This window comes from Kogia breviceps, chromosome 11 (assembly GCF_026419965.1).
Source record: "Kogia breviceps isolate mKogBre1 chromosome 11, mKogBre1 haplotype 1, whole genome shotgun sequence".
In the NCBI taxonomy this organism is placed as follows: domain Eukaryota; kingdom Metazoa; phylum Chordata; class Mammalia; order Artiodactyla; family Physeteridae; genus Kogia; species Kogia breviceps.
In genome coordinates, this window is record NC_081320.1 from 44,793,129 (window position 1) to 45,369,844 (window position 576,716).

The window sequence follows — 576,716 nt, forward strand, 5'->3', positions numbered from 1 at the left end:
TTGTTGAGTTGAAAATTTCATATATGTGGACTGGTGTATATGTATTCACACACCCACGTTAGGTCTGAGTTTAACCTGGCAACCTTTCTGAACTGTCAAGAAAAATACCAGTATCTTATTGACCCATATTTAGTAAGTTTTAGAATACATGTACATCAGTGTTTTCAAGTATTTGGTGGAATTTCGCTGACTCAAAAAGTAGCGGATTTCAGTTTTCTTTAAAATAGGTGTAATCACCAGAGGAATTCTGACAATAGAAATTCAATCATGCTGTATTTGCTTCCCTAAGGAAGTTGTCAAAACATAGGTTATATAGTACGTATGCATCCTATCAAATAGGAAATTTTATTATAGGAAACTAGAGAAAGGTGAGATCCAACTCACTCTTTAGCAGGAAGGATACTACCTAAATTGGTGTCCTTTGGATCCCTTTAATAAAGAAAACTGTTATTCTCTGCTGTGTATTTGGAATTGAAATTGGAGAACACAGGCCAGTCAAGTTCAGAATTGCTGCTGGTCACACATGTGCAGTTTTATATGAGAAATTTGGAACCCAGATTATTCTGATGAAAGGTACATAGGAGAGCCTCTGAAAAGACCACAGCTTGTAAGGAGGCAAGAGCTCCTTGTAAATGCCCACAGCCATCCCTGAGTTCTAATCCTCCAATCCTGCCTTCTGGAGTAAACATGAAGATTTTAAATGTAATCATGTAAATTTAAATTCTTGCTTTTTCCAGTGACTGTTGACTACTTGTTTGTTGGTTGGTTTTTTTGTTTTAACCGCCAGAACACTTGCGAACTTGTGAAGTTCACTTAAGGAAGGATTTCAAAATGCTTGAAAATAAAAAGTAGTATCTGGTTGGGAATTGTTTTTGTATTCTTTTGCTACAAGATAAATTTGCTGGGTTGTGAGAACAACTAGCTGCTCAGCTTCAATGTGGGAATCCACACTGGCAGTGTCTTGATTGCCAGGATGCCGTCTTGCTCTCTGACTTCCTGGTCCTACCAGCCTCATTTGCACCTTGACCTTTATTAGGAAACAGGCCTCCCACATGTGATGCCCAGATCCCATCTTTAAACTGCCAGACACAGGTCTTTCCTGCTTTTTCTCTACCCCTGCAAGTCTTCCTGGCTCACCTTCCTTGTTCATTTCCTCACTTGACATTCCCCTATTATAATCATACCAATAAGTGGGGAGTGAGAGGTATGACTGAATGAATGATCATGCTAATTTTTATTTGCCTCCCTTGTTACTGTAAACAGTTTAGTTTTTTCTTAAATTTTAGCCTAGCTTGTGATAATCTCACCACACTGGAATAATTCCAAATAAGAGTGAAATGGCTCCCCTTCCCCTTTTCTTATGGACTAGAAGAAAGGATGAAGGAAGGTTGGCAGAAGCCCAGCCTTACTCTGGAGACACAGCCCCAAAACCTCATGCTCTCTACCTTGATGTAACACAGGCCCAGAGTGCCCTAGAATGCAGGGGCAAGTTTATATTTGAAGGGATTCTAGAATAGCTTGTAAAAAATGGCTAAATGGGGAAATTCCCTGGTGGTCCAGTGGTTAAGACTCTGTGCTTTCACTCCCGTGGACCCAGGTTTGATCCCTGGTCAGGGAACTAAGATCCCACAAGCCAAAGAAAGAGGCTAAATGTTACCCAGCACACTGGTGGCTTAGTCCAGTATTCCTATAACTTGTAATTCCATAAGAAATTTAGTCTGAGTTACTTCTCTACAGATCTCAATATGAGTGACACAGTGTTTTGAGTTTATAATAACAGTGTTTTTTTCTTGAAATTAAGTCAATGTCATCTACATTGCATTTAATAGAACCATATATACATGTTAGAGGGATCTATGTGATTCCTTTTGGTAAGGAATTACAGAAGTGGTTTTTTTACCAATGTCAGTTAAAGTGAGATTTGGGGAGTGAGAGAAGACAATATCACCTTCCCACTCTGAAATGGCAAGTCAGTTGCATCTGAGTCAACCAAAGACTCCTGCATGAGGAGTGTGATTGGAGTGTGTGTGTGTATCCTCATGCTTTCTGCCATGGTGTTAAAGACCTCCTAATGAAGGCATCCAAAGAATACCAAGAGGTAACAGTAGGTATTTGAAATGAGTAAATTCAGTTCCGTTAGCCTACCGAGTTAGAACTGGAGTTGTACTGGACTAAGGTGAGAGAAAGCAGCCATTGCCTTAGACTCATTTCCACAGTAAGCATGCTTTTCTCATCCACAAGGATAAAACTCAGTAGGGTTTGACCTAAATTCTCACATGTGGTATTGGGAGGGCAGTAGTCAGCAGAACACTACAAGGCCTACAATATGTTACTTTGAAAGAGGGAATGTTTAACGTCATTTGTTAGGGGATAGGAACGGAATAAAGGCCAAGGACCATGCTCGTTCCATGCAGAAGAGGTGAACGAACTCCTTCTACTGACTATATTTTGAGTTGACTGAATGAGGAGGTCGACCCAGCTGTAAGGAGTGTTGAGGTCATGAGACCTCAGGAAACAATATGTGCATACAATCTCAAGGTCTGTGAACATGAGAAAGGGAAAAAACATTATAGAGTTAATCTTAACAGTTCTTGCAATACCTCTTTTTTGCAGACTCTTGGGTTTATGTTATTGCACCCTTTCTTTGTGTGAGCTATCTTATGTATCTGATAGTTTTTATGAATACTTGTTTGAGTTGTAAACTCCTATATACTTTATTAAAATGGACCTAATTAAAATAAATGATTTACACTTTGTATTATTTCTTAAGTCAGATCTTCCTCGGATTGAAGGACTCCATAAGCACCTTTCACTTAGTACCAGGCCTAGCTCTACATTTTTAAGTTTCAAAGAGCAACTCTTGCTTGGTTGGTTGATTGGTTGGTTGGTTTCCAATGCTGGCATTGTTATTTCCTGAGACCTGCTTTTCATCTAGATGTTTGTGGAGGCATAAGTGAAATAATACAAGATAATGGAGCCATAAGAACTGAGCTGGGAAAATCACAGAGCTCCCTGCAATGTAAAGTTTCCTGTGAACTTCTAAAATGTGTTATCTGAATGTGACCTGCATCAATATGCAGTCTTAAAAAAAAAAAAAAAAAATCCCTAAAGAGAGACCATAAGAAACTAAAGAGAGAAATCTTGGGTGGAAGTGGATTATACCTAAAAATTTTAAAATCCATACTGTGGGGAAAACCTGCCTGCCTATTTCCTTTCCAAATCTGAGAAAATATCGACGCTTTAATGAGCTTGACATCTGTGATTCAGGGAGAATTGGTAATGGGCTGAGTTCACAGACAAGGTGTTCAAAGAAGATCCAGGGATCCAAAGAGTTCTAGTATAAGATGCATGAATAAAACCAGAGCTGCCTACTTTTTCTGAAGATTCGTTTAAGATCTGATTCATCTGTCTATCTTTAAATATGTGCCCTACCTAGTTCTACAATGTGAAGTTCATATTTTTTTCTATTTCAAGTTATCATTAGCCAAAAGTAGTCTTCCTTATCAGTGACTCGGACTGTTCTGGGGGAGACCCTTTCAGATGCATCACTCCCACTGAGATACAGGAGGAGCCTTCTGCAGAGGTGGACAGAGCTTACCTGTGGTGACTTATCTCTGCCTTAATTGTAGGGAGAGCCAGAATTAGAAGCTCCAGTTCCCCTGGGGTGGTCTCTCTTTGCATACACCCTTTGATGACTCACTTTTGCCAGCCCTGAGACTGGTTGGTAAGAGACCAGCCAGGGAGGAGGTGCCCTTGTAGTGTCCCCTAGGAGAGAACCAAGTGGAAGGAACCAGAGCAAGACCCAGGGAAAAGCCAAGAGCAAATGGTTTAGACCTGTTTCTCTGTATTTGAAGATAAAGATCTTTCCCCTTACATCATGTATTTTTTCCTTGAGTTTATCTTTCCTCATATTGAAGTATGTCAGCCTACAAGGAAGGAGACCAAGTACTTCTTCAACCTGCTTTTATGTAAGCTTAGCCCAGAGGCCCAAAGGACTCCCAAGTATTCCCTTCAGAAGGCAGCCCAGTATTCCAGTGCTGAGATTTGGGACCAACACCATTGCTACATGTGGAATTCTTAAAGTCAGATATTGTGAAATCAGTAGTTCTACCAGATCTCCCATGCCTCATCCTGTTTTTGAGCAGGACCTTTTGACCCCAAGGACATATTTTATTTTGCACTCTTTAGAGAAACCTTATGTTATCTGAGAGGAATGGATCACAATTTTCTCTTAGAATAATCAAAAATTAAATATAAACTGTCAGCCTTTTTTCAGCTTATAATGAATATTACTGGTAGAAATATTCAAGTAAAATTCAAAACAGCTAAAACTGCACATCAAAAATTGATGGAAGACTGAAATCTTGACATTTTAAATCAAAATTTTGATTTGGGAAATTTGAATTCAGTAGGTATAGTGGCCACAAGAGAACTCAGTAGTAGAAACCGTTGGTAAAATTTGAAATGAACTAAAAATTGACGAATAAATCTCCCTTGTAAAATGTATATAGAAAAGGCTGGATTCCAATGAATATAATTACAATAAAATGGAAATGCATTGCATAGGAAATTGATCCCTTGTCCATCATTTCCTAGCTGTGTAATCTTGAAACATTACTGCACTTCTAAGGGACTCAGTTTCTTCATCTGTAAAATGGGGATAACATTAAATGCCCATGATATAGATTGCTATGAGGTGTGCTTAGAAAATGGCCCACTTTAAGTGCTCAATGTTAGCTATTTCTTTTTTTGAGGTTGATCAGAAACTTTTATTTGGTCCTTATCATTTATTAAGCAACCTACAAAACCATTTTCTATAGCTCTACCACAAGCAGCAGCAGCTGCATCCAGACCAGAAATGGAAGACACAAGTAGTGGAAGACCTTATAAAGAAAAGCTAACAGGTGAGATCTCTGCTTATCCAGGCTTAGGTGAAGGTAGAACAGGAAAAGTGTGTAAGTCCAGTATTCCAACGACTCTTCTTCAAAGCTGAGAGCTGCAGAGGGCCTAGCTGAAGGATGCAGGTACAGGCTCACAAAACTGCCCAGGCTCAGCAATCAATCCAAAGCACCTTCCAGGAAAGCAAATTCATTCACAGCTTCTATTTCATTATCCAAATCTCTCCTCTGAAGGGTTTTCCTCTTCCCCTGTTGAGCACAACAGTAGGTATCTTTTGCAATGGTTTACACAAACAGTTCCGCGGCTCGTGCCAGAACGAAGATGGCTTCCTGTCCTGCGAGCGTCACGTCGGGGTCCGCCTTCACCAACGCCTTCACTCGCGCCAGAGGCAGCCTCGAGAGACGAGCCCCGGGCGCACTCGTCGGGGCATGGGGCTGCGGAGCCACTGCGTCCCCACCGGTGCCCTCCTCCTCCCGGAAAGCCCCGTTTCCAGCCGCCACAGCCGCCATCCGGGCCACAAGCAATGTTAGCTATTTCTGTTTGATTCACCAGCTTTAGTGGCACCAACATGTGGTAATATCACAATTCCCTCAGCCCACCTGAAATTGTGCTTTACATGACTGTTTTTGTTTTTGTTTTTGTTTTGCAGTATGCGGGCCTCTCACTGCTGTGTCTTCTCCCATTGCGGAGCGCAGGCTCCGGACGCGCAGGCTCAGCGGCCATGGCTCACGGGCCCAGCCGCTCCGCAGCATATGGCATCTTCCCGGACCGGGGCACGAACCCGCGTCCCCTGCATCAGCAGGTGGACTCTCAACCTCTGTGCTACCAGGGAAGCCCTGACAGTTTTTAATATTTGTATTTATTTTATATTTTGCACACAAGTTGAGACTTGACTAATTTTTCATATAGCACTTTCACATTCATATAAAATGTGACCATGCTAAGAGCTCGAACAGAAATGAAGAGAGAGCTAGGGAGCTTGCCAGTGGGGAACATGGATAAAGAAGGATTAATGAGGGAAACACTTGAATATGTCTGTATGCCAGCAGCTAAGGAGAAACAATCTGTAAAGAGGGAGCAGATGAAGATGAAGGAATAACAAAACGAAAAGTAAATGGACAGCAAGCACACCCAGCACCCAGATCTTCGTTTCTAAATACCATTCTCTAATGGAATTTCTCCATGGCAGCTGGGCTCCATGGAGAAATTGCAGATTCTAGGGCTGGAGCAGGAAATATACAAGATGAACCAGGAGCATCTGTAGTGCTGGAAAGTAAAGGAGTGCTAAAACTAATAAATAAATAAATAAATAAATAAATAAATAAATAAATAAATAAATAAATAAATAAATAAAATCACAGGGGCACAGACCCAACCTGAATAAACTTCCAATGCTCAAAGCTGAAACAACTTAAGCAATGAAATAAATAACATAGTATTAAGTTACAACAAAGTATAAAGTAAATATCCATGAGCCCATGCTGATATAAAAAGACTGAATAAATCAATGAAGAAAAGACATATACAGAAGAATTTCAGTTAATTTATTTAGCTCCCCCATCTCCCCAAAGTGGAGCTTAATTCCACAAAACTTAAGTGTGGGCTGTGCGTTCAAAGAGTAGTGTATGGAAGGGGAAGAAGGAGGGAGTAACTTCACAGTGGAAAAACCTGACAAACACTGCCTCAGCCAGATGATCAAGGTTAATAGCAACAGTGATAGGTCATGTTGATAACACGAACCCTATGATGTGATGAGAAGGGCACTTCCTTCTATGGTCTTCCTCCCCCTAACCCATAACCCCAGTCTAACCAAGAGAACAACACCAAACTGTGGAGTTTGGTTAATGCTGGTTCCTTAGCTGTGGCAAATGTATAATGGTAATGTAAGATGCTATCAACAGGGAAAACTGGGTAAGGGATAAACAGAAACAATCTGTACTATCTTTGCAAATTTTGTGTAAATCTAATATATTCTAAACAAAAATTTTACTTAAAAAAGTAATAAATTGGGCAAAGTCCCTAAGGATTGGGAGGGGGAGTAAGGAAGCAAATGGATTGAGAACACAGGTGGAGGTACTGGCTTTGGGTAAGAAAGATGCCTCTCCTGCTATGGGAAGAAGGAGGTAGGATTAATGCAGTGTTGGAGAGGAAAACTTTTTCTCTATACTCTTAGGTTCAGCTCTTGAGGGCTGGCAAATTAAACTTCCAGATGATAGATTAGCAAGAGAAAAGAGGTGTTTTTTTTTTTTTACTTGAACATAGTTGATTAACAATGTTGTGTTAAGTTTCAGGTGTATAGCAAAGTGATTCAGCTATACATATACCTGTATCTCTTCTTTTTCAAATTCTTTTCTCATTTAGCTTATTACAGAGGAAAGAGATTTTAATTCACATACTTACATGGGCATTCACAGAAAAATATAACTCATGGAGGCAGTTAGAATTGGGGGCTTATATATATTGGGTTGGCCAAAAAGTTCGTTCGGGATTCTCCATAACCCGGGCTTTATGAAAAACCCGAACAAACTTTTTGTCCAACCCAATATCATCTTAATAAGGCGCTGCTGCAAATAATCAATAAACAATCTAAGTTAGAAGAGAGTTTTATTCAAGCCAAACTGAGGACTATATCTTGAGAAACAGCTGCTCAGTAGCTCTGAGAAGACTGTTCTGAAGAGGTAGGGGAGAAGCCCAGAGATATATGACGTTTTTGGCTGGTCAAGCATAGATCCTGATAAAAGATGACTGCTAATCACAAAGAACACCTATCTCAAGTTAATGATTTTAGTGACCTTCTATGTATGGGAAGATGCAAGAATCTAAGGTCATTGAAATTCTTCCTGAGGTCTGCATCCTAACTATCTAGGGGCCAGTTTATTCAAAATGCAGAATGCCTTATCCTGTGCTGGTTTTTTCCCCCTGAATTCCCTTCAGGGCTCCCACTGTGAGCCACAGCAGTGGACTGTGACTTAACCCTTTATATAACTGGATGATGGGCAACATTCTTTCAATGGTTAAAGTACGTGTACAATATATGGTTGACAGGTGATAAGACAGACTATTTTAGTTAGCATAAAGTTCAAGCCAAATCATGTATAAGCCAGAATATCTTCCCCATACCTCAGTATGTGAACATTTCTTCCATCAAAGGGAAGGAGAAGAGGAAGGAGAAGGGGAGAAGGACACCTATGGGAAAATAAATGATTTTTAGGAAAAGATAAATGGTTTCTTACGAGACTAGAGATATGATAGCTTTGTGAGAATGTCTGCTTAGGTGATTTCTTATCCCTGAGCCGAATTCTCCTCTTCAGTGATAGGAGTCAATCTTTCCTGGTTGCTAGACTCCTGGGGAGAGGATTTATAACACTTGAAATCTTTTGGGAGGCTCTACTTTTAGGTAGATAAGGTAGTTCCAAACAAAGCTCCTGAAGTGCTATATTCTAGATGCCTTCAGCAGAAAGAGATAAGTACGTGAGTTTGTGCAAGGCTTTAATAGTTTAGAGACTCAGTTGCCACCACTGCTACCACCAAGGCCTCTATCTTTTTCTCTGTGAAGTAAAATCTGCTTAGAATGAGGAGGGACTGGGTATCTTTGGAGTAGCTAGTAAAGGAAATGGTTAAATATATATATATATATATATATATATATATATATAACCAGTATTTTGAACAGAATGAGTTCAGTAAGATACAATCAGAAAAAGGGCTTAAATGTCATCTTTTTGTTCTTCCTGCCTCACTCCTTGATTGAAATTCGGCAAATCTCATTGCTTTCTGGTTACTTTCATCTTTAAAAACGATATTTTCTATCTTACTGTCAAGTATTAAAAAAATCTAGCCAATCCTTTAAAACTTCCATCTTGTATCTGCCTTAGAGCTTTCTTCCTTTCCCTTGGTTAGGTTCAAAGACCAGTCTCCTCCTCTTTCTACACCTGCCTCCTGCAGGAGGAGGCAGTAGGGAAGGGGCTTGGGATCATGGAGCAGTGGTCCTTTTCCTTGGCTGGGGTTGCCTGTGGCTTTCTGCACTGTTCCCTGAAGGGGTAACAATTTATGCAAAGGCCCTTAAGTGGGAAATAATTCAGCATATTTAAGGAACTGAAAACAGCCAGGAGAGGGGAAAGAGAAAGGAGGCTGGCAGTCAGCCTTCCAGACACTTTATGCTCACACATACAAGCACATACTCAGAGACACAAACTATTTTACATAAATGGGATCATACTATATGTGCTGTTTCTAACCAGTTTTGTTTTCCACTTAATGTAAATGACCAATAATTGGCAAAAAAAAAGAATGATTTTATTTATTTATTTTGGCCGTGTTGGGTCTTTGTTGCTACTCGCGGGCTTTCTCTAGTTGCGGTAGGCGGGGGCTACTCTTCGTTGTGGTGCGCGGGCTTCTCATTGCGGTGGCTTCTCTTGTTGTGGAGCACGGGCTCTAGGAGTGCAGGCTTCAGTAGTTAAGGTGCACAGGCTTCAGTACTTGTGGCGCACGGGCTTAGTTGCTTCGTGGCATGTGAATCTTCCCGGACCAGGGCTCGAACCCGTGTCCCCTGCCTTGGCAGGCGGATTCTTAACCACTGCACCACCAGGGAAGACCCCCCCCCAATTTTTTTAATCCAGTTTTTGCAAGGGAGAGAAACATATTTTGGTGGCTGACTGAAATGCTAATTGGCTTAACTCCCTGAAGTTTGTCAATTAATTGAAGTTTGTCAATTAATCACACACACACAAAAATGGTAAGAGTACTACCTGGAATGAGGTCCCCCAAAGCACCAACAGTTAAGAGGCAGGCAGATGAAATCCTGCAAAGGAGAAAGGAGAAGGAGTAACCAGAAAAATAATAGGAAAAATTGGCAGTTGTGGTACCAGGGAAGCCAAGGAATCAGATTATTAAAGGGAGGGAGAGACCCTCAGCATTCCACGTTCCAGAGGTCAAGAAAGGTAAAAACCGAGAAGGATCCTTCAGATTCAGCAACATGGATGATGTGGGTGGTCTTGACTACATCAGCTCCCCTCCCCGCACCGGTGGGACACAGAAGGCTGCTTTCGGTGGTTTGAAGAGTGGGAGGTGAAAAACTAGAGACTAAAAGTGTAGACAACTCTTTTATGTCATTCGACTTTGCAGGGGGAAGAAAAAGTGGTGGTTTTAAGGTGGTTTGGGGCAAGGCAGATTTTTCTTATGGGAAGGAACAGATAAGAGAGGGAGAAGTTGAAGACAGCAAGATGGTTCCTAACTGGGGTATGTTCTTGGGTGGAAGAGCCACACTGCACACTTGATTCAAGGTCTAGAAGAGAGTAAAGGGGAAAGCCGTGGATGACACTGAGGTCTAGAATGGGTCAGCAAAGACAGAAGCCAACACGCAGCCTTGAGAATGTAAGATGCACTCAGAGGAGGCTCACGTGTCCAGCCCCAGAGCAGCCACAGCCTGAAGCCCCGCCCACCCCCTAGATGCCTCCCCTTCCACGTGGCCTCAACTTGTCCGACAACAGGTGTGTTGTTTCTCTTACAGAAACCATTCCTCTGTGTATATCTTCTAGAACAGTGCTTCTCAAACGTTAACCTGCATCAGAATCACCTGGAGGGTTCGTTAAAACAGATTACTGGACCACAGATCCAGAGATTGTGATTCAGTAGGTCTAACGTGAGGTGTGATAATTTGCATTTCCCACGTGTTCCCATGCAGTTGCTGCCCTCAGTCCACATTTTGAGAACAGTTGTCCTAGAGAAAGATTTTTAACCCAGTAAGATCCTGGAGAATAGTTAACGAACTTTTGTACTTTGCTCTGGAAATCAGTCAATACTCACGCTTATACAGCAAAAGGCAGCTCCACACGAGGTGAGTTCTCTGTGCAAGTTGGTCCAACATGACCGAGTCCACAAACCCAGCCTAACCCAGGTCCACATGGGCCCCATGGGAGAAGGGCAGGCAGCTTGCTGGAGAAAGGCGAGAAACTTCCCAGGGGATGCTTCAGGCTGTATTTTGAGACAGTCACTGAACTGGGCCTGAATGGCAAGCAGGTTCCTACCACAGGCAATGGGCGGGTCTAGAATGTTCCGCAGGATCAGGCTGTTCAAACGCAGCACCTATCAAGTGGGAAAAGCAATGTACGGTTCCGCGCATGCGTGCGGAGTCCCTCGTGCTTACTTGAGGACGCCTGCGCAAGAGTCGCAAGGATTTCTTTTTTCCCCCGTTGCCCAGCCTCATGAAGTAGGTAGGTAATGATTTCAAACAGCCGACGCAAGCCCGCCCTGCTCATCCGCAGCATAGCCGCGCGCGGCCGGTAGGGTGCGCTATCCACGGTGTCTGTCCGGATCCCGGCCGGCCTGCGCCTGCGCGGGGCTTGAGCTCTGCTGCGAAGGCTGTGGGGGGTGGAGCGGCCTGTCCCACACCTGCGCACTCGGGCCAAGATGGCGGCGGCGGCCCTCCTGGGCTGGGGAGCTGCGGCGGGTGCCGCGGGGCTGCGGAGGCGGTAGGTGGTGAGCTCGGGGCGGCTTATAGCGGTGTCGCTGGGCTTAGCCAGCAGAGCGGTCGCCTCTCCGCCCGCCCTCTCTTTCACCGGGTGGGGAGAAGTGCCCCTGACCTTGCCTTTGGGTCCACCCCTATCGCCGAAGTTGGGGGTTTAAACCCTGAGGTGGGCAGCTCTCGGTTAGGCAGCTCTGCGACCCAGTTCTGGCGGGCCCTGCCGGCCTTGTCCCAGGCTCCGAGACCCGGTGCCTGAGTCCCTGTGGTGGGGAGACTCTCAGAGACCGGCTGTAGGGACCCCACAGAAGAGCTATTTTTAAATCGGGGCCCCTCCACCCCGTACATTCGCTCTGCCTTTTAAATACAAAATCAGAACGTCAGAATGTCACTCATTTTCTTAGTGAGGCCTAGAAGGGGAGCGTGACCTATCTGAAATCACACAGCATCTAAGCGCTGGAACTCTATAGATTTCTGCGCCACACCCACGAAACCCACTCCGTTCCCTTGTCTTCCCTCTTTCCATTTGCCCTGTCTTTGCGTTTGGCTTCCCAGGGATATCTGTCAACACTGGTTAGGTGAAAGGCACTGAGGATGTAAGTAGATTGTTGTACCCTGGTTTCTCTTATGGAACAAAAGGAGAAGAGGGCCTAACAAGGGTTGACCTCCTGAGTGTTTGTTAGGGGTTTTAGTGCTAATAATGATGCTCTTGAAGTTGAAACGCATTTCCTAAAATAATTAGGTTTGCAGAAGGATTTTTTGTTAGTCACCTCCTGTCTCCTTTTCTTATTTATTTGTTTAGTTTTTTTTTTTTTAGCGGTATGCGGGCCTCTTAATGTTGTGGTCTCTCCCGTTGCGGAGTGCAGGAGCGCAGGCTCCGCGGCCGTGGCTCACGAGTCCAGCCGCTCTGCGGCATGTGGGATCTTCCCGGGCCGGGGCACGAACCCGCGTCCCCTGCATTGGCAAGCGGACTCTCAACCACTGCGCCACTAGGGAAGCCCTCCCACTCTTATTTTTGAGTAGATGTCTTCCTGGAATAATTTAACTCACCTTTACTATTTTATTACTCTAAACCCATCTCCGTCAGAATATATATCCATTCTGCCTTTTCCCTGGGCTGAAAGGAAATTTCCGTATTCCAGGTGTCGTTCCGTCCTCGGTGTACTTCCATATTGCAAGGTATCCAAGAATTAGGCAGTGTGCTATAGATAAAAATGCTTTCACCGCAAACCTGAATTCCATTTAATGAATAATTTTGGGCACCTATCGAATACTAATAATAGTGGTAACTAACATTTATTGAACACATGCTACATGGCCTAGCACTGTTTTAAGCACTTTACATGGATTATCTGGATCCATGTTTACCCCAGTCTTTATGAGTTAACGGTGAATATTAACTTCATTTTAGAAATGAGGAACTGAGGTAGGTCATCATGCTAGTGGCTAGGGACAGCAATGAAGACAGTCCCTCCTCTTTATGAGTTTGCAGGTTGAAAATAATCAGAGAAACGTAAAAAACAAAAAGTGATCATAAATATGCTTAAAATTCCTCAGTGACTCCTGTGAAATGAAAATTGGGATGGATGGCAATCGTATTTTAAAGTAAACTGGATTTTCATGTAACTTGCATCAGATTTCTAAAATTTTTTACTAGTAACATCTCCTTATGTTTACTTTTCTAGTAGTATTTGTTTTTTCCATCTCCCTTTGTTTTTAATTAGTCAAATCCATGAAAAAAAATAATAACCAGTCAACACTTTGGAAGTTTTGTAACTTTGGGTATTTCATTCTGATTATATTCAGAGTAAAATAACCAAAGTTACAAAGCAGCAGCAATATGTTTCCAGTCAGAAAGCATGTAAAGATTGTTGACTTCTTTAGCAGTTTGGTGAAGAATAGTATATTTTCTATTAGACTTTTGGAGGTATTGAAATGCCTTTCAAAACAAATAGCATAGGTTGTCTCTTTCCAGGGAAACATGGTGGTAGAGACTGAAAAGGAGCGAGACTTTTCACTGTATTTACTTTTATGCCTTTTGAATTTTGAACCATGTGACTCTATCACCTAGTTGTTTTTAAATCTAAAATGGGAAAAACAGTTTGTAGCTCTTTGTCTCCTTCATGCATACCTAAGAGTCTGGAACTCCAGGTTATAAATCACTAATGTAGATGCATTTCTGTTTCTTTACACCAGATGTTGTATATTCTATATACACTCAGTTATAAAGGCTATAAATCTCCCCTTGAGCTCTTGTTTTTAAATTGTTTGTAGATACTGCTTGTCTAAGGGAGTGGAAATAATGTTGTGGATGGGAAATGAAAATTCATCTGTTATTATTTTCATTATGGTTGCTTTATATATGAGAAGTAGAAACTTGAGCTTAAGAGATTATCTCTTAAAATGTTATTTTTATTTGTTTTTAAATGTAGCTTCTGTCACATGATGAATCCATATACCATTAAGAAACAGCCTCTGCATCAGTTTTTCCAGAGACCACTTTTCCCACTCCCTGCAACCTTATGTAACACAGGTAAAATTTCATCTCTTTTAGAGCAAACTGCCTGAATGAAATTTTGTGGGTCATAAACAATGAGAGTTTGTAAATTTTCTATTCAGATGCCTATAAAAAGAATATAACATTTTTTTCTGCCTTAAATTACACTTTACTATAATTATTTGCTTACACATATCATTTGGCCTTAAATTTCAAGAATCCTGAATACAGTGTCCAGTACTTCTATGAAATCTCAGTTTCTTGTGTAACACATCTTCTGGAACATAAGAGTTGCTCAATAAATGATTTCTGAAACAAAAATATAAAAAGAAGTTATAAATGGGTTTGTGTTTCAAAGAATCATATGTATTTTAAGCTATTGCCCTCCTAATTTTGATAAGAATACCTCTAAAATCAGTAAGTTTCTAGCTTTCACCCAGGCCTTAGGACATAGTACTTTGAATGTAGTTTTTCTTTTTTTGTCAACATTAATCACTATGGTTTTGTTGACAGTCTTGTTGATGTTACATGCTTTTATTTCCTTTAATATTGGAAATAAGTATGAAGATAGGATTTGAAAATTTTTGCAATATGACCACTGTCATGTGGTTAGGGAACCTTGTCTGGGAGGGTGTGTGTGTGTCTGTCTGTGAATGCCTACCCATATGTGCTTATGGAGCTGTGAGAATTGGAATTCAGCTCTTGGCCCATCTCCATTTCCATCACTACCTTGAACTCCTCTTTGTGGCCATACTACTGTGGAAGGTGGCTAACTCTGGCTAATGCCATGAGTTGGATCAGGGTAGAGACCTTACCTCCCCTGTATCCTGGGGCAAGAACAGAAGTGCCGTTCCTGTCTCCTTGAGTCACAGAACAATTTAGGCATAAATACTGAGTAACTCAGCATCTTAAGCTACTTTAATTAGACTTTTAAATTTTGTAGAACTGAATTATGTGGTCATCTAGGCTTTTCAAATTGGAAACTTGCTGATTTTAGTCTTTGATATTGACTTCAAGCACCATTAATTTATATTTGAGGGGGAGCTTATGCCTACCTTTTTATCTGTTACCTATTACACCAAGCATAATAGGAAAGATTATTTTACAAAAGTCTTTCTCTCCTGTTGTAACCATTAATGATACTTCAGAGGATCTTTCTGGATGATGGATCCCGAGAGTCATTTTTGAAATACCTAATTTAACCCAGTTTAGGCTATAACTGGAATGATTTTGTTAATACCTAGTCAGATTACTTTTTTTTGAAATACCTTTGTTCATTGTTAAAATTTATGTAGTGATATCATATATTATCATATTTTCTATTTCAGACATATGTAGATTATACTCTCAAATAATTTTTTACATTTATAGTTCTTCAGGTGTTTCTAAAAATTTTTCTTTCTTCATGTATAGTTTTACACAAATGGACTGAGTAGAATAAAGCCAGATTTAATTCTTCAAATATTGGTGGAGTGCCTAATATGTGCAGAGATTTTCGTTACCAATAAATTATTAAAGAAAGGCCACAGAGATGATTGGTCAGAGCCAGGGTTAAAAGAACCTTGTTTTCTGTATATTTACAGAAAGTGGTGGCAGCACTTTATATAATGTTCCACCTGAAAAATTGTTCCCTTGTAGTGCAGATTGTCAGAGGAATTTATTTGTTGGAAGTATAAATATTTTAAATCAAGTACTTCAACACTGAAGTTATCATTTTTCATTTTTTTCTTTTTTAGGATATGCCTGGTCACCAAGTCACCAACTAATATCTTTACAGGACAGTGACTTAAGCAAAATGTATGGGAGTTTAGTTTCAATTTCTACTTTACCAAGGAAATGACTCAATATCAGTTAGCTGGAACTGCATGGCGAGGTGCAAAAACAATCTCAGCTGTCAAATTAGAATCTTATCTTTTAACAGTTAAGAAAAGCATTTTTATACCAACCATATGTTTTGCCAAATTTAATCTCTTTCTAATTTAAAATAAAACTGTTGTTTTTTGATACTTTACTCTTTCTTAAGATATGTGATATGAGGATTATGATAGGATAGAAAGACTGATCTTAAGTATATTTTCCTTTTATGCTTGGCACTAATACTTATGGAGTGGTAGTATGCACAGTGGTTAAACAAGTCAGTGCTGGATCATTGGCCAGGCTTGAATCCTGGCTCTGTCATTTAACCAGCCAAGTGACTTTGAGCTTTAGTTTCCTCATTTATAAATTAGGATTAAAAACAGTGCCTCCTTGGCAGGATGTAAGGATTAAATGATATAATTCACATAAAGTGCTTAGCACCATGCCCAGCACATGATAATTACTCAGTAAATGAACTTATTTCCATATACTGCTCTAAGAAGAGAATTGGGTGGTGGTGTTTTGTTTTTTTTTAAGTCAGAAGGTTTATTTTCATAATAAGTAACCAGAACCTGTTTAATAGTTTGAAACTGTTAAAACCTCAGTACTATCTTTTTGTACTACAAGCTGTTATCGTAATAGCAAGGTAAGAAATTAAAGATTCGTTTATTCTCAATCCGATCATGGCCCTAGAAGAAACAGAGAAGATAAGAATCTCTAAAGATAATTTTAAAATATTCTAGAGAGTAATTCACATAGATTCCCACCTACGTGATAATTTATAATGTCACTAACTCTATACCTTTGGACAAGTTACTTAACTCTTAGTGACTTAACAAGTTACTTATCTCTAAGCCTCAGTTTCTTCATTTGTAAAATGGGAACAATAATACATTCCTCATAGAATTGTTAAAGGTTTAAATATATATAAAGCACTCAACCCTGTCTCTGATATGTAATAAGCATAAAATAAATATCACTTGTTATTATTATAACTTTATTTATCTTTAAAAAATGTTAGCGCTTTGGAAAGTGATGATGATTTTTTATTATAGCTAATTTCGTATTGAGTTACCAAATAGAATCCATCTAAGACTCCTGAATTATGATATGCCTTCCTACTTAGGTGTGGGATATTGCTAGAATCTGTTGAGCAACAAAACTATCTAAATAATTAGTATTAATATAAAATTCAGTGAAGTTATCCTAAATATTTTGATAAATTTGTTGCTTGTCTTTAACAATTCTTATTCTGTAAGCTTGGGCAATAAAGCTTTATATTCTTTTTTTCTAATTTTCCGTATTTCTTTTGGTTCTCTGAAAATGAGCACTTCATAGTCCATAAACTTGTTAACAATTTTTTTCTAGAATAACATTCTTTATTTTTTCTCTTTTAGTGAGATACATGTTTATTCAAACACAAGATACCCCAAATCCCAACAGTTTAAAGTTTATTCCAGGAAAACCAGTTCTTGAGACAAGGACCATGGATTTTCCCACACCAGCTACAGCATTTCGTTCCCCTCTGGCTAGGTATAGTACTGTTTTTAATTTGCTTTTACCAAGAAACATAAATAACTGACTTCGGGGGTTAAGGTAGCCTTATTTAGCTATTTTACTTTTATATGCATTGCATCTTTTCAGTATAGAGATTATTTTCTTTCCAGGTGAGAGATAAAGAAAAATAAGTGTTGGTATTAGGAAACCCTTCTCCTGAAAAGGGATGTACTTAAGAGATCTGCAGCATGACTAAATAAGAATTTATATTTTTCCTTTTAAAAAATCTATCAGAATGATAATATGGCAGGACTTACCTGGTGGTCCAGTGGTTAAAACACCACGCTTCCAATGCAGGAGGCTTGGGTTCGATCCCTGGTTGGGGAACTAAGATCCCACTTGCCACGTGGCAAAAAAAAAAAAAAATGAGACAGATATCCATTCTAAATCTTTAAAACCCTGTTTTTAGAAAACAATAAAAACATGATCATTTTATCCTCAAGGATAGCTGGATTTCTAGATGTTTCAAAATGTAATAGTTTCTAAAATATTCCTCTCAGAACTATAAATGATAATAGTTATCAGATGTGGCATGATTTTTTAATAAACTAGTGAGTGGTGACAGTTTTTATTTTTTATTTTTTATTGAAGTATAGTTGATTTACAATATTGTGTTAGCTTGAGGTGGATAGCAAAGTGATTCAGTTATTTTTCTTTCCAGATTATATTCTATTATAGTTATTAAAATATACGGAATATAATTTCCTGTGCTATATAGTAGATCCTTGTTGCTTATCTATTTTAGGTAGTCCTTATCTGTTTATCCCATACTCCTAATTTGTCCCTCCCTCTCTTTCCCCTTTGGTAACTGTAAGTTTGTTCTCTATGTCTTTGAGTCTGCTCCTGTTTTGTATATAGATTCATTTGCATTATTTTTTAGTTTCCACATATAAGTGATATCATACAGTATTTGTCTTTCTCTGTCTGACTTCATTAAGTATAATATTCTCTAGGTCCATCCGTGTTGCTGTAAATGGCATTATTTCATTCTTTTTAATGACTGAGTAATATTCCATTGTACATGTGTACCACATCTTCTTAAGTCAGTTGTCTGTTGATGGGCACTTGGGTTGTTTCCATGTCTTGACTATTGTAAATAGTGCTGCTGTGAATACTGGGGTGTGTGTATCTTTTGGAATTAGAGTTTTCATTTTTTCTGTTTTAGCAATATTAGGTATATAGTTTTCATATATACCCAGGAGTGGGATTGTTGGATCATATGATAGCTCTATTTTTAGTTTTTTAAGGAACTGATTGCCAAGGATATTGGGAAAATAAAACTTAGATAACTATTTCTGTGTGTGTGTGTGTGTGTGTGTGTGTGTGTGTGTGTGTGTGTTACGCGGGCCTCTCGGAGCATAGGCTCCGGATGCGCAGGCTTAGCGGCCATGGCTCACGGGCTCAGCCGCTCTGCTGCATGTGGGATCTTCCCAGACCAGGGCACAAACCAGTGTGCCCTGCGTCGACAGGTGGACTCTCAACCACTGCGCCACCAGGGAAGCCCTTAGATAACTATTTCTGTATACATACAGCCATTTAATGTGTCTCATTTAGGGGAGCCAGGAATATGCTTATCTCAGGAATCGTTTTTAAAGTTTCTAATTAATAAATATGCACATTTCCTTCAACCTAAACATACCACTTCTTGGAATATATCTTAGAGCATTTGTTTTTTATACTTTTTAATACAAGCCACAGTAATAAACTTTTTTTTTAACATCTCTATTGGAGTATAATTGCTTTACAATGGTGTGTTAGTTACTGCTTTATAACAGTGAATCATCTATTAAACATCTTATATTATAACTTGCTATATACATATATACACATATACATATGCAGATATACATAAATATATACATATACGTACATATATATAGGTATGAAACATGTTTGATGGGGCAATTTTCGCCTTTATAAGGTATAAAACATTCCTTTTTAAAATAAATTTATTTTTAATTTATTTGCTTTTGTCTGTGTTGGGTCTTTGTTGCTGCATGCGGGCTTTCTCTAGTTGTGGGGAGTGGGGCTACTCTTTGTTATGGTGTGCAGGCTTCTTATTGTGGTGGCTTCTCTTGTTGCGGAACATGGGCTCTAGGTGCGCAGGCTTCAGTAGTTGTGGCACACGGGCTCAGTAGTTGTGGCTTGCAGGCTCAGTAGTTGTAGCACACTGGCTTAGTTGCTGCGCAGCATGTGGGATCTCCCCAGACCAGGGATCGAACCCGTGTCCCTTGCATTGGCAGGCAGATTCTTAACCACTGCTCCACCAGGGAAGTCCCTAAAGCATTCTTATATTTCCTTTCTTGTGCTTTTTATATTATTCTGTTCTGTTTTATTAGATAAAATCCTGGTCATTATATAATTGATTTTACGACTCACTGATGGTTTTGAAAAACACTACCTTAGAGAACAGCCACATATATACATAAGGAGTGTGCAAGTATGTTCATGGTTGCCTTGTTGGTAATGGTAATAAGTTAGAAACAACCTAAATATTCATCAGTAGGAAGAGTTAGATAAACTTTGTTCGTGCGTAGTCTGCATGGACAAACAATAAAACAATAAAAAGGATGAGGCAGACTCATATTTACTGAATGACCTCTAAGACATACTGTTATTGAAGAAAGCAAGTTGCAGAACAATGAATACATTATGATTATTATGTGTATGAAAACAAAAAACACAAAACAACAAAAATGCACTGATAAAGAGGTCTGGAAGAATGTACATGAAACTGATAACAGTGGATTTGGGAGGGGTGTTCAAGAGGCATTTTCTCTCTCTATGTATAGTTTGAAATGTTTACATCAAGTACAAGCTCGCATATTTTGTATTTTTAAAAATGTAAAAATAAGAAAGTCCAAACTGATTCAGTTACAGATTAGTTGGAGATTATTTCTGTCAGATGTTCAGTTGGCAAAAATCCCCATTTCTCCGGTTTACAGAATTTATTATCTTCAGTCAGCCTTATTTTTGTTGTTTAGCAGAGAATGTTTTTACTGTAAGGTAGAACGTAAGCTTCATGAGGATGGAAACCAGTCTGTTCTGCTTGTTGTTGTATCCCTGGTGCTTAGTACAGTGTCTGCTACTCAGCAAGCATTCAAATATTAGTTGAATGAATGAATAAACAGTAATGAATCTTACTTCAGGGAGGCATTTGACATGTTTCTTCCTGTCCTTGTAGACAAGACAAAGAAATGTAAGCAGAGGGTAAACCTGTCTCCGGGGACATGTGAAAGGGCTCTGAATCCCTGTAGTTGGCATGTTTATTCAGGACTTTTTAAAAATCAGCAACATTAATAAAGATACAATTATCAGTTTTTCAGATGAGAGGATTTGCTTATCTGTTGGATGGCAAAATTCAGAGACATTTTCGAAAGTTTTATTAGGCTTAAAGCAAATAAGATAAAAGTCTAACAGAAATAAGTATTAAGCCATGTGTTTAAATTTTTTAAATGAATAGCACAATTATGGGATAGAAGAACCTGACCTTTCAGTTAGTCATGTTGGATATGATGCAATGCTCAAAAAAGTCAGTCAAACTTTAACAGAGTTCTAGTGTCGAGCCTAAGAGAGGTAATAGTCTTTGTATTCTGAACAAGTTAGACTACATTTGGGATAGTGTTTTCTGTTCTGGGTATCATATTTTGTTTTGGACAGAACCTGTGAACTCTTTCCTAAAGCAGTCTCCATGATATGGACCATAGATCAGGTGTATTCCTTTGCATAGTCCTTTCACTTGGAAAAAAAAAAAAGCTTTGCTGATAGTGCTAATCAAGGGTCCTACTTAAAGGTCTGTGCTTTGGTTTATGGATCATAAGCTGCAGCCAAAAACCTTGTGACCACTTGCAAATTTAACATGAAGTGGTTGTGTAAAGGACTTAGATGACATAGTTTCAGACAAATTCCTAAATAATTTCAAAGCAGTAATTTTGATAGCATTCTTGCAATGGTAGACGAAGAAAAGGAAACTGTAACCTTCTTTGGAGTATGTCAGCTTTTGTTCCTAAGGTTGGGAGAAAAGAAACTGCTTTAGAGAGTCTGCTAGGTGTGGTACTATGTCAGTGATTGGGGAAGGAAGCTGTAATTCAAAATTCCTTGAAGGGCTTTTTCAAATTATAATCAGCCCTTCCTCCTCTCACAGGATTCTAAAAAATTAGCTTTACTGAAGTATAATTTACATGCAATAAAATTCACCAATTTTAAGTGAGTTTTGATAAGTATATACAATTGTGTAACCACCAAGAAAATAAAAATATAAAACATTTTTAATCACTGTAAAAGATCCCTCATTTACCTTTGCTTTCAGTCTCCTCTTGCTTCACCTCCACACCCTAACTTTTTTATTATGGCAATGACTTTAAATTTTTAAATTTTTATTAAATGTTTTTTCCAGCTTCTGTGAGATGTAATTGACATAAAGCATTGTTTAAGTTTAAGGTATACAACATGATGATTTGATGTACATATACATTGTGAAATGATTACCATAGAAAGGTTAGTTAACACATCTATCACCCTGGCAGCTACTGATATTCTTTACGCCACTACAGTTTTGCCTTTTCTAGAGTTTCATATAAATGGAACCAGTTAAGTCTTTTGTGTTTGGCTTCTTTCATTTAGTATAATGATTTTGAGAGTCATCCTTGTCCTTGTGTTGATCTATAGTTCATTTCTCTTTATTGTCAAGTAATACTCCATTGTATGGGTATTCCCAGTTTGTTTAGTCATTCCTCAGTAGATGGACATTTCCAGATTTTTTTGTTTTTGGTATTGTGAATAAAGCTGCTATAAAGATTCATGTGCAGGGCTTCCCTGGTGGTGCAGTGGTTAGGAATCTGCCTGCCAGTGCAGGGGAAACGGGTTCGGGCCCTGGTCTGGGAAGATCCCACATGCCGTGGAGCAACTAAGCCTCAGTGCCACAACTACTGAGCCTGCGCTCTAGCGCTTGCGAGCCACACCTGCTGAGCCCGCGTGCCACAAGTGCTGAAGCCCGCGTGCCTAGAGCCCGTGCTCCGTGGCGGGAGAGACCACTGCAGTGAGAAACCCGAGCACCGCGGTGAAGAGTGGCCCCTGCTCGCGGCAACTCTAGAGGTCCTGCGTGCAGCAACGAAGACCTAAAGTGGCAAAAATAAATAAATTTTAAAAAAGAGATTCACGTGCAAGTCTTTATGGAGCATACGTTTTCATTTCTCTTGGGTAAATAACTAGGAGTGGGATTGCTGGATCGTAGGGTAAGAGGATGAAACAAGATTGGTCATGATTTGCAAATTGTTGAAACTGGTGATGACTGTGTGGAGGTTCTTTTACATTTCTCTCTACTTTTATGTATATTGTAGACCAGGGGTTCCCAACCCCCGGCCCGTGGCCTGTTAGGAACCGGGCCGCACAGCAGGAGGTGAGCTGTGGGCAACCGAGGGAAGCTTCATCTGCCGCTCCCCATTGCTCCCCATCACTCACATTACCACCTGAACCTTCCCCACCATCGCTCGCATTACCACTGGAACCATCTCCCACCCCCACCCCGCCGTCCGTGGAAAAATTGACTTCCACGAAACTGGTCCCTGGTGCCGAAACGGTTGGGGACTTCTGTTGTAGACTTTTCCATAATAAAACATTTTATTATCTCTTTTTAAAAATTTTTTTCACAGGCAGTTATTTAGGATTGAAGGAGTAAAAAGTGTCTTCTTTGGACCAGATTTCATCACTGTCACAAAGGTAAGCATTAGGATTATGTAAAATAAGATGTGACATACTTTTAGTTTTTTCTGAGTCCAGTGCCCTTCTCCAGAATATCCATTCATGTGTTCTACACATACTGTTATTAAAAATCTCAAATTAATTTTACTTCTCACATTTCTCAAGTTAATTACTTAATAGAATTTTCAAGTTGAAGTTAACTATAGTCCAGATCCCTCATTTTTCAAAAGAGAAGAACCTGAGCTTCAGAGTTAAATGCAGTGTCCAAGATTGTATAGGTAGCCTCCAGCAGGACCAAGACTCAACCTTGGCAGGACTAAAATTTAGGCTTCCAAGTATAATTTTTACTAATTGTTAATTTACATTGATAGAGTAAAAAGAGAAGTAAATAAATGATGAAATATATATATATTTGGCCTACAGAATGATTATCTGTCTCCTTTCAAAATGAGCATTTATAAAATGGCATCTGGCTCATCCTGCAATAACACTTCAGAGCTTCACAGACAAGAGCAGTGGATTGTGTACTTCTGCAACACTTGGATAACCTCTTTTTTTTTTTTTTTTTTTTTTTTGTGGTATGCGGGCCTCTCACTGTTGTGGCCTCTCCCATGGTGGAGCACAGGCTCCGGACGCATAGGCTCAACGGCCATGGCTCATGGGCCCAGCCGCTCCGCGGCATGTGGGATCTTCCCGGACCGGGGCACGAACCCATGTCCCCTGCCTCGGCAGGCGGATTCTCAACCACTGCGCCACCAGGGAAGCCCTGGATAACCTCTTAATGTCAAAAAATCAAGCTAAATATGCTACCCATCCAACATCTAAGGTCATATTTGCTAGAAAAGACTTTCATTTTTAAGTCTACTAGATTAATGAGAAATGAACCATATAAAATAACTATACTTTAAAATCTGTAATTGATATATATGCACTGAACTTAATCACTTGCCCAATTTTGCATCAAAATCAAAAGTATTCAATTAGTTCCTCTTAAGCCATTTGAAAGGATTACTCTTGAGTTCTTGCTGCACCATGAAAGGGGACATACTGAGTTATATATACATCTAGTCTAGTATTCTCTTGCAGCTGTTTATATGAGGAGGAGAATTAGGATTTTCTTCCATGATGGCGATCCCAGTGGCTATGGTTGTTCACACAAATATCTGGATTATAAAATGTTCTTCCCGGTTGTTTTAAAGTGTTATTTGTTCTAAATTCTCAGAAAGCCCTTTCCTGACCATATTACAGAAATTGGTAACTCCCCCCAGGCGCTTATTACCTTATTTTCTTCATTACACTTATCTCTTAATGATACTGTTTATTTTTATTACCTTTCTTTCCTGCACTAGAATGTAAACTCCATGAAGATAAAGATAGTCCATCTTGTTAAGCTCACCTACAACAATGCTTAGCACACAGTATGCATTCAAAGAAATTTTTGTAGAAGGAAACAATGATGTAAAATTTCCTAAATTGAATTTTCAGGCTTCAAGTGGTTTCCCCCAAATGTAGGATTGTGGTGAGCAAATGTGTGCTCACCAATCTCTAGTCTTTACTTCTTTATAGACATTTGACCTATCTTCGTTATTCTTCAATTTTCTTTCTTTCTTAATTTAATTTAACATTTATTTTTGGCTGTGTTGGGTCTTCGTTTCTGTGTGAGGGCTTTCTCTAGTGGCGACAAGAGGGGGCCACTCTTCATCGTGGTGCGCGGACCTCTCGCTGTCGCGGCCTCTCTTGTTGCGGAGCACAGGATCCACATGCGCAGGCTGGTAGTTGTGGCTTATGGGCCTAGTTGCTCTGCGGCATTTGGGACCTTCCCAGACCAGGGCTCGAACCCGTGTCCTCTGCATTGACAGGCGGATTCTCAACCACTGCACCACCAGGGAAGCCCCCCAATTTTCCTTCTTTGATACTTTTTCAAGGAGAAAAAAGGACCAGCATTGCCAACATGTTTGATGTGGCACTAGTGCTTTACATACATTATCTAATTTAATTCTTCTTTTTAAACCATTTTAAAATTAAAGTATAGTTAATTTAGAGTGGTTCTTTTTTTTACTTTTTAAAAATTTAATTCTTATAACTAGTTTTTCTTGTCTTCAGTTTACAAATAGGAAATTATTTTAAGAAGTTTTTATTTTACATATAGCCTATGCTATATAAATTTTTTTTGGGGGGAGATGAAAACGTGATTATAGCTTACAAAGGTTTTTTTTTCTTGATTTGATTTTGGTAAGTCATCTTTTATTTCCCTTTCCCTTTGTAATTTAGTTACCCTTTTTGAAATTTCTCCAGCTACATTATTTTTTTCTTAAGGAAATGCTATAACCAATAAATAATATTCCAAGTTAAGGCACACATTGATATTTAATAGATAGACTAGTAGATTGATGTGCTTTCTTCCAATTACCTTCCTCATCATGGACTATCCCATTTACCTGATATCTTCAGTGATTGCCTGTTTCCCTTTCTAACTTGTAATTGATAATTCACAGGCTTCTTTATGCATCATTTTTTTCCTAAATGTATATTTGCAGCTTATATGCTGCCTTTTTCTCATTCAGATAACTTCATAATGTTTTTTCTTTTAATACCAATATTTCCCTATTCAGTAGAGCCCACTACTTACTGAAGCTCTAAGGTAGCCCTCTGATCCATCTTCCAAATAATTTATTAAAATGTTACCTAGAAGTAGTACTCATTACCAATCACTAAGGCGTCTCACTAATTTTGTTTTTGTATTTGTAGTAGTGCCTGTTTTACCTTCTGTGTACTGTCTCTAAATTGGTTCTTAATCCATGACAAAAATAGACCCATTTGTATATGAAGACTCAGTTTTTAATAGTATTTAAGCATAGACCCTAGCTAACAGCCTCCTGAGAAGGTAAATAGACTGCCTCTAATAGTTTTTCTCCTAAAGAGCTCTCCTTTAAAAAATTAAAACAAAATATGCTGCCTTTCTCATTTTAGATGTTAGTACTATTTGGGTACTATTTTTCTCTCTCTTTTTTTTTTATGGAATCAACTTGTTGGCCAGATATAGAAGTGAAATAGTTATGGATTCTTTCTTACGGATACCAGTCTAGTTGACGGTCCACAAGTCCTCTAGTACAGTAGCCGTAGACAAGACACGTTATACTTGTGGTTCAACAGTTATGTCATTGGGTTTCTTCACTACTATTAAGTAATATACGTAAGTTGAATTTTTTTGAATAGTCGTGGGATATCCTGTATAGTTCATCAAGCAGTTATATCCTATTTTATTAAAAGAATGGGAAGTCTCTTTATTACCCTCTTTAAACACAGAATCCATTCAGTATTTTAACTCTCTTCACCTCATGGAAAAATATCTTTTAGTCATTTTGGTATCCCCTCTACAGGGCATGTACATACAGCACACTTATTTGATGAATGAATGAATTGGGAGATGTTCTAAGATTGTATCTTCTAAAAGTCATTATAAGCCAGCTCCTTTAGGAACAGTAACTGGCATATATTTTCCAGAAATGAGTGCTATAGAATATATATAGGGAAAGATCCTTAAAGGTATTGTTTTGTATTTGTCTTTTCCCTTGGTTGAAAACGTAATGTTTTTCTTCAAATATTTACAGGAAAATGAAGAGTTAGACTGGAATTTACTGAAACCAGATATCTATGCTACAATTATGGATTTCTTTGCATCTGGCTTACCTTTAGTTACTGAGGAAACACCTTCAGGAGAAGCAGGTAATGTGTTGGGTAATTAATACTTATCTTTTTTTTTTTAAACTGTTCTATTTTCTTCACATTTGTCTTGATTTCAGAAGTCATGGGACTACAGATTTTTATCATTATACTATATTTAGCTCTGGAACCAATTCCAGAGGGGACAAAATTTCATGTGTAATAGTTTCATCCATCATTTTATAAAACTTGTGTATAAATTGAATATATTATACAAAACTAAAATTTTCAATTATAAAAATTTTCAAGCATATAGAAAATAATATTATAATGCTCACCAATTTGCCCTTTTCTCAGATTTAACAAAGGTTAACTCTCTGCCTTAATTGCTTTAGACTCATTTCTAAATAAAATATTAAAGACATAGCCAAAGACCCAGAACTCCCATCCCTTTTCCCTTTCTAATTCCAGAAATGTATGTAAATTTAGTTTGTTTTTAAACTTTTACTACACATGTAAGTCTCTTCAGGGAATTTATAGTATTGGTTTTTGTTCTTAAACTTTAAATAACTTGTGTTATATGCAACTTTCCTTTTTTCACATAATTTGAAATACATCCATTTATTTATTTTAAGTGCTGGATAGTATTCCATTATATGAATAAATTACAGTTAATTAATTTTTTCCTTTACTTATATTCACGTGAATTGGTTGTGCTAATTTCTGTTACAAACATTGCTGCATTGGGTGTTCTTGTACAATTCTCTTTGTGCATTTGTGGAAACCTGCTTTAGAGTACTTTTAGAGTATATTCCTAAAAGCAGAATTGCTGTATCGTAAATTGTTCTAATTTACATGCAAATTAGCAGTGTATAAGAATTTCAACTTCCTTATATCTTCATCATCACTTTGTGTTTACTTTTTTTTTTTAACCAATATGTTAGGGGTAAAATGGTGTCTTGTTTTAATTGCATTTCCTTGATTAATATTGAGCCTGAAGGTTTTCATATAAACATATGGCCGATATTCATATGACTGGCCAATATTTTCCTTTTCAGTAAATTTCCTGTTCATAATCTTTGCTGATTTTTTTAAAAATTGAATTATGTGTTGTTTTTGTATTGGCTTTAGCAAGTTTTTAAAAAATATTCTGAGTATAAATCCTGAATATGCTATATATAAATTAAGCATATTCATAGCAAATAACTTCTCCCTAACCATGCCTTATATTTTCACTATATTTAGATTGTCTTTTGTCATTCAGAAATATTTTCTTGGGCTTCCCTGGTGGCACAGTGGTTAAGTATCCGCCAGCCAATGCAGGGGACACGGGTTCAATCTCTGGCCTGGGAAGAGCCCACGTGCCATGGAGCAACTAAGCCTGTGTGCCACAAGTACTGAGCCTCCACTCTAGAGCCCATGTGCAACAACTACTGAAGCCCATGTGCCTAGAGCCCATGCTCCACAGCAAGAGAAGCCACCACAATGAGAAGGCCACGCACTGCAACGAAGAGTAGCCCCCACTCACCGCAACTAGAGAAAGCCCACTCACAGCAATGAAGACCCAACACAGCCAAAAATAAAAACAAACAGAAGTCCCATGTAAGAAAAAAAGAAAGAAATTTTTTCTTATATTAAAATATGGAACGTTTCACAAATTTGTGTATCATCTTTGCAAAGGGACCATGCTAATCTTCTCTGTATCATTTCAGTTTTAGTATTTGTGCTGCTGAAGCAAGCACAGAAGTTTTTCTTTTTAATGGAGTCACATATTTTCATCTTACCCTTTGTGGTTTCTGTTTTGTGTACATTGTTTTAATAAGTTATTTTATGTAAAGCACTTGGAAGAGTAACTTCACATGGATCTCAAATACTAGCTGTGATTATTATATTTGTTGTTGATGAAATTTTTCCTTTCTCCAGTATCGTACAGATACTGTTTTGTGTGTGTGTGTATGTATGTATATGTATACATATATCTACACACACACAAACATTTGTATAATCACCTTTAAATGAATCAATTTCACTTCTAGATAATATGTATTCTAAATGAGTCTGATAAATGTACACAAGACAACATGTGGAAGCATGTTCATTGAAATATTTTAAAAATATGTTAGCAGTTAAAAGGAGTGAACTTGATTAGGAGATATCAGTGTGGAAAGATATAAAAAATATTAAGTGATAAAGGAAAACTGAAGAGTTTATTTACATATTCTTACATATATACCATTTATGCAAATTTTAATAATAATACACATTTTAAATTATATGTGTTCTTGATGGACATGTATGTAAAATTGAGATAACGTTTTGAGAGTCATTTAACATCTACCAAAGCTTAAAAATACACAAGCCTATTGACCCAGCACTAGGAATTTTTTTTTTAATAAAGAATTCTTTCTTTTTAAAAAAATTTATTTATTTATATTTTATTTTTGGCTGTGTTGGGTCTTTGTTGCGGTGAGCAGGGGCTACTCTTCGTTGTGGTGTGTGGGCTTCTCATTGCAGTGGCTTCTCTTGTTGCGGAGCATGGACTCTAGGTGTGCGGGCTTCAGTAGTTGTGGTACATGGGCTTAGTAGTTGTGGCTTGCAGGCTGTAGAGCACAGGCTCAGTAGTTGTGGCCCACAGGCTTAGTTGCTCCATGGCATGTGGGATCTTACCAGACCAGGGCTCAAACCCATGTTCCCTGCATCGGCAGGCGGATTCTTTGCGCCATCAGGTAAGTCCAGCAGAACTAAGAATTTATCTCATAGATATATATGCAAAAGTACACCGATGTATACTTTACGTAAGCATGTATACTGCAGGATTGTTAGAAATAGCAAACTAGAAACAACTGAAATAATATAAAAACTAGCCAAATGAAGACAAAGCCATACAAAAATTACTATGCACCTCTTTTTTAAATTGAGGCATATCTTTATATGCTGATATGGAAAAACCTTTTAGGTATATTAAATAGAAAAAAACAAGGTATAGAACAGTGTGTATAGTGTGTATAAATATAGACTTGTAAATTGTAAACATGTACTAGAAGGATATACACTAAAGTCATGATAGTGGTTGCCTGTGGAAGTGATGGTGTGGAATGGAACTTAGGTTTGCTGATGTAAGAGAATTTAAACTTTATTATATTTTATTTATTTTACTAAAAAATTCAAAGTTGATTTAATTTAATATTAATATGTTGATATTTATATTGTTGCCAGAACTCTAGTGTTTGTCACAGTGTAATTTGAATTAGCTGCATTTTAATTTTCCCAATGGTAAGGAAATTTTTCAAAAAAATATAAAACCCATAAAAATAGGCATATGTGAAGATCAGTACATGACCTTACAAAGTAAAAGAAAAACAAAACTGAAACAAAATGAAAGAAACAAGTTTTTGCTCAGATTTATAAAACATTTTAGAATTTCCATAAGGCTTACATCTGTATTTAGTATGATTGTCATTTTGAAAACCACTAAATTGAGAAATTGAAAGTATAACTTAATTTACAAAGCAGGTGTGCTGTTTTGTCTCAAAGTTTTCACCAAATATCTTTTCTCTGCTACTTTTTAATCCTTGAGAAGGATGAAAGCTTATAAATATATTGGCCAAAAAATTCAAACCCTAACATAATTAGTAGATCAAATTATTTCACTATTCACATTTATCACCAAATGTTGATCAGTGCTCCTTAATTTTTCTTCAGATAATCAAATGAATGACCTTTACATTTCCCCTAAGTTAAAATCACTCTGTTTTAATGTTCGTACTTGCATGGATATAAAATTTCTACTGTTGATATGTTTTATTCGTAATTGTTTCTAGGATCTGAAGATGATGATGAAGTTGTGACAATGATTAAGGAATTGTTAGATACTAGAATACGGTATGTGCTTATCTTTCTACCTGAGATCAGATGTATCAATACTACAGAGCCAGTTTTCATTGTAGCAGTATACTTTTGGTTTGTCTCTGAGCTTGTAGTAGGGTTAACAAAATAAGTATAAGTTAATGTAAACCAAAATAGGTAACCATGACAATTGAATTTAAAGCCTGCACATTCTCTATATTCACTCAAAATTTATAACACTCTGTCTAAACATAATAATTTATCTTTCATGGTCACCATTTGGGTTTGATACTGTTATAATGCCAAATTGCTTAGAAAGAAAAAAATGGCTTAACAGTGTTGGGGAGAATTGTGAGGAGAGGAGCACCTCTTTTCAGGCTGCTGCCCCAAAAGAATACATTTAAATGCGTAGAGAACCATAGGCTTCCACTATTGCTTGCAGCAGACCAGTGGTCCTGCTGACGGTTCCCAAAAAAGCTAGATAAAATACAAAAAAAAATTTTTTGTTGTTGTTGGACAGTAGTAGATAGCTGCCAAAGCAAATAAGATCCTGTAGAGAGGACCTTGAAACTTCCCTTGGGGCATTTGCTGATTCTTGATGTGAAGTTAGAATATGAGAAGCTGGGCAAAGGGCAGTCGCTAAGAATCAGAGAAACTATGTTTCTTTCAGCAAATTTGTAGAGATGGGAAGACAAAAATTAAAATTCTGGTTACCAATGAAACTTTGACTTTAAAGGGCAAGATCCCAGAGAAAAGAAAAAAATAAGCCTTAATACTCAGAAGTTCTCTCCACATGGCACTTACTTGTTCTTAGCTATGGAGGGGAAGAGACTAAGAAGTCAAACAAAAAGCAGTTGAAAAGCTGAGCAGAGTTTTGGCAGTTTTATGGTGCTGGGGGTGGTGACAGAAATTGGAGTTTAGGATCTGTCAAGGAGTGTGGGGCCTCAAGGAACACCCAGGCTCTCAGTTGGGCTCTCTAGAGGACTATACTCTTCAAAGTGGACAAACCAGAGGTAGACCAAGCCTTACAAAACTGTAGTCCAGTATTGAGTGAACTTAATTCCACAGCAGGTTGAGCTACTGCCGAAAGATAGGGTGAATCCTTTCTGATGTAATATAATCCTGAGTCACTTCAGTTTTTCATATACATTGTTCATCATTCATTGTCCAAAAATTACTAGGCATGGAATTTGGAAACGACCAAGAGAAAATAAAACAAATCCATAGATAACCTAGATGTGAGAGTTATCAGACATGACCTTTAAAATAACTGAATAAAATGTTTGAGAAAATAGAAAGTGAGATGAAGAATTTCATCAGAAAACTGGAATCTATAAAAAAAGAAAAAGTAATTCTGGAACTAAAATATATAATAGCTAAACTTAAGAACTCATTAGGTTAGTTGAACATCACATTGTATACTGTTGGAGAGAAGATAAGTGTACTGGAATATAAGTCAATCAAAAATATCCAGCTGAAGCACAGAAAAGAGAATGGACAATACAGCAAAAAAGTATGAGACATGTAGAATATATGGCAAAAAAGGTCTCACAATGTCCTTTAGGGTTTTTAATATATCTAGAATTAAAATGCATGACAAAGGAGACTTCCCTGGTGGTCCAGTGGGTAGGATTCCAAGCTCCCAATGCAGGGGGCCTGAGGTTTGATCCCTGGTCAGGGAACTAGATCCTGCATACATGCTGCAACTAAGGAGTCCGTGTGCCACAACGAAGATCCTGCGTTCTGCAACTAAGACCTGACGCAGCCTAAATACATTTTTTAAAAGAAGAGTTAACCTACTAAAAAAAAAATGCATGACAAAGATACAAAATGTGGTGATAAGTATAAGAGTAAGTGTTCTTTGGGACTTCCCTGGCGGTCCAGTGGTTAAGACTTCGCCTTCCAATGCAGGGGGTGTGGGTTCGATCCCTGGTCAGTAAGCTAAGATCCCACATGCCTTGGGGCCAAAAAACCAAAACATATAACAGAAGCAATAATGTAACAGATTCAATAAAGACTTTAAAAATGGTCCACATCAAAAAATCTTTAAAAAAAATAATTTAAAAAAGAGGAAGTGTTCTTCATTCTTGGCATTATCTGGGAACTGATAAAAATACTAATTTATATTAGAGTCTAAGAAATCAAATAGGCATCTTGTCTAATAAACACTAAATCAACAGTAAAATACTGTGTATAACCAAACCAATAGAGGGGGGAAATGGAATAATAAAAAACAATACAGGGACTTCCCTGGTGGCACAGTGGTTAAGACTCCACACTTCCAAAGCAGCAGCCCTGGGTTTGATCCCTGGTCAGAGAACTAGATCCCACATGCGTGCCACAACTAAGAGTACTCATGCCACAACTAAAAGTTCACTTGCCACAACTAAGGAGCCAGCAAGCTGCAAATAAGGAGCTGGTGAGCCGCACTAAGGAGCCCGCCTGCCACAACTAAGGAGCCGGTGAGCCGCAACTAAGGAGCCTGCCAGCAGCAGCCAAGGAGCCAGCAAGCCACAACTAAGGAGCCCGTGAGCTGCAACTAAGGAGCCTGCCTGCCACAACTAAGACCCAGCGCAACCAAATAAATAAATAAATAAATATTAAAAAATAATAATTGTTTAATCTAAAGTAATGTAAAAATGATAAATAATAAGATGGTACTATAAACCCAAACATTTTAGTAGTTACTTTTTTTTTTTTTTTTTGCGGTACGCGGGCCTCTCACTGCTGTGGTCTCTCACGTTGCAGAGCACAGGCTCTGGACATGCAGGCCCAGCGGCCGTGGCCCACGGGCCCAGCCTTTCCGTGTCATGTGGGATCCTCCTGGACCGGGGCATGAACCCGTGTCCCCTGCATCGGCAGGCAGACTCCCAACCACTGCGCCACCAGGGAAGCCCAGTAGTTACATTTTAATGTGCATGGGTTGATTAACAAAATAATTGTCAGATTGGCTATTAAAAAAAACCTCTATGCTGCTTATAAGAGGTATACACCTTAAATATAAGGACACGGAAAAGTTGAAAGTAAAAAGATGGAGAAATATATAGCATGCAAAAAATGAATAAGAGAAGGCTGATGTAATTATACAGACATCAGACAAAATATACTTTATAGCTAAAGACATTACTAGCAATAAAGATAAATCTTTCATAATAAAATGGTAATTTCTATGAGTAATATATACCAATTTTAAACTCATATGCGTCTAATAACAGCTTCAAAATAAATGAAGACTATTTGAGAGAGCTAAAAGGAGAATTAGATAATCCACAGTTATAAATGGGAGACCAACAAAACACATCTCTCTCAATAACAAATAGAGCAAACATATAAAATGATGAGTTAAGATATGAGAGTTATACACATGCAAAGTTGACTAAATTGACACACATAGGACATTGTACCCAACAAGAACAAAATATTTATTTTCTTCAAGTGTACATGGAAGATTTACTAAAATAGGCTGTATTCTGAATTGTAAAGCAACGCTGAACAAATTTTAAGGATTGAAATCATTGAGAATATTGTTTTCTGCAGTGAGATTAAGCTAGATGTCAATTTCCAAAAAGGTATCTACAGAATCTCTATGTATTTGGAAACTAAACAATGGTCTTCAAAAAGACCCATGGTCAACAAAGAAATCACAAAGGAAATTCAAAATAGAATATCTGCATGACTTTTGGGTAGGCAAATTTTTTTTTTGACAAGACAAACTAAGGGAAAGACATATAAATTGGGCTATAATAAAATTGTGACTTCATCAAAAGGCATCATTTACAGTGAAGAAGCAAAGCACAGATTAGAAGATATTTATATATATGGCAGAATATATTTTAAATCTCTTACAAGTTGTTAAGAAAAAGACAGAGACTGGAGCAGTCTCTTCACAAAAACACTGGAGTAGTAATTCACAAAAGACAATAACCAAATGACCACTAAACATGAAAAAGTGCTCATCCTCATTAGTCATTATGAATATTCAAATTAAAACTACAATGAAATACCACTGCAGATCCACTGGAATGGCTAAAAGTATTAAGATTAACAGCACCAATTGGTGGTAAGGATGTGTGGAGCAACAGGAATTCTCATGTACTGCTGGTGGGAATATAAGTTTATATAACTTTGGGAAATTATTTGGCAGTATCTACTAAATCTGAACATATGCATATTCTTGATGAGCAGTTCTTCTCTCAGGTACACTCCCAGCTATAATATATATGTATACCAAAGGACATTTGCAAGAATCTCCACAGCTGCACTATTTGTAAAAGCAAAAAACTGCTGTTAACCCAAATGTCCATCAACAATAGAATGGATAAATTCTGGCATATTCACTTAAAGGAATACTATGCAGCAGTGAGATTGAATTAACTATTACTATATGCCACAATGTAGATGTATCTCACAAAGAGCAAAAGAAGCCAGATTTAAAAAGAGTTAATCCTTTGTGTTTTCTAAATGGAATTTATAGTTATAAATTATAAAGTTAAAAAATAGGCAGAATTAATCAGTGGTGATAGCAGGGAGGATAATGGTTACCATTGGTTGGGAGGAGTGATTAGAAGGAAGAACAGGGGGACTTCTGGGGTTGTAGTGTTCTGTTTCTTGGTCTAGAACAAATGTATGTTCACTTTGTGAAAATTCACGGAACTGTTCATACATGATTTATGCGTTTTTCTGTGTTTATATTTCAATGAAAAGTTTAACTAGAAAAAAAAAAGCCAGTACATGTCAGTCTCACTCTGTTCACTTAAAAGAAGTGAATGAGTATATCTTAGGTAATCGGTATAATTTTTAGGAAATTTGAAATCTTAAATGCTTAAAAAGATTATTAATAAGCAAGATTAAAATGTAATAAACAGATAAAGTATTTGTATGAATGAATTTTGGCGTTTTATCTGAAAGTTAAAAAAAATTACAAATGAGACTAGCTACAGTTATTGTTCTTGATTATAAAAGTAGCTCTAACTTTGTACATTTATTAATATAAAATCTAAGCTCTGAGTTGTATTAAATTTTTTTGACAAAAACTTCTATTATTTTAAATATATCACAAATATTCTATGGCTGCAGGCCAACTGTGCAGGAAGATGGAGGAGATGTAATCTATAAAGGCTTTGAAGATGGCATTGTACAGCTGAAACTCCAAGGTTCTTGTACCAGCTGCCCCAGTTCAATCATTACTCTGAAAAATGGAATTCAGAACATGCTGCAGTTTTATATTCCAGAAGTAGAAGGTGTAGAACAGGTATGCCAATATTGTATGACAGTTTAGATTTAATATTAAAATGAATTTTTTGGAAAGAAAAGAAATTCATGACCTGACTGACATTTTCTTCCAGGGCTATATCATTGTGTTACCATTGTTATCAGACTTGCAGGCTCCTTATTTAAGAATTAACTTTAGTATTATGAATTAGCTACTATGTGCCCAGTGTTTTTACAAGTATTACCTCATTTATCTTCTAACAACACAGTGTATTAATATTAAGTAAGTCATTTCCATTTTGTACATGGGAAACCGACTCAGAGGGCATACTGCTGCTCTAGAAAAGTTATGAAAAGGGGATTCAAAACATGATGAAATTTTATAGATGAGGTTTACAAGTCTTTAGTGGAAGAGCTTCCCTACTTCGTATTTAAACACTTCTTTTTCTTAAATGTGCAGGCAGGAAGCTCATCAAGAAATCTTACTTTGTTGTACAGTAAAACAGACTACTGAGTAGAGTAATAGAGCTTTATAGCCTGATGTCAGCATTTTTCTGCCCCAAGATATCTAAGGAATATAGTACAGTACTTTCTCAGCAGTGGTAGTGACGTTCACTGCAGTAATTCTCAAACAAGAGGCATGGCCTTATGGAGAGAGATTATCAAGTAAGGAAAGAGTGTATGGAAATTAGAAATTTGAAAAAACTCTTCAGGTAATTCTGTGCCTTTAAGGAGAGGGCATCATCTCCTCTCAGCTCCTGTGAGACTCACTCATGTCTGGGTAGTATTTAAACCTGTCCTTTTGGTACAATACATGCCGTCTCCTCTTTGAAGTTCTTATCAGTCCTTCACTTGGAATTAAGCTGTACTTCTGTGCAAAGCTTCTGTGTGTCTGTTTCAGCTTTCTGTTCAGGGGTATTTCCTTGAGAGGTTTGTAATGGTATCTAGGTCTTTGTGTTCTTCAACACTTAGCCTTGTGTGTTGTAAATGTTGTTTACATAGTTTGTATTAAGTAAATAGAAACATTCCAAATTTAGGAATATTTTTGCCTAAAATAGAAGCTGATTGACAAAATTTTTTGGATTGGGTGCTGCTGAGATTGGATATAAAAATATCAATTCCTTGGAAGTAAATATCCATTTTTTACTCAGCCCAGAAGAAACTATTGAGGGAATTGTTTTTCCATTGATTGTTTCAGATCAGAACCAGATTCATCTGGATTTTTTAAAAATTAATTTTTGTTCCATTATCCTCTATATGCCTTTTAAAAAAATAAATTTATTTATTTTACTTATTTATTTTTGGCTGCGTTGGGTCTTCGTTGCTGTGCACAGGCTTTCTCTAGTTGTGGTGAGCAGGGCTACTCTTCGTTGTGGTGCATGGGCTTCTCATTGCGGTGGCTTCTCTTGTTGCAGAGCACGGGCTCTGGAGCGCAGGCTCAGTAGTTGTGGCGCACGGGCTTAGTTGCTCCACGGCATGTGGGATCTTTCCAGACCAGGGCTCGAACCCATGTCCCCTGCATTGGCAGGTGGATTTTTAACCACTGCACCACCAGGGAAGCCCCTCTACATGCCTTTTTTAAAAATTACAGTAGTTAATACTTTGGTCGATTGACAAAGGAAGGTTTTTATTCACTTGTCCAGGGTAGGGTGATGAATTGGCAGTTGGATTATAAACCTGAATTGGCATTTAATTATAGTAGGTATGGTGAAGAGAAAAAATAGTCTTAGGTTTATATAACTCTTTCCTTTCCAAAGGAGTTGGTTTTTAGTATCTGAGTAATATATTAACTCATGAAAAGATACTAATCCTTTTTTTTCTTCAAGTATTCATTAGTATTTTTCTTAACTTACTTGAAATGAAAATCTTCACATTCTTCTAAGGTTTAAAATGAACTTTTATGTCAGTAAGACCAAAATAATTAGTTGCTAGTATGATATTTTGTTTCGTTACCTTTTTTAGGGATTCATTTTTCTAATATATATTTTTACAGTAACAATTTGGTATAGCTCCCTAGAATATATTTAAGGAAATAAGATGCTTTGGGGAAAGGAAAAACATCAGTTATATATATTAGTCATACAGCTAGGAAATACCAGTTATCATTATAGTCTTCTCTGTCCAGCTGAGACTGTGCTATTGGAAGCCTCCTTTGGGACAAGGAAAAGAGACCAATGTTTTAATTAATTTGCTAATATTCAGTTTGCTTTTATGTTGTTAGAATATCAGGTTATGATGCAAACCTTGTGCTTTGGGGGCTGTTGGTAGATTTATTCTTAGTGGATTGACATGCATTGTTATAGATTAGAGTATTTCAGGTAAGCAAGTAATATTAAAATCAGGAAAATAGCAGTTTCTAATCCTTAATTCTTAAATTCTCTTTGTTTTTTTTGTTTTAGGTTATGGATGATGAATCAGATGAAAAAGAAGCAAACTCACCTTAAATTAATTTGAGTTTTCTTTGGGCCCAGCAGTTGGACTTGTTGATATATATACTAAGCTGTTATTATTAATCTGCTAAGGAACTTGAGGATTAATAAAATATACCCTTTCTTCAGAGAATGATATATAAATATTGCATGTTTGCTTTACTTCATATGGTTATTTATAACATCCTGAATCATCTTCTGTACACGTGGATTTTATCCAGGGATATTTTTATTTTTGTTCTTTATATCTCATGGTTCCTTCTTTGTATAATGTGTGAAGCAGTTTAAAATACATTCCCCCAATTAAAATACATCCCCCCCAATCTAATTTATTTACTTTTTTAATACAGAAGTAAATAGGGAGAATCTTTTTAGGATATTCTAAAATGGCTTAGCTTTTTATGAGATGTTTGAAACTATGTTTACTGAATTTTTACCTTGTTAAAAAAAAAACACTAAACAATTTTAGTTTTAAAATGGTGTCTGCCTGGTAGCCTCCAATGTAGTATCACATAACTTCCCACTGAAAGACCAAAAAAAGAAAAATCATAATGCTGAAAACTGATGAAGAACCCAGTTCTAGGATGTAGGCAGAATTTCCATTGATTACAAGACAGAGCAGGCTGAATTGAGAAAAACTGCCTTAGTATGCTCAGGCTTTACCTTATGATACAAAATCTGTCTGAAAAAAAGATGTGAAACTGCTTGGTCCTTCTACTGGCTTCTCCTGACTCAGAGATCTATAATCTGTACCATGCCAAGAATTTGGACAGTTTTCTTTCTACCGTATGTATACTGCTTTTTCAGATAGCCCAAGTAGCAAAATATCCTTCTCTCTTGTTTTTCTATAGGAATTCAGAGTCAAAAGTTCACAGACAATATCAGGAAAGGAAAGATAGGTACACTGCATCTTTGGAATTCTGTTCCCCAAAAGTACTGAGATTAAAATAGGGATGGAAACAGAAAGAACTCCGGCAGTTGTGAATGCTGGGAAGCAAAGTTTTAATTTTTGTTCTTTTGGTTCACAGAACCAGGCATTGCGGTTGGAGAATTTGTTTCCTGAGCCATTATAGATGAATTCAGGTTAGACTATGGGAATTACTTTGTAAGGTAGGCACATTAACCTGCTGAAACTGCAGGAAATTGAGATTGTGGAGGAGATGCAGTTAATGACAAGTCTTGGGTCTGGTCACAAAATAAGTGGCTGAGGTGAGTGGGAGATTTAGTGACTGGAAGAGGAAATCACAGAACAGAGAGGCCAAGTTATTGGAAAGATTTTCTACAAAAGAGAGCAGCCATGAGGAACAAGGAGGAAAGGTGGAGAAGAACATTCTAGGCATACAGAACGGTGTAATCAGAATCTGGAAGCTGTGGAATGTATTTGGGAACTGCAAGAAGCTGAGTAGGACTTGAGTGTAAGGTGGAAGGGCTTAGCTGGAAATGGTGCAGAGGTAGGCATTAGGTAGTGAGGAGAATGCTGCAGAAACTCTTGGTTGCCTACTCAACTTACACCCCTGCTTCTCAATTATCATTTGCTTGCAGTGTGCCCACGGAAGGTAGGTCTCACTCAGTCCCAGGAGATAAATTATAACTAGTTTAACTCAGGCATTTTTTTTTTTTTTTTTTTTTTTTTTTTTTTTTTTTTTTTTGCGGTATGCGGGCCTCTCACTGTTGTGGCCTCTCCCGTTGCGGAGCACAGGCTCCGGACGCGCAGGCCCAGCGGCCATGGCTCACGGACTTAGCTGCTCCGCGGCATGTGGGATCTTCCCGGACCAGGGCACGAACCCGTGTCTCCTGCATCGGCAGGCGGATTCTCAACCACTGCGCCACCAGGGAAGCCCTAACTCAGGCATTTTAACTCCTCTTTTCTTTTCCAGTCATTAGTCTAGGTATGGACATATGACCCAACTCTGCCTATGAGCTGTAAGAGAAAGCCTGTTGGTGAGCTCTGGAAAGGTTTTCTTCCTTGATTGAGAGAGAAGAAAGTTTATGTAAAGAAGGCTCTTTTCCTATCCATTCCTTTCCTTCCTGCTTGGTATACTGTAATATGAAGACTTGATGTCCAAGGCTCTTGACAGTCAGCTTGTGATCATGAAAACCAGTTCACTAAGAATGGCAAAGAGGAAGGAAAACAAAAAAGGGGGCCTGGATCTTTGAGGATACTATTGACCTTTGAGCCAGGCTGGGAACCACCAGTGTTCAGAGTATCACGTGAGATAAAAGTTCTTGTTACATCAGGTATTCTGTCATTTGAAGCTGATTGCCTTCTAACAAAGAGCCTGGTAAATCATGGAGAACTTGGTAAATAATTTTACTGCTTTTTTAAACAATTTTTTTTTTTTTTTTTTTTCGGTATGCGGGCCTCTCACTGTCGTGGCCTCTCCCGTTGCGGAGCACAGGCTCCGGACGCACAGGCTCAGCGGCCATGGCTCACGGGCTTAGATGCTCCGCGGCATGTGGGATCTTCCCAGACCAGGGCATGAACCCGCGTCCCCTGCATCCGCAGGCGGATTCTCAACCACTGCGCCACCAGGGAAGCCCTTTACTGCTTTTTTATTTGTGGCAGTGCCAAATGTCAATCTTAAAATGATAAATTCACATTTTTAAATTAATTGTGCCACTTTTTCAGTCAAAGATTAATTTAGGTGTAGTTTAATCACATAATAGTTTTACATTTTGAATGTTTAAGTTATATTTAATTTCCTCCCACATAGCCCCAAAGAAAGAAAGTAATCATTCACTGTTAGTTGTGTTTCATTAAAACAAAAATAAAAACCCCCAAAATGTGCAAAATGTTTTTACACGAAATATTCTTGAAAACACTTGTTGGGACTTCCCTGGTGGGCCAGTAGTTAAGACTCCACGCTCCCAACACAGGGGGCCCGGGTTGGACCCCTGGTCAGGGAAATAAGATTCTACATAACTAAGCCCGCGTGCTGCAACTAGAGAAGCCCACGCACCGCAATGAAGACCCAGCGCGACAAAATAAACAAAATTTAAAAAAAACACAAAAAGCTGGTTGTCTTAACAGAAATTTAAAAAAACAAAACAAAAAAACACTTTATGGGACATTTCAATATGTATTTGAAACTGCGATTATTGGCCAAAGCACCTGGAGGGTTTTTCACTAAACAAGATTAAGGTGAAGCCTGTCAAGGAGTGGGTAATTTCCCCCTCTACCCCTTTTGAGTTCTTGTGACTGGACTATAAAATTGACACAATATAGACTATAAAATTGACACAAGATAGATTAATAGGAGAAAAAGAAACAAATTTTAATTCTTGTACACAGAGGTCTCATAGTAATGGGACCTAAGAAGTGGCCAAAGCAGTTAGCTTTTATATTTTTAGACAAAATTAATTTGAGAGGAATTGACGGAACAAAGAAATTTAGGTTTGGGTGCTAATCAGTAAGGAATTTAAACAGTTTGGACTGGGTAGTGAGTTAGGAAGGAAATAACAAGGTTTGTTTAGGTAGTCTTTTGGCCTGAATTCCCTGTCTCTGGTGATAAGGATGTCTTCCTACCTCCTAGTACAGGGAGGGCACCTGTCACATGGAAGATTTATTTCCTGCTTTCAGGGAGACAGGAGGGTCAAAGTCCCTCTTGTATCAGCCATTTCTTAAGTAACTTTAAATCAAAATAATGACATTGAGGCATATTTTGGGGTGCCTGCCGTGAGCCCCACCAAGCCCTATACAGAATGATAAGGAGCAAAATATATAAAACTTTCTTTGAGCATTCACTATGTGACACTGTTCTCAGCACCCTATATTTATGAAGTCATGTAATCCTATGAGATGGGTAACTATTATTGTCCCCATGAGGCACAGAGAGGAGAAGTACATATTCCATTGCCACAGAAATTAAGTGGAAAAGCCAGGAACATGGACCCTGACATTCTGGCTGCAGAGCCTATGCACATCGCCTTTAGGAAATTGGGCCCTCGTACCTTTCCTGAGTATTCCTACCTCAGGGAAGGGAAAAGCATTCCTTGTCTTCATAGGTGCTGCTTCCTAGTGGACCATCTTTTACTTGCTCCAGACCATCGTGGGCCAAATGTGTACATTTGTACACGTTTGTGTGCATATGTGTACCTTTTTTTCATGCAGGAATATGAAGCTGGCTGCTCTCCAGTCCAGCGGGAATTTACATCATCCCTTTGGGAAACCCCAGCCTTATACTCTGCTTCTCCACATTAGAGTTATCAATAATAATTCCACAGGGTGCTTGCAGTCTGCAGAATCGACTTTTGAAGGAAACTCTAGAAAACAGTATTCTTCTGTCTCCTTATATTTGGAGTCATCTTTCAGCTCTAGGCAGCTCCCTGAATGGTCCACCTCTATTTTGGCTCTGATCACATCCTACAGGGTAGAAATAGTAGATAGGAGCAGTTAATCTCATGGTGTCCAATTTGTTGACAATTTCTTGGCAGTAGAATGAGTTTCTTTCTAGCAGAGGTATAAAACTCTGCCCCAGGTTCTGCCCTACTGGGGAAATTTGGAGCCACCCTGGAGGCGAGTATTGGGGAATGTATTAATTCTAGTTGGAGTCAGCACCCTTTGTTCTCAAGCCTGAGGAGTGAACATCTTTATTTAGTGTTTCTTGGTGTCCCTTCATTCTTTTAGCCCTTTCCTTTGAAGAACTCCTACCTATTCCTGACTCTATGTGGCTCTGGCGGAACTGTCCAATCACCGTGTCCTACCTTCTTTGCCACCTGAGTGGAGCGTATGACTCACTAGAGCCATCAGAATCCTTGCCTAGAATATAAAAAGTGAGGATGGAGAAATAGCCTCTCTCCCCTTGGACTGCAAGCTGTAAAGATGTGATTCCAGAGCTGTTTTAAGGTCTTTTCCCTGTCCATGAGGTCAGAGAGGGAATCAAAGAGAGCTTAGACAACATTTTTTGTGTGCCTGGATATAGATGTATCTGAAGCTGTTTGTATCTCTGTCCTTTCCAATTACATTAGCCAATAAATCCCCCTCTTCAGCTAGTTTGAGTAACTTTCTATTATTTGTCATTGAAAGCTCTATCCTCTAGAAATTTAAAATAAATACATACATTCACGTTGAGGAAGTCAATAAGATCACCCTTCGATGGATGTATTAGTCGGGCCTTCTAGAGAAACAGAACTAGTAGGGGGGCAGAGAGGGAGAGAGAAATTCATTTTAAGGAATTGGCTCATGCAATCATGGAGGCTAGCAAGTCCAAAATCTGCAGGATGGGCTGTCAGGGTGGAGACAGGGAAGAGCTGACATTGCAGTCCAAGTCCAGTTCGGCTGGGGGATTCCTTCTAGCTCTGGGGAGGTCAGTCTTTTGTTCTATTCAGACTTTTAGTTGACTAGATGAGGCCCATCCACGTAATGGAGCTCATTGTGCTTTACTCAAGAGTCCACTGATTTAAATGTTAACCTCATCCGAAAGCATCCTCACAGAAACATCCAGAATATAATATTTGGCCAAATATCTGGGCACTCTAGTGCAATCAAATTGACCAATAAAATGCACCATCACAGTGGGTAAAGTTTGCCTTCATCACCAACTTATTTCTGATTCCTGCTTCCATAATTTGGCCTCCTTTCTTTGGCATTACCATACTTAGTTGCACATGCCCTTATATTGTCCCTTTCTTGCCCAGTGCCATCAACCAAGGTAATCTGTCCAGGTCTGCCTTCCTTCTAATTTCAGAATTATCTTTATTTTATCCCCATCAAAGCTTGCATTTCCTCAGTGACTTTTTCACACCTGGTATCCAAATGAAAATAATCTCATAGTTACACTCTAAAGTGTAATAGATGATAATGACTTAATGTAGATCTCCTTGGGGAGGGAGAGATGTTCTGCCTTAAATATATATGTACAGGTGGAGTTTAGGCAATGTGATAGGGAAGGAGCGGAGGTAATTTTGCACAAGGGAACTTTCTGGTTCCCTTATAATCCTATTTTGTGAGTGACTATCTAGTCCTCTATAGTCAAGCCCTAACTAGTTAACATTTGATTCCCTTCTTAATGCTTCCTTTTAAAAAGGGCAAATACACAGATGCAAAGTTTAAGATAGGATTCTTCTTTAGGGAACTGCCAGTAGGTTAAAGTATAGCTAGACTGTTAAATGCTTGAATTCAGTGGTAGGAGATGATGCTGATAAAACCGACAGGAGTGAGATCTGAATCACCAAGGGTGTGTGCATAGGAGTCTGGACTTAATCCTGCAGGTGAAGGATACCCACTGAATTGGAAGCAGGGAGAAACAGGATTTGATCTGTGTTTTTGAAAGATCACTCTGGTGTGAAAGTGTCTAGGATGCACTGGGGTAGTGGTGGAATCAAAGGGGTTTACTTAAGGGGTCTTTCTGAGCCCCTGACTGGTGCCTTCTCTTCTTCTGTTCATTGCTTCCTTCTCAAAGGCCTTCGTGGCTCAACCTACTTCTTTTTCCTTTGACACTTGCTGCCATCCTCTCTGTCCACTGAAGTACACTTCTCCATATAACTCCATAAGAAGTGGGATATATATGCCCCTGCTTCCCATATTCTTGTAATGCACAGGACTTTTAAAATGTTGAGATAAAATTGACATATAACATTATATTAGTTTCAAGTGTACAACATGATTGATGTATATATTGCAAAATGATCACCACAATAAGTCTAGTTAACATCCATCACCACACATAGTTAAAATTTTTTTCCCTTGTGAGGAGAACTTTTAAGATCTACTCTCTTAGCAACTTTCATATATACAATATGGTATCATTAATTATAGTCACCATCCTGTACATTACATCCCCAGGACTTATTTATTTTATAACTGGAAGTTTGTACCGAGGCCTTTTTAATTTTTAATAATTTTATTGCTATCAATACTTATTATTGTAATCCAGATAAGGGATAACAAAAATCACAAATATGGGGGCATTTAAAAATCTTATAAAGCTATTTCAATTATGGTTCTTCGTTTCTTTAGCAATGGCAGTGAAATCCCTGATGGCCTTCAGGCTGCATGGCAAGGAGAAGGCTGAGAACCATCATATTCAATAGGACTAATCCCATGAACAGGGAAGTGGACTTACATAAAAAGACAATGAATTACACCCCATTACCATCATCATTATTATTATTACTTTTAGTTCAGAACTTCTGTTCAGGAGAGAAAATCTTTTCCATTTCCTCGGATGTTTGAATTAGACCCAGATGTCTCCTTTCCTTCATAGGACATTTATTTTCTTCTCCTCCAGCCCTTATCCCCAAAGATCCAGCTAAAGCAAAGCTATGTATAGATGGGGGTCAGACAAAGTTCTTCCGTATCAGTGTCTTGATTGGCACATGTTTACAAAGGCTCTTTGTTGCAGTGGGTTGGTGAGGTTGTTCAGGGTTGGGCTGGGAAAATATTGACCTTCAAAGTTTCTTCCTTGAGACTGGTGCATAAGCACCTTCTGAAATAGCTGTAGAATGGAGGTGGACAAGACAAATTGATAGTCATGATGGAGTAGAAAGCAGAAGAGGAAAGTAAGGGGTCATAGATTATTATAGTTTGAGCGCTAGCACTTTGATGATACCACTAACATTTTCTTTGTTCCATCAACAAGTTTTCTGGTGATGCACAAAGCTGTTGTTCAAACTTCGGAATCATACCTTCACTTCTTGGCAATATCACTAAGGTTCTACCAGAGACTCTTAGATGAGGGTTCTGAGGCTAATACATACACACACACAGACTTTTTTTTGCCTCTTGAATTAAAAAATGTGTTGCCTAGTAACAAACAGTTCACTGTTTTTTTAACTTTGCTCTGGGTAATTTAGGAACCTGTTTAAGGGCCTGAAATATTAAAGGGCTTTCAGGTGAGTACTTTCATTAGTTAAATGTGACATTTTCCTTTCTTTTAGGACACTTATAAAAGGGCATCTTTTTCTTTCTCTTTTTTTTTTGAAAACAAACAACTTTTTATTGACGTATAGTTGATTTACAATGTTGTGTTAGTTTCAGGTGTACAGCAAAGTGGTTCAGTTTTACATGTATATTCAGTTTTATATATATATTCTTTTTCAGATTCTTTTCTATTATAGGTCATTACAAATTATTGAATATAGTTCCCTGTGCCATACAGTAGGTCCTTGTTGGTTATCTATATATAGTAGTGTGTATATTTTAATCCCCAAATCCTAATTTATCCCTCCCCCCATTTCCCCTTTGGTAACCATAGGCTGTTTTCTATGTCTGTGAGTCTATTTCTGTTTTGTAAATAAGCTCATTTATATCATTTTTTTAGATTCCACATATAAGTGATATCATGTGATATTTGTCTTTGTCTGACTTCACTTAGTTTGATAATCTGTAGGACCATCCATGTTGCTGCAAATGGCCTTATTTCATTCCTTTTTATGGCTGAGTGGTATTCCATTGTATATGTATATACCACATCTTCTTTATCCATGCATCTGTCTGGCTGAGTGGTATTCCATTGTATATGTATATACCACATCTTCTTTATCCATGCATCTGTTGACGGACATTTAGGTTGCCTCCATGCTTTGGCTATTGTAAATAGTGCTGCTTTGAACATTGGGGTGCGTGTATCTTTTTGAATTAGCGTTTTCATCTTTTCTGAACACATGCTAAAAGGGCATCTTTTTCCCTCTAAGAAAAGCTGAAAAGCCCTTTGCTTATTTGATCAGATAACCAGCCATAGGAAGTCAGTTCTGCTAAGAACATATGACTTTTTTCACTCCTTCAGAAACATTTTTGATCCCTTACTTTGTGCTAGGGTTTATACCAGGTGTTGGGTATGCAAAGACTTGTTCTACTCTCAAGAAACTTAGCTTTGTAGGGAAACATTAAAAAATCATAAAATATTGAAGCATATTGCTTTAAAGGAGGCAGCTCAAAGAATGAGAGGTTAATGACTGTCCTCCAGCCTCTCTGGGGGAAGACAAAAAGGGTTTTCCCCAAGAAGTAGCATTTAAGCAGAGATGGGGTGGGGATTCCCCAAAGAGTAACCAATATGTGCAAAAGATTTGAGAATGTTGGACCCGTTGGGAAACTACCTGTTCAGGGTTGTTAGAGTGTAAACGGCTGAAAGGTGGAGTAGGAAGAGGGCAGTAGTGTGAGGTAAGACCAGAAATCTGGGATCAGAAGACCATGCAATGTTCTGTACGTCAGGCAAGTTTTTATGTGATTCTAGTCTTGGGCCATTAATAGCGTTATAATAACCATCTACATTTGACTAAAAATAGCATTTAAATCTTCTTAAAGCAAATGCTCAGGTAATAAATTTTCAGAAACATCATCTCTCTCTGATTAAGTCTCTCTTGGCAGGACTTTTGCATTAATTCATAGGATTAATAGTTCATGAGTCCAATGAAAGGCTGTCAAATCCAAGCAATTCCTACTGCCTGAGACGTGGGCCATCAGAAGTATGGGCCAGCAGAGTTTCTTAAGGCCAGGCGCCTAGTGTTGGATAGTTGAGCCTTACATTCGACCCCCTCCCCCTCTGCAAAAAACTGGGGGTTACGGAGGCAATGGATGGGGCTGGGAATGGGGAGCGGAGGGCTTTCGAGGCCAAGAATCTGACTTAGAGCTTAAGTTGGGAACTGAATCGCTGTCCCCAGAAAGACTGGCCAGATCTGATTGGCACTTCTCTTCCCTCACCTCAGTCAATTCTTTCCAAGTTTTCTACAACCTTATGTCCTCTTTCCACACTGACTTGTTTGTCCCCTAGGATCAGGCATCCTTCTTTCTTCCTCCTCTCTCCCCGCTTGGTGGGGCGCCGGAGCTTGGGGCCTTGGACTGCGTTAGGCGCGTGCTCCAACGCTATTTGCTTTGGTAACGATTCCATCCTCTTTGCTAATCTCTCCATCGTTCCCTGCCAGCCGCCGAGTTCTTTCCCTCCCGCAGGGCAGTGCCTCCCGCCGCGCGCCCCGGGGTCGGGCGGCTCCAGGAACCTCAAGCGGATGCGGCCACTAGCCTTTGCCACGTCTCAGCCGCCAGCAGGCCCGCGCCTGCGTGGGCTCAGGGGCGGTGCAGGGCGGGGCGGTGCGGGGAGGCGGGACCTGCGCTTGAGCGGCGCGGACGCGGCCCAATGGGACCTGCGGGCGGTGGCGGCGGCGGCGCGGTGCGCGCCGGGGGGCGGGGCCCAGCGGCAGTTGCTGGCAAGCCCGGGAGGACCGCACGGCTTTCGTTGCTTCGGCCGTTGCATCCGTGAGGGTGTCGTGTCGGCGCCCCCCTGGCCCCCAAGCCCGCTGACCGCCCAAAAGGCTCGTGTGCGCTCCCGAACTCGCCAGCCTCTCGCCGCTTGCCCTGCAGGCCGTGCCTCCTGCATCATGTGCGGTAAGGGGGCCGCGGGCGGGGGGCGTGTTGCGGGGCAGTGCTGGGGTGCGGTGCGGGCGTCGCTGCGGCTCGTGGAGCCGGCGGGAGCGGGAGTGTGGAGGGTGCGAAGTCTGGGTGTTGGGCGGGGGATGTCCCGCGGTGCCTGCGGGTGCTGGGGGCGGGGGCCGGCCTCTGGGAGCTGGAGCGGGGACCTAGGAGGGCACCTGAGAGGAGGGCGGGCCCTAGAGGGGGTCTGGGGGGTGCCGAAGGAGGCTTTGAGCCAAGAAGGGAACCAGGAGCGAAGAGCACTGTCTGAGTTGGAAAAGGAGCGAGGGTTGAGGGAACTGAGGGGTGGAGGGGACTGACTTCAAAAGAGTCCAGCAGGTGAGGGAGGCAACCTGTGGAACATCAGGTGAGGTCTCTTGAATTTATCTCGCATTCTTCCAGGATTTACCTTTTAAAAAATATTTAATTTTAGCTGCTTTCTTTCGGACACGCCCAACAGAAAATAGAACTATAGCTAGAGCTACGACAATGACATTTCATATGATCTTACTTCCTGCCTCCCCCCATCTCAACAGAAGCCATTGCTAATCAATGCCTTGGTGAATGGGTCCGGAAGTGACCGTGGAGAGAGCTCGTACATCATTTATTACTTGCATGTGCACCCATTTGAAACACTTACTTATGAGAAATAGTGGTCTACATTTAATGAATATTTTACCTAGAACAGTTAAAACATAAAGTTAGGCCCTTTTAGTCCATGTTTTGAGACTTAGTCGTTTTAATAATTAGATAAAAGTGTGAGTTAAAGTTACAGTTGTCAGAATTATATCTGAAATGACTGATATGCTCTAAAATTCGTATTAACTTGGCTATTGTCAGTAAAAAGAATTGAATTCTTACCTTCCTTATTGAAATGTACAACTGACCTTACCCCTGGAAGAAAGAACACTTTTTAAAAAAAATTTATTTATTTATTTTTTTGCTGTGTTGGGTCTGTTGCTGCGCGCGGGCTTTCTCTAGTTGCGACGAGTGGGGGCTACTCTTCGTTGCGGTGCGTGGGCTTCTCATTGCGGTGGCTTCTCTTGTTGACGAGCACAGGCTCTAGGTGCGTGCAGGCTTCAGTAGTTGCAGGACGCGGGCTCAGTAGTTGTGACTCGCGGGCTCTAGAGCGCAGGGGTCAGTAGTTGTGGTGGACAGGCTTAGTTGCTCCGCGGCGTGTGGGATCTTCCCGGACCAGGGCTTGAACCCGTTGTTCCCTGCATTGGCAGGTGGATTCTTAACCACTGCGCCACCAGGGAAGTCCCAAGAACACTTTTTTTTAAGGGAAGTATGATTGTAATAGAATTGAAGCTACCTGGGAAACATTCTTTGTAGCCCTTTGCAAGAGGAACTGAGCAGGAGTAGCTTGTACTCATTAGTGTCTATTTTTCCTGTATTTAACTTTATGTTAATTTCAGCTTCTGAAATGAAGAGCAAGTTTAATTTTAGAGTAGATTAAAAAAAACCGCACAAAAACAGAAACCATTATAAATAGCTTGCTGAAATTATTACTGGTAGAGCTGACTTTAGAATCAGTTACACTTTTGCAGTGTCTAGGTAGTAGAGTGTTTTTGCAAAAGACATAATTTAGTTTGGAGCTGTGAGGTAATGAATTTACAATCCCCAGTGTGCTTGTTTGGTAATTAACTGTTACTGAGTGATGAGGTGTGCACCTAGTCAAGTACCTGGCTTTCTGGTTGCAGATCATTTCTTTATCTTGTTCCAGGAAAAGCAGAAGTCAAAGTATAGTACTATAAACGAAAAAATCAGATCTTGTTTAGAAAAGGTTCAGATAAGGGTGAGGCTTTCAGGGTGGAGATTAGTTTTTAGGCGTTTTCACAGAGCCAGCATCCCCATTCCACCATGTTATGCTGCTGAGGAAACAGACAGGTGATAAACAAGAAATAAAGAACTAGTTATGGGAACATATGTATATGTATAACTGATTCACGTTGTTATAAAGCAGAAACTAACACACCATTGTAAAGCAATTATACGCCAATAAAGACTTAAAAAAAAAGAACTAGTATTTGAGGCATTTCTAAGGTCCTGCTTTTAACCTGGACCAGTTTTACATGATTCCAGGAATAGGGTCCAGAATTTCTCTCCTTTTTAATGTAAATTCTGAAAGTTAACTGTTAAGAAGACAAAGGTTTGTCCCTTATTTTCCTAATTAAGATTAATTAATAATCTTAATTATTGACATAAAATTTCTAGGCAGAAAAATTGAGTGGGAATGAGATTAGATGGGAAAATTTAGAGGTTTACTTTCTGATTACCTGCTGCTGGTTCAAGTTTTTCTAGAAGATTTCGTTTCAACATTGCAGAATGTTGAAGCAGAAGAATGAGGGCTAACAATTCTTTTTGATAGCTTTTTCCAATCAGAAATACTGATAAAACTGTTATTATATTTATCAGGTTGTATAGGGATGTTAATATCTTACTGAGGGGAAAAAAAAAGATTTTATGGTCAAATAAATTTGAGAAGCCACAGACTGAACAGTGTTGAGCTGGCTTTTTTTTTTTAATTGCAGGACTTTTTGGAACTTTTAATGTGCTAGTAAGCATTATGAATCTTCCAGAGAAAAATAGTGTATCTATTTTTAAAATTTATTTTGTCTTCCTCTTATTCTTGGTTCTTTGGAATACTTTGTCCTTTTTAATCTGTTTTACCTTTGGCTTCAGTGAGAGAGTGTCAATTCATTTAAGTTACGCACAGCTCTTAACAGATTTTGATTCTTTTTATAAATGTGGGATTATACCCTTCTGGTCCAATGGTGTATATAAATGATATTTTTGTAAATGAGATAATATTTAAAAACAGTAAGAGAGCTGCAATTTAAAAATACCCTGAAATGAATCCTTAAATTTTTTTTTGTAATTATACTGTGTAATAGCTTTGGGGCTAGTTGAGGGATGCTAAGACTGGCTTCTAGGATAAATCATAAAACTATTAGTGTTAACATATTCTTAGAAATCATACTGGGTATAAAGTAGTTGTGAAAGAAAAGAATTATTGCTTAATGAGCATTTCCTCAGTTGTGTTCCCTGGAAAGGGGAAAGTTAATAGGTCCTGGTAATGAGCAGTAGAAGGTGGGAAAGAGTTTCTTTTTTTTTTTTTTTCAACTTTATTGGAGTATAATTGCTTCACAATACTGTGTTAGTTTCTGTTGTACACCAAAGTGAATCAGCCATATGCATACATATGTCCTCATATCCACTCCCTCTTGAACCTCCCTCCCACCCCTCTAGGTGGTCGCAGAGCACTGAGCTGATCTCCCTGTGCTATGCTGCTGCTTCCCACTAGCTAATTATTTTACATTCGGTAGTGTATATATGTCGATGCTACTCTCACTTCGCCCCAGCTTCCCCCTCCCACCCCGTGCCCTCAAGTCCATTCTCTATGTCTATATCTTTATTCCTGCCCTGCAACTAGGTTCATCAGTACCATTTTTTTTTCTTAGATTCCATATATATGTGTTAGCATATGGTATTGGTTTTTCTCTTTTTGACTTACTTCACTCTGTATGACAGACTCTAGGTCCATCCACCTCACTACAAATAACTCAATTTCGTTTCTTTTTATGGCTGAGTAATATTCCTTTGTATATATGTGCCACATCTTCTTTATCCATTCATCTGTCGATGGACATTTAGGTTGTTTCCATGTCCTGGCTATTGTAAAAATAGAGCTGCAATGAACATTTTGGTACATGAGTCTTTTTGAATTATGGTTTTCTCAGGGTATATGCCCAGTAGTGGGATTGCTGGGTCGTATGGTAGTTCTATTTTTAGTTTTTTAAGGAACCTCCATACTGTTGTCCATAGTGGCTGTATCAATTTACATTCCCACCAAGAGTGCTGGAGGGTTTCCTTTTGGGAAAGAGTTTTGTAATGCATACATTTGGGAAATTCTGCTTTTGGAGATTCACAATTAACAAGTTTAAAGGTTTTAGGAAGTTCTACAAATAAATCCACTAACTTTGTTTAACCCCGTATTTCTTAAACCTTTAATTATGGAGACTTTTTTTCACCTCATCTCTAATTAGCATCCTGCATTATAGTGTTCTCTTTCTGTGGTTTGGGAATTTTTGACTGTACATTTTAAGTACCTAGAAAGTGTTAGAAGATATTATATATATAATATATAGATATTATATATATATATAGATATACACACATGAAACAGAATCACTTTGTTGTACAACAGAAATTAACACATTGTAAGTCAACTATACTTGAATAAAAAAATATTGATAAAAGAAAAAATAACGAAGATATTTGAAGTGATCACTTTGTACTTGGCACTGCCTTTTGGAGAGATGACTAAAACAAAGGAATTGCCTTCAGGGAATTGCTGACTGGAGGAAACAGTGACTACATATATAACAGGTGTGGGTGATAATACACAGTCCTTGTTGATTGCCATGTTCTAGACTACAAGTGGAATGAATAGACATTCTGAGACTGGTTAGGCCAAGAATGTTCCGGATGATAGGATAGGACTCTTAGCTGAGGAATGCTGCCAGCTGGTAGAGAACTAGTGCAATATGAGAGATACCACTGATGGCACATTTTACCCAACAGTGAATGGAGTCAGAAATAAATTGAGAACTACTGCTAGTGGCTTTGAAAGAAGAAATAAAAGTGCCAGGAAAAGAGGCCAAAAAATAGTGGTTAGAGGCAGAAGAGTTCCTAAGTGGTATATTGCGTTGGACAGAATCTGCAAAAGTAGAAAAAGGTCATTCATGTTTAATATTACAGAGACAAGTTAATTGCATTTAGCTATAAAGAAATCTCGTTAGAGAAGTTGCATATATGAAGGCAGAAGGATTTGAGTTTGTATTGAGGAGAGCATGTATACCAACAAAAGAGAGAGTATTGTGAAACTGAGGTCCCTAGTAGAGTTGAAAAGTTGAGTTCCTGATGTATAAGCTGTGAAATTGATACCAGGTGTTCACTGATTGATTCATACTCCAAGCATTGTCCCTAAATTGACTAAAAGTTGATCTAGATCATTGGATAATAAAAATTCAACCCTCTATTGTGTAGGATCCTCAGAATATTTTGATGTTAACCAACAGTTCTATATTTACAAAATTGAGGAATCTCTTACCAAGAGTTACAAGCAGGAGAGGCTGGTACAGGGAATATGTTTCTCTATTTTCAGTCTATAAGGAAGGATAGGCTTATAGGGTATTATACTGTTAAGATGAAGAAGAAGGCTTCAATTCTATAAAGGAAGAATCTACCAAAAATGAGAAAGAGGCTGGGAAGAGAGAAATGGGGGTTGGAGAATAGTCTAGATTCTAGACTTTAGAATAATATCTGGGGGAAGTGTAAAATTTAGACAAGCAGTGAATTAGCAGGATTGGTCAGCAGTTGGGAGGGCCCCCATGAAAGTGGACCTGAGATAAATGGATGACCTGAAATGGATGGACTTCACTATAGGGGTGCTCAGGGATACAGGGGTGAGAGCATTATGGGCCCAGAGGGGCTGGCTTGGAAGCATGAAGAAAAATTGTGGTCTGATGCGATTGATCAGAGAGAAGTGGGAGAGATGGAATGTTTAAAGGTGTGTGAGCAGAAAGTGCATGCTTTTTCTCGGGAAAGATGATGATATAGGTAGATTGTGCGGGAGTGTATAATTAGAGATGTCAGTGTTTAAACCGCGCTTTGAGTTCCAGGATGTTAAATATGCAAGAGAGAAGTGTTACAGAGCTCCTTCCAGTGGCCCCATGTATTTACAACAAAGTAGGAAACACTTGAACCAGCATTTTGGAAATAGGAAAAAGATTTTGAACAATTAAAAAATCACACAAATAATTGAAATTTCTCATGTGTCACTCCATATAACTTTTTCTTTGTGTTTTTAGGGTTGTAGGAAATGTTATCTCAAATATTTCTTCTTTTAAAGGAATCTTACCTATAGGATGTGCCTCTATAATTATAGTATTGACTATGTTTCATGGCAAGTGTATAGTTGATGTGTATAACCTTAATTGCAGAATTGTTTATAATTACAAAGAGTTAGAAAAACCTCAATAAATAGGTAAATGGCTAGGTAAAATACAAGAAATCTATTATGGACTATTTTTATTATGCAAACTTCTGTAGACTGGGGTAGATGGGTTGTACTGACATGGAAAGATCTCCAACATCTTAAGAGAAAAAACTACAGAGCAATATATATATTATCATTTTTATGTGTTAAAAAACCCCAAACCTCTAAAACCATGTACATCTGAGTTCATATACGTAGAAAAATTCATAGCCGAAGGATTGAGACAGTGTGTGGGGGATTAATGGTGGTTATCTCCTGTGTGGAGGTAGAAAAAGGAGATTTTTCACAGTTCGTTCTGTAGGACTTGTGTAATTTGAATCTTTAACGATGATAATTTGTAACTTGGGTTATAAGAAAAAATTTTTAAATGAAACTTAAGTTGCATTGTAGATGGATTCTGTTTCAGAAGATATAAAATTTAGAGAAGGAATTTGAACACTTAATATTGATAAATTCCAATGTCTAGGGTTTCATCAGAATATTAAAGTTGTCAAGTGAAAAAATATGTGAAAGCAAAATTTCTTCTTGAAACTAATATAATATTGCAAGTCAACTATACCTCAAAAAAAGTAAAATTTTTTATTCGTAAGAACATAAATTCAACCAGACATAGGAACTTTAATAATTTGATTGGTCAGCTAAATTGCATTCAGTTTTCATTTCAATAAGGTTTAATAGTCTTTGCCTACAGCTAGATTGCTTTTAACCAGGTGTGTCAAGTCTGTGATCTAGGTCATGTCTGAATATCTTGTTAAGCAAGGTGTTCTTAAGTGCTTTTATGTCATTGAATTTAAGTTGCCATTTTCTGAGAGCGATGCCTGTAGGTACAAGTCCTTGCTTCAGTTAGGAAGATATTTATTCCAAGTGTATTACATTAATAAGAAAATTTTCACTTTGGAAGCACAAGCTGATTTGGGAGTAGAAAATCTCCTGTGCTCCATACTGTTTGTGTTATTGGAGCAATTACTGAAGAGTGGTGGAGAGTTGATTTTTAGTCTTTTGTAGTTACCTTAAGCAGAACTATTTATTGCGAGGTTTGATAGGACAAATCAAAGACCTGAAATACGGATTGCTACTCTAATAAGCACCATTTTGAGTTATGAATACCTACCCTGTAAACATGCCCTGCATGCCTGATTGGCAGATTATTTGCTGTTATATTTTCCCAGCTACCCCAAGATTACAGTAACCCACTAATCTGTACAAGCGGGCCAGCTGTGCTCTCACGGGGCTGGTCTGTAAAACTGACAGATTCAACCTCTTTATCTTTCATTTTCCTAACCAGGGATAACTTTCTTCTCCCAGCTCTGTTACTTTGATCTTAGAAAATTTCTCTACATGTGTCATCCTTTTATTCCTTTTAGTTCCTGCCTAGTTATGCAAGGAGAAATATTGCTCCTACTTCTTCTTCCTCAATTCCCCCCTTCCCCTTTTCTTTGTTCCAATAGTGAACCAAAATAAATGACAGTAATGATTATTGGTAACAGTAGTGCTTCCTCTGTCAAGGAAAAGGCAGGTTTTGAATTGGAATTGATATATGGTATTTCATCGAATCTAGGATGCCGCTTATTGGGAAATGTACCATTTATATATGGACCACAAAGAAAGAAAATATGACTGTCTTAAAATCAATGCTGTCAATATCTGAAGTCGTAGAAAGTATTATGAGGATGCTTTCAGAATATCACAGGCTAAGTGATCTGTTTGTCTTTACCTTAAAGCAGTGATGAATCTTAGCATCACTAATAGGGAGTCACCAGAAAATATAAAAAACATACATACTTGTGAATAATCTCGTCGCTCAGTTTTAACCTAAATCAGTCAAGCCTTTGAATTTCTCTTCCAGTTTGCGGGAAATACAAAGAATAGAGGAACTGGTTAGACCACACAATGTGGAATCAATTAGGCATAGCCAGAGGTGAGAAATTCAGCAAGAAAATTGCTCCTGGCTTATCATAAGTCAGTGTCTTGGAGGAAAACAGGGCATTAGGGGAGACCATTCTGGATTCAAAGAGACTTATGAGACATAACAATCAAATGTGAGCTGTGATCCTTTATTATTTTCTAGAATAAACAAATCAGCTGTAAAAGACATTTATTTTTGCTAATAGGGAAAATGTGAATATATGAACATTGTATTAGATGAACTAGAACATTATCTTAGGTGTGATGATAATATGGTTTTGTAGAAAAAGTCCTCATATTTTATATGTTACTTTGCTTTTATTAATTCTTAATGATATACTCTGAAAATACTAACGCCCTCCACCAGGTTTCTAGCTTTAATTTGCTAATACAATGTACACAGAACAAATCATGTAACTGTCAGAACAAAGAATTGAGGCTCAGAGGAGTACAGTCTGTAGAGGTATTAAAAAGTACCAAATGCATAGCATATAGCAATCAAAGAAGAATCCTCAAAAACCATAGAACTTCAAGCTGTAGGAGACTGCAGGTGTCCTCAGATGTCAGAGGGAGGAAATATTTGGCCCTTGTGCTGTGTCTCCCTGTGTAATAGAAGTTGCTAACCAGTCATGGCTTTCCTTCCTGTATGAGAGACAGGGTCACTGAATCCTTTTCAGAGGTGCTCTCTAGAGCCAATACCAATTAAGAACCTGTTGGCACTTATTGTGAAACTTATTTTACCATCTCTCAGTCAAGCCCATTCATTTCGCAAAAGGGGAAGCTGAGGCCGGATGGTATAGTGGAAAGCTTCGGGGACACGAGTTAAAGAATTTGCAGGATTTCTTCAGCACGAGAAACTTTTTTGAGCTAACAAATGTTTAGTGTGAATTTTATTAGTTTATCAAATAGTTAAAATTTAAGTTTGTTTGGAGAGGGATACTGGTTTAGAGAATACCTCTTTCCCTATAAAATTGTACTCAGGATCTCAAGATTCACACAGTAAGCCAATGTAAACCAGGGAGATTGAAGTTAGAAATAATATCAAAGTTGAAGGCTGTTGTTCAATTACATGTATTGAAGATAGTGAATTTAATATTGCATCACTCTGAATTTTCTTGTAAAAATGTGTTGAGTCTATAACTTGTCTTAAAAACAGTTGTTTTTTGTCATTAGCATTTAAATTGCTTTAAAAATTGGTATTTGATTATTATATTTAATCTTAAATTCTCTAAATGTATTACTTTTACCATCAGAATTACTTTTTCTTTTTTTTATTTGGCTGCGACGCGAGGCTTGTGAGATCTTAGTTCCGCAACCAGGGATTGAACCTGCGCCCTCGGCAGTGAAAGCAGAGAGTCCTAACCACTGGGTCACCAGGGAATTCCAGAATTACATTTCTTTCTTTTTTTTTTTTTTGTGGTACGCGGGGCTCTCACTGTTGTGGCCTCTCCCGTTGCGGAGCAGAGGCTCCGGACGCGCAGGCCCAGCGGCCACGGCCCATGGGCCCAGCCACTCCGCGGCATGTGGGATCTTCCCGGACCGGGGCACGAACCCGTGTCCCCTGCATCGGCAGGCGGACTCTCAACCACTGCGCCACCAGGGAAGCCCCAGAATTACATTTCTTTAAATGAACAAACCAAACCAAAAAAACCCCAAGAATGTAGAAACAGAGAACAGGGTATGCAGGGTATATAGAAGTAGAAATATAATGTTACATACATGAAACATATAATGTTCAAGCCAATATTACTTCAATAAAAAAAAATCTCAATAAAAAGGAATTACCTTTCCTAAAAAAAAGGGAGAAATGATTTAGTAGTGAATTTTTCTGGATGTGCTGCATTATTGGGATTTGGACTTCGTCTTCAAGGCTTCCCAGAGCCCTCAGCCTGCAAAGAATTTTTGACAGTGTAATATGTTGTATTAGTTAATGATTTTCAGATGAATTAGATTGTATCCTCCTTTAGCAGATTATTTTGCTGATGCTAATCACAGTGATGGAGAGTAGAGTAGTCGAGAATCCTTTTAGCACATTGTTTTTTCCCTTTTTTTTTTTTTGGCCACATCACGCGTGGCATGCGGGATCTTAGTTCCCTGACCAGGGATTGAACCTATGCCCCCTGCAGTGGAAGTGCGGAGTCTTAACTGCTGGACCACCAGGGAAGTTCCTCTTTTAGTGCATTTATATTAAAGTTTTTTGTTTCTTTGAAGTATTGAGCAACATCACTATTAAATTGTCATAGTTGGTGTTATTTTGTATTTTCTGAGGTCTAGAGCTTGCTGATTGCTTTTTTTTGTTTAATAGAAGATGTTGGGGGTAGGAATTTATTTATTTATTTATTTATTTTTGCTGTGTTGGGTCTTCGTTTCTGTGCGAGGGCTTTCTCTAGTTGTGGCAAGTGGGGTCCATTCTTCATCGCGGTGCGTGGGCCTCTCACTATCGTGGCCTCTCTTGTTGCGGAGCACAGGCTCCAGACGTGCAGGCTCTGTAGTTGTGGCTCATGGGCTTAGTTGCTCCGCGGCATGTGGGATCCTCCCAGACCAGGGCTTGAACCCGTGTCCCCTGCATTAGCAGGCAGACTCTCAACCACTGTGCCACCAGGGAAGCCCTGTATTAAAGTTTTATTTTGGGAAAATATTTATATTCTGTGTATTGTCCATTAATGAGCTAATAGAATACTTATTTGGGGCTGATAGTTTTCTGTATGCATTTAATCTTTATCAAAGGTCAGTGACCCATGGGGGGAAAGGGTAGAACACATAAAAGTTTGATTTACAATTGGGTTATTGGTTTAGGTTTTTCATATTACAGATACTTTATTGAGGACCAGCAATAACAACAAAACCCCCAGACCTCATGCAGTGTTGTGGTGCAGTGAAAGTGAGATGCTTGTACAGTGCATGATAACTGAATAGATCTTTACAATTGTAATTTTTAAAAATATGAATGAATATAGGATTTCTATAAGTCTGGCCTTGTACTACCTTTTTTGGGAAAGTTCAAACTGTTGTTTCAGGTTGTTTTGGATTTTAGTTTTGAAATGTGATTTCCTTTTTTTTGAAAGGCATGATTGAGAAAATTGCACCGTACTCATCATGGTGATCAGCATACATGTTACGGTGGCTTTTTGGTCACATATTAACTATGTGATATTTTTGTATGCTGAAATGCTTTCATAAGACCAAACTCTTTATAGAAATAAAGATGCCTTTTCAAATGAAATGAAAACTGGTCATTCCACAGTTCTGCCCCACAGAATTAATTCCCTTAAGAATCAGTGGCATTATAGTGTAAGATAGTTAAGAAAAAAGAAAGTTCTTTCATAAATAAGCATCTTGAGTTTATATTTCTTTATATTTTGATTTTCAGTTTTTATACATTTTAGCTATATCCACCCTGGCCAAAGCACAATCATGGAAGACCTCAGACAATTTCCATGCTGCTATTCCTGAAATGTGGATTTCCTTTACCTGTGTTCTACTGCCTCTTTGCTCTTCTGGATCAGTTCTTGTTGTACAAGTCCCTTTATTTATAGTTTTGCTTTTCCAAATGATTGCTCCTTTTCTATGAATTCTCAAGAGTTGTTAACATGTATTATGGTTATTTGTCCCTTACTAATTTGGTGAACAAGTGAGAAACCATTTGTCCTATGATGATTATATATATTTTTAACCCATTTTTCTCTATGATTAAATTATTTAGATTGTGAGTATTCTTCACATCATTGCTATTTATAAGTTATTTATTCCTAAAATGTATTGATAGCATGGTCATTGAAAGTAAGAAAAATTATTTCATCTGTATAGGTTTGGAGGGTCTATATATTGCTTAAAATACTTAGTTCAGAAAATGTTTTCCTTTAAAAATAATGCTCAGTATAAAGGCCATAAACACCAAATTTGTTGGTTAGTTTTTTTGTTTGTTTGTTTTAACATCTTTGTAGTGAGGTGGATAGACCTGGAGTCTGTTGGTTAGTTTTGAAGCATGAAATTTTAGTTGTTAAAATGTCAGTGATGGAAGGTAAGTGAACAGTCTTATAAACGTCTTTGAAAAAACTAAACATTTATTTTGACTTATTTGCTTCAGTCTTTTATACTTACAAGAAATTACGCTTTAAAAAAGTTTCACTGCCTTTGAATAATTTGAAGTGAAGATTCTTTCTTTTTTATTTTTTATTATTTATTTATTTATTTTCTTTCTTTCTTTTTTAAAGATGGACTGTAGCTTCACATTTTTGCACATCTTAGACATTATTATGAAAATTAAGATTTTTGTCATAGTTATGCCAATGTTGATTCTCTAGTTAGAATTTTCTATTAAATATTTGTTTGTTTGCAGGTATATTTGCTTACTTAAACTACCATGTTCCTCGCACGAGACGAGAAATTTTGGAGACCCTGATCAAAGGCCTTCAGAGACTGGAGTACAGAGGATATGATTCTGCTGGTATTTCCTTTAAAAAAACATTATGGGTGTTGCATGATTCTTGAATAAATAGAAAGGGTTTTTTGTTTGTTTTAGGTTACTAGAGTCTTTATAATGTTCATTTTGTTGTTTCTGGTAAATTTAAAATCTGAAGAATTCTCTTCTATCATGTTTAAAGGGTTCATTCATGCAATTTCAGCAGTATTAGCATTTATGTAGAATATTGCTTCTTACGGGTATCTTCTTTTGCTAAGAATGTTGCTATAAAAACAAATCACATGGGGCATTTTCATTATAAAACAGAGTTCTTAAGGCCTTACTCTGTACATTTTTTTTCCTTTCCTGTAACTTTTAATTTCTTTTTCTCCGTGGATTCCATGCTTTTGGCATGTGAACTTGCCCAAGAGTCTTCTATCTTAGATAAACAACAAAGCAGATAAAAATAACTTTTTGTCAACTTTATGTTTTACTCCAGCTTCTTCCCTTAACTGTATCAGGGGTCCCCAAGACCATACCCAGTTTCAGTGATTCCCTAGGAGGACTCAGCATATAGTTGTACTCATGGCTATGATTTATTACAACAAAAGAATACAAAGCAAAATCAGCAAAGGGAAAAGGTGCATGGGGTGAAGTCTGGAGGAGAGCAAACATAAGCTTCAGGATTCTCTTCCTGTGGAGTCATACAGGATATGCTTAATTCCCCCAGTGAGTTGGACAAAATGTGTGAAATGTTGTATACCAGGGAAGCTCATTAGTAACTCAGTGCCCAAGACTGTCACTGGGGGCTGGTCATGTAGATACCCTCTGCCTAACATGTGCCAAAATTTCAGGCTCCTAGAAGGGAAGCAGACATTCAGCATAAGCCACATTGTTTGCACCAACAGTGTAGGTGCAGTAAGCCATACTTAATCAGTTACTGTGGTGGGAACCCTCCTGAAATCCAAGTTCACAGATGCAAGCCAATGGCCAACTTTGCCAAGCAGGCCTTTCTAAGACAGCAGTCTTGCGCCTGCCATATTAACTCTTTTCTGTACACTCAACATTCCTGGTTGTAAGGGGCATTTATCTTCCATGACTCTTCCTCAGTTAATGGAAAGTCAATTCCTCAGCTCCTTTGTTCTTAAAATTCTTTTTGCTCAGCTTCTCTGACAGCGCATCTTCTCATTCTCTTCCTAACACGCTGATTATTTTCTGTCTGCTTTGGGGGCTTCTTTTCGTCCACCTATTACTTATATTAATGTTCTCTAGGATACTTTCATAGGCCCACTTTTCTTATTTTGTATTTTCGTGGGTGAGCTCTGACTTCATCAACCTCCTATATGCCTGTATGGTTTTTATTTTTTTTTTTAATTTTTATTTTGGCCGCGTTGGGTCTTCGTTGAGGAGTGTGGGCTCTTTGTTGCAGACTTCTCTCTAGTTGTGGTGCGTGGGTTTAGTTGCCCCGCAGCATGTGGGATCTTAGTTCCTCAACCAGGGGTTGGAGCCACGTTCTCTGCATTGGAAGGCAGATTCTTAACCACTGGACCACCAGGAAAGTCCTAACCTCCCTTATGGTTGTGGCTTACAATCCAGATGTATTTCCCATGCTGCACACCTGTATTTCCAGCTGCCTCCTAGAAGTCTCTCCCTGGCTAAACCACGATATTATAGACTTCGCATGTGCAGAATTGAACTGAATACACTCCATTTCTCACTCCACTCTTCACTGTGTTCTTTTATCAACAGTCAGTCATTCAGCAAGTCCTTTGAGCCTCGGAGGTGTCCCATCTGCTTTCTCACATTACCTGCAGTCAGTTCTGCTTCTCAGTATCACCCATCTCTTCATGACCATTGTGTAGCTCAGGCCTTCCTCATTTTTGCTTTGCTGTAGGTGTAACTTGTGACAGCTGGTTTCTTCTTCCTGTTTCTCTCCTCCAATCTTTACACTGTTTCCAAAGGGAGTCTTCTGAACTTTTTCGCCATGTAATTTCTCTGCTTGAAACTACTCAGTGCTTTTCCAGTACCTTCAGAGTAACTTTTCAAATTCTTAGGAACTTCAGTAGAATCTTGAGAGATGTGTTCCCTGACATTCCCTCCTTACCCTGCTTCTGCAGTGGGTGCCTGTCTTCTTCGTTTCTCCATTGTACTTCAGTTGCAACCTGTAGTACTTTATTATAACCACATAACTTTTATTATATTAAAACCACACTGTATTGTAATTATTTTTTTCCTTGTCTGTCTTCTCAATAGACTATTGAGAAATTTAAGAACAGGAACTGAGTTTTCTTCATTTTTATCTCTAGCGCCTACCATGGTTGTTGACATATAATAGGTTTTCAGTAAATTTTGAATTGATAAGTAAGTGAACTAATTAGATGAAAAAAAAATTTTTTTCCTTAGAAATTTTGCCTTACAGGGATAATCTAAGTAGTAGTTAGTTTCTAAATCTTGCTTTTCTACCTCTCGGTGATTTAGGTGTGGGGATTGATGGAGGCAATGACAAAGACTGGGAAGCCAATGCCTGCAAAATCCAGCTCATTAAGAAGAAAGGAAAAGTTAAGGCGCTGGATGAAGAAGTTCACAGTAATGTACTTAGTTTGGTTTTTGAACCCCCTCCTCTTTTCTTCCTTCTCCCTTCCCTACCAAATTACTTTTCCTCCCATATTTTGGGGCCCATTTTGAGAACAGTGATTCTTTTTTTTTTTTTTTTTTTAAAAGACACTTTTTTTCAGCGTCATGATCAGACTATTACATTTAGCAATCAACAGCATGGGTGCAAAAAAAAAAAAATCTGCATTAAAACCCTTTGTTGGAATGCTTTACACTTTCCACAGAATAGAAACTAAAATAACCTGTTATACAATTAGTCACAAATACAGTCCTTGAGTTTTTTTGCCCATACACGTGAGTATTGTCTAAAACGTGTCTTCTTTGTAGCAGCTAGGCACTGCCACCACAGTGCTTGACTGAATTCACAAATCTGTTGTAACCTGTAGCTTCCCTGTCACTTCTCTGGCTCTCCTCTCCTGCTAAGCTTTGTTTCCTGGCAGTAATCAAAACCTTCTGCCACTGCCATAGCTACTGCTGCTGCTGGAACCACCATAGCCACCTTGGTTTCGGGGTTTGGCAAAGTATTGGCCTCCACCACCATAGGGGCCAGAACTCCTTCCTCCAAAGTTTCTTCCTTTCATGGGTCCAAAATTTGAAGATTGATTGTTGTAACTGCCAAATCATTGTAGCTTCCACCACCACTGCCAAAGCCACCTCCGCCTCCTCCGTTGTTATAGCTGTCACTCCCACCATAGCCACTGCCCTGGTTTCCATAACCGTGTCCACCACTTCCATAGCCTCTGCTTCCCTCCAGAGTAACCAGGGCCGCCTCCTCCATAACCACCATCATTACCAAATCCATTATAGGCATCCCCACTGCCACCATATCCACCACCCCCGTGGCTGCCACCAAAGCCACCTCGACCACTGAAGTTTCCTCCACGACCAAAGCTGTCATTCCCCCAAAACCCCCTCCACGACCACCACCAAAGTTTCCAGAACCACTTCGACCTCTTTGGCTGGATGAAGCACTAGCCATCTCTTGCTTAGATAGGGCTTTCCTTACTTCACAGTTGTGGCCATTCACAGTGTGGTATTTCTGAATGACAATCTTGTCTACGGAGTCATGGTCATCAAAGGTTACGAAAGCAAAACCTCTCTTTTTGCCACTGCCTCCATCAGTCATGATTTCAATCACTTCAATTTTCCCATACTGTTCAAAATAATCTCTTAGATGATGTTCTTCAGTGTCTCCTTTAATGCCACCAAAAAAATCTTTTTCACAGTTAAGTGGGCACCAGGTCTTTGAGAATCTTCTCTTGAGACGGCCCTCTTTGGTTCCCCAACTCTTCCATCCACCTCGTGCAGCCTTGCATTCATGGCCACATCCACCTCCTCCACAGTGGCATATGTGACAACCCCGAAGCCTCTGGAGCGCTTGGTGCTTGGATCCCTCATCACCACACAGTCTGTGAGCGCTCCCCACCTGCTCAAAATGGCTCCTCAGACTGTCATCGGTTGTTTCAAAGCTCAAACCTCCGATGAAGAGCTTCCACAGCTGTTTGAGCTCTTTGGGTGACTCTGACTTAGACATGATGGCAGTGGAGAGGGCGGAGGGGAAGACGTCAACGATGCTTACTTGGTGGCGTCCATGAGCAGAAAGGAGCAATCTACCGAACGTATCTCGAGAATAGTGATTCTTAAAGTTGAAGGGAGGGAAGAAAAGCAGTTTTGATACTGTCTGTACTGGTTTTAATATCCCTTAGTTGCAAAAAATGATATTAACTAGGGAAGGAACTTAATTATGTACATTGTGTTCAGAGCAAGCTTAATATCCTAAAATGAAGTAGCCATCATTCCTGAGGAAGGACCTTTCATAAGACAAAAAGTATTTTCAGTGATGTGCTTATTCATGTGTCTTCACTTGGTGATTGTCTTCACTTTGGACTAAACGCTGAGTTTGGATGTGTAGTCAGTCTGGATGTTGCACCTTTTAGTAGGTCTGATACAATCAGGTATCATATTTTTCCCTCATGATTTTCTTACTTCCCTGGCATAAAGTAGTTGCCAGAGATACATGTTCCATTAAAGAGGGTATACTTTACAGTATTCAGTTCATTACATTATGTTTATACATTTTATTTTTTCACAGGAAACTTGAAAACAAAACAAAAACTTTGAAGTATATTGATTGAAAAAACATTTTTAAAAATCCTCTAAAAAACCAGGAAACAGTAGGTTTTTTATATACCTGCCCAAATGGATGCCATTGTTATCATTGTAAAGAAGTCCAGGTGGAAGAGGAGAACGATGGATTTAGTCATTTTTAATTTTCACATAAGCCAGACATTTAGCTTTGTGGTACAATTGATGCTTGAACAACACATGTTTGAACTGCTCAGGTCCACTTATATGTGAATTTTTTTTCAATAGTAAATACTACATTATTACACCATGCACAGTCTGTTAAATCCATGGAGGTGGAACCTTGGACACAGAAGGCTGACTATAAGTTATACTCGGATTTTCGACTGCTTGGTGGGTCAGCACCCCTAACCCCCCATGTTGTTCAAGGGTCAACTGTACTTGCTTAACAAATTAAATCAGTACTTATTTTTTATGTATTGTGGGTAAGATTAGCTTGGGGTAAAGCAGACACCCAAAAAACTGTGGTTATAAATATTTGGTCTAATGTGTGTACTGCATCCTGTTTACCAGGCTGATTATAGTAGGTTCTACAGGAGAGAACAAACAGATTGGTTTAAGATTCAGCGGAGAACTAGTTCCCACAAGTTAGGAAGACTTGGGATACGTAAGGAATGGCTGCTGATTATATTTGGGCAGTGAAGGTGAGAGGGGAGGACCTTCTGAGTAGATTAGCTTGGAAAAAGATAAGAATAGGGAAGGCAAGTTTGTTGGAATGGTAGGTAGTCCTTTTAATCTACTTTGTTGGTAGATGAGTGGGAGGCTAGAAAGGCAGATTGTGACCAGAATCACCATCTTTGAATGTCAACATATTGAAACATGCCTCCTCCTGCAGGAAAGTAACCCCTTTCCTGGAATGGGTCACTTGCAGACAGTGCTGGTGAGTTTGTAACTGATGAATCACTTGGAAGAGCAATCTGGCAGTGTCTAAATGGGAGTTGCCTATACCTTGTGGCCAAGCACTTCCACTCCTGGGCAGGTACTCGAAAGAAACACTATGACAAGGAGACATGACAATAAGATGCATTGCAGCAAAGTTTAGAAGCAGCCTAGAATAAGTTGTATGTGATAGTGAATGACCATGTGTAGCTTTTGAAAGACGTGTACTGGATCTGGTTCTGCATGTGAGGACATGCATAATTTCTGAGAACTTAATGTTGAGTGAAAAAAGCAACCTAGAGAAGGATATGCAAAGTATTGTACCATTTTAAAAAAAAGAACACCATAATTTATGGATATAGTAGCATAAAAGAAATTTGAAGGCATAGGTGGGAAAGCTCTTGTGAATCCTCTGGGGAGGAAAGGGATGGAGCAGGGTATAAAGGAGGCACCAACTGCATTTTTTTACATTTTAGGGTTTATTTATTTATTATGTATTTTTGGCTGCGTTGGGTCTTTATGCTGCACGCGGTTTTTCTCTAGTTGCGAGACGTGGGGGCTACCCTTCGCTGTGGTGCGCGGGCCTCCCACTGCGGCGGCTTTTCCTGTTGCGGAGCTTGGGCTCTAGGTGCATGGGCTTCAGCAGTTGTGGCTTGTGGGCTCTAGAGCTTAGGCTCAGTAGTTGTGGTGCACAGGCTCAGTTGCTCCGCGGCGTGTGGGATCTTCCCGGACCAGAGCTCTAACCCGTGTCCCCTGCATTGGCAGGTGGATTCTCAACCACTGTGCCACCAGGGAAGCCCACATTTCAGGGTTTAAAAAAGATCTAAAGCATAAATGGTTAGACATTAACGTTTGTTAAGTCGGAGTGTGGTTATTTTGATGTTTGTGATGTTTATTTTATTATTCCCAACAAGTTTTAGTGTTTAACTTCTTAAGACAAAAGGAAAGGAAGACATTTCAGAGAAGACCATGAGATTGCTTTTTGGTAGCTCCTGACTTTGATAATACTTGCTAACATTTATTGATTGCTTTCTGTGTCCCAGGTACTCTACTAAGTGCCTTCTATATAGTCCTCATCATAACGCATGAAGTAGGTGAAATTATTCTCATTTTGCAGATGAGAAAATTGAAGCTCAGAGGAGCAGGTACTGACATTAGATGGTGTCAGCAGTAAAAGCAGTGACGTTTGGGGGCAGAGGAAAGGCAGAAGAGGATTGCTGTTCTAGGGCATGACAACAAGAAAAGATTTTAAAAATATTTTATGTCTTAAAGATGTAAAGCACAAATGGTTATATGTTAACATTTGTTATCTGGGTGTAGGTATTGGAGTGTTTCATTATTACCAGCAAATTAAATATGTTTGAACTATTAAAAAAGAAAGATGACATCTGAGAATAGGTACACAGAGGGCAAGGAACCTTGGGAGTAATAAGGGTTGGGGGAAGACAGAAGATGCAAGAAAGGAAATTATTGAGGCGTTACAGCTCAGAAAGGTCAAGGCACAGGTAGGAAGTTAGCCTTTATAGGAGTTAAAGGGAAAAGAAAAGCTAATTAAAACAGTTATAAGGTGAAAGGGAAACCTGAGTAAGGTAGATTGAGGGACTATATAGGTATCATTGAGGCTTAAAAAGAGTATAAAGAATGTCATGAGCTGTTGGGGAATTGAATGAGTTCTCAGTTTAGTGAATAGGGAACATGGATACATGTTCCTTAAATGGCAACAGTTAAATAGATTTGATAATTACCCATGAACTTGAAATGGACTCAATTTACAGAATTTTGTGACTTTCTTCAGTGTTGCTTGGCAGCTTGCGGCGGGTGGGGGAGAGAAAACTGAGTGTAGCGTTATCTAGACTTAAGGTTCAACAAGGGGCTTTAGAATAGAGTAACAGTGGATAGGAAGACTCAGGATTAGAGCCCTGATTAATTTATAAAACATGCAGTATTTCTTGTGGGGAATATGCATATTGTCATAGCAATGATCTTTTTCTTATTAGTCATTAGATAATGTTCCTTTGGCAACAGTGAAATAGGTATGGTAATTACCGTGAATTTGAAATTAGTTCATTTTATAGACTCTTGTTGCTTTCTCCAATGTACTTTCTCTTGCCAGCAAGTGGGGGCACATACTGCTTTTAATTATACTTAACCCAAAAAACTAGTCAAATGTTTTCACTGCTTGCATTGCCTATTAAGTAGTAATAAATGGAAATCCTTACTTTTCTGGAGGTCATTTATCAGGTCGCCTTAATTTTTCAGGACACAGTTAAGCCAGAAAAGAATATATTGATGATTTTATCCATTCATTGAACTACCCAACAAAAGTTTGAGCATCTGTCCTATATAGCTTAGTGCTTACGATTCGAAGATAATAAGACAAGCTGCTACCTTTGTAGATCTTAAATTCTGGCAGGAGCCAGGTAGACAACATGTCATAAATGTTATAATAGTACAGCAGAGTATACATTGTGGTTTTAGTCTTAGATTCTGGAGACAAGCACTCTTGGGTTCAAATCCTGTCTCTGTTTCCGATTAGTTGTGACCTAGGGCAGGTTCTGTGACCTCGTGAAGCCTCAGTTTCTTTATGTATAAAATGGGGACAGCTGTACCTAACAGTACCTAATTGTATTGTGAGGATTCAATAACAAAATGAATATTTATTGAGTACCTATTATATACCAGCCATTGTTCTAAGCCTTTAGGACAAAGAAAAGATAAGCAAACTCCCTGCCCAGATGGAGCTTACTGTCTAGTGAGAGGGCCAGATGACAAACAATAAATAATGTTAGGTAGTGATTAGTGCCGTGAAGAAAAAGTATGGTAGAGATGACATTTGAGCAGAGATCACGTGATTGTCTGAAGAAGGGAATTCTAGGCAGAGGGAACCCCAAGTGCGTAGATTCAGTGTGGGTTTCGCCTGCTTATAGCTGGAAGTCAGTGGGGCTAGAGCTCAGTAAGTGAGGGAGAGAGTGGCAGGAGATGAGGCTAGAGAGGAGGCTGACGGCTAGGTCATGGAAGGTCTTCAGAATGATGGATTTCACTTTGTGTGTCGTGGGAAGCCACTGGAACATTTTGCGTAGGGGACTGATGTTATCTAACTTCTGTTTTGAAAGGATCACTTTGGTTAGATTGTACAGAGAAGACTGGACTCAGGGCGACCAGTTAGGATTCTGTTTAGTAGTCCATGTAGAGATGATGGCGGTTTAGGCCACAGTGATAGGGATAGAGTGGGGAGATGTCTGTAGTACCTTGCACAGAGTAAGTTCTCCCTAAATGTTAGCTGTTGTTATTTGTAAAAGGTGCATTGAAAGCTTCGAGGAGTGATTGGAGAGGGTTGGGAGAGAAGGATGGAAAGGTAGGTGGGGGCCAGATGGTGAAGGCCCTTTGTATACCGTGAAAAGGTGTTCGGGCTTTATCTTGTGAGAAAATGGTTCTCTGGTTGTATGTTAGAATTTGAGAATCTTTTCTTAAATCTATGTGACCAGGTTTAGGATGATTCATATGGGTAGCTAGGGGTGCAAACCACATTTTAAGCAACTGGAAGTCTATTTAAGGATTTTAAGCATTGTTTCTTAATCAGATTTGTATTTTAGGATGACCTCTGTTTAGCCAGGATAAAATCTACAAAGACTATGTACTAAAATGCGTGGACTTTCCTGTTCACACTTCTGAGCATTTTGCTCTTAATTTAGACCTAATTCTGATAAGGTTTGTTATCTGGTTTCTTAGCCAAATGAAATTCCTATTTAGGAAATTAGAAGGAGACATTACTGGTAGATGCTATACTAGAACTGTCTTTTTTTTTTTTCTTTTCTTTTCTTTTCCCTGGAGGAAACGAGAAGAGAGAGTTCATAAGGAGAAGGAATTAGAATAGCTGCTTTGCAAGACAGAGGAGCATCAGTCCATAACCTCATACTTTCATAGTGCTGCTTTGTTTTCAAGGACTATTTTTTGATTATGCAAGCTCTTCATAATAGCAGTTTATGGTGTGAGATACGGTTACATTCACTGGGGACCAAAGAAATTGCAGTCATAATGTTGTGTGGCATTGAGAAAATGAATTTTTTTTACATGTCTAGTTAAAGTGATACGGATTTCTTTCAAGGAAAGGATTAAATACAGATTTTTAAAAATCACCTTAACTCTTTTTGACCATAAGTTTGAAAATTTTCAAGCCTCCAGAAAAGTTGAAAGAATAGTGCATTAATCATCTGTATATTTCATCTAGTTTTACCTATGGTTAGCATTTTGTCACATTTGCTTTGTCTCTTTGTATACATTTTTTTGCTTGTTATTGGAACCATTTGCCCTAAATATTTCAGCTGCATTAACTCCTGTAAGTCTTTTAATTACTGTTTTGAATATGCCTGATCTTGTTTCAATAATTATATATTCCAGGTGAGCAGAACTGTAATAATTACATTTAACTTTAGCTTATAGCATTATCTCTACAGCATGGTTTAATATTGAAATGTTTTATTTTATCTTCTTCAGAACAACAAGATATGGATTTGGATATAGAATTTGATGTACACCTTGGAATAGCTCATACCCGTTGGGCAACGCATGGCGAACCCAATCCTGTCAATAGCCATCCCCAGCGCTCTGATAAAAATAATGGTATGGACAGACTGTACATGCTCTGGAGTGTTTGTAGAGGGCCAATAATAGGAGAAGAATGAAAACTCTGTTTTCATTATTTTAATATGGAAAATCTCAAGCATATTCAGACGTAGAGAGTATACAGAACCTGATATGTCCATCACCGAGCTTTAACATTTATCGATGCATAATCAGTTATATTTTTCTGTACCCCACCCAGATTATTTTGGAAGCCAATAGATATCATATAGATAGGTATAGCACAGATAACTAGATATCATAGCATTTAATTAGTAATTATGTAAGTGTGTATCTCTAAAAGGTAAGGACTTAGTAGATTGATTTATCTCCTAAGTCTCCTAAGAGACTTTTCCTTTTCTCTCCTTTCTTCCTTGCAGTTTACTCTGTTGTTTGTCCTGTAGAGTTTCCTACAGTCTAGATCTTGCGAATGGCATGTATCCTGTGGTGTCGTTTAACATGATTCTCTGTCCCTTCTGTTTGTTATAAATTGGTATGGTATTTGTTTGTACCTGTAATGTTTGGATGTTTTTCTTTTTGTGTTAGGTCATTGATAACCATTGCCAATATTAATTATTTCTTTAGGGGTTATAAAATGGTGACAGTCTAATACAATCTTTCCTTTGTCATTTATTATCTAAAATACTTCTATAAAGAGAAACTTCTCCATATTAACCACTTGATTACCCTGATGTACAGATTGTATAGGAAAGGCAGGATAAATGTTTGATTTTTTTTCCCCTTTATTTACCATTTTTCAAATGAAGCAGTTCTAATTATAAAAAGGAACAGAGTTTCTTTTTATAATTACTGTATTATTATAAATTCATGGATTTAAAATATTTCATTTGTTTCAAAACACTGAAGTAATTATCTATATTGATGCACCAAACTTCCCATCTTTAGTCATTGGGAGCTTATTCAGGTTGACTCCTGAGTCCTTTTGATGTGACCCAAGTAGGCTCAGTAGTCTTTCTTATTTTCTGGTAGTTCAAGATGTTGCAGGTTTATCTAATCCTGCCCCAAACCTGGAATCAGCCATTTCTCTAAGGAGTCCTAGTTCCTTTCAGTGGAAACGATAATTAAAGACTATAAACCTGGGTGCCGTGGTGGCTGCGACATGGGGGGCCCGGAGCAGATGCTGGAAGTAGCTGTGGGTACCACGGAGCCAAGGCCTGAGGGGGTGGGCGTGGCGACCACCGAAACACAGCGCCCTCTGCTCCCTCCTCTTGCGGCGCCTCGCCGCTCCCCTCCATCAGCTGCCGTGAGACAGCGCCTCCGCCCCAGGAAAAGAAGGGGTGGCGATGAAGAAGACCACCATCTCCCCCCCAGACCAAAAGGAGTAGTAGAAAGCCTGTCTTTCACGGTCCTGGGACACAGAGTCTTCACGCAGTGATAGTGGCGGGAGCGGCAGCAGCGTTAAGAGCCAGGGCCGGCAGGCCAGAGAGTGGCTGAAACCGCCTCGCCGCCGGCCCGCGCCGGCACCCCCAGCCCGCGCGAGGCAGTCTGCATTTGTGCCAAGGCCCTGGTTTGCACCTCAGCCGGATCCTGAAGGAGGCCCACTTGCATAGCCGACAGCACCAAGGGCGGCCTCCCACATGATGTGCTGGCAGTTTCTTGCCTTCTGTGAAGGGACAGTGCTGTGCAGATTTGATATTTCAACTTAACAGTGTTTTAAAAAGTTGCACAAAAAAATGCCTGTTGGCTTTTCAGTCGGTGTTTGAAATAACAGGTTAACAGGCACTTGTTTATTTCTGGTTTTGCTGTGCTATTGTGATTAAAAAGGGATTTTGAAGCTGTTTGTTTATAGGATTCTTTTGAGGGTGGGTATCAAATCTGCATCAAGGTAACCGTAGGAGGAAATCACATCTGCATGTTGAATCCATAGTTGGTCCAATTCAGATTGATTTCTAGATCTGTCAATTAGAAACTCTACTTTATGTAAAAAGGCCTTTTAAAGATGCAGAATCTTCAATTTTTAAAATTCAATAAACTAGGGAAGAGTATCTAGTTTCCATGAAAAACGCCGAAGTTTTTTTCCAAAATATAGAATGCTTGATTCAGTTTTGCCCTGAAATTAATTGCCATACCACCTCTTAGTATGTAGATATCCTGTTGAAAGTACTCGCTCCTTTGTGCCAGGAGAACAATCAGATCCAAGTTACACTGTAAGTAAGCATCCTCCCTGATAACTGTCTTCTCTCTTTGTTATATATTTATATTTCCAGAGGGGTCTTTCAGACTCTTGGATACTCAGATAACTTGTTACCATTACTCCTCCAAAGCCTACATCTCAGACTTAGAAAACATTGCTCAGTTATGACAGTCAAGAAACATGTGATGACTTTTTGTCTTACCAACTTGCCAGCAGTAGCTTATGTGATCTCATTGATAACTCCACCTCGTAGTGTCGAGAATTAAGGAGCAGGTAAAGGCTGACAAAGTGTAAGCTCTCTGAACTGATGTCTGAAGTCACAAGTATTTTGAAACTGTTGGAGAAGGATTTACTTTATGCTTAAAGTAACCACCAACAGTAACTAGGGGGCCACATTCCACCACTGAAACTGGAAAGACTGGTGTGGCTTAGAAGTACATCAGCAGAGGCACCTCTAGAAGAAACAGCACAGTAGTATTTATTTAGAGATGGATTGTTCCTGTGTTATTTAGTCATGCTAGAGAGCCACCCACGTTTGAATAACGAAGGCGTACATGTGTCTTCTGCCACAGTGACAAGCTGTGTGAACACGGAGCCAGGATGCATCAGGTCATCTTCTTGGGAGAGTGTGGGGAGGGACAGCCTGACATTCTACGTGGAGGAAAGTGCCTTAGAGTCTACTGCCTGCTCTCACCCTCCACTTCACTGGAAGTCTGCACAGTGCACACAGCAGATCTGAGGAGTATGGATAGCTCTAGAAAGAACTTTCCTCTTTGTCAAGATTAGAAAAGGACACGGGACAGAGTGAGATTTTCTTACGTGACAGAACTAAAATTTGAAGATGAGGCCTATAGGAAGAGGGCAAACGTACCTCCTTTCCATGGTTTGTTCCTCTAAATGGGTGGAGTTGAAAGGTCAGTTCCTTGAAGTAGAAATGTAGAGTTGTGAGGGAAAGTTTCAGCATAGGCCCATGCTTACGGAGGGGATGGTTTGTCCAAGAATTTTTTTTTTTTTTTTTTTTTTTTGTGGTACGCAGGCCTCTCACTGTTGTGGCCTCTCCCGTTGCGGAGCTCAGGCTCCGTACGCACAGGCTTAGCAGCCATGGCTCACGGGCCTAGCCACTCTGCAGCATGTGGGATCTTCCCGGACCAGGGCATGAACCCGTGTCCCCTGCATCAGTAGGCAGACTCTCAACCACTGCGCCGCCAGGGAAGCCCCAAGCATTTTTTTTTTTTTTACTACCATATCCCAAGTTCTAAGACCAGATGTTTGATGAGGATTTTGGATTATAATAGGTTTGATGGCAGGGAATATGGAAAGGATACATTGCTAATATTTTATCCAACAAGGCAAACAGCAACTAAACGCTGTAGGAAGACAAGCTCTCAGGCACACATGTACACAACAATTCAGAAATACCCAGGAGGACTCCTGCAGGCTTAATGGATGGCAGCCTGCTGAAACAAAACGTGTATTAACAAGAACATGTAAAACTCAGGAAAGCACGTGTCCTTTTATTTCCCACCCAGCTGAAAGAAATGAAAGATGAAACCATCACTGAAACAAAACAGTTTTTTTCCAAATGAGTACAGTTATAGTGCTGGGCTAGCAATTAACTCTTTTACCCTGTTAAACACAAGAATAATCTCCATCCCATCCTGCATATTTTCTACAGCCTTGGCAGCTTGAGATGCATTTCTGTTATGAGGCTACTTAATAGTAAATGGTCATCTTTTAAAACTTCTGTTAGCTCAAGCTAGTAACACCATGTACTTCTATGTTGCACTGCCAAAAAAAAAAAAAAAAGAAAGATTAAACCAGGTCTTAGAAGTGCTCATTGCACCTAGGCCTTTTCAGTGGGCAGAGCTAGGAAATATATATACCTCTGTGTATGTGCATGTATAAATTTAAAGAGGAAACAACATAATTTTACACTAACACTTTCAATTCAAATCCAGGGCTGTAAGGTTTTTACTTAACCTCATTGATTTATGTATTTCTTTTCAGTCACACTTAAAAACTTAGTTCTTAACACCAGCAACATACTTATTTGATCTATCAGATGGTACATGTACAATGGAATCATAATGTCACACTACCATAACAGCATGTTGACTGTTTTTTTTTTTTTTTTTGTCCTTAGGGTATATCTCTCTAGGGATGTATAATCAAATTACTATGTTTTGGAGTCACTTGGAATAATCCTTCTGTATGTAATTGTTCTACTAGCTGGGTATAGCATTATGTTAATATATTTTATTTTGAGTTTTAGGCATTGATTTTCTTTAAAAAATAATTTTTATTTAAAACTATTTAAAATATTTGCATAGTTCTGAGGTCATACCTATAAAAAAGCATACTAAAATAAGTCTAGCTTCTCTTATTTCCTCTTCCTTATTCCATCTCTTCCTATATATAAATATTTAACAAAATTTTTGAGTCTATTCTTCCATAATTTAAAAAAATAAGTGAATACATACATATGTGTATATATGTATATGTGTATATATATCCCTTTGAGGTAAGATTTTGTAGTTTAATTCATTAGCTACCTTTTTAGGTTTTTCATGCTTCACATAATTATTGGATTAGAATGTTAACTACTCAAACTTTTAATACTGACAAGGTCTTTATAAAAGATTTCTGAAAAACTATATGTTATGTTTTGAGAATTTGGCTTTAATTTAAGGCTTTATATCAGCTATTTATGATTCTCTGTGTTCTAGCATTAAAATTTTAAGATTTATTCGTAGTATCATTTTGTGGTATCTTTTCTTTCTTAGAAATCTAGTGAAGTGTTTAACATTTGGTTTGTAGTGAACGTGTTCAGTTCAAGCTCACTTAATGTCAGATCTTTAAGTATACTAAAAGCATTTTGATAATTTGATATAAAATTGAATTTAGTGGTAATTTCTCTCCTGATTTATATGAACTTTAAATAAGAAATCCACATTAGTTGCCTTTACTTTACATACACTGTCAGTGGCTACAAATAATATTGTCAACTCCCGATTGCACATTCTTACATTTTTGAAAGTTATTTAATCAAAAAAAGATGAAAATTATCCCACTGTCATCTGTATTTGATCTTGAAATGCTTCTTTAACTTTAGTTTATCTGACATTCTGGGAATTTTCTGGACCTCAGATAAGTAAGTTAAACTATAGAACTGAGTAACTGTCCATTTTTTCTCAATTCTTTAAGTTTGGTTTTAAACTCATTTAGTGTAAATTGGATGAAGCCTTTCTCTTTAAACTTAGAAATGTTCTATGCATAAGAATGAATGAACAAAGAAGTGAGAATAATAGTTATTTAGTTCAACCCTTTCATTTTGCAAATGAGGAAACTGGTCCAGGGAACCTGCTTCTTTTACATGGTGGTACTGGACTGGTAGTTTAGCCACAACTGAAGTTGATGTCTCTGGACTCCTGTTTATTGTATTAACCCACTATACCCACCTCTTAGCACTGTGTGCTTCTACATGTGAACTGTGCTGCTGATCTACCTGAGGGTAATCTGATGATGAAAAGTGGATAATACTTGATTACACCTGAAAGTATAGCATGTAACAAATTTTTTGACTTGAGAAAAATCTCTTAATAGTAATGGCAATTTATAGTGTTTATTAGACCTATAATTTTTTGGTCATCAATACTTTTATCTCTTTTAGAATTTATTGTTATTCACAATGGAATCATCACCAACTACAAAGACTTGAAAAAGTTTTTGGTAAGTAAAGTGACCTAAAAAGACTACCAGTCTTTGAAGAATACTTCTAATGAGAGCATTGAGGTTGTTTGTTGGGATGTGCAGTAAATCCTATCTCGATGTGATCAAATAATTCCTAAGACAGTTACAAGGATATGGTGGTTTATTGGCCTTTTTTTTGTTGACAGTAGAACTTTTTTGTTTCTTATATGAAAAGAAAATAATTATTTGGCTTGATTATAAATGACCCAAAAGCTTAAATAAAATTGGAATTTGGGGGGATGTCTTTCCATTGTGAGAGACCGTGTCATTTTTAAAAGATTCTAGGGTGTTAGAAGACTCAAGACAGGTTGAATGAAGGCTCCATGCCCTAAATAGCTGTGTACTATATAGTAATTGTAATGATGATGACTTCATGAGTGACTTCTCAGAGCTGTCCAGTTCAGCATTCTGCAGTGATGGAAACTTTCTATACATGTACTGTCCCAATATGGTAGCCACTGTCCACATGTGGCTGTTGAGGTAGGATGAATGAGGAACTAAATTTGAAATTTTATTTCACTTTAAATAGCCACATATAGCTAATGGCCATTGTATTGGACAGTGAAATATCATCATTAAAGAAGGAATCATAGGCTTCCCTGGTGGCACAGTAGTTAAGAATCCACCTGCCAATGCAGGGCACACGCGTATGAGCCCTGGTCTGGGAAGATCCCACATGCCACAGAGCAGCTAAGCCTGTGCGCCCCAACTACTGAGCCTGCGCTCTAGAGCCCATGAGCCACAACTACTGAGCCCATGTGCCACAACTACTGAAGCCCATGCTCCTAGAACCCATGCTCCACAACAAGAGAAGCCACCACAAGGAGAAGCCCGTGCTCCGCAACAAGAGAGGCTGCCACAATGAGAAGCCCGTGCACCACAACAAAGGGTAGCCCCCACTCAACCCAACTAAAGAAAGCCCGTGCAGCAACAACGAAGACCCAGCACAGCTAAAAATAAATGAATGAATAAATAAATTTATAAAAAAGAAAAGAAGGAATCATTATATTCATAATGGAATTAGTGGTTTGTGAATGTTATATATTTCATTATATTTTAACTATTTTATAATTATTTAATTCATATATGACATATAGAGATTTCTATAATTATAAGTTTGTTTGGTCACAGAGAATACCTCACTATTTTGGGTTCACCGTAATTAGATGGTGACTTTAATTTTAAAGAGTGGGTAATCAGGGTGTGGTGGTCAAAAAAAGACTAGAAGTTGGATAATGAGATTTTTGAGGAAAAATTGTGTAGAAAAGATTTAGATATTATGAATATTTCCTTGAATGGATCAAAATTTTTTCCTTTCTAATTACAGGAAAGCAAAGGCTATGACTTTGAATCTGAAACAGACACGGAGACAATTGCCAAGCTTGTTAAGTACATGTATGACAATCGGGAAAGTCAAGATACAAGTTTTACTACCTTGGTGGAGAGAGTCATCCAACAATTGGTATTAAACCACACTTTTAAAGATAATTATTGCCAACATTAATCACAATAAACGCTTAAAAATACCTTTGATAAGTAGGAATTATGCTAATTTCTTAAGTATTTTTTGCTTTTATTTCCCATGTATATACCTATTCAACTTGAATAATTTTGAGAGACTGTTGTTTTAATGATTTTACTTCTTTCACTGTAGTTTAGTGTCAGGGGAACTAAAAATAATCCAAAAGCTGTTTGTCCAAAAACTATGCATACACACACACAAACATGTACACAGTACACACAGTTGGGGATTCATCACTTTCTTGCTTCCTTGCAAGACACTTGCTCATTCAAGTGTCCTTCTAGTCAATAACTTAGGGAAGGGTAGCTTCGGTGAAATACACACTCTTTATTCTGGGGTAATGTCCGCATGTCTCTAAGCCAGTACAGTCAACTCATTTTTCCTTATGGGGACTTTTCCTTGGCCCTGTACCTCTACAGAAAATTATTTCCCAACCCGAGAGAAAAGTGGTATTGTTTTTGATCTCATCCCAGTTGTCCTAATTAAAGATTAAAGATATCAAAGATACACAAAGGTTCAAATATATAGTGACTTCCACCCCCGCCCCCCCCCACCCCAATCCCACTCATAACTCTGGCTTTACCATTTAAAAGCCCTTTACTTCTCTATGAAGGTCCAATCCTTACCTCCTATCTCCACCCAAATCTTATGATGTCTGCAGCAAAAGAAGTCAGGAAGGTAGAGAAGATAGAGAACTGTTACTTCTCTTTACTCAAGGCAGAGTAGTGTGCCTTCCCAGACTTTTGTTTCTACTCATATAACCCAGTTTTTTCTGTACCTTATGTTCCTCCTTTATTCATTCTTGATTTCCTTAGGCCCTGTTCCTGAGGAGTTTGGGTTGAGGGGGCAGTATGGTGTGCATGTTAATAATTGTGATTGTGAAAAAAAAAAAAAAAAAAAAATTGTGATTGTGTATATTTATGTCTACAATATCAAGGACAAAAAGAATGGAAGTTAACAGTGGTATAAAATTACTGGGCCAGAGAATGGGTTTTGGATATGGAGCTTGGGATCTTTTCTGATTCTGCCCTTCCCTTACTAATGCATAGTATGGGAGGTATGATGTACCTATTGAGAAGTATTGGTAGCGTGTACAAAGGTGTCTTTTAAAATGGTCTGTTTAGGAGCTGTTATCTACTGAGCCTCTTTCAAGAGTGGGCTTGGTTAAAAAGTGGATCTTGGATACATCAAAGCCCAGGAGTAAGTGTCTACCTAAAATTTAGACTCATTTATAAACTAGTGCAAAAGAGTAGCTGTGTGAACAAAACATTTCTGTGCTGAAGCCAGTATATTTTAGGCCTTTCACATTTGATAATTGATTATAATATATATTGCTAATGCATTTTTTTTTCCTCTATAGGAAGGTGCTTTTGCACTTGTATTTAAAAGTGTTCATTTTCCTGGCCAAGCAGTAGGCACAAGGTATATATAAATTTAATAATGACTAATAATTATATGTATTTTGAAACTTTAGAATTATAAGCTTATTCCCTGTACACTATGAATGGCCCTTCACCATAATGGCTCTGTCCTTTTTTAGAGATATTTGTGTGAGTCATCCCTTGGTATCCATGGGGGATTGGTTCCAGGAGCTCCTGTGAATACCAAAATTCATGGATGTGCAAGTCCCTATATAAAATGGTGTAGTGTTTGCGTATAACCTATATACATACTCCTGTACACTTTAAATCATCTCTAGATTACTTACATACCCTAATGTAATGTAAATGTTATATACATAGTTGTAAATACAACGCAAATGCTAGTGTGTAAACAGTTGCCAGTGTGTGGCAAATTCAAGTTTTGCTTTTTGGAACTTTCTGGAATTTTTTTTCCCTGAATATTTTCAGTCTGCAGTTGGTTGAATCTGCAGATGTGGAACCCATGCATATGGGAGGTCGACTGTATTTATTTTCATATGCCCTTCTTGTCTTTTGTTTTACCACTATTCCGTGTAACAGAATCCCTTAACAAAGCAAAAACATTTTGGCATTTATAATTGGCCTTTTGTTTGTAGTGGGGCACCATTGTTACTTTGTGAATTTGGATGTTGAATATTTTGTAAAATATCCATATTTTTCAGAACTCTATATTCTAGACAGAGTCCTAGATAATTGTACCATTACTACTTTGGCTGGGATATTCAAGCCTAATCATGAAGTCCTTTTTAGAGCAGTGTGGAACCCTAAGAGTTGGTAAGAGAGAGCTGTCTTTAAAATGAAGTCAAGGGGGTTAATGTTCGTATATTGTTAACACATCAAAAGAAAGGTTCCATTTTACATTAAAAAGGAGAAAACTTTCTAATGCATCATTATAGAACAGGGGTCTGCAAGCTTTTTCTGTAACAGGCCAGATGGTATAAATATTTTAGGCTTTCTGGGCCATGTTGCCTCTGTGGCAACCACTTAGTTTTGCTGTTGTAGTGTGAAAGCAGTTGTAGAAAGTGTGTAGAAGAAAGGGCATGGCTGTGTTCCAGTAAAAATAGACAAACCTGGCCTGTGGGTCATAGTTGGCTGACCTCTGAATATTTTTTAAAAACTCTGTTTATGTGGTTCTTTTGTTATATCTGAAGTCGAACTTGGAGGGAGAGTTTAAACATTATTTGCAGAGCGTTCCCTCATCATTTAAAGTTTGGATCATTAGTGCATTACTTATAAAAATAGTTTATTTCTGTTTAATTTTGTACTAACAGACGAGGTAGCCCTTTGTTGATTGGTGTACGAAGTGAACATAAACTATCTACTGATCACATTCCAATCCTCTACAGAACAGGTAAAAACTATTCCTACATCATGCCATGGGAAAAATGTATATATAAATTGAGTGCAGTAGTTACAAAGAATTGTTTTCCTAAAATTGATTAAATGCCCCTTTGGTCAGATCCACTCATATATATAGTTCTGTCTAGACATGAAAAGAATTTGTTTTTGTGATTTCTCTGACGAGTAGAATTTTTTTCTGTTGTATATCCTTAGCTAGGACTCAGATTGGATCAAAATTCACATGGTGGGGATCACAGGGAGAAAGAGGTGGGAAATGCACTCTGCATGGATGGGGAGGAATCTTATCCTCTTTTGTTCATTCTTTACTAATTCTTTGTTCTTGGAGTGAATGGATGTGCTGGGCCTCTAAAAATATGCTTATTTTATGGGGAAACATTTTGACATTATTTTTCTAATTTGTGGAGTGTATTTTGTCTGTCTGCTTTTGGCATTTAGAAAACTGCTTTTAATAATTTGTTTCTTTAAGATCTCTGAGATTTGAGGAAATGGTTGAAATTTTAAAGTTTTTTTCCTTTGTTTTAAGTTAAAATCATGTAGGATACATTATTATAAATAAGATGCTGAGATTAGGAAAAGAGCATTGTGTTTGCGTGCTAGGCTATTGTAGATTGACCTCTGTGGTAGTTATTTGAATAATTTAGCCTAATTTTTAACTGAAATATGTTTAAATGGATTTTGTTTTATGCATGACATTTTATATTTATATTTTTACATTTGATACCTGATTGGCTTTGTTTGAATTTGGAGTTTTTTAAAAATTTACATTTGAAGTTTATCTTTTTAGCTGTACAAACTGGATTATTTTATTGATATAATTAGACAAAAAATGGTGTGTTATTTTTGTTTACTTTTTTACTAAAAGTTCTCTCTGTAGAAGACACAGGGAATGGTAAATTCAGGAAATTGAAACCCATATTATTAATGCATAATTCTTGGTTTCTTGAAAAAGATTTAGCAAAGTAATCTAAACCTATTCATCTTTAGATAGTGGCTGCTTTCACTGTTTTACCTAGAGCAGAAAGTTATTTCCTTAAATAACCTTCAGTCCTGAGATGTTAGAACTTATTTTCCTCCTCCCCTCCCTCTCTTTTCAGAAAAAATACTAGCCTACCAGTATAAATTTTGGATCCAGAGTTCCAATTTCTGTTAATAATTCTGCTTGTGTGTATATTACTTATGTGATGTGTTACCTTGTACAATGTCTTAGGCTGCTTTTAGAAGCAATGGAAGAACATTGGCTAAGGTCTTAAGAAGTTGGAAGAAAAATTTTCGTGAGACATCTTTTTGAGATCAGGGGTTGTGTTTTAGTAACCCTGATTTCTCTAGCTCCTAGTAGGTAGATAATGTATGGCTCAGCAGAGTTTAGTTTAAAAAGTACAGCCTCTTATTGAAGAGGCTGTATAAAGGGGAAAACACTGGACTGGCTTTCAAGCATTTGCTATTTTCTCCAGGTATAACTACTGACCAAATAAAGCAAGATGATAATAATCGTTTCCACTTAAGTCAAATCAGAGGAGATAAACAATAGATGGGAAGACATTTTACAAATTGTAACAGTCATATAGACGTCAATTGGTAATACTCTTTTCATTTAAATAGGCAGTGATACCTTGAATTCTTCTGAATATTGTATTTAAATATACCCTGTTACTTGAAGAAGGAAATAACCAGTATTTGTAGAAAGAATATGGTGAAACTCAACCCCAGTAGGACATTTTATAACCAAAGCTAGTTGTATTTAAACATTTTAAAATGTATGTGCTTTTGCCTATTTTTTAATTCACCTTTTTACATACAGTAAAGTTCACTCTTTTTGATGTACAATTTCATGAGTTCTGTCGAGCACATAGAGTTGTATAATCACCTCCACAATCAAGATAAAGAACAGTTTATCCCCTAAAAACTTCCCTCAGCTGACCCTCTGTAGTCAACCCTTATCCCCATACCAGCCCCTGGCAAACACTGATCTATCTTTTTATAGTGTTATCTTCTCTGGGATGTCATCTTATACTTGTTTTTTAAAGTGTGGTATCTTTTCTGCTATTGAATTTGGATGGAAAGATCTATTTTACTCTCATGCCTAAAACACACCAAATAATCATGGATTGTGGAGAACTTTGAATGTATGTTACTAAGAATAATTACTATCAAGTTTTTATAGACATGCATTTTAGAGGATGGACATAATATGAGTTTTTACAAGTATATTTATGGTATCCTCTGGCCATTGTATCCATTGGTTACAAGGTCTACTATGTCCTGATCTTAGAGGAAGGTGCTTTTTTGTCTCTGTGACATTTATATAGCCTTCAATTAATAATATTTTCTGTATTTGGCAAATTTGTCAAACTTCATTATGCCTTCTGACTCACTGTTAAAATCTAGAGAAATTTTGTTAGGAGATAATAAAAATATGCCACTAGGCTTCATTTTATTTTTCATTGCACAGTTTTGATATTTTTAATGTAATTTTAATGATAAGTGTAAGTATATAAACTTATATGTATTAATTTCATTAAGTTTTGTATGAAGTTAAATTAAAATTAGGCTATACATACATTAAAAAAAGACTTAGTGACATTAATTATTTGCCTTTTACTTGGAAAAGAAATATTACATTATTTCTTTTTTTGTGTGGTACACGGGCCTCTCACTGCTGTGGCCTCTCCTGTTGCGGAGCGCAGGCTCCGGACGCGCAGGCTCAGCAGCCATGGCTCACGGGCCCAGCCGCTCCGCGGCATGTGGGATCCTCCCAGACTGGGGCACGAACCCACGTCCCCTGCATCGGCAGGAGGACTCTCAACCACTGCGCCACCAGGGAAGCCCCAGAAATATTACATTAAAGAATGTATAACATAGCACTGTATCTGCCACGCTCTCTTTAATAGTTGCTCTTTCACTCTATGCCCGTTGTTCTTGTTGGCTTATTGCATGGAAATAGGGTGGTCTACCTGGCATTGAAAAGTTGCTGGAATTATTTTGCATTGCTACGGTTTTTTGTTGATTTTGTAGAAAATTATGTATATTTATATATCAGCCATGGTTTTCTACATGTGTGCTGATTCTGTTAACTCTATAATATAGGCAAAGATAAGAAAGGAAGCTGTAATCTCTCTCGTGTGGACAGCACAACTTGCCTCTTCCCCGTTGAAGAAAAAGCAGTGGAGTATTACTTTGCTTCTGATGCAAGGTGAGCTTCCTTGGTTGATTCAGAGAGAATTCTTAGTAAAATTGCTCATGCTACAAGAAACCAAGAAGTCATTTTGTATATATCTAGTCATGCTGTAGAGGAGAACTTTGTTAATTAAGGATGTGAAGGTGACCTTTTTGGAGATGGTGTTCTAGAATGTTTTTGCTCTCAATTCAAAGTATGTAGGTCAGTGTACAAAGAAGGGATAAGTCCTTGAAACTTGTTCTGGTGTATTTACTCTGAGCTCGTGTTTTTTTTTTTTTTTTTTTCCCCTCTTCTTTTAAGAGCCTTAACCCAGGTTTTATAGGAAAGAGAGGTTTTAGATTGGAGAGTAGAATGGCTTAGGAGCATACCAATTATAGTGTAATTGCTAACCTATATTATAGTTTTAATCCAACGTGGACACAACTTTTTAATTCAGAAGTAATTGGCAGCAAAATCACTTTTATATAGGAAATAGTATTAGACTAGGACATTTTGAGTGAAAATGCAGTGGGGATGCTTAGAGGCATTTATAAATGAAATTTGAATAGTAATGAGGATAAAATGGAATCACTCAAATCGCCAACAGGTATTTATTTGAATCATTCATTGTGCCTGAAAGTAAGGGGATCTAAAAATGAATGATCATGCAGTTCACAACTGCAGGGGATGTATTATCTCAGTGAGAAAACATGCTTCACTGTTTTTTAAATTTTACAGGTGTGTAGGGTAGGTAGTCGGTGCTGAGATGTGTCATTGCTGTCATTAGGTAGGTTTGTTACAGAGTTGATAGTTTTGGCTTAAATAATCTGGAAGTTGCAGAGGTGTCTCGGCCTCTCTTCATTCACTCATGCGTTCATATTGAACACTCCAGCAAAGCCATGTGCTTGGCTCAGGAGATAATGGCGGGTAAGAATAAAAATATTACTTGTCCTTAAGGAGCTCTTCCTTAATGGGAGAGACAAATTTTAGTCAATGTTCACCAAGTATAGAATTCCAGCTGTGACACAAACTACAGAATGCTTATAACAGGGTGACTTAACCCTCCTATGGGTACATTTCTTTAAGGGAATGGTGCTTGAACTGAGAGTTAAGGAGATATTAGAAGTTAATTAGGTAAGGAGGTGGAGGAAAGAACAGTCATTCTCTGCAGATGGATCAGCCTGTGAGATCTTGGGCTGGGTGTGAGTGTGGCTGGAAAAGAGAGGAAGTTTGGTGGGAGACAAGGCCAGAGAAAGAGGTAGGGGTCATGGTAAAGGCATTTTGCTGTTTTCCTAAGAGCTAAAGGGAAGCCGTTGAGCGGTGTGTTGGTGAGGGAGAAATCTTGATTAGGGTTGTCTTTTGATGTCCATTTTGGCAGAAATGGAGAGTGGATGGAGGGAGGTTAGAGGGAATGTGGGTGGAAGTTGGGAGGTTCCTGCAGTAGTTCAGCCAAGGGCTGATGGTAGCTTGAACTGGTTTGTGGTGGTGGACACAGAGAGAAGCTTTGGGAAATATTTAGGAGTTATTATTGGAGGAGTGGTGATAGGTAGGATGAGGAGGAAATAACCATGCTTTCTCATCTGATCTCATCAAATTGGTTGCCACAGAGTTCCTTTTCTTCATTGTCTGCAGTGACCACCCCCCTCCTTCATTTCCCTGTAGGGAATGGCATTGATGACCAGAAAGTTATCAGAGATATTGCAGGATGATAGACTTTGTATTTAAACTTGGTCCTTTTGTCCTAATGGTAGTTGTGTTTATAATAATCATCCTAGATTATTGATTGTACTATCTCCTTGAACATTTTTAGTGCTGTCATAGAACACACCAATCGTGTCATCTTTCTCGAAGATGATGACGTCGCTGCAGTGGTGGACGGCCGTCTTTCTATCCATCGAATTAAACGGACTGCGGGAGATCACCCTGGACGAGCTGTGCAGACCCTCCAGATGGAACTCCAGCAGATCATGAAGGGTGAACCTTTCTATCCTGTTACACCTTGGTGTCCTCGATGGAAAGGATATTTTCTCCTTCCTGACCTGATCTAGGAATCTGATAATACAGATTAGTGAAGGGATAACCTCAGAAAGGGGGGTGATTCTTTGGAGAAATTATCTGCTGTTTTGTCAGTACTTCTTCAAACGAATTCATGGTTTCTTGTTTCTAACATGAAAAAAGAAATCAATTATTTAAGTGGTACTTGATGTTTTAAGATACTTTATAAACATAGTTTGTGTTCTATTCTTTGTTCCTCTCTTATTCTCTCAGTGCTTCAGTTTTCTCATATATGAAATGGGGATAATAGGATTTACCTCATTAAGGTTGTTTTTGGGGATTAAGCCCTTACAGCAGTGTCTGACATGCTTAGTGAGCTCTACATAATGTTTGCTACTATTAACTATTATGATTATGGTGATTGTGGTTTTTATTGTCCTTTCTGATGGGGTTGTGGTGAAAAACAAGCTAACATTTACTGCATAATGCCTATATGTCAAGTCATTACTATATTAATCCACACTACCACGCTATGAAATAGCTGCTAGAACAGATTATTTTACAGATTAAGGAATTTCCCAGAGCTGCTTAGCTATTAAAAGATAGAATCATGATTTGAACCTAGATCTGACTCTAAAACTTAAGCTTGTCCCACTCCCCTGTTTTTCTATAATTGCATACTTTAGATATGAAGTTAATAAAAGCATTTTTCTTCCTTGTTCATTTTTCTTCCCATTGGGTAAAATGTCATATGAATATTGTTCTCTACTGCATGACCTTTCGTTTCATTTCATTTACTAAGATTATATTAAAGGAGATAGACTTTTAGTTGAATACAAATTTCTTATCATTTGGCTTGTTAATTTTTGTTTTAATGATACAATTTATATTACTTTAGGCAACTTCAGTTCATTTATGCAGAAGGAAATTTTTGAGCAGCCAGAGTCAGTTGTGAACACAATGAGAGGAAGAGTCAACTTTGATGACTATACTGGTAATTACATGTGAATTATGTTATTATTTCAAAGTCTCTCATGGGGGTTGACATTGACAGCCTTATAGGATTCATTGTCCTTTGTAGAATAACTATGGCTGCCAGCCATCAGTGGAGCCCAGTCCTCTTTTAAAAGTCCTTCAGTGTGTGATTCCACTGGTATGAAGTGTATCTAGGTTAGTCAGATTTGTAGAGACAGAAGGTAGATCAGTGGTCACCAGGGGCTGGGGAGAGGGGGAAATGGCGAGTTAGTGTTGGACGGGTATAGAGCTTCAGTTTGGGACGATGCCAAAGTTCTGATATGGGTGATGGTCATGATTGCACAACAGTGTGAATGTGCTTAATACCACTGAATTGTACACTTACAAATAGTTAAAATGGTAAATTTTGTGTTATGTATATTTTACCACCATAAAAAATAAGGGAGTAATAATAATGGTTGCCAGGAGCTGAAGGGACAGGGGAGTGGAGAGTGACTGCTAATGAATACTGGTGTTTTGGAGGTGATGAAAGTCTAAAGTTAGATAGTGGTAATGGTTGTACAACTCTGAAATACTAAACACCACGATCATACACTTTCAAAGGGTGAATTTTATGGTAAGTGACGTACCTCTAAAATGGTTATGAAAAATATAAAAAATGCCTAGAAAGTCACATTTGAAAATTGTTGTCAGTTATGGGACTATTAGGGTGATTTTCCTGGAGAAAAAAAAAAGTCCTTCAGTGTACCATTAAGAACATTTAACTCCTTTTCAGTACAAAAATCCTTTATTGGCCACCTACTATGTACCAGAGACTGTTCTGAACACTGAATTCTCAGAAGAATGGGACCTGGTCCCCTTGTTGGGAAGCTTGCTGTATCTGTTCAGCCTAGGTTTTCTCTCTCAGTTTATAAATGAGTGAAGTGTGAACTTCCCAGAGGTTTTCCAGGTGTTTGCCTAACACCTTATGGGATAACCTGTACCTTCCTGCCTGTTTAAGGTGGGGTGACAGTGCAGCTCTGGTCTTACTTCTGGAAGTTCTCTCTAGACCTTGCGTCGCAGGAGTCTCTGCACCTTGCTGAGATGAGCTTGAGATTGACTTTCTGTAGTCATAGGATATCCATAAACTATCACTAAATCAGATTTTTGGAACATTCTTCATGACCAGTTTAATAAACAGTTTAACAAACAAGCTTTGGGCTAAGCTTCTCAGTGTTAGGAATCAGTTTTGGAGAAATTATATCTGGTATGCAAAAATCTTTTCCTGAATTTGTGTGTTATACATATAATATTAAGTGCCTTCTCTTTTATGTCACCTCCTGCTAACTGATAGAGAATGATTCTCAGAATAAATGCGGTTTTTGTATACTTTTCTTTTCTGGAGGCATCAGACTCTTTCTCAGCAGCAGAGATTTGTTGAAGGCTGAATTATAAGTTGAACATCTGGTGAACATGGTGTGTGGAGCACCACGCTAAACGTACCAGGGACTGTAGGAAAGTTATCTCTGCTGCTATCTCCTCCTTGAGGTTATTAGAAGGGGGATGAATACATAAGTAACTATTTAAAGAAAGGTAAAATATGATAAATGACATTAGAAACACAGTTAAATGTTGAAATGTTTAAAGTTTAGTGTTGAATTTAGAGAAAGTAGAGAATGAATCTGTTTGTGGACAAGGGGCCAGGGAAGGCTCCATGAAGTAGGCAGGTGGTGGTTTAAAGGATTTGGAAGGTTTGAATAGGTAAAGATGAGATGGGAGCATTGCAGTTGGGTAGAATGCATTTGCTAAGAGGAGATAGTAGAAAACCGCATCAGAAATTTGTTTGTGAAATAATATGTAGTCCAGTTTGTCTGCCACATCTAGTACTTGAAGAGGAATAGAGAGCAGTAAGTCTAGGGAAGAAGGTGAGAGGAACTGCCCAGGAGGGCCGTGAATGCATTCTGTTGAGCGTGAAGGGTACCTCCCTTTGTAGAAATTGCAGAGCTGTTAGGAGACTTAGGAGTCAGGGGTGATCAGAGCTTTACTGAAGTGACCTGAGTACCAATCTCCAGTGTGCACTGGAGGAGCGAGAGGCTGAGATGCAGTCGCCAGTAAGGATGTTGTCCCATCTGGGGTAAAGCAATAGGAAATGGGAGGGCAGCGGGGGCCAGGAGAGAAACAGGAGCACTCCAAAGCAGGACCTGTTATCTGCTTGTGTGGGAGACGGAGTTGTGGAAGGTGGTTGAACTGGAAGAACGGGGAGAGTAGCAGTAAATACTGTTATGGTATGGAATGGAAATAAGATTAGGAAACAGTTTTGTTTTATAAGGGAAAAGAAGGAGATAAACTTTGAAAAGTCATGATTTTAAAAAGCACTTTTATCTATGGTATGTGTTCCTCATAAAAGTTCTATAATATAAACAGGATTGCTGTTATCTTTTTTTGTTGTTAAGATAAGGAATTTGAGGCTCTGTCTGTTTACAGACTGGCCAAAGGTCACACCATCAGTCATTTATGGAGCCAGACTAGCCTCCAGTGTTCAGTGGTGTTCCCGCTCCATCCCACCCCTTTCCTCCAGACACTCCTGCTGTAGAAGTGGTCTCCCTTACCAGAAGTAGGAGTCTCTCCAAAGCATCAATTCAGACCATGGGCGACTCCTTCCAGAACTATCCCAAACGCCCCTCAGCCATCAGGGAATTTGCTAGGGCTAATTTTAGGGAAATGCTTGTGACCAGCTAATCTCACTGTCTAACCTCCCTGTCCTTCTTGGTCATCACCTGAAATATAAGTCTCTCTGATAGTCTGTCTACTTTATACTTAGACATCTCCAAACTGATTTGCCTTTTCATGACTCCCTACCCAGCCTCTTAATGTTGTTTCCTTTTCCCCCAAGTCTTTTCAGTACATGCCGAGGTCTGAGGCAGAGGTACACGAGAAGGAACAGCAAGAATGCCAGTCTGGCTGGGGTGGCCTGGGTGAGAGGAGAAGTGCTAGGAGATTAGGTCAGAGTGAAGCAGGAGGCAGGGCTTGTGGCCACTTGAAGGCCATATGAGGAGTTTGGACTTCATTCCAAAGTTGACTTGGGAAGCCAGTGAAGCTTTTCATTGTTTTATTTTCTACTTAACTAGTTTCTTAAAATAGAGAAATATAACTGGCCCTCTCAGTATTGAAATTTAAAAGGAAGCATGTAAATTATTCCAAAATATAAAAAGCAAAGCATATACCTTGGTTCCATTTTGTAGCTAGTTAAGGTAGAAGAAAAGAGTGGAGGAGATAAAGAGCAGGGGCAGAGTAGACAGACCGACGGTGGGTCAGATGGAGAAGGATGCTGCCCACGGCGTGCTCATTCCTCTCATCAGCCAGATGCTGAACTGTCTGGTAGCCACACAGTGCCTTGGACAGTATATTCACTTGGTAGGTGCTCAGAATATTAGTTGAATAATTGAATGAATGTTGGATGAAAATTTCTCACAGGTAGAAAACTAGCCATGTGTAGAAGGACCGACCCATAGACAAGGCACCCTTAGCAGAACACACACGTGGCTATAGAGACAGAAGGAGGACAGACTCATTGGAGGGTTTTGTGATCAGATTTATGTTTTTAAAGAATCCCTCTAAAAGATCATTCTGGCTGTGTGTGGAGGACAGGCTCTAGGAGGTAGAGAATAGAAGTTAGGAGAGTACAGCTGTTGTCCAGGGGAGGGATGTTGGACTTGGCTGATGATGTTGGAGGTACTGTTTGAAGGTGGGGCTCACAGGACTTGCCTGTGCAGTCGCTGTTGAGCAACCAAGGATGGATGACCCTGCCGTTAGGTGAATGGGGTGGCATTGACTGGGATGGGAAAGACTGAGAGGAGAGTGGTTTATATTGTGTTCAGAGCACTGTTCTGGGCATGTAACTAAGACAGTTTTTTTCCCAAGCAAGCTTACTGAGCTATAATTAGGTATAATAAAATTGACTGTTCTTAATGTACAATTCAGCGAGTTTTGACCAACTTCCACGACATGGTCACAATCCTAAACAACCTGTACAACAATCAAGAGTTAGCACAGATTCTTCACCGGAAAGATTTCCCCAAGCCCCTTTGTAGTCAGCCCTTTCCCCACCACCAGCCGCCAGCATCTATTGATCTATTGTCCGTGTCCCTATAGTTCTGCCTTTAAGATACCTTTTAATCTGAAGAGAGGAATGTAAAAATGACCGAACAGGTAGGATGTGGTAGATACTGTAGTTGTGTAGGCGTGTCAGGGGGTGAGGAAGGTTAGTTACAAGTTGGGGGTGGCCAGTTAAGTTCGAACTTACTTAGTTTACATTTCAAAACAAGAGAGAACTTTGCTTCCTAAGAGGAATGTGAATGCTTTAAAACAGCAGTGTTGTTTCCCGGATTGGCATTGGCCACTCATGAAAAGCGATTACCTGTTTCATATGGATCTTTCCTAAATAATTATATCCACAAACTTTTATTTCAGTGAATTTGGGTGGCTTGAAGGATCACATTAAGGAGATCCAGAGGTGTCGGCGTTTGATTCTTATCGCTTGTGGAACAAGTTATCACGCTGGTGTAGCAGTAAGTGGCTTCTTAAAATTTTAGTTGTGTCATTTTGGGTATTAGAAGATATCTGCAGATAAACAGTATCTCCAGTAACACACCATGTAAAACTATTTTTTGTTAAAACGTCGTGTTTTGTTTTCATGTTGTGATGGCAAAAATCAAGGTTGGGGAGGGAAATTTTAATAGCTACTTAGAATTATTTATCAATGGATCATCTGCTATAGAAAGGTCCTTAGATATACAGTTAGACCACCTGCAACTAACTTCATGAAAGGCAAAGAGTGGAAAGTTCTTATGCCATCCTGGCCTTGGGGTCCACAGTTGGAGTCCACATGTCTACTTCTGTTAGAGCCATCACTGGGTTTTGTGTATCATTGTTCATTTGCCCCAGACAGATGGCTGTGTGAACCTCAACAGGATTTTATTTGGTAGGCACATTTCTGCAAAGGAAGGAAGTCTTCTTTTTGATAGACTTTGTTCTTTAAACTGTTATTTTGGAAGCTGAAATTCTGTATCAAAGATGTGTGTTGGTTGTCAGTGTAGAAGCCTAGGAATTTATTAACAGTCTTTTAGTCTAATAAATCAGATCCATATGTAGTTTCCCTTGTAAAGAGACAGGTTATGTGCTGTTGATGTCAACTTCTGAAAGTACAGAAAACCCTTACACACAGTTTCTACTTTTAGGATTGATTTCTAAAGTTCATGACAGTAATTTTTTTATTTGCTGGGACATAAATATTAATTATCTACACTCGTGGGAGCCATTCATTTGACGAGTGAGTGAAACTAGCTGGTCACTCAACCCTTGCATCTCAATAGGCTTTCTTCTTCTCTAAAGCACCCCCTTCTCCCTCCCCTCCCCACCCCCTGCCCCAAATTACATGGTCCTAAAAAGGAAAATCTGTGCAGTTTTGAAGGGAAGAGTTGTTAGAAAGTGATTGTTTTGAGCACTGGAAAAAAGAAAGAATGAATTAAAGACATTAGTGTAAATTAAGGAATTGCCTAATTTAGTGGTGGCTTAGATCTATTATTGAATGAGCCCTCTATTCAGAAATACAAAAATTTTTTTTTTTTTTGCGGTACACGGGCCTCTCACTGCTGTGGCTTCTCCGTTGCAGAGCACAGGCTCTGGATGCACAGGCTCAGCGGCCATGGCTCACAGGCCTAGCTGCTCTGTGGTGTGTGGGATCTTCCCGGACCGGGGCATGAACCCGTGTCCCCTGCAAAGGCAGGCGGACTCTCAACCACTGCGCCACCAGGGAAGCCCTAGAAATACAAAATTTGATTAAATGTTTCATCCAATGCTAAGCCTGAATTGTGGGGCATAAATTATGTATATGCTGTGTTAGGATTCTCTAATTTGAGAAGATGTAAGGGTTTTGTTTTGTTTGGGGTTTTCTGGTGGATGCTGAAACTACTGTAGTTAACAAACAAATATTAGAAATCCTGTGTGGTTTAGCATACAAAATAGCATCCTTGAATTAATTCTAGCTAGGTTATCTACCCCCTACTCTACCCTCCATAGTACAGAGTTTGAAAATAGTGATTTTTCTTAAACAAGATTTTTAAAGTATATTGACTTTTTTTGAGAAAAAGCATTCTTTATGAACACATAGTATTTCCGAAGTGTTTAATTTTTCATTCAGTGTTTGTGATACATCTGTTATTATCTCATTTGAAATTCTCAGTGATTTGGTATTATATGAATTGTCATTTAAAGATTAGGAATTGGGAAGTTAGAATTAATATACAAGCTAACTCAGAACTTTTCCACTTCTCAAAACATTTTATACATGCATTTATTTATACATGCATTGATAATTGTCTAAAGAGACTTGTGCTAAAATATTAACAGTGCTTATCTCCTGGGTGGTGGGATTTTGGTTATTTTATTTTTTTATGCTTTAATCTCTGTTGTTTGTATTTTCTAACATTGCGTTATGTATCATTTTTATAATCAGAAAAAGTGAAAACTATACATTGAGTCTGAAGAAGTCCAGTGAAAAAGTATTTGATATAAAGTTGTATGACCAAGTCATCTTTTCTCTGCAGACACGTCAAGTTCTTGAAGAGCTGACTGAGTTGCCTGTTATGGTAGAGCTAGCCAGTGATTTCCTGGATAGAAACACCCCAGTTTTTCGAGATGATGTTTGCTTTTTCATTAGTCAGTCAGGTATGCTAATTTTAAAGACTTAAAGAAAAGGAAAGTCAAAGTCATTCTTTCTAACAACTATAGCATATGTTGGCAAAACTGATATTTAAAGATAAACTGGTTATTGCAGATAACTTGACAAATATAGGTTTATTTTGATGTTATGGAATTCTTAATGAGTTAGTAAAATCAACACATTTTACACTCAGAAGAACTGAATTTTTAAAGACAAAGAAAGAAAGACGATCCTAGGAAGTCAGATCCTATTGTTAAAAGTTACAAATTTATTATTTTAAGTACATGTTTTAAATTTTATTTAAAACAAATGAGGGGAAAAGGGAGGGAGCTATGAATTGGGAATTTGGGATTAACAGATACACACTACTATATATAAAATAAACAACAAGGACCTACTGTATAGCACAGGGCACTATACTCAGTATCTTGTAATAACATATAATGGAAAAGAATCTGAAAAAAAAATATATGTATAACTGAATCACTTTGGTGTACAACTGAAACACTGTAAATCAACTATACTTCAGTTAAAAAATAATAATAAAACAAATGATATTGTTGAAAGAGTAGTCAGTTTTCTGTTTTTGCATCTAAAAAACAGCATATGTTGACTGCTCTGTGTGTTACTTTTGTCTTCCTCTTTACCCAGGCGAGACAGCAGATACCCTGATGGGTCTTCGGTACTGCAAGGAGAGAGGAGCTCTAACTGTCGGGATCACAAATACGGTTGGCAGTTCCATATCAAGAGAGACAGACTGTGGAGTTCACATCAATGCTGGGCCCGAGATAGGGGTGGCCAGCACAAAGGTAAGTTCTTGACTTAGTTCTCATGTGATTATTTACATAATCATAGTGTTGGTGAAACAGACTAATCTGTATTTTATATTTCATTTCTTAGCACTTATAGAATTCATATTGTTTACTAATCGTAATTATCGTAAGCCTTAAGGGTCAGTAATAGATAAAACACTTGTTGTCCCCCTTCCTCACACTCATCTTAAGAGTTTAAAAGGGACAAGCATATATAATGTAAAGTTCATTTTGCAAACGTCTCTTCTGACTATCTGCGTCCAACACTTATATTCCTCCTGCTGTGTGGGGTGGGATATATGGTAAGTATAATGCCCCCTCTTAATTAAGTATAGTAGGGAATTAGAAGAATAACAAATTAGAAACACCCAGCTTAAGTCTAATAATTTTTAACATTTTTATTTATAGGTTTATACTATCCTAATAAATGTGCCAAAATATACACACTCCCTTTGAAAGTTTGTAAAGAGGAGTACACTTTTGGTATAAAATTTGGCTATTTAAAAAAATAAATTGAGTATTATATGACAATATCTGTTTCTCTTTAGATATACATCTGTGGAGATTTAAAAGCACCTTCATTTTCATTTTTAAGGCCTAGTGAGACTACTTTCGTCTTTGAAATTGGGATATGCATAAATTTAGTACTAGTAATAAAAATAGGAATGTTAGAAAGTTGTATAAATGCAAAAGATGTTCTCCACAAATATATTACTCTTTATAGTTTCAGAATTTCAGTTTCTTGTCTTTTTCTGCCTAAGTCTAATATTTGTTACTGATTGTTGAATAAGATGCTTAGGTTTTGGTGGATTTGAGTTTAATTAAGGGAAGATGATGTTAACATATACAAACCACATTTGGTTCTTTTTCCATTTAAAGAACCTCATGGGGAATTTTTTTGTGGAAAAGTTATAATTCTTAAGTAAAAACTCTGAGTGAGGTTTTTGTTTCTTGGTTACTTTGATATTGCTAACACTATAATTTACAGAAAACTGAAGCCTGAATTTTCTCCATGTGGTGATTAAAACATGTAAGATATTGGTGCTTGGGTTTCCATTCTGTGCCTGAATGAATAAACAGCTGCCCTCAGCAGCAGCTTGTGGATTCTTGGAACAGTGTCCAGACAGACAGCTTTGATCAGGGATTAGAATCCCAGACCCTTCATTCAAACACATTTGAAGCAAGGGCTTCAGTGTGGCATGTGTGGGATGTGGGATCATACCACTGAATGGAGGCTATTGACTTATCTTTTTTATTGAATCTTTCTTGATCTGTGAGCTGCCAGGGGAAACGCATTTTTTTTAAATTTCGAATTGTATCATTCATGAAAACTTAAATTTTCCTCAATGTTTTATTATAATATTCAAACATACAGCAGAATTAAAAGATTTATACATGAATACCTGTATACCCATCACCTAGATTCTGCTGTTAACCATTTTTCTACAGCTTTATTGAGGTATAATTTTCATACCATAGTATTCACCAATTTTAAGTGTATATGGTTTTAGTAAATTTGGCTGTTTGTCACCACAGTCCAATTTTAGAAGACTTAATCACCTGAAAAAGTTCCTTTGTCCCCCTTTCCAGTCAATTCCCACTCCTACCCCTCTGCCTCAGCCTCAGGCAAGTATTGCTTTCTCTTGCTATATTATTTCATTTTCTAGAAATTTCTTATAAATGGAATTGTATATATAATACATGTCTTTTGTATCTAGCTTCTTCCATTTAACATGACATTTTGAGATTTTTTCATGTGTTATTTGTATCAGTAGTTTCTTTTTCTGCAAGTCCTTTTCTAAAATCTTTTTGTTTTGAAATAACTATAGATTTATAGGAAGTTGCAAAGATAGTAGAGAAGTCCATGTACTCTTAACCCAGGTTCTTCCAATGGTTACATCTTGTATAGGAAAATAAGCATCTTTTTATAGTATATACTATAATTCTTTAAAAAAATGGCTCCCTGAAAAATTTTAGTATTATGGCAGCTTAGTCTTTAATTTTTCTTGGATTCTAAAGTAATTTTGTTTTCCTTAACTGCCATAGACTTTCTGGGCTTGGAGTTATTTAAAAGTTTTGGGGTGTTTAGTTATAGATCATTTCTGAATGGCAAATATAAGTTTATATGTTAATGGGTGATGAAAGAAATTCTAATTGATCCTGATCCCTGGGCTCCATGATAGAGCTAGCATAAAAATTCTATAATCTTGATGATTAATTCCCAACTTTGCCTGAAAAACTGTCAAGGTTAGAGAGATATTATTAAATTTCTCAGAATGTTTGACCATAGACAATTTGATATTTCTGTAGAAATTGATGGGTATAACTGTGCAGACTCAGTAATTCTTGTATGTTATTGCAGGTGTTTAGAAGTTCACCCCAGTACTAACTTCTGTTGATTAAAAAAAATAAAATAAACCAATATAACTTTTATTTTTGGCTGAATAAAAAGTAAAACCAACTTGAAAAGTTCAGAGTCAGCATTGTCCTGGTAAATTCTTTCAAACCTCAGTAACTCTAGATGTGAGGTGTAGCTTATTTTTTTCATAATTGGTTGCCTGGTATGTATTGATGAAGTGAAAAACATGAAATTGGAAATTAAGCTGAATGCAATAGAAAAAATATGTGCATTAAAGTTACTCTGTTTAATATTTGCTTTTAAAAACCAGTGCTGAGATGTTTTAAGTCCAAACAAAGAAGCATATTCTGTAGAATAACATTTTTAGTTATGGGCTGGAGGAACTAGAATACTCATTATCTGATCATTTTGGATTGGAAACAATTTAGGTATCCCAGGAGTCCAAGACATTGGGTCTCTCCCTCTGTCCTGATAGTATATTTTATGATTAATTGGTTTATTGAAAAATAAACTTCAGTAGAAAGAAGTAGACTGGGAAGGACTAGAACTTAGAATACAGGTATGATCGTTAGACTGGAGACAAGGGACTGCAAATCCACTTTAGTGCTAAGGGGAAAAAAATCCCAGTCTGTCAGTGGAACACATAGGAGCACAGGGACAGGTAGCTGTGGAGGAATGTATGAGCACCTGGTAGCTGGGAGGTGCAGCAGGAGGAAACAGGGAATCTAATTTAACTATTGGGAAGGTAAGGAGCATTAGCAGACTGTGATTTTATTGTACAGGAGGCTCATTATCCATATTATGACAGGAAAATATTCACTCATGACGTGATCCCTTATCCAGAGAAGAGTAGTAGAAATTCAGCATATAATCTACAAAAAAGCCCAGGATGAATTATTAAAGTTAAAATTATTCATAGCACTGTAGCTGACAATATCACAGTAATCCTAGTGATTAATAATAAAAATGTAAGTAAAAACCTCAAATGCCTGGAACATAAAAACGTTTCTTTAAATAACTTGAGTTAGAACCATATCAGAATTGCCATTTAAAGAGACTTACTAGAAAAAATAAATATAGTGAACAATATGGGTAGAAATTTAGATAGTGTGGCCAGAGTGATAGAGGTAGGTTCATAGCATTAAATGCTTCAAAAAGAAAATGAACTGAGTATTGAACTCAAAAAGGTAGAAGAAGGAAACCCAATGAAGCAGAAGGAGGCAAATAATAGAGAAAAATGGATGAGTGAACAGCAAAATAGAAAGCTTCAGGACCTTTATCTTGGTGGGCCTTAGCTGTTCTTCTGGAACCTTCCAAGGATTTTATCTGTATTATTGCAAAGCAAAAAAGGTGCCCTTAGAATCCTTCTCAACATAATGTTTCACTGTGACAACCAGTAGGTAAGGATTGACTCTGTATGAAACGTATTTACTATCCCTATTCTAGAAGTTCTATCCAGTTTAGTAAGAAAAATTAAAACAGCAGGAAAGGAGGAAACAAATTCTTATTTGCAACTGATATGATCGACTACCTGTAGAACTTAAGAAAATCAAATCAGAAACTTATTAGAATGGATGAAAATTCATGTAAGGTGCTTTATAGAAAACATAAAATAGAAGACAGAGTAGTGAAAATCACTGATGCTGAACAGAAAAAAGAAAAGAAGAATGAAAAGAAATGAGGACAGTTTGAGAGACCTCTGCGATAACATCAAGTGTACTAATATTCGCAGTATAGGGGTTCTAGAAGGAGAAGAGAGAGAGAAAGGGGCAGAGAATATATCTGAAGACATAATAGCTGAAAACTTCCCTAACCTGGAAAAGAAATAGACAACCAAATCCAGGAGGCCCAGAGAGTCCCATACAGGACTTACGCAAAGAGGAAAACACCAAGACACATTGTGATTAAAAATGACAAAAATTAAAAAGAAAGAGAGACTTTTAAAAGCAGCAAGGGAGGCATCCAGTGGCAGGGTCTGGGGAAGGGGCGGCAGGCGCCATGTCGGGCTGCGAAGGTGGCAAGAAGAAGCCCCTGAAGCAGCCCAAGAAGCAAGCCAAGGAGATGGACGAGGAAGATAAGGCATTCAAGCAGAAACAGAAGGAGGAGCAAAAGAAACTCGAGGAGCTAAAAGCGAAGGCCGCGGGGAAAGGCCCCCTGGCCACAGGTGGAATTAAGAAATCTGGCAAAAAGTAAGCTGTTCTTTGTGCCTGAGGCAATGATGATCTTTAGTTCCATTCCTGTTTAAACATCCGGATTAAACATTTGGATTCCATGCCATAACATCTGTTGCCACCTATAGCTAGAATGAAGTGTTGTCTTGGAACCTATTGTACATTTAAGAATAAACTTTTGTTAAAAAAAAAAAAAAAATCATACAGTGGCTCATCTTGTCTTTAGTTCTTCTCAGCCATTTCTACCTTAGCTATGAGATCTGCATAAACCCAGCCCAGAACCCTGCCAAAGTGTGTTCTTAAGTCCTTGTTCTGTCCTGAATTCTGTACCACCTGGAATTAAACCAACTCATTTGGAAAAAAAAAATAAAATAAAATAAAAGCAGCAAGGGAAAAGCAAGAGATAACATACAAGGGAACTCCCATAAGGCTGTCAGCTGACCTTTAGCAGAAACCCTGCAGGCCAGAAGGGAGTGGCATGTTTTATTTAAAGCAATGAAAGGGAAAAACCTACACCCAAGAATACTCTAACCCAGGGGTCCCCAACACCTGGGCCATGGAATGGTGCTGGGCTGTGGAACGGTGCTGGTCCGTGGCCTGTTAGGAACGGGGCCGCACAGCAGGAGGTGAGTGGCAGGCAAGTGAGCGAAGATTCATCTGCCATTCCCATTGCTTCCCATCACTCACATTACTGCCTGAACCATCCCCCCCATCACTTGCATTACCTCCTGAACCCTCCCACTCCCCCACCCCCCACCCCCGACTGTGGAAAAATTGTCTTCCATGAAAGTGGTCCCTGGTGCCAAAAAGTTTGGGGACCGCTGCTCTAACCAACAAGGCTCTTGTTCAGATTTGATGGAGAGATCAAAAGCTTTACAGACAAGCAAAGGCTAAATGAGTTCAGCACCACCAAACCAGCTCTACAAGAAATGTTCAGGAAATTCCTCTAAGCGAAAAAGAAATGGCCGCAACTAGAAACATGAAAATTATGAAATGAAAAAGCTCATCAATAAAGGCAAACATACAGTAAAGGTAGGAAGTCATCCACCCACAAAGCTAGTAGAAAGGTTAAAGACAAAAGCAGTAAAATCATGTATATCCGCAATAAGCAGTTAAGGGATGCACAATACAGTTAAATGTAAAAGATATCAAAAACAGTAATCATGAGAGGAGGAGAGTACAAATGCAGGGTTGTTAACATGCATTTGAAATTAAGAGACCTGCAACTTAAAACAATCACACACACACATATATATACATATTGCTATTTTAAAAACCTCACAGTAACCACAAACCAAAAATCTATAATAGATATAAACCAAAAAAGGAAAAAGGAATCCAAACAACACTAAAGATAGTCATCAAATCACAAGAGAACAAAATAAGAAAGGAAAAAAAAAACCTACAAAACAACCCCCAACAAGTAACAAAATGGCAATAACATACATATCATTAATTACCTTAAATGTAAATGGACTCAGTGCTCTAATCAAAAGAGAGTGGCTGAATGGATACAAAAACAAGACCCATATATATGCTGCCTATAAGAGAATCACTTCAGATCTAAAGACACACACAGACTGAAAATGAGGGAATGAGAAAAGGAATTCCATGCAAATGGAAATCAAAAGAAAGCTGGGGTAACAATACTTACATCAGACAAGATAGATTTTAAAGACTGTTACAAGAGACAAAGGAGGACACTACATAATGATCAAGGGATTAGTCCAAGAAGAAGATATAACGATTGTAAATATATATGGACCCAGCATTGGACATAAAGTAAATACTAACGGACATAAAGGGAGAAATCAACAGTAACACAATAGTAGTAGGGGACTTTAACACCCCACTTACATTAGTGGACCAGTCATCCAGACAGAATATCAATAAGGAAACACTGGCCTTAAATGACACATTACCAGAGGTACATAATTGATATGTGTAGAGCATTCCATCCAAAAGCAGCAGAGTACACATTCTTTTTAAGTGCACATGGTACATTCTCCAGGATAGATCACATGCTAGGCCACAAAACAAGACTTGGTAAATTTAGGAAAATTAAAATCATATCAAGGGAGCTCCCTGGTGGCACAGTGGTTAAGGATCTGCCTGCCAATGCAGGGGACACAGGTTCGATTCCTGGTCTGGGAAGATCACACATGCCACAGAGCAACTAAGCCTGTGTGCCACAGCTACTAAGCCTGCGCTCTAGAGCCCGTAAGCCACAACTACTGAGCCCGTGTGCCGCAACTACTGAAGGCTGTGCACCTAGAGCCTATGCTCTGCAGCAAGAGAAGCCACCTCAGTGAGAAGCCCGTGCACTGCAACAAAGAGTAGCCCCTGCTCGCCACAACCAAAGAAAGCCCATGCACAGCAATGAAGATGCAACACAGCCAAAATTAAGTTAATTAATTAATTAATGAAAAAAAAAAAAAGAATGAACACAACTTGGGGAATCCCCTGGTGGTCCAGTGGTTAGGACTGCTTGCTCCCATTGCAGGGGGCATGGGTTTGATCCCTGGTTGGGGAACTAAGATCCTGTAAACCATGCAGCATGGCCAAAAATAAAATAAAATTTAAAAATAAAATAGAATAAAAAAAGAATAGCAGAACTTATAAAATTACACTTACTAATAATTTTCTTAACAATATAAAGGAAAAAAATAGTAAAAAAAGTAATTACAATGTTATAATAATATGTTATTAATGTAATTATTCCTATTAATAAGATTGAGGCTTATTCTTATTTCTATTTGCTTTTCTACAGTTGAACTTAAAAAAATTTTTAGCCAAAATTAAAAAAAATAAGTAGTAAGAACAGGCAATAGACAAAAGTGAAAAATCAAAGAGAAAATTTTAAAAAAATCCAACAAAACCAGTGCAAGTACATTAAGGAGAGGCTTTCAAACCCTTGTTTTTGATTTACATTCAAAGTTTAATTTGGTTATGCACATACAGATTTACTCCCTACTTACCTTCCTTTGGTTCATTTCTCTTCCTTTCTTGAGGGTACTGTATTAGGGATTTCATAAGCATCCACTGCATTATAAGGAACTTATATTTGGTATTTGGAAATAAAGGTTAAGGTATTTGCTCAAATTCGGAAAAGGAGAACAGTGGTAGATTTCCTAAATACTGGTTTACTTTGCTGCTACTAATGCTGTTTTTTTAAAAGTATGCACTTAAACCAGTGGGAATTCTTTTGTTTATTTTCATCTTTTTAAATTAAAAATTCCAACTTCTTAAAATGCAACTGCAACTAATTCTTCTGCTTTTTTGTGGTATTTCAGGCATACACAAGCCAGTTTGTATCCCTTGTGATGTTTGCTCTTATGATGTGTGATGACAGGATCTCCATGCAGGAGAGACGCAAAGAGATCATGCTTGGATTGAAGCGGCTGCCTGGTATGAAGATACTCACACACTCTACTTGTTTAAGGAAGTGGGAAGTAAATGGGTGAAGCTGTGGCTTGTACCTATTTAGTCAGAAAGATCTTTTCACTTTACACCTGTGCGTTTAAAAACCCCACAGTGATAGCACAAAAGATTAGAAATCTTGGTCTTTTATCGGTTGCTACCCATATGTTATTATTATTATTATTATATTGGTTTAGTTTATTGTCCTCTTTTCATAGATTTTGCTAATATTACTTCTTAACAGATTTAATTAAGGAAGTTTTGAGCATGGATGATGAAATTCAGAAACTGGCAACAGAACTTTATCACCAGAAGTCAGTCTTGATAATGGGACGTGGCTATCATTATGCTACTTGTCTTGAAGGGGCCCTAGTAAGTCTTCTCACTTACAATTTCAGAATGTTGACTTATGGACCTGGCACATAGCCATACTTTTATTTTTAAAAATTTATTTATTTATTTATTTTTGGCTGCATTGGGTCCTCATTGCTGCATGCGGGCTTTCTCTAGTTGCGGCGAGCGGGGGCTACTCTTCGTTGTGGTGAATGGGTTTCTCACGGCAGTGGCTTCTCTTGTTGCAGAGCATGGGCTGTAGGGTGTGCAGGATTTAGTAGTTTTGGCACACTGCTTCAGTAGTTGTGGCTTGCGGGCTCTACAGCACAGGGTCAGTAGTTATGGCACACGGGCTTAGTTGCTCAGCGGCATGTGGGATCTTCCTGGACCAGGGCTCGAACCCATGTCCCCTGCATTGGCGGGCAGATTCTTAACCACTGCACCACCAGGGAAGTCCCAGTCATACTTTTAGACTGAATGAAATAGGTGGAACTTTTACAAAAGTCCCTTTATATTTATGCATTCTGATTTGTTTACCTTGAGGTATAACAGAAAGTATAACAGAATACTTAATTCAAAAGTCAAAATCAAGAAGAGTACATTTTAGCATGATACCGTGGGTTTAGCAAGTAACTTGGGTTATTTTTTTGTCCAAATATGAATAAAATAAAAAGTTCTCTAGGTGTGAGATTTAATTGAGGTCAAGTATGAAGCAACTGGGAGATCAGTTACAAAGAAATATGATTACATTCATGATAGTCTAAACTCTTCAAAAAGTCCTTGTGGAGTTCTAAAACTTCCAAATAGTTGTTGACATTATATTTAGAAATAACGATCAGTTAACCTATTAGCGATATTTGCACATCAGTGATCCTTTAATACTTTTGGATAAATAGACAGGGACTTCAGACATCAGATGTCTTGTGTAATATTTAAAGAATGGGTTTTTGAAAAACAGACTGAAGACTAATCTAGTTTCTTCCTGTTAGAAAATCAAAGAAATCACTTACATGCACTCTGAAGGTATCCTTGCTGGTGAGTTGAAACATGGCCCTCTAGCTTTGGTGGATAAGTTGATGCCTGTCATCATGATCATCATGAGAGATCACACCTATGCCAAGTGTCAGAATGCTCTTCAGCAGGTGGTTGCTAGGCAGGTAAGTCAGGAGCTTCTGTGAGGACACCTTGGGGGTTTAAGAGTTGGGTCACTAAAGCTTATTTGAATTTTACGACATTAAAGTGATAGACCAGTACCCATCAGGTGGCTTACAAAACATGCTTAGGTTTGCATGAGTAATCTGAGATACTCAAGAGTTTTGACAGGACCTAGCCCATAGTTCTCATAATACCAGAACCAAGATCAAAATGAGGTCTTGGTCTCCAAGTCCTGTCTTCTTCAATTAGTGTATGCTGTTCTCTTTTAATTTAATATTGTCAAATGTATATTTCAGGAGGAACTAGATTTTACATTAATATTACTGGTGCTGTGCTTAATTGAGTTTTCTTCAGATCATTTGGCTTTGTATGTAAATTTCCAAAGATGTTAATCTCTAGTCACAGTGTAGTGGTTACAGACTTGGGCTTTGAAGGTGGGTAGTCCTAGATTTAAGTACCGAGCCTGGTATTAGTTGTGTGAATTTAAGAAAGCACTGAATCTTACAGAGCTTCTGTTTCCTTGACTGAGTGAGACTTATCACATGGGATTGTGAGTTTAAATAAGCCTTTGTCAGTGAGGCCACGTGTGAATCGTGCAGTGCAAAATTTGCATGTTCACGTGTTACAGCCCTGCTTTTGCTTAACCAGTGATTGCGAGTGTGATTTCTTTCCCAGGGACGGCCAGTGGTGATCTGTGATAAGGAAGACACTGAGACCATTAAGAACACAAAAAGAACAATCAAGGTGCCACACTCAGTGGACTGCCTGCAGGGCATTCTCAGCGTGATCCCCTTACAGTTGCTGGCCTTCCACCTGGCTGTGCTGAGAGGCTATGATGTAAGTGATGGACCGCTTTGGGCTGGCTTTTCACCCTGATACATTTTGATAGTTTCCTTCTAAATTTTTAGCAATAGAATCTGATAATTCCCTCATACATATCTCTGTCACTTGTTATATTTCCATGGCCCAATTTGTAGGTTACATCCTAACATTTTCGTACCCATAGAACTTGAAGGAATCTTGGACATTACCTCCATGACTGGAGATTACCTGTTTTCTTTCTGTGTTTCTTAATGAGGTAGCTATTGGAAATTCTTTATTTGGGACTTTCTCACACACTGTAGGGCTCTCAGCATTCCTGGTTCCTCATTCATTGTGACAACCAAAGTGACAATCAAAACATCTGCTCTTATACGTTTCTAGTGTCCCCTGAGAGGGATGCCACCTCATAGAGGACCACAGGAGTTTTTTATGTGCCGAACTGGCTCCTTTGGAATTCTTTTTCCTGATTTCAAGTCTTTTAAAGATATATTACTATATTTCCTAATCTAATTCTTTGTAATCAATAGTAAAGATGGTTAATGAACATGTTTTCTGTTTTTTATAAGCAAAAATAATTTGCTTATAGCCCCCCCCCCCCCCCCAATATATGTATAATGTCTCAAAAATTGCTGGGTTTTTTTTTTTGCAGGTTGATTTCCCGCGGAATCTAGCCAAATCTGTAACCGTAGAATAAGGAACAACTGAAACTGGGCAATTAAGCAACACAAGACACCTTTTGTATTTAAAACCTTGATTTAAAATATCACCCCCTAAGCCTTTTCTAGTGAATCCTTATTTATATATCAGTTATAATTATTCCATTCAATTTGTGATTTTTGTGAAATTACCTCATATTTTCCCAGTAATTTGTGAGGGAGTTTGAATAATGGAATCTATATTGGTATTGGTGTCAGAAAGAGATTTAGCTCTCATTTTCATTGAAGGATGCTGAGTGTTGGATTTCCGGGCCCTCCACTTCAATCTGAGAGGTGGCCAATGAAAGAGTAGTGCATTTAATTGGAATATTTAAAGCCAACAGCAATGTACTTGGACATTTAATTCAGTTTTAAAGAGAAGATGCTGTGATTTATTTTGAAATTTGTTTGTTATTTTGCTTTTAAATCAAACTGTAAAACTTAAAAACTGAAAACTTTTCTTTGTGGGATTTCTAAGTTGTTAACCTTAGTCTCTCAAACTTATTGCCTGTGATTTGTATGTCAAGGTATCTTAGGAAGATAAATAGTATAGTAGTGCGTTGGTTTTCTCCAGCCCTTGATAGAAAATACTTGCACAATTTCATAGCACAAACTTTAAATTTGAGCTACTTTGTACAATTGACAATATGATTTTAAGTTTAAAGATGGGATACGTACATGTTGTATATCCTACTCCTTGTTTTTTCATCTCGTGAAAGTGGTTTTTAATTTGCTCGTATCTGTAGTTTTTTGTTGTTTTTTAAAATTACTGCTGAATGACATTTTATCTTATTCTTTGAAATCACCACACAGAGTTGCTATCAAATGTCTCAAATTAATACCAGTATATTCAGAATTCTCTTCAACTTTGTCCCAGAGAAGAAATACCTGCAGTTAATTTTAACTTCTCTCACTGCCTTGTTGCATCAAACTAGTAGTACCTTTGTGCCAGTTTGGAAGCTCCTTGCAGTTGTTTGGAAGATTTACAAGTCTTTTGACTAATCATTTGACTCTAAATGTATACGATGGGCTAGAATTAGAAAAAGCTATATGCTTTACACTGACGTTAATGAAGGATTATATAAAATTTAGTATTGCTTTCTAGGTATTTTTCTCTCTGTATATTCTGTTTTACCCCTGAAAAATATTTAGGAATGAAGAAGATATAAATAAAGTGATACTGAGGTGCCTTCAGCCAGCTAGTGTCAGAAATGGAAACTTACAATTTAGATTAAAAAAATTTAAAGTAGAATATTAGCTTGACACCCAAAAAATTGTAATAATTTCTTCATGGAGCTTTTTTGGCCACACCTTGGGCGTTACAGGACAGTGTGTTTATGTTTTGGTTAAGTCCTTCTCTTTCAAAAGTTTTCACTTTTAAATTGTGAAGGTAAGATATTTAGTATAATTAAGCAAGCTCAGTCTTTTCCTTTTTCTGTGTTTGAACTTCTTGATGAGGTTACGATTTTCTAGTAGCTATTGGAAGAGAAACATAGAATTCTGCCTTGTGTTAGGGTTAGAGACAGAATTGGCATATTTTGACGTAATTCAGAAGGACTCTTAGATTAAGACTAGAAACCTGTTTTTAAAATGAAATAGGATTACTGTTCACATTTATATAGCTACTATAGCTATATTTATCTATTTTAATTGTTTCTAATATTTTGTGTAGGCCTGCTAGTTTTAGTATGTGTGTAGTGTCATTCTTACATTATATTAGCATTTTATGCACATGATTTATATGGATTTATAGCATTTCCAAAGTTCAAATTAGCTTTCTAAGTGGAACTGATATGTGAAATCAGTCATTAATTTTCAGTCTCTGTTTCCTCTCCCTCTCTGTGTGTGCGTGTTTGGTGTGTCTGTCTATCTTTCTCTAGCTCTCAAACACACACATATACACTTTAGGCTAGGGTAAGTTCTAAACCAAATCTCAAAAACCAATAGTAAGAAAAAAATAGTGGTATTTTCCAAACAAACGTGGCTTCCATTCCCTACCCCTTCTTCTTGCTCCCTACCCTGTTTAATGTAGTGATTTTTAGATGCTTTTATGAATTATGAACACAAAAAATACTGTAATGAGGCAAACTGCTAATAAGTGTGGATGCTCAGTTAAAACCAGTGTAATACAGGATAAGAAAATCTGATTTTTCAAGAAAGATTCTACAAAAGGAGTCCTTTCTGTAAAAAATTCTTTCTTGTAGTACATTTAAAATTTAAATTCACTCATGTATAACTTAGAGTTCCTTACCGTAGGTCGTGAGCCCTTTGTAGGCCAGAGGTCATGTTAGCATCTAACACATGGCCAAGTACATGATTGAAACTTTGGCATCAGTCAGCTTTTCTGTCTTTTTAAATCACCTATGCCATAGGAATAGATGGTAGGAGGAAAATTAATGTTAACTGTTTTTAGTTTGTTATAACTCTGTCAACACCCTATTATGGGCAAGTCACTGTGCTAGGAACTGAAAAATGCATCATGTTTAAGGCAAAGTCCACTTGTCCCCAGATGGACTCATCACGCGTGGAGACTAGGATCATTGGAAGGCACAGGGTGAGAGAGTGGAAAAATGAAGTTGAGCTGTTAAATGTTGTGAGTGGATTTGTTCACTTAAATCATGGTCCAAGTTTTGGTGTGTATCATGTTCCTAAGAGGTGAAGTGCATTTTGTAGAGTGAGCTGTTACCACAGGCTGTAGATCCATGTGTCTGTGGTAATCTAAGGAACAGCAGTCATTAGATGCAAAGGTGAAAACAATCAAGCATCACAACTAAAAGGGAACTGACACAGCGTGTCGTGCAGATGGGGCTGTTAGAGTGCTAATAAAGATTTTCTCTCTTAGGTTCTTAGGAAATTGTTTCTGAGATGACATTGTCTTATCCTTTTGAATACAGGTCTCTTGACCTGAGTTAATTATGAGGATGAGAGAGGAAAAGAACCCCTTTTTAGCTCCTTGGTAGTATTCCTTTGACACATTTTTATAACTCTTCAAAGAAGGAAAACCAGCTGAAATGTTTGCTTTAACAAACATATTTTAAGAAGTCCTTTGGGGTCAGTTTCCTCTCTCTCTTTTTTTTTAAAATTAGGATATATACTATAGCAATAAAAGGGAACAACTAATGTTAATTACTTATTATATGCTACAACTTAAGTGATTTTTCTAAAAAGCACAATGTCATTGAAAATGTTTATTTAAAAAGAATTCAGAGCTCACATTGAATTTGTGAAGGCCAAAGAAATTGAAGGGAATGGTAAAGAAAGATAAAGAAGTCTTATATCCACATAGTTAGTAGATGTTGTATACCAGAATACCAGGTAGTGTTTTACCTGCGAAAACATATTTCAGATTACTTTCTTTGTTTTTAGTGTTAGAGCCTCGGGTTTAAAAGTTCTAACAATTAAATCATTTTTTCCCCACAATATTTAAAGATTGTTAATCTATCAGTATTTCCCTAGCTTGATGAATTTAACTGTATCTTTAGATCTGTGACATGATAACCAGTAGGAATGGTAATATTAGCTTTGAACCAATAGTATCCAGGGTTAAAATAAAAATCATAGTTAACTAGCAAGACTGTAAAGTTATGCCATATTAACTTGTGAGTCTGTAATAGCTTGATATCAGTGTTACGGAATATGCCATAAATAATGGCTGACGAGAACTTTTTAGGAAATTCTCAAATTACCTTTCTTACTATACTAGTTTTCAGAATGAATATAGAAGTGATACTGTTAGCTTTTAAAAAATGTTCTGCAGTTAATTTTTATTTTTTGCTTAAATAAAACTTTCAGTATTTGTTTAAATTATATTTCTTGTGAGCTAGAAATTGTAGAATCATCCTGCCTTTGTTTCAGTTTTCTGTTCTTCGAGATGAATGTTTAGTTTACTGAGCCAGTTGGTCATTTCTTCCTCATGTCTTCTGAGTCCAGTGACTATAATTCTGAACTGTGAATAAGTTACCAAAAACTTGCTGAGAATTGCATTTTGAAGCAATTTGCCAATATTTGAAGTGTATACATGTTTGTCATTGTGTTAAAGATTGTATTGTACTAAGAATGTAGCCAATGTTTACTTTAGTTGTTGGTAAACATTTTTGATGCTAAAAGTTTATTCATTACTGTTGCTTTTAAAAAGAAGAAATATTACATAAATATATTTAAAAGTCACGTCTTCACTCCAACTTCCCAATTATTTTAAAAAGGATTATTAGATAAAACAAAGGCTCTACTTTTTCTGATGTTATACTCTGTAAACACTATACTTTGTCAAGGCTTTTAGAACTTTTTGTGACACTATGTTGTTTCTAGCAAATTTACAGGGTATATGCAGTGAACAACAACTTTGTTTAAGTGAACTGATAGTTGCAAAAGAAGGATATTTAAGATGGGTGAATAGCAAGTACAGCATATATTCCAAATCTAAAGTTTCTGTAGTATCTGGCAATCTCTTAATTATTGAACAAAGAGTCCTTTTACAGGATCCTTTTATAAACAGCAAGCTAAAATCTCTATCCCTAGTGCTTACAGCACTTGCTGTGTTTTGCAGGAGACAGAGTTATGCCAGGGTGGTTTGAATGAATAGATGTGCTGTATTGCCTTCCCATAGAATTGAGCCCAATCTCTCATTCTCTTTCACTCTGTGTTGCTCTGCAGCAAAGCCCAGATCCACACCAGCATGGATCATTTTTTCCACAGGCCACATTTTTTTACATAAAATTTAGCTTTACTCCTAGTGAAAGGTTTTCTTTAAATTCTCTTCAGTTCACTATCAGTAAGTATTTACCGAGTACATGTTAAAGGCCAAGAAATAATCTCCCTAAAAATTAAGAGGCCACTTTTCATTGAAGTGGATTTGAGGAAAAATAAGTTCTTTAATTTTTCGGATGAAGGAAAGAAGTCCTTAAGTTTCTCCCATTAATCTGAGGTTAAATTGTTCTATCTAATTTTTAAAAATGATGTAGAAGCTTTATTAGTTTAACAAGCATCCTGGAGATAAAAAGTAATCTTGTAATAATATACAGAGAAGTTGCCAGGTTATAGGTCATTTAACCAGCTGACCCCTTCCCAGGAAGTATATATGTAATAAGATAAATTTATTGTTCTCTTTTTGGTTAGCATGTACACAAGAGATTATTTCCAAGGTTGTAAAGACGTATTTGTGAACTTCATATTAACATGATTCATTGACTCAAAACGCCAAGGTTCACACATGTATTTTCTTATAGAGAATGCTATTATGTAGCCGTATTTCCTTTTTCATATTTCAGAAAATTTTTGATATGGAGTATGGATGTGTCATTGAAAATACGGAATGAAAAACGGAGCTTGTAAACAATTGTAGAAGTGCTCTCTGGATAGAATTATAGTTATTTCCTTCCCATTCATTTATCAATCTGCCTTCGTATATGTTTATGTAAAATTAAAAAGACTTTATGCCTGTTAGGATGAAAGCAATTGGCATGTTTTCATATGCTCTTAATTTCTGCAGTTTAGCAACCGATTGCATTATTTCCAACAATGCGAATAAGGTACATTGTGGAACTCACAGCTATTGCACACCCTGGGGATCTTTAGAGGTTAATTTTTGCCTCCATCACTTAGCTCTGTATGTTTTGAAATGGAGATAAATATGGTGAGGTCTTAAAAGGAAAATGTCCAGAATTCCCAAAGCCTGGAATATAGGTCAATACTCATTGAGAGTTCTAGATGCACTATACCTAAAAGGCAAATGATCGCTTGTTCTTAACTTATATATTCTTAATTTGTGAGACCCAAAGGTTGGTATCCGTTAGTTTTAGGATTATCGTGCAATAGCCAGGGTGCAAAGGTCTAGATGTGTCAGGATCACTACAGTTTGTTTCTGCCGACGGCCCCTTTCAGGTGATACTGTTGTTGGCTTTAAGAAAAGCCAGTGTGGCATCAGTCAAGGATGTTTTACTATGGCGAGTTCAATGTGAGATGGATTCGTTAGAAAGCTTTGTCTTCAAATAATGCCCCTAACTGGGATGGAAAATAGTCTGAGACAATAAAGACTTTCAGTTTCTAGGTAATTGAAATTGCGTTAAATTCAGGTTTCTTTCTGTTAGACTTGAATGTATCTAGCTAGTGTGATTTACGGGGGCTTTTGGTTGTTTTTTCCTATTTACTTTGTACATAGAGTTGTTTTGAAATATTGAGCACATTTGCTTTGAATTTTATCTCTTGCTTTCTGTTTTGTATTTGTCCTTTGAATAAAATTATAAACCCAATATTGATTTTATTCTTAATTCACTTTTACTGCTGCTGTGGAGAAACCTAGGAACTGTGGGAGATCTTCGTAGGATTTTCTGTCTTATGTTCTTGGTTATTAACTTGAAATCATGTGTTACTGAAGTTCAAAGCATTTCTTTCTTTGAAAGAAAAAATTAATTTTAAAACTTCTTCATATAGGTAGTCTTTTTCTGTGCTTTGAGTGAAGTGGAAAAATATACTGGCCTCTGAGCGCAGAATTCACTTTACTGACACAACATTAGTAACTTAAGTACTTTGAGTTGTTTTCTTAGCAGAGACAGGTTTATATCAATTTATTTGCAAATTCCTGGTTGTTCCTGTGACAGAACACAGGAATGAAGGGAAGTGACTGAGATTCCCCAAGATAGAGAAAAGTTAGCTGCCTTACAGACACATTGGTCTCTTCAATTTGACCTTCCCAAAGTGTGATGTTCTTAAGTTAATTGTTCTCGACTCCTTTGGGCTTAATATGCTGAAATGAAGTAAGGGCAGCTCTGAGAATGTTGACAATCACCCTATCAGAAGATAGGGCTGATTTTTTTTTTTTTTTTTTTTTTCGGTACGCGGGCCTCTCACTGTTGTGGCCTCTCCGGCTGCAGAGCACAGGCTCCGGACGCACAGGCTCAGCGGCCATGGCTCACGGGCCCAGCCGCTCCGCAGCATGTTGGATCTTCCCGGACCGGGGCACGAACCCACGTCCCCTGCATCGGCAGGCGGACTCTCAACCACTGCGCCACCAGGGAAGCCCAGGGCTGATTTTTAATGTTATTATTTTTTAAATTAAAGAACCTGTAATGGCTTGGCTTGTGCTCAAATAGGATGCCTCAAAATTGAATCATTATTTAAATAGATATTCTCTTGACAAAAATTTAACAGCCAAGTTTTGCTTTTCTTGTCCATCTTACCTTGTGCTGTCCAGTGTCCTGGGTACACCAGGTACACAGATCATATGAAAAAGGACCCGTGGACAAATGAACTCAGCATAAACAACATGTATCTCTGTGTGCCTGAGCACATGACTTTGCCATAGCAGTTGCTTAATAAAATACTTGCTGACCTAAGTTATAGTCTGAGTAGCATTTTTTCCTCTTATTTTTTCTTTCAGTGCCTTTACTTGCTGAGTTAGAGTTTGGTCAAGAAATCATAAATCACTACTGGCATTTCCAGTAGGAAAGGATTTAATATGGAGAATTGGGTTTACACAGCCATTAATTCTGGGCAATGCAGATCAGGGAGGGCACTGTGAAATCTGCCAGTGTAGGAATTGCAGCGAGCTACTGTCGGTGATCTCAGCTGTCCAAAGCATCGGGGTGGATGATTGTCAGGAAGATGCTGGAAAGATATTGGTGAGCCCCACATTAGCTATCTGATGTCCATTAGTCTGTTTGCAGTTGCCACTAGAGAATATTATTTCTACTTCTCTTTTCCCTTCCAAATTGTGCACAAATGGCTCTCATTGGTGAAATCTAACTGGATCTCTGTGTACAAGTATCCAGTAGAGGGGAGAATTTAGAAGGGTGAGGATAGTACAGAATATTGAACAGACGTTGTCCATCACAGTTCACCCTTTGGAATGCACAGCATCTATACTTACCCTTGTATCCATGTTTAAATTTCCAAAGAAGAACAAAAAGAATATCATGATTCTGCCTGATACACAGCAACTATCCCTGTTGAAACACAGATGCACTTACCTTCACAAGAAAAGGAGATACATTTCATGAATTTCTCTGTCCATCTCTGTGTGATGTTTATTCCTCTTCCTTAAAAACAATCCCCCTTGTTATGAAAGTCTTATGTAGTCTTAAGTAGAATAATTGGAAGGAGAAAGGGCAAAAGTTAATTAATTACATAAATAAATGTGTGTGTGTGTGTGCATATATATAATTGTGCAGGGGACACGGGTTCGAGCCCTGGTCCGGGAATATCCCACATGCCGTGGAGCAACTAAGCCCGTGTGCTACAACTATAGAGCCTGCTCTCTAGAGCCCACGAGCCACTGAGCCTGCATGTCACAGCTACTGAAGCCTATGTGCCTAGAGCCTGTGCTGTGCAACAGCAGAAGCCACCGCAATGAGAAGCCTGTGCACTGCAATAAATAGACCCCGCTCGCCGCAACTAGAGAAAAAGCCCATGTGCAGCAACGAAGACCCAGTGCAGCCAAAAATAAATTAATTTTTAAAAAAAGGAAGATGGAAAAATATATTACTTAATCAACGAAAACTGGGGCTCTCACTAAAGGATCTCTCAAAGACAAACGCTAAGGTGAGGGGAAAATGATCCCAGAAAGATGTGAGATGCAACATAAATGAATGGTGAGCGAAGAAACACTGAAATGAGGGTAAATCTAAAGCACTGACTGTCCAAAACAGTAATAATAAGTTTTTAAATATGAGAAGCTATAGAACAATCCATGATAAATTAAAATGCTAGACAATAATATAACGGGAGTGGGGGAGCATAGTTAAAACATATTAAGTCCCTTTTTATTATGTGAGAGGAGGGTAAAGATAACTTTGGATTTTGTTAAGTTAAATACATGCATGTTAACATTTTTATGATATAGGATATAGTTTCCAAATTGACAGGAAAAGAATAGAATTGGGGAAATATATCCAAATACTTTGGTAATAAACAACGTAGGAGACATTTAAAACAGGGACACAGGAAAGCTGAATATGAAAATGTTCACTAGGCAAATCCTAATTCATGGAAAATTGAGGGAGCTATAATAATATAGATTTTAAATAAAAAATGTTAGTTGAAAATTGTGCAACTGCTGTGGAAAACAGTATGGCAGTTCCTCAAAAAGTTAAACATAGAACTACCATATGATTCAGCAATTCCATTCCTAGCTATATACTCAATAGAACTGAAAACAGGGACTCAAGCAAGTACTTGTATGCCAATGTTTATAGCAGCATTATTCACAATAGCCAAAGGGTAGAAACAACCTAGGTGTCCATTAAAAGGTGAATGGATAAACGGAATGTGACAAATACATACAGTGGAATATTATTCGGCCACAAAAAGGAATGAAGTGTTGATACATTCCAAAACATGGGTAAACCTTGAAAACATGGTAAGTGAAATAATTAGACACAGAAGGACAAATATATGATTCTGCTTATGAAATATCTAGGCAACTTCATAGAGACAAAGTATTAGATTAGAGATTAACAGAGTCTGGGGGAAGGATGAATGGGTAGTTATTGCTTAATGGGTAGAGAGTTTCCATTTGGGGTGATTAAAAAATTTTGAAAATAGACAGTGATGGTGATTTCACAGCATTGTGAATCTAATTAATACCACTGAATTATACACTTAAAAATGGTTAAAATGCCAAACTTTGTTTTATATATTTTACCACAATAAATTTTTTTTTACATTTTTATTGGAGTATAATTTCTCTACAATGTTGTGTTAGTTTCTGCTGTATAACAAAGTGAATCAGCTATACGTATACATGTATACCCATATCCCCTCCCTCTTGAGCCTCCCTCCCACCCTCCCTATCCCACCCCTCTAGGTGGTCACAAAGCATCGAACTGATCTCCTTGGGTGATGCGGTCGCTTCCCACTAGCTATCTATTTTACATTTGGTAGTGTAAAATGTCAGTGCTACTCTCTCACTTCGTCTCAACTTCCCCTCCCTGCCATGTCCTCAAGTCTGTTTACGTCTGCGTCTTTATTCCTGCCCCGCCACTAAGTTCATCAGTACTATTTTTTTAGATTCCATATATATGCATTATATATATGCATAACGGTGTTTTTCTCTTAATTATTTCACTCTATGACGAACTCTAGGTCCATCCACCTACAATAAAACTAAAGTTAGAAAAAAAGCATCCATAGGCAGAAAGAGTGTTTATCATGTAATAATAAAAGTTTTAATTCAACCATTATTGTAAGGCTTTTTAGTTTTTGCTAAATGGTGGATGTACCTTTGTATCTTGTTATGGTTTTACCTTGTGCTTCCTTGATTACTAATGAGTTGAGTGCCTTTTTTTATGCTTATTGACTACTTTCTTTTTTTTTCTTTTTGTAAAGTGTCTGATCAAGTCTTCAAAATCAGTTTTTGAAGGCTGGATGATCTATTGTTTACTCTTTAATTTATAGGAGCTCTTTATATATCCTGGATTCTAGTTCTTTGTTAAGTGTATTGCAGTTGTCTTCTCTCATTTGTGATTTCTCTTTTCATTTTCTTTTTGGTATCATATAGAAATTCTTGACTTTAACATAGTCAAATTTATCATTTTTTTCCCTTTATGGTTTGTGTTTTTATGTGAATTGTTGGATAAATCCTTCCTAGGTCATAAGTATATTCTCCTATATTGTCTTCTAAAACCCTTACAAGCTTTGTTTTCATCCTTGGGTTAAAAATCCTTAGATTTTTAGTTCACCTGGAATTAATTCTGAGTTTGATGTGGGGTAGGGATTCATTTTAAATTATTTTTATGTAGATGCCATAATTCCCTGCACTATTTCCAAAACACTCACCCTTTCCCAATTTCCCTGCAATACCACCTCTTATATCAAGTGTTCACATGTGTGGACCTGTTTCCATGGGCTATTTGTCTCTGTACCAATTCAACATTGTTTCCATTATGTAGTTTCATAAAAAGTCTTGATATCTGATAGGGCAACTCTCCTCTCACTGTTTTTCTTCTCGAATGACTTGGTTATTCTTTTCCTTTTGAATGTACTTATATAGAAATTTTAGAAACAACTTGTCAAGTTGCGCAAACACAACTGGTGACATTTTTATTGGGATTGCATTAATTTCATAAATGAATATGGGGAAAATTGACAGTTTCATGGCATTGAGTCTTCCAGTCTATGTACATGGTTTGCACACGTCTCTACTTGTCTTCATTAATGACTCAATTTCTGTAATTTTAATCCATAGAGGCTGTAGTTGGCTGAATGATGACCTCCACAGATATTAGGTCCATATAATGACCTGATATGCCTTACCATATAAGGCAACCTATATATGTTGCCTTATATAGTAAGAGGATCTTTGCAGATGTGATTAAATTAAGGAGCTTGATTGAGATGGGGAGATTATCCTGGATTATTCAAGTGGGGCCTACGTGTATGTATCATTATAAGTAGGAGGCAGAGGGAGATTTAGCACAGAAGAAGATGTGAAGGCAGTTCAAACCACAGACACAGAGATTGGAATGATGTGGCCACAAACCAAGGAATGCCAGCAGCCGCCACAAGCCTGAAGAGGCAAGAAAACGACTTTCCCCCAATTCTCCAGAGGGAGAGTGGCCCTACCAACACCTTGATTTCTGCTCAGTGATACTGATTTCAGACTTTTGGCCTCCAGAACTGTGAGAGAATAAATCTCTATTGTTTTAAATCACCAGGTTTGTGGTAATTTGTTAAGCAGCCACAAGGAAACTAATTCAGAGAAACTGCACATCTTTTGTTACATTTATCCCTAGGTATTTGATAGTTTTTGTCTTTCTTATAAATGGTATCTTAAAATATTTCAATTTTTAGCTCTTGCTGGTATAGAGAATACGATGAGATTTTGTAGACTTGTTTTTTGCTGCAGCTTTGCTAAACTCACATTAATTCTTATGGATTTTTCTTTGTACACAATCATGTTACCTGTGAATAATAACAGGTCTGTTTCTTCCTTTCTAATCCTTACACATTTTTTTTTTTTTTTGCGGTACGCGGGCCTCTCACTGTTGTGGCCTCTCCTTTTGCGGAGCACAGGCTCCGGACGCGCAGGCTCAGCGGCCATGGCTCACGGGCCCAGCCGCTCGGCGGCATGTGGGATCTTCCCGGACCGGGACATGAACCCGTGTCCGCTGCATCGGCAGGCGGACTCTCAACCACTGCGCCACCAGGGAAGCCCTCTTACACATTTTTAAAAGTTTGCCTTACTGTGCTGCCTAGGACATCCAGTACAATTTGAATAGTAATGTTAATAGGAACTTCCTTGTTTTGTTCCTTACCTCAATTTTCAATGTTTTGAAGACTTTCAACATTTTACCATTGTTTTATATTTGCTGTAGATTTTTGTAGACATCCTTTATCAGGTTAAGGAAGTTTTTTCCTCTAATTTTGGTTTGCTAAGAATTAAAAAAAAAACAAACCATATGCTGCTTAGGTATAACAAAAGCTTTTTCTGCTTGCTTCTGAGGTGATCGTATTATTTTCTTCCTTTAATCTGCTAATGAAGCAGGTTATATTACCTTCCCAGGGTAAACTCAATTTGGTCATTTATAGGCTGTAAATTTCCTTCTACAAATTGCTTTACGTTGTAGTGTGTAATATTTAGCATATCCGTTCAAAATATTGATATTTTTGAATTTCCATTATGAGTTCTTCTTTGACTCATGGCTTACTTAGAAGGGTTTCTTAATTTTCAGACATGATTCTAGTTATCTTTTTGTTACTGTTGTCTAACATGGTCAGAGAACATCCTCTGAATTATTTTAATCTTGGATGCTTGCTTTCAGTCTGGAATATGGTCAGTTTTTTCAAGTGTTCTATGTGTACTTGTCTTTAATATTATTATTATGCTGTTGCTGGGTATAGTGTTCTATATCTGTCCATTAGGTTGTATGTCAATTGTGTTGTTCAAATCTTACATATCCTCATTGATTGTTTTGTTTGCTTGTTCTGTCAATAACTGAGAGAGATCCACTATGACAGTGGAATTATCTTATTTCTTCTCATATTACTGCTTTATATATTTCTTCTCATATATTTGCTTTAGATATTTTGATACTATATTTAGGTGTATACATACTTCAAATTGTTATTGATGAATTAAATTTTTTTTCTTATAAAAGAACCCTCTTTATCCTCTAGTCATAATTTTTAACTTAAGATTCAGTTTGGGGACTTCCCTGGTGGCACAGTGGTTAAGAATCCACCTGCCAATGCAGGGGACACGGGTTCGAGCCCTGGTCCAGGAAGATCCCACATGCCGCGGAGCAACTAAGCCCGTGTGCCACAAATACTGAGCCTGTGCTCTAGAGCCCGCGAGCCACAACTACTGAGCCTGCGTGCCACAACTACTGAAACCTGTGTGCCTAGAGCCCGTGCTCTGCCACAAGAGAAGCAACCGCAATGAGAAGCCTGTGCACTGCAACGAAGAGTAACCCCCACTCGCCACAACTAGAGAAAGCCGGCATGCAACAACGAAGACCCAACACAGCCAAAAATAAACAAATAAATAAATTTATATTAAAAAAAGGATTCAGTTTGTCAGTAATACAGGCACACCAATTTTCTGCTGGTTAATATTTGCATGATATATATTTTTCATCTTTTTATTTTCAACCTTTTTGGATCCTTATGTTTTAGATATAAACTATTGTAAACAGCAAAAAATTAGATTTTTAAAAATCCAATTTGAAAATATTTGTCTTTTAAATAGAGCAATTTATATTTAAAATGTAATTTAGGTTCATATAGGTTTATAGCTAGAATTTTATTTTGTTCCTTCTCTTTGACCTGCCAGTCCTGTGTTTCTTTTTCTCTCCTTTTTAGGCTCCTCTTTGGATTAAATATTTTTTTATCATTCCATTTTTTTCACTTCTATCTGTTTGGATATTATACTCTGTTTCTGTCCTTTTAGGGGTTACTGTAGAAATCACAATATTCATATATAACATATCAAAATCTGAAGTTGATCTGTTATCCTCCTCCCAGACTGTGGAAGGACCTTAGGAAATTTTAACTTTGTTTCCCCACTCCTTACTCATATGTTATTATTAACATATATTTAAATTATACTATTTATCCTCATACGAAATTATTATTGTTTTATACGGTCATTGTTCATTTAGATTTATGCACATTTATCTTTATACATTCTTGCTTATCCTGCCTGTGTCTGGGATTTCTTCCTTTGGGTTTCCTTTGGTGATGGACTGCTAGAGGCACATTCTCTTTGATTTTACTTGTCTGAATATGTCTTTATTTTTCTGGGCATAGAATTCCAGGTAGGTAGTTATTTCTTTCAGCATATAATCTCTTTGCTTCCATTGTGGCTGAGGAGATAGTCTACTGTTCTTAAAGGGAATCTGCTATTTCTCTATGGTGCTTTTTAGGATCTCGTCCTCAGTTTTGGTGGTCTGCAGCTTTGCTCTGTTGTTTCTAAGTGTGGATTTCTTTTTATTTACCCTATTTGGGATTCACCGAGCTTGACTTCATGGATTTTGAATTGGAAAAGTCTCGTCTAGTAACTCTTTGAATATCTTCCCTTCTCCATTTAGCCTCTCATTTCCTTCTGATACCCTGATTAGACATGTGTTAGGCCATCTCACCCTATCCTCCATGTCTCTTAACCTCTCAGGTGTATTTTTCATCTTTTTGTCTTTCTGTGAATCATTCCAGATGATTTCTTCTAATCTGTCTTCTGGTTCACTAGTTTACTCTTAGCTGTGTCTAATTTGTTCTGAAAGTAATTCTTTGAGGTTTTTTGTAAAAGAACTTTATTAAGGAATACTTTATATACTATAAGCTTTATCCATTTTCACTGTAGAATTCAACAAGTTTTAGAAAATTTATAGAGTTGTGCAACCATCATCACATTCCAGTTGTAGAATATTTTTATCTCCCCAGAAAGTTCCTTTGTGCCTGATGACAGCCTGATGACAGTCAATCCACTGACTTTTTAAATTTCAATGATTTTATCTATGTAAATATAGAAATACATAATATTTACTATAATATATATATTTATATGATATTTAATATAAATATATTTGTATATTTAACATAACTATACATATATATATTTGTGTGTGTGTGTGTGTGTGCTTTTTGGTTATTTTTCAACTTTGATCACTATTTTCTCTTCCTTGAAGCGTTTTTCAACCTTGTCTTTTACTTTTTTGAACATGATATGCAGAGTTATTTTTAATTCTATGCCTGCTATTTCCAGTATCAGGGTAGTCTGTTGTTTCTGCTGACATTCACTCCTAGTGACTTATTTCTTTGTGTGTTTTGTTCATTTTGACTGTGAGTTCCTCAGAGAATTACTTTTGGGAATTCTTTGAAGCCTAGGTTGAAGGTGCCTTCCTTCAGAGAGGTTTTGCATTTACTTCCGTGAGGTGCCTAAGACTCTACCAGTCCAGAATTGCTTTCTACATTCATGGTTTGAGATTTTTGCCATCAAGTGATGTGAATTTGGGGCTTAAGTGTGCATAACACTAACTCCTAAAGGACCTGATTGGTATCTGGTCATCATTGTTTCCCAATAAAATTTTACAAGGAGAGACTACCATGTCTCCCTTAGAGACATGTCTCCTTTTAGGCCTTGGGGAAGTAGCTCTCAAATTTTAGTGTGCCTGAGAAGCCTATTAAGAAGTGCAGATTCTCAGGTCAACAGCAGAGACTGTGATTCAGTGAGTGGAGTTTCAGCCCAGGAATCTGCATTTCTAACAATCACCAAAGATAATCTGGGTGCAGGTGACCAAGATCCACACTTCGAGAAACATCACCTTTAGATCTCATAGCTTCATTGGGTCCACTGTACAACCTCAGGCAAGAGTGTGTGTGTGAGCCATGGCCCTCTGTCTCCCTGGAGGAAAACATTCATTGCAACGTTCAGTAACCATTTACCTCTTTATATGCATGGGCCAACCTACCTAAGTCTATTCTTTAGACCATGGTATGGGAGGGAGCACTGTGTGCTCCTGCAGATCTGATTCTGAGTGAAATAATAAGAGAAAAAGTACCTTGTATATTGTGGTATTGTGATTTATAATAAATGTCTATTTGGTCTTTGTCTAGTTTCTGGCACAGAGCTCCTAAAACCCTTGGAATTTCCTGAGAGATGAGCATCATAAGATTCTCTTATTGTGTTAATGAGGTGACTTTTGGAAAGCTCCTAGGTCACCTAAGGATGGGGGCTGGTTGCCAGGGGAACCAACCACACGATTAGAGGGTTAGAACTTTTAGTCCCATCCCCTGATTTCCAGGGAGCGGAGAAGGGCTGGAGGTTGAACCAGTCAACAACAGCCAATGATTTAATCAACGGTGCTTATATGAGGAAGCTCCCAGAAAACTCCAGAAGGACGGTGTTTAGAGCTTCCGGGTTTGTGAACACATGGAGGTGCTGGGAGAGCATGGAAGCTCCATGCCCCTTCCCCATATGTTGCCTTATGCATCTCTTCTATCTGGCTGTTGATTCATATTCTTTTATATCCTTTGTAATAAACCAATAATCTGGTGAGTAATCAGGTTTCTTGAGTTCTGTGAGCCGCTCTACCAAATGAATTGAACCCAAGACGGGGGGCGTCATGGGAAGCTGATTTATAGCTATACAGAAGCACAGGTAACAAGCTGGGTTTGTGATTGGCATCTAAAGTGGAGGGCAGTCTTGTGCGAATGAGCCCTTATCCTGTGGAATCTGATGCTATCTCCAGGTAGATAGTGTCAGAATTGAATTATTTGCTTGGTGGTGTGGGGAACCATTCCCCCCATTGGAACTGATATCAAATTATTAATATAGTTGTTCAAATATTTACAACACTTTGAAGAAAATAATGATGTAAACGGCCTCATTTTTGCAAAAAGTTGTTTTGCTTCTCTTTTCTTGCTCCCCAGTTGGTGCAGAGCTAAGCAGAGGCATTATTTTCTTGGTGTGATGCTTAGACTGAAACACACTAAGATAAGCCAATTTGTCCTTCTCTAAAAGTCATTTTGGGCTCCCACATACCCTGGGCTGAGTTGGAAATGTGTGAACTGAAGCCTGAGTTGAGATTGAAAAAAGATAGTGAATTGGGGTAATGAAGCCCTTAAACACTTATTAACCTGAGAAAATGTCTATAAAGGGACTTTTAATCCTGTAATGTATGTAACATATGTAATATGTGTAGCATATGGAAGGAGAAACTTACCAGAAATGTGAATGGAAAGTAGGTAATAGAGAGAGAGAGAGAGAGACGGTATTACTTATTCTTTATTAAATTAAGAACTTTAAAAAGTAAGTACAACTATAGCAAGCCAGATTTTTTTTTTTTAAAAAGGGAAATCCAAAATTTGACCAAACTTAATAAATAACCTTAACTCTATGTATTCTAACCTCACTGTATCTCTGCAGGTCTGGTTTCCCGGTATCTCAAGGAGAATATTTCTGGTAAAAGCCAAATGATTCCCAATCATAAATCTCATGCTTTATACACTTGAAGATAATAAAGTCCTTGATTCCAGTTAATTTCACTTTTCTTTTCTATTATCAATGCCCCTGTCCTTTTGAAAACTGGAATGTGGAATCCAATGTGGCAAATGGTAAGAAGTGGGAAATGCTGCTGGAAAATAATCTGATGTCAATTTACTTTTCTCCTGGAGTAGAGCAATCCTTTCCCCCAGTGGTTGGGCCTGGACCATCAGCCTTGGGTGAGCAGACAGAGAGGGTGGCTGTCATTGCTGCATTCTCTAAAGGTCTCTCTCGTTGGAGGGACCAGAGATCCCCGCTTGGGTGTAAGTGGATCAGACATATTTGGACATGTCTGAATGGATGGGCGGGGTCCCCCAGATGCCTATTTGGGTGAGGGCCTGAGCAGCCTCCTGTGGATTAGACTAACCCTTTGACCTCAGCCGCTGGAGGGGAGGGTACACTGAGACGGTCCAGGTGCCACCACTTGGACTGGCCTTTGGATATGTGGCTGGGTTCTTTGGATGGCAGGGGCATCTTCTGCTACAAATGTCAATAAGACAATTAGACAGTGTGTACAGCAGCCTGGTTTGATGCTTATTAATTGAACAGAAACCAAGGGACATGAGGGCTTCTCTGCAGCTTCACCACATACCAGAGGGTGCCCTGACTTCCAAGGAGAGTGCAGAGGTGATGGGGACCCTGTGGACACCACCAAGGGATAGGCTGCACTACACCTGTCTCACAGTGGATTTGTTCAAGGACACGTCTAATTACACCCCCTAAGATGCTATGTGAACAGATGGGAGAAAAACCCAGAGCAAAGGTGGGTTACAGCTGCCCATATGTTAATGTTATTTCATTGGTCCTGCAGGCTTGTGGGGCCCAAGGAAACTTGAGTTACATTAAAAAAGGAAAAGCATACTGTAGTTGGCAAACAAAATGTGTCTTTGTGTGTGTGTGTGTGTGAGAGAGAGAGAGAGAGAGAAAGAGAGAGAGAGAGAGAGAGAAAGAGAGAGAGAGAGAGAGAGAGAGAGAGAAAGAGACAGAAATGAGCTTTCATTTAGAAGCTTTGGCCGTGGTTTCAACTGGTTCCCCTCCACTTTTTAGATGATATTTTCTGAGCCTGGAAACCAAGCAGGCAGATCATGGAATTTTGGCTGGAGATGTTTTTAAAAAATGTAGACTAGCAGTGAAAAAGGAGGCGGGAATTTGGCTGGGAGGCATTTATGGGCTGCAAACCAAGCAGGGTTACCATGGTGGTGCTTCTACTGTTTATATAAACAAAGGATTTTCCTGACAAACATACTTCATATTTAATAATACTCAATCCACAGGGGCCTCTTCTCTTTGTGTGTAGCTAGTTCAAGCCATCTGGACTTGAGTAGAATTTTATTATTTCGCGAGGCTGTTTTCAGGCATCCTGTACCACTTCAAAATTAAGTGTTAAGTACTGATATCTTGAAGTGCAAGGGTGAGAGGTATCTAATAACTGGGAGAGAGTTTAACCTGCAATATGACAACGTAAAACAGGCTTCTCACAGATCTAAAGTCTATTGGACCAGCCTCCGCTGCCATTTTAATTCAGTTCACGTGCCTGACAAAACACTTACTCTACCTCCCTAACTTCTCGGTCTCTCTTAAGAGCACTGCAGGTCTCCCAGCTGACCATCCTTCATATTGTCATTGCCCCAGATGGTAGCCCACATCCAATTATTTGTGAAGTCTTAACAAGCTCCTGTATTGTGAGAGGACTTATTTGGTTATTAGTAAGGAAAAAACCTACTCTCTTGAACTGAAGCACAAAAGGGGATTTATTGGTTCATGTAACTGGAAAGGCAGGGATAGATCTGGCCTCAGGAATCACTGGATCCAGCTTACATTCCCATATCTCCAGATATGGGGAGATTAATTAGCATCCAGGGTCCCAGATTAATTAGCATCAATTAATAAGCATCCAGGGTCCCAGATTCTGGCACATCTGACATTGTTTGCTCTAGGTGGACTCAGTTCTTCTACAAACTTTTTTTTTTTTTTTTTGGCTGTGCCTCGTGGCTTGTGGGATTTTAATTCCCCAACCAGGGATTGAACCCGGGCCCTTGGCAGTGCGAGCGTGGAGTCCTAACTACTGGACCGCCAGGGAATTCCCCAGTCCTTCTAGAAACTTAAGGAATGAGATAGGGAACTTAAAGAGTGCTTTCTGGCATCCTTTCCCCAGGATTATGAAGTGATCAGGAATCTCCAAAAGCTCAGGTAAAGCTGTTTGCATTTTTCCCCCTCCTGAACATCTGGACACATCTCCAGACCTGTCCAGAGTAGCCCATGGGCGTCTCTTCTGTTGTTGCCTCATCATGGCCCTCTGGGGTCTCCAAAGCCAGCCATGAGCACCAGAATTCTGGGCTGATGCCCCTTCCAGGGGTACCCTAATAAATAAACTGGTTTGATTCCAAGGGTACCAAAGCGCGTGATGTACGTATGCAAGGCACCAGGATTCCAGTGATCCAGATGAACCCTGATTATGTCCCCTGGGTTTCCCCAGGACCAGCCAACCTAGGGCCCATGCACTAGCTTCATTACACCAACTTCAGTGCCCCTCACAACTACAGGACCTTGGTGTCCCCCGCTACCCCCAAATGACACAGGCATTTCTTTTTTTTTTTTTAACTTTTTATTTTATATTGGAGTATAGCCGATTAACAATTTGTGATAGTTTCAGGTACACAGCAAAGGGACTCAGCCATACATATACGTTGTATCTATTCTTCTCCAAACTCCCCTCCCATCCAGGCTGCCACATAACACTGAGCAGAGTTCCCTGTGCTATACAGTAGGTCCTTGTTGGTTATCCATTTTATTTTATTTTATTTTATTTTATTTTTATTTTTATTATTATTATTATTTTTTTTGCGGTATGCGGGCCTCTCACTGTTGTGGCCTCTCCCGTTGCGGAGCACAGGCTCCGGACGCGCAGGCCTAGCGGCCATGGCTCACGGGCTTAGTTGCTCCGCGGCATGTGGGAACTTCCCGGACCGGGGCACGAACCCGTGTCTCCTGCATCAGCAGGCGGACTCTCAACCACTGCGCCACCAGGGAAGCCCGGTTATCCATTTTAAATACAGTGGTGTGTACATGTTGATCCCAAACTCCCTAAGTGTCCTTTCACCCCATGCTTCCCCCCGGTAACCATAAGTTCATTCTCTAAGTCTGTGAGTCTGTTTCTGTTTTGTAAATAAGTTCATTTGTATCATTTCTTTTCAGATTCCACATATGAGGATAGATATCATATGATATTTCTCTTTCTCTGTCTGACATACTTGACTCAGTATGACAATCACTAGGACCATCCATGTTGCTGCAAATGGCATTATTTCATTCTTTTTAATGGCTGAGTAATATTCCACTGTATACATGTACCACATCTTCTTTATCCATTCCTCTGTCGATGGACATTTAGGTTGCATCCATGTCTTGGCTATTGTAAACAGTGCTGCAGTGAACATTGAGGTGCGTGTATCCCTTCGGACCATGTTTTTCTCTGGATGCATGCCCAGGAGTGGGACTGCAGGGTCCTATGGCAGCTCTGTTTTTAGTTTTTTAAGGAACCTCCATACTGTTCTCCACAGCGGCGACACAGGCATTTCTGAAAGTCCCCAGGAGTTTTGTTCAGGTGTTTGGGAAAGTCCACTCATAGGGTCTTCTGCCAGGCCTGGGTTGGCTGTCTGCCACACCTGTGGTGCCCTCTCCTTGGGCCACGCCTGGTCACCCCAAAGGTGCAGACCCTTGAGGCACCACAGGGCTCAGTTCCTGGAGTGGGTGGGGCTCGGATGACACACCATAACGCTCACTCTTTCACCCTCGGCTCCTTCCTTCTCAAAACACTGTCTGCTTCTCAAGTTTCTTCTCCTCCGGATGCCCTGTTCCCCTCTCCTCTATGAACACCACACCTCCTACCCTTCCGGCTTCTGTACTCACTACTTGTTATTTTAACGGGGGGGAACCGTGAAGCACAAAGAGAACTCCAGGTTCACAGAGCTGGTTGGTGACCACCAGGGCTCGATCCATAGGTCCTCATTCTCTGCTTTATTCTTTTGTAACTAATTAACACTTTCTCTGTGCAAAATGATAATCTGAGGGAACTTTTGGTTTAAAATGACAAAAAAAAAAGGCACTGTGCAAATACACCGGGGGTTTCAGTTTTGAGAGTCTAATTTGAGAACCTGGGGGGAGGGCAGTGGAATAATAGTGATGGGACTATTTGCACAAGGTCCCTAAGGAAAGAGAGCAGCTGAAGACGGCACCAACTTGTTCTGAAGACAGCTGTTAATGGTCAGAGGGAAAGGACAACTTTGAGTAAGGTGGCCTCTGGCAGCGCCTATGTTGGCACTGAGAGTGTTGCGAAGAGCGGGAGATCAATGGGTGGAGAAAGGGTCACCTTAACAAGAGAATATAGTGAATGTCACAGAGTTGCCCAGGCTCCCAGGGATTTGTTGAATTAATTGGTTGGAAGTTGCGGGGCGGGGTGGGGGGGGATCCACAGTACTCACGATTCCGAAAGCGGGGCCGAACCAGAAAAATGCCATTTTGTGCTGTTATTGTAACCCTCTTGTACCCACCCGCAGGTGGACGTGACCCAGAGGAAGCAGAGGGTTACTCAAATGCACAGAGCGGAGAAATGGTTTACAGAAGGTGAAAATCTCGGAGCTGCTGTGACCTGCAGAGGCCACAAAGGGGCAGTGCCTCCTCAGTCTGTCTCGATCGAAATGGGCAAAATCCCGCGGGAGCCGGAGGAAGAAAAGAAATGTAGTCACCGGGAGAGGCCATTTACCCACCCTGGGCAGCCACTCCGGCAGCAGACTCTGGGGGCACCCCGCTCCCTGCTCTCACCCACCACGACCTCCCCTCCTCCCCCTTCCAGAAATGCTCGGGGAGCAGCCACTGTGCATCAGGCACTTTTCTAGGCCCTGAAGGCACCCGCCGTTCTGGAATCTACGTTCCGGAGGGGAGGCGCAGAGGTCTCCCCGCAGCTCCTCCCACCTGGCCACCACCTCTACCTGTGCCCGGAGCCCCAGACGCACCGGGCCCAGCGGCAGATGCTGCAGTCGACCCAGGCCTGCCTTTGCCTTTTGTCTCCCGCACCCCGGGTGTGGCTGGGAAAACGGAATGGTGATCGGGTGACAGAAGCTGCAGGGGCGCCCAGTGACCACCGGGTGGCGCTTGGAGACCCCAAAGGAGCTGTGATCGCAGGGACCAAACAGTATTTCTTTGGGGCCACAATACGTCACAGTGACAGGGCAAGCGCGGCATTACTTTGGAACAAATCGCTTGTCCCCTACTTGCTCAGAAAATTCCCAAGAGTCCTCTAAATACAGAGATAAATATTCACCTGCAAGACGGGCCCATCCTGCGTCCCACCCAGGGTCAAAGGCATGCGTAAAGGAGCTGGTGTCTGCAGGGCAGGGCCCCTAGGCTGAAAACTGTTTCTCTCTGTCCTTTAGATTTCTGTACTGTAGTTTCTTTCTGCCTCCTTACCTGGATCCAGGAAATGGCTGTTGCCTGGGGGAGCTGGGCCTGGAGCCCTTGCTTCTCCTGGAAAGAGGGGTTGCAGAGAAGTGGGTTTCCTGGCTGACGGATGACCCCCCTAGGTGGGTATGTTAATTAGGTGCTGCATTTACATACAAAAAGCCCTCCTACAGTTATGCAAAGCCTCTACCACTCCATCCATCCATCCTGTGCCCACCATTTAAAATCCCCACAGGGCTGGTTTTGAGCAGAGAATTCAGGAGGCTGACACAGCCTCCTGCCCAGCCAGACATTTGCCTGTCTGACATTTGCTGGCAAATTGCAACCTTCCGTGATTTTAAAATTCAGGTGTGGAAATCAAGAAAGTAAATCTATCTTTAAATATCCTACTCCTTAAAAATGTGTTCTCTTTTTTAACTTTTTTTGGCGGCTACCCCTTTGGCACAGGGTATCATACAGCTGAGGGCGGCAAAGCTGGGATATTTCTCAGTCCACAGCACAGTGAGGACCGGAGAAGAATGTCAATGCCCTCAAGGTAAGCATGCTGTCTGCCTCCGGGTCTCAGGCTGGGTGTGACCAGGGCACCTTTGTCTCTGTCAGTAGCTAAAATGAGGGTCCAAGGTGAGCGGGATTTTTGCCTTGATTTGGAAGTTGGATCTGGTTATTCAAAACAATTCTGAATTCCTGGGTGTTGAGTTGGCTTTGGGACTCTGGGTCTCAATAACGCCTGCTTCTTGCTCCATGAGGGATATGGCCCCGGTGGGGAGAAGGGCAGACGTCAGCCTCTCAGGCGGCCAGCTCGCCAGCTAATCTTCACGGCTGGCTTGGCGGCACCGGTTCCTCAGAGGTCTGGCTGAGAGCAGATCTGAAAGGACCTGGGCTAGGGCATGGGGCTGGGAGTGCCAGCCCCACTGAAGTGCAGATACACATGGGTGGACCAGGATTCAGCCTTGAACCGCCCCCACCCCCCAAACGCCAGACTGGCTTGTCATGCTTTGACCAGTATGTGTGACTCTCAGCAGTCATCTGCTAGTAGAAACTCACATTTCAATCAGCCTCCTCCCTCACCTCTCCCAAGCTTCTCTCAGCGTGCTGTCTTACAAGAACTTATAAGTGGTTCTGCTCCCGCATCATGTCAGCACGTGGCGGCCTGGGCCGGGGACAAGAGACACTGCTCTTCTTTGCACTATTCCAGGCAAAGATGTGGGTCAGTTTTTTTCTCAGTGCCCTGCAATGCAGCGTGATCAGGCTGACATATTTAATAGACTGTACTGGAGGCCTGTACAAGCAGAGGGCACTGAGATACAGAGTGTCTTGGTATCCACCTTCCAGACGCGGTGGTTCCTAGGGCCACCAGCCCCTCCTCGGGGAGAAGAGTTCTATCGTCATCATCTCTCCTTCAAAGAGAGGGCCGTATACACCCTCCCTACAGCCTGGCCTTCCAGTGGGAGAGAGGGTGGGGACTGGAATTCACCTTTGGGACAGACTTTACTTTGTCCCCAGGCCCAGAGAAAAGAGGAAATGCCTTTTCACCGCAGCCCAAGGCTGAGTTCCTTTCATTTCCTGTGCGGGGATCTGCATTTCCTAGGACATTTGACAGCAGGGCTGTCCGTCTAGTCCCACCTGTCAGGGTAGCCCTGCCTTCCTGCCCTGCAGGATGGGCCTCGCCAAGCAGCAGCGCACTTGGGTGAGGATCCGACATGGAGGATGTCGAAGTCCAGCCCCTCTGGCTCCCCTCAGCACGAGGTGAAGCTCCTGTCTGGCTAGAACATCTACATTCAGCTTCCTGGTGGCTGCACAAGTCCCCTCGGGGATGATGTGTGGACTTTGCTGGACTCAAGGTGGTTTTCTCAGAAAAAGGCAAATCTGCCTTGGGGGGTGGGTTAAGTGCTGACTCCTCGTTATGAACAGAAACTGCCTGGAGCCTTGGAGCACAGCTTTCCCAGAGCAGGTCCCAGCTAGAGCATCACTGGGTTTCTGCGCTCCGTCTGGACCCTGTTGCCCACACCCGCTATTTCAAAGCTCTCAATTCCCCTCGAACCTCCTACTCGACCACCTGCCCCCCTTCTTGGCAGCTGCCCTAATTTGGGGAGAAAATAGATCCAGCAGTCCCCTACCCCCTGGCTTCCATCAACATTCCACAGGTAGGCGTGGTGGCTCCCAGCTTCTCCTTTTCTCCTGTGCCCCTGGAGAAGGCTGGCTGTGCGCCGAACCAGCTCGCCTGTGTTCAGATGGGTGGCCGTGGAAAGCAGCCTCTAAAAACTCTGGTTCTGTCTCGCTCACTCTTCTGGAAGCCGGCTGCCATGTCGGGAGCTGGCCAGTGAAAAGACCCATGAAGCAAGGAACTGAGGGGGGGCCTTGGGACAACAGCCAACAAGGGACTGCCGTCCTCAGTCCAACAGCCTGTGAGGAGCTGAATCCTGCCGAGAACCAGGGAGTGAGCCTGGAAGTGAAGCCTCCCTCAGTTCAGCCTTCAGGTGAGACCGTAGTCCTGGCTGACACCTTGACTGCAACCTCGTGAGAGACCCTAAGCCAGAGGACCCAGCTAAACCTGGCTAGATCCCCAACTCGCTGGAACTGTGAAATAATAAATGTTTATTACTTTGCTAAATTTGGGGGGTAATTTATATCATACCAGCTATAGATAAGGACTACAGTGGCTCTCAGACTCGTCAATTTCTTAGCTCTGAAAAATTTGAAAAAATTTGGGGATCCACGTAAGGTTGCCACCTTCTTAGTTTACAAAGTAAGTCTTGAAAAATGACAACCAATTTTTACTCCCATTGTTTTTATAAAAGAAGGATCATTTTACAATGGATGATAAAGCGTTTGACTAGTTGGTCTAAATTTTAATTACTCGAAGGTGGTTTTATTCTGCAAGGTCACCCCAATCAAAATTGTTAATTCATTAAAAGCTACATTGTCCCTTAAAAAAAAAACAACAAGGATCATTTTTAATTTTTACTACAGTGTTATTTACATACAGTAAATTCCATCCATTTAAAATTTGAGGAATTTTGATAATTCTAAACAATTGTAAACTCACTTCCATAATCCAGATATGGAATGACTTCCTCATCCTAAAAAGTTTCCTATGCTCCTTTGCAGTCAATCCCCTCACAATATGGGCCCCATGCAACCTTTGATCTGCTTAAGAGGAAGGACATTTGAATATAACAAAACTTAGGAAGGATGTAATCTCAAAATAAAAGGCAACCATTAAAATGAGTGCATTTTAAACGTACAAACCAAACTTTCTTTTTACATGGTCTCATGAACTTGTAGACTGATGGTTTTTCAGCACCACTGTTCTGGCTCCCATTGGTATTAGATAAGCTAGGCTGCTGTAAGAAAGAGTCCTGAATACAGTGGTTTAAATAAGATGGAAGAGCTTTCACTGCTTGCATCCTGTTCCAGAGGTAGGTGGGCAGTTAGGGCAGGTAGAGGGCTCCACTCTCCAAGGTCATCTGGGAACCCACACCAGTGAGCCGACCTGCCAACCTCTGTAAGTGACATCCTTCTCCAGGTCCAAAACAGCTGCTGCAATTTCCTAGCCATCAGGAAAGGAGAGAGTATGTCCACAGCAAGCATCTTTAAGGAAATAACCCAGAAATTTAACACCTAACTTTTGCTGATATAGCACTGGCTCAAATTAGTCAGATGACCAAACCTATGGGAGGATGGGAGGCAGGGAAATGTAGACGGTGCTGGGTGACCCAGTGCCCAGTTAACAGCTGGAGGATTCTACTACTGGCCAAAAGGAGACAGTTAGCATTATACCCTCTCTTCCAAATTGTCAGTCTCTGCCTCTCTTCTGGTTCCAACCGACAGCCTTTCCAGTGCTTCTCATCTTTAAAAATACCTCCTTGGGCTGCACATGCTGTGCTCTCCTTGTTAGCACCCCATCTCCTCCCCCTTCCTCACACTCTCTTTCTCCTCCTGATTCCTATCACTCCTCAACCCAGGCAATATGACTCTCCCCAACAGGTCTCTAAGACTCGTTTTTGTTGAATCCATGCTTTCCAGTTCTTTTCTTACTGGATGTTTCTTCAGCTTCTAACGTGTTGACCTTCTGTCTCGAATGCTCTCTTTCCTTCATTCATTTGATACCATAACCTCATGTTTTCTACATTCATTCAATCACTCTTAGTTAGTCCTTGCTCTGAATGATTCCCGTGCTGCCTTCTGTTACCTCTCAGCATTTCCCAGGGCACTACTCTCTTTTATCCTTTTCTCTATACACTCACCTGAGCAGATCTGCTCCTATGATAAGTCAGCTAAGATGGTGCTTGGCTGCATGTAACAGAAACCCAACAAATGGTGGCCGATATAAGCAAGAGGCTTATCTTTCTCATGTAACAGGGAGTTTGGGGGCAGGCTGTCAGTCCAGGGCTGTCCGTGCTCCTTTTGTAGATCTGCTTTGCCGGCCTTAGTGTGTGGCTCTTTTCCCTATGGTGCAAGATGGCTGCCACATCTTCCGGCAGCACATCTACATTCCAGGCAGGAGGAAGAAGGAGGGAATAGGGCAAAAGGCAAAAGGAGGATGCTAAGTCTGTCACATTTCATGAAAGCTATCTCGGGAGTCCCCATAGCACTCCAATTTCAGAACCGGATCCCACGGCCTCTTGTAGATAGGAGAGTGTCATGGGAAGTGAGTGATCTAGCTGTACACAATGAAGATGTGAACAAAGCTGGGAGTATTAAGAATGAAGGAGAAGATGGTTACTGGATGGGAAAGGAGCAGCGGGTGCCACCCATGACTTTAGCGCATATCTGCTGACAATTCAGAAAACGATATCTTCTATACAAATGGCCAATAAGTACATGGAACAATGCTAAACATCGCTAATGATCAGGGAAATGCAAATCTAAACCACAACGAGATACTACCTCACACACATTAGAATGGTTACCATGAAAAACAAACAATGGAAAGCAAGTGTTGGTGAGGATGTGAAGAAATTGGAAACCTTGTGCCTTGCTGGTAGGAATGCAAAATGGTGCCTCTCTTGTGGAAAACAGTATGGCAGTTCCTAAAAAAATTAAATATAGTATTACCATATGATCCAGCAATTCCATCTAGGTATACACCCAAGGGAATTGAAAACAGGCACTCAGATAGATATTTGTACACCCATGTCCATAGCACCATTATTCACAATAGCCAAAAAGGTGGAAGTAACCCAAATGTCCATTGACAGATGACAGATGAATGGATAAAGTAGTGTGATATATATGTGCAATGGCATGGTAGTATATCTTAAAAAGGAATGAAGGGGTTTCCCTGGTGGCGCAGTGGTTGAGAGTCTGCCTGCCGATGCAGGGGACACGGGTTCGTGCCCCAGTCCGGGAAGATCCCACATGCCGCGGAGCGGCTGGGCCCGTGAGCCATGGCCACTGAGCCTGTGCTTCTGGAGCCTGTGCTCTTCAACGGGAGAGGCCACAACAGTGAGAAGCCTGCGTACTGCAAAAAAAAAAGGAATGAAGTTCTGATCATGCTACAACATGAATAAACCTTGAAGACATTATTCTAAGTGAAATAAGCCAGACACGAAAGGACAAATATTGTTATGATTCCATTTACATGAGGATCTCAGAATAGGCAAATTCATACAGACAGAAAGGAGAATTGAGGTTACCAGGGGCTGGGGGTGGGGGGAAGGGGGGGAGTTATTGCTTAATAGGTACAGAAGTTCAGTTTTGCAAGATGAAAAGAATCCTGGAGATGGATGATGGGGGTGGTTAGACAATAATGTGGTGAATGTTTACTTAATGCTACTGACCATCCACTTAAAAATGGTAAATTTTATGTTATGTATATCTTACCACAATAAAAAAAATCCTTATCTTCAGTTTTGAGCTCCTTTGAAAAGACCCGTTTATTTAGGTGCTAGACATTTTCATTTGGATACCTCACCTCCAACATTTTATGCTCAGAACTGAACTCATGAAGTCCCACATGGGGCTCTCAGACCTTTGAAATCACATATGCTAGCTCAGCCACTGGCCCGCAGAGCTTCACACTGCGCCAGGACTGGAGGGTCTGGAGAGGTTTCAGCCTCAGCCACAGGCCCATGGGAACCAACCTCCTTGGTAACGCTTGGTTCCTGGGGGCGAACCCAGGTTACCTCCCCTCGAACAAACAAGCAACTCCTTCCTCTCTTCTTGCTGGTGAGTTCCCCCCTGGAGTTCTTGGTGTCTTTTCCTGATAGGATCTTCAGAGAAGACGATCCAGTCCATGCTGCCAGGTTTGGGACAAATGTCTAGGCTCTCCTTTGACACACAGTGCTGCCTTTTTCCAGAATGCCACCTATCATGGGCTGTCAGAGAGGTGAACGCCTTGTCAAGCCTCCCAGAGTTCTGGCACACCCTTTCCATGGGACTGGGGCTGACCTGGGACATGATGGATCAGCCAGCTTCTGTCCTGGTCGGCTCTTATGCCCAGACCTGCTGTTAAATACGTTGACTGTGACCCCAGCCTAAAGCTGTGGGGACTGCTTTGCAAACGGGAGGCCCACTGACTCCTGTGAGAAGAAAGATTTTCTCCAAGGGGACTTGCGGTGTCTGTTGACATATGAGAGAGTCCTGCATAATGTTAAGGACTTCTGCTTTGCCCAGCATTTCTACACACACACACATTAAAGTAATTCTCAAGTTGAATGATCTGAAAACCATTTGGGAGAAATGATAATTAAGAGTGACAATGGGGGCATATTTATATTTGGGGGACATTTCTGGCTGTATCAGGCATGGGTGTCAGCTCATGTACAGATATGATCTTGTTTTTACTCCTGGAAGCCTGACTGGAGAGTGTATTTGTTATCTATTGCTGGGTAACAAATAACCCCAAACTTAAGGACTCAAAATAATATTTATTATCTCCCAGTTTCTGTGGCTTAGGAATGGCTTGGCTGGGTCCTCCGGCTCCTAAGTGGCCATCAGGGTTTCAGCCAGGGCCACAGTCGTTCTAGGCTCCCCGTCCCCCGCCAACATGGCAGGATCCTCTCCCAAGTCAGTGTTGTTAGAAGGATTCAGCTGGTTGATGGCTGTTGCCCAGAGGCCACTCTCGGTTCCTGGCCATATGGGCCTCTCTGGGGGGTGCAGCTCACAACATGGTAGCTGATTCATCAGAGTGAGCGAGCTAGACAAGCCAGAGAGACAGAAAGAGTGAGCTAGGCGGAAGTCACAGTCTCAGATCTAATTTGGAAGTGACAGCCCGTCCCTTTTGACTCTATTCTCCTAATTAGGAGTCTGTCACTAGGTCCAGCCCACATTCAAGGGGAGCGGGCTACAGGAGAAGTGGGGGGCAGGGGGTCATTGGGAGACATTTTGGAAGCTGCCCACTACAGAGTTCTCTTTCCTCCAAGCGTATGTTATCTTGCAGGGAACTTCGATCATCAGTTGAATCAATCAAAGGCTAGGAGGTGGATAAATAAGCTGACAAATCTCTGAGCAGCTCTCCACGCCTTTGCAGCTATCTTTTCCACTCGGGTTGATTTCAGTGTTTTTAAGCACAGACGATGAGATTGCAGAAAGGGTGGTGGAAGGACCAGGCTTCCTCCCTGGTCTTTGAGGGAAGCTGGTTCTCAAGGCTGCTTCTCCTCTCCTTGTCTGGCTAGCTCTCTGTGGTTTGGCTTTGCTCTGTGGTTTGTTTACATGGCTGGGCAAGGAGGATGACTTAACCCATCCAGACTGGAATCAGGGCTGATTTCAAAGTGAACCATCAGTCAAAATAAGGCATAACCAACATAACGAGCAGAAATCCATGTCTTTGCTACAGAGGCACCAGGACGACGAATCATATTCTGTGCGTTTGCATGTGCTGTTCCCCATCTGAAATGCCCTCCCTACCTCGCCTATTGATCCTGCCAGGTGCCCCTTCATGAACCTTCCCCAAGATTTCTGTCCACACAGCTCTTTCTCTTTCTTCACTTAAGTTTTAGAGCAGCTAATGTCTGTGCCACCCAGTTGAGCTTCTGGTTACATCCTGCCTCATGGGGTTCTTTATTTCCTGCATGTGGGCTTTAATGCCCTGGCTCCAATGAGATGTAACCTTCTTCTCCAGGGCAAGAACTGTTGTCCAGTTCTTTCACGCCCACCGTGGTACCCAGCCCAGGGTAGAGCTCGTTGATACTTGAGGTCAGAAGCCTGGTCAGATCTTATATTTGGAGCCTCCCAAGCTCCTTGAACAGTGCCTGTCCATGCATGGCAAGACTTCCCTCAATAAATGTAAATTTTATGTTGGTGTCTATGGCATTTGCACGGATGGAGCCTGGAAGGGGATGGAGAGGACTGCAGTGGTGGTGTGGGTGGAACCTGCTGTCACCCCATCACCGCTCTGCTGATTTCACCCGTATGTTGTCCATCGCATTCAGGGCATCTCGTCAGACCTGCTCCCCTTGGGCGGTGGGGTATGCTGCCTGCGTGGTGATGCCCAGTCTTGAGAAACCTCTCCAGCTAGGGAAAGGGTGTCTGGATCTTTACTTCTGGGCAAGAAACCCTCTCCTCCCCAGCATTCCCGTCTTTTGGAAAGAGCAGTTGTTTTTCTGCTTTGAAGGAAACCCAAGGAAACTGTGCGTGGGAACAGCAGGGAGGAGCTTGGTCATTGTTCAACAGTCGCCCTTCGATGGCGCAGCTCAGGCACTGACCAGGATCCTGGGCGGGGGGTGGAGCCGACGGAGGGTTTGGCCTCCAGCAAGGCTCATGCTGTGGATTCTCTCCTCAGCTCTGCAGCTCTAACTCAAAGGACAAGACTGAACATGTCCTGGTGCCTCAAAACAGGAGGTGGTGTGGTCTTTCTGGTGGAGCCTCGTGTCTCCTGTGAGCACTGGGGATCCTGTGACTGCAGATGAGTCTGGGGGCTGGGCTCCAGGAATACTGGGGGACAGTATCCGTCACCTTCTTCTTCAACCAGCACTTATAACCAGCGTCTACTGGGCACCCGCTGTGCTCCACGCTTTGGGGTGGTGGAGAGTGAAAATGCAAGGCCAGATATGGCAGGTCCTTGCCCTGGAGGAGCCCTTGTAGCCTAAGGGGAAGAAAAGGGGACATCAGAGGTTTGCATCTGCCTGGGTGCTGAGAACCTTGAGGAGGTGCTGTCTCTGGCGGGAGGCATTGGGGAAAGTGAGAGGAGACCATGCTTAAGCTGAGTTTTGACAAACAGGAACCAGTTACTTGGGGAAGACGATTTTCGGTAGAGGAGGTGTAAAGTGTGAGACGGGCCAGCGGGACAGAACTTCACAGTGTGTTGAGGGATGCGTGGTGAGTTTGGCCTGCCTATAGTATGAGGGTTTCGAGGAGGAGTGAAGCAATCAGCCTTGGATTTTTATAATGATCACTGTGCCTGGTGAGGAGGGAGGGCTGGAGGGGCCGGGATAGCAGTGGGTAGGCAGGTGGAGGCTCTGTAGTGGTCCCTGTCCCCGTGAGGGAATCTGGAGAGCAGGTGACCACAGAGGAGACATCGGGGAAGGTGTCCAGAGTTCCTGCTGGTGGTTATGTGTGTACACGTGTGTATGCGAGTATGTGCGAGTACACATGTGCATGTGTGTATGTGCGTGAGAGCATGTGCCTGCATAGGTGCATGCATGTGGATGTGGGTGTGTACATGCATGTAGAGATGCATGTTTGTGCAGGTGTGTGGGGACTGGCGGAGGTATGATAGAGAGAGCTGGGGAACCCACATTTGATGAACTTGGTATTATAGTCTTCATTTTCCATTTGAGTAAACTAAGACTCCCATACGTTCAATGATGTCATTTCTTCATTCAATGAATACTGAACCCTCCATCTGGAGGGCATATTTCACATATTTTGCCACTTTTAATCCTTAAAGAAACATTATAAAGGAGTTACTGTTATCTCCCCATTTTACAGATGAAGAAACAGGCTCAGAGAGAGGAAAATCCTGATGAGATTGACCTGCGTGTCATGGATTCTACATGGAGCCCATGGGAAACATCAGCTGGGACTTTTCCAGACTGGTGGGATTCTCATTTTGAATACCCAAATTCTCTCCTCATTGCTTTTTTTTTCACATAAAGGATGATATGAGTGCTTTTCAGAGACCTCCAAGGATACAGGCAAGAAAGACTGAGGGGACCAGTAAAGATTTCTTAAAACAATAAGAAATATATATGCATACAATCCTCCTTAAGGCAAACTTCCTCTAAGAAAAAGTCCAAAGCAGCAAATGGGAGTTAGGGAGAGGTCTGCAGGGTTGCTGTTTGCTGCAGAGTTTCCTTCCTTCTGTTTTAATATCAAGCCTCTAAGTCTGAAACATGTTAATACGGTGTTCACTGGAAAGAAGAATGGTTGTGATATATGCTGTAAACCAGCACTTCCAAATTTTACGGTGTATGTGGGCCACCTGGGGATCTTGTTAAAACACAGATTCTGATTCAGTGGGTCTGGGTGGGGCCTGACATTCGGTGTTTGTCATGTGCTCCCAGGGATGTCCATATGGCCACACGGCAGGATTTGGACCACCCTTTGAGGAGCAAGACTGAAAAGGAAACAGAGTCAGGGGTACCTGTGGTTAATGAAGAGGGGAGCATGGCCAGGAGCCTGAGGGAGAAGAGGATGAGTTTTGCTTTGAAAGTGTTGTGTTTGAGGAACAGATTCTTCCTGGGGGAATTGTGTGGTGATGACTAGTGGGGGTCAGAGTTCAATGAAAGTCAGCAAGAGGTCAGTGAGAGGTCAGAGTTGAAGACTCAGATCACCACCATCTTGGGGGTTGTCGTGGACACCTTGGGGGAAACAAAGTTGCTAAAGGAGGGAGAGACAGAGTTTGGGAAGAGAAGAAGTATCGGGCATAGGGTCTAGGACGAGACATTTAAGAAGAGAAGAAGGGAGACCAGTGATGACACTGACAAGAGTGGCCAAAATGTTAGAACAACCAGCAGGGTTGGGTGACAGAAACCGGGTGAGAAGACAGGAGGCGGCGGGGGGGTGGGGCAGAGCTGGGCCCTTCCTTCCCCCCAGGCCCCCACACCCATTCGTCTCCTGGGAGGAGACGGTCACCCTGCAGCAGCAGCTCTGTTGCCTTCTGGACTCCGGTTGGGTTCAACCAATGGGGAGCACTGGCGGGGGGTGAGGGGAGGAGGCAGGTGAGCGGTGTGTGTTCCCCTCGCCCTTAGCCTCCACCGCAGGCCCGTGGTCCCACGGCTCCCACTGGTTCCGGTAGCTCTTTGGTTACTGGCCCCAGCATTCTGCACCGTTCCTTGTGAATTTACAGAGGTGTAGGGTGGTTTGGCAAAAGCCCCTAACCTGTGTGTGCCATTTGCATTCCTTTTGGACCACGACCAATAGAGAGGGGTTGGGCAACAGTGCTAGATGTTCTGTGAGGAAGACTGGGACCACGACGTAACATTTCACAGTTGAGAGCTCTCCTTGTTTCCCCAGAGCCACTTCCCAAAGATGCTGGGGAGGGTGGTGAGTTGAGGATGGAATGAAACTGGATGAAGTATAGACCACAGCAAGTTCCCTACCTACGATCCTTCAAGTTGCGAACTTTCAAAGATGCCAACGTGCCTTCGCATGTCCAGTCACGTAAGTTAGTTCACAAGTCTGGCGTGCATTGTCACGTGCGTGTATCCTCTACAAGTGGTGGTGCTTTTGTGTACTTTACTGTACAGTATAGAGTACAGTAGTACAGTGTCTTTATTTCAAGCCCAGGCTGTTTGGAAGCAAGCGTAAAAGCAGCGGTGATGTAGCTGGTACTGCTAAGAAGCGCCAAGCGATAATGATGGAAACAAAAGTGGGGGAAGAAGAAGTAACTGAAGACCCAAAGAGATTTACAACGCAGGAAATGGAGGGGGGGTTTTTCTTTATGTGAGGAGGCGCTGTTAGTTTTGAGGCACAGGATCCGAATGTAGAACGGTACGTGAAGGTTGCAGCAGCCGTTCAGAATGGAATTCAGTGCTACCGTGTCATCTATGACAAGAAGAAAAGAGCTACTACCCAGACATCACTGGATCGTTTATTCAAGGCAGTAGATAGAATTGAATCCAGCAAGGAACCGGGACCTGTGCCATGAACGTCAGGCGTGAGTGAAACTGCATCTTGCCCTCCGTCTCCTATTGCTGACGATCCTTCCGCTCTACCATCTCCCCCCTCCTCTCCCTCCATCAGTCGGTAACTCTTCTTGCCTGGTCACTAGATGCCAGCCCCTGGATGCCAGCTGTTGTACTGACTGTACTACTGTACTTTTCAGGGTACTGTGCTGTAAGATTAAAAATGTTGTCTTTATTTTTTGTGTTTGTTTGTTTTTTATGTACTATTTGTGTGAAAAGTATTATAAACCTATTACGGTGTTGGTTGGGTACCTAGGCTGACTTCATTGGACTTAACGAAAGGGCTCTCGGAACCGAGCTTGTTTGTATGTAGGGGACTCCTTCGAGAAGTTTGGCTTTGAAGAGAGTGAGGGAAGCAGAGTAGTAGCTGGAGGAAAGGCTGGGGTTGAGGAAGGTGATTTTAGGGGTGGAGAACCTGGAGCACATTTATAGGCAGGTGCTGTCAGACAAGGAGAGATTGAAGATGCAAAAGAGCGAATGAACGATGGATGGAGGGGTCGCAGTGGTCCGAGGCCTCAGGATCAGCAGGACATGGAAAACTCAGCTTCATAAAGGAGGAGACATGTTTCCTTTGTAACGGATAAGGAAGAAGGGATGGGTGGGTGATGAAACGGGGAGTTTGTGGAGGAGTGAGGGGGCATTGACACACCTCCCCTTGGAGGCGTTGATCTTTTTCCTGACAGAGGAGGTTGATCTCTACCTGAAAATGAAGGGGCAGGGGGTGGGGAGAGAAGTTTAGGAAAAGCTGCTGTAAGGAGGGAAACCAGAAACATCTGGAGAACAATGAAAGGAGGGGTAGCAGCCAGGAGGCCTTTTCTACATTCTGTGGTCCCTAATCTCTCTCACCACGTGGGCCACGCTTTGTGCACTGGTCCATTCTCTCTCCCCTCACAATGGCTTCTGCTGCAGCATTCAACACTAAATGCACTGTGGGGCTTCCCTGATGGCGCAGTGGTTGAGAGTCCGCCTGCCGATGCAGGGGACACGGGTTCGTGCCCCGGTCCGGGAGGATCCCACATGCCGCGGAGCGGCTGGGCCCGTGAGCCATGGCTGCTGAGCCTGCGCGTCGGAGCCTGTGCTCCGCAACGGAAGAGGCCACAACAGTGAGAGGCCCGCCTAGCACAAAAAAAAAAAAAAAAAAAAAAAAAAAAAGCACTGTAATTGTGGGGTCTCTTGCCTTTGTGGGGTAATTACTTGTCTTTCAGGATTTCTCCCCCCTCCCTCCTCTGATCCAGCATGGTGTCTGGGTGCAGCATGAAACACGTGAGTCCTCATCAGGTTTGCTTGCTGGCTCTGGCTCATCTCAGGATGAGGGTGCACCACCCGCTTCTCAGCTCTGTGGGCATCCGTCCACATCTTGCATTTGGCTCAGCTCACCATGGCACAAATCCTGCCTCGTCTGGAATTACAGATCCAGTGCCTACCTCTCTCTTACCCCCTTTAGAAAGGGAGAATCTGATTGGCTCAGCCCAACGAATGGGTTGATTTCTCCTGGGTCAGGTCTCCACTGGTGTTTCCAGGTAGCTCTGGCCAGGACAAGGGGGCCACGTGGTACAAATATGGGCCTATAGACTCACCCTTCACAAAAATTGTGGTTGGTGTTCAAGCAACTTTATATAAGAAGCTCTTAATGAGATTAACACCCTCGAAAGAGTTTTGTGTATTGGGCTTTGGATTGATGTGAATGAAATTGTTTCAGGAAAATTCCTTTGGTTACTTTTCTGGGACGATGAAAACTCCCTAAGGGATAACAGGGAATTAATTAATTGCTCCCCAAAGATACCTCCCCATGAGGTGGAGAAAAAGAGTTGAGATTTCTCATCATTATGATTATTTTTATGACCCCAGCAGGCAGATCTGACTGGTGGAGACATCTATTCAGAGGCTGAGGTGGTAACAATAGAACCTGGGCGTGTTCATTACCAGTGCCTGCCCAGAGCTACTGTGCCTTAGGCAGAGAAAGCCTCAAAGCCCAGAGAAGAGGCTCCAGCCTCTTCCTAAGGCACAGTGGTGAGGTTTGGAAAGAGCCTGGGATTTGGAGTTGGAGCATATTGTTGGAAGCCTTACTCTGCTCCATATCATTTCAGGCAAATCTGTATCTCACTGAGATTACAATTTTCAAGACACAACATCCCTGGATGGATAAGACATTGGGTTAAATTCACACTAAGGTGTGGCTGACGCATTACTCAAACTTTTCCTTGGAGCCAGTTCTGACTCTAAGAAGGGCACTAAGCTTTGAAGAACAGGAGTAGAGGAAATACCACAGAAAGATGTCAGTAAGTCTAAAGGCCAGACATTCTATTAGGGAGATTTCTACCTGCTTAGCATTGAGTTGATTATTCTCAAGCCTGGCTGCATAGGCATGGTGCTCAGTGGGCTTTAAACATGTATGTCTACGTAGAAGAAGAAAGCCATCACTTGGAATGTTTGTAAAGGGTTTGTCTCTGTCATGGGCTTGAAAATCTGGGCTCTGTTTTCCATGAGATACTTGCCGACCTTTCCCCTCGACTGCCCACACCAATCCTGTTTGAAATAGACAATTCTGAACACTGTCAGTGCTCAGCTGTGACCCTTCAGCCTGCTGACCCATGAAGGTATGTGTTCCCTCCATAAATGGCCAGGTTCCCTGATTTATTGTTATTTTTCTTTAAAAAAATAATTTATTAACTTTATTTTTGGCTGCATTGGGTCTTTTAAAATATAAATTTATTTTATTTTATTTATTTTTGGCTGCGTTGGGTGTTCGTTGCTGCGCGCAGGGCTTTCTATAGTTGCGGCGAGCGGGGGTACTCTTTGTTGCAGTGCATGGGCTGGTCATTGCGGTGGCTTCTCTTGTTGTGGAGCACGGGCTCTAGGCACGTGGGAGCGCGGGCTCTAGAGCGCGGGCTCAGTAGTTGTGGCGCACGGGTTTAGTCGCTCCGCGGCATGTGGGATCTCCCCGGACCAGGGCTCCAACCCATGTCCCCTGCATTGGCAGGCGGATTCTTAACCACTGTGCCACGAGGGAAGTCCCGTTATTTTTCTTTAAAAAAATAAAAACAAAACCCCAGGAAGCCTCCTTCCCCAAGCAACAACAATAACAACAAAGAGACCCCACTGGGTCTGTTTCTCAAGGAGAGGATCCTTCATCAAGTCTCACTGCCACATGTATTTCTTTTGTACAAGATTCCTGACTTCATGTCTCCCCAAGGACTCTGTCAGGATGATCTCACCTTCTGAAATTGGCAGGAAATAAGCATTCTGATTTCATGCTAGCTCAAGAACAGAAAGGTGGTTGTTAAGCAGAAATTGTCCAGTCAGTAATCAGACAAGCCCAGTCACTTCTTCTCAAAAAGATTCTGGCCAGATGCTGGAGTTACTTTCTGCAGGTAAGATTGACCTTGAACACACAGACTCCTATAAGAGCCAGAAGTCCTGTTTTTTTAAAGTCCTGGTTGCTTTCGAGGGCCTCTGTAAAGGAAAAGGAGACCTGGGAGGAGTGGACTAATGTGGAACCTTTCCTATTATAAGCACATAGAAATGGGGGATAAAATGAAAACCAAATTAGTCCAGTTGCTGGAACTGAAGAGGTAATGGAGAAACACAGCCGGAAGTGGTCAGTGGCACTCTAGCTAGCAAGGGGTGTGAGTGTATCTGTCTGTGCTCTTATTAGACTGGGGTAGGGCCCATGCAGAGATGAGAGTGAAGGCCTTGGGCCAGTGCCAGCCAGAGGCCTAAACAAGGAAGAAAAATGTGGGGGGCTTGCAGGGCTGAACTCGCCAAGAAAGGAGGACTAGGGAAAAAAATCCAGTTGTTGATTAAGGAAGATGCCAAGAGAGTTTGCTTCTGCCTGGATTCTGGGTGAAAAAATTTAAAGCCTTATGTGAAAAAGTGAAATCCCAAGCTTCCGCTTTGAGAGGTTCTGGAGACGATGTACGCTGTCTATGAATTGGGGACATCCTAGATTTTAAAAATGCATGTGAAGAGTGGTCCTGGTTATGTTACTGTTAGGACACATGCAGACACAGATGAAAAGTCACTCTGGTCACAGGAGTTTTCCATTGAAAACTCAAGCTGAGTTAAAGATGATCTTTCAGCAAAAATTTACAAAATACCTTATGGAAAGATCCACCATGAAAAAGAATTTGCAGATGCAGCAAGCAGGAATGTCAGCAGTCCCCACCTTGAGATCATAGAAAAGCAGTCTGAAAGAGACCATAAATATAGGGGTGTTTACATGATTAAAGAGATAAAAAGAAAAAAATAGAAGCCACAATGGAAGAATAACCATTATGAAAAAGAGTGGGAGTAATACTGATAATACATTTGTGTTCATGTTCAGATTTTAAAATAAGTAGACTTAAACTGAGGAATATGGGTTGCCACCAACAAACCAACCAACCACCCAACCAACAAAATAACAAAAGCCAACAACATCTCCTCCATTTCCCCCCCCCCAAAACCCAAAGTACAAAAAAAACCTCCGAAAGCCATATCTTGGAAAGAGAAAATGGGAGGCCCTCATTTTGTCCTTGCGTATTTCAACCCACTGAAGCTTAGCATGGTTTATATACTCTTGTAAACTGTACCAGTCAGCACTAGGTTTATCATCAGGATAAGAATGCAGACTCTAAACTTGGTTGCCTACGACACCGAAATAATCTTTCTATTACAGTATGATAATGGAAAGAAATGGAAATACTGGGCCAGTAAAGTTCCTGTGAGCAACCCCATATGACCACACAGTGGAAGAGAATGAATAGGGAATCTGAGTGGAGTCATGAGATGGGCAAAGGAAGTTTAAAAAAAATCGTATAGGGCTTCCCTGGTGGCGCAGTGGTTGAGAGTCCACCTGCCGATGCAGGGGACACGGGTTCGTGCCCCGGTCCGGGAAGATCCCACATGCCGCGGAGCGGCTGGGCCCGTGAGCCATGGCCGCTGAGCCTGTGCATCCGGAGCCTGTGCCCCGCAACGGGAGAGGCCACAAAAGTGAAAGGCCCGTGTACCGCAAAAGAAAAACAAACAAACAAACAAAAACCCCAAGAAACAAAAAAAAAATCGTATAATTGTACAATTCAAGCATATGTGGTAGAGAACTTGGGCACTGGACATGCCTGGTGGTCAGCCACCATCAATCTAATGAATCAGTGTTAGCTTTGCTTCTTCCTGCACATGCTCTATCCCAGTGTTGCTACAGAGACAGTCAAGTCCACTCTCTTGTTAGTACCTGGATTTGGGTTGTGAGTGACATGGCTGTAGAAAAAAAGAAAAAGATTGGACAGGAAAAAAGAAAACTGCCATGATTTGAGACTGTATGATGGCCAACATGGACCGTCTATGAGAATCTATAGGCAAAATATTCGAAACAATGAGAGTTTAGAAAGGTTACTGGAAATGATCAAGGTACAAAATCATTAGTAAAAAAATTTAGAAAATTTAATGAAAAACACTATTTACAATAACAACAGTAACAAAAAACTATGAACTCTTAGAAACATGTAATAAAAGAGTACAAGAGCATCATAGAAAAAAAATCAAAACAATTTATTGAAAATATAAAATAAGACCTAAGTAATTGGAGACAAAATACCATGGATAGAAAGACTTGATATCATAAAAGATGTCAATTTTTGTCAAAATTAAAGTATGTTTGATTCCAATAAAAATTCCCAAGGATTTTTTTACAGAACTTGACAAAATAGGTCTAAATATTCAAACAAAAGAGGGAATGCCAGAATTATTTTAAAAATCTTAAGTAATCATCATAATTGTAATGATGATGATGAGAGATTTGCCCTTCCAGATTGCAAAAATTTATACAAAACTATAGCATATAGCTTAAACAGTGTGATATAGGCATAGGATAGAGAAATCTACCAGTGAAACAGAATAGAGAGTGTAGAAACGGACTTACGTACTTCGGGAATTTGGCTTATGACAAAGGTGGCATTACAAGGCAGCAGGGATAGAGCAGACTATTTAATAAATTGGTCTTGGACAATAAACTATGGAAAAGATAAAATAGGATTCTTACCTCACCACATACACACACATTTCTAGCAGGATTAAAATATAAATGTAGAATGTAAAACTTTAAGATTTTAAGAAGAAAATATAGAGCAATATCTCCATAACTTTAGGGTATGGAAAATGTTTTAAAATAAGACAAAATAGGAAAAAAAGTTAAAGAGGAAAGTTTGATAAATTTAACTACATGAAAATGAGAAGATGTTTGCAACATATATAGCTAATAAAGAACTAGTGTGCAGAATATATATACAAAAAGTCTTGAAAGCTAATGATAAAGATCCAGGGAATAAAATTGGTAATTTATAGAAGAGACAATTGAGTGGGTGAGGATAAAGTAAGGAGAAGCTTGCTTTGTTAGTAATGAGGGAAATGCAAAATAAAATAAGAAATCATTTCACACGACCAGACTGACAAAAACAGAAAGTCTGGTAACACTAATGTTTTTCAAACTGTTTGTTATGAACCATCTGTAAGTTGTGAAATCAGTTTAATGAATAACTGCCAACATGACAAAATAAAATTATAATAGAAAGAAAATATCAGCATGTGCTGATAGTAATGAAACAGTAAGTATTTTCATGAAAGTTTTGATTCAGCTTATGTACACACCCTAACACATGGGTATATATGTATACATACACATGTGTGCATGTGCATATTTACGGGGTCAAAACGTAAAATGCATTTTTTACACTGAATGTGGTAGAAAAGTCTAAAGCCTCTGTTTTACATACAGCAAAAACAATATTATATGTTTACAGATCCCATAGGATGTGTGGGAGTGATAAATACTGTGTTAGAAAAGTGGTTTCCTCTGGAGTGGGAGGGAAGAAGACATGGAGTCAGAGTGTGAAGATTTCACTCCATCTATGTTGATAGTTTACAAAATACATCTGAAACAAAAATGCAAACAGTGTTAATATCTGTTAAGTCTAGGATAAACATGGGTGTCCATTACAGTATTATCTGTACTTTTCCATATGTTTGAAATGTTTCACAATTTTAAAAAAACTTAAAACTTAACCAACAATAAAAGGTATGGGCATGTGTGTGGGGAGGGAAGCAGGACTAATATGGCTGCAAGAGGCTTGCAGCAAAGGGACAAGGTGTGTTCACGTCTCTGTGGCCAAAAGTCTCAGGAAGTTCTGGGCCTCAGGGCCAGTAGTCTGGGCAGCCAACTGCCATGTGTTGATGTGGCCTCACTGCTGTCCCTTCACTCTGGGCTGGTATTGTCACCGATTTTATTCTTCTCCATTAGATCACAGGCCATTTTCATCACCTTCTTCAGCAAACTGCACTGGGCAGGGCAGCCCAGCTACAGGAAGTTACTGCTAGCTATTTACTTCACATTCTTTCCCCAGGATCCCATTGGGCCTCTGTCCCTGGAATTCTTTTTTTCCCCCAGCTTTATTGAGATATAATTGGCCTACCACATTGGGTAAGTTTAAGGTGTAAAATGTGATGCGTAATTACCACCATAGAGTTAATTAACATCTCCATTACTTAGCATAATTATCATTTCTTTTTCTGTGGTCAGAACATGAAGATCTACTCTCAGAAACTTTCAAGTATACAATGCAGTATTGTTAACTATAGTCACCATGCTGTACGTTAGATCCCCAGAACTTACTCATCTTATAACTGGAGGTTTGTACCCTTTCACTGACATTTCCCCATTTCCCCTACCCTCCAACCCCGGCACTACCATTCTACTCTCTCTTCCTGTGAGTTCAGTTTTTTAAAGATTCCACATAAAGTGATATCATACAGGATTTGTCTTTCTCTGTCTGACTCATTCTACCTAGCATAATCTGTCGAGGTCCATCTATGTTGTCGCAAGTGGTGAGATTTCCTTCTTTCTTAAATAATATTCCATATATATATATGTACCACATCTTCTTTATCTATTTGATTGTAGATGGACCCTCAGGTTGTTTCCATATCTTGTTATTGTGACTAATGCTGTAATGAACATGGGAGTGCTGATATCTCTTTGAAATTCTGATTTCATTTCCTTTGGATATATGTCCAGAAGTGGGATTGCTGGATCATATGATAGTTCTATTTTTAATTTTTTGAGGAACCTTCATACTCCTTCATGTCCATAATGGCTGTATCAATTTACATTCCCACCAACAGTGCAAAAAGTTTCCCTTTACTCCACATCCTCACCAACACATGTGGTCTCTTTTTGATAATAGCCATCCTAACAGGAGTGAGGTGATATCTTATTGTGGTTTTGACTTGCATTTCCCTGGTGATTAGCCATGTTGAGCATATTTTCATGTATGTACCTGTTGACTATCTGTATGTGTTCTTTGGGAAAATGTCTATTCAGTTTCTTTGCCCATTTTTTTTTTTTTTTTGGTGGTACGCGGGCCTCTCACTGCCGTGGCTTCTCCCATTGCAGAGCACAGGCTCTGGACGCTCAGGCTCAGCAGCCATGGCTCACGGGCCCAGCTGCTCCGCGGCATGTGGGATCCTCCCAGACTGGGGCACGAACCCGTGTCCCCTGCATCGGCAGGCGGACTCCCAACCACTGTGCCACCAGGGAAGCCCATCCTTTGCCCATTTTTAAACCAGTTTGTTTGTTTGCTACGAGTTGTATGAGTTCCTTATATATTTTGGATATGAACTTCTTATCAGATAGATGATTTGCAAATATTTTCTTCCATTCTGTAGGTTGTTTTTTCATTTTGTTGATTGTTTCTTTTGCTGTGCAGAAGCTTTTTAGTTTGACATAGTTCCACTTATTTATTTTTGCCTTTGTTGCTTGTGCTTTTGATGTCATATCCAAAAAATTGTTTCTAAGACCAAGGTCAAGGAGTTTTCCCAATGTTTTCTTCTAGGAGTTTTATGGTTTCAGGTCTTATATTTAAGGCTTAATTCATTTTGAGTTAATTTCTGAGAGTTGTATAAGATAGCGGTCCAATTTCATTTTTCTGCATGTGATTATTCAGTTTTCCCAGCACCATTCATTGAAGAAACTATCCTTTCCCCATTGAGTTTTGTTGACTCCCTTGCCAAATATTAGTTGACCTTGTAGGCAAGGGTTTAATTCTGGGGTCTCAATTTTGTTTTAATTGTCTATGTGTCTATTTTTAATGTCAGCACCATACTGTTTTGATTACTATAGCTTTGTAATACGGTTTAAAATCAGGAAGTGTGATGGCTCCAGCTTTGTTTTTCTTTCTCAAGATTGTTTTTGCTGTTCGGAGTCATTTGTGGTTTCTTACAAGTTTCAGGACTTTTTTTTCTATTTCTGTGAAAAATGCCATTGGAATTTTGATAAAGAGTGCACTGACTCTATAAGTGGCTTTGGGTAGTATGGACATTTTAACAATATTAATTCTTCTGATCCATGAACATAGGATATCTTTCAGGTATTTGTGTCTGTTTCAATTTCTTTCATCGAAGTCTTATAGTTTTCATTCTACAGATCTTTCACCTCCTTTGTTAAATTTATTCCTCAGTGTTTTATTGTTGTTGATGCTATTGTGAATAGGATTGTTTTCTTTATTTCTTGTTCAGATATTTCATTTTTATTGTATAGAAGTGCAATTGACTTCATATGTTCATATTTTATCCTACAACTTTACTGAATTCATTGATTAGTTCTAACAGTTTTTGGGTGGCAACTTTATGATTTTGTCTATATAATATCATGTCATCTGCACAATTTTACTTCTTCCTTTCTTATTTGGATGGCTTTTTTTCTTGATTAACTGCCCTGCCTAGAATTTCCAGTTGTGTGTTGCATACAAGTGGTGAAAGGGGGCACCCTTGTCTTGTTCTTAATCTTAGAGGAAAGCTTTCAACTTTTCACTGTTGAGTATGATGTAGGCTGTGGGCTTGTCATTTATGGCCTTTATTATGTTGAGATACATTCCTTTTCTACCCAGTTTGTTGAGAGTTTTTATTGTGAAAGTATGTTATATTTTGACAAATGTTTTCTCTGCATGTATTGAGATGATCATATGCTTTTTATCCTTCATTCTTTTAATGTGATGTATCACATTTATTGATATGCATATGTCTAACCATCCTTGCATCCCAGGGATAAATCCCACTTAATCATGGTGTTTAATACTTTTAATGTGCTGTTGGACTCAGTTTCCTAGTATTTTGTTAAGAATTTTTGCATCTATATTCATCAGGGCTAATAGCCTGTAGTTTTCTTATAGTGTCCTTGTCTGACTTTAGTTTCAGGGTAATGCTGACATTGCAAAATGAGTTTGGAACTGTTCCCTCCTTTTCAGTTTTTGGGAAGAGTTGGAGAATAATTGGCATTAATTTTTCTTTAAATGTTTAGTAGAATTCACAAGAAAACCATCTGGTCCTGGGCTTTTCTTTGTTGGGAGATTTTTGATCACTGATTCAATCTCCTTTGTCATTGTTGGTCTGTTCGGATTTCCTATTTCTTCATGATTCAGTCTTGGTAGAGTGTATGTTTCTAGGAATTTATCCATCTCTTCTAGGTTTTCCAATTAGTTGGCATACACTTATTTATGGTAGTTTCTTTTTTAAAAAAATTATTAATTAATTATTTTATGGCTGCATTGGGTCTTCATTGCTGGGTGTTGGCTTTTCTCTAGTTGAAGCGAGCAGGGCTACTCTTTGTCGCAGTGCGCAGGCTTCTCATTGTGGGGGCTTCTCTTGCGGCAGAGCACAGGCTCTAGGTGTGTGGGCTTCAGTAGTTGTGGCACGCAGGTTCAGTAGCCATGGTGCATGGGCTTAGTTGCTCTGTGGTATGTGTGATCTTCCTGGACCAGTGCTAGAACCCATGTTCCCTGCACTGGCAGGCAGATTCTTAACCACTGTGCCGCCAGAAAAGTCCCTATGGTAGTTTCTTATGATCCTTTGTATTTCTGTGGTATCAGCTGTAATTTGTCCTCTTTCATTTCTGATTTTATTTACTTGAGTATTCTTTCTTTTCTTCTTAGTTAGGCTAGCTAAAGGATTGTCAATTTTGTTTATCTTCTTAAAAAACCAACTCTTATTTCTGATGATCTTTTCTATTATTTTTCTGGTCTCTGTTTCATTTATTTCTGCTCTGATCTTTATTCCTTCTTTCTGTTAACTTTGGGCTTAGTTTGTTCTTTTCCTAGTTCCTTGAAGTGTAACGTTAGATTGTTTATTTGAGATCTTTCTTTTTTCTTGATGTAGGTGTAATTGCTATAAACTCCCTCCTAGAACTCCTTCTGCTACATCTCATAAGTTTTGCTGTGTTGTGTTACCATTTGATACAAGATATTTTTTGATTTTTCTTTTGATTTCTTCTTTGATCCATTGGTTGTTCAGGAGTGTGTTGTTTAATTTCCACCTTTTTTTTTTTTTTTGTATTTTCCAGTTTTTCTCCTGTTATTGATTTCTAGTTTCATAGTGTGTGGTCAGGGTTTTCTTGTCTGCATACCATACTTGGAATGATTTCAATCTTCTTAAATTTGCTAAGGCTCGTTTTGTGACCTATCATATAATTGATCCTGGTGAATGTTTCTTGGTTGAAAAAATTTTTTTTTTCAGCACTTTGAATATATCATCCTATTCTCCTGGCCTAGAATGTTTCTGCTGAGAAATCTTCTGATAGCTTAAAACAGCTATTTTGAAATCTTTACTGGGTAGGTCACAGACCTCCATGCCTTTGGCTTCAGTTACTGAAAGATTATTGTGATCCTCTGGAGGTGTCATGTTTCCTTGATTTTTTTGTGTTTTTTTAAAGTCTTGTGTTACTATCTTCACATTTGAAATAGCAGTCACCTCCTCCATTCTTTACTGACTGATCTCTCCAATGTGTCCAGATTTATATATATATTTTGCTCCAACACTGTGCTAGAATTTCTCTGCTGGATGCCTGGACTCTCACAAGGTCTCTCTCCCCTGTGGAGACAGTGTTCTCCAGGGGTTCTTGGACAACATCTGAGAGGGGTTAGAGCTGGTTTACACACCACTGTAGGATCCACAGTCAGGACTGAGGTCTGTATGTCTACTACCTGACACATGGGTGGATGAAACTCCTCTCAGGTCCCTTGGCATATGGTGATGGATCCCACATCTCCCACAAAGACACTTTTATCTGCATGGATGCCAAATTGTTGTTGTGGGGTGATACAAGCAAGGGACTTCTTTTTTGGCCATCTTGCTGATATTACTCCCTTAGGATTCTTACTAAAAATGTTTTCCCATTATTTTAAAATAGTGAAATATATCAGACTTTCTAAAAGCTTAGAGAATAATTTACCAATACCCACGTATGCATCATTTAGCTTAAGAAATAAAAAAAGTGCATTTGAAACTGTGTCTTCCTCTGCATTCCATTACCCACCTCTCTTTCTAGTTCTGAGGTTGGTGTTTATCATGCCCCTACATAGATTTATTACATACACTTTTAGCTTTAAATAATACATTGCACTACTTTGCATGTTTATAAACTTTATAGGGATGGGATAATGCCACGTGTATCCTTCTACAACTTCTTTTTTTCACTCAATATTATGTGTTCTGAGATTTATCTAGATAGATACTACTAGCTCTAGTTCATTTTTATGAATATGCCACCATTTATTTATCCATCTAGGTTTCTTTCATTTTTTACTATTCCAGATAATACTGCAGAGAACATTCTGGTTCATGTTTCCTGGAGCACACTTAGGAGCTTCTGTGGCTGGGTTGAAGGGTAGTCATACTCCCCATATTTCATGGGTAACAGAATGTGAAATGCAAACCTTCTTGTATCTTATAGTTCTGGCAGGGACCTCAAAGTCTGGTCCCAGTTTTCCCTGATGTACAGTTTATCTTGTTTTTATTGATTTGTAGAAGTTTTAAAAATGTTTTCTGGAGACCACTTCTTTGGCGGTTATATTCATTGTAAATGCAATCGTCCAAGTTTTTCTCTTTGTTACTGTTTACTCTGCTTAAAATAATTTTTAAAATTCTAAGTGAGTCAAATTTATGAATTTTTTCCTTTATTGTGTGTGCCTTTTGGATCTTATTTAAGAATTTTTTCATCAAGCCCTGTAATGGAAGGATTTCTCTCTTAATTCTAGCAGTTTACTTTTAGTGACATAATAGGTTTTAGTTGATATCTTCTGGTAGCATCCTCTATGCCCTGGTTCTCTGTTCATCCCTGTAAACTATGACTTATAACTGCAGAGACTCAAGCAGCTTCCAGGTCTGCCAGACTCCTCTCATCTTAGGGGTGGTGCCATCTTGACCTTTCTCATCTTAATTCTCCAAAAGAATTACCATAATCTAGTCAGTGAGCTTGGTTAGAATTTTTCCAGCAGAAAGGCTTGTTGAAATTCTTCTCTGGAATAGAGTTAGATAGAGATTGATAATTAGACAATACAGACGGTTTAGTATGGGTTTTGGAGCAAGATAGACTGGTTTTAAAAATCCCATTCAAGTCACTCATTCCGAGTCTTAGTTTTTTTATCTATAATATGGGGATAATGATGTCTAAAGTGGAGAATGTGACAAGTATTAAATGTATAATCCTGGACTTAGAGCGATTGTAATAAACAATGATAGCTAAATTTATTAAGCACTTAATATGTGCTAGTCACAGAGCTAAATGTTTTACATGAATTATGTCACTTGGTCCTTATGACAATTCTCTGAAGTTAAATACCACTACTGTGATAATGTAGGAGTTAAGGGAAAGGTTTTGATTGGGTTCGAATCCTAGCTCAGCTACTTACTGTGTGAATTTCAGCTCTTGCATTTTGGTTTTTTCATCTGTAAAGTAGAAATATGATAATAGTATATTTGTTAGATTTTGGGGGGCTGCTGTAACAAGGTGCCACAAGTGGAGTGGCTTAACTAGAAATTTTTGTCTCAGAGTTCTGTAGGCTAGAAGTCTGAGATTAAGGTGTTAGCAGGGCCATGCTCCCTCTGAAGGCACTGGGGAAGGATCTGTTCCAAGCCTCTCTCCTAGCTTCTGCTATTTCCTTGGCTTGTGGCTGTATAGTATTCTTTCTGTGTGCATGTGTTGGTGTCCAAAATTCCTTTTTTTAAAATAAGGACATCAGCTACATTGGATTAGGAGTCCATTCTACTCCAGTATGACCTCATTTTAACTAAGTACATCTATAATGACCCCTCCAAATAAGGTCATGTTCTGAGGTGCAGGGGGAGGGAGTTAGGACTCCAACATATGAATTTTGGAAGGACACAATTCAACTCATAACAATATACATGAAAGTTTGTCATGAAGATAAAAAGCATTGACAAATGTAGAGAGTATAAACACTGGTACATAGAAAATGATCAATAAAGTGTTAGTGGAGAAAAGAGAACCCTCTTGCACTGTTGGTGGGAATGTAAATTGATACAGCCACTATGGAGAACAGTATGGAGGTTCCTTAAAAAACTAAAAATAGAATAATCATATGACCCAACAATCCCATTCCTGGGCATATACCCTGAGAAAACCATAATTCAAAAAGAGTCATGTACCAAAATGTTCATTGCAGCTCTATTTACAATAGCTAGGACATGGAACCAACCTAAGTGTCCATCAACAGATGAATGGATAAAGAAGATGTGGCACATATATACAATGGAATATTACTCTGCTATAAAAAGAAACGAAACTGGGTTATTTGTAGTGAGGTGGATGGACCTAGAGACTGTCATACAGTAAGTCAGAAAGAGAAAAATAAATACCATATGCTAACACATATATATGGAATCAAAAAAAAAAAAAAGGTCATGAAGAACCTAGTGGCAAGATGGGAATAAAGATGCAGACCCACTAGAGAATGGACTTGAGGACACGGGGAGGGGGAAGGCTAAGCTGGGACAGAGTGAGAGAGTGGCATGGACATATATACACTACCAAACGTAAGATAGCCAGTGGGAAGCAGCCGCATAGCACAGGGAGATCAGCTCGGTGCTCTGTGACCACCTAGAGGGGTGGGATAGGGAGGGTGGGAGGGAGGGAGGTGCAAGAGGGAGGGGATATGGGGATATATGTATATGTATAGCTGATTCAGTTTGTTATACAGCAGAAACTAACACAACATTGTAAAGCAATTATACTCCAATAAAGATGTTTAAAAAAGTAAAGTGTTAGTTCTTGTTACCATGAGTCAGATGGGGAAACTGATGCTCAGAGAGGAGGAGTGACTTTCCTAAGGTCACATAGCCAATGTATGGCAGAAACAGGTTTTCAATACAGACATGGCTGATCCCCAAATTTCTGCACTGCGTGTCTTTATCACCTAGAGGACAGAGAGAGACATTCATTTCTTCAAGGCTCCATTTAGAAGAAGAGGCTCACCTGAATATAATTATGTACAAAAATGTTCTGAAAATTGTGTTCAGTACTTCAGTTGCGTATTGCATTGCATATACATTTTCTTATTTTCAAGTAACATATTTAAGATAAAATGGCCATCAATGATTAAAATGAAATAAAAGAAAAATAAGCTATACATCATTGCATCATTACATCATTTTAGTTTTATTTTTCCTAGCACTTATTTATTGCATTGTATCACTTTTGCTCTATTTTCCTTCATGCTATTTGTCCCACTTGGTATTGCCCAAAGCCGGGTCCCACGTCTCCTTACCAAGGCTGCCTTCCTAGGAAGGTATTCTATTGGCTGTTTTCCTTTCCTCCCAATTAATACTTATCCGTGTTACATCCCATATTATAACAAGTCTCTCACCCAGGGGTCCTGGTTAAAAAAAAATCAATGAGATAAGCTTTGCTGGAGCATAACTGTCATTGCCCCAGTGGGTTCACAAAGGCTATACCCCCTGACAGCCTGGGAACAGGGGGCAGTGAGGTTTGTCCTTAGGGACAAGTGAGAGATGGTCACGATGGGGCAGGCTTGGTCACCTTTGGAGGTTGAGAACCTTTACAGCCTCTTGCCGTGAGACCAAGTCTTCAAATTTCCCATAGTTTCCATCTAGTCCCATCTCTCCATCCGGGTCCCACGGCAGGGTCCTTGTCCAGCAGGCACTGAGGAATTAGGATTTCATTTTCCTTTTTTTCCCAGTGTGGTTCATTGTGCAGCTAATTCTCCCCGGTTATGCTGAGGATTCTCTGGGATGTTGGAAGGAAATTTCCTCACATTTTCCATTCCTTTCTTCCCAGAGACAGTTTGTTGGCAGAGTAATGGCCACTTCTCTCGGCAGCCAGATGAGAAACAGAGCTTAACGCAGAGGTGAGAACAACGCTTACGTGGCTAGTGTTATTCTTTGGCATTTAAAAAAAGTCAGTCCAACTTGGGGTCATTTATTTTTGAAAAGTGAAGGAAAATGCGAAATTTTAAAAGGAGAGAAGATTGTGACTGGAATGACAGACGTCACTTTTCTCTTTTCTCCCGGGTCATCGACACTCACCCTTTCGTGTCGCAAGCCCTGGCCTGGGTCTCTGATGGTGGATGCTCTTGTGGCCTCCGAGGACCTGTCCTCCACCTCCTGCTTCCCAAAGGCCGCCTCTCCCAGGGCCCGTGCCCGGGGACAGGCCCACGTCCCAGTACCCAGCCATCGCTCCCACAGGTGTCACTCACTTGGGTGCCTCCCTTCTCGCTTCAGACGGCTGTGATGCCAGAAGGGCAATATTCACTTTCAAGGGCTTCTGAAGAAGCGGCTTTTACAAACGCTGCCTCAACTTCAATCCCTCACTTTCCATTAAGTTCTTGCTTAAGGAGTTGCTATCACGTTTAAAGAAAGTGATAAAAGAAAAACAATACGTTTATATGGTTATGATAAAAAAGCAGACAACGTTACAGAAAAACAGACAAAATTCCCATCTCTCCGGCCATCGCCCCACACCCCCCCGTCCTGCTCCCGACCGACCATGCTTAATCATTGCTTTCTTTCTTTTTTAAATTTAGTTTTTATTCTATTTTATTAATCATGGTTTAACGAGTGAAATAGTTCTACAAGGCTTGTTATTAAAACAGTAGAACAAGTTTCTGTTGAGGACGATGATTTTAGTGATCTAAAATTCGATTGTGGTGATGGTTGCACAACTCTGTAAATATATTAAACCCATTGAATCACACAATTTACACGGAAGAATATAACGTAAATCATATCTCAAGAAAGCCGTTGTAGAAAGGGGAGGATAAGAAACATTTCCAAGAAAAACTTCCGGAAACCACTCCCGCCTCACTTCCCAGAAGCAACTGCTTTCAATTAGGGTGAGATTTTTCCCACCATATCTCTAACTAGTTTGCTTGCACTATTTTTGACTATTCAGTTTCAGACATGCACTATTGACTCCCATTTAAAAAAAGACAAAGCTTTAATTTTCTTTCATATCACTTACCCCAGCCCCCACCATACCAAATGCACACTTCCCATCCCCTCTCCTTCTGGTATACTGTTATCAATATTCTCGTTAGCTCAGTGTTCTGTGTTTTCATTAGTATGATGACAAAATTTCCATTGGCAGCCGCCCAGTTGTGTGGCATGAAAGAGAGCATCCGAGGATTCAACTGATTCTTAATTTTTCAACCTCCTTGAGAAATGACAGTTGTTTTACAACGTTGTGTTAGTTTTAGGTGTACAGCACAGTGATTCCGTTTTATGTGTGTTCTTTTTCAGATTCTTCTCCCTTATAAGTTATTATAAAAGATTGAGTATAGTTCCCTGTGTTATACAGTAGGTCCTTGTTGGTTATCTATTTTATATATAGGAGTGTGTATATGTTAATACCAAACTCCTAATTTATCCCTTCCCACCCCTTCGCTTTTGGTAACCATAAGTTTGTTTTCTATGTGTATTTGTTTTCTGTGTGTTTTGTACATAAGTTTTTTTTTTTTTTTAGATTTTACATGTAAGGGATATCATATGAAACAGTACTTGTCTTTCTCTGTCTGGCTTACTTCACTTAGTATGAGCCATCCATGTTGCTGCGAATGGCATTATTTCATTCTTTTTTATGGCTGAATAATATTCCGTTGTACATCTTTGTCACATCTTTTTTTTTTTTTTTTTTTTTTTTTTGCGGTACGCCGGGCGGGCCTCTCACTGCTGTGGCCTCTCCCACCGCAGAGCACAGGCTCCAGACACACAGGCTCAGCAGCCATGGCTCACGGGCCCAGCCGCTCCGCAGCACGTGGAATCCTCCCAGACCAGGACACGAACCCACGTCCCCTGCATCGGCAGGCAGACTCTCAACCACTGTGCCACCAGGGAAGCCCTGTCACATCTTTTTTATCCATTCATTTGTTGATGAACATTTAGGTTGCGTCCATGTCTTGGCTATTGTAAATAGTGCTGCTATGACCTTGTATATTTTTGAATTAGAGTTTTCTGTAGATATGCCTATCCGGGAGTGGGATTGCTGGCTCATATAGCAACTCTATATTTAGTTTTTTAAGGAACATCCACACTGTTCTCCTCAGTGGCTGCACCAATTTACATTCCCATTAACAGTGTAGGAAGGTTCCCTTTTCTCCACACCCTCTCCAGCATTTATTATTTGTAGACTTTTTAATGATGGCCATTCTGACTGGTGTGAGGTGATACCTCATTGTAGTTTTGATTTGCATTTCTCTAATAATTAGCAATGTTGAGCGTTTTTTTCTTGTTAGCCCTTCTTGATTTATTAAATTTAGACATTATCTAATGGCTTCTTGCTATAATAGATGAAGACTGAACTTAGTTATAGCTCTCCTACTATAGTTATAGCATTATTTTTAGTTCCTCCATTAACTATCTGTATAACTTTAAATACTTAGGTCACCTCTTTAGTTCTTGTTCTGCCAACCATACATAGCATTTTAAAACTATATATATACATATACATGTATGTATATATATATTTACTTCTCTTCTTTTTCATTTATATCTCTTGTTCATTTATACTTCTCAGCCTGTCATCTGTAATTTTTCCTTTGTGTTTTTAAGATCAATACATTAATAACTATAATTTAAATTAATTTTCATGTTTTGCCTATATGTTGATTCAAAAGTTACAAATTAATAAAAACAATTTTAAAGATTATGAATATGTAAATCTTTTCATTGTATATTCAACTAGAGCATTTTGATTACATTTCATTTTTTGTTCAGTTATTATATTTTCCTGGAATTTTTAACTGCCTTTCTTTTCTCTTCCATTGTCTGCCTGAATTACAAGCTTAAGTTTCTAAATAAGAATAGAATATATATAGAATACATCCATCCTTTTCCTTGATTTTTATTCTCTGGTGGCCTCTGTTGTCTTGCTTTAGTCTGGACTGATTCCTCTCTCATTGTGCTGAACAGGTTTTATTCTGGAACCTTAACCTCCTGGTTTGAATGTGTTGTTTCCAGGGTCCTGTGTCTTCCTCTTTCTTGTTTTACTCTCTTATTTTGCTGGAGTACATCCCCAAGTACTTTTCTTGAAAAGAATATTGTCTTTGTCTTAATTTTACACTTGATTGATAGTTTGACAGAGTGTACAATTCTCTGTTGAAACGAAACTTTTCTCAGAAATTTGAAGGCTCTGTCTGTTCCAGTGTTTTCTAGAATTCAATATTTCTGACACAATGTCTGAGGCCAGTTTGGTTCTGGTTCCCCGGTAGACATTTTATTTTCCCTTTCTAGAAGCTTCTAGGATATTTTTCTTTATCCTTGGCAGTCTTGAACCTGTGTTTCTTTCTCTCATTTTCTCTCTCTCTCTTTTTTCTGGGACTTCTACAAGTCAGATGGATTAATTCTATATGTCTCTCTTTAAAAAAAAAAATTATTTATTTATTTGGCTGCACCGGGTCTTGATTGCCGGCATGAGGGATCTTTGTTGTGGCATGTGGGATCTTTTTAGTTGTGGCATGCGGGATCTTTTAGTTGAGGCATGCAGGATCTTTTAGATGTGGCATGCAGGATCTAGTTCCCTGACCAGGGATCAAACCTGGGCTCCCTACACTGGGAGCATGGAGTCTTAACCACTGGACCACCAGGGAAGTCCCCTATATGTCTCTTATCTTCTTTCTTTTATTTAATATTTTCCTTTCTTTTTATTCTCTTTGCTAGGAGATTCTCAAGTTTATTTTCCAATCATTCTGATAATTTTTAAATTTCTTTTAGATTATTCCTTTTATTCATATTATTGTATCTCACTATTATTTTATGTGGCTTTGTCTCAAATCTCTCTGAGGATACTAATTAGCAATCTGCTCTGTCTCTGAATTACCCATTTCTTATTGTTTGTGTTGGTCTTTCTCTGTCACATTGTAAGCTTCCCTCAAAAGTCTAGTAAATTTTTAGTTGTTTGGTTGTATTTAAGAATGAGGCAATAGAAAAAGATGACTGGGAGGTGTGTGCATGAGGGAAGAGCTTGTTAACTGGTAGCTTTGCTTTGAGGAGAATGGGCAGGAAGTTGGACTTTACCAAGGAGACTCCTAATGCCCTACACTGGCCACCCTAGTTTTTCACAGCTTGTCCACTCTTAAAAGAGAAGAACCCTCTTATTTGTTTGGAGTAGGGAGGGGGTGATTGGAAAATATCAGATGACTAGGAGTTTTGCACGAGGTGGAGGCAGGGGGTAAGTTGGGGGACAGCTGTTTTCTTGTTCCATCAGTCTCCTTGTTTTTGTTCCCCCCATCTTACTCCCACTCTCTGACACTTGGCATTTCTGAATTGGGAGCCTCCCTGGAGGTGTTCAAGGGAAGAGGTCTTGTTCTTTAGCAGTGGCCCCTTCTATGAGTCCTGTAGGCTGTTGCATCCTCCTCTGTTTCATCCCTTGCCAGTTCCTAATGTATTATTTTATGTTTTTCAGAGATTTATCAAAATTCATGGTCCATTGATGGATACTCCCAGTCTCTTTATTGTGATGGACTTTAAAATACTTTTACTGTCATTTTAATGAGGTTTCGTAAGGGAGTAACAGCAGTGTATTATCTTGAATTAGAAACTGTTTGTTTTGATAGGTATAGTAGAAAGATCTTGAGTTTGTTGACAGATCTGGGTTCCAGGTACATAGTTCAATGCATTTTTATGCCATTTCATCCCTTCTATCAATATCTGTGGCTTTGTTATTATGTGGAAGACTGGAGAAACACTGAGAAGAGTGGGCTAAACAATTCATCTGTCTGAGGCCCAGGCCCTTCACTCTTAAGTCATTCATGCAATTCATAAGCATCTACCCAATACATGGTTTTGTGTTAAGTTCTGGAGAAACAAATATGAAGTAGCTATCCTGTCAGGTATTTGGGGTGGGGCTTGAATAAAGACAACAGAATAAGATTTTATGGCGAGTGCTAAGATAGAGATATGTAACAGGTGATGTACCAGAATGGAGGAAGGTGGGAACTTACCTGGTGACGCAGTGGTTAAGAATCTGCCTGCCAATGCAGGGGATATGGGATCGGGCCCCGGTCCGGGAAGATCCCACGTGCCGCAGAGCAACTAAGCCCATGGGCCACAACTACTAAGCCTGCACTCTAGAGCCTGAGAACCACAACTACTGAAGCCCGCACGCCTAGAACCCATGCTCCGCAACAAAGAGAAGCCACCGCAATGAGAAGCCCACGTACTGCAAAGAAGAGTAGCCCTCACTGGCTGCAACTAGACAAAGCCCACACACAACAACGAAGACCCAATGCAGCCAAAAATAAACAAACAAACAAATAAATAAATACGATAAATTTATTTTAAAAAAAGACTAGAGGAAGGTGAAATTATGGAAGGTTTCACAGAGGAAGTGATATTTAAGCTTCTACAAGGGTTCTCCAGATTGGCAAGGGAGAGGAAGGCATTCCAGGCAGAGAAATGAGCACACATGGAGTCGTGACAGAGCTTGGTGTTTCCTGGAAGCATTCCTGAATAATAATAATTCCAGTAATCATTCCATGTAACTGAGAAGAGCATAGGTACTTGTGGAGGAATGATGAGAAGTGAGACTAGAGAGTTAACAATGACAGCTAACACATCTTTTATGTACAATTACTATGCACATTTACAGATGAGAAAACTGAGGCACAGACTCACATGACCTTAAGGTCCCCCAGTTAATAAGTGGGGGAGCTGACATTTGATCCCTACCAGTCTGGCCCTAGAGCTTATTCTTTTTGTTCAGGGGTTAGATGATCAAGGACTTTATTAAGGAGTTTGGGTTTGTTCCTTCAGACACACTTTAAGGTAGGGGAGTGATGTGATCAGTGTTGAGTTTTAGAGACATAACTCTGGAGCTATCGTTTGGAAGGCTGTTAGGTCAGAGTCAGGGAGCTCAGAGAGCAAGTTAGGGGATGACTGCACCATGTATCAGGCAATGGATGAGGGCTCCTGAGTTTAGAAGGGAAATAGGGCTGCAATAGAAGAGGCAATTATGAAAGTTATTTCAGAGGCAGAATCAACAGAACTTGGTCACTGACAAGACATGGGTGTTAGGAGAAGATGGGGTCAAGATTGGGTGGCTGGGTCCTGGTGGTTTGTTTGTTGTATCCAGGAGTACAAGATGAGCAAGCTTGGGAGAGCAGAGAGGCAGAGAATGAGTCTGTGTTGAACATGGTGCAATTGAGGCGACTATACAATATCCAGGTAGTCAAGTCCAGCAGTGTTTGGAAAGATGAGTGTGGAACATGGGGGAGACATCTGTGCAGGAGGTACAGAGCTGGAAGTCACTGGCTCATAAGGAAAATGAAATCATGGGGGTGGATATGAAGAGAGTATATGGTATGAAGAGAACAAAAGTCAAAGTTCTGGGAAGCATCGGAATTTATGAGGAAAGTTTCCAGGAAACTGCCTGGAAAGTTGCCTGATGACATCCTTGAGAAGAGGTGGAGGGGTGTGGGAGAAGTTAGGAATATTCCAGCACTGCCACTGGACCCTGTGGTGTGTGGGGCTGAGGGCTGAAGGGAGGTGGCCTCAGGGAACAGCAGGTCTCTGAAAGGCAGGATGAGGAGGCCAGGGGTGAAGCCATGATGCAGAAAAGAGTGTTCCCAGAAATGAGGACTCCAGGAGGAAGAGAAGAAAGGGGTGGCAGGGAGGAGAGCATTCAGAAGCATTGGGAGGAGAGAGTACGCCTGACCATGAGTTGAGTGACCGAGGGCACCATAGAGGGTGGATGAGGGAGGGGCAGGAGCCATTCCAAAGTGGTTTGTCATGTGGTGCATATAAGCGATGGAATACAACTCAACCAACAAAAGGAATGAAATAATGCTGTTTACAGCAACATGGATGGACCTAGAGATGATGATACTAAGTGAAGTAAGTCAGACAGAGAAAGACAACTGTCATATGATATTGCTCGTATGTGGAATCTCAAATATGCTACAAATGAATTTATTTACAAAACAGAAACAGACTCACAAACATTGAAAACAAACTTATGGTTACCAAAGGGGGCAGGGAGGAGGGATAAATCAGGAGTTTGGGATTAGCACATGAGAATTACTATATATAAAATAAATAAACAAGAATACCCTACTGTATAGCACAGGGAACTATCTTTGATATCCTGTAATAAAGCATAATGCAAAAGAATATGTAAAAGAGTATATATATCAATATATATCCGAATCACCTTTCTGTACACCAGAAACTAACACAACATTTTATTTTATTTTATTTTTAATTAATTATTTTTGGCTGCATTGGGTCTTTGCTGCTGTGCACGGGCTTCCTCTAGTTGCAGCGAGCGGGGGCTACTCTTTGTTGTGGTGCGCGGGCTTCTCATCACAGTGGCTTCTCTTGTTGTGGAGCATGGGCTCTAGGCGCGCAGGCTTCAGTAGTTGTGGCACGCAGGCTCAGTAGCTGTGGCGCACGGGCTTAGTTGCTCCGTGGCTCACGGGATTTTCCCGGACCAGGGCTGGAAGCCGCGTCCCCTGCACTGGCAGGCGGATTCGTAACCACTGCGCCACCAGGGAAGTCCCAAACACAGCATTGTCAATCAACTATACTTCAAGAAAAAATAAAAATAAAACCAAAGTGGCTTCTCTTCTCTCAGCTGCTTTCACTCTCTAGTCTGCTCAGGTGCCTGCAGGTGGTGGTCAGCCCTGTAGATCTGCTGGGTTGGATCTGGGTTCCTGAAGTGCTGATGTGCAGGAACCACTGTGTACATTTACATCCACGTATTTGACTTTCCCTGACCTGAGGACAGATGTGGAAATAGCAAGCTTGGCCAGCCAAAGTAAGCAGAGAGGCTTACAAATCCAAACCTTTCTGTTTTCACTGGAACATCAGGACCCAGCTTCATTCCTCCAATCTGCTCCAGTCCAAAGGAAAATGGACCATATCTATTCTTTGAGTAGAATGTGACGACTGCATGCCACATGTTCGATGGGCTGGTCTGGACCACCACACATCCTGGTCCCCGGCCACTCCTGGGGCCTCCTTCCAGACTCCGTGCGGGTGTCTTGATTGGTTACTGAGTGTCTCCTGAGCTTCTCACAACAGCCCATCCAGTAGGTATTATATCGATCTTGTTTACAATTAGAAAAAAACGAGGCTGGAGATCACACAAATACGAAGTGAGAGAAGTAGAATTTATTTTATTAAACTTTTCTTTTGTTATGAAACATTTCAAACAAACAGAAACATTCCAAACAAACAGAAACATTCCAAATATAACATATCTGTTACCTTCTGTACCCACTGATGGTTCTATAAGACCCTAACATTGAGCCATTCTTGCACCAGAGTTTTTAAAGAAAATATTAATATATCTAGTTGAAGCTCTCTCTCTCCCTTCCAGATGTTTTTCCCCTCCCTATCTCTTTAAAGCTAACCACTACTTGAAGTTGGCATTTATTATTACCATGCAAATATTTATGTTTTATTGCATATATTGTATTAAAAACAATCCCTGGTATTATTTTGCATGCTTTCAAGTGTTGCATACGTGGTATTAAACTCTGCATTTCTTTTTTATTTTTGGATTCCATTTGAATGTATTGAAGATATCCACTGGAGATCGTAGACATGTTCACTTCAGCTTGCATTGAGCAATCAGGCTTTGTCAGCTCTGACATGAAGTGATTATAGGCTATGAAAGTTTGGTATCTCACAATTCCCTTCCAGTCTTAATAACTCAGAGCTATAACTCCTTAGTTCCTAATTTGGATGTTTAGGTCAATTTCCTTACTTCCTTGGTTAATACTTTATAGTTGGAAATTTGTCTTGGTCAAGGCTTTCCTGCCAAACCATTCTCTATAGTGAATGAAACATGTACAATATTTTCCATAGTGCAGAGATGGGGTGGAGGATGGGGAGAAATGTGGGTCAACCAAAAAGTCAGAGGACATAGGAATATCAGAATCTTCTCGACAATGTTTGCAACAGTCTCAAGGTTCTTTATTACTCCTATTTCTTCTTGATGAGTCTCTCCTCTTTGGCAAAAAGAACTCTCCTGGTATTGAATTCAACAGGAAGTGGAATATTTGGGCTTTATTGAAAATATTTCCCATGTTTTGCCTATTTACCATGAGTCAAAGACAATGAAATAAAAATTCACAGGTATCTTCATCAGTGATGAGCTCTTCTGCTTCTGGAATAGTAATGTACAATGTTTTCTGCAGATTTACAGAATGTCCAGAATTCTCTGTAGTGATGGAAGTGTTCAATATCTATACTGTGCAGTATAGTAGCTATGAGCCACTAACCACATGTGGCTATTGAGTACTTGAAATGTGGCTGATGTGACTAAGGAACTGAATTTTTAAAATTTATTTATTTTTTAAATAATTTAAATTAGAATAGCCTCACAGACCTGGTGACTACTGCACTAGACAGCACTGTTCTAGAGAATTTAGACCAATATATGTTGAGAGAGGGACTTCCCTGGTCATCCAGTGGTTAAGACTCCGCGCTTCCAGTGCAGGGGGCAGGGTTCCATCCCTGATTGGGAAACTAAGATCCCGCATGCTGCCCGGCCAAAAAAAAAAAAAAAAAAATGTATTGGGAGAGTTTCAACAAGTCTTAATAAATCAAGTGAGTTCACATTAAATTGCAATGGATTTATTTGCTCTTTCTTTCCCCAAATCTGAAGTTAATATAAGAAACTGGTTAGCTTGTAAACTATTGTTACAGAGTATTGTTTCTCCAAGAGCTTCTGCTAATCTGTTGTTTACAGTCAGCATATTCTTGTGATTCTTGTTGGAGTGGATGAGTTTGCTTGCGCTGTCATTGTCCCTGGCCTCATGACTCACTCAGTCCACATCGTTTCCTAGCTCTGTTGATTCTGAGTCCTTTCAGCGCTGGTTGTTCTTAGCCACCCTCTGCTCCAGCACAGCCTCCCTCTGAGAGATGGGCAAGAGTGGGGATCTGGACCTACCCAGGCCCTGATTACAGTCCTGGATCTGAGCTTGGTCTGAATCAGCTTTCATTTCTTTAAAACTTTTTATTTTGAAATAATTTTAGACCTACAAAAATGTTCCAAATAGTACAGTGGCATAAAGAGTCTTGTAGCATATTCTTCACCCAGATTCCCATTTGTTCATGTGGTTAATATTTTACCACCTTTGTTTTAGTCTTCCTACCCCCTCTTTATATCTATATCAACATCTATATCAGTCTGTCTATTCTTCCTCCTTTTCTCCTTCTTCTTTTTCTCTCTATCTCTATCTCTCTATTTCCCTTACAAACAGGAACATTCTCTTACAAAACAACAGTACAATTATCAAAGTCATAAAATTAACATGAATACAATATTACTATCTGTTCTATAGATCTCATTCAAATTTTTTTAGTTGTCCCAATAATGTCCTTTATAACAATAACAACAAAAATCTTCTGATCCAACATCCAACCCAGGATCACAGGCTGTGTTTGTTTTTTTTTTGTCTTGTTAGTCTCCTTTAATCAGGAACAGTTCTACAGTGTTTATCTTTCCATGGTCTTGATATTTCTGAAGAGCGTAGGTCCGTTATTTTGTAAAATTTCCCTCAGTTTGTATTTGTCTGATGTTTCCTCATGATTGGATTTAGCTTATATGTATTTGGCAAGACGTTACAGAAATGATGTGTCCTTCTCAGTGCATCACATACAGAAGCACATGATATCCATTTTTCATTTGTGATTCCTTGCTGAAGGTGCTATCTGCCAGGTTTCCATTATAAAGTTGCTCTTTTTCCTTTTGTAATTAATAAGTGTCTCTGGTGAAATATTTTGAGACTACCTAAATATTCTGTTTCTTGTCATACTTCTGCCCATTAGTTTCAGTATCTATTTTTCATTCTTATTTGAAATAATTGTTACTATTGTGGTTGCCAAATGATTAACTAATTATATCGTTTCTGGTCGGCATTTATTTGTCAACATTCTATTGTAAGGAAGGTTTTTTATTTTTTGCCTGTATCTACCTATCTATTATCTATCTATCTATCTATCCTCTATCTCTCTATCTTTATCATATAGCAATCTATCTCAGTATAAACTCATGGATTCTTATTTCTTTACATGAATTTTATTCTATCACTATCACCATTTATTATGAGGCCAAACATACCCAGATGTGAGCTGTGAGAATCCCTTCATTCTGGTTCCTTTGTTTAATTTAATTTTTTTATATCTTCCCATCTTTTTGGGAGCAATTTATTACTCTCCGATATAACAAAATGTTCCAGTCTCAAATTTTTTTGTGTACCAACCCTGGAATCAGTCGTTTCTTTAATGAGGACCAGCTTTCATTTTGATGATCACATGCTGTAGTGTGAACAGGAGGCAAAAGCCAAAAGAAGGAGTTGTGACACTAAAAGACAACAGAGTGTATGAATGAACTAGAAATGTACATTGCCTTACAGATAGGCATAGCAAGGAAGCTTGCTTGTCAGTGTTGGGTTAAGGGAGAAAATTTTCTCTTGAGACTTCCTAACCATAAACTGGCACTTGCATTCAAGTTTGTAACCCAAATTTACACTACCTGCATGGTTCTAAACACTTTTAGGTCAAAATTTATTTTAAAATAGTTCTGGATTGGTAACGATTCCAGAAATTTGGAAGAAGCAAAACTAAATCCTCTTTGGAGAAATGCAATCAAAACAAAAACCTCAAAGTTTTCCATGAATAAAGTTCGGAGGAATGTGGGCTCAGAGACAACGTCAAAAAGCATTTAAGGAGACAAGGCACTCTGAGGAAAAGCCAGCAGGAACAACAAACCACAGAATAAGACCAACATAGTTTTTAGGTATGGGAATTATCAAGTAAAAAATGTAACTTAAGCATGTTTAATATATTTAGAGAAAGAAAAGTGGTGATTAAAAATATAAGATACAGTGTATAACTGATTCACTTTGTTATAAAGCAGAAACTAACACACCACTGTAAAGCAATTATACTTCAATAAAGATGTTAAAAATATATATATATAGAAGATACAAGTTATTATGAAAGATAAACAGGCATACTTGAAAAACAATCAAATAGAATTTTTATGAAAAACAAATATAATAATTGAAATAAAAAACTCAAATGATGGTTTAAATTTAAAGAGAAAATTAGATATAGGTGATAAAAACATGAACAGGAAAACAGATCTGGAGAAATTATCCAGAATGCATAACAGAGAGACAAAGCAGTAAAAAATATGAAGGACAGATGAAAAGGCATGAAGGACAGGGTGAGGAGGTCTAACTTATGTCTAATTGGACTTCTAGGAGGAAGGACAGAGAGAATGAAAGAGAGGCAAATTTTGAAGAGACAATGACTGAAAAATTTTCAGAATTGATGAAACATACATGCATACTTCAGACTTAAGGAGCTCAATGAATTTACAGCAATATAAGCAAAATTTTCCTTAAACAGATAGTAGTGGAACTGAAGAATACCAAAGACTATTGGGAGGTCTTAAAAATAGCCAAAATGTAAAGACAGACTAACACAAAGGAACTACAGAACTCACAGTGGATATCCCCAAAATGGTATCTGGAGGACAATGGAATAATATCTTCAGTATTCTGAAAGACAGTAACTGTCAACCTAGAATTGCATACATAGTGAAACTATCAAGAGGGTAAGAGGGAAAAATAAAAATATTGTTTGGTCAAATGAAAAAATCAGAGCCTTTGTAATGAACAGATTTTACACTAAAGGAAATTCTAAAGATGCACTTAGGTTACACAAAAAGATTTGATGGACAGTCCACTGCAAGAAGGAATGAAATAAATCATTAAATATGTGGATATCTAAACAAACAATGATTCAGTTAAACAATAATGAATGTCTAATGATGTATAAAAAGCACAAACCAAGTAGAATTAAGATATTGAACAAAAATAAAATATGTTTGGAAGGGATGATTAGATTTAAAACAGTCTAAGTTTTTGTATTCTTTAAAATAGGAGTGTGTGTAGACTAAGTTTAGGTAAATTAAATTTATCGAGTGATGTCAACAAGATGGCCAGACAAGATGTCCTTCACTTGTATTAACCACCTCAACCACAATTTAGCACCTATCTGTGGAAAAAGTACCTTTGTGGGAGATGTGGGATCCAGCACCATAGGTCAAGAGGTCCAGGGGAGTCTTGTTCATCCATGCATCAGATAATAGGCACACAGACCTTGGTGAGAACCCTCCTCAGACTGTAATTTCTCCCATGTGCGAAGTGAGAGAGTGAGTGACCACCCAGCCTCCCCAGCTATGTGGGATGCTGCCAAAGAGGGTCCATTTTTCTTTTGACCCATCCAGAGTACTCAGTCATGAGTTAAATGACTGGAGGTGGGGGTAGTGGGGGAGCAGCTGGGAGGGATGCAGCTAGGACCTGGAGGGCCTTGAAGGGACATGGATCCTGCTAACTGCATCCTATTAACTGTGGGACTCCGTCAGGAAGCCCACCAATGAGCCCCTGGGGATGCCTCATCCACTGATACCCCAGCTGGCCTGTTGCACCCCCAGTGCTCTGGGTGCCTCACCCACTCACTTCCCCATCCTGTGGTCAGCTCCCTGTGCATACTTGTGATGGTGGCATGAGCAAGCCTTGGCAGATGGCTTGTGAGCACACACTGAAAGCTGGACCATACTGCCTGGCCAGGGAGAGACCACAAAACTGAGATTTAGTACTGCCCTGAGAGCAAAAGGGAGGCTGTCAGCACTCAGCCTAGTGTATTGCAAGATTGAGGGTAAGCATACAAGCTTAAGAATCCTGCCACAAGAGGGAGCAATAAGGGGAGAGCAGGAATATCCATAGCCAGTCTGAGGAAACCTCAGCATCCCTAGCAGGGCTGAAGGAAGGTAATTCTTTCCTGAAGTCAGTTAGTGAAGACCAGAGGAGGTGACAGCAACTTCAAATGCAAAGAGAGCAATGCAAGCCTTCAAGGAACGTGAATATCAAGGAAATTTAATGTCACCGAAAGATCACAATAATTCTTCCAGTGACTGAACCCAAGACCTGGAGATCTACCCAATAAAGATGTCAAAAGATCTGTTTTAAAGAAGCTCAATGAGCTACAAGAAAACACAGAAGACAATTTAACAAAATCAGGAAAACAATGCACAAAATGAGAAGTTTAACAAAAACACAGAAATCAGTAAAAAGAACAAAAATACAATGAATGAAATAAAAAATGCAATAGAGAGCATCAATAGCAGAATGAATTAAAGAGAAAAAAATCTGTGAATTAAAAGATAATAACTATGGAATTATCCAGAGGGGAAAATTTTTTTTAAATTAAAAAAGAGTGAAGAAAGCCTGCATGATTTTTTGGCCACCATCAAAAGAAATGATCTGCAAATTATGGGAGTCTCAGAAGGAGAAGAGAGGGAGAAGGGGGTGGAAAGCTTATTTAAAGACAAAATGGCTGAGAACTTAGCAAATCTGGGGAGAGATTTGGACATCCAAGTTCATGAAGTGAATAGGTCCCCAAACAAACTCAATGTAAAGATATATTCTCTAAGACCCATTATAATAAAGCAGTCAAAATCAAAGCAAAGAGAGAATCTTAAAAACAGCAAGAGAAAAGAAGTTTGTAACTTACAAGGGAACCCCCTACAAGGCTATCAGTGAATTTCTCAACAAAGGTCTTACATGACCAGAATGAACCCACAGAAATGCATTTCTGGGGGCTCTGAGAAGCTCTGGTTCTCTATGTCTCCGTGCAGAAAGAATTCAGTGAGAGGCAAAGTGATAGATAAGTGTTTTATTAGAATAGGATGCTTGTGAGGCTTTCAAGTGGGCAGGCAAGATGGTGCTGCCCTGAGAGCTTAGTGGGCTACAGTTTTGTAATCAAAGGAAGAATAAGGAGGGGGAGAAGACCACCTCCTTCATCATTCTTGAGTAGATGTGAAGCTTCCATCATCAGCTCCTCCCCCACATTGGGCAGGGGAGTTTTCTTGTCCTTGCATGGACAAGCCAGGACTGTCATGGGGCAATGGAAATGAGCAAAAAAGCAGTAACATATACTAAAATATGGTAAATCACCTCAGGTTTCAGTATAATGTCACCTTATATTTTTGTTTTTAGTATGAGCAGAGTAGCATGTCCTAGGAATCATTAACCTACTGAGCTCACTGGGCAGGATGTGGGTCTTATTCCACCATTGTTTTATGGTTTGGGGGCATGTCTCATGCTTCTGTTGCATGGTTTTGTTGCTAGGCAAGCCTGTTTGGTTTTGTGGTTAAGCAAACCTGTTTTCTTGAGTGATCGTTAACTTATAGGGGTCTCCCATATATATATATATATATATTTTTTTTACTTATGATCCCTTAGTGGGATTAACTATTTAATCACCTACTTTGTCCCTTTATTCTGTCTCTATCAAGATCCTCCTCTACCAGTGTCCCATCCCAGTTTTACCATTGTGAAAGTTTTAATAATTGCATCACCACAGCACACCAAGGGTTCTCCATGCTCCATCTACCACCAGTGAAGGGGTACTCATTGCCTAAGGGATTGCTGTGAGATATCCAGCTACAGAATCCAATGTTAGAGTCTTCTTCCTAAGACCATTTCTGGTGACAACTGTCTTAGATCCCTTGAAACAGAGTTGATGAGCTATATGGGGAGTTCTCAGATTAAAAGTAAAGAGGGTGGATAGACCTGGAGTCTGTCATACAGAGTGAAGTAAGTCAGAAGAGGAAAAACAAATACCGTATGCTAACACATATATATGGAATCTAAGAAAAAAAATGTCAGGAAGAGACTAGGGGCAGGACAGGAATCAAACACAGACCTACTAGAGCATGGACTTGAGGATATGGGGAGGGGGAAGGGTAAGCTGTGTCGAAGTGAGAGAGTGGCATGGACGTATATACACTACCTAATGTAAAATAGATAGCTAGTGGGAAGCAGCCGCATAGCACAGGGAGATCAGCTCGGTGCTTTGTGACCGCCTAGAGGGGTGGGATAGGGAGGGTGGGAGGGAGACGCAAGAGGGAAGAGATATGAGAACATATGTATATGTATAACTGATTCACTTTGTTGTAAAGCAGAAGTTAACACACCATTGTAAAACAGTTATACTCCAATAAAGATGTTAAAAAAAAAAAGTAAAGAAGGAAGGATTGGATAGAGGGAGAAGCTGATTTGCAGTGTAGTTGTAACTGAGGCCTCACCTGACTCTACAGGGATCTCTGGAGCTGACATGGTTCTGAGTTTTCCCAATTTGAGACAAGAGGGTCTCTGTATTTATGCATCAGCCAGTCATTGGCCATGGGCTCACTCCAGGACGGAGCATAACCTTGGCCAAGGCCAAGAACAAGTCCTACTGAGGGACATAGCTGTGAGCTGTCAGCAGCTGATATTCCCAGCAGCTGGGGGTCATATGTCATTTGTCAGCCTTGGGGAGGGGATCTTGTCAGAGAACCATACTATCCACAACAAAATTTCATAATGGTAAGTGAGAAACACAAGATAAAAATTGTATTTATAACGTGACTTTAATATTTTAAAATGTGAATATATAAAAAAATGACTGGAAGGAAATAAACTAAACTGTTTAAGTGGTTTTGTCTTGGAATAATGGGTGAGTTTCATTCCCCCTCTCCCCAGCCCATATCTTATAAACACACATAAAAAAACCTTAGAGTGTCTTAGGGAAAACGTAAAACCATCCCATTGATTCCTCTCTATGAGCTGTTCAAATCAGTCAGAGTGAACATCAGTGTCACTTGAATGGATAAACATGCTGTAGTACATCCAAACAATGGAATATTATTCAGTGATAAAAAAGAAATGAGCTGGGCTTCCCTGGTGGCGCAGTGGTTAAGAATCTGCCTGCCAATGCAGGGGACACGGGTTTGAGCCCTGGTCCTGGAAGATCTCATGTGCTACGGAGCAACTAAGCTCATGAACCACAACTACTGAGCCTGCACTCTAGAGCCCGCGAGCCAAAACTACTGAAGCCTGTGCGCCTAGAGCCCGTGCTCTACAACCAGAGAAGCCACCGCAATGAGAAGCCAGCGCACCGCAACGAAGATTAGCCCCTGCTCGTGGCAACCAGAGAAAAGCCCGCGTGCAGCAACAAAGACCCAACGCAGCCAAAAAATAAAACAAAATACAATAACAAAATAAATAAATTTATTTTAAAAAAAGAAAGAAATGAGCTATCAAGCAATGCAAAAACATGGAATCTTAAATGCATATTACTAGGTGAAAGAAGCCAATCCGAAGAGGCTATGTGCTGTATGATTCCAGCTACACGGTATTTTGGAAAAGGCAAGACTATGGAGACAGTAAAAATATCAGAGGTTTCCAGTGTTCAAGGGGAGAGAGGAGGAAGGATGAAGAAGTGAAGCTCAGGGGATTTTTAGGGAGGTGGAACTATTCTGCATGATACTGTATGATACATGATGGATACATGTGCATTTGTCAAAGTTTATAGAACTGTATGATACAAAGAATGAACTCTAATATAAACTGTGGACCTTACTATTGATTTATCAATTTGTCACAAATGTACTACACTAATGCAGGGAAAACTGTTCAGGGAAGAGGCGATATATGGGAACTTTCTGCACTATCTGCTCATTAAAAGAAAAAGAAAGAAAAAGAAGAAAGTGAATGTTAGTTTTTGTAATCTACTAGAGGCAACAACATTAGCAGTAATTGAGACTGAATTTAACAGATGGCAAGCTCAGCAAGCCAGGGTGAGATCTACTTATCATGGACTGAACAAAGCCTGCTCAGGCAGTTATGAAATATCATAACACAAATCTACAGATAAACAGCTTCTTTGTTTACAAATGCATTAATGGGTATCACAACAGCTTGACTCTTGATTCTGGAATTCTTACTGTTTCCTCAATGAACCATGACACAACTGTTGAGTCTTGCTATATGCATTCATAGAATGGCAGAGAATCTGGTCCTGTGATGGGACATTTGATAAACAAACAAGGCAAACTGGAGCTGATTCTTCTGGTAACTGCCAGTGCTGGCGCCTTTTTTCCCTTTTGGCACATACCCTAAATTCCTGGCATCTACTCATATTTTTCCTCCCAGGCCAACTGCAAAAAGGACTTGACCTCAGCTGACATAGAATGTGGAAGATTGTGTATGCATTGAAAAATAGTTCAGTCTGCTGATGAAGTTAATGAATTTTCATAGGAATTTAGTCAATACCACCCGGTGAGAGTCCGCACTTGGAATATTTGCTCAAAGGCAATGGGGAAACAAGAACTTCTTTATCACTGCTGATTCTTTTTTTTTCTATAAATTTATTTATTGTATTTATTTATTTTTGGCTGCATTGGTTCTTCGCTGCTGCCGGCGGGCTTTTCTCTAGTTGTGGTGAGTGGGGGCTACTCTTTGTTGCGGTGCACAGGCTATTCATTGCAGTGGCTTCTCTTGTTGTGGAGCACGGACTCTAGGCAGGCGGGCTCAGTAGTTGTGGCTCGCAGGCTCTAGAGTGCAGGCTCAGTAGTTGTGGTGCACGGGCTTAGTTGCTCGGCGGCATGTGGGATCCTCCTGGACCAGGGCTTGAACCCGTGTCCCCTGCATTGGCAGCCGGATTCTTAACCACTGCGCCAGCAGGGAAGTCCCTATCACTGCTGATTCTTGAAAGTAAACATTGCCTTAGAGGGACTTCCCTGGTGGTGCAGTGGTTAAGAATCTGCCTGCCAGGGACTTCCCTGGTGGCACAGTGGTTAAGAATCTGCCTGCCAAGGCAGGGGACATGGGCTCGAGCCCTGGTCTGGGAAGATCCCACAAGCCACGGAGCAACTAAGCCAGAGTGCCATAACTACTGACACTGTGCTCTAGAGCCTGCGAACCGCAACTACTGATCCTGGGCACCACAACTACTGAAGCCCGTGTGCCTAGAGCCCGTGCTCCGCAACAAGAGAAGCCACTGCAATGAGAAACCTGCGCACCACAATGAAGAGAAGCCCCCTCTTGCCTCTTCTAGAGAAAAGCCCACGCTCAGCAACGAAGACTCAACGCAGCCAAAAACAAACAAACAAATAAATAAATAAAATAAATTTAAAAGAAGCATTGTCTCCAATACAGCTTCTGTTTCTATTGTTGATTTGCTTAAACATTGGTCATGTTGAGATTCTTCACTTGTACGTTTATTCACTCGGCTAACACTGATTGACTACTATGAGACAGGCACCATATGCATAAGTTATTACTGGAGGGGCTGCACTATCATATAGTCTACTTTAGTATCAGAATGTAGGGGGTAAGAGGACACTTTTACTTTTCTCTGCTTAGTCTTGCCTTGACTACAGAGAAGATAACTCTGTCCTGCCTTCCATTCTTCTCTCTTTTCTTGCTTTTCTCTGAGGGTTGAGACCTGTCTGATTGGCAAGGTAAGAAGAACCTTCCATTCACGGACAATACTACCAATGGACAGTTACCATTAATTAGAAGCAAGAACACTTCTCTTGCATTCTCTTAAAAAAAATCCATCTGGAATCTCTTTTTCTATGTAGTGGAGATCTGACATCTTTTAAGTATTAAGTTTTCCTATTTAGAAATGTAGATCATGAAGTTTTATAGTTGTCTTCCTATAGGTTCTGCACATTTTTTTGGTTAGCTTTTCTTCTAGTTATTATATATACATATTCATGTATAATTTATACATACTTAAAAAATATAAATATGTAATTTATATTTTTTCTATTGTGGATGGACAGCTTTCTACCTGGTCATGATCATTGACTGTGCTGTTCATGTCCCTGGCTAGCTCATTGGCCTCCTTTATTAGTTCTAGTAATCTTAAAGTTGATTCTTATGAAATTTTTAGGCAGTCCAACACATTGTCTGCAAATAATGACAATTATTTTCTTCCTGATTTTTATAATTACTTTCAAATTTTTGTTTGTGTTATTGCACTGGCTAGGACAATAATGGTGATGGTTAGAATCCCTTCTTGTTTTTTATTTTAAAGGAAATACCTCTAATACTTCAACATTAAGTATAATGACTGTGTAGTTTTTTTGGTGGATACCTGTTAACAGATTAAGGAAGTTTTTCTTCTTTTCTATTCCTAACTTGTTAAGGAAATTTAAAAATATTTTAAAAAATCAGTTACCAGTTACTATTAATTAGAAGCAACAAAACTATGTCCAGGACATAGTGCTGAATGGGATCTCTTTGTTTTTACTAATGGTTCAAGATTAAATAAAGATAATAATATATTAAGAATCTCCTAAAAGCAAATATTTAAAAACCTATAAAAGGGCTTCCCTGGTGGCGCAATGGTTGAGAGTCCGCCTGCCGATGCAGGGGACACGGGTTCGTGCCACGGTCTGGGAAGATCCCACATGCCGCGGAGCGGCTGGGCCCGTGAGCCATGGCTGCTGAGCCTGCGCGTCCGGAGCCTGTGCTCCGCAACGGGAGAGGCCACGACAGTGAGAGGCCCGCGTACCGGAAAAAAAAAAAAAAAAAAAAAAAAAAAAAAGAAAAAAAACCTATAAAAATGCTGATCTAAACATCAAAGTGGTAAGAGAACCAGTAGTCTCAGCCAGTCATATGTGTCATGGCCAGGGTTTGTTGGGAGTTAGCATTTGTTTTGGTAGCTTTGATGGGGCAAAAGGACAAAGGTAAGATGTGGAATTCTTCTCAAGCTCACTGCAGGTCTATTCCTCATAGCAGGGATTACATCGTCAGAGCAAATACACATGTGAATGAGTCTGAAAGTCTGTTCAGCCTCATGGAAACACACAATGCAAAACCACAGAAACTGAACACATGTTGCACAGACACTGACAATGTGTCCATATTAGAACCAGGAGGTGCTCATTACATCCAATTCTGCACAGAGTGGAGAAGGCAGCCAGATGTGGGGTTAGAAAGGAGTATTTGTACCAAATACTTACACGCCTATTTGAAGCAGGGAAGAAAATTTCTCTTCCTGGAGAGATGGCTGGGAGCCACATTACTCCTCTTAAGGCTGGGTTTACTCACCCAAGGCTTGAGGTCCATCATCTTTGCCACCATTTGGAATGAGAGGAACTGAACAGGGTCTGTCTGGACTTTCCCTAAGCTCAACCCCATCAATCGTCAGTACTGTTCTCAGTGAAGGCGCGCCCATCAGTACAGTTATGGCCACCAGAAGTTAAATAGTCCCTTGGCCATTTGCTACACCCTAATGACCATATTATCATGCTTGACGTCTTTAGCCAGCAAGACCACATAAGCTGAGCCAACCCCACCCTAGTTTATTCGCACTTAATTCTAGGTGTTGGATTATCAGAAAATTTGTAACCTGGTTTGACAGGCTATCCTCCTGTCTGATCCTCCTGTCTGAGTATCTCCCATTGTCTTCTTTCTCACCCTTCGGAGCCTGCCTTTTGAATCCCCACGCCACCTCTGCAGAGACAGAGGCTGCTTCCCATTCACCTGAAATCCACCCCAGCTAGGGAGAAGCTCGGTCCTTCAATTTCAGATAAATGCGAATGCTTCTGCATCACCTTTATCTACGAATTACTCTTTGCATTCATATGGAATATTTATCTCCAAAAGAGCTTGGGTGTAAATGCATATTATCATCAATTACAAGCAGGTCTTTTACAACAGGAGTCCTGTAAATAATTTTGGGAGTAAAAATAAGCAAAAAGAAGCGTGCTCTGTATCCTGTAAAGTTTGGGGTGGGGCTCAGAGGGAGGAGAATATCGAAGTGCTTGTATTTTATTTATCTATTTATTTATTTGTCCACAACTAATAATAATTAGTATTATTTTAAATTAAAGTATAATTGACCTACAATACTGTTAGTTCCAGATGCACAGAATAGAGATTTGATATTTTTTAACATTACAAAATGATCACAGGTTGAGTGATGGTCTGTCACCACACAAAGTTATTAAAATACTATTGACTATATTCCCCATGCTGTATATTTCATCCTTATGACTTAATTTTTTTTGTGTGTGTGTTACGCAGGCCTCTCACTGCTGTGGCCCCTCCCATTGCGGAGCACAGGCTCCGGACGCGCAGGCTCAGTAGCCATGGCTCACGGGCCCAGCCGCTCCGCGGCATGTGGGATCTTCCCAGACCGGGGCACGAACTCGTGTCCCCTGCATCGGCAGGCGGACTCTCAACCACTGCGCCACCAGGGAAGCCCATGACTTAATATTTTTTGTAAATGGAAGTTTGCACCTCTTAATCTCCCTCACATCCCCCCACACCTCCCACCTATGGCAACCACCTGTTTTCTGTATCTATGAGTCTGTTTCTGTTTTGTTAGTTCACTTGTTTTGTTTTTCAGATTCCACATATATGTGAAATTGTGGTATTTGTCTTTCTCCATCTGACTGATTTTACTAAGCATTTTGCTGATTTTTACCTCTAGGTCCATTCATGTTGTCACAGATAGTAATATTCCATTCTTTTTTATTGCTGAGTTAGATTCCATTGTATATACATATCACATTTATCCACTCATCTATCAATGGACACTTCGGTTGCTTCCACATTGGCTATTGTAAATATTGCTGCAAGGAACATAGGGGTGCATATATCTTTTCTAATTAGTGGAATTGCTGGATTGTATGGTAGTTCTATTTTTAATTTTGTGAGGAATCTCCATACTGTTTTCCATAGTGGCCGCACCGACTTACATTCCCACCAACGGTGCAAGAGGGATCCCTTTACTCCACACCCTCTCCAGCATTTGTTATTATTTTTGGCTGTGCCACACAGCTTGTGGGATCTTCGTTCCCCAACCACGGATCAAACCTGGGCCCCCAGCAGTGAAAGCGCCAGGTCCTAACCACTAGAGCACCAAGGAATTCCCCGTTGTCTTTTTTTTTTTTTTTTTTTTTTTTTTGGCTGCCTTGCGTCTTCATTGCTGCACACGGGCTTTCTCTAGTTGCAGTGAGTGGGGGCTACTCTTCGTTGTGGTGCGCTGGCTTCTCATTGCAGTGGCTTCTCTTGTGGAGCATGGGCTCTAGGCATGCAGGCTTCAGTAGTTGTGGCTCGTGGGGTCTTCCTGGACCAGGACTCGAACCCGTGTGCCCTTCATTGGCAGGCGGATTCTTAACCACTGCGCCACCAGGGAAGTCCCCTGTCTTTTTTTTTTTTTTTTTGCGGTACTCGGGCCTCTCACTGCACAGGCTCCAGACGCGCAGGCTCAGCGGCCATGGCTCACGGGCCCAGCCGCTCTGCGGCATGTGGGATCCTCCCGGACCGGGGCATGAACCCACGTCCCCTGCATCGGCAGGCGGACTCTCAACCACTGAGCCACCAGGGAAGCCCCCCTGTCTTTTCGATAATAATCATTTTGACAGAAGTGAGGTGATATCTCATTGTGGTTTTGATTTGCATTTCCCTGATGACTAGTGATGCCGAGTATCTTTTCATATATTCCTTGGGCATCTGTATGTTTTGGAAAAATGTCTATTCAGGTCCCATGTCTTATTTTAATCTAGTTGTTTGTTATTTTGATGTTGAGTTGTGAGCTCTTTACGTATTTTTGTTATTAATCCCTTAGCAGATATATCATTTGCAAATATCTTCTCCCATTCAATTGGCTGCCTTTTCATTTTGTTGATAGTTTCCTTCACTGTGCAAAAGCTTTTTATCTGTTTATTTTTGGTTTTCTTTCCCTTTCCTGATCGCTGTGGCTAGAACTTCCAGTACTGGGTCAAATAAAACTGGTGAAAGTGGGCATCCTTGTCTTGTTCCTGATCTTAGAGGAAAATGCTTTCAGCTTTTCAACATTAAATATGATGTTGGCTGTGGCTTTGTCATATATGGCATTTATTGTGTAGAGGTATGTTCTCTCTATACTCACATTGTTGAGAGTTTTTCTCATAAATGAATGTTGAATTTTGTCAAAAACTTTTTCTGCATCTATTGAAGGGAATCATATGATTTTGTTTTATTTCATGAAAACAGAATTTTACCAAAGGCATAAACAGATAAAAAGATTACAAAAAATGAAAACTACAGGCCAATAACTCATTAATATATTCAATAGATGCAAGCATCCTTAACAGGCCTATGTTCTTAGCTGTAGACAATTGTTTTTTTGAATTTTATTTTATTTATTTTTTTATACAGCAGGTTCTTACTAATCATCAATTTTATACACATCAGTGTATACATGTCAATCCCAATCTCCCAATTCATCACACCACCACCACCACCCCGCTGCCACTTTCCCCCCTTGTTGTCCATACGTTTGTTCTCTATGTCTTAATTTCTGCCCTGCAAACGGGTTCATCTGTACCGTTTTTCTAGGTTCCACATATATGCGTTAATATACGATATCTGTTTTCCTCTTTCTGGCGTACTTCACTCTGTATGACAGTCTCTAGATCCTTCCATGTCTCAACAAATGACCCAATTTCATTCCTTTTTATGGCTGAGTAATATTCCATTGTATGTATGTGCCACATCTTCTTTATCCATTCATCTGTCGATGGACACTTAAGTTGCTTCCATATCCTGGCTATTGTAAAGAGAACTACAGTGAATATTGCGGTTTATGAGTCTTTTTTTTTTTTTTTTTCAGTACGTGGGCCTCTCACTGTCATGGCCTCTTCTGTTGCAGAGCACAGGCTCCGGGACGCTCAGACTCAACGGCCATGGCTCATGGGCCTAGCTGTGCCGCGGCATGTGGGATCTTCCCGGACCAGGGCATGACCCCGTGTCCCCTGCATCGGCAGGCGGACTCTCAACCACTGCGCCACCAGGGAAGCCCCCCATGAGTCTTTTTGAATTATGGTTTTCTCAGGGTGTATGCCCAGTAGTGGGATTTCTGGGTCATATGGTAGATCTATTTTTAGTTTTAAAAAGGAACCTTAAAAAGGAACCTCCATGCTGTTCTCCACTGTGGCTGTATCAATTTACATTCCCACCAACAGTGCAAGGGGGTTCACTTTTCTCCACACCCTCTCCAGCATTTGTTGTTTGTAGATTTTCTGATGATGCCCATTCTAACTGGTGTGAGTTGATACCTCATTGTAGTTTTGATTTGCATTTCTCTAATCATTAGTGATGTTGAGCATCTTTTCATGTGCTTCTTGGCCATCTGTATGTCTTCTTCAGAGAAATGTCTATTTAGGTCTTCTGCCCATGTTTGGATTGGGTTGTTTGTTTCTTTAATATGGAGCTGCATGAGCTGTTTATATATTTTGGAGATTAATCCTTTGTCCATTGATTCATTTGCAAATATTTTCTCCCATTCTGAGGGTTGCCTTTTTGTCTTGTTTATGGTTTCCTTTGCTGTGCAAAAGCATTGAGGTTTCATTAGGTCCCATTTGTTTATTTTTGTTTTTATTTCCATTACTCTAGGAGGTGGATCAAAAAACATCTTGCTGTAATTTATGTGAAAGAGTATTCTTCCTATGTTTTCCTCTAAGAGTTTTACTGTGTCCAGTCAGGTCTCTAATCCATTTTGAGGTTTTTTTTTTTTCAGTATGCAGGCCTCTCACTGTCACGGCCTCTCCCGCTGTGGAGCACAGGATCTGGACATGCAGGCCCAGTGGCCATGACCCACGGGCCTAGCCGCTCTGCGTCATGCGGGACCATCCTGGACTGAGGCACGAGCCCATGTCCCTGCATTGGCAGGTGGACTCCCAACCACTGTGCCAACAGGGAAGCCCTGAGTTTATTTTTGTGTATGGTGTTAGGGAGTGTTCTAATTTCATTCTTTTACATGTAGCTGTCCAGTTTTCCCAGCACCACTTATTGAAGAGACTGTCTTTTCTCCATTGTATATCCTTGCCTTCTTTGTCATAGACTAGTTGACCATAGGTGCATGGGTTTATCTCTTGGATTTCTATCTTGTTCCATTGATCTATGTTTCTGTTTTTGTGCCAGTACCATATTGTCTTGATTACTGTAGGTCTGTAGTATACTCTGAAGTCAGGGAGTCAGATTCCTCCAGCTCTGTTTCTTTCCCTCAGGACGGCTTTGGCTATTCGGAGTCTTTTGTGTTTCCATACAAATTTTAAGATTTTTTGTTCTAGTTCTGTAAAAAATGCCATCGGTAATTTGATAGGGATTGCATTGAATCTGTAGATTGCTTTGGGTAGTATAGTCATTTTCACAATATTGGTCCAATCCAACAACATGGTATATCTCTCCATCTGTTGGTATCATCTTTAATATCTTTCATCAGTGTCTTATAGTTTTCTGCATACAGGTCTTTTATCTCCCTAGGTAGGTTTATTCCTAGATATTTTATTCTTTTTGTTGCAGTGGTAAATGGGAGTGTTTCCTTAATTTCTCTTTCAGATTTTTCATCATTAGTGTATAGGAATGCAAGAGATTTCTGTGCATTAATTTTGTATCCTGCAACTTTACCAAATTCATTGATTAGCTCTAGCAGTTTTCTGGTGGCATCTTTAGGATTCTCTGTGTATAGTATCATGTCACCTGTAAACAGTGACAGTTTTGCTTCTTCTTTTCCAATTTGTATTCCTTTTATTTCTTTTTCTTCTCTGATTGCCGTGGCTAGGACTTCCAAAACTATGTTGAATGATAGTGGTGAGAGTGCACATCCTTGTCTTGTTCCTGATCTCAGAGGAAATGCTTCCAGTTTTTCACCATTGAGAATGATGTTTGCTGTGGGTTTGTTGTATATGGCCTTTATTATGTTGAGGTAGGTTCCCTCTGTACCCACTTTCTGGAGAGCCTTTATCATAAATCGGTGTTGAATTTTGTCAAAAGTTTTTTCTGCATGTATTGAGATGATCATATGGTTTTTATTCTTCAATTTGTTAATATGGTGTATCACATGGATTGATTTGCGTATATTGAAGAATCCTTGCATCCCTGGGATAAATCCCACTTGATCATGGTGTATGATCCTTTTAATGTGTTGTTGGATCCTGTTTGCTAGCATTTTGTTGAGGATTTTTGCATCTATATTCATCAGTGATACTGGTCTGTAATTTTCTTTTTTTGTAGTATCTTTGTCTGGTTTTGGTAGCAGGGTGATGATGGCCTCACAGAATGAGTTTGGGAGTGTTCCTTCCTCCACAAATTTTTGGAAAAGTTTGAGAAGAATGGGTGTTAGCTCTTCTCTAAATGTTTGATAGAATTCATCTGTGAAGCCATCTGGTCCTGGACTTTTGTTTGTTGGAAGATTTTTAATCACAGTTTCAATTTCATTACTTGTGATTGGTCTGTTCATATTTTCTGTTTCTTCCTGGTTCAGTCTTGGAAGGTTATGCCTTTCTAAGAATTTGTCCATTTCTTCCAGGTTGTCCATTTTATTGGCATAGAGTTGCTTGTAGTAGTCTCAGGATGCTTTGTATTTCTGCATTATCTGTTGTAACTTCTCCTTTTTCATTTCTAATTTTATTGATTTGAGTCCTCTCCCTCTTTTTCTTGATGAGTCTGGCTAATGGTTTATCAATTTTGTTTATCTTCTCAAAGAACCAGCTTTTAGTTTTATTGATCTTTGCTACTGTTTTCTTTGTTTCTATTTCATTTATTTTTCCTCTGATCTTTATGATTTCTTTCCTTCTGCTTACTTTGGGTTTTGTTTATTCTTCTTTCTCTAGTTCCTTTAGGTGTAAGGTTAGATTGTTTATTTGTGATTTTTCTTATTTCTTGAGGTAGGTTTGTATAGCTATAAACTTCCCTCTTAGAACTGCTTTTGCTACATCCCATAGGTTTTGGATCATCGTGTTTTCATTGTCATTTGTCTCTAGGTATTTTTTGATTTACTCTTTGATTTCTTCAGTGATCTCTTGGTTATTTAGTAATGTATTGTTTAGCCTCCATCTGTTTGTGTTTTTTACGTTTTTTTCCCTGTAATTCATTTCTAATCTCATAGTATTGTGGTCAGAAAAGATGCTTGATATGATTTCAATTTTCTTAAATTTTTTGAGCTTGATTTGTAACCCAAGATGTGATCTATCCTGGAGAATGTTCTGTGTGCACTTGAGAAGAAAGTGTAATCTGCTGTTTTGGGGTGGAATGTCCTATAAATATCAATTAAATCTATCTGGTCCATTGTGTCATTTAAATCTTCTGTTTCCTTATTTACTTTCATTTTGGATGATCTGTCCATTGGTGTAAGTGAGGTGTTAAATTCCCCCACTATTATTGTGTTACTGTTGATTTCCCCTTTTATAGCTGTTAGTAGTTGCCTTATGTATTGAGGTGTTCCTATGTTGGGTGCATATATATTTATAATTGTTATATCTTCTTGGATTGATCCCTTGATCATTATGTAGTGTCCTTCCTTGTCTCTTGTAACATTCTTTATTTTAAAGTCTATTTTATCTGATATGAGTGTTGCTACTCCAGCTTTTGTTTCATTTCCGTTTGCATGGAATATCTTTTTCCATCCACCACTTTCAGTCTGTATGTGTCCCTAGGTCTGAAGTGGGTCTTTTGTAGACAACATATATATGGGTCTTGTTTTTGTATCCATTCAGCAAGCCTGTGTCCTTTGGTTGGAGCATTGAATCCATTCACGTTTAAGATAATTATCGATATGTATGTTCCTATGACCATTTTCTGAATTGTTTTGGGTTTGTTTTTGTAGGTCGTTTTCTTCTGTTGTGTTTCCCACTTAGAGAAGTTCCTTTGGCATTTGTTGTAGAGCTGGTTTGGAGGTGCTGAATTCTCTTAGCTTTTGCTTGTCTGTAAAGCTTCTGATTTCTCCATCGAATCTGAATGAGATCCTTGCCGGCTAGAGTAATCTTGGTTGTAGTTTCTTCCTTTTCATCACTTTAAGTATATCATTCCACTCCCTTCTGGCTTATAGAGTTTCTGCTGAGAAATCAGCTGGTAACCTTATGGGAATTCCCTTGTATGTTATTTGTCATTTTTCCCTTGCTTCTTTCAATAATTTTTATTTGTCTTTTATTTTTGCCAGTTTGATTACTTTGTGCCTCGGCATGTTTCTCCTTGGGTTTATCCTGTATGGGACTCTCTGTGCTTCCTGGACTTGGGAGGCTATTTCCTTTCCCATGTTAAGGAAGTTTTCGACTATAATCTCTTCAAATAATTTCTCTGGTCCTTTCTCTCTCTCTTCTCCTTCTGGGACCCCTATAATGTGAATGTTGTTGCGTTTAATGTTGTCCCAGAGGTCTCTTAGGCTGTCTTCATTTCTTTCCCTTCTTTTTTCTTTATTTTGTTCTGCAGCAGTGAATTCCACCATTCTGTCTTCCAGGTCACTTATCCGTTCTTCTGCCTCGGTTATTCTGCTATTGATTCCTTTTAGTGTAGTTTTCATTTCAGTTATTGTATTGTTCATCTCTGTTTGTTTGTTCTTTAATTCTAGGTCTTTGTTAGACATTTCTTTCATCTTCTCGATCTTTGCCTCCATTCTTTTTCCGAGGTCCTGGATCATCTTCACTATCATTATTTTGAATTCTTTTTCTGGAAGGTTACCTATCTCCACTTCATTTAGTTGTTTTTCTGCTGTTTTATCTTGTTCCTTCATCTGGTACATAGCCCTCTGCCTTTTCATCTTGTCTATCTTTCTGTCAATGTGGTTTTTGTTCCACAGGCTGCAGGATTGTAGTTCTTCTTGCTTCTGCTGTCTGCCCTCTGGTGGATGAGGCTATCTAAGAGGCTTGTGCACGTTTCCCGATGGGAGGGACTGGTGGTGTGTAGAGCTGACTGTTGCTCTGTTGGGCAGAGCTCAGTAAAACTTTAATCTGCTTGACTGCTGATGGGTGGAGCTGGGTTCCCTCCCTGTTGGTTGTTTGTCCTGAGGCGACCCAACACTGGAGCCTACCTGGGTTCTTTGGTGGGGCTAATGGCCAACTCTGGGAGGGCTCACACCAAGGAATACTTCCCAAAACTTCTGCTGCCAGTGTCCTTGTCCCCATGGTAAGCCACAGGCACCCCCTGTGTCTGTAGGAGACCCTCCAACACTAGAAGGTAGGTCTAGTTCAGTGTCCCCTGGGGTCACTGCTCCTTCCCCTGGGTCTCAATGTGCACACTACTTTGTGTGTGCCTTCCAAGAGTGGAGTCTCTGTTTCCCCCAGTCCTGTCGAAGTGCTGCAATCAAATCCCACTAACCTTCAAAGTCTGATTCTCTAGGAATTCCTCCTCCAGTTACCAGACCCCCAGGTTGGAAAGCCTGACGTGGGGCTCAGAACCTTCACTCCACTTGTGGACTTCTGTGGTATAAGTGTTCTGCAGTCTGTGAGTCACCCACCCAGCAGTTATGTGATTTGATTTTACTGTGATTTAGCCTCTCCTACTATCTCTATGTGGCTTCTCCTTTGTCTTTGGATGTGAGGTATCATTTTTGGTGTACTCCAGTGTCTTCCTGTCAATGATTGTCCAGCAGCTAGCTGTGATTCTGGTGTTCTCGCAAGAGGGAGTGAGAGCACATCCTTCTACTCCACCATCTTGGTTCAGGGCTCAAAAGGAATTGTATAATTTTTATTCACCAGTTTGTTAAAGAGGTGTAACATGTTGGTTGATTTGTAGATATTGCACCATCTTTGCATCCCTGGGATAAAGCCCACTTGATCATGGTGTATGATCATTTTAATGTATTATTGAATTTGATTTGCTAATATTTCGTTGAAATTTTTTGCATCTATGTTCTTCATTGGCCTCTAATTTTCTTTTTTTGTGGTGTCTTTTTCTGGTTTTGGTACCTAAGTAATGATGGCCTTGTAGAATGAATTTGGAAATGTTCCTTCTTCTTTACATTTGGTAAAATTTCCCTGTGAAGCCATCAGGTTCTGGACATTTGTTTGTTGGGAGGTTTTTTTAAAATTTTTATTTTTTTCACAAATTCAATTTTACTAGTGATTGATCTGTTCCAATTGTTTTTTTCTTCTTCTTCTTTTAAAAGATTTATTTATTATTTATTTTTGGCTGCATTGGATCTTAGTTGCGGCATGTAGGATCCTAGTTAAGGCACGCGGGATCTTTTGTTGCAGCATGTGAGGTCTTCGTTGTGGTATGCGGGCTTCTGTCTAGTTGTGGTGTGCAGGTTTTCTCTTCTCTAGTTGTGGCATGCAGGCTCCAGGGCATGTGGGGTCTGTAGTAGTAGTGCATGGGTTCCAGAGCTTGTGTGCTCTGTGGTTTGTGGCACACGAGCTCTAGTTGAGGTGTGTGAGCTCAGTAGTTGTGGTGCATGAGCTTAGTTGTCCCATGGCATGTGGAATCTTAGTTCCCTGACTAGGGATCGAACCAGCGTCCCCTGCATTGTAAGGTAGATTCTTTACCACTGGACCACCAGGGAAGTCCCTGTTTGTTTCTTCTTGATTCAGTCTTGTGAAGTTGTATGTTTCTAGAAATTTGTCCATTTCTTCTAGGTTGTCCCATTTGTTGGCGTATAACTGTTTGTAATATTCTCTTATGATTTTTTTTGTAGTTATTTCTCCTCTTTCATTTCTTATTTTGTATATTTGGGTGCTTCTCTTTTCTTCTTGGTGAGCCTAGCTAAGGGTTTATCAATGTTATTAATATTTTCAAAAAACAGCTCTTGGTTTCATTGATTTTTACTATTTTTTATCTCAATTTACTTTATTTTCTGTCTGATCTTTATTGTTTCCTTCCTTCTGCTGACTTTGGACTTTGTTCTTTTTTTTTTTTTTTTTTTTTTTAAATTCGTTCAGATGGTAGGTAGGTTGTTTATTTGAGATTTCTCTTGTTTCTTGAGGTAGAGTGTATTTCTATAAACTTCCCCTTTGGAACTGCTTTTGGTACATCCCATAGATTTTGGAGTGTTGTGTTTCCATTTTCATTTGTTTAGAGTTATTTTATGATTTCCTTTTGGTTTCTTCATCAATCTCTTGGTTTTTTAGTAGCACGTTGTCTAGTCTCCATGTGTTTGTTTTTTTCCCATTTTCCTTTCTGTAATTGATTTCTAGTTACATACTGTTCTGGTTGGAAAAAATGCTTGATATAATTTCTGTCCTCTTCAATTTGTTGAGACTTGTTTTGTGGCCTAGCATGTGACCTATCCTGGAGACCATTCCATGTGCACTTGAGATGAATGTGTATTGTACTGTTTTTGGATGGAATGTCCTGTATATATCTATTAAGTTTAACCGGTCCAATGTGTTATTTGAGACCATTGTTTCCTTATTGACTTTCTGTCTGGATGATCTGTCCATTGATATAAGTGGGTGTTAAAGTTCCCTACTATTATTGTAGTGTTGGCAATTTCTCCCTTTATGTCTGTTAATATTTGCTTTATATATTTATGTGTTCTTGTATTAGGTACATATATGTTAACTAGTGTAATACTCTCTTCTTGTACTGATCCCTTTATCATTATGTAATGACCTTCTTTCTCTTTTGTTACAGACTTTGTTTTAAAGTTTATTTTGTCTGATATGAGTACTGCTACCTCCACTTTCTTGTTATTTCCATGAAATATTTTTTTTCCACCACATTCTTGCTTTCAGTCTGTGTGTGTCTTTAGCTCTGAAGTGAATCTCTTGTAAGCAGAATATATACGGATCTTGTTTTTAATCCAATCAGCCACACTAAATCTTTTGATTGGAGCATTTAGTCTATTGACATTTAAGGTGTCTATTGATAGGTACATACATATTGCCATTTTGTTACTTGTTTTCTGATTGTTTTGTACTTCTTTTAGTTTCTTCCCTTGTGTTTTGATGACTTTTCTTTTTATTTTATTTTTATTTTTTAAAATTTTTATTGGAGTATAGTTGATTTACAACATTGTTGATGACTTTTAGTGGTATGCTTCTGTTCCTTTCTCTCTAGTTTTTGTGAATCTATTGTAGGTTTTTGATTTGTGGCTACGATGGGGTTCATGTATGTTGACCTATAACTATATCTACTTGTTTTAAATGGTAGTAATTTAAGATCAAACACATTATAAAATATCTACATTTTTTACTCCTTTCCCCCATATTTTGTGTTTTTTGATCTCATATAAATATGGAATGCTTAATGAATTTGCATGTCATCCTTTCTCAGGAGCCATGCTAATCTTCTCTGTATCATTCAAATTTTAGTATATGTGCTACCAAAGCAATCATCCTTTAACATATTTGTAAAGTTGATTTAGTGTTGCTAAACTCTGTTAGTTTTTGCTTGTCTGTAAAACTATTTATCTCTCCTTCAGATCTGAATGACAGCCTTGTCATGTGGAGGATTCTTGGTTGTAGGCTTTTCCCTTTCATCTCTTTAAATATATCATGCTACTCCCTTCTGGACTGCAGGGTTTCTGCTGAAAAGTCAGCTGATAGCCTTATGGGAGTTCCCCTGTACATATATCATTGCTTTTCCCTTTCTGCTTTTACGATTTTCTCTTTATCTTTTTTTTTGCGGTACGCGGTCCTCTCACTGTTGTGGCCTTTCCCGTTGCGGAGCTCAGGCTCCGGACATGCAGACTCAGCGGCCATGGCTCACGGGTCCAGCGGCTCCGTGGCATGTGGGATCCTCCCGGACTGGGGCACGAACCCATGTCCCCTGCATCGGCAGGTGGACACTCAACCACTGCGCCACCAGGGAAGCCCATCTCTTTATCTTTAATTTTTGCCATTTTAATTACAATGTGTCTTGGTATGGATCTCTTTGGATTCTTCTTTTGGGGATATTCTGCGCTTGCTGGATATGAATGTTCCCTTTCCCAGATTAAGGACGTTTTCAGCTATCATTTATTCAGATAAGTTATCTGCCCTTTTTTCTCTCTCTTTTCCTTCTGGTACCCCTGTAATATGACTATTACTATGCTTAATGTTATCCCAGAGGTCTTTTATACTATACTCATGTTTTAAAATTCTTTTTTCTGTTCAGCTTTGGTGATTTCCACTAGTCTGTCTTCCAGTTTGCTAATATATTCCTCTGTATCAGCTAGTATACTGTTGATTCTTTCTAGAGTATTTTTATTTCAGTTATTGTATTCTTCAGCTCTGTTTGGTTCTTCTTTATATTTTCTAACTCTTTGTTAAACTTCTCACTGTGTTCATCCATTTTTCTCCCAAGTTCATTAAACATCTTTATGTTGTTACCTTGAACTCTTTATCAGGTAGATTGTTTATCTACAGTTCACAATGTTCTTCTTTTGGGGTTTTATCTTGTTCCTTAATTTGGAATATATTCATCTCTTCCCTCATTTTGCCTAATTCTCGATTTCTATGTATTAGGTTGGTTATGCTTCCTGATCTTGGAGAAGTGACCTTATTTAACAGATGTCCTATGGGGCCTGGCAGCATACTCCTCTCTGGTCATCAGAGCTATATGCTTTAGGGGTGACCCTATGCAGGCTGCTGGGCTCTTCTGTTATGATGGGACCCACTACTGCAGACAGCTGGTAGATGGAGCTGATCCCTGGCATGTTTTATTGCCAGACCCTGACTCATGCAGGGGCTGCCAACCTGCTGGTTTGTGCGGCTAAATCTTGGTGTGGCTGGCTGCATGGACAAAGGTTATCTGGGGCTTGTGCCTGACCTGCTTCTGGGCAGGGCTTAGTTCCTATACTACTGGCCTCTCAGCCTGGGGGGTCCTGGGACTGGTGCTGACCAGCTGGTGTGTGGGTAAGCCCTTGTTACCAATGGGCTAGAGGAAGACTCCAAAATGGTGCTTGGCAGCACCAGGGTCATGTGGTAAAATGAGGTCTCAAAAATGACTGCTGCCAGCATCTATCTCCTTAGGGGGTGTTGCTTTTGGCTCTTGACTCTCTGGGAGCCTCTCCAAGATCAATAAGTGAGTCTGACCCAGGCTCCTTTCAAATTACTGACTCTGCACTGGGTCTCAGAGCATATGTGGTTTTGCACGTGCCCCTTAAGAGCAGAGTCTCTGGCTCTCCCTTAAGCAAGTCCCACTGGCCTTCAAAGCCAGACATTCAGGGAGCTTGTCTTCCTGGTGCAGAACCCTGGGGCTTGGAATCCTCATTCCTTTTGGGAGAACTTCTGCAATTGTAATTATCCTCCCGTTTGTGGGTCATTTACCCAGGGGTGTGGGTCTTGACCATACTGCATCTTTGCTCCCACTACCAATGCCACTGTGGTTCCTTCTTTATATCTTTAGTTGTAGAAAATCTTTTCTGCTAGTGTTCAGGTTATTCTCATTGATAGCTGCTCAGTAAATAGTTGTAATTTTGGTGTGCCCAATGAGAGAAGGTGAACTCAGGGTCTTCCTACTCCACTATCTTGGCAGCAACTCCAAAGTGCTTGAAAGTGTCAGTGATGGGTGGCTGATAGGTCTCCTGTCTTACGACTTCTCTTTCAGAAGAAAATGAAATGTTTCCTGTACTCTTTTATTCTTTTTTTTTTCCTGTGGTATGAGGGCCTGTCACTGTTGTGGCCTCTCCTGTTGTGGAGCACCGGCTCCAGATGCGCAGGCTCAGTGGCTATGGCTCACGGCATGTGGGATCTTCCCAGACTGGGGCACGAACCTGTGTCCCCTGAATCAGCAGGTGGATTCTCAACCACTGTGCCACCAGGGAAGCCCGTTTCCTGTACTCTTAGTGCCAATATTTCGTGTAATTTTTTAAAAATTAATTAATTAATTTATTTATTTTTGGCTGCATTGGGTCTTTGTTGCTGTGCATGGGCTTTCTCTAGTTGCGACAAGTGGGGGCTACTCTTTGTTGCGATGAGTGGGGGCTACTGTTTGTCGCGGTGCATGGGCTTCTCATTGTGGTGGCTTCTCTTGTTGTGGAGCATAGGCTCTAGGTGTGTGGGCTTCAGTAGTTGTGGCACACAGGCTCAGTAGCTGTGGTTTGCGGGCTCCAGAGCACAGGCTCAGTAGTTGTGGTGCACGGGCTTAGTTGCTCTGTGGCATGTGGGATCTTCCTGGACCAGGGATCGAACCTGTGTCGCCTGCATTGGCAGGCGGATTCTTAACCATTGTGCTACCAGGGAAGTCCCTCTTTCTTGTAGTTTTAAAAAGCTTTGCAAGAATGCAAGCCACTTCACTCCAAAGAAATATGTCTTTTATGAGTTGCATCCATTTTAATGTTTACAAGAAACTCTCAACTAAATATGCTGGCTAAAAAGTACTGAATGTGCACAATTAATTGAACATCATTTAACAGAGCTTTGCTCTGAACTCTCAAGTGACTCAGGCATTTTGTCAACTGCTGCTGTTGCTTTATAAGTACATTGTGAAATTATATGTAAAACTAAATAAAGGAGATGTTGCTCAGTTTTAACTCCAAGAATTAAAACTGTCCCAAGTTAAGTAGAGAAGGAAGGATTTATATAACTAAATGATCATTTGAACGTTGAGCAAAAAAGAGAGGAACTAAAGATTATGCTCAGTGGAATTATAAGCCTTCTAATTTGTTTAGGTATGATAACTTCAGGATGGAGGTGCCATTGTTCAAGCCAACACAGTACAATTGTAAACAGAATAACTTCCTGTTTTGCATATGCCAACTCTATGGCCTAATACAAAATGTTTGATAATTGTAATTAACATTGACCTTGTTTACAATGTATTAAATGGACAAAGTGTTACACTGATTGTTCTTTACCTAAGTGACACTTCAGGGAAACACATATTTATCTGAAGATAGAAAATTGGATTTAGTGATGAATAATTTTGGATCTCCCACTCCAGTTCACAGTCAGCACTTGATCAATGATCTTATTCCTGTTGGTTTCTTTGTTTATCCAACATAATACATTGGAGCACTACTCAGCATTCAGAGCTCAATAATTGAAATGATTTTATAAGAAATTTGTTTAGCAAGTCAAACAATATACAAGATTAAAAAATTCTTTATACCATACAGAAAGTACTACTTCTAGTACTTTCTTGGTTTTATTTGTTACACTGAAATTAAATACAGCTGGAATTTATTTTGGTGGAAGGAGTGAGGTAGGGCTCCAACTTCTCTTTTTCCTTCCAAATTGCAAGCCAGTTTTCTCAAAATGATTTAATGAATAATGTAATTTAAAAACTTGAATGTGCCCCAAATGCTATTTAAATTGAACCCTAATGAAATCTTGGAAAGAAATTGTGGCATGATTTTCTGTTTTCAGATGGTTTTATTCCAATTAAGATGAACTCAGGGCTTAATGAGGACTTGTAAAGAAACAGATTCAGGAACTAGTACTCTTTTGCCTACAAAAAATATAAGAGGAGGAGCTGAATGGAAGCCTCTAAGGAGAATAAGGTGTAGAAATAACAAAAATATTTTGAAGTATATATAGATAGAGGGTATTTATTGCAGCACTGTCTAGACACTGCCTGGTTTCTTAAGCAGATAGCAAACCTCTAGAGTCCTTGTTTTGTGAATCAAATCAATCATAGCCACATTTCTGTTACAGGCAGCCAAACACAATCCTGACTAATACACTACATTTATTTTTTTTCCTGTGTGGTTCTATATCTCTACTTTTACTTCATTGTTTATTTAGCATGGGTTACTTTTTTTTTACTTAAAAGTTTTTTAAAAATATTTTTAAAAAATTAATTAATTTAATCTATTTATTTTGGGCTGTGTTGGGTCTTCGTTGCTGTGAGCGGGCTTTCTCTAGTTGTGGTGAGTGGGGGCTACTCTTTGTTTTGGTGCGCAGACTTCTCACTACAGTGGCTTCTCTTGTTGTGGAGCATGGGCTCTAAGCGTGTGGGCTTCAGTAGTTGTGGCACATGCGTTCAGTAGTTGTGGCTCACGGGCTCTAGAGAGCAGGCTCAGTAGTTGTGGTGCGTGGGCTTAGCTGCTCCACAGCATGTGGGATCTTCCCGGACCAGGGCTCGAACCCATGCCCAATGCATTGGCAGGCGGATTCTTAAACACTGCGCCACCAGGGAAGCCCAGCATGTGTTACTTTTTAAAATCTAAAACTGTTGCTAAAAATAAAGAATATGTTGAATGTTGGACAGCTAAAGAAGAAATGAGAGTAATCGAGACAGTGGAGAGTTTATTGGAGGGCACAAAATAATTGGAGCAATATAATTTAATCTGCAGAGTGATAGCCATTTTTATGATCAGGATGTTAAGCACTTGAACAACCTACACTTCATTTTCATAACAAAGACACAACTAGGAAAAGAGTTAATTTTAAGAATTTATTATTTTTTTTTAAAAAAGCAACTTCCAGGGTTTGTCATTGTACACATTTAGCCCAGTCTCCTATAGCAGGTACAGCAATAACTGATTTTTATAACATTGACTCAGAGGCACTGAAGATCCATACTGTCTTAGGAATTATCACAGATAGAAGAAAGAATTAGAAGAGTTTAATGGTAAGTGTATTTAAAAAATCATATTCTAATTCTTTTAAATTGCTTATCCAAGTATGATAATATAGTAGAGTTCAGATAACTAGAAAACACAATTGACTAGAACATCCCATTCCCATCTGGTGTGCATTAATAGGCTTTTTATGGCATATATCTTTATATAGTTTGCAAACTAATTCAACCCACTGTTACACAGCATTAATTGTTTTTTATTGAGTTGGCACTGGGCTGAAATTGTTGCTCATTATCTCATCATTACTTTTTTCTAGTTCTTGGATGGATTTCCCTCATCTGACACAGTGTTTGGACTTTAGTATATATGAGACTTCCAGATTATCTCTGCCCATTCTAGTGATATTTACAATGAGGTTATCCATGGCCAGATATCCAAGACTATTAATTAATGTGTCCACTAGCTCCGTTTTTGACCTTGGTAAAAGAGACGTTGTGTCTTACTGGAGTACGGGCCAAGCTCCAGGACAGAAGCTGTTTGTGAACTGGTCGTCAACAGAGGTAACCACTCAAGGTTCTTATTAATGCTGTGCAAACAAGGGTCTCGTCATTTCAGTAACTATTTGTACATTTATAAAAGCAATACAGTCATGGGAAAAACCAACAAGCACAGCTTGGTAGAATAACCTGCCATGAAATATCATTGGCCTTATAATAATTTACTACAACTGTTCCTTTTATTCACACTGGATAGGAAATGCTTCCATCTAACACATGGAATATGAATATATACAACAAAAAGTTGGCTTTTATTAAAAAAAAATACTTCAGGAGGACATTAACATGAGGGTTGAAAGAATAATTTTGTGCAGTTTCCTAATCACAATCATATGTCTGCTACCTTTTACAGGGAATGACACAAGTTTGGATAGATTTTATAAACCAGTTAAAGAATTTTCCTGCCTGTAATAGCCTACTATTAAAATATTACCTTGTTCATACAGTATAGAGGCTTCTCCTTCTCCACTGTAATTCTAAATGACTGGGGTTGACATGAAGAGTCCCTTTTAAGGACAAACCCTGCTAATCCTCTTCCAAGTCATCATATATTCGCAGTTCCCTATTTCGTCTAAAAGTTTACAAAACAACATCTTGGAAACTGCACAGGGCTTCTGGCTGATGTGCAGTTGGGATCCTGAATGTTGCATTCTCACCTGATGCCTGCCATCTTGATGCACAACAATGTCAACATCTTGGATTGAACTTTCTGATGGCCTCAGTGAGCTATGCAGCAGTGGTGCGGGGTGGACTGTTTTGTACCGCCAGCAGTCAAAACAGTGGCCAGGGGCTCAATGACTCTACGCTGTGAGCCTGGGGAACCCATTCGCCTATGGAATGGTTCTCTGGAGTCCAGCAATGTCACTGCAGGTGGCCAAGACATTCTGACACCTGCTTCATGGAGGACTATACTCAAGAAGAAACCTAATGTTCTAAAAATAGACAATATGGGCCAGGTTGGGGGGCAAGGGAGGGAGGTTGCTTTCATAAGCCCTGGAAACTATCTCTGATTTTAGCTCTATGAGGAAGCTGGGAGAGTCTCTGGCAGCGGAAGGCTGGGAGAAGGGCAGGTCTGAGGTATGCTTGGGGAAGTGTCGGTTTGGTGTTGGCAATGCAGATTTAGTGCCTGTGGACCCAGACTAGGGCACTCTGCCTAGATTTATTCTCCCCTGACTGTACCTTTTATGCCCAAGGGTTTCCCCATTCCCCCACACAATCCTTGTTTGCTTTTGCTTTCTAAAGTTGAGATGGCAATTAGGGATAATTTATGTCTCAATTTTGACTAATTAGTGGTGTCTCTTTGGAATTATGATTTGAGGATTGTGTAGAAATCATTGGGCTCCATGGAAGATGGTGCTGTGATTGATTAGCAATGTCTGCCATGGCTACAAGCATTGGTGTGTATGGAATGCATGCTAGGTCCTATGTCTCTGTTCTAAGTAAGATGAAGGAATGAGGCTGGCTTGATGGGTTTTTGAAGGGTCTTTGGAGACCACAGCCCAAAGTACTAAGTTTGCATTTACTTTATATTTTGCTTCATTCCTGAAAAGATGTAAGGGTTTTAGGAGTGGAATTTTAAGACCTGTGGAAAGTTGGAGAGGGAGGTAATTTTGAACAGGCTGGTGCAGGAGGCCCTAAACAGTGGCCTCTGTTTTCACCCTTGGATGATGAAGCCTAATGTTTAGAAAGTGATTATAGAGCTTACTGGTGATAGCAGATTCAGAAAGACTTGGAGGACTGGAGTGGTTCCCAGGCATGGTGGGAATTTCAGGCAGCTGATAATATTTGTGAGTATGTTGAAAAGCCAAGGAGAAATATATTTGTATCCACAAACACATGCTTTTTTTTTTGGATAAATTCCTTAGTATGTCAGGACTATTGTCTCTCAGCTCTATCTAGAAGTCTCTGGTGCACAACTTCACCGAGAAAAAAAAAAACAAAATCAGTGAAATTGTGTGGTAGGTGCTAGTCATGCCATTTTGGGAAGATCAACTAATGTTTGTCTCTGGAAAATAGGATCAATCACTTCTTCGTATCTCAAGTGATTTAAATCGAAGCCAAATCTTGATTTTTTTAACCTGAGGCATTAACAAGTTGCTCTTTGACGATGCCGTTGTCTGTTGATTTAGGGGCCATGTTGGGCCAAAGCCAGCCACCTCCAGCTGCTGATGGCCTGTGGGTTTTAGAAACTGTCTGATGCTCCCATCAGTACTCGCCTGTCAGTGCACACACCTGATTTCACTTACACAGCAACATGGTAACATACCTTTTCCTTCAGTAAACAACGCCCTCTTCCTCGCTTGGAAACTGGGAGAATTTGGAAGGAAAATAAGGCATATCTTTTACTCCTCTGCAAATCCCAGAACATGCTTTTGGATACCTGTATGATGTTGAGTTTCTTGCCACAATGGGGACCCCAATCTTTCCCCAAAGATGTAGGCAAAGGGTCTTGACCTTCCTGGATGGCACATAGAGGTGAGGATTCCTTGGTTCCTAGGCCAAGGGTCCAGGGTCAAGTGATGGAGGTGGAGTGAAAGAGGGAAGGCAGCATTTAGCAACCCAGCAATGTTATTTCTTATCTGACTCTGCATTTCACCCTCAGAGAAACGATTTTCTTATTGATCTCCATGAGACACAATCCCATTTAGAGCATCTCAACAGTTTCAGTGTCTCTGGAACCTTCTAGAGGTGATGGCTGGCTGGCTATAATTGCGACTGTAGTTGCCTCATTGTTTGTTTTCAGGCAATTCAAAATTTCAATTTCTTTCCTCTGATCACAATTGTCGGTGTACTGGTGTTACAAACCAATTTTTAGTGTGTGAACGTCAGTGGGCTTTATCACCACTCATTTCCGAAGTGGAAGCCCCCTTTAACTGGAAAGACTTGTTCTAACACCACAGAGGAGCCTCCTCCCCAAAGTTTCTGAGAGAACCCAGAGCATGAACTGTGGGTTCTAGACAGAGGGCCTAGGAGGTGGTCGGGAGGGGGGTGGTGCCCTGTTGGGAGGGGGAGCCTGAGGGGGAGGGGGGAGGATGGAAGGTGGGGATGGAATTGGAGGGGTGGGGGCACTGGGGGGTGGGGGAGGGCAATGGGGAGCAGGGGGGGGCGGGGTGTAGATGGGGGCAGGAGGCGGTGAGGTGGTGTGGTAGGCATTGTTGAGGGGGTACTTGGCAGGCGGATTGTTCTTGACTCTGGTGAAGTTGATACAGCGCCCCTGGAAGAGAATCAGAGAGAAGGAAACATGAGCTGATGCTTGCTGGGGCCTTGCAACAGGGCAGGTGGCAGTGTGCAGGAGGGGGGCAGCCTGAAAGAAATATGTGGACAGCAGACGCCATGTTTATGTCCATGCCCTCAGCGGAGCATTACAACAGAACTTGACAACAAATAAGCTCCTCCTTCCCTTCTTCCGGGCTTACTGTGTTGCAAACTTATTTGTTCCATTTCATTTTTCACCGAGTCTCTCTCTCAAGGAGGTGGAAGAGAAGCAGACTGACCTTAACTGGACGCACAGGGTCAAGGTGAGTACAGAGGTCGTTGAATTGAATCTCCTCAACAGCCTTGCCAGGCAGGTATTATTACCAGTTGTCCCATTTCATAGATGAGGACACTGAGGCTCAGAAAGGGTTAATCACAACTAGGAAGAGGTGGGGTTGTCGATACAGCCTCCGGCTCCAAGCCCCTGCCTTCCCCAGAGCTCTGACATGAACAGCTCATCCTGCTTTTGTTTTCCCTGGGGAATTCCTCTTCTTCCAGCTGCTGCTGCTGCACCTGCCCAGGTGCCCTTAGGTTCTTAAGAAATACAACCTGGGGACCTGTTGTTGCAAAGCAGGCATCTACCCTGAATCCAGCTTTTTCCCCACCCTTCCCAGGTACCTGACTAGATAATGCAGAGTAGATACCTGGAACCCCTACAGAAGCCTCTTCAAAGTCCAGAATATGAAGCCAGCCCTAGGTAGCCCTCTCTCCCCTGGGGCACCTCCTCTTTGCTCTTCAGAATCACAGGCCCACCAGCCCTGCCCCCCAACAGATACCTCTAGTCTCAACAGGCACTTGGGAGCCTTTCACCCAACACTGGGCTCTGCAAGGGACGGGAACACAGGGGCTTTCCCTTTCACGATGTTCTCCTTCTGGTGTGTGGACCCCCCTCACCTTTCCCATTCGACCCTCCCCTTCTTGCCTGGGCAGGGTACCGGCCAGCCTTGTGGGGTCCTGGCCTTTTTCCAAACTTCCCATGCTTATGGGGGCATCTTCATCTTCTCTCTACTGTGTGCCCTGGATGCTGACAGAATCGGGGCCACCCCCTTTGAGGCTGCCCTATCCCTTTCTCCTCTCCTGTTCATTTTAACCTGATTTTAACTCGATACAAGCATTATACTGGGGCCGAGGAGGGAGTACAGCCTTTTTCCTGGCTTCATTCTTTAGGATGGATGCCCATCCTGTGGTGGCCAAACTGGATGGGATGTGTCCAGAGGGGCCACAGTTTCCCTTTCCAGGCCTATTGAGGAAGGGTCTGAGGGGGACGAAGAGAGTGAGGCTGTGGACTTTAAGGACCAGTTACCTGGAGGACAAGAGGGAAATGCAAGTGTGTGATTTGAGACTTGGCTTGGGGAGCATCACGGCAGGGGCACGGTGAATGTTTGTGGCAGCTGGCTGGGCCCCGAGCAAAGCTTTCCTACACGTGTACACCCCATCCATCCTTCCAGTCCCGAGTCAAGTCCCTTTTCCTCCACACATCTTTCCCTGAAGAGTCCTGCTTCCACTTATCCCTTGCTTCCCTCCCCGAGTTTTCTAGCTACAATCTACGCCACACACCGAAGCCTGCACACTATAATTGCTTTATCTGTAAACACCTTGGCTCCCTGACTAGGTGAGAAACTTCTGGAAGGCAGTGGCCTTGTTTTGTGCTCCACTGTTGGTTTAGGAATTGCAATGCCGTATTTAGATCTCAGCACCCCATTTTCTCTGAGCTTGCATTTCATGAGATTAAACCATGACCTAACTTTATTAGCTTTCGATTGGGGTCCACTAACTGCAGAAATCAGCTACCTTCTTCTCATTGCATTGCCCCGAACTCCCAGATCATGGTCAGACGTTCACGGGTTAAGTCAATTTTGTGACCCAGTACCGTGAATTCCCATTTGCCCAAGCAGCCCTCTTTTACAGATTTATAAATCTAAGCCTCGGTTACAGTTTATTTATGATCCTGGATTAAGCTCTTTCTTCCAAGATGTGAACGTCCTAACGATTTACCATCTGTGATAAGTTCCTGTAACAGACAACTCAGAGTCGGGATTTACTGTACTACATGTTCTGCCTTTCATTCCTAGATATGCCCAGTCAGACCAAGAGGGCCATTTCCTTTAAAGATGAAGGAAAATTCCAATCCTGGGGAAAGAGCTGCTGGTGCCTGGAGTCAAGTCCCCACGTGGCTTCAGATTTCCTTTAGGGCTGGTCATCCTACTGTTCTCTCCCTCCCTTTAGGGATCAGTGATGGTGAGCTGGGGCAAGAGAACAGATGAATGATCTCAGAGGCCCGTTTAATTATTTCACACAATTATAATTCTAGTGTTTTTCTTTTTTTATGAGTACTGTTTTGTTTTTTTTAAGATGTTGGGGGTAGGAGTTTATTAATTTATTTTTAATTTATTTTTGCTGTGTTGGGTCTTCGTTTCTGTACGAGGGCCTTCTCTAGTTGTGGCAAGCGGGGGCCTCTCTTCTTGGCGGTGCGCGGGCCTCTCACCATCGCGGCCTCTCTTGTTGCGGAGCACAGGCTCCAGACGCACAGGCTCAGTGGTTGTGGCGCACGGGCCTAGTTGCTCCGCGGCATGTGGGATCTTCCCGGACCAGGGCTCGAACCCGTGTCCCCTGCATTAGCAGGCAGATGGTCAACCACTGCGCCACCAGGGAAGCCCCCTGACTCTAGTGTTTTTACTGGAGACAAAATCAGGAGCTGCCAGGCTTCTTCTGTTCATAACCCAGATTAGGATTCCTAAATGTTTTCAGAAAGATTTGAAAGGATCCACGGAACAAAAGATGATCTCTCACATCTGTCAGCTAAAGATGGAGTAAACGCAGGCAGGGGTCGGGGTGGTGGTGGCGATGGGAGTGAGATGGAGAAAGATCTTCCTCGGTCAGTCCCTCCCTGGCTGCCATCACAGCCTCTTGGCCACAGAAGCTGAAGGACAGGGGTGGGGCGGGGTGGGAGAGAGGCAGAGAGCGCCCCTTCCTATGGTCAGTAACACCCCAGGGGTGCCCCACGGTCATCTGCTGCAGAGCACAGGCTGTGGTTCATTACAGATCCAGCACATTCGAGCCCAGCATAGCAGCCCAGAGCCAGAGGGGCGGGGGCAAGCTCACAGCCTCTGCCACGTCCCCCTGAGTCACACCCCACTGAGAGATGTAGGCTGGGGATAATACACCACCTGCCTCTCACGGTCAAGATGATTAACTTCACCAGTTTTCCTGAAGGGCTCAGAACAGTGCCTGGCACATTGTGTTTGGTAAGTGAAGTTGAGTCTGGGTGGGGAAACATGCTCAGACACCTAGTTCAGTGCCTCCTAGGAGAGCTGCAGCCTAGAACCTCTACCCTCCTCACCTGGCTTCTAGAATAAAACTGGTATACAGGGAAAAACTGTAGCATTGGACACATGACCAGAGCAGCTCCCAGAGCCGGCTCTCTTCCACACCTTCTGTCCTCCCGTTGCTGCGTCACTCCTGTAACTTATTCTTACAGGACACACAGTTGACTAGTGATGAATTTACACATACTTACCGTCCTGAAAAGAAGATGCAGACACTGCGTGAACAAATCCCTGGGGTCAGTTACAGCAAGACGCAATTAGGACTTCAGGGGGTGGGGTGTGTGGCTACAAATTAAGTTCTTAAAACTGGGAGCCAAAGGAGCCAACACAAAGTGTTAACACTTAGACCATGTAGCTGGCTTTAAGATCAATTTACACGACATCATTTTTTGCTTGCGAGAGGATAACTGAAAGGCCAGATGTTCTCAGTGTCACACATGCCAGCAAATCTGCACCAGTGTTTGGTTAAAAGTTTGCTAGGACAGTTGGAGCACTTACTTCCTATGCTGGTCTTTGTAACCAGTTTAATTCTTTGCAGTATTGTTTTTGGGTGGCTTGATTCAGATCCAATATTTGGCTTTGACCTCAGTTTACCTCACTGCTCATTTACAATGTATATATGCCAATTATTTTCACACATTAGCAACAAAATGTCCTGATTAAATTTTAAGAAGAAAATGCAACAATATCTCTTGCTAAGTGGAGGCTTAGCAGGATGCTAGGTGACGTGCCTCCTGGGCTGAAAAATGCCATTTTGATTTGGTTAAATCTAAGGGTGTTGGGAGGATTATTAGAAATGTCCAGGCACATGATCCACTTTATTATCAAAACCCCATGAGCTAAGTATTATTATTTTCACTGTACAGAAAGGAGATTGAGGGCTCAGACCTATTTAAATAACGTGCCCAAGACCACACAGCTGGTAAACTGTAGAAACGGGATTAAAACCTAGCTCTGCTTGCTTTAGGCTCTCCTCTCCCCTTTTTACTGTATTATCCCGAGCACAGGCTGAAAGTGCAAATAATGCCATGAAGCACTTGTAGACGGTAAGACACAGTGCTGCACTTGGCCACAGCCCATCAGCTCTTAACATAGATCTGATCAAGAGATCAGATCAAGAGATCGAGAGATCTTTCCAGAACGTAAATCTGGTCAGTTCACTCCCCAGGGCAACATCTTTCAATGGCTCCCAATGATCCTTAAAATAAAATCCAAACGCCTCCCTCTGATAGCATATGCTATCTGTGATCTGGTCCTTGCTTACATTTTTAAATTAAATTCTTGCTCTTTGTTGTGGGATGTCCACCCTAGCCCATCCTAAGCTCTCCACACATATCCGTTTAATGAAGACTATACTCTGTCACTTGGTAGTCTTCTCAATAGAAACCTTGTTCCCCAATGGCTGGGGGATTATTTCTGAGGCACCATCTGGGTCTTCTCCTTTTGGGATCTTCATAGCCGCAGTAGGTTCGAGTTGAAGTTGGCACTCAGAGAATACTGCTCACATCTTTGAGGGTCTCTGAGGTGGAGCAAGCCTTCGTAGGAAGCTCAGATTTTCCCACAGGTTTAGGTTCTCAGAGGATGAAAGGTTCATGAACTCATGGCTGTGTGTTTACATCTCCTCAGTCATCCCCTGATGGTATCTTTGGACCATTCTCTAGACTCTTAGGGTAGGGGTGGAGAGAATCCTGTGTGCTTCCCTTGATTTCCACACTTGGAGTGTTGACATGGTACCTTTAAAAATTGGGGTTGCTTTTTATTGATTTATCAAAGGAAATTGTTCTTCAACAAAACTCTTTATCTAAACTGGAGGGGACACACTTTGAAACGATCATGGTGTAGTCAGGATGAAAGATCTTATTGACTAGGTTCTGGCTTCTTCCCAGTTTTGAACTGCAGACACCGATGATCCAAAGAGAACAGTCAGGAAACTGGGGGTGTGGGACTGTGGTCTGTCTGCCCTGCGGGTCTGGGCCGGGAGGCAGACTTCTACCTCCAGTTCTGCCTCTAGTGTGTGAAACCCTAAGTCTCTTTCTCTCTGTGGGTCTCAGCATCTTCATCTTCATCTGAAACAAAATTGTTGTGCTAGCTAGACCAAGGACCCTTCAGCCCCAATATTTTAAAATTCTATCAGAATTCAAATTGCTTTGGAACCCTTTAACTTGGATACTTTAACCTGAATTCTTTGGGGGCAGCCAGTTGGCACATCTTTTTTTTTTTTTTTTTTTTTAATAAATTTATTTATTTTTGGCTGTGTTGGGTCTTTGTTGCTGCACGTGGGCTTTCTCTAGTTGCAGTGAGCAGGGGCTACTCTTCGTTGTGGTACGTGGGCTTCTTATTGTGGTGGCTTCTCTTGTTGTGGAGCACGGGCTCTAGGCGCGCAGGCTTCAGTAGTTGTGGCTCGCGGGCTCTAGAGCGCAGGCTCGGTAGTTGCGGCGCACGGGCTTAGTTGCTCCATGGCATGTGGGATCTTCCTGGACCAGGGCTCGAACCTGTGTCCCCTGCATTGGCAGGCAGATTCTTAACCACTGCACCACCAGGGAAGCCCTGCACGTCATTTTATATACTACTTAGTTTGGCTAACTCTTTGTATTGCATATTTTCCAGCTGGCCATCAGATTTACAAAACATTAATAAGTTGAAAATTCAAAATTGGATTCTCCATGTTCTACTCTTTTGTTACCGTGGTAAGTATTCAGGCTTGCCTGTGAGTTCTGAATTTGGGTTTGTGGGATGATAGGGGAAATGTGAGAAGAGCTGAGGGCTGATTGCGTGCAAAAGACTCGCCAGTGGTGAGCTCATGTGTGCTGAGTGTTATAAAACATCTGTTTGGGTATCAGGCACACTCAATGGAGAGGGAGCTGGCCTTCGGAGGTGGTTAAAAATATGCCATGGCTTCCACAGATTAAACCAAATAGTTTCCTATGAACAGAGGTCACTTAAGGAAATTGGATTTCACAGGAAGAGTATGAAAATAATCAGATGGAAAAAGAAGAACAGGTCTGCCAAGTTTCTTCCGACAAATACCTTTACTCTCTGGCTTAGTTCTCCCCTTGATTGTCTTGTTTGGAGGTATTTCTCATGTTAAGTGGATTCGGTTTCCCAAGTTTGTTTTATGTCAGTTGTTTAGAATTAGGAGCACAATTTCTAACTTACATCACTCTTGTAGATGGGGGTTGGTTCTCAAGCTAGACCACAAAAGCTCATTGACGTGTTGAAGCAACTGACGTAATTCTGCTGAAGTAGGTGCTCTGGTAATAAATGAGACACATGAACAATGAACGGATGGAGGGCTGGATAGGGTGACTCCATCATGCTGTTTCTTCTGTCTGATTCTTCTCTTCATTTGTTAAGTCATTTGTGCATTCATCCTTTTGACAAATGGTTTTTGAGTGCCAACTATGTCCTGGACACCTTATAAGGTGCCACAGACAGCGCTGAGCAACCAAACACATTCCCGGCCCTCATGAAGAATATAGTCCAGAGGTGGAGTTGGACAGCAGTCCAACATCCCACAAATAAATGGATCTCAGCAACCGTATTTGTGTTCTGTGACTCTGGCCTTGGCTGTAGCTGTCTGGACCAGGGGGTGGACGCCTAATCTGAGGTAGACCGGTCAGATTCTCTCTTCTGGGAGTTTGGAATTATGACTGAGTTGGCAGGTAGTTAGTCAGTTAGGGTTGATCCCTTGAATAGAGGGGATGTAAGTGGAAACTGGGGGGTGGCCATCTTCTGCCACAATCAGGGGGAAGCAGAGTTCTGATTCTCTCTCTTAAAGATCTTTCCTCTCCATTCATTCTTCCACACCCTCTCTGTTGCTCATCCTCTGTAACTTCTAAGTACACCAGTCTTCCCGCTTTCAGCCTTTCTCTTTTCCAGTGATATTTTGGTTTCCATATAAAATGTATATATGTACACACATACATAAATAAAATGTGTGCACATAGATATGCACGTTTGCATGCACATGGATACATAGAAATATATATAAGATGTATATATGCCTGTATATATAAAAATTTACATATATATAGGCATAGACATAGACACACATTCAATGTTGTCTTCCTGCTTAAATTCTTCAATGTCTCCCCTCCCCACCTTCTACAGGAAAATATCCAAGTTCCTCAGCACAAATCGGCCCTGCTCCCTTGGTATTTCTTTCTGCCATTCCATGCTGTTTTCTTTTATTGAATGACACACTTCAGCTTTGGTCCATCACTAGAAATGAAGACACCATACTCTGGCTACTCATTTAACAGCATTCATTCATAGGCCCAAGTCTAGGACAGGGACAAAGTGGCACAGCGACAGCTGTCTTGCCTTCTTCCTCTTTCCCAAAGCCAAAACTGAGGGCAAAGAGAAGGGTGTGTTGTGAGTGGTGATGCCAGAATCCTTCTCGGCTCCCTTTTCTCCACCACACACTTGCCCTGTCTATAAATCTCATATAATAAATAGCCTGCCTTTTATGTGCTCTTCATGCAAAAGGATCCAAGGTCAATTTCTTTAGTTATTTGATTCATTTTGCTGACACACACACACTGGCCTGCTCTCCATAATAACTTCTTTGGATGCCAAAATTGAGGGTAAGATGAAAGCATGAAGGAAATATTTGGTAACGAGAGGAAACTAGAAAAATGAAAGGGTAGAAATAAAAATGGCACATCTTTAGTGGGACACTTGTAAACACAGGGTTTGTTAAGAACTACTATTGAGATAAGACATATTTAAGAACAAAATTCCGGAAAAAGAGAAAAAAAAAAAAGAAAAAAAAAAAAAAAAGAACAAAATTCCCTCCTTTTAATCTGATTACAAAGTTCTACATTTTCTTTGTGGAAAATTTGGAAAATGCACAAAGGAAGGAGAGAGAAGAGGAGGAGGGAAGAATTTCAATGATTACACTCAGAGAGTTAACATTTTGTGCTCGTTCTTTCAGATCACATCCCTGCCCACCTCCACCCCCCAACACACACACCGAGTGGCTCATATATGTACAAAAATGGGATCATCCTGTATCAAAGGTTTTAAATAAAATGCTGTGACCATTTCTCCCCTCGCATTTTGTATTTTTTTAAAATAGATTTTATGTTTTCCAGCAGTTTATTTATTTATTTGGCTGCATCAGGTCTTAGTTGTGGCACGCGGGATCTTTCATTACGGCGAGCAGGCTCTTCGTTGCGGCGCATGGGCTTCTCTCTAGTAGTGGCGCACAGGCTCCAGAGCACGGGGGCTTAGTTGCCCCGCGGCATGTGGGATCTTAGTTCCCCCACCAGGGATCGAACCTATATCCCCTGCACTGGGAGGAGGATTCTTAACCCCTGGACCACCAGGGAAGTCCCTCCTTTACCATTTTCAATATTATTTTCAATGGTTGCATAATCTTCTGTGACATGGAAATACCAAATGCAGTTATTAAATTCCTTATTGGGCATTGAGTCTGTTTAATTTCTAACTTTCCTCACATTTCTAAAATAACTTCTGAAAAGTTCTAGAATCAATTGTTAATCTTTGATTTAGGATCTTTGCACCCAATTTCATATGTGAGATGGGCCACTTTTTTTTGTTGCTCTTTTTGTCATCAAAGTAATGCTAACTTTCACAAAAGGAATCGGGAAGATTTTCATCTTTTGCACATGTTCTATATTTGTGAAATAGCTTAAGAGTTATTAGTTCAGACTGACACATATACATTATTGATACTATGTATAAAATAGACAACTGATGGGAACATACTGTATAGCACAGGGAACTCTACCTAATGCACTGTGGTAACGTAAATGTGAGGGAAGCCCAAAAGGGAGGGGATATCTGTATGTCTATGGCTGATTCATTTTGTTGTGCAGTGTAGGCTAACACAACACTGTAAAGCAACCATATTCCAATAAAAATTAATAAAAGAAAAGAGTTATTAGTTCTAAAAGCATGAGAAAATTCTCTCAAAATCTTTCTGGACATGCTGGTTTTCTTGAGTGCAGCTCTTCGATGCCTTTAAAAGTTTTTGCCACAGATATTGAGCTCTTCAGGCTTTGTACTTGAGTCCATTTCCATAGTTTATCCTTTCTTAGAAAATCATTCATTTCATAAGATTTTTTAATCCTTTGCATAGCCTTGTACTTTGTACACAGGAAATTCTTACAATTGAACAAATATCTTTATTTGTGATGATAAATACCCCTTTTGTCATTATCAATAATATACATATTTACATGTCCTGACTTTTTTTTGACTTTCAAAGATTTGTCAATGATATTGGTACTTCCAAAGAAATGTTTTTAAAGACTTATTTCTCAGCTCTACTCTTTTTTTTTTTTTAAACATCTTTATTTGAGTATAACTGCTTTACAATAGTGTGTTAGTTTCTCCTTTACAACAAAGTGAATCAGTTATACATATACCTGTGTTCCCATATCTCTTCCCTCTTGTGTCACCCTCCCTCCCACCCTCCCTATCCCACCCCTCTAGGTGGTCACAAAGCACAGAGGTGAATTCCCTGTGCTATGCTTGGTTTTCATTAATTTGTTCTTATGTTCACAGATTCCTTAGTTCTGTTTTTGTAGATTTGTTTCATATTCTTTTCTAAGTTTTAACTGAATGCTAAGCTCATTGTTTTCATTTTAATAATGAAAAAAATTAAGGCTATGATTTTTTTCCAATTCCCATAAATTTTTATTGTGGTGCTCTAATCATAATTATTTTCTAGAAACCCAGTAATTGTACTTTTGATTTCCTCTTAGACTCAACAGTAATTTATGAGAGTGTTTAAAAACTTCTAAGGGCTTTAAAAAAATGTTTAATCCCTTATTGCTAACTTCCAGGCATGGTTTGTTTCTTTGTTTGTTTTTTTGGTGGTGAGGTGGTGGGAAAACGTGGCCTGTAAAAATTATACTTTTTTCTCCTTTTTCTGGTTTTCTTTGTTGCCTAAGTTATCGTATTTTTTTTACAAATTTAAAAATTAATGTGAAATTTCTGTTTGATGGGTGCACTGTTAAATAAATATCCAAAAATCTATTTTTATTAGATTAGTTAAAGCCTCTGTATCTTTTATTTATTTTCCATCAGCTTGATCTGTTGAAGTCTAGGAGTGGTGTGGGTTTATTAATTCCTCTATACCCCAATTTTAAACAATTGTATTTGCTCAAATTTTACTTTGCTGCTTTAGTCATTGGGCCACCCAAGAGCAGCAGGGGAGGGGGCTTCTCTCAGAGCAGTCTGGGCAGAGAGAACATCTTCTGTTCCAAATAATTCTCTCTCCCTGTTCGGTGGTAGCTTGTCTGCAGGAATGGCTGCCATCAATTCCTTCCCTCTTGTGAGTATGGGCCCCTCCCCCTGGTGAGGAAGAGTCTATTTCTCTACTCCCTTGAATCTGGCTTGTGATAGTTTTGAATAATGAAATATGATGGAAGTGATGTTGCACTAGCTTTGAGACTGACGCTAAAAGGCCTGGAAATTTCTTTTTCCTGTTTTTGGTACCCTGAGACTCGGTGTAAGAGTTCCAGGCTACTCTACTGTAAAGAGAGACGTTGTGGAGAGCACTGAGGACAGACAGGTGAGTGAAGAAGCCCTCTTGGATGTCTAGCCCAATACACCCTCGCTGACTCCAGTCCTAGCCACCATCTGACTGCACGAGAGACCAGACCCCAAGTGAGAATTATACAGGCAAGTCAGGTCAACCCACAGAACTGTGAGAGAAATAGCAAAGTATTGTTTTAAACCACTATGATGTATTTACTTACTTATCTTATTATACAAGTCTCAGGAATACAGCATTATAGTTCAACATCTGTTTACACTACAGAGTGATCACCACCACAAGTCTAGTTACCATCCATCAGCATACAGTTGATCCCCTTCACCCATTTTGTCCACCACCAACCTCTTTCCCCTCTGGTAATCACGAATCTGTTCTCTGTATCTATGAGTTTGCTTTTTAGATTCCATATATGAGTGATAACATACAGTAGTTGTCTTTCTCTGTCTGACTTATTAGCTAAGCATAATACCCTCAAGGTCCACCCACATTGTTGCAAATGTCAGGATTTCATTCTTTTTTTTATGGCTGAGTAGATATACACACACCACATCTTCTTTATCCATCTATCCATTGATAGACACTTAGGCTTTTTCCATACCTTGGCTATGGGAAAAAATGCTTCAATGAACATAAGGGTGCGTATATCTTTCTGAATTAGTGTCCAGAAGTAGAATAGCTGGGTCATATGGTAGTTCTAGTTTTAATTTTTTGAGGAATCTCCATACTGTTTTCCATAGTGGCTGCACCAATTGACATTCCCACCAACAGTGCATGAGGGTTCCTTTTTCTCCACACCCTCTCCAACATTTGTTATTTCTTGTCTTTTCCACAATGGCCATTCTAACAGGTGTGAGGTGATATCTCATTGGGGTTTTGATTTGCATTTCTCCGATAACTAGTGATGTGCCTGTTGGCCATCTGTGTGTCTTCTTCAGAAAAATGTCTATTCAGATCCTATGCCCATTTTAAAAATTGGGTTTTTTTTTTTTTTTTTTTTTTTTTTTTTTTTTTTTTTTTTTGCGGTAAGCGGGCCTCTCACTGTTGTGGCCTCTCCCGTTGCGGCGGAGCACAGGCTCCGGACGCGCAGGCTCAGCGGCCATGTCTCACGGGCCCAGCCGCTCCGCGGCATGTGGGATCTTCCCGGACCGGGGCATGAACCCGCGTCCGCTGCATCGGCAGGCGGACTCTCAACTACTGTGCCACCAGGGAAGCCCGCCTTTTCGTTTTGATTATAGTTTCCTTCATGGTACAGAAACTTTCTAGTTTGACGTAGTCCTATCTATTTTTGCCTTTGTTTTCCTTGACTTTGGAATCAGATCCACAAAAACATTGCTAACACTGATGTCAGTGAGGTTACTGTTTATGTTTTCTTCCAGGAATTTTATGATTTCAGGTCTTATATTCAAGTCTTTAATCCATTTCGAGTTAATATTTGTGTATAATGTAAGATAGTGGTCTAGTTTTATTCTTTTGCATGTGGCTGTCCAGTTTTCCCAACACCATTTGTTGAAGAGACTGTCCATTCTTCATTGCATGTTTTTTGCTCCTTTGTCATAGATTAATTGTCCATATGTGTGTGGGTTTATTTTTGGGCTCTCAATTATGTTCCATTGATCTATGTGTCTGTTTTTGTGCCAATACAATCTGTTTTGGTTATGATAGTTTTGTAGTATAGCTTTGTAGAAATCAGAGAATGTGATGCTTGCAGCTTTATTCTTCTTTTTTAAGGTTATTTTGGCTATTTGGGGTCTTTTGTGGTTCCATACAAATTTTAGAATTATTTGTTGTAGTTCTGTGAAATATTCCATTGTAAACCACTATGTTTAGAGTGGTTTGTTACAGAACAATACTGAAATAACTCATCCCTTTGCCTAGTAGGGCCATTCCTGGTTTATGGAGCTGAGCACAGGAGTTGTTGTGGGTTTCTCTTTTTTTTGGACTCTGAACTTGGCACTCTTCAAAGGTTGGTAAGGATCCCGATCTGTGCTCTACTCATTGCCTATTGCCTGATTGGCTAGGACGTCACATGGCTAGAAACAAGGGTCCCCAGGAGAAAGATAAGCTCACTGGATGAGAGAAAGATATAACCCCAAAGGAAACCATCACAAATTTCCCTTTTTGTTCTCTTGATATTACTCTGCATTATTCATTATGAAATGTAGGCTGGTATGGTGATGAGAAAAGGCTGAAGTGGGAGAAGCCTGGGAATGATGTTGCAATATTGAAGGGATTTTGCCTGTTTACACACTTGTGTGAGCTTACTTATATGAGCTGGGCCTGAGACATCCTATCACCTACTCCCATGCTGCCAGTGGGTAGCTCAAGGTTGAAAGGTCTCCCCTGCTTCTGCAGTGAAGTGGAACACATATGCTCCAATTATCATTCCAACCTGAACATCTTTTTTTTTTGCGGTATGCGGGCCTCTCACTGTTGTGGCCTCTCCCGTTGCGGAGCACAGGCTGCGGATGTGCAGGCTCAGCGGCCATGGCTCATGGGCCCAGCTGCTCCACAGCATGTGGGATCTTCCCAGACCTGCGCATGAACCCATGTCCCCTGCATTGGCAGGTGGACTCTCAACCACTGCACCACCAGGGAAGCCCCAACCTGAACATCTTTAAAAAATATTTTAATAAGTACCCTGACAGAGAGGAAACACAGTAAGATAAAGTAGTCTTTATTTTGCCACCAAATGCCGATGAATAAACTCTCTGCCAAGGTCCCATGAAAGGTTGCTAAGTGCCCATGTCTAACCTATGTCCAAAGTTACAATGAATTACTTGCCATGCAAATGAATGAATTAGTAAGTCCAAGTAGAGAAGGACTCTCTCTAATGGCTCCTGAGGAAGGCCAATATACCATTGCAGTCAACAAAGACAAAAGCATACATGGTGACATAAGGAACTGTATTTATGTCTCATCATTATATAAAACCTTGGCATATTATGTCTGCACCCGTCTAGTTCTAACTGACAAATTTTAAAAAAAGAAAAAAAAAAAAGGATTGGAGAAAGGAGATTCAGGAAAAGTGATCAGGTGGCCAAAGGGACTCAAAATTCAGAGTGTTCAGGGTAGTAAGATGAAGATATATGCAGCGATTCCATGGGTCATACACTTCAGAGATGGAATTAATTAAAAACATTTGTTGATTCAAGAGGAAGCAAATGGTGCTGAATGGTCTGACCTGGTGTAACATGCCCTAAATATTGCTTCTTAGATTTGCCTTTCTAAAAACCAGCCATTGGTATTGACTATCCTCTCATCATTGGTGGCATCCAGTTCAATGTACTCTCTATGGGTCCTGCTAAGCAGTGCAGCAATTATTTCTCCAAAAAGCCTGGATGACATTTTGGATGGTTCTCAGTAATAATGTTGCTTTCATGCACTTTTCTAAGATTTAGAAAAACAATGTGGCATGGTCATGCTGAGTGAGTGAAAGTGTGACCCAGGATGAACTAATTTTACTCACAGTTTTCCTTCTCTCCCTTTCTGTCTCTTCCAGTTAACAATCTTGAGTATATTTTCCCTGTCCTTGTCCGTAATCCCAGTTAAATGACTCTGAGTACTTAGAACTATCTTTAATATAGTCTATTTATTTTATTTATGTTGAGGTATTTGCCTTAAAACAATGGTGACAGGAGATAAACTGAGATTGCTTAGCCAAGAGTATTATTTAGCTTGGATGTGAAATTATGAAATTACTTATTCATAAAATTATGAAATTACTTATTCATACTTATTCATGCATAGCTCTGGCCTCATCCTGCTCCACAGACAGAGGCTCATAGATGAAGGTTTTTTTTCTTCTTTTGCACAATGTGAGGAATCCCATCTTTAGGGCGTATTCTTTTCCCATGCCTGTAGCTATCAAAGTCCATTTTCAAAGTGCTTTCCCCAGTGGAGAGAATATTAATTAAAAAATAAAGAATATTTTGCTTTTGTGATTGCTATATTGTTGCCAGTGAGGCATGGGTATGTGTCCTTTAGGTTCTCAGCATCTCACACATGCACCATTTTTCTATCCCATGACCCTGTCATAATGGCTAAGCTCCTTATTTGAGGGACCACTGGCCTGTTATGATGTGAAAAGATTCATACTAATTGCATCTACCATTCACCGAGCCAGACTTGGTACTAATTGTTTTATATACATCATCGCATTTTGTGCACCTAATTGCACTGTTGGTTAATATTATTACCGTGATTCAAAAATGTATAAGTGGGCTCAGAAAGGCTAAGTAATTTGTCCAGGGTCTCTCTGCAAGTTAATGATGGAGCACAGCTATAACTCCAGCTCTGTTTAATGCTGAACTCTTTCTTTTGAGCAACATGTGTTTTTAGATGGGAATGAATCTAGGGCAGGAAGATTCAAGAAGCATGGCTACTTAAAGAATTGGCCACCAGTAATATTACACATTTGAGAATCTGCTTTGGGTCCTGATACCTCCCCGCTTCCACCATTCTCTTCCAGCTCTCTATGTCTCTGTTTTTAACTTCCTCAGAATTTCGGTGCCCTCTAGCTGCTCTTCCTAGAGAAGGGTTCCATATATCCCCACTATTCCTTCTAATCAAAACTTGCTTGTCCTGACTGCCTTTGCCTTTCAGTCCTCTATGCTTTGTATGTGACAAGTCTCTAGTGTGATCCATGTGCTGGGTCCACAATGAAAGTTTATTCCTTAATAGGCACTTTCTTTCCATGTCCACTAGTATACACTGTAAATAGAAATGGTTAATTGTCTCCCATATCCATTTTCACTTTCTTCCTCCAGCAGGTGAACCCTGGCATTTCACTGGGCACAGGACAATATAGTAAAGATTACGTTTCCCAGCCTCCCTTGCATAAGTTGGTTCAAGAGGTGGTAAGTGATGCTGACCTAGTGTGGTGCATGAATTCGCAGGTGGGTGTGGCTTCCTTTGTGTCCAGGTGTGGCCAAGTAACCTATACTCTGAACAGTTGGATGTGAGAAATGATGTGTACAAATTCTAGGTTGTGCCTTAAAAGGAAGAGGCGTACCTTCCCCTTTTCTTTTTTTGGACTATGCAGATGAAAGCTACACACTTGGGATAGTGGAGACACAAGACAGAAGGAGCCTGGTCCCCTGACAGCATGAAGCCACCATATTGACTTTGGACAGCTTATCCCCAGAAGGTTACATGTGAGAAAAAGAGTTCTATCCTGTATTGTTTTGGGATTTGCTAGATCAGCTGAACGTCTAACCTTAATAATGTAACTCCTATAGGAAAACTCCTGAGACAGAGTTTTACTCTAAAGGGGTGGCCCCAATACTGGGCATTTGAGGTGCTGTGGCAGGCCATCGTGGTGACCTGCTAGAGCACGCTGGGCTTTGGGATGACTCTTAAATTTTGACCATGCTGTTGGCTACCCGCTCCAAATGTACACAAGCTGATCCTTGCTCAGCTGACTCCGAGGGGCCTCTGACATTCTCCTGGACTCGTCCGCTCTTCAGGTGAGAGCTGCTAGGATACTGCCAGAGTGCCCTGAAAGGTCATGGCTGATGTTTGCGATCGGCCAGACATAGAAATGAAAAATTTATAGCACTCAAAATCTGGGATTCATTTAGGAGTAAAAAGCATTAATTTAAGTTATCCAACCTGAAAATTGGTTTCAGGCCTCCACTAGGCCCCAATACTCTTCCTAATTACAAGACCACATAGAGTTGGATCTAAAATGGGATCATGACCCAGTATCAAAATGCCTCATCTCCATGGTGCATGAAACACCTCACCAATTCTGGCTCATTAATTAAATATTTGTGATAATTCTTCCCAGGCTGGTCTGAGCTTACGTTCTATAGGATCTGGGAAGAAATGGTTTGTTAGACTGATATTTAGTGAGAGTATAGCATGAATCGTAAAGAGGAAAAAAAATTATATCTTAAATCCTTTGGAAAGAGGCGGGATATAAAATATAGAAGCGCTTTTGCAGATTTCAACACCTTAATTGTAAATAAAGGATGTTGCTAATGACCAGTGCATTTTATTTGTTCCGTGGAAGTGGACTCAGTAGAGACCTCCACTTGGAGAGACCGGCAGCGGCACGGCCTGCTGCATTTCTGTCAATTTATACGGTCCCTCCCAGTTGCACAAGCCCTTACCAGGACAGCAAAAGGTCACCCAGGTGTCGGCATGGACCTCTGACTCTGGAATCCTTCTTGGCCTCCTCCCAGGTTATGTTGCTGCAACTGGCTTTCTGCATTTCTTACTTCTTGTACACTCTTCTGGCCCCAGGCTCCCCCATTCCTATGGGTTGATGGGACCTTTGAAACTAGCTTGGCCTGTGTCTCCCTTGGCTGCATGACCTGCTCTCCGTGTCCTCCCCGAGTGATCAGCCTTTCACCCAGGGCCCACTCAACAGGGGGGAGAGAATGCTTGGGAGCAGGTGATTACATGTACCTGCCAGCAATGAGAAGGCCGCTGAGACACTGACAAGTTGGGCTTTTTGTCAGTTTTCCTTGTGCCCTCTCTTCCCCTACTTTAATTTAAATCAACTCAGTAAGGCTATCTTGTATAAAGAACTCTATTTGCTGGTTTGGCAAGGGCAGTTTGGGAATGTTAGCTGTGGAAATGTGGAAAAAGTCCTCCTCTTATTCACCTGATTCAGAAGGACTGGGAGCTTAGGACCAGGAGGCTGCCTGGACCATAGGAAACAGAGCAACTCAGGCACAGCCTTCACCTCCTGGCTCAGGAGGAGGTATGGATGCAAAGGCCTCCAAGGCACCACCTTTATACACAACACCAAGTTCTTTACCTCCAAGAGGTTCTTTACCTTTTGTGAGGAAGGCAAGTTTTCCAAGGGACTCTGGTCCACCCAGGACGTGAGCAAAAGGCAAAAGATCCTCTTCCCCCAGGTAGTCCAGTTCATCATCCCCTGCTTCCTTACTAGTCTCTCTGAGACCTCGCTTGCTCCTCTTTCCAATGCACCTCACTGCTGAGATCCAAAATACCAATGTGCTAAAAATAGAGTTACCATATGATCCTGTAATTCCACTCCTGGGCACATATCCAGAGAAAGTAGAATTCGAAAAGATCACATGCACCCCAATGTTCATAGCAGCACTATTTACAACCGCCAAGACATCGCAGCAACCTAAATGTCCACTGACAGATGAACGAATAAAAAAGATGTGGCATATTTATACAATGGAATATTACTCAGCCATAAAAAGAATGAAGTAATGCCATTTGCAGCAACACGGATGGACCTAGAGATGATCATACTAAGTGAAGGAAGTCAGACAGAGAAAGAAAAATATCATATGATATTGCTTACATGTGGAATCAAAGAAAAGAGAGATACAAATGAACTTATTTACAAAACAGAAATAGACCCACCGACATAGGAAAGAAATTTATGGTTACCAAAGGGGAAGGAAAGGGGGAGGGATAAATTAAGAATTTGGGATTAACATATACACACTCCTATATATAAAACAGATAAATAACAAGGTCCTACTGTGTAGCACAGGGAACTGTACTCAATATTTTGTAATAACCTGTAAAGGAAAAGAATCTGAAAAAGAATACCCACATACACACACACACACACGCACAAACATATACATAACTGAATCACTGTGCTGTACCCCTGAAACTAACACAACATTGTAAATCAACTGTACTTCAATAACAAAGAGTACTGATGTGGCCGACAAGGCCCTGAATGATCAGTCTCACCTCCTGCTCCCCTTTCTCCCCACCTGCCGGTCCTGCAGTTTCCTTTCAACTCCACGGTCATCACCACTTCATGGCCATCTCTACTTCATGGCCTTTGCACGTGTTCTGCCTGGGACACGCTTCCCCCAAACCTTGCTTGGCTAAATTCTGTTCACACCTCATGTTTTGCTTAGTCCCTTTGTTCAGAGAGGTTTTCCTGCCCACCTCTGGTCTCAATTATGCCCACCTGGTAATCTCTTTCATGTCCTGCCCTTTTCCTCTTTCACCTTTGCCATTGTGTATTTGTCCCTCTCTTTGTTACTATACTTAAAGCTCTCTGCTGACCACTGTTTCCTTCATCACCCAGGGCCTGGCCCACAGAAGGGCTGCCAGAGTATCTGTAAAATAAAGGCGTGAGGAAGCAGACCCTGCTTCCTAGGAACATGGTGAAACATTTGTCAAGTACCATGTTAAGCCCGATGAATGTTACAGTCCTATTTGTATCCTGTGAAGAAGCTTAAAAGTCCATCTAATGGGCACAGCGTGGTTACTGTTATAATAGCCATGGTTTATCCAAGCCTACTTATGTTATCCTAAAGCCTCACCACAACCTTGTGAAGTAGGTATTACTATTCCCATTTCAAAGATAAAGAGATGGAAGCTCTTGAGGGCTAAGGCCCTTCTCCAGGGCCACACACACAGTAAATGGCAGGGAGCATCTCACGGAGACACCTCTTCAAATGGATGCAAGAGAATCCAGGAGAGAAATTCCCTAGATATTGGCAGCCAGTAACTCAGCATGCTTATCTACCCTTTTTGAGGCCAGGGAAAAGAGCACTCAGGATTGTTAAATTTGGAGAAAGGGACATGGGAAGGTTAAATTTTGATGGGAATCAGGGAGGCAAAAGGATAAAAGTGTACAGAGCACTAAAGGGAAAGGAGGTGAGGGGCACTGACCTCGGCTGGGAGAATCACAGAAAAAAGAGGAAAGGTGGCACCATAAATATGTCCATGCATCTTTTAACCTAGGGCTTCCCTCCCTAAATTTGTGCAAATTGCCCAGGAGAGACTGGTTTAATCTCCAAAGAGCTTTCTGTTCATACGTTAGTCACACGGTATAGTGTAGATTCGTCACAAAGTTTGGAATACTTTAGGAATACTTTCATAAATGGGAGTGGAGTTGAACTCCTCTGTCCCCTGTGTCATTTTATGAGGAAAATTATTTTTTTAAAGCTGTCAGATTTATGTGCTGTGGGAAGGAAGAGCAGGATCTGAACCAAGAGATGCATGGGTCCATATCCAGAGAAAACTAATTTGAAAAGCTACATGCATCTCAGTGTTATAGCAGCACTATTTACAATAGCCAAGACATGGAAGCAACCTCAATGTCCGTCGACAGATGAATGGATAAAAAAGTATACATGTATACATGTGGTACATGTATACAATGGGATACTACTCAGCCATAAAAAAGGATGAAATAATGCCATTTGCAGCAACATGGATCGACCTCAAGATTATCATACTAAGTGAAGTAAGTCAGAAAGAGAAAGACAAATACCATATAATAGCACTTATATGTGGAATGTAAAATGTAACACAAATGAACTTACCTACCAAACAGAAACAGACTCACAGACATAGAGAACAGACTTGCGGTTGCCAAGGAAGGGGTGCTTGGAGGGATGGATTGGGAGTTTGGGATTAGCAGATGCAAACTACTATATATAGACTGGATAAACAATAAGGTACTACTATATAGCACAGGGAACTATAGTCAATATCCTGTGATATACCATAATGGAGAAGAATATGAAAAAGAATGTATACATGTGTATAACTGAATCTGCTGTCAAAGAGGTTGTCAATCATGTAGACACGACTTCTTTGGGCTTTGGATAGAATTACCATACATGACCTGACCAAAAGGGCAACATCTTCTATAGGAATGAAAGGAAAATTCCCAAAGTTCATACTCCTTGAAAAAGGAGATCCTATTTATTTTTTAGACTTGCTCAGGCCAGAGATAACCTGGAATCTGTATTGACACAGGTCACCTTTCAAAGGCTATTGACACAGTAGATGGGTTTTTATTACCTTAGAAACTACTCCAGAGGCAGAGGCCCTGGCCATATTGTCAGACAGCATTCAACCCCACTGTTGGCAGGACCAAGTGGAGATGAGAACATAGTTTATGCACCAGAGTTTAAAACTCAAAGGGGAAGGGTGGAGGTGTGGTTTCTGTTTACCTTCAGTAACCCAACGCTCAACTGAAATTTGGAATATATTTGGTATACATCTACATTTGAGATTAAGCAAATAGTCCATAATACTGTAATTTTTAGCCATTTTCTCCTTTAGGTAATTCATATCTGTTTCCCTAGTCTTGCCTGATTTTCAGACACTCTATTTATTTATTTATTTATTTATTTATCTTTGGCTGTGTTGGGTCTTCATTGCTGTGCACGAGCTTTCTCTAGTGTCGTGAGCAGGGGTTACTCTTTGTTGCGGTGTGTGAGCTTTTTATTGCGGTGGCTTCTCTTGCTGCAGAGTATGGGCTCTAGGTGCATGGGTTTCAGTAGTTGTGGCATGCGGGCTCAGTAGTTGTAGCACATGGGCTCAGTAGCTGTGGCTCGCGGGCTCTAGAGCGCAGGCTCAGTAGTTGTGGCGCATGGGCTTAGTTGCTCCACAGCATGTGGGATCTTTCCAGACCAGGGCTCGAACCCGTGTCCCCTGCATTGGCAGGCAGATTCTTAACCACTGTGCCACCAGGGAAGCCCCTCAGACACTCTTTTAATATTCTGTTTGATCACTCTGATTGAACGAATCCAACACACAATGAAAAAAATAAAAATTATTTCATTTTAGGCAAAGGCCTCCTAAAAAATTAAAACATTTTTGGTCATTTTGGTCATGATGGTGATGATGATGATGATGATTCTTGAAGTGTTGGCCCTTGTTTGAAATAAGTTTCACTGATGACCTTGCAGTTTGGATCAGCCTTGTTGGAGCTGAAGGAGAGAGTACTGAGTTACTCTGCTCAAGTAGAGGACTGTCCTTCCAACGAGAGCACTTCTTCATAGTTCCATTGTAAGAATGAACTAAGAATGAAGTAAGAAAATTCAGAACCCTCATCTCTCCAGGTTAGTAAATTAATAAGAGGGAAAACTTACCAAACCAAAAAGAGAAACCAGTAGGAAGGGAAGGGAAACTGCAGGGGATTTAGAAAGGGAGATGCCAGCTGAACAGTCACAGCCAATATTTGGGTGAGATTGACAGAGGAGGTTGCTTCTAACGTTATCTACAAGGAGGAGCTGGCTGAGCAAGGCATGGCCCTTCCTCTGAGCTGTCAGTGTCCAAGCTGTTGGTCACTGAGTCATTCTTATCTATACAACTCTCCTTGCTCTCCATGTACCCCTGAAGTGATCTCAAGCTGTGGACCATTGTCCCACCAGCACAGGCCTCAGGGGGCCTTCTGCATAGAGGTGACCTGATGCCAGGTCAGAGGTGCTCTGGGCTGGAAGAGAGTCATTTCCTTGCTTCTCTAAGAACCACAGGGACCCCCAAAGTATGGAACATGGGGAGAGGGAAGGGGCTCTTTCTGAAGGCAAATTACAAATGTATGCCTTCTTTAGATAAATGAAAAGATGCCACTTCTCCTTATATCTGAAAGTGCATCAAAGAGTGCAAAAAGGAGCAGTTCTAGAAAATGATTATAAACCTGTAATTAATGCAAAATAAAACTTCAGAGAAGGTTCTGGGCCATGCAAAAGTGGTTTACGGATCACAAATGTCAGAGTCCCACCACTTCAGAACACATCCGTTTTTGTGAATGAGAAGAATCCTTTAAAAAGTTTATCTTCTTGGGCTTCCCTGGTGGAGCAGTGGTTGAGAGTCCGCCTGCCGATGCAGGGGACACGGGTTCGTGCCCTGGTCCGGGAAGATCCCACGTGCCGCGGAGCGGCTGGGCCCGTGAGCCATGGCCGCTGAGCTTGCGCGTCCGGAGCCTGTGCTCCGCAACGGGAGAGGCCACAGCAGTGAGAGGCCCGCGTACCGCAAAAAAAAAAAGAAAAAGTTTTATCTTCTTGATATGCCAGGGCTGGGACAATGGTGCTGTTCTGCTCTAGTTTAAGGAAACCTACACAAGGATGCCTCCTCCACCTTGGAAACTAGTCAAGTGCCTTCAACACCATTTCACTCTTTGCCTCCTTTCTCACCATCCAGTGATTCTGGGGTCATTCCGCACCCCCTTTCTGGCCTGCTTTTGTTCTGACCGATAGAGAGTAGCCTACTAAATAGTCTCTGGGGGGAAAGACAGTCTTCTGGTGTCTTTTTTTTTTTTTTTTTTAATTACTAGAGTTCATTACTATTGTTATAGAGAATAGCTGATATATTTATAATTTTGCAGTGGGGACAGGTAGGGATAATGACAGTTCTGTCACACTGAAATTAACACTAGGAAAACATCACTGTCTACTCAAGAATACTGAGAGGATATTTGACACTGGCTTTTTAAGCTCTCAATGTTTTTCACTTTTAAAGATTCAAATCTTGGGTCAGCCTGCCAGAAAACATTACCTCATTATACTCTGTCACTGGGTAAAGAAAAAATTCTGAAATAAATGAAGATTCAATTTCATACCAAAGCTCTGAGTCCAGAAACCTTGGACAAAAAGAATGACAAGAAGACCAGAAGAGGATTTTGAATGATGTGACCTTGTGAATGAGTGTCTTGGGAGACTTTGGCCATGGAAGTGAAGGTGGTGCTGAATGCAGTGTAAGCAGAGGTGGCCACGGCAGAGAAGCATTGTGTTCTGCTGTGACCAGCCGCTCACACCTCCTCACTCGGCCTTTGACGCAATGGGATGGAACGTTTTTCTGCCCACCAGGAAGTCTAGCTCAGACATCACAGACCCAGTTCTGTAATCACCCCTTCCAGCATGTATCTGCAGCATTCTCTCTTTTCTTAAATTACCACTTCTTTTATTAAATAAAAGTCATTAAGCGCATTAAAAACTTGATGCAAAAAAGATAAAAGAAAACCTCAGGTGCATGACCATGACCACTGTTAATATTTGGGAACTATATGTTTATTTCCACATTTCACTATTTTCACATGTCAATGGATCCCCTTTTTTGGGTGATGCAACAGGAACCAGAGATCTTTCCTTTTTCCTAAAGGGGAAAACTCAATCCAAGCAAAATTCAATTGACTCACTGATGATATCTTCTTGATGAGCTGTCCCATGATTTGAACTAAGACCCCACTGAATGCCTTTTACTTTATTTTTAGGTCCCCTTTTCACTCTCACTCATATTAAAAGTTAAATTATGATCTAGGGACAAGATGGGGCTTTACCTGGAGAACTTAAAAGAAATAATCTTTCATTTGAGTATAAGGGCTAACAAACCGCCTGAACTCTGATATCTCATATGAGATTTTACTGTATTTTAGGTGCATAAAGTTGTATAGATACTTTTTGAAAGGTGTCTTTAAATTGGTTTCAGTGGACATGACTATTTTGGGGAACAGTGGCCACTGAGTTCTGGTCCTCTAATTGGAGGGTCTCTATAACTCCTGGTCAACAGGCAGCTGTTATAAATGTTTAGTGTCATTTAAAAGCCCCACACTACTTAAAAAAAAAAAAAAAAACACTGAAAAAAACAAAACGCCTTCCCATGTTTCTACTTAGTGTATACTTGAATATTGCTTAAGTCTTTTCTGTGGTACTCCATCCATCTTCTCTGTTCTGTACATGATGTTTCATTCAATGCACCTTCACTTTATTATGATGGTTCATATGAGCCATATTCTCAGGACATGCCACATGAAATAACCCTTTGTATCTGAGGTAATGATGATCTCTTTAAGAGTCTCGAAACAAATGTGACCCAGGGGAGAGGAATCATTGGTGTGTCGGGATCTCCAGGGGTCAAATGCTCCATCCTTTAGTTTCATAGTTAGCTAGGATCAGCCCCCAACAATTTCTGCTCAGGGAGAAGATGATGGACCCTGCCTTTACAATCCACCAGAGGACAGTCAACTATTTGCTACAGAAATCCATTCTCAGAAGCACATTCGACTGAAGCTAAGACACTTGTTTTGAAAAGTTGTTTTAAAGAAATAAAGAACAATACACACACCTGCTTTCAGAGCACTTGTTATAATTTATAATTCTTATATAGTACAAGGAGGCCTTTTATGTTAGAGATACAAGCTGTGACTTCCCTCGTGTCTCAGACTCAGAGGTTTCAAAGCAATGACTTGTTGCTCCTCAACAGATGGGAAAACTCTCAGTTAATTGTCTCTTTGCCCAAATTTAAGCATTTCTTATCATTCCAGGCACCAGTGGGAACATTTGGTGGGTGAGGAAACCTAATTTCAGACAATGATGCTACAACTCTAACTGTTTAATTTTTGCCCCAGAAACTCAAAAGTCCAGCATGGCCTTATCTTGCAGACCCCTTCAGTAGCTCTGGGTGAAAAGGAAGCAGCAGGGATCATTGCTCCCTTATAGGCTGGAAAAACTGAGCCACAAAGGGGAAGGTTAGGGCTCAGATCCAAGGTTTCTTGGACTCCCTACGTGGGACTGTCTGGGCTCCCGATGTGGGTATTTCTGTTTAATAGTTTTGCCTTTTCAATAGGTGAAACCACCACCAACATGAATATTAACCAAAATAGACTTCAAGTTAGCCTCCCATTTCTTTAAATCATGGCTCTAACTGGTAATTTCATAAATGGAAAAAGGTACTGTCCTCAGGAGAGAGAGCTTCTCTCCAATAAAAATTTTCTTATAGTGGCCTTCTTTGGTTTTCAATAGCTAAGAAGCTTGCTCAAAAAAATACGCAGGAAGGATAGAGCTGATTCTGGAAGAGCTCAACCTCACAAGAGAGGGGAACATTCTGGTGGCGGAGGAGGCTGTGGCCAAGTACAGAGCTGCTGGTCTGGGCAGCTCCTGCCTCTAATGGACGACAGGGTACACGGGCATTTTCTGCCATGTGTGCTCATGACTCCTGGCTGTGACGGAAGCATGGCAGAATGGAGCCAGGATGCTAAAGGGACCGGACAAGCTGTAACAAGAGGCTAAATTAAATAATTTAGGTATTTAGGATTAAACACCAGGTCTAGCACTTAAGAAAATTGATTCTGGCATGGGGCTCAGTCACAGCCGGGGTGAAGAGGATCTGGGGGTTTCAGACCATGCAGTCAAATTGAGACCATTGTGTGACTGCCCAGGGAAAGCGAATGGATTCTCAGGCCACGTTGGGAGGTCAGCGCCCCTCCCTCAGGTGACCAGCCTGATCCAGTCTGCTCTGCAGCGATGAGTTACCACCTGCTGGGAAATTGGGGGCACCTCAGTCAAGAGGCTGGGGAGAAACTGGGAGGCCTCCCAGGAGAGCTACTCAGCCACAAGCATCAGTTGGGCTTTTTGTTAAACACACAGATGCCAAACTCTTGGATCTACTGAATCACAATTACCAAGGGCATCTACCATTTCAACATACACTAAAAGTTTGTGATTCATGAAGTTGATGAGTTAGGTAAGAATAGAGCACAGTGCCTGGCTCATGGTAAAAGACCCAATTATAAGTGATAAGAAATGGTGAATAAATAAAGAACAAGATCTGCTCTTAGCCATTTTCATCAGTGATGTGTGTGCGCATGCGTGTGCGTGCGTGTGTGTGTGCGCACGTGCACACGTTCCTCATGTTGGTGGATGTTGGGATATTAACTAGATTCAAGGTCCCTGAAGCAAAGAGATTAACCTTTCTCCTTTTGGAGACTTTCTGTAGGTAGCTTGGGGAGATACATTTACAGAGTTTTCTAATCACAGCGGGGGCCTACAGCCCTTTCTGTTTATGAACTGCTCTGACAAAGCCACCAGTATAATAGTAGGACTACCAGATGCTGATAAGGAAACTGGGGACGTCTTAAGAAGGGGCTGGCTCTGGGAAAAGTTGTCCATCTGTGATGGATGAGGAAGTTGTGATCTTTGGTCTCATTTGTTTAATTCTTTTGAACATTGATTAAGTCCATGAAATAAAAAACATAATCATCTCTACATTGTAACCATTAGCAGAACTAAAAACGAATTTCCTGATGTCAACATAGGGCAAGGCTCTTGGCTTGTTTTAATTGGACCTGAGCTTTTCAGACCAAGGTCTCTCCTGCCTTTGGGACCACTTATATTCCTTCTCCCTTGAGGGCCCTCCACCCCAATTAAGTTCTGATCTCGGTGGGGCAGGGATATTTAATAGGCCTTTGGTTTTCTGTTAGCCTTTTATTAATGCTGTAAGTTACAGAGGCCAGATGTCCTCGGCTGGGTTTCACCTTCTATGCTGGGTTCCTGGCTGTTGTGGTTTTGTTCCCGCTATGATCTCTGACTCCTGCTGAAAGCTGGTCAAAGTCAAGGCTGGAAGTGCTATCCCTCTTAGCAGAGCCCCAGGCTGAAGTAGGTGCTTTGTGAGGAAGCAGGCTGGCAGGCACTATCTCCCTTTCCGGGGACCCTCCCAGCAGCTTTCTGCTCTTAACCTACCCTTGTCACTTTCATATCCTTCAGTGAGGAGGGCTTTATCTAAGGGGTCTGAATCTGTGACAACGGCATATTGAATTGATTGCTTTTTAGACTGACAAACACAATGGAATCTCCCTATTTATTTATCCTTAATATGAAAATATACAAGGATACCCAACTCCCTAATTTTTTTCAGAACTGAAAATAAGACTTCAAATTCCCAGCTGTCATTTATTACTATTGCCTTTAGCTCAAGTATTTAAAAAATAAATTTGCTTTAGAAATTGACCCAGGACTTCTGCAATCCAATGTAGCTGAATCCTGCCTGTTTAATTTTAATCAGCAAAGGCGTGGGGTGACTTTCCTGCAATTTTCCCATGAGGGCTGGGAGCATGGATTGTAAAAACATTTGCCTGCTGGATGGACACTTCTTTGGAGGGGTCTCTCTCTCTCTCTCGGTTCCTCTGGGTCTTCTTAAGAGTGCTCAAGGAGACGGAATCCCTTGTACTGAGCAATCTGGGGGGTTAGGAGCCACCCTGAAGAACCTGCCCATGAGAACCTGTGCGTCTTCTGAAAAGTAGCTCCAGAACCAGCTGGGGGCCAGTACTCTGGGATCTCAGCCTGACCTGAGGGCAGCAAATTCACAAACCACGTGACTGAAAGGGGACAGACATTTTTTTTTTTTTTTTTTTTTTTGCGGTATGCGGGCCTCTCACTGTTGTGGCCTCTCCCGTTGTGGAGCACAGGCTCCAGACGCACAGGCCTAGCGGCCATGGCTCACGGGCTTAGTTGCTCCGCTGCATGTGGGATCTTCCCGGACCAGGGTACGAACCCGTGTCTCCTGCATTGGCAGGCGGATTCTCAACCACTGCGCCACCAGGGAAGCCCAAGGGACAGACATTTTTTTCATGATCCTTTCTCTATGAGAATCCAAACTTTATAGGGAAGACTGTCTTTTCTGCATACCTCCTGATGCCTAGAAAAATAAGTGAATTGTGTACCTGTGAATATGCCCCTCACACACAGACCCTCCCTCTGGTCCTGTTCCTTGCCCTGTCCCATCCCTGACCTCCAGGAATTGATCAACAAGAACACTTTCTCATAGTGACAGTCATGATGTGTGCCAGCCACCGTCCTAAGCACTTCCTGGACCATATTGCATTTAATCCTCACAACCTTCCATGAGCTCATTTGGCAGGTTCAGAGAGGGTAGTTAACCAAACCCAGGCAGCATGTGGTAGAGCTGGGTGGCATACCTAGCCATGCTTCTCTGTAAAGTCTTTGTTTTTCTCCTCTCAGCTAAGCAATTCTGAGCCCCGGATTGGTATCGCTTATTACAGAAATAATTGCACCAATGTGAACTCTCCCTGCTTCCCATTGTACTCCTGTAACAAGCAAGAGGATGAGGCAGCCATCTCTGTGACCTGGACTCGGGCCAGCAGCAGGGATGGGAGGCCCTGAGGCCCTAAGCACTTTTGGTGGGAACTGCTGACTGGTGAGATGGACGTCAGTGCTTGGCAGGAAGCTAGAACAGGTCATTACACAGATGGTTTGTAAGTTCCAAGGACAGGAAGCAGTGGTCGTCCCTTTGAGCCAAGGTTTGCAAAGAATGAATTGGGGCCAAACCTCATTTTTTTTTGCAAGTCTCACCAGAATCGTAGATGGGGGCTGACAGATGTAGTTTCTCTGCATTTCAGCAAATTATTTCACAGCGTGTCTCACAGCACATTTAGAGAAAAGTTGGACAGATGTGGGCTGGATGTTTAGTGGTAACTTAGATGGTTTGGAGAAGGTTGAACAAACAGTATCCCAAGAGTGTTGATGAACGTAGCAATGACAATGGCCATTTGTTCTGAGTGCCATACACAGGGTCAAGGGTGTAGCCAGCACTTAGTAAATATGTGTTGGTCGTATTAAACTCAGGGGAAGTGTTTAGTGACCCCATGAAAGGGCTCTTTCTTTGATTTAGCAAACATTTACAGAATAGATGAGGAGTTTGGGGAGTAGAGGTCTGATCCTTGATGGAGGGAGGGAAAAGTCAGGTCCATTTTCTTTGACCCCTGGAGCCCAGCCTCCATGGTGTCATGGTGATGACAGAGGACAACTGTGGGTCTCTTGCTGTGTTTGGATGCACTGTTTCACAGCACTTAGGAATTCTGAGGGGGAGGTGTGGAGAGTACTGTGGGAAAATTGTGCGCGTGCGTGCGTGCGCGCGCGCGCACACTTGGTTTTCTGGCTCACTGTCCGCCTAGAACCAGATCATCTCCACTTACCTGTTTTTCATATTGGGCTTATGGTAAGATTGCATTTAAAGAAGGCCTTCTCCTTTTGGCTCAAAAATGTTTGAAAACCATAGACTTTCATGGTATTGAAGATTCCTTCTAGCTCTAAAAATGAAGTGGTTCTTAAAAACTGTGTGGCAGGAGCGAGTGCTAAAGGCAAGCTCTAAAACACATCGGCTTTGTTTCCCATTTTCCTTTCACCTTCTGGTAGGCTCAGTCTCCCTGGCAAGTCACTAAAAGCGTCCTCACCTTGATGCCCTCCATTTTCTTTCTCGTGAGCCCTCCTTCCTGACACCCTCTCAGCCCCGCAACTAGTCTTCTTGTATCAAACTGCATTCTTATGTATAAATGACCGGCAACTTCCATTTCCCCAGTGTAGATATTTGCACTGTTAAAGGCCCAAACTGAGAGAGAAGCTCTCTGTTTGGTAAGGTTTTAAGCAGTGTGGCCAAGGGAAGAATTAGAGGAAGGGAGGGAGAGAGATCTGGGGCCAGTGGAGCCTCCATGAAGACTACCTAGAGAAATGTGGCCATTTGCCAGGTTCATTAGTTCATTCAAAACTATTTTTAAAACACCTACTATGGGCTAGCACTCTACTAGACACTAGAGGTAAATATTGAGTAAAAATAATCTCAGTCTCTACGCTCATAAAGTTTACAGTCTGGGGAGAGACTGCGACTTCACTTAAAAATTAATTCACTAATTCAACAATTATTCCCTGAGCACCTATTATATGCTGGCATACAGCAGTGAATAAACCACATGAAGTTCATGCCCTCTGGGGCTTATATATAAATAAGTACATGATTAAAACCTAAGATATGAGGAGTGTTAAAATGGAAGTTTTGTCTACGCTCCAAGATGCAGGAGATTCTGAGGAGGTGTCTAACCACCCAATGTAGGTTTCCAAGGCAACATCTGTAAGCCGGCTCCATGATGCTTGGACCCCTCAGCTGGATTAAAGGTCTGAAAAGGGGTTGGGGTAGGGAGAAGAGTTTCTAGGGGTACTGTTGCTGTGCTGGGAGTCCCCAGTGGCCCGCCCACCTGGGGGAGAGGCATAGGGAGCGGGGAGGGCTTCTCATCAAGCCTAGTGAGGTGAGTGAGGAAACAGAGAGTTTGGAAGCGAGTTCCCTGAAGATGGTGAGCACAGAGTTCTGGAAGCCGCCCCTGGTAGTGGCATAGAGATGGCTGCCATAGGGTTTGGCCAGGCCACGTGTTGTGTGAATATCTCCTGTGGAGCAGATGTGGCCATGCAGAAGGGATCCTGTCTAAAGCCATCTAGTGGACAGAGAGACTTGGGCAGCGAGAAGCTGGAGATGAATGCTCCATCCAGAGGTTCTGGAAGCAACTACAAGCAAACACGGGGAATAAAGAGACATCACCCAGGTCACAGAAACTGCAGCAGAGGATCCAGAAGGAGCTCCAGACACCCCAGGGGAAAACAGAGTCAGCATTTAGCCTGTGCTGGGCCCAGCTTAATGGTCCAAGTTCAAGGAAAATCTATTCTTTCTCCTATCTCTGCTCACCTGTCCTCGACCAGACGGTGTAAGAAATTGGCTGACAAGCTGGGGTGGGGCTGAGAAGGAAAAGAGCAAAGTGGAGAAACAGAGGAGAGACACCAGTACCCTTCCTCCATGGGGAGTCCAGCTCAGGGCGGGGCGGGGAGAAGACTGAACAGTGGATCAGGTTGGAGGTTTTAATTAATCTCTTAGATTAGACTTCTGACTGCTGAATTTAGAGTGCATTTCTGATTGCAGATCTGCCTACAGCCTGAGAGTGGGCTGAAGAGTTGTGGTCCTGCCAAGTTCATATCTGGTGGCAGGAGGAAAATCTCTCAGTGAATAAAGCGTACAAGGGGTGTAGGGAAATACAAACCAAAGTTATATTTTGATCACGCGCACGTCATCTTGCGCCACGTACCAGGTATCAGAGCTCAGAAGGAGAGAAACCCAGTTTTGCAGGGGCTGGTAACTAGGAATTAGCCCAGCCTGCAGGCCAGGGAGTGGCTTGGTCTCTCTGAGCCTGGCGTGTCCTGCATCATTTTCTCTTCTTCCTCCTCGCAGGCCCTAGAAACACTCTCCTGGACTGGGCTCTTACACATGCTCAGTTCCTTACACACTTCCAGCTCTTCTTCTCTGACAGCTGCCTGTGACCTAGTGTGGAGCTCCGGCTCTGGCCTCAGTCCTGCCCTGGCTCAGCCCCGCTGACTGTGTGTCCTCGGGGGCTGGTGGAGGGATGGGAGAAGCTGGACTGACCTCTCTCCCGTGGCCTGCACGGCGCTTGGGGTCCAGTGTCCCCGCTGTGTCCCATGGCTGCTGGCACCTGGGGCATGGTCATCTGCTCGCGAATTGTAAAAGTCAGAGGAAACGCTGACTGGAACCCAGGCCTCCTGGCATTCAGGCTCTTTCCACGAACCACTCTTGGGAGACGGACTGAGGTGTTGTCCTGACACTCCGAAATGGAATGTATGCACAAGCATGAAAGAGATACATCTGTGCATTCAACAGAGTGTTAGAGATGGGGTCTGGCAAACCCGCCGAGCCATGTGCTTCCGTAGCATGAGCTTTTCCACGGTGTGACTCTGGCAGGGCCCCTGGCCTTTGCAGAAGGGAACTAAGGTGATGGAATGGACTGACATCTCGCCAAGGATGGGCACTTTTGGAAGATGTCTGTTTTACCTCGTTTCTAACATACCCCATTTTGTTTGGCATTTTTTCAGTGTATAGAAAAGAAAATAAAGGAAGGTCTGGTCCCATCAGAAAAACAGGTTTGTTAAAAGGGGAGGCCATTTTTGTGTGTGAGTTAGAAGCACAAAGCAGACGTGGGGCTGTTGCTTGCATCTCCACCTCAGGCAGCTGGCCATTTGGCTGAGAAAGAGATCACAGACTCCCTGGTCAGGGAGGCAGAGCTTAAAGCGGTCCAGGAAGTGAGTGCCCAAGGCTACAAAGTCAAGGTTTAAGCCCCAATTCAAGGCTCAAGCTGTTCTCTGGGTTCCAGGCCCCTCCTGTGTGAAAGGAAGGCACCAGCTTTAGGAAAAGGACCCTTAGGGCAACAGCTTTGGGGTTAATTTGTACTTTGTAGTTTATTTACTTTGTTTAATATTGAGTACTAATTGTATATTGTATTATGTTGTTTACAAAGCACAGCAAAGAAAGGGATACATATGCTGTTTTAATAGTGTCATTATATATCTAATTATCATATTAATTATTATTAAGACCTAAGTTAGGTTACGGGGTCACGGTTGGGGCCATTCTCAGGTATGGCACCTCCAGTTAGAGCTGGTGCCCTGCAGCTGGGGACTGGCCTTCAGCAACGTGGGCCTGGGGACAGGCCCCCCTCCCTGGGGGTTGGTGGTCATAGAAGGAGAAGCTAATGGATCTTCTTTTCTGCAAAGTAGACGAGGTGCCTTCCCTGGCTTTGCCTCCCTGTCCCCCGCACTCAGCAAAGGTACTAGGTCTGAAATCTTGGAGGATTCTCTTTCCCTCCGTCACCTCCGTGCTCTTCTCTCCTCTTCTTCTACCTCCTCTTCCCCGGCCTCCTCCTCCTTGGCCTCTTTCCTTGTCCTTCTCAACCGCCTTCCTGCTTCTCCTCTCGTTGAACACCTATCCCATGTGAGGTGTTAGAGACGGAAAGGGGGAGAAACCAGCTATGAAATGCTGAATGAGTGGGACACGAATGAATGTGATGATGGCTCAGAGGCAGGACAGCATCTCCGAGTCCTGAGAGGGACTGCCAAAGCTTTCTAGAGGAGATATGACTTGTGTTGAGTTACAGTGAGAGGACAGGAAAGGCCAGGATAATTTGGGCTGCGGTGTGGTGCGAGTGGAGGTCCTGATGCTGGAATACATAAGGTCCGTTGGCTGAAACAATGTCTCGAAGGGCAGGCTGCTTTGTGTAGGACTCGAGGAGAGGCAGGCAGAGTCTGACTGGCTGTGCGGGGCTATGCTGCTAGCGCTGCCGCTTAGCCCAGCATTTCCCACCAAAGTGCCTTCCACGGGGCGCTAGTGATGCTGTATAAAAACAGAGCAGTCATTTGCAAGTTTGGGAAACGCTGCATGATATATCCCTCCCCTCTGGAGGTTCCCAGTGCCATTGGCTCATGAAAGCATCTTTGAAGCCTTGCAGATAAAAAATAAAATAAACCTTTTTCACATTGTTAAGTGCAGCGTTTCCCAAACTCATTTGACACCTAGGAGCAGCTGGGGTCTAAGCGTCCACAAAACACATCTGTGTGCAGACAGGGGGAGACAGTGAAGGTTTCAGAGGGGGTGGAGCTCGTTGCCGTCAAGGAATCAGAACTCCCTCACATCAGCGAGGGGGGTGAGGGGTGTATGCAGACGTGCCAAACACCTGCCGCTGCGGTTGATCCCCCTCTGTTTTCCTGGGGGAAGACCAGCTGGCTGGTAGGTGAGGGAGGGAGAGCGCTCATTCCTTAGCACTGAAAGCATTAATGAAGGCTCAAAGCGCAGGCCAAGAAAATGTTTTCGCTGGCCGGAGAAGGGGTTGCATATACATATGCATGCATGTGTAAACTTGCTGACTGGCGACTCTGTTGGTCTCCTTGGTTTTTTTTTGTTTTGTTTTGTTTAGCCAAAGCCTGAGCATCCTCGAAGGAAAAGCTGAAGTCATACCTCCTCTCTGCAGTCTTTTCAGACCAAGCCTGGCCTCTGGCTTAACCCCTCCACCCATGATCTCTCTCTTCTTTTTACTGTCAGCTGTGAACAGTCACTTTCTGACACACCACCTGGTTTCTTCGCCATCCCCTCGGTCCCCTACTCAGGAGTGCCTACCCCATGCTGTGCCCAAGTGTGCATGGGACACTGGCTGATGACTGGCATATATGGCAATGCATTCTGCTTTTTCATTCTCCAAGTGGCAGCAGGGCAAATGAATGTGCAAAGGACTCATCTTCCTGCCAGCCCCCAAATGAGATAGAACAGAATCACTTCACTTTTATTTCTATTGAAGCGATTCTGGACTACAGCAAGGTCTAATTGTTCATCTCCAAGTGATTCTAAAGGTCACCATGAACAGTCAAGAAGGTAACAGCTAGGCACAGACAATGAATCAACAAAGCAAAACCAAAGGGTGAAAAACAATGGCACCCCGCTGGAGTTTCATTCTGCTTTCTGGGCATTATGGAGAGGTCACTCCTGGGTGAAGGGGATTCGAATTCCCAGGGCAGATTGTGATGGGAAGGACACTACAGGAGGTGGAGGGGACTGGAGAGACTGTCAGGTCAAAAGAGGGACGAGGTGTCCATCAGCCAGTCTCATCAGCTGTATCTCCATAATACTTTCAGAATCCATCCACTCCTCGCCATTTCCTCTCCTTCCTTTTGCAGGTCACCACCACTGCCTCTCCCTCCAGGGCTGTTGTAACCAGCTCCTCACTGGTCTCCCGATTTCCACTCTGGACCCCCTACAATCCATTCTCCCCCTCGCATCAAGGGCAGTCTTGGTAGAATGTGAATTACATCACGTCCCTCCTCTGCTAACCCTCCACTCCATGCAGCCTTCCTGTTACACACAGAGTAACATCCAATCCCTGGTTTACAAGCCCTGCCTGCCTTGGCCCCTGCCCTCCCGTCTCCCATGGCACTCGACTGGCGCTGGCCTCTAACATCCTCCAACAAGCCACACTCTCTCCAGCCGTGCAGGCTTTGCACTGTTGTTCCTCCCCTGATCTTGACATGGCCAGTTCCTGCTTGTCATTCAGACCTCACCTTCAATGTCACCTCTCCCATGCCCACCTCTCCAAAGAGAGGGCTTTTCTGACCACACAGGTAGGTATCTATTCTCTTTCTGTCCCACCACCCTACTTTAATTCTTGGTGTAGCACTTAACACTTGGGTGCTGTGAACCCTACAGTGCAGACTCCATGGAGGGACCGTGGCCTCATGGTTCACTGGGGCTTAGCCCAACAAATAAATATGATGAATGAATAAATGCTAGCTTTCCCATGTATCAGCCTAAGCTCCTGAGTCCTCTGTGAAGTGAATTTCCTCCTCTGTAAAATGGGAATGAGAACACCTACATCAAAGTGTTATCAGAGGAAATGCATTCAAAATTATTACACATTATGAGGCTCCTGGGAGCCTCATAATTATTATTATTATTTCCCAAGTCAAGTCAGTTTCCTTTTTGGTAAAATGGGGATACTATTTGCTTGCTAGGAATCTGTCAAAGATCAAGGAAAGCAGATAATCCAATAAATGTACAAATATTTAGAACAAAGTTTTAAATGCAACAGGCCCTTTCTTCCCTGTGAAGATAGTGGAGGGAAGCTTCAAAACAAAACCCTTCATGCTGGTTTGGAGCACGCAAGACTTTTGGCCACGAACAAGAAGTCTGGGAGAGGAACAGGCCCAGAAAGGCAAAAAGGCACAGCTGATCTAACAGAAAACCAGGAGAGCATAACTCTGCAATTCTCCTTGTGTCTACAAAATAGAAACGGTTGGAAGAGTCAGGGCCTGTATGAAATCACGCTGTTCCCCTTCTCACAAGTGCCTTCCACGCTAGTCCTCTAGGCCAGCACAGCTAACAGAAATGTCACACAAACCACATGGGTGATCTTTAGCTTTCTATTAGCCACATTTGTAAAAAGTAGAGAAACGGGTGAGATCAATTTTAATAATATTATCTTACTGAACCCAATAGATCCAGAATGCTATCATTTCAACATGTGATCAATATAAAAATGACTGAAGAGTTATTTCACATTCTGTTTCTCATGTTACATCTTTGAAAATCCTTTCACGCGTACAGGATGTGGCATGTCTGACTAGTTACGTGTCAAGTGCTCAATAGCCATGTGTGGCTAGGGGCTTCCTTGCGGGATAGTGCAGCCCTAGACTTTACTTTTGAGGCGTTCAAGATCTTTTGCTACTTGTGGGGCTGAAAGGGGAGGTGACAAATAATTTTGTAAAGCATGACTCCATTTGTAATCCCACTAAGTTGCCTACTGTTATTCCACAGCTGAAGAAAAGTCCTAGTTGACTCTTCCACTGGCCAGTGAAGAGCCTAAAATAAAATTTATTTTAAGACTTTAAATTATTGGGTTAGCCAAAAAGTTCGTTCGGGTTTTTCCCTAAGATGCTACAGAAAACCCGAACGAACATTTTGGCCAACCCCATACATTCCTGTCATGGAAATTCATTTACCTTCTGATCTCCATCGACTCTTTAAGATATGTAAAACTATTTGAAACTGTGCCTGTCTGTCTGTCTGTCTGTCTACCTCTCCTCTGGAAGTGATAATTAGGAAGCGAACTCATTTAAAATCAAATCATGTCCCTTTCCTCTCACCCTGTGTTTCAGGGGAAGATTTATGAGAAGCTGTGTTTCTTCAGGGTGGGACAGTTTGGTCCATGGTTTGCAAAGCTAGAGAATTTCAATAATCAAACTGTTGCCTTTAAAAAATATCAAACTTGGAAATGGGTTAGAACTAAACACATCAGTGGAATGAGCTTAAGGGCGCAAGAAAATTATTATGGAGTAAAGTTACCCAAAAATCATTGTTCTCCTTTGACTCATAAATCAATTATAGAGTCTTGGACTTTTTATTTTTTATTTTTTTTGCGGTGTGCGGGCCTCTCACTGTTGTGGCCTCTCCCGTTGCGGAGCACAGGCTCCGGACGCGCAGGCCTAGCGGCCATGGCTCACGGGCTTAGTCGCTCCGCGGCACGTGGGATCTTCCCGGACCAGGGCACGAACCCGTGTCTCCTGCATCGGCAGGCGGATTCTCAACCACTGCGCCACCAGGGAAGCCCGAGTCTTGGACTTTTTAGACATAGATCGGTGAGTTTTACAAAGGACAGGCATCAAAGCCTGGCTGTGGAGGACACTCTGAGGATCCAAACAATCGTTTCAGCATTAGCGTTTACAGTAATTTGAGAGCACAGCAAAATTGCTGCCTGACACTGGAGTTTTCATGCAGGCAGGTTAAGTCTTTTGGAAGCCTCCATCCACGTTGCTTATTAGCGGCCTGGTATGGGATGCAGTCATGTGGGTTGTTGGCGTGTGTGATGCTAATTACTTGTAAGGCCTAGTTTTTGCTAGGAGCTTCTGTTTGGAATCATTAGCAAACACATTTTCAACTTTAGGCCACCAACAGAGGATCTAGTGCAGAACAAGCTAGTGTAGCTTAAGGGGGTGCAGTGGGGACCATGGGCTGTGGGGAGGTCTCATTGCTTATTCCTGGTTTGGAGGGATGCTAACTGTTTACAAGCACAGAAGGTGGCCTCAGTTCTGCGGTTACCTCAGCCACCTCTGGAGGACCACATGGCATTCCCGGGGCCTGTAGACACGGTGGGGCATCGAGGCCATGGCTGCATAAATTCTGCATAAGTTCGTTCCCACCACCAAAGGGAAAATACTCACTCTCCTTTCCATTTCTCTCTGCCTCCATGCCTAAGAAACCCAACCCTGCTTGGTCAGAACTACTTCCCTTGCTAGAAAGACAAAGAAGGGGAACACTGTCTTGTATAACAACAGGAATGATTCCACAGTGGACTTTCCAGTGGGTCCACTTTTATTAATTATCCCACTAAGGGGCATGGATGTCTGTTATGATGTCCAATTTTCCAGACTCTGTGACATTTAAGAGTTTCCCACTACAAATCACTGTGAGTGAGCAGTAGAGAATATGGAAAAGCTTACACAAGATTTTCTCCCATTTAGAGCGTGTATTCAAGTCGGAGTTGCAGAGGCCTTGGCAAGTAGGTACGCCAGGGATTGAGGCCAGTGCCGGGGTGTCAGCGGCCAGGGCCACGCTGTTTAATGGGGCGACCCAATCCAGATGTTGGGGGGATGCAGGAATTCACAAAGGTGATGAAAGCTAGTGGAGTGAGTGCCCCCAAAGCTAACTCTGCCGTCACTGTGGATTCTGAACATAACTCTGCCCTCGATGGTCTTAGCCAAAAGAAAAAATGGAAAAACACTAAAACATTAAACAAGTATCACAAGAATGAACTTATAAACTGAGACTAGTAAAGTCAGAGAGTTGTTTTTCTCTCAAACTTTCTATTTCAAACAATTTAAAGGAAAAGTCAAAGTTATTAATAAATGGCAACACCAAAAATTATGAATTGCCCTGATAATGGACGTTTGTTTGAATAACCCTTAAAGTTTGTCTGAAGATGCCTCTAGAAGACAGTGTGAACCCTCTCTCTTTATTAAAGGCAGGGTTTTTTTTGAGACATCTTTGCCCACTACTGAAATGTGGTTGCCTATGAAGGGAACATGATAAAAGTTTACAAACAGCTGTGAACACCTGGGGGTTGCAGAAAAAGTCATAATCCCTAGCACAGGAAAATAAATTGAGCTATGTCCTCAGTGCTGTGAGGGAAAGTAAAAAGAAAAAAAAGGAGCCATAGTCCCTTTCCACAAATCATTTACAGCTTACTCAGGGAGTGAAACATCAGTACTGGCTTTAAATTAAAATGGTGTGAAATTTTGTGGCAGTAGCTGTGAACACAGGAGGAGGGAGGGGCCAGACAATGAGCAAGAATCAGGGGAGAGCCTCGGAAGGCTGAGGGCTGGGTACCCAAAAGATGTGAGCAGACAAAAGGGTGGAGAAGGCAGAGTTCGGAGGTGGGTTATGACTGCTTTCCTCTCCCCCACACCATTGTCAGCCTAGGCCTCCTCTCGCAGCTCCTCTCATCTGGGCCTTCACACATGCTGTTCCTTCCAACCAAAAGGCCTTTGCCTCACTTCGCCAGGAGAGCTCATCCTTTAGGTCTCAGCCCAATGGTCTCTTCTTTTCAAAGTCTTCCCTGGTCCCCTAGTCTGGGTTAAATCTCCTTGCTCTATGTTCTCATGGAACCTCAAATGCTCCCCATACTTCCATACCACTTATTACATTAAGTTATAGTTTAGTGCTTTTCTGACTACTCTGATGTACACCCCACAAAGGCAGGGGCTTTGCTTCATTCATGCTAAATCCCTGTTGCCTAGCGTGGTACCTGCGGTAGGGTAGGAGGTCAAGACCTATTTGTCGAATGGGTGGGTGTACTCTATCTTAGGCACAGTGTTGGTGGTAAAGGGGGAGGTAGGCAGAGGTGGAATCAGGGAGAGAAAATATGAGGTAACTTGGGAACACAGCACACTGCATGGGAGGGCAGGTCACTGTGGGAGGGCAACCGGCAGGTATGTCATCTTGGGCAGGGTATAAAAATGGAACAGTGTTGGGAGGTGGGAGAAGGTAGGAGGACAAGAAAGAGGGAGAATGGGTGGCAGGGACCAGCTCTACCTTCCAAAATTCGGCCTGGTTTACCTCTTCTTTAAGAGATCCAGCCCAGTCGTGACCCCCACCCTCTTCTCCTGGCCTGGGGTGAGGACTCAAGAAGAGCCAGGCAGTGTAGGGCTGGTGGGTTCTGGTCTTGCCACTTTCACTAATTCCCTTTGTGACCTTGAATGGAGCAAGGGTCTTCTTATGAGAGCATTAATCTTCCTAATATGAAAATAGGACATAAGTAAGGTAGTGATGGGGAGCAACTGAGAAAATGTACTTGGGAGTGTTTAGAGGTCTCTCCATCACCTTTCTGGACCTCAATTTCCTTACCTTGAATGTGAAAGGACTGGGATCATGAGGAATCTCCAATCTGTTCCTGGGACTGAGGGTCAGGTTGAGGTGGGGTGGTCATGGGATGACGGGAGAAGATGGGCATGCGTGTGGATGTCTACAGCAGGCTGGCTCTTCTCCACACTGTGAATTCTGGAAGGCTATCTCCTAAGTCAGATTCTGCCATCTAAGACTCAACCCAACAATTTTGGGCCAGAACAGAACTCCCCACCAGCCTGGGTTGGAATCAATCTCAAATGAGGTTGAAGAGCTGTAGCTCCCCTAGAGATGATCTTTTCCAATGCCCTCAGCTGGAGGAGCAGGCCCATGGCAGCCGAGTGGCTAGACATAAACATCACATTGGAACAAAGTAGAAAACTTCCTACAACATTACACACTTGGGTGAAATTTTGACCCTAGAATCAAGCCCCACCTCCCTCAATCCTGACTCTGTTTGGAAGGAAAAAAATGAGATCAGAGAATTTCAAGAGGGGTGTCTTTATTACCCAGCCCTGCCTTGTTCCGCCCCTAGTATTTAATTCTCCTCTGTTTGCTCTTTGCAACTAGATACCAGATCTTGACCTTCTGTTGCTGCAGCTGTTTGGGAGATGAGGCAATTCAAAGGTGAAAGTCATCAGCTAAGCTATAAGATGGTGATGATGATGAGTATGGAAGTGTGTATGGGTGTGGAAAAAGAGGGTTAGATTATGGGGGACTGGAAGAGGAGGGAGAGACTTCAACCACATCAGTTGCCTTCACATCTATTTATTTAAAGAGACCTCCTCCTGGGAGCAGGAAGTGGTGCCAAAAAAAAAAAAAAAAAACAAACAAACCCCAAGATGGTATATTTTGCAGCATCAACTTTGGGTTTAACTTCTCTGAAAAAAGTTAACTTTGCAGGTTTTGGGTACAGTTTGGTTTCTGCTGTGGACAGAGGATGTCTTGAACATTTTCTGTTGTAAATTCAGGCAAGTAAGCCAAGAATTCCAAGTCCTCGTGTTCCTCTCCAATGAGACAGTGAAGGAGAGATTTCCAAGGGTGAGAACTGAATAAATTCTACTGAGAATTCAAACATCCAGGGAAGGGACTCTGACAAAATAAATCACACCCTCTTGCATTTCCTATGGTTTGCTTTTTATCCCTTTATCTTAAATGATCTACTCGTACAAAAGTTTATGAAAGGTCAGAAGTCAGTGGCTAGCAAATGGGACTTTCTCTCCAGATCTTTTGGGGACTTAACAGCCCGGTGTCAGGCACAAATAGACATTTTGAAGACCCCTGTTTACTCAACGTATAAACCAATATATTCTATGCAAATCTTTTTTTCCCCTATGTTTAGATAGAAATGTTTACTTTTCCAGCGGTTCTGTGAATTGAATTAAAGAACAGAGTGACTAAGAAAAGACTCAATATAAAGCTTATTATCTGTTGTGCAAGAAGCAACTGACCTTCACATAAAGATTTTAATACAATAACTTGATTCTTTTGGTCATTGCTGATTTAAATGAGAGATGAATTCTGCGAAGAAGTTTTCCACACATGTTGAGATCTAACTAAACTTCTCTGAAATCAACTGCAGTTTTCAGGGGAAAGAAGGGAAGAAAATGAACTCCCATCTGTTTGAATTATTTACACTTGTCATTTTATTTCATCCGGACAACACCTACAAAAGTAGGGATTACTGGATCACTTTGATGCATGAGGAAACTGAAGCTCAGTGAGGCTGATTAATGTAACGGAGGCTACCGGGCAGCACTGGGAATTTAACTTGGGTCTCTCAAGGTGAAAACCATCCCTCTCTTTCTCCATGTCATGCTGCAACCAGTTTCAGAGAGTGCCACCTTCATCTATGTCTTTTTATTCCTGATGTCACCATTTACATTCAAGCCTCCTGATCCATGCTTGGACCGTTACCATAGCCCATTAACGATTTACCAACACATTACATCCATAGAGTTCTTGAGCTTGGTAGAACGATTTTAACCTGGCTGTTCTGCAAGACAAAGACGGCTATGGCCAATTTTTCTATATACATTAAAAACAATTAAAAACTCTATTAATATCTAGTCAAACCAGAGCTTTGCAAAACTTCTGAGAAAATCTGTGTGCAATCACATGTCTTAAAATACAATATAATTTGGCACTCTACGGGCTTCCCTGGTGGTGCAGTGGTTAAGAATCGGTCTGCCAATGCAGGGGACATGGGTTCGATCCCTGGTCCGGGAAGATCCCACATGCTGTGAAGCAACTAAGCCCGTGCGCCACAACTACTGAGCCTGTGCTCTAGAGACTGTGAGCCACAACTACTGAGCCCACGTGCCACAACTCCTGAAGCCCGGGTGCCTGAGCCTGTGCTCCTCAACAAGAGAAGCCACCTCAATGAGAAGCTTGCGCACTGCAAAGAAGAGTAGCCCCCACTCACTGCAACTAGAGGAAGCCCACGCACAGCAACAAAGACCCAACGCAGACAAAAATAAATAAATAAAATAAATAAATTTTAAAAATACCTTTAATTTGGCACTCTAATGTTTATCGCAGATGAGAATTAGTTCAAAATGGCTAGAGTCTAACTTTTTTAGTCTGATCATTAGGGTGGTAAAATCTCATCCTTGTTCCCCCTCCAGCCTAATGAGGTACACTCATCCCTTGCACTCCATCCTGAGATGTCTCCTTTCACTCCACAGGTTGGCCTTTATGGGCTGCAAGCTGGTCCTGGAAACCTGCTACCTTGACATTTCTACATCCTGTCTGTTGACTAAGTCCCGACTTCCCTCCAAAGTCCAATTCAAGTCCTACCAGTCCTGGAGAAGGTATCCCATCCTCTCAGGCTGCCAGCGATTGCCCTTTCTCTGTGGCTCTCATTCCCTTCAGCTCTCTCTCGGTCTACCCCGGGAACTACCTTGACCACCATCTCTTCTATCCCCTCAACCAGCCATCTGTTCTTTGAGGTCTCGTGCTTGTCTGCCTTTTCCATGGAGCCCTTCCCAGCACTTCAGCAGTATTTGCTAATAAGGAGCATACTTAATAAGTTGAACAAACATTTCCTGCTCTTGGGTTTGTTCTGCTCATTTTATTTTCGCCGATCAGTGTTGTCAGAACAGAGGAGTTTACTAGAGATGCTGTGAAGAAAATTCAGAGGAAAACTGATGTGAGGAGTCTCAAAGGCAAAAGGTTTTTCTGTGAAAGGGAAATAACTGATAAGACCTGCAGGATCAGGTGAACTTTCCACAGAATGTCAACCAACCGACCGTGTGTATTCTGGATGCTGGGACTTGCCCAAGTCATCCATTTTCACCATGTTGTTGGGGGGTGTCTTAGAATGTGCTGATATTTATGCAGTTGGATCTGTTGTTTCACCAACAAGCAGTTCAAACGGGGATGTTCATGTCTTTACATAGACACCCATGTGCTTTAAAATTGCCAGTATTCAAGAAAGAATGTCTTAGCACAGATAAAACAGTGGCTTTAATGATTTTAATTTCCTAGGAATTTGAAAAATTGTTTTCCCCTTATGCTTATAGGGATAACATTAAATGAAAGAATTAGACACTAAGTTATATACATGTATGATCACAACTGAATAAAGAATAATAATACAGGGTAAAAACTCTATTACCTATGTAAATGCTTTTTTAGTGAGTACAAGAAATGGTGAAGAGGATGTTATGAGGAATGGCAAAATTGGGGCAACCCATTGGATGGGGCAATATTTTCAGAGGTGTCTAAAGCAATCCTTGGGAGGAAATGAATTGCTTTCTATTTTCAAATGATGGGGGTCATCACTAGCTCACATGGTGCCTTTGTGTGAATCAGGAAAAGTCACCCCTTTCTGAGGTAGGATGCATGCCTGTCCCAGGGAGGTTGACCTGCCCAGTGGTGTTCAGGGTGGACCTCTGTCACAGGGCACGGCCTGCACATCTAGGTGCCTGTGTGCCCAGCAAACAATTCTTTGGAAAATGGAAGTGATCTTAAAGAGTAGAGTGACCTGAAAAGTAATCCTGCTAGTACTTGGTAGAGCAAGGGACTAACTCCAGAATTGTTGATTTAACTTAATCCTGATCAAGAATATTTATTGATGGCTTTGTCTATGAAACATAGGGCTATGCCACAATATTTATATATGACAAGGATCCCACTCTTAAGTAGCCAATTATAACCTGGTATAAAACTAGTTTATTGGTACTTGTTAGATATTATGGTATTAACTTATTGGAGAAATGGGAGGTCTCCATTAACAAAACGAAACAAAATTTCCCAAAGCAGTTAGCACTGCTCTTTAGGTGTCATGGGTAGAGAAGATCATTTCCATTCTGCCACCGAGGAATAAAACATACAGAGATATAGTCAAGGGACCAACAGGGGGTTCTCTTGGGGGTGGAGTTTTGAAGTGAATTGCTTGTAACATTGCATCCCAAATTACCATGCTTCTTGCATGAAGTGGAGACACCCACCGTGGAACTGAAGAAAGTGCTGATGCATGGGAGGGATGGGATTCCAAAGGTGGGGCAGGTTTCCTCTCCTCACTTTACCTTCACCTGTCCCACTCAGCTAGCCTATCACAGGGAAGACAGAGGCCATCGAATGGGTGCCTCAGCTTCCTGCCCTCTCACCCATACCTGAGAGCCCATCTTGGGCTCTGCCCCTGAGATCACTAAGGGAGAGTGGCATTTCCTAGGCTGTAGGTCATCTAAGTCCTCCTAGAGGTTCCTGCCCTCCATCGATGAGCTCTTCAGCCTCTTCCCCTCCTGGGCTTCTGTCATGAGCACTTAATCATTCTCAAGCCCTTCATCCTAACCAAAGAGCTTCCTTCAACTCCAGCTCTCCTCCAGCTATGGCTTTAGCTCTCCCTTCCCATTTTCCACTAAGCTTCACTCCTGCCCCCATCACTGCACTGAACCTAGGTCACCAAGGCCACGAGGACCTTGTTACTGCTAATCTAATTAGAGGACTTGTCGGCTTGCATCTAAATTTCCCATACTTGACCCCGTTGACCCCACCCTCCTCCATGATGTATCATCTTCCCTTGGCTTCCATGACCCCAGACTCTCCTGTCACACCTGCTCTTTCTCTGGCTGGTCCTTCTTAGTTTCCTTCTTCTTCTCCTTTTTCATTCCCCACCTCGACTCAAAGGATGTGATCCTGGGGGTTCAGCACTTAACCTCTTTCCTTTCTCTCTCTCCATACTCTCCCTGGGCTCTGCGTCTGTTCACACTGGTCTCACCCGCCATGCTGATGATGCCCAAATCCTTGCCTCCAGCTCAGAACTCTCACCAGAGCAAAACTGCCTTCTGCACAGATTGGGTGATACAAGTGGGCATCTAGGTGCCCACCCTGCACGTATATGACTCTGAGGGTGAGCAGCTCCTGAAAGTTTGTGCTCTAGATGCTCCGTGGTACCTCAAACTCGATAAGTTAAAAAGCTAAGTCCTCATCTTCCCTCCCAAAGCTCTTCCTGTGCCCCCATCCTGGTGAACGACATCACAGCTGGCTCAGATCAAAACCTGGAGGTCCTCCTTGACAGCCCCCTCTCTCATCCTCCACACCAGCCAGTTACCAAATCCAGTCATTCTGTTTCCACAACCTCTCCTGAATCCAGACTCTTTCCTCCTCCTGTCAATGTCTCTGGTCAGGATGCCACCATCTCCACGCTGCAGCCAGCATGACTTTTCTAAAACACAATCTGACCACAACTCTGCCTAAAACACTTGGCGGTGATTCTCCACTGTCCCCAGAGTGGGCTCCACGACCAGCATCCATGCTGTCCCCTCTTCCCGCTCCTCTGCTGGCTGCCTCGCACTGTCCTTCCTCCAACAAGCCCCGCTTCTCATGTCCCCCGAAGGAGCCACAGGTCCCCTCCAGATCCTTGCTCAAGCTTCCCTCTCACAGAAGAGCCTCCCTCCATTACTCTCCTCTGGTCTCAGCCTAAATGCCACTTCTAGAAGTCAGTTTTGACGCCAAGGCTGGTGAAATGCCCTTCCTGGGCATACCCCCTCCCCCCCCACCTCTCACATTCACCACAGAGCCTTTCACACAGTATGGTGTTTAGGGCCTTAACAGTTTGTCCCTGCTTCTCAAGGGAAGGGACACAGCTTACTAATCGATGAGCAGCCAGCACAAACTCAGTGTTCGGCTCATAGAAAGTGTTCAGCAAGTATCTGTTGAATGCATGAAGGATTTAAGGAATTCTGAGTGTGGACTTCAAATCTGATAGTCCTGAATTAAGCCCTAGATCTGTCCCTTCCCAACCGTGAGTCCTTGGGAAAGTTAATAACCTCCCCCGAGTCTCAGTTTCTGCTCTATAAAATGGATTTGTTCTTGTGAATGGATTTGTGCTTCTATAACCATCTGCAATCAATACAGTGGTTGATGCTCTCTTCTCTTTCAACTCATATGCTGAACTCCAGGAAGCCAGAATTAAGTCCTATTCTAGTTGGCATCCCTGGTGCCCTGCCCAGCGATGGGTTCTTAGCGGGGGCACAACAGATGAAATTTGATGAAAGGATGTTTGAGGGAAGGCAGCCAAGGCAAAGAAGGAAGAAGGAAGAGGTAATGCAGGGAATGTGGAGAAGGGAGAAAAGAGAGGGAAACAGAGTGCAGACACTTCCTCTGAGTCTGCTTATGTTTCAGGAGGCTCATCTGCTTTCGAAGGACTGAGCTGAGGATGCTCTCTCCCCTTGGAGATAACCTGCCCAGATCATTCTCGCCTCTGCAACAGTAGGGAGCCACAGGGTCCCATGTGACCGGCTCAGCTCCCTTATTGGAAACAGCTGTGCAGACGGCAGCCCTGGGGCTGGAGCTCCGGTAGGGGATTTCACAACCTCCAGGGCTGTGCTTCTGATGAGTTTCGGACATTGTTTATGTACATCTACGCGTGTGCTTCCTGAGTCTCTTCTGATTGCAATGAGGCCCAGCCTTGCAAAACAAGCTCAGAGTGTGCCTTAGTGTTTTGTTCTTGCTGATAGTAATGGAATGTACCAGCCTCCCATTGTCAGATCTGGGAGAAACCAAGGAGCTGAAAACAAAGAAGACATCCAACCCCAGTGGCTCCTCCCAGATCACATGAAGGGGGTGGGGCATTAAAGCTGGGGAGGGTTTAGGCGGGTTGATATTTTGACTGAATTCCATCCAGAAAAGACATACGAGGCAGAGTTATATTCTCTCTTTTCCATCCTCTTTACCCAAGCAGTAACAATATTGTAGCAGGCAGGATCTATGTTTACCGTCTTCCAGAGAAGAAAGGGATTGCTGTGAGCACATAAAGATTGTAACCAACCATTTCCCTTAGGCCTATGAGACACAGGCATAGAGTTTTTGAAGGGATGTGGAGAGTTGCCTTCAAATTGGTCCAGGAAGGAAAGAAAAGATGCTGCCTGGCATGAGAAATAGGGAATTGGACCAGATCACTGATTCTCAACTCCAGTTGCACATTAGAATGACCTGGGGAGCTTTTAACATCCCAGTATCCAGACTTCATCGCAGACAAATTAAATAAAACCTTTGGGGTGGGAGCCTGGCATCAGGGCTTCAAAGTTCCCCAGGTGATCACAAAATACATGTTGAAAATCATTGGATTCTGTGAACTCTGATCTCTGAAGCTCCCTTACATTTCTGGGTTTGAAATTAGTAATCTGCGAACAAAACTCTCTGCAGCTGGCAAGATTGCCCCACAATTGGTTGGGACTCAATACTCAGGCCTCAGCTAGAGCAGTCACCAATCATGTCAATAGGTGTTCTGTGGAGAAACATAGGAAGGTGGTGGTCAGTGGTCAAATAAGCACAGAAAGGTTGACTTCGAATCCCAAGCAGTCAGGTTTAGAGGGATTTTGATGGACACCTCGTTCCATGTATCTCACTGGTTTCCCCAGACCAGCAGCACTGGCATCACCTGGGAGCTTGTTACAAATGCTAGTTCCCAGGCCCCGCCCCAGACCTGCTAAGTCAGAAACTGTGAGAGTGGGATCCAGCTACCTGGGTTTTAACAAAACTTCTGGGTGATTCTGTGCTCAAGTTTGAGAACCAGTGATCTGCTGCAGGAATCCTCTACGATATCCTGGCCCAGTGGTTTAACTGATTTTATTCCTGTTTGGTAACATGGAGCAAGCCCAGCACTCTCTGGGGAAGCCCATTTGTTGTTGAAATTCGTCCTTCAATTTTTTAGATGAAATATGCTTCACTGTAACTTCTACGTGTGGCTCTAGTTCTGTCTTCTGGGATGACCCAGAGGAAATCCAAGTCACGTTCTGTACTTCAAAGACTTTAAGATAATATTCCAGGGCTTCTGGTTTAATATATGTCTGCTAGCTCCTGAGGGCACTTCTCCCAAATTTACAATAAAATACACAGGAAGAGACAGAAAAGGTGCCAATTCACATTATCACCCCAAAATAAGACTGAGGGAATAGAAGTAGTAGAAAATTTTTGTGAAAATTTATGTCATCTTGGAGTAGAAAAGACTGTTCTAAGTTTGACACCAAAGGCAGAAATGATAAAGATTCATAGGTTTAACTATAAAATTATAGATAACTTCAATATATTTGTAAGAACTTAAAAAGTATATGAAAAGCTAGAAAAACTTTGCATATGTGTATTTTATATATATATATATATATATATATATATATATATATATATATATAATGTTAGACTTTAAGTTTCATGATATGAGCATCATATACTTAATGTATAGCACAGGGTCTGACATAAACTGAGTCCTCAAAGCATTTAACTAATGAAGATGAGTTACGCAAATGGCCATATAAAAATCAATGCTAGGGACTTCCCTGGTGGTGCAACAGTTAAGAATCTGCCTTCCAATGCAGGGGACGCGGGTTCAATCCCTGGCCAGGGAACTAGATCCCACATGCATGCTGCAGCTAAGAGTTCACATGCCGGAACTAAGACCCGGAGCAATCAAAAAAAAAAAAACAGTGCTAAAATATATAGCAGAAAAATTGGCTGAGGGCATATATAGGCAATTGACAAAAGGGAAAAGAAATATTTGAAAAAGATGTTTCACTTCAATAACAGAAAATGCAAATGAAAATTAGCACCTATCAAATAGCTAACTTTAGTAATGTTAATGGGACATGGGTTTTTCATTGAAGCTGACTCTAGGGTTAATTCACACAGTGTTTCAGGCAATAATGAATAATGAGGCCGATCTGGCCTCAATGTCAAAGCTTTAAAATTTCTCATGTTGCTTGATCCAGCAGATAGCTGCCTTCCTAATCCTAAGGAAACGTTCACAATGATTTGGCGACAAGCATACCGATTACAGCTTCATTTATAAAAATAAACATTTGGAAATAAATATCTAAAAGGAGAAGAGAGGCCAAAATATTATGTCACAGACTGACAAAGGAATATGACACAGCCCTTAAAATGATATTATATAACGATATGAATGGCATAGAAAGATTATTCCTCAAACATGGTTAAGTGATTAAAAATAGTTTATAAAAGGGGTGCATAATGTGATGACCAAGAAATGACCAAGTGAAAAAGCTCTCAGGGTCGTTTAAATCTCCTTCCTCAGACTGAACCTTCCTAATTCCTCCCGCCATTTCTCCCTGAATGGTGAGCAAACTTTCGAAAGTCAGAGTGGCCCTGGTGTGTAGGAAGCCTTGGGGAGCAGCCTGGAAAATGCTCATGGGATACAGGTTCTAATTTCCAGAATTTCTTGGTAAGTCTCTGTGAATATGCCCTGCTTTGGCAACGTCCCCTTTAAAGCCCGGGTCTGGACAGCAACTTTTTGTGTTTACAGGGATACTACAGGGACAATGAACAATCTTACCAAGGTGACAGTTCACTAGGTAGAGATGATGGGAAAGACATTTCAAGCAGAGAAACTAGAATATGCAAAGGCACAGAGACCCAAAAGATTCTGGCATGTTCAGGGAATGGTGAGCAATTCTAGGTGGCTGGAAACCTATTTGGAGTGATGGGGGAACCTGGAGGTAGTAGCAGATGAAATGATAAGGGAAGCCTTTCTAAATCAAGCTAAGGATTTGGGTCTTCTTCCTAGTCTTTGCCAGTCTGAAGCCTTGGGATGTTACACCGAGATCCGTGTTTTAGAAAGAGCACAACGGTGGCTCTATACTGGAAGCCGGGGGATGGTTTAAGCAAAGGATACCATATGCTTAGTGAACTCTTTACATTTTAGGATCCGACGTGTTGCCGGTTTGCTTTTTGAGTGGCTTCTTCTGGTACTTTCTTTTTTATGTTTGCTCAGGATCTCTTGGTGGGCTCCAACAAACAATAGGACTGTGAGCCCACCCCAGGCAGAAAGAGGAAGATGGGTGGTGGTGGACAGAAAGCATTCATGCCTCCTGCTGTCGTCCCATTCATGTTTTCCCTGACCCTGGGCTTGGACAGCTCCCAGGAGGTGGGCACCAATCCCAGGCAAGGATGTGGCTCTGGGCTCAGGCCTCCTGGGGCCCGCTGCTCTGCGGTGGGGGCTGGAAGCTCTCAGCTTTTCCAGCAGCCTCGGAGGCTCTACCGGTGAGCCCGTGTCTGCCTCTGTAGGGCTGGGGTGGGTTCACTGGGGGAAGGATGGAGCAGACAGGAACTGAGAAGGAAGAACTGCCAGGTTCCTGTGAGGTCAACACAGGTTTGAAACAAATCTGAATGAGAATGTAAGTAGGTGATGTTTGTTTTTGTTTTTAAGGAAAAATTCAGAACCTGTGACTTGTGTTCACGAGCACATGCCTGGATGCAGTCATTTTGAGTTTATGGAAAATGTGGTCAGCCCCATAAATCAGTGCTGAGGAATTCTTACAGAGTCAAACCCTGCACGGAAGTCAGGTCTGTTAGCGAGTCTCTTGAGATTATGCAAAACAATACAGAGTAAGCATGTAATAATAAGCTACAGTATAGTCTTCTCTACTCCTGGAATTCTTTCCTGAGTTGCCATGAGGAAGCTGTGAATTTCTGTTCCTACCTAATCTGTGACCTTTCTTGTGTAGTAACTCCATGTGTACGTCTAGATGTCTGTGGCCGTCACCGTGACTACAAGGACACGGTTCTCTGCAACTACTCTCGCACGTGTCTTAAACATTTTAGCAGGATTTCTATACAGAAAGCCCATTTAAAACACTGCTGAGAATACAGTCAAATGTATCCTAATTCTCAGCCCTCCTGTTCTTCGCACCTATTATTTGGTGTGAATGGACAATGAAAATGCAAGGAGGAATCGTATTTCTCAGAAGCACACAAAACACCTTCAAGTGTGAAATACAAACCTTCATTCAGAATTAGTAAATAATCGATTCAATCTAGGTGTGATTCACTAGAAGAAATTCCGTCCATTTTCATTTCATTGTTGTTGGATTTATCCCATCAGCCTTTTGCCCTCAATCAGTTTTGGTTCTTCTATCTTATATACCATAATATTTCTCTCTATCCTTCCTCCTTCCTACACTCCCTTCTCTGCTTGACCCAGTTTAGAAATTTGTTTTTGCCAAACTGGTCAGCCGAGAATGGAATGTTAACAAATGTGAGTGATGTTTTTCAGTTGCTCTGAGAATGGGCTTGTTCACTGTACTAGCACGTCCTATCACAAAAAATAGTACTGCTGAACTCGAGTTTGGGCATCCTATTTTTTTTTTTTTTTTTTTTTGTGGTACGCGGGCCTCTCCCATTGCAGAGCACAGGCTCGGGACACGCAGGCTCAGCGGCCACGGCTCACGGGCCCAGCCGCTCCGCGGCACGTGGGATCTTCCCAGACCAGGGCACGAACCCGCGTCCCCCGCATCGGCAGGCGGACTCTCAACCACTGCGCCACCAGGGAAGCCCAGCATCCTATTTTTTTTAAATCTGTTAGACGAGTCTCATGCAGGCTAAAAACATTTCTTAATTTCCCACAGAAACCGTATGTATAACTTATAAGGCCAAATACCACCCTGAGTACAAAGTTGATGGCCTAGGCTCATTTCTGTTAGCTGTAGAGTTTGTACTTTCAAATCTGCTATGGCAGTGTGTTCTTGTTGACGTCCACAGACAACATACAAATTCCATGTGTCATGAGGGCCAAGCTGGCCCAGCATTTATTTGGCCTGGGATTTTTTTTTTTTTTTTTTGCAGTATGCGGGCCTCTCACTGTCGTGGCCTCTCCCGTTGCGGAGCACAGGCTCCGGACGCGCAGGCTCAGCGGCCATGGCTCACGGGCCCCGCCGCTCTGCGGCACGTGGGATGTTCCCGGACCGGGGCACAAACCCGCGTCCCCTGCATCGGCAGGTGGACTCTCAAACACTGCGCCACCAGGGAAGCCGTGGCCTGGGACTTTTTTTTTTTTTTTTTTCTAATGTCATTCTTGCCTGTTGTCCCTGCCACAAACTGGAGCAGGAATAGCTAATTGGCAGCAGCCTGCACAGGCTATGAAACTGTAGACCAAATCCCCTCAGCCACAAGCCACCCATTGTCACCTGTCACCAGGTGCAAAGGAAGGGGGGCCTGCCTAACTGGCTCTGCTCTCGTGTTTTATTAGTTGTGCCGTGTTGCAGAGTGGGCACGGTAAAGATGTGGGTATATCTGACACACATCAACTGCAATATAGTTTGAATTTTTGTATCAACCCTTCACAGACAGTAGAAAAAGCACAAAGTAAATAATCCTAATAATATTTGCCCTGACTAAGCATTACTAAGTGTTCAGACGTTAGGCCACATGCTTTGCAAACATTACCTTCTCCAACAAGCCACACTGTGAAGTAGTTATTACCAACTACTTTATAAAGATGAAGTTCAGAGAGATCATGTGACTTGCCTGGAGTTTTCCAGGCAGGAAGGAAGCAAGATTCAAACCCAACTCTACCTGGTTTGAAAGGAGCCCCAAATTAGACACCTTGATTTTGCTTTTGGGTTCATGTGCTTGATTCCCAGAGCAGCGGATGCAAGATGCAGGTCGCGGGTCGTTGAGGGAGAATTTGGTCCCCAGCTTTGTTCTGTAGATTTTATGAAAGAGAGACTAACTCTTCCCGGAAGACATAGCAATGGTGTGATTACAGCAGAACTGAGGTTGTTTCCAGCATTGTTACTATCTGAACAGAACCCAATATTCAGCTCGTCTTGTCCTCTGTTTCCTCACTTACAAAATGAGGAGTTTGGCTAGATGGTTTCTAAGGCCTCTGATGCCTCCTCCGTTTCCATCTCCTTCTAGATGAGACATCTGAGCTTGGCCCTGACAGTTTCAGGGCAAACCCTCAGCAGGGTGGAAGGTCCTCCTGTGATCCTGGACCAGTTGGGCCCAATGCCTGCTGGAAGATGGGGGAGTTTTCGGTGGCCCCTATTCCCTCACTCCATCCTGTGGCCCTGGCGTCCTTCTTGTCACCACTGGCCTGTGTGGCTGAGGAGCAAGCAGGCCTCTCCCCTGGAGCTACCTGAGTAAGAGCCAGTCCTCCTTTATTCACACACTGTACCTGTAAACTCAGAAGCTCAAGTCCTAGGACATTAAAGCTAAGCTATTTCTGTCAAAATCCTTTTCAAAAAAGCAAGTTGAAACTCAAGGCCTTGTAAAAACCCAAGTTTTGAAAATTAGTGTCTGATTTGTCACAACATGAAATCATAGCTGGATTCCTATATCTGGAGTTATTCTGGCTCAACAGTCAGAGAGAGCGAATGCAAAAAGAAAGCATGTGTGAAGCACCATTAATGAATCCTACCGTGTCTCCTGGCTGTGGACGCATCACGGACACACGATCGTAGCCTTTCCTTAGTAGGACCCACAGGGCATCAAGTTTTCCCTGAAATAAAACAAATGCACCAAGATTACATCTGAAACCAGACCAGGGGCCAGCACAGACAGGCAGAAACGTCCATGTTTCTTAAGTCATGTGAACCACACTTCACCGGCAATGCAGTTGCCATAGGATGTGATTCTCTAGTCCCTAAGTTCAAATGTGGGCCTCAGGAATGGAGGAGGAGGACACATCCCAGAGGACCCTGATGCTCGCGCAGGAGACATCTGCGACTTCAGTGCAGCCTCAGATTTGAAGACAGGGAGGATTCATTCAGGCTCTCAGCTTTTGCCCTCATCATATTCCCGGGCAACTCCTCACATGGCCAATCAATCTTGTCAACTTGCACTAAAGTTTTTTCTTCCTACTTAGTGTCCAGAGTTTACAAATGAAACAATGAGGGCAGATTCAAGCAGGAAAGTGACTAAATAGAAGCATGGACACGGTGAGACCAATGAAAGGCCCCTGGAGCACAGATCCATGGCTGTCCCTACGAAGGGCTCTGGAATCCCAGGCGCGACGGACAAATGACCAAAGATCACGGATCACCACAAATCACAACCCCCTTTGGAGCTGTAGGTGATTGGTTGAATCTGGAAGGAGTGAGCCTATGAGTGCTAAAGTTTTCACAGTATGTGGCAAAGGCAGTCTAACGTTCTAGTTCCCTAGACATGCTGAGCAGAGGCTGGTTTCTGCTACTGCAAACACTAACAGAAAAAAAAAAAGACATTTATTTAGCTTTGCTCTTATTATTATTACTGTTTGGCTGTGTTGGGTCTTCGTTGCTGCGCGCGGGCTTTCTCTAGTTGCCAAGAACGGGGGCTGCTCTTCATTGTGGTGCATGGGCTTCTCATTGCGGTGGCTTCTCTTGTTGCAGAGCACGGGCTCTAGGGGTGCAGGTTTCAGTAGTTGTGGCACGTAGCCTCAGTAGTTGTGGCTCGCAGGCTCAGTAGTTGTGGTGCACGGACTTAGTTGCTCCACAGCATGTGGGATCTTCCTGGACCAGGAATCAAACCCGTGTCCCCTGCACTGGCAGGTGGATTCATAACAACTGTGCCACCAGGGAAGTCCCAGCTTTGCTCTTATTATTAACCCTGGTTGGTGACTCCATCAACAGGCAGAAGTCACCTTTATTTTGTCTTATTTCCCTTCATCACTCTTGTGGTGACCAGGACAATCCACTCCCCTCCACCTCCAAAGATGGCATCCTAGTCTCTAGAACCTGTGAATATGTTCCCTTTCATTGCAAAAGGGCTCTGCAGATGTGATTAAGTTAAGGATCTGGAGGTGGGGACATGATTCTGGATCATCGGGTGGACCCAATCTAACCACGTGGGTCTTTAACAGAGGGAGGTAGGAGGGTCAGAGCCAGAGAAGGAGATGGGGCAACAGAAGCAGAGTGAATGTGATCCCATGTGAGAAGGATTCAATGCACTGTTGTTGGCTTTGGAGAGGAGAGGGGGCCATAAGACAATGAATGTGGCAGCTTCTGGAATCTGGATAAGACATGGAGATAGAGTCTCTCCTAGGGCCTCCAGCAGGAATGAAGCCCTGGCCTCACCTTAGTTTTAGCCCAGTGGGATCCATTTTGGGCTTCTGACCTCCAGAATTATAAGATAATAAATTTGTGTGGTTTTAAGCCACCAAGTTAGTGGTAATTTGTTATAGCAACAATATGAAACCAATACAGCCCTTATCACTCCCTGACATAGTCTATGTTTATTTGCTTAGCGTCTGCCTCTGCCATCTGGAATGTGAACTCCGCGAAAGCAGAGGTGCCACTGGTTTCATTAACTGCTGTATGCCCAGCCCTTAGGACAGCTTCTGGCGTTCAGTGAATATTTGTTGGACGAATGAATGCATTCAGTGCTACTAAGTGCTGGGCTAGGTGCTTTTCTATGTGTCTGCTCATGTCATTCTCCCAGCAATTCCAAAGGGTTACCGAGAGGGAATCAGACAGATCAACTAACTTACCCAAAGGCACACAGTGTGTAAACTGGAGAGGTGTGATTGGACCCCACTCCATATCTGTCTAATTCCAAAGCTCATAACCGTTCTTTCTTAAAATATATTTTTAAATTGCATCGATTATTTTTTAAATTGAAGTGTAGTTGATTTACAATGTTGTGTTAATTTCTACGGTACAGCAAAGTGATTCAGTTATACATATATATACATTCTTTTTTGAAAATATTCTTTTCCATTATGGTTTATCACAGGATATTGAATATAGTACCCTGTGCAAAGCTCGTATACTTTCTATTATACCAATTGCAGGTTCTTGTCTGTGCAGATCCTTTAGAACAGGGTTTCTAAACTGTGGATTGCGACTCTTCAAGCCCTCGTGAAAACATTTTGTGTATTAGGACCAGAATTTTTAACAAATAAAATAAAATAGGAAAGAAAAATATTTGCGTTAAGGGCGAATGGTGAGGATAAGTATGCGTGGGTGTGTGTATGAGGAGTGTGTGAAGTGAATGCACACTTGTGCACGCATAAGCATATATTGGGCCAACATGTATTTCCTGTTGGGGTCTCAGTCGGGCATGTTTGAAAACACTGATCTGGAAGAGGTCTTTGAAGGATAATGCTGAAAGGCTGGGAGAGTCTAGAAACTTCAAGTACCTTGCCACAAAGCTTTCGTAGTGGCAGCATCCATTTAAGAATGCCACCTCAAAGACTTGGTGTTTTGAAATTATTTTCTGGTGGGTTTTATTTAGATACAAAAAATGTGCTCTTGAACCTTTACCAACTCTGTTGCTCAAGTTCTTGTGGATTCAACTTTGTCTTGCTAAGTGTAATGTTTCTTATCTCTCTTGGCCAAGTATTTACAGAAACCTCTAAAAATATTTTGAAATGACTTTAGAATGCTGAAAGGACCGCTGCTGGGTTCAGCATGGTTTTCTGCATTAAACCATTCCAAGCATCAGTTAAAAGTTTTCCTTTAAGGTTCTTTGGGATAAGCATTTATATTTCAGGATATAACCAGGTGGATTTCCTGGAAGAATGCCTCTTTTTCTTTCTCGTTCCCTTTTTTGGGGGGACTCCGGGTATTTGGCTTTGTAAATCATCGCACCCTCAGTGTTCTGTGCACTGATCACTCAACTCCTTGACAAATGAGGAGCAATGAGATGGGGCTGAAAGAAAAAGTAGCTGTTGAGGAAGTGTATTAATTAACTCAGCAGAAATCGAAAGCTCCATGCAGGGCAAAGGGGCAGAAACCACCTAGATGTGTAACACCAGGAGAAAGGGTTGTGTTTCTTTGAGGCAACAGATCACAGAGTGATATTTCCGCACAAAAATGACTGGATTCAGACTGTTTGTATTCTGGGGCCTCCCCTCACCAGCTCTGCTGCAGCCTCAGACAAGCTGTTTCATGTCCTTAAGCCTTACCTTTCTCATCTTTAAAAAAAGAGATAATAATACTGTCTACCCTATAGATTTGTTAAAAGGCTTACAATTAGATATCGAAGTAAGATATTTGTCTCATAGAAAGTATTCATTCAGTCTTACCAACGATGGGGTAAAGTCATTAAAATGAAAAATTAGGAATCTCTGTAGGAAGATGGAAATGAATGTAATGCGGAGTGTAAGAATCCAATAATTTGAACTTTACAAGCATGAATCTACCCGTCCTTCATTTGGTGCTCTTCCAACTCCATTTACCCCTTTCCGAAACTCTGGCTTCTGTGACAGTGTTTGATGACCCCAACACTCCACCAAAGCTGCTTCGCTAAGGCTGCCCACAGCATCCCGGCTACCAAATGCCTTGGCCACCTGTGCCCTCATTTAAAAAAAAATTTTTTTATTTTTTGCGGTATGCGGGCCTCTCACTGCCCGCGATGGGCAGGCCCGCAACGGGCCTCTCCCGTTGCGGAGCACAGGCTCCAGACGCGCAGGCTCAGCGGCCATGGCTCACGGGTCCAGCCGCTCCGCGGCATGTGGGGTCTTCCCAGACCAGGGCACGAACCCGTGTCCCCTGCATCGGCAGGTGGATTCTCAACCACTGCGCCACCAGGGAAGCCCCCCACCGAATCTTAGTTGTAATGTAAACGTATCACAGGTATAAAAAAACCAAACCTCACATACTGAACAATTTTTCCCCAGCCTGCTCCTGCTTTTGCATACCCTGCCTTGGTCCATGGCACCACGGACACCCAGACGGGCAAGGCGGACACCAGAGAGTCACTCTCACCTCCTCTCCCTCTACCACCCCTTCATATCCAACTTCGACCATGTCTCTCGAATGTTGTCTCTGTCACAGCCCCCGTCACCTCTTCCTGTCCAGCCCTGTCCCACTGTCTCCACGGCTACTGCCTTGGCCTAGGTCCTCATCGTCTGTCACTCATCCTGAGAATAGTTTCATGATTGGCCTTTTACCTCCAGGCTCCCGGTCCTTTCTACTACTTGATTAATAACAGATTTCATGGCTCGCTGGAATGGATGCTTTGCTATTAATAAAATAAACCAAGAGACATCTTATTAGCAGTGTGAATTTAGGCAAGTTACCTAACCTCTGTGTGCCTTGATTTTGCCATCTGTAAAACAGGAGTAGTAGCAGTTTATAATTTTGAGGGTGGTGGTGAGAAATGAAGGAGTGAGTGCAGGAAAGGCCCTTGGGACTGTGCCTGACTTGTACATGCTTCACCCAGGTTAGCCCTTCATGCAGGGGAGCTGCTATCACAAGTTGTCCTGGCCAAGGTGAGACCAGATAGTTCTGGTTGTACCCTCAGTGTTCTGAGTCCGGAATGTCCCACAAATGAACCCGAAGTCCCCATTCTGTGTGGCACAGAAAATGATCTTGGTACTCTACCCATCCTATACCTCTTTCTACTCTTATGCCAGGTAGGTTTTTATGCAAGAAGAGCTGAAGTAAGCTTTAGAATGAGAGTGTTTATAACCAAGAAGAGGATAAACAACTCTCAAAAGTCAAACAGAAGTGCACAACAAAGGCCCCTATTTTTAATTTTCTGAGAGAAGGCAAAAGCCCGTCATTTCAAGACAGTAGCTACTGGGCTTATTAATAACATCCCTTTAGGGCCACAAGAGCCTCAGGGGATTCTTTCAAGCAGTCCCTGGGCCTTACCCACTCCTCCTGGGGGGAGCCTTTGAGTTGACTCCACTATTTCTCCCAGATCTGAGTGTCCCGAATGCATGCGTCTCTCCTCTTCAAGGTGCATGTCAAGACACTGGTCCTCACTCTCGAGGAGAAATGCTTCTGTGAAGCTCAAAGATTTCCTACCATCCTGGGAACCCTCCACCAGAGTGCATTAGCTGACATTTACATATACCTTTCTTTCATATGAAATTGACACACTTTGACTATAACATGAGAAATGTACCAATTCCAGGCTCCCAAACTCTACCTCAGCCTCAGACAATCAATACCTTTCACACCACAAAGGCTGGCAAACTGGGAGTTCTATGTCAATGCTCGCTTTTGTTTCTTCCTAAACAAGAAGGCTGGGCCAGGGAGGTTTGTAGGCCCAACACTCAAAGCGTCTTGGTGCATGGGCTTTGTGGCTGGGTTTCTTCTTTCTTTCTTTTTTTTTTGTCGGGGGGATGGAGGGCCAGGCAGAAGCTGTGTCTTCTCTTCTGGTTTGTCTGCCTCAGCTCTTTGGAAGTTAGTCAGAGGCTGAGAATTTTGAGGGTACTTCAACTTAGAGGCCTGTTAGAGATTAACACTAATTTTTTTACACCTTAAAATATATGGTAAATATTGTGACCCATGCTTCCCTTTAAATGAAATAAATTAATGCATAAGTTGGAAACTTTCCTTACACACACACACACACACACACACACACACACACACATACACGGTTAATTTTTTTTCTCTTTTTTCTTTTGGTCTTTGTTTAAAACATGTTTGGAACCATTCGAAAAAGTAGCCAGGGAGGGACAAAAAAAGTCTGTTGAACATCAAAAGCACATCTGATAGCATTTAAGGGTTCGGTGTGTCTTATTAGGCTACATACAGCTTCATTCAGTACCTTTTCACCACTGAATGCTGCTTGATTACAAGGCTGAGGTGCTTAAGGCCAGGAATGACAGGTTCACCTTAAAGAAAATGAACAGAAGACCACCCGCTCCCCGGCACTGCAAGCAGCACAGGCTGGTCCGCCGTGCCAGCCAGGTTCTGGCTTTTGTCCTTCAGCTGTCATTTCTGTCATGGCCAGTCACATGGAGGAGCTACTGGAAAAGGAGAAAAATCATTTCTCTGAAGGCTGCAAGCCTTCCAGCAAACCTGAAAACAGTCCTGGTTTTAATCTTTCTGGTGATCATACATCTGGGCATTATTTAACTCGCCTGAAACGGTCAGTCCCAATTTAATGAGAAGCACGGGATCGCTGTAAAGCCAGGGGGCGAAAACTGAGCAAAGAAAAATTCAGGCCAAATATCGGAAAATTTCTTGATCATGAGCCTGGAATGAGGAAAGGGTGAAGTGTGGTCAGTGTGGTCAGTGCCTTAAATTAGCCTGGGCGACGGCGGAGAGCAGCCCATTGCGGACTCGTTCTCCCAGTGAGTTCCTGTGGGATGTGCTTAGGCAATGTGCTTCCCTGCTTCTCCGCTTTTCAAATCTATTTCCTGAAATGCACGAAAAAGAGAGTCAAATGCAACCCGTTTAAAGGTGTATATGATTCTGACCACCTTCACTGGGGAACCAGGATTCTTCCCAGTACCTCCTGAAAGCTTTGCGCTGGGTGGAGGTGTTCTCCCTGTTTGAAGTGGGGCAGGTTATCCTCCATGAGCTGCCTGCCGCTATCCACTCTCTTGTGTTTCTCTGCCTTCCTTGCTCCATGCCTTGGAAGCCTGACCTCTACAGATGGCATCATCTAGCTTCCCTTTGGTTTGGCCAACATGTGGCATCAGAGGGAGACGAGAGTCGACAGATGAATGGATAAAGATGTGGTACATATATACCATGGAATCTTCCTCAGCCATGAAAAAGAATGAAATAATGCCATTTGCAGCAACATGGATGGACCTAGAGATGATCATACTAAGTGAAATCAGCCAGAGAAAGACATATATCATATGATATCGTTTATATGTGGAATCTAAAACAAAATGATACAGATGAACTTATTTACAAAACAGAAATAGACCCACAAACATAGACAACGAAACTGCGGTTACCAAAGGGGAAAGGTGGAGGGGGGCAGGGATAAATTCATAGTTTGGGATAAACAGATACACAGGACTATATATAAAATAGATAACCCACAAGGACCTACTATACAGCACAGGGAACTATACTCAATATTCTGTAATAACCTATAAGGGAAAAGGATCTGAAAAAGAATATATATAGGCATAATAGAATCACTTGGCTGTACAGCAGAAACTGACACAACATTGTAAATCAGCTAAACTTCAATTTAAAAAAGAAGGAGGTACGAGGGCAAGATGAGGGGCAGGTCGGTGCTTGTTCCTCCTGTTCCCTCCCTGAGCCCTACCTTCATTGGTGGTTGCATTCTTTTTAAAACTTCTTTATTTCTTTATTTCTTTATTTACGCCCTGCCTTCATTGGTGGCTGCATTCTTATTTATTTATTTATTTATTTATTGGCCATACCCTGCCACTTGCAGGATCTTAGTTCTCTGACCTGGGGTTGAACCCACGCCCCCTGCAGTGGAAGCATGGAGTCCTAACCACTAGACTGCCAGGGAAATCCCTAGACTCAAGTCAGATTGCCTGATGTGAATTCGAGCTGCCATTTGTGTGTCCTTGGGTAAGTGACTGACACCTCTCTATGCTTCAGTTTCTTCATCTGTAAAATGGAGATAATACCTCACAGGGTTGTTGTGAGGATTAAATAACTCAACACGCATAACATGCATGGAGGAGTGGGTGGCTACATTCTTATAGGGCCGGGGTCTGCAAACATTTTCTATACAGGGCCAAAGGGTAAATATCTTAGGCTTTGTAGGTCAAGAGGCAAACTCCAGGCTATTATGTAGGTGCTGATATAATCATTTAAAAATACAAAAAAACGGGCTTCCCTGGTGGCGCAGTGGTTGAGTCCGCCTGCCGATGCAGGAAACACGGGTTCGGGCCCCGGTGCGGGAGGATCCTGCATGCCGCGGAGCGGCTGGGCCCGTGAGCCATGGCCGCTGAGCCTGCGCGTCCGGAGCCTGTGCTCCGCAGCGGGAGAGACCACAACAGTGAGAGGCCCGCGTATCACAGAAAAAACAAAACGCCATTCTTAACCTGTGGGCCATATAATAACACGGAACAGGGCAGATTTAGATAGCTGACCCTCTCTGTGGCCACAGCTCCCACTGGGTGGCCTCTTCTCCGGAGCTGCAGCTCTCACTGGTTCCAGTAACACCCTCTCGCCTCCTTGCTCTTCAGGCCTAGGGATGTAACAGCTCTCACTGTTGCTAGTCCCTGGGTGCCTCACCATTGCTATGTAATGAAGAGTAGTCCCCACTCTCTTAACCCTTCCCAGATCTGTGTGATTTCAACGCTCTTGAGGGTGCCTTCTGTTTCCTGTCAGGACTGTGACAAATCCGGAGTGAGGGTTCAGGAAAGGGAAGCAGAGTTTATGGCACAGCATGAGGCTGAATGTTTTGCCCAAGGCCTAGTGAATGTGTATAGACATTGTGGCTAGAATGTGGCTCATCGTGGACCATGCACTGGGTTAAACAGTGTGAAGGCTGAAGTTCCGGTAGCAAGTCCGTTCTTTTTATGGACAAACAGTGTACATTATGACTTTTGAATTCCTTTCTGTGCTTCTACTCTCAAACTTCCTTGTTCTTGCCCTTCCCTCGCCCACCTGCCCAGATACACATAAGATGACCTCTTTTGCTCTCCTTTCCTCAAAGAGATAGCAAGAAGAATGTCACCTTCTTTGGATCGAGAGTACCTAAGTGATTTGTGTGGCTCACAGGAGAAAGTCTATCTGGCTTGATGCTCTGGGAGTTGTTTCATAATTACGTCCCATGTGTCTCTTTAACAAGAGATGGTAGAATCCCTACTCCGTGCCAGGTACACTGCTGTTTATGGGTGATTCAAAGATGAGTTAAGCATAATTGGTGCCTCCAGGGGGTCAAATCTGGTGGAGGGAAGACTCATAAACAGGAGCAGTTACACAAAAGAGCTATGGTACAATGAGTGTGCTAAGTACACCTTGGTGTGAGCTGCCCCAGAAGCAGGAGGAGCATTCACACTTTTTCTTGTCCTAACAAGGGAGCCCTACCGACGCTTAGCAAGCCCACCAGCATCAGAGGTTTTTTCCATCTGGCTTTGCTGGTGATTCCTTGACACTCAATTTTCCAACCACTTAACATGAATCCAGCAGCTGTGTTTGTGGGAACAATAGGCCCGTGTGAAACCTAACATGGTCTCCTGGCTGAGACTCCCGACAAATCTCTGAGGCATGATTGTGGCCGCTTTGCCATGCACCACAGTTCCCGTCCTCAGGGAGCCTCCTCTGGAAGGCTGGCTGGAACCCTGGGTGACAACGGATTAACTGGGCTTGCTAAAACCCAGGTCACTGGGCCCAACCCCCAAAGTTGCCTATTCGGTAGATCTGGGTTGGGGCCTGAGAATGTCAATTTCTAACGAGTTCCTGGGGGATGCTGATGCTGTTGGTCCAGGCACCACACTTTTGAGAACCAGCACCCACACCCCCCCACACACACACACCCACACACAAACACAAACACACATGCACGCAAACATGCATGCACACATACAGACACACATGCACAAACACACACGCACAAACACACATGCATGCAAACACGCATGCACACACACACACACGCACAAACGCACACGATGACCAAGGCTGAAGAGCAGGGGCTGTGGAGGGAGCAATAACTGGAGCAAGGGCAACAGAGGGGTCTCACTTAGGGAGTTTGGATGAGAAATTTGAAAAGGGAGGCGTTGGGGAAAAAAGGAGTTTCACCTGATGAGAAAAAGCGGGCAGGTTGTGAAGGCCAGAGAGCCTTTGAAAGCCTATCGTGAGACTGAATCATTAGGTTTGAGACATCAGGCCTGGGAATTTGTATTTTTAGAGCTCTCCCAGGTGGTTCTGATTCTCAGCCAAGTTTGAGACCCTCTATATACTCAATAGCCAGCAGTACCTGGCACAGAGTAGGTGCCCAACAAATACTCAATTGAACTGGATCTAATTCCAAGTGTGTGTTGGGAGTGTTTTGAGATTTCTAAATCTAGTTGTCCATATCCTTATTTATTTCATAAAACTCAGTCCTAAACCACTAGTTAACAGATGAATAACATGCTCTCATGCAGAAATTGAATTCTTCAAATAGAATGAATGTTCTCTCAACGTCCAAGATTACAGAGATGAAAACCTGGCTCTTACCAAATATGTTGTGTTAGTCACGAGGTACAGATTCCTGAAAACAACATAATAGAAAATCCCCTTTCGTCTTTGTCTCTGAGATTCTACTTGGCTCCTTCCTGTCTGCACATGTATGCACGCCACTGCATGTTCCACATTAGAAAATAATTAGAAGCAAACAGCTGTTAGTCAAGCAAGCCACATTTTGCCTACGTTTTTCCAGAGTTCAACCCATTGCCCTGGGGGCAGGGGTGGCTTATCTAAAGAATCTCACCACGACAAACCAAAATGGAAATGTACGGCGATTAGTCTGAGTGTGAGGTAGCTCTGCGGAGCAGAGACAAATACTAAGAAAGTTTCCTTCCACTGTTTAAAATGGTTATTTCTTTTGATTTCATGGCAGAAAGTCTGCTCTAAAATTAGCAAATATCTCAGTGAATGATGAGTGTTATTTTTGTTGTCACTGGAAGAAGGGTAAAGCTCTGTGTGTGTGTGTGTGTGTGTGTGTGTGTGTGTGTGTGTATGTGTATGGGGTGGTGATGAGAGCTGGTTCTTATATTGAATCTTTTGCTGAGTCCTTGGACTTGGCATAGTTCTATCTGCAGCACAGAACTAGAGGCCGTAGACCTGAGATGGAGCCTTGGGTTCCAGACCTGGGCAGAGCAAGGACTCCACCATCTCAGTTTTCCATGGCAGGAAACAAGGGAATGGGGACAGATTATGTCAGTCTTTTTAGCTACAATTTCCCAGTGCTCTCTGACAACTAGTTTAGTGTAGATGCTTATGAGCAAGACCAAAGAGCAAGGGTGTTGGATGAATCACATGAATTCAAAGATACCTGCACCCAAGAGGAAGGGAAAAGAGGACTTTAGGAAGCATTAACTGCCTCCTATGACTTAAATTTCCCAATAAGTCAAAGAGGGTTTTAGTTAAGCTCTGGAGCTGTAGGGGGAAGAGAGACGCTGGCGAAATAAGGCATTTTGCTCACAGCCAGGAAGAGTGAGCATCAGATCTATGGCCAACAGAGTCCACTAGCGTGTCCTGATACACCAGTGTGTGGCTTGAATAAAGGGAGATGGGCTTATGTTATGGCAAGAGGAACAGAGATTAGGCATTAAGGAGAATCCTGCCATTGTTGTTAGACTATGGAATTTCCTACCAGTGAAGTTACCAGCTGTTACTGTAATTTATAATGATCCTCTGGGGTAACTGCCCAAGTCACTTTCTCCTAGTCCACTCTCATTCCACCACTTTGTCATGGTGATTTTTAAAAGCCCAGCTCTCATTCCTGGGCGTATATCCAGAAAAGACAAAAACATAACATGCACCTCAATGTTCATAGCAGCACTATTTACAATAGCCAAGACATGGAAGCAACCTAAATGCCTATCAACAGATAAATGGATAAAGACTATGTGGTATATATATACAATGGAGGGCTTCCCTGGTGGCGCAGTGGTTGAGGGTCCACCTGCCGATGCAGGGGACACGGGTTCGTGCCCCGGTCCGGGAAGATCCCACATGCCGCAGAGCAGCTGGGCCCGTGAGCCATGGCCGCTGAGCCTGTGCATCCGGAGCCTGCGCTCCGCAATGGGAGAGGCCACAACAGTGAGAGGCCCGCGTACCACAAAAAATAAATAAATAAATAAATAAATATATACAATGGAATATTACTCAGCTGTAAAAAAGAATGAAATAATACCATTTGCAGCAACATGGATGGACCTAGAGATTGTCATACTAAGTGAAGTAAGTCAGACAGAGAAAGACAAATACCATATGCTATCACTTATATGTTGAATCTAAAAAAATTATACAAATGAGCTTATTTATAAAACAGAAACATACTCACAGACATAGAAAACAAACTTATGGTTACCAAAAGGGAAAGGAGGCAGGGAGGGATAAATTAGGAGTTTTAGATGAACAGATACAAACTACTATATATAAAATAGATAATCAACAAGGACCTACTGTATAGCACAGGGAACTATACTCCATATTTTGTAACAATGTATAATGGAAAAGAATCTGAAAAAGAATATATATACATGAAACTGAATCACTGTGCTGTACACCTGAAACTAATAAAACATTGTAAATCAACTATACTTCCATTAAAAAAGCCCAGCTCTTACCTTGATATTGTGGAAATTGAGAAAGTACCCACTTATACTTTCAAGTCCATGATTTTAGAAATTTGTTTCTTAGTGATAAGCTGGATTTTGGTTTGATATTTTATCATCCCCAAAGATTCTGATTCTTACTACGTAAGTGTTTTAGGAGGAGTGAGGATGGGTTTTTGAGTAGAAAGAGGCACACCTTGATCGGAGAATACCACTTCCGGGGGGACGAGGGCCTGCGCATGTTGTTGTTGAGATTTCGGGGTTCTGGGAATTCGTACTCCTGCTCTGGCATCTTGACTCTTGCATTCTTTGCCTTCTCCAACTTAGCACCTTCTTCTGTAGAGCCCTTTTCTCCCCAACGAACCTAAAATAAATAACAGACAAAGAAACCAAAATGACAAAATAAAATATGATGGCTCTGGAGAACAAGAATCACAAATAACTGTATGATGTGCTACCCAGTCCTCATTTCCTTTGGGTTTTGAGGGTCAGGGAAGAGCGGTGGTGTGGAAACAGGGAAAGGGGGAGGGCTAAAGGAGCAGAAAAAGGCAGCGAGGGACAGGGATATTTGGGGGAGGAACTGTCCAGGCTGTGGGGACAGTACGTGCAAAGGCATTGTGGGCCCAGGCAAGAACTTTGGATTTTATTCCAGTGAGAGAAGAAGTCACTGCGGGTGGGGTGGAGCCCGTGCGTGAACTGCTCTGACTCACAGTGGGCAAGATACAGGTGTGCACAGGTAAAAGGCTGTACCCGCCATCTCTCCATCTGATGCCTCAAAGTTCACATCCTCATTAGACCTCAAGTGTGAGTTTTCAGCAATTTGCTTTGGTTTTCCGTCCCTGAGTTGTCAGCACATAGATATAAGTATATGAACCTGTCCTCTTACCTCCATCCTTTTAATGCCTCCAACGCCTCGCCCACCATAATAAGAGGCGTCTACCGTAGGCCACTTTTTCTTAGGCAGACCATCATCATCTTCTTCCTGCAGAGAGATGTGTGACACATGAAGGAAGCAAAGCACCACTGCTGTATGGATGTGTCCACTATCGCAAAGCAGATAGGGGTAGACTGTGTGTTAAATCCCAGGGGTACCGCTTCCTGGGGCCTTGGGAAATCACTTAACCTACCTAAGCTTATTTTTCTTACCTGTAAAGTGGGAATAAAGAGCAGCACCGTTAGACTGTGGTGTATTTTGGGACCTGCTCTCTTCTGCATCTCTACTCCTTTATAGGGTGTCTCATCTATTCCCATCTACATGTTAATGACTTGTCAATTTACATCTTCATCCCTGACTCCTCTGAACTCCATTGACATGGACATCTCCTCCTGGGGGACTAATCAACATCTCAACAATACTGCATCACAGACGTAGACAATGGACTTGAGGACACGGGGAGCGGGGAGGGGAAGCTGGGACAAAGTGAGAGAGAGGCATGGACATATATACACGACCAAACATAAAATAGCTAGCTAGTGGGAAGCAGCCGCCTAGCACAGGGAGAGCAGCTCGGTGCTTTGTGACCACCTAGAGGGGTGGGATAGGGAGGGTGGGAGGGAGACGCAAGAGGGAGGAGATATGGGGATATATGTATAGGTAGAGCTGATTCACTTTGTTACGCAGCAGAAACCAACACACCATTGTAAAGCAATTACTCTCCACTAAAGAGGTTAAGACAAAACAAAGCAATACGGAGTCAAAAAGAAGTCCTGATTTCCCCACCTCAGACCTGCTCCTCCCGTAGTCTTCCCCCCTGACTAGGAGTCACTCTTGAATTCTCTCTCCCCCACCGCCCCTCTCCCACCCCATCTCAATTTGCCAGCGAGCTCTGTTGACCCTACTTCTAAAAGATTCCAAATTTGTGACTTCTCCAACTGTACCTCCATCACCACCTCCACCACCGTGGTCTCAAGGCCCCATTAGCTTCCTCCTAGATACTGAGGTGGACTCCTAACTGACTTTCCTGCTGCCCTCTTACCTATGATCCATGCTCCACAAAGCAGCAGAATAAATTCCAAACCCCGACTCTGCCCTGCGAGCTCTGGCCTCCGCTCACCTCTCCAGCCTTCTTCCTTACCACGCTCCCCTTCTCTCTGGCCCTCAGATATTCGGCGTGCATTCCTGTCTCGGGGACTGTGCACATTCCCTTGTCCAGGAATGGCTTTTACCCTAGTCTTTTCATGGTTGGATCCTTCTCATCACTCCACAAAGAGGCCTTCCCTGGACATCTTTCTCAAGTAACCCCAGTCTCTTCGTCCCATCAATCTGTTTTATTTTTATTTTTAGCTCTTATCATGGCTTGCTATTTATTTATTGTCTGTCTCTGCACACTGGGATGGAAGTTCCAAGGAAACTTCTGGTTATTTGTCGTATTTACTAGTCTCTTCTCAGCTTTTAGAACAGCATCTAGTACGTGGTAGATGCCCAAGAATTATTTGCTGAATTTACAAATAGACTAAATGGGATGATTCAAATAAAGCAGTGAACTCAGTGTCTGCAACTTAGCTCAGAGACAGGAAGTTCGCACTGATTATATTTTTCAAGATGAAGGAGCTTGTAAGTTTATGGATGGAAAAGGGAAGGATAATCAGCAAAACTGTTCCTCATCTTGGCACTGTTGTAGGGAGAAAAACTCACCATCTACGGTCCTGGATGGGCTATAAGGTGGTGGTGTAATTTCCCTCCTGGGTAGGGAAAGGAAGCTAAAAAAGGGGTCAGCAAAGCAGCAGGATGAGCTCAGAACAAGCGGGCCTCCTACAGACTTGTGTTGGAGGCATTTGCGGAGGCAGTAGAGTCCCATGTGGGGCCGTCACTGTATGGAAAGGGGCATCCCAGGCATGGGGCAGGGTCTAAAGCACGGGTCGGCGGAAGGGAGATCAGAGCCAGAGGTGACAAAGCAAAACAGTAACATGTAACACATTAAGACTCCCAGGGTGACCTGCTGTGCTTGCAATAGGCAGGCTTCTTTTTAAAAATTCAAAAGAAACATGAAGGGCTTCCCTGGTGGCACAGTGGTTGAGAGTCCACCTGCCGATGCAGGGGACTCGGGTTCGTGCCCCGGTCCGGGAAGATCCCACGTGCCGCGGAGCGGCTGGGCCCGTGAGCCATGGCCACTGAGCCTGTGCGTCCGGAGCCTGTGCTCCGCAAAGGGAGAGGCCGCAGCAGTGAGAGGCCCGCGTACCGCAAACCACCCCCCCAAAACCAGAAAAAAACCCAACAAAACAAAAAAAAACATGAATACATCTAAAAGATAGTGATCCCTGCTGATCAGAGGACTTGCAACATTCTGGCAGGTGAGCAGAATGGGTCAGTCTCTCTCTGCGTTTCTCTCTCTCTTCAACGTATATGTCCTTCTTGGACGTGGGACTGGGTGCCCTGAAGGCACAGTGGATTCTGTTGACCCTTGTATTTTAAATCTTGCACAGAGCCTGGTGTACAGTAGGTGCTCAATATTTGCAAGTATTGAATTCACGATAACCACAGCTGGATTTATGTACCCTTTACCGTGTATGTGCCCGTCACTCTTCTGGGCGCTTGACATGTATCAATATTAGCTCATCTTTAATCTTTCTACCCTACATGTTGTCAGATAAATTTAATGGGTAAGACAAAGCTCTTAAGATGTATTTGGATCCCTTACAATAGAGATCTGATAATTAAGGGACCTGGGAAGAAAAGGCCCAACAGACAAGAAATTGACTCAAAGGTTTTATCCTGTTTTCATATTTCTAATAAAATTTGGTTTCCAGAGATGAAAAATAAAATAAAATAAAATAAACCAGTTAGCTCACAAATAGCCACTGAGGTAGTTGGTGCTATTACACCCATTTTACAGAGAAGGAACAGAGAGATTAAGTGACTGAGTCACCCAGCTTGAATGTGGTGGAGCTGGATTTGAGCCCAGGCAGCCACACTCTCGTTTGATTGTTTCTCAGTGTTGACAAAATTCAAGGTTTTGCCCTTTTTTGTTTTGCTTTTCCAACCATTTGATGCTTTCAAATAAATGCTAGTTTTCTACTTCTCAACCCTTGTAGCTGCTAATTTTGAAGACTTCTGACTGTAAAACATGGCAAAATAATAAATAAAAACAAGCAAAAGCAAAAAAAAAAAAAAAAAGACCCAAGCAAGAAAATACTATAGTTCACAGTACTTTACCTTATGATATAATTTCAGAAAGCTTCTGATGATGATGTCAAACAGGAACTTTATATGGTTAAATTTTACCACCAGAGTGTGTCTGTGTGTCATACATGAAACATGGCTTCAAAAAGCCTGGGCGTGCCTGGTCTAATCCCTTATTCAAAGGACTTAACTGAAATTAAGTCACCCTAAATTGAACATAGCACCAAGAATGTAAGAAACAAGAATAAAGCTGCTCTTATTCATTAGGGGGCTGAAAAGGTCTTATGAGTCTCCTAATTTCTTACATGACAGGAGCACAAACATTACAGACCATCTAATTGAGCCTTTTCATTGCACAGAAGAGGATAGTCAGACCCAGAAAAATGAAGAGAAGTTCCGATCTGGCCTGCTGATGCCTTGTCTGGGATTCCCCCTACATTTGCACACGGAGCGCCCTCCCGCTCATCTCTTCCCGCCCCCCGGGGGCTCTATTTCTCCGCGGTGCCTGGGTACCCAGGCTGGGGCGGCCTTCTGCGCATGTGCAGGGCCCACATCCCGCACGGGAAATGCCGAGACTGCAGACCGCTCGATGCATTCCTGATACACCAAGCCTGCCTTTAATCCCCTGACCCGAGCTTGCCTGCCAAACTCAAACAACAACAGCAAAAGACAACACAGAGGCCTAGGGTTTGACCAAAGGGAGAGTCAGAATTTCCCTGCAGTTACCATGGCTCTGTTTACACATTCTAGAGACGGGAGGGTTTTGCAATCTTCAGAAGAGAAGGGAATCTTTGATGTGTTTTTTTCATTTGGCCAAAAATTGATGGAGTCAAATCATAGTCCCCAGCAATTCCACTAACAGAATTGGCAGCACCTGAAGTGAATTTCTACGTCTAATCAAGCATAAGGGCTTTGGGGGAAGTCCCCCTGAAACTGCCCTTTAAGGATGTCGCAGGGAGGGGAAAAACCACCAGTATGATAAATGGACGACAGACTGGATGTGCTTTGTGTTAATAAATCAGGGGTTTGTGGGCGGTCAGCAGAAGAGTGGAACTGAGCTCCAGAAAACTGCCAGCCCCTGTCCTGCCGCCCCCCATCCCACCCCCCGAGATGGCCAGGAGAACCTTCCAGGAGCGGAATGAAGGGGCTTTTTAACAGTCTGTCGGAAGTTATTAATTGGCTGCACTGTGTTGTAACCCACTCATACTTTTAAACCTTCAGTAAACCTCCCTATGCAGATGGCTTTGTGCCAGTGGTGCCTTTGGGGGATGGAGGGATCTGGTTTGTCAGATGGTATCTATCTCCTTCTGAGAGGAGATAACACAGAAGAAGCCAGAAATGGAGTCAGTGGTGCCTGGAGAAACCTCAGAGATTAAGGAGGGATGCTGGTTTCCCATCAGGGGAAGTTGTGTTTAAATTTTAAAGGATGTGGTGGCCCCAGATATCCAGTTGTCTGATGTTTGGGGAACACAGTGGCAGCACATGATTCAGACAGTGAGGCCCATTCTGACCTGCTTGTCCCCAGGCAGACCTGCTCTAGGAGGAAAAAAAGCTGCAAAATATGAAGCCTGATGCACACATTTGGTTAGCCCATAACTGGATCAGTCCTGTGCTGCTGTCACACACTGAAACGTTCCATCTCTCTAATCATGACAGGCTTTTGTATAGCCCCATGCTTCAACATTCACAGCTCCATATGCTTGGGACAAACTTCTCCCACTTCTTCTACCCGTCTTTTAAGATATTGCTTGAATTTAACCTGTTCTGTGAAGAACTCCCTGATTCCCCAGAGAATTCAATGCTCCCTTCTTGTATTTGCCATGGTTCCTTGTACTGACCTTCACTCACTCAACAGATATTTAACAGTTAGTTAGTTATTAAGCAAATCAGCAAGAAGAAGGGGTGAGATCACTGATCCTGGGGTTGCCTCACTCCTCCTTATAGGCCATGATGAGAATAGCGCCCCCTGGAGCTGTGCATATGGTGGCCCTCTGAGAATCAGTCTACAAGTTCTTAACATTCCTGCTTCTCTTGACATTCATTTGGCAGAAGAGACAGATGGCTAGTTTGACCCAAATAGGCTCTCAATCTCCAATTCGCTATGGGTACCAGTGGGAACTATCTATGGAAAGGAGAACATAACTGAAACGGAATGGAGCCCAAGGAAACAGTTTTAAATCAGCCTTTGAATTCATTAAAAAGTTCACTGAACTGTAACACATCTAAAACCCTTAGGATAAACCCTATGTAGCCCCAAACAAGGGCCCTGTATTTGTCCATTCCTTCCTTCACTCGCTCAAGCAACTGTAGTTGTGCCCCACTGCACAGTGTTCTATTTTGAGAAAAACAGAGAGAATGCAGCTGTCAACAAGATCATTTACATTTACAGAGGGGTAAGTTTTGTGAGGGTGACGACATGAAACAAAGGATTAAGGCTACAGAAACTACCAGGCCCAAGAGGCTCTGGAGGGGAGGGCAGACCTCAAGTAGATCTGGCTGTACTGTCTCAACTGAAGTCTTTGGGGATAAGCCAGAGAGGTCACCTTCAATGTCAGCCTTGGCGATGAATTCCTAGGAGTGAATTGGTGAGTCAGAAAAATTCATCAACACTTCTGTTTGTAAATACCAAAAAATTCCAACTGACTTAACTATATGTTTTGGTACCATCATATCTGTTCACACACACACAGTGATTAACACAGTGACTGTCTTGTGTTCTTCAATAAAGAATTGTGTGTTTATTTTTTAAAGCAATGTTCCATTTTAAACTACTGAATATAGAAGACTGAATGCTGGGTTTGTTCCAGGACCTCTGATTGCAGCAGACATGTGTGTGTGTGTGTGTGTGTGTGTGTGTGTGTGTGTGCAAGCGTGCATGTATGTATCAGTGTGTGTCAGATGTCCACTGGAAAAAGGATGCCTAGCAGAAGCTTGGTCCTTCACCTCTTCAGAGTGGGCAGTTAGTCTGGCTGTCTGTGTAGACACAGCTGCGAGATGTAACAGGCCTCATGCTATTAAGGAGTTCAATTTGTCTGCTCCTAGACAAGTTGTTTAATTTTTCTGTAGCTCAGTTTTCCCATCTAAAAAATTCTTGTCACAGAGAGATTGTTAGGTCAGTGAGCATGATAATAAACCTAGAAATAAATTCATCATTCAAAGCTAGGTACTTATTGTGACTTGGATGCCCACCCAGTGTCATTTCCTTCAGTACATATCCCTCTCCCTCTCAAACAGTCAGAAAATCCATGGAAGGTGAGGACATTTAGAACTAAATCAGCAGATGAAGTACTGCATTATTGATTCTCCCATAAACTGCCAATTGTTTGGAATAACTAGAGACTTAGTGAGGAACCCTCACTCTATTGCCAATTAGAGAAGACCCTTAACCCAGGAAATGCCCTTCTTGGTTGTGAAAATTGAGCTTCCTTGTTTTTGTGGAGAGCTTGAAATTTCAAGTAATTTTTCTTTGTCCTGTCTTTATATACAGAAACATTACTGTCGGTTGCACGAAATCTCAAAAAGTCATGCCTTTTTATATTATGCATTTTGATATTCCCTAATAAATAGGATCACTGAGAGCTCATTATAAAGTTGTGTCCATTGTCTAAGTTTATTCATTTTTTAGTAGATTTTACCTCTCTTAGGATATGATGCTTACAGAGCTGACGAAAGTTTGGATAATTGATGCTTGTTCATATACATGGCAGAGACTATTTAACCTCATTTGGCTAATTATTGAATGTTAGATACTGTATTAAGCTCCTTGGGGAATAAGTCAAAGATTAATTAGATATAGATCCTGACCTTCAAGTATAGCTAATGGTCTTGAACTTTGATGCAGAAGGAAAAGTTTAATAAATAAATACCCTGGGAATGTGGCGAAGGTAGAAATTAGCTCTGGTGGAAGGAATTACAGCATAGGAGCTGTGCTCGAAAGGCTGGTGGGATTTGAACACAGGGAGCTGGAGTGGAGAAGGTTGTCTAGATTCAGACTATGATTTTTAGGGCCTTGTATAAAATACTTTTATGGGCTGAGTTATGTCATCGTTTCTGTGGGATTTCTTTATTTTTTTCTGCCAAAACACATTAAGAAGGAGATTAAGCCTGCTTAATTCACAAGGCCAAGGAACAATCAGGGCCAGCATGCATGCCCAGGTAATCAGCACAGCCTGCAGCCCGCCCCCGCCAGCCCGGAAACTCCTATAGGTCTAAAACAACCTTTCAGGTCTCAAGTGTCCCCAGGTTGTCATTCTCTTTCAGAGATCAGCTCTGCCTTCTTGAGGTGAAAGTATGGCTTCCATAAGAATAGTGGATGAAACCGGAAAAATTCAACTACCTCTTTTCTCTTGCTTTTAGCTCTTCTTTCTTGGTGGTTTACTGGCTTGGGCTTTGTTTTTTTTTTTCCTCCAAAATTGTATTGTTGGCTATCAGACTTCATTCTACAAATACTTATTGAGCTTGTTTTGTGTGTGGAATCCTAGGCTAGATGCTGGGGCCTGGGGTCAACCACACCCCAGTCTTGGACCTAAGTCTCCTGGAGTATTTTGGCCATGGTGGCTGCCACAACACCTTCCAAAGGCAAATGGAGGACCAGAAACAGAAAGGGGCAATAACTCCGCTAATTGAACATAGTGAGTGAAGGGAACATTCTTCACCTCAGGGCAAACAGAGCAACCTCAGCAAGAGCTTCTTGCCCTATTTTTCTCTGGGAGTATAAGACACAGCTGCACACAACAGAACCACAGCCAAACTGGAACCCGGGGAACTAGCCACGGTGCTTTCTCTTGAAGGATTAAGAAAAGGCTTTTGTGGATGTCAGGAGAGTTTCTTTTCCTCCCTCCTCTGTGCACAGAAATGTAATTTCCTCCTCTGATTTCTGGGCAGAAAGCTAGCATTCCAACAAGATGCGCTTTAATTGATTGCAGCTATTAAATCCCTTAGCTTACAAGCTTATAATTCAGGATATAAGAGCCACATGGAATTTAAAATGTAATCCTTATTATTATTATTTTTTTTCTCTATGTTGGAAACTTGACAAAGGCATTGGGAAGAAGAATGGTGAGGGGATGGTGCTCGCTTTGCAACAGCAGACCTTACGGATTAAGGACAATGAACTCGAAACCTCACCAATATATCTTCTGATCCCACTAAGTTTGCAGACCTGTACTCTGGCTTCTAAATTGGTTAGTGTTGCATTGAGGGAGGCCAGCTAACCCAGGAGTAATTGGAGGGTCAGGAAAAGCACTGGGCAGGCACTGCTGCCCAGGGATGCCCCTTCTCACCATCAGCCTTTAATGCCTCCAGGCCACACATGCAGCAGACCTGCTTATTGGACAATTTATGATGGAATTTAGGACATTTTTCTTCCTTTAAATGATGAGGGTCTAATATCCTATGCAAGGCTGGAATACTAGCATATCCCCCTCCACTGTATTTTCTTTATTGCCTGGCAAACTACAGCACCATCTGTTTCTAGAACCACTGATTGTTTGGACGATGTGGCAAATTCACTCTGATCTACACATATAAAACATAAGTCTCTGCAGGGAGAAGAGATCCATCAAGTGTCTGTTTTACAGGAAAAATCAGTACCTTGGGACTCCAAATAATTGTACATATAAAACTACTTATGTTTGCATTTCAAATTTTTCTTGCAAGGAGAAAACCTTCCAAAAACCGTTCTGCCTCTGGCTGCCAGTTCAGTTCAGTTCCTGTTCATCCTTGGTTAGGAAAGAGCCAAAGACCTCCCTCCCCCTTTGCTGCTTTGTACTCAGTGGGAGTCTGGGCTTGACTTAGCTCTGCTTTGCAGAGGCCTGAGTCTCAGGCTGCCCAGTCAGCTCTCTGCCCCACTCCACCATCCTGTCCACCTGGTCACTCACCTCACTTTCCTCAGCAGGGGGTGGAGGGACCTCCTTGATAATCTGAAAAGAAAAAAAAAAAGAACAAGTCAGTAGAAATCTCCAGCCACCTGCTTTCCAAGAGCCCTGCTCTCAAGAGGTGCCTGGTGGTGTGACCATAATTACCATAGTAATGGGCCCAAGCAAGGCAGGTGTCTTTCTGGGTAGAATAGCTCAGTTAGTTAGAACATGACTCAGGCAGAGAGTTCCACACTCAATTGTGTCTGCTGTAGTTTTGTATAGAGAAAAAAACGTTCCATGGGTAAAAGTTTCATCTTTTATCCCAGGGAGCTATCCTGCAAATTTATTCACTCATTTATTCATCTAGTCATTCCTGCATCAAATCATTCACCCATCCGCCCAAACAGCTGCACATTTAACAAAGAATGGTCCAGAATAGAAGTTAAGATAGTGCTACAGAGATAAGTCAGGTATGGACCACAGTCAAACTGTTGGCAATCCCATTAACTGTCTCTGGCCCCAGGTGGTACCCATGGAGGGAGGATGACAGTCAGGATGACAGATTCCCGACAAAGGGCAGCAAAGAAGGGGTAACCGGGGATTCCTTTCAGGGCCCTGCAATTTAAGAGGCACAAAGATTTACATAACAATATTCTAAGACTGGACTCTGCAAATACCCCATCATCAGGGTTAAAGAGAGACATGTGGTCACTCTGGGAAGGCAAGCAATTGTGAGCCCCTTCTAACCAATGAGAGGATGGGCGACATATGGAGAAGGATGGGAAGGAGAAAAGAAGGGTGGCGGTAAGTAGCCTGTCCTCACTTTTGTCTCCAACTTGCACACCCCACTCATCAAAGGAAAGCTCTTGTACCCTTGCAGTTAATTTGACTTAGAGTCTTTTACAAGGCAATTTGGCCATTATCCACTCTGTCTCCACCGTGTCTCCCTCCTCTCACACCCCAAGCTTATTATCAGAATGTTGGGTCCCCTACCTGCAGTCTTTTTCCTTAGAGAATTCTGGTAAATACGAAAGTCATTAAATATCTTTTGATGTCTTAGCGTTAGGGCTGGCCTGGACCACTTTATGGATGGATGCTCGGGCGCTGTCCATGGGACCAGTTCCTTAATGTAGTTGGAGAGCTCTCCCGGCTGCAGGGCAGGCTGCCTACTAGGCAGCTCTTCCTCACTTCTCCCCCCTACTAAGTACATGTCACCTTTGATTTGAGGATTATTCTGGGACCTCATTTGGGCTCTGATCTCCACTGCTGTCACCCATGCTCTCACTATCTGTAATGTCATCTCTGTATGTTGAGACAGGCTACTGACTTGAGGCTCTACTAACATCAGCCAGGGGACTGAGCCTCCAGTCACCTAAAAGGATAGTACTCAATTAATTAAGAGGCAGAGGCTATCATTTCAATTTATTTATTTATTTTATTTTTTGGCTGCACTGTGTGTCATGTGGGGTCTCAGTTCCCCGGCCAGGGATCGAACTCGCACCCCCTGCACTGGAAGTGCAGAGCCTTTACCCCTGGACCGCCAGGGAAGCCCCGAGGCTATCATTTCAAACTCTCATTTCATCTGCCTCCACTTCCTGGCCGTCGTGGGAAACCTGCTGAAGGTCTTTGGAAAGCATGAAGCCATGATTTTGCTCACCCACTCAACACTGGCTCCAAATTCCTTAAAAAAAATCTCTGAGGAGGGTCATTACTGCCCAATGCTGATTTCCCGTCATCCCAGAGGCAGTGATGATTTTCAAACAGGAAATGCCTGGAGACTGGAGGGAGGGGTGAGGAGCTGGGGACAGCAATCTGGAATGCAGGATTAAGGAAGGGAGCGAGAGGAGAGCAGGATACTTAGGAACACAGACAGATGTTGACAAGAGTGCCGTGGGCAGTGTATTTGCTAAGTACCCTGGGTGTACAGAGGCTTGGTGCAGAGCAGCTGGGGTTTTGTCTTCACAGTGCAACCAGCTTCCCCCCTTGCTGCATGGAAGCACTGTGTAGTTGTCAAGCGTGAAACCCAGACCCGCCTTGTTTTGACTGTGACGATCTGACAAGTCCCTGAACCTCCTTGAGCTCCACTGCCTTCATCTATTAAATGGGATCAATAACACTAAACTTGCAGGCATTGAGTCACGATGAGCAATAATGTTTGCAAAACATCTGGAACAGAGGGGTTGCTCAAGAGATGGTGCATACTATCATTATTCTCCTTTCCCTTTCTTGTAGTCACTGTCTTTTGCTTTTATTAAATCTTTAACAAAGGTTTCACTTAACTTCCCCTCCCTCCGCAAATACAAAATGAAAATTTAGTATATACTATGTATGGTGGTTTCCAGATGGCGCAGCCTAGAAGCCAGAGCTTCCTAAGAAGGGTGAGACAGGAGGCTGGTGCTCAGACAGTGGCCAGAGGGCCTGACAGTGGCCAGGGTCTTCAGGGGGGGTCAGCAGGAGTCTGCTTCACCACATACGTGTAAGCACATGACATCAGCCAGGAAGCGCTGACATCGGCCAAGCAGCCCACCACTCAGACCAACCCATCTGTGGGTTGATGGCCAACGTGTCTTACTGGGTATTTATCGAATTCTACATCCAACAATGTCCCAAGGGAACCCCAAAGACAAAGCAAAACACATGCTTTATTAAGTATTAATCAAAGGCGGACTAATTCATAGTCTAGATGTCAGGCTGACACACTTGTAAACTGGGCACCTGAGCTTCTGGAAAAATGCCACCATGTTCAGGTAGACGAAATTTAGGCACTTCCAATCTGGCCTTATCGGATGGCTTGTCTGGCTCTATTCAGCGGGAATGAGGAAGAAGTCTTCCTCTTGCTTCCAGTCCCTGCCCCCTCCTTCCCAGTCTTCTCCTGGGGGCAGGTGCAGCTTGCCCAGGGAATGGCAGGAGAGCGTCTCAAAGTGCGATCCGGGCAGGCTGGATGGGCTGTCTGTGAGTGAGCCAAACTCTCATGCTAAGACCAGTGCCTGGGCCACCCAGTGGAGAGCTCTGAGCACAGGGATAGTCAGCCCTCCCCACTCCCTCCCTTCCCCCCACTCCCCGCCAGGGCCCCAGCCCAGGTGGCCTGGAGGAGCAATTGGACAACAGCTTGCATTGGTCTTGAGCCTACGGCACCACTGCAGCCTCACAGGAGAAAATGCAAATTGCCTCAGCCCCCAAAAGGCCTGCATGATGTGCAGACATGGCCCCCCACCTCTCTACTTCACCCCTCTCTACCTCTCTCCCCTTCACTTTCTGTACTTCAGCCTCCTGTCACCTTCCTGTCCCTTCCACACACCCTGCCGCTTCACCCTTGTAGCATCTTCTGCCTAATTGCTGGCTATCCTCCCTGCTTTGTCTGCACGCCTCCATGTACCCCAGTTAACACCTATTCATTGGCTAGATCACCTCCCCTGAGAAGTCGCCCAGGACCTTACAGAACAAGCAAGGTCCCCTTTATGGGGTCTCACATAACCTAGTGTTTTCTGTAGCATTTCAAAATGTAATTAAAGGTTAATTGCATAATTCTTGGCTTCCAACTAGTATGATTAGATGGTCTTTACTGCCAACCAGAATGCAAGCTAGAAGCAACTGAACACTATAAAGCTTAGGCTTGATTTGAGCTACTTCCCTTCTTAGAAGGTTCTGGGAGCTTCCTCTTGGTTGTGGGTGGACTTTTCAGCTCCTTCCTCATTAGGAGGGACAAACAGAAGATGGATAAGGTTGAAGAGACCCTTAGTGAAATGTTTAAGAGGAAAATCCCTCAACAAACATATTTGTAAGCATAACATGGCAGAACTGAATGGCAGTTCCGGGGTAACTCTGGGGACATTTTTTCATATTTCTCCTCCAGAGGCCAACATCACATCCCTACTTACTATCATTTTCAGGTTGGATATTTGGGATGAGTAGAAAGTGACCAGATACCTTCTTGGGATAGCTGCCCTAGAGTCCCTTTTGCATTAATGGTTGGACTGGTGAAGTAAAAGCACATAAGAAAAATGAGATGGGATAGAGAACTTCTGAATTCTATTAGTGTTTCTTCGCTACCTGAGAATTTCTTGAAACTCTGTTGTGAATTGGGAGATGTGTCTCTGCTCCCTTATCAGTGACTTTAACTCTGATTTAGTCCATGTTTGTTTACGTGGATGTAGAGGTGGCCAGATTTGACAAGATCTGTTGTACGGGTAAAGGAAAGAAAGCTTGAAAAGACCAGGTGGAATCTTATTAAATTGAAATCTTACTGGCAACTTCTCACTGAGTCGAAACAAATTCAAGTTTTTAGGTACACCTCTTAGTTTGGCTGTTGGAAGTGAAATGATAGAAAATGTGGAGATACAGTTAGCATGGGATGATTACAGTAGAAAGATCACATATGCCCAGGTCCTTTGTGACACCTGGGAACTTTACTGTGTTTTATGAGTCAAGTTCAACTGTTTAGGTCTCTGTAAAGCTCTCTCTTAAAATTTATTTTATAAAATGTTAAGGTGAAATAAAGTACCTGGTGAGTTTATTTTGCTTTTTTTTTTTTTTTTTCCCCTCCAGAAGTGTTCAAGATTTGCTCCTAATTTATGTTGGATCCTTGCACTTTGTTGCCCTTGCATCTCTACTGCTATAGTCCTGTGTAATGGAATGCAGAGTGCAATCTACGCGGTTTTTGACACCGGCCCCTCTTCCTCCTCTCAGGGTACCCACACTGGCTCATTCCATTTAATAGAGTGAGTCTGGTCAGTGTGCTGCACGAGGAGCAGGGGGATATGTCAGGCTTGGCTATTCCCCCATGGGCCCCTGCTATGGCTCCACCATCACAACATTCCATTTCTCCTGCTTATCTTTCCTGTCTCTTCACTCTGACAGTGGCTGGCTGTAGGCTAAGCTGTACGAGCTCATGTTAGACAGATGCTCATCTTATGGCATGAGAAGAGGACTTCTTTTTGGGTTTCCTTTCTTCTTAGATTGTCTTCAGTGTCTCAGTGTCCTTTCTGCTTGAGCTGGAATAAGGAGCATCTCCTGCATCCTCCTTTATACCGAAGGTGTGGTTCTCTTATTGCAGAGGAGACACTTCCATGACACATAGCCAATTCTGTTGTCCAGACAAAGTCCATGAGAATGGCTTAAGATAACTACTCTATTAACAAAATTAAGCATTTGTCCTCTAGTTTGAATTAGCTGAATAGCTCTAAACATTATTGAGTACCAGAGTAGCCTGCAAGACTTCTTAAAACACAGACTTCTGGGTTGCATCCCTGACTTTATTATCAGTAGGTCTGGAGTGGGATCTTTGCATTTCTAACAAGTTCCCAAATGATGCTTATACTGCTGGTCCATGGATCACACTTTGAGAACTATGGATTAGCCTGTTTTTAACAATGCTACACCTCAATTAGATACATGGGGGTATGTTTTGCTTCAAGTCAGACATTCCTATGACTGTTCTGTTGAGAGTTGTCTATGGCTGATTAGAAACACCAGGTTTGAAAATGTTTCAGTCTCAAAGTTATAGTGTCTCTGCTCTATTGTCAGGGACTATGGGGTCTTCATTTCTTATGTGTCCCACCTAGGGGAAGACAGAGTACTATCTCTGGAGGAAACTCTCTTACTTCCTCTGATGAGCATTTGTGCTCATCTGTGTGCAGAGCTGGCATGGCCTGCATTCTTGGATCCAGCCCTGAAGCAAACCCAGTCAGATCATTTCCTGGGAGTTAGGGACACGGTTCTTATCTTTCACTGCACCATTGGCGATGAACTGACTGCACTGCATTTGCATCTCTTTCTTCTGCAAGAAGAACTGGACTCTAAGCTTCTAGAAGACATGGGCATACGTGGTTCAGTTTTTATCTCCTGACACAGAGTCAGTGCTTGTTGCTTAGTCACTATTTCTGGAATGAATGAGTATGCATTATAAAGGAAAAGATAAAGAAAGCATTTCTGATTATTCTAAACTTCTTTGCCTGTCAAATAAGCACTTTAGTGATACAAGATGCAAATCTGGTTTCTCAACTCTCCATATAAATGTTTCTTTAGTATTTAATATGCTAACAGTTCCAAATGCCATGAGTGGATTGTGACACATGTATGCACCTTGAGGATCTCATTAGAGTTATGGGTTGGACTCATGGTTAATTATGGTACTTTATTGACACCATCTATATCTCATTTTATCCCCTAACGCCAGCCTCCAAGTAAATTCCCTTGCCTTGTAGTTCAAGAATCAGCTTTGTGTCCCAAATTAAATTTCCAAGAAGGCTTCCAGAAAATTTGAAAGCAACATGTACAGTTTCTTTTCTTACAATACAGGTATATAATATGTGAATTTATTCATATGTGGTAAGGAGACTGAGCAATAAAATCAATAAACTGTGAAATCGTATTAGCTCAAAGTATGAATTTTCATGAAGTAAAAGAGAAGGTAATATACAGGCAGACTTTGCTTTATTATGCATTAAAGATACTTTGTTTTTTACAAATTGAAGCTTTGTGGCAACCCTGTGTTGAACAAGTCTTTTGGTGCCATTTTTCCAACACCATTTGCTCACTTCAGGTCTCTGTGTCACATTTAGGTAATTCTCTCAATATTTCAAAAATTTTCATTATCATTATGTTTGCTATGGTGATCTGCAATCAGTGATCTTTGATGTTACTATTATAAAAAGATGATGACTAAATAAATAAGGAAACAGAAGCTTTAAATGACACAATAGACCAGATAGATTTAATTGATATTTATAGGACATTCCAACCAAAAACAGCAGATTACACTTTCTTCTCAAGTGCACACGGAACATTCTCCAGGATAGATCACATCTTGGGTTACAAATCAAGCCTCAGTAAATTTAAGAAAATTGAAATCATATCCAGCATCTTTTCTGACCACAACACTATGAGATTAGAAATGAATTACAGGGAAAAAAACGTAAAAAACACAAACAGATGGAGGCTAAACAATACATTACTAGATAACCAAGAGATCACTGAAGAAATCAAAGAGGAAATCAAAAAATACCCAGAGACAAATGACAATGAAAACACGATGATCCAAAACCTATGGGAGGCATCAAAAGCAGTTCTAAGAGGGAAGCTTATAGCTATACAAGCCTACATCAAGAAACAAGAAAAACCTCAAATAAACAATATAACCTTACACCTAAAGGAACTAGAGAAAGAAGAACAAACAAAACCCAAAGTTAGCAGAAGGAAAGAAATCATAAAGATCAGAGGAGAAATAAATGAAATACAAACAAAGAAAACAATAGCAAAGATCAATACAACTAAAAGCTTGTTCTTTGAGAAGATAAACAAAATTGATAAACCATTAGCCAGACTCATCAAGAAAAAGAGGGAGAGGACTCAAATCCGTAAAATTAGAAATGAAAAAGGAGAAATTACAACAGATAATGCAGAAATACAAAGCATCCTAAGAGACTACTACAAGCAACTCTATGCCAATAAAATGGTCAACCTGGAAGAAATGGACAAATTCTTAGAAAGGTATAACCTTCCAAGACTGAACCAGGAAGACACAGAAAATATGAATAGAACAATCACAAGTAATGAAATTGAAACTGTGATTAAAAATCTTCCAACAAACAAAAGTCCAGGACCAGATAGTTTCACAGGTGAATTCTATCAAACATTTAGAGAAGAGCTAAACCCATCCTTCTCAAACTCTTCCAAAATTTGCAGAGGAAGGAACACTCCCAAACTCATTCTGTGAGGCCACCATCACCCCGATACTAAAACCAGACAAAGATACTACAAAAAAAGAAAATTACAGACCAGTATCACTGATGAATATAGATGCAAAAATCCTCAACAAAATGCTAGCAAACAGGATCCAATAACACATTAAAAGGATCATACACCATGATCAAGTGAGATTTATCCCAGGGATACAAGGATTCTTCAATATATGCAAATCAATCCATGTGATATACCATATTAACAAATTGAAGAATAAAAACCATATGATCATCTCAATAGATGCAGAAAAAGCTTTTGACAAAATTCAACACCCATTTATGATAAAGGCTCTCCAGAAAGTAGGTATAGAGGGAACCTACCTCAACATAATAAAGGCCATATACAACAAACCCACAGCAAACATCATTCTCAATGGTGAAAAGCTGGAAGCATTTCCTCTGAGATCAGGAACAAGACAAGGATGTGCACTCTCACCACTATGATTCAACATAGTTTTGGAAGTCCTAGCCATGGCAATCAGACAAGAAAAAGAAATAAAAGGAATACAAATTGGAAAAGAAGAAGTAAAACTGTCACTGTTTGCAGATGACATGATACTATACATAGAGAATCCTAAAGATGCCACCAGAAAACTGCTAGAGCTAATCAATGAATTTGCGAAAGTTGCAGGATACAAAATTAATGCACAGAAATCTCTTGCATTCCTATACACTAATGATGAAAAATCTGAAAGAGAAATTAAGGAAACACTGCCATTTACCATTGCAACAAAAAGAATAAAATACCTAGGAATAAACCTACCTAGGGAGATAAAAGACCTGTATGCAGAAAACTATAAGACACTGATGAAAGAAATCAAAGATGATGCCAACAGATGGAGAGATATACCATGTTCTTGGATTGGAAGAATCAATATTGTGAAAATGACTATACTACCCAAAGCAATCTACAGATTCAATGCAATCCCTATCAAATTACCAATGGCATTTTTTACAGAACTAGAACAAAAAATCTTAAAATTTGTATGGAGACACAAAAGACCCTGAATAACCAAAGCAGTCTTGAGGGAAAGAAACTGAACTGGAGGAATCAGATTCCCTGACTTCAGACTATACTACAAAGCTACAGTAATCAAGACAATATGATACTGGCACAAAAACAGAAACACAGATCAATGGAACAAGATAGAAAGCCCAGAGATAAACCCACGCACCTATGGTCAGCTAGTCTATAACAAAGGAGGCAAGGATATACAATGTAGAGAAGACAGTCTCTTCAATAAGTGGTGCTGGGAAAACTGGACAGCTACATGCAAAAGAATGAAATTAGAATACTCCCTAACACCATACACAAAAATAAACTCAAAATGGTTTAGAGACCTAAATGTAAGGCCAGACATGGTAAATCTCTTAGAGGAAAACATAGGAAGAACACTCTTTCACATAAATCACAGCAAGATGTTTTGTGATCCACCTCCTAGAAGTAATGGAAATAAAAATAAACAAATGGGACCTAATGAAACTTCAAAGTTTTTGCACAGCAAAGGAAACCATAAACAAGATGAAAAGACAACCCTCAGAATGGGAGAAAATATTTGCAAATGAATCAACAAACAAAGGATTAATCTCCAAAATATATAAACAGCTCATGCAGCTCAATATTACAAAAACAAACAACCCAATCCAAAAATGGGCTGAAGCCCTAAGTAGACATTTCTCCAAAGAAGACATACAGATGGCCAAGAAACACATGAAAAGCTGCTCAACATCACTAATGATTAGAGAAGTGCAAATCAAAACTGCAATGAGGCATCACCTCACACCAGTTAGAATGGGCATCATCAGAAAATCTACAAACAACAAATGCTGGAGAGGGTGTGGAGAAAAGTGAACCCTCTTGCACTGTTGGTGGGAATATACATTGATACAGCCACTATGGAGGACAGTAAGGAGGTTCCTTAATAAACTAAAAATAGAATTACCATGTGGTCCAGCAATTCCACTACTGGGCATATACCCAGAGAAAACTGTAATTCAAAAAGACACATGCACCCCAATGTTCATTGCAGCATTATTTACAATAGCCAGGTCATGGAAGCAACCTAAATGCCCATCAACAGATGAATGGATAAAGAAGATGTGGTACCTATATACAATGGAATATTACTCAGCCATAAAAAGGAATGAAATTGGGTAATTTGTTGAGACATGGATGGATCTAGAGACTGTCATACAGACTGAAGTAAGTCAGAAAGAGAAAAACAAATAGCGTATATTAACACATATATGTGGAACCGAGAAAAATGGTACAGATGAACCGGTTTGCAGGGCAAAAGTTGAGACACAGGTATAGAGAACAAACATATGGACACGAAGGGGGGAAAGCAGCAGGGGGCGGTGGTAGTGGTAGTGTGATGAATTTGACAATTGGGATTGACATGTACACACTGATGTGTATAAAATTGATGACTAATAAGAACCTGCTGTATAAAAAAAAATAAAATTCAAAAAAAAGATTATGACTCACTGAAGGCGCAGATGATTAGCATATTTTAGCAATAAAGTATTTTTAAAATTAAGGTATGTAAGGTTTTTTTAGGCATAATGCTATTGCATACTCAATAGACTATGTAACTTTAATATGCACTGGGAAACCCAAAAAATTCATGTGACTTGCTTTACTGTGGTGGTCTGGAATGGAACCTGCAATATCTCTGAAGTATGTCTGTATATGTTTTAGATTTTTTTGGTTGTGGTAAAATTCACATAACATAACATTAACCATTTAAAAGTGTGAGCTAGCTGGCTGATTATATTGGGTGCCACCAAGTACTATCAGGTAAATGTAAAAATGCTGCTCAGCTGTCAGTAGTGACGTGGAAGAAACACACAAAACTCACACACACCTCATCTGCTTTGTTACTTCTGTTTACCCTTGTGCAGTGCAATTAAATCAATATATCACACTTGTAAGCATGTGTACCTTTCTTCGTGAAAGCATTTAAAGCATCTTCAACACGAGTGTATGTCCTGGTTATAAGAATCCAAGGATTCAGGGAAGGAGGAAAGCCTTAAGCTTGTGTATGAGATGCTCATGAAGAGATGAGATTCATGGGACACGCTGAGAGCAAAGGGAGTAAAGGAACCCACATTGAGCTTCATTGGAGACCACATTGAGGAACCCAAAGAAAGGAGAATGGAAGGCATGGGGCCCATCATTTGCTTTAAAGGGGATTAGAAGCATGTGCCATGGATTGAAGAAAAGGCTATAATGCTGAGAGCAGCAGAGTAACACTTCTGTGGCATTTAGTCTTATTTGGAACCACACAAACATCTTTTCTGTTGTTGTTATGAAAAGAGGACCCTGGCAAGACAACAAAAGCTGGATTTCTATTTTAAGCCAGCACAGAAGGAGTAAGAAGACAATGAGTCAGTCATCCACCTCTGTTGTTGTGACACTTCATCCTAAGAATGTCCTTCCTTCTGTCCTGTTAACTCAAAGGCCTGGGGCTACATCATACTCAAACTCATCACAAAACTTCATGTGTTTAGTTTTTAAAAATTGAGACATAGTGCTATTTATACTGTAGCATTACTTCAAGAATTGAAGATGCTTAAAATGGTGGAAATGTTCAGTTTCTTATTAATTTTTAAAAGTGTATTATTTTATAACATTGCACAGTTTTGAATGTTCTGTTCTGAACCTATTTCCCCCCCAGTTCTGTTATTTTCATGGGGTTAAAATTCCATATGAAGTGACATTTTTAGGAATACCCTTCATGTTATGGGAGAAATAATAGTATTTAGAGAACTGTTTTTTTTTTTTTTTTTTTTTTTTTTGCGGTACGCGGGCCTCTCACTGTTGTGGCCTCTCCCGTTGCGGAGCACAGGCTCCGGACGCACAGGCTCAGCGGCCATGGCTCACGGGCCCAGTTGCTCCGCGGCATGTGGGATCTTCCCGGACCAGGGCACGAACCCGTGTCTCCTGCATCGGCAGGCGGATTCTCAACCACTGCGCCACCAGGGAAGCCCATTATTTTATAACATTGCACAGTTTTGAATGTTCTGTTCTGAACCTATTTCCCCCCCAGTTCTGTTATTTTCATGGGGTTAAAATTCCATATGAAGTGACATTTTTAGGAATACCCTTCATGTTACGGGAGAAATAATAGTATTTAGAGAACTGTTGATGTATCTGCTACTCAACAATTGTTAACTTTGTAGAGAGCAAAGGAAAGACCAATGACAGGGCCTGACTTCCTCAACTGATTTCTGGTCTTCTGTGCTTTCCATGCGTAGTAAAACCCCAAGGAGTCTGAGTAATAATATTCCTTAGGTTTTTGGTAGTTTTTGATTGTGAACTCATGTGGAGTTTGCAATTACCTATGGGAATCTTATGAGGACTGAGCTAAGGGATCAACCTGCCAGAGTTTCCTTTTGCAGATTCCTAAACACTTCCAAACTGTGATCCCTTTCTCTTAGTTTGTAATTTACAGAACCCCAAGTAATAAACATTTGAACTCTAAAACCGAGATGTTGTGGTTCTGAATTCTTAGGGAGACTCAGTTCTGACTTCCAAACTTTTATGGACCTATGTAAGGCTCTGAAACCAAATGTCTAGGCTATAGAGATTGGAAAATCACCACTGCTTTAGGGTCAGCTAACCGTGTGACTTGCAGAACCTTTCTTATTTTGTCCCTGGAAATGTCTATTTTCTTGTGAGCCTGGCTATGCATTTAAAACAACTTTTATTACATTTTTTTCCAGGAAATTTTTTGTTTTTATTTTGCTAGGAAGTCCAATGTATTACCAGCCAGGAGTAATTGATTTTTCACAAATGATTACCTCTTGCATACTCAGAGGAGTAACTCAAATAAATGTTGTATTTAGAGCCTTTAATTTAAAACATCGCATATCCTGGGACTTCTGGGCTGATATCTTAATTCCAACTCCTTTGCTACCTCCCTGGCCTCTAGGCTCTGTGTGAGGAGAAGCCATCAGAAGAAAGCTGTGTATAGAAGAAATGTCAATGAGATCTGAAAAGCCACCTAACAAAAGGCTTTAATCTCATGGATGGAAGGGGATGCTTGCTCTCATGCTTTTACAATTTAGACTTCCATTCTGATTCCCCAACCTTATAATAAATATCCTTTTAATTAAAATCAAGACATCAAGGGAAACTAGGCAATGCAATGTGGAAAATGTCCAGGAAGAATGAAATACTAGCTGATGACAGATAAATGAATCTTACTATACAAACAGTATAAATGTAATAGAAACCTCACAGTTGATTAGAGCTGGCCAAGTACTGCTTGAATCTAGTAATTTTACACTGTAAAAGTTTAGTAAAGTCTAGTGCCAAGGGTGTTGATCTAGAATGTAGTACAAGAAATTTTCAAAGAAATGAGCTCAACTTTTTTGTTTTTTACATTTGGAACTGAAATTCCAAATAATTTTTGGCCTCTCATCTTATCTCCCTTAAGACTGGAATTATTTAAAAGGCCAAATTCATACATAACTCAAGAGAGAGTAGTGGCAAGAATTTTAACATTAGTTGATAAGGCCTAAATGATGTACATAATAATTTCAAAGAGCAGCTATGCATGTTCTTCACTAGATGATGCGCCAGTCACTGCGAAACACTGAGACAGTTAAAAAAAAATTCATGATTCAGATTCCCTGAGGCTTAGAGGAGCATCTGGTCTGTCTGGGTTATGGGCAAGGCGATTCCAACCACTGGCAGTGCCTGTGGGATCTGAGCAGGACACACAAGGAACAAGGGTGTGGGATGATGTTCGCAGTGTGTTTGAGCTTGTTGGCATTGACACAGCCTTCGAGGAGGGCAGTAAAGAGGTCACACCTAGGGACCCAGGAATCTGGCTTTCAGCCAATTCAGCATTCTCTGGGCTTATGTTTCCCAAACGGTCTTTGGCAGAATGTTAGTGTCCTTCCAGACATCATGTTGTCAATAGGTGTTTGGGAAGGACTAGTGCCCTTCTAGATGTCAGTATGTTAATGGGTAGGGCTCAAGGGAGGGTTCCAGGGTCAAAAGAAGTTTAGTGGACAACCTCTGGAAATGCTGCCCCTGATACTTGCATCATATTTTGATGTGTAACCAGGTTTGAGGACCACGGGCCAGAAAATGTTAAAGGAGAGTAGAGTCACTTATAGGAGTTAAGAATATAAGGAAGCTACCTTAGCGCCAACATGGTTCCAATTTTCTAATTTTTCACGTGAGGAAATGAAGGTTAAAAGATTTGCCTTTGATGGAGGCAGATCTCGTATTGGAACCCCATTGTCTTTAATGACAGCTCGCCTCTTTCCAGCTCACCTAGGGGCATGAGGATGGTGGTGGGTGGGTTTCCAGGCAAGTTGCAGGGCCAGCCCAGCAGGGATGAGGGAAGCCACGAGGGCAAGGTGGAGAAGAGAACAGACTGGCGTGTGGTGCAGAGCTCTGAGGTGAGGGCAGGCCATGGCAGGGCTCTGCATGCTAGTGGGAAGCGACCTTGTCAGCTGCAGAGAAAGGTGTGTCCAGATGGGAATGGGTGGAGGCTGGAAAGGGATCCAGAAAGCATGATGAGTCTAGGCCCATGATGTCTGGCTAAGGAGCTGCTGGTACTTGTCAGGTTTCTACTAAATAAGCTTCAGTGAATCCCTTTGGTGATGTTAGGTTTGGTTGTCTGGCCCTGAAAATTAAATGCTATGCTTAAAGGTGTGGAGGGCATTATTTGAAGAATTTATTTTTATTTCAATTTAAGGCATGTCAAGTTCCTGATGAGTTTCTGTCCCTTGCAATTTGTCATTCATTGAACTACCCTGGAAATTCAATATAGTGAATTAAACATGATCCTTTACCTAATTCTTTAAAAACTGTTCATAAGATACCTACAAGGCCTTTAAAAACAAACCAAAACAAAAGGGAACTGCATTTTGTTTCTCTAGGGAGAAATTCTCAAAGCATGCACATGATACTCTCCCGACAAACGGAATAAAAATATTTGCCATTATTTGAACAGAAATATAATGATTTGATTTCACCTTAATAGTGTAGTTTAATTAGCTGGGCTGCAGAAGAATTCCAACTCTACAGCAGGATCTCTTTTTATTTTTTCTCTAGTTGTGGTAAAAAACACATAACCTAATCTAACCATTTTTTAAGTGTACAGTTCAGTAATGTTAAGTATATTCACCTTGTTATGCAACGAATCTTCAGAAACTTTTTCATCTAGCAAAATATGGCAAGATCTTTTGACTTGGGGTTCCTGATATACAATTAACCTCGTAATAAAATGGGCATATTTCTAGGATTTTATTTAAGAAGCTAATAAAAGTGTCTTTTGTTATGTAATATTTGATACATATAAAACAATGTGCATAACATACATATAATTTATGAAACCTGATAATAATAATACAAACACCCATGAAACTACCATGCCCTACAGTTCCACTGGTTTGTGGGTTCCTTTTATATCCATTCCCCTTCCCCCCCTTTAGTTTAGTTTGGAAAACATACGAATTACATACTAGGCACTGTACTCCTTTGTGGGATGCTTTTCTGTGACAAGTTTCTCTGTCCCCTGGAGGAGTTCATTGTATAGTGACAGGAACATATATGTGAATGAACACTTGTGACAGAATGAGAAAATTCATTAATAGATGTGTGAAAAAAAGTGCTATGAAAACCAAGGGAGGTTGGCGCTAATTCTCCCCAGGTGGGAAAAAGGAAAGCTACTGAGATGGAGTGATCAGTGAACTGGGCTTTGAAAAAAGAAGAATTGTTGACAGAGTAGATAAAGAAGATGAAAATATTTCAGCTAGTGGAAACAATATAAGCAAAGAGATCATTAGTAGCTATGAGGTATGTTCAAGGAACCCCAAAGAACAGAGTGTGCCTGGAGATGGCCCTCCTTCCATTTAGCTCCTCAATGAGTAACAGTCTTGAGCCAAGCATGGTTATGCTCTGGGGAACTACAGCCCTGGCTTCCAATAGCATATGTCTACAGGGGAAGATTGACAAGCAAACAATCAGTTACAACACCACGGTCAGTGCCATGAAGGAGTCCGTACAGGGTGCCAAGGGGGTCCAGGCACAGGGAGGAGTAGGTAGGAGGTGAGGTGGAGAAGTGGGGTGTGGTCAGGTTGAGAAGGGTCTACATAGGCCATGTCAAGGAATTTGAAGTCTACTTTAGAGATTTTGAACAGTCCAGAGGATTTGGGGCATGGGAGTGAGTGGGACCATGACCTGATTATTTTTCTTTTTTTAAGGAAAAAAAACCTAGTGACAGTGAGAAAGGCTTAAAGAGCAGTTAGAAAGTATTGCAGTAGTTCAGGTGGGAGATGCAGAACCTCAGACGAAGGCAATGACATTCATTCATCCATTCATTCCACAACTACTTATTAAGCAACTACTGAGTGCCAGGTATTATGCTTATGCTGGGGTAGAGGGTGTAGATGGATGTATCAGATGAGATGGGGTGTGAGAGAAGAGGATGCTCTACAGACAACTGTGAAGTGAGAGAAGACAAGGAGAGACAGAGGAGACCTTGGCAATAACTCTTCAGTCTAGAGTTCGGGCAGCTCAGAGGATGGTGACATATCTATCAATGAAGAACAGTCCTGGGGAAAACGTGATGAATTTAGCTGGGACACGATGGGGAGAGATGCCTACATTTGAGATACCCATTGGGTACCGATACTATGGGCCTAGTCTTCTGAAGCCGAGGCCAGCAATGGGTGGACACATTAAGTAGCCATCAGCATATCCATTGTAGCTGAAGTCATGAGCATTAGTGATATTGTCCAAGGACAATGTGTAGAGAAGGCTGAAGACAATCCTGGAGAACAAGAGGTTAGTGGCAGTAGAAGGAGACGGGGGAAAACTGAAGACAGATTTAGAAGAGTCGGCAGCAGCCAGCAGAGGAGAGAGTTGAAAGAAGAGAGTACCCATTGCTGAAAGAGCTAAAGTAGAAGGAGAAATGAGCAGAGATCCCTGGCTGGGGAGTTCAGGCTTGCAAGGTATGGACTAGAGCAACGATGCTTATGGAGGCCAGGGTGCAGTGGGCCGAAGAGTGAATGGAAGGAATCGTGGACAGTCTGCTCTGCAGAGAAGTTGGCAGATGAAAGGGAGGGAGAAGGAAGAGGGTGGCTTGAAGGAGGAATAAGGTATGAGACATTTTTAAAGGTTGAAAGAGGCCAGTAGGCAGCAGGGAGGAAGACAGCGGAGAGGAAAGGATGAAGATACCACAGGCAGAGGTGAATGAGAGAGAACAAAATGAAGGACATGAGTAGCAAGAGAGGCAGATGGCCAGGCTGCATCCGGGGAGGGGAGGGATGTTGGAGCAGGATGCATGAAAGTGCTACTTGAAGTGGAAGGTTTCTCACAGGACAGCTTCCACCTCTCACAGAGACAGACGAGTAGGTTATCTGTTGAGAGTGAAAGAGCCAGAGATAGGACAGTCATCTCCGGGAGAATGGGAACAGTCTGGGAGAGACACCATGGGGGTGGAATCTGGGGCTCCATAAGGATGAGGTGAGAGTTTGCTAAGCAATGAGAAGGCCTCGTAAATGTGCAGTGGCCCCAACAGCATGCTTGGGCAATTCTCTTCTGAAGGGATCATCATCTTGGGAGCAGAAGAGGAGAAGGCTATCAATTGCTCTGTCTCGGTATAAGGATGGGGCAGGGCAAGCGGGCTGGGCGTTAGGTAATCGAGGGTGTTCATGAGAGCATCAACATGGGGTCCGTAGGTTAAGACACCAGGCAGGCATTTATCCTATCCCCCAGGTTTTTGATTGGAGGAGCCAGTCCCCATTGCTAATCAGAATCTATCAGTGTCTGGTGACCTGCTGAAATTTAGGCAGAATGTGATGGCCTTTGCCTGTGTACATAAAGCTACCATCCTAGTTAGACTGCAGGCTTTCAGGGTGCTGCCTCTTGGCTAGGATGATGGTAGACTCTCAGGGTTACCTGCATTTTCTAGATCTGTATTAGATAATATTTACCTCTAATACCACTGATTCACTGTGGACTTTTTTCCTCCATGTGTTCATACGTTTACTCATCCAGTACATTTCAACTCTTTTTTCCCATGATCCTCTTCTCATGCAGATTTCCTAGTCTTCCTTTTTTTAAAGTTCAATTTAGAGATTTCAATAATATTGGACCAAACTTATGAGTGGATGGAGTGGTCATAGCATGACTTAAAGCGTTCTGGCAATGCCCCTTGTGGAACTGAGGCAGGGTTTTATTTATTCATTTATTTTTTTGTAAAATATGGGCCCCTGAATTCCCTTTTTGAAAATGCAAATAAGCACAGGGTACATAGGCCAATGACTCTCTCTCTTCCAACGTGAATGTTTTTTTGTGCCAGTGAATAAAGGTAGGAATCTTAGAAGGCAAAGATTTACCTGGGGATATTGAGGGCCACGTTGGGAAACACTGAAAAGTTTCGGTCCAAGAACTGGCCAATTCTCTCTCCATCATTCATTACTGATAGATTATTCTCTGCTATGCGGGCAATAAGTTAACCCAGGTTCCATCTAGGTGGGAGATAAGAGCCAGCTGGGAATGGGGTCCTTTCAGAAAGGCAAAATGCAATGGGTAGCACCAGTCATTCTCAGCCTTCAGATTTCTTCTTCCAGGACCAGCAGGAAGCAAGAGGATGCTGAGGGCTGCAGAAGGCTGGCCTGGTAGTGTCTATTATGCCTGATCTGGCCATACTGGTCGTTACATGTTAAAATGCTCTTTCTGATTAGTAAATAGTGACCTGAGTGCCTACCCTTGTATGCCTGCCACCCTCCGGGACTTCATGGAGCATCCTCCATCCCACCCCATATCCAGCCACTAAAGGGTTAATGTTTGGCTCAATTGGGATGGAGGCCTTGCAAATTGTTAAAGATTTTGAATATTATTCCCGGAAAGAACTGTGCAGAAGCAGGAGGAAGGCAAACCTCGTGGGTTCCTCATGTTACAGATCCTTTCTGCTCTCTGGCTATTTCCCATCATGGAGATATGGCTTTGGTACCAGGTCATGGGGCATTTCCCACACTCAAGACAGGGCAGGGAGCATGACAGAGGAAGGTTTCAGGACCATCATTTACAAGGATGCCCTGTGCTAGTCCCAGACTGTGGTGAGGGCATGCTGTCACGCGGGGGAGAGAAACTTTCTGCATACTGCATGCTGGGGTGAGGGGAGATGATGTTTGCCCTCCTTCCTGTATACTCCCTTTAGGAAACATGTGAATTTACCCTGTCCTCCTCAGAACATCATCACTCATAAAGGAAGCCAGCGATCAACGAGTAATTTGGGGGGCACACTAAGCATCAGAGCCCCAGACAGCTTTCAGAAATATGTGGAAGGGCAGTTTTTAAAGACTCCATGGACAGGAAAATCAATCTCTAAGATCTTCCCTTGTAAAGAAATTCCTCGGGACTTACAAAATCAGGCCACATTAAGACATTTTTGCCGTCTTCCAAAGCAACACAGGCTTAACCAGATAGATTCACTGAAAAATATTCTGAATATTACATAGCAATCTGACCTTGTATGATCCTGCTTCCAATAATGAAAGGCATTAAATAAGAGCCATTTTCCTGGAAATTAACATCAGGATAAGATATCACTTCATGCCTGTTAAGATTGCTATCATCAAGAAGACAAGAGATAACAAGTATTAGTGGGACTCCTTGTACACTGTTCATGGGAATGTAAATTGGTGCAGCCACTATGGAAAACAGTATGGAGGCTCCTCAAAAAATTAGAAATAGAGCTACCATATGACCCAGCAATTCCAATTTTGGGTATATATCTGAAGGAAACAAAATCACTACCCTGAAGAGATACAGGCACCCTCATGTTCAATGCAACATTATTTACAATAGCCAAGACATGTAACCAACTTAAGTGTACACCGAAGGACGAATGGGTAAAGAAGATGTGGTGTACATATACGATAGAATAGTATTCAGCCATAGAAAGAAGGAAATCCTTCCGTTTGCAACAGCATGGATGGACCTTGAGGGCATTATGCTAAGTGAAATAAGTCAGGCAGAGAAAGACAAATACTGTATGATTTCATTTACATGTGGAATCTAAAAGAACCAAATTCACAGAAACAGATCAGATTTGTGGTTGCCAGAGGTGGGGGCTCGGGTATAGGGTTGGGGGTGGAGGAATTGAGTGAAGGTAGTCAAAATGTACAACTTCCAGTTACAAGATAAAGCTTGGAGTATATAATGTACCACATGATGACTACAGTTTAGAATACTGTATTGTACATTTGACAGTTGCTAAGAAAGTAATCTTAAAAGTTCTTATCACAAGGAAAAATGTGTAACTATGTGGGGTGATGGATGTTAACTTATTACGGTAAACTTTTTGCAGTATATACATGTACCAAATCATTAAGCTGTATACCATAAACTTATAAAATGCTGTCAATTCTATTTCCATAAAACTGGAAAAAAGAGACATTTCTCACTAATATAAATTGAATGCCATATAGTACAGTTATATATTCCTATTGTAGTAAATATTTTAAAATATTAATAATAGTAATTATTATTAGTAATAATACAAGGAACGATCTTAAGCAGATATATAGATATTCCTATATAGATAATCCTTTAATTTTCACCATCTACCTATGAGGTTAGAGCTCTCATTGTCCTCGTCATATAAATGAGGAACCTGGGGCAGAGAGAGGTTAAGTAACTTGCCCAAGATCACACAACCAGTAAATGGTGGAGTACTGCTTGGCTGTTGTATTGTTCCTAGCTGTCCCCACCCAGAGGTAACTGTTTTTAATAATCAAAGGGACTAAGTGAACAAAAGGTGATGCCTGCTACAACAGAAGCCCCAGTGTTCACCTCAGGCTGCCACCACCAACACCCTCAGCCACCCTCTTCTTTAAGAGCCCTCTGAAAGTTTCCTTCCCCCAAGAATTCCAGACTTGAAGATATGTTTCCTTTTGAATCACCATAGAAAGCAGTCTGGCTGCCTCGGTTTTTTTTTTTTAACCTTAAAAATAAAATGGTTATGCAGCCTTAAGTATTTAAACCTTTAACTCTGGGGGCTGCTGTGCTTAAGACTGCTTAAAATCTTGGTGAAATCACTCCAGCCTGGATTACACTAATTGACCTGAGACTTGCACCTGTCCCTCCCACCAGGGTCCCTCCCACGCACACATTCTTGTCTGCTACAAGTCATCTTTTCCCTTCAAAAACAGAGGCTTCTGTTGGTGCAAAAGCCTCTTTCTTTCCAGAATCCTTGCCACATGGATCCACATCCTGATTGAGTTTTGCATTCAGCCATTTATCATCTCTTTAAAGTGTTTCTTGAAACCATTTCCCCCTTTTGTTCAAGTCTAGTGTTCTATGAGGCTTCGGTTTCTATCCTACACACAGATTTGAGTTGCCTTGCACTGTATGCTAAATGCTGGATTTCCAGAGATAAAGTGAAGACAAGCTCTAGCCTGGAGATGCTCGCCATCTATTTTCCTCTGCTGGGCCTGCCATGGAAGAACTGAGATGCAGGGAATGGAAGAAGCTGTGGTAGTGGAGCAGTGCTGACTTCAAACGTACCTGGCTTTACAGTACATGCTCTGATTGTGCATGAAGTCAGGACATGCTAGAACTAGACTTGCAAGAGCTAATGTTGTTTTTTTTTTTTTTTCATTTGGATATTACTTTGTTTGGTCTTTTCCTGGTCTGGGGGCCAGGGAATAGAAACTGATAGACAAGCACATATCATTTGGGCATGGCAGGTGATGGAGGGTTATTCCAGGCCCTGCGCTATTTGGGGAGATACTGGCCAGAGCTATGTGGTGGCTCCAGGTGACGATGATGGGGAGGAGGTCCTTATTGATCTTGTGCTGGGCACATATAGGTGTGTCCTAAAAATGGTAGCTAAAAATAAAATAAAGGTAGGTGCCACTCTTTATTGTGAAAAATAAAGAAGCCTGAGGTGCTTTCTCAGATGGGCTGACTAGTTGCTAAGACCAACGTGGCTTTGGAAGAATATAAGCTGGTGCAACATGTGCACACATGCACACGTGCCACACACACACATGCATGTGTATTTATTACATGTTAAGTAACACTCATCATTTACAGTATTCTGCTGATTCTTCCTGGGCACTGCACCCAGAGCAGGCCCTCCAGCTACTCCACCCAAAATGGTGTGTCCATTGGCAAACCCTAACGCATACTGTCTCCTAATGACTCATGATTTTACTGATCATGTTAGTTTTTGCCAATTTTGCAAAAATTGTACAAAAGACGCTAGACTTATTGTCAATTATTTACACAGTTTCTTGTTGCCCTCTACCTACTCATGGTCCTGTTAACCTGTGTCATCCTCTGCTTTGAGCAGCCTGAGGTCTGAGGCCGGGGGAGAAGCTTGGGGCACTTACCACGGTGCAGCAGAGGGGCCAGAACCACCAGAGGAGAGCCAGGGCCAGAAGCAGGAACAGGATCAGCAGGGCGATTGCCAGTATGGAGCCATCGGACTGCGGGGCCGAGAGAGAGGGCGGTCAGCAGTGTGGGCAACCAGCATGTGAGCTTGGGGGGCAAGGCAATACCTGTGGTCTCCTCCTCCCCGCACTCCCATCCCCGATATGCAGATTTAAGGTGCAGAGAAGAGCACAGTTTGCCAAGTAAATGGTTGGAACTCTGCCCAACATTCTGGGCAACACACTCTATGTAGTCAATTCTCATGAGAAGTGGATTTCTCTCTTCAGGGAGGCCCCGTTCTTCTCTTTGAACAACATCCTGAAGGACCAATCCTGCAGGAGACATAGCAGATGGCTGCCTCTGCAGCTGGGCACTGAGATGGCCTATCACTACCCATCTGCCTCCGGACCATCACCCTGTGCCTGGTGACAGCCTCCCCCTCCCTGGATCTGCTGTTCCCGCCACTCCTTGGGCTGGACTTGGGACAATTCTCAGAACTCAGCCTGCTCCCCTGAGCCTGCTTCTCATAGGTGCGTGTAAGAGATTCCCGAGGCAAAGTCTAGAGCCCACTGATGGGATGTGATAAAAGGTAGAGGGAGTCCAGGGAGTAGAGGGTGAGGCAGCTTCTGCTGACCATGGGAGGGGAGGGGTGTGGTGACTGAGTCAATGCTGCTCTCGGGTCCAGGGAGGCAGGCACCCAAGACAAATCATGCCCACGTCCAAATATGCCTAGGCCAGTCCCCAAAACAGACAGTTGCCGTGGCCTGACATGATTATTAACTTTCATCAACAGAGATCCCACTCCCTCGGTGTCAGTATTCTGGGGCTGCTGGTTCAAGGGAGCAGGTTTAAGTCCCCTCCACCACCCCTTCTTCCCAGCTACCGGGAGTGCAAGTGGGTACAACCTTTGGAGCTGGGGGTGAGGGGCAAGTTGTCACAGGTATTAATTGTCATAGGTACCCCTTCTGAATAAAGCTGGCAATTCCATTTTTAGCTCCCCCCCCCCAAATCAGATGTTTGCACAGATGATGATGATAAAGGAAAGCAACCTAAATGTTTAACAATTAAGGACTAGTTAATAATACATTGTAGAACCATCAGTTACTCTGTAGACATTATGTTTACACATAATATTTAAATGACGTGAGAGAACAGCCCTGATATAAAGAGTGGACTTATGTTTGCCAAGAGTGAGAGAGAGACTGAGGGATATTTACTCAAATATTAATGGTGATTTTGCTGGTAGTGGATTTATGGTAATTAAAAAAAAAATCTGTCTTTGCTTTTCTTTTTCTTTTTTTAACATTGCACAGTGAGAAAATAAACTATTGAAGTTGTATGTCAAAAATCTGCTCTTGGGGCTCCTCCCTATGGTATCAGGACTCACGTGGCCCTGAGGTTCTCACCCAGAATCAGTGGACCTATGGGGTACACAGATGGGCTTAAGTGGATGGAAGGTGTGATCCCCCTGAAACAACACTCATGATCTTCAGAGCATGTGTCTTCAGGGGAGACTGTTCACAGCATGATCAGACTTTCAAAGCTGCCCTCTCCCCAACCATTTACAGAGGGGGAGGTTGGATGGCCTGTCTGAGGCTACACAGCAGGTTAATGGCAGAGCTGGGCCGTGCCTCACCCCTACTCTGAGTGCTCAGTGGGGGCTTCTGGAAGCTGTTTAAAGGCAGCTTTTACTCCCTGGCATGTCTTTGACCCAAAAGCCAGGGAACCAAACACTCGGCTCCCACCAAGCCAAGGCTTGGGAATGCCAGATTGTCCCCGAGGGAGCTGCACCTCACAAGTGCAGGTGCAGGGCTGGGCATTGGGTGGGGAGAGGGCACAGCAGCCCGAGGATGCTCCTGGACCCACAATGTTTATGCATGAGCTACGGCAGAGTGATGCTCTCCTTGAAGATACAAAGAAATCCCATGTGTTCTCCAAACTTACTGTTAGTCAAGGACAGCCCTCTTGATCTTTCAGTCTCTACATTCCATGCCCATAAAATGGAGATACTGCACCTCACCTGCCTCATTGCATTGATGTGAGGAGAAAATGAGCTGTAAGATGTGAGCAGACATGGCCCGACAAGTGGGATGGAAGCTATCATGTCAGACGCTGAGCTGTAACTCATCCTCCCTTTGTTTCCTCATGGCCAGCAAACACGGTGGCCATTTCAGATCATAAATCTGTTTGCAGTCGGAATAATAAGTGGTTTGGTTACTGCAAGGCTTGTAAGACAGTGGTCTTTCAGTATTAAGTTATAATTTAGTAAAGACTACAGACTGCATTTATTCCCATTATATGCAATCTCCCCTCTCCTTGATTTAATTTTCACTCTAGAGAGAGGAACTGAAGCAGAAAGGCTGACATATTGTGGGGAAAATTATTTTAATTCCTTCTGGAAAAAGAAGGAGTTTTCCTGTGAAGTGGGGAGGGTGGAGGGCTGGGACCACAAGCGGAGAGGGGGGGGCTTCAGCTCTGGAAGGAGATTTCCTGGATTCAGACAAAGCTTCATCTGGCCTGTCTCTGACCAGGCTTGGTCTGCTTCTTCCCAGTGCCCCCTTCTGTAGCGAAGGAGGACAGCGTGGGGCTCAGCAGGGTCAAAGTGCAGTGGGGACGCTGGGGGAGTGGAAAGGCAGTGGGGCAGGAGCTCCTGGAGGGAGTGACCCTTGCTCTGGATGCAGCCCCCAGTAAAGCCCCCCAATGCACTGCCTGGTTCTCAAGATCTTCCAGCACCATTATATACAAACACCCAGTGCAAAAGAGCCACCGTCAGAAGAAGGGCATGAATTTTTGATAAACTTAGACATGAAGCTAATGTTCTACAAGTAGGTAACATGTGCATGCAACCTCGGAGGAGGTTCATTCAGCAAACGTTTACTGAGGGTCCGTCCAGTGCCCATGGAGAAGACCTCAGCGGTAAGGATGCATTAGACAGAACCAAGGTGCTCATGGTCGGCTGAGGGATATGTGTCAACCGTTACCCACACTCAGGGGCCTGTGTGTTATTCAACAGCTGTACACGCAGCACCTTTAATTAATTAATTAATTTTTGGATAGTTTTTATTTTATTTAAAAAATTTTAATACAATTTTAAAGGTCACTGTCCATTTGCAGTTATAACAAAATATGAGCTCTATTCTCCGTATTGTACAGTAGTACATCCTTGAGTCTATCTTACACCTAACAGTTTGCACCTCCCGCTCCCCCAACCCCTCTGTTGCCCCCCCCCCAACCTCCCACCCACCACTGGTAACCACTAGTTTGTTCTCTATATCTGTGAGTTTCATGCAGTACCTTTTATGTGCCAGGCAGTGAAAAAAGCAAACAGTCTCTTGAGTCTTAAAGCTTACATTCTGGTGCAATAGTAATAATGATAGTGATGATAATAATACTTGTTATCAGTATAGCTCATATTTATTGAACACTTACTGTGTGCCAGGAACTGTCCTTTCTAAATAGGTACTAACATGCTTTCCATATGTCAGTTCACTTAACATTAACAACCTTATAAATTCAATAATATTGTTTTTTTCCTATCTTACAGAAAAATACTGAGGCAAGGACAGAAGAAGCAGCTTGCCCAAGGTCACAGGGAGAAACCAGAATTTAAAGCTGGGCCATTTGGTAAGACATGGAAGCAACCTAAATGTCCACTGACAGATGAATGGATAAAGAAGATATGGTACATATATACAATGGAATACTACTCAGCCACAATAAAGAATGAAATAATGACATTTGCAGCAACATGGATGGACCTAGAGATTATCAAACTAAGCGAAGTAAGTCAGACAGAGAAAGACAAATACTATATGATATCGCTTATATGTGGAATCTAAAATATGGCACAAATGAACCTATCTACAAAACAGAAACGGACTCACGGACAGAGAACAGACTTGTGGTTGCTAAGGGGGAGGGAGGGATGGATTGGTAGTTTAGGATTAGCAGATGCAAACTATTATATAGAGAATGGATAAACAATAAGGTACTACTATATAGCACAGGGAACTATAGTCAATATCCTGTGATAAACCATAATGGAGAAGCATATGAAAAGGAATGTATATATGTGTATAACTGAATCACTTTGCTGTATAGCAGAAATGAACATTGTAAATCAACTATATTTCAATCAACTAAATTTTTAACGAAGTTGAGCCATTTGGTTCCACAGCCTACAAGTTCAACCAGCAGGTTACTGCCCTCAGCAAGCACTAAGAACTAAGTGTCTGGAAGTAGCACTTCATAGAGGAGGTGACGCTGGATTCTCGCCTTCAGGGCGAAGGAGAGCTTAGCATTCCTGCACAGAAAGCAAACACAAAGTGCATGGGGTAGGGTTGAAGGAGGCAGGGTCCCCACTGTTGGAGCCCAAGCTGAGGGGCATGGCTTCTATCTTGAGCCTGAGTGGCTTCAACCTGGGGGGACTGTGGTCGGACTTGTTTCTTGCGAAGTAAATGCTTTCAATGCATAGGGTGTGGGCCTGAGGAGGGGAAGACTAGAGGTCGAAGGCCCAGGTGGAAGGCTCCTGCAGTTCCTCCCAGTCTTTTAGGATGACATTTTACAGGATCACTCCTTCTGAAACTCTTGCATTTTCATTGATGTCTTTGTACTAATTTTACTAATGATAGCGACTGTTATTGTGTGCTATCTACATTCTGGGCACTATGCAAAGTGCTACCTATGCATGAGCTCATTTGATTAAACAAGACTTGTTAAAGCAGTCTTGTTGCAGGAACTGTTATCCCCTTTTTGAAGGTAAGGAACAAGGAGACTCAGCGAGGGTATGTAACTTACCCAGACCCTTCCCGTACCACTTATGGACATATTTATATGCCCTCAATTTTAATGTTGCAAAACTGGGAATTGAACCTTCACAGTCTGATTTTAGAAACTTGGCCCCTTCCACTTCATCATTACACTCTAATGTCAGATTTATAAAAAATTCACTTAAGAAATATCTATACTTGAAATACTAAACATAAGGCAGCTGCATGAGAGACTGAGACCGTGTTTGTAATTGCTGCATCTGATGGAAGGAAGTTCATCCACACGGCTCCGGGTGGATCAGAGTGTCACATAGTGCAAGTGTACTTCAGAGTGAAGTCCGGAAGGGATGGAGGCCACAGCAGGGCCTGCCTGCCCCTTATGATCTTGAATTGGAATTTCTATCAATTACCTTGTGAAGAGGAATTGACAATCATGTAAGGATGGCTCTGTGTTACCTGTTGAATGAATATGAGTATGTAGTAGAAATACATACACATCTGCCCTGTTTAGTATTTGCTTCATTCATGAAATTAGTTCAGCTACTGTAAATTAATCCTTTTGCATTTTCATCTAGTCCCAAGATGAAAAGCCTCTTTGGGTGCTAAGACTCTGCCATGGGCCGGGAGGCATGTGGAATGTTCCGTTCCACAGCCCACACCATGTAGCCTGGTGGCCCAGAACCTGGCTCTGCCCTCCTGCTCTGGTGCAAACTGCCTTGGCTCCTTGGGCTTTGGCCTCCAACCTACCCTCCTGTGTCCCAGCTCACTGTCTGCCGGCACACCCTGTGTTACCCGCTGCCTGCTCCCCAAAGCTTCTTCCTGGATCGGAGCTCAGGAGGGTCATGGGCTGACCAGTGCTCTCAGCCTGACTCAGGACAAGTGTGTGGACTCGGCCTCTACTCCGCCCTTCACCAGGGTACAGGGTGGTCAGGACTGGAAAGACCCCTGGGCCCACATGGCCTCCACCATGGGGCTGAGTGGGGCCATTTGGGTCAGGGCCTAAATGCGCCTGCCCAGGCCCTGTCCTGGATGGCTAAATGGCAGGGGGCGAGGCTTTCTCACCACGCAAAAGTTCCAAACCAGCCAGCCTCCAGGCTTGGAAGTGGATGCATCCTCCAGGGAGGGGAGCCTGCGTGAGGCCTTGCCTGGACTTGACTTTATGACAAGAAGCGAGAGCAGGAGCGGACCTGCCCAGCAAACTCTGCTCCTGTCCTCGCTGGGCAGACTCTGCATGGAATTCTCTGGAAGCTTTGAAAGAGATTTCAGAAGGGAAAACAGCAGCACATAAATAGCCAAAGATTGACTCGTGCCACTGTTATTTTCCCCACAGCCTAAGTATCAACACAAGTTAATTTCTTATTTTATTTAAAAAGTAAAAACAAAGTTTAATAAATCAACATGGCCCTTTGGTTTAAAATACTTTCAGCAGGAGGTGGCGGGGGGGCTTTGGTGTGTGACTAGAGACGAAAGGAAGCAGTGCTAAGGAGGTACATCTTCCAGTTAGGGGAGGGGACATCCATTTTCTTCCATAAGTAGTAGCTTTATGCCTTTTTTCCTACGAGTGCTGAGGTGTAAGATGCTCACAGGGGCCTTCGGTGGAGCATATGCAGACACAGAATATTAAACATGAGGGCGGATGCTTGGGCTGCTGCTTCCTCTGGTCATTCCTTGTTAGGATAAATTTCCCTGCAGGCTGTCTGGCTTGGAAGGCAAATTCCTGCATCGTGGCTTTTTAAAATGCCTTTGTCCCCGGCTCACCATATGAGGGCATCTTTTAAGATGAAGAGGCATTGTTTTCAAGAGTATAGATTTGGAAACATGAATAATGAAAGCATCTCTCACATGGTAGGTTTCTAGTAGTTGTGGATTTCTGACGCACGGCAGGGGGTTGAGGGGTCTTGTGTGACAGAGAGAAAGGCCTCTGAGCAACAGAGCATCAAGCATCGTTGCCCCTTCCTGTCTTGGTTTTTCTACTGTGTCTTTTTTCTTTTTTGGCTCTGAACATTTTATCTTTAAAGAAACAGAAAGAAAAGAGAAAAACTGTCCCCACAAGGGGGGAAGGGCCCCAGTGGGGCCCTGCCTGTTGTTCCCCCTTGGCTTCAGAGACTTCTGTATAGGCCTTAGCTGGTTGCTGGCCAGGGTAAAGGGAGGAGGCTCAAACTGAGAGGAAAAATGGGAAACTGGGGGAAGCTCAAGTTAAAGAAACTTGGTGGAATCCCCCATCTCCAAGCTGGGTTGGAACTGGGATCCTTCCTTGTCGTTCAGGCATGGGGTTATTATGTAGCCAATGAAGTGTCTTCAGTTCTGCCTGGAAAACGGTCTCAGTTAAGGAGGGAGCATCCTTTCCCACTCCCGTGTATTCTTCCACGTTAAGGGCACTGTGTGTAAAACTCCAGGCCTTTCTTCCCCTTTACTCATTCAGTAAACAAGGCCAGAGCACAGCGAACATGGGGCCCTGCTCTCCCTTTCCTATCTGGGGAGTGTGCTGCCCACCGAGAGAGCAGAGGCTGTCTTCTTTTGCTGCGTGAGGGCTGGTTTTGTGTGGGGCCTGATGCTTGTATGATCTGGGGAGGCCTCTCTAAGAAAAAGAACATAAAAATACAAATGTAAAATAATAAGCACCCCTCCCAGGGCCTTAGAAGGGCTAGAAGGGACCCATGCAAATGAGGATCCCTGAAACTTAAACTTCATCAGCGTTCCCGTAACTCTGCCCCTGGCTGTGCGTCTTCCCTGGACAGGTCCCATGCCAGCGACGAGGTTGGCAAAGCTATTTAATCCTGGGCTTCAGTTTCCAGCCCATTTGCTGCCACACAGCCTTAGTCTCCAGTCCACAACAACAAAGGCAATACCAGGTTTTCATATATGGTTTGAGAGTCTCATTTCTATTTGTTCACATGCTTTATCGCCCCCAGGACAGTGATCCCTCCAATATCTCTTATTTCAGGCTTCCCTGGTGGCACAGTGGTTGAGAGTCAGCCTGCCGATGCAGGGGATGTGGGTTCGTGTCCCGGTCCGGGAGGATCCCACATGCCGCGGAGCGGCTGGGCCCGTGAGCCATGGCCGCTGAGCCTGCGCGTCCGGAGCCTGTGCTCCGCAACGGGAGAGGAAGCCACGACAGCGAGGGGCCCAAGTACCGCAAAAAAAAAAAAAAAAAAAAATCTCTTATTTTAACTTCCCCCAGGGTGGACCCTGGTAATTGTAACAATTACATTTTGAAAACAGTGTACAGGAATTATTAACGAAGGGTTAAGGAGAGCCCTCCCTGATGGGTGGTGGGTTTGCTGCAGTTGTAGGATCTAGGCTAGCTTTTGTGGATTCTGAGCACCACCATTGAGTTACTGAAGATACTCAGATGCTTTCACATGGTTAGATGAGCCTGTCTTGTAAACATTTAACCTGAAGAATGAATTAGCAGGTTTATTCTGCCACATTGAAGGGCTATTAGCCAAACTCTGCCAAAAATATGACAGGAAAACAGCTGATGATCCATTAGATATTTTTAAAAGCTGGCAAGGTTGTTTCCCTGGTTTCAGTTGGTAAATGATGATGCCACAGGGCACTCCAGGACACGACGAGGAGACTTTGCTATGACGTGAGGCTACCCAGGGGTCCCTCTTTCCTCCATCCATGGCCCTGTCCCTCTTTCTCTGGTATTGAGTGAGATTGTCTTTGAGGCACTGTCGAAAAGCACTCAAGGGAAAGAGACCCTTCCACTACGGACAGTTCTGGTCCATGACCTTGTGATCTCATGGCAACTTGCTTGTTCTAAATACCCAAGAGGCCATCTGGGTGAGAGGGAGATGTACAGACAGGGATTAAGGGACCAAGGACATGCTGACTTTTCCTGCTCAGATGGGAGAACCTGTGAGCAGGCAGAGGAGCGTCAGCTCCTCCGAGGGAGACTGGAAGGCTCTGTACCCCCTGCTGCACCCGTCACCCTCCACTCCAGGCAGCTTTGCTCCCTCCCTGGGCACAGGCTGCCACTTGGGAGGTGTCACATTCCAGTGCTCTGAAGTGGAATTTCGAACCATCCTCAGCAGCTGGTATGAGCTCTGTTTCCTGCCCAGACAAAACTGGCAGAGCACAGGCAAGTTTTACTTCGAAAGATGAAATTTAAATCATTTTATTGCTGCTGAGAAGTTCTGGATGGGCAAGCCCAGAGACCAAAATTCTCTCTCTCCCAGAGCTTATATATTCTGTTATTTCTGGAAGTAACTTTAGCCATTATCTAACTTCTCCGCCCATCCCACCCTGCATTTTATTGGAATTCTATTGCCCTGGCATCTGTGGCAGTGCCCTCCTCAGCTTCCTTCCTCCTATCTCTGATTATTCCTTGCTCACCTCCTCATGGGCTTTTCCTTGTATGCAGTCCCTTAAATGTCAGCATGCCACATGGATCCATTTTTTAAAGAAAGGTATATACTTTTTATTGTGCCTGAAGTGTCTATTTTTTTTTCACTCTAAAAAATTATGGTAAAATATATATACACATAACATTTGCCACTTTAACCATTTGTAGTATACAATTCAGTTTCATTCAATACGCTAACCATGTTGTATGACCCATGGATGCATTCTTGGTCCCTTGCTGTTTTTCTTTCTAAAACTCTTTCTGGATAGACCTGGAGTCTGTCATACATAGTGAAGTAAGTCAGAAGGAGAAAAACAAATACCGTATGCTAACACATATATATGGAATCTAAGAAAAAAAAATGTCATGAAGAGATTAGTGGTAGGACGGGAATAAAACACAGACCTACTAGAGCATGGACTTGAGGATATGGGGAGGGGGAAGGGTAAGCGGTGACGATGTGAGAGAGTGGCAGGGACATATACACACCACCAAATGTAAATTAGATAGCTAGTGGGAAGCTGCAGCATAGCACAGGGAGTTCACCTCTGTGCTTTGTGACCACCTAGAGGGGTGGGATAGGGAGGGTGGGAGGGAGGGTGACGCAAGAGGGAAGAGATATGGGAACATACATATATGTATAACTGATTCACTTTGTTGTAAAGGAGAAACTAACACACTATTGTAAAACAGTTATACTCAAATAAAGATGTTAAAAAAAAAACTCTTTCTAAAACTTGCTAAACATGGGCTGTCTCCTTTCCTTTCTTAGTTTAAACTCTCATCTAGATATTGATGACTCAACTCTTTATCTCTAGTCTAGATCTCTCCTTATGCTGCTTCAGGGTCATAATCAGGGTCATTCCACTGTCTGGTAGGTCCTACTTACACTGCAAACTCAACAGTGCCAACTGAGCTCACTGTTTTCCCCTTCGAACCTGTTCGTTCTCTTCCCCTCATTCAATGGTACTACCTATCAATCCAAGTGGGAAATCTGGAAGTCCATCTCAGTTTTCTTTTTCTCCCTCTCTCCCCTACCTGAGGTCATACCCTCCTATCAGCACGTCTGCTCCTTTGACCACCCAAGGACTTCTTGAATCTGCCCTTGTCTACTCCTTCTCTAATACTTGATTAGGTTTAGAATCTTACTACTTTTTTTCTGGCCAGTGGTTATCGCTTCACTGGTTCTTCCACCACCATCCTTTGTTAGCCAAATTCCATCCTCTACCACTGCATCTAGAGTCATCGACCTAAAATGTTATTATGACAGCTCTGCCCACCCATGAACTCTTCAACAGCTCTTCATTGTCCAGAGTTCTTAATACTGGAGAATTTGATGAAAGTGATACACCCCTTCCTCAGAAAAGTACACAGTCACATTTGTACACAAGCTCACTAATTTGATTATAATTTTGGAGGGGGATGGATCCCCAGAATCCATTTATGGATCCCTCAGTCCAAGAGTCCTTAGCTCAAGGCCCTTCACAACTAAGCCTCTCTTTTCTCCAACCTCCTTTCTCACCACCTCCTTCCTTACACTTTGTGCTTTGACGAAACTCAACCACGTGTAGTTCCCTGTATACACCTCAATGCTCTCTCATGTTCTTCTCCCTGAAACACCCTTTCTTCCTTTCATTGCTTGGGCAACTGGTTTTTTTTTGTTTTTTGTTTTGGTACGCGGCCCTCTCACTGTTGTGGCCTCTCCGGTTGAGGAGCACAGGCTCCGGACGCACAGGCTCAGCAGCCATGGCTCATGGGCCTAGACGCTCCGCAGCATGTGGGATCTTCCCGGACCGGAGCACGAATCTGTGTCCCCTGCATCGGCAGGCGGACTCTCAACCACTGCGCCACCAGAGAAGCCCAAGGGCAACTGTTTTTCATCTTTCAAGTCTTAGCTCAGGCACCACCAGGTGCATTTATACCTTACATATTTATTGAACACCTACTATGTGCCAGGCCCTCTACAAGCACTGGCGTAAAGATGGACACGTTCTCTCTAATCATACACCTTATAGTTACAGACACTTACTTACAGACAAGTTAGTGCTACCATTGAACTCTGAGTTTGGGCTCTCGTTTTATCTTATATCTCTATCTTAGTGTCTCCTGTACATTATAGATATTATATCATTATGTGCCTCTCACTGAACTCTAAGCCCCTGGAGGACATATATCTGACTTTACTCATCTTTGTGACTTTGAGATGTAATACAATGTTTTAAACATAAAAGGACTTGTCCCTCAAGTATTTATTAGACTGAAGGAAATGATGGTCTGGCAGATTAACGCCTTCCACAGCTTGTGGGGGGCAGAAATGGCACAGGCGCCAATGTTGCCCCAGGCTGCTCACCATCCCCTCCATGGTCCCGTCACTGGAAACAGCTCACTAGCCTCGCTGCAAAGAGCCTGGGCTTTGGACTCAGTAAAATTTTGTTTTTGTTTTCATTTTTTAACATCTTTATTGGAGTATAACTGCTTTACAATGGTGTGTTAGTTTCTGCTTTATAACAAAGTGAATCAGCTATACATATACATGTATCTCCATATCCCCTCCCTCTTGCGTCTCCCTCCCTCCAACCCTCCCTATCCCACCCCTCTACGTGGTCACAAAGCACTGAGCTGATCTCCCTGTGCTATGCAGCTGCTTCCCACTAGCTAGCTATTTTATGTTTGGTAGTGTATATATGTCCATGCCACTCTCTCACTTTGCCCCCAGCTTACCCTTCCCCCTCCCCGTGTCCTCGAGTCCATTCTCTAGTAGGTCTGCGTCTTTATTCCTGTCCTGCCCCTAGGTTCTTCAGAACCTTTTTTTTTTTTTTTTTTTTAGATTCCATATATATGTGTTAGCATATGGTAGTTGTTTTTCTCTTTCTGACTTACTTCACTCTGTATGACAGACTCTAGGTCCATCCACCTCACTACAAATAACTCAATTTCTGGACTCAGTAAAATTTAAATTTAAGTCCTAATTCTTCCATTAATTGATATGTGGACTTTAGGCAACTTACCCAACCTCTCTCTTAAACTTCCTTTTCTCAACATATATGAAATTGAGATAACTCCTCCTTCCCAGGATTGATTTGCTGTTACATAGGATAAGGTATGTAAAGATCCTGGCACAGGCCTCCTTCAATAACTGTGACTTTCCTTTCCATCCTTCCCTTGCTTCTATGCCCAAGCTATGTTCCTGGTGATGTGCCCAGACTTGGCTCAGGTAAATAAATTTGATTCCTGTGAACAACCTCTTGCAACTGTGACTGAGCTATGGTGTTGGTGGGTGGTCCCAGGTTACATATTTGGGAAACCATAGGCCCTCAGGTTGCCATCGCAATGTCAGGGAAAGGAAAATCCAAGTGAGTTTTCCAATGGTAAATTTAATAGCTTCCATTAAAGCTGATCAAACATTAATGAGGGTAAAACATAATCAAATATGATGATTAAAAAAATGATGATTGGGCTTCCCTGGTGGCGCAGTGGTTGAGAATCCGCCTGCCGATGCAGGAGACACGGGTTCGTGCCCTGGTCCGGGAGGATCCCACATGCCGCGGGCGGCTGAGCCCGTGAGCCATGGCCGCTGGGCCTGCGCGTCCGGAGCCTGTGCTCCGCAACGGGAGAGGCCACAACAGTGAGAGGCCCGCATACCGCAAAAAAAATAAAATTAAAAAAAAAAAAAAAAAAAAAGATGATTTATTCTTGCTACCTGAGAGGTAATCTGGGCTAGAAATGGCAATAAAAGTGATAGGCACTGAAGATATTGGATTCCTTAACCCACGAAGTAGGCAGTATAGAAAACATGTTAGGTGAGAATTACCTAAGCCCTTGTGGAACTCTTTTTCAAAAGCAGGGCTATAACGTAATGAGGCTGTTCATGTAGTGAATATAGTAGCACTCCCACACCCAAATGAATCCAATTCCCTCCAAACTGGTGGCTTTGGATGCTGGAGACTCTCCAATGATTCAACCAGTGCTCAAAGGAATTCTGAAACACCTCCCTTGGAAGTGTTTCTGAAACCAATTTATAGGCCACAAAAAGTAAATCTGATATCTTCTAAGTCATGCTTTGTTTTTTATCAGTGAGGTTCCCAGCTTGATAACCCACCATTCACCAACCCTGCTTCCCACAACTTTTGGAGTTGTTCTGATATCAAATGATGATGTTTCCCTAATTCCCCCACTGAGGATATTCAAATACTGTGCCTTCAAAGTCACGGCAATTTCACAGCAGGAGTGCAGAAGATAGCTGAAATTTTGACAGAGTTCTTAAGTATACAGCTTTCCAAGGTAAATATTTTGAAGGAGCAGTAATAATTTGGATGTGTCAATTCTAGTTTGCTATACGTCTTATTACTTTTTGCCTTATAAAAATAATACCAGAAGGACTTAGATAAGCCATCATTAGTACGCAGTGAAGGAGCAGATTGATGCCACACTCCTACACACTCAAGCTTTGAGGTCCTTATCATGGCAGGACACTCTGTTTCAAGATTTTCCAGCATCCTCTTGTCACCCTGACCCAGGAGAGACATTTCAAGTCACTCGCAATGGTGAGGGTGATAATAAGTAGGTCTTGGATTCATTCAGCACTTTCCTTTCCATAAAATGCATAGAGCTTGTTAATCAAAACCAGTTTTTAGAGAATAGTGCAGACAAGATGTAACTCATAAGTACTCAGAATGCCTTAGTTCCTGTGAGTGGCCTGTTGAAATAGGATTACAGAGAAAGTTACTTAGTAATGTTCAAATACTATGACATTGGAAGCGAAAGACTAATTTCTCTTTTTCATTTTTTGTTCCTAGCTACAGGGACTTGTCTACTTGCCTTTAATGTAACTATTTATTTAATGCATATGCTCATTTGGTCTTATTGATCATACTTCATATGTTAGTCAGCATTATTATTATCTATTACCTGTAAGCAGGCATACCTTCTCTACACTGTTAGCTGTTGCTTTAGATTATGAACTTGGAAAGGTGGAAGCCATGTTTATGATTGGGTGGTACTGTCCAGAGACAGATGCTTACTACTGGTGACCGTGATGATCTAGTCCTTAAAACAATGTCTCTAAACTGCATAATAGGGTATCAGGAAACCAAAACATCATTTTCTACTGAGTTTCTGACACATGCTCATCAGTAGGAGATACAGAAAGATGAGCAAAGTCAGCCTACAATCCTGGAAGATGTTATCACTGTCCAGTTAGAAAGTCAGGACTGATTCACAGAGTTTGCCCAAAGGGCAGCACGCATTATGTGCAGTTAATCTCCAAATGATGCTATAAACCACAGTGCTTGAGCTTAGAGCAGTGGGAGTTCACGAGGCTTGCCAAGATCAGTGAGGTAACCTGGGGCAGGTCCAGGCAGCACTTGGCAGGCCTGGTAGCCATGGTGAAATTTGGGTAGGTGGAGAGGAGAGGGCATTCCAGGAGAAAAGTGAAATTTGATCAAAGGCACACAGTAAGGATTAACATAACTTTATTTAGAGTGAGGAATTATGAAATAAAAATACTGGCTCATCATCAAATATCTTAATCTGTTAGGGATCTAAAATTTGCATTCACGAATTTTAAGGCCAGCAGCTAAAGGTCAACTGAGGTTGCCAGATTGGACTCTATCATAAACGGCCTTTGGCAGATATTTATTTTGGTGAGTCTGCACCTTTTACATACAATCTTTAAAGAGCCTTGAGCTTTTAAGCTACCTCTTCTAAGTCCATGAATTTGGGCAATGCAGATAAAATAAAATTGCCTTAGCTGTACCTTTCATGCTTCCTTGGCCTGCAAATGAAGCAGTTTTCCCGATGCTGGATGGTATGTAAAAGAAACCCAGGAATATTTTAGCTGCCAATTATTCAAGTGCTTTTAAATTTTTTAAATAAATGAAACAAAATATTAAGCCCACTGCTTTGGGCACCGGCTAAACTAACATCTGTTCTAGCAACCACAGTTACAACAAAGGAACACTAGTTATGTATTGCTTGTGGCACAGACTCTTATTTTGCGGAGCTGTAAATTAAATCACTGACCTTTGAATTTCCTTTCTGCCCTAATGAACAGGTGAGAAGTTGGCTGCTTTGCAAAAGGCATGGCGCTCATATACCCTGGTGGGACCCTGTTATTCTGTAGGGAGCCGAGGAAACAGTTTGTCTGCTCTTTGGGAGTGCAAACAATGTAAATCACATCTCCAATAATATCCTGATCAGAAGATATGTGTAAGGACCCAGAGAGAGCTTGTGATTTGGTGCACTGTGACTGTAATCTCCCAACCAGGACAATGTGACCTGGGTTTGGTTGCTGTCTCCTGCAGTTCTGTGATAGCCTAGTTCACTGATTTTTGCCAAATTTGGATCATTTAAAGAGCTGGCATTATTTTAGGGTTGGCAGACAGAAGATGCTCTCAGGCTTTCTCTGTGATTTGGTCGTATTTCCCAAATTATTAATCTGTCCTCCCTCTCTTCCTGCCCCAGCACCTCCACCCTTTTCTCTTTTTTTTTTTTTTTTTTGCTGTACGCGGGCCTCTCACTGCTGTGGCCTCTCCCATTTTGGAGCACAGGCTCCGGACGCGCAGGCGCAGCGGCCATGGCTCACGGGCCCAGCCGCTCCGCGGCATGTGGGATCTTCCCGGACCGGGGCACGAACCCGTGTCCCCTGCATCAGCAGGCGGACTCTCAACCACGGCGCCACCAGGGAAGCCCCACCCTTTTCTCTTTTTCTCCACACACACACACACACACACACACACTTTTGGACCCTCTTTAAACTGTGCACGTCTTCCTGCAATTGTGCCTCACACAACTGGATTTGTGAATCCAGAATGCTCAACCCTTTGGAATAGCCCCAATGACCCAAGAGCAGGCATAAATGCACATACTGGTCATTTCACTAAAGCTCGTATACTGAGGGCATGTACTTTCTCTCAGGCTCTTATTCAGAGACTGGGAATTCTTATTTTATATTCAAAGAAGGCTGGTTGCTTGATATCTGAGCATCCAGTCTATCAAGCTTGTGTTTTTTAACTGCTGAGTTTGGTCCTTTATATTTATCTTGGTTATGGATTAGTATTGGGGTTTAACTTTTATTTCTAAAAATAAATATTACCATCTTATTATGTGCTTATCTCAGAGTTTTCTGAAGCACAGATTCAGAAAAATCCTTTTTATCCCCTCATTTACTCTCAAAACAAGGAAATTTCAAACTTAGGGCAAATATCCTTTAAAATGCTTTGAGATAAAAGTATTGAAAGCCAATTCCTCAAATATCCAAGAAAAACAAATCAGCTCAATCCTCCAAAACATATTTGAAAAGGTTTTTATGCATACAATCGTTATCAAAATAGAGATGCTGCCAAACTATTTTTATTTCAGTTCATAAACAGCATGACATCTGAGTTTGGCATTCTGATATTCCTGTGGTCTTTTGCCCTTTCTAATGACTGTACAAGAAACCACAGGTCATCTTGTTAATAATAATAAAAAAATACTAGGATATCATAAAAAAAGACCTTGAATTATGTACGGCTCTACTGAGACTAGCTAATAAATAGATGAGAATGATTTGTTACTAGTGTATCAATTGCCTGTAAATAAGAGGGTGTGTTTGAGATTATTTGAACACAAATTGTTCTTGGGAGGAGCTTTAAGTTCACTTTGGTCTGAAATAAAATCTCATTTGTATTAGGGGGGTGTTGGCTAGTTGGAACTGCAGTCTCCAGTGTCACCAACAAGAGGCTCTCATATTTATTTTCAAAATATAAAAGCCAAACTCATTTGTTACACTGTATAGGACTGCTAATGTTTTCTTTACTCTTTCACTAGCTTACTTTTAGTTCTAGAGTTTCAGACTCTCAGCATTGGAAGGAGTCTGAAAGCTTTTCCAGTCCAATTGCCCATCTGATGCATGAATGGCCTTTATGTAATTCTGCCAACTTGTCTAGTTGCCTGGACTTGAATACAACAGGGAGCTCATTCCCACCTGTTTGTAGCATCCAATTAGAAGGACCTTTAAAAAACTGAAACACAAACTGTCTAACAGCCTATTCTACTCCTTAGCTCTGTATAGATATTGTATTTTCATATTTATTATTATTAGTTTATTTTTATTGTATATTTATTACTTTATATTATTTAATTTTTATTTAGATCTGTGTAGATGTTGTATTTTATTGTGCAATAAAAGCAGATGCACCTCAGGACAACCCTTCAGATAAAAATGGCCATCAAGTCTTTCTTCATGTCTTCAGGCTAAAGAGTCTCAATTCTATTATTCTATCTGATCTACCATGTTTGGTAATCTTTTTTCACATATTCAGTTTTTCAAGGTTTTCCTTTGAAGTGTCCTTACTATTTAATATAATACTTGAAAGGAGATTTTACCTTCACCAAGTTGAAAGGTTCCATCACTTCCTTAGTCTCAGATACCATACTTCTGTTAATTCATCCAGAAGTCAGAGTCTCTTTGGAAACCATGTCACTGCACTGATTCTTAGAAAGCCTATAACATCAGCGCAAGGAAACTAAAATTGGGTGTGTCTACTGTGTACTAGGACCTTTGCCAGCTATTTAAGGGCTGGGACTTTTGCCACACTGATCTGATCCCAAAGTCTTCGAAAAATATTGCTTTGTGCTTCCTTTGAATATGGCTTCCCATAGCCCAGGCTCCATTTCCTGTCATTCAAACTCTCTGCAAGGTCAGTCTCCTATTTCGCCTCCCATCCAGTCTCCCCTTATTCTTCCGGGATAAGAATTCTTCACCCGGTGTGAAGAGACGGTGGTTGAATGAGGAAGGAGAGAGATGGGTGTGGGAGTGAGCTGGGACAGAGTTTTTGGGCTGAGTAAATAATGAGCTGCCTACATGTTATCCTGGAATTTCGAAAATGATTTGTCCAGCTCCCTTTTGCAGGAAGAGGTGAATGCCTTCTTAGGGTAACTGAGAAGTAATCCACTAAGCCCATTAAGTGGACTCTCCCCAAAGTGTGTAGTGCTTGTGTCAATTTACTTATGCACTGGCCTGGGTGGAGGCTCACGAGTCTTTGGAATAGACGAAGAATTTCTGGGTGCCCTGTGATATTTGCCTTTTGCACCCCCATATATATATATATATATATATATTTACCCCTTGGAGTATGTATTCTGCCTTGGTAACTACGTTGTAGGCTTCTGGAGGGCAAGCACAGGCTGTTCTTTTTTGAGTCTCTATCACTTTGCCCACAGTACTTTTTCAATACACGTTAGTCCTGATCTTTGGCCCCGTTTACCACCAGCAACTGCTTCTCTACGCTTCTTTCCTTAATGAAGAGGCCCACATGCTTATAGCTGCTGGTATGAATTAGCTACTCCAAAGATAGCTACCTATTTTGATTGATGGACTGTTTACCTTGGAAAAGAAATAAAAGAAAAAAGTCTTCTCTGATTTTTACTTATTCTGAAGAGTGAGCAATAATTTTTTATTATGTTGGAAGGCGAGATTGCCACTCAGCATAGGTTACTGGATTCGTTCCCTACTAGGCTGGTGAAATTCAAGAAATTTTGGCAAGGGCAGTCATGCCAACTGTTTGTTTACCTAGATACTTATATGACTATAAACCTAGGCTGAATCTGCATTTTCTTAAGTTACTTCAAAGCAGTTAGTAACAGAATTGAACTGACTTACAAAATGGACCCCCAGGAAGTCGCCTAGAACAGAACTCTGTAGACAGTGTTGGAAGGTGGTCCCTGCCCTCTGTCCGAAGCCTCTTAGCTGCAGCCACTGTAGCATTCATCTGTGGGCTCTAGCACATTCCCTTCTGAGCTAGCCACAATCAAGGCTGTCTGTGCAACCTCAGCCTTGGCTGGTAGCATCCAGATTATTTGAGCTGCCATAGCCTAAGTTTCTGGTATTCCAGGGTGAACTCAGGGCATGCCAGTGTTCCCCATGTCACAGCTTTGCTCTAGTTATCTAGGTTCTTTGTTTGAAGATGAAAGATGTCTATTTCCTGAATGAGGAGATACTGGAATTCAACATCAAAACTGCATCCTGTATTATATTTAAATTAAATATTAAAGCAACTCCAAAATATGGCAGCTAAGGGAGACTTTCCAACTGGTCCCAATTGTTTTGTCTCTACTTTCTCTCCTAATACCCCACCCCAACCAATCACAGCCCCACTGGCCCCAAACACGCCTTTACCCAGGCCATACCCTGAGTAAATCCTTACTCTTTCTTCCTGGCCCAGTTCACTTATTATCTCTCTTGTGAATCCTTCTTTGATTCCCCAGACACCCCACTTCCTGGTATCACTAGGCGTTGCTCGTTTCTCGATTAAAGAACTTATCATGTTAAATTGCAAATCCTTGGAGTACTTGTCTGTTTCTCATGTATTATATCTTTGTGTTCCTTGGACTTAGCAAATGTAGCTACTTAGAGTCCATATCAGTCTCTATGGTTCTTCTTGCCTTCCAGCCTTGTGCTATAGACTCTCATGGGCTAGCGCCTGTCCTGAATCTTGATCCAGTTGAGTGGGCTATTTCTAGACCCCCTTCTCCAGGTCTGCTCTTGTGGAGTTAGCACTGCTCTAAAGAGGCCTTTGACTTTTGCCCTGCCTGGTTTACTGGTTGTGGTCTCTCATCTGGCAGATTTGGTCCTCTTAATTCATACTCAAGCTCCCCATGCTACTTGGATATGCATATTGGATTGCTGGTCATCCTCTTTGGAGGCCTACCCTCCAACCAGCTGGGTGCCTCTATTCTAGTCCTACCTCATTCTGGCTTCCTTCCTCTCCTACCAGCAGGTACAATCATGGGCTCAGTGTGACCCTTGATTGAGTCCATTCATTCACTCATTCAATCACCAGCTATCTACTGAGTAATGAATATGTACAGGCATTATGCCAGGTGCTGGGTTGCAATAGTGAATGAGACAGTCTGTTTTTCCTCTAGGAGTATATGGGCTACACTGTGCATGAGAGAGAATGGCTCTTTTTTTATTTAAAATTTTTTTTTAAATTAAAAAATTTATTTTTATTTTTTTAATTAAAATAATTTTATTTTATTTTATTTATTTATTTTTTTGCGGTACGCGGGCCTCTCACTGTTGTGGCCTCTCCCGTTGTGGAGCACAGGCCCCGGACCTGCAGTCTCAGCGGCCATGGCTCACAGCCCCAGCCGCTCTGCAGCATGTGGGATCTTCCCAGACCGGGGCACGAACCCGTGTCCCCTGCCTTGGCAGGCGGACTCTCGACCACTGCGCCACCAGGGAAGCCCGAAAAAAATTTTAAATTGAAGTATAGTTGATTTACAATTTTGTGAAAGTCTAAGTCTCCAGTTGTTTCCAAATGTATAACCTATCTCTGTGTGGCAGCTGGAGGCCCACTTTCTCTTGAGACAGTGGGAGGCATGACGTGTTACAAACAATACTGATGTTAACTGGGCTCTGTCTTGCTGAAACAAAGAGCAGCAAGTCTGGTTTGGCAGGCCTTAGTTTGAGAGGAGGAAACCCAGAGACAACCTGGAACGGGAGAGGGGCATTTGGAGAGGAAGTTTTGCAGTCTTTGGCTACACAAAGTGGTCCCCAGACTGGTCATTTTTGGCTAAAATCATTCTTTCAGGCAAATTCCTAGTTTTATACCAGAAGATAGGGTCCAAAAGAAGAAACATAAAAGAGAGCGGTCTGACTTTAAAATCTTGGGATTCTTAAATGAAGGGGATTAGAGAGTGAATGATTTTTCTTAAATAGGTTTTAACGACTTTATTTTTTAAACTTTGGAGGACAATTAATGTCAGGTAAGTATAATGATAAGAGTCTTGGGTGTTTAAGATTTACCTGGCAAGTTTACTAAAATGCAGAATTGTGGGCTCTTCCCTATGAAATTCTGATTCTGTAGGGTTTCTCAGCCTTGGCACTACTGACATTTTGGATAGTTCTTTGTAGTGGCGGGGGTGGAGGGGGGCGTCCTGTGCATTGTGGAGATAGCGCGCCCCCCCCCACATATACACACATACACACGTTTTTCTCTCTCTCTTTCTCGATAGAAAAATACTGCTAGTTTGGGAAAAGAACAGTCTCAATTCATGAAATTTGAAGGATAAAGTGGCTTAAAACGCCATTGGAAACAAGTTGGCACCATGTTAATCCTCACAGAGGTCAAACCATACTGCAAAACCCCAGTGAGTCATGGCTATTTCAGGGGACACTGGAGGATCCAGTCTGTCAGAAAAATCCTTTCTGAGGTTGCAGATCTCATCTGCATGAAAAGGTACCTCCTTTGACAAAATAAGTCCAAACATGCTGGCCGTGATAGAATATTTTAAATAATAATAGAAATTTTCTATGTGGTAATAATGCATCAACTTTAGTAAGTACTTGTTTTGATTCATTCTTCTAAATAGTCTAAATATTCCCCTTATGTTACTCCTAGATCCATTTACTGAGAAAAGTTTTTTTTTTTTTCAAAAATAGTGAAGATTAACAGATACACACCTCTGTATATAAAATAGACAAGGATTTACTGTATAGCAACAAGGATTTACTGTAGAGCACAGGGAACTATATTCAATATCTTGTAATTACCTATAATGGAAAAGAATCTGAAAAAGAATATATATATATATATATATATATAAAACTGCATCACTTTTCTGTACGCTTGAACTAACACAATATTATAAATCAACTATACAAAAAATATCATGAAGAAACTGCAGCCTAACCCAGTTTGAATTATTACCAGATCTAATTTACTGGTGTTGTTTTCCCTCACTATCATGCAGGCAACATCTTCGAAGTTTTTCCCAGCCTGTTTCTAAAATACAAGCTTATCATGGACTCAGAAGGAAGCATACTTCTTAATGAGGGGAAAAATAGCCTGTTTATGATGAACAGCAAACCTTTTAATGAGACAGTCCATTAGATTTTTACTTGGCAAGGAAAGAGAACGTCAGTAAACTAATACACAGCTGTCATTCTTTGACAGACTACCATGTACCTCAAGGCCCTTTTTAATCGTTACAACAGCCATGCAGGACTGACTCTGAGACAGGCTCAGGTTAACTTGCCCGAGATCATTCTAGAAAGTGGAAGGGCTAGGATTTGAAATTAGGATTTTTGACTCAACATCTTATATTCTTAATTCTTCCATTATACTGCATTCACAGAGCAGTTCTTGTTTTGATGCCTTAGGACTGAGTTTGTTGCATTTTAATTTTCATTCAAAAAGAATTTCCCTGAATAGGACTTGCCATGGGTCCTCTCAAATTTACTCAACCTTGTTACTGTTTGTAGTCAGGCTAGTATGCATATACATCAGGAGGAAAGAGAGGCTCTCCACTGAGTTAGTGTTGATTTTAGATTCAACGTCTAACTTCAGGTCTCTTTTCTTTCTTTAAAGATTGTGATTCTCCAGGCTGGAAACCAATGTAAATCGAATCCTAATCATAGTTAATAGGGAGGGGCATCAGCTGGGCCTCACTGTTACATACCAGGTGATCAAGGGTGTGGAGCATACATCCTAGGAGAGTAGTTGCCAACCTGAGAAATGGCCCCCAATTAGAAGGCACCAGAAATTGATACAAAATGAGAGGAAAGGAAGAAAACAATCATGGTTCCTGGGAAGGACCATGAACAAACTAGGTTCACAGCCATATCTAGACCTTGCTCAGTTGGTTTCTCTTTAGGGGAGGGCCCCTTCCCACTTCTTACCTGTTATTATCATTTTTCAAATCACCAGTTGGGTTTTATCGCCTCCAAGAAGCCCTTGTGACTCTTCCTGGATTCACCCCTTCTTCTCATCTCTGAAATCCTATAGCATTTATACACCTGGCTTCCACAATCTTGGTCTTTGTTACATACTCTTTTATGTGCTTGTTGGACTCATTTCCCAAGCTGGATTTTAAGCTCCTTAGGGACAGCGACTTGTACAATGTCAATGGAGCACTGGAGACACAGGAGGAGTTTGAGACATACTTGTTGAATGAGTCTCTGACTTTTGTACACCTTGGGTGGGAAATTATAGAATTTTAAGGTACTTATCCGGAAGAAGACAACCTTTCATGAGAAGTTCCTTAAGGTCCTAAATTTACTTGCTTTGTTCTCAAAGGGACAAACTTCTTTTTTCTATTTCCCTTAGAGCAGCACCATATTAGTGACTTTCTCAACCTATTGCTAGAGTTGGAGAAGAAAAAGGAGTCCAGTGGAGATTCTAGAGGTGGGATGTGTTTAATATGCCAGGAAGAGAGGGCTTTGGATGTTTGACCATTTTCTATAGTCATGGAGCTCAACAGAGTTTACCATTAGTACAGGAATCTTTTAGCTCTTGGATGGAAAAATCTCTTTCCTGTAAAACTTCATGGAATTTCTGCTACTGGCAGAGGCAACAGTTATTCATTGCAGATCTTGAAAACTTGTGACATGGTTGTCCAAATGGGCACCAAATAAAGCAAGAAAAAAAGAGGCTCAACTACATATTTTTAAATTATTTTTGGTTCCAGGTGATGGACTGGGCAGGCTGAGACTGGTACTGACAAGTCTAACCCTTTACTCAGACTCAGGGGATAGTTTTTGATCTAAAAACCTTGCCCTCCAAACCAGCTGCCCAAGAAACAAAGGCAAGTCCAAGACCTTACTTCATATTCTGGATTACCACACACTCCACCTGCATCTCTATTTTGCCCAGTGATGGCTTTAGTCTTTTAAATTTGAGCTTCTGTGTAGGACCTGTTGGGGATTGGGATTGAATATTTGAATATAGATCCTCTTCTCTGGATGATTTTGGCTTGTCTGCCCCCTTTCAATCACCTGGGCTTGGTCGAGTGACACACATGTACTCATAGGAATACATCTTGTGTCAGAAAAGTCCTTTTGTTATAAGGGACTCTGAAGTGAGAAGCTGACTCTGGGAAGAATCTCCAGCTAGGTCAGTAATTTTGACTAAGCTTCCACTATAATAACAATTAACATTTATTGAGCACTTACTACTGGTCAGGCCTTCTGCCAAGCACTTTACATAATCATTTCATTTAATACTCACAATACTGCTAAGAGATGTAAATTATTATTTTTCTAAGTTTACAGATTAGGAAATTGAGGCACCTAGGAGCTAAATAACTCGGTCAAGCCTGCACAACTGGTCGACAGCAAAACTGATCTCCCAATTACCCCTCTGCCTCAAATCTTCTCTCCTTTCAGTCTTCTTCCTGTCAACTGAGGGCAACTCCATCCTTTCAATTACTTAGGCCAAAGCCCTTGGGGTCATTTTTTATTTTTTATTAAAGTATAGTTGACTTACAATGTTTTGTTAGTTTCTGGTGTACAGCATAGTGATTCAGTATCATATCTATATATACATCTATATCTTTTTTTTCATATTCTTTTCCATTATGATTGAATTTAGTTCCCTGCGCTATACAGTAGGACCTTGTTATTTATCTATTTTATATACAGTAGTTTGTATCTGTTAATCCCCAACTCCTAATTTACCCCTCCCACCCCCTTTCCCCTTTGGTAACCATAAATTTGTTTTCTATGTCTGTGAGTCTGTTTCTGTTTTGTAAGTAAATTCATTTGTACCATATTTTAGATTCCACATATAAGTGATATCATATGGTATTTGTCTTTTTATTTCTGACTTCCTTCACTTAGTATGATAATCTCTAGGTCCATCCATGTTGCTGCAAATGGTATTACTTCGTTCTTTTTACAGCTGAGTAATATTCCATTGTGTATATATACATATATATATATATATATATATATATATATATCACATCTTCTTTATCCATTCATCTCTCGATGGACATTTGCTTCCATGTCTTGACTATTGTAAATAGTGCTGCTATGAACATTAGGCTGCATGTATCTTTTTAAAGTATGGTTTTCTCCAGGTATATACCCAGGAGTGGGATTGATGGATCATATGGAGACTCTATTTTTAGTTCTTTACAGAATCTCCATACTGTTTTCCATAGTGGCTGCACCTTGGGGCCATTCTTGATTCCTCTCCTCTCAAGCCCTATGTCTAACGCTTTGGGAAATAGGTTAGTTTTGCCTTTAAGACACATCTGACTCTGACCTCTTCTCTCATTGCCACTGCTCCTCCCTTCTGAGTCAAGCCACCATAATCACTTTTGCCTGAAATATTGCCATAACCCTCCTAGCTAGTCATGGTCCTTCCATCCTTGTCTTCCCATGGGCTGTTCCAGCAGCCAAGTGATCTTTCAAGTGTAAGTCAGATTGCGTTGTGCCTCTGTAGAAGCTGAAGTTCTCCCAAGACCCTCCACTCTCCCTCCCCATAACCTCACCGCCTACTGGTCGCCTCACTCGCTCTCTTCCAGTGACTGACCACTTTCTTCCTTGTACACCCCAGGCAACCCTGCTTTGTGTGCTCTGGGCACTGGGGCTCAGTGTTTGGCGTGTTCTTTCCCCAGGTGCCTCACAGTTAACTTCAAAGTCTCTATTCAAATGCCACCTTCTCAGTGTATCTCTATTTAAAATCTGAACTCACTCACTCAAGCAGTACCTCTTACTCTGCTCTATTTTTTCTATAGCCTATATTATTTCTTAACATAGTGTGCGATTCATTTGTTACGTCCATCGTTCACTGTCTGCCTTCTCTCCCCGCATCCCTGCGAGATAAGAGATTTTTGTCCGTTGCGTCCTGATGTATCCCGAGCGCCCAGGGCAGTGCCTATCTGGCACATTGTGTGTAATCAGTGAACACTTGTTGACTAAATGAGTGAATGGACCTGGATCTCAAATCTTAGGGTGCTTATAATTTTGTTGTAGACACGCAGCATTCTCAAGCGACAGGGCAATAATGCAGAAGACGTTATGAGGTGGTGCCAGTCAAGGGTCAGTCAAACAGAAAACTTAGTGACTTGCACTCAGATGAAGGAGGTGGGAGATGTAAGTGCAGGTTGGAGTGAGCTGGGAAGACATAAGAGGGACTTTACCAGGAGTTGTTTTCCTTTTGGGGTACCTTAGTGAGGACACCCTTTCTTTTTCGCTTAGAGGTCCGGAACTTAAACTTGTATTCCCGCTTCTACCACACCACAGGCTTGGCCCCAAGATATTTCCCCTTCCCACCTCCCTGCCCTCGCAGCCTCGGGGCATAGCTGTTTCTCTGGGTCAGACATAATTAGAAATACAGGCCCAAACTGCTGGATCATTCAAAAGCAGGGAGGAATCTGGAATGGAGTTATTAGATTTGGGGTATTTTAATCATTTCCTGCAGGTTGGCAGTTTCCAAAAGGGTCAATTTCTACAAGAATCAGGCAGGGTACGCTTGGAGAAATTTCATTGCTATTAAATCCAGTTTTCATATTTGGTCTCCAGATTTGACATTCCACTGAGGCATGCCTGAGACACAGACATTTCTCAGTGGTGACATGTCTCTGTGACAACCCTAGTCTCTTACTCTGGTCCAGTAAAACTTTTCCATTGTCTGTACCCATTGCACTGGCTTACCCTGCTTTCAAGAAAACTGGTTGCTTCCTAACATAGGATGGAAACTGTGTGTGTGTGTGTGTGTGTGTGTGTGTGTGTGTGCGTAAGGGAAGGCAGGGGAGCTGGGAGGGTATGCTATCCATTGTGAGGCCTGACCTCCTGCTCCTCTGTGAGACAACTCATTTTTCCCTTGTCTGGCTCCAGTGCCTGTCTGATCTCTCTCGTCCACCTGGATGGTGTTAAGGACACAAACCCCAGTCACTGAGGGGTTCTAACAACATGCCTTCCAAAGGCCAGCCAGGAAGTGACCATGGTATCTGACTAAACTGACCATCAGGCCAAAACACATTTGTCTCTAGAGTGAGCTCATGGGAAAAGTGCCTTTGGTTATAGAAACTGAATGTTCAGACAAAGATTCTCTCAGAAATGTTCATTTTAGGGGTTGAGATCTGTATATGAGCTGACCAGGCCCCGACTGCCCTCTGACGGGCTGGGCTCCAAGACACTGACCTTGGCAGCAACTACATGGGCTGAAGGGTTCCCAGCCATAGAGGCACAAAAGACCCTCCCACGGGGGCCCTGAATCCACCAAAGCTGGGGCCCACTCCAGAGACTTTGTTTCAATTGGTCTGCTATGAGGTCAGGGCATCCATATTATTTAAAAGCTCTTCAGGTGATCTTATGTGTAGTCAGAGATGAATGTTACCTGCCACGAAGGATCCAGAGACGGGGCATCTGAGGAGCTGGTAGAGGATACAGTCCACACTCTGCCTCACAAGCCCTATGTCATAGGGCCCCTCCCTGCTTCTTTCCTACTTCATGAACTTTCCATTTTCTCTTGGATTATTTCCACAATCATATCAACAAGCTGCAATTTCTTCCATTCTAAATAAAAGCCTCTCTTTATACTCCACGTCTTCCTTCAGTTATTGCCCCATTTTCCTGCTTCCTTTTAGAGGAAAAACTCCCTAAGATGTGTTTCCTATATATACCATCCAATGTTTTTTCTATGAATTTTCTCCCAGACCCGGTCCATCCAGGCATCCCCGCTCAATACTGCACAGACCCTGGTCCCACCTTGCCATCTGGTTGTGAAAGTGTGTCCAGGTCTCACCCTCAGTAACAGAAATGGGGAACCCGGGGAAGTACAGGCATTCCTGATACACTCCTGATACGTGTACAGCCCCCGATGCAGCCCACGGCTGGCCTAGCAGTGCCAGGGTCAAAGCTCAGTGAACAGAAAGCAGAACTGGTAAAAAAAACTTGCCAGGGAGATGGTAATGCCAATGAAGTTCTCAGTAAAGGGAAACGTGATGACTTACACAGTGTGTGGTGGTGATGATGACAGAACTGGAGATGAAGGAGAGGCCGTCGTTCATGCTGACCTGAAGCGCGGCTTTCCTGCAATGACACGGGAACCAAGGACACTCAGCATGTGGGCAAGGAGCAAGGGGCCGAGAGCCGGACACACAGGTGCCCCGAGGGCTCTGCTCTGAACTACCCTTGGGACTGTAGTCTCTTCCTCTGGGGGCCTGAGCTGTCTCATTTGTAAAATGTGGAGGATGGTCTCCAGGGCCCATCCACCTCTAACATTCTACAGAGATGTCAGGATACTATCAAGGCAGCGTATCCAGCCCTTCTTATATTGTGGAGAATTGCATTGAATGGGCAGAGCCTGCTCCCATTTAATTTACTTGTCACCTTGTAGTATGAAGAAGTATTCTTAAAAAATGGTTCAGATCAGTGGGGGATAAACTGGTCAAGCTAGAAACTCTATTGTTATCTGGACTCTCACAGTGATCAGATTCTGATAGCCGTGGTTTTGTTGCTACCCAGCCAACCCACAGAGGTACAGCAGAAAATGAACTAATTTGCCTTCTATCTCCTCCCATCTATAAGGCGCTCACTGAAGCACAAGCTTGCATTCTGCAGCGTGGACACGGGGCTAGTTTGTGGAATCCGTGGTATCACAGGCTGATGTTAGGCAACCAGAGTTGGAAGCCTTGTAATTTGAACAAATGATTGAAAGCAGAATTCAGATGAGCAAGTTTCGCATTTTTCCTTAAAGTCTCCATTCTATCGGCAGCCTATTATAGATGTGTTTACAGAGAGGCTAGCTTGTGTTCTTTCACAAACACTGACTCTCTGTTTCCCCGCATATTTCTTTTCTTGCTCAGGGTGCTAATTCTCTCCCTCCTCTTGAATATTTTGATCTCATCTCACCAGTATTTACTATAACTGCACCATCGCAAGATTTTCTCCATAAATTAGTTCAGGGAACCTCAGGCCGCCTGGCCAAATACATGGCGCTCTGGAGAGACACTGAGGAAGGAACACTGAATGTGGCCTCAGAGGGGTCTGAACGTGGGGTCTTGAACCAGTCGTGGACCCACTTATCCTTTTTGAGCTTCCTTTCTGAGTTTCTTTATCTCTAAGAAAGGATATAATCATCTAGAAGGGCAATTATGATGACAGGGTGAGGTTATGATATGAGAGTGCTTTGGGAAGCATGAGAGCTTTCTAGAAATGTAGCTGTGATTAAGCCAGACAGACCTTGTTTTGAACCCATACTCTTTCACTTACTGCTGTGTGACCTTTGGGCAAGCTACTTAAATTCTCTTGGCTACAGATTTCACATCTGTAAAACCGGGATGGTGTGTGTCTGGTTCATGGGGCTCTTGGGAGGATAAAGGGAGGTACCCTTTGTGAAACGTTTACCCTGGTGTCCGGCTTACTGCAAAGCATTGGCACCATTATCATTATGTGGAGGAGTCTAGAGAAAGGCTCCATAATGACAATGAAGAGAGACTCTTTCTCCTCCTTTTGTCCCCTCTACCTCCTTTCTCCTCCCTGGCTGTGGGGTTTAGTTGCTGGTGGAGACTTACATGCCAACTTCCTTTAAGATAGGCGCTGGACACAGCAAATAAGTATCTTCCACAGTGAAGGGCTTCTCATCTGTAAAAAGGAAGGCACTGGATTAAGAGGAGTGAGGCAAGTTTATAATTTCATATTCAGTGCTTCCTACAGACCATCAACCAAGTCCTGGGAGACACTAGAAAAGCAGTAATGTTTTGAAATATAAACTCATCTTGAGCTGTAAAATCCACTAGACTGAACTCAAGGTCTTCTGCCTGAATACCACTAGTCTCTGATCCTGTATGTCAAGTGGAGTCAAGCAGTGAGAAAATAGAGGGCGAGTTCTTACCATAGACCAGGCATCCCTGAGGGGAAATGAGAAGGTATTAGACTGATACTCGGGGAGCTTCAGGTCTAAGTCTAGTTTTGAGAGAGAAGCCATATTCATGGGAAAAGTTTGCTGACTCAGCATTGTTTACCATAGCCAAGACAGGGACGCAACCTAAGTGTCCATCTACAGATGAATGGGTAAAGAAATAGGGCATATATATGTAGAATGGAATACTATTTAGCCATAAAAGTGGAAATCTTGCCATTTGTGACAACTTGGATAGAACTTGATGGCATTATGCTAAGTAAAACAAGTCAGACAGTGAAAGACAAATACCATATAATCTCACTTACATGTGGAATCTAAAAAAGAAAAAAAACACAACTCATAGATACAGAGAACAGATTGGCAGTTGCCAGGGGCAGGGGCCGGGGGTGGGGTGCATGAAATGGGTGAGATGGTCAAAAGGCACAACCTTCCAGGTATAAAATAAATAAGTCATGGGGATGTAATGTACAGCATGCTTTGGAAGTTTCTAAGAGTAAATCTTAAAAGTTCTTATCATGTGAAAAAAATTATAACTATGTGTGGTGATGGATGTTAACTAGATTTATTGTGGTGATCATTTCACAATATATACAAATATTGAATCATTGTGTTGTACACCTGAGACTAATATAATGTTATATGTCAATTATATCTCAATTTAGAAAAAGTCTGCTGACAGATACAAGTAGCTAAGCCAAAATATGGTTTGGCTTCAGAAGACAGAGTAGCTTCCTTTAGGTGGGTGACACGGTGAGGTCACAGGGAATACAAAACATGAGCTGCGCTTCAGCAGAGAGATGGGGAAGAGGCATTCCTGGTGGGAGGAATGGCATCAGCAAAGACAGAGCAAACAAAAGGGATGCCCCAGCGTAGGACGTAAGGAGGATTTGAAAAGATCAGTATCGCAAAATGTGTGCTCCAAGTTCTTCCAGTTAAGACTGAGGGATTTGGACCTAGGCCTACTATTGGCTATGAAAAGAACTTTGGAGGTTTTTGGAGAAAAACGTCAAGTGACGATTTTGGAAGTTTTAGCAAATGTAGCGGGGAAAGATGGATTAGAGTGGGGGGAATCTGGAGGTGAGGGAGTTCTTTTTCTTATCCTAATTGATGTCCAGGGAAAGCTTAAGCAGTTTTAATCTTGAACTCCTTGAAAACTTCACTGTGTCCCAGATTCTGGGGCCAGAAGCAGGGCTGAGAAGTTACTATACTCAGCATATGGTAGTCATTCATTCATGACTCAACATTTATTGGGTGCATGCTCTGTTCAAAAGATTGTTGTAGGACCTGTAGGTGATGTGAAGATGAATAATATGTGTTCCTTTAATCAAGCTGTGAATACAAATACCTAGAAGACAGAAAGGAAGCCTTTCCATATGTAATGGCAGGATGCCATGCTGTTGTTGGCACTTGATATGAAACTGATGTCTCTAATGACATTTGAATGTGGCTGACACTAAACACTTGCCTGAGTGGAGATTAGGAAGCCTTATACCCTCCATGCCTGATTCAAGGACCAGAGCCACATGGGATGGGAGTTGGAGGACACATCTGAGTTCTAAGCACTGTGTCTCCATGGAAGGAGGATGAAGAGGATGGCCAATTACAGTCTCCCCTGATGTCTAGGGAGAGCTTCAAGTGGTGAAAAATTAGGCAGGTTATTTCAGGTCATTCACTCATTCACTCAACAAATATTTATTCAAGGCCGACTATGAGCTAGAGACACAGGCTTTGGGAAGAGAAACAGTCTCTGCTTTTCATGACATTGCAGGGGAGATAGTTATTAAACACATTCAGTTTTTTTTGAAGAAGTAAAAATATTGCATTTTTGTAATCTTAGTCTTTAGTACAAGACTTTTTTGTGTAATTGAAGGAGAGTGGATTTACCATACTATATTAATTTCAGGTGTGTAACATAGTGATTTAATATTTTTATACATTATACTCCATTTAAAGTTATTACAAAATAGTGGCTATATTTCCCTGTGCTGTACCACATATCCTTGTTGCTTATTTAAACATATTCATTTTTATTAAAAAACATATTCTCTTGAACATCTACCATGTGCCAGGCATTGTGCTAGGCCTGGAAGTGAACAAACAAAGGAAGCACTGCACTTTTTTTTTTTTTTTTTTTTTAATGGCCACTGTTTTAGTTATCTATTGGATTTAGGGAATGTGGGCAAGCCTTATGCCCTGGGGACATCAGACACTGAACTTAGCTAACAGTAAGTGGCATTTATTTCCTGTTATTCCTTGGGTGTGTAGCCTAAGGAGAAGGGATAATTAGCAGAACAAAATGCAGGCACTCTTAGGCCCTCTAGGCAAATGCCACTTACTACATCAAAACTTCATTTAGAATTCTAAGAATGAGTAACCCTGTTTGAGTGAGGTGAACAGAGAAAATAAGGGAGGGCTTCGCATAGGAAATAACACGAACATTGGGTTTTGATGGGTGAATAGGAGTTCTTGAGGAAGAGAATTCATGAGGAAAGCACAACAAAGTAGAAAAAAATGCTGTTATTACACAAATTACTATTTACTTAAATTGTGATGAGCACAAAGAAGAAAAAGAAGGGGCTTACTCTCATCTGGGAAGTCAGGAAACATTTCCCTGAGGAAAGGCTCTGTGAGCTGAGACCTGAGGCTGGGTGGAGAGGAGATGGGGTGGGAGAGAGCTGGAGTTGCACAGATCCTGGAGCAGGAAGAAGCCCAGGTCTTCCAGGAGCTGACAGAAGGCTGTTGAATTTCAGTGAGATAGTGGCTCAAAATGAGGCTAGAAAAGGCAGCAGGACCAGATGACCAAGGCCCTGTAGGTCATAGTGGGGCTTTTGGGACTTTTCCTAAATGTAACAGGAAGCTACTGGAGGTTCCCCTCATATTTAGAACAAGCACTGGCAGATTATGGAATGTTGCCAGAATAGTGAGGGTATGTTGAGTACAATTGTGAAGCTTATGAGGACAGTGGAGGATCACACAGCGCCTGAAGCGAGCATTATTATCTTCAAGATGTTTTCCCATCTATGATGGCAATAACGACAGTGAGACTAGTTGGGGCATGTGTGTCGGTGCCCTCTAAGTACATCATACACATCAAGTAATCTAGTGTAACCTTCTAGCAGTGCTATCAAGGAAGGATGTTATTCCCTTCATTTAACAGACATAGGTGGAGACACTTGCCCAGCGTTACACAGGGGAGCTTGGAATCAGCACCCGGGCAGTCTGGCCGCCACCTCTTGATGAGAGGCACGCTTGATCTCCTCCCACTACAACCTTACGAACCAAGGCAAGGCAGGGCTCACTGGGCTCATTTTCCAGATGCAAAACGGAGGCTCAGAGAGGCCACAGTAACCCCTGATTGCACAGCGAGTCAGAGGCAAAGCCAGGACTAGCACCGGATTCATCAGTATTCCCACCAAGCGCCTCCCTGTTCCAGGAAAGGCTCGTATTAGAGGATAAACCAAACTCGGGCCAGGCGTGGCCGATGACAACCTATATTTACTTTCTCTTGGTGCTGCAAATGCTCTAGTAATACTTGGGAGTGCAGATCCCTGCCCATGGAGCCTGCCCACGGAGTCACAGGCCGGCCACGGCACGGCCACAGGAGGCCTCGTGACTCCTGACTGCATTCTGCGGGGGGAGCTGAAGGGTGTGCACCGCAGCCACACACCGGGGCCCAGGCTCCCTCCTGGGCTCTCTCTGAGCAGCATCTCTCCTCCCTACATAGCAACAGGAAAGGGAGGGAGAGCCCAAGGTTGGCTCGGTCAGCCTAGGTCAGGTGGACTGCTTCTCACTTCCCCCCTCCTTTCATTTTCCTTTCCTGCCTGGAGACCGGCTATTTCTGGAGCAAAGCACACGAGACCCTCGCTGGGAGGACAGAGGAGACGCGGCCGAAGCCATAGCACCAGCTCGACACGGCCTCCCATCAGTTCATCAGCCTCCCAGGCTGTGGGCCTGCTCTGGAGAGCTGGCATTTTCGGGTCTGAGAGGGATTGTTTGTTTTGGAGCCTGGTTCCACTTTACCACAAAAATGAGTGACTTTTTTTCCCCTCTTTCTCTCTAAACAAAGGAGGGCCATTTGGTTTCCATAACTTTGATCATCTGACTCTTTCTTGGAACGTCCACTTGGGAAGCAGGGCCCAAAGCCTTCCTCCTCGGCTGGGCCACGTTTGGCTCGGGGGCCACGCCAACCTCATGGCCACCTCTGCCAAAGCCAGTGGTGTGGTGACATTTATGGCGCCATCATCCTCTGGAGGGCCTTAGTCCTCTGTCCACCGGTGGCCATTACACGCTGTTAGCACTGGGTGGCCGAAGAAAATGGACGCCGGGGGCTGGGAAGAAATTAGGGAGGGGTGGGAGTTCGAAACTAGACCTTCAGGGAATTTTTAGATGATCTATAAATATAAATTTCCTTGCCTTTTGCCAAAGGTAATTCCAAATTCAGTGTATACCTACGACATAGGTGAATCCAAAGCATCTGTCTTACAAGAGTCTGATAATTGAACAGAGCTTGATTTAAATCAGGATCTGCGGATCAATGAGTGTCCTTACACCGAAACACCAGACACCCAGGCTAGGGATCTGAGCATCCCTGAGGATAAGTACAAGGGGCACAGGGCCCGGAAGACTCCAGAGTCAAACAGATGCAGGTTCATATCCCAGGTCCTCTTACTAGTGTGTGACTGGGGACAAGTTCCTTCGCTGTGAACATGATGACATCATTGTGCGGGACTGTGTGGGGGAGTGAGAAAAAGTGTGTGGAAGTCTGTTACTTGGCACTTAATTAAAATTTAGTAAATGTGACTCCACATTATTACACGGGTATCCAAGCCTTTGAAATAGACAATGAATGTGTGGTTTAAAATCAGAGGAACTGAAAATTAAACATTTCAAAATGTCTAATTGCTTGATTACATTGTTCTGTCAAACATCTTTTCAGGCATTAGTGATAGGGATAGAATAGAATCATTAAATAGTTAGAAATCCCACTAGGGGATTGAAGATAGAAAGGGAATTTTAAGGGAGTCTGGGAGACTGTTGTAAGTTACCGACCACTCAAGAAAAGAATCCAGTAACTTAGCAACAATCTACACTATCTTGAAGGAAGACCAGGCACATCCAAATGCCAGGCACACTCAAGCCACAAACCCTGAAAGTTAAAACACAAGACAATAGATATGGAGTCTGAATCTTGTTACACGAAGTCAGGCAGTTAATGGTCTTTGAATGGTAGCATTTTTGCACGTGGCCAAGAAAGGCTGAAAGGGGAAAGAAACTAGGTGAAAGGGGACATTATAAGGTAAACTGAGATGAATTACCATATTTTAGTATATGTCACCACACTTTTGCTAATATATGTATGATTTAAATAGCTCCATAACAGTTCTGGTTAAACAATATAGAGTAAGGAGATACTAATGATGTAAATAAGGAAGAAGGTGGTCTTCTCCCCTCCCCACTTTTTCTTTGATTATAAAAATGTAGCCCTCTTTGTTCTCGGGGCTGCACTCCCTTGCCTGACCGCCTGTGTCTCTCACAAGCCCCCAGTGCTAATAAACTTACTCTTTGCCTGCCGCTTTGCCTCACGCTGAATTCTTTCTGAGACGAGACAAAAGAACCTCAGCTTCAGTGAGTCCTGACACCATGTGAGCAGTTTCAATTAAAAGACAGTGGGTTCAAGTCCCCTCTTAAGTCAGGGGTTGTGGGTTCAAATCCCAGTCTGAGTTTTGGCTGGGTTTGAGTGCCATCCAAGAAGGAATGTGATCTCATTAGGAATTGCCGGGAAAATGAAATGTTTTAGTGAATGTGTGTGTGTGTGTGTGTGTGTGTGTACACATATGTAAATACACACAGGCATATTATGTCTACACGTACACACACATACATCTATATGTATCTATATTTATTCTATACTGATTTTGTGTAACACTATATACCCATGGTCTCATCTGACATTATTATTATTACTAATTTACAATTTGGGAAACTGAGGCTCAGAGAAGTTGGTTAATTGAGTTAGTGTTGCACACTAATAAAAGAGCTGGAAATTGAACCCAGGTTTTGTTGAAATGACTTGCCCATGGTCAACCCAGCTAGTTTTTTTTTTTTTTTTACAGATATAATTTAAACTAGTTAGCCATTTTATATTGTCATAATCTCACAGCTAGTTTTATGATGTAGCCTGAAGTATACCAGGAACTGAGTCTGACAGCTTCGGAGGCAAACGATCAAGATTCTCCACTGGTGAGGTTGGATAGCAGTAGGAGGCTTGTCTTCCACGAGAGGCAACCAGGGTTGAGAAGCTCTGTGATAAGGTTTCCTCTGTCTTCTGAGAGACCCTGACCTACTGTAATGAACCCATGTTCCAGAACCATACATTCAAATGTGTACATTCCCAGGTTTTGATCTTGGATCAATGTAATTCTTTTCAGACTGGTGAAGAAGTTTCCAGAATTCTTCCCTGCAGTTCATAACTGTCTAATGGATTTGGGATAAAACCAGGATTAAAATTTATTAGCGAATTCAAACACCAATCCCAGTGGATCCTTTCACAGGGCTGATTAAATAACTGAAATCCTTTCCAAGTCTTGGCATTCTTTCTTGATATAAATATTTATTTCTGGCCAAAAAGACAAGAAAAATAACCCTTAGTCTTATCTAAGGGAGCTTGTTGAAACCCTCCCAAAGCTGATGTAAGCTCCAAAGAAGAGTTTACATTCCTACTGTGACAAAATAGTGGAGGTTAGGGACTGAATGAGCTCACCCACTCTTTCTCCCCATCTCCCCTGGGTCTAGGGAGATTTTTGTGGCATCCCTGAGCCAAGTATAACTGTTCAGCACCAAATTATCAGCTGGTTGGGGAATGTGTCTCTGAATTAAGACAGAACAGACAATCTAGAGTTGAACTGAACGTTTCTACCTTTTCACTGACTTGAACAGTAACCAGCTTTTTAAAAAAGTTCAACTTTTAAAATACTGTGCAGAAACTTGAAATAAAATGGTACTCAGCAGGACTCCAAGTTGATGAAATTCAACTTGGCTTGAGCTTTCTGGGGTCCTAGCCAGAAAAGAGGTGGTCGATTGCTTTACTGGGACTCCTGCAATGAAAATTCACAAACATGGGGGTCTTACTGCAAAGCTAAGTGGGATCCCATGGCTTAGAGTAGAAAGAAGCTAACATTTATTAGGCATGTACTATGTGTCAGCCCCTAGGCTGGAAGGTTTTCATAGATGGCTGAGATCACAAGTCTATGGATTCTTTTGCTAGAAGACCTTAAACTCTATGTAAGGGGACAAAGCAGAGATTTTGAAAGTGGAGAGGGCGGCTTCTACTTGGAAAGGCTGAACAGTGGTTCTGAGGTGAGAGCAATGAGAAACAAGAGTCAACACAGAATGGGAAGAGCCGGTAGTGAAGCACAGGTGGGTGAGGCCAAGTTGGGAACAATCCTCAGAACATACACGTCTGCCGTAACGTCCTCTCTGGCCCAGCTGAAGCCAGAGGGGTGCCTTTAATATGGCAGAACCAAGCTGGTCACCATCGTTTTCCTCAGACACGACCCACACCTATCTATCCATTCGCTAGCCTGGAGTTGTTGCAAGGTTTCCTTGGAAGCCCTCACTGGCTAGTTGCTATGCGATCAGGTGATGAGCTTGGTCAACAGGCTCCAGGTAAGTTCCCTGAGCTATACATGATTATTTCCCCAGCTCCTGTGTGTGTAGGTGTCCAGGATAGACTTTTAGTTTCCCTCCATGTTCTCTGGGGCAGATTAGAGTAGGAGCCATGAGCACTTTAAGAGCCTGGGTCCTGGAGTCCCATCACCGCTTGCTACCTACTGGCTATGTCACCCTCTCCATAACCCAGAGCTCTCACCTGTAAGATGGAATAAGACTCATTTGGAACTTTACAACTGAAATGGGGGCGTTCCAGAAGTGGGACTTAGACTGCTGTTGAGGCTCTGAGCTGACGTGAGTAGGAAGGCTGTAGAGTCAGAGCACCTCACCTACAAATACCAGTATAGGACAAAGAGCCGAGTGCAGTCTTAGAAAAAGGTAAGTGGGTTAACTTGAACATTGTGTACACGAGGATCAAGATTACATCATGGCCCCAGAAGTAAAAGGTGAGGGACCATGAGTGCACTCCCAGAGGAGAACAGGGATGGGAGCCAGCAGCCCTGCTGGTCTCGGGATTGTCTTTGGGGGGCTTAGGCTTACACATTCCCCAGTCCCGCACAAGGCTTGACCTCTGTGGCTCTGGACCCACCAGCTTTTAGAACTGGCCTTTAGCACAGCTAGTTTGACTTCTCAGGATATAAACTGCTTTCTGCTCATATTTACTGCTTTTTCAGTAATTATAAAAGTAATACGCAGTGAGTGTGAGAAGTCTGAGAAATACAGAGTATTTCTGGTGGCGCAGTAGTTAAGAATCCGCCTGCCAGTGCAGGGGACACGGGTTCGAACCCTGGTCCGGGAAGATCCCACATGCTGCGGAGCAACTAAGCCCGTGCACCACAACTACTGAGCCCGCGTGCCACAACTACTGAAGCCCATGAGCATAGAGCCCGTGCTCCGCAACAAGAGAAGCTACTGCAACGAGAAGCCCGCGCACCGCAACGAAGAGTAGCCCCCGCTTGCCGCAACTAGAGAAAGCCCGCACGCAGGAACAAAGACCCAACACAGCCAAAAATAAATAAAGTTTAAAAAAAGAATAAAAAGAATGAAAATCCTTGGTAATCCTAACTTCCAGTGATAAACATTGTTAATGCTATTTCAGAATTTTTTCTATGCATATTATTTTTCACATGATTGGAATCATACTACGCATAATGTTGTGGTATTTGGCAACATCTCTATCCAAAGTTAATAGGGACAGATTTAGGTACTGCAAGAAAACCGAATGAAGATAATGGGGCTCGGGGCTCTTGCAAAATATTTCCTCCTCTCAATAAATCTAGACCAAAAAATTCTTGACTGCTGACATTTATAAAACTTACAAATTATCTTCTAAGCAAAGCATCAACTTTAAAAAAATCTGTGAGCTTGAGGTCAGAAAAGCGGTGCCCTTGAGACAGCTGTAATTTGCTAAGAAGAAATATATTTTTTAAAGCTTTGTTTTCACTTGGTTGAAGACAATTCAGGATTCATGCACAAGGTATGTGTCTCCTGACATATGATGTCTTTCAGCTGTGCACAGTTAGGTTTGGAAGGGTTTACCTTTGGAATTGGGATTGAGCCGCAAGTCTACTAAAATGGCTAAAGCCTTCCACAGGATCATGGCCGTGAATTATGGCAAATGCTGACCGTTCTTCAAGAACACAAACCTGTACAGAAACTTAGAGAAGCGGTGGGAAGGAGACCCCAGGCACACACTTGAGTAACAGTGGACGCCACTAAGTTGCTGTGGTATGCAGATTAGGAGACAGAGCTAAATTGCATGGAGAAGAGATATATCAGTAGCACTCTCTTCCTTTCCCTCAGCAACACACAACTTTTCCTCTAAATGAACATTGAGCAAATATTTAAAGAATGTCAGTTTGAAGGGGGCATAGGTTATTAGCCTGCCTGGGGTTCCCACGAGTCTGGCCCATCTCTATGTTAACCACTTTTTCTTCCACCATCCTACTGAAATGACAAAGGGGCAGTATGGCATGAGGAAAGGCATCATCACAAAAGTCCAGTCATCTGGTGCAGAATAGAGGGGGTGCCAACTTCCTCTATCAGGATAACAGGGCTGGGATAACAGCAGTTTCAGGGAAGTTCACAAGCAAATCTCCCTTCCAACAATGCTTCAAAGAAGACCACTGTGTGCCAGAGTCCACAGGCAGCTTACAATTTTCATTTGGAAGCAATCGCACACTTGGTAGAACAGGGGCAAAGTCAAGTTTGACTGTCTACCAGGCACTGCTGCAGTTAACCTTGGACTGTGTCAACTTGCCCTTGGAAGAAGCTCTTTTGCCCCTGAATGAAAATCTTTACCAGTTAATTACTTTCGGTGGCAACTTCTCGTTTATCCCCACCCCAACCCAGATTCGCGGGGTTTTTATCTGACCAAGCAAAACTGCAGTAAATTTCCACTTATCTATATTTTGGTCTGGATCTGAAAGATAGGAACATGGACTAACACAGTCTTGGCAGGAGCCACTTCAGAAGCAACTGGGTGAAACCCAAACTCCCTCTGAAAGCAAGGGCAAAAGGGAAACTTGGGCAGATACATGAAAAGCCTGTGAAGTTTAAGAAAGAAGGACCATTTGGGGAACCAGAAGGGGTGGTTTCCCTGTGATCACACAGTCAGCTGCATATACTGACTTTCTAAAGCCTGGGCTCTTTGTTCCCTGGTCCAGGGCTTTTTTTTCCTTGAACCAGAGTTTCAGTCTTGACTCTCTAACATGCTCTGTGGCCTTGGGCAAATAGCTAAATCTCTCTGAGCTGAGGTTTCCTGTCTATACTATGAGAGGGAGCAGTGAAAATCAGGGCCTCCAAATCAGGCCCACATCAGAGTGATGTGGGCCTTCGGGATCAGGGGACCCAGGGACCCGTGGGGATCTGTGTTTAGGAAGCAATGTAGAGAAGTGGACAAAAGCCTCTGGAGTGGACTGCCTAGGGTCCAAACTGCTTCCACCTCTGGCCATCTGGGTGACCTTGGGTACTTCATCTCTGAGTTTCAGTTCCCTTGTCAGCAAAATGGGGATACAAATAACTCCTCCCTCACTGGACTGCTGTGAGGATGAAATAAACAGGTTTACTTCTGTTCAGGAACAGAAGGGGTAGGTGCTCAGCAATCAGTGGCTGCTATCACTTCGATGAAGCTCCTGGGGGATTCTGATTAAGAATCATGAGACGAGAGGCTCCTTTAGATCTCTTCACTCTGAGTGGCACAAAGTGACATTCTATCATCTTCATATGACATCAAACCCCTACGAATGCATCCAAATTGCACTAAGTACCTTTTCCACCCATAGATGCAACACTCTAACCAGTGAGAAAGGAAACAATAGGCTTTTGTTTGGCAAGTTTGTGTTCTCCTCCCCATCTGCCACCATAGGTGCACTTCTTCCTTAAGGGGCCCACAGCCCCCGAGGACCAGATGTTTTCTAAGATAAAGTATAGTTTCTGGATAACTGGACAGATTTTTAAAAACAAAGACAATGGAAATCCTACATTCGAGTGAGCATCGTCTCTCATCCCCTTGGGAAGTGAGCCCCTCTTTCGAACTGTTGGAGCTGCTTTCATGACTAATGTTCAGTTTGAAAAAAAAATATCTTCAAAGGGGGCAACGTTTTATGCTTTGAGAGTGAACCAAAAGTAAACCAGAGCCATGTCTTGTGAATAAGACTGAAGATCAAGCTGAGAAACAAAACTTTGCATCAAAAAAGAAATGTGCCTTTAAAACCAGGAAACTGATTTGTCACGTGGGCTTTCAATTGAATTTTAGAAAGTTTGTTAAAAATCAGTTTCCTTTGTTTATAGTCATACCTCATAATTCTCCACGCAACACCGGGATAGTCTAGCATGTTTTTCATTATTGTAATAGTAAAAACATTCATTTTTTATTTACTGTTCGTTAAAATGGATCATTTGTCAGCTCCTACCCCAGCGTCTGCTTTTTAGCATTCTAATCTCTCTACAAGTGGATTTCCAATTGAAAGTGGATCTTTTCTTGGCACAATACACCAAATACTGGAGTAGGAAAAAGTGCATCCAGAATAAATAAAGTTTGTGTGAAGATTTCCAAGATATTTTCTTGGCCAGGAGTGAGTTCAGCCTGGTGACTGGAGAACCAACCAAATGCTAAACTTAAGATGCGTGCTTGGCCTAAATAATTAACAAGAATTTTAAAGTTAAAATTTAAATAATCGTCGTGGTTTTGTTTTGTTTTTTCTTATGACGGAAGGGACATACGATCATAGAAAACTTAGAAAACTTAGATGAACAGAAAGAAGAAAGTAAAAACTAATAGTGGTCTCATTCAGAGGCAACTACTGTTAACATTTGGTTGTATGTCTTTCACGGTTCTCTCTCTCTGCATATAAATGTATGTGTCTAAAACAGGAATAGCATCAAGGCGCCGTTTTGTAACTTATTTTTAACGTATGAAGCAGTATCATTAACATCTTTCCCACATAAGTAATTATTCATCTTTCCCCCAGTATTAATTATTTAAGGGTAAAGTATAATTTATATAACAAATTAACTATCATTAAAATTTTATGTTACCATTTAAATGTTTCCATTTGTTTACTTTCTTTCCTTCTTCTCCCTCCCTCCCTCCTCTCTGTCTCCTTTTTTCTTTTTGCCATCATAAGCAATATTATGAGGAACATCTTGTAGCTGAGTCTTTGTTAACATTCTCAATCATTTCCTTTTGATGAAGTTGAAATTGAAATTCTGGGTCAAAAAATGTATAAAAGCAGTTGATTCATTTTAAGAATGGCCTTCCTGGGGAGTTCCCTGGTGGTCTAGCTGTTAGGATTTCAGGCTTTCACTGCCGGCGGACGGGTTGGGCGGTTTGGGTTCAATCCCTGGTTGGGGAACCACGCGGCCAAAAAAAAAAAAATTCCAAAAGATTCAATGGTCTCTCTCACCAATGATGAATGAAAACACTTCTTACTTTATATCTTTGCCAATACTGGGAATTGTAGCTTTTGTTAATCTTTACCAGTTTGATAGATTATTTTAATTTGTGCTTCCTTGATTACAGTGAGCATTTTCCACGTGCTTATTTGCCATTATTTTTCTTGTACATTTCCTTCTCATATCCTTTACTCATCAATATGCTCACCTTTTCTACTGATTGTAAGAGCTGTCTACGTATTAAAGTTATTGACCCTTTGTTTGTTCTATGTCTTATAAATAATTTAGCATGTTTTCTGTTTCCCTTTAGATTTTTTGGAGGGGGCGAGGTTTAAAGAATTAAAAAATATGTACTCAAACCATTCAAATTTTCCTTCATCGTATCTCCTTTCAGAGTTATGCTTAAAAAGTCTTTCCCCACTGGAAAATTATGTAAATATTTATTTTTGTTTCCTTCTAAAACTTCTATAGTTTCATGTTCACGTTTAAATTTTTCATCTGGAATTTGTTTAGATGTAAGGTGTGAGATAAAAATTGAACTGAATCATTTTTCCAAGAGGTTAGCCAGTTGTCCCAATAGCATTTTGGAATAATCCACTCTTTTCCCACGGATGAGAAAGGTCATTTTATTTTATACTAAATTCACAGAAGTGCTTGGCTCTCTATGGACTTTGTTTTTCCTGTTCTAATGTTTGGTTTGCCTTTTGTGGCACCAGTCATACACTGTTTAAATTACTGCAGCTTTTTTATACATCTTAAAATCGGCTAGGGCAAGTTTCCACATTTTTCTTGGCTATTCTTAAATGTTTATTCTTCCATATATACACTTTAGAATTATTTTGTTAACTTCAAAAGTCCCATTGGACTTTTCACTGGGATTGTAGTAAAAGTAAATATTAATTTGAAGACAACCGGTATCTTTGCAATCCTCAATTGCCACTCCAATTGAATAATAGTGATAATGATAATAATAAATTAATATTAGCAGCCAACATTGATCGACTGCTTACTGCATGCTTGGCCCTGTTCTGAGCCCTAATTCTCACACTGAAACATCATAACAGTCCACCACAGAGGTGCTATTATTGCCATACTCATTTTACAGATAGAGAAATTGAGGCTTGGAGATGTTAAATACTGTAACTTGCCATGGTCACAAAGCTTTAAGACAGAAACAGGGTTCTTTTCCTGGGTGGTTCCAGTGTACATTCTATGCCATGAGTCTATACTGCCTCTGTATTGACTTACATTTTCTTCATTTCCCTCACAGAGTTGTGTAATTTTTTTCCTATATGTCTCTACAAATTTGGTCAAATTAGTTCTTACCAGATTTTATATGTTGCTGCTGTATTTTTCCTGTGATGTTTGGTCGTTGCTAGATTCTGGCAAAGCTATTGATTATTATAAGGGAGGTATTTATTTTGAAATCGTCCAGTTTAATAATCTTCTTATTAGTGTAGTAGTCTGTTGATTCTCATTTAGTTTTGCAGGATGACACAACCATCATTTTAAAGTAATAATGTTTGGCTTCCGTTTCCTGTACTTATATCTCTCATTAGTTTTCTTGCATTACTGCAATACCTATAGCATTGTATAATACAGTAGTCACTATCCATAGGTGGTTATTGACATTCAAGTTAATTAAAATTAAATGAATTTAAAAATTCAGTTCCTCAACTGCACTAGTCACTCTTCAAGTCCCCAATAAGCCACATGTGGCTTGTGGCTACCATATTGGCTACATTTTAGAACATTTCCATTATCACAGAAAGTTCTATCGGACAGTACTGCTAGAACTTCCAGATTAATGTTAAATAATAATGGTGAAACGAGTTGTCGTGCTTTTTTCTTCCTAACTGTAAAGTTAATATCTCTATTTAGTGATTTACCATAAAATGATGTTGAGTTTTGAATTTAAATATCTATATGTATTTTTTTATTATGTTAAAGAAGTCTTAACCTACTCCTAGTTTTCTAAAAGTATATAATATTTTAAAAATTTGTAATGGATAATGAACTTTAATGTCTTCTTGGCATCAAAAAATTTTGCTATGTGAGAGGCAAATTCCCCCTCATTTTTTAAAATTATCTTACTTATCCTGGTCCTTTTTAAATACATTGCTGGATTTTGTTTACCAATGTTTTATTTATGTTTGTCATCAAAGAAATTGATTTCAAATATTTTCTATTACTAGTGTCTTGTCCAGTTTTTTAAAAAATCAAGATTATATAATTTTCATAAAATGAATTAAAACCCTTTTTCTCTATTTCTTTTCTCTGGAAGAATATGTATCAGATATGAGTCATCTGTCCCTTAAAGTCTGGTAAAACTTAGATGAAAAAAATCTGGGTCTGGTGCTTTAGTTGAGGGGTATGATTTTCTCATATCTCTCTTCCAGTTCATGCATTTCATCTTCATCTGTGTCTAATCACACTGCTTAGTCTATCCATTAAGTTGTATTTCAGTGAATAAACTTCTTCAGCTCTAAAATTTACACTGTGTTCTCTGCAAATGTGCCTTTGTTGAATGTTCTTCCCCTTTGGTCTGTTTGATTTCTTCACACACTTTATTTCATTTTTAAATTGAAATCAGTTGATGTACAATATTATGTTTCAGGTGTACCACACAGTAATTTGACATTTTCATACACTATGAAATGAGCACTGTGATAAATCTAGTATCCATCTGTCCCCACACAAAGTCATTACAATATTATTAATCATATCCTTTCTGCTGTATATTAAATCCCTGTGGCTTATTTATTTTATAACTGGAGGTTTGTATTTCTTAACTCCCTTCACTTATTTCACCCCTCCTCCAACCTCCCTCCTCTCTGGAAACCACCCATTCTTTTCTCTACATCTAGAAATCAGTTTTCATTTTGTTTTGGTTGTTTGTTGCTTCTACATCTTGGCTATCGTAAATAATGCTGCAATGAACATTGGCGTGCATATATCTTTTCAAATTAATGTTTTTGTTTTCTTCAGGTAAATCCTCAGAAGTGAAATTGCTAGATCATATAGCAGTTTTATTTTTCAGTTTTTGAGGAACCTCCATACTGTCTTCCACAGTGGCTGCACCAATTTACATTCCCACCAACACTGCACAAGGGTTCCCTTTTCTCCACATCCTTGCCAGCACTTTATCTTTTGATGATAGCCATTCTGACAGGTGTGAGATAGTAACTCCTTGTGGTTTTGATTTGCATTTCTTTGATGATTAGTGATGTTCAGCATCTTTTCATGTGCCTGTTGGCCATATGTATGTCTTCTTTGGAAATATGTCTATTTAGATTCTCTGCCTGTTTTTTAATTGGCTGTTTATTGTTTCTGATGCTGAGTTGTATGAGTTCTTCGTATATTTTGAATATTAATCCCTTATCAGATATATAGTTTACAAACATCTTCTCCCATTCAATAGGTGGCCTTTCCTTTTGCTGATAGTTTCCTTTGCTGTGTAAGAGCTTTTAGGTTGGTGTATTTGTTTATTTTTGCTTTTGTTTCCCTTGTGTGATGAGACAGATCCCCAAAAATATTGCTAAGACAGATGTCAAAGAGAGTACTGCCTATGTTTCCTTCTAGTTTTATGGTTTCAGACCTTACATTTAAGTCTTTAATCCATTTTTGAGTTTACTTTTGCATATAGTATAAGAAAGTAGTCCACATTGATTCTATTGCACACAGCAGTACAGTTTTCCAAATACCACTTATTGAAGAGGCTGTCTCTTCTCATTGTATATTCTTGCTTGCTTTGTTGTAGATTAATTGACCATATAAGCATGGGTTTATTTCTAGGCTCTCTATTCTGTTCCATTGATCTATGTGTTTGTTTTCATGCCAGTACCATATTGCTTTGATTACAGTAACTTTGTGGTATAGCTTGAAATCAAGGAGTGTGACAACTCTAGCTTTGTTCTCCTTTCTCAAGATTGCTTTGGTTATTTGGGGTCTTTTGGGTTTCCATACAAATTTTAGAGTTATTTGTTCTAGTTCTGTGATAAATGCCCTTGGCGTTTTGATGGGGATTGCACTGAATCTGTAGATTGCCTTGGGCATTTTAACAATATTGATTCTTCTAATCCATGAACACCAAATATCTTTCCATTTATTTTGTCATCTTGAATTTATTTCATCAATCTCTTATAGTTTACAGAATACAAATCTTTTTCCTCTTTGATCAGATTTATTCCTAGGTATTTTATTCTTTTTGATACAATTATAAATGTGATTGTTTTCTTAATTTCTCTTTCTGATAGTTCATAACTAGTATTTAGAAGTGCAACATATTTGTGTATATTACTTTTGTATTCTACCACCTTACTGAACTCATTTCAGTTCAAATGGTTTTTGGTAGTGTCTCTAGAATTTTCTATGTATAGAACCATATCATGTGCAAACAGTGACAGTTTTACTTCTTCCTTTCCAATTTGGATGCCTCATTTCTTTTTCTTTTCTGAGTGTTGTGGCTAGGACTTCCAATTCCATGTTGAATAAAAGTGGCAAGAGTGGGATCCTTGTCTTGTTCCTGATCTTACAGGAAATGCTTTCAGCTTTTCACCATTGATTATGATGTTGCCTATGGGTTTGTCATACATGGCCTTTATTATGTTGAGGTATGTTCCTTCTATGCCTATTTTCTGGAGAGTTTTTACCATAAAAGGATGTTGGATTTTGTCAAAAGCTTTTTCTGAATCTATTGAAATTATCATATGGTTTTTATTCTTCAGTTTGTTAATGTGGTGTATTATGTTGATTGATTTGTGGATATAGAACCATCCTTATGTTCCTGGGACAAATCGTACTTGATCATGGTGTATGATCCTTTTAACGTATTGTTCAATTCAGTTTGCTAATATTTTGTTGAGGATTTTTGCATTTATGTTCATCAGTGATATTGACCTTTAATTATTTTTTGTGGTATCTTTGTCTGGTTTTGTTATTAGAGTGATGTTGGCTTTGTAGAATGAGTTCAGGAGAATTCCTCTTCATTTTTTTTTTTTTTTTTTTTTTTTTGGAACAGTTTGAGAAGGATAGATGTTAACTCTTCTTTGAAGTTTGGTAGAATTTCCCTGTGACATTGTCTGGTCCTAGACTTTCATTTGTTGAAAGTTTTTAAAGTAATGATTGGATTTCATTACTGGTCATTATTAGCCTGTTCATATTTTTTATTTCTTCCGGATTCAGTCTTGGGAGATTGCACATTTCTAGGAATTTATCCACTTCTTCTAGGTTGTCCATTTTATTGTCATATAATTGTTTGTATTGGGTGGGCCAAAAGGTTTGTTTGATTATTTCCATAAGATGTCTCTAGTAGCATTTAGATGTCTTTAGCTTCATTCAAAACAGTTTTGTTAGATTGTATGTGATGGCAGTCATATCAGCGTGCATTTTAAAAAAGACTATCAAAATGGGTGAATTTTTGTGTAGCCATTTGAATATTGAAGATGGAAGAAAAAAAGCAACATTTTTGGCATATTATGCTTTATTATTTCAAGAAAGGTAAAAACGCAACTGAAACACAAAAAAAGATTTGTGCAGCATATGGAGCAGGTGCTGTGACTGATCGAACGTGTCAAAAGTGGTTTGCAAAGTCTCATGCTGGGGATTTCTCACTGGACGATGCTCCACAGTCAGGTAGACCAGTTGAAGTTGATAGCGATCAAATTGAAACAATAAGTGAGAACAATCAACGTTATATTACGTGGGAGATAGTTGAAATACTCAAAATATACAAATCAAGTGTTGAAAATCATTTGTATCAGCTTGGTTATTTATGTTAATCACTTTGATGTTTGTGTTCCACATAAGTTAAGCGGAAAAAACCTTCTTGACCATATTTCCACATGCGATTCTCTATTGAAACGTAATGAAAACATTCCATTTTTAAAACAAATTGTGATGGGTGATGAAAAGTGGATACTGTACAACAATGTGGAATGGAAGAGATTGTGGGGCAAGTGAAATGAACCACCACCAACCACACCAAAGGCCAGTCTTCATCCAAAAAAGGTGATGTTGTGTATATGGTGGCATTGGAAAGTAGTCCTCTATTATGAGCTCCTTCCAGAAAACCAAACGATTAATTCCAACAAGTACTGCTCTCAATTAGACCAACTGAAAGTGGCACTTGATGAAAAGTGTCCAGAATTAGTCAAAAGAAAACGCACAATCTTCCATCAGGATAACGCAAGACAGCATGTTTTTTTGATGACCAGGCAAAAACTGTTACAGGTTGGCTGGCAAGTTCTGATTCATCTGCTGTATTCACCAGACATTGCACCTTCAGATTTCCATTTATTTCGGTCTTTAAAAAATTCTCTTAATGGAAAAAATTTCAATTCCCTGGAAGACTATAAAAGGCAACTGGACCAGTTCTTTGCTTAAAAAGATAAAAAGTTTTGGGAAGATGGAATTATGAAGTTGCCTGAAAAATGACAGAATGTAGTGGAACAAAATGGTGAATAAAGTTGTTCAATAAAATTCTTGGTGAAAATGAAAAATGTGTCTTTTGTTTTTTCTTAGAAAACCAAAGACACTTTTTGGCCAACCCAATGGTAATCTCTTATGATCCTTTGTATTTCTCTGGTGTTGGTTATAAATTCTCTTTCACTTCTGATTTTATTTATTTGGATCCTCTCTCTTTTTTTCTTGATGGGTTTGGCTAAAGGTTTATCAATTTTGTCAATCTTTTCAAAGAAACAGCTCTTAGTTTCATTGATCTTTTCTACTGTTTTTTAGTTCTCTGTTTTATTTACACTCTGATCTTTATTTATTTTTCCTTCTAGTAACTTTGGGTTTTGTTTGTTCTTATTTTTCTAGTCTCTTTAGGTGTAAGGTGTAGACTGTTTATTTGACTTGTTTTCTTGTTTTTGGACACTTTAAATGTGTTTATTTTACATCCACTTTCAAATTGCTCTTTAGTTTTCTTGCTTGTTCTCCATTTTCTTTCAGCTCTTACCATATGATTTATCATTTGGTGCTGCGAGCCCATCTTCAGAGGGGGTTATGGCTTCAGGAGTAGTGTAGGTTGGACTGCATGTATACTGTCTCTGCCAGGGCCACAGGGATCTGGATGGCTACGGACATATTTTGGAGTTAGTTTCCTGACTTGGTGCTTCTGTATTATGCAGCTGGTAAAACATCTAACCTTTATTCCCCTGCCTGCTTCCTTGAATCACTGAACAGATTTCCCTGTCCCCATTCAATGTCTGGTACAGCCCTCGGAGCCTGATTTCTACAGGGGGCTCTGCTTTTGCCCGCTTGTCTTGCTGGTGCCCTGTATCTACATCAGTAGCAAGATCACAGCCTGAAGACCCCTCAGGCCCAGAGCCCCCAGAGCTTTCCTTCCTGCTTAGATTTTGCATTCCCTTTTTGTCTCCTGTGCCTGGGGGTTTCCTCCTCATTCCCTTGAGCAAGGCCACATGTCACAATTTTTAAAATGATATTTTATGCAGAATTTTAGATCTATTATATTGACCAGAAACAAGTCCAGAAATTGTTTTAGATTCCTAAGTGGTTGATTTGTTTACTTTCTTTTTAAGCAAAGGCAAGGAAAGCAGGAGAGACATAAGTATTAACCTATGCTTTTTATCTTCTGGTTATATTTATCATCTGAGAATATACTTACACAACTTCAACATTTTGGTATTAATATGTTGGTGTTTTATTTGTGTCTTAGTGCAATAATGTTAAAGGGTGTTCTTAGTCTTTTCAATTTGTTATTTTTTATTTAACTGTTTTTCTTTATATAATCTGCTACAAATAATATTTTATTTGTTGAAGACTCCAAGGCTTATAACAGCCATAGCTTCATTATCCGGCCTGCAATTAGTCTTATTATGGTTGATAAGGGCACTTCTATTCTCTTTTTTTGTTATAAAATGTAATGCAGTATTTAGGAAAAAATCTTGAAAGAGGAAATATATACTATAAAAATTAAAACAGATAATTTAAAACTTGGATGTAGAAGTGGGAAAGGAGAATGGGAAAAGTAAAAGAATCTAAATTTATTTTATTTTATGGGGACAGCTCAATGAGGTACTTACATTCATAAGGTTGGTAGAAACATGTAGAATTGAATATGTTGCATTTTAAAATTTATTTATCTTTTCTGTCCTCCACAGTTTCTTGTTCATATTATTTACTGAATGTAAAAGAACAGATGAATTAATAAATGAATGACAATTTTTTTTCAAATTCCAATATTTTCCCCTTAGCTAGAATATTTTTAATCGCTATTTGTTCGAGTTCAGGAGCGTTACTTGCAGCATATAATGTGGTTGAGTCACTGCCTTTCTTTTCTCCAAACTGTCAGCACTTGTGTTGGAGGCACAATTAGGTTTGTGGTTTAAGCTAAATCCCTACGCCAAAGGCCTTTATTCCTTTTTGATTATGAATCAGGTGGAGAGCCTGTGTGGGTGTTTGCAAGTTTGTATTAGGAAAGGAAGAGAAGCTAGTTTCCCAAGAAATAAAATTCCATGGAGAAGCTGGAAAATATGCTTTCAATATGTCACTCTACGAATCCATAGTAAATTTGCATTTTTTCGTTATCTTAATATAGCATCTCTGCGTAACCTTTCAAGCAATGGCAACGCTACACCCCATGTCCATTCATGTTCAGAGAGGGGTTGGGTCCAAAGACTTGTTTGTCTGGGAAGCCTTCTTTGGAAGGTGTTGATGTCTTTTGAGTTTAACGCTCAGGAGTTTCTGATCTTAGATTTAAGATTCTGGCTAAGGAGAGAGGGAAGGCGGACTTGAACGACATCACAAATTAAAGGGGAAAAAAAGGAAGGACTCTAGAGGGTGCACGTCCAACTTTCACACTGTGACTTCTTGGGGATACTTCAAGATGTTTTCAAATAGCATGTACTTTTTGGATACTTGAGGGCATTTCCAAGTATCAAGAAAAAATAACTGACTGTTTCAAATCTTTGGAATTACTCCAAATTCAGGAATTCCAGATGTTTGTAAAGATGCCATTGCATACCTCTGTTTAAATACTGAAGTGGGTTTCAGGATGCTGTAGAGGGGAAAAGGCATACCCTTCAATTCTTCCTTTTTAAAAACAGTATAGTACCCACTCCGTAATGCTATCAGGAGGACCAAACTACCGTGAATGGTTAGTCAATAAGCTTGAGTATCCTTTCCTTCCTCTTTGCTTTTTCTACCTCCCAGGGCAGTTGTGGCAAAAAGATGTGTGGTATTTAAAATGTCATAGCACTATAGAAAATACAGTATGTTATTACTGTTTATCGCTGCAGATACTGAACCAATAATTATCTGTGTGATGAATGCCAAATGTAAATAATAACAAGGCTCCTGGCCATGTATCTTTCCATAATCTGCCTCCCCCATCTTTCCTGGACAGCAATCTGAATCACACACGTCTTTAAATTAAGAACTTGTCTGCAACAAATGTCTTGTGAAAGTGCCAATGTTATGACAATTCATTTTTTTTCCCATGAAATGCACTTAGTTTTACTTCCATATGCCTGTATTTCAGGTCAGGTATTCACCCTGATGAGAGTTTTTTGGCGACTCCAAAGCAAGAACCATCCAGATTGAACAAACTTCCAGAATCTACACATGCAAGTCGAACAGTTTGGCTTTTAGTTTACTCAGAATTAATAAATTTAGACCATTTATTTTTCCCTCTTGTGCTTGAGAGTCCCGGATACCTTGTTAAGGAACGTCAAGCTTTGTAAGCCCTAAGCAGCCAGGGCCTGCACTGACAGCTGAGAGTTTTGAACTTGGTACAAATGCTGGTGGACTGGAAAACAAGTGCCTGCTGCCTCTCCTGATAGGAGCAAGGGTGCCATGGCGGCTAGCTATGCCCTTGCTGGTGGCCTTTCTAGCAGAGAAGACCCTTCTCTGTAGTTTCCTGTGTGTGGCCTTGCTAGAAGATGGGGCTGGGGAGTCCCTTCCCCGAAGCAGGCGAAGCAGGTGGTAGAAACCCCCAAACTCCACGAGAACTTACTGAGCGTCACTGACTCGTTGATCTTGAAGCTGCAGAGGACCCGGTCCACATTGCGGGCGTGTCGGAAGCCGTTACCTCTGACAACTACTTGAAATGACTCTGAAACAAAGAGTAATGACACGACACCTTCATTGACTATACACCGTTAACCTTAAGTTTCCCACCTGCCCTGGTTTCGGGAGTGTGTTAACTATTTCACCAGGCTTAAAATATTTTAAAAAATCAGTTCAAGCTGGGAAACAGAAGCATCCGTGTGGGAGCCTTTTACTACCTATTCACTACCTTTTCACTAGTTGTTCACCAGGATGGCACAGAACTTCTTACTTTGAATTTCCACCTTGCCTTTACCTTTACTCTTCCTAGCTGGAATGCCTTCCTCCCCACCTGTGTCCTGCAAACCTTACCCATCTCTCAAGTCCTGGCAGTTTTAAAACCTGTCATCTCTGCCACCAGAAGGCCACGGGGGAGGGATTCTCCACTTCTTCAATCCTCTTGTGTCTCTTTTACATATCGGATGCAGAGGAAAGGATTTATTTAGAACTCCAGGTGCCTAGCGTTTTTGAAAACCACTACCTGCGGGCATTTACAGTCTGTCCTGAATAGTGTAGCATGTGATTATGTATTGTCTGGTGGTGTTTTTTTGTCTTCTCTTCCACAACTAGAAAACGTTCCTTTACGTTTAGGAATTGTTTGATGCAGCTTCAGCTCTCCTGTCTCTGCAGGGCACACAGTAGGAGCACCTAGCGTTATGTAGGAATAATTGTACTCAGCAGGGGATCGAAATCTTGCTTAGGGGCGGCCGGTCAGCAAGCATTTCCCGTTTGAACTGACATTGGCCCTTAGCGCACATAGTACTCTTCTCTCAAAGTAGAAGAGATAATATATCTCTGCGGGTCTCTAGCCCTGCATGTTAATTTCATATTGGCATAATTCATGTTGAATTAACACGTTAATAAAATATCTCTAAAGGGAAAATAATGATCCTCTATACTAGTCTTACTAGTATAATTACCAGCTAATTACCAGCTAATTAATTCATTAAATATTTAGGAATATTTGCTTAAGTTTGATGGTAACTAATAGCCAATACTCCATTTTCTTTGATTTTTGTCATCTTTTTGTGTGTGAAAATTGGGGCTTGGGATAATGCTGTGTGGCATATAAAAAAGAAAAAGACTAAAAGGTAGAGGTTAAAACGCAGTATTTGTGAAAGTGGATCTGGATGTGTAAATTGCTATCCAGATGGAGACTTTCACTGCAGGATGAATGGAATTAAAGGACTAGCATATGGGACTCTTCCAAACTTTAATAAACGTCATAAATCTATGTCACTTTCATTCTGGGGAAATTAATTTAGAGATCATGTTTGCCAAGAGAATAATAACTAGTATCAATTGCTCCCTCTTTGTGTACCAGGCCCTGTGCTAAGCGTTGTATATGTCTGATGTCACTTAAAACCTCACCACAGGGAGGTACAAATGAGAAAACCAAGCGTAGTGAGGTTAAGTAACTTGTCCAAGATCACATGGCTGGTAGCTGTCAGAATCAGAACTGGAATCCAGGTCTGCCAAGTATCAAAGGCCTTAGGACTCAGCCATCATTCTCTTTATCATTATGCTAAAATGTCTTGTGACATATGACTCATTTAGAGATTGACATTGTGATTTTTTTTTTTTTTTTTGGCGGTACGCGGGCTTCTCACTGTTTTGGCCTCTCCCGTTGCGGAGCACAGGTTCAGCGGCCATGGCTCACGGGCCCAGCCGCTCCGCGGCATGTGGGGTCTTCCCGGACCGGGGCACGAACCCATGTTCCCTGCATCGGCAGGCGGATTCTCAACCACTGCGCCACCAGGGAAGCCCCCGACATTGTGATTTTTTAAAAACCTTATTTTATTTTTACTTTAGACAGGTTTGCCCATTTTGCAGAAAAATGGAGCTGGCCCAGCTGGGAAGCAGGAAACCAAAACGGAAGTAAAAGAAGCCGGAGGCACTAAGTGTTCCACAAAGAGAAACAAGTTAGAACAGAATGCTGTTTAGAGGTATCAACGACCTTCCCCGTAAGGAAATTTGAGATTTTTGACGTTGTAAATGACTTGCCCAAGATCATGTAATCTGTAACTGGTAAGCAGCAAAACTGGGACTTGTTCCCAGCATTCACTGCCATAGTTTTGAACTATATTAAGGTTCAAAACTTAACTATGGTTTTTCAGGACCATAGTCCTATGAGTATTAAGGATTCAGATATGCATGTTGATGCATCTATACGATTGCTAAGTTTAGAAGGATGGACTGAATAGTTTTCTTTAGATGTCTGCCTGGCATGTGACTGATGACACAATTGGTTCAACAAGCATTCTATTACGTGTCAAGCATTGTGGAAGAATCTTACTGTACCTTGTTTACTCAATTTAGCCCATAGATACCCATTTCTGTTTTTAGTCTGAACGCTAGACATCCAGAAGTCTGCCGTTGGATGCTTTTGCTGATTGCAAATGTTTTCTGCCTCACTGCTCTGCCTACTTCTCTTGTTTCCTCAAAGATCAGTGGAAGGAGAGACAATTCTGGAAATGCAGGCCACGTGCCAGCTCTCTTCTCTAACACCGTGTCCTAGCATAACCAGTTCTGCTGCTGAGTCCTCAGTGAAAGAGGATGCCGGAATGGCTGCTTGGCCAGCCCTCAGGGTGTTAAGGAGGAAGACAGCAGAAACCCAGGAACAGCTATGGTGGAGACCGAGCAATCTAAACCCCGAGGCGCGGGAAGCAGATGGAGGAAAGGATGCCCCGGGAGGCGCACCAGAGCAGAGGCGAGCTCCCACCAGTTTCTACGTGAGGATGCACATTGGGCCTCCAGAAGAGCCTGAGTATCTGCCCCAGCAGCCCGACTGGAATGTCAGCCCTTTACACGTAGAAGGTATGTAACAAAACCCTGTCAAGTGAATCTGTCAGCAAGCGAGAGCCAGGACACACCAGAACCAGGACATATTGATTTAATTCAGTTTGTTCACAAAGCCCTGAACCTGTCTCTCACCATATGCACATCTAAGTGTTTTTAGGCAGCGTGCATGTTGGTTTACAGCTCCTACAAGGAGTGCCTAGGGACTGGAGGGCATTAGGGAGGAATTTCTACTTGGAAATGATCTTTTACCTAATCTTTTAAGATACATATTCTTTAAGTTATCTTTAAGGTATATGTTTATTATGATTCTTTTTTTTTTTTTTTTTTTTTTTTTTTTTTGCGGTACGCGGGCCTCTCACTGTTGTGGTCTCTCCCGTTGCAGAGCACAGGCTCCGGACGCACAGGCTCAGCGGCCATGGCTCACGGGCCCAGCCGCTTCGCGGCATGTGGGATCTTCCCAGACCAGGGCACGAACCCGTGTCCCCTGCATCGGCAGGCGGACTCTCAACCACTGCGCCACCAGGGAAGCCCTATTATGATTCTTTTGTCACTTTGTTCTCATTATAATTTAAGCTTCCTGATGGGAGAGGCCATCATATCTATTTCTTTAGAATCTTTGGCTGTGCCTCACCCAGGGCTGAGTCAGTCTCAGTATAAGCTCGTTTAACGAACAAATAAATGACATCTTGGTATAGCAAGGGAGAAAGGGGAGGAGAAGGTAGTCATTTATTCAGCTACCAGTCAGATCTAATCCTGTTTGTTTTCTGAGGCTTAATCAGGTCATTGAATGAAAAGATGCTCAGCGTCATTGTTTATTAGGAAAATGCAAATCAAAACCACTCCACACTCACTAGAATGACTATAATAAAAGAGGTGGACAATAACAAGTGTTGGTGAAGAAATGGGAATCCTCATACATTGCTGGTGGGAATGTAAATTGGTGCAGCTGTTTTGTAAAGTAGTTTGGCAGTTCCTCAGAAAGTTAAACATAGAATTACCATATGACCCAGAAATCTCATCCTATACTCAAGAGAATTGAAAACGTATGTCTACACAAAAACTTGTACATATATTTCACAATAGCATCATTCACAATAGCCAAAAAAGTGGAAACAACCCAAGTATCCACCAAATGATGAATATGGTATTCACACAATGGAATATTATTTACCCATAAAAAGTAACACGTTCTGACACATGCTATGACATGGATGAATCTTGAAAACATTATGCCAAATGAAAGAAACCGGACATGAAAGTCCATCTATTGTATGATTTTATTCCATTTCATTTCCATGTGAATAGTGCAGATTAGCAAATCCAGAGAGACAGAAAATCGACTGGCCAGGGCTGGGGAGAGGAAGGAATGGGGAGTGACTGCTTAATGGGTATAGGGTTTCTTTTCAGGATAACGAACATATTCTGGAATTACACAGTGGCTATGGTTGTACAACTTTGTGAGTATATTAGACATTACTGAATTGTACTCTTCGAAAGGGTGAATTTTAGGATATGTGAATTATAGCTCAATTTTAAAAAAGAAAAAGATTAAGGTCAATGAATAGCTTGATAAACTTATTCTGTCCCCTTTTCTTGCTTTTTTTTTTTTTTTTTTTGAAATGTGAACACGTAGTTTTGCGATGACCTCAATAAATATCACCTATCAACCACTGTATCTGAAAATGAGACATCTGTATATTTACCATTTGCTCTGGTCACCTAAGACTTTTGTGCGAAATTATTGTTAGTGATATTTCCATCTTGAGAGTTAGCTTCAATTTGCTCTCCTATTAAATGCTATTGTAACATGTAACATCTAAAATATAATATAGAGCTGGATGTGTATTAAGTGCTTTCTGATGCCTAAATTACTCTAAGGTTTTTATTTTATAGCTACTTACTTATAAGAATTTCAGTGAGGTATAACTGACATACAGTAAGTTGTATGTAAAGTGTATAATTTAATAAGTTTTGACATAGATATACAATCATAGGGCGATACCACAATCAAGATGGTGAAACATCCACCACCATGTGCCCCTTTGTAATCTCTTTCTCCTGCCCTGCCCCACACCATGTGACCACTGATCTGCTCTCTGTTGTTGTAGATTAGTTTGCATTCTTTAGAATTTTATGCAAATGGAATCATACAGTAAGTTTTTTTTTTTTTTTTTTTGGGGTCTGGCTTTTTTTACTGAGCATAATTATTTTAAGATTCATCCATAATTATTTTGAGGTTTATACATAGTCTATTTCTTTTTATTACTGACTATTATTCATTGTATGAAAACCACAGTTTTATCCATTCATGTGTTGATGAACATTTGAGTTGTTCACAGTTTTTGGCTCTTAAAAATAGAGCAGTTATAAACATTTATGTACAAGTCTGTGTCAGGACATAGATTTTTTTTTTTTTTTTTCCCTTGGGTAAATACCTAAGAGTAGAACAGTTAGGTCATGTGGGTAGTGTATATTTAATGTTTTGAGAGACTGTCAGAACTGTTTTCCAAAGTGATTGCACCATTTTGCATTTCCACCAACAATGTATGAGAGTCCCTCCTTCAAACAGAAATATCTTTAAATGAAAATGAAGACCAAGGAGAGGATTAAACAATTGATTCAGAAGAGCTGCCTATGGGCCAACATGAGCTCATTGAAAAACAGTGAAAAGTGAAAGAAATGAAACCACTTTTTGATGTTGCTTAAATGTGTCTGGTTTAAGCATCTAATTTCCAAGTGGTAAACATGCCACCTAAAAGTACCTTCCTTTGTGCTCACTTACCCAGTTTTATTATGAACAATGGGAAACAACAGAGTAGGAATAATACAATTGCTTCTGAAATGACAATGTAAGGCACCAATGATAATCTCCTTCCATTTCTGGAGGAAAAGAGCTTTAAATGTAGAGCAGTTGGCAGGTTGCACATTTAATTCCAATTAGTTCCTTCCTGGAGTATTTGCTTACATAAAACACTGTGAGCTATTCAAGTCTGAGGCCAACATTGTGGGACCAGAGGAAAATTGTGCTTAGACAAGACAATGCATTTCCTAAAGAGGAGCTGAACTAGGCAGGGCCAGTCTAACAATGGATCAACTCTCCTAATTACACAGAGGCTAATCTGCAAAAACATTTAATTAGGAACTTCAAAAAAGAGTCTATATTAGAAGTGAAGCAGAATTATTTAAATGCAGGTAATGGCAAAGGTGCTATAAAGGCTCTCCACAGAGCAGGGGACTTCCTAATGTTTTAGAACAGGAACTGTAAATGCGGTGGTATAAGCACCATGGTAAACAGCAACCATATGCTTGACCTGGGTATTGGGATAATGGGGAATGGTGGAGAGTATGGGAACTGGAAAGAGTACAGGCTTCTTTTAAAGGGAAGTTATTCAGTCTCTAATAATCATTATCTTGCAATAAATACAGGCCCAATGTTGCTAGATCTGATTTTTCAATACAAGACGAAAATCTGAATTTTTAGGTGAAATCAGACTTTTAAATGTTAGCAATAAATTGAAGTTTTTTTTTTTTTTTTTTTTTTTTTTAAAATTGCAGTGTGAATCAAAAAGAACATATGTGCAGACCAGACAGGGCTTGTTGGCTGCCAGCTTATAACCTCTGGCAGTGGAGAAGTTTGGGGCTGGCTCTCTCTCCAAATAGTTTCACTCATGACATTGATTGAAATTCTTTTTGATAGGCCAGATGCTTACCTCCTCTTCACATTAAGATTTCCTGTTAAAATGCAAAATAGTTCCAAGTATACTTTTTCCTTTAGCCACTAAACAAATAATCAGCCATTAATATCTTAGCTGAAGTTGAATTAAGTCTTTAGAAACTTACAGTTATAAAGGAGACCCCAAAAGGGTTTCTCTGTATAGCATGTGGTTACAGATGGCCATTCTGCTGTTGCTCCCATAATTCTGGGGGTGGAAAGTTGAGAGCATCTACTCCATTGTTGGAAAGCTTTAGTTGTAAAAGTTGCGCGTGTTAAGCCAAAACCTGCCTCCTTGAATTCCTCCCCAATCTCTCCATGGTGGTCTCCTGAAGCTATTTATAGTAAGCCTAATACTTCCTTTTTGCATGGGAATTCTCCAGATATCCTTGTGAGTGTCTCAATTCTTTGTCTAAATCTCTGTGGTCACTCTAGTCCTTCCTCATCCCACAAGCATCTCATTAGCATCTCTTTGAGCAGATCTCTGCTACAGAGCTTCATGCATGGTTTCGTAATTTGTCTGAACATATGGTTATCTCCTAGAGCAGACTGTGAGTTTCATGGGGGTGTTGGGACCAAGCATGTATTTTGGTACTCAAATCTTTTCATATTGCTTGGTACATAGTAGACACTAAGAAGTGATGGAAAGAAAGAAGGAAGGGAGGGAAGAAGGAAGGAAGGAAGCAAGCAAGGGAGGAAAGAATCAGTGACTGGAGTCTTGGAAGCTTGACTATCCTGTGTTCTCCTGTAAATGGACCTTGAGAGCTTGTTTGGAGGTTGTAGCAGGGGAAGCACAGCTACTTGTACATCCTTGACTGAAGAATGGACCCTACTGGGGAAGGTCATCCTCTTCCACTGAGCATGCAGCTTCAGGAGGGATACACATGGGAGGGAGGAAGGGGACACCTGCCCAGCCAGCCAGATCAGCTGAATCAACCCTGGCTATCGATGGGGTGACAGATGTTACAGCTGGGCTGCCCTCACATCCTGAATGAATTATTCATATGGTTTCTAGTTCCATCACCACTTCTACTAGGAACATGCCTTTGTCAATGCCATTTTAAAAATATGGGACTTGGAACCATGGTCTGAACTTGGAATAGTGGAGCATGGTATTAGCCCTCTTGCCCTGGACACTGGATGGCTATTGATGCACTCTAAGATTGCATCAGCTTTTTTTTTGTCAGAGGCATTCTTGTTGGCTCTCAAGATAGCTATGCTTCTCCTTGCTTTTTCTTTTTCTTTGCATGAACTGTTACTAAGTCAGGTTTCTCTAAACCTGCTTGTACATGAAACCGATGATTTGCAAGTTCAGCATTTTATATTTGTCCCATTAAATTTCACCCTATTATTTGCAGCCCAACACAGAAAGATCTGTGTTGGATCTCAGTTTTACTGTCCACCCGGTGTATTATCTCACTGCCTCTCTCAGAGCTCAGTTTGCTGTCAGAACCATGGCTGTTGCTGAGTTGTTGGTGAGAGCCAGCTGAGATCCCTGTCTTGGGAGAATGCAATCATCAGTATAGCGTGTCTTGAGTGGAGAGGCCAGGGTGGGGCTCCACAGCAGGGGCTGCTCTGGGGCCCAGGAAAGGGAAGTAATTCAGAGAGTGAGGGGAGGAAGCAGAGAGGAAAGGTTTTTGATGAAAGCAAGTTCTACCTTCTTCACAGATCTGTCTAGGGCTTAGTCTCAACATTATAGCTTACAAATATGAACAATATTTCCTTGTTCACTTTCTCCTCCAGTATGTATTGAGTTAATGAATCATTTTGCAGATACTCTGAACTCTACCAAGGTTTCCCCAATTTTCTTTCAGTATAGAAACATACAGGCATGTTTTTCTCATCTAGGTGTGATATTATCAACATCATGATTCTCATATTGACCTTCAATCCTTATTAAAATGATACTGATGATAATAATGTCACCTTGCTTTGTTGTAACAGTTTATGCTTTTTAAAGCACTTTCACATAAATCCCTGGCCCCGGCTCCTTGCAGTGGCCTAATGAAAATCACAGATGGGGGCTTCCCTGGTGGCGCAGTGGTTGAGAGTCCACCTGCCGATGCAGGGGACACGGGTTCGTGCCCCGGTCCGGGAAGATCCCACGTGCCGCGGAGCGGCTGTGCCCATGAGCCATGGCCGCTGAGCCTGCGCGTCCGGAGCCTGTGCTCCACAACAGGAGAGGCCACAACAGTGAGAGGCCCACGTACCACAAAAAAAAAAAAAAAGAAAAAAAAAGAAAATCACAGAGTGGGTTTGCTTAGGTTTACTTGACAGGAGTTCACAGCCCTGGACAATGAAATGGCCTCCAATGCTTCATGAAAGCCATGCTTACTCCAGAGAACGATCAGCGACAGACCTTTAAGGGAATCCCTGGAGGAAGTTTTGGTGTAAGGATACCTTGTGAAAGTTTTATTTTCTTCTTAGTAAACTTATTCTCTAATCAACATGTTTTAATCCTAATGATTCTAATTCAAGAGAGGTGGGAGCTTTCTTTTTCAAAACTTAGCCTAGGCCCCATCACTGTGTCTTGTATTAATTTTTTTATAAGAACTAAAGGAAATGGAAGGGATGGAGGAGGAGTTTGGGGTTAGCAGATTCAAACTAGTATATATAAGAATGGATATAGAACAAGGTCCTACTGTATAGCACAGGGAGCTATATTCAATATTGTGTGATAAACCATAATGGAAAAGAATATAAAAAAGAATGTATATATGTAGCTATAACTGAATCACTTTTCTGTACAGCAGAAATTAACACAGTAAATCAACTACATGTCAATTAGAAAAAAGAAATAAAATGAATAGAATTGGATAGTTTACTCTGATGCAGGAAACTATTATTTGTCCATAAAATATGGGATGTTGCACATAAGCCAGAGATTTAAAAAATATTTAAAGAAAGATTCCTTGGATTGGATTTACCAGAGATTTGTCTATTTTATTGGTTCTACCAAAGAAACAGCTCCTGAGATAATTAATCACTGGAATTGTTTTAATTTGTTTAAATTTATTCATGCTTTTTAATATTTTTTCTTGTATTTTCCTTAGCTTTAAAAATATCTTTTATTTAATTATTTTTCTTTTCCATTTAATAAGAAATATACTGAAAACTATGAATTTGCTAGGATCAGATCTTGTGGACCCTGGTATTTCTGTGCCGTATTCATTACATTTACATATGTGGTCTTTTTATTGTCTTGAACACCTCAGTGGTAAGTAAAGGAGATTTTGGTTTACTAATCTGATTCAAGAATTATTTAAGAAGATACTCAATCTGAGTGATTGAGATTTGGTGGGTTTTGGGGGCCTTGTTCTGTCTTTGGCTATTTCTAATTCTGCTTCATTTAAAATAGTTCAAAGGTCTGATAACTTCTTGAGATTAGGCGAAAGTAGCTAAAAAGGGTCAAATGAGCAAAAACTCGTGCGTTGTTTGTTTAAGGAATGTATGAATCAAGACATTCAGTCAACATTGACCACCTATTAAGTACCACGTACTCTGTTAGGCAATGGGAAGTGGAGAGAAATAAGATTCCTTCTCTGGCCCCAAGAACCCTACAGGAGGGGAACTGATTATGCTAGTGAATTAACAGAAGTTGTATTAATTGTCTTTAGATGTTCTGATTCAATACAAGTTTGCAAAACATCCAGTAGGATTGCTAAACTGCAAGTCTGGGTGTTTTTTTTTTTCATGAATGAGATAATTGCACAATTAAGGAACTCCCCTGTTTCCTAATTGTTTTAAAGTAAAGGAATTATAAAAATTATGGAGACAGATATGCCTTGAAGCTAATGAAAGCCTTCTGGCACTGGGTTCATGTGGTAATATGCTTTTGTAAATTTGCAAAGGTAAGATTTTTCAATTCCTTTTCTTAAGAATGTTCTCCTGGACCTGTCTTTGTGGCAACCACATTTGTTCCTGACATCTGTGTTACCGGGTAGCAGTGTATTTAAAGGTCAATAGATAATCTTTGTTGATTGCTTTTCTTCAGGAAATTTACATGTCTCTGAATAGTCAGTCTCCCAGTACTGCTAACAACTTTAAATGTTTACATATATACTTAGTATTTTGTTGTTGGCACATACTATTCACTACATCTAACTCCTTGAAAAGTGTTTCAACTATTCTAAAATATAGCCAAGAAACTGGAACAGAATCCTCAAGGAATTACCTCATTTATACCAATAAAATATGCCATAAAGAATAAAATTGTACAGTGTTTGAAAAAGCTTGAAAGTTCTTCCTCACTACTTATGGGGTTGCATGATATATTTTCTATGATAAATTAATAATTGGCACTTGGTATTTTAGGAGACTAGAAAGGCGATGTTAACAGTGAACTCTCAACGGTGAAATACTACAGGTCCTTGAGCACAAGACCTCATGGAGAGAAAGTTTATCCTTTTTGTATCTCCAGCACTTACCACAGTGCTTGGCATTCAGTAGGTGTCTAACAGTACTTTTTAAATAAGAGTGATGGGAAACCTGTCAGGAATTATACAAAGAGAGCCAGAATGGTTGAAATTTTAGGCAGTCCATTATAATACAAAATAACAGTAAGAACATGATTTTGATCAGTTAGAGAAAATACTGTGACTCAGAGAAGGCTGACTCTTTGTATAAGTAGAGGCTTGTTGTATTAATGATAAAATTATAATGGCCTTTTAATGGGATAATTGGAGTGGCCTATCAACGTTTTGTGAGGAATTGTAGATTAAGCAATTAATTACGAGCAACATATTAATTACGGAGAGAGGTTCAGAACTGATTAAATAATTAAAAATATCAACATTTCAGAGGTGGCCTATGATCACTGTGATGGCTGCCATGAGGATGTAGGATTAGACTCCACTTGTATCCAGAGAGGGGTATTGATGGTGATGTGTGGGAATCCAGTATTTCTGTAATACTCCCAAATTAGTTCCCATGAAAGGAGAGAATTTAGATAGGCTTTTCCAAACTTTCCAACAACTGGCATGTTGATTCCTTATTCCCTTTTTTCCCTACAAGCAAATTTATTTAGCAGTTTCTACTCCTCTTTTCCCCCCTCCCCTTTCCTGCCCCACCTCCTTTCTTCTCTACTGATGAAGTAAACATGTGACTTGAATTCAAAATCTCATTATTTGTGTGATAGCGATTAGCATTTAATTTCAATTTACCTCCTGCACATATGGTGGATGGTTCAGCTGCTAGAATTTCGATGCAGGACTTCTTCAAAATCTAGGAGGAGAGGAAATCAAAAAGTCAAAGCACAGCTTATTTTGTAAAACAGAAGAGTGGGATTTGTTTTTAGCTACCAAGATAGGAAGGCTCAAAGACATTATGTTGTAGTGGGTGGGTAAGTGGAGGATAACATTTTTACTAGTATCATTAATGTCAATTTAATGAGCCAGCACTGTGCTAGATGCTTCCAGGTATCCCCAAATCCATAGGAATTATTCATCCATTTGTTCTTTGGACAGATATCTATTGAGTCTATGATATATCAGTACTAGTTATAGAGAGGTTTAACATCTAGTTGAGGAAATGGGACCTACACTTGAAAAGAAAAATAACAATGGCCCAGCCTATGTGATAGGTGCCAGGGTGAAGCGGCAGATGGTAGGAGCTACAGAGTTCATGGGGGAAATCATTGAGGGCTGCTACATGGGGAAGGGCTTCCTGGAAGAGGTGGGCGCTGAGGGTAGGACTCAGTCAAGTGGGGAGGAGTAAGTTAGGGGATTAAGTTCCAAGCAGGGAGTGGCATTTGCAAAGATGAGAAACTAGAAATACATAGACCTCTTTAGCTGGAACAAAGGAGCTTGAACAGTATAAAAACGAGTGATAATAGATAAAGCTGGAGAAGTAGGATGGAGATGGCCAGCCCTCTAGGGGAGATGCATTTTCAGATTACTCAGTTCCCTTTTAGTTAAAGAAGTGGAAATGTTGCAGGAGAGGGAGGGCTTTGAAGGCTGCTTTTTGTGCCTCACTCTTTAGGAGGACCTTACTTGCATGGAAATGTAGTCTTCCCCCCAAGTGAGTCTTGTAGGGTTGAGTGGAGAGTCTGAAGGACCCCAGGACCACACAGGGAATTAATAATGAAGGCTTCTTCTGGCAAAAGCAGGGTACCTGACTGGTAGGGTTCAAACTTTTCTCCACCTGACGTCTCTTATTGCATAATGATTCTAAAATTTTGACCAAGCGTTTTAAACAAGTATAGGACACTGAGTTAATTTACCAAGCAAAGGCAGTATCTTTATTTGGGCTTTACTTAATTTGGAAATTGAGATGGTTCAGAGGCCTGAAGGAAACTATCTCTCTATTTATGAAAAGGACATTTGTTAAAGGAATTAAGAGTGAAGTAAAATGTAAAGTCCATAAAAGCAAAAAGCATCTTTTAGCATTGGGAAACACCCATTTACTTGTATGGATGTATTTATTTATATATGCTTCTTTGTTCCAGCTTAAGTGACACATACACCACAAGATACAATCAAATAAAATACAATAAATTCAAAAGGGGAGGAAATGGATTAAAGGGAAAATAAGGGGAAGATGAAGTAAGGAGTGAGAATAGCACAGAAGACATACATTTTTTTATTATGTATTATTAAGAGCTTATTTCCTTGCTAGGAGTGGCTCATGAATTTAGTTCTAAGCTTTCTAGTAGCAAATGAGAAGGGCAGACAATATTTATGAGATTCTCAATCTGAAGAATGAAAACAAACCAGTTTCTCAGAAGAGATAATATTTACCCATTCCAGAGAGAAATCTGGGCGTCCTCATAGAGAAGCATTGTGAAAGGAAGTGAACAACATGCTTGAGAAAATTGTTCTCTGATGTACAGATGACAAAACATTCAACAGGCTCCCTCGCAACCATGTGTTTTAGGTAATTCTCTATACCTGAGAGTAATAAGAAGCAGCACAGTCCTCCCTGTCTGCAGGAGGATTGGTCCAGGACCCCCGTGGGTAGCAAAATCAGAGGATGCTCAAGTCCCTTATATAAAATGGCGGAGTATTTGCATATAACTTACACACATTCTTCCATATACTTTAAATGATCTCCAGATTGCTTATAATACATAATACAATGGAAATGCTAATGTAAATATTTGCCAGCACGAAGCAAATTCAAGTTCTGCTTTTTGGAACTTTCTGGATTTTTTCCCCAATATTTTTGATCCCCAGTTTGTTGAATCTGCAGATGTGGAACCCATGGATACAGAGGGCTGACTGTATTTCTTTTTCTTGACAATTCTAAAATCCAGATTTCCAGCTGACATTTTTTTCCTGACATTCTTTCTGACTCTTTTACAATTTAAAGGCATTTTCGTATTTTGATTCCTCTATTTGTTTTCAGCTTCTACCTCATTCCACAGTCAAAGCAACTTGTTTTTGTCAGTGTTTGCCTTATTTCTTCTCCCTCTGGCTTACCCAGTCACCGTCCATCTCAAACATAGGTGCAGCCTCAGTTCTCCCTGGTCCCCAAGGACCTGGCATCACCTCTGAGCCCTTCACTGACATTCTGACTTGGGATCAGGGACCCCAAGGATGCATCCTGGACATCCATGTTTCGCTTCTGGTTTTTCCATCCTGCCTTTCCAGTGGTCAATCCGGTCCTTTAGATGCAGCAACATCCTAGGACTGGGGCTTGCCAGTATCCTCATCCAGATCCTTGACCGTGACTCATACCCCAGATAACAACTGCCCTATCTGAGCTGTGATGACAGTCCACTCCCCTCTCCCCTCAGTTTGCTGCCATTGGGCTCTCCTGGCTGAAGGGCCACCTTAGCTACTGGTTGCCATAACTCAGAGAGGCAGGCATGCCCTTCAACATATCTTCAGGCATAAATCTCTTAATAGGCCACATTGGGAGATCCAGAATTAACCCATATGGAGAACTTTATTAAGTAGTGACATTAGAACAACACAAAGCTTTTTTTATGTTTTAAATAAAATTCCTCTGTCTCCTTTTATAAATCATTTTATCATCTACAACTAAAGATTTCAACAGTCCAAGAATGAAAATTGGGCTATCGCATCTATCCTGTCCCCATTCCCCAAACTCCATCAAAACACATAAATGAAATCTTCACCCATGTTAAGTTCCTGACTTTGAAGCAACATTTTTTTTTTTTTTAAAGTGACTCAGCCCTTGCAGTGTTGTTTTTTTGGGAGGTCACCACTCTTTTTATTTTTTAAATTTATTTTATTGATTTATTTACTTTTGGCTGCATTGGGTCTTCATTGCTGTGCACAGGTTTTCTCTAGTTGCAGTGAGCGGGGGCTACTGTTTGTTGTGGTGTGCGGGCTTCTCACTGCGGTGGCTACTCTTGTTGCGGAGCACGGGCTCTAGGAGCGCGGGCTTCAGTAGTTGTGGCTCGCGGGCTCCAGAGCACAGGCTCAGTAGTTGTGGCACACGGGCCCAGTTGCTCCGCGGCATGTGGGGTCCTCCCGGGCCAGGGTTTGAACCCATGTCCCCTGCACTGGCAGGAGGATTCTTAACCACTGCGCCACCAGAGAAGCCCGTGAAGCAACATTTTTGAACCAAGCCTAACACTTAACCGGGGTGAGTAAAGGAAATACCCGTGAATCTTTGACCACAAAGACACACTTACAGGTTTTGTCATAATAAACACATGCTGTATTATGCTCTCAAAGTGTCTGCAATTAGCTGATAAATCTAAGGAGTGTATAAAGGGCCAAAAAATTTCAGCCAAGGGCTGTGTTTCAATCCAGTAAAAACACAGCTTTCCCAATCTTAACTTAAAACATCTGGAAGGGATGCATTGCAGCCAATGGAGTAAAATTTATCAGTGAGGGGGATGGGCAGGACTTGTCTGGGACTGTGGCTTCTATGAGTTAGAAATGCCTGGTTTCAAAAGGTAGGAAGTCACAATGGCATGGGGTGGATTTGAGGGGTTCCTTTGGTTATTAGCAGCCCAGACTGTACAGTAATCAGTCTGTCCGAACTTCAGCCGACAGCAGATCAGCCTAGGGACTGGAGGCTGCATGGGGGTGGGGAGGCAGAGGATCCCTCCCCGACCTGGGCAGTGGTGGCCATGGAGGAGGCAGAGACACAGCACTGGGAGATGGATGAAGGGAAATCACTAGACTGAGTGGAAAGAATTCACACAGGGTTGGCGTGACGTCAGAGGTGACAGTCTAACTGACCTCTGATGGAGACTCGCCAAGACTACCTACCACATGCCTCAAGCATGATCCAATGTGAGGAGTTGGGTCCTGGTCTTGCCCCTGGTCCTGTACTTACCTGACCTGTAGTCCTTGACAAGTCCTTTAACTAGTCTGAACCCCAATTTTGGGAAACAGTTTAACATACTAAAAGTTTAGTATTAAACTCACTTGGAGTTGAACTGCTTGAGTCAACTCACTCATGAGTACTGTCACCTTGGGCAAGTTCCATAACCTCTCTGAGTCTCTGTTTCCTCATCTGTAATAGTGGGATAAGAACAGCACCGACTGCATGAGGTTGTTCAGTTGGGAAGATTAAATGAGATAATATAGGCAGACTCCATAGCACAGGGCCTGGAAGTCCTCAAATAATGGTAGTTTTAATCTTAAGAACCTGGGCTCTGGAGACAGAAAAAATAGATTTGGGCTTTAAACAGACTTATGTCCAAATACAAGCCCTACCACTTACTGGCCATGAGGATTTGGATAAGTTATTAAACTTCTGAATCTCAGTTTCTTTTTCTGTAAAATGAGAGCAAGAAAAACACCTCAAAGGGCTATCTGGTGGTAAAATGAGTAATAGACATGAATGCAGAGATATTTAGTTTGTAAAATCGACAGAACTTAGGTGGTAAAACTCATATTGGATTAGAGAGTGAGGAAAAGAGTGAGATTAAGGAAAACTGACAAGGTTTTTGTTTTATAGACAGAACTAGACAGATGTGATTGGTCAATAAATAGTATTTAACAACCTTGGGCCATCAGCCAAAAGTGCCCTTCATGAAAACAAGGCACCAAGAAATGTGCTCAGAACAACCTTAGTAGTAAAGCACTTAGTAGGAGGTCCGACAGATGTTCGGTTCTCAGACAATGGTACCTGTGACTGTTACCGCTGTTACTACTGCTATTACTCTCGGGCAAAGATGGTTAGCTTATATCTGCTTCTATCGCATCACCCACCACTGGCCTCTTGCTAAATCCTATTTGCTGAAAATGTCTGAAAGATGCCTAACAATATTTTCCTGCTACCTTTTGGGCAGATTTCAAAAAGAAGATATATGGGTAAGCATGTTTGAAATCTGCAAAGAACTCTATAAGTACATGGGTTGTTACTGGTAGTGACACTCCTGTACACCTCTTGAGAGTGTTGAGGGAGTAGAAGAGGCAGCAGATGTAAAAGAACTTTGCCAAGTAATAAGGGCTGTTTAATAGACTTAAAGTGAAATCGGACTTCCCTGGTGGTGCAGTGGATCAGAATCCGCCTGCCAGTGCAGGGGACGAGGGTTCAAGCCCTGGTCTGGGAAGATCCCACATGCCACGGAGCAACTAAGCCCGTGCGCCACAACTACTGAGCCTGCGCTCTAGATCCCGCGAGCCACAGCTACTGAGCCTGCGTGCCACAACTACTGAAGCCAGTGGACCTAGAGCCCGTGCTCCACAACAAGAGAAGCCACTGCAATGAGAAGCCGGTGCACCGCAACGAAGAGTAGCCCCAGCTCGCCGCAACTAGAGAAAGCCTGCGTGCAGCAACAAAGACCCGACGCAGCCAAAAATCAATAAATCAATCAATAAATTTATTTTTAAAAAAGTGAAATCCATTGTGAACCAGTCCAGGTTGTATGTAAAACTTTATATTTTTTGATTCTAAAAATCTAAAGTCCTTTTTCATAAAGTTCAGAGTTTATGCAGAGAGTTCTCAAGAATCCTTAAAGATTGTGAATATTTGCATAGAGTTGTTATGAATCCTTCCCTCACCATAGCATACCTAATTTTTCCCCCCTAACTGCTCTTTCTCCTTTCCTAATAAAGTATCAATCTTTATTTACTTGGCCATTTCCTGCTGCAAGATTTTTTGTGTGTTAATACAAGACCAGTTTCCTTTATCCATTCATAGTACAGGGTCATTTTCCTTCCACATATCTAGACAGCATGTTTCCTAGTGTCTTACTTGTTGTGAAGGGTACATTCTGCTTCAAAGATGTCTGGAGCTTGAAGTAGCCTGGTCCACGGGTGGTTAACTATCTATTGCCCAATTACATCTCTCTAGTTCTCTAAGACGAAAACCTAGGAGTTTTCCTTAACCTCACTCTCCCAGTCACCCTCCAAATCCAGTATGGATTTTGTGACCTAAGTCTACCAATGAAATATTTCTGTATTAATTCACATTTTAGTATAAATTGCCATCTTTCAGAGGACTTACTGTGGTTTATAATTATATATTTATCTTTTTGATTGTTTGGTCATTGTCTGTCTTCCTCAGACTATAACCTCTACAAAGGCAAGGAGATTTGTTTTTATCCACCACTGTATCCACAAGGCCTAATCTAGCACATAGTAGGCACTAAATAAATACTTATTGAATAAATAAATGGCACACTTTCTGCATGGCTTCATTAACTGACATTTTAGCATATTATGTGTCAGTCTTTCTTTTTCCCTGTAAATATAATCTTTTATTACATTAATCTTTTCTGGTCTTTTAAATTAAATTAAATTTTAAATCTTTTAAATTAATCTTTTATGGTCTTTTGAATACAAGGCTATGTTCAGCATCTTGTAACATCTCCCTCTTCTTATTAAGTCTTTGGGGACTGCTTTCCCAGGAGGCCTACTTCAACACCTCCATCCTTTTAAATGGCTTATCTTTTTTTTTTTTGTGGTACGTGGGCCTCTCACTGTTGTGGCCTCTCCCATTGCGGAGCGCAGGCTCCGGACGCGCAGGCTCAGTGGCCGTGGCTCACGGGCCCAGCCGCTCTGCGGCATGTGGGATCTTCCCGGACCGGGGCACGAACCCGTGTCCCCTGCATCGGCAGGCGGATTCTCAACCACTGCGCCACCAGGGAAGCCCTAAATGGCTTATCTTTTTAAACAATAATGTTGTAGGTGTATCATGTTCCCATGTCTAAGGTCTAGATGGGCCTGCTGTGTAAAAGGCCTTGACCCCTTTATCTGGGAAAAATGTAAAAGTATATGTTTGGGGGGTGGAGTGCAGGGTCCCAGGTACACTAATATAGCTGATGGCAGAATGCACATTGGGTAAGCCTGCAGGCTATTGCTTTTAGAAAAGGCCAGGGAGCTTGGGACACAAAACTGGCTCACCCATGCCTTCAGGACTGCCGATGTTGCCCCCATGAATTTTGAAACTATTTGATCTCTAATAAAATTTTGAAAAAAAAAAAAAGATAGTCACCTTTCCTAAGTAAAATGCACTCTGCACTTAAAATCCATAGACATATCTATTATTAACTATGGCCATTATCCTAGATTCATATCCAGTTCTACAGAATCTGAATTTAAAATAAAAATTTACTATCACACACACATCTTTCTGGGATTCATATATGATTTTATGTTACAGTCATACATTATACCAAATAAATATTCCAACATGCAAGAAAGACAGTCTTAAGAAGTTACTGAATTTTAGATAATAAAGCTCATCCTCAAAACATACAAGAATTTTTGTCTGGAGGGGGGGCACCCAGCTCACTTAAATAAATGCTACTCTTCTCCCAGTTTCACACTCAACGAGAGTCTGGTGTGAAGAAGCACAGGACAAACAAGGTTCTGAAACCGAGGGAATTCATTTTTATTCCGTGAAACCACTTTCCTCTCCTGTTTTCGGAAGGAAAGCTCAGATAACTGTGAATTCCGAGACGTGGTTTATTTAGTAAGAGGAGCTTGCTGATCTGCTGAATACTGGCAAAGTCAGTGGCCCTCCTTGGGAGCTAAACCCTGCAGTGTTTCATTGGGTTTTGTTCTAAATTCTGCTATTGCTTTCACAATGAGTCTTAACAGATTCCTAGATATAGGAGAAGGAGCTGGAGGGGTGTGGGGTGACCTGAGGATTAACTGAACATGCCCCTCTGCAATCTTTGTAGCCTGTTCAAGCAATGGGATTTTTAAAATTACATTAGGACTATTCCCTAAGCTAATAGAAAAAATAGCTTAGTTGCAATGCCTGGCCTGAATGTCTGCAAAGTCTGAGTCTAATTAAAGACTGCTGAGGCAAATGCTTTTTAAAAAAGATTTTCTGCTCACTACAGAAACTACAATTGATTCTATTTATGTTTCCAGGCCTGCTAATGTGAATGGGGCACAAAATGCCATCTTTTTTTTTTTTTCTGCGGTACGCGGGCCTCTCACTGTTGTGGCCCCTCCCGTTGCGAAGCACAGGCTCCGGACGCGCAGGCTCAGCGGCCATCGGTCACGGGCCCAGCCGCTCCGCAAAAATGCCATCTTTTATACACATGGTCCTGGAAAAGAGGGTGGGGGAAAGACTAACGGGCTTTTACAAGAAATGGAGCCACAAAATTGCCCACTTGTGGTGCAATGCAGGTCATGAACACTCTGCAGTCCTCTGCCCTGCTTTACAGTGAACACATGTGCACAGCCCGGCATATAAATGCACTGGACACCACGGGGAATACGACAAAGGGGGCGGTCTCTGTGACTGCACAATTCAGCATCTGACCAGGAGGAAAGGCACGTGCCAAGCAAGTGATGCCAACAATTTGCGCCACTGGAGTTCAAGGCAGGGAGAGTTCAAGGTGTAGGAGAGACCAGGGCAGGCTCCTCAGAGAAGAGAGGACAGGAGCATAGCCTTGAAGTTGAGACAGAACTCGAGACAGCATTTAGATGGCGCAAAGGAGGAGAGTGTGGTTTCTTCCGATCTCAAATAAGGCTGATTAAGAGAAGGGCTGTTGCTGAAACGGGCCTTCCCCTCTGCTAGCCCTGGAAAGAGAGTTGGTTCAGTAAAGTCAGGTACTTTCCAGGACTACAGGAATGTGATGCAGATTTTGATATGAGGAAACCCCTTAGCAGCTCCTCGTGGGGTCTTGGAAGAGTAGATGAGAGGGAAGCAAGGAAGATGGACTTTGCCTTTTGTCAAAGCTTCATCAGGGCTGGATCAGGGGCTCCATTTCTTTCACCTTCCCATGAGTGGAAGGGAGAAATCAGCACAGGACATGGTTTTCATAAATAAAATAAATATATATACACCATGGAATAGATTCATTCCTCAGTTTCAGTAATCTTAAAGCTTCCTTGATAACAGGATGTTTGTGCCAAAACTTGCAAGAAATCCTTGCAAATAGTCATGTTTGCCCAATACTTGTTTATTGTTGATCAAACACATAGAAAGCTCTAGACGCTGACTCACCCTCGCATTAATAGGAAGCCCTACACAGGCTTAAATATTTATTCTAGGGAAATGGTCCTAGATGGAGATGGCTTGGTGCCACTGACTGGGTTCTCCTTCTCAGAGACAGTGTGCCTGGTTCCAGGTACCTTCCTTGATTGCACAAGAAGTGGGGACAGCTGGGAGGAGGAGTTGGCATCATGGTAACCAGGTCAAGTGTTGGGATTCAAAGCTGCAGACCCATTTCAGTGTTATCCAAAGCCAGCTTTCATGTAGGTTCCCATTTCACTGCCTGCAGCACTTTTGAAAAGGCAAACAAAAACCCAGGAGCCTCGCTGGACGTTTGCTTCATATTTTCATTTGAGGGCTGGCGCTACATTCACCAGTTGTGGTCAATGGAAATTCCCCGAGGAAGCCACAATAAGAAAAGGCAAAGGAATAGTTTCTTCCTTTACAGTTTTACTGGCTTAAAGGGCTCCAATCTTCCAACCATCCAAATTTTGTCTTATTTTATCAACCAAATTCTGCAAAAACAAGAAGGAATTCTGTCCTCCGAGGTAGAGTCCTGAGCAAGTGTGGAAGGGAAGACATTCCTTTCAGCCTGTGTCAAGTTGCCAGCTTCTCATGATGAAGGAATTTCATCCATTGAGCAGAAATTGATATTTTTCAGAGGCACTCTCCACCTAATAGTAAACGGCAAAGAGCTCTCCTGCCCACCCGTGGTGCACTCAGATCAGAACCCACCAGGGTTCTGGTCTTGCCTTTGCTATAACTGTGTGAACTGTGTCAAGCCATTTCACGTTTTTGGTCTTCAGGGTCCCCTTCTCTGAAATGGAGCTGCTTCCTGGCCTACCCACATCATTCACTAGAGCACTATGGTCACCTTATCATGGACCTTAGAGACAGAGCTGAGTCTATTCTGGATCACTGCCCACTGCTGTGTAGTCTTGGACAAGTTAGCTAATCTCTTGGTCCTTAGAGTATCTGCTTCTCTAGAAGGAGTAATAATATCTACATTAAATGGTGGTGGTGAGAATTTGATGAGATGACTATGTAAAGTAATTTTCACAGGGTCTAGCACCTAAGAATTCACTAAATGATGACTTTTCTTATTATTCCTTCCTAAGGAAATAGAGGTGGGAGAAAGCCTGGGCTCTGGAGTCATGGAACTGGGTTCCAACCCTGATCTCCCCATTAGAGCTGTGTGCTCTTGTGCAGGGTATCTGAGCCTCAGTTTCCTCCTCTGTAAAATGGGAATATTTCCCTCCTAGGGCTGTTGTGATTTTTAAATAGGATAATATTAAATGGGAAAAAGGAACAATGTTTGGCCCCCAAATAAGTTTATCTACAGGCGTTGATTTCTTTCTGCCTTTTTCCTATGTCCCACTGATGGGAGATTAAAATGGAAAACAAGTGAGGGCACTTTGAAAAATAACATGGTATGCAAATCTGAAACATACGTACTTCCTCCTTAAAGTAGAGAGGATGGAGGAACAGTAAAAAGACCAAAACACAGGAATCAGATTGAGGAAGCAGAGAATCCAGGGACTTGATGTATCCATGCCTTGAATAATCAGCTTCTGATAATCCAGTGGTGATTTTCCACTTCCTCAGACATTCACAGCCCAGTATTGTGGAAACAGCAGGCTCTCTGGACCCAGACTTCCCTCCTCCACCATTATGAGTGGGCAGACTTGGGGCAGTTTATCTAACTGCCTGCACCTCAGTTTCCTCACCTGTAAAATGGGGATAATAAGTCCCTCTTCAGAGAGTGGTTGCAGAAGTGCTTAACAGAGGAGCTGGTAGAAAGAAGATGCTCAGTAAATCATAGTAATGTTTCTTCTTCTTCACAGGCCTCATGACTGCTTGTCCTGAGTGTTTATTTATTCATTATCCAAAGGGGAGCTGGATAAAGTGCCATGATCTCTAGATTCCCTGAGAGTCTTGATTGCAAGCATGATTGTTCCACTGTCAGACTTTGTATCTGGCTATGTTTGCCCATGGCCCTTACAGTAAAATAGCATAGTTTTCAAGGCTCTGCATGACTTAGCCATTGCTTGCTGCTTCCTTCATCTTCTGTCATTTTCCATCCAACCCTACTCTTCTTTCATTCTGTTATATACCATCTTAGGGTTCTGCTCTGACAAGAATGTTCTATCCATGCTCTTTTGATGAACAACTCTATTTCACCATCAGCTTATCTCTGCACAGAAGCCTGAGTTCTTTACCAATCACTTTACGCTTAATCTCAGTCATATGTTACTTCTTATATACCATGTGTCACATGGTGTCACATAATTATACATATTTATTTATTGACTTGTTTTTATGTGTCCCTCCCAACAGACTATAAGCTCCACCAGGATAGGGTGTCTACGTGCTTACTTATAACCAAATGGTCAGAGTCTGCCATAAAAGGTTTTCAATGAATATTAGAGGAATGAACAAATATTAGCCCCTGCATCTTGATTGGGGATTTAAAAATAAGGTCACTTTTAAGAGGTACAACTACCATGTATAAAATAAATAAGCTACAAGGATATATTGTACAGCCCAGGAAATACAGCAAATAATTTATAACCTTAAATGGAGTATAATCTATAAAAATATTGAATCATTATGCTGTACAGCTGAAACTAATATTGCTGATCAACTACACCTCAATAAAAAAAGAAGGTCACCATGGGTCTAAAACTTCATGAACTCTTTGAGCTTTTGAAAGTTGCTCTGCATTCCTATTTTGGATAATTAAGCCCAGTCCTACTTTATTATGAGAAAATAACCAGCCACAAAACAACGTCCATGGGAAAAAGCTGGAATAGATGCTTCAGATGGTGGGGGGTGGGGTGGGTAGGGGGAGGAAACAAGAGCTTTCTTTTCAGTATCCAGAAGGAGAAATGAACCTACTTCTTAAAATTAGTTAACCAACTTTCAGGCCATAATTATTTCTGTCTGAGTTGAGAAAGACGAGTTGTGCTGTGCTTGTCCCTGTTTTTCTGTCCAGGCAAATGAATTAACAACTGCAATAAACATGGGTTTCAAGTACTGGAAGGATGGAAACCACTAGCATAACTCCCAGATAAAAGCTCACAAGAATGTTATCATTGGGCTAAAAGTTTGGAGTCTCAAATTATTTTTTACCCCTTTTGGAAGACTGTTTCACTAAAATTTCTTAAACATCTTTGGGGTGATTTCCATTGCAGGTAGGGAGGGTTTTACAAACATCTGGGCTCATGTTGAGCTTGGGTGAGTTGCTAAGGTTGAAATGTTCAAGGACAACAGCAAGGTATGCAGATAAAAACACTCAAATTATTTGGGTAGGAACCAGCTGTTGAATGATGTGGCACATGGCTCATAAGAACCTTTGAACAGGTAAGAGTTGTCCCTGTTCACACCCAGCCATCTGAAGAAAGGACTTCTGCAGCAGCCTCATGCCTGGGTTCCTGCCTCTGGGCCTCCCCAGTCTCCGTTCTATATATAGGGACACTGCCATCAGATTCTCTTTTTTTTTTTTTTTTTTTTTTAATAGCAATCATATTGATAGTAATTGGTCTAGTTGTTGAACATTCTTCTGTATTTTTAAAATAAATTTATTTATTTATTTATTTATTTTTGGCTGTGTTGGGTCTTCGTTTCTGCGTGAGGGCCTTCTCTAGTTGCGGCGAGCGGGGGCCACTCTTCAGCGCGGTGCGCGGGCCTCTCACTATCGCGGTCTCTCTTGTTGCGGAGCACAGGCTCCAGACGCGCAGGCTCAGTAGTTGTGGCTCACGGGCTTAGTTGCTCGGCGGCATATGGGATCTTCCCAGACCAGGGCTCGAACCCGTGTCCCCTGCATCGGCAGGCAGATTCTCAACCACTGCGCCACCAGGGAAGCCCCGCCCCCAGATTCTCTTCTTAAATATTACTTGTTAGACGTTCAAAATGTTTCAGCGATTACACTACGTTGGAGTCAAAATTCCTTCAAGGCTCTCATCAATCTGCTTCTAACCCAATGTCTCGGCTTATTTCCCATTACTCCTGACTCCTTTATCCAAACTCTCCCACCAGACAGATAGGTATTATTATTGTCTTAAAAATATGCTTGCTCTTTTCCAGTCTTTGGGCTGAGGTCATGCCATCTCTTCTCTGGTGCTACCCATCACCCATCCTTGGTCTTTCAGGAATTCAGGTCTACCCCAGTTTCTCATGAAGGCTCCAGTCCAGAACAGTCCACCTCTGAGCTGCCACAGGATTCATAATCAGGCCCAAATCCTGCTGTTAACTGTCTATCTAAATCACTATTGGGGTGTTGTTTTACCTGGTTATTACATTTCTTGTCACTTATACTGTCAAGTATACCGCACTGACCCCAGAACTTATTTACAGTAGGGGTCCCTCACCTGGGGATCCATAACTGGCACTGATAACTTTTCTATCCTTTCAATAATTTTCACTTTCTGGTTAAGGTGGTTTAAGTGTGTTTCTGTTCCTTGCAAACACATCTTAAAGAAGATGACTGTCATATGGACATATTTAGCATAGGAATTCCCAGCTTGGGGTGGGATTATTTTTCACAGTTCTGAAAATGTAAGGTCACATATATCAATATTGTGAAAGTACAACACCTGGGGCACTGATTAAAACGTGCAGATTTAAAAGATGCAGTTTCATAGGCTCCATCACATACTGACTGTGATAGAAGCTCCTGGGGATAGGGCCTGGGAATGGGTATTGCAAACAAGATTCCCCAGGTGATTTTTATTATTCATATTCAAGAAAATTTAGAGGGTGAGGAGGAAGCTGACACTAAGGTTTCTCATATGATGGTGAAGGGACATGGAAGAGGAAATAATTCATATGTCTTGAGTACTGATTATGTGCCTGGAAAAATATTAGGTATTTTCACTAGTGTTATCTCTTGTAATCCTCAAACAAACCTACGATATGTGTCTTATCATGAATCCCTTATACAAATATGGAACTAAGCGAAATACCTCATCTAAGGATCTATAAATGGTAAGTTGTTGGGTCAGCCTTTCAACTCTGGGCTGACCAGCTCCAAAGTTCCTACTTCTCACTCTGCTTTCCACTCTGCTGGGGGTCTAAGCAAACCTTGGAGGGAGGGGGAGGGAGTATGAGGCATATCCAGGTTGGAGGTTTCCTAGGTCAGTCTGCGGCAGCTGGGCAGATCCCATGCTCCTGATGGGTAACCCTGGATTAAGACCCCATTGACATCTTAAGAGGACAGTGAACCTCTGAGCTCTGAATCTGCATCCTGGACCCCAAGTCTGAAACCTCGTGAGCTCCAACTGGAGAAACCCCTGTCTGTCTGCCTGGTCCACAAACCCAAAGATGGAGGCTTCAGCAACCCTGGACTTTATTACAGGAGCAGCACACACACAGGCCTTCTGGCTGAGGCTTCAAAGACTAGCATCCGCCAATATTCCAGCTGGACCAAGGGCCTAGCCTGGGGATGGATGGTATAAAAGAGAGGCCCAGGAAGCCAGGTCCTGTTCACTGATAGGAAAGGGATGATAAAAAACCCGGATGGGATGAAAAAGAGGGCTGGTAACAGTGCAAACTCTGGGGAACATTGAAACCCTCTTATTTTGTAATGAGGGTGAAATATCACTCAGCCATGAAAAAGAATGAAAAAATGCCATCTGCAGCAACATGGATGGACCTAGAGATGATCATACTAAGCGAAGTAAGCCAGACAAAGATAAATATCATATGATGCCGCTTAAATGTGGAATCTAAAAAAATGAAATAAATGAACTCATTTATAAAACAGAAACAGACCCACAGACATAGAAAACAAACTTCTGGTTACCAAAGGGGAAAGCAGGGGGAGGTATAAATTAGGAGTTTGGGATTAACATATACACACTACTATATATAAAATAGATAACCAACAAGGACCTACTGTATAGCACAGGGAACTCTACTCAATACCTTATAATAACCTACAAGGGAAAAGAATCTGAGAATCTGAAAAAGAATATATGTGTGTGTGTGTGTGCATGTGTGTGTAACTGAATCACTCTGCTGTACACCTGAAACTAACACAACATTGTAAATCAACTATTAAAAAAAAAAAAACACCAAAAAACCAAAAAACAAATGAGCCACAAAAAAAAAAAAAAAAGAAAAAAAAAAGAATCTATGTTGTGTGACTCCAGGTAAGTTCCATTCATTAAATGAATAAAAGTTTAATATAAAAAAAAGAAACCTTCATATTTGGGGATTATAAATCTAAAGCAGTGGTTCCATTAAAATCACCTGGGAAGATCTTAAAAATCCTGTCCAGATGGTCATCAATGGGCAGCCAAGATAGAAAACCACTGGTCGAAAGTGCCTCTGATGGCCAAATGATATAGGCTGAGCCTGCAACGTTCAGAAAGAAGCTTGCGTTCAGCCTCGGCTGGGAAAGCTGAGGTCGGTCAAGTGCACAGCATCAGTTGCAGTCCTTCCAGTATGAGAACTGCCTGAAGTTTGGCTCGCTGCCAGAGCAAGTTTCCTTTCCATTTTTAATTTTCCATTGTAGGGTAAAGAATTGGCACAGGAGAATGAGAAAAGAAACACGTGTGAACGGCAGGATGGAGACGTGGAACACGACAGATATAAAGATATACAAAGAAATGTAGAAGAACACCAGCCTTACTGAGATGGAATTGGGGTATCTACAGCAGGTCAGGGGGCAGAAAGTGCCCGGGTATCCATTCTCAGAGGAAGCGCTCTACTCACTGAGTGGATGATGCCTTGCAGGGCCTGGAAGCCATCATTTACTGGAAACACGTGATCCTTACTGTCGGCGATCCGGGCCAGCTGAGGACACAGCAAACACAAACACAACGGAGATGTGTCAGGCTTGGACGTGGAGAACTGAGGAAAGCCACTGGGTCCAGGGGCCTCCATCTCCTTTTAAAACCCATAGGAACTTGAGGGCTTGCCTGGGCTCAGGGACCTCACTGAGAAGCCCTCAGTCATAATGAGATCACCAGGGGACTTACTCTGGAGCGGGTCCAGAGGGTCGGTTCCAGGTTTTACATTTGTTTTAATACTTGTCTCCTTGGGACCAGCGGTAAGATTGCCCAGCTAGTTGAACATTTGGCCTGGGTTGATGTATTTATGGATTTGGGGGCAGGCCATTGGCTTATTTTTCTCCCATTCAACCACATTTCTGTTGGCAACTATATTCGAATCAAACAGACTCAAGTTTCCTTTCAAAGCAACTTTAAAAATAAATTCAAGCTTTGGTGTTGGGCGAGCCCAATGAATGAGGACCCTTATCTTTCACCCAAACTGCTCATTGAGGAAAGGACCCTTGCGATTTTGGTTTGGTTGCTCCTGCTTTATGGAGCAGAGGACTGGAGAAAGGAGAAACTGATCTGCAGGGATTTTCTGCTCCCAAACTCTGTCTAGTGCTATGATTGCCACAGTCAGTCAGTGCCAGGATTTTTACTGATTGTAAAAGTAATACACAATCATTGGGAAATTTCAAAAAACCAGGAGTGTTAAAATAAAAAGAAAAAAGTTATTAATAATTCATCTGTCTGTCTATCCATCCATCCATCCATCATCTTTCTATTACTGTTAATTTGATACAGTTTTTCAGACTTTTCCTATACAAATATACACATTTTATTTTAAAAAGTAGACTCATACTATTCCCATACTGTTTTGTAACCCTATTTCATTCATTTAACGACATATCCTGAACTCTGTCAATGTTATTAGAACAAAAAGAAACTATGAAGTACATTGAAGAACATCTATTTAGGTTGCTAACACATTTTTACAATTTGCGTATTGTGAACACTTGGACATACTTTTATTGCCCGCTGGCCAATTATTTCCATTTTGGGGGGGTATTGAAATGCATTGCACCTTTAATGAGGAAAAAAGGATGTTTGCCATTTAAATAAGAAAATCAGATTTATCAAATTAAATTTTTTAAAAAAACCCAACAAGTTTTCCAAGTTAATTTCGATCTATTTTGACCTCCTGGCAATTTAACATGTACTAAGAAAGTCAACCAAAAAAAGATGCTGCCTGGATGGTCTGCATTGAATACCCTCAAGCACATTAGCAAATAGGTTCACATCCCTCACACATCCAATAATTCCCTCCCTGCTTAGCATTTCTGGAAAAATCATCCATCTAATGGGTATTTATGCTGCTGATGCACCGACTGCATGTTTTCTATCATTCACAAGCCGAGTATGCTCCCAAACCTGAGGAAATCCATGCTCATACCTGTGTTTCATTGAAATCCTTCACACCCACACAGTAAACGATTGCACCAAGATCTCGGGATCTGTTAGCCTGGGCCAATGAAAGAAAAGACATTTAGAGAGAGAAGCAGTGGCAAATGTACTCCTTTTGGATCACCCAGCCTAACTGCAGTGATCAGGTATTTATTGAGCACCTACTATATGCCAGGTACCACAAGGGAGAGGGCAATCCCTGTCCCCAAAGAGCCAATTCGCCAGTGAACATCACACTCTAATGCAATATGGTGGATGTGAGGGGAGTGATTTGTCTAATGGGAAGTATTGAGGAAGATCCACAGAAGTAGAGTCTTGATGAGAAGCTTTGAGTGACGAGGGGAGGGAAAGGATACCGTAGGCTAAGATAAGTCATATTAAATATTCTGGGGAAATGATTATCTTTTCTGTTCCTCTGATGGATTTTTATTGACATACGTTCTTCCTTTGTAATGGCAGCATGCTCTATCAGAAAGGATGTGACCTTTGGAATCCAACATACCTGGGTTTGACACTTGGCTTTTCTCTGTAAAGTACTTTGGAGATTAAATGAGAAAATAAATGCAGAGCTCCCCACATGAGGCGTAGAACAATGCAGATACTCATCAATGTCAGCACCTTCGTGAATATGGCCTTTTTTATTCCCAAAGAAGACACTGGGTCAATGGTATGGGATTTAAGGTCCATGTTTGAGTGGGTGAACCCACGACTTTACCTACAAGTAAGTATTGAGAGGGCAACCTAATGAATGATATCCAGATTTTGTCTTGATTTTAATATCTGATTTATTACAGGCTCTTTCAGGTTCTTTGTTTCAGAAGAGAAAACAAAAATTGGAAATCCTTGGTATATACAGTAGAAACTTAATAAATCATTGATAGTAAACATCTAGTAGGTGCTCAGTATATGCATATTGATTTGAATCGCATCCCCTTTTCCCCTCTCTCAGTACTCAAACCCACTTGTGACTAACACTGAATTTTAGAAAGGGCAGAAACATACATCTTTTTTCCTTCATGTTAGAAATATTTCTTGCTGCTTTCAGGATAAAATAAACTTTTAGGTACAGTCTAGCCCCAGCCTTCTCTGCAACAACTTCTGTGGCTTTTCTCCTCGAGTTGGGCTTTATATAGAATCATCAAAAATGGAAAGGCTCATTTTCTTTATATATCTTGAGCTTTATCTTTCTTTTTCAGACACCTTCGTCCTATTGGCATTGGCACTGAAAATGTTTTTCCAAGTTTGTGTGTGCCATACCTAAAATTCTTTTCTACTAACCTCTACTTTAAACCTCTGACACCTATCATTTATTTTATATTCAGTTATTTCCTTATTAGGGTTTTTACTTTAGTTGACCGTTGTTTAGCATTCAAATAAGCCATTTTGCATTCCCATTATACAGTCAGTTTCTACCGTAGAGTATAGAAATATATTATTTCCTGGATGCTCAAGGGGCCTCTGTCATATTTACTTGTGGGTTTCCCCCTTGTAAATTTTGTACAAGTTAGGGGGTCAGTAATGCATTTATCTACTTAATTTCCTCATGCCCTTTGCCAACAGAGGCTTCAAAAAGCTGAACACTATGACACGGTAAAGCCCATAAAGGCAGCAACTGTGTCTTACCAGTGTGTTTCTAGTGTCTAGCGAAGTGCCCGTACAGCCCAAGCTCTCAGTTAGCACTGAATGAATGAATGAATTATCAATTTCTTGCTTGCGGTGGAAGCTGAACTTAAATTAAATAATAGTCAAGACCTTGAGATAAGTGTAATTCTCTGATTGATTCCTCTTCCAGAGGCTAGCATCTCTCTCCATCACTGCCTGTCTTTTTCCTTATTGTGCTTCTTTCTAACTTGGCCTGAATGAGCCTTTGTCACTAATGAGGCTTCAGTACATTCCTATGGTAAACTGGTTTCCTGGGGCCACATATACATATAGCTCAAATGTGAAATTTGAAAGGAAAGAATTTCCTAAATATAAACATCACTTTTCAACTCTTAGATAAACCTCTTTTTCTGAATCTCTTTATAAACTGAAAGCTTCATTTAGAGATGATTCCTTCACTTGCTTTAAGGAGTGCTTTGTAAGGGCATAAAGAAAAGGAAAAAAGAAATACTGACGGAGAGATTACAATTTACTTTTCCCCAATTAATGTTCCGCTTTGGTTCTTAGAGGAAGAATTTCAGTGATTAATACATTTTGACAAAATTGGCTTTCACATATTTCAAGTAATTCTTTTCCCTCCTGGTTTTAGTAGAAATGAAGGAAAAATAGTACCAATGGATTTGTTGAAAAGTTATATATGGTATTTCAACACTGCTTTCGAGAATGGCATGGCAGATATATTTTGTCCCATAAAACACAGAGTAATATGCAAATCTGTGGAAAAGGGAAAAATACCTACCAGGTGTGAGACATGAAGATTCACTTTAAAAATGAGTTCTTGTTATTATCTTTCACATATGGGACACTATTTTATCCAGGGACTTTACAAAGAACACTTAACATTTTGCCCGAGTGGAAAGACTGCAGCCCATTTCAGAAGGAAAAAGCGCCGTTTCCATGTCAGACATAGGCCGGGCCGTCGCTTACCTCCCTCTCTGAATAGAAGAAGAGGTCCTCATGCAGTTCCCCATCAGTCAGAGCGATGATGACGCTGGCTGTCCTGTATCCTGCTCAAACAACACAGACCCACTCAGTTCATCCCGCTGCACGAAGGGAAACCCCCTCTCAGCCCTGGGAGTCTGTCTCTTCGCAGCTCCACCACCCAAGGTCAGTATTGTGAGAATCAGCAACTTTTCTTTGGACTGCAAGTACCTCAGGCACGAAGAAGAATGTGGGACAGACTCTAAGGGGGAATATGTTTTGTTTCTGGGTTTCCAAGTCTTATCTTAAAAAAAAGGCCAGGGCTTCCCTGGTGGCCCAGTGGTTAAGAATCTGCCTGCCAATGCATGGGACACAGGTTCACGCCCTGGTCCGGGAAGATCCCACATGCCGCGGGGCAACCAACCCCGCTAGCCACAACTACTGAAGCCTGCGGCCCGTGCTCCACAACAAGAGAAGCCACCGCAATGAGAAGCCTGCGCACCGCAACAAAGGACACAAAAGCAGCCAAAATAAATAGACTTTAAAAAAAAAAAAAAAAAACAACTCAGTAAGACAAAAACACAATTAAAAAAAAAAAAAAAAAAAGGCCAAACCTGGTGAAATGGTTGCTGGACTGATAGCTGGGAGTAGCTACAATGAATCAAACATGACTATTTCCTAGGAACAGTCCACATGATTGGGCAAACTCGACCACCTGGGCCTTTCAGGGGTCCTTCTCGCATGCTGTCCTTGACCACATATGCAACATCCCTTGAAGAGTTTGGCAAAGAGTAACAGTCATCATGATTTATAAGCTGACTGGAAGTATTAGTCTTGCAGTTGGCAAAACCTACTAGAATTCTTTCAGTGATTTTGAAACTTCCAGTAATATTGATGGTGTCTTTATAATAACAAATGTTGCTGTTGATATTAGGTCTGACCTATTTGTTGCAGTTTAGAGTGAAAAGAGGATGTGGATACCTCTACAGGCCTGGGAGAAAAATCCCCACTCTAATACTGAATCTCTTTTAAGAGATTAGCTTCAGATAAAGAAATGCTACCCATGAAAGACGGGGTAGTAATAATAGTTAAAATTATAATAATAATAAATATTATTTCTCTGTGCTAAGCATGCTATTAAGTATATTTTATTCCCTTCTTTCCACTTCAATGAAGGAAAGTTTAAGCCAAACTGTTATCTTAATCTAAAATCATATCCAGTCACAGCAATGAAGAGACTTGGAGCTCAGAGAAGGACAAGAAAATTAAATTTGACATAAAAATCCAAGACTTTGCTAACCCCTCCAAGTATTTATTAACTTAATGAATTCAACATGCAAAACTGTTCATGAGCATTACAGACTGTAGCCCATAATGAGATCTTAATTACTTTTACATAACTTTTTTTTTTTTTTTTGGAATCATCAGGACAGTAGAATTTGACCTCATTCGTGCCATCTTTCTGTGCATTCCTTCTCTGTGATGAAGTGTGTGTTTAAGGGTTAGAGGCAATATCCTGTGTCTTTTCAAACATGAAATTACTGAGGCACTTTTTCAGAAGGAAACACAGAAGAAAAGTTAAATAATTCATAATGGTAATTAGGAATATACTCTTACCTTGACTGTTTTCATAATAAATCTGCTCACTGGCCTGGAAAACATATGAAAGAGCCATTAGACATATAGCCACTGTTTGCTACTACAAATGCCATAGTCAGCAGTGATCTCTGGTGTTGGATCCACAGTCTTGGGTCAGTCTTGATTCTTTATGTAATTCACCCAGGTTTCACTCAAATATCAATGCATGATGTTCATCTGAAGTTACCCTGGATCAATATCTTTCCTCTCATAGACTGGGACTTGTTTTGCTTAAGACTGAAGTCACTGCAATTCTGTCTCAACCTCTGAAGAAATATATAGAAAATGTTACCTTGGGATTAGAGAGGACTTGTGTGTGGCATGATTATGAGTGCTGGCCAAGCATTAGCTAAGAGACCCTTCATCAGTGTCAGGGAAGGAGGAAGGAATTTCATTTATTCGGCTCTTTTGGATGGAGTTATCGTGTACACACTTATGGGAAAATTGTTTTCACTCTTGCCATTGGGTGTTACTCAGTTCCTTGAATATGTGTGTCTCATCTCATCAGCCATCCCTGTGTTGATGTTTCCACATCACAATCTTTTTTGGAGTTTAAAACTCTTTTAAAATTACCCTTTCAAATCCTTCATGCATGTAAGTGTCTCCTCCTGGCAGAACTTTCTGGAGTTCTTCTAGGCCTTGACGGATCTGTTCCCTGAAATCCAAAGACACCCTGTTAGTCTTATTAGACCAATTTTTTTATTTTGCTGTTGATAGTCACATGCTTTAGTCTTCTTATCTTCCTGGATAGTCTATGTTGCCCAAACAGTCCCCCAAAACCCTATCAGCAGGAAAGTCTTTCTAGTAAATTATCCATGTAGGGTCGGCCACAGCGTAGAATAAGTGAGATTTCAAGGATTGAGGGAAAGGACACGTCCCTCAAGGATTGAGGGAAAGGAATCTCCATGTGCAGGTGAAAAATTTCCATTCCCTGAACAGGACCAAGTTTTCATTCTACGTTGGAAACGCGCCTTAAGACTTGTCTTCTTGGGCGACTTTATATCAAGATGCAAAGGGCTCATGTGAGACAGAAAAAGGTGGGTACTAAGAACCCAGGGCAAGGCCACCACAAGGACCGCAGGCAGGAGGGGCAAGCGTCTGGAGCAAGCTGCCACCAGAAGAGTTGTGCCAGAGAAAACCATGGAGTCAGCTTTGAAAATAAAGACCCAGGCAATCTATGCTTTCTAGGACGACCAAGAGTGTTTTCTGTGGGCTGGTGCCCATGTTTTCTTACTTTGATTGCTCAAGGTGGTACTGGGGCAGGAAGAGGAAGTGGGTTATGGTATTGGGAAAGGGTCCGATGGCAGTGGGAAATGTGAAGGATTGAGGACCAATTAGAATCTTTGTGGACCATTCCCTCAGAGATGTAAGATGTCCATGTTCATGTTCCTGTCAATTAAATAGCTTCATACTGTGCTGAAAAGGGCAAGAAAATGTAGTTTCTGAAAAAGAATATGAACTTCATTCATGAATAAGCCCATAAAGCATTTGAAATTACCCTCCTCACTCTGGGGTTTCTTTAGGGGCAGAGAGTGGAGATGCACAATTTAAATTAAGTGGGGACTACTATCAATTTTCTACATGTTATCTTCTAGGCCTACAGAGTTGTGAAATTGCATGGCAATAGAAAGTCAATAAAAGGTGCAACACCCTAGGGACTTCCCTGGTGGTCCAGTGGTAAAAGAATCCGCCTTCCAATGCAGGGGATGCAGGTTCGATCCCTGGTCGGGGAACTAAGATCCCACATGCCTCAAGACAACTAATCCCTCGTGCCACAACTACTGAGCTCATGCACCTCAACTAGAGAGCCCACGTGCCACAAACTACGGAGCCCACACACTCTGGAGCCCACATGCCACAACTAGAGAGAGAAAACCCACACGCCACAACTAGAGAGAATTCCACATGCCTCCATGAAGATCCTGCATGCCACAACAAAGACCAGACACAGCAGGGTGGGAGGGGGAAGCTGGGGCGAAGTGAAAGTAGCATCGACATATATACACTACCGAATGTAAAAGTTAGCTAGTGGGAAGCAGCCGCATAGCACAGGGAGATCAGCTCGGTGCTTTGCGATGACCTAGAGAGGTGGGATAGGGAGGGTGGAAGGCAGGTTCAAGAAGGAGGGGATATGGGGATACATGTACACATAAGGCTGGTTCACTTTGTTGTACAACAGAACCTAATGCAGTAGTATTGTGAAGCAATTATACTCCAATAAAGATCTGTTAGAAAATTAAAAAAAAAATAAATTAAGTGGGGAAACTTCTTTTGAGCAGGGAAAGAACCTCATGTTCACTGAGCATCCACTAGATACAAGACCCTACACAAAGATTTCTGATTTCATCCTCACAATGACCACTCAAGGTAGGTATTATTGCCCTCATATTATAGATAAGAAAACTTGGGTTCAGAGAGGTTAGTTAAGTAGGAGGGCAGAGGCTTGAGGTCAAATCTACCTGATCCAAAAAAAATCTGCCCGGCTTTGTACTTTGCCAAGCAGCATGAGACAGTGGGCAGTTTTCAGTAAAACTTGAATTAATGAAGAGCAATGGCAATGTTTAACACCACCTGAGTACTTATACTGTGTCAAGCTCTGTTTGAAAAATACATGTAATTAATTTACTAATGCCTTATGATAGCTCTTTGAGGTAGATACTAATATTATCTTTATTTCACAGATAAGGACTCTGTGACTCAGCTGAGTCACAGAGAGAGAGGCTAAGAAAGTTGCCCAAAGCCCCTCCACTACTAAGTGGCAAAGGTGCGATTTCAACCCAGATGCCCTACTCTTAGTCATTATTATTATAGACTTGATTGCCAGGTTGGAGGTTTTAAAAGACAAACTGAAAAGAGTTTAGCCTGAGCCTGTCCCTGGCCCAGGATGCTGATGCTTCTTAGGTGGAATATTTAAGACCAAGTAACTCAGACTTTGGGAAATGTACTGATTATTCTCTGCTTGTCTTATGAGTACCCAGATATAAGACCATGGGCCCAGCTGCCCAAATCAGAAACCAGAAGCCTTCTTTGACCCCCCTCCTACCTTGACTCTCCTCTCTCCTGCTCCTGTACGTAATCTAACATTAGATTCCATCGGTCGTGCTCTAAACATACCTTGAAACTGACACTTCTTCATCTCTTCTGCCAACCTCATGGTCTGGGAACTCATCGTTTCTTACTTAGACCATTGGGAAAGTCACTGGCAGTCTTTTGACTGCCTTCTCACCCCTCCAGCATTCAATCTCCACATGGCTGCCACAGTGTTCTTAAAATATGGATCAAAACATGTCATTCACTCCCCTGATCAAAACCCTTCACAGCCACTGATTAATTACACTTGGGATAAAACCTCAAATCCTCACCATGACCTTCAAGTGCCTTCATGCAATGGATCCTCTGCCTCCTTGACAGCCTTATCTTGTACCACTCTGCTACCACTCCCTTCACCTGACTCCTACTGGTCTTCCTAAGCTCCTTTCTCCAGCAGATCCTTCACACATGCAGTCACTGCTGCCTGGGGACTGGGGAGGCTCCTTGCCCAGCTCTTCACTGGGCTAATTGTTACCCAGTCTTCAATCCCAACCTAAATATCAATTGCTCAAAGTAGCCTCATTTGACTTCCCCAATTCAAATTAGCTCCCTCAATTACATGGCACCCCACAATTGTTGCTTTATAGCACTTAGGACATTTTATAACTAATGATATTTGATTATGTGATTATCTGTTCACTTCAGTTTCTTCATTTGTTTCAGTTCTAGACTTTAAACTCCATCAGGGCTGGGCCATGTCTGTTTTGGTCTCCACTATATTTTCTGTGTCTGCTATAGTACCTGGAACATTATAGACATTCAACAAATATTTGCTGAAGAGGTGGGAGGAGGAAATAAGCTTCATTGGCCATGTGGACGGTGGCCAGGCAGGAGCTGACCTGGTAGTAATTGACTGTAGGGCAGGTCTGGGTCCATGTGTAGACCATTCTCTGTGTTGTACCTCATTACATACCCCCTCCCCCCAATTTTAGTAAATTCCATTAAAAGCCATAGTTTAATTTCAACTCTATCGTTTGGTAATGAGAAAGAGCATACATCTATGCCTTAGAAGGAGGGTTAAAGATGAAAACGGAGTCCCCAACTGAGGCCACCAAAGGGAGGGGGAGGGTGGCATTAGCAGTCACCTGGCAGAGGGCAACTTTGCCCTGCAGGTTGGCGGTTTCATGAGGATAATAGCAAACAAGGTGGCATGGGGGTGAGGCTGGGACAGGAAAACTGAGGTTTATTCCTGAGCACACAGAGGTGGCAACCCTGAAACCCTTCGGTATAGCTGAGGGGCATTATGGGGTTGGGGGCTAATTTCTGACAATTAGGGGGGTAGAGATTGGGCATCAAAAGTAAATGTGAACAAAAAAAAGTAAATGTGGTCTTACCTTTGGTCATTTGAAAAATCTATTTATTTATGTATTTACCTGCCTTGGGTCTTAGTTGCGGCACACGGGATCTTCATTGTGGCCCGTGGGCTCTAGAGTGCATGGGCTTAGTTTCCCTGCGGAATGTGGGATCTTAGTTCCTCGACCAGGGATTGAACCCACATCCCCTGCATTGGAAGGCGGATTCTTAACCACTGGACCACCAGGGAAGTCCCTTATGTTTGACTAGGTCATTGACTAGTGAGGTTTAGAACATTTTGGTAACACTATAATTGGAATATTGTGTTAAGACTAAAACTTTAAAAAGAGGACTATAAAAAGGCACAATGGGGCTGTGGAAAAGGTTCCCTGGCTTCTCTGTATTTTTTCCCTGCCAAAAAAAGTCTGGGAACTGGGGTGTTTTCTCTAAGCCTATTTCCTTTCTTTTACAAGTATTTTCTTGAGCTTTCTATTTTTTGGTACCAGAACAAGCAAAGGCTGTTTTGGAAACTGTCCTTATCCTTGATACTTTGTGTCTGGCAAGATATGATGAGCTCACTAGTCCCAAGCAGTGGTCACACTCCCCTTATACCACCCTCCTTGGTAAAAGGTCAGATGACTTACGGCCCCACCTCCCTACTCCATGCCCCTTCTCTATGTTCCTACAACATCTAAGCAAACAAAACAGATGGTTTCATGGAAATTGTGGGTCCATTTTAATTCTGGAACAATAGGACTATTAATAAAGAGTATTTTTTTAATGCTCTCTTAGAAATGAAAGAAAATTGGGAGAAAGATCTTTTAAAGGGGGCGATAAGAAGCTCTCCTCTCTGAGGACTTGGTTACTACCAAATGAAATATTATCTTCCTGGGAAATGAGAGTCTGGGAGTCCTATGAAAACAGGCCGCTATTAAAGAGTCACCTCTTTTCCTTGGTGGTTTCGTTAAGGGTTTTCAGGCCCTATGTCTTGTGTTCCTTTTGCAACCCCCGTGACACTTAATGATGGACATAGAGTAATTTGTTGTTGAATGAATGACTCCAGTTTGGATGCATCCATCCATCCATTCATTCATTTCCACAACTATTTATTGAGCACACACCATGCAACCAGCACTACGCTGGTTTGTAGGGGTAGGAAGCAGGGAGAATCAGTTACAGTGTCTGTAGGGTTTTCTCTTGCCCTGGGAAGTTTTGTAAACTTCTTTTTTTTTTTTTTTTTTTTTTTGCGGTATGAGGACCTCTCACTGTTGTGGCCTCTCCCGTTGCAGAGCACAGGCTGCGGACGCGCAGGCTCAGCGGCCATGGCTCACGGGCCCAGCCGCTCCGCGGCATGTGGGATCTTCCCGGACCAGGGCATGAACCCGTGTCTCTTGCATCGGCAGGCGGATTCTCTACCACTGCGCCACCAGGGAAGCCCTGTAAACTTCTTGAAGTTAACTTTCTGGGATTCCAGTTGTATTGTGACATTTTAATATTTGCTGATGAAAACATTAAAGGATAAATGCACATAAGCACGTCAAGAAGCACTTGAACAACTTTTTACCCCAAGTAGCCCAGCGACGCTCCTACTGCAAAATCCTCCTTGGGGTTAGGCAATATCTACCACATTTTCAGTCTATAAAAACAACCTCCACCCGCCCCCCAAAACCCAACATCAGCTCTGCATTGTCCACTTGCCTCCTAGTAAAACAGCTTCTGTGGAATTGACTTTTCTCAAATGTCCTGGAGTTTTTGGCTTCGGAGCCTCAACTATACAGTAAACACACATCATTGTTAACCACTAATGCTACACTCACAATATTTCCAGATGTCTCAGCGCTCCAGGGTTGACTACAAAAAACATGAAGTAAACAGAACAGAATAGCAAAGATTAATTAAAGACATTTTTGCTGTTACTTTGGAGTCTTGAAGTCCCACAACCAACCCTGATCATTTTTTTATCATGTATAGAAATCATGTCCTCTTTGTGATTTTTACCAAAGAATAGGCCAATATGATGCAAGTTGAACCAAAGATTCTTTGCTATATTTTTTTAAAGTGAGGTATAAGTCATATACAGTAACATGCGCAGGTATTTATTAATTTCCAGTATAATTGTTGAATTTATTTCTATTACTTTGTTCTTAATATTCCTTTATTCTCTTTTAATATCTGTAGGATCTATAGTAATATCCTCCCTTTCATTTCATTTTAGCAGTTGCTGTATGGAGATTTATCCTTATTTTATGACAGGCTACCAAAAGTTAATATTATGCCACTTCTCATATAATGGAAAAACCCTTTAATATTATACTTCCTTGTAATTCCTTCTCATCCTTTGTGCTATTGCTGTCACATATTCTACTTCTGTATACGTAATTCACTCCAAAATACAGTGTTGTTTCTGTATTGTTAATTGTTTCTGTCTTAAATAATCGTCTTTTTATGAAATTAAGAAAATAGTTACCATTTCTGGTACTCTCCCTTTTTACGTAGCTTTAGTTTACACCTGGTATCATTTTTTCTCTGCTTAAAGAATTCTTTTAGCATTTATTTATTTATTTTGCAGATTTGCTGGTGATGATTCTCTTAGCTTTTTTTTCTTTCTAGAAATGTCTTAATTTCACCTTCAATTTTAGGGATATTTTCACTGGATACAGAGTTCAAAATCGACTTTTCTTCCCTTTTATCTCTTTAAAGAGATTGATCCTTTGTCTTCAGGACTGCATGTGGTTTTTTTTCCGGTGAAAAGTAAGTGATTTTCATTGTTGTTTCTCTGTAATATGTCTTTTCCCTCCCCCTTGGACTGCTTTTAAGATTCCTTCCTTATTCTGGTTTTCAAGAATTCAGCTGTGATGTACTTAGGATATTATTATTATTTTTTTTGTATTTGTCCTGTTTGGGGTTCTTTCAGTTTCTTGAATCCGTGTGTGGAACATCATGTTTGGTATTCTAATTACCCATATATTAGATCACTTGATGTTACCCCACAAATAATAGGATCTGGTTCATCACCACCCCCATCTTTTCCCTTTCTCTCTTTCAGTTTAAATAATTTCTATTAATGTGTTTTTAAGTTCATTAATCCATTTTCTGCAGAAAAACTTCAGTCCACAGTTTTCACTCGGTTTTCTTTTCTTTTTTTTCCCGGATATCCCATGTTTTTCCTCCATTATATTCACCTTTTCCTGTAAATTCTTTATAGGTTTATAATAGTTGTTTAAAAATCCCTGTCTACTAATTCCAATAATGGAGTCATTTGTGGTTTGCTTCCACTACTGTGTTTTTTTCTTGGTTATGGATTACATTTACTCTTCCCATGTCTCACAACCTTTTAATTTGTATTTCACACATCGTATATTTTTTAAAAATCAGTGGAAACTTAGGTATAATATTGACTTGTTTTGTTGACTCATTGCAGAGCGTAAGCCTTTTATCTTTGTAAGCTGGTGTGGGAGGCTGAATATTTAGATTCTCCCTTGAGTTAGGCTGATTTTCGGTTGGAACACAGCTTTAATTACAGTGTATTCCCTAGAGTGTTATTGGCCGAAGTCCCATCTTTCTGCCCTGCCCTGCCTTTGTGATCTTTCCTGTATTTGAGGTGGGAGGGAGTTAGGTACAGCTTCAGATAATTTCGTTTAACCTTAGGACTCCAGAATCCAAGTACTCCAAGCATCCATGGGATTAAGTGATTTCTCTCTGCTTTTCAACAAGTCCACCACTGCTACTTTCTTGGAAAAATGAAGAGGTGTGGGTGAGAGGGAAGAATTATTAGGCTAAGAAATTTCTTTTTTCATTGGGGCTCTTGCAGATAATCCATCCCTCTGGCACACATTGTTGTCTAAGGCTCAGTTGACTTTTCCTCATGCCTGAAAAGTCTCTATCCATGGCTGGCCTACGTTTCTAATTTCCCTAGCCAGATCAGGCATCCACCTCCAAGTATGGAAGTTTCTGTAGATCTCTGCTCAGCTCTATAGGGCTTGTTTCTCTCTAATTCAGTTCATCAGTGCTTCCTGTGTGTCTGCTAGCCCCAGAAGAACATATGAATTTTATTTTGTCTGGACTTTTCTGGTTGACCATGCAAATGAAGGTTTTTCATATGCCTCTACATCCTAACTAGAAGCAGACATACTGAAAAGGCTTTTTTCTAAATATTTGTGACTACACATTTGTTTCAAGTCAGGAAGAAAAATACTGGAGATGATTACCAGCATATAAATATACTCTAGTATCTTTCATCTTAACAAAATAAATCTTCTGTGACCCCACATCTCCCTCTAGCTATTGACAAATTCAATGCATTTCTCTTCAAAACACAACTTCTTGAAAAGAGTACTCAATTCCTAATTTTTCCTGGTAAAGATTTCAAATGTGAAGTGATCTTTGACTATACATCTGTTCAGAGCAGATGAGCGAGACTAAGACTTGTTGGAAGCTCTGTGTGAATGGTGGGGTATGCCAGTTGGTGGATGATCAGTTTTTGTCAACAGAATTTTTTCATTGCGGACCCTCAAATATCAATGTATGAGCATTTATTCCCCCTCTGAAATACTTATTTCTACAGAGAAGTAGTTTTCAAACTCTTTCCTTTGTGTTAGTTCTGGAATTGACAAAGGGGAGGGTTGGAAGTAGCAACATTTGTTATGCACGTCTCCATAATCTCCCATGCCTGGTGTCCATCCAGGAAACCATTCTTGTTTAATTTTGCCAGAGAACATACTTCTCTTTTCTGGTGGAGCTGGAAAAGGGGTAATTTTCAAATTGTAGCGGAGGCGAGTAGTTCTGAAGGTTGAAAAGATCCTTAGATAAACTTTTAAACATAGTCCAGTCTTCACCCTGTAACCCTTCCTTGCCTTCTGCAATATCTGACAGTTCCAGGTTTTGAGCTTTCCAAGATTCTGTAAGGCTACAAGGCTAGTTCCTCTTCAGTATCTCTTCTTCAGGATTACATCTGACTGCTTCCATCACTTGCCACTCCCTGTATTCTTTCTGTCCTCATCTGTGGTGTTCTTATGGTTAAATATTTCTTGATTTCCTCAAATTTGTGGTTTTGTCTTACCTTCTCCTGATTTGGGGTGCTTTTTGCAAACAAAAGGGCTAAAAATGTCATTACCCCTCAATTGAAAATTGAAAGCCCTCACCTTTTAACCTATTTTGCAGTGACTTTTGTCTCAACAGTTCTGCTGAAATGGGCTTTGTGAAGGTCCCCAATGATCTCAATATTCCCAATCCAATGGTCACTTCTCTGGCTTCCTCTTACTCACCCTCTTACAGCATCAGACACGGTTAACCTCCCTGTCAATTTAAAATGCTTTCTTCTCTTGACTCCCATCACAGCATCCTCTCTCCATCTCCCTCATCAGTTGTTCTCTCTCATATTTCTGTGTAGGCTTTTCCTTCTCTCCTAGAACTCTAAAGATTGGAGTGCCCCAGAACCCAGATCCCCTTGTTCTTACACCTACACTGTCTTACAAGGCAATCTCATTCTTCCCATGGCTTCAGTGCCATTCACAAGAGCATGGATTTTGGAGGAAGATAGACTTGGGATCGAATCATAGTTCTGCCACTTCCGACACATGTCAACCTTTGATTTCTCAAATGTAAAGTGAAGGTGTGGAACTATAAGATCTACCAGCTTCCTTCCAGCTCAGAGTCCTGCATCTGATTTTATGTGGGGACCAATGGTTGAAACAGAAATAGAACCTGGGAATCTGCTGGGAACTGGAGAAGCCACATTTGGCAGACAGCAGTAGTCCACAATGTGACACAGGGTCAAGTGCAGACCAGTAACCAAAGTTCACTAAGAGGGGCCCATCAAGTAATTTCCAAATTCCCAAGCTGTCCTAAGCTGGCATAAAGGACAGGAACAATGGATTAATCACAGGGCAATGTGACGAATTTTTCCAAACAAACTCCTCTGTACACAACTCTATTTTGGTTGGATACTCATTTGTGCAGTGGTTTTCACCATGCAGTTTCCTATGGCAGCACTTGGCTTTTGAAACAAATCCCTGTAAGACCTTTGCCATCACTAAAACTTTCCCCTAGTTGAGTCATACTTTGCAGGAGATGGGAATGGTGGAAAGAAAGTAGGCTCCATAGTCAGGATTGCGCAAATATGTATCTTTATCCCATGAGAACCTTTAGGTCCATGCTCCTCTTAGTTCACTAGGGACTAGGTCTCACCTGGTGCTGGTGGCATCTAAAATGGTCAGGTTGATATACTTGAGCTTAGTACTGCTGACCACAAGGAGTGTTTGGAAGGGCATAGGATAGAGTGGCACTCTACCAATCCTGTGCAACAGAGAATGAGTCCAGGGTCACCTTCTCAGATGGAAGCTGAAGCAGACAGCTCTAGGGTAGATGATAGACAAGAGTTTGCTATTTTGGTCAGGCTGGAGAAGGCTACACTTCTCTCCAAAGATAGGACTTCCTTATCACACTTTGGAACAATATTGGGCTGGAGGTGGGGGTAGGTAGGAGTATACTAGGTCCACACCAGATAATCCAACCCACAAGTCAAATGTGTGCACATCTATTTGAGAAAAGTTGGGAGATCATACAAGATGTTGGTAGCATTTGGGTAAATGAAAACTCTTATAAATCTCTAATTGGATTACAAATTGGTGCAGCCCCTTTGGAGAACAATTAAATCATGCCTGATTAAGTTATATATTCACATACCGAAGACCTAGCAATTCAATCCCTAGTTATATATCGCTATAGAAGAGAAATCTTACTTCCCACCTGTCTGGGAGACAGGTACAAGAATGTTCATTGCAACTTTGTTTATAACAGCAAAAAGTTAGAAACTAACTGTCCATTAATAAGAGAATAGATTAGTACATGGTGGTACATTATCACAATAAAATGCAATGCAACAGAAAGTATACATTAGTTACAATGAACCAAGTGTAGCTACATGTATCTACACAGAAAAAATGTCAAAAACATGATGTTACGTGTAAAAAGCAAGTTCAAGAAAAATACATGCCATATGATAATTTATTATAAAGTTGAATATGAAACAATATATTATTCATGGGCATGTAAAAATATACAACAGTCATTAAAATGACAAATCCCACATTCAGGATAGTAATACCTCTGGTAAGGAAAGAGAAAGGGGGGGTGGTCAATACCTGTAACATTTTATTTCATAAGCTTGGTGGTGGATCATGAGTGTTTACTATCCTTTTTTTGGTATGCTTTTGTTATACTTAGAATATTTAGTATTTTAAAAAATTGTTGAGAGTGAGTAGCAAAGGCTGAACTGCAGTCCATGAGGAGCCGTTCTGAGCCTATCAAAGGCAGCACTAAATCTAAGGCTCCAGTCCCCACACTGGAGGCCAAGAGGCTAGGAGGTGATGGACAGGCCTGATGTTGACCAATAGTGGTGTTTTTTATGGTTAGGTCACAGAAAATTTGTTGGTTGTGTCTATCTAGCTTTGAATATGAGAACTCTACCATCGTTGGACTCCATTATTTCTGAAGTTTGACTTGCTGGCTTCATCTAGACAAGAATGTTTCTGGATGCTCTTCTGTCAGATTTTATCCTTTATATATGTATGTGCCACATGAAGCATAGTAGGTGAGGAAGGAAAGTAACATTTCCTGAGTATCTATGCTTTGCCAGGATTTCTGCTAGGCTCTTTCCACATATTAGTTCATGAAGTTTCTCAACAACACCATATGATGTTTGTCATCTTCATTATACATTTGAAAAAACAGATTCATAGAAGTGAAGAACATGCACATGCTGGTGGTGCCCAGATTAGAACCCAGGCTGGTCCTGATACAAAGTATGTGTTGTCTCTACTACATCTGTGGCATCCAAACTTGGTATAGGACAATGTACTGGACACAGACACAGAAGATGTGTGTGTGTATATGTATATATATAATTTATTTTTCCTGGGGCATAAATTGTACTCCAAAATTTGAGAAAGGACTCCACATGATTTTCATTAAAAATCAAGCATTGGTGTATTATAGAATAGAATACAAATGCACATGCATTTTTTTGTATTAGTAATTTAAAAAAAAATTTTTATTGGAGTATAATTGCTTTATAGTGTTAGTTTCTACTGTACAGCAAAGTGAATCAGCTATACGTATACATATATCCCCTCTTTTTTGCATTTCCTTCCCATTTAAGTCACTAGAGAGCATTGAGTAGAGTTCCCTGTGCTATACAGTAGGTTCTCATTAGTTATCTATTTTATACATAGTATCCATAGTGTATATATGACAATCCCTATCTCCCAATTCATCCCACCCCCCTTTCCCCCTTGGTATCCTTACCTTTGTTCTCTATGTCTGTGTCTCTATTTCTGCTTTGTAAATAAGATCGTCATTTTTAAGATGAAAGGATGTTGAAGAAAATTCTTGCTTTTGATGAGCCACTTCAAACTCTACCCTAGGGCCTCAGGGCTATGCCCCTGGGTACTTTCTTCTACTAACAGGGGTCCTCCAGAGGGACAGTGTGAGAAACACTGGACCACACTCTACTCTCACACATCTCAGTCTGTTCCCAGACCCGCCGAATTGCTTCAAGGTGGGTTCTTTTTACCATCATTGAAATGCAATATGAGAAGCCCTTAGACAAACTTCCTCTAGAGACATTTCCTGTGTGCTCCTGTCTGGAGGAAGTCTTTCTAGAACCATTAGGCAAAGGAAACAATAACTTTTTACCTGACTTCATGCTAAAGCAGTCTTTTCTATCCATGCTCCTCTATACAGGAATAGACTGGCCAACGGTTAAAAACTTCAGAGAAGGGTGTGAGGCAGGGAGAGCTGGGGACTCACTCTGAATTATTCTTGGCTATGCTGTGATGATTTGAGTGGAGTGTGTCCAGGAGGAGTGACGGCGATTCCTCAGCTCTTTGTTAAGACCCTAACAACCACAAGTGTAACAACACCATTTACTATGTGCCTGGCATTGCTAATCCTTCCAACAGTTCTACGAGGTAGGGCTGATCATTATTATTTATTTTACAGATGAAGAAACAGAGGCACAGAGAGGTAAGGACCTTTCACATAGACTCAGACCCCATGATATTCTCTCTCCATCAACAGGACAAGAGAATAAATAAATGCTCCCCTCCATTTCTCCTAATTTTGCCATTAAATCTTCTTGTACCTGAATGAATGGTACTTTAAAATGGAATGAATCCAGAGGCCTTCAAGCACAAAGTATCTGAAAACTATTTTTCTCTCTTGTTATTTTTAAATTTAGAAAAAGCTTTTAGAACTATGTCTCTTGGTAATGACAGCCTGTATTCTTTCTTCTCCAGGAATCAAGTGATGTGTTCAAAATATGTCATTTTCCCCTGTGATACTGATGGCAAAACCACACTCTTCAAACCAAACCAAAGGCTGACTGAGAGGGATAGAGAAGTGTGGTCTCTTGGTTTCCACTCAGCAGTTTGAGCCAAGCGTTCTTGGCTTTTACTTCAACTCCTTAAAACCAGTAAGCAAGATGCTTAACCTCTTAACCCCATCTGCAAAATACTGATCCTACTTCTGTACCTTTTTGCGAGGAGTATATCCAAGCTGACGTCATTAAAAGGCCACAAAGATAAAACGTAGAGGGCACATGCTTTCAGGGAATTGCTTTCTGGAAGAAGTTAGAGGGTTTGGGGTGGTGAGTTGTGTATGCTTAGGTTTGTTTTTAATTTAAAAGTGTATATAGTAGTAAAATTGTGGGAAACCCTATAGCACAGTGATTAGGAGTGTGGACATTGGGGCCATGGTTCCCAGGCTCAAATCCAGGTTCCTTCACTTTTATGGCAAGGAGGCTTTGAGCCTTCTCTGACTCAGTATCCCCATCTACATAAAACATAATAAATAATATAATTCCCATAACAACCTTACAAGGTAGGTATTATCATTTTCTCTTCTTATAGTTGAAAAAAGTATTCTAGGTTATTGGTACATAATAAACCATTAATAAAAGAGTATATATATTATATATATATTTATATATACACAAATACATATGTATTTATGCATTTGCACATATATATAGTGGTTGCTACCATTTAATTATTCCACAGATGAGAAACAAAAGACAGCAGCATGCATACAAATACAGTAAATTGGGTAAGCTATGGAATGTAGTAGAAAAAAACTCACTGGATTTAAAAATTTTAATTTTGTGAGTTAAAAAAAATTCTACTGTCATTGACTACTTATATGAATTTAGGCAAATAATTCAATCTCTCTGAGAAGGATTTTCTTAGCAGTGAAGTGAGGCCAGTGGGTTGGATAAGACATATTAATTCTTTGACCCATAGTTGTTTCGTTATGCTTTGTTTTTTTCATCTTGCAAAGTTTAGAAGAAAGGTGAAACTTCCAGTTAAAAGTAGTGATCTGGGTCTACACTTTTTAACCTCCCCTTTTCTTTCAAAAATGCTGTAGAAACAGCTAAACAAGTATGACAGGGGCAAATGTTTTTCATTGCCGGAAAATTGGTAAGGGTGCCATACATATGCCAGACACTTGGAAGAATTCTTGCAAGATGTAGAGCTGCTGAGATCAGGATGAGGGAAGGACCTACCAGCCTGGAATTCTGTGACCTGAGGAGAAAAGCCTGTGGGTGGTGGTATGATAGGTTCTTAACACAGTGATCTAACATCTACAATTCACCATTTTCCTTTGGCATAAGCTTCCTCCTTACCTTGGATACACTACTAGATCTCTACTTTTTTCAAGAAAAAATTACACTACATATAAATTTTACCATCTTCTTTTCCTGTGATCTTCACATTTTCAACAAAAATTTACATGATCTCTGACAGAACTCATCCCAAATCCCAGTCCTGAAAAACCTAGTTGTTCCTCTTTTGAGTCACTCTATTAAGGAAAATTCTCATAAGATGGAAAGAAAGGACCAATTTAAGTAAGTTGAGAAAATTTTCCCTTTGAAGCAACTCATATAAAAAACAGGAGAACACATAAAACAATTCTAATTCATATTCATGATAAAGATATATCATCTCTAACACAATAACAGGGTGTGCCTCCCACAAACACAAGGAAAAATTCAGGATCAGAAAAATATTCATTGGGTTGAAAGATATTCATCAGTTAAAAAATACAATGGCACTAAAAACTATAAACCATTGATGAAAGAAATTAATGAAAGCATAAATAAATGGAAAGACAGTCTATGTTCATGAATCAGAAGACTTAATATTGTTAAGATGACAGTACTGCCCAAAAAGATCTTCAGATGCAATGCAATCTCTGTCAAAATTCCAATGACAGAAACAGAAAAACTTATTCTAAAATTCATATGGAATCTCAAGGGAATCTAAATAGCCAAAACAATCTTGAAAAAGAAAAAAAGTTGGGAGATTCATACTTTCTGATTTCAAAACTGGTACATAGCCACAGTAATAGCATATGGACAGATGTATAGACCAAAGGAACAGAATAGAGGGCCCAGAAATAAAACTTTGCATATATGGTCAAGTGATTTTCAACAAGGGTGCCAACCATTTAATGAGGGCAAAGACAGTGTTTTCAACAAATGATGCTGGGAAAATTGGATATCCATTTTCAATATAATGAAATTAGACCTTATTTCAAACCATAAACAAAAATTAATTCAAGATGGATCAAGGACCTAAATGTAAGAGCTAAAACTATAAAACTCTTAGAAAAAACAAAGGGGAAAAGTTTTATGACATTGGATTTGGCAATGTTTTCTTGAAATATAAAGTCAAAAGTGCAAGGCAACAGAAGGAAAAAAAATAGATAAATTGGATTCATCAAAATTAAACAATTTTATGCATTAAAAGACACTATCAACAGAGTGAAAAGGTAACCCACAGAATGGGAGAAAATATTTGTAAATCATATATTTAATAAGGGATTAATATCCAGAATATGTAAGGAACTCTTAGAACTTAATGACAATTAAGAAAAAACCCAACTAAAAAATGGACAAAGGTCTTGAACAGACATTTCTCCAAAGAAGATATACGAATGTGCCAATAAGCACATGAAAAGATGCTCAACATCACTAATCATTAGGGAGATACAAATTAAAACTACAGTGAGATACTATATCATACCCATTGGGATGGCTGTTATAAAGGAAAAAAACCCCCAACAGATTAAATGGATTAAAAACTTGAATGTAAGACCTGAAACCATAAAACTCCTAGAAGAAAACACAGGCAGTATGCTCTTTGCCATTGGTCTTAGCAATATCTTTCTGAGCATGTATCCTCAGGCAAAGGAAACAAAAACAAAAATCAACAAATGGGACGACATCAAACTAAAAAGCTTCATATCTGTAAGGGGTTATTATACAAAATACATAAAGAATTCATACAACTCAACAACAAAAAAAACCAAACAACCCAATTTCAAAATGGGCAGAGGACCTGAATAGACATTTTTCCAAAGAAAACATACAGATAGCTAACAGGAAAATGAAGAGATGTTCAACATCACTAATTATCAGGGAACTGCAAATGAAAACCATAATGAAATATTACATCATGCCTGTTAGAATGGCTATTATCAAAAAGGCGAGAGAAAAAAAGTGTTGGAAAGGAGGCAGAGAAAAGGGAACCCTCATACACTGTTGATGGGAATGTAAATCATGCAGCCACTAATGGAAAACAGTATGAAGTTTCCTCAAAAAATTAAGAAAAGAACTACCATATGATCCAGGTATTTGACTTCTGGGTATTTACCTGAAGAATATGAAAACACTAATTAGAAAAGACATATGTACACCTATATTCATCATAGCATTATTTATAATAGCCAATAAATGGAAACAACCTAAGTGCCTGTCAATGGGTGAATGGACACACACACACACAATGGAATACTACTCAGCCATAAAAAGATGAAATCCTGCCATTTGCAACAACATGGATGGACTTTGAGGGTATTACGTTAAGTGACATAAGTCAGATGGGGAAAGACAAATACTGTATGATTTCACTCATATGTGGAATCTGAAAGCCAAACAGAAAACCAAAATAAGTGAATACACCAAACCAAACAAAAACAAACATGTAGATACAGAGAACAGAGTAGTTATCAGAGGGGAAGGTGTTGGGGGGCAGTGTGAAATGGGTAGAGGGTCAACTATGGTGATGAATAGAAACTAAATTTTTAGTGGTGAGCATGCTGTAGTGTACACAGAAGTAGAAATATATGTTGTACACATGAAACTTATATAATGTTATAAACCAATGTTACCTCAATTTTTAAAAAACCAGAAAATCATAAGTATCAATAAGGATGTGGAGAAATTGGAATCCCTATGCATTGTTGGTAGGACTGTAAAATGGTGCAGCCACTGTGGAAAACTGTATGATGGTTCCTCAAAAAATTAAACACAGAATTACTATATAATCCATCAGTCCCACTTCTAGTGTATGCCCCAAAGAATTGAAACCAGGGACTTGAACAGATATTTACACGTTAATGTTCATAGCAGCATTATTCACAACAGGCTCAACCATCCATTGACAGATAAATGAATAAGCAAAATGCAGTATATACATACAATGGAATATTATTCTGGCCTTAAAAATGAATGAAATTCTGATACATGCTACAATATGGATGGACCTTGAAGACACGTTAAGTGAAATAAGCCAGACAAAAGGACAAAAATGATATGATTCCACTTATATGAAGTACCTAGAACAGGCAAAATGATTGAGATATATGGTAGAATAGAGGTTGCCAGGGACAGGGGAGAGTTTCAGTTTGGGATGATGAAAAAGTCTTAGAGATGGATAGTGGTGATGGCTGCACAACTTACTGCCACCACATTGTATGCTTAAAAATGGTTAAAGTGTTATGATTTATAGTATGTATATTTTACCACAATTTTTTTAAAAAGCAATGGAAACAGTGAACAGTAAGGCGAATGCTGCAAAAACAAAAACAAAACAACTTAAATTGGTGAATGACTGAACCAGAATGAAACATTCTCCAAGAACTCAAAGAAAAATGGTAGACATTAAAAAATTGTACTTATAATACAGTATAAAAGAGATTTTGGGTAGATTCAAGAACCCAATGAACAGACAGAAGAAAAGTAATAATAAAAGAAATAATAGAAAAAAAATTCCTAAGCCAAAGAAGTTTATTAAATTGTCAGATGGAATGGCTCAAGTCCTATACAAAGTATTATACAAAGTTAATGGATGGCCTTGGGCCAAAATATACTCTCTTGACTTTTTTTTTTAATTCCAAAGACAAAGAAAAAATTATTTTACAAGTATTCAAGAGGGGAAAACAAAGGAGAAATGTACTAAATTGGAATCTCTCCTTTTTCTATATGTGAAATAGAACAGAATGCATGCAAGTTGACATTGTATCACTGTCTCTAGTAAATTTAGGGGAAAAGATAGTCAGGATATAAGAAATTTATAATTAAAGTTCAATTAAAATATTTACCTGAAGGTGAATAACAACAATTCTCAAATAAGTTGGACTTAGAAAGCTTAATATTCACATATCCCTCAGAAAAATTTTACCTGAAAAAAGACTCAGCTAACTGAGAAATTTTAAAAATAAATTTAAAAAAGACTTCAAATACTAGAAAGGAAATATGTATAAGTGTGTGTATGTGTACACACTTATGAAACATAATGCAAATATTTCTTAATAAATTGAGCAAGGAGAAAAATAAATATTATTTAATTCTTGCCATTATAAAGATAAGCATCCATTGGGAACTGTTACTAGAATAAGAATTAAATTATACTCTTTCAAATTATACTTTTCAAATCAATGGTGGAATATTAAAATATCAAGCAAGGGTAAAAGCTAAATGGGTGGGCAAAGATATAGTAAGAAAATACAAAAAAATTTTAAGTTTATAATATTTTTGGACAAAGGACTTAAAAAGCATTAAAGATGATAAAGTTTACTTTACATTGATTAGAAATATATTCCATAATAAAAACACATGTGAGGTAAATAATACAGTGTAAATGATAAGGCAATGTATTGAAAATTCAAACAGTCATGGTGGAAAGTTTGAAAATATCTCTCTGTCTTCACAGATCAAGTAAACAAAAATATAAAATATTTAATAAATTTAATCAATATATTCTTATATGAAACTTTTTATTCATCAATGTATACATATTTTCTAACATCCATGAATGATAAGTAAAATTTATTCCTATATTAGGCCACCAACAAAAATTAATAAATTAAAAAAGTAGAAATTATATAAACCATATTTTCTGAAAAAATGCAATGACACTAGAAATTGAGAAAAATATAAAAAACAAAAAATCATGTGGAAATTGTGAAATATTTTATAAATAATTTAATATCAAATCTAAAATTATAAATATAAACTATTTAGAAATTAACAATAATGAGAACAGTACATGTTGGAGCATATGAGATTCAATAAGGATGAGATTTAGAGTATAATTCATATTCATAATAGCTTTTATTATTAAACGAGAAATAATAAAATATAATGAATTTCAATTCATAAAAAGATGAAATAAAAGATAAGCCAAAGGAAGGAATTAATAATAGTAAAAGAATAAAGTAATATATCATAAAGCAAAACAATTATACGAAAGAAAACTGATGAATAAATCTAAGAGAGAACCCACTGAGTAATTTGAATGGGGTAATAAGAGACAAAAATACTTTACATGAATGTTGGAAAAGGGATATAACCACAGATACAGAAGAGATTTTGAAAATTAAAAAGGTATTGTTATAAAATTAAAATATCAACACACTGGTAATTTCTACCACTTCTCAAGGTGGTAAATACGATAATAACAATAGTCATACAATATTTTGAGATAACTGTCAAATAACTTCTTTAATAATGGTTTAGGCTTAGTTGGCTTTCCTCTGATATGTATTAAACCTTGAACAAACTTACACTTTCTGTATTATTTTAGATATTCCATAGCACATGAAAAGATTGCCAATTCATTTTTCTAAACTTGTGCAATCCTTATTGCAAGCCTGACAAAGATAGTATAAAATAAAACTCTTGAATATTCTTAATATTAAATGTTAATAAATGATATATTTAGGTTTATATTAAATCAAATCCAGAAATATAATAAAAGAGCAAACCATGATGAATAAAAGTTATTTCAGGAATTTAAGGTTAGTTTCACATCAGGAAATTTTTTGATTTGAAATTTTCACATAGGGCAAAGGAAATAAAAGAAAGATATAATTATTTTTTTATGACAAAAGGGCATTTAATGAAACTAACATTTCAGATAAAAATGTTTTAATAAACTTGCAGTTGATGAATCTTTCCTTAATATAGTAGATAAAAAACTCTATGAAGTCAATATCCAATAAAGTACATAATTGTGAAACACAAGTTCCATTAAAGTTTGAAAATTTTAGCCAATGTAATAAGATACCCAAGAAGACACACCATATACAAAAATAAGCTCAAAATGGTTTAAAGACCTAATTAACATAACACCATTAAACTCCTAGAAGAGAACATAGGCAAAACATTCTCAGACATAAATCATACCAATGTTTTCTATGATCAATCTCCCAAGGTAGATTAAATAAAACCAAAAATAAACAAATAGGACCTAATCAAACTTAAAAGCTTTTGCACACTGAAGGAAAGCATCAACAAACTGAAAAGAAAACCTAAGAAATGGGAGAAAATATTTGCAAACGATGCTACTGACAAGGGGTTAATATGCAAAATATACCAATAGCTCATACAACTCAATATCAAAAAAACAAGCAACCCAAGATACCTGAGAAGGTATAAAAGATATAAATATTAGAAAAGAGGACAGAAGTTAACACTAATTATAAATAATATAACCATCTTACTAGAAAACCACTCCAAACTTAACTGGAAAAATATTAGAATTAATATAATGTTTCACTAAAATGATGGGATAAGAAATAAATCTACACAGCAATCATTTCCCCCAAGCCAGTATTTCTTAACTGTTCAGGGGGCATAGGCCTGTTCTGTTGCAAATTACAATCTCCCTGGTTTGCAAATTTTTAAAAATAATTTTATGGAGTTCAATAAAAGCCCATGGATCCCAAATTATAGGTTAATTGCTTTATAGTGAACAATAGTTTAGAAAATACAACAGAAAAAAAATTCATTCACAATGGAAGCAAAACTTTAAAATGTCTAGGAATAAACTTAGTGAACACTGTATGAGACTGAGCTGAAGAAAATATCAAAACCTCATTGGGGGATGTAAAAGAGAAGTGATATATCCTTACATAAGAAAATCAGGGCTTCCCTGGTGGTGCAGTGGTTGAGAGTCCGCCTGCCGATGCAGGGGACACGGGTTCGTGCCCCGGTCTGGGAAGATCCCACATGCCGCAGAGCGGCTGAGCCTGTGAGCCATGGCCACTGAGCCTGTGTGTCTGGAGCCTGTGCTCCGCAACGGGAGAGGCCACAACAGTGAGAGGCCCGCGCGCACCGCAAAAAAAAAGCAAATCAATATAGTAACAATGTAACACAAGTCTACGAAAAAGTTTAACTTTTCAAATTGGTAGTAAAGGATTATCCAGTAAATGGTGTTGGAAAAACTACCTAAACACTTGGAGAAAAAAGATGGATCTTGGCTTCATACCATACATCGGATTAATTCTAGAAGTAATAAACTAAATGTAAGAAAAAAATTATAAAAAGTACTGTAAGTAAAGGTAGTCATAAAAAGGACAATAGCAGCCCACTCATAATTATTAATACTGATGTTAAATTTCTGAATAAAATATAGAAAACAGCATTCAGTTATATCAAAATAATAATATATCACAACCAAGTGTAACCAGATATTCATATGGCCCAATATTAAAATATCTTTTGTAATGCATTTCTCTGTATTAGTAGGTCAAAGGAAAAATATGACTTCAATAGATACCAAAAATGCATTTGATTAAACTGAATATCTATTCCTGTTTTCTTTTAAAGGAAGAGTTGGACTTGCTTGACATGATCTCATTTGCAAATGATGAAACATTTGAAGTATTTTGATTAAGATCAGGAAAAAGATTATCCAAGGAGTTTTTAGGGAATCATGTGCAGTAGTTAACACTAAAATAATTTATTCTATTAGTACTTAAATGAACATTAATCCTTTATTATGCTAATGAGGAAACCTAAAAAACTTAAGATTTTTCAGTCGTTGATGAAGCTAAGAAATGTTGAAAGAGCAACATGATATGATGCAAAAGCCATATGTTGGACTGAATCCAGAATCCATAATCAGAATACCAGTTCTGCCATTTTTATTCTTTGATCTTAGCAAGTCATCTAAGCTCTCTGAATCTCAGTGTCCTTATCTGTAGAACTGAAGCAATAGCAGGCTTGCTATAGGCTACCTCTTTTGTGGATTATAATAAAAAGTCTGGACAAAATGAAAAAAGCAAACACAACAAAACTCTGAAAAGCAAAAAATGCAGGTGGATTGGAGAGTTAAAACCTGGAGAAATAACCCATACAAGGATGAATTCCAAATTTTTTTTCTTCATTTCCCTCGTGGCTTTAATCTGAGGGTAGGCCTCAGTCACATGGCAGTAGCCTGGGATGTCGCCTAAAAGCTAAGAAAGCCACCATATTTCTGGCCCTTGGGAAAAGTGGCCCCTGTGGTTCAAAGAATGTGGAGGAAATCCCATTTCTATTTCTCTCTTATGACTCCTGGCTTTGCCCCAGGGGTGGCCTCAGTACAAAACTGCATGCAGCAATGTGGTGACCAAAACTCCAAGAGAAACCCCATTTTTCTTGCTAGAAGACTTGGAGGGCAGGGGTCTCATTGAGAAAATCAGTGTGTGGGGAATCCTGGAGAGGAGAGAGCTGGTGAAGGGGATCCCTCTACTTCTGTGTATGAAGCTGTATAACTCCCAGGCTCATCTCTGAACTGCATACCTGCAGGAGACACCCAAAGCAGCTTAGCAAAGACTTTGAAAACTGAACCAAAATCAAAACCACAAAAGACAAGATAGAACCTGTGATCTGAACCTAGCCAGGGTGATTGCCTACTAAAGCAAACAAACAAACAAATCAACATTCTCTATAGGATTTGAATACAACTCAGAGTCTCAACAACATGATATTAACAACTTTTAGAATATAATCTAAAATTGCTTGACATACAAATCACCTAGAAAATGTGACCCATTCTCAGGAGAGCAGACAATTAAGATGCCAATCCTGAGCTATTGGAATTATCAGTTATAATAACTGAAGTTATTATATAATAGGAGTTATAATAACTATAATCTAGGAGGTAAAGGTAACACACTTGAATTAAATGGAAAGATAGACGTTCTCAGCAGAAAAATAAAAATTTTAAAAAGAACCAGGTAGATATTTAGGACTGAAAAACACAATATCTGTAATAAGAAATTCAGTAGATGAGCTAAACAGCAAAATGGAGATGACAGAGGAAAAGAGTCAGTTAACATGAAGACAGAACAATAGAAACGATCTGGTATAAAGAACAGAAAGAAAATTGCAAAAAAAAAAATTGAACAGAACTTCAGGGACATGTGGAATAACATCAAACGGTCTAACATGTGTGTCACTGGGGTCTCAGAAGGAGAGGGGAAAATGATCAGTGCAGAAAAATTATTTGAAAAATAATGCCCACAGATCCACACAATTTGGTGAAAGACATAAATTTCTAGATTCAAGAAGCTCAGCAAAGCCCAAAGAGGATAAACTCAAAAACCAAACAGAAAAAAAAAAGTGTGCCAGACACACTAAAGATAGAGAAAAAAATCTTGACAGCAGTTAGTGAAAAATGACACTTTATATATGAAACAATAAATCAAATGACTACAAAGACCACATTAGAAATTGAAGTAATAATGGTTATATGGGAATAAATAAATGCTATGTAAAGTGCTTAGCAGATAAAAGACACAACTGGCAGAGGTATCATTAGTCTAATTATAATTCCTCTACTACATCTCAACACAACGTAATTATTTCCATTCTGTTTCTTCAACCTTCCCATGGTTTCCCCTGTGTGGATCTGATCCCGAGAACTGAATGCAAATGTACTTTTTTTTTTTTTTTTTTGGCGTTACGCGGGCCTCTCACTGTTGTGGCCTCTCCCGTTGCGGAGCGCAGGCTCCGGACATACAGGCTCAGCGGCCATGGCTCACGGGCCTAGCCGCTCCGCGGCATGTGGGATCTTCCCGGACCGGGACACGAACCCGTGTCCCCTGCATCGGCAGGCGGACTCTCAACCACAGCGCCAACAGGGAAGCCCGCAAATGTACTTTTGATATGCTCCAAATCTTTTGCTCTTGTTGAAATGAGAGTCTCTGCTAATTCATGTCTTGTTTTTGAACGAGATTTTAAAAATTCTTTAAGTCTCCTCAGTTACTACATGGGTAAAATAATGCATCTTTTACTGTCTTATAGGGATATTATGAAGATCAAATGAGACATAGAAAAACATATAAAAATTCCTGTGACCAACTAAACCACTGAAAGTCATATATTTCAGAAACAGTAGTAGGTTGGAAGTTCTGAAAGTCTAATTCTTTACAACAATCTCATGAGAAACTATTTTAGAGAGAGCTGGCTTGCCTGCGTCTTTCCACAGGCTGACAAGGTTGGGGATGGGTCAGAGAACCATGATGATGCTTTGCCAGCTGACCCACAGATTAGGTCAAGCAGTCACCACATGAAACTCATTCAGCCATATATATATATATATATATATATATATATATATATATATATATATATATACACACATTCTTTTCATATTCTTTTCCATTATGGTTTATCACAGGATTTTTTTTTTTTTTTTTTTTTTTTTGCTGTATGCGGGCCTCTCAGTGCTGTGGCCTCTCCCGTTGCGGAGCACAGGCTCCGGACGCGCAGGCTCAGCGGCCATGGCTCACGGGCCCAGCCGCTCCGCGGCATGTGGGATCTTCCCGGACCGGGGCACGAACCCGCGTCCGCTGCATCGGCAGGCGGACTCCCAACCACTGCACCACCAGGGAAGCCCGGCACAGGATATTGAACATAGTTCCATGTGCTATACAGTAGGACCTTGTTGTTTATCCATTCTATATATCACAGTTTGCATCTGCTCATCCCAAATCATTCAGCCTTTAGCAAGGTATTTCTGGCTGTTGTTTGATGCATATTCATCCCTTAATTATTAAATGCTGCTCCCAGCAAAGTAGAGATTTCAATCCGAGTCTTCTCCTCGGCATGGGATACTGGGAGTAGTGAAGTTAAGGTACAAAAAACTAGATTCAAAGTAGGATTCAGATGACTATTTTGAACTAGCATAACCAAAATGGGTCTGAAAGACGTGATGTTCTACTAGTGTTTATAAATCTGTGACTTCCCTCCACCTCTCCAGCTTCCCAGAGGCTGTGAGCAGTAACACACAAAATATCCACAGGGGATGCGTGAACTTGGTCTCTTGCCAAACGCTTAGGCGCAGAGCGAGTGGAGTCAGCATGAAGCAGCACTAGGCAGCCTTGGGTTGTAGGAGGATGTGAAGAATGGGTGAGAGAGGAGTTTTCTCTGAAGAAAAGTCATCTCTGCAAATTATGACTGAGGTATTATCATATATAAAGACTGAGAGAGATTAGGAGTCTTGCATGTAGTCCATAGGCTAGAGACATTGTCTCCGAGCTTCTTAAAATCCTTGACCCTATAGGAGAGGGGTGAGGACTTTGTTAACTGCTCGGAGAGAAAGGATGGAAAGGATGATTCAGTATATTAAAAATAGTCAGACTTCCTCTGTCTGACTCGCAAAGAGAACCACGGTAGAAGGACATTGAAACTCGATCAAGAGTGAAAAGATTTAGATATAGCTGTCGTTATTACCCGTTTCATAGAGATCCATATGAGGATAATTATGAGAAAATTATGACAATAAATATTACAGAAATTATGACACACAGATGGATGGGCCATAAACCTTATTCTTGTACAAATTTTTCTTGCTGACAATTTTAGGATCATTATGAAGCAGCTTGGAAAAGATTGTGTACCAATATTTTGATAAGCTGTATTATAAGTTCTGTGATGTCTTTTTTCTTGCATCTCTTTTCTACCTTAATGCAGGTAACTTATAAGGAATCTATGTAGCTTGCATCTGAATGACTTGAATATACTTTAATTCCACTTTGATTTGACACAAAGAAGCACTAATAGGTCTCAGGTATTGCCTGTTTTATGAGCCTGAAGTCCACTGTAAGAAGAAACCCAATATCTAGAATTTGAAACCAATTAACTTGTGTGGAAGGAATGTAAAGAAAACATTGGGTGGCTTGGCCAGAGCATTGTTAGAACAGAGTGTTGAATTGTAAAAAAAAATATTTGATGTTCTGTTTCAGTTTTCAGTAGCAAGTAAATGTGTGTATAGAGGATCTTAAAAAAAAAATCCTTGGCCAATACTGAAGGGAAGTCACACAGGCTTCTTGGGCTTCCTGAGTCTCTGTTTAACAGCAGGTGGAGTGGTAAGAATGTGCAGCCTGCATCTAGAGTGGATTCTGCTTGGTATCCTTAGGAACATGACAAGCCCTCAGTTTCTCCTTCTGTTAATAAGGAATAAGAAACCCTTGTTTTTAAAATGGGGTTTCAGTGCATCTCACATGGCATGCGTGCATATAATAGATACTGCTGAAGGAGTAACAGGATTTGAAAACTTCCGTATGGTACAGAGTTCTCTTTTTGTTACAGATGGGGAACAAAGACATGGAAAAAATGGGGACTAGCTCATATGTGCTGTGTGAGCGCCAATTCCAGAAAACCTTACTCCATCCTGTTAGTCCTATTCTCATTTCTAGAAGAATCGCACAGAATAAAGTCTTCCTGCCCTCCCTGTACGTGCCATTCTTCCCTTCCTTTCCCCAACATGTCCACATAAGTCGGCCAATAGGCCCACGTGTGCCCCGCCCTGGGGCCTCTCTCGTGTGGACCATACCACTTTTAAAAAAGTGGACAAAGCATCATTAACTCAGGAAAAGTGTCATCTCCAATATACCATCCTAACCCTGAATAAATGACGTGTCTCTGTTACTGCTAATTTTCATCTGCAAGTGTAAAACCCCAACTAATGTTTTTGTTAAGCTAGGCCTAACTAATCCTTTTCTGTCAACAACATTTTCCCATACCTGATTCAAATTTCTTTTAATTTTGTAGTGCCATAAACCCTTCCTTTCTATCCGCTGCCTTAGTCATTATGGATGATAATATTTCAAGTTCTTACTTCTCTCATAGCACACTTATTGTATCTCTGAACACTTAATCCACAAAATAAATCTAATTTAAATAAAAGAAAATATATTCCCTCAAGAATTTGGTTTGCTAACATTTTGCTCCAAGTTAGCAGACTGAGTCACCAATCAAAGGTAAGATTTACCTTAACGTGATTTGGTCATTTATAAAATTTCAGTGACATAAGCAAGTTCTATCAAAGTTATCACAGAGTAAATTAACAGATGGGTCAATGCACAAAGTTCAAGGCATAAGTCAAAAGAGAACTATTCAATTAAAATCACTGCCAGGTCAAAGCTGGCAGTGGGGCACAAATATCAGAACCACTCAAGAAAAGATGGGTTTTGTAATGATAGGGATGGGGAACATCCTTACCTGTCTTCTGTTAGCTTCATTAGGGTTGTTCCTTGAGTAGAGAAGACAATAAAGGACATTCTTAGCTGTGGACTGGAAAGGAAAAGCAATTCTATTAGGGCAGAAAGAGAGACTGTGGAATGCCATTCCCTTCCAGGCTTCCCCGCTCTTCTTCTCTTTATATTACGGCTGCCAGAGCTGCCAACCTTCAACCCAAAGGGCACCTTCACAGCTGGTGTTGCAAGTAGTCAGCCAGCAGCTGACTTGAAGCTGTGGACCAAACAGAAGACCCACTTTGTCCTCCTGGAGGCTCCTTCTGATTTGACCACCACTCAGTGAGTGTGGGTCACATGTAAGAAAGTTAAGATTCATCACTTTCCCCTGCTCTGTCGGAAGTGTGCCCCTAGAAGACTGGTTTGCATGCTGTCTATAAAAATCAGGATCCCAACAGACAACATTTGATAGTGCCTCCACTGTAGTCTGGTGTATCCTCTACTGACCAGGGTGTCTCAGGCAATGGCAGCTTGATGCCATTAGCCGTTAAGATTATACAGTTCATTTCACTCTGAAAGTAGGATCACCATCAACTTTTAATTTCTATTTGGCTTCCCAAGGAGGTTACCCTATAAGGAAAGCATGTGCTGATGGGCCACAAGACTATCTATTCTACTTGGTAGTTAAACTTTTCATGATTAATGAGTACATCGGCATGGTTTTTATATGGCGTACTTGGGAGCTTTGCCAATGTGAAATCCATACTCTGAGAGATAGATGAACTCTCAGCTGAGGACAAACATGTTTTTCAGTCTGCAAGATAGACTGTCAGACTACAGCGGATTCACCAGTGGAATGCCATCCTTTGGGGCTCTCTCTAAGTAGCCAGATGGTTCACGCTTCATAGCATCAACCTATTTCTTCATGATGCAGTAACCTCCCATACCTGACCTGGCCCCAAATCTTATATTTCCCACTTCCTAAAATGTTTCCCCAAACCTTCCCCCTTTTCCTGACAATAGTCATTGTTTCCTAGCTGGTGACCTTGCCTATCATCATTCCTTGCTCCAATTCATTCCTCACACTGCTTCCAGGATTATTTTCCTAAAATATAAATCAGATCTTGTCACTCATCTGCTATCAAACCTCCAATGGCTCCTAATGCATCCAAGATAAAGTCTACATCCATTACCGTTTGTCTGATGCATCTTCGGAAACCCTTTAGCGTGGTGTGTAATACTTGGCAGGAGCCCAAGCAACACCTGGTGAATTGAAATTGGCCTTTTGAAAAAGACCTGGGTTCCCTGTCCATGGCACCATGCTGCCTTTTACTACCTCACTAGTGCTGGGCCAGGAGGACACCACATCAGAAATGATAATAAAAATCATAATTATCATGATAATATAATAATGGCCAATCTTATCAAGTACTTACTACATGCCAAGCACTACTGTAAGTGATTTGCATGTATTATTTCATTAAACTTGTGACAACTTTATGAGATCTTTAGAACTTTACTATTATTATTCCTATTTTCCACGAAAGGAAACTAAAATAATTTTCCCAAAGTCACACAGTGGGAGAGTGGTAGACCTAGGGCTTAAAACCAAGCATTCTGATTCTAGAACTTGGGCTCTTAGCCACCATGTTATACTGCCTCCCTTATATAGAGTTAAGCTCTGGAAAGAATGAATTTGAAATGCAGGAAATGTAGGTCTCCAAGGGGTAATTGGTATATGAATCTGGGCTGGAGATATAATTTGGGAGTTCTCAGCATACTGGTGTGAGTAAAATTGTTCAGAGTATCAGCAGGGAGAAGGGAAGGGAGCCAAACCAGAACCAAAACCAACATTTAAAGGCCTGGCTCCGGGCAGGGGATGAAAGGAGAGCCAGAAGCCAGCGGAGGAGAGAATTTTAAGGAGAGATAAATCTGAATCCAGTGAAGCTCCTCCATCCAGCAGAGCAAGCACTGCATGGCTCTCGATGGATTTGTCCTTTAGGGCATCACTTAGGGAATTTGGTGAGAGCAAGCAGGTCCAGGGTGGGGATGAAGGCCAGATGGGAGTGGGTTAAAGAATGAATGAGAAGTAAGGATATGGAGATGGTGAGTCTTTAAAGATATTTGAGTGAGAAACTGGTAAAGATTAAGGTGGCATCTATAGGAAGACAAGATCAGGAAATTCATTGTTTTTTTTCAGATGAGGTTATGTCTATTGATAGTGGAAATGGAGCCACAGGAAAGGTAGAGAAAAATACAAGAGAGAAACAAAGACCTGGGGGATATTGGAGACAATGGGGGAAAATGAACTAAAATGGAAGGACAGGCTTTAAATAGGAGGGATACTTGAATCTCAGAGACGATGGGAAGGGCATGCATCCATTTTTAAGAGGAAGATTGGAACAGGAGGTAATCCCTTGCTTGCTGTTCTCTGGGCACTTGGTGATATAGGAGGTGAAGTTCTTTGCTGAGAGTGATGGGTGTGAGGTTCAGGTTGGGGGCTTCAAGAAAATGGTGAAAAGTTATATTACTGATTGAGCAGGTATCGTGTGTCAGGCACTACTATAGGCCCTGGGGCTGAAGCAGGCAACAAAAGACAGACCCTCCTCTTGGAGTCTGAGAGGCAGTAGTATCTTGGTGCCACACTTTGAGGAGGGTCCATAGCCAAAGAGGGCCAGAGGAGACAATTAAAGGAAAGTGCCTCGTGGTCTAGATTAAGCCATGTTAACTACTCTGGTCCTCAGTTTCTTTGTCTATAAAACGAAGAGGACTGGATTAAGTGCTCTCTTAGTTCCCCCAACTCCTACCTCTCATGTCTTTGAATCTAAAATAGCAAAGTGTCTGGAGTTTCTAAAGGAACTGGGGAAGAGAAGTGTCGCATGCTCACTCTTAGTCACGTGCTGGGCTAGTTGCTTTGCACACATTTTCTCGTATAATTTTCACATGCAAACTAGGGTTCAACCAAGGTAAGTAAATTGCTACGGTTGCCCAATGGAGCTTGCATGAAAATCCACATCTGCCTAACTTCAGAGCCTTTTCCAGGAGACTCCTCTGCTTTAGAGGGAACAGAAAATCATTAGAGAAAAGAGAGACATAGCAGATACTCTCAAGTGTCTGGTGGCAGATTTGTTTTATATCACTCCAGATGGATGAGAATGTCGGAAAGGGCATTATGGGTCAATGACAAAAAAGACTCTTATGGAAACTGGAATTATCCAACTATTGGGTTGTTTGCCTCAAAAGACAGCAGTTTCTCACCAGAGCTATTCAAGTTGGGGGTTAGTGAATGCCTTGGAGGATAGCTTGGGAAGTTGTTCCTTTCAATTCTAAGCTTGTACAATTCTCTTAACTTTTCTTTTAATACCATCCATGTATTTGCTTCTCTTCTTTTCCTCTACTTTTCCCACCTGTCTCCCAGCCTCTGTTTTCTCCCTTCATCTGGGTGTAGATGCTTCCTGCTGTAGTTTCCAATTTTGGGCATGACAGAGAGGACACCTCTTAACCCTCTCCCTCCAATCAAGCAGGTGGGTACGTGTTGAGACCAGTAAGTGAATTTGCAGGGAACACATTTGTCATGACCCTGGTTTCAGAGGACAACTTGTCTTCTGAGATTTAAAAAACAAACATATTCAAAGAGGAAGTATATGGTTACTCACATCAGCTGGAAGACTCTACAGAGGCCATCAAGCAGGGTTGGAGCTGCTTTCAAATTTACAATGATCAGAAGAATTTCACCAAAGACCTTGACAACTGGCTTCAAGCATATCCGTTAATGCTATCACAGTTGTGTTGTCCTTTGGAGTTTGCACACAAGGAGGGTGAAATGACCTCCTTTCTTTTACTAGTGGGTGTCTATACTTATTGGAAAGTAGGACCTCCAAGGCCCCTGCAATGTGTATAGTGACAATGTTCAAAACTGCATTGTCCTTCCTTGGAAAGTGGTGTCAAGAATGTTCAGAGGATTCTACCTGATAAGGCATATAACCAGGCTGGCCAACCATGGCGGTTTGCCCAGGACTGAGGAGAGTTCCCAAGATGTGAAACTTTCAGTGCTAAAACTGAGAAAGTCCTGGGCAAACTGGGATGAGTTGGTTACCTTACACCTCTACACATGGGTCCAGCCAGAATAAGCCAATTGCCCCAGCATGATGCACCGTGAAAGAAAATGTTAACGATCCTTCTAGAAGGATATTATTTGACAAGAGAGGGAGAAAGTTAAAGTGTTGGTCTTATAACCAAATCAGGGTCCTCTTGAAAACACGAAGCCAAAAGTTATTCTAATATGTGGCAAAGATGAAAACAAAGTCAAGTCTCTGTAATAAGATCTGAGAGTCTATCTTTGTCAAAAAGCATCTCCAAAGTGTTATTAATTAGTAGAACAGCAAACAGGCTGGTTTTACTCATGATAGAGAACTACTCATTATGTTTCTCACCTGATGAATTTATGAGCCAACTGTTCCACGAAGTAATAGATTTCATTCCAGTGGTGCAGCACACTTCCTGATCTAGGAAAATAAAACAGATGTGACTTAATCAGGTGTTCATTTGTCTTTACCTTGTGTCATATAGTCTATTATTTTACTTTTGACCTATCCTCTAACTGAGCTCATTATCTGAAATTTCCATAACTTTGGAAATTATTTAAAAGGATGCTTAGACTTAATGTTAGAATTCTGAGAAATTTTGGTAAAGAACTCCCTTCACTCCACCTCCTACTCCTTCCCACCCCATTCCACACACTCATACGCTAAAAACAAAACAAAACAAAAGAAAACAAAAAACCCTGGGCCCAACCAGATTTACAGTTTAGCTTCTAATCTTTAAGAAACAGTTATTTTTGTGCTCTTTAAATTATTGCTCTGATTAGAGAAGAAAAATGATTACAATTCATTTAAATGAAATTGCACAAACTAGATGCCCAAATAGAAAAAGATAAACAAATACCCCTCCTCAAAAAAGAAGAGTCCAAATTCATTGGTAAATACAGATTCAAAAATCTGTAAATAAAATATTAGCAAAATGAATCCAGCAGGAATCCAAAAGAATACTAATTAATTAATTGGTATTTATTTCAGGAATGTATTGATAGTTCAACATTTAAGGATATCCAATGTAACTAGTCATACTAATAAATAAAAGAAGAAAAATGATACAGCCTTTCTTTAATAAAAAGGGGGAAACTTTACTGAAAAAAGAGGGAAACTTTCTCTAAGACAGATGGGATCATAGCATTTTAGATTTGGAAGGGGGCTTCTTTATTTCCCAAGGTTGACTTCTGTTTCACTGATACGACTTACTACTGCTTCAGTTCAGCTTCTAAGTATTTTTCATACTGCTCGTACTTCAGTCTGTTGCATTGACTTCACAGTAAGTTTTTCTATTCTAACCCACTCTTCTGTAGCTTTGATGTTCTTTCCTTTCACTTAAGGATCTGTTTCAGCTGAGTCTTGCATTTCTGCCTGTCATTCTAATAATTCTTGAGGTTAGAGTTTGCTCCTTTGACTCTAATATTTTGTACTGCAAACATTTTCCACTGTTTTCAGATTACTTTTATTTTTTATGCACTCATTTATCTTAATTTTAACTTCTAGAGAGTTACTATTATTTTGTCTTTGTTTCAGATTATTTTATAGATATTTAAGATGAATTTGGGCAAAGTAGACTTTAGGCCTTCCTTTTCATGATGCAATATCTTTAGGAATTCTCATCCTGGTTGAGTGTATTCCATCTCTATGAGGAAAATTTATTTTCTTCTGCCCCATATCCAGAAATGATATGTCTGATCTGAGCAGAAGTGATACAATATGTTATGGTCATGTGCTGAAAGATTCCGTATCATAAGGATATCTCATGTTCCTCAAGTTAATCTATAACTTCAATTCTAGGAAAAATTCTGAAAGGAAGTTTTGTTAAACTCAAAAACTGACTCCAAAAATGAAATGAAGATTACAGTTCTAAAAGTAATCAAGGCAATAATGAAAAAGAACAAAGTTGGAAAGTTTTCCCTACCCATATAGTGGCCCTATGTGTATGATACAGAACAGTAGAAGGAATGGAGTAAAATGGAGAGCCCACATCTCGATGTATGTGAGGTCTCTCTATACAGTGAAAGTGGTGATTCAAACTGGGGAGGGAGAATGAACCCTTCCATAAGTGATGCTGTGACAAGGGATTTATAGTTAGAAACAACCAATCAGATCACTATCTCATACCAAATGTCACCCTGGATGTATTAAAACCTAATGGGAAAAACACAACTTTCAATCCATTGAGTGAATTATAGAAGGAGATTTTTATGTCATCATGTTAGTGAAGGGTTTCTTCAACCAGATACAAAAAGTAGGAATTGTTTTTTCCGAAAAGAATAATTTTGACTATCCGAAGGGTCTAAAATTCTGGATGACAAAAGATACCATAAACAAAGACAAGAAGAGAGTGAGAGGGACTTCCCTGGTGGCCCAGTGCTTAAGAATCCGCCTTCCAGTACAGGGGACATGGGTTCGATCCCTCATGGGGGAACTAACATGCCGCGGGGCAACTGAGCCTCTCTAGTGCACTGCCACTAGAGAGAAGCCCACGCAGCCACAATGAAAGATCCTGCATGCCGCAACTAGGACCCGACACGGCCAAATAAAACAAAAATTAAAAAAATAAGAAAGAAAAGGAGTGAGAGAAGATGTCTGCAACAAATAAAAAAGGCAAAAGATTACTGTCCAGGATATGTAAATAGTTGCTACAAGTAAATATTAACAAGGCAAACGATAGAAAAATAGACAAAGGATCAGAACAGGCAACCCCCTGAAGGATGGTTAAGTCAGCATTTGAAAAAACATTCAACTCTTCTGATAAATATAGAAAAGCTTTTTGAAACAATCGTTTGGGGAAGAGCAAGCAGTTTCAGGGGGCAGCAGCATAAAGCCGACAGGGTAGAGGGGTGAGGAGTTGGGGAGATGGGGAAAGAGATAAGGGAGAGAAGGGGGCAGGGGCTCTTTTATAAAAAATAAACCTTTTCCGGGCTTCCCTGGTGGCGCAGTGGTTGAGAGTCCGCCTGCCGATGCAGGGGACGCGGGTTCGTGCCCCGGTCCGGGAAGATCCCACATGCCAAGCAGCGACTGGGCCCGTGAGCCATGGCCGCTGAGCCTGCGCGTCGGAGCCTGTGCTCCGCAACGGGAGAGGCCACGACAGTGAGAGGCCGGCGTGCCGAAAATAAATAAGTAAATAAATAAATAAACCTTTTCCAATAAACTTTTCTATTCCAGTTTCTCAGCCTTTATACATTCCACCTGCTTGGGACACACACTGGCAAACTCATTCTGTAAGACGCAACTTGGTCTCTGCCTGTTGCCTTTGACCAACAAAGGTGGGGCTCATTGCTCCTGCCCCAGGCTCTCAGGGCACCGTGTACATCTCAGTCACCATCCTCTGATACTGGGTTGCAATCACTTTAGTTTCCAGCTCCCCTTGTGAGGGTCTTAAGGATATTTGCCTCTCCAGCATCTACCTGTCTGTTGGATGGAAGGAAGAAGAGCATGGGGAGAAGCCTCTACTGCTCATGGATGCCTCCTGGTCTTTTGCCAGCTGGACAGCACCTCTTCCGGTCTCATTTGGATGAACATCCTGGGCCTGAGACTCAGGCTCCAGCCAATTCCTGTGATCCTATGTGGACCTGAGGAGCCTTCCCAGATGGGTCAAGGATTCTAGAGCACAGCTCCTTGGTAAATGGGCCTACCTAATCATCAACAGTAGATGTCTGAGCTTAATGCGAGCTGGGGATCTCCCCAAAGCGCACCAGAACAGCATATCCCAGCCCTGTGCTTTTAAAGCTTTGAAAAGCCTTTTATTAGAATCGCAGCCATCCTCCTGGACAAGCTTCCGTTGTACGTTTCAAATCTCAAAGACTGGTCCTGGCTCCTCTGCTTCAGCTCTGGGGTAGATGCTCTGGTCCTGGGGATCCTAGTGAGGGTCTGGCAGATCTGGCCCAATGCTGTATATGTGCTTCAGAAGAGGCACTATGTGACTGCTAGACCAGTTATAATTCTATAACTCCTTTCCACTGGAATCAAGAGATTTCCTTGAACACTGATTGTCTGTGCCCACTTCTGAAATACAAGGCTGTGTTTTGGTCCATATCACCCGAACAAGTACTATGTGAAATTTTGGTTCCTGAGGGGTAGGGTAAGACACCTATGATTAGAGAGGAATCTCCACAGCTCCTCTGTTCCATGTTTGATTTTCCCATCGGTAGAGAAGTCCTGTAGTGAGGGAATTAAACTGGGAGGGGAGGCAAAGTATAGATGAAACAGGGACTTGAACTAGAGTTGGGGGTCTGTTTTTGGCTGTCTGCTAAAGGAGCAGGGGTTTCGAGTAAATCCTTTTTGAGTTTATTTCTTTGTTTTTAAGGATTGGCCACAAATCATTTGCGTTCCTTTAGTTATTAAAAAGGGTCACCCAATGTTAATTTACATTTTCTTTTGGCTTAAAACATTTCATTTTCACTATTCTTTTGTCTGACTGACATGTAAAATTTAGACAATATTGGTATTCATCTGATTTCTTGCTGCTAGATATAGGGAAAGATCCAAGAAATATCCTGGAGTGTTCAGAAAAGTCTAAAGCTATCTGGAACACTTTCTTGCCAATTGACAGGTGCTCTATTTTCTCAGGAAGAAAATAAAATGAGGTCCTTAAGATAAAATGAGAGGGAAGGAGATATTGACAGGTTCGCTTCTCCCATCCCAGCTCTACTAATAATTGTCCTGTTACTGTTGAGGTTTGTTGTTTCATATTTACACATGACCATTCTTTACACAATTATATAAGCCTGGACCAAAATATACCGTCTTTGTGACACGCTTGAGATGTACATAGCCTATTCCCTCAAGCACTGAGGGTAAACATAACCTTCTAAGATTCTGGGAACAAAACTGGTTTTATCTTTTCTTGGGTTACCATGGGACCCCAAGGGGCCTCAGCTACGAAAGTGGCAGAGGAATATGGGGTTATGTAGACCTGCACCTTGGAATCCTTCTATAGTCCTCATGACTGAGCTTCTTAACCCACACATGCACGTTGCGTCCTACCCCAAGATCAAATCACCTCTTAGAGAAGGAAAGAGTCCCGTGGCACCTGCTTCTGGTTTTAGCATGGAGGTGAGCATGCTGGACGTCCCCAGGAGCAAGGAGCTTGCCTGACTGGTGCCATGGTCCTCTCCCCTGCCTCACCACCACCCACTGACCACAGATGGACTCCGAACTCTGAACTCTTAACTACTTCATCCATGGGGGATCTGGAAACTACCCACTAAAACTTGAACCAGACTCCTGCCCTTCTCTCATGGGGAAAGATATGCTGGGTCTTTAATTTTGTTTGGACTTTCTGTTAAAATGTGCATGTCTTACCCACACTTTGCCTTGTAAACTGATTTTCTGGTTTGGAATCTGATCTAGTAGCTACTCCCAGAATAATCAACCCAGGATGGTGTGTCCATGTTCAGACCTTGGCTTCTTTTCAACCCGGAGGACCTAAGTGGACTGCTGGTCACAGCCAGGAGAAGTAGGGTGTTGGGTGGGGAAGTGGCAGCTTCTCTCCACCTTATAATGTGTAAAATAGCTCATTTATCATGCCAACCTGTTTAAGAATTACTGATCTTAAAATCCCAGCTATGGAGCCCCAATGTTCTCTTTAGTAATGGCTCACCCAGCCATTGTTACTAAAGCCCCAGGGTGGAAATAAAAACTCCTTCCTAGCCCATATATAAGTATTACTGGGAAAGATTCCAGTGAACTCTGCTGTGAATTGTTTGGTCTTTTTTTAAAATTGCTTTTAACACACAATTGCTGACTAACTATAGTCAAAGAGTTGAAATATCCATGTTTTAGAAGTCAGTGGATGTGAAATGTCCCAGATATTTGACTCAATTAAATCCTAACTCAAATGCAATTCTAGCCCCTGAAGATTTCCGTGGGCCAACTGGGTATCAAGATGGTGTGGAGGATTCAGGCTCTTCTTGGGATTTCATGCCTTGGTTCCACAAGTATAATCTCAGCAAAATTTGGTATTTCATGCCTTGGTTCCACAAGTATAAATCTCAGCAAAATTTGGTATTCAAGTAGCCTCCCAGGAATTCTGCTTCATTACAGCCCTACAGAGTTCCGTGCTTAAAGATTCAATCAATACACCCGGGTCCACTCAAAATCAGAGTCAACCCCTCTTCACACCACCTCCTGACTTGGCTTTGAGAAGGGCTCCCCAGACCATCAAGAGGCAAAGCCACCAGTCCCATGAGAAGGCAACTACTGGGAGAAGCTCCAGAGTTCCTTAGCTATTTTTGTTTTTCTACGCCCTCTCCAGTGTCTGGAACATGATAAGAAGTCTATACCTTTTGTGACAGTGCGTTCACTGTGTGTTCCCAGTGAGGGGTTTTGCGTGAAACCTCGCATGGCCCTCAGATTATTGCTCACTTATTTCCAAGGGTTTGATATGCAAAGGGTAAGAGCAAAATAAGAAACCCTGAGTCTCATTTTGATTTGTTTCTGAAACACATTCTTTTGTGTTTATGTGAGTTTCCAAACCTCCCTGTGGTTAAGCTCCTTAGAAAACACATGCTCTTTCCATTAACCACAGATACAACCAGTCAGAAAGAATCAAGTGGGCCAAACTGAGTTAAAATTGTCCCTCCTCACCCTCTGCACATGGGTTAGGGTAAAACGAAAGGGGAGAAAAGAGATCGCAGTTGGAGCTATCACCCAGGAGTCTTTTAATTCTGGAAGAGCAGAGTCGCGGTAAGGATGGAAATGATAAAACTGCCATGTCCTGCTTTTCCTTAGCCCCACCCGGCTGAAGTCATTCATGTCCTCAGTGACCCACCCAGGTCCCCAGCTAATCCTGGGAAGGTATCGCAGCCTCAGGCGCAACTAAGCAGGACCAGCAATTAGTTCTGGCCCCATGTTCATCTGTATCCCCCCTCCTCACCTCCATCCCACTCCCCCGCTTCTTCCTTGGCCCTCCTCTCCTTCCTCCTAACCTCCCCTGCACCCTAAACTGGCTGGAGCCCGAAACCCAGCCCAGACCTTCAGCCCTTGTCCTCCTATGATTGACTGGGGTCATGGCCAAGCCTCCCTCCTGCTCAAAAAGCTTGACCTCGACGCTTGCCTTCACTCCAATTTCGTCAGATACCAGTGCAGACCCAAACCAAGCCACTGAGCACTGTGCTTTGGGTAGACGGGCTACCCACTCTGCTCCTGTCTGCATCTGGAGACCCCAGCCCCGCCATACTGATGCGCGAGGAATGTCCCCTTTAGTCCATCTCGCTGATGGCTAAGACAACAATGACTTGCAAGCTGTGGAATGCAACCTATTCGTGATTTGGGAAATCGGTTTGGTGGGATGTTGCCAACAGTTAATAAAAATGAAAGAGAATAGAAACATCAGATACATTGCATACCGTAGCAGAAAGTCGTGCTACGTGAAACACTTAGTCAACTATGTGTATAAGTAATGCACATACACTGTGTTAAGATGTAGACTGTATTTTTCTTGTGAAGGATCAAAAAGATATTAGAGCAAAACATGTACTCCTTTCACCTCCACCGATTTGCCTTTTCTTTTTTTTTTTTTTTTTTTTTTTTTTTTTTGCGGTACGCGGCCCTCTCACTGTTGTGTCATCTCTCGTTGCAGAGCACAGGCTCCGGAAGCGCAGGCTCAGCGGCCATGGCTCACGGGCCCAGCCGCTCCGCGGCATGTGGGATCTTCCCGGACCGGGGCATGAACCCGTGTCCCCTGAATCGGCAGGCGGACTCTCAACCACTGCGCCACCAGGGAAGCCCCGATTTGCCCTTTCTAACGCGCGTGCGCACCAGGAAAAGCCTAAAGACATTTTCTCACGTCAAGTATTGGTACTTCTGGTGCAAATTCAACACAAAACTGTTGTTGTTGCTGTTGTTACGAGAACAGAAAACTGGTTAGCTGTCCAAAAGGTATTTCCCACAATTGAAACGCACACCAAGATGTGATAAAGGAGGGCCACCAGTCAAAGCCACCAATGCGATCGGTGGATGAACACCAGGTGACCATGCCAAGACAAGGGATTGTACTGTGGCTGCCAGAAGACTCAGAGGCCCCCTTCACGTGCAGGCCACAAGGACACAATCAGCCCCCCTCAAATACAAAGCCATAGGAGTGAGAGAAGTGGGGGCAGGGCAAGACTGAAAAGATTGAAATTTACCGAGTGTTTAAATTTTTGCACTGGGCTAGGATTTCCCGTTTGGAAGAAAGGTGCCTCCTCTCCTCACTACACCTGCACCCAGCAGGAGGGCCTTTTGAAGATAAGCAAAGCAGATTCAAGTTATTTTTTCTACACTCGAGTATAGTGAGCGTTTAGTTTTTTTCTACCCCGAGAACAGTGGCCACTGTAACTCACTCCCCACTGTAATGATTATTAAACTCCCGGGAGCAAGGTATGAAGTGCTCATTTTCTTATCCACACTCAGGATTAGCTCTTTCTCAAATATCTGTAAGTTTTATAGATGAAGATGAGTTTTCATTATAGCTTTTATTTGAATGTATTTAATAATAGGCCACAGATTTTTCTCATATTTACAATTTATTTGTCTTTCTTTGTTTTAAAACATGGTGGATCAGTTAGGACCAGCCACATAATGTGTAGGATCCAGTGCAAAATGAAAACACAGGGTCTCTTGTTCAAAAATTATTAAGAATTTCAAGATGGCAACAGCAGAGCACTAAACTAAGGGCAGGACCTTTCTAAGTGCAGGTCCCTGGGCGACCACACAAGTCCCATGCCCATGAAGCTGACCCTGGCATCGGTATCCTTTGCCCATTTTCTATTGGGGTGTAAATGTTTTCTTAGACCAGGGGTCAGCATACTTTTTCTGTACAGGGCCAAATGGCCAAATATTTTAGGCTCTGTGGGCCATATGGTCTCTGTGGCCACTACTCAACTCTGCTGTGGTAGCACAGAAGCAGCCATTGACGGAACATGAACTAAATGACAACACAATTTTATTTAGAAAAACAGGCTGTAAGGCATAGTTTGCTAACCTCTGTCCGAGACACTCACTTTCTTTCAGTCTTCCTCATGACAAGATAATATAAAAATCTATATTTTTTTTCCTGGTAGCTGAAGCTTTAGTATACTTTCACTATTCATTTCCTGTTATTTATTGCTGAGAATGTGGACTGGAAAAGTTATGCCTTGGGATATATATGGAGGCATTCTTTGCTACCTAATAAATATTTCATGGGTATTTGAAAGGAAAGTTTATTCTCTGTGGGATATAGGGTTCAAAATATATTTATTAAGTCAATCCCATTAATTATTATTCATATCCTCTATATCCTTTGAACACAAGTATTCAGAGAGATGTCTTTTCAGATTCTACTGAGAAAATAATTTGGTTTTCATCTTCAGCATTCAAAATAAATGTGTTATTTATTATTTTTTTAAATAAATTTATGTATTTTATTATTTTTGGCTGCATTGGGTCTTTGCTGCTGCGCGCTAGCTTTCTCTAGTTGTGGCGAGCAGGGGCTACTCTTCGTTGCAGTGTGCAGGCTTCTCATTGCAGTGGTGTCTCTTGTTGTGGAGCACGCGCTCTAGGCACACGGGCTTCAGTAGTTGTAGCATGTGGGTTCAGTAGTTGTGGCTGGTGGCCTCTAGAGCACAGGCTCAGTAGTTGTGGCACACGGGCTTAGTTGCTCCATGGCATGTGGGACCTTCCCGGACCGGGGCACGAACCTGTGTCCCCTGCATTGGCAGGCGGATTCCTAACCACTGTGCCACCAGGGAAGCCCTAAATGTGTAATTTTAATACATTTCCTAAATATAAAAGCACTCTTGCATTCCTAGAATAAGTTTTTACTCTTTTACTGTACTTTTAGTTTTGTTTTAAGGATATTTGATTTCAGATTTAAAGTTTTTATTCAAATTTGGTCAGAAGTTTTATATGTGTCATCCTTGGTAGATACTGATATCAGACATATGCTAGCTTCCTAAAATAAATTGGGAAACTTCATCTTTTCTATTTTCTGGAGAGTTAAACTTTATTGAAATTTTCTTTTCCTTGAAGATGTGATAGGACTTGCCATGAAACCAACTTGGTCCAAAACCAAAGGACCTACCCCCAAGGGCAAATCAGTCCCGCTCGAGTGTCTAGATTCTTCTACTCGGGAGGTTGGGAGGAGGGGAAAAATCACAAAGACTGAACATTTCACCGAAAGGAATTTAAAAAAATCACCACATTGGACCCTTATTATCACTTTGCTTCAAAATTTAAGGATTTCCAGCCCTCCTACTACTGAGTATGTAGGCTTGGGAGGAAGAGGAGGAGTTTGGGAGTTCGATAAAAGTAAATGACAGTTTTGGGGGGATATTTGTGAATGTAATATGAGAAATTTTTTTCTATCCTGCATAAAAAATTTACTTTCAGTTTCTCTTTTGAGAATCCATTCTTTAAGTTTTATATTTTGCTGTATAACCTCATTGATAACAGTATTGTGACTTATTAACTTTTCTGGGACCATTATTTCTGTTTCTGGTACACTATGTCTTTTTCATATCCTTTATTTCTAATACGTTGTCCATTTTGATGTCAATATTTTCAAGTGATATTTTTCAATAAGGGTATGTGGGTGGTATATATTTTGAACTTTTATATGTCTTAGGAAACCTAGTTATGGAATTTAAATATCACATTTCACTCAAGACTTTATTGAGGTTTTTTGAGCATTTAATGTTGTAGACTAAAAAAAACAAAAGTCTAATGCCACTCTGAGTTTTGGGTTTTTATTTTGTGGGAGATGAGATGCCTATTATTTTCCTTTTTGGAAGAATGTAGGCATTTCTGTGTACTCTTATATTTTAAATTTTTATTTAAGATTGTGTACATTTGTATCTTTTAAACATATTAATTTGGCTGATTATTTGGTAAGTCCTCTAGATCTGAAGACTTCACTCTTTCTTCAGCTCAGGAAAATGAACTTTTATTATTGCATCTCTTATGTTCTCTTTTCCTAGAATTTATATTTATATATCTGTTCCTAGCCTATATACATATATGTATATATGTTCCTAGCCTTTGTATTGCTTATCTCTTGTCTCATAATTTTAATCTCTGTATTCTTTTTGCTTGAGTTCTGGAAAAAAGTTTCTTAAACTGTCTTCTGATGAGCTGAATTTACTTTTGCAATGTTCAATGTGGTGGTCATTGCTTCCAATGAACTTGAATATTCAGAAACAGCATATTTTCTCTCCCAAAGTTTTTAATTTTCAGCTGTTCCTTTCTCATGACAGACTGCTCTTATTTGTTGATGTAATATCTCAAAATTTACTGAAAATATTAATGAGATATATTTGTTTAAATGGCTTTGATGGTCATTGCAACTTCTTTTGTATAATCACTATTATATTTTAAAGTTTTTTTAAGCCTTGATTCACTCATTGGGTAATTTCTTGAAGAAAATTATCCCTACTCCCCTTTTTAGAAGAATCCATATGTGTTTGAAAACGTCTTTCTATTTTCTTCACATGTAAGCAACATCTTGACAGGTGAAACATTTTTGATCATAACTTTTTCCATCAAAGTTCTCCACCATTTAATGTTGCAGAACCTTTGTAGGTAACCTGTATCTTCTCCCATTCATAAAATTCTTCTTTTGTGTTTGAAATTAAAAATTTTCACCAGGAAATGTTTAAGTATTCATCTCTTTTAATTAATTTTGATTATTACTTGATAAGCCTATGCAATCTGCATTTTCAGGTTTTTGTTTTTTAATCAGGAAAGTTCTCTTCTATCAAATCTTTGAATGTTTCTTCTGGACTATTTTTTAGCAACCCAAATTATCGGATATATTGGATAACTATTTTTGTCATTCGTTATTTGTCATCTTCTCTCTCATCACTTTTGTATAACTCATTTCCTATTCAAAGTATGAGGATTTCTCAAACATGCCTTCATCCTTTATTTTCTTCATTGTCACTTCTGCTCTTTACTGCTTCTGAGGTGACTTTATAACTTTACACTTTCCCGTATTATTTTATATTTCTTTAACTGTTCTAGATCCCTTTTCTTCTCTTTTCATATTTTATCACCTGTTTCACAAATTTATTATTTAACTTCACTGAAATCATAACACATATGGTACTAAAACTGACCTCTTTTACTGTTGAAAATTCTTTCCATAAACATGTTCTTCCACCTCAGGAATTTTGTTTTCACCACTTATTTTCAGTTGGTAAAATCTTGTAGGCCCTATTTTCCTCTTTCAATATGAGAAGGTATAACTGGGTCTCCCATTTGCTTCCCCAATACTACATATATGTATGTATATATGGCATTGTCTTCGCACTTATAAACTTCTCTAAGAACTTAACCTGGGGGAAGGGCGTTGATCTTAATGGCTAAAGTAAGCTCATGTTATTGTTCCATCAATTAGGGGAGAGCAGGGAATGCAATAACTCCTCATCACTTCTCACAAAGGAACGTAATCCTTGCAAGGTTTGTGGGTTTGTTTTGGACACAGTTACACCAATTCCAGCTTGCCATATGTCGGGTTTTTTGGCCTGGTGTCTACTCTAAGTTCACAGTGTGCTCATTCCTGATGCCTGTTGCATCCACATAATCAAAGACAGAACTCTGCCATTTCCCTGGAAGCCCAGATCTACAGGGAAGATTCAGCGATGCTGGACAGAATCACTGTCACGAAGATGCCTGGTGTTCATGCACTCTCTCTTTAGTGGCTTGGTTTCCCCTTTGACTGTCCAGCGCAGCTGCCTCTGCGTGATGCCAGTGTACAAGGGCAGCAGGGCTATACGGAGACGCCTCTCATCCCCCTTATGTCCCACTCTTTACTTCAAACTCACTTCCAGATTTGGGATTGTTCTTGGGGTTCCTCCATAATCTTCTTCTACATGTTTTTTTTAACTTGGCAACAGAGTTGAAAGTAGACCCCGCCTGACCTCCTTCAAACTCAACCCATCTGCTTTGTTTCTAGTGTAATTTCTTACTAGTGTATTGCATGTCAGTGTTGCTGTCCTCAGTGGTTGGACCTGATACAGGCTTCCCCCAGATGCCTCCTTAAGACTTTCTCTTTTGGCGGATGGGGCAGTTTCAGATGATGGTGGTAGAGGCAGTGAGAAGCTAACTGTCCATGTCCAGCTTCTTTCTCAGAAGTCATCCACAAACTTTCTTTTCCTTGCTCATCTCAGAGTAAGCCCTGCAGCCCATTAAATCTTAATTTCTGCATTTATGGTGCCCTGAAATAGCACTTCCAAAAGTCACCAGTGCCTTTATTTCTGCTAAAGCATAGGACCTTTCCCAGTTCTTTCTTGCTGGGTGTATTTGTAGTATGCATAAATACAACAGAGAATATGTATTGATTCAGCAAAATGGTTTTTAATGCCTGGTAGGTCCTTTAGGATCTATAAAGATTAGTAATTACACCACGACATGTATTGAGTACTTACTAAGCAGCAGGCATTGTGCTGAGCACTTTACATTCATTGCCATTTAATAATAATAGCTAGCACTTAATGAGCACTCCTTATGTGTGCATAGGACTCAGCTCTGAGAACAACAAACCTATGTGATAATACTGTTAGCTCCCTTGTCACAGGTGAGGAAACTGAGTTCACAAAGAGATTAAGTGACCTGCTTAAGGACACACAGTTAGTAAGTGGTAGGGTTGGGATTCAAATTCTAACCCTAGAGTCTATGCTCTTAGTCCAAACACTACTCTCCTACGTGTCTTTCCTGGTGTTTAAATCTGTGCTCTTAACACATGAGCAACACTGCCTCCTCGTGGACGGGTCAGGAAAGACACGATTCCAATTTATAGCGTTTAATGTTTAGTTAGGGAGAAGTACTGGAGAAGTTCCGCAAATTATTATGGGAATTTGGGAGTGGGGATGCCAGGGACAGCTTAAAATCGGGGTACCTGAATGGAATCAGGAGTCCCCAACTGGTTGCCCATTTTAATGGGATAAGGTGTACAAGGGGATTCACCCATTTAGCCTTCAACCCTCTCTTGTTCCTTTGATAGTGTCTTTTATGACCAATAATCAGGATGACCATATAATTTAAAATCCAAACTGAAACACTTTCAAGAGTAAACTAGGAAGCCACTAATAATTACATTGGGGGACTTCCCTTGTGGTCCAGTGGTAAAGAATACACCTTCCAATGCATGGGACTGGGTTCGATTCCTGGTCAGGGAACTAAGATCCCACATGCCACGGAGCAACCTAGCCTGTGTGCCACAACTACAGAGCTCGTGGGCCACAACTAGAGAGCCCGCGTGCCGCAAACTACAGAGACCATGCGGCCTGGAGCCTGCACACCACAACTAGAGAAAAGAAAACTCGCACGCCACAACTAGAGAGAAGTCTATGTGCCACAACGGAAGATTCCGCACGCCTCAACGAAGATCCCGTGTGCCGCAACTAAGACCCGATGTAGCCCAAAATAAAATAAATAAATAAAAAATAAACCTTAAAAATAATAATTATATCGGGACAAGCACAGTCCAAGAATGTACTGGGCCATCCATTTATTTACGGTTAGATTATGGCTGTCCAATGGTATCTTGTATTTCCTTTTACCTTATATTGCTTATTATTGTGACTGGTGTATAGTTACAGTTAGGATAATTCATTTTTCTCTTCTTTGTTATATAATTTCCATAAACCTGGTATTGGCATTATCTTTTATGTAAGGAATGATGACTATAATTCTGAACATAATCTTTTGCCAAAAGGTATTGGGAGGGCCCTGTTCTAGGTGGTTCCTACAGGAATGACCTGTATATGGTTGAGCAGCAGCGTTTGAGGAAAAGAAGATAAGACCCTTGAATGAGACCTCAGAGGACACACACTAAGGGTTTTCTTCTCCATCTTTTGATAATGGACCTCTCTGCTGCTTATCATGTGATATGAGTTGTTATGGGGTTGAGGGATCCTGACCAAGGAACGGACTTTGGATAAAGAGGATATGTAAAGAGATGACTGTTCTTTATTTTTTGTACCACAGGGAGCCCACAACTAGTGAGAGGAGGGGACCAAGTGCCAGTCATCATCTCAAAGGATAAGAGGGCATCACCTACATAAAGATGGAAATGGTGCTAAAGGGCATTACAGCTAAAGGCAAGAAAGAGCATAGGTTAGTTCAGGGAACTGCATAGCAAGTTTTGCTGGACATGGCAAGGGTCTGGGGTGTGGTAGGAGATGAAGCTAAGGGAAAAACATAGTGGCCGGAGCAATAAGGCTCTTGGATACCTTGCTAAGGAGTTTACATTTTATACTGAAAGAACTTTGGAAGTGTTTAGAGGTTGAAGGGTTGGGGGAGATGATGTCAAGATTAAATCTGTGTTCTAAAAAGATCAATTTGGTACCAGTGTCGAGAGTATAGGGTAGGGGGAAAGGTTAAAAAAAAAAAAAAAAAAAGGAGGTAAAGAGACCAATGTAGAGAACATTTCAGTGAACTGGGTGGGAAATGGCCTGAAATAAGGTAATGGCAAAGATGTAGGAGCAGATATTGTCAGGCCTTAGAATATGAGAAAGACTCTCAGATCTTTGACTTAAGTGGCTGAATTTATGGTGACGTTGCTTACCAAGACTAGGAATAGAGATGGATTTTAGGGGAAAAACATCTAGCTGGTCACCCCCTCCACTGAAATTCTCTCTCTCCTTGCCTCATGGTAAGAGTTCTTTGCTGTTTCTCCTCCAACTGTTCTGGCAACTTCTCTCGGCTCTGGTTAGTGAAGTTTCTTCTTTGGCCCAGACATTCCTCTTGGCAATTCCTCTAGATTGGACCCTGGCCATTTTCTTCATTAAACTCCACCTCTTCTTGACATTTTTTAATCCTGATGTTATCTTGATATTATCTCCATATTATTTATTATCCCTCCATATTTTCAACTACCACCCTTGGGCTAACAACACTCAAGTCTTTATTTTCAGTTCCCAGGGTATAAATCCAACTGCCTACTCAACACCTTCACCCAAATGTCCCACATGTTCAGACTCAATTCGTCCACACCAAACTCCTTTTTCCTTCTGAAACCTACTCCTTCCCCTCACAACTCTTTCGTCTCCCATTCACTCACAGCCAACGGTTCATCAAGTCCTGATGCTCCACCCTACAAAGGTACTCAATTGCTTTGGTTCTTTTTTCCCCAATCCTCTGACATCATCCCATAACCTACTGCTGATATGAAAAAACCCACTCTTTCCAGATTCTTTTCCTGTCACTCTCTCTGTCATGTTTATATCACAAAGAGTATGTGTCACTTTGCTTTCTTGTATTGCCCCTTTGTCATCAATTTTTTTTTTTTAACTTTGTCATTTGTCAAAAGCCTGCTCAACATTCAAGGTCTGGATCCAAAGTTACCTTCTCTAGGAAGTCTCCTAAGCCCCTCTTATCTCAACCAAAATTCATGATTTCACCAAGTCTGTTTTCCTAGCCCTTTGCTTCTTCTACTAGACTGTGAAATCCTTGAGAGCCAGGGACATGTCATAGGCATTTTGTAATAAGAGAAATTTAGCAAAGTTTGATAAATACTGAATTGAATTGAATTGATGTATTCCTTACCCTAGCCAGGCAGTCCTGCTTATAATCTAAGGAGGTGTCTTTTGTTAGAGGATCACATCCATTTTCCCTAGGGGTAATTATCACCATTACCACCACCACCACCACCACCACCACAACACCATCAATACCACCACCATCACCATCAGCACTACCATCATAGTCATCACCACCACCATCAATATCACCACCATCACCATCACCACTACCATCACACCATCAATACCACCATCAATACCACCATCAATACCACCACCATCACCATCACCACTACCATCACCACCACCACTACTGTCACCACCACAAACACCATCATCATCATCATCATCTTGGGCATTCACATACCAAATGCTTCATTAAAGGTTTTAATCTAATATTATTTAATCTTTAGGACACTTCTGCAAGGCAGAAATTTTAGTGCCTGTTTTATTAATGAGAAGACTGAGGTTCGGAAAGCCTAAATAATTTGCTCAAGGTTGTACAGCTTAATGAAAGGTTGAGCTGGTATCTGAAGCACAGATGTCTGATTCCAAAGTCAGCTCTCTTAACCCCTGTGCTTGAGCTCAGTTCATTCCCATGAGGCACTGGGTCACATTTTATGCCAGGAGTCTTGAAAGAAAGGGAACAAAGGACTGTCCTAGCAAACACCATGGCCTCCATGTGTTTGCACACATGGCAGGACCTGCCAACAAAGGAGGGCAAAGCATGGCCTATCTGTGACATTGGCTCTTCCTTCTCCATATCATGTTGGGCTTCCCCTACCACCATGTAAAATAAGAACTCTGCTTGGCATCCAGTTCTCAGGCATCTACTGCCTCAGCTACATCCTCATGATTAGAGGAACAATGCCATCATTATGGGACAGCTTTTCTTGTCTTCCTGTTCACTTTTATGATTTATTGTGGGAGGGACAGAGACGCACATCACAATCACCTGGGAAGCTTTTCCAAAATATACACACCTGCCCCAGGCCCCTGAGGTTCTGATCTGGCCCCTGGTTGAGAACCACTGGTTTAGCACATTCATTTCCAAGGTCAGCAATTCTCACTGGCCCTCTTGTAACTAAAGACTCCCTCGTTCTTCCTCCAGACAAATGCTCTTCCTGCTCAGATGTAGTCCTGCCATGCTTGAAATTGGCTTCACTGGCAAGCTTTGATCTACTCTGCTTTCTTTCAGTCAGGGGATCTCAACCAAGGTGGTACGATCTCACAGGAAGGCATTTAGAGATAAATGTAGAGGCATTTATTTCTGGGATATCACAACAACTAGGAAGACTAGTGGCATTTACAAAGGAAGGATCAGAAATGCTAAGCATCCTACAGTCCCTCACGGTGAAAAACTGTCCCACTGAAAATGGCAATTGACACCCCTACTGAGAAAGACATTTGGCTGGAACCCAGATACTCTTGATTCAAGGTCTGAATCAGCCTCTGCAATGAACAGCATCCTCTCGTCCTGGCTGCTGCTGTGTTCCAGGGGCTGCTCTCCCCTCACAGTCCACAAACTATGGACAAAGGGATTCTTAGCTTTCAAATATATGTGTGTAATACTTAGCTATCAAGGAAGCATGTCTCATCTTCATTTCTGCTTTCCATTTAATTTAATTTAATCCCCAGCCCACAGCACTGAATGTTTCATCTAAAGAATGGGAGCAATGGGAAAGGGAGGAAAAAGGTAAGGGGCCATTGCTGCCTCATGGGTGGATTTGAGCTGTCATGTCTGATCATAATTCCAGGTTGATGAATCCACCTAAAACGCGGCTCAACACTGACTCTGTACCAGAAGTCTTACCTCTTTATCCTTTCCCAGAGACTACCCCTTTCTTGCTTACTCAGGCAAAAGCAGTGTGTTATTAAAGGTTTGTAGTAGAGGCTTTTAATGGCCACCCATATCTGGCTTTCCTCTCCTTTTAGATACACAGGAGGATGACTTTTTAAAAAAATTTATTTATTTATGGCTGTGTCGGGTCTTTGTTGCTGCACTCCGGTTTTCTCTAGTTGCGGTGAGCAGGGGGCTACTCTTTGTTGTGGTGCACGGGCTTCTCACTGAGGTGGCTTCTCTTGTTGCAGAGCACGGGCTCTAGGTGCGCTGGCTTCAGTAGTTGTGGCTCGTGGGCTCTAGAGCGCAGGCGCATTAGTTGTGGCACTTAGTTGCTCTGAGGCATGTGGGATATTCCTGGACCAGGGATTGAACCGTGTCCCCTGCATTGGCAGGCGGATTCTTTACCACTGCATCACCAGGGAAGTCCCAGGATGATATTTTTTCACCCTCGTTAGGGTGAAGCCACGTGACCAGTTCTGACTGATGGGTTTTGAGTGGAAGGATGCATGTCATTTCACACATCTACAGAGTTGAATTTCCCTTTTCCGTCAGATCCAATCTGAACAAGCTATTAGTTTATTGGCAGTGCTCCAGCTGGAGACTCTCCAGCATTTCCTTCCTTTGCAGCCGTGATGGTGGAAGCCTAGCCCTCAGCCTACCCTGAGCAGAGCCCCTGTTGACCCTCACCAGACATGGAGCAGAGGCAGAGATTGCAAAGGTTTATACCTTTGTTGTTTTGTGTCACTGACAATTGGGGGATTGTTTGTTACCACGGCATAACCTAACCTACCCTGACCGAATCAACGTTCTCTTGCATGTTTAGATTCTTTTCATCTTTGTGCATAGATCATGAGTCAGAGAGGCCTGGGTTTGAAGCTGAGTTCACCACTTACACTGACATTGGCTAACCTTGTTAAACCTGTTTCCTCATGTGTCAAACGGTGATCATGACTGTGCTGGCCTTACGTGGTTGCGAAGGAGATAACTAAATGGGATCATACAGGCAAAGTGCTTATGCAGTGCATGGCAAGGGCTCAAAAATCTTATTATTTCTTCTCCTTGTTGATCTAAAATCGACTTTACCTGCCCCCCTGTCCCAAATCCTCACTGGAGCCTTTAGCTTTGACTGCCTGGAGTCCTTCTAATGTCCTTCTACATAAAAAGCAAATAGTCTGGTACTGCTTTCTGCTTCTCTTCCATTCCTTACAGCATCCAGAATAGGACACTGTTTGCAATAGGCATTGTCATCTATGTTTTTAATGGAGCACACACTTCTGACTGGAATTGAGAACATATTTACACCAAATGAATGAAAGACTCAGCTCTTCCAAATGGAAGAAATCTAATTACTATTTTCAGTATAAACCTGGCATGTCTGGGAAACATGTTAGGAAATGTCCCAGTACCCACTTTGTCTTTTCTTGCCCAGTAATCACTGGGAGAGGTGAAATCTGGCTCTTGGCCACACATCAAAATTAGACACACGTTCTAAATTAGCATAGAGCAAATCCTATTTGCATTTATGTGACAGCCAAGTCTCGCTAAGGGATGGCAGAGTTTGTTCCTGGACCACTGGGAGTCCTTCAGCATTGAAGATAGTTGCAGGTTATTTTAGGACAGGTGCCTTCCTCCAGCACTCCAGGATTCTATTCTCAGCTTCACACTGAGATTTACCAGGTCTCCACAGCTAAGGAAACTAGAAGTAATTACTTGGCTGACTCAGACAGAAACACAAAACAAAACAAAAGAGTTTTGCCTTATTTATTTTAATTTTGAACCATAAGCCAAACCTTCCAATTTGCAGGCAGTTCTACTAACTATTACCTGACCTGATAACTCCTCTCCAAATCTGGAACTTAATAGGAGGAACACTGAATAGAATAGAATAGCCATAGAATTCATCTCAATACAAAAAAAAAAAAAAGACATTCCTGGCTCCTGAAAAACTTTTTTTCCCTGATGCCTCTTAGAATTATTATTGTAGCATTTTCAAGTTACCTTCTAATGGACTCTGTCTTCCTTACTGAGAGTCAAGTTTGCATTTTTGTTACTGGAAGACTTCTTCCAAAGCATTTCTGAAAAAAGCTACATCTTTGTGTTTTAACATATCTACAGAGATGAATTTCCCTTTTCCATCAGACTCAGTTTGAACAAATTATTAATTCATTGGATCTTTGAGTGCATTATAATCAGATGTCCTCAGAGTCCTATCCATCAGTTACACCCCAGACCTCTGAAGCATCTCTGTGGGCTGCATAGAGTTGGAGTCCCTGATACTTTCAATCAACTAAGGCTGATTTAACAGCAGAGCAGTAGCTCCTCAATTAAGTAACCTTAACCGCCTTATATACCATCATTTCCTGAAACTCTGATGCAAGGGTTTTTAACTCCTGGAATCTACCCAGGCGTATTGCCATGTGCTTCTCATTACGTCCCAACTACCCAGGGCAGTGATGAGTGGAAAGAGCTGGGCTGAGAGTCAGGAGTAGACATCGTCCCAGCTCTGTCATTGTCTAATCCTAGGTCCTTCCGCAGGTCACTTAATCTGGTGGGTTGACAAAGATTGAACAGTTTTCTCATCTGTAAATTAAAGACAGTAGCACTTGCCCTATTTGTGAGATGGCATAAGTGCTGGGAGACTTTAGTTTCAACTCTAAAGATTTCTTTTGAAAGTTAATAGTTGGGAACCCAGAAGGTGGTGAGGTTCCCAGTCTAACGTTATAAAAATCTGTTTAATGACCATGTTCCTGGAGTATAACACATAGGAATGGTCCTACAGATCATCACCACATGGGACCATCCAATTGTGGATGCTGAGGTGGATCTGGGTGAATGGCAAGACAGGGTCCCCTTGTATGGGGAAAAGAGAAAGAGAAAATTGGTGTTGAACAAAAAGGAAGTCATGGGAGAAGGAGCTGGGGGCGTCTAATGGGGAAGCAACACACGGTGAGCCTGTAGAGGGCCTCTGCAGATGTACGGATTTATTAGGTGACAGGCTGTGGCTTTGGGAAGTCCTAGAAATCAACTTATTCAGGACTTACTGCCATCCTCCAGCCCACCACCTCCTCCACCCATCCCACCATTCTTTTTTTTTTTTTTTTTTTTGTGGTATGCGGGCCTCTCACTGTTGTGGCCTCTCCTGTTGCAGAGCATAGACTCCGGACGCGCAGGTCCAGCTGCCATGGCTCACGGGCCCAGCCGCTCCACGGCACGTGGGATCCCCCCGGACCGGGGCACGAACCCGTGTCCCCTGCATCGGCAGGCGGACTCCCAACCACTGCACCACCAGGGAAGCCCGCACCATTCTATTTTTGAAGTCTGTAGGGCACACATGAATACAGCCAGCACTTCCGCAGACTCACAATGGAGAATCCAGTTTTTCCATTTAGGTGGACTAATAGTTCTCCATAAAATAGACCAATGTGTGATACATAAATATCTAGTGTAATAACAGAAGAACCTTGCAAGAGGGGAAAGGTACATTCATGTCTGGGGGTTGGTCAACTGGTGCATTAATCTTAGAGGACCCCCTGGAAAACTTAAGAAGGCCAGCTGCTCCTTGACTGTTTTCCTCTGGACAGAGCCCTTCTAAATCTGACTTTTCAAATCCCTGATTGAATTCCCAGCAGTCTACTTTTCCTGACTGTAACCAGAAAAGCATGCTCGAATGAACATGAAATTCCATCATATAAAGCCTTGTGAAGCCCAGTCTGCCAGCCCCGTCGCCAAAGCCACTAATAATGCCCTATTGTGTTACTGTGGTAGTCTAGGTTATCATTATGAAGTCTTTGCTTCTGGTTGAGAAAACATGACGTTCCATTAAATGTATAATCTGGGTTTCTTCCAGGCCAGAGACACATCCTGCTTAAAGCTGAAATAAGCTGAGATTTAATGTCACAGAAAAGAAGAGAACCATTCGCTAGGAAAAAAGGGAGTTGAGGGGTTGGGAGAAGAATGGTGAATTCAGTGCCTGTGAGCAGTTGGTTTCAGCCTGTAGACAGTGTGTTGACGGCCAGAGGATCTTAGAAGCCCAAGGAAAAAACGCATCAGAATTCTTTCCCTTTGTACGCTGTGGCAGTTGGGTGCTGGACAGCACTGTTTGGGGAGGTTCTTTCTAGGACAGAAGACCATGTCTTTAGGGACCAGCCAGGGGACTGTTTGCTATCACTGCCTTTTGGTCCATCCCCCAGCTCTGGGCTCCACAATCCCATAAATTAGCCTGAATCGAGATGGCAAGCTGGAGGTACACACGCTTATCATAGCAAACTCTAGCAAGTTTCTCATTCAGCACAAAAATGTCCCTCTCTTCAAGCAATAGGACAAGCAAAGGAAGTCAGAGGAGTCCACCTCCATGTAAAGGTAGGTACTTGTAAAGGTCTCCCCACCATTTTTTTCCTGGAACATTTTTGGGTCCCCAACATACTCCCAAGGATCCTATGGTGCATTTAGAAATGTACTCCAGGATCAAACATGAAAGATGCAGCATCCTCTATCATCGTGAGGGGCTTGGAGCTCAGCAGGCTGGTTAGACAGCCTCCTCACACTTGAAGTGAGTTTTTAAAAACTCAGGATAGGACTTCCCTGGTGGTGCAGTGGTTAAGAACCCACCTGCCAATGCAGGGGACACGGGTTCAAGCCCTGGTCCAGGAAGATCCCACATGCCATGGAGCAACTAAGCCCATGCACCACAACTACTGAGCCAGTGCTCTAGAGCCTGTGAGTCACAACTACTGAGGCCCATGTGCCACAACTACTGAAGCCCGTGCACCTAGAAGCCAGTGCCCTGCAACAAGAGAAGCCACTGCAATGAGAAGCCTGCCCACCACAACCAAGAGTAGCCCCTGCTCTCAGCAACTAGAGAAAACCCGTGTGCAGCAGCAAAGACCCAATGCAGCCAAAAGTTAAATAAATGAATAAATAAATAAATTTTAAAAACTCAGGATAACTTATTTTGGTTGAATATAAAAGTAATATATGTTCATTGCAGAAAAATGTGAAGATTCAGAAAAGTGTAAAAAAAGAATTTAAAAATCCTACTTTCTACAGACAAATACTATTACATATTGGGTAAATTGAGACATATACGTGTGTGTTTATATTCCTAGAAAGGTAGAATCACAGTGTATAATGTCTGGTAACTGTATTTTCACCTAAGAGTATATTATGAGCATTAAGTATTTCTCCAAAAAATATCTCACAAGCATGCATAACATGTGTACTCAATATCATGCGTGTATCATGTCTTATTAAATCCTCTGTTGTTAGACATTTAGGTAATTTTCAGCTTTATTATCATGAACAGCATTGCCATGAACATACACATAGGCACTTCTTTCTGACTACCTTGGATTTTTCCTTTGATACATGTTGCCAAATTATCTTCTTGTCTGTGCTATCCAATACAGTAGCCACATGTGGCTATTTAAATTAAAAGTAATTAAACTTAAATAAAATAGAAAGTTCATTTCTTCAGTCCCACTAGGAACAATTCAGGTGTCAATAGCCACATAGGACTAGTGGCTACCATACTGGAAAGCACAGATAGAGAATATTCCATCAACACAGAAAGTTCTACTGGACAGCACAAGTCTAGAAAGACCAAACAAATTTATATTTTCGTTAGTAAGATATGACAATGGCCCTCCCTCCCACAAGTTGGACAATACTGAATATTATAATTCTTTAAAAATCTCTGCCAACTTAATAAAAATTACATCTTGTTTGATTTTTCCATTTATTTGATTACTAGGGAAGTTGAACTTTTTTGTTTATTGACTTTCATATTTTTTTGTGAATTATTTATATAGTAAGCCTGTTTTCTATTGGGATGATCTTTTTAAAACTGCTTATTACATATTAAGGTTACTCTACAGAGGTGAATTTATGTTGCAAAAGTTTTTGTAACTTGTTATCTTTTATTTATGGCATTTTAAATTTATAGACATGTAAGATTTTAATATATTTTAATCTTTTTGTAGTTTTCTTTATTGCTTCTACTCTGTTTTTAAAGCTCTAAATCTAAGATTACAGTAATACTCATCTACATTTTCTTCTAATTCCTTCAACACTTCATTTTTAAAATGAAATGTTTAACATTTAAATTTTCAAACCTCTTGGAATTTATTTTTGTGTGTGGGATAAGGTATAAATCTAAACATTTTCTTTCCCCATGTTACCAACCATTTGTTCAAAAACCATTTTTAAAAATAATGAATTCATTCTCCACTGATTTCAACTTCCACTAAATGGAAGTACATATCCTTGGATCTATTTCTAGATTTTCTATTATGTATGCCTATTCATTGGCCTTTACCATCCTGTTTTTTAATTAATTTGCCTCACAATACATTTTAATATTTGGAGGTATAAGTATTTCTTCATTATTCTTTTCCCAAAATGCTTTAGCTCTTATTACCTGTTTTTTTCTCTAAGATAAACCTAGAATCATTTTGCTAAATTCCTCTCACCACCAAAATAATTTTTTTCAGAACTCTGATTTTAAAGTTTAATTCATTTTATAAATTAATTTGGAAAGAGTTGAGATCTCTACAGTGTGGAGTTATTCCATTCAGAGACATGGTGATTCTGTCCATTTTTTCAAATCTGCCTGTACGTTCTTCTGAACTGGCTTTCTTTTCTTTCTTTTTTTCTTTTTTTTTTTTCTGTTTCCTTTCTTTTTAAAAGAACAATGATAGGCATCACTGACTGTTTTCAGACACAGTCTCTGAATCTGTGAGTTGGTGCTCCCAGCTGCTAGAAGTAACAAAAGACATTCCACTTCTTAGCATTGAAGTATATTTTCGGTATCCACCTTCTCATAAATCTCCAAGAAAGAGATCTCCCTTTTCATCCAAAGAATCTGGAGTTCAAAACAGCCTTTACGGAAAAAATCAAACTCCAGGGGCAACTGCAAAGCACATTTGGTGTCTAGCTGGCCAGCTTATTTTTGCAGGACTCTTTTTCCAACTAGCAAATACTTTCCAGTCTGTGAAATTAATCTCCCCACCACTGTAACAGCAAGCGCCCGTCCTGGCAGTGGGGAGCACACCAGTGTTAGCACGGATCTCCTCTGAGGGGCTTTTTTATTGTTAAAGCTGCTTTTTAGTAGATAGCATGAAACTTCCTTGAATGACTGTGGCTTGGCAAATCTAAGGGGGATTGGTCGGAGTTCAGCTCTCCCTTGAATAGTCCTGAAGCCTCATCCATTTTCACAAGGAAACCAGGGCTCCTGCACCTCCCTGGTAGCCCACCAGTCAAATCGCCAAGAACTTGAATTCGCCTACATCAGGGTTTCTCAAGCCGAGAGGGAGGAGGAATATACCCGCAGGGGACTTTTGGCAACTTCTAGAGACAGTTTTGCTTGTCACGGTGGAGGGACGGTGGAGGCAGCGCGGGTTGGGGGCAGGGGTGCAGGGGAGATTCTGGAGGGGGGTAGTACCGGCATCTAGTGGGTAGAGGCCAGGGATGCTCAACACCCTGCAAAGCACAGGACGTCCCCACGGCAAAGAACTCCCCAGCCTCAAACTCAATGGTGCCGAGGTGGAGAAATCCGCCTTATATTTTCACTAACTTCCCAGTCAGCCTACATTCTATCATTAGGAACAAAGGTAAAGCAATATGTAGGACAGAGTTTTTAAACAAGAGACGATTGACTTTTAAAAGCCCACGCCTCTTGCTTTACACGTGCCTGAAAGTTCTGCCTCTCGCTTTTTCTCACCAAGGTTTCTAAAGCAAATGGAAAGGGTTCACGGAAACGTAGTAGGTCAACAGCATCCTTACACTCCCATCCTCAGACTCACGCGCCTCGGTCAAGAGAAAGCAAGGCAGAAAAGAATTTGTCCCGAGAACAAGCAGGGACTCCTGCCCCGCCGGCTCGGGCAGCGGCGAGGGAGGGGGAGGCGCGCCCCGTCCACAAAGGCGCAGCGCTGGGGCCACCGCCGCCTCCCGCGGCCCCTCTTAGTCCCTGGAGATGCGTGCCTGTCCCAAAGCCACACTGCCAAGGAGCCTAGCACGGGGAGAAAGCATCACCAGCTTAAACTAGGGTGGAAAACTCAGGGCACTTACTTGTCCAAAATGAAGTACAGGTCAAATCCCCCGTAGCAGGCTGGACCCCCTTCCTCCCTGCGTCCCCCTTGCCCGGCGCAGATGAGCACAAAAGTGGCCAAAGAGAGACACTTGAAGCCAATGCCCAGGGCTTTCTGCTCCACGGTGGCCATGACCTGCAGCCCAGGGAGAGGGTAGGGTCCTCTCCTTCCCACGCTCCTCGAACTCGCCAGGACCCTCAAGGGCGCGCCATCCGAGGGGCTCTCCTCTCGGGCCTTTTATTCCCCCTCGCTCTCCCGAAACTCCCCGGAAGCAATTGTCTGGAGGAGTTCAAGGTTTTCCTTCTGGTTTCCGCTAAGATTCTGTTTCTAGGTTTCAGGTTTCAAGAAACCCAACGCTGTAGTCCGCTTTTTAAAAGGGGTTGTTTTTGACTCGGGCCGGGAGGCCGCTCCGGAGGCAGCGCTGAGGTTTTGCAATTGAAGCAGTTCCGTGCTGATGGTTCTTTGTCCCAGATTTTAAATATTATGGGGTGGGCTTTCAAATTGTTCTTGATTGGGGGAGTGCTTTGCCTTTTCTCCCTCCTCTCTACCCACCCCCCTTTCTTATTTTGATGCGGGAAGAAAGTTCAAAGGGTGCCACCTTGTGGCCAAGGACGGCAAAGCACTCTTCCGCGTTCAAGGGAGCGTGGGTGTGCCCGTTTTCTTCTTCCTTCCTTTTTCTCACGCATCTTCCCTTTCATTCTGCATTACCTCTTCCCCATTTCTACTTCTTTCTCACTCGCTAGCCTTTTTATCCTTGCCCTTTCCTTTCCTCTCCTACGTCCGCTAATAAGGTCACTGTAAACGTTTGATGAGAACTTACTGCAAGCACTATGGCTCCGACCCGAGGCTGGGACCTTTGCAAACAAGACACTGGGCAAATGAGCAGAGAAGAACGGGCCTTTGTGATCTGAATCATCCAAGTGACCTTACTATACACTTAGTGCAGATCATAAAAGAGACTGTTGGGATGCGGTCATGTGGCTGAAAGCAAAAACAGTCCCACACAGAAAGCTGTTCCTGCCTGGAACAGCTGAGTATGCTAGATTGCCTTCATCTCCAGATTTTAGAGATTCTATGATAAGTTCTTTTCAGCCTGTGAACTTTGACTTTTTTCACCCAATCTTTGATTTAGGAGAGAGGAAGTAAACAGCTTACAAGAGGGTGAACCTTCCAAGAAGTTTGGGACTGGCAGGGAAGCCCTGTACGAGCATTTCTGCAGTGAGGGATCCTCTTTAGAGTGGGCTCTGAGCCCCCGTTCCCAGCCAGAACTCAGTTTTAGCTTCATACGTCTTCCATTCTGGGAATCCTCAATACACACTCTTGCTCCATTTTTCAGGATTATTTCTCCAGACACTCATCTTCCCCTCTGCTTGAGAGTCTCTAAATTTTGGAGATTCATAATGCATTGCACTAGCCTGCCTCCCAAATGATCTCTAATATTCCTCATCTCCTGGTATTCACACTTCCCCTCCCACACTGAATGAGACTGATCTGTGTGTAATGAATAAGATACTGCAGAAATGATGGTGTGTGACTTCTGAGACTAGGTCATAAAAGACACTGGCATTTATCTTTTTGAATTAGAATTTTCTCCAGATGTATGCTCAGGAGTGTGATTGCTGGATCATATGGTAACTTTATTTTTAGTTTTTTAAGGAACCTCCATACTGTTCTCCATAGTGGCTACACCAATTTACATTCCCACCAACAGTGTAGGAGGGTTCCCTTTTCTCCACACCCTCTCCAGCATTTATTATTTGTAAGCTTTTTAATCATGGCCATTCTGACTAGTGTGAGGTGATACCTCATTGTAGTTTTGATTTGCATTTCTTTAATAGTTAGCGATGTTGAGCATTTTTTTCATGTGCCTGTTGGCCAGCTGTATGTCTTCTTTGGAGAAATGTCTATTTAGGTCTTCTGTGTATTTTTTGATTGGGTTATTTGTTTTACTGATATTGAGCTGTATGACCCCAATGTTCATAACAGCACTATTTACAATAGCCAAGACATGGAAGCAACCTCAAAGTCCATCGACAGATGAATGGATAAAGAAGATGTGTACAATGGAATATCACTGAGCCATAAAAAAGCATGAAATAATGTCATTTGCAGCAACATGGATAGACTTAGAGATTATCCTACTAAATGAGGTTAAGTCAGAGAAAGACAAATATCATATGTGGAATCTAAAATATATATGTGGGGCTTCCCTGGTGGCGCAGTGGTTGAGAATCCGCCTGCCGATGCAGGGGATACGGGTTCGTGCCCCGGTCCGGGAAGATCCCACATGCTGCGGAGCGGCTGGGCCGGTGAGCCATGGCCGCTGAGCCTGCGCATCCGGAGCCTGTGCCCCGCAACGGGAGAGGCCGCAACAGTGAGAGGCCCGCGTACCACAAAAAAAATAAATAAATAAATAAAATAAATAAATAAAATAAAATAAAATATATATGTGGAATCTAAAAAAATACAAATGAACTTATTTACAAAACAGAAACAGACTCACAGACATAGAAAACAAAATTATGGGTACCAAAGGGGAAAGTGTGTTTGGGGGGGGCGATAAATTAGGAGTTTGTGATTAATATACACTCTACTATATACAAAATAGGTAAACAACAAGGTCCTATTATAGCACAGGGAACTATATTCAATATCTTGCAATAAGCTATAAGGGGAAAGAATCTGAGAAAGAATAGATAGATAGATGGATAGATAGATAGATACGAATGACTTTGCTATAAACCTAAAACAATTACAACATTGTAAATCAACTATATTTCATAAATAAAAGAAAGATATTGTAGTTTCCTCCTTGCTCTCTTGGACCACTTTCTCTGGGGTGCCCAATGCCATGTCATGAGGTTGCTCAAGCAGCCCTATGGAGGAGTCCATGTAGTGAGAAACTGAGATCCCCTGCTGACAACCAGCATCAATCTGCCTGCCATGTGAGTGGCCCTTCTTGGAGGTGGATCCTCCAGCCCCAGTCAAGCCTTCAGATGATAGGAGTCCTGGTCAACAGCTTGACTGCAACCATATGAGAAACTCCAAACCAGAACCACTCAGCCAACCCAATCCCAGATTCCTGTCCCACAGAAATTATGAGATAATGAATGTGTATTTGTGTTTTAAGCCTCTAATTTTGAGGGCAGCTTGTTATGCAATAATAGACAACTAATAAATGCCCATTACCATGTTAAAATTTTCAGGCTATCTTTAGGTGAGAAAAATGTCTAACCATATTTCCCAGGCTTACTTGACCAGGAAACTGTTCTTTTTAAAAAATACCTACTAACAACTACTCTCAGAAAAAATAATTTGGGGGAGATTAAAATACTCTAACTTGTCCAAGTCTTCTTTTCTCATACCCTTTCCCTCCCCAAAGGATTGAAAACCCATCCTGGTCTCATTGCAGCTCTATAATGAGAATGAAGGTGAGGAAAATCTAAAGATATTAAGTGGGTAGATGAAAGCAGAAAAACCAGGGGAAACTGATTAGGAGAGGAAAGGAATACAAGATAGAAAAACATAACGAAGGGACTTCCCTGGCAGTCCAGTGGTTGGGACTTCACCTTCCAGTGCAGGGGATGCGGGTTTGATCCCTGGTCAGGGAGCTAAGATCCCATATGCTTTGTGGCCAAAAAACCAAAACGTAAAACAGAGGCAATATTGTAACAAAATCAATAAAGACTTTTAAAATGGTCCACATCAAAAAAAATATTTTTTTTTAAAAAAGGACAGAAAAAGAAAAACATAATGGAGAGAACATTTGTGGGTGACAGGATTGGCAAAGAATAGGAAAGGGCTTGAACTGGAAAGGGATTTGGGGGAAGATTAGGAATGTCTTCTCTCATCCTCATGCTCTAGGGACCTCTTTGGTCCTTTAGAATTTGGTTGACAGAGTAATGTATTTAGACGTTTATAGTTTAGAAAGTTAGGGTGGCAGGGGATCAGAAGAGTCCTGATAGAACTCTTCAAAGTTAGAGACACCATTATTAAAGATAGGTGAGGGAATTCTCAGGGAGGAAGGAAATTCAGTATGAAACAAAGTTATGGAAAAGGGGAGAGAGTGGAAGCTTCTCCCCTGGGACAAAGATGATGCTTTAGAAGACAGAAAGGTAGTTAGAGGGATTCAGATGCTTGAATGCCCAAGTTACCTCTGCCTTTCTTTCAGTATTCTAGATAGAGGTCTGTTAATATATGTTGACCATTTCTAGATCTTAAAAGTGACTCTACCCTTCTCTCTCTCTCTCTCTCTCTCTCTCTCTCTCTCTCTCTCTCTCTCTCTCTCTCTCACCCAGAGAAATCCATTCCAGGTGCACCTTCCAATTAGAGTGTTTTGTGCTAGCCTCACTCACTATGGAGAGATGTCCTCCAAATATGCCCATGAAGTGAACTTGATATTGAGCTATGGAGATATGATTATTCTCAGAGAATGTTGAAGTAGAACAAAGGTGTCCAGAGTCTATAACAGGATAAATGAAGTTCCTGGTATGATACCACTATGCTGGCTCAACAGGTCCACAAGAGGAGACATGTTCAGGTTCTTCAAATTGGCAATATTTTCCTTTGGTTGTGAGGATGTAACAGACTTATAATTAGTGCATGTAGGGAAATGGAGAGGTGGATCAGTCACTTGAGGTTGGAGGAGAACTTGGGAAGATTATCCAATGGGTTCCTGTTAGCATGTCCCAGATTAATTTCACAGCTCAGAGATGTTCAAGTATCAATATTCCTTTATGCAAAGGTTATCATCATCTCGAGGGAATGCTCAATGCTCTGATTGGACTGAGGTTGTCCGGGATTCTGATCTTTTCCAAGGACTCCTGTTTCCTGGAGGAGATTGACTAGCCTTCCCAAGTTCCATAGAGAAAGCCATATTGGGTTTGGAAGGAATTCCTCTGCCTCTCAAACTCAAGTCAGTGGAAGAAAAATATAAATGATGCCTGGGCTATGGATAGACATTTCTGGGGTTGAAGAAACACAAGGGCAAATTAACCATGCACATGGAATGTCTGAGTGATAATCTGGAAGTCAAGCAGAGAAGAGCTTCTTGAATGAAGAAGCATCAACAGTGCCACATTCTGTGGAAGTCAAGAGCATAAACCCGGAGAAAACCCCACTGGCTTGACATGTGTCATCTTGTCACCAAGGAGCATGCCAGTGGAGCAGTGCATGTGGGGACATTAGACTGCACTGGGTTGCTAGGAAGGGGAAACTTCTATTTCAAGAAGAGAGAGGGGATAGGGGGTTAACTTGTGAATGTTTGCATGTTTTATGACACCAAGAAGGATCCCAAGATATTTAAGAATACCAAGAATTTTAAGTTCACTGCCTTCCAAAAGATTGGAGAGTTTGCCTTACCACACAGACCATCTTAAGGCTTTAGCCCTGCACTCGAATCACTGTTCTACTGAATTTGCCAGTCTTTGTTCTTTGAGACAGAAATTGTTAAATATGACCTTCCCGTCTACCAGCCTCCAGTGACTCACTCTCCCTTATTTGTCCCCCACTCTCCAACACATTTGACTGAGCCGCTTTTGTCAAGCTCTCAAAAACAAAGTTTGCTATCCTGCTCACATTGCCATCTAATCTTCTAAGAATCCCGCTGGACACCAAAGGACCATTTGTCTAGTTTCTTGGCAAAGGTTTTGGAAGATGTTCCAGATAACAGAGACTACTCAAGAAAATTTGGCAAATTTTTTCTTTAGCAAAATTTGTCCACAATGTGGACAGATCTGACACTCTCTGCCAAATTTTGTGTCAATCAAATAGGTTCAATGTTTGCCAAGGTCTGGGAGGTCCAACTGGTCCTTGGGCTTTGTTGACACCCCATAGTCTTCTAAGGCAAAAAATCCTTCAGTAAAAATTAAATTCAGTAAAAATTTAACTGTTATGAGATGTCCTTCATGCTTGTCCTCCATAGGACCACCATCTGCAAAAAGTCAAGAGAGCATTCCCAGAAGCAATTTACTGTTCAGGATAACAGCATTTCTAAAGAATCTAAATCAGCTGAATGATGGCTTTTGGTTGTAAGAAAAGAAAAGGCACCAGTAATAACTTCAAGTCCAGTGGCAGAACCATAGTCTATAGCACAATACCTTGATGGCATTCCATAAGACAAGTCCTCAACAACCTCAGCTCAGAAACAGTCAAAGTCTTGTTAAACCAAGCATCCCACTGATAACCTTACCCAAAGCCCATCACAGTCTAGCTTGAAAATCAGTTCCCTTTAACATATCCCTTGATTCAATTTATGGCAGTCCCAAACCCATCCCAAAGCCCTGTTTACAGCCACCCAAATGCAGAGATAAAACTTATTCAACACAGTCCTAACCCAGCCCTGATCAATCCAGAGCCATGAAAAAAACTGAGCCAATTTCATACTTCTGTCAGTGTCAGCCCAGAGATAGATCCTGAGTAATATAGTTCACAACCCAGCTCAGCTAAGCCCACAGACCATCCCAGTTTATCCTAAACCAGACCCAAGCCCAGCCTGAAGTTTGATCACCAATCCCCTTTAGCCTAATCCAGCCAGAGTCTAGCCAAATCTCAAAGCCAAATACAGAAAACCTTATGAGGGCACATTCCTACAAGGACTCAGCCAAGAGAATAATCCATAATTCATACCAACATACTGTTTAAAAAAATATCCATCCCAGATCCTCACAAGACTCTACGTCTTGCAAACAAAACATTTATTTCATCTAGAGCAGAGACCAGGCCAATCCAACCCAGAACCCAAGAGAGGAATGAAATGGACCAGTACAGGGGTCTAGGGTACTAACAAGACCAGAGTTTACAAATGCCTAATGTAAGATTTATCAGACAACTCAAGGTCATCACAAAGGTATATACAAGACCAATTCCGCCTTTTTATACCCAGTTCTGCTCAGCCTTGGCATATTTAAGGATATTTAAGACCAAGGTCTTACTCAGAGACCCTGGACCAGTTTACAACTGAAGATGCCACAAGAAATCTACTTAGACATGTCAAACCCATAACTCCTTCAACACTTTTTGCTAATGACCACTATCCAAGTCCCAAGCCCCAAAGAGCAATTGTTCTCAAAGTTCATGTGCACATGTGTGTGGGTGAAGCTGTGTGGAAGGGGAACTGTGAAGATGGGGGCAAAGACGTTAACCACTCTGGAATAACGAACGACACTTTTTCAAGATACATATATCTGTAAAATATCAGAAATGTATGTCGGGGTTTCAGGGACACACAGTTTATTACAGCCTTACAGTGACCAATTTCTTTTCTGTCTACGCCCTATACCTGTTTCTTCTTTAATGGGATCTATTGAAATAGGTAGAATTAATGGTAATGCCATTAAACTGAGCACTAGGCAGGACACACACTAATTAATAGTGTAATTGCACAACAGGCTATCTGGGGCAAAGCACAGCTCTGCCATTACTAAGAGGGTGACTGCGCTAGTTAAATGACCTACCCATAGTATAGCTTCCCGTCTGCAAAATAGGGTTAATATTACTTACCGCCTTGGGGTGTTGTGTGGTTTCAATGAGATAATGTCATGTGTGGCCCTCAAGAAGCACATGGTAGATTTTGACTTTTCTTGTTATTGGGAGATTCTGGGAAATTGCATGTGAATTTCTTCTAGAGATGGGAAGAATACATTTAGAAGAACCACTTTCAGAGTGTTTGATTTTCCTGCCACCAGTGAAACAAAGCTGTTTCTGTTCTATGAGCATTCGCATTATCAATTTTGAAAAATGCAAAGATAAAGATTCTAGCCCATCCAAGATCTACTGGGAGTTGATGGTTTCCTAGGGAGCATACAGAAAACAAATGGAAAACATGCTTTGGGACTATGAATAATCTATTGACACCAATGCTATTTCTGCTAGCCAAGAATGCTAGAGAGCTAAACTCTAAAGAAACGTCTGAGTAAATGGTTATAGTCCGTGATGCTTCTTTCTGATACTTTCTGATTTTTTAAGATCTAATAATCCATAGAAAACAACCTTTATTATTTCTTCTTAGTAACTCACTCATTCATTCAAAAATAGTTTTTGTATATCTGCTATAAGGCAGGCCCTGTGCTTACATTGATGTTAGAAGGATGGATACAACATGGACCTTGCAGAGTTTAGCTTGGAGACACAAATGCGTAAATAGGTCCAACAGTGTGTTTAACCTACCTTCTAGAGGAAACTCAACTTGTCTTTTCCACTCCACCATGACAATTCCAAGGAGAAGTAGGTCTGACATAATGGAATCCTCAGTGATACATTATTGGACCACAACCCTTTGGGATGACTTGTTCGAGGATGTGAATGAGTTAAGACATGACAAATGTCTCTTTCTACTAGTAATGAGATACTGCTTCCCTAAGAAGACCCAAAAGTGATGATGAAGAAGTCCATGGCAAAGAGACCAAGATCTGGACTACTTTAGCTGTCTCCAGTCTGAGAGAATGGAATTGCCAGGATCCTTGTCATGGATCACTAGAGCACAGAAGGACTTGGGAGCAGAGCTGTAGCTAATAATGAGGTATGCATTTATCTGATGAGTTTGCCTCCAGTCATTGACTCTTTAGGGAACTGCTTGGGCAGAAGTCAGAGCTGGAGCAGCTTTCTGGCATAGGTCTTCAGGCTCAAGTGAATATGTGTCCAAGATGGATGTCTAAGAAGCAGGCTCATTCTGGAAATTCAAAAAACATTTGCTCTTACTGTAGCCAAAGTAACAGTGGGGAAATCATATGTCACTAATAGTGAGAAGGCGTCTATGTCCCCTGGAATAGGCATTGATTCCTGAAACTAAGCGGACTTCTCTGAGAATAGGTAGAGCTCACGGTGTGGATGGTACTACCAGGTTTTGTTTTCCTTTGCATCATATTTCTCCTTGAAGGTTGAGGACTGATTTTCCATGAAATCTTTTTTTTTTTTTTTTTGCAGTACGCGGGCCTCTCACTGTTGTGGCCTCTCCCGTTGCGGAGCACAGGCTCCGGAGGTGCAGGCCCAGCGGCCAGGGTGCACGGGCCCAGCTGCTCCGCGGCATGTGGGATCCTCCTGGACCGGGGCACGAACCTGTGTCCCCTGCATTGGCAGGCAGACTCTCATCCACTGCGCCACCAGGGAAGCCCTCCATGAAATCTTGATCATAGCTATAAATTTAGACATTAAAGTGTGAATTTAATCCAAAAAAATAGTGGAGTCAATCAATAAACACATAAAGAAGACTAAGGACCCCAACAGCATAGGGGGATTTTCATCTTAGGTTGAAATGGAGAAAAAACCCAGTGGAACTGTAACTCTAACAGCCAACAGGGAAGAAATAAAGACCCGTGACCAGAACACTGTCCTCTAGAAATAAGATTTGCTCAAAGGTAGAGGGAAACCTTCAGGTGATAGACAAGAAGGCTTTTAGAATCTTGTGTCAAGAAACAGAAACCATAAAACTGGAGTGTGGAGGGAGTTTATCACAAACTTAATAAGTAATGGGATCAGTTTAAAACATACTTCTTAATCATGCAGTCAATTCAGGGACTGTGGGAAAGAGAAAAATAGGAAAGAAAAACATTCAAATCCAGCAAACTCTATGCATATATAGTAACATTTTTGGGATGCTTTTTCCACATATGGTAGTTCCCCATTAATCATGTTCTCCTGACATAAAATTAAAACAACAAGAAGTACACTTTCTAGTCTTTAGTACTGCTGTGGTTCAGATATGTATGGGTGTTCCTACTATGTATTTTTAGTTGGATTACTTTATTCCTCTCTAAGATGTCTGTTTATATCTTTTCTTCAAAATTTCCAACATACCCTTCTTTACTTTTAATTGATACTGCTGCTTCATATTTAACTGGAAAATTAGAATGCAGAAGAGAAATTCATGCAAATTTTACATTCAGGAATGATAACTGGGATAAAGAGCCTTGGAAGTCACAAGTTTAGAAGCTGAAGCTATGAGTGTGCTTACATACCACTCTGGGCTAAGTGAAGAGAGTAGTAATGATGAGGGTTAAGAATGGATCATCATGATTTTTACAGAACTTGACAAAGAAAGAAGAACCAAAATGAAAATAAGACATTTCTAGGAGAGAATATTCATGAGTATGATGAGAGGTTAAGAAGACAAGAACTAAATACCCTTCATTAGATTTAGTAACTAGTTCTTTGTTGACCTTTATGAAAGGAGCTTAATAAAAATGGTGCTAGAAAAAAAGGAACATTCAGAGAGAAAAAAAGAACTCTTAGAAATTAAAACACAAAAGTAAAAATTAAAAAGCTCAACAGAATAAATGGAAAATAAGTATGAATACTTTTTTTTTCAGGAAGTGGAGTAAAAAAGACCATAAGCAGAAAAAGATGAGTAGAAAACATATGCTAAATGGTGGACAAGTACAGGAGGTCCACCATCTGAATAATGGAATTACAGAATGTGAGAGCAGAGAAAATAAAGGGAAGAAATCATCACAAAGAACATTTCCTAGAATGAAGGACATATGTTTCTAGTTTGAAAGGGCCTTCTGAGTCTCCAAAACAAGGGCTAAAAATAGACCTACCCCAAACTCATTATTAAACATCAGAAAATTTGAAACAGAGAGGAGTTTCATAGGAATCTAGAAAGAAAAACCCGGTCATATATAGATTAACAGTTATCAGAATGGTCTTGGACTCCTCAACAGCGAAATTTGAATCCAGTAGATAATGGAGCCTCTGAACTTCTGAAGGAAAACCCAGAATTCTGTACACAGCCAAACTGTCAATGAAATGTCAGGATAGAAGAGACATATTCAGACATTCATGATCTCAAGAAATTTATCTGCCATGAATATTTCTCAAGATGGTACTGGAGGAGTTCCACCAAAATGAAGGAGTAAACCAAAAAAGAAAAACATAATACCAAAGCAAAAGGGACACCAACTGTGATGGTTAATTTTACGTGTCAACTTGGCTAGGCTATGGTGGTTAGTTTTTTGGTGAAATACCAGTATAGATGTTTCTGTGAAAGTATTTTTTAAGATATGATTAACATTTAGATCAGTACACTTTGAGCAAAGCAGATTAACTTTCATAAACCTCATTTAATCAGTTGAAAGTATTAAAAGAAAAGATTGAAAGAAGTCATGCTTCCTCCAGAATACCTTGGGACTCAATACTGCAACATCAACTCTTTTCTGGGTCTCTAGCCTGTTGGCCTGCTCTACAGATTTCAGATTTGTCAGACACCTCTATTGCATAATCCAATTCCCTAAAATAAATCTCTCTCCCTTGGCCTCTCTTTCTATACACTGTATAGGTTCAGTTTCTCTGGAGAACCCTAACTAAGGCATCAGCTCAGCATAAAGGCAAAGAGAATTCTTAGGATGACAGCAAAGGGATGTCCCAGAGGATGTAACTGAGCAGGACCCTATGGGGCCTTCCCAGGACAGAACCCCCCCCATGTCCTCCACCTGCTTCGTTTGTAGAAAAACTTTAGCTTCCTAGGCCTTTGCTGAGTTCTAAAGACTAAATTTAATCAGAGAAGTGAGAAAATGTAGAAACAAAGGAAAATAGTCAAGCAATACAAAATAATAATAGTTTAGCCATTAAACAAATTCAAGGGCTCTTATTTCCTCTTCAAGTGCTAAAGATAATATTCCAAGCCATACCCTTTGCACTGCTTTGCAGATACTGAAACCCCCACTAGGTGGAAGAAGTTAAGTGCATGCTGATCGCAAGCACATAGACCCCAGACTGATTGGAACTAGAAGGTTGATCATGTTGATTCCCGATTACCGCACCACCAACCAATCGGAAGAATGTCCATGAGCTGATCATGCACCTCGCAACACTTTCCCTCACCCTGTCTTTTGAAACCTTGCCCAGAAAGTCATTGGAGCATTTGGGCGTTTTGAGCATTAGCTGCCCGTACTCCTTGCTCGGTGTCCAGCAATAAATGCTGCAATTTCCTTCACCACAACCAAGTGTCAGTAGATAGGCTTTAAGGCATGTGGGTGAGTGGACACAAGTTAGGTTTGGTAACAATGACAGGTATGCAGATGACCTAGAGCACAGCCAGTCCAGATAGAAGGAGAATGAATGTCTCCTAAAAGAATACTGCTGATGAAGAAAAGCAAAACAGCCACATAGCACAGAAAGTAACACACCATTGTGTACCATATACAAGATACACACATATCATATGTATACATGATATTTTATAACTATGTACATATATGGTTTCTATATACACACACATACAAACATACACACAGTTATAATTAAAATATGAAATAATGCCTAACATTAGGAGAATGATTTTTTAAGTTTTGGGTCATTAATAAAATGGTACATTATATGGCCATTAAAAGTAAAACACAGGAAGACTATAAAACATGATGTAATGCAAACATGTACATGTAATGCAACATGTTCATGGTGCATTATGACATGAAAAATGTAGAATATATGGAGGTTACGATGGCAACTGTTAAACATATTCGTATGGGTAAGGACTCAGAAGTAATTTTACAAATAAAATAGTGTTAGAAATAAACAGAATACATTGAAGGAGAACAATAGATATAGTTTATGTAAAACAGGAGCTGTAAAGAAGGCAATATTTGGGATGAGGGAGTTGGAAATGGGAAAGAAATGGACAGGGTTGGAAGAGGTATTTGTGTTTGCTTATGTATGTGATTTTTCTTTAATTTGGGAGATGTTTAAATTGGTATACGTGATGGGGAAGGGACCGAGGAACTATAGAGACCAACAATGTGAAAGATCAAAGATGGAGTTGGGGGGGAGGAGGAGGAGGAGGGAAGGAGAGAGGGGATGGTGCTGGTGTGAGGAGGCTGGAAGCAGGGATTCAGAGCATAGAGGGAGAGGTCAGCACTGGCCAAGGAAAGGAACATACTATACAGCAGGAATAATACTAGGGTGTCACGGATGCTGCATTTCATTGAATGCAACAACTGTGATTTCAATATCATAATCCTCATTTCATGAATGAAAACCTGAGGCTCAAAGAGGTCAAATAATTTTCTTTAATCATCTGTGTACCTGTACTCAGTGGAGCTGAGATACCGGCCTGTACTTATTTGCCTTTGGGCTTCCCACCATGTGACCCTTCGAGACAGTGGGAGGGATGTTGACAAATGTGTAAGTGAGAAGATGAGGAGTTGAAGAAGTTTTGAAAGATTAAGTGTAAACACGATAACCCTTTTTGCACACTGTCTTCCACTGCTAGAGTGCCTGGGAACTATGTTTTCTGGATTCCATTCATAACATAGTGTTTGGCATAACAAAGTACTTAACTTTGACATTTCTTTGTTCTACCGCCAGGGCATTCCTTTTTGTTCTTCAGTTTGCAATCTTTCTAAATGTATTAGGTCACTTAAATGACTGTATCATGTTTTGGTGAGTGGATGATAAGGCTTCTTCCTCTGAATTACATAAGGGCCGAGGATGCTAGAATTCAAATGCAGGGTTGTTGCTTTCTTTACTGTAAAATTACTTCTGCAGAGCAGATGTGCAAAGCAAGTAAACAAGGAAGAACCACTTAAATTGAAGTGTTACGATTGCATCCAAAAATGTTTATGGATTCCTATGGACACCTGCCATGCTCTGAAGGGTCTTGTCATGCCACCAGGGTCTTGTCAGTGCTGTCAGACACTCTGTCCAGCTGCATAAGCCTCCCTATTGGTTTGCATTCCTTGGACCTTGTGAAATAAGGGAGGTCAGTGCAGGATTCTGGGAAACCAGATTCTCAATGAGCCTCTTGAATGTGTCATTAAGTATGTTTGGGGTCAAAGACAAGGATTGTCTGCTAGTGGAAAGCCTAAGGGTCAATACAGTCCATCTGAGCCTGACTCTTCCTAAAAGAGGAGAGGTGGGAACATGTATGTACCTTTGGAACTCGGACATCCATCCCATCTCAGGCCCAGGAGATCTTAACTCAGTGGGTCCACTTCTCCTCAAGTTGCTGCCACACTGTGGACTCCCTCTCCACCTGGCTGGAGAGGGAGCTGAGAAGATGCTAAAACCTTTGTCAAAGGGCTTTGACAGTACTGGGAAGGGGAAGCAGGACCAACACCACGAGATGTGATGAGTCCGAGGGTGAGAGGGGAGTTTGTAGAGTGGCAGATTCTCTGTCCACCAGGGTCCTTCCTGGTTTCAGTGGCCAGTGGAGATGTAAGCATTGGTTTCCATTCTGGTTGTCTACTGTTACAAAATAAATCACCCCAAAATGTAATGACTTAAAATGATAATTTATTATTATTACTCATGGTTCTGTGGGTCGACTGGGGCTTAGCTGGGCACCTCTCATGTGGGGTCTCTCATATGGTTGCAGTAAGATATCAGTTAGGGGCTGCAGTCATCCAAAGGGTCAATCCAAGATGGCCTGCTCACGTGGCTGGTGGTTGGTGCTGGCTGTCATCTGGGAGCTCAGGTGGAGTTTTTAGCTGAAACATATGTGTGTCCTCATGTGAGTTGGCCTTCTTATAGCTTGGTGACTCAGTTCCCAAAAGGAGTGGTCTATGAATGAGCATTCCAAGGGACCCTTCTTATGTCTGATCCCTCAGCAGTCTCACAGTGTCACTTCTGCTTCTCTCTGTTGGTCAAGTGAAGTCACTATGGCTAACTTAGATCTGAAGGAAGAGAATTAGACTGTACTTTTTGATGCCAGGGAAAGCATGCTTATACAGTGGCCAGGGAAAGCATGCTCATACAGTGAGGTGAGGGGTTGATGGAGGCCATATTTCAGGAATCTATCACAGCTTAGGTAGATTTCAGCTACGGCATGACAGTAGTGGGTCTGGAATATATGTGATAAAGTGAAACAAATAGTTATTAAATGCATCAGCACTCTGCATCAACACCTCTGCATGCATTATTACATTTAAACTTTTCAGCAACCCTATGAAGGAGGTGGCAGATTGATTTTTTTTTTTTTTTTTTTTTTTTTTGCGGTACATGGGGCCTTCCACTGTCGTGGCCTCTCCCGTTGCAGAGCACAGGCTCCAGACGCGCAGGCCCAGCGGCCATGGCTCACAGGCCCAGCCGCTCCGCAGCATGCGGGATCCTTCTGGACCGGGGCACGAACCCGTGCCCCCTGCATCGGCAGGCGGACTCCCAACCACTGCGCCACCAGGGAAGCCCGGCAGATTGATTTTTTCAGCTCCAATTCTTCACTGTTCCCTTGGTCCATGCTCTTTGCCATGTCACTTTTTAAAGCCTCTCACATGGGAAGTATAAAAGGAGATTCCTTTCCTGTACCTCCTTGACTTTTAGCTTGGCCACATGACTTACTTTGGTCCAAGGGATGACAGGAGTTGTGATGCAAACAGGGGTTTGCAATGTGCTTATATGGTTGGTTGGCCATGCCCTGTGGCACTTTTGCCCTCACCATGAGAAACGTTTCTCCCAGGCTGGTGCTGCCTCTTCCACCAGGTGTTCAGAATGAGACACATGGAACAGATCAGAGCCAGCTGGATTAATAACTTGAAGCAGAGATGTTCAGCCAAGTCCAACCTAGGACACCCTAGCTAGCTGAACACAGATGGGTGAAAAAGAAACACTTATTATTGAATCCTACTGACGTTCTGTGATTGTTTGCAATAGTTGACTATTACAGTAGGCATTATTAACCCCTGGTTTTTTTTTTTTCCTGGGTCCCTGAGAAGTTAATTAACTTACTTAAGGACCAGTTTTTGAATTGAGCTCTGCTCAGTCCAGCACCCCACACCATTTGCTACACTGATATTATAGGAGATGGGTTAAGACAAGTGTGACCAAGTTCCTGCTCTGCCCTGATGGGCATGAGGTAGGAGTCGGAGGAAGCTAGTTTCTAAGGATCTAAGTGAGAAGGCTCCTCCCTGTATTGCTTCCCCAGCAAGTTCTTAGAGATTGCTAAGAATTTTGATCTTGGAGTGTGTGTGAGTTGGGAGTGGGGTGTTGCTATGCCTAGTTTCACTGTTTACAGAGCAGTTTCCACTGAAGAGATGAACAAACACGGAAGGAGGGCCCATCTACAGAGCTCAAGCATGAAAAACAGCATAGTTGATTTGACTGCCTTGTGTGTTTACCTAAAAGGCTCAAAAGGCCCTAGGAGGATGCTGGTCTTAGAGAAACAAACACTGTACCACGCACGTGTGTGCGTGTGTGTGTGTGTGTGTGTGTGTGTGTGTGTGTGTGTGTGCTTGTATGAGGGGAACTGGGACTCTGTACCCTAAAGCTCTACCATTTGATACTCTTCACAATGAGAACAAACAGAGGACTTGGCATTCATCTAAGACTGAGCTTTTGATAATTGCACAGATTAAAGCTCTCTCTTCCATATCCCATGCTTGCTTTTTCAGTGAATGATATTATGTGAATAAATGTGCAAGAGAAAAACTTGGACTCAGATCCAAACTGGAGACCCATTCCTGGTCCTCCAGCATTTACTAGCTATGTGGTCCTGATTGAATCCTTCACCTTGCTAAGGCTCAGTTTTCACATGGGCCTCACGCTGCCTGCCCTAACTACCTCACACCAAGGGGCCGAATGAGAGCCTGGATGGAGAAACACACACCTTCATCAAACAGGTGATAGATGAGCAAGTCCACATATTTCCGCAATAAAAGTTGTTAATGCATATTGTTAATACATATCAACCTGGAAAGATGATTTTCAATTTTCTTATTTTTGCATTTGTAAAAAAAATGCATGCGAGGGTTGTCTCTCTCATTATCTGGCTGCAGTCTGTCCAGGTCAATGCTAGTATGGCCACTGTCCCCTGAAGCCAGGCAAGACCTACAGAGACATCAGCAGCTTAACAATCGTCTCTCCCATCCCTCAGCTCCAGTCACCACAGCCCTGTCACAGGTGCTAGTCCCTTCGGTCATTTGCTAGACCCTCAAAGCCCCTTGACAAGGTCCTGGTGGGGTCTGACATTAACTCAGTTTCCTCTCCAGCCCCTGGTCCAAGGTGGCATTTAAAGTCTATATATTAACTCCTGTCTCTTCCATATTCCTTTTGAAGTGAACTAATGACACAAAATAAAGTAAAAATTTGTTTAAGCAGTAGAAAAGATGGAAGGGTGCCATTGAAAGGCCAGAAACAGACAAGTTTTTGTTACCTACACTGTGATAAAGGACCAGACCGAGGGAAGTGCCAAGCAGCCCATGATTCAAGAAAGGGAAAGAAAACACTGTGGGAACAGCTCATTAATGGGACAAAGGGCAAAGCCCCCACAAGAGGCTGGAAGTGAAAGGGGGTTGAAGGACCCTTAGATGCACTCAAATCTCCAACGTACAAATGACTCGGCCCCAGAGCAGCTGACTGCCTCCAAAACCCTAGTTTCCATTTCACTCAGATGGCCTGGGAAAGACATTTCAACAACAGATTTGAAATGAGAACTGCCATTCCAGGCAGGGAAGGGGCCGGTGCCCAGGCTAACTTCAGCAGCATCACCAAAGCCTGGGAAAGAAAGCATTTGACACAGTGGACATTCCCAGCACTGAGGCTACCTCTGGTTAGAGGTGCAAATACTGCCGCATTCAGAAAGGCAGAGGATGGAGTGGAGGGCAGTTTCCATGAGCAAAACCTGACTGCCAGCAGCTTCAGGGTTTTCAAGAGCAAAGGGCATGCAGAGTGTGATGGGCTTCCACACGCGTTCCAACCAAGTAAAGCATGATAAGAAAATGGGTGTCACTTGCTTCAGTGGTCCCCTAACTAGAGAATCCTATTAAGTAGAAGACCCAACTAACTTTGGACTAAAACCTTGTGCCCAGCTGGGACATCTCAAACATTCTAAGCCTCTGTTTTGGGGCTCTCTCCTTACTCTTCACAGGTGACACAGAACAAGCAAAGTAAAAGATTTGAAGAAAACTGTAGGAGAATATTAGTTGTCAAAATTAATTGTGTTTACGGGGCCCACACTGAAGTCATTTGGAGGGTGGCACAGCTAATCTTGTTCAGCTGACTTTACAGCACATGCCATGAGGTCTTGTCACGTGTCCTCTGTGACTCTTTACAGTTTTCTAAGTTTAGATACTAACTTGCTTTACATATAATGCTATTTACTTTGTGCTTATTTTCAGTTGGCTCCAAAATTTTCAGGAATGCAGGCAAATGGAGGGAAGACAATACTTTCTTTGCTTAGAACTCTACCAGGAATTGTTTGCCTTTTTAGCAAAACAATTTCACCAGTGCAACACAGTTTGTGGTATTTAAACCATTGATAGTAGATACTTAACGTGAGTTTTCATGTCACGATTCTACACGTATGTGCAAACATCTAAATATTGAACATTTTCATATTCTATTTTTGTGTATTTGATCTGTCAAAAACTGATGGGTATGGTAAAGTCTTTCTCCCCCTTTTGTAGCTTTGCTACTTTCTTTTAGCAATTCCAACAGGTTTTTTTTTTTTTTTTTTTTGGTTTTATATACTTTGGATTATGTAATTTGGTATATAAAGTTCATGACTATTATGTCTTTCACGTGGATTACATATTTTATCATCACAAATGTCTTCCATTATTTTATTTACTGATTTTGCCATAAATTGTACTTTTGGGTAATAATATCACCACCCTATTTTATTATTTATTTTAAATGTATCTACACATCCTTGCCAATTTCTTTATTTCTCACATATCAGCATTCTTTGTTTTATCAATAGTTTTATCTTGTCTAATCTGGATTTTTAAACAAACTCTGAGTCTTTATCTTTTAATAAAATAGTACGATATGGTCACTTAAAAAACTTTTAATTTTGAAATAATTTTAGATTTAAAAAGGAGTTGTAATGATAGTACAAAGAGTTCCTATACACCCTTCACCTAGCTTCCTCTAGTAAGAATGCGTACCTTACATAACCATGGCACAATGATTAAAGCTGTGAAATTAATGTTAAGACAGTGTTGAATAATGTTAAGAAACTAACATTGTCACAGTATTATTAACTAACCTACAGATTTTATTTGGACTTTACCAGTGTTTTTTTTTTTTTTTTTGCTGTATGCGGGCCTCTCACTGCTGTGGCCTCTCCCGTTGCGGAGCACAGGCTCCGGACGCGCAGGCCCAGCGGCCATGGCTCACGGGCGTAGTTGCTCCGCGGCATGTGGGATCTTCCCGGACCAGGGCACGAACCCGTGACCCCTGCATCGGCAGGCGGATTCTCAACCACTGCGCCACCAGGGAAGCCCCAGTGTTTTTCATTAATGTCCCCTTTTTTCACTCCAGGATCCAATTCAGGACACCACATGGCATCTAGTCATCTCCTTAGTCTCCTCCATCTGTGACAGTTTCTCAGTCTGCTGGTAGTAGGTTGGATTGGGCCCTCCAGAAAGATCTGTCCAAGCCCTAACCCCTGGTACCTGTGAATGTGACCTAAGTTGGAAATAAGGTCTTTGCAGATTTAAGTTAAGAGTCTCAGGATAAGATCATCCTGGATTTAGGGTGGACCCTAAACCCTATCTCTCCTGATAAGAGAAAGGAGAGAAAGATTTGAGACGTGTAAGGAAGAGAGCCATGTGAAGACGGGGAAGAGATTGGAGTTAGGCTGCCACAAGACAAGGAACACCAGGAGCCACCAGAAGCTGGAAGAAGCAAAGAAAGATTCTTCCCACAGCTTCTGGAAGGTGCACAACTCTGCTGACACTTTCAGACTTTTGGCCTCAAAATTATGAGAGAATAAATATCTGCTATTTTAAGGTACTAGGTGTGTGACAATTTGTTATAGCAGTTCTGAGAAACTGATACAAGGGCCTTGACATTTTTGAAGAGTACTGTCAGATGTTTTGTAAAATGCTCATTACTTTAGGTTTATCTGATGTTTTCTCATGATTATACTGGGGTTATAGACTTGGGGGAAGGATACCAGAGAAATGAAGGGCACATCCTATCAGAGGGTACATGATATCAACATGACTTAGTATTGGTGATGTTCACCCTGATCACAAAGTGGTGTCTGTCAAGTTTCTCCATTGTAAATTTACTACTTTTCTCTTTCCACACTTTATTTATTAGATGCAAGTCACTGAGTCAACACACAGTCAAGGGGAAGGAATTAAGTTCTACCTCTGTAACTTTATTTATTTATTAAGTTCTACCTCTGTAACTTTATTTATTTTTAAAATTATTTATTTATTATTTATTTATTTTGGCATGTGGACTTCTTAGTTGTGGCATGCGGACCCTTAGTTGCAGTATGCATGCGGGATCTAGTTCCCTGACCAGGGATCGAACCAGGGCCTGGTTCGATTGGGAGCGTGGAGTCTTACCCGCTAGACCACCTCTGCTTTGAATCTTGGAGCTGACACATATTTCAAAAAAATATCCCTGAGATGTTTTTAAAAAATCGATCATAATCTAGGCTTAAAAACACTCTATAAATTCCAGTTAGTAGAAATTTCACAGGCCACATTTATTAACCAAAATGGAATAAAATTATAAATTAATAATAAAAGAACAAATAACATCAAAACAATGAGAAATTCAAAATACTGTCCTACAATATTTTTGTCATGGAAGAAATAAAAATATGAAATTATTGGCTATTTAACTAAATAATAGAAATGTCAATAATACATGTAAAAAATGAAAGAATGAAGTCGAGTCAGTTACACACAGGAAGAAATTAGTAAATGTATTATTTAACAATGAAAAGAATGATAAAGATAAATTAAGTAATGAACTCAATAAACTCAAAAAGAATAAAATTAAACTTAAGGAGAGTAAGAATGAATAAATGATATTAAATAAATTGATGTATTGTAAAAGAGAATTGATAGGCAAATTCTAGAGCTTCTTCTTCGGTTTGGAGCAGAGTCCACTGTTAAGGTGATACACACTTGGTTACAAAAGTCACCTGGATGAACCATTGCAACTTTGGCAGGAATCTGTACCATGAGCCCTTTTTAAAGCAGGAGGTTCAGCCTTAGCCCTATGTCAGACAATTACAACTTTTAGGAGATGAACCTCTTTCAAGCATCTAGGTTTTAGCATTAGAACAAGACCTCCTGTTTGGGGCAGTGATAGCTGTAACTCAGCAAGTTCTGGTAGCTACTGAGGAGTCTTCCAGACTCACTGAGACATGTCTGGGTTCCGGTTCCATGCAGAAGCGAGAGTAACCAGGAGGGTTCTTTAGACGTTAGTACACTCCTGGGATGGTGGAGATGCAGCAGGGCAAAAGCCCTGTGGAGATAGACTGGAATTTTGCTGATCTTGGCAGATGGGTTTTGAGTGTCTTACTTTCAGATATGACCAGGGAGCCATTATTTGCACCTTAGCTATAAAGCAGGACACTCCAGTTAGGTAAGAACAACTCATTAGAAGCTGAAGCCCATTTCTGATTAAGTTCAATGTTTTATTTTATATTGTAAAACAGACCTTATAATAATGCTGAAATCAAAGAAGCATTTTCTTACCTGACCAAGGTTTTATCTTCCTACTTCATTTAAAATAATACTTTCTAAATATAAACAGTTTAAAGATTATTAACTTCTTTCTCTTTTTCTAAGTTAATGCAGTCCAACAAATACTAGATAAATTAAACAAAAATAAATACTCCACTATATCTTTGACACACTGATTGTTGGCATGCTGTTTAATGGTGAATAAAACAGAGGTATAAATTGAGTATGTTTGCTATCACCTTTATATTTTACATTACTCTAAATGTTGTAATCAATACAATTAGGCAAAGGAAGGAAGGAAGAAAGGAAGGGAGGGAGGGGGGAAGGGAGGGAGAGAGAGAGAAAGGAAGGAAGGAAGGAAAGAAGGAAGGAAGGAAGGAAGAAAGAAGGAAAGAAAGAGAGAGAAAGAAAATAGATATTGTAGTAAAGGAAGCAACATGATCAAATTTACATTGTTATCTCCGCAAAACTGCCTTCACTTCAGAAACCAGCTACAAGGTCCCGAGCGTCCAGGTCCCCCTCACCTCTGACCAGCTGGCTACAAATTCAGGGGTTCTCACTACCCTCTCAAGTTCAATAATTCACTAAAATGACTCAGAACTCAGTTTTACTATAGCAATGGGATACAAATCAGGACCAGCCCCGGAGAGATGCACAGGGCAAGGTCTGGGAGGGTCCCAATCATGACGCTTCCTTTGTCCTCTCTCCGTAGTCAGGGTCGTCACCCTCCTGACAAACTGATATGGAGTGTTGCCAACCAGGGAACTCACTCAAGCTTTGGTGTCCTATTTTTTATTGGGACTTCATTAGGTAAGCACTATTGATTGAATCATTGGCCATGTGACTCAATCTCCAGCCTTCTTCCCTCCCCTGAGGTCAGGCTGATGTGAAGCTCAAAGCCCCAACCTTCTAATCACATGGTTGGTCTTTCTGGCATGATGGGCTCCCACCTAGAGCCATCTCATTAGCATAAACTACTAATGTAGTTTATGCTAATGAGATGTGTGGTATGGTGTGGTGTAAGGGACCACTGTGAATAACAAAGACATTTCTCTCACCTGGGAAATTACAAAGATTTAGAGACCTCCCCCGGAATCTGGGAGAGAGGCCAGCCATATTCTTTGTTACACACCTGCCTGTCTAATATAAAGTAGCAACCCCTTCCAAACCTCAGCTTTCCACTGGTGATTCTCCTTCTTCCCTCATGTTATTCTGTTCCTTCTTTAACAGTTATCATCATTATTCATACTGCGTATCTATTTATTTATTATTTTATTGTTTCTTTCCACCACTGGAGTGTAAACTTCATGAACAGAGGCGCTTTAATGGCTTCTTTGCTTTCTTTTTCTCCAGTGTCTGGAAAACTCTGTTAACATAGGAGGTGCTTAATGAGATGTGTTAAACAAGTAAATAAATATTCAGTCAATTAAAAAAATAGCATAAATACAGAGTTGCAAACGGGATGTGCTATTGATGATGATCTTAGTTAAGAGAACTGAGCTATGACTTTCGTTTTCTGATTTGAATCCTGTGGATCAAGATCATACTAGGACAGAGCATGGTTAAAAGAGATCCAGCCTAATCAGAATATCTGATGAGGAGTGATTTAAATGTAAAGTTTGGAATAATTTCTCTTTCACTTGAATTTAATTGTACTTCCCAATATTCTTGATTGGTTATTTCTAACTTTTGAATATTTGGGAAGTGTAAAACTCAGTTAAGAGATATAGGTATCTATATCAATATGAAAATACCTTGGAAAAATTGACTTCAGTTTAAAATTTATTAGTGGATGTTCTGGAAGGATTCAACCACTGAAGATCTGGTTTAAACCATGTAGTTATGTCAGAAGAGCAACTGGGAGGACACCACAAAGATGTAAGAATGGGCAAGAGCTTATCTAAAATATTTCTTGTTAACGTTTCCCTCTAAGAGTCAGGCTTGTAACAGGATATTGTCTGCTCCGCTCTGGTGCCTCTTGGGGTTATGAAGTCACTAGAACTTTGGGTGACCCTGCAAGCCAGCTCTTTGTGCTCTCTTTACTTCCTCCTGACTCCGATGGACCGAGGTGCTAGGGCGAGCCATGGTTGGTTGTGAGTTACTCAGGTTATCCACAAGGCCAAATAAAACTGCCAATGGGAAGCTGCACAGCCGGCTTCCAAGCAGTGATTTAGAGTCTTGTGGAGAGCAGGGCTTGGCACTGGCACAGCCCAGGAACAGCGGCTTCTCTCTGCAAACCTCTCGGCATTCTGGTGCTGAATGCAGTCATTTTCACTTACACCCTCTTCTGGGGACTTGGGTCAAAGGCTGAAAGTTTGGAATCACCAGCCTCAGAGCTGAGCAAGAAATGAGAGGCCTCTGCCCTATGTTGGAATGAAAGAGCAGTTTCTTTCCATCTGCATAGCTTTACCCTCTTACTGTCTTAGTAACATTATCTTACTTATTGTGCTTTTAACTTTAAAGAACTGTAATTAAGCATTGAGCAAGGGCAAAAGACTGTTTTGAAATACATGTAAAGTATAAAGAATAATGATACAACACATACCCATGGACTCTCCACCCCTCAATCTAGTTGGAAAGAGAGCGAGAGTGTTACCACTACCTTGGAAGCCATCCATTTGCCCCTCCAGGAACCCTCTCTCCCTCTCAGAGCTGTACTGTTATACCAAGTTTTGTGTTCTCATTCCTTTGCTTTTACTCATGGTTTTACTACATTTGCATGTATTTCTAAAATGTGTGTTGTTTAGTTTTGCCTGCTTCTGAACTTTATATAAATATGATATAGTTTCCTCTGCAACTTGCTTTTTGGACTCACCATTATTTTTTTGGAGCCATTCATGTTGTTGTGTGTGGCTCTGATTAATTTTTATTTTTGTGATGTTTAGTATGCTGCTAAATAAACATATCCAGATTTATTTATCCCTTCTATTGTTGGCAAACATTTGGATTGTTCCTAGGTTTTTTTGGTGTTCCAAACGCTGCGACTGTGAACATTCTTGTGCCTGTTTCTGGGTTCCCATGAGCAAGAATTTCTCTAGGATATATACCTAAGAGTGGAATTGTTGGGTCATAGGATAGTCACATCGTCAGCTTGTTAGACAAGGCTGAATTGTTTTCCATAGCAGTTGTATCAATTCATTCTTGCCCTGGCTATGTTCTTACTCTATGTCCCCTGCAACCCCTCATATTAGACTTCTCCACTTGCCAATAGATGGGCATGAAATGTCTCTCATTATGGTTAAGTTTGCATTTTCCTCCTTATGAAGGAAGTTAAGATATCTGTGTCTAGATTTGCCATTCTAATTCCTTTTCTATTATAAACCTATTCATGTCCATTTTTCTACTAGTTATTTGTCTTTTTCTTTTTGATATGTGGGAGTTTTTTATATAATTTTATACTAATCCTTTATCCAGTTTATGTGTTGCAAATATCTCTGTTAATTTGTGGCTTGCCTTCTCACTCGATTTTTGGTGTCTTTGGATAAGCAGACACTCTTATTTTTAATGTAGAGAAAATTTCCGTATTTTACTTTATGGCTAGGGTTTTTTTTCTTCAAAGTGTGGCAAATCCTTTCCTTGCTCAGTAGTCATGGAGTTATTCTATATTCTAACGTCCTCTAAGGCTTTTTATTTTGCCTTTCATATTCAGGCTTTTTAATATAATTGAAATTTATTTTTTTAATATAGTGTGAAGTAGGGTCCTAGTTTCATTTTCCTATTTCTTTTTAATGCCATATGGCTATCTAATTGTTTTAACACCACTTATTTAAAAACCTCATCTTTTTTCCACAAACCTGGAACGCAACCTACATGTTATTTCAGTTGTCTGTAGATCTGTGGGCTTTCTATTTTGTTGCATTGATGTATTTGCATATCCCAGTACTTATATCACATTGTCTTGATTACTATGTCTTTATAATAATTTTGATAGATCAATCTCTTTCATTTTGTTGTTCTTCAGCAATAACTTGGTTTTCCTGGCCCTTTCAAAGAAACGCTTAAGATTTTACTCTACTTGAAATCTAAAATGTTAGCCCACCATGGTTTCATGGATGATGATATTAGACATGAAACTCCTAAGTAAGAGGCAGGGGACTTTATTAGTCATGGCACAGCAAGTGGTATGAGCATGCGATGTATGTGTCAGTGCCCCTTGCCCACAAGTCCCATAGGGGTGATGCATATGGACCTAGATAGATGCTTGCACACCCAGTGGGTTGCATTATAGAGAGGACTCTGAGCTTAGGGAACTAGAATCTTTTATAGTAGGCAGTGAGCATGCCTGCTTTTTGCTCTAAAGAGAGACACTATCTTTACCTTCCCAGGCTGTTTGCTATACAAACATCCTTGCAAAAATAGTTGAGAGAAAAGGGCCGGCCGTGCTTCTACTTACAAAATGTATAGAAACATCAAGGACCCTTGGAGAATTGTCTCATAACTGGCCCTTTGATCTTCGATGTATATTACATGCTAAATTAAGCTTGTCATGTATCACACACATACATGCATACACATGACCTATTGGGAATTTGTTTTGAATTGCACTGAATCTATAGATTGAGGGAGAGCTGACATTCTTATAATACTGAATTCCAAATTTATGACCATGGTTTATCTGCATTTATTCAGTCTACCTTAATGTGTCTCAATAAAGTCTCCATAGAAGTCTAGCAGATCTTTTGTTTAATTTATTACTTAGTAAGATTGTATCCTATCTTGCCTCAAACTCCTGCAATGTCTCTCTATTTTATAAAATTCTAACGCTGGCCTGCAAGGCTATTCATGATCTGGTTCCCCATTACCTCTTTGCCTTTATCTCCTTCTATTTCCCATTTTGCTTGTTCTGCTTCAGCTACACTGATGTCCTTGCTGTACTTTTAATATGCCAGGCACTCTTCTGCCTTAGGCCTTAGCACTGGCAATTTTCCTTTGCCCATAATGCTTTTCTCCCAGAAATATTGGCATGGCTGACTATCTCCTTCAGTCTGTGTTCACGTCACCTTCTCAACAATGCCTATCCTAAATCCTTATTAAAAATTACAAACTGCCTCTTCTCTCCTGACATTCTTGATTCCTCTTACCCTGCTCTGCAGTTTTCCCTTAGCATTTCTCATTTTATATCCTATTAATTAATAGTACACAATACTATCCTACCGAATATCCTATTTATTTACGTATTTGTCTGTTTGTTGAATGTATTTGTCATTTAATTTTGCCTCCTGTAACGAATATTTTAGCTGCATGAAGCAAGGATCTTTTCATTTTTATTTGCTGATGAATTTCAAGTGTGTGCAATAGTGCTATGCATTTAGCAGATACTTAAGAAATATTCTTAAATAAATTAAACAACTTTTCCTAGGTATGTCATATCTCTTGCTGTTGTTATGCATGTTATTTTTTAAAAAGTTTCTTTTTGTTTGCTGCTGACATATTGAAATGCAAGTCATATTTGATGGTTATTTTTGTATTCAGAAACTTTTCTAAATGCTCTGACTCCCATAACTTATCTACAGATTTGTAATTTTTACACAGAAAACCATGGCATCTGGGCATAATGATAGGTTTTTCTTCTTTTCTTTCCTTCTAATCTTTATATTTAATATTTTTTTCTTACTTTACTTACTTTCAGCACAATATTTCTAGAAGTTGTGATGGCAGGCATCTTGTTTTGTTTCTTGTTTTAATGGAAATGCTTTCACTGTTTTACATGATGCTTATAGTCTGTTTAATGAAGTTTTGAGTGATCTTAGTCTATTTAATGAAATTTCTTTTAATTCCAAATTTCCTAAGAATTGCTTGTTTATTGTGAATGAATATTCAACTCTATTAGGTAATTTTGCTACTACTGAGATACATCATAAGTTTGTTGTCTTTTGATCTTTATGTGACAAACTACATTATTGATTTCCTAATATCAAACCAACTGGCATTGCTAGGAAAAATCCCACATAGTCACGCTCTATTATCTTTTCTACACTTTGCTCAATAGGTCTGCTATCATTTTGTTGAGATGTTTTGCATCTGTTTTTATGACAGAGATTGCCCTGTACTTTTCCTTTCTCATACCTGCCAGGTTTTGGAATGAAGCAAATAGTATTCTCATGAAATGAATTGGAGAGTACTTCTCCCCCTGCCCCCATACATTTGAATAGTTTTATGAGATTAGAATAATCTATATTTTCAATGTTTGTAAAACCTCAACATAGAAACCATCTAAGCCTGGAATTTTCTTGTGTGAAGTTTTTCAACATTTTAACTAATTCCTTTACTGGTTATAATTATTCAGGTTTTTTATTTCTTCCTTAGTGAGCTTTGGTAGGTTAGGTTTTTAGATATTCAATTTACCCAAGCTTTCAAATTTATCTATATAAAGTTGTTCACAATATCGTCTTACTGACATCAAATATTATTTGTGGCATTTGTAGCTTAGTATCTTTTTTTTATTTTTTATTTTTTTTCTGGCTACGTTGGGTCTTTGTTGCCGTGCGCTGGCTTTCTCTAGTTGCAGCGAGCGGGGTCTACTCTTCCTTGTGATGTGCAGGCTTCTCACTGCGGTGGCTTCTCTTGCTGTGGAGCATGGACTCTAGGCATGTGCGCTTCAGTAGTTGTGGCTCACGGGCTCTAGAGCGCAGGCTCAGTAGTTGTGGCTTATGGGCTTAGTTGCTCCACGGCATGTGGGATCTTCCCAGACCAGGGCTTGAACTCATGTCACCTGCATTGGTAGGCGGATTCTTAACCACTGTGCCACCAGGGAAGTCCCCTAGCTTAGTATCATTTTTATTACTAGTATTGTTTGTAATTTCTCTTATTTCTGGTCAGTTTTACCTAAAGCTGGTCAATTTTTTTTATGCCTTTCTAAAGGACCAGTTTTTGGCTTTGTTGAGCTTTACTATTGTATACTTGTTTTCTATGGTATTTACTTCTGATACTATCCATATTATTTCTTTCCTTCTAATTATTTTGGATATTTTCTGCTTTTCCCTTATTTTTAAAGTTGAATGCTTGACTCAATTTTTAGCTTTTCTTCTTTTGTAAAATGAACATTTAAAACAAGTTGTTATAGCTGCTGCTCACAAGGTTTTGATATGCAGCACTTTCATTATTGCACTGTTCTAAATACATTCTACTTTTCATCATGAATTTTTCTTTGGCCCATGTGTTATTTAGAAGTATGCTGCCTAATTTCAGAACAAATGAGACCATCTTGTTTTATTCGGAGGGGAATAATTATACTATTTTAATTAAATAGAGGTCAGAAAAATGTGTTCTTTTTGATACAAAAAGATACAAAAAACATTCTTTTTGAATGTTTTCGAGATCTGATTTATGCCTCAGCATGTGATCAATATTTGTACCTGTCCCATACATGCTTAAGAAGAATATGTATTCTGTAGTGTTCTGTATATCTTCATCAAAATAAGTTTGTTAATTGCATTCATTTTTTCTCCTTAACTGTTATATGTGTAAGTTATTGAAAATATGTGCTAAAATCTTCAATACTATAGTGAGATGGTTAAATTCTTCTGAAATTCTTACAATTTTTCTTTCATATATTTTGATAGGTGTATATAATCTAGAATTTTTATATCTTCCTAGTGAATTTAATTACTTTTATTTTTTTAATTTTTCAAAATATTTATTTATTTATTTTTAACATCTTTATTGGAATATAATTGCTTCACAATGGTGTGTTAGTTTCTGCTTTATAACAAAGTGAATCAGCTATACATATACATACATCCCCATATCTCCTCCCTCTTGAGTCTCCCTCCCACCCTCCCTATCCCACCCCTCTAGGTGGTCACAAAGCACGGAGCTGATCTCCCTGTGCTATGTGGCTGCTTCCCACTGGCTATCCACTTCACATTTGGTAGTGTATATATGTCCATGCCACTCTCTCACTTCGTCCCAGCTTACCCTTCCCCCTCCCCATGTCCTCAAGTCCATTCTCTTAGTTTGCATCTTTATTCCTGTCCTACCCCTAGGTTCTTCAGAACCTTTCTTTTTTTTTTTTAGATTCCATATATATGTGTTAGCATACAGTATTTGTTTTTCTTTTTCTCACTTCCTTCACTCTGTATGACAGACTCTAGGTCCATCCACCTCACTACAAATAACTCAATTTCATTTCTTTTTATAGCTGAGTAATATTCCATTGTATATATGTGCCACATCTTCTTTACCCATTCATCTGTCGATGGACACTTAGGTTGTTTCCATGTCCTGGCTGTTGTAAATAGAGCTGCAATGAACATTGTGGTACATGACTCTTTTTGAATTATGGTTTTCTCAGGGTATATGCCCAGTAGTGGGACTGCTGGGTCATATGGTAGTTCTATTTTTAGTTTTTTAAGGAATCTCCATACTGTTCTCCATAGTGGTTCTATCAATTTACATTCCCATCAGCAATGCAAGAGGGTTCCCTTTTCTCCACACCCTCTCCCACATTTATTGTTTATATTTTTATGATGATGGCCATTCTGACTGGTGTGAGGTGATACCTCATTGTAGTTTTGATTTGCATTTCTCTAATGATTAGTGATGTTGAGCATCCTTTCATGTGTTTGTTGGCAATCTGTATGTCTTCTTTGGAGAAATGTCTATTTAGGTCTTCTGCCCATTTTTGGATTGGGTTGTTTGTTTTTTTGATATTGAGTTGCATGAGCTGCTTATATATTTTGGAGATTAATCCTTTGTCAGTTGCTTCATTTGTAAATATTTTCTCCCATTCTGAGGGTTGTCTTTTCATCTTGTTTATGGTTTCCTTTGCTGTGCAAAAGCTTTTAAGTTTCATTAGGTCCCATTTGTTTATTTTTGTTTTTATTTCCACTTCTCTAGGAGGGGGTCAAAAAGGATCTTGCTGTGATTTATGTCCTAGAATGTTCTGCCTATGTTTTCCTCTAAGAGTTTTACAGTATCTGACCTTACATTTAGGTCTTCAATCCATTTTGAGTTTATTTTTGTGTATGGTGTTAGGGAGTGTTCTAATTTCATTCTTTTACATGTAGCTGTCCAATTTTCCCAGCACCACTTACTGAAGAGGCTGTCTTTTCTCCACTGTATATCCTTCCCTCCTTTATCAAAGATAAGGTGACTATATGTGTGTGGGTTTATCTCTGAGCTTTCTATCCTGTTCCATTGATCTATATTTCACTTTTTGTGCCAGTACCATACTGTCTTGATTACTGTAGCTTTGTAGTATAGTCTGAAGTCTGGGAGCCTGATTCCTCCAGCTCAGCTTTTCTTTCTCAAGATTGTTTTGACTATTCGGGGTCTTTTGTGAATTTAATTTCTTATCTTGAAATAGTGATGTGACAATTCTTCTAAGAAACATGGGATTCACTGCTTCCCGGAAGTCAGGTACATGACATTGTATCCAGTTGGTGAGTTATGGTTTTCTTTCTTTCTCACTCATAAGAGGGCAGTATCTACGATCTTGATCTTTGATGGGCTTTTGACAGGTTTCCACACCTCCTGGCTTCAGGATATTTTGGAATTTCTACTATGCTGGTAGTACACTTCTTATGAACAGCAGTGGAATTGCCTCAGGATAAAGAAAATGATAATTTTTCCCAATAAGAACTGGTAAATATTGGCATTTTTCAAAATGGCGGGACTCAATGCCTTTAGTTTTGTTTGTTAGCTTTATTTAGGGATATCTTATATGAAGACATGGGAATGGATTAGATATCTATTCTTTCATGCTATCCAGGATTTAAAAAATATATATATGGGAGTAATTTTTTTAAATGAACTCTAGTTTCATACTGGAATACACAACATTAGGCACATCTGTTTTCTCTGAGATCATTCTCCTTCAGTGGAGACCCCAATGCTGTACGTGTACCATGTGACTTCACTCCCCTGGCCATCAAAGAGTACAGGTTGTGGGCTCTTGAACCATACAGGGTGAAGAAAAATTGGAATTTGGATTCAAAATTATTAGACTTGACCCCGTGAGCTGGAAAGACACATAAACATGGGAGATGAGGCTCACATTTTGGTTTGGCCATCTTCTGCCATGAGTAGAGAAAACGTCATCATGATGGAAAAAAGAGGGAAGCTGAATTTAAGAGGAGCAGAGAAGAGCTAATATGTGGCTTCAGGGAGAGAGAAGGAGACTTGAGTCTTGGTGCCAGTATAGTTCCTGTTTTCAGTCTTTTTGATACCAGCTGCTTTTCTTGCTCTAAGAGTATTTAAGATATTCCAATATCCTTGTAATATACCTCCTCCCTTTTTCTGGCTCAAGCTACTTTGAGTGGATTTCTGCCTTCACTGATTTAAAACGTTACTGTACACATCAATTATAGAGCTGTCTTCATCGTAGTTGGATGGTCTTGGAACTATTCCCAGAGCTGTGGTTAGCAGTATCTGAAGCAGCTAAAGGGGTTCTTTATAAGGGACACATCTTGAGTATAGGCTAATGGCTGGGTCTAATGCACTTTGACAACTTGCTGCCACCACATTGCATTTTTTTCCAAATAGAAATCATAAAGAATTTTAGTATAAATTGAACTCAGTGCTAAATAGGTTTATTGACACTTAAAGAAACCAGACAGGACTAGGAGAAAACATTTTAGAATGACATGATTAAATACCATTAGAACCCATATTTTTCTGCATAGAATATTCTGATGGTTAAACCCACAGCAACTTTTTTTTTTTTTTAGTTCTCCACTGTTACTCCACAGAAGGAAATGTTCAGAATCCAGAGTATATCAATACTGAGGCATTTTCCTACGTATAAAATCAGGCTTGCCTCTGATAAAAAGAAAAGAAGAAACCAATATCAATGCCTTTTCAAGAACCTGTTTTTTTAGGGGATAGAGACAAGGAATGTCACACAGTTTTCAATCTAGCTCTGCAGTAATTTCAAGATTTAGCTAGCTAGCTATCAAGATTAAATTAATCAATTCAGAGATCTGGAAAGTTGCTGTTATGTTAGATTCCCGTGTGAACTCTTTGTTTTTATGTAAATTATTCTTTGAATGCCCAGAATTAGTGATTGTTTGAGCTATAAAAAGCCAATAGAGTCTATTGGCATTCTCCTTTCATTTAGTGATTCATGCATTTCTTTGAATATGTCTTGAGTTTACTCTAGATTCACCCTTGAAAGGAAATATTTCAGGGTGGTTAAAAGCACAGAATCCAGACTCAAAATGCTTAGGATTGACCCAGGCAAGGGGTTTGTGACCTCTCTCTGTGCTTGTTTCCTCATCAGAAAGTGAGAATAACAATAAAACCTATCACATAAGACTACGATCAGGAGCAAATGAGTTAACACACTTAAAGCACGTAGAATAGCACGTGGCACAAAGCAAGCGCTACAGAAGTGTTAACCTGGATTACCATCTCTCGAGTAATTGGTGTCCTCTGTAGACATGCCCGGAAAATAGTCTGACAATCCCACCAGCATTAACTTGGAGTGCACAGTAGAGAGGCTACTCACCTTGAATCTCTTCAGCCATGTATGTTGGAATCCCCTTACACATGGCAACGATGAATTTTCCAAACTGGTCCAGGTTGTTGACTTTGTCAGGGTTGACTGTGTATATCAGGCTCTTGGAAGGTGGTTCCCCTAGTCCTTTACCCTGAAGCTGAGTGTGCACAAGACAGGTGGAAAGGAGGAGAGAGAAGGAGTGCTAAGCCCAGTGGTTTGTTGGGTTGGGGGTTGCGTTCAAGGTCAACAAGGGGGTATTGCTTGGCTATAACTTTTCCATAATCAGAATGAAGAAGGACCAATTCCAGCCCTGTATATCTCAGAATTTTGTAGTGTCCCAAGGGATTTAGCTGGTTTGAAACCCCAGCTTTTCATATAAACAGAAATCTGAGGGTAAATTTATTCTGAAGGTTGAACCTCATTTGGTCATCTTATATTTCTTGGATTGATTTATATGATAATCAGTTTCTGAGAATGCAGTTTATTTTCTCTACACTGTCAATGAAAGGCACCCACTTATCAGTTATAGGGATATAAACTCAGGCTGACATTTCAAAGAATGATAGATCCCCTCTCCCCACCTACCCCAACTAGGGTTGCCAGATAAAATACAGGACACCCAGTTAAATTTTAATTTCAGATAAATAACAGATCTTTTGTAAGTATAAGTATGTCCCAAATATTGCATAGGACATACTTATGCTAAAAATTATCCATTGTTTATTTGAAATTCAAACTTAACTGGGTATCCTCTATTTGTATTTCCTACATCAAATAACCCTAACCAACTCTTGCAGAAAAAACTCCTTGAAGTACTGAGGGCTCCCACTGGTGTGAGCAGAGCTTTACTCCTCTAACAGTAAAGGCGAGGTGTTTTGATCGGTTTCTGTGGGGGCAGGTGTGAGCCACAGCATCTGAGTGTGGTGGCAGCTCTCTCTCCTCAGGCAATTACCAATTCCTCTTTCCCTTTTTTGCTCCACAGAACAACTTACTGTGGTCAAGAGGCAACAGCTGTAACCTTCTCATTATTTACTGGAAATCATAAGACTTCCCCAAGTAAAAATAAAAAGACTTTTATTTTTACCTTCTTTTCCTTGACCAGTGTATCAAGGGCTTGAAAAGAGGGCATGACTGCCTTGTTCATTTTGTGCACAATGCATGACTTCTTGTTAAAGAGCCTGGTTACAGCAAAGCCCTATTAAAGAAGATGGTAGATGGTAAGGAGTTATGTTCTCCAAGGTGCTTTTCTCATCAGAAATTAGTTTCACCAGCAGAGGGAAATGGAACTCTGAGATCACGATGAACTGGGGTAAAAGTGCTGGATCTGACCCTGTTTTGCAATCATATTTATTGCTAACTTTTGTAAGGATAGACCACAAACTCTTTGAGGGAGAGACTGAGTGTTAAACTTGCTTCAGGTTCTAGCCTGGGAAGAGTCCCTCAGCATATGCCTGTTCTGCTGAAATAAAATTTTAAATACTATCATATTTTAATCTCCTTTGATCTTCACAACATTTCAAGGAAGCAGGTAAGACAGGAATTCGTTTTCTATTTGACCAGATGATAAAACTGAAACTATAAGGAGTTGGCTTTTCTAAAGTACAAAGTTTGTTAAATATAGAGCTGGTAATTGCAGAGCTGGGTGTTCTAACAAGAAACAACTATTTTTTTGCTTTGTTTTTACTCTCTTACTAATTAATATTGTCATTTACATTTCCTTTGGTCTTTTTGAGTTACAGATGAAATGTCAATTTCTGTCTTTTTAGAAGGAAATTGACAATAGAGTGAGATAGATTGTGTTTGGCAACAGTAATATTATGAAGGTCTTTTGTCTTTACTGAGGGTTTCTGCAGGTAAGGCAAAAGATGTCATATTTGTCTCATAGCCTCACAGCCTAGTGGATCCTAATTACTATTCACACTGGCATGAATTTTAACTTACTGTGAGAAACTTATTAACAGCAATTATATCTAGAGAGTGAAACTGGGTGAGCAAAGTAGGCATTTTTACTTATAACTCTGTGCTTATGTGCAGTTAGAATTTACATCATTTTAATTTTTTTATGGTTAACTGGCAATTTTTGTTGTCATTAAAAAAGAAACGTTCTTTTGCAAAGAACAGAAATTGAATGTGGGCTACCTACAGATTTATAGTCCCAAATGGAATTCCACGAGTTCCATCCGTTGTTATTGTCAACATTGACCACATTATGTTCATTGTTGACACTCACTGACTGCTGCCCACTTTCACCACTATTGTTGTTGTTGACGTTGATATTCTGAAATTTACAAGAAATTGACATTGATTTAATACCACATTTCTTTGCAAATGCGTTTGGTAACATACTTTAAGAAATGAGACTTACATAGTTAGCAAGGGCAGGAGTCAGAAACATGCCAACAAGTCCAGCAAAGACGATCTGAAATCACAAATAACATTGGTCTACTGTTAAATGGCAAAACGATGGCCTCGTCTTCTTTCTTTATCTAAGCTTATAAAAATACTTACTAACTTTACCACTCTATTGAGTGGTCTGTCTTTTCTTCTTCTTTGGTCTTCTATTTTTTTAACCATAGAAAGTTTTAATGATAATGTTGAATTGTAGGTTAATTATAAGTAATTATGTTGATTGTTTTAGCATTTTTAATGTAGGTCTTATGAAATACTGATGAAGTGTCAGTATATTGAAAAATAAAGTCAAAAATGAATAGCATATATGGTATGAAAATGGTTTTAAGTTCTGAGAACCACATCTGAAAATGATTTAATTTAATTTTCCTATTTATTGACCTGAATGTTTCTTCTCTTCCTAGATCCCCTAATAGCAGTAGTCTTTTTATTAAAATTTTTTTTAAAGTAATGGATTAGTAAGCAGATTGGATATGAATGATGAGAAGCCAAGGATGGGGTGTCTGTCTGTCAAATGTGCTTAGCAGAAGGGAAGTCAGTCACTGTCCCAGGACACCTGATATAGTCATGTGTCATTGAGTACACAATGGTTGTTCTCAGAACACAGAGCTTTATGCAGGCTGCATGATTCTGGGTGCTTATCTTCATTTCCTTTGCCTGGAACAAAATGGTTTGAGAACTGCACTAGTAATTCAAGGTAATTTTAAAAATTGGTTTGGGGCTTCCCTGGTGGCGCAGTGGTTGGGAGTCCGCCTGCCGATGCGGGAGACACGGGTTCGTGCCCGGGTCCGGGAAGATCCCACATGCCGCGGAGCACCTGGGCCCGTGAGCCATGGCCGCCGAGCCTGCGCGTCCGGAGCCTGGGCTCCGCGACGGGAGAGGCCACAACAGTGAGAGGCCCGCGTACCGAAAAAAAAAAAAAAAAAAAAAAAAAAATTGGTTTGATGTTTCCCCTGATAGTTTAAGAAGGAGATTAAAAAAAATTCAGAGGTGGAAGAAATTTTAGAGATCTATTAGTACAACATAATCCTTTCACAGATGAAGAAACTGAACTTCAGAAGTTGAGTGACTTTGCCAAAGGTGTACCTTTTGTTCAAGGCAGAACCAGAAGAGAAACCAGATCTGACCTGTGTCTGGAGCTCTTTTTTTTTTTTTTAACCTTCCTATTAGTAGAACTTATTTCTAGGGACTTCCCTGGTGGTCCAGTGGTTAAGACTTCGCCTTCCAATGCAGGGGGTGAGGGTTTGATCCCTGGTTGGGGAGTTAAGATCCCACATGTCTTGTGGTCAAAAAACCAAAACATAAAAATAGAACTTATTTCTAGAAAATTATTTCACACTTGCAACTCCATTAGGAAACATAGTCTGCTGTAATATATTTTAATGTTTAATACGTCAAAACATGAAAATATTTACCTGACTCTAGCCCTTTTGCATCCTGTTATGAGACACACAGCACCACCTGTTACTTTGGCAGAATTTTGTGGTCCATTTGCTACACTCTTCAGCCTTTTACATGGAACCACAAGTGAGATGTTGCACTAGCTTCATGCTTCAAGTGTTTTCATGAATAAATGGCTACAGACAGGGCCCAAGGTAAAACTTTCTTACTTAGAGATCCATTTCACAGGGGAGAATGTGACAGTAAGTCTCTCACCAATTTGTTTTGATAATAAGCTTTTTATCTTGCCTGAACATACTCAGAAGTTTTGGTCAAAAAGAGAATTTATGAAGGTATGAAAAGTCAGACATTTTCTAGGGTTAGAGACTGCTTGCTCTGTGCCCAGACCTGAATCAGGAGATCTGGAAAGTAATGTTTTAAAAGGTAACATAGTATAAGATGCTCAGGCAGCTGACCAATCCCAGTATAACTATCCTTCTCTATAGAGATGCTTCTAAATGCCATGATTCCATGAAAAGAAAATATTATTATTTTTTTTTTACAAAATTTTGCATTACAGTGATATTGTCATAAGAAGCAGATCCCCTTAGCTCAGAATATTAACAGTATCCAGTTATAAGGGAATAAATTCAAAAGAAAAAATCTACTCACTGTGAACTTCATCTCGACTTCACCAAAGCAATGAAGCAGGGGAGAAGGCAGGCATGGACTCAGAAAAAAAGTCTTCTCATATTTGTACTTGACCAGCTTTACTCAAGCTAGGTGTGAACAGGTGGGGTTCAAGACTTATCTTTCTCCATTTTCCATATCTGTGCTACGTTCTGGTGTACCAGGAAACCTTTTGGAATATCCGTCTGGTTAGCAAGGTATTTTGACATGGAGTTGATCTGACTCACCGTTTGTTGAAGTTGAAGATATCAAAACAAACTCAGTATGATTTATGGTAACTCCTGGTCCAACTGAAGCTGTGGGTGTGGGTATTTTATATACTGATATTACTCAGATTCAGAAAAAGAATCATCCCTAAAATCAAACAAGGCAAGAAACTGTGGGCCTTGCAGATAGCAGCTCCTGTAAGGATGTGGAATGATTTCCTCTTCGTACTTGTAACCAAGCCACTGTGTTGTTTTGCTGAGGCTAAACATGTTCTATTAGCTACGCCCACAAAACCTATAACCTTCTCTGCAATCCTGAGCTCTTTGGATGATAGGACCATACATCTAGTTAGAAAATCTGGGGCTCTCTTTGGTCTTTTTTCTAACCATCCAGTTAGTTACTAAACCTTGTCATTTCATCTCAGTCAGAATTGACTCTCAACTCTGGCTTTGCCCACAGCTTCATTCACCTGGACTTTTACAGCAGTTGTGTAATTGATCATTCTGGTCATAAGTCTCTCATATTCCAGTGCATTTCCCCCACATTTTCCCTAAGGTTGTCTTTTAAAAATACATATATAAATAAACTGACTCTACCATGCTTAGCAACTTTCACTGGCAGCCTACAAGATAAACTTCAGGCTCACTGGAATGGCACAGAGAGTCCTTTATAATAAGGTTTCCAAAGTTCCCCAGTTGAATCTGTCGCTCTATAAACCTATATTCCAGCTACACCACAGTTCCATTCTGGTGGGAATATTCAGGATGGTTCATGCCTCTATGTCTTCACACATGTCGTTCCTTCACCCTGGAGTGCCAACCCCTTGCTTTTCTCTAACTGGTAATTGCTATTTATTTTTCAAGGCCCAACTCACATACCACTGCCTCCATCATGTCTTCTCCATATCCAAGGGGGAAACTTTTTTTCTTTTTTTTTTCCTGTAGCTATAAAAGGAATCCCTGTCCTCTTACTTGTTTCTAGATAATTTAATTTTCAGAAATTATGTTAAAATAATTTTTAAAAAATGTTTTCATCAGAAGCAAAGAGTAGATCTTGTCACTTGGGCAAACAAGTAAATGCTCAAAACAATCTTGGAGGTGGATTAAAGTTTCAATTTTTTTTCCTGCTCTCTCTTACAAATGGAAGCTAGTGAATCAAATTGCTGAAGAGAAAAACTGTATCTCATGAATCACTGATCTATAAATTTCCCCTTTGGAAACCTTCCTGAGCCCATGATTGCCCGTATATGCATGAACTGGAATCACAGGACTGGGTTACATGGTTGTAAAGTGTGATTAACTACCCACATCTCTTTCAGAATGTTGGCATGAGTGGATTAGTGAAGCTGTGGTAAGATTTTTGTTTATGTTTTTAATGTGTACATTAATCTCTTCCAAACTTGCCTTTTAGCTGCAAAAGATCACTAAGCCTGGGATGGAGGGCAGCCATCTGTGAAGAGGTTTCCTTTCTTTTTTTTTTTTTTTTTTTAACATCTTTATTGGAGTACACTTGCTTTACAATGTTGTCTTAGTTTCTGCTTTACAACAAAGTGAATCAGTTATACATATACATATGTTCCCATATCTCTTCCCTCTTGCGTATCCCTCCCTCCCACCCTCCCTATCCCACCCCTCTAGGTGGTCACAAACCACCTAGCTGATCTCCCTGTGCTATGCGGCTGCTTCCCACTAGCTAGCTATTCTACGTTTGGTAGTGTATATATGTCCCTGCCACTCTCTCACTGCGTCCCAGCTTACCCTTCCCCCTCCCCATGTCCTCAAGTCCATTTTCTATATCTGCATCTTTATTCTTGTCCTGCCCCTAGGTTCTTCAGAACTTTTCTTCTTTTTTTAGAGTCCATATATATGTGTTATCATACAGTATTTGTTTTTCTCCTTCTGACTTATTTCACTCTGTATGACAGACTCCAGGTCCATCCACCTCACTACAAATAACTCAATTTCGTTTCTTTTTATGGCTGAGTAATATTTCATTGTATATATGTGCCACATCTTCTTTATCCATTCATCTGTCGATGGACACTTAGGTTGCTTCCATGTCCTGGCTATTGTAAATAGAGCTGCAATGAACATTTTAGTACATGACTCTTTTTGAATTATGGTTTTCTCAGGGTATATGCCCCATAGTGGGACTGCTGGGTCATATGGTAGTTTTATTATTAGTTTTTTAAGGAACCTCCATACTGTTCTCCATAGTGGCTGTATCAGTTTACATTCCCACCAGCAGTGCAAGAGGGTTCCCTTTTCTCCACACCCTCTCCAGCATTTGTTGTTTGTAGATTTTTTGATGACGGCCATTCTGACCAGTGTGAGGTGATACATCACTGTAGTTCTGATTTGCATTTCTCTAATGATTAGTGATGTTGAGCATCCTTTCATGTGTTTGTTGGCAATTTGTATGTCTTCTTTGGAGAAATGTCTATTTAGGTCTTCTGCCCCTTTTTGGATTGGGTTGTTTGTTTTTATGATATTGAGTTGCATGAGCTGCTTATAAATTTTGGAGATTAATCCTTTGTCATTTGCTTCATTTGCAAATATTTTCTCCCATTCTGGGGGTTGTCTTTTCGTCTTGTTTATGGTTTCCTTTCCTGTGCAAAAGCTTTTAAGTTTTATTAGGTCCCATTTGTTTATTTTTGTTTTTATTTCCATTTCCCTAGGAGGTGGGTCAAAAAGGATCTTGCTGTGATTTATGTCCTAGAATGTTCTGCCTATGTTTTCCTCTGGCCTTACATTTAGGTCTTGAATCCATTTTGAGTTTATTTTTGTGTGTGGTGTTAGGGAGTGTTCTAATTTCATTCTTTTACATGTAGCTGTCCAGTTTTCCCAGCACCACTTATTGAAGAGGCTGTCTTTTCTCCTTTGTTGAAGATAAGGTGACGATATGTGTGTGGGTTTATCTCTGGGCTTTGTGAAGAGGCTTTCATCTGCTTTAGGAATTGTCACATCACTTCAAAGTCAGAGTGGAAAGCGTGGTGCCTTTACACTCAGCCATGGGTAGTCACTTTGGTCCATGGTGCAGTGCCTAGGATACATTTTGTGTGTCATATCTTACCAATGAGTTGAGGTTGACATATTTTCCAGTGAGCCTATGGAATGCTGGTCTGGAAGATGCTCCATGACAAGTAAACAGATAGATAGATAGATAGAGTTCAGGGTTCAATAATCTCCCTCTTAGAGATAGACAACTCACATTCACATATCAAATGTGCCCAGGAATCTGTTGAGAAGAAATCTATATCATGTTGTTTCATGCAGATTCTTCTAAACTTAACTGACCATAGAACCTGGTTTTTCTTTTTTCTTTTATTGATTTATTTTTCCTAACACCTATTAACATTCCTGGGGGGCAACTTCCTTAGGGAGAAAACAATTGTGCTGCCTCTGAGGATAAATCTCGGATTTGAAAATAATTCCTCCTTTATACAATATTGCTATTTCAAGGGCTTCAAAAATCAGAAGAACCTCTTCCTCTGTACTTTGTATGGTATGTATGAAAATGTGTATATGTGTGTATGGCGGTGTCAGCCCTGACCTCAACCCTAGTCTCGTCCAAGGTCAAAAGTCTTAAGGAAGCAAGAGCAAGTCTCTTGCTCCCTCCCACTCTGAGAGCTATGTTTTATACATTTCCTGTCCTCCCTTGAGAGAAAGACAGGACATGTCGATGTGTTTTTGTCACCTCCATAGGACCTAGAATATACTGGCACATATATGATGCTCCATAGACCCATTTTAAAATTAGAATTGCATAAAGTAGATGCTCAAGCCAGAAGATTAAAAATGCAAAATATTTATTCACCTCTAATTTTTTGAGCCAGTTGGAGAGGTGCTGCCCTACATTGGCTATGGTGACACACCAAGGGAGTCCCAGGAAGTGATCGTCCCAGTGCTCAGGGTTAGTGTGGGGCAAATCAGTCCCTGAGTAAATAAAGCCTGCTCTGCCCACAGATTTCGAAGCCAGGCCATGCCAAGAACCAGGCCCTATTTTATCTCACAGTGCACACAGCGAGGACCTCACCTCACCCCACACCATGTATGGGTGGGAGCTCTCTTTGTGTGGATCAAACAGGATGCAATCTGAGTAGGATACATTCAGACCACAGATCTGGAGGGCCTTTTAGAGCTGTCCCACATAAATCAGACTTCTATTTCCCTTCTTTTTCTCTGAGTGGAAGGGAATGTTTACTTACAGGGCACTTTTCCATCATTAAATATCTTCATTCAAGATTCCTTCCCTGGTGTAGATGTGTTGATGGGCTGCCCTCACAGTCAGCATCTAGGATGACCTTAGGAATTTTGTCTTCCCTTTAATTCTCGCCCCATTTTCTGATATTTAGTACTTGGCTGGCCTTTAGCTCACGTGACTTCACGCTATAATTTCTTTTTTTTATTGTTTTTTAAATTTTATTTTATTTATTTAACTTTTATACAGCCGGTTCCTATTAGTTACCTATTTTATACATATTAATGTATATATGTCAACCCCAATCTCCCAGTTCATCCCACCTCCACCCCACCCCGTCACCACTTTCCTGCCTTGGTGCCCATATGTTTGTTCTCTACATCTGTGTCTCAACTTCTGCCTTGCAAACCGGTTCATCTGTAACATTTTTCTAAGATTCCACATATATGTGTTAATATACAATATTTGCTTTTCTCTTTCTGACTTACTTCACTCTGTATGACAGTCTCTAGGTCCATCCACATCTCTAAAAATGACCCAATTTCATTCCTTTTTATGTCTGAGTAATACTCCATTGTATACATGTACCACATCTTCTTTATGAATTTATCTGTCAATGGGCCTTTAGGTGGCTTTCCACGACCTGGCTATTGTAAACAGTGCTACAATGAACATTGGGGTGCATGTGTCTTTTTCTTTTTTGGGGGGGTCAATTGAATATATTTTTTAATAACTTTATTGGCATATAATTGCTTTACAATGTTGTGTTAGTTTCTGCTGTATAACAAAGTGAATCAGCTATACATATACATATACCCCCATATCTCCTCCCTCTTGTGTCTCCTCCCCACCCTCCCTATCCCACCCCCCTAGGTGGTCACAAAGCACTGAGCTGATCTCCCTGTGCTATGCAGTTGCTTCCCACTAGCTGTCTATTTTACATTTAGTAGTGTATATATGTCAATGCCGCTCTCTCACTTCGTCCCAGCTTACACTTCCCCCTCTCTGTGTCCTCAGTTCATTATCTACGTCTGCATCTTCACCCCTGTTCTGCCCCTAGGTTCTTCAGAACCATTTTTTTCTTTGTTTTTTAGATTCCATATATATGTGTTAGCATACAGTATTTGTTTTTCTCTTTCTGACTTACTTCACTCTATATGACAGACTATCTATCTCACTATAAATAACTCAATTTCGTTTCTTTTTTCGTTTCTTTTTATAGCTGAGTAATATTCCATTGTATATGTGTGTCACATCTTCTTTATCCATTCATCTGTCGATGGACACTTAGGTTGCTTCCATGTCCTGGCTATTGTAAATAGTGCTGCAGTGAACATTGTGGTACATGACTCTTTTTGAATTATGGTTTTCTCAGGGTATATGCCCCATAGTGGGACTGCTGGGTTGTATGGTAGTTCTATTATTAGTTTTTTAAGGAACCTCCATACTGTTCTCCATAGTGGCTGTATCAGTTTACATTCCCACCAGCAGTGCAAGAGGGTTCCTTTTTCTCCACACCCTCTCCAGCATTTATTGTTTGTAGATTTTTTCATGATGACCATTCTGACCAGTGTGAGGTGATACCTCATTGTAGTTCTGATTTGCATTTCTCTAATGATTAGTGATGTTGAGCATCCTTTCATGTGTTTGTTGGCAATCTGTATGTCTTTGGAGAAATGTCTATTTAGGTCTTCTGCCCCTTTTTGGATTGGGTTGTTTGCTTTTTTGATATTGAGTTGCATGAGCTGATTGTAAATTTTTGAGATTAATCCTTTGTCAGTTGCTTCATTTCACTCTATAATTTCTTTGCTGGAGTATGGAAGCCCTTTCATGCAGAGATTCTGCCTCAGTCTCTCTGCCTCTGTTGTCTTGCTGAACACCAGTTTGTGATGGTCCAAAGTCAGGTGGTTCATTTGAGATTTGAACACATTTTGTCACCTGGTGGTGGGGAGTCCAGGAGGAGAACTTCTGCCCTGTCCCATGGTCTCAGTTTACTAGTCTGCAGCTAAGACTCTAGTTACTGTCCCTGTGGCTACAGCTTTCAGAGCTTGTGGCAGAGGGGTACTCCTATTATATCTTCCATATATATTTGTGGCCAGGAATGACACATCTGAAAAAATAGCAATAAGAACATGTAGAATAACAGTTTAATAATTATTGCTAGAAAGCTTCTAATTCCAGAAAATCCATGCTTATTACATAGTTTTTTTTTGTATGAGAGAGAAATTCTTTTCAAATTACAGCAATGTGGAAGAAGTTCTTTCTTATGGCATCACAAAGCCTTCTCTTTTTGTTATTTCCTTCAGGACCATTGCCTTCCAAAATATATATAACCCTGTCTTTCTGTTGCTGCTTGTATGTCTGTCCAATTGCATCTGCCAAACCTTCTGGATCCCCTCAGAGGCAACCAGAGATATATTATACCTCTGATCGGTTGTTAACCTTGAGTGTTAGAGCGTTGTAAACAGAGTTTGGAAGCATCTTACTAAAAGAATGGCTGCTGAGTGATGGCATCATTTCTATAAAATACATGAAAGTAGAGATAAAGAAAATATTGACTAAGAACTTTATTTTTCATCACTATGAAGAATAATTGAACCTGGTTAAGTACTTTCATTCTGAAAAGGAATTGGAGAAAATATGCCCACATGAGGAATAGAAATCACAAAGTGAGAGTAATGTGTTACTTTATAATTATCTTAGAGCTAATTCAGAACTAATAACACATTCCTTGTTCATTGTTAATATTGCAGCAATTTAGAGAAAGTGGTGTGAAAGCTCATGCTGATGTTGTGGTCCTTCAGCCATAGCAATCAGGCCTGGAAAGGACTGAACTGAACACTGGAAGATGAAAATCAGATTCTAAGCAGTGAGGACCAAAGTGCTACAGCTGTGAAGGCCACACCTGGAGCCCAGGTCTTGTGAGGACCCCATGGTCCCAACATTGAACTATCCCCATGGCTTCCCTGGCAGAAGAGGCCAAAGTAAAGGACTTGCCCTAGGACTGAACAATGAAGCATGGTTTTGTGAATCATTGAGTTTTCTGCAGAGTAACTGATCTGAACTGGTTTGCTTTTCTGCATCCCAGATAGAAAATATACACAGGTGTGTAATCTGTTCACGTCTGGAAGAATACAACCTCAGAGGAAATTGTTGGATCCTCAGAGGTACTTCAGGGAATTTTGAGCTCCATGTTTATTCAATTATATACTCGTCCTATCCACATCTGCAGTCTCCAATTCCTGGAAATGCTTAATAAAACATATCCATTCGGACTTATTCTGGAGTGTAATTTTTCTTCAGAGGTCCCACTGTGTTTAAATAAGGAACCAACTCCCCTCATCCAGGCCAGGGAAATTTTTTCATTTGCTGTTCAGGCCTACAATTCTTTTTTTTAATTTTTAAAAAATTTTTATTATTATTATTATTTTTGTGGTACGCAGGCCTCTCGCTGTTGTGGCCTCTCCCATTGCAGCGCGCAGGCTCAGCGGCCATGGCTCACGGGCCCAGCCGCTCCGCGGCATGTGGGATCTTCCCGGACCGGGTCACGAACCCGTGACCCCTGCATCGGCAGGCTGTTTCTCAACCACTGTGCCACCAGGGAAGCCCAGGCCTACAATTCTTTACTCATTTTCTCATATTGAAAAGTAATCAATGAACAGAAATTAACCATGTTCTAGCTAATGTAGTAAGCACGAGTGCTACAGAAGATTCAAAGATATAAAACAACAAGGACTAATACTCCAAGATCCTGAAATCTGTCTGAGGGCAGGGCTGGCTTTTTGGACATGTGACCAACGTAGTTACCCTGGACTCATACTCAGAAGACAGCCCCATACTTAAGACTTTAAAGTTGCCAACTTGAAATTCTTATTAGTTATATTTCTGAATTTGTGTTTTGTAAGTAAAGTCCAATGGGACAATGCAGCATGCCGTGGGGGCTTGGAGTTGTGGCTCGTGTGTGGTCCCACCTCCTGCTTCTCCCCAGCTCCTTGGGCGTGCTCTCCACAACACACTCCTCTACCTCCACTGTGGGGTCTGGGTCCAGATGCAGGAAGGATCAAGGTCAGACACGTACACCTGCATGCTGAGTCACAGTGGGGGGCTCTGTGTGCCTTTGAGGATTTGCAATTATCTTGCAAGTATCCCCATGAGCAAGGGAGTGTGATATTAAATAGCAAATCAAAAACACCGTCGGAGGTTGAGAGAAAGAGAGAAACTATGGAAGAAAGGAAAAAGCTTTTTTTCTGTTGTTTGAACAAGGGGTCCTATATTTTCATTTTGCACTGGGCTTCACAGATTAACTAGCTGTCTCTGATAGGAGACAAGACATGCACATAACATGGATATAGCAAAGTAAGGTAAGAGGAAGATTCTGGGAGGCTTTCCAACTTGTCCAAGGTCACATGGCAGTTAAAAACGGAATAATGTTTTCATGCAATCCAGGAGCCTGCACTCTTTCTTTCATGACCTGAAGCTTCTCCAAATGAGCAGTAGAGACAGAACATTCAGAGGAGTGTGAGCTCTTTAAACTGGAGTAGTTATGGAGGTTTCATGCAGAAAATGGACCTTTGGTTGAGACCTGTGGGACAGGCTGTATAGACACCTAGGGATGAAGCGTCAGCCTAGGGAAGCAGCAGAGCCAGGTGGTGTGAACTGTAGGGGGGCGTTCAGTGGCTGTGAGGACCACCTTATGATGTTCTTAGTACTCTCAGATTCACCTTTATGGTTATGAAATATCCCATTTAATCACAATTAGATAAAGAAAAGTTGAGTCAGAATTATTCCACTTATCAAGAACTGACAATTTGCTACACACTAAACTCAAGCTATTCTAGGGATTTAATCTTCACCAATAGCCACATGACACTTCTCTTCCTCCCTGGCCTCTGAGCTCAGGTATGTCAATCTCACACTTCCCTACATGTGTGAACGCTCTTTACTCTTTCCCACACTGATATGTTCCAATATCCTTGAGCTCCTCCCAGTAAAATAATATTTTAGTTGGTGACCATGGGTGTTTCTCTAAAAAAGCAATCACTCATTTTTTTTTTGATTTGATCTTTAAATTTGATTTGATCTCTTCATGAAGGCACATATTCAGGGAGTTATTTAAACAGGTATGCATATTTTAGAAATGTAGATACTATTTATTGTGTAGAATTTCATGTCTCACCCTAAAATAGATTGAATGTGTGTGTAGATGATGTGGGATGCACGTCTTGGGTCTTGGATGTCTATTAGGCTATTCGTCTGCTGCGACAGAACTCATATTGCTTGTGTCTAGCATAGTTCTTGCCATATGATTAGGGCTCAATCAAGGAAGATTAAATTCTAAAATTCACATACAAAAAAGATTCTCCTAATTTTGGCCACTTTCCTCAAATCTAGAAAAAGCCAAACAATTTCCTCTCTCTTCTTGGATGGGAGGTAAAAAAAAGAAAAGAATTTAAACTAAAAAATAATTCTCCTTGGGCCTGTAATAGTCTCAGTGGAATTCAGCTTTCCTTATCTCTAGCAAGCTTCTTCCCTCTCCCTTTCAGCAAATGTTCGCCAAGCTATTCAAGTCCTTGACATTACTCCTACCCTGCCTACTGTACCAGGAACATAAACAGTATCAGGCTTCATTTTTTTATGTTTATAAATTTATTTATTTATTCTTGGCTGTGCTGGGTGGGATCTTCCCAGACCAGGGCTCAAACCCGTGTCCCCTGCATTGGCAGGCAGATTCTTAACCACTGCGCCACCACGGAAGTCCTGGCATCAGACTTCTTGAACTGTCAATCCTTCATCTACGGATCACTATCTTCACCCATTCTTCATTCTTTCTCATTTTGGAGAAATGTGCCCATAACAGTTTCCAAGAACAATATCTCCACCTCCAATGCCCACCTTCCTCCATCAGATCGCTGTCCTTTTTCTCAACCTTTAATATCTTCCTGTTGGTTTGCTACTTCTTTTTTGATTTGTATGGGCAAATCTCCCCAGTACTAAAAAAAACAAACCAAAAATAAACATGAAAACCTTCCCTTAACTCTACCTCCCTCATAAACAGAGACCTTATAACTTCCCTTCCCTTTACATCTCTTAAAAGGATCATGTCATTTTTCCAAGTCCACATCCTCACCTCCCAGTCCTAGCTCAACCCATTGAAATTTGCCTTCAAGTCTGAAGGGTAACTGGTAGTGATGGGATTCAAAGTGAACCAGGCAAGGAGCCTAACCTTGAAATCTCTGATATGCTGGTATCTTTTCAGTACTCATGATTTGACTTCTCTTTACTTTTTGACGATGATCGTCTCTTCTTTTCTTGAAATTCTCTCCTCGCTTAATTTCTGTGACTCCCTTTTCACCCATTTCTACTTCAGCTGCTCCTTCTCCCACCTGAACAATTGCTTGCCTCTCTTCTTCCGTCTGCCCCTTCAGGGTTGCCGTTGGATTCTATGCTTGATCCTCTTCTCTCATTACCTGTCTCATTCTTGCTGGAAGACCTCCTCTATTCTGAACACTTGAGCCGCCCCTACATGATGGACAAACAGATCAAACCTTACCAAGCTTCAGACTTTAGTTTACAACTGGGTATATTAGATTAGCGGTCCTCAACCATTTTGGCACCAGGGACTGGTTTCGCGGAAGACAATTTTTCCACGGACCCGGGAAGTGGGGTGGGGGAGGATGGTTTGGGGTTGATTCAAGCACATTACATTTATTGTGCACTTTATTTCTATTGTTATTACATTGTAATATATAATGAAATAATTATACAACTCACCATAATGCAGAATCAGTGGGAGCCCCGAGCTTGTTTTCACTTGTTACTCACTGATGGGGTTTTGATATGAGTCTGCAAGCAGTTGATTTATTATGGTCTCTGTGCAGTCAAACCTCTCTGCTGATGATAATCTGTATTTGCAGCCGCTTCCCAGCGCTAGCATCACCGCCTCAGCTCTGCCTTAGATCATCAGGCATTAGATTCTCATAAGGAGCACGCAACCTAGATCCCTTGCATGTGCAGTTCACAGTAGGGTTCGCGCCCCTATGAGAATCTAATGCTGCCACTGATCTGACAGGAGGCGGAGCTCCGGTGGTAATGCAAGTGATGGGCAGTGGCTGTAAATACAGATGAAACTTCACTTCCTCACCCGCCGCTCACCTCTTGCTGTGTGTCCTGGTTCCTAACAGGTCGCAGACTGGTACCGGTTTGTGGCCTGGGGGTTGGGGACCCCTGTATTAGATGTATTTGATAATCATGTTTCAAAATCACATAGACTCCAAACCAAACTGTTTTCATGAGTTCCCATTCACACTGTTTTTCTATAACTTCTGTTTAGTTTAGTGGCATTTCTAACAGCCAATCAAGATATCCTCAGCTATCCTCAACTCTGATTTCTCACCCCCTTCCTCCTCCACAATCGGTCACCAGAGCCTATAAATTCTACCTTTTCAATATTTCATTTAAGAAATAATAAAAGCCCTTTTTTCCTGATCATAAAAGTAAATTATAGGAAATTGTAGAAAACATGGAAATTATTAAAGAAAATATTGACACATATTTTACTCTGCAGAAATAATCACTGTTACTTTTTAGGTTATTTCCTTTTAATTTCTTTTTCTTTTAATCTTCTTTGATCCATGCATTATGTAGAAGTGTTATTTTGTCTTCAAGTGCATTGGGATTTTCCAGTTGTCTTTCTGCTATTGATTTCTAACTTAATTTCATTGTGGTCTGAGAACATACTTTGTATGATATCTATTCTTTTAAACTGTTAAGGTGTGTTTTATGGCCCAGAATGTGGTCTACCTTGTTGAATGTTCCATATGACCTTGAGAAGAATGTGTATTTTGCTGTTGCTGAAAGAAGTATTCTATGTGCCAATTAGATCAAGTCGACTGATGCTGTTGTTTAGTTCAGCACCAGTATGCTTACTGATTTTATGCCAGTTTGATCTACCAATTACTCAGTTCCCAGCCAGAATAATGTTTCTCTATTTCTCATTGTAGTTGTATGTTTTTAACCTCATGTATTTTGATGCTCTTGTTAGGTGCATGGGTGTTAAGTATTGTTATATATTCCCAAAGAACTGACTGCTTTATCATGATGTTATGCCTCTTTATCCCTCATAATTTTTATTTTGGTTCTGAAGTCAGCTTTATCTAAAATTAATATAGGTACTCTAACTTTTAAAAATTAGTGTTAGGTAGTTAACTTTCTTTACCACTTTACTTTAACCTACTTTTATATATTATCTGTGTCTGTGTATTTAAAGTGAGTTTCTTGAATATAACATATAGTTGGGTCTTGTTTTTCTGATCCACTCTGACAATCTCTTTTTTACTTGGTATATTTAGATCATTCATACTTAAAGTAATTATTGATATCGTTGGATTAATATTTAACATGTTTAACTATTTTGTATTTGTTACATTTGTTTATTTTTTCTTTCCTTCTTTTTTGCCTTGTGTTTTGGACAGTTTTTTGTAAGAGAAGTTTTAAGTTAGCATCAAAATTGAGTGGAAGGTACAGATATCCTACATTCCTTGCCCTTACATGCATAGCCTCCCTCATCAAATCAACACCAGAATGTACATTTGTTAACAGTTGATGAACCTACACTGACACATCATTACCACCCAAATATCAATAGTTTATCATTATATTTGAACAGTTATCTATTAAATCAATTAAGAATAAGAAAAAAAGATTTTATTTTACTTTCATTTATTCCTTCTCTGATTGTCTTAGGCATTCAGGATGCTATAACAAAATGATACAGACTTAGTGGTTTATAAACAATGCATATTTATTTCTCATAGTTCTAGTGGCTTGGAAGTCCAACAGATCCATAATCTGGTGAGAGCTCATTTCCTCTCTGATGACCATTTGCTTACTGAGAAGCTTTTCAACTTGTCCATGGTCACATGGCAGTTAAAAAATGGAATAATGTTTTCATGTAATCCAGGAGCCTACACTGTTTCTTTTATGCTTTGCAGCTTCTCCAAATGAGCAGTAGAGACAAAACATTCAGAGGAGTGTGAGCTCTTTAAGCTGGAGTAATTATGGAGGTTTTGTGCAGAAGATGGACTTTTATTCACCTTATGCTCACTAAAAGAAATAAATGGTTTCTTATTAAATAATTGGTTTGTAATTTCTTAATAACTAACAAGATTGAATATGTCTTATGAATAATAAATAGTGACCATAATATTAGATAACATTTATTGAGCACCTACTGGGTTAGCTACTCTTCTAAGTGCTTTTTTTTTTTTTTTTGTGATACGCGGGCCTCTCACTGTTGTGGCCTCTCCCATTGCGGAGCGCAGGCTCCGGACGCGCAGGCTCAGCGGCCATGGCTCACGGGCCCAGCCGCTCTGCGGCGTGTGGGATCTTCCCGGACCGGGGCACGAACCCGTGTCTCCTGCAGCGGCAGGCGGATTCTCAACCACTGCGCCACCAGGGAAGCCCCTAAGTGCTTTCTATGTGTACCCTCATTTAATCTTCACAGTAACCCTGTGAGGAGCCATTTTATTACCCTTTCTTTACAGATGAAGATATTAAAGCACAAAGAGGTTAAATAATTTGCCAAAGAATACACAGTGAGTAACTGGAAAACCTAGACAGTTCAAATCCAGGCAAGATGTGTCAGATATGGTTACCTCATAACCATCTCCCATTATTTTGTTCCCTCTGATCATATCTTTGTCCATTAAAGACATGTTACATGTATTCATTTTATTCCCTTTATTCCCTGTGGATTTGTAAAACATTTCATAAATTGAGAATATTATCATTTGTCCCTCATACATGTGGAAAATATTTCCCTCAGTTTTCAATTTGTTTTAAAAGTTGCTTATTTTTTACACTTAATGAATATTATTTTCCTAATCAGGTTTATTGAAATATAATTTATAAATATATAGAATGTTTATCCTTATTTCTATGAGTTTTGACAAATGCATGCAGTCATGAAACCACCAGCACAATCTATACAGAACATTGCCATTACCCCCAAAAATGTTCCTTGTGCCCTTTGTAGGTGATCTTACCCCTCATTCCCAGCCCCTGCAAAACTCTCTTCTGTTTTCTGTCCTTTTAGTTTTATCTTTCCAAAATATCATATAAATTGAATCATACAGTAGGTAGTCTTTTGATTCTGGCTGCTTTCACTCAGTATAATGCATTTGAGATTCATCTGAGTTGTGTGTCAGTGGTTGGTCGTTTTTATTTTTTTTGCTAGGTAGTATTTCATTATATAAATGTACCACATTTTACCTATCCAGTCACCAGCTGAAAGGCAATTGGGTTATTTCTTGTTTTTGGTGATTACAAATAAAGCCACTATAAATACTTATGTTCAGGTTCTAATGTATACATATATTTTCACTTCCCTTGGGTAAATACCCAGGAGTGGGATTTCCGGGTTATACAATGAGTATATTTAATTTTATGAGAAATTGCCAAATTGTTTTCCAAAATGGTTGTAGCATCTCGCACACCTGCCCACAATGTATGATTGTTCCATTTGTTCCACATCTTTGACAACACTTGGACTTAAAATTTTTTTTTTCTTGTTGTGGTGGTGGTGGTTTTGCCATTCTAATAGAAGTATAATGGTTTTAATTTGCATTTCCCTAATTACCAATGATGCTGAGCATTGTTTTTTTTGTATGTATTTGCCATCTGTATATTTTCTTTGGTGAACCATCTTGTCATAATTTTTGCCCATTTTAAAAATTGAAATGTATGTTTTATTATTAAATTTAAAAGTTCTATATATAGTATAGATAGATTCTTTATCAGATATGTATTTTGCAATATTTTCTCTCAGTCTGAGGCTTTCCTTTTCATGTTTTGTTTTTTGGTGTTTTTGTTTTGTTTTGTTTTGTTTTGTTTTGTGGTACACGGGCCTCTCACTGCTGTGGCTTCTCTCGTTGTGGAGCACAGGATCCGGACGCGCAGGATCAGCGGCCATGGCCCATGGGCCCAGCTGCTCCGCAGCATGTGGGATCCTCCCGGACCGGGGCACGAACCCATGTCCCCTGCATCGGCAGGCGGACTCTCAACCACTGCGCCACCAGGGAAGCCCCCTTTTCATATTCTTCACAGTATCTTTGGAAGGGCAGAAATTTTAAACTTTATTGAAGTCCAATATATTAATTTTCTATCATGACTTTTCAAGTATGATGTTAGGTGAAATTTTTTTATACTTGACCTTTATTAGGATGAATAAATTCCTTTTTAAAACTTTTATTGAGATATAATTGACATATAACATATTAGTTTCAAGTGTACAATTTTGCTTTAAAAGAACCAATTAATTACCTTTTACATTTTATACAGCTAGGTTTATGTATCTTTTCTCTTGTGATTTATTCTAATACTTTTAGGCTTAGGAAACCTTTTTTCTTTTGCATTGCCAAAATCGGATCAAAGTTTATTGTATTTTCTTCTACTTTTTTCTTTCTTTTACATCATGTACATTGTATGTATTTAAAAAATTACTTTGGAATTAATCTTTCTTACATAGGATCTGTATTATCTTGCCCAAATAGCTATATCCTCATCCCAGGGCCATTTAGAGTTGGATTTTTTTTTCCTTTCTAACATCAGTTTTGAGCCCTTTCTTGGGTATGGCAAAAAATGACATAGAAAGGAATTCATAGGCTGACTGCACCATATCAAAGTGGAAGTGAGTGGGGGAGAAGGGGCAGGGATGTGTTATGGCCTCAGTATGTGAATTTAGGGTCATTAAAGGAAAGATGTTAGGTGATTATATAATGTAGAAACAATGGAGAATATAAATGTGTTTTTGCTTGTTGTTGATAGAGATGGCCAATGCAATTTGTATTTTGAATTATTGCATCATTCTACTTGTGCCTCTCTTTTGTTTTTTATTTAATTAATTTTAAAAATTGGAGTATAGTTGATTTACAATGTTGTGTTAGTTTCAAGTGTACAGCAAAGTCAGTTATACATATACATATATCCACTCTTTTTTAGATTCTATTCCTATATATGTCATTACACAGTATTGAATAGTGTTCCCTGTGTTATACAGCAGGTTCTTATTACTTATCTATTTTATATGTAGTGGTGTGTATATGTCAGTCCCAATCTCCCAATTTATCCCACCCCTCCTCCACCCCTTAGTAACCATAAGTTTGTTTTCTACATCTGTGACTCAATTTCTGTTTTGTAAATAGGTTCATTTGTACCCTTTTTTTAGATTCCACATATAAGTGATATCATATGATATTTGTCTTTTTCTGTCTGACTTACTTCACTCAGGATGACAATCTCTAGGTCCGTCCATGTCACTGCAAATTACTTGTGCCTCCCTTCTGATACTTAACATCTACTATATTTTTAAAATTATTATTTTAAATTGAAGTATAGTTGATTTACAATGTTGTGTTAGTTTCAGGTGTACAACAAAGTGTTTCATATGTGTGTATATAACATACACACACATATATATATTCTTTTTCAGATTCTTTTCCCATATAGGTTATTACAAAATATTCAGTATAGTTCCCTGTACTATACAGTAAGTCCTTATTGGTTATCTATTTTATATATAGTATTCTGTATAACATCTACTATATTTTAGTAGTTATTTATGTTTATAATAGCAAACTGAGAACAGATACTCATTGGGTCTGGTTTACTCTTCTATCCATTTCAGAATATGGTGATTTTCACAAGGTAGGCTGTCATTAAGAGTAGAAGGAAGAAGAGAAATAAATGAAGGAAGGAGAAAGGAAGAAAGACAAAATGGATAAAGGTAATATGAAAGGAAAATAACATGGTGAAAGGCAGGGAGTCTAAGATATGGAAGGAAAGGACAAGAAAGTGTAGTTGAATGGTTTGAGTGTCTTTTGTGGCAATTGAGTACATGGACATCTCTCTACTTCTATAAACACATCTTCTCTCCTTCATTTAGAGTAGTTCCCACTCATACCACTTGGGGAAGTTAGTTTGGGAGAAGACTATGATAGTGAGTTAAACACCAAGCTAAGAGTCTTCAACTTCATCCTACAGTTGATGGAGAATTTTAAAAATTCTTTGAACACAAGAGCAATTTAGGCAAAATGGTGCTTTTAGGTCTTGAATTAATTGGTTTTGAGGATGGAACAATGAAAAGCCTGAAAACAGGAAGACAGTTTTGGCCGTTTTTTTGCCCAAAGCCTGACTTCCTCTTTTTGGCACAGAGCTAAGTTTCACTTCCCTCACATCTAGATAAGGCCATGTGACTGGTTCTCACCAATGGATAATGCATGGATGTGGTCATTTTCATTCTGAAGAAGCTAAGAGCAGATTTTTTTCTTCATGCTTTTGGTCTGAACTCTCAACTGCCAGCTTGCTGATGCCAGAATAACCATGAAACTACATATTGAAAATGGGGAAGCTACATAAAGAAGAAGATGGAAGCCACAAAAGTCATCCCTTGGAGGAGAGCCACCCACCATGAAGTCATCTGTATTGGACTTTATGTGAATGAGAAATAAAAATTTATGTTGTCAAATCACTGAGATTTAGGTGTTGCTTATTACAGCAACTAGTGTAACCATTCTGACTAATTAAAGTCATTGTGACAGGGACAGTGTATGGTGGTGAGGATGAGAAATGGAGTTTGAGCTAATGGATTGGAAAGAAAGACACAAATGGGTGAAGCATTACAGAGGAAAAATGGCAGAAGAAGGAAGGATGACTTCAAGGTGAGCCTAAACTCCTGAAGGAAATTGTTAGCAGAAATAACGATGTCCAGAAAAAAAGACTGTCCTGGGGGAAAGAATATAACAACTTTTATTTTAGATGTACTGAGTCTCATATATTATAGTATATCTAAATGTAAATGCCTGACGAATTAAAAAACAAGTTGCAGAAGTAAATTGTGTGCACATGTGTGCGCACGCGTGTGTGTGTGAGAGCGAGAGAGAAGAAAGAGAGAGAAAGAAAGAAAGATTGCAAAAATAGGGGATGTAGCTCTCATAATAAAAAGGTAATAGTTAAAATGGGTTCAAACTTACTTAAAGAAAGGCAACTAACAAAATCAGTATTTGGGAGCGGATTTACTATTTGGTATAAACAATAGAATAGCAAGAAAAAGTCTTATCTTTGCCACTAACTGTATCTAAAATGACCTTGGCCACGTTTCTTAACCTGTTTGAGTCTTAGTTTCCTCAAGAGGGGTTTGGAAAGGACTTGAAACAGCTCTTTCAATTAGAATCACCCATAGGCATTTAAAAGTCCACATGGCTGTGCCCCCTTCTCAGACCCATTGAATCAGAGTGTCCGAGGTGTGGGTAAGGTCAGCAGGAGGCCCTTCCTTGTCAGCGATTTCACACCCTCATTGGGGAGCTGGGCAGCTTACTCTTGAATTTCATTTATAACAACTTTTACAAGCTCAGTGTTTTATTCATCTAGTTTAAAAGTTTCACCCTTGAGTTGTGGGTAGGCCTATTTTCAAGTCTATCTTTTGGTCAAGAAGATTTCTGGAACAAGAAGGCTCCTTGCTAATGCCTCCATCTCAGCAAGGTAAGAAGTTACACAGTTACACTTAGCAACTAATAAGAGAGGACAGATGGTACTGGTATATATATATATATATATATATATATATATATATATATATATATATATATAAGGCAGGAAAGTATATATACTTCCCTACCTGTAAAATGAAACATGGTTAGAAAGTAACACATAGGATTATTATGAGGATCAAATGAATTAATATATGCAAAGTGCTTAGACAGTGCTAGAACATATTAAGTGCTCCATAAAGGCTAACTATTGCCATTATTAGATCTATTATTAGATCTATAGACTCAGAACTCCTGGGGACAGGAGACAAAGTAGAGGGTAGAGTATAACACCTCTGTCTGTCCTATTATCTATAGGTTTGATTCTGGCGGGACTTTGGAGCCAGATATGGGAGAAAATTTACAGGTGTACTACAAAACTGTAATCCTTTTTGCTGTTGCTATCTTAGAAAGATTTAATAAGACAGCACATTTTACAATCACCCCAGCTGAATAGCCAGGGTAGGGGAATTCCAGTGAAGTAGGTAACCCCAAAATTGCCCAAATGTCTGCTTTTTAAAAGCCCTATTTTTTTAAAATTGATTAATTAATTTATTTATTTATTTATTTTTGGCTGTGTTGGGTCTTCGTTGCTGCGCCCGCGTTTTCTTCAGTTGCGATGAGCGGGGGCTACTCTTCGTTGCGGAGCGTGGGCTTCTCATTGAGGTGGCTTCTCTTGTGGAGAACGGGCTCTAGGCATGCGGGCTTCAGTAGTTGTGGCACGTGGGCTCAGAAGTGTGGCATGTGGGCTCAGTAGTTGTGGCACACGGGCTTAGTTGCTCCGCAGCATGTGGCATCTTCCCGGACCAGGGCTCGAACCCTTGTCCTCTGCATTGGCAGGCGGATCCTTTTTTTTTTTTTTTTTTTTTTTTTTGTGGTACGCGGGCCTCTCACTGTTGTGGCCTCTCCCATTGCGGAGCACAGGCTCCGGACACGCAGGCTCAGTGGCCATGGCTCACGGGCCTAGCCGCTCTGCGCCATGTGGGATCTTCCCAGACCGGGGCACGAACCCGTGTCCTCTGCATCGGCAGGCGGATTCTCAGCCACTGCGCCACCAGGGAAGCCCTGGCAGGCGGATTCTTAACCACTGTGCCACCAGGGAAGCCCCCATTGACTACTTTTATATTAAAAACCCTGAACCAAACATATATACACATATATACTAAACACAGAGACATAAACACATATTCAATATTTTTACAGCATTGGTGTTATAGGTAAACATGTGTTACGTGCTATTCTTTCTATGTTCTGTTACAGGTTCTTTGTACTACTGTTTAACATACCATATTTTAAGCATTTCCTATGTCATACAATGAGATTTAAAGCAACACATACATAATGGAACATAGTAATATGTTTATGAGCCATAATGTAAACATAAGCATATCACTGGGAACTTAATTGTTTCCAGTTAATTGATATACATCTTCAAAAAATAAATGTCATATACACTAAGTCACCTACTGCACCTCTGATTAATTTTTTATGATTGATTCTAATGGTAGAATTATTTCCTCAGGTAATGGTCATTGTTAGAGCTTATAAATATTGCAAATTGCTTTCTTTTATCAATTTTACATTCTCCCAAGCAATACATATTTCCCTTTTGATTTATGCTTATCCACATAGAGTAAATATTTTTGCCATGAAAATTGGATTCATAAGAATATTTTCCAACTTGCCTTTTGTTTGTTTTTTTAATTTAATTTTTATTTTATATTAGACTATACTTGATTTACAATGTGGTGTTAGTTTCAGGCATACAGCAAAGTGATTCAGTTATACATATATATATATCCATTCCTTCTCGGATTCTTTTCCCATATAGGTTATTACAGAATATTGAGCAGTGTTCCCTGAGCTATACAATAGGTCCTGCTGTTTATCTATTTTATACAAAGTAGTTGTGTATATGTTAATCCCAAATTCCTAATTTACCCCTCCCCGCCATGTTTCTCCTTTGGTCACCATAAGTTTGTAAAAGCCCTATTTTTAAAAAGCTGCTGGACGTCATTCCAGCTGTAGAACAAAAGCATCATTTATGCTATTGTTTTGCTTACTGTAGTAATTTTCAATATTGAACAATTCTGCCATTTACAGGTACTATTTGTTTTTGTATTTCCCCACCTCTAAGTTCATGATTCCACCCTAATGGTAGCTAGCCATTTCTGATGTGGCATTACAAAAATTACTCGAATTAAACTATATTCTCTCTATTTTTTAATCTGAGGATTTCTCAGTGCATCTCAAGGTAGCGAGAATTACATGTCATAGTTTTGATGGAGTTTGGGGCAAGGTTTAATGATAAATTTGGTTAATGATGTTAATTGGGCAGAGAGATCTCTGAGCCTTGCTCCTCACGGATCTCTGGAAATTGGCACCAGCTGTAAATGGGAGGAGAAATAAAGTCATAAAGCCTCAAATCAGGGCCCCAGACACTGTTCTTGCCTCTAGTCTCATATCCATCCCTTGGGTGGAAGAATTCAACAAACAAGGCAGGGATGAAAAAGCATTGAGTGAGGGCCCAACTTAGGTCTTAAGGGTGGACTTTACCCTCAGGGGAGATTTATGAATATTAGATATAAATGACGACAAGATGTGTAGAACATGCATCTTATAATATTTTTAAAGGGTGGACATTGAAATCTCAAATGCAACATAGAGCAGATAAGAGGGAATATTTACAGAGTAACCAAGTGGCAAATTTTTACTAGTGAATAATGAGCTTTGCTGATATCAGGTTATGTGGTTGGGTCTCAATCCCGATAAAGGAGTTTGCCGGGGTGTGTCAATGATATGGACATGGCTTTTTCCAAAGTGATCATTCTGGAAAGAGATTTCCACACCTTAAAGCCAATATAAAGGGTAGAAGTTGCATGGGCAGCCTCACTTGCTCCAGCAGCTTCTGCCTTTCAGGCAAAATGAAAATCCTTGTGAGTATCTGTTTACGTTTCTTTATACCCTTATGGTGGCTGCTTGCAGAGAATGCCCATATCCAATATGCCTTGGTTTTCAGGGGTCTTAGACAAACACTGCATGCTTCTAAACTTCTGTGATTGAATTAATGCTGTTTTTGGCAGGAATAATGTTGAATATTAATTTGTCCATTGTTTCTTGAGATATTTACTAAAAAATTACGAAGAAAAAAATTGGAAATATCTAGGGAACTTTAATTTGTAATATTTTAGTAATAATTCCTTATTATGAACTTTGGAGGGAATGTAGGCATTTTAGGACAACTGTATTTACTATCTAAAGGAGAAGTAGTGATTTTAAAATAATAATATCCGGGGCTTCCTGGTGGCACAGTGGTTGAGAATCTGCCTGCTAACGCAGGGGTCACAGGTTCAAGCCCTGGTCTGGGAGGATCCCACATGCCGCGGAGCAACTAGGCCCATGAGCCACAACTACTGAGCCTACGTGCTTGGAGCCTGTGCTTCGCAACAAGAGAGGCCGCGATAGTGAGAGGCCCGCGCACCGCGATGAAGAGTGGCCCCCGCTTGCCACAACTAGAGAAAGCCCTCGCACAGAAACGAAGGCCCAACACAGCAAAAATAAATAAATTAATTAATAAACTCCTACCCCCAACATCTTCTTTAAAAAAAATTTAAAAATAATAATATCCATAATAATAATAATGGCAGCTGTCATTTCCCAAGTGCGTACTAGGCCGTATGCTAAACATTTGCATGAATCATTTCATCCATTCACTTAAACAATTCTATGATCTGAGTAGTATTGCCCCATTCTATAGGTGAGGAGACTGAGGCACAGAGGAATGTGATTTCTCCAGGCCAGTAAATGTGGGATTTAGTCTTGAAATTTCCCCATCTTAGGCCCCACTTACTGGAGCAATCAAGGCAAAGTAATCCTGCCATGACCACTCCAGCTGATCCCAGACCTGATCCCATTCTCCCATAGCTCCACATTGCAGTACTCCATGGATGGTTAGTTGACTATGTTCTGATCCAGAATGGAACACCTTCCCCCAGTCTCTATCCCTTATTCTCATTGAGCTACTGAAGGAGAAAGCAAAATAATACCTCCTCATAAGGTGTTAAAGACTGTCAGCTTAAAGAGTTGCCTCTCCCAAGGTATCTTGATTTTCTAAGAGGATACCTAACCTTGAAACACAAACCTGGAACAGTGGTATATTAATCATGGTGTTGGGTGAGTGGTTACTTGGGGGCAGGGGACACTTCCTGAGCTCTCTCTAATCATACCACTAAGGTGGATAGCTCTTCACCCACCTATCCAGACCTCTATATTAGATCCATTAAACAGAATACATAGGAGTGTCAGAGGTTGTCCAGGTTGTCCCTATGCAAGTAGGCAGGTTGGACAGCTGCATATAGGTCCATGTTAGACATTCTACCCACAGTCACCAGGAGAAAAATGTTATTGGTGAGATGCAAAAGGAAGTAGGAATATCCCTCTGACAGGTCCTAAACATATCTGCCTTCCCCTTCATCAGCAATTTCAATGACAGTGCCGTGCACTGTGATGTTTGGAAGAGAGAACAGAAAACTAGGATCAGCATGTTGGATGAGTCTCTCATATAACTGCAGCAAAATGTCAGCAGTGCCTCCATGTCAGTCTCAAGGTCTGCTGGCCTAACACTTGTCTGATGGTATCACTGAGGAGAATGTGGAGATTTTCCTTGATGTCAGCCTCAAAAGTTAATCATGCCTCCAAGCATTGGATTTTCATAGTTTGCCTTTAGGAATCTATTGTATCTCTATCACCCATGAATCCACTTATATCTATCTTACTGTCTCAATCTCAAGGAATTAAGTCATTTTTTAAACCAAAAAACAAAACTTGACTCCTGCATACTAAAGCCAGTGTGAATACCACTAGGGTCCTCCCCTTAGTAAAATGAGTCCTTCCTCACTGCTCACCTCCCCTAAGTTTTTTTTTTTTTTTTCCTGGCATAAGAACTATGCTTTCTAGAAGACTGTGTTAGGAAGGGTTGGGAATTTGGTAACAAAGGTAGAACCTGTTTCTAAAAAATAGCATGAACCCAACAAATGCCTGTCAAATGAATGAATGTGTGTTTCACATTTTGGAAGTGGACTGTTGACCATCCATGACCTCCCACCAGTGTCTTAAGCATATGTTTTCTGTGATATTTGTGCTTGTCTTGTCCAATGTCACCCCATGTTCCCACCCTAAGTGACAGCCCTATTGTGAATAGATGTGACTGGTCGGTTTTTCAGGTGGTATTTCTGGTGGCACAGGCCATCTTTGGGACACAATCTCATGGATATGAGGTGAGTTGGTTCCCTATAGACTTTATATCTTAGATGTATTGGGAGAGGAAAAAGAAGATATGAGATAATCTGAAGGACAGTAGAGAGTCCACATGTCCTATATGGGATGAAATTCCAGAAATAACCAATAACAGAAACAATGAGGTTGATTATTTCTTTCCAATCACAATACCTTAAAAAATGTAACCCATTGCTTTAAAATGTGGTTAATTTCATTTCTCATGTAATGCCATTGCTTTGCCCATATATAATACAGTGAGCTATGAGGAAGACCTTTGCGTTCTAATTTTAGCATGGGCTTTTGGTCTGGGATGCCAGTGGAGATGTTTCAAGGTTCAATCTCTTGTTTGAAGCATTAGAAGGCTTTACTTTGAAGGGAGGGTTGCCTTTCAAATGCACATAGTTTATGAAAAAACCATTATGTCTTTTGTCAATCTAGGTTTATAACATCATCAGCCCAACTGACAATGGTGACCCTATTCAGGAGACAATGACAATTGACAATGAAAAAAATACTGCCGTGATTAACATCCATGAGGGATCATGCTCCTCTACTACGGTTTTTGACTATAAACATGTAAGCAGCAATATTTTATATTCTTCAAGAATGGACTTCTAAAGGGTGGAGGGGCAGCCATTTATTGTGCATTTGAATTCCAGGAGCTATCCTTGCAATTCTTTCACAATTTCCTTACTCCTGCTTTTCCCTTTAAATAATCAAGCAATTGGTTAAAAACTAATCAAACAAAACCGTTTCTAATGAAAAAATGTGATGAGACAGGAAGGATACAAATTCTTGTGACCTTTTCGGGTGGAAGGCACAATCATATTGTCTAACTACAGGCTCAGAAAGTGCCTGGAAGAGTGACTAATACCCAAGGCCAGGCATGGCACACAGGCTCTCAAAAATAGTTGTCAAATGCCTGAATGAATGAAGTAGGGCTTCTAATACAAAAAAATTATGCAAAGAACAATAATGAAGCAAGCAGTCACAAAGTAGCAGAAATCCAGAACAACTCTACACATTTGACTATGTATATGCAGTAAATCATACTGCTTCTGGAAGAATGAAAATATGTTAACTAAAAACATTAAACTATTTCTAAGTTTCACTTACTGGTATTAACAATAAATCTCAGGAAACTTATTCTGTCCTTGATTCATTTATTCATTTGTTTGTTTTCCATTTGTTCCACCTGGGTGATGAGCCTGCTTTCACCTCTGGAGAGAGCTATGCACTGTGGATATAAGTAGTCTGTAGTCCAATGCACTGGGCATTTGAATGTGACTTTCTTCTCCTTTTCTTATAGAAACCTCCTCACTGCCTCTGCCCCACTGGTATTGGGAGTTCCATGACACATTTGAAAACATAGAGTCTTTGAAAGATATGGCTTACAAGGAAGTTGTGCTGAAATTCTTTTTAAGCAGATGTCAGGGAAATCACAAAAGTATCTTTTAAAAAAATAGCATAGGTGAATTAGCATATGCTAAAAAATTGCATAATAGAATAGGTGAGAATTTGGTTAAAACCTCTTCCACTATCAATCAGGTTCAGCCTCAGTCAATTTTTGGTTTTTAGGGACTGACAATTTGTGAGAACTGAAAAATAGGAACTAGAAAGATTTATAATATTTGCACTCTTATAGGCTGTGTAATTATTTGGAACTATGTACAGAAAATTTCAATCTGTATGAAGATTCCAGAAGGTTCCTTTTGGCTCCAAGGACCTCACCCTCCATTGTTCTTCCAATCCCAACTTCCTTCAACCCATCCTTATCCAGCAGACTTGGGTCTGAGGTGGAGAAAAGATAGATGGTAAAGGAGGGGAGGGGAGAATCAATGAAAATGTATGTGTCGTGGGTGAGGGAGGTGTGGGTATGTTGAGGAGAGCTTCTAAAGTATCACGGTCCAGTAGAACTTTCTGCAATGGTAGAAATGCTCTATATCTGCATTTTCCAATAGGGAAGTTACTAGCCACTTGTGGCTATTCAGCACTTGAAGTGTGTGACAGAGGAAGTACATTTTAAATTTTATTTAATTTGAATTTAAATTTAAATGGCCACATGTGGCTGGTAACTAACATATTGGACAGCACAGCTCTAAAGAATACCGTATTTACTCCAAATTGAGGAAAAGGCAGAACAAAATCAATAGAAAGAGACAGAGAGCGGTTTTTTCTCAAGCTTTCAAACCCCAAACTGTAGACCCAAAACATGAAAAGTGGGGCACACATCATGTGTTTGCACAAATTCAGAAATAGAAATGACAAGTGAAAAAGCAAAACGACATGTAAAAGAAGTGTAATGGATAGAATTGACTACAGCTTGAAAATATCACTACGCATGCTCAAGGCTTTCCACGAGGCCCATCCTCACCAAGCTCAGAACCCAGGGAACTGGGAGGGGCAGTAACTGTTGCTCTTGCTGCTTCAGGGCTACATCGCCTCCAGGGTGTTCTCCCGAAGAGCCTGCTACATCCTGAAGATGAACCATAAGGCCATCCCTGCTCTGGACCAACTCAAACGGTACATCTTTGAGCGGCAGGTAAGTGTGGGGTAACCCTAAGTATTCCCTGTTCTTGAGCCAGGGAATACTGGTGCCCTTAGAGAAATGAAGAGGATAAGGGAGAAGATCATAATATCATACCTTATTGTGGATATGGTACCCTCCACTTTAAAGCATCTTCACACTTATTGATTTTAGGGCAGGAATAAATCTCTTAGATTGAGTTCCACCATACAGCCCCCAATACAAAAACTTACAATAAATTCCAGTGTCTTTGTAGAAAGGACTAAACATTCTCTTCTCAGAGCAAGGCTTTAAGAAATAGTGATTGGCAGAAAAAATGAGTGATGATATCCAATGACTCAATGGTGCAAATAAATACAGTATAGTGAGAATAAATAAACACTGTGAGGCTAGGAATCTGAGGTTTATTTCTCCTTTTGTGTTTTTTCATCAGGCACAGATTCACCCTCTCTAGGTTTCATTGTCATCAGCTGAAAAATAACATTGGTAATAATGAGGTTTCTCTACGACCAAGTGGTCAAAAAGAGATGATATCTTGAGATTCCTGACCACCTCCTGTTTAATAATTCAAAAGAGAAAAAGCCACAATTTAGAATAAGTTACACCAGATTATGTCAATTTATTTCATCCTATTCCACTCCTACTGATCTAGGCTTTGAACAACATGTTCTCCGACAAATACATCTGGGTCAAGTATAACCCACTGCAGTCTCTGATCACACATGTGGATTGGTTCCTGTTTGGATCACCCATCAGGCAGCTCTGTGAACATATCCCCTTGTACAACGGGGAATTGGCTGAAAAGACACGTGAGTACCAATAAATCATTCCTTCACCAGATATTTTCTGACAGCTCCAATATGTCAGCCACTCTGCCAGGTGCTGTGTGAAATACAAATAAACATGAAACATGACTCAGTTTGGTTTACTTTGGGAATTAAATATCTACCATGTGTGGAAATAGTGCTAAATGTTAGAGAGACACAGAAAAGAAAAAACTCTGCCTCCAAGGAACACATAGTCTGATGGAGAAGTTAGTGACTTAAGACAGAGGATGGAATAATAAAGATTCCTGGGGACAAAATAAAGACTATTGGATTCTCTAAAGTATAGCATGGTAACTCTAGGTAATAATATGGTATTGCATACTTGAAAGTTGCTGAGAGTAGATATTAAGCATTCTTACCACACACACACACACACACACACCAAAAAAAAAAAAGAGTTACATATGTTAACTACACAAGGTGATGGATGTGCTATCTTGAGTTTTTACAATGTATATGTATATCAAATTATCATGTTGTATACTTTAAATATATACAGATATATTTGTCAATTATTTCTCAAAAAAGTTTAAACATAGTCTCAGGATCTAAGATAAAATTGGTCCAAGAAAGAGCAGGCAAAGTGGACTGACAGACAGGGAGTAAAAACTCTGATTCATGCAGGTAACATATGTCACTGCAGTCATTACTGGTATTTTTACACAAAATTGCTAAATATGGCAGAGTGACAGAGTTAAAGAAAAGTTGGATCACAGATGGCAAAGGTAACAAGAGAAATTCCACAGAGTAGTGGAAGGTAAAGAAGAAAAGAATTAGCATTTATTACCTTTCTATTGCCCAGAAAAAATTAAGATATTTTTACTTTTCATAAGGTCATTAGTACTTATAAGTAAAGGCATGCAGGCATGCCATTAATGCAGAATGTCATAGCATTAATCGAGTTGAGCCAGAGAGCACTTCCAGGGATTGTCAGTATATTTAAGCTAATATATTATTATTCTTTGCAATACAAGTATAGCTAAAATCTTGGGTAACATGAAATTACATGTACACCCCCTAGTCAAGATATTTACAAAAGGGCATTGGTTTTCTGAATTCTAGTAATTTCTTAATTCTCTTTTTTTAAAATTATTTCCCCTTTTCAGATGATACTGATGCTGGAGACTGTGCAAAGACTGGGCTCCCGGGCATCTTGGGAATTTCCATCTGTGCAGACCATCACATTTAAGGCATCAGCCCACTGGTTTCATCTTTTCAGAGAAATACACGTTTCCACTCAACAGCCAAGTTAAATTCTTTGTCAGTTTGTCCCAACTAAATTTGAGATTCAGTAGTAAAACATAAGTACTATATTTATAGATATCTGGGTGTTTTCTTTTCTTGTAAGCAGCAAAGGGAAGCCAAACAATGTTTATGTCAATATATAGAAGGAAGGAAATTGCCAGGATTTCAAGTAAAGTGCATAGTGTGAAAATTCCCAGGTAATATAGGTGAGTCACATACAGGCTGGTCAGCTATGTACAAGTCTTCAGTTTTGCATTTAACACTTAGACCAGCTGCCCATCTGTCCAACCAACACACTGAGCAGCCTAGGTAGAGCAGAGGCTCAGGTGGCATTGACCTTCACCTAGTGAGGGGGATGGATAATTTATACCTTTATGAGACAACTTGACTGCTCAGGTGAAGAAAACTGTGCCCTCTGACAAAGCACCCAGCTTTGAGAGCCATTCACATACCTTTTAGCTCATCAAAGCAGTAGACTCAAACTTAATAAACATTATCATGATATATTTCATCCCAGAGTGAGGAGAGAGAGAGAGGGGAACACACGTCACCCAGAGAAAGATGCACATTACTGAAAATCTTTACAGGAGTGAGGCCCTAACTGGAAATGTCAAGTCAATATATAGAAGGAAAACAATTTTTAATATTTCAAATAAATTGCATAATGTGGGCAAATTCCCAGAGCGCATGGTTGGTTATCACATGGAGTAGTCAGCGAGTGCAAGTTCAGAGCAAAGAGGAACTACTTTAACAAGAATTTCTGTCTTCATCTACTGCTCCTATTCCTAACACTATACATCTACTCCTTAATAACCATTAGTACTGGGCTAGGTATGCTGGCAAAACTACAATAGTAAAGAAAGTTAAAATAACTGAGCTAAATTCTGGCAGTGTTGTCTGCAATTTATTGTCTCATCTCACCATAGAAGGTTAGGGATATTCTGGTCTTGGTTGGGTAGTTAGGACTAGATGCTTGAAGGTGGCCAGACTATCTTTTTCCACTCTAAACTCTCTCTCTACATGTCTGCCTCAGGATCTGACACTGGCTTTCTCTATGGGGGTAAAACCAACATCGCTCTGAGCCCAAAGGTCCCCATCTTCCTTGTATCATCATCAGAAAGGAAAGGGACTCTTAGTTCTAATTTCAAATTAGCTTTAATTAAAAACATCTCTGGAAAGGAGCCTCACTGAATCATGGGGGTACACATTCTTACTCCTCTGGCGGGGGCTGGTGGGAGTGGGGTAAGGGAAGGGTTGTGATTGGCAACTTCCTTTGGAATTTACTGCTTAGAACTGTGTTATCCTTATTAGTATTTATAATATTATTACCATTTTAAAAGCAGAAAATTTAAAAAGCAGAACTCAAAACAGAACTTTAAGTTCTGCTTTTTCCTAACTCTGCTTTCCTTAAATCAGTTGACCCTGCTCAGTTCTGGTGTCATGCTGAATACCTATTACAAGAAGCAGGTGGAATAGGCCAGGCACATGCCTAAGAGGAGTGAGTCCAAATGTAAGCTAAAAGGAAGCTGGGACTCCATTAAACCTTCTCCAGAAAGGAGCCCTTTCTTAAGGGCTGGGGAGGGAAGATATTAATTCTGTTTTCATTTTTGTTTGCCTCAAGGTATTTTCCAATTTCTCTTTTGACTTCTCTTTGACCCAATGGTTAAGAGTGTGTGGTTTAATTTCCATGTACTTGTGAGTTTTTGTATTTTCCTTCTGTTATTGCCTTCTAGTTTTATTGCATTGTGATTGGAAAAGATTGGGAAAGATACCTGGAATGATTTCAATCTTCTTAAATTTGTTAAGACTTGTTTTGTGGACTAACATATGATCTATCCTGGAGAATAGAATAGAATAGAATCCTGTTCCCTGGGCGCTTGAGGAGAATGTGAATTCTGCAGCTGGTGGATGGAATGTTCTGTATATGTCTGTTAGGTTCATTTGGTCTTTAGTGTAGTTCAAACCTGCTGTTTCCTTATTGATATTCTGTCTGAATGATCTACCCATTATTAAATGGTATTAAATGGTATTGCAGTCCCCTAGCATTATTATATTGCTGTCTATTTCTCCCTTTAGTTCAATCCATATTTGCTTTTTATGTTTAGGTGCTCTGACATTGAGTGCACATATATTTATAATTGTTATATCTTCTGGGTAAATTGAGCTTTTTGTCATTATATCACAACCTTTTTTGTCTCTTGTGACAGTTTTTGACTTAAAGTCTATTTTGTCTGATATAAGTATAGCTACTCCTGCTCTCTTTTGGTTCTCATTTACATTGAATATCTTTTTCCATACCTTCACTTTCAGCCTATGTGTGTCCTTAAATCTAAAGTGAGACTATTTTAGACAGCATAGTTGGATCTTGTTCTTTATTCATTTAACCACTCTATATTTTTTGATTTGGATATCAAATTTTGTAACCACAACAAAGCATCAAGGATGCTAGATGAGCTTATCTCTCGAATAAAGCTGGCCCAAGAGAGCAGGAATGATCCAGAATATGAGTGTGCCAAAGGTGTTTTTGCCTTGGTGAGGCTTGTAGATGGGGTTCTTATTTCCTATGAAGTTTTGTTCCTCACAGTAAATGACACACAAATGGGATATTACTCAGCCCTAAAAAAAGAATGAATCTTTCTATGTGCAACAACATGGATGGACCTAGAGAGTATTATCTTAAGTGAAATAGTTCATACAGAGAAAAGCAAATATATATAATTTCACTTATGTGCAGAATCAAAAAACAGAACAAATGAACAAACATAACAAAACAGAACAGACTCATAGATACAGAGAACAAAAAGGTAGTTGCCAGAGGGGAGAGGGGTAAGGGAGATGAGTGAAATAATTGAGGAAGATTAAGAGGTACAATCCTCAATTACAAAATAAGAGTATAGTTTGGGGAATATAGTCAATTATAACGTAATATCTTTGTATGGTGACAGATGGTAGCTAGACTTATCATGGTGATCATTTTGTAACATATAGAAATATCAAACCACTATTTTTTGTACCTGGAACTAACAGTGTTGTAGGTCAATTATATTTCAATTCAAAAATATGTAGACACTGGGAGGAAATACATCAAAATGCAAATGGTAGCCTTGTAGAATGAATTTGGGAATGTTACGTCCTCTTCAAATTTTTGTAATAGTTTGAGAAGGCTAGGTATTAGTTCTTCTCTTTATGTTTTGTAGAATTCCCCTGTGAAGGTGTCCATCCCTGGACTTTTGTTTCCTGAGAGTTTTTTAAATTACAAATTCAATTTCACTACTGGTGATTTGTCTGTTCAGATTGGCTATGTCTTCCTGATTCAATCTTGGAAGGTGGTATGTTTCTAGAAATTTGTCCATTTCTTTTAGGTTGTCCTATTTGTTGGTACATAATTGTTCATAGTATTCTCTTACGATTTTTTGAGATTGCTTGTTGTTTCTCCTTTTTTGTTTTTTATTTTGTTTATCTGGGTCCTCTCTCTTTTTTTGTTGATGAGCCTGGCTAAAGGTTTATCATTTTTTAAATCTTATTTAAAAAACTGACTCTTGTTTTCATTGATGTTTTCTATTGTTTTTTTGATCTCTATTTTATTTCCTCTCTGATCGTTATTATTTCCTTCCTTCTGCTGACTTTGGGCTTTGTTTTTTCTTCTTCTTCTAATTCCTTTAGATGGTAGGTTAGGTTGTTTATTCATTGAGCATCTTTATGATCATTACCTTGTACTCTTTATCAGGTAGAATTGCTTATCTTCACTTTGCTTAGTTCTTTGGCTGGGGTTTTATCTCATTTCTTCATTTGGAACATATTCCTTTGTCACTTCATCTTGCCTGATTCTCTATTGTTACTTCTATGTATTAGGTCGGTTGGTTATGTTTCCCTATATTGGTGAAGTGATATGTAGGAGACATCTTATGGGGTCTGCAGCGCACTCCCTTCTGGTGACCAGAGTTATATGCTCTAGAGGTGTTCTCTATATGGGCTGTGTGGGACCCTCTCTTGTGGTGGGGTTGGCCTCAGGTACATGGTGCCTGGTCAATGGGCAAGCATCCTGTCCTCTTGTTAATTACCTTTGGGAGCCTCGTTACTCTCCTGTTTGCCCTGACTGATTGCTATAATAGGAGGATCTTGGGGTAGTCTCCAGCCCCTTACAATCTGAAGCTGGCCCTCACTATGGGTCCTGCCAGGGTGTATTTGAGTTTTGCTAAGAGCTCCTCAGATTCCATCAATGTCCCTTTCTACTCCCTTGGGGTGAGGGTTGGGGAAGGGTATGTCTGGGAGTAGCATGAAGGAACCCTCTAGGGTGTAGGGAGTGTTCTACATCTCCATCTAGGTGATGGCTATATGGGTGTATATATGTAAAACTTCATTGTACTTAAAATCTGTGCGCTTTACTGTATGTTATACCTCACTAAAAACGTTTATATATTTTTAAAACGTAAAACCCAACTGAATACAAAGAAGGCCCACCCAGTCTGTGGCAGTCCTAGGAAACACCTCAAGTTGGCCATTGCTATAGGAAACACAGATCAGCGTTGAAAGGTTCGTGCTCCAGCCCCACGTGCCCGGAGCCAGGCCAGGGGCCGAGTGCTGGGGAGAGATGAGGGTCCACCATCAGCAGCAGGTCAGCTCCAGGCGGAGGGCTGGGCGCACTGCCTGGATGAAAAGCATCACCCAAACTGACGAGGCCAATGAAGATGCTCCGTAGGAATAACTGCCCAGGTACAGCTTAAACTGTGGGGACGGTCTCTCTACCCCAGGCGGCAGCAGGAAGAGGAGAAGCAGCATATCCCTGGCAGGATAGTGGGCCCCACTCCTGACCCCTGGGGAAGCTGAGAGCATGGAGTGGGCAGGGAACCGGAGAATGAACACAGGGTAGCCACTACCCTCGGCTGGTGAGCTGGCCCACGCAGACCTGGGGCTCGGGGCCAGTCGGCCCTCCCCCCAAGGCTGCGGAGAGGCAGGCGTGATGAGGACAGTTAGGGGTGCCTCCATCTAGGGTGGAAGGGGTGGGTCTAGTGAAGGGAGCAAGACTCCCCCTACAAGGAACCATGTCACTGGAGCATCAATTATCTGAACTGGGAAGCAGGGAATTTGATCTTTGTCTTGGGCCTCCTTTCTGAGAAGGGCCTCCTGGGCAAGGGTGGAAGTTTTGCAAGAATCTCAGAGATTTCTCGGAGGGAGGGTTTTGTGCAGTTCCCATCTGGGCTGTAGACATGACCAAGGACCTCTGATGATCCTTCCAGTGCATGTCTGCAGGAAGATAAGGACAAAGCCAAGGGAGGTTGAAAGCTCAGGAAAGATGGAGCCGGGATACAGTCGTACCCAACAAGTCCTAGACGGGAGAAGCAAGGCCGAGCGCTGTGATGTCTTGTGCTCAGATTTGTCCCCAGTCCAGTGTCCAAAGGGCTCATGCTGCAGACCCCAGGGTGGTGGCTGGAGACTGTGAGTAGAAATGACAGAAGCCGCAGAAGAGAAAAGTCTGTTTTTCACTGCACATTGTCTAAGGAACCAGCGCATACGTTGCAGCAGTGTGAACGACTGACACCAAAGTGACAGGGGAGACACACTTTCCTATTTCGAGATGAGTCCAGAGGCCCAAGTTCCTCTGGCTCCTGAGGCTGAGATGGAGGCGTCTGCCCAGGGCGCATGGTCAGTGGAAGAGCAGCAGGTGGTGAGGATGGTTCAGCTGTGAGCACAGCAGGCTGTGGGTTCCCAGTCCCCTCAGCCCAGTCCTAAGAGGCAGCGTTGGAGACGTTGACAGAGGTCAATAACAGCAGCTGTGCCAAGACAGGAAAAACGAAAAACACAACAAAAAAAGAGAGTAGAAGACTTCCCCGCTTAGAAGATGATTGAGCTAATTCTTAGCTACTTCCTAGGCCCTTCCAGGGACAAGCCAAGATTATTGCAAAGGACTTAGCAAGAAGCTTGAGTTCTTCAATCCCAGATGGAGGAAACAGTCTGTTATGAATATCAGTGTGATTGTATTTTAAACAGAAGGCACGTGGTCTTGATACACATGGAATACGTTTGGGTCAGGATGATGGGCACTGATTTGAGATTCAAACATGGTAAATTTCATTGAGTGATGGATTAGGTGAACTCAAGGATAAACGTTAACAATGGTCATCAGTAGGGTGATGCTGTAGACTAGAATGTTTATGTCTCCCTAAAATTCCTATCTTGAAACCTAATCCCCAATGTAATGGGATTAGTCCCTTAGAAAAGAGGCCCTAGAGTCCTCCCTTGTCCCTCCCACCTTATTAGGATACCGTGAGAAGACAGCTGTCCATGAACAAGGAAGTGGGCCCTCACCAGACACCAAATTTGCTGGTGCCTTGATCTTGGACTTCCCAGCCTCCAAAACTGTGAGAAATAAATGCTTGTTGTTTACAAGTCACCCAGCCTATGACATTTTGGAATTTTGTTCCTTCCAATCCCAACTCCTAAAGGATCTAAATCCTGCTGCATGCACGGAAGATTCTTTATAAGATAAAGATTGAGGTTGTAACCGGAAGGACCAAAATCTACCTTGACAAGCCCTGTAAGGTCTAGAAGGCTGTACTTATTGTTTCTCAGAGCTGGTACAGAGCTATTACAGTGGAGTCAACGACAGCCAAGGGTGATGATGCATAGGAGGGCAGCAGGCCTTGAACCTAGATTTTCCTGGAGGAAAGCAGTCTAGCTGGCAGAATGTCTGCGGGGATGGTAACAGATGGAGATAAGCATGGTGGGTGCCTGGGGGTGGGGTGTGTCTAAAGTCTCCTGGAAGTAACAGGTATGTTATAATGATCAGGTGGAGCCCGGAGATGATGGGAAATTCAGGAGCAGCTGCAGCTTAGAAGTCAGGAGGGGAAGGCTCAATGGGCATCAGAGCTGTCAGTAGACAGCAGCCCACACACCATCACAGAGGACTCGGGAGCAGGGGTCCAGGCAACTGTTAACAGGGACTCAGTCACATGGGACCAGACAGGGACTGGTCCTGAAGTTGCCAGAGGATAGAGGTCAGGGATACGGCAGATACTGGTCAAGGATGGACTGACAGCCATGGAGACTTAACTCCGGGTCTCACTGGGCAAAGCCCTGGGGGCCTGACCCTGCTTTGTGGTCCTCTCCAGGCTTCTGGTCGACCAAGCCTTGGCCTGTCACATCTGATACTTCTACCCTGAATGCACTGTGAAGGTATCTCCATCTGCCTTATGCTCGACAAGCTGCATGTGACCAAATCCATAGTTTCAGAGCCCCTGGCCGGCCCAATCATAACTTATTTAAGCCCAGTTAGAAGTTTATCTTGGGCCTTTCCCATGCAGTCACTTTTCCATTCATGACTGTAGGTAACCACACCACATCACGACTCTGCAAAGCTTGCACTCAGCTCTGTCTTTGGCAGATCGGTGCTGAGATCACCCCGAGGCCTTCCACTCCACCCGCATGTGCTGTTCAGCCCACCCAACCCCGGTCCTGTCCTATTTACTCCAAACTCCAGCACGACCTTTGGTGGACATCTGTGTCTGTGTTTCCAGTACTCTTTCCTTCTTTATCCTGGTGTCTAAGGTGAGGGGGCCAGGGATGTTCTGTGTGCTGTGGGGGAGGCTGACTTTCTGTCCTTCCCAACTATAAGAATGGACACTTAAAGGACCAGTGCAGGGCTTCCCTGGTGGCGCAGTGGTTGAGAGTCCGCCTGCCGATGCAGGGGACACGGGTTCGTGCCCAGGTCCGGGAAGATCCCACATGCCGCGGAACGGCTGGGCCTCTGAGCCGTGGACGCTGAGCCTGCCCATCCGGAGCCTGTGCTCCGCGACGGGAGAGGCCACAACAGTGAGAGGCCCGCGTACCGCAAAAAAAAAAAAAAAAAAAAAAAGGACCAGTGCAAAGAGGCCAGGTCCCTTATTCATTTGTAACAGAGAGAAATGCCTGGGGGTTCCCATGAAGGGGTTTAGACCAGTTCCAGAGAGAGGTCTGGGAGGCCTTGTTCATACGCTTGGCTCTTTCTCAGGGATTTGCATAGTGCAAGTTGGGCCAGAGTGCATAGGCCTCCATAGAACTCAGCATCAATTTACAGGCGACGGAGATGTGACCTCAGACCTGAAAGCTTAAGTCTGTGCTGTGGCTAGTGTCTTTTTGTTATTTATTTATTTACGGCCCAAATTCTGAAGGGATTCTTCAAGGGCCACCCTAAAGAGAGGCCCTTGAAAATGGGACATTCTAGGAGAGACACATCCTCCATTGCACCTTGTTGGTGTGTGATGGCGTGGACAGCACATGGATGGGAACCCGGTAACTCGAGAGAGGACAGTGCAGGCAGGGAGGGTTCATCTGCTAGACCAGGGAGGCGAAAAACTTTATTGTTCTAATCCAGAGGGAGAAAGTGTACCCAGTTTTTAGATTACAGAGCTGGATCTTGTGTCAAAAAGTAGAAGGTGGAGGTCTGAAATGAGCAGCTTCCCATCGGCAGAGGTGGGCTGGGTCCCTGAGCTCTGGGTTCAGGTCTGCGGCCCCATCCAGGCAGGTCTGCTCTCCATGTGGAGGACCTGGAGGTTCAGAGCCCAGGGAACTCCCCACAGATGGAGAGTCTCAGGAAGGACAGAATTTGGACTTTGAAACAGGAATTGGGGTCAATAGCCAGTGCAGTACCTTTAAGAAGAAAGAGAAGCATTTTATTTAAAAGATCACTTAATCGCTCTAAGACCCCTAAGTAGAGTGGATATATTGTGAGTTGCACCTAAATTAGATGTGATGTTCAAGACAACTTTACTAGCCAGAGACTTGGGAACAAAATGGAAGATCTCATCAGTGCTGCACTAACTGGCTCCATATGCCTTTTCTTATTTCTTTTATTGCTCTTTAATCATCATCTTTAACCCCCCCAGCCTCTCAAGTTCTCTGTGTTTTCCTGCTGGAAGTTCCTGTTATGAAGAAGCCTTGTTCATTGGGTTAGTTTATGCTAAGATGTGAGTGACAGGCAACAGCTTAATGGGAAGTGGTTACTGACTCTATCTGGAGCAGCGGGCAGATTTTGCCGTCTTATCTGGTAGTTTTCCAAGCCCATCACCATTGATCCCCCAGCCATATCCCCAGCAGGGATGCCAGCCACTGAGCCATTCCTTTCCCAGCATGTGGTCTATAACTATCAGGGTCCTGCCTTCCAGCATCTGCAGAGCCAGAGAAAGAGGAGGACTGAGAACCCCAAAGAAGTGGGCCTCCTATGGGGGATGCCAGGCACAGTGCTGCTTGGGCAGGGGGAGGGGAGGGGAGGATGAAACTTTGGGTCAGGTGAGAGTATCACCAGCTGTCAAATCCCGATGGTGAAATGACTGTCCTCAACCTTCTGGTAAAGCCAAGTTAACTCTGCTGTCTGTTCTCAGTGATCCCTGGTATCAGGAAATCTTCACTGCCACCAGGGGGAAATGCATTTCAGGGCTTTTTTTTTTTTTTTTTTTTTTTTTTTTGTGGTACTCGGGCTTCTCACTGCTGTGGCCTCTCCTGTTGCGGAGCACAGGCTCCGGACGCGCAGGCTCAGCGGCCATGGCTCACGGGCCCAGCCGCTCCGCGGTATGTGGGATCTTCCCGGACCGGGGCACAAACCCGCGTTCCCCGCATCGGCAGGCGGACTCTCAACCACTGCGCCACCAGGGAAGCCCAGGGCTCATTATTTTATAACCAGTAGCAAAGAAATAGAATTGACCTGAAAACTGTCATTAGAATTTGCTAAGCACCTAAAAATCATACTGCACCATTTACCTCAACCATGGTCTTGAGTTTCTAGTTAAGTTATTAACACACCTTCTTTTTGCTCTTGGGCAAAGTAGGCGGGGACCTGTCGGCACACGTCCTTGATGGGCACTCCATACTGGGCTAAGTTCTTGACCCGGCTGGGTAAAACAGTGTAGGTCAGGCCTCGAGTGTATGGTTAATGCTTTAAAGTCTGGAAGAGGTGGCATTTCAAAACGGTGAGACAGCAGATAGAGGTGGTGCAGCAAGGAAGAAGAGCGAAACCTATTCCAGTGCACAAAAATAGCCATGAACTTGCCCCTGAGTTTTGTCTATAGCAGCAATATCCTGTCAGACCACAAGGTGATGACATTACTCCAAAAAAATCTGTGTGTGGGCCTGTGTGTCCCTGTAACGCTGTACTCCTTTCACCCTTAAATTCTCAACACTTCCAGCCTCCAGTGTTTTTCTCATCTCTAAAATTATGTGCTTCATTTATATCATGCTTTTACTTGTTATAAATCAGATGAGGGGAATACTTTCTACCTCTCTTTAAAAAAATTGACAAATTGTTTTACTTTTACGTGACCCAAAATGCATTTTTTTCCCCCAAGAATCAACAACCCACCTGAAATGGACATTTGGCCCAAATGTCCTGGGAGGGTTATTTAAGCAAATGATGCCAGATTTCAATGATTTGCCAAGGACCTCCTGCTGCTTTGTAATTTATTTGACAGCCCTTGTCATTTAAGAGGCTGGGAGGGAGAGAGTTTCAGCAGTCTGGGTTCATTTTAAACTAAAGATAATATGTGTGTATGTGTGTAAAGGGTGTGCAGGAGAGGAGAGAAGGCATGAGGATAAAAATACTCTATTAGTTCACTCTAATATTTATGTTCAACTGCTTATATTCACTAACATGTAGCTCACACCCTTTTGGAATAAACTAAAATTATGTCATTGTATGGAGTTTTCATTGGTCCATTTTCATTCATATGATGTAATTTAAATGGGCCATGGACTGGCCTTGGAGACCTTTGCACGGTGATAGAATTTCATGTGCATGAAGAACAAGTATGAACCGAATTCCCCTGCGTATACAGCACCATCCTAGGAGGTCAGGATGTAGAGTTGGAAAAACACCAAACTAGGAGGGTACCACAGTGAACTGGTTTCACTTACCTGGTGGTCCAGGGCTTTACTAATATCGTCCAAAGTTGGACAGCTTCATCCATCTTGGCTAGGACACAGGCCATCTTGCTAAACAGCTTAGCCACCAGAAGGGCCTTAAAGCAACACAGCAGAACCCTGTCATTCATTCAGTCACAATATAGTGACCTCCTACTTGCCATCAGTGCTGCACATAGCTGGTCCTTCAGACTGTGGCATTGAGCATCCGGGCATAGCGCGGCCCTGGGCGCCAGAGCAAAGCGCCAGCAGCAGGACCGGCAAAGCACACAGGGCCCTGCTGCCCCCAAGGGCCCGTGACACTGTCACCGCTGCAGGCACCACGGGAAGGTATCCCCCGGGCACTCTGCATACCCTTAACAGACTGGTGGGACTGGAGGGATAGGGTGTCAGCCCCAGAAACAAAGCTGAACTTAAGGTCCTGTTCATGGTCCTCAGCCGCCTCCATGACCCTCAGCTTCCCCATCTGTAAAGCAGGAAAAGTAGACCCTCTCCCGCGGGGATGCCATGAAAGGACGAGACAAGATGCTGCCTGCCTGTGAAGCCAGTGTGTGAGAAAGTGTGCTCTCTGGATGTACAGGATGAGGAGGAGCCTCGGTCCGGACCTCTAGACTCAGATCCTGGCTCTGGGTCTGCCACTGACCACTGCTGACGTGGCCCTGGACCTGACCTTCAGCCTCTCTGAGTTTTGCAGTAAAGCCGAGGTTCTCCAGCTGAGTCTGACTGAGCCCATCTGCCTCCTCCAGCCAGAGCAGTTCTGACTTCCATTCCACAGAGTGACATTTTGTGAAATCTTTCGTTGGAAGAAAAGTCTCTGTGGCTTAAAACAGAGTTGGAACCCCCTGGACTGCATCCCTTTGAGGAGGACTCAGGAGCTGTGTCCTCAAGGAAATCAGGAGCAGGTCAGGTGAAGAGTGAGGGGGGATGGTGTTTGGGAAGGAGGGCATGGGAGGTCCAGGCGGGAGCAGAGAGAACGCCTGTGTTTGCGGGGTCGGTCCCGAGATGTCCAGTGTGGAAGTAGGAGGGCAGCTTCCAAGCAGCAGGGGCTGCACAGCAGAAGCCCATCCAGGGAGTAAGGAATGTGGGCTTTTCCTTCATTTAATCTTTTCAGAGTCCTTTCCAGTAGGAAAGGCAGCTGTTGATTCTGCTTTGCAGATGAGGAAACTGAGGTGCACAAAGGCTGAGCCATATCTCTGGTTATAGAGCTTTTCTATCAGGGAGGTGTCCCTTCCCAATCCTGCCTCTTTCTGCCAGGTCTTACCTCACCATACCCAACCATCTGGGCAAGTGGAAGCGAGGTTTCTAAAAGTGAAAATAAATTATTCTCCTGCTTTTGAAATAAACTGATTAAAATCTGAGATCAAGACAAAAGACCTCCATAGCACATACCAGTTATAAGAAATCTGGGTTCTTGAAATGGCTCTCTTATTTCAGAGGGCTTCAGGACCCCTGTGAAGTCAACACAGGAGAGGAACACAAAGGGATATAGGATCCCTAGAAATCACAGAAGTTCCTACTGCGGTCACTGGCTCAAAAAGAAGTCACTGCAAATGCGAGAAAGCTGGTACTTTATCTAAAGAGATGTATTCCCTCAAGATCCTAAAGCAAGAGAATGTCTATGTAGACAGGGTCCTCTTCCCTCTGGAAAAGCATAAGGCAAAATGTTGGAGCAGGCAAGGCTTTCTTTGGCATTTGTAATGAACGTGTTCCACATCTTACATTCTCGTAGTCTAAGATTCCATCCCATTCATTCAAAACATTGTTGTCTCGGATGCTGACCATACCTCGAAAGGCATTGACATCGATGCTCTGGGTCCCAACAGATCCATCCAGTGGATGGCTGTCACTGATGTTCTGGAGATCAGGCTTAGCCCAAAGACACTACAGAAACTGCCCTTAACAAATCTAATGACTGTTACAACACTAAATGCAAAGGCCATTTCTCAGACCTCCTCTTATTTGACAAAACAGCAGCATTTGACACCGTTGTGGCCCTCAGTGAGCCTCCGGGACCCACACGTTTGCCTGTTTGTTTCCATCATTCTGACCGGCCTTCTCCCTTTCACTTCCCCAGCCTTGAAATGTGGATGGTCCTAGACCTTAGTCCTTGGACCTTTCCTCTTTTCTGTCTACACTTGGCTCAGTTAGCAATTTCACCCACCGTATTATGGCTTTAAATACAGTCTCGACTCGAAACATTCCCAAATGTGTATGTCCAGCCCAACTCTCTCTCAACCCCCAGACTCACGCATCTAATTCTCTACTTGATGCCTAATCATCTGAAAGTCAACACGTTCAGAACTGATCTCCACCCTCGCCAACCTGCTGCCCACAGGCCATCTCAGTGAATGGAACCACCATCCTTCTCTCCACTAAGGTCAGTGCTATTGGAGGCATCCTGACTCTTCTTTCCTTCCCACCCATATCCAACTGAGAGGGAAATCTTTTCAGCTGTACCTTTATTTTATTTTATTTTTTGTGTGTGATATGCGGACCTCTCACTGTTGTGCTCTCCCATTGAGGAGCACAGGCTCCGGAAGCGCAGGCTCAGCGGCCATGGCTCACGGGCCCAGCCGCTCCGCGGCATGTGGGATCTTCCCAGACCGGGGCACGAACCCGTGTCCCCTGCATCGGCAGGCGGACTCTCAACCACTGCGCCACCAGGGAAGCCCCAGCTGTACCTTTAAAATATATACAGAATTATATAACTTCTCATCAACTCCGCTACTACTACCCTCGTTTAATCCGCCCCCCGGAATCTTTTGAAAGCCTCCTTACAAGTGTTTGTCAGAGCACCCCAGTTAAATCCCAAGGCAGACCAAACCCAGCTGTAGCTTCTTATCTCATACAGTATAAAAGCCACATGAGTTACAGGGACCTACTGGGTCCCACAGGGTCCGACCTCTGTTACCTCTCTGCCTTCACTTGTAACTCTCGTTCCTCTCACCTGTCAGCTCCGGCTACTCTGGCCTCTTCACTGTTCTTTGCTCAGGGCCTTTGCACGTTTTGTTCCATCTGTCTGGAACATTTACTCCCAGGAATCCGAGTTTTGCTTCCTCATCTATTTTTTTTTTAAAACATCTTTATTGGAGTATAATTGCTTTACAATGGTGTGTTAGTTTCTGCTTTATAACAGAGTGAATCAGCTATACATACACATATATCCCCATATCTCTTCCCTCTTGCGTCTCCCTCCCTCCCACCCTCCCTATCCCGCCCCTCTAGGTGGTCACAAAGCACCGAGCTGATCTCCCTGTGCTATGCGGCTGCTTCCCACTAACTATCTATTCTACGTTTGCTAGTGTGTATATATGTCCATGCCACTCTCTCACTTCCTCCCAGCTTACCCTTCCCCCTCCGCGTGTCCTCAAGTCCATTCTCTAGTAGGTCTGGCAGGATGTGAATAAAGACACTTCCTCATCTTTTGTGATCAGATGTAACCTCCCTGGGAGCCCTGTCTAAGACTGAAGACACCACCCCTGACATTCTCTTTCCCCTCTTGCTTTCTTTTTCTCTGTCACACTGATCACTCTATGTAGTTTGCCTCCAAAAATCATACCGTTTCTTCCCGTAGGATGTAAGCTCTCTGAAGTTAGGGGCTTCTGTCTGCTTTGTTTACTGCTGTATCCCCAGCCCATAAAACAATAGCACCTAGGTCCTCAATCAATATTGGTGAATGAAGCAGTAAATAATTTCCGTAAGTGCCCTCAAGCAAAAAGAGTGTCACGAGAGACAATAGCAATGAGGACCCAATTCAGATGCGGGGGGAGTAGCTGGGGAAGGGTCAGGCCTTTCTGAGAAGTGACTTTTGGGCTAAGACCTTCCAGAAACTGGGTGTGGCCAGTTAGACATGTGGAGTTGGGTGGGGAAGCAGCCTGATCCACGGTTTGGGTTTGCTGGGGACTGAGAGGTTTCTTGAGTGACAGAGGAAAGTGCCAGGCAAACCAGGATGCGTGGGTCACTCTGGAGGAGGGTGTCCCCAGCAGAGGCTGGGAAAAGTGCCAATGCTAGGCGGGAAAGGTGGGGGGTGCAGGCTGGGCGGCCCTGGAGGCTGGGCCTGGGTGATTTTCTATTGTCTGTGTGATCGGAGCCACCAGAGGGTCTTTAAAAAACCTCTTCTGGGGCTTCCCTGGTGGCGCAGTGGTTGAGAATCCGCCTGCCAATGCAGGGGACATGGGTTCGTGCCCCGGTCCGGGAAGATCCCACATGCCGTGGAGCGGCTGGGCCCGTGAGCCATGACCGCTGAGCCTGCGCGTCCGGAGCCTGTGCTCCGCAACGGGAGAGGCCACAACAGTGAGGCCCGCATACCACACACACACACACACACAAAAAAAAAAAAAAAAAAAAAAAAAAAAAAAACCTCTTCTGGCTCTCTGCGGAGAACGGATTGGAGGCCAGTATGAGTGAATGTGGAGACGTGTTATCCCCCGGTAATAAGGGTTCTAAAAGTGGGTCTGGGTTTTATGAGCTCCATTCCAGATTCATTCCAGGCCCTTGGGGGTGAGAAGGTGAGGCTCCGGGCTTGAGTTATTGCTACCTTGTCTCTTGGGGTTGGACAGAGCGGGCAGATTGGGAGCTGCCTCATTTCGGTTCATATAGGCACTTAGTGTGAATTGCTAAGTGGGTGAGATCGGAGTGGTTTCTTGATAAAGAGAGAGCTTGTCAAGGGGGATTTCGGAGCCATTTTCCCCATCAAATCAATAGAGGTGTTAATCCTCAATCTAGATAACAGAATAATGCAGTTGCAGACATTGGCTGTAAACCCCACTGCAGATGAACCAACTGTCAAGGACCTCGGCTGCCAGCAGACAGGCCTGGATGATGAAGAATGCCAGGCATGCAGGGCTGGGGCCGTGGACCGTGGACATTCCAGGCCTGACTCCGCTCCGTGGGCACAGGGGCGGGGCCCTGATGCTTTACTTCCTGCCGGCATCCTACCCAGTGGCAGGAAGAAACCCGTCCTGTGCCAGACTGTAGGGTGGGATTCCCTGGCCCCGCCTCTTCAAGGCAAAAACTATGATTTAGGAAAAGAGATTGGCGGACAGACAAGCATCGTAACAGTTTTGTCCTACACGGACATAGAGAACAGGCTGGTGGTTGCCAGTGGGGAGAGGGTTGGGAGAGGGATGGAGTGGGAGTTTGGGGTTAGCAGATGTAACCTTTTATATATAGAATGGGTAAACAACAAGGTGCTACTGTAAAAAAAAATTTTTTTAAATAAATAAAGTAAATCTTTAAACAGGATGAAAACATTACTGAGCATCTTGAAAATAAAGTTCACCCCAACACTCTCTCAAAGTTATGATTATCCTTGCATAATTTCTCCTGCTGTTTTCCCATGGGAATATATTAATATAATTTCCATAAATAAATGTGGTGTTCTATTTTTTTTAAAACGATATATTTCAATTAATCATTTAAAGACATTTAAAAAGCAGGGGGAAGCAGAGGATATACAAATACAAAATCCAAAAGGGTTTTTTTTCTAATTATATGCATAATGTTGCAATGAATGTCTTGGTGTGAAAACATTTTTATTCTTTTGTATTATTTCTATAAGATAAACTCACAGAAGTAGATGGAAATTGAAACACATTATGTGTTTGAAACACATTATGATTCATGATACACACTGCCCAAATGCTTTTCAAAGTATTGTGTTTATTTGCACTTTCACCCATAATGTATGCATACACACATTTTATGGCAATAAACATTATTCTTTTTTAAAAGTTTTAATGGTTTCAGTATGACATCAAATCGTACTTTTGTTTTAGTTTTATCTCCTTGATTATAGATGAGATGACTGAATATTTTTCCCTAAGATTTCCTTTCTTCGTTCTTTTTTTTAACTAGTTCCTTGCTATTTGTAATTCCTGGATGAGCCTCAGCTTTCTCTTCTGTAAAATGGGGATGTTAGCAGTATTACCTTATAGGATTGTTGTAGGGGTTAATTAGTCAGAGCAGTGTTGGCTAGTGGTCATAGGCTTAGCTTGGATGTCATCTAGATTATCTAGCTTTGGGTGCCAGCTCTGATACTTGAAAGCTGATGGAGGAGGGGATTGGCAAGTTCACATTGCCAAGAGCAGGAGGGATTGGACATATCGTTGTGGCCATCTTTGGAAAATACCAACTATCACGTTAGTCAGTTTCTTCTTTAAATAAGTCTCTAATTACACAAATAATGCATCCTTTTAAAACAGGAAAGTTACGGCTAGTGTCCCTTTTGACCAGCACCTCAATTCCCATCTCCTCTCCAAAGGTGACTACCATATTTTGTTTGGTGAACATCTGATGGGACCTTTTGCCTGTGCATACCTACACGCACATACACACATGCCCACAGGCATCCATAGAAAATCTGTAGTGTTTCTAATGGTTCACATTAATAGTATCATACTGTATGTATTTCATTTCAATGAGATTTTTCATTCAACACATCCAGAGATTGTATGTACTATGTCATGCACTAAGATCTCCCTCATCCTTTTCCATTTGTGCACAATATAGATATAGCATAGTTTATTGAATAATTACACTCTTCACCAACACAAAATGAGTGTCCTTTTCCCAGACTCTCTCTGACAGTTAAATGTTTTCAATTTTTGCAGTCAAATTGGTGAAAATGACATGATAATTGTTTTACTTTGCATTTCTTGGATTATTAAGTGAATATTTTCATAAGTTTATTGACCATTTGCTTTTCTTTTGACTTGCTTATTTTTATACTTTGCTCCTGTTTTGAGTCATTTAAAAATTCATTTGTAGGATTTTCTTTATATAATATTCATTTGTTGCAAAATTCTTCTCTCATACTTTCACTTATTTAACTTTGTTTACACTCTTTTGATGAACAGAATTTTTAGAATGTTGATGTAATCAATTTTATCAATCACTTAGGCTATGGTTTTGTTTTGTGTGTTTTAAAATTTTTTGAAGTCTTTGTTACTCCCCAAATAGTTTCCTTTAATACTATATAATTGTGTTTTGTAAGTTTAGATCTACAATTCGTTTAGGATTAAGTTTTATGACAGTGTCATTTAGGTCTTAATGGGCAGTGAGTTGTCCTAATCCCATTTATTGAATTCTTCCCCCTTTTATTTAAAATAGTATCTTTATTGTATGCTAAATTCCCATATATGAAGAGATCCTTCTGGATTTTCCATTGTGCTACACTGATCCATCTACTTACTGTTGTGACAATATCCCAGTTTGTATAACTATAGCTTTCTAACATATTTTTCTCCCCATCTTTATTCTTATTTTTCAAATTTGTCTTGACTATTCTTGCCCATTCAGTCTTCCATAGGAATTTAGAATCAACTTATTAGGAGCTTTTGATTGGCAATGCGTTGAATTTATTAACTAACTCGGAAAGACTTAATAGATACTTTTCTATTTGTAAACTTCTCATTTTTTTCCTTCTTGCTTAGCATCCCTAACTGTAGCATGCAATTCGCAAAGCAGCCACAGGATGGCGGTAGGAGCAAAGAAGGTGAAACTCGGGCCCCTAATGAAAGATCTGCTTTGCCAGGGCAAAGCAGGCAGTCACGTTGGGCGAAGCACCAGGCAGCTCCGGGCAGCACGGGGCAACCCCTCACCACTTATCACCGAGAGGCTGCTGAAAAGGAGCACCCTCTGGGACTTGTTTTCCAAGAAGACTCCCTGAGTCACGGTGGAAATGTGACCCCGGGCCACGCCTCTCAGCACCTGAGGCTTCTACTTCCTACAGCTTTAAGAAGAGAAGTCAGAAACCTCAGTTTTGCCTTATAATGCAAATTGGGGCAACTCTTTGGGAAGGCGGGGCTGTGACTCAGGGAAGCCTGCAGGGGGGCCTGAGAGAAGGGTTCTGAGCAAGTGTAGTTCAGATGTTCACACACACACACACACACACACACACACACACACACACACACACAAGCTGTGCTCTGGTCTGGGAAAAGGATAGGATTCCTTCACCCACCACACACATGCAAGCCTCAGAGCTCCTCTGTGTTTTGTGAATTCTTTTCCTCTAAATTCACAGAATCTGGATTCATTATTGCAAGTATGGGCATGGGAGGGGAGGTGTTTATTCCCACCATCTAAAAAAGCAGGTCTACAGGAACCATGCCTCTAAAAGGAAAACATCAGCTCGAAGGGCCCAGCACAGGGCAGGGGCAGGAAAAAGATGGAAACCTTAGCCAATCCGGTGAACAGAATCAGAAATTGTGTTAGATTTTTTTAAAATTTCACTAGACAGCAAACATTTTTAAGGCAAGCATTCCACAACCTTAAAAAAAAAAAAATAACACTTTATTTGAAGAGTCATAAAAGCAAAAACATTCTCACTCCATTCTTCCTTAATCCCACCCTACACCCCAAGTGGATGGTGGTAGATCCCTGTGGAATAAAATAAGGAGAATTGGAAAAAGACACTTTCTCCTCTCTTTTGAGCTCCAGTTGACCCTGTGGCCGGACAACAGGGGACGCTGAATAATTTGTTGAGTGAATTGGGGAGTGGTCTGGCCCCTGGAGAAGGACAAGGAGGTTTGAACAATTAGGGCAGGTTGGGGAGGATCAAGAAACACTTGATCCAAGTGTTTCTTTTGGCTCAAGTCACCTCCCTGTGCAGCCACTGCTGCCCGTTCAAACCCCTGTACGTGGCTGATGGAGATTTTTGGTGGCTGTGGCCCGTACACTTCTACCCATGTTCCTTCTCAAGGATCAAGGACCACCCCAAGCCCCCCGGACAACAGCTGCAAGCCTTGCCCCTCTCTAAGCCCCTGAGATTTCTTCACATCATATCTCATTTCCAGCTTAGCCACCCAACACTCAATACTGTTCTGTAACCGTCCTCAAAACCTTTTTTTTTTTTTTTTTTTTTTGGCCACACAGCAAGGCATGTGGGATCTTAGTTCCCTGACCAGGGATCGAACCCGTGCAGCTTGCAGTGGAAGCGTGGAGTCTTAACCACCGGACCGCCAGGGAAGTCCCTGTCCTTATAAAGAGAAGGCCCGTCTTACGTCCTTGCCCAAGCTCCAACTATAATGCCATCTTGTTAGCGGGCTATTCCTCTGTCTCTTTCTTCCACACCCAGGATCCCCAAGTTACCTGATATCCAACCTTTTTCCCTGGTTAGTGTCCTGGTTTTGGAAAGTGCTGCTCAAGGCCCTTCACGATTACCTATCTACTGCCCATGACCTACAGACTAATTGCCAAGTACAGCAGTTCATAAACTATCAGATATACTTTCCTGGTAGATCACCAGCTATTTACCTGTTACCGTAGAAAGTTTCCACCTTCCTTATCAGAGCAGAATTGTTTGTGCTCACCCAGCCAGATCTCCCCTATTCTCACTGGAAGGAGGTAAATGAGACTGTATTATTGTTTCAAGTACGGGATGCCCCTCCCTGAGAGGGAGGAAAGCATTTTATCCCCCTGCCCCGTGGACATCAGACTTGCTCATGTGACTTGTTTTTGCCAATAAATGTAAAGGAAAGTGGGATGTGTCACTTCCAGGCAGAAGTTTTAAGAGCCAACATCTGTGGCACCATATTCCCTTTCCTTCTGCTGCAAGTGACAGTGATATTCCAAGTAGAGGCTACTCTGTCTTCCTGAGTCCCAGAGTGAAAAAGACGGGTAGATTTGTAGCTGATATATAATGGACATGTACTCTTAGCAAGAAATACACCTTTGCTGTCAGAGTTTTGAGCTTTGGGGGTTGTTTATTACTACAGCATGCCAGGTAGGTGGGAGCAGTAACCCCTCATCCTCATGTTTCCATGGAGGGGAGGGCATTTCTTCCATTCTTCAGGAGGGAAACAATAGAGTAGAAACACTTCCAGCTTTACCTTATTCCTCCTCCCTCCTTCCTCGGGGAGGAGATGTACCTTATTGGATTGGTGATGGGGGAGAGGGAGCTGGCATAGGTAGCTCCCTCCTTCCAGGCTCCCTTCAGGATATGTCTGTCTGCAGACTTGGCATCTTCTGCATGCAGCTGTGTGGTAAACCCCTAGGGACAGGCCCTGTGTGTTGGCCTGTAGCTGTCTGTGGGCAAACATCGAAACCAACCCACCTCTTATTGGTAATAAAGATGATACTTTGATCTCCATATATCTGCTCCTAGTGAGTGCATCTAACTCCCATATCTGAACCTGGAAATAATGGTGTTCTATATTTGCTCTTTAAGACTCCAATACACAGCATCTATGTGGCCCAACTCCATTCCTGCATCTTATCATATAGCAGCAGTGACATCCCCAAAGCTGTTCCCGGGGGATCTTTGATCATCCAGAAAGACTAGAGGGCACAGCCCAGCAAGCCGAAAATGGTGTAAGGAAGCTGTTACCGCTCTGACTGCAGGAGAGAAGAAGCTGCCCATGTAGGGTCAGAGGGCTGTTGCTTGAGATTCATTAAGACTCAGAAGCCATCATTTATCCAACTCCCCATATGCCATTTCTCAGCAAACTGCTTCTATAACCCCAAACAGGGACTCAGTATATGGTTGAAGGGATCCCGGACTGCACCTCTGTTCTACACCTCTTTGCCCAGGTCCATTCCCTTGGAAAATCCATTTGTCTTCTGCGTCACTCAGCTCTGACCCTTGCCTCCCTCTGAAGAGCTAACCAAGGAAGACCGGGGGGCAGCAGGAGTGATGGTAGAAATAGAGCCTCCATGGCATCCTCAACCCCAGGCTCCTAGAGCTACTGGGTTAGCCTGCTCCATCAGAAGAGGACGGTGGCTTTCAATGGAGCATGAAGTATGTGTTTCATGTTGAAAAGTGAGAACTAGAGAGGTTGTGGGACTTGTTGAAAGCCACACAGCTACTGTCTCTGTGCCTCCTTTCAAACTAAACAGTCGTAATAGTGACGGTTCATGGAAGGTTTCCTGTGGGCTCAGTCCCATCCTGGCCTCTTGCCATGTATCATCTTATTTAATTCACACACCAGGTATACGAGGTGAGTCCTATTACTATTAATTTAAAGATGATGGAACTGAGGCTCAGATAATTTTTGTAACTTGCCCCAAATCTGATTCCATAATTGACTCTATTACCTATTCTGTTCAGTTATATTATAAAAGTTAGTATTGTAAAACTCAGAAATTCAGTCTGAGAGCTATTCTGTATCTTGCAGGAGGGAATTCAGATCCTCCACATCCAAAAGGAGATTCGATGGTTCCACTGTTTTTTGTTGTTGAAGTACAGTTGATTTACAATGTTGTGGTAGTTTCTGGTGTATAGCAAAGTGACTCAGTTATACATATTATTTTTCATATTCTTTTCCATTATGGTTTATTACAAGATATTGATTATAGTTCCCTGTGCTATGCAGTAGGACCTCAATGTTTGTATCTGCTAATCCCAAACTCCTAATTTATCCCTTCCCTGCTTTCCCCTTTGGTAACCATAAGTTTCTTTTTTATGTCTGTGAGTCTGTTTCTGTTGCATAAATAAGTTCATTTGTACTATTTTTTAGATTCCACATAGAAGTGATATCATATAATATTTATCTTTGTGTGACTTCCTTCACTTAGTATGATAATCTCTAGGTCCATCCATGTTGCTGCAAATGGCATTATTTCATTCTTTTTATGGCTGAGTAATATTCCATTGCATATATGTACCACATCCTCTTTATCCATTTGTCATTTAGGTTACTTCCATGTCTTGGTTATTGTAAATAGTGCTGCTATGAACACAGGGTTGCATGTATCTTTTTGAATTACGGTTTTCTCTGGATATATGTCCAGGAATGAGATTGCAGGATCCTATGGTAATTCTATTTTTAGTTTTTTAAGGAACCTCCATCCTGTTCTCCATAGAGGCTGTACCAATTTACATTCCCACCAACAGTGCAGGAGGGTTCCCTCCAAAAAGGATTCGAGAATGTTAGAATGTTGGATCTGGGAGGAGCACCAAATGCTTGCTGTTTCTGGGCCTCTTTTACCACTATGCTTCATGTGCATATGTGCACATACACACACACATGCACGCACACACGGCAGATTTTCAATGTCATTTGCCACAGAGAAAAAGATTGGCAGGGGGCCGGCTACAGCTCCACACTGTTCCCATGTTCCCAGACCAAGGGGTCTATTCCAATTTATTTACTGCATTGAGACAAAAACTGAGCACCAGAGCTAATTAGCGTGCATTGGGATATTTAATTTTAATAATTAAACAGTGTGCTGGTCAACTGGCTATCACCTCTCATGCCTTTGCTGAAAAGGAAATGCTGCAATGCTCACTGCTTAGGGGCTTTTCTTGTTCAAAGTAACACCACATATTGAGCAAATTAATATCCCATTTTCATGGTCTCATTGGGTGGGAACCAGGGGTTCACATGCCAATATAAATAAGGAAGAATGGGTGGAACAGAATGCTTTCTATATTTCATCAACAGATGAGCACTAGTTCCACATTATTTATTTATAATTGATTTTTATTTTGACACAATTAAAAAATTATACAAAAGTTGCAAGTAGAGGGAAAAGAATCTTATTTTCCTGACTCATGTGAGTATAAATTGCCACCCTGGTGTCCATTACCTATGAATTATTTGCATTTCCTGCATACCAGGGCATTCTTCTACCTGTGTAACCACAATACAACCAACACGTCAGGAAATGAACATTGGTGCATTGCCACCAACGAATTCTTTTCTTTTTTTTTTTTTTAACATCTTTATTGGAGTATAATTGCTTTACAATGGTGTGTTAGTTTCTGCTTTATAACAGAGTGAATCAGCTATACATACACATATATCCCCATATCTCTTCCCTCTTGCATCTCCCTCCCTCCCACACTTCCTATCCCACCCCTCTAGGTGGTCACAAAGCACCGAGCTGATCTCCCTGTGCTATGCGGCTGCTTCCCACTAGCTATCTGTTTTACCTTTGGTAGTGTGTATATGTCTATGCCACTCTCTCACTTCGTCCCAGCTTACCCTTCCCCCTCCCCATATCCTCAAGTCCATGCTCTAGTACCAATGAATTCTTAAGCTCCCAATCAAGTTTTGCCAACTGTGCTATTAAGGTCCTTTATAGAAAAAAGATTCGGTCCAGAATCACGAGTTGCATTTAGCTGTTATGCCTCTTTAGTTCCCTGCAGTTTGGAACAGTTCCTCAGTCTTTCCTTCACTTTAATGACCTTGACACATTTGAAGGTTACATACCAGTTATTTTGTGGTGCGTCCCTCAATTTACTTTTATTTGATGTTTCCTTATGGTTAAATTCAGGTTCTACGCCACTGGCAGGAGTACCACTGAAGTGATGCTGTATTCTTCTCACCGCATCCCAACAGTGGGTGCTTGGCTTTGTTTTGATTTGTTACTGATGACGCTCACTTTGATCCCTTGATTAAGGTGGCTTCTGCCAAGCTTTTTCATGTAGTCAGTCACTCCTTTTCCCCTTATACTTAATGAGGTTTTAGTTGAGAGATACTCGGGAACCCTGTAACTATTCCATCTCTCATTGAATATTCAATCGATTCATTTATTTATTTGTATCTATAAATGCCAGGTTTCCGATTTTATTCAATGGGTTGTAATCCATTACTATGATTGGATGCTCAAACTGTCCTCGATTTGGCCAGAGGAAAGGTTTTCCACTGGCCTCTGTTTCCTTTTGAGTGTCCCTATCATTCCTTGTGTTCTTCCTTACTGTCTTTTTTTGTGTGTGTGTGGTACGCGGGCCTCTCACTGTTGTGGCCTCTCCCGTTGCGGAGCACAGGCTCCGGATGCACAGGCTCAGCGGCCATGGCTCACGGGCCCAGCTGCTCCGCGGCATGTGGGATCTTCCCGGACCGGGGCACGAACCCGCGTCCCCTGCATCGGCAGGCGGATTCTCAACCACTGCGCCACCAGGGAAGCCCTTCCTTACTGTCTTTTGAGGACAACAGATGTTCCAGGTTCATCTTGTAATTTCCCTGCTCCAGTCCTGGAATCAGCCATTTCTAAAAGGAGCTCTGGTTCCTTTTACTGGAGAATGACGTTCAGAAGCCAGGATCTGGGCTCAAGATGTGCTCACAGAGATACTCATAGCGCAGTATCTCTGCCCTTACCTTCTCAGTGGTCAGAGTGAGGGAGGATATGTATGTACATACATTTTTTAAAATAGTCATACATGTTTAGAAATAGATGTATATGTATTACATTTTATATCTATAGATATTGATAATTTTTCAGTTTATCAATCGTGTATCATTTAGATCTATATTAATTGACAATGATAGTTAACACCAACACCTTGATTTAAATTTAACACCACGGGGTTCATTTTAGCTTCCCACTTCCCATATTTGTAACTTCCTTCTTTGACAGTGAGGGATCTGACTCCTGTTACCATTAATATATTTACTTATTTGATCAATCATCCTGCAGTGACCGATTCCTCCAGAGCCACCATCACCCCTTCCCTGTGTGGGAAGCACCCCACTCAGACCTTGACTCCCTGCTCTTGGTCACCATGGTTCCCACTCTCCATCCTTCCAGCCTGGATACCTACTTTTCTGGGTCCCACCTAATGAGTTGGGGAAGAAATTGTTTAGGAAGGGAAGGAAAAAGATTAGAAACAACACATTTGTTTATTTATTCTTTTTGGCAAAATAAAGGAGAGGAGAGCTTTTCTACTATAACACTGTATATGTGAATGTTCTTAATGGTGAATATTTGAGCTGGTTTAGACTTGAAGGGAATAAACCTGGGAAAGATATTCCGAACATCTTATGCCAAGACGTGTCCCTGAGTAGGTAATCTCTGTTTAAAGACAGCCTCAACAAGTCGTGATGATCTAATGCAGAAATGACAGAAGCAATGTGTGAATAAAGACCCCATGAACTTCTCTGTTTATGATTTATCCTATAGATTCTCGGGGGAGGGGACTGTGGACGTGTTGCGGAGGGTGCTGAGCAGGGATCCAGCTCTGAGTTCTAATATGGGCGGCACAACCCCTTCAAGGAGGGCCACACGATGGATGCTAAACCTGCTGAGTGTCTGTCTTCTTGTGAATAAAGCCTGATAATCCCTAGATCCTCTTACAGCCAGACAGTGCAGGGTCCCAACGGCACTCTGCACAGTTATCGTACTGTCCACACACCCTCCTCCAGGGCAAGGACAAGCCTCGATCATCATCTCCCCTGTGCCCAGCCAGGTCTGGCAACTATAGGCGTTCAGTTGGGCTTTGTGGGTGAGTGAGCGCATGACTGATGGCCCCAGGCTGGCCGATCTGGTCTCCCTCTTTAAAAGCATCCTCTCTTAGCACAGCTGAGAGCTCCCTCCCAGGCTGCACTGCAAGAAGTCAGGCTTGTTAGGACTGCTGGTGCTCTGCACGGGCTAACATCCACCCCGTCCCTCATAAAAAGCCCCGATTCCCCGATAAGGAAAGGAAGTGACTGCCGCAGGAATTTGATCTGTGATAACCCGTTCCATCACTCTTCGTAGACAGTGGTGTGTGGCTTCTGGTCGCATGAGGCAGCAGCAGCCACAGCCTCTAAAGAATGTGTGTCCAATATTTGGTGCTGAAAGGCTGGAAGGAGAAGCAGCGTCCAGGACGTGTCAGGGCAGATGATTCCCATAATGCAAAGGGGGTGATCCTCATGTGGGCAGCAAGTGGGGGATGAGGTCATGGGGAAGAATTTAGAGAGAATTAGGTCTTGCTTCCCTGGGCATAATTTTTTAAAGAAATATAAAATCTATCTTTTTAACGTCTCATATCTGTTTCCTTTTAATCTTTCAACCTGGCCCCCATTAAAACTGAATTTTAAATAAGCTTAAAGTTTGCAGTGCCTTGCACTCATTCATGAACTTCATGAAGAGCACTATCCTTTTGGAGACGAGGAAATTGTCTATCATCTTAGTCTGGAAGACAGCCGTATTGAAACTGGTGACTTCTTTTCTTTTAAAACACATATGTTCCCTGGAGGAGTAACCCCATTGCTACTCACATCTTAGTGTTAATTGCATTAGCAGATAGCATTCTCTCAATTCTTAACTATAATTAGCAGTGGAAAAAGAGAATTTTGTTTCAGATCAAGCTCCTTCTCTCACACCGCAAGTTGATGGGGGAAAGGGTTTTTAGAGCTGGGCATTGCAGGGAAGGTATTGTAGAGAGGGGATTGGCTGTGGGTGCCAATGTGAAATGGCAGAAATACTCTGGACTCAACAGAGAATTGGGTTCAAATCTCAGTTCTATTAGAGACCAAGTCACCTGGGAAAAGTCATCTAACATCTTTAGGCCTAAGATTTCACATCTACTATATAGTGATTTAGGGCTTCAATAGATGATCTTCAGGCACTAACATTATTGGATTCTATGGTTTAGCTTGTGAAAGCAAAACACGTCTTAGAGAACAACCTACTATCTGGTGTATGATATACCATTACCTTGAATTATTATCTAAAAGGAATTAGGAATATTGCCTACGAAGTGGTAATTCAGGCCTGATTTAAGGACAGATAGTTGCTGTCATTTGTAGATGCACAAAGCACAATGCCAGCACACAGTAGGTGTTTATGTATTATAGAGACGTGTTTATACAATGTAAGCGTGCATTTTTTTTTTTTTTTTTTTTGCGGTATGCGGGCCTCTCACTGCTGTGGCCTCTCCCGCCGCGGAGCACAGGCTCCGGACGCACAGGCCCAGCGGCCATAGCCCACGGGCCCAGCCGCTCCGCGGCACGCGGGACCCTCCCGGACCAGGGCACGAACCCGCGTCCCCTGCATTGGAAGGCGGACTCCCAACCACTGCGCCACCAGGGAAGCCCAAGCGTGCATTTTAATGGAAGGAAAAAGTCAATTTTTCTGCTTGTACCACTGACAATTTTATGAGATCACCTAGTCTTTTGTTGTTGTTGTTCTGGTTTGGTTTTTTTTGCGGTACGTGGACCTCTCACTGCTGCAGCCTCTCCCGTTGCGGAGCACAGGCACCAGACGCACAGGCTCAGCGGCCATGGCTCATGGGCCCAGCCGCTCCGTGGCATGTGGGATCCTCCTGGACCGGGGCACGAACCTGTGTCCCCTGCATCGGCAGGCGGACTCTCAACCACTGCGCCGCCAGGGAAGCCCAAGATCATCTAGTCTTTTATCAAAGATTCTCCCTGTTCATTTTCATTTTTTAGGTACAAAGAAGTATTTAAATAGTAAAAAAAGAAAAGAAAGCAAGAAACAATCTAAATATTTAATAATAAGAGACTGGGTAAGGAAATATAGGTCTGTGCAAATAAATGGAAAATTATGTAGCCATGTAATAAAGATTATATAAATGCACATTGACACGAAAAGATATTCAAGTTATATCATTAAGCTTAAAAAGGTAGGTTACTACAAAGCTCTCATAGCATGGAAAAAAGACTGAAAGACTTACACACCAAAATGCTTACAGTGTTTATATATCTTCATGGTAGGATTAAAGATTTGTGAAATAAATTTTTTCTTCCTTTTTTCTTTTTTTTCCCATTTGTTCTTTTAAAGATCTTAAACAAGATATAATTCACATACCATATAACTCACCCAATTAAAGTGTGTAATTTAATGACTTTTAGTACATTCACAGAGTTGTGCAACTACATGACCACAGTCAATTTTAGAACTTTTCAACACCACAAAAAGAAACCTTGCATCCCTTAGCTAACACACCTGAGTCCCACCCACCCCAGCACCCATACCCTTGCAACCACTAATCTACTCTTTGTCTCTATAGATTTTAAAACATCCTCTGGATTTATATTTTAAATTTATATTTATATGTCTTAAGTTGGCTTTTCAGTAGAACTCACCTGAGATACATCCAATAATCATGCATCTAAACAACCATCACAAAACTGTTTTCTCTGGACCCAAACTAGGGACCAAAGTTGCATCTATAACTATGTTTTTTAGATCTGGCAGCATTGGATGGGTTAGGGCATGGGTTGAGGTGTGAAGATCCCAAGCTTCCTTTGACTTCTCATGGTACTCTCATCCTGGGCTGGAGAGAGAGGGAGAGAGAGAGAGAGAGAGAGAGAGAGAGAGCTCTGCAATTTTTAGCTCCTTTTATTCCTGATCTGGGATCTCTTTTCATTTTTTGGAGACAGAGATGTGACTGAAACCCTCACCCTTAACAACATCCATTTTCATGCTATGATTTGCACAGCCTTGTTTTTCATCAAGAATCACTGGTTTGAAGTAAAATAGTTTCTACGTGACAGGTCTAGTTTACAAACTCAATCAGGTCAACTCAAGTCATACATATTTGCTACTCAAGTTTTTGAAATGATGTGTCAACTTGGTTTTAGGTATCATAAATGGAATGCTATAACTAAGGAATATAGGGTAATTTTTAAAAAGTAGTTTCCTATTTCCTAAAGTTCACCTATTTTGTGTATATAAATTACTCTAATATTTATTAATCATCTGCTATGTAGACAGCCCTGAGTTAAATTCTCAGTTATTCAAAGAAATGTAATCTGACTGAAATAAACTTAAAATTTGTAAGCCTGGACCTCCAGCCTTTGGACACTATAATCCTTTCCTTAGGTACACTATTAAGGAGATCAGTCTCCTTAACTCTGATGGTAACCAACATAAAGCCCGTCCAGAAGTACAACATACACTAAGTTTAATCACATGAAGCCACCAATATTCTACCATTCTGACATACAAAAATGGCAATTGAAAATGGCTCAATCTAATAAAATAAGAAAAACTTGCACTAAATAATGATAATGAATGCTTACCATTTACCAGTAGTAGACTTTATTTTATAGGTTTTATCTCATTTAGTCTCACAACAACCTTATGAGGTAAGTAGTATTTTGATCTCCTTTTTTTAAATTTTCTTTTCTTTTTTTATTGAAATATAGTTGATTTACAATATTGTATTAGTTTCAGGTGTACAAGTGATTCAATATTTGTATAGATTATACTCCATTTAAAGGTATTATAAAATATTAACTATAGTCCCTGTGCTGTATAGTATATCCTTGTAGCTTATTTACTTTATACATAGTATTTCATAGACAAGAAAACAGAATCTCAGGAAGATTCAGTAATCAATTCAAGTTCATATGGTCAACAAGTGGTCTGTATGACACACAGAAAGCTTTGTGTAACACAAAAGACTATGTTCTTAAATATTGTATTATAGAAAACATTAAGGGAATTGTAGAGAAAGAAATGGCTATGGAAAAGTTGGTATCCAAGTGTCTAGAATACAGTGGGTGCTTAATAAAATTAGAGGTCAGAGAAGGGAGTGATTAATGCTAATAAAAATGCCAAAGCATGAAATTATTTTCATATCTTTCTTTTATATTCTAAAGCATACAGAATAATGTCCCCTTATGCTGTAACATCTCCCCTTGAGCCCTATCTCTGCCTGATTTTGTTTTCAGAGGGTCTGGGAAAATGAAGGCTCCACTCAATTCCCCTTCAGTCAGTAATCTCTGACCACTACCAAGAATCTTCAAACAGTTGGACAAAAATGTAATGTCCATATTAAGTTTTTCTCTTCCTATGGACTCCAAACAGACCCAGTATCCAACCATAAACTAGTTAAGAGATAAGATGCATACTCATGAAAATTGAATAGCAATACAAAACATCAGAGGAGATATATGAACTCTGAATGGGTCCTGTCCTGACTAATACATTCCACTCAGAATTCTGTTGCATCTATGATTCAGGCAGTCTTTGGGCAGAGGCGATCTGCCTGTTAAGACACCTCTGAGTTTACTAACAACAATCACCAACTGATAAAACACCAATGTGTGAACCACTTGACTTCATCTTATGATGAATACTCTTTCCCAAAGTTCTGTCATTGGTATCCACCACTCTATAATTTTTGTTTGCAAAGTATGTGCTGGCAACTGCTTCTGCAGCTATTTTAGAGTCCTAACATCTATCAATGTTTGGGGGAAATAGAATGATACAAGTCGTTCTCATACGTCATTGGTACCAAAGGGCAATGCTAAGTTCTTCCAAAGCATTCTGGGAAGAGCATCGCAAAGATGCCCATAAAAGCTATCAGGCACTGCCTGCCGCATGAGCAAAATCTTCAATGAGAACAGAGATACAGAGCAGTGTGACGGGGGTGAGCGCATGCAGGATAACTAAAATTAGTTTCCAATTGGAGCTTCTCATTTCTGCCTTCTCTGGAATGACTGTCATTTCCACGTTTTTCCCCATACATGGTCCATTCGGAGATGGTCCCCATTCAGAGGTCTAAATGTCAACTGTGCTGAAAAAGCTACTGAAATTCTGATGACAAATGAATGTGTAACATTTCAAACAGTTACTCTGGAATCTTTTCACTCGGCCAGAAAAGCAGCTAGGAAGAGAGCCATGTGTATGTATTGACGCAAGACCTTGTTTCTGGCCTTGTATAGAGATGTCTCAAACATACAGAAGCATACTTGCAGATTGATAATGCATCCTATTGATAGAGATCCATCTTGACCTTGAGTTCCCTGGCCCTCCCAGTGTTACACGTAGGCAACCCTATTCCCCAAGGAGGTCAGAGACTGGATGGTTAAGAGACAAATGGAAAAACTCTCTCCCAGAATCACGGCACCAAGTCCTGCAGACCAGCTGTTGTAGAGGCCCAAGTGAAAGACCAAGATTTCCCCCAAAGATCTCCCTCAGAGAAGAGACCACCTTACGTTTGAGGGCTTACAAAGTCTCATGCTACAATTACTGTCTCAATGTCTTTCTCTTGACCAATGAAGTACTGCTTGAAGAAAACATCAACCTAATAACCTTAGTTGGATATTTATTGAGGTCTGTCTGAACTGATAAAATAAAAAAGAAGCAAAGAAATTTAACCCATATTTCATAATTATTTCTGGATGTATGCTTCCCAATTGCAACCACCCAGTGTTACAAGGGGGATAAAAGCCATTTGAAGATCAGCTTAAAAAGCAATAAATTGCATGGTTACCTTGGATAGGTTATGAATACATACCTCAGGACAATTGAAAAACTGACAGCTAACGTTATCCTAAGGCACGTTTGTGTTTGGGATCAGTTTTCTAGTGAAAGGCTGATGTTGCCGACGTCTTAAAAGTGAAAACGATGAGGTCTAGAAGATGTGATAAATGACTCAAAAATGGCCTAAGTGATGACACTGATGTTGAAGATTCAGGTAAAGCGTTTAAACGCAATCTTTTCAAAAATGTGAAAATGGAAACAATTTTAAATTCATATTTTATGTAACACTATTCTAAATATACATATCAATATTATTAAATGAAATAATATAAGTAAAAATTTGACTATTTCGTCTACATCTTTAAAAGGTATATATTCAAAACGTACCCCTCCTCCCCCCAATCTATCTCTTTTCTTAATCTTTCATTGGGAAAAATGGGAGGGATTACTTTATATTTGGACATATTTGGGACATTAGAAATATTTTTGGATTAATATAGAGAAAATGTCGTGTCCTATATATGGGAGAGATTAGATATGATTGTGTCTCATTTTGCCTGAATTACTGATTCCAATTTTTAAAATACTGTCAGCAAACATTCTGTAGAATATTTAAATCTGTATTAAGAGCCTGAAATTATTAAAACCATTAACCAACCTACTAAATTCATTGTTCTGATGCTGTCCAGCATATTTCTTACTCTTAAAAAAAAAAATCCCTGCCTATTTCCCAGTTCACTTTAGCTTAGACCTAGTTGAAGTGCTAGACCTCAGTCCTGACTTTCAGGATGACTGTAAGAGGTCTTTGACAAGGACCCAGGAAGAGTCATTTCACTTTTTGGCATTTTGGCTTCCCTATTAATAAAAAAAGGATGATGTTGTATGCCCTGCTTTTGTCACAGGATTATGGTGAGGATCTGATGACACGGAAGTGGATTGAGAGTATTGTACTAGTCAAGTTTTCTTTCCTTAAATGTATATATTACAAAAGTTAACCTTCAAACTAAGGTTAACCTTTAAACCGTCAAATATTTGAAATTAACATTGAAAGCATATATTTAGGAAAGGAGGGAGGGAAGATAGAAAGAAGGAGGAAAGGGAGTGTGGGAAGGAGGGAGAGAAGAGGCAGTAAATAAATTATTCCGGAACTTGTGTTACAAAGGTTGTGGGTTTCCCAGACCTTTCTCCTTTCCTTTACCTGTGTTGACTGCAGTTACTTCATTCACACCCACGTGGCCATAAGAAGACAACCTGAAGGATTCCTCCTATTTCTCCTGGGTTTGCAGACCTCAGTTTTCCATGAACTTTATTTTCTTTTTGCAGACACAGCTCATGGAAACTTCGTTGGAGTTCAGGCTTTGACTTTCTCTTGTATGGAGTATTCTAATGGCTGTATTAGTCGGCATAAAAGAAATGGGCCATCCAATGAATGAAAACTTCCCATTAAATGAGTTAACTATGTATTCATCTAATCATTTAAAAAATATTTTCTAAGTAGTTTTCAAAAGGGTTTGAACCACAGCTTAGGGCACGATAAAAGACAGAGAAGATAGCACATTTTAAAGCAAGATTTTATCTGGAAAGGAGAATAACTGGTTTCAAAGCCTGGAGATGAACAGATCTCTACTTTCATAGTGGTGATTAGAGCTAAGCCTTATGCCGAACACTGCTATCCATGCATTATAGGTGGCAAATCTATGGCTTTGAGGGCTTAAGGAAATTGCCTAATCAGGGCAAAGACCGAGTTTTTCTGACCACTGGGTCACACTCTGAACAGCAGGAAGTCCTAGGTGAGACTACGTTTGATTCTGGGCAATACATTTTAAATTATATTTTCAAGTCACAAAGGTGAAAAGAAAATATTCAAAATTTAAAGAATTATTCCTAGGAATAGAAAGTTACCTACAGATTCAATTCATAGCTGAAGTGAGAATACCACTATGCTACTGAGGTAATGCAGCTTAAAGATGCTATAAAGGGGAACGCCGAAAGGTTGACTGCCTGGTGAGAGCCCCGTGGATGAAGGCCCTGCAGAAGTTTCCTTCCACAGAGCATGGAAACAAGTGTGCCACGTGTGTGCAGAGCAAGAGTTAGTGGGCTTGACTGAGAGTGACGGGGAATAGTTAACAGAGGGTCATGGGGAGGAAGGGATGGAAAATGTCTGAGAAACTTTGGTGATGCTGGTAAAAAAAAAAAGTTGACGATCCTCTTAAAGAATTTTACCAACTTCCTGGAGACATTTGTTCATTTAATAAAACACTTGAGTGAGTGACACTGGAACCTGGCCTCTGCATCAGCAACAACTCAGCAGTGAAAGAACTTCTTTCCATGGAGAAATTAACTTCTTGTTGGCTCTGTACCAAGTAAAGAATAGCAAGTAGCAAAGGAAATAAAGCAGGAGCCAATCTTTATCTTCTCCCTGGAAAGCCCCTATTTCCCCAAGACCCTCTCCCTCTGGTCTTTGGCAGCCTCCTTCGCAGCTGTCCTCCTCCTCTTCTCACTGCTGAACCCACTGGCTGTTTCCATGGAGGACCTTGTCTTGCTGTAAACGTGACTGCTTCTGGCGCTACAGACCATTTATTTATTTCCTTCACCTGTACACTCAGCTTATGTACTGTTTCAGGGCCGCCTACAATATTTGCCATCATCCCTGTGGTTCTGCAGACCAAGTTACTTTACCCCTGAAGTTTACAGTATTACTTCCATATTACTGAAATTCAAAGTAGAGTTGACTTTAGTAAAAATGGAAATGGCTCTAGTCCTACTTGTATAGACTGGTTGAGATTCTATAGGGGTTGCCTCAAATTTATGTTATATTTAACTGAATTTTATGGACAGAAATGATACGTTTTACTGACATTTATGAATGTTGGGATCTATCTATATATACGTGTGTGTTGAAATGTATCACTCAGTCAAAATTCTGGAGACTGTAACATATCATACATATATGATATGTTATTACTATAAAAACTCTACATCTAATTTCTCTCCTAAACTCCAGTTTTAGCAACTCTAAATGCTTCCATGGCATGTTGACCTTGCCGTTCCATTTTCTGTTCTAACTTTCTAAGCTAAAATTCTCCCCTCAACCCACCTATCAGATCACTGATTTTCCAACGTTTATCTTTTAAATGAAAAGTGTGTGAGGAGTCATCTTTTTACACATCCCGAGCGGTCTTCTCACTTTTCCCTCAGTGGTCTGGGCTCTGGAATCAGACTTCCTGGATGAAAATCCCAGCTCTATTACTTAGTCTATGTCCCCCAATAGGCTTACTGTTTCACTTTATGAGCCTTGGCTTCCTGGAATCCAAAATAGTGCCTATCTCATGGAATTGTGAGAATTAAACGTGATCACTCATGTAAATAAATTAGTGCATTTTCATCACATAGTGAACTCCATATTTGCTGCTGTCGTCATCATCATCTTAACTACCCCTGCCCCGTCCTTGCACTCATTTTATTTACCAGATGATTTTGCCTCTCACTTCCCAGAGGAAATTGAGGATACTAAGTATGAAGTTCCTCGGCTTCTCCTACCACCTCCAGTGTGACAGGTGGCTGTGTCCCTGCCCATCCTTTCCTCTCTTCCTTCATTGTAGACAAAGATGTGCCCCTTTCTATGGCTTATCCTCTTCCTCCCAGCTGTGCTCTCCTTGCCATCCTCCTCAGTCCATCAGATCAGCCCCTCTTGGGGATGGAGAGTAGTGTTGAAGTGAATGACTGGACTCTGGAACTGAACAGAGCTGGTGTCAATCTTGGATGTCCCTCTTCCTGGTTCTCCGACCAGCCTCCTCTTCTGTAAAGTGGAGACGATGGCTTTGTGACTCTAGGTCATAGAGTTTGGGGGAGAATTAGATAAGATAATGACCATAAAGCATGGGGCTCAGTGCCTGGCACAGAGTAGGACCTGAACAAAAGGCAGCCTTTTATTGTCATTGTTATGTCTGTGAGAGCTGCCAGTCTCGTGCCACTGTGCATTACACAGTGTAGGTGCTTGATAAACATTTGTTCTAGAGGTGGTGGTGAATGATGAATTATTAGCCATGATAAGTTGGCTCTGGCCGGGGCTCAAGATTCCTGACTCCTTAGAGAGCTGCCTGATATCACAAGTTCAAGGGACCAACATTCATGTAGCAGGGGGACGCTCTAGGCAAAAACATTGTATCTCTGTCAGGATTTTGCCCCGAACCTAATGTAATCTCCAGATGAGCTGAACTGGACCAGGCAGAGGAACACTTCCTCTCTTGCTATACATAGGTTCTAAGCTTAGAACCCAAGGGCAGCTGTAATCTCCTTGTCTTTTTTCCTGGGGACCACACTTCAATCCATTTGAGAAGAAAAGCAACCCTATAGAAACACAGTAAGAAAAAGAAGGGGTCCAAACACTTTGATCCTGAAAACCTAGCGAAGAGAGTGGTGGCTTGGAAAGGGTGTGCCCTCCTGCTTGGAGGATGCCCAGACTCTTCTTGTCTCTCAGCCATGTGGATGAAGGATTCCCATGAGTCAAGTCCTGGCCAGTATTCCCAAAAAACTTAATCCGTAGAAAAATAATCAAAAAAGAATCTCAGTATTTTCAAAGGAGACACCAAGGAGGGAGAGTAGGCCGGTGTGGCATGGGATAGAAAGTGGATGGCAAGAGGCAGGAGATGTAAGTGCCTTTAGGGATTCGATGCAACAGCAGTTTTGAGGAGATTGGGACACTTAGGAAGATTAGTATCCTTAATTTAAATGTAGATTCCCTTGAATATCTTTAAGCTCAATTCTCTTTACGGTACTATAGAAAACCCAAAGCAGATAAATATGTGATGGCCTCATGTCAAAAGTGTGTTTCTTTGTTTATTGATTTATTGAGCATGTACTATGTGCCCAGCTTCATACTAGGTTCTGGGGATAAATGAATGGAATACAGCCTCTGCCTTCAACTTGTCCGAGAAGACAGGCATTCTAACCTTATCTCAGGAAAGCTGATACAACTCACAAGTATGTCAACCACGTAACAGAGAATGGCCATTCTTCTGCCTGGAATAACAGCTGAGGGATGCATATTTTGGAATTCTTTTTATCACAGATTTGGTCATCTGGCTTTATTACAGAGCTCACTTGGGTATTTCACCTTAGTTAAGCCAATGACTGTTATGTGGTGAGAGTGGTAGAATCAGGTGACTGTAGCAATTTCCTTAAACCAAGTTCTACCTGTTTCTATTCTTCGGCTACCCAAACTCCATTTAGCTGTTTGGCTATTTAAAGAACTCTGCTCTTATCCTTCACTAGAATTTCTTTTAGGTGCTGTTTTCAATCCTAACTGCAAAAAATCCCCAGAGATAATTAATCAATGAGTCCTAAACAACACCTTGACAGATAATTCACTAATAATAATTTTGGAGGGTATGTGAAAGACCGTATAAATGGCTTTGGTCCCCTGGACTTCTACATCAGAACAAGCTTAATTGAAGGTGTTTATCTAAAATTCACTTTGTCATCTCCCAGTCATATATTCATATCGCTTTGTAAGGATTGCTTAAACTAAATTACTGTCTTATGACATCATATGATTAGATTGGCACTTGACTCTGTAACCTGACCTTTTTCCACGGAAGGGAAAAAAGAAAAAGAAATTTTCTTAGGGAGGTAACTAAGCCTTTTAAGGCAAAAGTGAGCATCCCTTTCTGTTTAGGAACCGGAAGTTTGACTGTAAATGGATCTGCTCTTCCAACATTACCTAATGATTATTCATGGCTTCAATTTTCTTTTTCTCTTTGCTCTATGCATGGCATTTAATGAAGATGGGTCACATGCAGACTCTAATTTCACAAAGAAATGTATGATGCTCAGCAACAGTTCTGTCACAAGACACTTAGGCTATCGCTCTGATATGGAAGACCTTCTCCAAGAAGCCCTTCTGGCATGCAACTTTCTGAACTTGTCAAGTGAAAGTAGTCTGAAAAGTGGCTGCCTGCTGATAAGGCAGGTCTCAGCTATTTTTCTCCTTCCTTCTCTCTTCCTGCAGAGTGTTTGAGGCCACCTCTTGCGTTCCTTCCAACTTGGAAAGTCAACAATTCTCAGTCATAGGACTTGCCTCAGTGGATCATGACACTGGGAAGCAAGGGGTTATTGTGTAACATTCTAGGTGGTTATACGGTCTCAGACTGTGACGCTGACATTTGTAGATTGATTTGGCTGAGATGAATCTTTCTTATAAAGCCACATTCCTCCTCCCTTCTCCAGGTATTCATCATCTTGTAATAGTCACTTTCCAAGTTCAGTAATATCGTGAGTGGTTTGCCTTGACCTTGCAGCTCTCTAGGGAAGGTCTTGGTTGTGATCACTCAAAGAGCGAATGTGTGTTACCCCTTCAAAATGTGTGTACACTGAATTCTTAGATAAGGTGACCATACTTTCTTAATGAAAAAAAGAAAGGAGACCCACGTTTTGCCTGGACAGTACATTTGAAATTGGAGCTCTCCTAGGAAATCTAAAAATATTGCAGGATTCATGCAGCTTTTAGGGAAACCACAGAACACTCAGAGTACAGACTAATCCACTAGTACGGAATATCCCACCACTCTGGGCTTGAAATATGTGTATAATCATACAGTCAAGGTTTTATACAGGCATACCTTGGAGACACTGCAGGTTTGGTTCCAGATCCCAGCAATAAAGCAAATATCACAATAAAGCGAGTCACACACATTTTTTTTTTGGTCTCCCAATGCATATAAAAGTTATGTTTATATTGTAGTCTACTAAGTGTGCAACAGCATTATGTCTAAAACAACAACGTACATACCTTAATTTAAAAATACTTTATTTCTAAAAAAATGCTATCACCTGAGCCTTCAGCAAGTCGCAATCTTTTTGCAATAGTAACATCACCATAACCCATAACAAATATAATAACTGAAAAAGTTTGAAATATTGTGAGCATTACCAAAATGTGACACAGAGACATGAAGTGACCAAATGTTGCTGGAAAGATGGTGCTGATAGACTTGCTCCATGCAGGGTTGCTGCAAACCTATAAAAAATGCAGTATTTGTGATTTAAAAAATAAAGCAAAGCATAGTAAAAAGAGGTATGCCCTATCATGCCTTATCCGCCTTCTCAGCGTCTAACTATATGGACTGTTAGCTGTTTAGACAAATTGGTGGCAAGAGGGTGATTTTGAATCCAAGTTTCCCGAGTGCATGAACACGGGGTGATTCGCTGAGCCTTTCAAAACCTCAGTTTCATCTGTAAAATGGGGAAACAAATGCTTCCTTTTGGAGTGAGGCTCAGATATAAGTGCAAAACGGCTGATACCGAGAGGCACGCAGGGCTCTGAGGTTATTCCACGCCCCTGTCCACATTAACATGCTTGCAGAGCCCAGAAGCCACGTGCTTCTTGGCTCTTCATGGAGCGGGAGTCAAAAACAACTTGAAATCTACTAATTTTCTACATTGAAATAATGGCACTTATTTGAGTATCTTAGTTTCTCCTCTGAGCTGCTTTCCAGATCTGAGTGTCTTGTGAGGCGTGAATGGCAGCTTATCTTGCTGAGAGTGTGGAATAAAACCTTAGCAGCCTCTGGTGTCAAAGGGCTTGACTTATCTCAGGGTGGTGGCAGAGCGCCCTGGCTGGCTTTGCTGCTTTGTCTTTGCACTCTGTATGGTTGCTTAGCGCAGCTGTCAAACACCTCGAGTGATCCTAAGGGCATGAGGATGGACAGAGTATGCCACTCCCAGGACATCCTAGGTCAGTGGGCATTTTCCTTTTTAGCATTGACTCCTTAAGAAGTCCTTGCCAAAAGAGATTTTGTTAGCTTTAAAGAACTATGAAATATGAATTAAGATACAGATAATGTTTTCTTCTGTAACACATAAAGCTTCTCGCACTCCATGAATAATTGTGTTTCTGAAAGGAGCATAAGTGTAACAAACTCAATTAAAAATGTAATTGGGGGGGCTTCCCTGGTGGCGCAGTGGTTGAGAGTCCGCCTGCCGATGCAGGGGACACGGGTTCGTGCCCCGGTCTGGGAAGATCCCACATGCCGCGGAGCGGCTGGGCCCGTGAGCCATGACCGCTGAGCCTGCGCGTCCAGAACCTGTGCTCCGCAACGGGAGAGGCCACAGCAGTGAGAGGCCCGTGTACCGCAAAAAAAAAAAAAAAAAAAATGTAATTGGGGAATTCTCTGTTCCAAGGAACTCTTGGTGAAGCTTTCTTCTAAAGCTAATAATAATGATACTATTTAGCTACTTTGGAATTTGATAGATAATATCAATTTATATACTTTTCAAAAACCGTGGGCTGTCTCTCTCTCTCTCTCTCTCTCTCTCTCTCTCTTTGAGCAAAAGGGGATAGGATAATCATTTATCTCCTTGTTATCTTCTACAGTTGGAGATAGCATATGAGGCACTAGTTCTTGGGATGAAAGGACCCTTCTTCCCAGACTTTTTTTTCCCCAAAAGCCTCTGTATTACCAAGACAAAGGTTCAAAATTATTCTTTCATATTAAGCTCTTACTTTATCTGGATTTGATTTTTGCATAAAGAGCAAGGTAGAGAGTCAATATTTTCAATAAACTATCCCAGCACAATTTATCAAATCATCTATCTTTTTCCTATTGTATCTGCAATGCCAGCCAGCTATTATATATCAATTTTTCATATTTGTATGAGGCTTTCCCCAGATTCTTTTCTGTTTTACTGATCTATTCCTGCAATGACACAACACTGTCTTGATTATTACTGATTTTTAATAGGTCTTGGTACTTGGTAAGAAAAGTCTCCCATCTAATTCTCCAAGGGTATCTTAGCTATTCTTAACCCTTCACTCCTGCATTCAAGTTTTAGGATCATCTTTTCAAGTCAATTAAATGTCTTGTTAGGATTGTGATTGAGATTTTATTGAATCTATATATTGATTTGGGATTATTGACATCTTGTTATATCATCTTCCTATTCATGAACTTAGATTAGTGCTACATTTATATGTCTCCTTTCTTGTCCTTCAATAAGCTTTTTTGCTCCTGGGTACCATGTTTTTACATGGGTTGAATTGTTTATTATAGAGTTATGGGAACCAACACAATACTTAAAAGAGTGCTTGCTTTCTCACCTAAACTATGTCTTTTGTCCAGTGGACCATCTCTTGCTCTATTGTAGATCCTGAGAATGAATGGGGACAGCAACAGAAGAGAGAGCCACCAAGCCTCAACCAGCCCTCAAAGTCAACCAACACAAGTGGTAGAACAAGTGCTCCTGCTGGGATGAACAGAATTGGGGAAACCTTGGGAAAACAATTTGTCAATTAAGATTATTCATAGTGGCACTGTATATAATGCGGAAAACAAGAACAAATCCAAGTGACTATCAACAGTATAATAAATCTTTATATATTTGTAAAACTTGGAACTCTGCAGTAGTGATAATCAATGGACTACAGCTAAAAAGTGCAAAAAAGCAAGTCATACGGAAGACATATAGCATGATTCAATTTACATGTAAGTTAAAATAGGCAAAACTAAGCTATACTTTTTAGGGATTTGTTCATATGTGGTAAAATCACAAAAGTATAACAGGTTGATTAATAAAAAAATGTAGCCTGGTAGTTGCTCTGTTGGGGAGAAAGAGATGAATTGGGAAGGGTTACATGGACGTTTTAAAGGTCCCGGTCTTTTGTACATTTTAAACTGGGTGGTGGGTGCACGGGTGTGTCTGTTTTATTACTGTCTTCAAATTTTGGTATATTTTATATAAACACTATGTTTATGGTACATTGCATAATAAAATTTTAGAAGGATGATAAACTAATTCTTTGCAAATTTTTAATTGAATGGTATACAATAGTAATAAACCAATCTATCTATCTATCTATCTATCTATATACATATATAGTGTGTCTCAAGAAAATACATGCATATTTTAATGATGGTTATTTATTTTAAATGGCATTTATGTTTTTATAATATTACTGTAAGAAGTCTCAGGAAGAGTATAATTGAATGTTTGCTATTTATTTTTCTTGAGTGACTATCTATTAACTGCTGTGGGGAAAGTAAAGCTCTAGGCACTTATGATACATCATGGAACATAACTAGGATTCCTGCCATTCTGGAATACATACTCTAGCTAGGGGTGAGGAGTGGATGGCACAGAGACACAGACTGGAAACAGTGAGCATACTATACTAATAAGTTGTATCTTATGTTGGGAGGTGAGAAGCAACCACTAGAGCAGGGTCATAAGTTCAGGATTGCTTGATGAGCTGCCATTTTGAACAAGGTGGACAGGATGGGACTTCATGGAGAAGTTTACTTCTGAGCAAAGACTTGAATGGGAGAGTGACATTGCAGATTATTGGGGAAAGGTTGTTTCAGGTGGAGGGAACAGCTAAGGCAAAGGCCCTAAGATGGGAGCATGCCTGGGGTGTTTAAGGAATAGTAAGGGGCTGGAGTAGAGTTAGCAAGTGGCAATGATGTCAAAGAGGTAATGGAGGGTCATGAGGGCTTTTGTATGACTTCATCTTTTTCTCTGAGTGAGGAAAGGGGTGATGATCCAATATCATAGAATCTAGTTGTCATGTTGAGAACAGACTGTTAGGTGTTGAGGGCAGAAGCAGCTGGTAGCCTGTTACCACAATCCAGGTAAGAGGAGATGTGGCACAGAGAGTCTCCAAGTATTTCTGAGATTGGCGGTACGCTATGGAGAAAAAATGTTGTTTAAGCACTCTGCATTTTTCTTGGACCTACATTCCAAGTAAGCAAATATCTGAACAACTGCTCTCAATCTTAGAATATGTTGGCAGTTGTATTCGAAATCTAAATATCCAATGTCTTTACATTTCAATAGAATTGTAAATTTTCCTTTACTACTTTAAAAATCCTCTTATAAGGTTATGGGAATTCTACCCAATGGAGTTGGGCAATTATTATAATTAATTATTGTAAATGGACTATGTGACAACATGAAAAACCCTCAAGATGAAACGTTCAGTGAAAAATAAGAACAAGTGGCAAACTGTGTATGTGGATAGCACAACTATTGAACAAAAAAGATCTGTGACCTTCCAGCTGGTCCAGCCCACTTCCTCTAGAACCTCATGTATGGTAGCACTCCCCCATTGCTTGACTTCCAATAACCACCTTGAGCTTCCCATTGATACTTAAGCCTCCCAAGCATGCTGTTTCTTCAGAGTCTTCACATGGGCTGTTCCTTCTGCCTGCAGGGCCCTTACTCTGTGGCCCTCATGGGCCTGCATGACTGACTCCTTCACCTTCACCAGCAAGGCCTTGACAGACACAGCAATCCCCTTCTGCCTTGGTACTTCCTATCCCCTTGATTCAGTTTGTTTTTCCCACCGTACTTATCACTACCCAACAGGCACTTTGCTTGATTTGTGTATTTCCTTATTGTCTCTCTCCCTCCAACTGAAAAGTAAACTCCCCAAGGCCAGGGGTCTGTTTTCTTCAGGTTCTGTTTTTGAACCATACCTGGCATAGAGTAGGTTACACACAAGAAATTGTTCAATTGGGCTTCCCTGGTGGCGCAGTGGTTGAGAGTCCGCCTGCCGATGCAGGGGACGCGGGTTCGTGCCCCGGTCCAGGAAGATCCCACATGCCGCGGAGCGGCTGGGCCCGTGAGCCATGGCCGCCGAGCCTGCGCATCCGGAGCCTGTGCTCCGCAACGGGAGAGGCCACAACAGTGAGAAGCCCACGTACCGCAAAAAAAAAAAAAAAGAAAGAAAGAAATTGTTGAATGAAGGACTGTTACAAAGGCCTGAATTTTTAAAAATTGTTAACAATTATTGATGATGATTCACACTCTAGGCCTTATTGGAGAATGAAGGGATCATGTGGAAGTTTATTAAAGGAAGGCGCTAAGGGTCTACTGAAATCACCTACCTCGGAGAAGTGGAGTTCAGGAGCTGTCCCCTGTGTGTCAGGGCATGAGAAGAACTTGGCGCACTGGTAAGCCTCGGGCAAGCTGTAACCTAGATGCTAAGGGGTCAGTAGAGGCAAGGGAATGCTTCTGCTACTGAGAATGTGGACTCTGGCCTAAGGAGTTAATGAGAAATGCCACTGTCAAGACAACGTCTAATACTAGAAGGCGGCTCTGGGCAGACCATATCAGAGGAGAAAAGAACCATCCCAGGGACCAAGGCACCCCAGGATGGTTTCCTAGGTCTGGGAACAGTGGGCAAGATCTGGGCTGGAGAAAGAGGGCAGCCAGAGAGCAGATTTCGTAGCAAGCAAGGAAATGATCAGAGAAAGCTATCATTCTCACGTCGAGCTTGCGTAGCTTGTGGAGCTTTGGCTGGGGAATTTGGGGCAGAACTTAGATTCACCTGTTATACATAGAAGAGCAGTACTATGTCATGCTCAAATCTCAGAATAATCCCATACGGGTTGGTAAATAGCTGCTGCTCAAGCTCCTCCCCCAGCATCCCAGCCCAATCTCCCCAGGATCCAGAGCTTTAGAGGTGAAGCTTGGGGCCCCTGGGATCCTGCTAGTATCTCTTTAATTGGCTGGGACCTGTTATATAGCTTGCTAAACATTTTTATTATCATACCTGCAAAGTAATAGAATAGATTATGTCTACAAAAATCAAATGAAGGGCTTCCCCGGTGGCGCAGTGGTTGAGAGTCTGCCTGTCAATGCAGGGGACACGGGCTCGTGCCCCGGTCCGGGAAGACCCCACACGCCGCGGAGCGGCTGGGCCCGTGAGCCATGGCCGCTGAGCCTGCGCGTCCGGAGCCTGTGCTCCACAACGGGAGAGGCCACAACAGTGAGAGGCCCGCGTACCGCAAAAATTAAAAAAAAGAAAAAAAAAAATCAAATGAAGAAGGAATGTGGAGATATTTGGACTTTTTAGAGTCATAGGAGAGTCATCAGGAAAAGCTAGAGAAAATCCTAGGAATAAAGAGACTCTGCAGCTAAAATGTAAGTTGTCTGTGACCTAGAAGAGGGAGGAAGTTGTGTTCCCTTCCTTCATAGCTAAAGTCCAATCTCCTGCCTTGGTGGCCCAGCACAGGTGAGGAACATAAGGACCTTGCGTTTCACTTCAAGAAGTCAGAGGCAGTGAGATGTGGTTACAGACACTTTCCTATTCTATCTTTAAATCAACCAAAAAGGTAGACATTTGTGATGGGGAAACTGGACCAAATATTTAACTCCATCATTACTCTAACACCAAGCGCAGGGAAGCCAGGGAAATCACAGTTGCACATCCTAGCCCTGAGAATGTACAGAACAGGAACTCTGCGAGGTGGGATGCCCGTGTCTCCTCCGACCTCTGAAACCAGCGCGCCCGGGTTATAAGTACTACCACTTACTCGGCTGTCTTGTGGCAGTTACATGCACATGCCTGCCATTCAGAGTTTTGGAGTGTGCGTTGACATCTGTGTGTGTGTATGAAGATAAGCGGGTGCTTGTTTCGATGCAGGGCGTGATACAAGGACCCTGCTGGTATGCTGTCGGGAACCTCCGGTAAAGCCTGTAGGGTGGGTTATGGCCCTTGGACTCACTGACTTGTGGACCTGTTCCGGGTGTAATCTATTTTCAGTCTACGATTGTCTGTCTGTTTAATGTAGGAGCAGAAGCTTTCACTGAAATAGAGCATTGAATCAAATCCACATCTATTAAACAAATTAACAATTTTGTGGAGGGCTTCTTTTTTCCCTAAAATACAGCTCTTTCTCTGGCAGTTCAAAAAAATTGCTGTAAAAATTTGCATTTTAGGAGGGGAAGAATCAGAAGATGACTATAAACCTTAGGGAGCCTAGAGGAAAAATGGAAAGGGGAACTATTGTAGTTATCCTATTGGGGTAAACGTAGGAAAATTTAACTCAGAAACTAAGAGAATATTCCAGTGCACCAAATATATAGACGCAGCCCTCCGAACTCAGGACCAGGACGTGCACTGAACAGGTCAGAGAGACCCCAGTCCCAGTGCCTCAGTGGGAAAAGTACCCCCTGGAGTTGTCCACAGACTCACCCTGATCATAGCATGCTGCTACCGGCACTAATTAGGGTTGAAAAGTGAGATGACCTTGATTTGTCTTTCCCTACACCAGACACACAATCAATTCCACCACTGTTTTTCAGATCAAGGCAGTTGGTATTTTTCACCTTTGTTTGCCAAGCTTTTACTGGAAACGTTTGATGGTCAATTTGATTTAACCATAAAGACGGATTCGGCAGAGATTGTGGTCGTTTTAATAACTCATCACACAGGTGAAGGTCCTGAGCTCCACGCCCAGCTGCAAACTGTCGCCTGCCTTGGACTGACCATGGACTCCCTGGAGACCGGCTGGGCTGCAGCTTAGTTAATCTGGCTAAACCGCCTGTGCCCCAGACTAGGGGAACCCTGGTTAAAAGGTCTGATTGTTTTCTTGTTTCATAAGAGTCAGACTGCCTGGATTCAAATCCTGGCTCTATCACTTTGTAGCTTTGTGACCTCTGGCAACCTATTGAATCTTAATGACCCATATATGCCATGGGGATAATAATAGGGTTATTATAGGAAACACAATCAGTGATATATGCAAAGCACTTAGTACAATGCCTATTCGTAGTACAATGCCTGTTTGTAGGAAAGCACCTAATAAATTTTAGTTGCTGTGATAATGAAGCACTTGCCCTATTTTTCAAAAGCCATTTTAGCCAGATTGAATCCATACCAAAAAGGCTATTGCCCATGAAATTTATACTTTCCTGTTTCTAATAATGTCAGCTTGTAAAGATTTATAAGTTCATTTATATCTGTTAACTTATCTTGGAAATGTTGGAGATTTGGTCTTTCTTCAGAAATGTTTATGTGAGGATGAAAGCCCCATCACTAGCATTAATACATATCACCATTGACGTGTATTGTGTTGATTCAATGTCTATTATATGCATGTGTGAAACTGAACCAAGTAAAAGCAGAAATTAGGCATTCCTGCCTAAAGGAAGTGAATTGAAAGGAGGAGAAGCAGAGCCTTTGCAAGGAGAAAATTGTCCTATCTCTCCGCCAGTGTCAGAATGTGGAAATGTTTACAAAATGCTCATTAAAAGAAAAAAGGATTGCGAGATAGAAACAAAATCTGGTGCACAAGTTTACACTAGGGAGATAAGAAAGGCTAGGCCCCTATGGGGGATTTTGTTATCCAATTACTGCAACCTGATTTTTTGGGGGGAGAGGAAGAGTGGTAGGGGGGAGGGAGAGAGGGGAAGTTTCCAAACTTGTCTCCAGTGACACGAGACATTTACGCTCCGCAAGATAAAACTGCCACTTAGAGCCCAGGAGCGCTAAACCTTCCTGGGTTGGCCTGGGGGCTGGAGCAGAGTCATGGGTTCCCTGGCCCTGCAGCTGTGTGCTCTCTCCTGCCTGGTGGCTCACTCGGTTTCTGGCAGCCCCATCATGAGCCTGGAGCAGTCGCCTCTGGAAGAAGATATGCCCCTCTTTGATGATGTCTTCTCAGAGCAAGATGGTGTCGACTTTAACACACTGCTACAGAGCATGAAGAAAGAGTTTCTCAAGACATTGAACCTGTCGGACATCCCGATGCAGGATGCAGCCAAGGTTGACCCACCAGAGTACATGTTGGAACTCTACAACAAATTTGCAACAGATAGGACCTCCATGCCATCTGCCAACATCATTAGGAGTTTCAAGAATGAAGGTAAGTGGAGATTTTACTGATCAAATTTGGCTTCAAGTTTTCAGAAGCGGTGAGTAAATTTACAATGCGTGGAAATGATAAAGGTGAAAACATCTGTATAGGGGTGTGTGTACACAGATACCCCAAAACAAGGAACATTTTGGTCTATACCGTTTTTTATGGTCATTTTCCAAATACTATTAAAAGGTATTAAAGAATATCTTTTAATCCAATGCCATAAAATGTCTACCATTTTGACATTATAATTGGGTCTTTGCAAATATTCAATTTGGACAGCAGGTAATAAAAATTATTAATGTTGGTCTACCACTATACCTTTGTCTGTCATTTTCCAGATAGGGCTCAGTTCCGTTTAGCTTTTAATTGACTACAAAATTTGTCAACTTCTACATAGAATGAAAATGATGACAACAGGTAAAATACAGAAAGTTGTGATTTGCGTTTTGCTCAAACTTTGGGTGAGTTTCCATTTTGTGACCTTATTTAAGAAATGTCCAAACAGGATGGAAACATATTTTAGAGATTCTTCCTAAAGTTTTGTTTTGTTTGTTGTGACGTGTGTACCCTTGAAGCACTGTTTATAGTTTCCAGGAAGTGCGCATGGCCCAATTAATGATCCAGCTTATTCTGTGTGTTTATGAAGAGCAACGTACAAGCTTTAAATATCAGCGGGAAAAGTGTGTTTTCTGCCCCCAGATCTTTATTCAGTACTAAATCTAATGACTTAGCAAGTTAATCCTTTATTTAATATGGTACAAGTAATCAAGAAAAATTTTTTTCTAATATCTATGGTAAAAGTTGTGGGTGCAAGATAACTAATTCTTTCATATTTACCAATTATGCTTTTATAGTCATTAACCAGGTACACAAGAGTGATTGGATAGATGTTGGCCAAATATTCTTGAAAGCAAAAAGGCGGTGACAAGATTTAGCTCAAGGTTTGGATTTTTCAGACAGGGTTGACTTAGTAGATGTGGATGATTAGCTTAATTTCTCTGAATCCGAATTTCCTCATCTGTAAATTGGGGACAATATACCTACGTAACACAATTGAGCAATTTCAAAGAGGTTACAAGTAAGAAAGTACTACATTTGCTATGAAGTATTAAACAAATGTCAGCTGTTACTAATGAATTCCTTAAATTCTAGGCATTGGGGGAAACGTTGAATAGGTATTGCTCAGTCCTGGAGATACTATTTGCCTTTAAAATTTAGGTGACTGCCAAAATTTCAAATATTTAGTAACATATTGGAAATGTGACTTAGTAACATTTAGTAACATGATGGAAATGACAAGCTGAAATTACAGATTCTTTCTGTGGTCAGTCTGAATTGAAAATAAACATCCTCCTTCCCTGGGAAGCCTTCCTAATGTTTCTGCGTGCGGATCCCTGGGTGGCTGGCTCAGTGTGTGGGTGGGAAAATATTTGCATCCCTGGGGAAAATAGGAGTTTTTTTCAGTTCTCACTTCTGTGGAGGATTTGGATGGTCCAGGTGAGGAAATGGAGTTTTCAGAGCTTCTTATTACTGAAGATCAGTGAGGACAGGAGCAAACCTCTCAGTGGACAACCCAGCTGCCCACACCTCTGCCAGTCCACTGGTGAAAATGCACAGCCCAAGGGCATGAATCCTGCACGGGGCTTGCCCTGTCGGCTGTTATTGTCTTTCTTTGATTCTCTAACTTTGCTCAGTGCAACTCCCTAGGAGACAAAGACCAACAAAACAAAACAGAACCTCCTCCAAATCTAACTAACAGGGGAACACAAGTGCTGCTTCAAGGTGGAAAAAGCATGACTTTATTTCCTACCACTGCTTTGACCTCTCCTTGTCATCTTGGGGACGTCAGTTCTCTGCACTGAGGCTCGATGTCTTCCAGAATCGAATGAACAGAATACCAATACCAACATTATAGGGTTATTGTAAGAACTAAATAAAACAATTTGCAAGGCATCTGGCACGTGAAGTTTGCTCGGCAAACACTAGATCCCTTGACTGAAGTGTAACACCTCCATTATTATTATATTTGCACATACACAGTGAACTTATTTTTATATTAGCTTTATTGAAGTATAAGGGACATAAACAGTAAACTTCACATATTTAAAGTGTATAATTTGATAGGGTTTGACATATGTAAACATCCATTGGAACCATCACCACCATCAAGATAATAACATATTCATACCACCAAAAATGTCCTTATGCTCCTCGGTAAACCCTTCCTCCCACTACAGTGAGCTTTTATTGTGCATTTTTCTAATGGATAGAGCAACCAGTCTATTCCCCTACTTTTGGTCTTCTCATGTTTCCTGTCCAAGGGGAATCAAGTTTTCTCCATTCCTATAAGGGGCGGGGGACAACTACCATATTACTTGATGTATTAAGGACATACGTCATGCCCATAAATCAATTCGGTCTGATGCCCAGAATCATCAACTCATCAATATTTTTAAAATGCTATCTCTGTTTAAAGCATCATGGTAGATTGGAGGCATAGAAAGGAGGTTAAGCTGTGGTACGTGCCAGTAGGATGACAATCTAGTTGGGAAAAATCCATTCATAAAGACAACTGAAAATTAAGGATGTAAATGGCAAGGTCAAAGGAGAGGTATAGAGGGTAAATACCCAAGTTACCCAGAGAGGAGTGGGCTCCCAGATAGGGAGGTGAAGAAGGGAGGGCCCCATAGGGAGGGGTCACAGCTAGATAGATGGAGATGAGGAGGTAGAGCTTTCCAAGGGTCAGAAGAACATATCCAAAGGTGCAGTATACAGTAAAGCAAGGGAGTGTTTTGGCAAGTAGTAAAGATATCAGTCTACTTTAAATAGGAGACTTTGTTTAATATTTCTACAAATATTAATTGATAAATTGCAATGTTCCATGCTGTAAGGGATGAATGGAAGCTATGACTGGATCAAGAGGTTAAGACCTAATTATAGCTAACTTTGCGAGCCACGCTAGAGAGTTTAAATTCATTCCACTGACCTGTAATTCTCACTGGCAGTGTATGAGATGATTTTAGGTGGTACCCAGAGGAAGCTGTGAATCATGTGAAATCGGTATATGTTTTTTGTAAAGTGGATCGAAAAAAATCCACATAACTGTCATCTCGAACCCCTCATTTCACAAATACCGTTGCTTAGGACAAGTCTAAAAGAGGAAGTTAGTATAAAAACAATAATATCAAGTTAAAGAAAAATATTTAAAAGTACAATCTGGAACAAGGACCTCACTGAAATCATGAACTGGATATACAATTGGGAAAAGGCTGCCAAAGATGATAGCGACCCCCTCAGTTGGTGGTCCTCAGCATCTTTGGTGTTATGGAACTTTTTGATTGATGACAGATGTCTTCAGGGATTCCTTGTAGACAGGTATTACCTGGGACAGGTGTAGAGAAGATTCGGATGCCTATAAAATTCTCAGATAGGGAGTCAACATAATAATATTTGGAGGTGTGCTTCTAAGACTACAGGACCTTTACAATTTTATTTCATAAACATTCTGTGTGATTCCTATGTGCTGCACTTCCATGCCAGGTGCTAAGGCTACAAAATTAAGGCAACCAATCTATCCCCAAGGTTCGTTTTCCCTCATTCTTCCTTATGGAGGACCACAAATGCCAAATTCAACTGCTGTGTTGAATTTGTTATGCCTATAGTGTTATGCCTATCTTGCTGACCTTATCAGGCTTTGTTGTCTAAAGCAGGGATCAGCAAACTTTTTCTGTAAAGGGCCAGGGAGATGGTAAATATTTTAGGTTTTGTGGGCCGTGTGATCTTGGTCGAGACTATTTAATTCTGCCATTGTAGTGCAACAATAGCCACAAACACAACGCAGAAATGAATGGCTGAAGCTCTTTTCCAGTAACCCTTTATTTCCAGAAACAGGTGGCAGGCCTGATTTGGCCTGTGGGCTAGGTTTACCAACCCCTGGTCTACACGGAAGATTTTCAGGAAGACCCCAACTATGTGAGGGTCTCCATCCATTACAAGTACAAATATGAAAAGCCATGACATCCTCGTCACTGAAAAGCTTCAAGAAAAAAAACAACCACCACACATGTCTCGTTTGACAGCTCCTCACTGGTTAGAAAAATTGGGGGTTTGCCTGGACACTCTCCAAGGTCCCTCCCAGGTCAATAATTCTGTGACCGATAAGCTACGCAAACAAGGCTGGGTGCGTTTTCTCTCATTCACGAGGCAGCCATTTTCCATTTTAGTCTTGGCAGCTTAACTCAGTCTAGCGTTCTACCCTTGACCTTCAGTATTCTCTCTTAGAGAATGCTAACACTGTGTTTGTTTTCATTGATTTTCCCTCATTCTCTCTGTATCAAGCCTCCTGAATGGACAGGCGCTCTTACTGAATAAATAAGCATCTGTTTTTCTCTGTAACATACTGCAAATGTGATTTCTTTTTTTTTTTTTCAGATCTGTTTTCCCAGCCAGCCAGTTTTAATGGGCTCCGAAAATACCCTCTCCTCTTCAATGTGTCCATCCCTCACCATGAAGAGGTCATCATGGCTGAACTCAGGTTGTACACCCTGGTGCAAAGAGATCGCGTGATATATGAAGGAGTGGACCGGAAAATTACCATTTTCGAAGTACTAGAGAGCAAAGGGGACCGTGAGGGTGAAAGAAGCATGCTGGTCTTGGTGTCAGGGGAGATCTATGGAACCAACAGTGAGTGGGAGACTTTTGATGTCACCGATGCCATCAGGCATTGGCAAAAGTCAGGCTCATCCACCCACCAGCTGGAGGTTCACATTGAGAGCAAACATGAAATGGAGGATGCTGGCAGGGGACAGCTGGAAATAGACACTAGTGCCCGGAATAAGCATGTCCCTTTGCTTGTCGTGTTTTCTGATGACCAAAGCACTGAGAAGGAATGGAAGGAGGAACTGAATGAAATGATTGCCCACGAGCAACTTCCGGAAATGGACAACCTGGGACTGGAAGGCTATTCCAGCGGACCTGGGGAAGAGGCTTTGCTGCAGATGAGGTCAAACATCATCTATGACTCCACTGCCCGCATCAGAAGGAATGCAAAAGGAAACTACTGCAAGAGGACCCCGCTCTACATCGACTTCAAGGAGATTGGCTGGGACTCTTGGATCATCGCCCCGCCTGGATACGAAGCCTACGAATGCCGTGGTGTTTGCAATTACCCCCTGGCAGAGCATCTCACCCCCACAAAGCATGCCATTATCCAGGCCTTGGTCCACCTCAAGAATTCCCAGAAGGCTTCCAAAGCCTGCTGTGTGCCCACCAAGCTGGAGCCCATCTCCATTCTCTATTTAGACAAAGGTGTCGTCACCTACAAGTTTAAATATGAGGGCATGGCCGTCTCTGAGTGTGGCTGTAGATAGAAGAGGAGTCTTGTGGCTTATTTAATAACTGTAAATGTGTATATTTGGTGTTCCTATTTAATGAGATTATTTAATAAGGGTGTACAGATCATAGAAGCTTGCTGCCTTAGGGAATTTGACAGGTCGGTTTGTTGTAGGAAATGCATGATTTACTCCGCAGTCTAGTCCCTTCCAATCTATCTTTCTTTGGACTTGCCATTTCCTGGCAATGCCATCTCTAATAGTAAGTGGCAAGTCCACACTACTTGCCCTTTAGGCTGATTCGAAAGCAACACTCCTAAGCAGAAAAACACTGTCGAGAGAGGTAGATATTTGTGTATGTATATGTGTACGTAGATAAACTTATAAAATCCTTTTGGTTCTATAGAGGCAGATTCTACTCACACACGTGCATAACCCAATCAGATGTGTATATGTTAAAAGACAGTGGGATGTTCTTGGTCACCTCTTCTCTAAGTAGTATTTCCATCAGGATAATTTGCACCAGGAATTTAACCATCCTAGGAAGTATTACATTTCCGAAATACTACTGGAAATGTAGGGGTAGCTTTTGTCAGTTGAGTTTCTGCTATTACTCAGAGCAGCAGGGCCTGGTAAAGGAGGCTGCATGTTTGAGGGGAGGGGTTATTTGATACAGAAACCAAGCGGCTTCAAGGCGCAGTGGCCTTAAGGGACAACAGCAAAGAATGAGCCCACGGGGGACCAGTGTGCTCTAGAGGGCAGTGCCTGGTCAAGAAAGGAAAACAGAGGGGACTTCATCTGTTCCTAAGGCAACAGGAAGGCAAGACCATGAGTGTTGGCCTTTATGGCTGCAGAGGGTACAGGAGGTGGGAGGGGCTTTTAGGGGAAGAAGGGCAAAGGATAGAGATGCTGTCCTAGGACGTGTTTGTAAAATTATAAGCAGTTCTAATTGGAGAGTTAAATATTTTGGACAAAATAAAATTAACAAAGACCAAGAGGAGGAAAAATCAGAAGGGATCTGTTTGTTGGACTCTTACTATTTTTCTTCAATTCTTCATATTTCTCCTTTGCCTCTGAACCTCTGCCCTTGCTTTTTTCCACCTTTTCCCTTCCCTCCCTCTTTTTTGCCTGAGCGCCTTGTGTCCTTCTCCCATTCATGTGTCCCCTATCATCCCTGGCCTTCATTGCCCCTGCTTTGAACCCGAAGAGGACACCTGAAAGCATTTACTCTTGGGATAAAAGGAGTTAGTGCTCTAATTTCTAGATTTGCCCCTGATATTTTATTTAGTTGAGTTGCTCATATATAAAATGTTTTGTTCATGAATACTTAAGTGTAAGAAAAAGAGAACCAGAGTTGAAATGAATACATTTAAATAAATGAATTAATAAATAGACACACAACCAAATGACTCGAAAGCTAAGCCAGAATTTGGAAATCAGGTTTGCCCCATGATGGAAACCCTGTAGCCTTCCCATCCTTCCCACTCTGCAGTCTTTCTGTTTGGGAACTGGCCGGGATTAAGGGACTGGGAAGTATTCCTGATGACAATGGTCTGGGGCGTCTGCCCAGTAGTTGGCCAGTTGGAAGGACACTGAGACTTGGCCCCAATGCCCCCCGTGCAGGACCACAGGCATTGTGCAGGGAGAACCACAGCAGAGCCGTTCTCAAACTGTTCTGGCACCTCCAGGCAGACAACACGGATGGTCCAACCTAGAATCGGGAATGTGGTTTCCAGTACATAGTCCCCCCCTCACCCCACTGAATGCTTCTTTAAGAAGGCTTGCACTTTTTTTTTTTTTAACCCTGGGAAACCGTCAGCCTTGCTTTCACAAACCTCTGGGGTCATAATCTCATCTTGCCCTAGAAAATAGAGGCAAGGGAAGCTATTTTGAAGGACATTTTGCCCAATTTGGCCCTCAGCTCTGCACATCTGTTGTCCACTGGTATCCAGAGGGTGAATGCTGGAGAATCCATTGCCGCTGGAAGAGTGGTATTCTGGCCATCAGTGGGTATACAGTGATTGACAATTTGAGAGAGCCATGCAACTCAGAATCATTCATTTATGGAATACCCTCCATAGAAAATGGTGTGCTTGCGTGTATGTGTGTGTGTTTGTGTGTGTGTGTGTGTGTGTGAGTGAACTGGCTTTATATACCCAAGCTCAATGCCCTCCATGGGATGGGGTGCAGCCTTTACATCCATGGATTCATGGTACATACTGTATACTCATATACTCTACGGTACTTCTTATCCTTTCTAAAGGACACTGTAATAGACATATGGTAAAACCTTGGTTGAATGGGATTGTTCTAAGTAGATAAAAATCAAGCAGAATTTTCTTTTATATGTAAAATACATAAGACAGTGGTATGCTGGTGAATGCTTTATACCCAGCAGTGGCAGGGTGCGGGTTGTGGGGAGGGGATAGCTCTGATTTGTGGGTTTCAGTGGCGCAAATACCCCCTCCATGGCCTACTTTAAGCTACCAATGTGATGTCAACTGGCTTGCAAAATACCAGAAAACATAACAGTAAGCTCTCGGGAGCCACGCATGGCAACTCTGGTACCCTCCTGCTATTAGCACGCTGATATTAGAACACTAAAGATGTGAAGTGGAAGACTCTGCTTTCCTCAAGCCCTCTGCTGGCTCTGCCAGGTTCCTAGAGAAGCTTTGTTGTGAGCCGTTATAGTCACTCTTCCGTTAAAGAGAGGTGAAAATCTAGGCTGTTGGCAATCAGGCTGCATATGCCAGATGTTTCTCCTTTTACTACAGTCCAGAGGTAAACACGCGTTTCTAAGATTTTCTTCTACCCTATGGAAAGAGTGCAGAAAGCCACCTGTTGGTTATTCAAATGTTGCTAATTGCATTTTTTTTTTTTTTTTTTTGCTTTCTTGTCATCAAAAAATCAAAACACACCGACCATAAATAGAGGAGTCCTGCCAGCTCCCCTCAGGCCTCCTGAAGCATGTTCGCAATCCCTTTACCTCACTGCATGAATACGAAGCCAGGAAGGTGTCAGATCCTTAGGAAAGTAGAACTCACTACTGTCTTCTCTGGTCATAGACCTTTGCTATATGCCACACCTGTCTTTTTTACACTTTTATGGCAGAATTATCATCGCTGAAGTAGATAAACCTAAATGACTCTTGAGAAAGGTAGCAGAGGGGGACTTTGGCAGCCAACAACCAAAATATTCATGTACAAGTTTCTAGGCTTCCTACTATTTATTGATGGATATATTTATTTTTTGTAATATAGTGTAGAATACCAAATATTTTATTTTTATGTTTGTGATTCCCTCTTGGATAAAAGAGTCTTCTGTGCTTTTCAGATAGTACCTCCCCTGAGTATGGCTCCTCTACAGTGTATGGCCTGTATTTTCATCTCCGTCTTTTTGCATCAACTTTTCCTGTTACGTCGAGGAGCCTTGCCAGAAGCTTGCCGTAACTGTGTATATTTGTATCTTGTAGGCATGCCGTGAGCCCCTTGGCATATTCACGGATTTCTAAATAGGACAGTTTTAACTGAAGTGTAGATGTTCCAGAGAATAGTTAACCAATAAATATCATTCTAATAAGCTGACACTGTCATTTTACTGTGAGAGGCAAATGTCAGGCTGTGAGGGGCTACGTTTGCTGCTTAGTGAATGGAGACGGTATTTAATGAGGGCCTTTCATGCCCCTAAACTGGTGCTTCCCCTCTGACTGTATTCATCACCTTCAATGACCCACCAATTCAGAGACCCAATTGGACAAATCCATTTGTAATTGGAAGCTTTACTCTATAAATGTAAAAAAAAAAAAAAAAAAAAGTTAATTTAGTGATTTCCCCAAAGAATCAGTCTCAAGGTACCTAAATTTTTTCCCTGCATATAATTTTTTTGGAAATTAATGGCAAATACTTTTCCCAGAAATTAATGTTAGTAAATGTTTTGGTATTCTTTGGAATCTATATTCTCTAAGTAAAAGATATTTTCATAGAAAGGAATTTTACGTACGGCTTCTTACTGGACTGTTCAAGAGACCGTACAGTCCAGCAGTGTTTTAGCAAAGCCATTTGCAATTTGTCTGGAACATTGAGGGGATGCTGCCCTATCTAAAGGCCTCGGATCTTTTCACAGAGTCACTGTGTTGTACTTAGTCCTTTTAGGATCTGGTAAAAAAGCAATGCTTCTGTGACTCTGTGCATTTTCTTGTCTCCAGCAAGGACATTTGATTTCACACATTAGATGGAAGGAAAGTAGATAACGTCGTATCAGAGCAGCATAAAAGGGTGTTTCTGGGTGTGGAAATGTATCTGAACAACCCTGTCAAGGAATGCCCGTTTGTCGTGATCCGCATGTTCCTATCACACGTGAGCACTTGTTTTGTGAGTGTCTGGCCTGATTGCCGTGGGGATGTCGACGTGTTTGTGCCCACCTAACGAGCCTCCACAAACATGGGAAATCCACGAACCCCACGGTCACACCGAACCAGCTGAAGCATGTTCATGTTTTCGTGTAAAACCCTGTCCAAATTTACATAGTAATTATTAGACTACAGTGAAGATGGAAATAAATATTTTACACTGTGTTCATAAGCCACATGTGTACATTCAGAATCATCTTGTTAAATAAAATGGAAAAATTATTTTGACAATAATTATGTGCAGCTTATTTTTCCTCGAGATGAAATCTTTTCTGCATTCCTTGCCTCCCTTTTTTTCTTTTCTTTTCTTTTCTTTTTTTTTTTTTTTAACGTTTCTTTTTCACAGTCTATCCAGAAGGAGTAGAGCTTCCTGCTATGTTCATAGAGCACGGCCTGAAGAATCGATGAGTTGGTTTTGGCTTCTAAGTGGTCTCACCAGAGAGTGAGGATATGCTTCTCCTATTTTACACAACTTGCTGTGAATCCCAACAATGCCAGAGACATACATAGACAATGAAATTGTCTCCTCTTTGTTAATAATTGTGAAATATTTCTTCTTTGAGTTTGGAATGAGGCAGATGAAACAGAAATTACTTTGGGAAACATATCTAGGCTAAATCTCACTGAAATTTGATTACTGAAACTTTACAGAATCTTAAGCTAAGGAGGGAATTTTGAAGTTATCTGAGGGCCACTCCCTCTGGCAGCCACCAAAGCACTTTTCATCTTTTCCGCAAATATTAGTGACGAGAAGGGAACACACTACCTTCCTAAGGGCACCTAGTACATTTTTAGAGGGATTGCTTTGTACTCATTTCGTCAAATAGGTTAGTTCATTATGCCCAAGAGTTACTGCAGGAAAGACAAAGGTAAGCAGAAAGTCATTAGACTTCTTCCTTATATGGAACTGAAGACTCTCCTGGTGTCCCTCAAAACTTCCCTGTTCCCAACTCTAGTGAACATCGAATCCATCTTCGTGACAGTCATTCTGGTTTGCAGACAGCTCTCCTGTCCTGCATCCACTGTCCCCCTTTTCCTGTCATAGTGCGTGTTTGAACACATGGCCAGAAACAGCAGGCTCCCTTAGCCAGCTGGAAACAGAAGGAAGGCCTGCACCTAGGCTAGACTTGGGCCCTGAGAGAGTAATAGGCCTGGTGGACAAACAGATGCTGCTGCCTGTCCTGGAAGGAAGTTCACTCTATGGCAGAATGTGGGATTTGAAGGACACGGAGACATTCCCAGGTGGGCCCCAAATCCTTCCCTCAGACAATCAACCTGCACCTCTTTTGGAGGGGATCCTCCAAAGTGCTGGCTGGTGGGTTATATCTGGCAAGTGCATCAGCAGGGAGCATGACCCTTGTTCCCAGTATCAGGAGGAGTGATAAAGGCAGGACAGGAGTTCCAGTCCTGGAGGAAAGGGGGCTGAGAATCCGATATGGGGCCTAGGCCAGGGCTGGACTGAAAAAACCTTTGAAAAGCCATTCTTATGATTTGATTTTGAATTCTTTAGCAACACAGTCATTCTCTTCTGTAAAAAATTCCATTTCTGAGTGCCTCTCCCAGTGTGGAGCTTGGACTGTTCTCCACCCGTGGTCTGACTTGAGCATGGCAGCGCAGAACCAGCCACCATGGTTCTAGAAGTTTCTCATATGCTGACAGAGCCTGGCATCGTGTTGGGCAGACAGGGCTGCAAACGATTTGGGGGGTAGTTTGTCTACAAAGTAAGATAAAAAATTATTTTCAGGGCTTCCCTGGAGGACAGTCCGCCTGCCGATGCAGGGGATGCGGGTTCAGGCCCCGGTCTGGGAAGATCCCACATGCCGTGGAGCGGCTGGGCCCGTGAGTCATGGCCGCTGAGCCTGCACGTCCGGAGCCTGTGCTCAGTAACGGGAGGGGCCACAACAGTGAGAGGCTCGCGTACCGAAAAAAAAAAAAATTATTTTCAAATCTTAGATTATGCATTTAATAATATTTACAGGTTCTATTAAGTGTTCCTAAGGTGAATTGATCTTTGTGGTGTTATGGGAAAATAATGCCATGAGACGGACTGCATGAGGCTCCAGTCACATGACGAGAGCCCGCTTTTGTGCAGAAGTGACTATTTGTAAATAAGGGGCCTGTTTGGAGAAGGTGAGAGCTTGTTAACTTGGGTGGTTATAAATGGATTATGCGATTATCTCCAACTCACTCTCCCAAACTGTCAGTTTACAAGAACCAGCTCCTGCCCTCTCTTAACCTTCCTCAGAGCATTCACACAGATACAAAGGAGCTCATATCCCAAGGAGAAAGCCCAGAAACACACAGACACCCCAATCCATTTTTACTCTTAAATGTGATTCTGAGACTCTTATACAAACTTTGGGCCGCTCAGTTCAAATTAAGATTCTTTGGTCGTAAGTGTGAAGCACTGTCGTCAAATCGGGATTCAGCAGAAAATTTTCACTCACAGGACACAAGGCCAGGTTTCTCCCATCGCATGGAAGTGGTGCTAGAAAAATCCAGTTCTAACCCCTCATTAGTATTTTTGCCAAAAATGTATGACGTAACCTGACCATTTATGAGGAAATATCAGATGAATCCGTTTGGAGAACATTCTAGAAAATAACCAGACTACTCTCTAAAATCCTCGATGAAAGGCAAAGAAAAACTGAGGAACTGTTAGAGATTAAAAGAGGCTAAAGAGACATGACAACCATATGTAACACATGATCCTGGACTGGATCCTAGATCCCCCCAAAAAGGGCAAAAGGACGTTCTCTTTTTGTTAAGTTCACTACTGCTCAGCAAGCAGAACTCTATCAACCGTACACTCTCAAATGAGAGTCATTTCAAAAAATCATGGTTATTGGTGTTTCTCTGAAACTGTGAGACGTCATATGGGAGGAGTAACTAGGCTTTTGCCCAATGTAATCTGCAAGAAGCAAGCAGGCAGCATTCAAAATAAGACCTTCGCCAGTGGGTAAACTCGACAGAAGGAACAGAGCTGAGGGGAAACTGTTCATCCACGTGGCAAACGTGATGTCAGTACATGAGCTGCAGCCAAACATTTTCCTGAAATAGCCAAGCTCAACAGTCCGTTCCCCGAAAAAAAGCATGCTTTTCAGGCAGTAAACCATCTGTTTCAAGTGTTTAGAAAATGACTCTCCAATCACTGGTAATTTAAACTTCCTTATACCCCAGTTCAATGTTTGATAAGGGAAGAGTGCTAACAGGATGGGAACTGAGTTACTATATTAAGAAACCCAGTGAGAACAAAAACCAGCCCCCTGCAGCTATTTTGTTTATGCTCCAGATCCATCTGTTTTAATTAACATAGTATTTACATGAGACCAGCTCCTGTTACCTCTTTTGCTGCCACTGTCACATGTTCTGTTCTTTAAGGTTTTTTGGTTTTGTTTTTTGTTTTGGGGTTTTTGTTGTTGCTTTTTTAAAAAAAAAACCTTCTACAAAAGCACAACACAGTGAAATCATATTATTGCGTCCTAATTCCCAAGGGCCAGGCACTCTTGCTTTGTACAGTATGGGGTCAGGTATTAGGTTGCTAGATAAAATATAGGATGTCCAGGGCTTCCCTGGTGGCGCAGTGGTTGAGAATCCGCCTGCCGATGCAGGAGACACGGGTTCGTGCCCTGGTCCGGGAAGATCCCACATGCCGCGGAGCAACTAAGCCCGTGAGCCATGGCCGCTAGGCCTGCGTGTCCGGAGCCTGTGCTCCGCAACGGGAGAGGCCACAACAGTGAGAGGCCCGCATACCGCAAAAAAAAAAAAAAAAAAAAAAAAAAAAAAAAAAAAAAAAAAAAAATATAGGATGTCCAGTTAAATTTGAGTCTAAGATACACAATGAAAAAATTGTTGATTATGTCTCAAATATTGCATAGGACATGGATATACTCAAAATGTATTCGTTGTTTATCTCACTCTAAATTTAATTGGTGTCCTGTGTTTTATTTGCTAAATTTGGCAGTCTTTGTTGGTTATTGCTCAGAAGTTTCCTTGAGGGGAGAGAGCTGGAGGAAATGAAGTACTTCTTCCATCTATTCCCTAAAGGATTACTCAGAGGATCACAAATCAAGCCTAGCAGTGTTCATTGTTGAAGGACAGCTTTGAGATTTGACATTGAAATCCACTTGACCATGATACCTAATACTAAAAACAGTAGCAAATCCCTAACACCCTCTCCTCCTCATTTCCCTGGAAATCTTACCTTCAGAGTTTCCATTTTTCATGTTGATTTTGTCTATTTTGGATTTTTTTATATTCACAAAAGTGAAATTGCTGGAGAAAAAGGATGCGTACATTTAGACTATATCATTCTCAGAGATACTACCAAGGTACTCTCCAAAATGTTATACCCCATCAGCTGTATGCAAGAGGTCTGTTTCTGTAGTTTCCAATATTCAATACTATTGCTTTTTTCTTAATGGATGTTGGGATGGTTGAGATGTGTCCCCCCTCAAAATATATGTTGAAGCTCTAACCCCTAGTACCTCAGAGTGTGACCTTATTTTAAAATAGGGTCTTCAAAGAGGTAGCCAGGCTAAAATGAGGTCACTAGTGTGGTCCCTAACCCAATATGATTGGTGTCCTTAGAGAAAGGGCAAATTTGGACACAGACACAGACACACACACAGGGAGAACACCTCGTAAAGATGCAGCTCCAAGACAAGGAATGCCAAAAATTGTCAGCAAACCACCAGAAGCTAGGGTAGAGGCATGGAATGAATTCTCCATCACAGTCCTCAGAAGGAACCAACTTTGCAGACACCATAACCTTAGACTTTTAGCTTGTAGAACTGTGATGTTATCCATTTCTGTCATTCAAGCCACTCAGTTTGTGGTACTTTGTTACGGCATCCCTAGGAAACTCATACAGATGCTAATTATGATAAATTTAATTAAATAAATTTAACTTTATTTCTTTAATAATTGGTGAGTTAGAATATATTTTTAAATATTTCTTGATTAATCCTCTTTATTCCATCAATAGACTTGTCCTGTCTTTTACCCATTGTTCATATTCTTCTAGCTGATTTGTTGGAATCTATATATTATGTGCAATTAATCCTTTGTTTTATGCTACCAGTGGTTCTCCCAGTTTGTCGCTTATCTTTCAACTTTTCAAAAATATTGTATTTTGCCATTCAAAGTCTTATATTTTTTCTTAGTCAGACCTGTCAGTCTTTTCCTTTGTGGCTTCCTGGTTTTGCCTGTCATGCTTAGAGGTGCTTTCCCTGTCTCAAAATTATTAAAATGTTTTGCTGGCAAAATAATATTTGGCCCGGCTTAATGAAACAGTCAAAGGAAGGAGAAGAAGTGAAGAGGATAGGAAAGTTTTCCTGGCTAGAACTAACATAAACTGGACCTAGAAAAAGTTTAAAGCTTTGTTTTCTCCTGCAGCTTCTTTAAAAACCTCCTATTTTGCAATTGTCTTTGACTCTGCAGTTCCTGTGACTTGAAGGCTGGTTGCTGACTCCTGCAAAACCCACGGAACCAGGGGTCCACTCAGGCTCTTTTTTTTTTTTTTTTTCCGGTACGCGGGCTTCTCACTGCCATGGCCTCTCCCGTTGCGGAGCACAGGCTCCGGACGCGCAGGCTCAGTGGCCATGGCTCAAGGGTCCAGCCGCTCCACGGCATGTGGGATCTTCCCAGACCGGGGCACGAACCCTCATTCTCTGCATCAGCAGGCGGACTCTCAACTACTGCGCCACCAGGGAAGCCCTATCCAGGCTCTTTTGTGCTAATGTCCCATCGTGTCGTTAGGCGATCTTATCAGATGGTGTTTCTATCATGTACCACTGTATAAGGAACCGTACCCAAACAATGCTTTGAACAATAACAATCATTTATTTTGTTCATGAATCTGGGGTGATTAGGCTCCAGGCGGAGAGGCTTCCTTCGCATCTCAGGCAGTCAGATGGTGGCTGGGGCTTTGTCATCTCCAAGGCTTCCTTGCTCACGTGTGTGGCATCTGGCCTGGGGCACCTTGGGTCTCTTTCTCTGTCTCTCCATGCTGTCTCTCCACGTGGCTACCTCAGGGTAACCAGAGTTCTTCTATGGTGGCAGAAGGTTTCCAGGGTGCATGTCTAGCCTTGAAAGACAAGCAACATCACTTCTGCCATATTCTATTTGTGACCAGCAAGCTCATGATTTGACTCCATCTTCCAAAGTGATGTGTGTTGATGAAACTTCAGCCATCTTTTAAAATCCCCATAGATAATACCTAAGAAATCCCAAAGGTGATTCTCTTTTTTTCTGTGCTCTGCTCACACTGGGGCCACAGTAAACACATGCATTCTTGGCCCTGACTAATCCTGAGACAGCGAGTACCCCCCTGCTTGGCCGTAACTGTTCTGCACGCCTCCACCAGAGCAGGTCACCAGCTCATCTCTTGAGCTTAGATTTCCTGGATGGGGCTCAGACTTGAGTCATCCAGGTGCCACCCTGCAAACATAGGAAACATCTATCAGGATCTCAGAGGGGCGCAATTTGAAGCAACTCTGACTACACACAAGGTGAAGGACAAGCATTCTTCCCCCTCCCCTCAATTCCAACAATAAAAGCTCATTTAAGTAAATGAAGATACGTTCAAAATGAATTAATAGTCACTAAAATCAAGTTTTGAAGCTATCTGTAGGCATGGCAAATCCTTCCTTAATTGGAAAAATTTTTTCTTAAATTAAGTCAAATCATGATAGGCTTCTTAACTTGGTGACTCAAGATAGCTAAGCAATGTGTTTAAGCTAAAGTTAGAGGCCTCTTTCAGCTCTTTTGGTTTATTTGATTTTAAAGCTCTGTTTGGAATTCTTGATCTTTGTACAAAGGAGTTGCAGAAAAATTAAGTAACTTAACTAAAGTCATCTAATCAGTCAGTGGAAGACTTAATCACAAGACCTAGATATATCATAACCTCAGGTGACCAAGATGTTTTTAGTAAAGTTACCTCCTAAGATTTGCCTCAATACTGATTTGTTTTAATGAGGAGCAAACAAACAAATAAAACATTCTAGATGCTTCTCGACTATAATCTGCATTTTCTAAACTTTCATGAATGTGGTTGTTCAAAAGCCAGATTTTGACAAATACTGCCAAGCAATATTATTTAGTAAGTAGGGATTTACATAATGTGGTTGGATGCCACTGGCTTGAGGAGTTGCAAAGTGAGAAGCAAAGTGCATTTGAAACAACCCAGGACATGTGTTGAAAAGCTACGTGTGGAGTTAAGTAAAGGTTGAAGGCAGTGTGGATTCACATGGCAAGTACAGTAACCAAGTCCCATGATCCATCACCTTTAGGTTTGTTGTTTTTTGCCATGACAACTGCTTATCTTTGGTAGATGTTTTTGGATCCAGAGCTGACACTTGAGGAAGTAGCTTTTCTTAACTGGCTTGACAAACAAAGACTAAATATGAAAATTCAGCAACACAGTAAGAGATTTCTACAAGGAGGATATTAAGGGCTTTATTATAACTGCTCTCTTCATCATCACACAGTGATGTCAAAAGATGCTGAATGGAGAATACTGGTTACTCCGAGCTCTGATATTCACCAATAAGATGCAGTTAATCAATTACCTACAGCTAATATGAGCCCTTTAGATCTACTACTAGTGCTATTGCTAACACAATAACTTAAAATCAATAGTAGAAGGATCAAACTATTTGCCTCTAACCCTTGTGCCCAGGCAAATCAGACCAACTTGGAGTTCCATTGCCAGATTTCAGACTTTGTTATGTCTCTCTGAGCTGTATGGCTGTCTTGTGTACCGGTACAGCCCTACTTCCTGACTTCTTCTTAAGCCATCAAGGGATCCCACCATTCTCTTTGCGCTGTCTAGAACAGGGATGGCAACCCCAGAGGCCAGGCAAGTAACATACACAGGTGAGGAGGCCTGGAGACTGAGGGCCACTGGAGGCCTCAGCCTCCAACTGTTGGCAGCAGCAGCTGTGAGGTTGCAGACAATTGTTGCTGCAGTAGTTTAGGTCTGGGTGTACCAGATTTTCCAATTTTAAGATAAATTAGAAATCTGAAATTTTATTTTTTTTTTTTAATTTTTCCATCTGATTCCAGAAAGTGTCTACATTCTGGGAAGCACAGATAATACACCTGTGAGCCTAACTTGGCCCATAAGGTACTTCTTTGCCCTTTCTGGCCTTGAGGTTAGTTGGGACACTGGGAGAATCATAATCCTCCTGAGTGGGACCACGACTTTTTTCACTGAACCCAGCAATCATGTCCTGAACTGGAAATGTTCCTCTTGAGGCTCATTCTCTGTTTGACTCCCAGCTGCTTCTCTTGATCAAATGGACCAGAAGTTGGGTCAGGGGTTTCATTGGCATCACCTCCCTTCCCAGTTCTGGGAAGTTTACCTCTGCTACCTGTAGATGCAGAGCCAACAGCCTGTCCCCAGTGGGCCTGTTGAGACCTGCCCTTGATCCTGGCACTGTTTCTACAGCTCATCATTAGAATGAGACTTTCTTCAGTAAAGAGATGTTCTGTGTCAGTGGTTCTCAATGGTTCCCAAGCTAGTTTGTGCATTAGAATCATCTGAGAAATAATTTTTAAGACAAGAGTCCTGGTCTTAGCAAAGAGAATCACATTGAGTCAAATGGATATAATGTCAGGCAGCAGTTCTCAAATGTTTTCTTCTTAGGTCTCCTTCACATCCTTAAAAATTATTGAAGATCCCAAAGAGCTTGTGTTTATGTAGGTTATAGCTATTGATATTTACTATATTAGATATTTAGACTGACAAGTTAAAAAATGTATTTATCAAATCAGCTTAAAATTCACAAACTTATTGTACATTAATATAAAGAACATATTTTTGTGAATAATAAATATGTTTTCCAAAGCAAACTTAGTGTCATAAGAAAATTGGCATTGCTTTACAATTTTGCAAAAATTTTTCAGTGTCTGGCTTAGAATACAGCTGCATTCTCCTACCATTCGATTTGTTGCAGTATGTTATTTTGGTTGAAGTAAATGACAGAAATGTGACCTCTTACAAATTTGCTGTTGAAAAGGGAGACATTTTAATAGCTTGTTCAGATAATTGTGGGTATTCTTCTTTGATACTACACTAAAACTCAATCAATGATAGTTTCTTAAATGTTAAGTGCAAGGTAAAATCTTAAATCATATCAATGAACTCTGTATTTAGTTACATTAAAATCCATTGGTCTTCTTGCACTTTTAATGGATCTTTGAGCCAAGAGTGATTCTATAATATCATGCATTTGTTATTTGGAAAATATTTGTTCACAGATCTTCTAAACATTGACACATTTCATGTACAATATCAACACATATCATGTGGCCTCTGGAAAACTCCATGAATGAGAGTGATTAAAAGCAAATCATGTCTTAGTATTATTATAAAAATAGCTTTGACCTCTGCAGACCCTCTCGTGTAGCAAAAAGAGCCCTTTCCTAAAAATATATAGATCCAGATTCTATGTGGCATAGTGGCGAAAAGCCTTGGTGCTGGAGCCAGCCTGCCTGTTACTCAACCTCTCTGTGCCTGCTAACTGAGAAGAATGAAAGCACCTCACCTTATAGACATAGTGTGAGGATCAAATGTGCTAATGCATACAAATTATTTGGAACAGTGAGTGCCAATGGGTACGGAAGCAATAAATGTCAACTAACTGTTACTCAGTAAAGGCAGGAAGCCCCCAGTCCCCTCCTCTGGAAACCCTGGGCCACCTTTGAACTTTGTTCACCTTTTTCTGTTCCATTTTTCCATTCTTTTCCCATAAGGCTGAGCATAAAGCTGATTTTATCATACTTTCAAGTGTGCACATGGGTGGTAGGTTGTCATAGGGGGAAGCACCACCTTATAACCCTGGATGGCTTCAGCACAGAGCTTTCAGTGAGCCCACCTGAGGCCCACTCTGAGCGAAGGCAAAGCCCAGTGGAGCTGGCACACTAGAATTTGGGGGTGGGGAGTTGAAACACACATTTTTAAGTGAGGCTCATCTGAAACTGTCTCTGTTGGCAATGAAAGTCCCACAGAAACAAGCCAAAATGGAATTTCCAAGATTTTCAGCTTTGCAATGACCACTGAGGAGAAAATTCCAGATTGAAAAAAAAGAGACCACCCTTGCCAGGACTTTTCCACAGTAAGCATTCGAAAAGGTTAGGAGGTGACTTTTGGAGGAGTGCTGCCTCTTCTAAACTCCGCTGTTCACACGAAGGCTGTATCTTCTTCCTTATCCTCCTCCAGAATAAGAAAAAGGGAGTGACTTGCATTTGTGCATTTGGCTCTTCGAAGAACCTTCCCCTAGGCTGCAGAGAATTTTCACTTTCATGTCCCCGGAGCAATGAGGGTGGAGGGGAGATAGGAAAGCAAAGGCACCTACGTCTTGGGTTTATTGTGGACCTTTCTGTGACTTGGCTTCTGGCTGACTCAGGGAGCTCTGGGGGAAGAATTTGGACAGAAGTGTATATTCCCCCAGCATTGCAGATATAAGGGGAAGGTGACCTCGTGGCAAAGCTTCTGTATGCTTGTGTGGCTCTGGATAAACACTCTAGTGGAGCTTCTTGCTCTGCATTTCTCATTTCTGTTCTTAAGTGCCCCAGACACTTGGCCACTCTTTCCTCAAGATTCTACTAATGACCGATTTAAGTACCTGACGGGCAAGATAAGTTTAGGGGCTCTTCCAACTCCATAGTATATAAATTTATATATTTGCAGAGCTGGAAATGGTTTCAGATTTCATCTAGTTGAACTCTTTTTTTCGACATGGAAGTGGAAGCCAGAGAGGCTCAATGAACTTCTGGGATCAAAAGCCACTTTCATAGCAGGACTGAGTCAAAAACTCCCAAACAACAGTCCTTTCTACTACCCTCTAGGGTTCTCAAAATTGAGGCCCATGTGCTCCCCTGGAGATGTATGTGTGGCTATGTGTACAAGGTACACAAAAGGGAAGGGATATAACTTAAGGTATTTTCCTAGAGCTTCAGTTTTATACTAAGGCCAACAGTCAAAAACAAATGTCATATCACATGGACCTCTGTTCATATCACATGTATCACTTGTTCCCCAGCTCCCAGAACAGTGCCTGATATAGTGCATAATCAATCTATTTGTTGAACAAATGAATAAATGAATGTTGAAAAGAGGACATGATATTTCATCACATATTTTAGCTTACAGTGGCTTAGAGATATGTCAGTGGAATATTTGAGAAAACTGTAGTGGTGCTAAAACTAGATGTCCTAAAGAAGCAGCTATATTGTGGCCATGTGCCTCATGTGAGAATCTTTCTATACCTTGTCAAAGTCCAATGTATTTTGAATTTGGATGAATACGGCAATTGCCTCCTTCGTCCATTTCTCTGGGACACAATTTCTCCCTTTTCTACCTACCTGCATAATCTCTTCTTATCTTTTCTAATCACTTTCCCAAGGAAGGCTTCCCTAAACCCCTAGATTGGGTTAAATTCTTCAGTTTTATGCTCCACTGGATCCTGCCCTTCTCCTTTGTAACATTCAATGCACTTGATTAATGACTGTTTTCCCACCTAGGCTGTAAGTTTCCTTCATGAGAAAAGGCTCATGTTGATCTCACTCATTGCCTGATAGCCCTAATGCCTTGACCAGGACCTGGAACGTGGTAGGCTTAGTGTTTAATCAAAACAGAATTGAATTTCCTGAGCTAATCATAGTAGTGATTGCCTGGCTTATCCTGTTCTAATCAGAAACCGTGGTGCCTGGCCTGCCAGAATATCAGCAGCTCACGTCATACCCGATACTAGAGAGTGTCTCCTGCTGCCCTAGTTCCAGGAGCTGAAACAGTTGCAGATCACTGACTATTCAGACTCAGTGGTCACTTACTGTGACTTAGGCTATTCCCTTTCCACCAGGGTCACTTGTTCCCAGGGTAGCCCTATTTCCTAGTTGAGAGATATTGGAGGTAGGGGGTCCAGCAGGGAAGTTGATTAAAAGGCCTGGTCTGAGGCAGTATAAATGCTTGAGGTGGGGAGAGAATGGATTCAAGAGATATTTTC

At 41.0% G+C, this 576,716-nt stretch overlaps 8 protein-coding genes, 2 non-coding genes and 2 pseudogenes across 19 annotated transcripts; 6 read left to right on the forward strand and 6 right to left on the reverse strand.

The window, feature by feature from the left end:
• Positions 1-4,826: 4,826 nt before the first annotated feature.
• LOC131765873 (DNA polymerase epsilon subunit 4-like) lies at positions 4,827-5,408 on the reverse strand (annotated as a pseudogene).
• Positions 5,409-11,192: 5,784 nt separating this feature from the next.
• NFU1 (NFU1 iron-sulfur cluster scaffold) lies at positions 11,193-38,263 on the forward strand. Of its 9 annotated transcripts, none has more exons than XM_067007454.1 (9): positions 11,286-11,369; positions 13,792-13,892; positions 15,593-15,729; positions 17,111-17,246; positions 22,922-22,988; positions 26,582-26,696; positions 30,455-30,515; positions 35,556-35,730; positions 38,090-38,263. In XM_067007454.1, the coding sequence occupies exons 3-9, from the start codon at positions 15,693-15,695 to the stop codon at positions 38,132-38,134; spliced, it is 636 nt and encodes a 211-aa protein (XP_066863555.1). In that variant the 5' UTR covers positions 11,286-11,369; positions 13,792-13,892; positions 15,593-15,692; the 3' UTR covers positions 38,135-38,263. The 9 variants fall into 9 exon arrangements, with proteins under 9 accessions (XP_058935814.1, XP_066863556.1, XP_066863557.1 ...); XM_067007453.1 differs by having other exon boundaries at positions 11,288-11,369; positions 15,593-15,776; XM_059079834.2 differs by having other exon boundaries at positions 11,292-11,376.
• LOC131766051 (U6 spliceosomal RNA) lies at positions 28,269-28,375 on the reverse strand. Its single transcript, XR_009338354.1, has one exon. It is a non-coding gene; the product is annotated as a U6 spliceosomal RNA (small nuclear RNA).
• Positions 38,264-48,230: 9,967 nt separating the features above from the next.
• GFPT1 (glutamine--fructose-6-phosphate transaminase 1) lies at positions 48,231-112,138 on the forward strand. 2 transcript variants are annotated; one of them, XM_059079795.2, is made up of 20 exons: positions 48,258-48,437; positions 60,770-60,877; positions 63,311-63,418; positions 70,964-71,089; positions 76,915-76,973; positions 78,322-78,456; positions 79,877-79,938; positions 81,209-81,288; positions 81,492-81,545; positions 84,384-84,489; positions 86,264-86,427; positions 87,347-87,442; positions 91,873-91,970; positions 94,008-94,128; positions 94,775-94,932; positions 102,759-102,873; positions 103,130-103,257; positions 104,208-104,375; positions 105,049-105,210; positions 105,845-112,138. In XM_059079795.2, the coding sequence occupies exons 1-20, from the start codon at positions 48,431-48,433 to the stop codon at positions 105,887-105,889; spliced, it is 2,100 nt and encodes a 699-aa protein (XP_058935778.1). In that variant the 5' UTR covers positions 48,258-48,430; the 3' UTR covers positions 105,890-112,138. The 2 variants fall into 2 exon arrangements, with proteins under 2 accessions (XP_058935780.1, XP_058935778.1); XM_059079797.2 differs by lacking the exon at positions 81,492-81,545 and having other exon boundaries at positions 48,231-48,437.
• On the forward strand, positions 99,257-99,574 carry LOC131765877 (translation machinery-associated protein 7-like). The gene has a single exon (XM_059079850.2). The coding sequence runs from the start codon at positions 99,293-99,295 to the stop codon at positions 99,485-99,487; it is 195 nt and encodes a 64-aa protein (XP_058935833.1). The 5' UTR covers positions 99,257-99,292; the 3' UTR covers positions 99,488-99,574.
• An 18,382-nt stretch (positions 112,139-130,520) lies between the features above and the next one.
• Positions 130,521-178,288, forward strand: LOC131765186 (Golgi reassembly-stacking protein 2 pseudogene; annotated as a pseudogene).
• An 11,724-nt stretch (positions 178,289-190,012) lies between these two features.
• On the reverse strand, positions 190,013-190,115 carry LOC131766053 (U6 spliceosomal RNA). Its single transcript, XR_009338355.1, has one exon. It is a non-coding gene; the product is annotated as a U6 spliceosomal RNA (small nuclear RNA).
• Positions 190,116-195,089: 4,974 nt separating this feature from the next.
• On the reverse strand, positions 195,090-441,942 carry ANTXR1 (ANTXR cell adhesion molecule 1). Its single transcript, XM_059079800.2, has 18 exons — positions 441,388-441,942; positions 415,336-415,407; positions 410,931-411,002; positions 383,507-383,588; positions 382,913-382,946; positions 381,302-381,381; positions 378,702-378,770; positions 377,190-377,270; positions 361,310-361,370; positions 349,542-349,640; positions 326,652-326,721; positions 325,089-325,167; positions 297,200-297,295; positions 275,109-275,150; positions 265,996-266,091; positions 265,306-265,473; positions 252,591-252,671; positions 195,090-199,001 (listed from the first exon to the last, which is right to left on the reverse strand). Exons 1-18 carry the CDS (start codon positions 441,537-441,539, stop codon positions 198,741-198,743), a joined length of 1,695 nt encoding a protein of 564 aa, XP_058935783.1. The 5' UTR covers positions 441,540-441,942; the 3' UTR covers positions 195,090-198,740.
• Positions 441,943-473,435: 31,493 nt separating this feature from the next.
• GKN1 (gastrokine 1) lies at positions 473,436-478,715 on the reverse strand. The gene is made up of 6 exons (XM_059078908.1): positions 478,671-478,715; positions 476,575-476,628; positions 476,353-476,487; positions 475,294-475,404; positions 474,219-474,366; positions 473,436-473,530 (listed from the first exon to the last, which is right to left on the reverse strand). Exons 1-6 carry the CDS (start codon positions 478,680-478,682, stop codon positions 473,436-473,438), a joined length of 555 nt encoding a protein of 184 aa, XP_058934891.1. The 5' UTR covers positions 478,683-478,715.
• Positions 478,716-500,601: 21,886 nt separating this feature from the next.
• On the forward strand, positions 500,602-507,497 carry GKN2 (gastrokine 2). The gene is made up of 6 exons (XM_059078536.2): positions 500,602-500,613; positions 502,900-502,953; positions 503,393-503,530; positions 505,386-505,496; positions 506,134-506,290; positions 507,415-507,497. Exons 1-6 carry the CDS (start codon positions 500,602-500,604, stop codon positions 507,495-507,497), a joined length of 555 nt encoding a protein of 184 aa, XP_058934519.1.
• An 8,586-nt stretch (positions 507,498-516,083) lies between these two features.
• LOC131765187 (gastrokine-3-like) lies at positions 516,084-520,837 on the reverse strand. Its single transcript, XM_059078645.1, is given in 6 exon segments — positions 516,084-516,178; positions 517,328-517,469; positions 518,435-518,475; positions 518,478-518,538; positions 520,160-520,294; positions 520,763-520,837. Coding segments are annotated over 6 exon segments (549 nt in total).
• Positions 520,838-554,636: 33,799 nt separating this feature from the next.
• On the forward strand, positions 554,637-560,336 carry BMP10 (bone morphogenetic protein 10). Its single transcript, XM_059078533.1, has 2 exons — positions 554,637-554,970; positions 559,399-560,336. Exons 1-2 carry the CDS (start codon positions 554,637-554,639, stop codon positions 560,334-560,336), a joined length of 1,272 nt encoding a protein of 423 aa, XP_058934516.1.
• Positions 560,337-576,716: the final 16,380 nt, after the last annotated feature.

Bases quoted from the DNA above. Each gene is read 5' to 3' on its own strand.
- GFPT1 (XM_059079795.2), top strand. The intron at 79,939-81,208 runs GTATATATAAAT...TTGTACTAACAG, and splicing joins GGCCAAGCAGTAGGCACAAG to ACGAGGTAGCCCTTTGTTGA. The intron at 86,428-87,346 runs GTGAACCTTTCT...ATATTACTTTAG, and splicing joins ACTCCAGCAGATCATGAAGG to GCAACTTCAGTTCATTTATG.
- NFU1 (XM_059079831.2), top strand. From the start codon at position 11,308: ATGGCGGCGGCGGCCCTCCTGGGCTGGGGAGCTGCGGCGGGTGCCGCG. The intron at 11,370-13,791 runs GTAGGTGGTGAG...TTTTAAATGTAG, and splicing joins GCCGCGGGGCTGCGGAGGCG to CTTCTGTCACATGATGAATC. The intron at 22,989-26,581 runs GTAAGCATTAGG...AAATATTTACAG, and splicing joins ATTTCATCACTGTCACAAAG to GAAAATGAAGAGTTAGACTG.
- BMP10 (XM_059078533.1), top strand. From the start codon at position 554,637: ATGGGTTCCCTGGCCCTGCAGCTGTGTGCTCTCTCCTGCCTGGTGGCT. The intron at 554,971-559,398 runs GTAAGTGGAGAT...TTTTTTTTTCAG, and splicing joins TAGGAGTTTCAAGAATGAAG to ATCTGTTTTCCCAGCCAGCC.
- ANTXR1 (XM_059079800.2), bottom strand. From the start codon at position 441,539: ATGGCCACCGTGGAGCAGAAAGCCCTGGGCATTGGCTTCAAGTGTCTC. The intron at 349,641-361,309 runs GTAAATTGAAAT...TCTTTGTTTCAG, and splicing joins ATCCACCATATGTGCAGGAG to AGTCATTTCAAGTAGTTGTC. The intron at 265,474-265,995 runs GTAAGAGGACAG...TATTTATTTTAG, and splicing joins GAGGCATTAAAAGGATGGAG to GTTCGTTGGGGAGAAAAGGG.
- LOC131765877 (XM_059079850.2), top strand. From the start codon at position 99,293: ATGTCGGGCTGCGAAGGTGGCAAGAAGAAGCCCCTGAAGCAGCCCAAG.
- GKN2 (XM_059078536.2), top strand. The intron at 502,954-503,392 runs GTGAGTTGGTTC...TTGTCAATCTAG, and splicing joins CACAATCTCATGGATATGAG to GTTTATAACATCATCAGCCC. The intron at 503,531-505,385 runs GTAAGCAGCAAT...TTGCTGCTTCAG, and splicing joins CGGTTTTTGACTATAAACAT to GGCTACATCGCCTCCAGGGT.
- GKN1 (XM_059078908.1), bottom strand. The intron at 476,488-476,574 runs GTAAGTCTCATT...TGTAAATTTCAG, and splicing joins CTCCTGCCCTTGCTAACTAT to AATATCAACGTCAACAACAA. The intron at 473,531-474,218 runs GTGAGTAGCCTC...TCTTTTTATCAG, and splicing joins CATGGCTGAAGAGATTCAAG to AGGCAAGCCTGATTTTATAC.